Genomic DNA, 551,969 nt, shown 5'->3' with positions numbered 1-551,969 from the left:
TTCGGGGGTATATATAATGACCAAAAATGATTGTAATTGACCCCTGCAGCCAAGAGTATTTTTTTTAGAACGATTTGAAATCTTTTTTTTTCGTCGAAAAATTTTGCCACGTCGATTTTTCTTAAAAATTAGTTTTTCATTTTTAATAATTTTATTTGACACCCTACAGAAAAGTTGTCTAATACTTTTTTGTAGGTACCCATGAGCTCTACTTCAGAAAAAAGTTTCATTGAAATATATTCACTATTGTAGGAGTTATGGCTGTTTGAAAATTGGACCATTTTTATGGGGGTTTTCTCATTTTAGAGGGTCAAGGAACAGCTTTTCGAATATTTTTGCGATTTGTACATATTCTCCATCAAAATACGCATAGTTTGCTTTTTTAAACATTAAAATCGTCCAATCCGTTCAAAAGTTATGACGTTTTAAAGATTCCCATGAAAATTCGGGCAAACATTTCTGGCCTCACTTTAGATTTTCGGTAAGGAATTTTTTTCTCGAAAATGCGTAGAATTTCGGGGGTATGTGTAATGACCAAAAATGATTGCAATCGACCCCCACAACCGAAAATAATTTTTCCAGAACGATTTGAAATTTTTTAATTTAATTGTTAATAACTTTTTAACGAAGCCTCCATCAAGAAATTGGTATTCTTGATTTTCGTTTTATTTTGGCCTCTAGAATCCCCCATTAAAATTTTTCCCAGGGCTGACCAAACACCCTGTATAGATAAGTATAAAATATAAGTAAAATATAAGCATAAATATATAAATGTAAGATCGATGAGGATTTAAGATTCCATCTAATTCTGTCCGAAGAAGGGTCGAGTCGTAACCTCCAAAAACTGAAAAGGTGTCAACAAAAAAAAAAAAATTACTAGTACTAAAGCAGAACGTAGTAGAAGTGCAGGAAGAGGCACGTAGATGGATTCGAAACGTGCGACCAGGGGATGGAAAGAGGGTGTTAAACGTGAGGGAGGTGGAGCAGGGAAAGTGACGAGGATCGAGTGGCGTCGCGGCTGCGGCATCGAATAGGGACAGAGAGAGACGCGAGACGTCGGGACGTCTCCTCGAAGAAGCTGGAAAGAGAACGGAACGGGGCGACGCGTTGGGAGGAGGCCGAGGACGCGACGCCGGCGCGAGAGAAACCCCGTAGGTCAAGGTCATCGCAGGTGGCGTCGAGCCCCGTGGTACGGCCCTGAAGCCCCCGCTCGACGGCCAGAAAGCTTCGTGCAGGACAGTGTTACCAGACGGCGGACCGGTGTGCTCAGGGGAAACTACCCCTCCGCCTACTCACACTGATCCACGGCCATACATGAGCTGCGCTTCGGGAATTCCGACAAAAATGGCGAACGCTAGACTCTCCCCCTCGCTCTCGAAACAACTGAAATTTAATTCGCATCACCCTGTATACGATCTCTAGTCTCGAACAAAAATGAACTGTTAAAAAACTAACTGAGCGTCTTTATTGATACTAGAACTACCTAAGTGGTCGAAATAATTCGTAATTGCTAATAAAAATTGTAAAACTCGACTGGAGTTTCGAAAATTTAGTTCTATATGAGAGAATGAATAAACATTTCTTTAATTTTTTTGGAACAAATAAATACACCATAATTGTTGGTAGTTCTAGGGTTACTGTGAGCAACTAGCAACGCCAATTGCAATTTTGCGCGACTTTTGAAAATAAAGAAATATTCCCTTTACTACAGCATTGTAGAGATACACCTAGAATTTAAATTTTATTCGTACACTTCCTAAATTCAATTTGTATCGTCATAAATGAAACTTGAATATGGAGGCCATAGCGACAGTGGAGTGCAATGGGTTAAGCGTCGTTTCATTGCACTCGCCAGCAGAGGGCTACGCTCGATGAATCCCTCTCACAAGTGCTCGATCAACCACCTGTTTTTATATAAACGCTTCTTACCCGTATTCACAAGCAGGTCATAGAGTTTATCTATTTATCTAACAAGATAAAACCCAAACAAAAACTAACCAATCAAACTAATTGCAGGTCATAGGGGAAAAAACTCGAGGTACTGCATCCACACAGCGAGAAACCCCCCCAAAAAAAAAGTATTCACAAGCAAATTTTTATTAAATTTTCCCTTATAAGAGAAAGATATTCTTCCAATAGAAAACATTATACATTTCTTAGGCAAAATACTATGAATAATAGATACCATCTATGTTCTATTTATATCTATATATCTGTTTCCTAGTGAAAAGTAGAGCTACTTTCAAACATCAGCTATGTGAAAAAGATCGTATAAATTTAACATAAGTTTATACATTATGTACACGTGTAGTTTGTGCATTAGTGCGCGTAAACGTGGAGGGGGCAGTTTCCTACGGACACGCTGGTCCGACAACACTGGTGCAGGGACGATCTCTGGCCTCACAAGAGATCGATATACCCTGGTGAAGCTAAGCCGATCGACGTTTTGCAGGCCAGAGAGCGTCCCTCCTGCTAGCTGGCTTGTCCTGGAACATTGGAAACCGACGAGGGTCGCCTGGGTGAGCTCCTGCGAATCGATCGGTTCGTTCGTTAACCCATTTTCGCTCTGGGGAATCCCCCGTTCCCGAAGACCTTGCATATTAAACACCACGTGCTGGAAAAGGACGATACGAAGCAACGTCGGGGAACCGTTGGGACATTGATAAACGAAACCTGAGCGTTGGAAGTTGATTTCGGTAATGTTTTGGTAGCCTGGGTCTTGTTCGATCGTTGCTGCAGATAGTTGGTAGTTTATGAGGTACTTAAAGATAAAGATCGTGTTGCCACAATTGATAGTCCCTTCGGGATGTTTACCATTCTCCAGCTGTACAAGATCTTGAAGCTAGACTCCACAGAAATAGTCGACTTTCGGTTAGTCAGATAGATCTCTGTTCGATCGCGTTTGAGGGATGTTCGAAAGGTTGTCGAGTGACTTTATCAAGTTTCTATGATAGAAATTTTTTAGATGATGACTCAGGATGTGTTTATGTAATATCTCTCTTGGTCAGATCGCGTTTGAAGGATGTTCGAAAGGTTGTCGAGCGACTTCATGAAGCTTCTAGGGTAGAGATTTTCGAAGATGACTTGGTATGTGTTTCGGTTTAGCTGACACTGGAAAGCACTTTGGTTTGATCGTGTCGAAGAAACGTTTGCAAGAGTTATTTGTCATTGTCGAATAATATTGGAAAGTCCATAGAGTGTGGGGCCGTGACCCGTGATTTTTTTCAGATTTAGAGACATCAAAGAGCAATTTGCTGGCTCGTGATTGATGAGGGTAAAGGGAATGTTTGAAAGGGTTGTTCATCGTTGTCAAGTGACCTCGTGAAATATAGAATGGAAAGATTATCTAGCGTTGCCAAGTGACTTTGTGGGATTTGTACGGTGTAAATTCGTTCTGGGGGATCCAGCGTCCAAAGATCATAATAAATGCACCGACCGGAGTTCACTTTTCGTTCCGTGTACACTCGGCGAAGTCTACGTTAAAAAGATGAACAGAATCGACAGAGGTAAATGTAATTCGTATTATTCTGCGCGTCTCTGCGCACCTTTGGCAAATATTGTCGAACGGGAGCACTAGTTTCCAACGCGCCATTTATTTCCGCCAATATTTTACGACTCAACTAACACGATTCATCGATAACAGATACAACCGTTCGAACGTGTCTCAAACGTTTTATGTCAACATCAAATATTTCATTGCGTAGTTAACGGTTCAATCGATTCAGTTCGTTTGAAAATTCAGTCCAATAATTAATTAATTACCGTGAATTCTCGATACGGGCGTGCATCTAATATAATTGGATTCTAATAAATAATGGCCTGCTGTTTCTATCGCGTCCCGGAACGCCATTTATTAAATTCGAGACACTTGTTTCGAGGCTGGGCTCCGCCTTGGCCCAATTTTATTATTAATAACAATTGTCGATCTCTGATAGCTTGAAATCATTTAATGCTTCAACGTCCGAAAAGAAACCGTCTTTTATATTTTATTTAAATTAGATACTTCGCCCACGGAAACGGAACTAACAAATACATGGAAATTTAATAATTCGCGTATCGAAAGGAAATAATTACATCGCTCCAATCAGGCGCTTCGATATTAAAGTTTAATCAATTATGTGTAGGATCTCGGTACGCATATTTGAATAGGATAAATCAACAATGTGGCAATTAATAGTCGACTGATTTGTTAAACTGTCATTTGAGGCAATAAGTTAAATATCTCCAATATTTGAGTGTTCAATAATTTTTATATTATTATAGTACACTGTTCGAAGGAGCAAAACTAAATAATATAAAAATATTTAGATAATATTATTAAATTTTCATTTAAGGCAATGAATTAAATATCTTCGATATTTGAGTGTTCAAGAATTTTTATATTATTATAGTAAACTGTTCGAAGGAGCAAAACTAAATAATATAAAAATATTTAGATAATATTATTAAATTTTCATTTAAGGCAATAAGTTAAATATCTTCGATATTTGAGTGTTCAAGAATTTTTATATTATTATAGTACACTGTTCGAAGGAGCAAAACTAAATAATATAAAAATATTTAGATAATATTATTAAATTTTCATTTGAGGCAATAAGTTAAATATCTTCGATATTTGAGTGTTCAAGAATTTTTATATTATTATAGTACACTGTTCGAAGGAGCAAAACTAAATAATATAAAAATATTTAGATAATATTATTAAATTTTCATTTAAGGCAATAAGTTAAATATCTTCGATATTTGAGTGTTCAAGAATTTTTATATTATTATAGTAAACTGTTCGAAGGAGCAAAACTAAATAATATAAAAATATTTAGATAATATTATTAAATTTTCATTTAAAGCAATAAGTTAAATATCTTCGATATTTGAGTGTTCAATAATTTTTATATTATTATAGTAAACTGTTCGAAGGAGCAAAACTAAATAATATAAAAATATTTAGATAATATTATTAAATTTTCATTTAAGGCAATGAATTAAATATCTTCGATATTTGAGTGTTCAAGAATTTTTATATTATTATAGTAAACTGTTCGAAGGAGCAAAACTAAATAATATAAAAATATTTAGATAATATTATTAAATTTTCATTTAAGGCAATAAGTTAAATATCTTCGATATTTGAGTGTTCAATAATTTTTATATTATTATAGTAAACTGTTCGAAGGAGCAAAACTAAATAATATAAAAATATTTAGGTAATATTGTTAAATTTTCATTTGAGGCAATGAATTAAATATCTTCGATATTTGAGTGTTCAAGAATTTTTATATTATTATAGTAAACTGTTCGAAGGATCAAAACTAAATAATATAAAAATTATTTGTGAATAATTATTAGTTTTGTCAGATACTTATTAAAAATATTTAGGTGATATTTTATATGAAATATCCAAGGACAAAATAGTGAGGAATCTCGGATCGTTTCTATTCGTGCCAAGGAGTGCAGCATCGAAGATGCAATTCTACGCAATTCTGCAGCTTATGCAGCCGCGTTATGCGCGTCTCGTCGTGCACGGGGCTATAAATATTTCTTTATTCCGCGGAAAATTTTCCGCGAGAGACACGCCAGGACCGTTTTTCACAGGATTCACTCGCACGAAATAATATCCCGCGACAAGGAGAATCGATTAGGACTCTATGGATTCGCGTAGATAACTCAGATTTACCAGAAAATCGAATCCTCGAGTATGCTGGGATTTTTATACGACACTTTGCAATCTCCTCCCCTCGCGTGATTTCATTTTATTAGCATCTTCAATATGGTTCCCTCCATTCCTCGAATGTATTCCAAAATTACGGAAACTGTCGATCTTGAAAATATTTAGTAATTTATTGTTTTCATTTATTCTTTAAACGAGTGTTTCTTTTTAAAAATACTAAGATCTATAATTGTTTATCCCTGAGCCTTGAAACCCTTAACTCTAAATAAATGAAGTAAAGAAAAATTTTTTTTTTTTTATCACTCATGTGTTGGAATATTTATGTGGAAATTTAGTATGGAAAGAAAAAGAAAACCTCAATTACTTCAGCTAAGGTAGTGTATGCTGTTATTTTAGGGGAAGTATAGTAGATTGGTTTGAAGTTTTGCGACGCCCTGTACTTGGAGCGCTAAAATGGCTGAAACGTCGCAGAAAAGGGAGAACTCGGCGTATAACGATGCGAATTGGTCGAAGTTTCACGAGTTCCAGTTTCGTAGCGTTGAAAGTTTGCCAGGGAACGTTTCCAGGGGCGCGTTCGACGGGGAAAGTTCCTTCGACGCGTCCATTTTAATTCCACGGAGGAGGTCCGGAGAAGAGACAGCGGATCTCGATTACGTGATCGGAGTATCCTAAACCCCCGAGGACCCATTCGTCTCTCGACGAATTGAATTTCAACAAAGATCGGATTTTAGAAATTTCCCGAAGAAGTTCCCAAGGTCGAGCCATTCGAAGCACTCGAATACATCCGGAATGGATTTTCGTACATTTGTGGGATAATGTAAACGAATTCGTGACAAAACTATTCTGCAGTGGAAATAAAACATATTAATTGGAAAGGAGTGGTTGAAACTGGGAAATAAAGATATTTTATTTCCACCATTAGGGTATACGAATGAGAATTATAGAAACAGTGGAAGAATAGAGAATTAGGATAAGAATTATTTATGTTGGATCTACTGAATCCGAGTCGTGGTAGAGGGTGTTCGATCACCCCTGGAAAAAATTTTAATGGAGAATTCTAGAGGCCAAAATAAGACGAAAATCAAGAATATCAATTTCTTGATTGAGACTTCGTAAAAAGGTATTAACAATTACATTAAAAAATTTCAAATCGTTCTAAAAAAAATATTTTTGGCTGTAGGGGTCGATTACAATCATTTTTGGTGAATAGACATACCACCGAAATCCTGCGCATTTTCGAGAAAAAAATTCAGTACGGTTGGAACTTTACACGTTAATAACTTTTTAACGAAGCCTCAATCAACAAATTGGTATTCTTGATTTTCGTCTTATTTTGGCCTCTAGAATCCCCCACTAGAATTTTTCCCAGGGGTGGCCTCTCTGTATACGGGAATGTTCAGCTACAGGTGGGCGATCTTATAGGGGATGATTCTACACAACGATGAAATTTTCAAACTTTTCTTACACACGAAATATTCACTATTTTTATTCAATATTATTTAGTCTCAATTTGAAGCAAGAAAATATCGAATAATAATATTTTCACTGTATCAAAATTGTGGAATGAAGGAATTGCAATTAATCAAAAGGAAAAAGAAATGAAAATGCAACTTAGGAACAGTAAAAGAGAGCAATATAATCAATAATAAATCCAAATCAACGACACGAGTAGATAATTAATTAAAAGAATGGACGGTGGAACATTTTCGAGAGGAAATAAAATACCATAGCAGCCGGAAGTAGAATGTGCAAACAGTTTGCGTTTCGAGTGAAACAGACGATCTGTTTACGTGGATGTTTGCGGAATTTAACGCGGAGATTCTCGAGAACACGAATCTGTTTTAATAACGGGCAGCGTTGCGCAGGGTAGAAAATTTTTTAACGCGATATACGCGTTATTTAATCCCCAACCAGCTGTTTTCCTGTTACAACGATAATGCATTATGTAAAATGACGAAGTTACATACAGTTTCATCCGCAATGTTCCGCAGTGCTATCGACTGACGCGTCTCGATTCCCGAATTTCGACCCGCGTACCTTCTCGTTAAATTAATTCCTGCAAACTTCGATTTATGTGTCCGTTTGCTCGAAATATTCGAAACAATGCATAATAAAATGATATCGAAACGAGCTGTGGGAAACAATGGAATATTCAAACTGGTTGCCTTAAACACAGACTCTAAAATAATAATAAATTTTCTGATAGAAATACCAAGTATCTATTCTTATTCCACAGGCGTAGGATTAAGATATATTAAATAACAATCGAATCTCGAACCTACCAAGAATACAGACTCTAAAATAACAACAAATAATTTTTGGATAGAAATACCAAGTATCTATTTTTATTCCACATGCGTAGGATCAAGATCTGTTAAATAACAATCGAATCTCGAGCCCCCCAAAAGTACAGGCTAAAATAACAACAAATAAATTTTTGAATAGAAATACCAAGTATCTATTTTTATTCCACAGGCGTAGGATTAAGATCTGTTAAATAACAATCGAATTTCGAGCACCCCAAAAGCACAGGCTAAAATAACAATAAATACAGTTTTGAATAGAAATACCAAGTATCTATTTTTATTCCCCAGGCGTAGGATTAAGATCTGTTAAATAACAATCGAATCTTAAGCCCCCCAAAAACGATTTTAACGAAATTTAATTCGAGAACAGCGAATTCGGACGGAACAGATGTTGCTATGGTAATTCTCGACTGAATCGCGTCGGTAAAAACACGAAATTGCTCCTAAAACGGAAACGTACGGTGTGAACGTTCCCGGGAAAACACGAGACGAGGTACCGGATTAAAATTCAATCCGCCGTTTCCTCTGGCGCGAAATTCTCTCGGCAATATCGTCGCGGTGGCTGTTGAAGAAATAATTTCATTAAAAATTAGTTTGCTCGAGCACTTTATCGCGGAACGTTTTCGACCGTCTTTTTAATAATCCTGAATCTAAACGCGAAATTTTCTGTCGGCGCTCTCCGTCTTTCCCCGATTAAATTATCGAAATTTTTAATCAATATTGTTTATTAATCATTATTTCTATTTAAAACATTTTCAAATTAATTAAACTTTTCCATAATTTCATTCCTTTGTGTACAAAATGGCGAAGACAAGCGTTCGTAGTGGAAAGTGGACCCAAATAGAAAATTTTATTTACGAATAATGAATAGAAATTTTAGATTTCGTGAATTAAAATTAAATTAAAATTAACAGGTTCGTTGGACCAACGTTTAGGAATGGACCAAAAATATTTATTGATAATAGTTTAATCGACCAGCGGAATTGAATGCTCGAATAATTTTCAGTTCTCGTTGCATCGAAGAAGAAGCAAGTCTGAGAAATCGGTCGCCAAGATGAAAGTTTCATCCGATGCGCCTGGAATTGATTTCCGTCTCGACTGGGGTGCACCTACGCGATGCTTCAACGTCTGTGCGTCTCTCGAGGGACAATGGCGCGGTTTTTAATTATCATACGGGGGAACGTCCCGCCAGAATACCAAATATTCTGTTTCATTTTCGGTTGTACGAACAAATATTCCAGGGATCGAACAATTCCGAAGGGAATTTTTCTTTGTAAACAACAGGAGTAGATATCGGTCTTGCAAACAATATTTAATATTTACTGACATGGAAGGAAATCGTTCCTGCGTATCTTCATCTACGAGCATCTTTTAACAATATATAGGGTATTCAAAATAAGACGAAAATCAGGAATACCAACTTGTTGATGGAGGCTTCGTTAAAAAGTTATTAACAATTAAATTAAAAAATTTCAAATCGTTCTGGAAAAATTATTTTCGGCTGCGGGGGTCAATTAGAATCATTTTTGGTGAATAGACATACCCCCGAATTCCTACCCACTTTTTGGAAAAAAAATCCAGAAGGTGTGAAATTTTACGACGGAAAAAAAATTTTGCAAATCATTATAAAAAAATTATTTTCGGTTGCAGGGGTCAATTACAATCATTTTTGGTCATTACACATACCCCGAAAATCCTACGCAGTTTCGAGAAAAAAATTCCTTACCGAAAATCTAATTAGCTGCCTTTTTTCGACGAAAAAAAAATATTTCAAATCGTTCTGGAAAAATTATTTTCGGTTGCGAGGGTCGATTACAATCATTTTTGGTGAATAGACATACCCCCGAATTCCTACCCACTTTTTAGAAAAAAATTCGAGAAGGTGTGAAATTTTACGACGGAAAAAAAAAATTTCAAATCGTTTTGAAAAAATTATTTTCAGTTGTAGGGGTCGATTATAATCAATTTTGGTGAATAGATATACCCCCGAATTCCTGCGCATTTTCGAGAAAAAAATTAAAAACGGGTGGAACTTTACACGTTAATAACTTTTTAACGAAGCCTCCATCAACAAATTGATATTCTTGACTTTCGTCTTATTTTGACCTCTAGAATCTGCCATTAAAATTTTTTCCAAGGGTGGCCAAACACCCTGTATAAAGAAGATTCTTTGTATCGTTTTAATTCCTGATATAATACAGTTCTAAAATTCCAGCGTTTGCCAAGGAACTATATTCCCAAGCTCGATAACAAAGTAAAACAGACGAAGAACGAATATGGAGAATTCAATGCAACCGCAAAATGGTCGAAATTCTATCGGATTCCCGAAATTCCCGATTGCATTATACGCGATAAGTAGCGACCTAGATAAACGATAACTGAGATTAGATTGTAATCTAGAAGGAACCAAACACTTAATTTTCTTCTAAAAAACGCTCACAGTGTCATACATTCATTGAAACATTGAAAAGTATAATGATAAGATCTGTAAATCTCATCCGTTAAAAACTTCAAAATACCATAAATATACCATAAATAATCTAATCGTTTTAGCGCATAATACCCTTTGTAAATGCCATTTTGTGAAGAAATTCGTAAACGTGTGCATAAACATTTTCTAACATTCTATGCATGGGTCAGAAGTGACCCGTCCTCTCCGCCCGACTTAATACTTTCCCCGTACGAGGTAGGAAAGTTCTCGTTGGAGGTGCACGCCACGAACAGAGAGGGTTGGTTCGAGGGGTGGCTGGGGGACGATTGGGCCAAGGACGAGTAGGGTCAAGTCCACGGAATGCAACAGATATCCCCGACTGCGCCGCTTAAACGTGGCGGTTTCCTCGAAGGGGGAAAGAAGGAACGAGGCTTCTTCGATTTCCCGTTCGAATTACTGCGGCAGAATCCCTGGATTCACGTGTCGGAGCCTGACACGGTCTCCGCGATGAAAACGCGAAAAGTAATAATCGCGATCGAATTCGTATTAGTCGCAACGCTACTGCAACCCGAGATCAATGTTTACACGCGACTCTACCCTGGAAAAGCAAGCGCGAAAAATTTCTTCGCCACTCTAAATGGAGCTGTGCAATCGATGCAAATTATTTGCAACTTTAACTGAACAAAGAAACGCGAATTAGCTTCGCGACGCTAATATCAAACCGTTGTTAGTTCTCATTCGCGACGCTACTCTGAAAGAAAACGCGAAAAATATTAATTGTACGCAACTCTAACTATTCTGGAAGCAAACGCGATTCATATTCAGATTTTTCCACGCTAATGGAAACCACGATTTACCTAGAAAAACTACTACTACTGCTACTGAAACTACAGGCGAGTACAGTGACAAAATAGTAACAATGACTCTCCATCCTTGTCCCCATCCTAGTAAACAATTTGTCAGGGCCTTTTTATTCTTTGCACGGTCCTGCCCAAGTCAGAAACTTCCGACAATTATAGAAATCGTTGTCGAAACAGACGTGAAGAATCACGAGCGTGACGAGCTTATCTGGGAACCTACCACGACCAGAAACGCGAGCACAAAGAGCGACTTTAAAGCCGCGCGATTCCAAGAATCGAACCAGTGAAACCAAAACAAACGATACGATCAGCCTGGGTCGGCCAACGTGTCGACTTTACAAATGAAACTACAGATATTTGCAAGACTGCCACGCAAAAACTCGCCTAGTACTCTGTACTCTGTACTCGCCAAAAATACTAAGTATACAACTGGTCACCCGTGTCGATTAGGATCTTTCGTCCTACGACGTGATCGGGGGACCAGAGGAATAAAAATGGCATGCGACTCACTCAAATACCAGGACGACGATGTTGTTTAGTAGGAGTCAGCAGCAAAGTCATCGAAGAGGTTCTCTGGATCCATAAATACCGTTATAAGATCCTGTAAAAAGAAACTGGAAATGTAACACTCTACTTTTTAACTTATAGAGATTTTAGATTTAATGAAAAGATTTCTGCCAATTTAAAAAAATTGTACGAAGATATGTACTTACGTTTTTTCGCTCGTCAGCACAGCCAAATAGCCCTCTTCGATATTGCACTGACTCTAATACCGATAATAGGCAATTTGAATTGTCGAAAAAAATATTGTGCAAAATTTTGAAAGCTATTAAGTGACAGTGAAACAATACGAAAATCTACAGAGCCCCGATGGTCAGCAAAAAATTTATTAGCACGCAATAAAACACTGACTCTATTCCCGCGTTTCCCTAACCTCAAACGATAATCTAATTCGAAGCAGCTGTGCTTCCAAAAACAGAAAACTATTAGACGAAACAAACACTGACTCTATCGACCGCATTGCACGCGATCAGAAATACAACTGCAACAAGATCAGAATAAATGTTAAATATTTTCAACAAATATAAATTTCATTGCTAAGATATCATTCGTAAATGTAATTAGAAAGATCAGAAAATATCACGTTATAGGCGTTATTAAAATTCTAAGTATGAAATGATAGGTTAGTTTTTACCAATAATCCGCGTGAAATTCTGTCGATCGATATTTCCAGGCAAGATGGCGTCGATTGCAGGCCGGTAGCATTCCTTCCAATCGAATTGCAGCAACCGAAGTCTATGACAGGAATAAAACACAAATTACGATCAAATGCATTCAAATAAACATACCAATGTCTCAATTAAGCATGAACTAAACACGATGTATGTTCTACGAGATGTTAATTTGGTTTAGAAATGTGATAATTGATGTCGTTTAGATACGAAAGAAAACGCGGGAAACAGATTCGACATTTCTCGCGATTCCGACTGAATTACTGATAGACACGTCGTAATATTAAACGAAAGTACCAACAGAGAGTTGCAGAGAGTGCTAGTAACGATTAGAAACGTTTAGATGACGATAAGTAAAAAATACGAACCTCGTTAGACGCGAATATGTCGATGCTTCTGACTACGCCAATTTCCAAAAGACGAATGACGAACGCAAAGCATAGAGGTCGTTAACTGTGCGAAGTAATGGCGAGGGGTGGGGTGAAGCGATCACGTAGTCAGTCTCGATTCTTGTCTGTTTCCAAACGAGAGATTAAACCTTATTTCTCGAATCATGTTATTGTTAGATATGGACGGGGTCAATAGAAACGGTAGTTGTAAAATAAATACAGAAATATATCAGACGAACAATTAACGCAAAACACCTGTCTTTCGATACGTTCGATTGTGTCTTTTAAAGACGTAATATCGATCTATTATGCTATTCGTAGGTAACACGGTCGACCACTGTACCAGAATATTCTTTAAAGTAATTTTATTCTTACCGTTGCTAACATTCCTAACCTCGTGACAATGACCTAGCTCGCTCGTTATGTTCTGAATGCTCGGTCAACCTGTGTTTACGTCCACGACTGCCGGCGTTCGACTTAACCTTGCAGCCGGGCTAACGAATCAGTTGCCGCGTGACACGAGAAACTATTTATCACAACGTCTGTTACGTATGTACTTTGTTCGTGGTTCTGAACCGTGCGTTACCGAAAAAATATAACACGATGTCTATTCCATACTTCGTCTAAGCCTGTGCTACAGACTCGGTCCGAACTGCGTACAGTTTCGTACTTCTTACCATTGCTGTGTCAAGCCCACTGTTATCGACACAGAATCAAGAAAGATTTTTATGTAGATCTAGCGAGAATCGAAAGAAATAATTTTAGAAAATATGCTATCTACAGAAGGAACATTTCCTTCCCACTTTATGCGAGAAACTGATTGAAAGTTAATATTTACGCATTATATGTTTCTGTGGTTAGAATTAATATATTTCTATCGATCTAGTTTCTTATGTATCGCATAACAGATGCCAATGATCAGCTACTTTGTATTGTGACGTCACAAGAGTATATCGGTAATAAATAGTTGAGCAATTAATTCGTTCGTCCTGTAAAAATTGTTCTACTGGAATGGTAGATATATCCCTATTCTTAACCTATCGAGATCTTTATTTAACGTCAATACATTTTACAAGTTTAGATAGTGTCGTGAAAAAGAGTTAAATCAGTTTTCAAGCTAAATTACAATCTCTTACGACATATTTCGGATTTAATTGTTTAATTGTTATACAGATACATTAACCTCAATGCATTGGAATTTGTATTTTATTTCTGTTGCAGCCTCTAAGTACAAGTCAAGTTCAAGCCTGTTCCTGATTATCACTCGCAACTTCCCAATTATTAAATCGATCGATGCCCAACTCTGGACCGTTGCAGCTTTCGTTCCGTTGGAACACAAAAGAACGTAATTTGATTTCCTACCTTAACAAGCGCTATGATCGCTTTCCATAGGCTGTTGGTAATGTTGAGAATGACACGGAATTGATAATTGGGGCCCCAGAGAAATGGCCCGAAAAAATACCATTGCGTGCAACGTCTGCTCCCGTACATACGTGGATCGTGGATCGCTGGTCGACCACTCAGTGGATCGGATGCACCACGGTAGATGGAGTGCAGTGTACGATCGTAGAGGTCGGTTGAAAAATCGTCTCGCTATGGCCGCGGGCAGAGAAAGCTCCTGACAACCTCGGGAGCCTTTGGCTGATATCGTCGCCTCTTCTTCTTCTCCTCCTTTTCCTTTCACCGGGGCAGCATATGTCACGCCAGAGCAGCACGATTTCCAATGGGATCGCGATTCGTGCCTCGTGTTCCGATAACGATCGAAACGGTTTCACGCGCCCGACTTCAAAGATCATCTGGAAAATTAGCCACGTTCGCTTCGACGAAAGTGTCTTTGCTCCCGACGCGACGCCAGGGCTAGTTTACATCGAACGTTTGGTACGCGTCAGCCGTATGGAATTGTCTAGTATCGTTCGATCGTGCATCGATTTTTCAGAAATTTCTTACGAAATAATAATTATTTATTTTGAGTTAATTTTTGTTGCTATTTAGTATCTCTTGCGATTCAAGGGGCACGTAAATGCGAGTAAAATGTTCCTCCAGGAAGCGTGGCGCACGGAAGTGCGAAGTTTACTATTGGAGGCATTCTACGGGGAAACAAATATTAATATGCTAATACGATTACAGGAAGTCTTCCGTGAAAGTATTTGTAAATTTGTTTCTCACAGAGATTGTGGGAATGCTCGAACGAGTCTTCGAGGTTACCTTATTAATTACTACTGAGCGTGATTTATGAACCGTAGAACGTAGAATTTCTTCACGGATCTTTCCATTAATTACAAAATAAAGAACGTCTTGTTTTCCATCGACGAAATCGTTACTTCGATACGTGACGTCAGATTCGAATCGCCTCGATCGTTATTCGACTCCGGAAGATCTCGAAAGTCTTGGCGGATCATAAAAGTGTTGATTTCTCGTGAAGTCTTGATTGGTCTTGAAAGTCACGGCCGGGTCTTGAGGTCTCGACAAAATCTTGATTGAATTGTAAGTGTCTCGTTGGATCTTAATAAGCCTCGAACATTTTAATAAATGCATTTATGAAATTTAAGGGGCAAAAATAAATTGATTTTTTTTACTATACAGATTTTAAATCGCGTGACCATAGATTGATAATAATTTTGTGAGTGCAAGTTTCGATACTTTTGGGACTCACTGTACCGCGCTCAATGACGAAACGGAAATTAAATTACATTTTAGGGGTCGCATGGGGGGCAATCACGCGCGATTAATTGGCAAACATAATTTATCGAGCGCGATTTTATTGAATCAGCGTCAGATTCGATCATGGCGGCGCGTTTTCAGTCGTAAATACGTATCGGTTTTCGTCGTTGGCGCAAACGCGAAGAAATGATCGCCGACATTCCACGCGATCATTCCTTTAAATAGACTACGCTCGAAGGATAACGGACTTCGTTCCTTTCTTCGATTTTTCTTCCTTCCCGCTCGCGCGAACGATACTCCTCGCTCGTTGGGAGGGAAAAAAAAGAAATAAAAAGACTTCTTTTCTGTCGAAGGTCGCTCGCCGACGATGGTAATGGAGATAGCAAAGACACTTTTCTTTTTACGTTGAATAACTTCGACCAGCGCAGTCTCGTGAGCAGCACGAGAGTGATTATATAATTTAGAATCAACCAGCAATAGATTAGCACTATGTGACTCACATTTTCGCATCTATTAACATTCCTTTTTTTTCTATAACTTAAAATTATATACAGGGTGTTCGGCCACCCCTGGGAAAAATTTTAATAGGAGATTCTAGAGGCCAAAATAAGACGAAAATCAAGAGTATCAATTTGTTGATGGAGGCTTCGTTAAAAAGTTATTAACAATTAAATTCAAAAATTCCAAATCGTCCAGGAAAAATTATTTTCGGTTACGGGGGCCAATTACAATCATTTTTGATGAATAGACATATACCTGAAATCCTACCCACTTTCTAGAAAAAAATTCGAGAAGGTGTGAAATTTCTCGACGGAAAAAAAAAATTTCAAATCGTTCTAAAAAAATTATTTTCGGTTGCGGGGGTCAATTACAATCATTTTTGGTGAATAGACATATACCCGAAATCCTACCCACTTTCTAGAAAAAAATTCGAGAAGGTGTGAAATTTCTCGACGGAAAAAAAAAATTTCAAATCGTTCTAAAAAAATTATTTTCGGTTTCGGGGGTCAATTACAATCATTTTTGGTGAATAGACATATACCCGAAATCCTACCCACTTTCTAGAAAAAAATTCGAGAAGGTGTGAAATTTTTCGACGAAATTAAAATATTTCAAATCGTTCTAAAAAAAATACTGTTAGCTGTGGGGGTCAATTGCAATCATTTTTGGTGAATAGACATACCCCCGAAATCTTGCACATTTTCGAGAAAAAAATTCAGTATGGTCGGAACTTTAAACGTTAATAACTGTTTAACGAAGCCACCATCAACAAATTGGTATTCTTTATTTTCGTTTTATTTTGCCCTCTAGAATCCCCCATTAAAATTTTTTGAGGTAAATTTCGTAGACCCAAGTTTTAAATTTTAGGTTAGGAATTCAGGGAAAATTGAACATCACAAAATTTTGATTTGTTAAGCAGATAGATAGATAAATTTACAGATATATAAATGGGAATTTGTAATTATCTGTTTCTTCGTAATTTTATCCTCTATTTTACAATATTTAGAACAACTCGCTAACTAAAACTTTGATATGCAACTCATTATTTCATCCTCTCTCGTTTTCCGTAATAATGAAATTCCTCGTGCTTAGCCTCATTTTATCTATTCATTTATTCATTCATTTTTAAACGTTGAATGAATTTCTAGTAGCCATATGTCCTCGATTATTTCAACGGAGATTATTTTATATTGTATTTCCAATTAAATTAAATTTAAGCTCAGGTTGCAATTGAACCTTGCCCTTTCGCCTCGCTCTCCACGTATGCTTGAATTTCCATACTTTTCCTCGTTAGAGCAAAGTCGATAAACAAAATCGAGATGAAAAATTGCCATTGCATGCCAGTTATCTGATAAATCAGATAATTGCAAACGAACGGTTTGTAACTGCAAGTTACAGCTTCCTCCTGAGATCTATCGATCCCGCGGTGCCCGTAATTATCCCGATCGATCAACGGAGATCGAGAAGGAAGTGCACGTTTCTCCTTAACGTTTGGTTCATAGACGATATTCGCGTGATCGAAACCACCGACGAAGCTATTTCGCGATCCATGGATCCTCGATGCACCGTGAAAGTGATCGACGATAATCGACTGTATTGTGTACAATTATGTACACAATTAATCTTAAATGGTTTCAGAAATGGAAATTTTTTAAAAATATTCTTATGTTCTACAAATAATTCTACTAATTCACAGCTAAAAAAAAAGATCGTGGAACTCAAAAATTGACAAAATGGCGACGCTTTGAAGGGATGTAAATCTTCAGTGTGCTAATATTTATGATCACCAATGTATTGTAAGGTCACCCACAGAGTCATTATCGTTTTTCATTCATCCTTCAGCGTTCATTCACCATCGCCAGCGAGTGAGACGCGAGGAACGCGACTTTTGAGGCGACAGTAAGACAAACAGTCGTCGAGCCAATCTAATAACCATTCAGGCGGGTTTCGTAAAGGGTAAATTCCCTTTCGTTGGGCCCACAATGACTTTTCGCCGATTCATCGGCTGGCAACCTGTTGGCAGAACGGCCGAAAGATTCGCGGGAATCTTGGCATTTGCTTCGCGGCTCGATGAGACGAACGATGTCGCAATAACCGAGCTCGCAGACTTCCTATGGCGGCGTCCGTCGGTTGGTCCAAAATGCCAGAACCCCTTGCTCCCATCTGACATTTCGGGGCTCGAAGACTCTCGGAATTCCTGGCGAACGCGTCCCATTTGTGGACCACGGAGAAATCCAGGCGCTTTGCTCACCGAAAAATAAAAACCACCATCAAAGTACCCAAAAAAAAACATTACGAATAATTTTTAATTGGAGATAGAAAGGTATTTGACGCTTTAAATGGTCCCAATAGTCAATCAACGACTACTAAATTATCGTAAAGGCTGGAAAAGTATCGTTGCGTTGGATTCCACTCGACCAGAATGTTTGCTCTGTGGGAGTTTGGGAATTCCATTGTTGCCAACGATTTATAGATTTACAGGATTGAGATGACGACATCGATTTGGAATCGGAGGAATTGCGTCAATAGTTGAAAACTCTTTAATATAGAGACAAATAATATAAGAGAAAAAATAAAAATTATACGAGAGAAAATATTTTTATAAAAGTTAGTTGAATAACTGCTATGCAATACGTTGATAGACTCTTTAAAAATTGTTCCATAAATGTAAACACATATATTTACAATATAAATAAAGGCAAATCCTACGTAGATATGTTTCGTAATTATACAATCGTCGGTTATGTTTCAGTCGATCTAATTTTTTAAGAATTGTGCAGCACATTAGATTCCAAGATGGCCACCGTTGGCATCCGAGCTCGTTTCACTTTCGACGCAACGCTGAGCCTCAACCGGCGTTTCCGAATCGACGGAAAACCGTATTTTCTCCGTTACGTAAAAATTAGCGTTGCACGAATTGCTTCATCCCGTTTTTCCCACCGCTTCTTTCGATTCAGAAGAGAATCGATGAACCGAAAAATCGGACGTCATTGTGGCGCCATCTCGATCCGCGTTCTGCGGTTTTTCACGCTCCATCGTGCCAGGATTTTAGGCGGAGATGGACAGTTGGGAAATTTGGCTTTTCCACCCGTACGCGTTGCTAAGTTTCGTAATTGGGCCAGGAAGATAGAAAAAGAAAATCGCGGAGAAAAACTTTATGCAGTTTTCGTTGTTCTAGCGTTAAGGAACAAACGGAAGGATATTACTACACTCGAAATTAATTACTTCGTAATCTCATCGTGAATCAATCTTTATTATGAAACGCGTGTGGGTAAATCGACGCCTGTTTGTAATTTTTCGTTTTCCTACGAAGATTTCTCCGATACCGTAAGAGCTTACGGATTCAAGATGCAATGAAACTTTATTGTTGTTCGTTACAACATGCTATTATGTTTGAGATATCGAAAGAACAACGTTCATCGTGAGCAGAAAAAAAAAGATATGAAATATGATTTTATTGTCATAGTTTCGTATTATACTGTTTCACTACAGTCTATAAATTATACTTTGAAAAGTATAGTCCAACGAAGGGATTGAGCGAGAAACAATATTGACGTTCATCGTTTCAATTAGTTCGTACTTAAATGCGGTTGAACTTGAAGCACTTGTTCGTAGATTAATCTCGCGGACCCCGGAAATCGAACCTGCCATTATGAATCATGCGACGACCCTACGCTTCACGTACGCGTTTCACAAATTTCATGGCCAGACATATAGAAAGTTAATGCTTCGAGTATAATTAAACATCGAACTACTGGACGTGCAAAATGTCACACGAAGAGGGGGTTTGAAAATATTTTAAAATTCCCGGGTAATTTTACGGGAGCATGTTATTATTTCTACGGAATGATATAAAGTATTAATGGAGAATACGAGAAATACCGAGTAAAGTCAAGAATAATATTATAATAAAAATGAAAAGATCAAGGATAAATAATAAAGACAGTCATTATGTACTTTACCTGCTGACAAGTAACTATACCTCTCCGCAGGTATAAATGGATGCTTGTCTCTGCTTCCGCGTGTTAGTTTTTCTTTATTGCATACTTCGTTTCACATTGTACACGAATCTCGTTCAACGATGACACGTTATTATTATTTTCTACCACTCTCTCCGACTCTAAAAGATCTACTAACCTTAACCTTCGCATTCACGTTCTCACGAAAGTTCAAATTTAAACAAAGAATATTATTATTACTTAAAACGTTCGTTATAATCGTAGCGTGTAACTTGTTCGATACTTTCGACCAAAATTTTCCTTTTCCCGAGTTTTGAAGATGACAGAATCGTTGGATTGGCTTAACCATAACCTGTACACGTCTACACGTGTAGGAGACAAAGCGTAGTTACGAAACCTAACCACATTCTTTTTATCGAACGTATGTAAAACGTTCGATAAAAGATTTTTCACATATGTGGAAGTACGAATGTATGTACATATGCTATGGTGTTTACTTACAAGTATGTGACAATATAAAAAGATTGAGGTTACGTTTCGCGACACCCTCTTGCACATTTACGTATTTTGGTAATATTCTGCTTTCGCGTATACTTCACGCACATAACCACTTCCACGTATACGTAACAGTAACTTTTACCATTAACAACACAAATTATTAACAAGCGTTACATTAAACTCAACAATGTCTTCTACAGTACCAACGAGGCATCGATTGCCTCAGTTTTCGACTTTTTCTTATTTATTGAAAATCATCGTCCGGCGCAAGCACGTTTTCTTTGCACGTACACTCCACCCACACATTTCACACATTTCATGGTCAGACATGAAAGTCCTTAATACGCTAAAGCATGATCGAGCACCATCTACAGGACGAACAAAATATCACGCTACCAAATTCCTTTCCAAGACTCCGATCAACCCTCGATAAATAATAGCGTGTTACCAACAAAAATTATAATAACTAACGAAGAAAATAAAATTATATTTCATATTGGGACCATAAATTTCGTTTATTCGGATAATTGATGGGTCGAGCGTAAAGAATAAATACGGTACACGGTTTTATCCATACAAGTTTATTAAACGACGAATATTCTGGAATCTCGTCTTTGTATATAACGAGACCCTTCGAGCGATCTCTACGCCATTGCATCCCGCCGGCTTGGATCACCGTAGACCCATGCACAGACGGCGCAGCGTTCAAAGACACGAGGAGGGGGGTGGGACCGTCGCGGGCCGCATGTGGTGGTGGTAATATAAAGCCCGACGAGTGGCGGGTCTCAGTCAGTCCGTGAGCGGTACCTACACCTTCAAAGTCCGCGTCCTTGAAGATAAACCTGTCCCCCGAGCGAAGTCAGAGGAGCCCCGTGAACAGGCGCCCGCGAGCGCCCGATCAGTCGATCGTCGCCTGCCTACCGGAAGTGGTGTCACGAGGATTCGTGATCTCGTTGGTTAGACCCACCCCCTCCGCTACGAATCCCATTTCGCTACCTTCGACACGAGGAGTGACCCGAGGAGAAACCGTGGATACGACGGTGATCACGTGAAACGACCAACGGAACGTCCATCAGGGAACAGGAAGCCCCTTCCGTCAGAGGAGGATGAGGTCCTCGCTGGTGCTGCCGTTGCTGGCAGCGATCGCTTTCGTCGGTGAGTAACGCGATCTCTGACCTGGGTAATCGATTAACGGAACACCGGGGACTTTGATTTACGCGGCGTATATTTCGAGGGGGTGGAATTGGTGGGAACTCGGGGGGGTTGGACGGGCCCAGAGAGCGATCCTGGAGTGAAATATGGCAGCGACGGGAACATGGAGTCGTTTCGCGAATTGGTGCGGGAATTTTCAATATGGGACCGGTTTTCGACCCGACAGTCGCCAAGCAGAGGATCGTATAGTATTGATTTAAAAAGATGCCACTTCCTCGATGGAGATTTTGCATTCGCGGGTGATCGTCGATCGGGATTCCTTCGCGTTGAGAATCGCGAAGTCTCTCAATGGGTTTCCAAACGATCGTAGCCGCGATTGGTTGAATGTACTCCTCGATTATCCAATGAGCACTCGGTCACGGCTACGGGTGTAAAAACTGTCGTCGAATCGGGGGGGGATTTCCGAATTGCGGGTGCACGTGAGCCCCGAAAATGGCGTGAGGCCCAAAACCGGCCCAGAAGCTTTCCACGGGACGCCGCGACCACGGAGAAAATACGATTCTGGCGGTCGCCAGAGACGACAGGTTGCATAAGAGATTAGAGCGTGAAAGCCTCTGGGCCTGGTTGGTCCCGGATGGGTGACGTCACTGCCGTGCCCTGAAAAACAACGGGGTGGGGGGAGCACAACTTTCCCCGTTTGTCGTGGCGCCGCGCCGGACCCGACAGGACCGAGAAACTGTAGAAATTGTCCAACCGGAGTCGCTGTCCCCTCTGAACGGGCCCTCAATTTTGAAAACGCATATACAGAAGTTCGATTTTCAATTTCTCGTTCTCTATTGAATCGATTTCGACGCGGAAATTGTTCTCGTCCGTCCGCTCGCGTGCGCAGTTTCCGTGGATCTCAAGTTTTGAAACTGCCTGTAGAATGATTTTTTTCGTGGGAATTCCGAGACTCGAAAATCGCCTTTGGCGTGTTTCCAAGTTTCCAATATCTTATTCTAATGGTAGAAATTACTCTCTTTGAATCGATATTTCCGCGGGCCCTAGATTTGAAACTACCTGTAGAATGAACCTGAGCTCTATTTTTAATATTGCTAACCTTTCAGTGTCTCGTTTATGACTTTAGTTTATTGTACCGTGGATCAGTCTTGACATTCACTACAGCACTTTTCATAAAACGGAAGTGTTAAATATATTATTAAAAGTATCATGAAGATTTCAGTTTTGCATTCGCCAGCTTTAAAGCACGTTATTTTACGAGTGCCAACGGTTGAGTTTATTGTAAAAATTGTACAATTTGAAATGTATTGTTATGAAAAAATATCCATATTTTCTAGTTTTAATTTTTTTAAATTCATGGCTCAATGATAGAACCAGATCCTAAAATAAATTCGTGTGATCCACTTTTGAAACTATTTGTAGAGCCGCCAGATTTCAAGACAGATTCGAAGTTTGATTCTACGGATTCTGAATCGTTCGGAACTTGTTCTCTCGTAAGATTTCAAGTGCTTATTACAAAAGTTGACCCAGACCTTCGATTTTGAAGTCACTCGTAGAATGCTCGGAGCGTGTCTGAAGATTAAAGTTAGTCGTTGTCGAAACTTGTTGACTGTTCGGTTCGCAAGTTAATATTCCACTTCTAGAGATCCTCCAGGAATTTCACTTTCGTCCGCGTTGCAGTAGTCTGTTTTCTCCCAGTTCTTTCTACACGAATTTTTTAATTTGATACTTTTTCTATGTAAAAGGTTCACTCCTTTTTTGGCTGATATATACTTACTATACAGTCTATCTTTTCTCTGAAGAAACAAATCCTAAACGAATCCTAAAAGTATTTCAAATATTTGTCTGTTTATCATTGTTTTTTCAAAGATTCTTTCGACGAATAATTTTGAAATTTTCACTCTACAACTTCCCACTCTGCACAACCAATCGACCTTCTCCGCGGAACTCCTTCGACAGAATCAAACTTTCTCCTCAAACGACGATCGTTCGAGGAATAACTCAACCAGGTGTCTTCTTCGCAAACACGTTTGACGAGGATTGTTATACAAGTAATCAAACGCATATTCCACGATCGAAACGTCCTACTAAACTTTTAATAATTTTCATTGATAAATCAAAGGTTACAGAAAAAATTAGGTGATTCGTAAAAGCATCTCTTTGTGAACGTCAAAAATAAAATGAACTATTGTACATGTGTATTATCTGCGGGTGTTAAAAACTGTTATATGTTAGGATTATAACGATTTTCAAATTGAACGTGACTGGAATTGTCTGAAATCTCAATACCATCGAACAGTATAAACAATTTGTACGCTCACCTGAATACAAAAAGAAATTTTAATTTCTATCGTTTAGGGTTGCAAGTAGAAATTGTTTTCGTCGATCATTTGCAACGCGTCGCCAAATAAAACAATGTCAATCGAAAGGCACGAAACAGCTTTCTCCAGTTCGCTGCTTTGATATATAAAATTAACGCGGGCGTCAAACTGCAAAAAGAAGAAAGGGACACGTGCTTCTGCGCGCGTAAAAATACGCTGTCCGCCATCGCTTTCACGACGAGAGCGTTCCCATCGATCGGTAAACGAATTTATCGAAACAATGATTCCAATTATTATGCAAATTATTATGCAACTGGCGCATCGAACGTTCAACAATGTTTCCTTCGATCGACGATAAGCTCGACGCGTTTATTTAAATTTTATCTTTCGATTCGTCGATATCTCCAATATTTCTCGATATAGATCGAAAACATTTTTACAAACTGTAACGCTAACGACTAAATATATTACGAAGCGATTAATACCCGTTTTTTTCGTTCCATGACTGAGAACTTTGAGCAAGATATATATTATTTAATGATCAGTTGCGTAAGCAAGATTCATACAGGCCAAATCCTAATACGACTGTTACGTAAATAATAAGATCGGTTTTCACTTCCGCCTCGAATACACGTACAGACAAAATATAGATTAATTTAACCGCGAAAAAATTTAATTGGTACCGAGGGCTTTCCTCATTACGGAATAATGTAACACCAAATAGAATGGATTATTATTTAGATCCGCTATCTACGAACCTTGTTTGGCAATTCTATCGATCGATGAATAAATAACTGCCAGCTAAAGTTCTATCGACGCTAATCTCCCGCTTTGCATAATCTTGCAACCGATATCCGCGCGATTACGCAGTCTCGTAATTTCACTAAAATCCAAACGACGTTAAACTAATGCTTAAAAGAATCAAACATACAAATTTTTATTCGAAATAAATCTTGTAAAATAACATTACAGAAAATTAATAACACAAGTCCAGTAAAATCCTCCAGTTTGTTTGGGCCTAAAATTCAACATGGCGTCTTCAACATCGTATCGAATCTTCTCTTCCACCTCGCTTTGAAATTCTCTATTTATTCCTATGATTTAGAATTACTCCAACTGAAAATTAACCACGTAAATCGAGGATTTGGTACACACATTTTCCCAAAAAATATTTAATAAACATACTCTCACAGCTTCACGACTACCGCACATAACGAGGACTTAAAATCCTCCATTTTGTTTGGGCCTAAAATTCAACATGGCGTCTTCAACATCGTATCGAATCTTCTCTTCCACCTCGCTTTGAAATTCTCTATTTATTCCTATGATTTAGAATTACTCCAACTGAAAATTAACCACGTAAATCGAGGATTTGGTACACACATTTTCCCAAAAAATATTTAATAAACATACTGTCACAGCTTCACGACTACCGCACATAACGAGGACTTAAAATCCTCCATTTTGTTTGGGCCTAAAATTCGACATGGTGTCTTCAATATCGTATCGAACCTCCTCTTTCACCTCACTTTGAAAATTCATTATTCGTATCGACGTTGCGGACGGAAAGTTTTCGTGTAAAGACAGCGATGGACGGTCGCTCTAATTTTAGAGGGTCTCGAGCGCGTGAAGCGACAGGATGACACGAGCAAGAAGGAGGAGAGCTTCGAGAGCGAGATCTGCAAAGACAAGGATGCCGGGGAGTGGTTCAGACTGGTGGCTGGAGAGGGTGACAATTGTCGCGACGTGATCCAGTGCACCAGTTCCGGCCTCCAAGCTATCAGGTGTCCCGCTGGATTGTACTTCGACATCGACAAACAGACGTGCGACTGGAAGGACTCCGTGAACAACTGCAAGCTGAAGAACAAAGAGAGGAAAGCCAAGCCTCTGTTGTACACCGAGGAACCGCTCTGCCAGGATGGTTTCCTCGCTTGTGGCGATGGGTCCTGTATCGAGAGGGGACTATTCTGCAACGGTGAAAAGGACTGTGCGGACGGATCCGACGAAAATATTTGCGGTACGTACCAGCACCTGATTTTTGGGACGATGAAATCGGTATTTCGAAATTTGCGAGATAAACTGAACCGTAAAATCAGATCTAAGCGAAAGAAGTTGTGTGTGACGACAATCCCTAGGAACTAGAAACTTTTATTTTTATAGTTTTTAGTATTATCGCTGAATTCCTGAGATCCTCCCGATGAAAATGAGTCCAAACACGGCCACGTTTGGGCAACTTTTGATTATAGGCGCTCAAAATGATTTCAAAATGGCTGGAATTTTGTAAAAATAAAAATTATCGGAAGTAGGTCGTGTTTGGACTCATTTTCATCGGGAAATCCTCGCCAGTCCAGGGGTAATGCTTTCGTATGAGAAGAATATTCGACAAGAAGTCGAAGGAACAATCTCGAAAAAATTCCAGATATGGACAACGACCCCAACAGAGCGCCACCCTGCGATCCCGTCGTCTGCGTTCTTCCCGATTGCTTCTGTTCCGAGGACGGTACCACGATCCCTGGCGATCTGCCCTCCAAAGACGTGCCGCAGATGATCACGATCACCTTCGACGACGCCATCAACAACAATAACATTGGCTTGTACAAAGAGATCTTCAACGGAAAGCGCAAGAACCCGAACGGTTGCGACATAAAGGCCACCTTCTTCGTCTCCCACAAGTACACCAACTACTCAGCCGTCCAGGAAATGCACAGGAAGGGTCACGAGATCGCTGTCCACTCCATCTCGTAAGGACACGTCCCTAAAATTCTTCGAAGGAAAAAATTAGAAATAGTCTTTTTCAATCTTGCGTCTGTCTCAAGGTCAATCACTATTGTTAGTGGGCATCTTCAATGATAGAGCCCACCCTGAGAACTACGTTAAATTTTCATTTTACTTGGAGTTAACATCAAATTCTTCGAAGTCAAGTATTCCCTTCTCCGCGGGTCCCCCAAAGTTAGCTTCTGTTTCAAGGCACAACGACGACGAACGCTTCTGGTCCGACGCCACCGTCGACGACTGGGCCAAGGAGATGGCCGGAATGAGGATCATCGCCGAGAAGTATGCCAACCTGACCGACAACAGCGTGGTAGGCGTGAGGGCTCCGTACCTCCGAGTCGGTGGAAACAATCAGTTCACCATGATGGAGGAACAAGCATTCCTCTACGACTCCACCATCACTGCCGCCTTGAACAATCCACCCCTCTGGCCTTACACCATGTACTTCAGAATGCCACACCGTTGCCACGGAAACCTTCAACACTGCCCCACAAGGTAAGAATCTCGTGGATCTCCAATGATAAATCGATTTGTAGCTCATGAAGCTTTAGCTCATTAGCTTGTCAGTATGAAGAAGAGATTCAGGAAGATTGGAACGAGTCATCAACTTTACTTGGTACTTTGTACTTTGATCATTAAACGCATTGTTAACTTCCTATTATGTTCGCAACAACAGTATTATAAGATACTCAACACATCCTCACTGTGAACACTCTTGCCCTATCAGCCCACGATGAAGTAGGTTCTTCTGCAAAACTCTTTGAGACGATTCACTTTACTTGATACTTTTCACAATGTATAATCCCTGCCAAACAATTCATCGATAGGTCAACATAATCCTAACCCACACAGCGAAGGAGTAGGTTCCTGGTTCCCCCAAAAACCGAGTTCACGAATCTGTTCCCCAGGTCCCACGCGGTCTGGGAGATGGTGATGAACGAGCTGGACCGTCGCGAGGATCCTCAGAACGACGAGTACCTCCCCGGTTGCGCCATGGTGGACTCTTGCAGCAACATCCTGACCGGCGATCAGTTCTACAACTTCCTGAACCACAACTTCGACCGCCATTACGAGCAGAACCGCGCCCCGCTGGGTCTCTACTTCCACGCCGCCTGGCTGAAGAACAACCCGGAGTTCCTGGACGCTTTTCTCTACTGGATCGACGAGATCCTGTCGAACCACAACGACGTCTACTTCGTGACGATGACCCAGGTGATCCAGTGGATCCAGAACCCGCGTACGGTGACCGAGTCGAAGAACTTCGAGCCGTGGAGGGAGAAGTGCGTGGTGGATGGGAACCCGGCCTGTTGGGTGCCACACACTTGCAAGTTGACATCGAAGGAGGTGCCAGGGGAGACCATAAACCTGCAGACCTGCGTCCGTTGCCCCAACAATTACCCATGGGTGAACGATCCGACCGGCGACGGCTTCTTCTAAGCCATCCGCTCTCGCGTTCCTCCATCTCGTCTAAGTCAAACCCTCTGACACTTCTCTTGCCTGTCGTTTTGGGCGTTTACCTTTCATCATCCTCGAATTATTTCTCCCTATTCTCTCGCCCCCCCTGCCATTGGCCAATCGCTCTTCACGAGTTTCACGGTGGACGTCGGCCATGTTTTCGCGATGGATCGAGGACGACATCGATGGAATATCATTCCACTCCTACGATTTGCTACCCGAACGAAAACCGTCCGTCACGTCACCAACGATCTGTGATAAGTATCGAACGCCCCGAGATACAGCGACCAGGACGACGAACTTGACGATGACGAGACTTCATTTCCAGTCAGCGATGGTCCAACAGTTTCTCCCTTGACAACCAACCCCCCTCCCCCCACCCCCAACCCCCTTCATCGAAACCCGACGGAGAGAAATGGCGGGTCCGCGAAAACGGGTCCGCGAGGATTGCCTCGATTGTGTAATATAAACGCGTGTCCCAGAACCCGTCCCCAAAATATTCCTGCTCCTCGAAAGGACACGACGTATTTGGCTGGAACGCCAAGCTTGGTGTCCTGTTCCCCCAGGAAAAATCGATGATCCCTCAGCGACCGCCAAAACTCCCTCTTTAAGGGCGGACACCCTTATTTTTCTAAGGGTAGCCAAACTTATATAAATATATATAAATATATATATATATAAATATTAATAATTATGTATGTACATTATTAAAGATAAGTGATACTATCAATTGCCGAAAGGAAACTTTAATAAAAGAGAAACTTGCGAAATACACAGTCTCGTTTACTTCCTCGAATCCTAGCGAGCGCTCAAAGTCGAGTTAGGTTAGGTCTTAGCGTCCATTGCTCGACTTGGAAACACTTTCCTCGTCAAGGTCAACGATCTCTGACCATTCTAAATCCAACATAAAAGCAGTTAGAAAACGTTGCGTCGATGTTTTCAGGGCCCCCGTGGGCAAGAATTTAAGGTGCCTGAAGTGCATTTTTTTTAGACTCTCTTGGAGAATTTTTTGCAAATAAACCACAACACTTTTCGCGATGAAATTTACAAGGTTTATTCGTACGCGTTTCGGTGATATCTCGGAAATTTTTGGGCCCAAGAAAGTCAAAATTGCCGGCACTGCAGACTCTCAAACACAGTCGCCCCCAACTTTTGTTTCGGTCATTTTGCTTGTCTGAAATCGAACATTTAAGGCATTTGAACTAGATAATTAACCTCTGACGAAATTAGAGCATCCAATATAATCGTCTCCAATTTTTCTCCGCGTAGTTCGACGCGCGGATTTATCGATCTCGCGAAAGAATGTCACCTTTCGTGTTCGTTAATTCTCCCGCTCGGATCGCGTAAATCATGAGACGCGTCGTGTTATTAATTCCAGTCATTCGTTAGAACGGGAATTACATTTCAAGCTGACGCGTGAATGCAATCGACTCGTGGCGCAACGAAAACGTCGAATAGTTAGGGTACAGGTGTTAAGATCGCTTGACTAATTGACTCCAATTTTCCCAGATCTCATCACTCGGCTAGGTTTCTCAACATAGCCAGGGGACGCCATTTTTTACACTCGTCTCGCCTCATTCTGATGATGATAAATGCAGCCGCGAAGCGTCTCTGGTACGCTGGATCTGGGATCACGGTTGAAACTGATGCACGAAACCAATTAACTCCTGACATAATTGAAGCATCGGATACTCTGGATGCATGGATTATTAAAATCACTTTGCTAATTGGTTCGAATTCTACCCAACCTCGTCCGACAAATTCCCAATTTAAGCTAGGAGAAAACTTCACCATTATGTTTCTGTTCTCAAACGTGGATTATAAATTAAAATTGTTGACGAGTTGCCAAAAAATCATGTCAACTCGATTTATTTCTGTGATAAAGTGGTTCAATCCCAGGAACGTGTGATTTAAAAAAAAAAAAAGGTGAACATCTTTACTGGTTTGCAAGGAAATGGTTTGTAACAGTTTGTGTTTCGGATTCGCCGTTATTGAGACGGTTAGACCAGTAAACTGCCGTCTCGACGGTTACCGGTGTTTACAAATGTTTTGCTCCCGGTTTCGAATCGGACCGAACCGAAACGCTTCGATACTGAGCTCAGTTGTCGTATCGCCGCCGACCGGACCACTCAAAATAAACTGTGATTTCTATTCCGCTAGTGATATCGGTCCCATACTTTTGTACCTCGTCTTTCCTCCTCGTACGCCAGTGGTCCACGGCTCTGACTCCGAAACCATCATCCATCCGCAAGAGATATCGACTCGGAAACAGTTCCATCGAATCTCGCACAGTTTGCATTCGACGTTTCTTGCGCAACGTTAATGCAGACAGTGTAAAACCCGGAGAAAACATTCTTTTCCTACAATAATTTTACACCGAGGGAAACGAAGTATTCAAACCGAGAGACTCGAAGGATAAACAACGTTGCACGAAAAGGATAGCGTCTGTAAAAGATTCTGACAGTGAAATATTACCGATTTCTGAAACGCAGAGTACACGACGAACAGACATTACGACGTGCAAAGCCTTGTAATAAATGTTCCTCGATATGAATTTGACACCAATGGAATCCAGACGCACTCGGGGACAGGTTCCACGGAGGAAAACAGCATTTTCAGGAAGACTGATCGACGATCTAACCTCGTAAAATAAGAGGTTTCATCTGGGGAAAGCCAAACAGTGGTTGTCGATTGTTCATCTTGAAAGAATGATCCTATAAATCATCGATAGAGTTCTTCCAAGATGTCAAAATAGGGATTGTCGTCTTTAATGAGCATGTTAATGCGCGAGCTTTAATTTTCGAAGATCTTTTTTCGCGAATAATATTTTAATTTATTAAAACAGTTGTATAAAAAAGAAAGGCGTGGTTTTTTAAACTGGTATGAAGTCCAGTTTTTTATACAGTTTTTTAACAGGGGATTCTAGAAGCCATAATAAGACGAAAATCAATAATACTAATTTGTTGATGAAGGCTTCGTTAAAAAGATATTAACGTTTAAAGTTCAGACCGTACTGAATTTTTTTCTCGAAAGTGCGTAGGATTTCGGGGGTATATCTATTCACCAAAAATGATTGTAATCGACCCCTACAGCCAAAAATATTTTTTTTAGAACGATTTGAAAATTTTTTTTTCGTCGAAAAATTTAGACACCCTGTCGATTTTTCTTAAAAATTCCTTTTTCATTTTTAGTATTTTTGTTTGACGCCCTTCAGAAATGTTGTCTAATACTTTTTTGTAGGTACCCATGAGCTCTGCTTCAGAAACAAGTTTCATTGAAATATATTCACTATTATAGGAGTTATGGCTGTTTGAAAATTGGACCATTTTTATGGGGTTTTCCTAATATTACGATGTCAAGGAACAACTTTTCGAATATTTGTATAATTGCTACATATTCTACACTAAAATACGCGGCGTTTGGCTTTTCGAACATTAAAATCGTCCAATCCGTTCAGAAGTTATGACGTTTTAAAGATTCGCATGAAAATTCGGGCAGACATTCCTGGCCAGAAATTAGATTTTCGGTAAGGAATTTTTTTCTCGAAAGTGCGTAGGATTTCGGGGGTATATGTAATGACCAAAAATGATTGTAATTGACCCTCGCAATCGAAAATATTTTTTTTAGAACGATTTGAAAATTTTTTAATTTTGTTGAAAAATTCACGCCTTCTCGAATTTTTTTCTCCAAACTGGGTAGGATTTCGGGGGTATGTGTAATGACCAAAAATGATTGTAATTGATCCCCGCAACTGAAAATAATTTTTCCAGGACGATTTGAAATTTTTGAATTTAATTGTTAATAATTTTTTAACGAAGCCTCCATCAACAAATTGGTATTCTTGATTTTCGTCTTATTTTGGCCTCTAGAATCCCCCATTAAAATTTTTCCAGGGGTGGCTGAACACCCTGTATAATGAGATATTTAAGGGTTTGAATTAAGGGTAATAATTGTCAGCAATTGTAACACGTTGGATATACTGGTTCGAATCTATTTCCAAAAACAGGTTTTTAATACATTTTCCCGTAAGCAAAGATACCCTTTTAATAGTAACCATATATTTTTAGACATCACATTGTGATTACTGTAATAGAAAAATAGATACTACGTCTATACTGTATCAAAATGAAAGGTAGAGCCACAAAGAGAGGCAGGGACTTTCAAACACCAGATATGAGAAAAGACTGTATAAGGTTACTGTAAATATATTGTTAATAAATCGTTGTTGAAAAAAAAGGTTCGAGTCTGGTCATCGAGTGCAGTTTGGGATGAGTTATTACCGCTCCGGAGAAAAAAGTCATATCGTTGAATTTCTTCACTGTTTAATATTATTACACTTCCCTATCAGTTTTCTAATTGATCATTACTAGCCTATCATATCGAAAGAACTATTTCGTGAATATAAATGACACCAGATATAATAAATGAAATTTGAAAATTAAACAGGAATCTTCTCTCAATTTACAGCGAATCGCCGTATATTGTAGTCCACGAATAGGAGCGCGAGTGAACTGGTATATGTAAAAGGGTGCATTCGATTGGTGCCACTGGAATGAAGATCGAGCTCGATCTCCGTGGATCGTGAAAGCAAAACGGCACTTAATGTCACGGTAGCCAGGGGAACGCGGATCGTCGAGGAACAGGATGAAATTGCAATCGGTAAGTCATCGATCGACGGGTCGAGCGGCGTTTTGCATACCGGGTGCCGTTATTTTCCGCGTGGCCTAGAGAGAGAAAGAAAGGACGCCCGATGGAAAAACCATGGGCAACCGCGTGAAATACCAACAGGCCGACGCCGAGCGGCTCGCGGCGACGATTGCATTCCGACGCAGCCTTTCTTTCGTCGCCGTTTATGCATCGTTTCCATTCCGCGACGATCCCAGTCCACCGGTGCCTGGCGGCGACCGCGGGAACCCCGTCTCCCTGGAAAACGAACGCGAAAGTGCAACGCGTTTTCGGTGAAAAGGAAACCTCGAAAATCGTTTCGATTTCCCCGCGAATCAACTTTCGATCGAACGTCCCCGTTTCAGACAAGAACGTTGCATAAAATAATGGACGGCTTGGACAGAGGACAAGTCTCCACGAGGAATTCGTATAATTCTCGGTTGCATCGGTTGGCCGTGGTTCAAAATGCAAAGTGCCTCGATTGGCCCCGCTAAAAACGCGCGGGGAGAACTTTACGAGGTCGTTATAACAGTTCAACCGTATTAAATCGAATATGTGTAAAATCCATTTCACGTCGCCGGGTCACTAAATCTGAGAATATCGTCTCTTAATACAGAGTTCGCGTTCCTTCGTCGACAGCTGCAAACTGTGGCAACTGTACGCTGCGAGAAAAAAGATTCGTCGATTGTTCCCAGCGCGTCGCGGGATGACTCGCGCGCCCACGCATTGCGGAGGCAATCAGTAAATGTTGCGAATAAATTCTGGTATCTCGGTCGCGTATATTCTTGGGAAACGGGCTCGTTACGATGACCGTATTTTATACCGACTCCATTATTCCTCGACGCGATAATCGTCGAACCTCCAAAGTATCTTGTAAAAATCTCAATTACAATGTTCTCTCCCTCGATGATTGTTTGGTTCGCGCCAAGGTGATCGAGAAATTGATTTAAAAAGATTTGGAACGTAAAAATCACCACGCGATGGGACACTGAGATTTTATTTATACAGCGATTGTATCTTCGCGATTCCGCTGATGGAATCGTTTCCTCCTCCGATTAAATATTCTCTCGAGGAATGCGTGCGGATCGGGACGATTAACACGGACAATACCGTGTTCAGAACAACCAGCTGCCGGCCTGAAAATCTCGCGTAAGCGAAAGTAGAGAAAGCTGCGTACCTCGGCGCCGTGGCAAGGCCGTCCCTGGCTGAGACTCCTTCGACAGGATCTCGTATAGTTCGAAACGCTTTTACATTTTTATTTTTTTTTTTGTTCTTATTCGTCGTAGAAATTATCGGTGAATTTATAATAATTATAATTGGAAAAACTTGGAGGACCTTTTCATTTTATTATTTTCACCATTCGCTGATTCTTACTCTTCTTTTATAATATTCTGAACAAAATTTAGAATTTATTTGCTGATCGATATTGGCTGACACATTTTTTTATTTAGTTACCGATTATTTCGAGGCAAATTCGAATCCAAAGAAGCGAAGAACGCGTATTCGCGTCGACGTCGAAATTAATATTGTCTCTGTTTCAATTGGATTTCTCGCCGTCGATTAGTCCCGATAACTTATCTGATCGATACGCCGCGGTCTTCGTAGATACAATGGCAGTGTCAGTGCCAGCTCGACCCTGAGTCGCCGCGTCCCGTATTAATAGACGTTTCTCCGATAAACATCGACAATTTTTATCGCCATACATTTTTATACTGTTATCTATGCACCCTGAACGCCGATAGGCGTCTAACGCACACGATTCTTCGTCGATAGTCGATTATCGCGAGATATGGAACATCGAGACTCGTGCTGGCTCGCGAGCCACCGCACGAAAGTAAACGACAACCACATCGTAGCCATTACGGAATTTCAATTTAGATACTTTTGACCACCGTATGCGGCACGCCTTCCGAAAGAAATGGGGGCTGGTGAAATTGACTCCTATTAGGTCAGCGGATGATGGAAATCGAATACCATCGCCGGATTATTTGTCCTCTCCTTTCGAGCGCGTAACTAATCTGTTCGGTGCTAATTGAAATATCCCTTCCACCGGAGGAGAGAAACTGATCCAGTCGATTGGATCTTCTCGACAAACATCGGTTTCTCTCATCGTTAATTGTAACCTAAGGTTAACCTAATTCAGGTTACGTCGAAAGACCTGACCTCCACACTTACTCTCCTTTCGTAATTTTTTGGTGGAGTCGTTTTCAAGATTTCGAAACTTGCGCAACGTTCAAGTTCGAAGCAGCGTCCTTGATATTCGATACGCTCATTCTTATTCGTTTCCTGAATGCTTTATTGAAGTTCAATTTTTCAAGGACGCGTTCTCGTTGTTTGTGAACATTGAACTTTATATTGCGTTTACGAGTCGCGGAGGCATCTTTAAATTTCAACGTTGAATGAGTTTTGAAACGTGTTTATTAACAGTTTGCGCTGGATTCCGTTTAACAAAATGGTCACTTTCAAATTTCGAAAGCAACTCCGCTTGTAACAGAGTTACGCCGACCAAAACAAAATTATAGACGAGATTAAGTAAAATTAAATTAAAGAAATCAATCGACTAATTTCTGCATACGTTATTGCCTAAATATATTATAAAATTCTCTAAATGCAATTAATAATAATATTTACATATAATTCTATCGTCAAAATAAAAACTCTCGTTCAAAAATAAATCGCTAACAAATAATTTAATCATCGATATAGAAAACATAATACAAAGATACACGACCAAGAGAAATGTTTATTTACGAATAAAAAAAAAATTTCCTTCGAGCCGGATTCGAACCAGCGACCTATGGATATCTTCTCTCCCCTTACGTATAAAACCTTTACAGTCCACCGCTCTACCAACTGAGCTATCGAAGGACTGGTGGATGAAGCTGCTTAAATTTCACTGATATCCTTAGCACACCGCAATTTAACAATTAACCAACTCAATTAAGAAATTTTAAACAAAAAAAAGGATTAACAACATTTATCCTTGTATAGGCACTTACATACGGGGGGAAAACAATTAATACAACGAAATTTAGGAAAAACACAATCGATCGTTTCTGATTGGTTGCAAAATTAATTCCTTCGAGCCAGATTTGAACCAGCGACCTATGGATGTCTCCTTTTCCTCCCAATCATCTAAACAACTACAGTCCACCGCTCTACCAACTGAGCTATCGAAGGGATGTGACTTGCATTGCAGTGAAGTTAAATATTATTTTAAACTACGACAATTGAAGAAACAATTCATCGAATATTTTTATAAAAATATTCCTTCGAGCCGGATTTGAACCAGCGACCTATGGATGTCTCCTTATTCCCCCAATCATCTAAACAACTACAGTCCACCGATCTACCAACTGAGCTATCGAAGGGATGTGACTTGCATCGCAGTGAAATTAAATATTATTTTAAACTACGACAATCGAAGAAACATTTCGTCGAATATTTTTATAAAAATATTCCTTCGAGCCGGATTTGAACCAGCGACCTATGGATGTCTCCTTTTCCTCCCAATCATCTAAACAACTACAGTCCACCGCTCTACCAACTGAGCTATCGAAGGGATGTGACTTGCATTGCAGTGAAGTTAAATGTTATTTTAAACTACGAATGATCGAAGAAACATTTCGTCGAACATTTTTATAAAAATATTCCTTCGAGCCGGATTTGAACCAGCGACCTATGGATGTCTCCTTTTCCTCCCAATCATCTAAACAACTACAGTCCACCGCTCTACCAACTGAGCTATCGAAGGGATGTGACTTGCATCGCAGTGAAATTAAATATCATTTTAAACTACGACAATCGAAGAAACATTTTGTCGAATATTTTTATAAAAATATTCCTTCGAGCCGGATTTGAACCAGCGACCTATGGATGTCTCCTTTTCCTCCCAATCATCTAAACAACTACAGTCCACCGCTCTACCAACTGAGCTATCGAAGGGATGTGACTTGCATTGCAGTGAAGTTAAATGTTATTTTAAACTACGAATGATCGAAGAAACATTTCGTCGAATATTTTTATAAAAATATTCCTTCGAGCCGGATTTGAACCAGCGACCTATGGATGTCTTCTTTATATTATTACGGGATCCAACTACAGTCCACCGCTCTACCAACTGAGCTATCGAAGGGTACGAATATATTCGCAATGACGATTGTAATTGAACGAACCCAGAGAATGTTTGATTGAGAAAAAGTTTTAGTAAAAATATATATTCCTTCGAGCCGGATTCGAACCAGCGACCTATGGATATCTCATTCTCGATGTAATCAACAACTACAGTCCACCGCTCTACCAACTGAGCTATCGAAGGCACGTGATTGTCGTCTCGTCTTCGATGCTCATAATTCAAACTGTTTGCTACTGATGCGTCAAAGAGAAAGGAGGCTCCTGTCACGTTCGACGAGGAAAAATTCCATCGAGCCGGATTTGAACCAACGACCTATGGATGCCTCTCGCGGGACACAGGATTCAAATGCTGCACTGTTCGATCGTATCTCGCGTGTTAAACTGATCGCTCCTGCATCATTAAGGACTCCGACCGTACTTTCGATTCGATCGAAACTTCGATTTTTACGAATTTTTTGAACAAGAAAGGGAAGCTGGGCTGGTCGCGGAGGCGCCATTTTTAATTTATTAAGAGGCTGTTAGGCAGGCGTAGATCGATGGTAGAAATCACCAGTTGCATAATAATTTGTAGCTGGAAGGTTATTATTTAGTTGCGACCACAACGTCGTCGTATAAAATTTAATAAAATTGTGTTAAGTAAATGTTAAGTACACCGAGTAGTCTTTCATCTTTTTCTGTTTAGAATTCATGTACGCACTCTGTGTAAAATTGTACGTATGATGTGAAAGTTAACTTTCTATTGCATAATGTATAATATTGGGTGAAATTCTATTCGAGCAATAAATAACGAGGAAAACCGACGTGTAAAAATTTTTTGTTTCGTGAAATCCGCGGTGAAAAGTCGAGGATGTTTTGCACCGCAGACACGACGATTTTTCTAATATCCCAATTTTTCTAACAAAGAGATAGTTTCTAAAATTCGTGTAACAGTTTCTTTTGCAGTTCGTGCATCGAGCGAGAAATCTTGTTCGACGATGAAGTGGGTATCTTCGAAAAGAAGAAAAAGAAAAAGATGGCGAAATTAACAACCCACTTGAGTATGATTTAAGTACGTCATTATATTTATTCCAGGCATTATACACCCTGTAATAGATTCTTACTTCCCGTAACGTAAAATTACAGGAACGCTGCTGCATAATACTTCGATGTTGCAATGTCGATGTTATGATATCTTTGTGCAATATTCTGTTGAAAATATCTTGTAAACGTTCGCGAAGTGTTATAAAAGAAATCAACGTAAGAATAGAAAGTAATTCTTTCCAATTTTCCGTTCCAGGCATTTATTACATGGCGGCGCGTTGCTCGTTAATGGCGATGGCAATAATGTAATGGAGACCATAAAGTTTAACAAGACCGTGGAAACAGAAAGATTTCCAACAACGTAACGAACAAGATCGTTTCGTACGTTGGCCACGTTTCGATAAATAAATCGACTCGTTTGGCAACGATTGCACAGAGCCGCGAATTATATCGCCGATCGCCGGGAAAGAAATAGGAAATTTATCTCTGGACTGTTTCTTCGACGCGTTCCGGTGCACGTCGCGTTAATGTAACTGCGACGACGTAATGCATAATAATAAGGCAAACGCATTTCGCTACCGGAGTTACGATCGTTACGGGATCGTCACGGCTCGCCGAGCAAAAGTTCTCTTCTCACTCCGATTCTTTCGTTCCGTGGTTTAACGAGGGATAAATCGCTGGAAACGCGGCGGCTACCAGGGAAAACTCACTCAATGGAAAGCGATTACGCGGATCAACGTTTTCCCTGCGTTGAAAACGCGTCGTTCCGTCGATCGTGCAAGTCGTGAATGCAATTGTCTGCATTTCTTTCGCACCCATTGTCAGTCAAGCGACGATGCACTATTGACACGTTTGCGTGTTATTTCGGTGGATCAGAGTTTTCTAAAACAGTCTGAAACTTCACCTTCCTGTGGTCAGACACACCCCCGAAATCCTACGCACTTTCGAGAAAAAAATTCTTCACCGAAAATGTAACGCGTGGTCACAAATGTTTCGTAAGAACGATATCTTATAGTTTCAGCTATTTTATTATATTTTAAACCTTCGTTTGCATTTCCTAATATTTGTATAACTTTTAACCCCTTAACGTCCATGCCCGAGTTTAACTGCTTTGAAAAACGATATTTGTTTAATCTAACGGTTTAAGGGATGATAATATTTGTTTTCCTTCAAATTATACGTTAGATACAACATTGTAATTAAAAAAAACCACATTTTTAGAAACAAATCCAATAAAGAAAACAGATCATTCTTGGTTAACCTGAAAAATATGAGCGTTACGGGGTTAAGAAGACAATTACGCCGCCATCTTTGTTCAGTCTTCGAACCCCCATAGGCGTTGGCCGCGCGCAGAGCCAATGTTCGATCTCAGTCAGGTGAGTATCAAGTTACAAAGGAACTGGACGGAAATTCCACTAAATTAATACGAATCAGGGTCTGCCGTTCATTTAGGAAGTTGCGTAACCCCGTTTCCGTTAGAAACAGTGTAATTTTGCTCCTGTTTAAATTCCGTTCCAGTCACGATTCAGATTCGCTTCCTCCATTAAGGAAACGAATATTTCTCGAACGCGCGATCGATTGTTGCGCTCGGAACAGAAGTGTTGCAATAACATAACCTACTTAGCTTCCACTTTTCCTGCTCTGGACTTATGTTATTTTCAAAGTAAATGGACCGCGTGCGCCGCCAGTGCGATCGTTTGTTTAAAGTTGCAGAAACTTCTCTCCCCCCCCCCACCCCTCTCCCCAAACAATAACCGACGCCTTGTCACAATGTGGTTTTCAGTCGAACGCTGTACATATTTGTTTTCGTGGTCCGATTGAAGCGCGCTCGATGAGAAAGAGCAGCCCTGGCAACGGTACATAGCAACGGGAAACATGGCGGCCCATCAATGGGACAGCTGCTAGCGTCCACTGTAAGTTTTTTATCTACAATTTAGAATCCCTTCCGTACACAAACGACGCGTAGAAGCAAAATTTATAAAATATATCTATGCAAAAATTTATTTCCACAACATAATCGACGCTTAGAGTAACTATAAAAATTCTGTGAATTATCTATGTTGTAATAGCTGCGTTTGGAGTCGATCTCCATTTTTCTTTCTCGAGATCGGTAAAGGCAACCCCCGCCAAGGTTTCGCGAACGAGTTCCCGACCGAAATGAAAGATCGACCGCGTCCTTCGATCGTCGAATCGAAAGTCGACGACCCCGAGGAATCATCGCCCCGTAAAATCCGGAGCAGATCCGCGAGGGAAACGGGTCTCGTCGACCCATTTTCGAGCATCGTTCTCAGAGTCCGCTCGAATTCGCGTCGCATTGCCCTCGAGGCGTGCACCACACCTCTTTCGAACGCCCACGCGAATTCCTCGGCTTCCTCAGCCGCTTGGAACTTCTCTTTCGTTCGCAGAAATTGTCCCTGGACTCCTCGCGGTCGTTTCCGGCCTAAACTCCGCTCGTCCTTAGGCAAGGACAGCCTCGAGGATCGCGTGATCGATCGAATAAGGTCTCGTCCTCGAAATACCTTCACTGTCAGGATCATGGCGGCCTCTGTCCCGAACGTTCGTTCTTCACAGTCGATTTGGCGATTGAAAATTGTCGTAGGAAATGCGAATGATTGCATTTCCACAGGCGCGACTCGAGCATTCGAACCATTCGATAAATAAAAACCTGTTAAACGTTCGGTTTTATTAGAAACGAACGCGCGCCTTGTCACTTGGAATAAGATTTATCGCAGATTCGTGCATTAATTTCAGAGATTTTTTAATCGTCGTTAGCTCGAATCTCGATTTCAAGTGCAACGGCGCGAGTAAATTATGCAGCCGCGCCATTTTCAAACGGAATTATGCGTCTTTCACTTTCAATGAAACAATTCGCGGTAGTAATGCTCGAGAATGGCGACTGGTTACCGTACGGTAGTGGCTTATTATTACTACTAACCTTTATTGCACGCGCGCGAAGTCGCAAACGCGCGTAAATAACAACAAGAAAAAGGAGAGTTTTCGAGAGGTTACTCGCGTAACGTTATGGCGTCGGTTTAAAATGGAGTGTTTTATGGCTGGCGTAAAATGGAGACTATGGACTCGACGCTTTTGTAGTACTATCCGCGAACACGACGAGGCTCTCTGTTAAATCGCTCTCGCCGTTACGCGATGAATTATGAATTCATTAAGGGGGAGAAATTTATCTTCCGAACGAGGTTGTAATTGCGTTACAATGAAAAGTTCCTTCGCTTTAATTTTCCCCTTTTACGAGACATTAAGGATTATAAAATACTACGAAGCACCCCAACAGCAAGCAAATATATTATTATAAAATCTTCACCTGCAACGATTCATTAAGGTGTCCGGGACTTAAAATCCTAATATTTCACCAAATACTATCAATCATTAATCACCTCACGCTCGTTAATCATTTCGTTAATGCAGTTACGTCCAACCGTACAGTTATTTACGTAACTCTAACACGTTCACTGTCCGGTCTCTCAGCGGCGTATCCAATAGCGTGGTGATATGACCCATATACGGGTCATAGACAGTGAACGTGTTAACTAGGTTTCATTGACAAATGCAGCCATAAAACCGCTGATTTAAAACCGTGATCGTAATATTTTGGGTTTGTATCCGCTTGTAAACGTTTAGTAATCTTGTCAAGAATATGTAATACGAATATTGTAAACGATGAATAGCTTTTTTTTTTCTTTTTTTTTTTGCTCGAAGCGTAGAATTCAGTCTCGCGTCTTCTGTCGTCGCTTTCAACTTTCGACTCGTCGCGCAAAGCATTTTTTCTCTCGAAGGTGTAACGAATATACCCACGTTGGTTGCGACACCTCCGCTCATTATCCGCAGAAAAATCTCACCGAGTGATTCAGCGACGAAATGTGTAATTTTCTAATTCCTATAAATTGGATAACCACTGGGGAGGGAGGGGGAGGAAGATTAATTGCGTAATACTCGCGATCGGGAATAGCCCTCTCACCGTGAAAGTCGAGGACGGAAGTTCCGCCTAGGATAATCGCGTTCAACGTTTCATAAACTTCATCGCCACGTTTCACACGACCAACAGCTGCACGCTTCTCGCGATCAGCATGAAAGTCCCGTTCCCCGACGACACGCAAAATCCACAATCGAATAAGATTTCCGATATTAAATATCCTTAAACGATCTTCGGTCGAGTGTTTACATTTTGCATAAATTCTCTACCGATTTCTTCCGCGGCGTTAACGGATAAAAACTTCTGTTCCCGATGCAACGAAGTTTACGATCGTCGATTAAAATAACGAGAAGGAAACTCGGAACGTCGAATGAAATGATCTCGTTATCGCGGCGGCCATACGCAGATTTATCGTTACTTTCACCGCTGGTACGAAATATACGTCGATAATGCTGATGATAAAAGAGCAGAGAGGACGCGCAGAGTCAACAAAAATTATCGTGCTCTGATAATTACGACGGGTTAATTGCGCGGCATTGGCGCGATAGCTTTCGCTGAAAATAAACTGGTTTCGTTTGTTTCCTGGCCGAGTCGTTTCAAGAGCAGCCATTTTTTATTCAGAATCGAATGGTTGCAACGTTTTTCACATTATTAAATTAGTAAATTATTTGATGTAGAAAATAGAGGCTTAAAACGAGCAGTTGTATCGTGAATTTATTTATCGATTGTTTATGTGTCAGGTTTCGAAAGGGGCTGATAAGACGATGTCTCAGGGACGAGGTTTGTTTCCTGATTTTATCGACTTTCGAAGTTGGGTATTGTTCTCGGAATCCTTGAGCACAGAATGTACCGTGAAATCGGTATATTTTCTGAATCGAAATAGAGCATTGATATTAAAACAGAATTTAATTTTTGGAACACTGAACTACAAATGTTGATAAGTAATTCTATTTAAATCTCCAGAGACACGTCGATTTAAAGTAAATACAACGAAACACCGAGATTCAATCGTATCGTGTCTTTACTAATATTGCAATTTTTCTTTCTCTATCAACGAGGCAAGCTATCAGCCATTCCGCAATTGATTGCCTGTCTATTACTTTCATTCGACGCGGTAAAATGGCGAAATTCCCGAGTATAGGTATACTTATGAAATGACGCGTGTCTAATTGTAAGTTACGGCGCCTCGAACGCTTTCTTTAATTCGCGTTAGCTCTGGGAATAAGTTTCTTTCGCTGAGAATAGTATTATTGTACAGAATAGGTACATAGAGTTTGCGATGTTACATTTCAAACGAGCTGAATAGTCTCGAGAAATTTCCAGGTGAACGCGTCTGTATTTCTAGGTTAACTGTCGCGACACTTACAGGTTATACATAAAAGAAACAATATTTTTAGGTAGATAAACCTAGTAAATTTGTTTTGTTCAAAGTTATTATACGCAATAGGTAAATCAAATCCGTGGTATTCCCCTTGAAACGGGTCAAATAGTCTCAAGAAGTTTCCAGGTGAACGCGTTCGTGTTCCCAGGTTAACTATCGCGACACCTACAGGTCACCATATGAAAGAAACATCATTTTTAGATAGATAAACCTAGTAAATTCGTTTTGTTCAAAGTTATTATACGCAATAGGTAAATAAAATTCGTGGTATTCCCCTTGAAACGAGTCAAATAGTCTCGAGAAGTTTCCAGGTGAACGCGTTCGTGTTCCCAGGTTAACTATCGCGACACCTACAGGTCATCATATGAAAGAAACAATATTTTTAGATAGATAAACCTAGAAAATTCGTTTTGTTCAAAGTTATTATACGCAATAGGTAAATAAAATTCGTGGTATTTCCTTTGAAACGTGTCAAATAGTCTCGAGAAGTTTCCAGGTGAACGCGTTCGTGTTCCCAGGTTAACTATCGCGACACCTACAGGTCACCACATGAATGAAACGATATTTTAAGATAGGTAAATCGAGTATCGCGTGTGTGAGATGAGAGCGAACAACGAAAGCGTCGAGTCGTCGGAGTTTTTCGAAAGAATTATGCGAAATGCAAATACGTTTCGTGGAAAGGGGGCTTTAGGATCGGACGATGGCCGAGTGGCGTGCAACGGAACGCGTTGCAACACCCACGTCGTCCCATTATGCGGGGTCATTCTCATGTTTTACGCGCGTGAGCGGATCCTACGGCTTCGGCCCTGGATTACGTGACGTTTGACAGCGAAAGTTAACCGTGGCCGGGGCCCCAGGGTGCCGTGCACCGCGAAAACCCTCGTATCTCGACCTCTCCGGAGGATGAACCAGCCATGGAATATTAAACGACCGCTGGCTGTTTGATCGATGGCCCCGTACCTGCCCGGGCGAATCTTAAATCTGTCGTCGACGGTGTTGTTTACTGCCATCGAACATATTCCGAACATTCACCGTCGAAAACGTTTCACGGATCGTCCTCGAATAGAAACCACCGATCTAAGGTGGTTTTTCAAAACTTTGCATGCTCGTGAAAAATCGCAGACTATTGGTCTTGCTCTCTTAAACAGGTTTCTCGTTACTATAGTCGGCGTTCTGAGCAATTGAATTTTAATAATTCTACTGGAACTAATGATATCCGTCAAATTAAATGATTGACTATGAATTAGACTATCGCTGTCGTACTTCATTAGAATATTATGCTAGGTATTAGCGATGTAAATTAAGAATGAAGTTGAAGTAAATGAAACCATACGTATGCATTAAAACACGTTTAATCCTGCCAAACATCGCCATTCAGATTTAGATAACAGTTTTCGATGGAAAACAATTTTTTATGCAACTTTAATTAATCCGAAGAAACAGCAATCAATATCTTATTGCTTCTGTATCGAGATACGAAGGTCACTTTCGGTTTCGTTCGAATTTCGCGTAAGAAACAGTATTATACCTGCGGCGACAGTTCCGACAGTTGCCACCAGAGGACTACGTTCGACCAACCTGTCTCGCAAGCGCTCGAGCGCCCACCTCGACTAGCCATTAAGCGTCACGGCGTCTCTGCTCTCCTTTCTAGCCACTACGTACCAAATAAGGTCTAAATAGTTACCAACCGAGGCGAAATCCGGTAAAATAAATTTCATTTTAAACCGGCGTTCGATGCATTGTCCGAATTGCGCAATCCAGATTATCTCTCGGAGAGCGAGAAACCATTTGAAGCGTGTTTCTACCATGCACTATAATGATACGTTCCCCGCGAGTCTTTCACCGTCGGTGGCTCGCGATAAACTTGGTTTTTTAATGCTCCCGAAAGGAAATAATCGAGTGGCGTTAAATCTGGCGAGCGAGAGCATGCAACGGTTAGGAAACACAATCTGTTTAATACCTACTCACCGTGACCGTGTTGGGCATAGCGAACGCATTGTTAAACGCATTAAAGACTGCACAATTTCTAACCTTTACTAGGGGAGTACGCGCGTTTCCAATAGAAAGGTGCACTGTGTGCTTAACCCTGTTAACAAACTAACCAAATTGTATCCAACTTAACCCAGACTCTCCTAGTCGGTGTAGATGATCTATTTCATAGTTTGAATAAAGTATCATCGCACAGAGTGTTTACATCCTCGCTTTTGCTGCAGTCCGCTGATTGGCTGACACCGATCTTCGTCACCGTTTTCAACTAATAACTGTGGGTCAGCAGACTGCAATAGGAGTGGGGTTATGGACTTACGCCACTTTCAAAATAAACGACTCATATGTGCGATCAATGCCCGTATATCTAGTGTTAAACACGCTGCACCTTCTTCTCGTGGAAGCACGGTAGAAGGCGCTGAGGGTCTGAGTGAAATTAGTACGAGACACACAGCCAATCCACGAAGTGGAACAAGTTCGAAAGACCAGACGCCGTGTTTGGGCTCCGCCGGCGGCCATTTTTCAGGGGCAAGGTCGACCGTGGCGCGCGAAATACAAGTCCCGCGCGAACTCGATCGCTCGAAGACGAATGGGCGTGTGCGCGATCTATCGATTCTTTCGTCGATCGAGCCACGCAGACGAGTCGAGTGAAAGTGACAAGAACAAGGTCGTAGACGTTACAAAATCGGGGAATTTCTCGATGACCGATCATGGCGGAGGAAAGATGTTGCGCAAGAATCGTAAAATGTTAACCCATTTATTTGAAAGGCGATTTATTCCCTAGATATAATAAACGGTCGAATTTAAGGGACGAATCCGGTTCCGATAATCCACTTACGGTGTCGCGACATTAATCGAAGCGTAAGAAATGGCGATTGCTGCAATCGACGTTCCACTGGACTAGATACAGAGTTATCTGCGTTAGAAAATCTGTTTCAAGTAGAGCATAAAATCACGCGGTGTCGATCGTCGATCGCGCGTCTTCGCATTTTCTTTAGCAAGATAAAAAGTTCCCGTCGTTTCCTAGTGGCGGTACGTAAGCATTCAAATAAACGGGAGAATTTATGTGACAAGTTTCGAGGGAATTGCATTTTCATTTCGCAGAAAACGACATTTACGCGAGGCGTTCGCCCTCCAGGTGCGAAGTGGATATTTGCACGATCCTCGCATTATCTTCGTCACGTTTATATTTTTAATTAGTTGTTACCGAGGATATATTCGAAGTTAACCAGCCTCCTGGTATTTAATTTTGAATTTTAATCGATCCGAGATTATCAACGTTGGGTAATATTATTTGTTGAAATTGTGGACGTTCGATAACAGCTTTCTCTTCCAAGCTTGCAAAATTTCGAGGGATTCCTGAATATTCATAAAGTTTTGCAAAAGAATTAGCAATGATACGTAAACGATTCTTCGAAACGTTCCTCGAAAATAACATCGAACGAAGTTCGTAATTTCAAATTGAAGGTTATCGGTTTCCTTTTTTAATTTAAATAAGTACAACTGTTCCAAAGCGAAATTAAACGCTAATTTAAACCTGAATACGCCCATGTGTTTCCAATATTTTCCACGACGCGACTCGCATAATCTCGCCATCTTTATTTATCGCGCGATCACAAAATTCGGCGTTCGGTTTAGAAAGGTGGATCGTAAATTCGGGTCATCGAGACTTTCTTCGAGAACATCGACTTGCATATTTCTTTTCGATCGTAACTTTTCAACGTCTTCGTCATTTCGGATTTTCAATCTCTCAATTCACAATGCCTTATCCACTCGAAATTCCACAATTTTTGTCAAATTACTTCGAAGCAAAAATAAAAACGTTCTCGACCGAGAAATTGTGCTTTAAGATTGATTTCAAGGGTTCCGGAGAGGCTGACGAATCTACGAAACGTGTGTGTTCTACGAGAACTGAGGTTGCTCCAATTCTTTGAAGCGACCAGTCGGCGAAGGAGAACGATGAGAGTCGTAAACACGACTGGAAACGCTGAAATCGCGATAAATCAATTGGAATGAGACTCGCGACAGAAAATATTGCTGGCAAACAGGAACAGATCGTGCGGGGACTAGTGAAATCGGTGCTTTTTAACCGGCGCGACCGTGACTTTAAAAGTACTTTTCCTTTGTCTCGGCGTGTGACTCGTCGCATAATGATCGACCTGCGCGTGCCTTGAATCCGACACTCCTCGCTGACAGAACGAAAATAAAGTGGCTCGGCGAACGTTTGCCTCTACCGGAAGACATTACGCTTATTATACGAGAAACCGGTGTAGAAATATCAACGCGTCGAGCTTGAATACTCGAACGAATACTCGAGAATCTTTGGAAAATTCTTCGTAACGCCTCGTGAAACGAAGAAAACAAGCAGAGGACAACGTTCGAGGCGAGCTAAACACTCCATCAAACCTTTTTCGCTACTTCTCTACGTTGAATGCTCGGTTCGAGGTACGGTCATATTTTTTTTAGCACACCTTATAGGTAGGATAGAAAATTCATTCAAAATTAAATACTTTTTATCGAAATATTAATTCTTTTGGGAATATAGGATAATTCAATAATTATTTACCTATTCAAATAAATTGAATATTTACTATAATCTTGTCTGAATCGTGTGTTGGAAATGACTCTATTTAAATTGATCTAGAATAGAAAATTCAATCAAAATTAAATATTTTCAAACGCAATATTACATTGAAAATAATGTTTTCTTGCCATTTTGCAATTCTTTTAGAAATATAAAGTCATTTGATAATCATTTTACTATTTACTTGTGTAAACACACCTTATAGATAGGATAGAAAATTCATTCAAAATTAAATACTTTTTATCGAAATATTAATTCTTTTGGGAATATAGGATAATTCAATAATTATTTACCTATTCAAATAAATTGAATATTTACTATAATCTTGTCTGAATCGTGTGTTGGAAATGATTTAAATTGATCTAGAATAGAAAATTCAATCAAAATTAAATATTTTCAAACGCAATATTACATTGAAAATAATGTTTTCTTGCCATTTTGCAATTCTTTTAGAAATATAAAGTCATTTGATAATCATTTTACTATTTACTTGTGTAAACACACCTTATAGATAGGATAGAAAATTCATTCAAAATTAAATACTTTTTATCGAAATATTAATTCTTTTGGGAATATAGGATAATTCAATAATTATTTACCTATTCAAATAAATTGAATATTTACTATAATCTTGTCTGAATCGTGTGTTGGAAATGATTTAAATTGATCTAGAATAGAAAATTCAATCAAAATTAAATATTTTCAACCACAATATTAAATTAAAAATAATGTTATTTAGCAATTCTTTTAGAAATATAAAGTCATTTTACTATTTACTTGTGTAAATATTCCGATGTATTACCAAATTTTCATCTGTTGAACAAGGTGAACAAGGACCACAATTTTTGGTAAAAGTTTTCAAGTTAAAATCTTCTTTTACTCGTTAAATTTTCGTGTGACCACACTTTCTGGTGGACTCTGTACACCCTCGCGTAGGAAATAGATTCAGGTCTACCTCGAGAGCCCGGAAGCTCAAAATGAAAGGATAAGTAATGGGTTCTTTGAGTTCGGGGGGGAAAATATCTCGAGTTATTCGTTCGCGATATCAAAGAGGCCTCCGCGGTTGGAACGTCGCTCATCTTCTTCGTCCAACTCTTTACCCTTTAATCCTCGAAACTGTAGAATATTGCGGTGGAGCATCAAGTATGTATCATTTAAAAAAAAATCACGCGACGAAACGTTGCCCGCGTGCGTTTCCCAATCATCGCGACTCTAGAAAGCCGTTTCACGGACCGTTTGAAGTTAAATGTCAGAACCATAGCAATGTTAATTCCGTCCCCAGAAGCTTCATAAATTGCCTAATACGTCGGTATAATAAACATCGAGAAAGGGATAATGAACGTTTCTATTTTTCCTATCTCGTCTTCGACGTTGCTTTCACCGATCAAGAGAAAGAAGCGGCTGAAAAGTTTGACGGCCATTTTGTACGTTCTCACGATACACTTTTTCGTTATTATTATTCCGTTAATTGACCGGGCCGAGCCCTTGGTGCAACTGGAATCTCAAGGATAAATTCGAAAGACCTTGCAATTACGCGAAATACATATTGAGGTTATGTCTGAAACGCCCAAATAAAATCAAATAAATATTTTCAAGATACGATTTAGGATGTAGTATCGACCATAAAGCGGTCGATGAAACTTTTCGGAGAGTTCTCTCTGTCTAGGGATATTCTCCATATTTTTTTCTCAACATTGTTAGAAATTCACTTTGTTAAATGGAAAATAATTTTCAACGAAAAGAAGACGAAACCCTCGCGTTTTAGCTCGAGAAATCGACCGATCGACTCGATCGTTATATCGAAAGAATCGAAAACGAAAGATCGATCGTTTAGAAAATCGAGAATCGATTGCCCCTAGATTCCTTTGTCCCGTTCGACGAAGCTGGTGACGAACGATTCGAGGAAAGCTCGGATGACGAGTGCATTTTCTCGATCCATCGATGGCGAACCGATATCGAGCTGGCCGTGGCGTCTATTACGAGGAATAACGGAAGGCTGTCTCTGCAAGGTGAACCACCTTCTTTCTCATCCACAGGCCTGCGGACGCGTGTGTCTGCCCGAGCAGAATTTCTCTTTCAATTCCCTTTCAGAGAACATGTAAACGGGAGAAACGATCGCGGAGGCTACGCTACTCTGGTTCACCAGTTTATTTCCGTTCTACAATTTCCAACAAAAGGAGCGTCGCCTCTCCGGGACGACGCCATTTTTATTCCGTTCGAAGCCACGGAAATTAGAAATTTTCATTTCACTCTGGACAATCGGGGCTCGTTTGAACCATTTCTATGCAATATTCTTTGGAGTAACGTTCTTAAATATTAGGAATACATTATTTATCTATTATATGAATAGAAACTCATTTGAATACGAGAAAATATACGATATTTTTAGAGTGGAGGTTCCACAACTAGCCCACGATTTATGGGCCATATAAAATAGATCAATGTGTATGGAAATTTTCACTGAAACGTGTATTTAATTATTTAGGTTGAAAAATTGGAGGATTTCGAGGAAACCAGCCAGACAGAGATATTCTGGCACGAAAAGATCAAGGTTCGACAAGAGATCGAGGACTGAAATCAGGTTAGTGAAAATGATCGCGATTCCGAAGGAGGCCAATTTCACAATGGCCGTCGAGTATCGCAATTTTCGGTTTTTAACGTTTTCTTTGGCGCCCCGATGAATGGAGCCGGCAAGGTGAGCCACCTTTTTCCACGCGATCGGTTGAATGAAAGCGGAATGGACCAAAATTGGCAATTAAACGTCGTAACGTCGGCTTTTAGTGTCTATTGCAGTCTCGGGATACGATTCGCTCTATTCGCTGGTCGCTTGAACAGTTCTCGACTTTTTCTCGTCACCTAGATGGCCCGACGTGGGTCGTAGCTACAAGGTAAACCACCTTTCTTCTTCCCCCGCGGGGATGAGCATTCTGTAATTCGCGTTTAGCCAGAAACCGGGGTAATTAAAACCGTGTTCGAAACGTCAAACAGGATTTCGTCGTTCTCATAAAAGAGACGCATTCCCGGCTGAATTCCGCCATTCTCGGACCGGATTCCGCGACGTTGTAATTTTCTTTTTTGTTGCTTTCCAGTTGACTTTCCATTAGCGAGGCATTCGATTTTTTCGCGGCGTACAGGCCGCCTCAGAAATTGGGACCCAAACTTTGACATTTCACTCCGGCAATTCAATTTGGTAAACCTTTGTTTCTCGAGGTGCAAAGACTATCTGGGAATTTTATTTAACAAAATCAAAAACATGAAAGACGTAAATAGTAAACGTATTATTATATAAATAGATTTGCTAAAGAGAATATCTACGAATTTTATTTAGCAAAATGAGCTTCGGAAAATCAAGATTGTATGAAAGACTGTGGATAATAAATGTATTATAAATAGATTTGCTAAAGAGAATATCTACGAATTTTATTTAGCGAAATGAGCTTCAGAAAATTAAGATTGATTGTATGAAAGACTGTAGATAATATATGTATTATAAATAGATTTGCTAAAGAGAATATCTACGAATTTTATTTAGCGAAATGAGCGTCAGAAAATTAAGATTGATTGTATGAAAGACTGTAGATAATATATGTATTATAAATAGATTTGCTAAAGAGAATATCTACGAATTTTATTTAGCAAAATCAGCTTCAGAAAAGTAAGGTTAAATGCATGGAAGACCGTAAATAATAAATGTATTATAAATAGATTTGCTAAAGAGAATATCTACGAATTTTATTTAGCAAAATGAGCTTCGGAAAATCAAGATTGATTGTATGAAAGACTGTAGATAATATATGTATTATAAATAGATTTGCTAAAGAGAATATCTACGAATTTTATTTAGCAAAATCAGCTTCAGAAAAGTAAGGTTAAATGCATGGAAGACCGTAAATAATAAATGTATTATAAATAGATTTGCTAAAGAGGAATTTCAATTTTGTAATTTTTAAAATATAACGAATCGAAATGAGTGGTGAATGAATTATATTGTGACTTAAAACAAATAAAAGACGGAAGCCACAGGTTGTCGAACTCGACTCCGAAATTAAAAATTGGATCGACGAAAGTGGATTGCACGATCCACGAATTTCTAATTAATGACATCGACGTGACACTGGCTGTCCTATATTAAATTTCGAGGTTCCACGGTGTAAGTATCGTCGAAGGTACTACGATGGACGATGACCCGGCCCCATGGTCAAGGTGAAAATCACGTCGTGGGTAGTGTGCGTCGATCATACGAAAGAGTCTCCTTCCGGCGCGTGATCAGAATCCCGGATTCGTTCGTTGATCTACGAGTGACGATCTAACCCGGTTAAAAACACATCCTCGGAACCCTGGAGCTAAGGAAATCTAGCTGGCGGAATTCTCTTCTTGAACAATAGTAATAATAACGTGTCTGTGTCGAGGGAAAATTTTGGAAATTGTAATTTTAATTAAAAAGCAACTATTTTACGTCTTTTGGCGTAGCGTTGCAAGTTTAAAAATATTTAAAGATAAAATCAATTTATTCGTTCCATCGTTAAGCCTCTCCTGGACTTGTAATAAATAATTTGATATTCACCCGTGGCATTTATGAATTTTGCAACGACATTGGCGTATTACAAAATCGAATAATTTAATTATGAATATTTATTCGCGATTTTGATCGATTATTTCCGTGTTGCGGTATTTAAAACGCATTGAAGATTTTTAAGTACGCGACTAGGAAGGAAACAAAACTTGAAAATGTAAATTTGTCTTAAATATTAAAAAAAGAAATATTGTTGAAGTTGGTCTGTCGAGTAACGGAAGTTTTATTCTGAATCGAAACAATTTTAATTAAGTTATCCACGCCTCTCCGTTTGTTCGTAGTTGATACTTAGGCGCCATTTTGGTGCACGCAGTTCTAATCTCAATTTTCGATTCATCACCCAACCGCAAAGATAATCTTAAAAATATGAACGAGTCTCAAATATTGGAAAGAAAATTAAAAAAAGGAATATTGTCGAAGTTGTTGAAACAATTTCAATTAAGTTATCCACGCCTCTCCGTTTGTTCGTAGTCGATGCTTGGGCGCCATTTTGGTGCACGCAGTTCTAATCTCAATTTTCGATTCATCACCCAACCGCAAAAATAATCTTGAAAATATGAACGAGTCTCAAATATTGGAAAGAAAATTAACAAAAGGAATATTGTCGAAGTTGTTGAAACAATTTCAATTAAGTTATCCACGCCTTTCCGTTTGTTCGTAGTCGATGCTTGGGCGCCATCTTGGTGCACGCAGTTGTGGCGTAAATTTTCGATTCATCACCCAACCGCAAAAATAATCTTGAAAATATGAACGAGTCTCAAATATTGGAAAGAAAATTAAAAAAAGGAATATTGTCGAAGTTGTTGAAACAATTTCAATTAAGTTATCCACGCCTTTCCGTTTGTCCGTAGTTGATACTTAGGCGCCATTTTGGTGCACGCAGTTCTAATCTCAATTTTCGATTCATCACCCAATCGCAAGAATAATCTTGAAAATATAAACGAGCCTCAAATATTTAGAAGAAAATTAAAAAAAGAAATATTGTCGAAGTTGTTGAAACAATTTCAATTAAGTTATCCACGCCTCTCCGTTTGTTCGTAGTCGATGCTTGGGCGCCATCTTGGTGCACGCAGTTGTGGCGTAAATTTTCGATTCGTTACAGTAATTAGGATCATTAGCGAGAAATTCGCGACAGTGAATGAAATAATAGCCAGATGTCGAATTACATACAGCGTTGCAGAGCGTTATGCGCCATAAAAGGCAAGTCTCGGTGGCATCACAAAGGCCGATCGAAAGGTGGACGGCAGCTCGGGGCGTGCCAGAAAAACAGAGGACTACGTTGCATTCCCGATGCATCTAAGTAGGCGCGTATAATTATGCGCATCTCGTATTTCGAAAGGTCTTCTCTCTCGTCTCTCTTTGGCGTTACCCGCTCTGCCACCGACGAGACTTTCCCATCCTACGTAAATCATTTTTTTAACCAAATAAATAACCGCCATTTTGCTGCTAGATCCCCTAGATTCCACAGTTTTTTAATCGAATGCTCTCATACTTCAGGTTAAATATATATCATCGATCTCATATTTCAATTTAATTGGGTCTGAGGTTCGCATCGTTTCATTAATTTAATATAAATTTCTAAAAAATAATATTTACGAGTCCTGCTACTTCAAACATAGAGTCTGATACTCTTCAAAATTACTTCGATAAATCTAACGTTAATAAAACTGGTAATCAAATAAAATTTTATATAATTAGATTCGTATCATAAATTTCCACTTCTAAAATGCAATTTATTAATATTTACGAATTCTGTAACTTTAAATATGGAGTTTGATGCTCTCCAAATTTACTTAAATAAAACTGGTAATCGAATAGAAATTTATGAAAGAAATTTATAAAATTCAAATTGCTAATAATGTTTAAGATTTTTATAACTTTACGGAGTCTGGAACTTTACTAACGTCAATTTGCCGTTAATAAAACAGGTAGTCGAATGAAAAAAAATATATGGAATCATTTACGATCATTGAGAATAGCTCTTGGAACCTTTCGAGCGTCGATCGATCAATGATCCGGAGATAAATCGCGACTCGTCGCTAATCGAAGGTAGCGACGCGTTCCTTGAACGGCGACGATCTCGAAGAGGCACGAGGATGGTTCAAGGAGAGGTTGCGATTGCAGAAAGTATGAAGGAAGAAGAAAAGAGCAGGAGAAAAAGGTCTGTGGGTCACTGTGCTATTCGATTACGTAACCGTGTAACCTTCAGCATTCGATTATCGTCCCGCGAAACCGTATTTTCTACGTTTCACCGGAGAAACAACCCTCGAATAAGGCACGGTATAAAAATAAACTTTTCGCTGGAATCGTTGTCGCTTTCGTTGGACGCTGAAGGCTGTTAACTGCTCGATGGTTCGAGGAAATCGATTCTTAGAAAGGCGCTAAACGGTCGCTCGATTGAAAAATATTTCTTGGAACGACGTAAATGACAAAGGGATGACTATTCTACGGAGTTAAAAATAAGTTTCCATTTAACCCAAATAAATATTCAACTATCCTATAAAATTAACGTAACAAATCACTTAATCGCAAGTTTCGTTAGTTGTCTGTAGAGTGCCGATCTTTATGCACAATTCATAGTTTCTTTAATAACTATACAATGCAGTACAATAATTCGTATCTCACTTTAAGTACTTCTTACATTTTTGCACGTTAAGTGAATTCTGTAGCTTTTTGAAAATTTAACATATTATTTATATTAATAAATTTAATAAATTTTATTAAATTTGTTAATATCAATCTCATTATCTGTTACTGGAATATAATTTTTCTCAATAATACCAAACAAAAAGAGCTCACAGCAGACTCGAATTAAATAGTTTTACAAACTGTGGTTTATGCTTCGGTAATCGATACGATCATTACGTATCTTGGTCGAACGATGCAAGCAACGATAAACGATTATGTCAAGGATCAATTGACAAGATTGAAAGTACGAGTAAAACGATAATTTAATCGTGAACTTCGTACGAACGTTAATATTGTACTTGAAAGTTACAATAAATTTGTAAACTCTAAACCATTCAATTAATACCAATTTCAAATAATAACTTCTCCTTGTTTCGAACAAAATAACTCGTTTAATCGATAAAGGAAGTTAGCAACCGCGTCTGGAGGTCCAATAAACGACTTCGTTAAATTTAATCCCGATCGAACGATCGTGGGGGGGAAACAGAATAAAAAGACAGAGACGCGGAGGACCAAAAGGCTCCATTAGAGAGATTCTCAATGATTTTTGTGGCGCCAGGCTGCATAGGTCACTCGGTGGGGGACAGATAAAAAATAAAAGAGGGGACAGAGAGACGCGTTGCACGTACAGACTCTCGTGAACTACGAAAACTGGTTCCCCGAGGCCCCCCATATTTATTCTACGGTGAACGTGTGCCCCCGTTGGTATCTCGACGTTGTGCATCCCGTCAAGGACTCGACTCGCGACGCGTTTAGAAATGCCATTGGAACCTCCTGGATCACAATATTAAGGAACGTTAATCGCTGGTAACGTCCAAGAATACCATAGAACGTCGGTTGGAAGAGAGTTTATTGTCAGAAACCCATCATTTTCAAATTACATACTCTTCGAGTCCACAAGATTTATTAACAATCCATCGACAACGAGAGAATTGTCTCTACGATTACTTTTCCTAAAAAACATTTCACAAAATACGTTTCTAAACAGAGCTGATTGTAGTGTAATCGTCTTTGTTTTTCAAGACTAATTCATTTTTTAACCGAACCGAGCGATCCAAACCCATCATTTTCAAATTACATACTCTTCGAGTCCACAAGATTTATTAACAATCCATCGACAACGAGAGAATTGTCTCTACGATTACTGTTTCTAAAAAGCATTTCTAAACAGAGCTGATTAGAATGTAATCATCTTTGTTCTTCAAGACTAATTTATTTTTGCAGAATTTGATGGGGTAACGATCTCTGGGAATAAAAGTATTAATGTAAAGTTATCTAAAAGTGAACACTTTTCAAAATGTCCAGTTGATATTACAGCTTGACCTGATTAACCTTGAATAACCTTGAGTCACAGGTCGTTGAACTCGTCCCCCTTAGAGATTTTCTAAGACACGTAACTCTAATATTAGGATACTGTTCTAATATCATCACTGGACGAATGTTTTGGAAGCTATTCATTTTTGGACACATGTACTGGTATTTATAAAAATTTATAGGATTTCAAAATGGTAAAAATTCTACATCGAATGCTTCCAGGTAGAACGAAATAGTAACAATAAAATCGGAAATAAATTGCCGTACGTATTTGGATATTTTTAGAAGTTTGTTCATTTCGTACTTGTAGAAAAAAAATTTTCCAAGAACCTTCTTACCGTCTTCGATATTTAAATTTAAACATCTTTTATTTACAAATTCATAGTATGTATCTTTGCGCGAATATTTGTAACTTATTAACTCGAGGATAACGTAGACGTATTTTTGGTGTTTTAAAGCGACGCTTAAACGTTTTATTTATTTAAATCGACTGGAAGGTCCGCCTCGGAATAACTTTGAATCTTATTTTAAAATTAATATTAATTTATCGCGGATTATGATATCTTTTTATAGACAATTTATAAAGCAGAACTTTTAGAATTGTTTGAAAATGGAAGCAAAAGGTCGTTAATAAAAATAAATGTACCCAAGTAATAATTTTTGATACTGAAAGTTAGAGTCGAATAACATTTCTTATGGAGATGATTTAATAACTGTGCGTCAGCTGACTCGCGTCAAGGACCCACTAATTCGCAGACGACGTAATATCTCGCGACACCACTGTAATTATTTCCAAAAAATTTTATTAAATACCAAAGATGAATTCTCGTATAACATTAATCCTGTTTGCTTAGCTGGAGATTTTTATTTCCTTACATTTCCACGCATGTTACACGATTAACGACCAGGAAACGTTTTAATTTAATCGAGACACAGTTACGAAGTTTCGCGGTATCGATCGAAACGCGGTTATCCGAGAAATCAGGTTGCAATCGTGAATCATTGTCTCTTTGACTGACATTTATAAAACTCGCCATTTTTACTGAGTTCCTGACTACTTAAAATTACTAGATTTTAGGAATAATATCGTCAAAAGCTAGTAGTTCTTTTCGGGTTCATTTTAAGCCTTTCGTGTATCAAAATATCGAATGATTCAGCGATCACCCATACCAAGTTTCATCATCGTCGTTTGTACCGCATTCCAAGCAATCTACGAAACGTTTCCATGTACCAGAGCTTTTCGAACGAACGGGCTAAATACTTCTTCCTTTTCAATTACACGGGTTCTTCCATCGCCTGGAACACGTTTCCACTCGAGCGCGTTTAGGCAACTCGAATTCTATTCTAATGAGACGTTGCACCGTGGCTGCAATTACCCAAGGGTCCATTCCACATTCTATCGATCTCCAACTTGGCCTTAGAACCAGGATAGTCGAGTTTTTTCCTATTCGAATGCCTCGACGATTCGAACATCTGGCGAAAATCTTATAACTTGGACGGACTATAACTATACTCCAAACGAAGTTAAGTACAAATGACAGAGACAAAGAGGTCCTAATTTCTCTGAAGATTCACCTGATGAGTCTATAGTTGGCTTAAGAATTCGATTAAATTGCATTTCTTCTTTTGTTCTGAGCCCAAATAATATATCAAGATATCTTTTCAGAGTCAAGATTCAATTTTAGAGTTTAAGTGGGGGACAAATAGACACTCTAAGGACAATCTTTCATATTTATATCCTGATCAGAGAGTAAATCTTTTCTTTCTTCCATTTTAACGCAGTTTTAAGCTCCGAATGGAGATTATTCTGAACTGTCGGCGCATCTTAGCGCGCGACTGTTGCGCCCCCAGGAACTAACCTCGAACGACCGCCATATTTGAAAAGAAATAAAATCGTATAATAGCTTTCCGATAGCCCTGTTCGTGAAATCGAACACGGGACTCGTATTAGGCGCTATCTTCAACAGGTTTGGCCTTATCCGGGGGATTTATTGACATTCTTAACAAGATCCTACGGAATCCCCTGGAGGAACAGAGTATTATTCGTAGTCTTGGAAGGAACTCGTCGAGATAAAAGCGAAACACGAGACTGCTGCCTTGGTCTACGCAGATCTCCGGTTTTGCAATCGCTCGTTATTGGGAACGAGCGTGCCATGAATCCGTTTTCCTGGACGATTTCGCGGAACTTCTGGCGAACGTCATCGATAAAAGTCGAACTTGACGAAATTCTGTTACCTAAATGGCCACGGTCTGCGAAAGAAGAACGTGGACGCCATTCCTGGTGAAAGTTTCTAATTAACTGCCAGGCCAGAACTGTAGAATCTTTCACTAGGGAAACTTTGACTTTTGACAATGGTAAAATGTGTAATTTAAAATCTTTACTTATTTCCGTACTCTTGGTAACATTTTTTTTAAATCCACGAAGTTCTGTTATCCATTAAGGAGGTATTGCTGCCTAGACTGTCAATTTTACGGCTCTTTTTGTGATTTTTTTTTCAATGATAGGTAGGCTGTTCTGTACTGAGACTTTGTAGATGTATTTATTCATCTTATAAGCATGTACGATATTTTTTTCATGGAAAAATATTAAAAATCGTGGGAATTATAACCTCTCATTTAATGGCTCTTCTGGAAAAGGTGCTCCAATGGCTTCCAGGATTCCAGATAATTTGAAACAGAGGAGGTTAAAGTATCTTCCTAAGGAAGGTTGTAGTTATAGCAGAAACTAAGGAAAAATCAAAATCCTGATAAGTAAAGAAATGGCGACACTTCAAGTTTCGAATTTCTATTTTTTAATCGTTCTCTTGTCTTTAGCGTATTAAAAAAAAATAGTAAAACTCCATATTTTTTTAAATCTCCAGTCCCAGCGATAAAGGCGTGTCTGTTGAATATTCTCTCGAAATTTGAAGTCAATCGGTCTGCTAGATCTTGAAATATCATATCAGCCAGCTTAAATGCGTTTTTTTAAACAAGGAGCTATAACTCTCGCAATTTTTAATATTTTTTGATGGAAAAAATACTGCACATACCTATAAGACGAATAAATATTTCTGCAAAATGTCAGTACAAAACAACCTACCTGTCGTTAAAAAAAAAATCACAAAGAAAGACCAAAGAAACGACAGCCTAGACAGCAATACTCCCTTAATTGCCACGCTAAAATCCCTCAAATTGTCCACGTTGTTCCCAAAAAATTGAAAACTAGCCACAATTTGTTCTTGAATTTGTTCTTGAAATATTTAATCTTGAGAATAAATTTTTTCTAGTTCTTTAAAATTGTCCCCGAAAACGAACGTTGGTTTCAGACAATTGGAAACTCCCAATTTGTCATAGAATTTGTTCCTACAGAACTCGTAGAAATTGAAATTGATATTTCATTTAGAGACTCAATTGTTTCAGTTACAATGAAGCTTCGTTGCTCGTATACGAATAACAGTCGAAGCGTTAAAGGGATGTTGCGTTAATGGAAACATTAAAATCTCTCGGTTTCGTTCACGGACGACCATAAACGGGCGATTTTTCCAAACGAACCCCGTTCCTGCTCGTAAACCCGAATCGATACGAACGTTATGACCCTTCTGGCCCGGTTACTGTGTGTGCAGCCAGCTTCATAGTACGTCTCGCAGAAGTTATTTCCCCGAGAACGACGTCGATAACCTTTTACCGCGTATACCGCAAATTTATTGGCCACCGGGTGCATCCCGGCGAATCTCGAGAATAAACGCGTTGCGCAAACACAATACCAAACGGTGAAATGGAGAAAGAAAACCACACTATTTGCTGAAAGTTCCAACCAATGCATCGAAACTTACCAAATGCACAATTTTAATTTTTAAAATATCGAGATAAAAGATTCAAAGCACTCGTAAATCTGTTCGTTCTGAAATTTATTTATTTCTCGCCAGTTCGGTGTCAAATATTTTTATTTTATCATCGAACGAGCCACGAATTTTTTATTTCGAAATTTATTTACGACGTTTATATGTGTATTTGTCATTTGCAACAAATTGTTAACAAATCGCGTTACGATTTTATAGTAAAATGGAGTTCGAACATCCACGATGTACGCCATCTTTATTTCTACAGAAGAAGCGATAAACAGTCGATCGTTTTGTTGTGGAACGTGTTAATTTAGAGGGGAATTTTTCCCAGCCCCGTTCGAGTATGGTTTGTGAAAAAGAAACGATTCCATGAATTATTGATCGCATTTCGGGCAGAGAAAATGACGGGACGGAAAATTTCACGTTTTCTTGCCCCCGTCCGGTTGCGGTCGTTTAATTAACGCGCTTTTGAAAGACCCGTGACTAATTATGAACCAGTCAGCGGGCCCTTTATCCTTGGAATAACGACGTCGCGGGAACGCAACAAGTTTCGTAACCTGAGCCATGAAAAGAGACTTTCCAGAGATTCAGAAAATCGACGCGAAACTACGGTCAGCTCGTGTTGCAAATCGGTGGTCCGTGACTCGATAAAACGAGCAAATTTATTTTTAAAAGAATTTTCTTAGCTTTTAAATCTTGTAAATGTCATTTCCTGGACTTCAAAAGTGGAAGAAAATATCGGAAAAACATTTTAAATCCTCCTTCGATCTTCCATTTTGTAATGGCTTCGATCAGTCGTCGAATTTCGAATTGTTGAATTGAAAGAGTAAATTAAAAACTTTGCGAATATATTTATTCTCCCGAGGAGAATTATTTGAGAAAATGGTTGATTTCGTAGATACGTACATACGTTATGTGAGAAAAACAGGGACGCTCAGGTTCAAGGTTTACTTCGGCGACGAAAGTTTTACGAAGCAGTTTTCACGGAGGTCGTCAACGGTACTTTCTTCGCGAATTTTACGAGTGCCAGCGGCTTTTTCGTCGACTGGTTTCCAAACGTTGGCTCATGGAAGTCGTAAAAAAGGTCTATAAAGCACGGTTTCACTTCGACGCAGAGTGAACGATCTCGTAACGCGGACCTTGAACGTCCCAAGGGCCATTTGCGTCGCATTTATGCTAGTAAAAATAATAATACGTCTTTAATACTACAAACTTGCATACGTAAAAAATTCAGAATACAGCCAAAAAAAAACCGAGTATAGCATTAAGGATATAACTATAGATTAAGTGTATTCTGTTATTAACCTAACCTTGCCTCGAGAATCGAGAGTCCAGTTAAGAGTCCGTAAATATAAAAATTTTAACCTGTCGTTTAGATAGATTTATGAAGAGGAAGTTTTTTTTTTTAATTCGAAGTTGAAGAAGGATTAAAGAAAAAATATAAAGATTGGAACAAGGAACAATGGAAGACAAAGACTACGAGCAGATTATTTGTTCCAGTAAAAGTGACGTTGTAGAATAAAAGTACTCTTACAAGCACATGACCTAATCGGCTTTGTCGACCTCGAGTTGCAGCCATTTTTCCGCTCCAGTGTCTCTTTCAACCGACCGAGCTGGACTAATTGATTCCGCTGAACTGTTCACCGACATACATATTTCTAAAGACTTAGGTGGACGGTGATCTTATCTAATTAGATCGATACAAAGTCGTCTACGAGTGATCGAAATTATTTAGACTCCTTCGAGCGAAGAAATCATATTCGTTATTCGTGTACGTTCTAAATCTATTCTCAAAGCAATTCTCGCCGGACAATAAAACCACCTGTACGAATTAGAATGTTGTAACAAAATTCTTACTCGTTCATAGTTGAATAGCCACACGCTCGTCGATTGAAAAACACGTATAATGGTCTCTTTTTATGCTCAGGTTGGCAAAATACGACTATAATGCATTGTAAAAATTTCTCAACTTTATTTTCAATACTGTTTCTAAAAATTGCTTTCGAAATGGGAATTTTCGTTCCATTGTATTTCGTCACTATTGTTTCATCTATAAATAATTTTATATTATTAATTATACCAATTGTCAGAAATTATTTTTCAGTTTCTGTAATTCGATCTTTTTTTCAATTTTAAGATTTTCATCTTAATTTCTTTCTAATTTTAAATAGAATTTATGTAGATATCTCCCTCGTCGTTACTAATTTCTTCCAAATGAATGGAAAAAACATACCGGCAAGAAGCTCTCACGAAATCGTCGCTAGAAAACAAGGCACTCGAAGAAAGTAGAACGAAACTCTCGGGGATTCGGTACACGGAATTTGTTTCCAATCAGGGGCGGATTTACCATAAAATCGACGATGAAAGTTCATCGTTTTGAGCATCTTATTTGTCGATCTTCTGGCAATTTAACCATTCTTCCGAACCATAGAAAACACGTTCTTATCGTTCGTGATTTACTCAAATAAGCTTTCGATCTTTTCTCCATTTTATTTAAGACACATCATCGACTCTTTACTACTTCGATCTTAAAGTCAAAGATCACAAAAGATCGCAAAGTCAAAGCCATCAAGACCTAATGGAAAAGATAGATTACTTGGCGAGGAAACACAGAAACCGTGCAAAATTTCAATCTTCCCTCCATTTTGTTTAAAACTTATATTCATATGTGATATGATATGATATGAAAATGAGTAAAAGATTGAAATTCGTCAAATTTTCATCTATCATATTTTAAACAAACCACAGAAACCATACAAAATTCGACGAGTTTCAATCTTTCCTCCATTTTATTTAAAATTACCAATGATATGATACATATGTTTCCTCGTCAAGTAATCTGTCATTTTTATTAAGTCTAGATAACTTTGATTTTGTCAGATCGAAGGAACAAAGAGTCATCAATCATACATACATACATATATATGTATATATATATATAACAATATATACAATGATTGATGACTCTTTGTTCCTTCGATCTGACAAAGTCAAAGTCATCAAGACCTAATGGAAACGACAGGTTACTCGACGAGGAAACACGAAACGCAGAAACGATGCGGAATTCGAGGAACGGTCCCCTCTCGGTGGAAGGATCGGGGCCCGTTCTTCGACACGGGGTAGATGGCAGCACCATCCAGATGGTGAAAGTCCCCCCGACGAAGAGGAAGGAGTGGTGGTGCACATATAGAGGGGCGAGAGGGCGCGGCTTGTCCAGACGCTCTTTGTCCCGACGACGACGATGACGGCGACGACGACGTTCACCATGTCGCCAAAGTTCCTGTTTCTACTTGGATCCCTGTTTCTGCTTGCCGGTGAGTACTCTCTCTTCCCATCCTTTGATTCTCTCCGTTCGAATTACGCGTTTCCACCGGGTTCAAATTTTGCGCGGATCAATTTCACAACGTCGATCACAGCGTTCCAAAACGGAGGTTCCCACGTTGTATCTTTCGCAAGTTTCGTAGGACGTTTAAACGTTTGGATGGCATCTTTCGTTCATTTCCGATTTTTGAGTTTCGTCGTCGATGATCTTCGTGAGCCGAGGGATTTGTTTTGACGGCACGAGTGAAAGTCTTCCCGGGAGATCGAAAGTCGAGAATGATTCTCTGCCGAGAGGAACGATCGAGCTTCGAATGTTTACGAGCGGTGAAAGTTGTTTTCGACGTTTTATGGATTCTCCACGAGTGCTCGATATTTAAAAGTTTCCTCGCGAGATTCTGTTCCCGCGATCCGGTTCTACGCAATATTCAAACCTTGGCAACGTTTGTTCGAGCGTGATTAGAAAGCAGATTGAAATAGAAAACAATACTTTCCAGTTTTCAGTTTCCCTTATGTCCAAATAATTCGCGTTCAACGCAGTTTCTGTTTCTTCGTATCTCTGAAACGTTTCACGAGAGTGAATGCCCGAGTGTATCTTCCAACAGTGCAGAAAAGATACGAAAGCTCCGTGTGACTTTAATAATGCACGCGTGGAAGCAGGCCTAGGCGCCACGGAAAGTCTGGTGATTTCAACGCCTGGTAGCGAGGCGCGTCAATCAATGGCCGCGACAGCGTAACGCCACTGTGACAGTTTCTGCTCCATCTAATTCCACGCTAATCGCGTCAAAACCTCCCTTCGAAAATCATATGCAATTATTTACCGGTCGAACTATTTAATCTACACTCTTTATCCGAATTATCGTTTACCCAAACACTAGACAAGCTCCAATCGATCAACAGTAAATTTATCTTTAAATTTCTTCGACGTTCTAATGTTTCACGAAAGACAATCTCAAAGTTTTAAAAGTTTTGCGAAGGACGCTCGTCCGGAAGCGACGATCACGATCGCGGATCACGATCCACGAAGGGGGCTCGAAGCCTCGAACAGTATGTTCGACGAAAGGGCGAAGAGGGACGAGGAGGGACCAGAACCTACTTTGGAGAACCGCTCTGTCGCTTCCCTCCCCACCCCCGCCTCGTTGCCCTGACATTTCCAAGACTTTCTACTTCTACGGGGGTTCAGCGACCCCGGCGTGTTCGGTTTACGATCTCCCGGGATCGTGGCTTCCAGCGATCGCGACATTTTCCGCGACTAATCTCGAAACGACCGCCTACCGCGCTACGAATCTGCCCTTTTTATTCAAATGTCACGTCGTTTCACTTTTCGCCGCTTCCAAGCATCGAGAAACGCGGAACGAGGAGAAAGATCGACGCCTCGAACCGATCGCCTGTCGATTTTCGATCGCTCGACGTTGGCTTTCGCGAAGCTTTCTGGGAGACGTTGCAACTTTAGCGATTTGTGATCAGCGAAACGATTCTTTCGAGCATAGAAAGCGAAGAGGACAGGTTTCGTGGATTCTGATGGATATTTTGTTCCGTTTAATTCGTTCAGTCTTTAAACTGACTATTTAAGATGGTTGGAGTTTTGCACTGTATACGTTATTAGCTATTTTAATGGATAAACATATTTATATTTCAATGTTAAATAAAACATTCAAAATGACAAAATGGAATTACAACTCTCAATTTTAAAAATTGACAGCCACTTCACGATGGAATGAATTCTCAAATGTGGTTTGCAATATTCTCTCAGCCCTTCCGTTTGAATTCTTGATTTTCCACTGTTTGGTATTCAATCAAATATGACTAGAAATGGAAAGGGTGAATAATCTTGCATATGTCAGGCCTCTTAATTTTTACTTTACTTTTAAATGAATCAAGAGGTGAATTGTATCTTTGTCGCGAGATATATGGATTGTGAGGTCACGTTAGAGATTGTGCTCGTGAATTGAGAGTCGTTTACGTAATCGGTGATAGAAAGTACGTAATTGACAGTGGTGGAAACGTAGGGAAAGAGTGGGGCGTCTCTTTGCTTTCCGAGATCACTTTCTTCCCTCCAGATAAGAAACATTCGTCCATTCGACTTCGTTTTGTGAAATTTCATCGACGAACGTGAAATATTTGCACGATTTTTATCAATCTGAAATTCGTGCCACTATTTCTAATCGCACAGAACATTATTTAACACTGGAATTTTTGAAAATTCACCATAATTTTCTACAAGAGTACGAATAAACATTATTTCCATTGCATTACATATTTCTTCGCGTATCTGATACACCATAGTCGTAGTTCTAGTGTTGAAATAATTAAATTGGGAAATATTCTGTCGCAAACGTTGATTTCGTTCGTCGATTTTCCAGGAACTCCGGTCAGAGCGCAAGACGACGAGGGTGGCGATGGAATCGACGCGAACGCTGAGGAATTGTGCCAGGACAGGCCTGGGGACGAGTACTTCCGGTTGAGCGTCGAAGGAGACTGTCGCGACGTCGTAAGGTAAACTTTGAACCATTTACTATGTTCGTAACGTGAAAATTATAAAATAAAATTCGTTACTTTCGTAAAAAAAAATTAAGTTCCACCGTTAAAATCACTACTTTTAACCCTTAAGTGAATTATCGTGAAAATTTATGTAATCCTTTAAATGCTTTAAAGTTCAACAATTCAGTTGAGATTGAGAGTCCACTTAAGGGTTATAGTAATAATTTAGAGAAACCATAGTCTGCTCGAGTCTTACTTTCCGCCATTTTCAGCGAGAAAACTCATATTTGTACGAAACCTAAAACGCATTACTTTCTAATATCAAATAGAAACTTTTGTAACAAAAATTGTAAATTAAAATACTTAGTATAAATATCAAGAAACTCGTAAAGACTGTGTATTCTGCAGATTATTATAGTCAAAAGCTAGTTTGTCCATTCTTGCTAAAGAAAATTAATCGAAAGGAAAATGATAAAATCACAAACGATTTTCTCGGTTTAAAACGCTACTCGACGGGTTTTTGTGTCTCGAATTGGGTTTAGATTGGTTCCGTGTGCCGTGCAAAAGTAGAACACAGTGTCTACGCGAGAAATTAACGGTGAAATCGCGATTTACTTTGAACGAGGATTGAAAAGCGAATTCCTACGGTTCCTTCTGCGATCGAATTCCGCGTTCGAAGGTTCAAGGCGAGCCTGATACCGGATACAGGACTCGCCTTCCAACAACGACGGGTCCCGGTGTCCTGAGTCACTCGAACGAACCGAGTATTTCCGTCCTCAAGGACGTAGAAACGTCCACGGAAACAGGAACGTTGCTTCGAGATCCTGCAGAATGCTGTCCAAACGCTTTGCCAACCGTTTGTTCGATTCGAGAGAACCGTTAGCGATTGTTCAATTATTCATAAACTACTGCAATACAGTTACTATTTAAACTGATAAAAAAAACTCGCAAATGAGTGTTTATTTCTTAAACGGAAAGAGGAAATTGAGGCTAGATTTTACTATCGTGGTTAGGTTTTGTAATAGCATGTTTAATTACCAGCAGAGTCGCGTTTACTATATTTTATTAAAAACTAGCTCGTTTAAAAATAAAGGACCTCGCGCAGACCTTATGGAAAATGGCCCCCGGTTAAATTAGCTGAACTTTTGATACGATGTAGCTCATTATGTCTTGATGAAATGTTCCAATGGAGATACAGGGGATCAAAAGTCAATAATAGTGCACCTTATTCTAGACTACCACGTTCGAGCATATTTGAGTGTAAAAAGCACTGTGTCCATTTATTTGACCCCTTAAAACTCAATAGTAGCACCGTGGACCCTTAAATATTACCCTTTGAGCCTCTAACCCTCTGTCTCCTCTTCAGGAGTCAAAATAAAAAACGCCAAAAAGGTAAAAAATGGTTCCCTTTTTCAATGTACAAACATGAAGCACCGTTGACATTAGCATTATCCAGTGTGCACCACGAAGGGGTAGGTGTCCGCGGTCCCAAGGGGCAGGTATGGTCCCGAAGTATGGTTCTTTTACGGCTTTACAGTATTGCAATTTGCATTGTACCATAAGGTACAAAAGGTGCCAAATTGCAATTGTAATTTAACTAATATTCACTAAACGAGGTCCGTTAATAAATGTTGGAATTCTCAAAGTCTAGAATGAGGCGCACTATTATTGACTTTTGATCCCCCGTATTTAGGATTCAATTTACGAGCTTGGACCCATTGGAAGTTCAAAAAAGTTCCAAAGTTCAAAAGTTCAGCTAATTTAACCGGGGGCCATTTTCCATAAGACCTGCGCGGGGTCCTTTCTTTCCTTCGTTGGATGTTTACTTCGCAAAGAATCTATTAATAGTTCATCCCGACAATTTAACAAGAAACAGGAAGCACTGCTATCGAAACCGTGCAGTATAAGGACGAAAGGAATGCTCTTGCGGAAATTCAGTCGCTTTGTGTGACGCAATTTCTGACGCAACACGTTTGTTCACCGTTTACTGAAAATACGCGCTAATGGGAACAGGCCATCGAACTAGACAGTCACATCATTAATCGTCAATTAAGTACCAGTTACGATGGAACAATTTAAATCTCAATTTAAACACGCGCTTTCCTTTCCACTTTAAACGGGGCGACTCTAATATGTGGACTATAGCAACGTTGTTGCTAGTGACGAATTAACTTTAACAGGAAAATTTTTTTCGTACCCCAAATTGCCTCAAACTGTTCTATATACAGTAGAGATCCGATTATTCTTCAATGCTAAATAGTTGACGAATAAAGCGTAGGAATTTTATATATTTTATTTTTTATTAATAAATTGTATTACTACATCACCCATGGTGTGTTTATCAAGAATTAAAAATGAATTTTAAAGAAAAATCGACAGGGGGGTAGGTGCCTGAATTTTTCGGTGAAAAAAAAAATTTCAAATCGTTCTGGAAAAATTATTTTTGGTTGCAGGGGTCAATTAGAATCATTTTTGGTCAACAGACATGCCCTCGAAATCCTAACCATTTTCGAGAAAAAAAATCGAGTAGATGGACAAATTTTTCGACAAAATTAAAAAATTTCAAATCGTTCTGAAAAAAATATTTTCGGTTGCAGGGGTCAATTAGAATCATTTTTGGTCAACAGACATACCTTCGAAATCCTAACCATTTTCGAGAAAAAAAATCGAGTAGATGGACAAATTTTCGACAAAATTAAAAAATTTCAAATCGTTCTGGAAAAATTATTTTCGGTTGCAGGAGTCAATTACAATCATTTTTGGTCAATAAATATACCCCCGAAATCCTAACCATTTTCGAGAAAAAAATTCGAGTAGATGGACAAATTTTTCGACAAAATTAAAACATTTCAAATCGTTCTGGAAAAAATATTTTCAGTTGCAGGAGTCAATTACAATCATTTTTGGTCAATAAATATACCCTCAAAATCCTAACCATTTTCGAGAAAAAAATTCGAGTAGGTGGACAAATTTTTCGACAAAATTAAAAAATTTCAAATCGTTCTGGAAAAATTATTTTCGGTTGCAGGGGTCAATTACAATCATTTTTGGTCAATAGACATAGCCTCAAAATCCTAACCATTTTCGAGAAAAAAAATCGAGTAGGTAGACAAATTTTTCGACAAAATTAAAAAATTTCAAATCGTTCTGAAAAAAATATTTTCGATTGCAGGGGTCAATTAGAATCATTTTTGGTCAATAAATATACCCTCGAAATCCTAACCATTTTCGAGAAAAAAAATCGAGTAGGTGGACAAATTTTTCGACAAAATTAAAAAATTTCAAATTGTTCTGGAAAAAATATTTTCGGTTGCAGGAGTCAATTAGAATCATTTTTGGTCAACAGACATGCCCTCGAAATCCTAACCATTTTCGAGAAAAAAATTCGAGTAGATGGACAAATTTTTCGACAAAATTAAAACATTTCAAATCGTTCTGGAAAAAATATTTTCAGTTGCAGGAGTCAATTACAATCATTTTTGGTCAATAAATATACCCTCAAAATCCTAACCATTTTCGAGAAAAAAATTCGAGTAGGTGGACAAATTTTTCGACAAAATTAAAAAATTTCAAATCGTTCTGGAAAAATTATTTTCGGTTGCAGGGGTCAATTACAATCATTTTTGGTCAATAGACATAGCCTCAAAATCCTAACCATTTTCGAGAAAAAAAATCGAGTAGGTAGACAAATTTTTCGACAAAATTAAAAAATTTCAAATCGTTCTGAAAAAAATATTTTCGATTGCAGGGGTCAATTAGAATCATTTTTGGTCAATAAATATACCCTCGAAATCCTAACCATTTTCGAGAAAAAAAATCGAGTAGGTGGACAAATTTTTCGACAAAATTAAAAAATTTCAAATTGTTCTGGAAAAAATATTTTCGGTTGCAGGAGTCAATTAGAATCATTTTTGGTCAACAGACATGCCCTCGAAATCCTAACCATTTTCGAGAAAAAAATTCGAGTAGGTGGACAAATTTTTCGACAAAATTAAAAAATTTCAAATCGTTCTGGAAAAAATATTTTTGGTTGCAGGGGTCAATTAGAATCATTTTTGGTTATTACACATACCCACGAAATCCTACTCAGTTTTGAGAAAAAAATTCTTCACCGAAAATATACTATGTGGCCAGAAATGTTTCTGTAACTTAATTTTCTGTCTCATTTCCTCTTGTGTTAATTTCTGTAACCTGTTGGTAATTACCCCCATCGCTATTTGACCACCCCAGTTCCGAGTATGTCGAATAATCGGAATTTTACTGTGCCCCAAAAATTTATCTCAAAAGACACCTATAGCCCAGCCTAGTTACTTTAACAGAACCTTGCGTTTCCCCTGGGACTCTCTGATAGCAATTTCTATCGATTCCTATCGAGATAAAAATCGAAATAACTCCCGTTACGCGAACCTTCGAAACGAGAATCTCGATCTAGACAAAATCGAAACGAATGAACCACAGATGCGACAAAGCGACGGAGATCGGCGTGACCAGGTTGGCCACCGTGCGATGTCCAACGGGTCTGGCGTTCGACATCGAGAGGCAGACGTGCGACTGGAAGACCAACGTGAAGAACTGCGACCAGCTCGAGAGTAAGCATCGTTAACAGAGACCATCTGACTGAAAAACGCCCTGTTTTCTTTCTGTCCCGCTCGAACAGGTGCACGAAGTCCGGCCTGAAGCAAATCACGTGCCCCAGCGGACTGGCCTTTGACTTGGACAAACAGACCTGCGACTGGAAGGGCAAAGTCACCAACTGTGACAAGCTCGAGAGTAAGTCGATCGAACAGGGTGAACTGGGGACTTCTATCTCCGCTTCTCGAGCCCTCTTCCCCTCGAAAATGCGTTTATTATCAGTTTTCAAAATAAAAAAAGAAAAAGAATCCTCCTAATAAATAGAAGCTTCTTGTTTGAGAGTTTACTATTATCTTATTTTATTTGTAGTTAGGTCTGGGTTCATTATTTTCTTATTTGATTCGTGGTGAAACGACGAAGGATTCCCTAACTTTTTATCGTTATTTTCTTGTTCTAGAATTTAACAATTTTGAGACCCCGGAAATCGAGTTATAAACGCATTGTTTCGCGGGAAAGAGCGTCTGTTCCCGATCTGTATCCCTCATCCTCGATCCGAGGACGTTAGAAACAGATCTGAGAGACTCGGAGAAGCTCCAGTTCCTTCGTAGACTCGCAACGTAGCACGCACCAGTTCGTAATTCTACTAACTCACTACTATCCGTATCATCGAGATCCACCCCACGATTCTTCTCGTCTCGTCGCGTCTCCCCCGCGAAACGAGCTTACATCGTAGCCGGAGATCGCAATTCTCAGCTTTCGGTTCTCTTTCGTCCAGTATCGTTGCATATTTCATTGGAATCGACATGGGTTTCCTGTACTTTCTAAACGCACGCGAGCAACTAATGCTTTTGACTTTGTAACATTTTCTTTTTCGCCCCGTTACGGTGCCCTAACCGTTACGCTGTTAGAACGCCGAGTGAAAATGCACCGCATCGCGGCCACGTTCATAATTAGTCGAACGGCGCTGGCCGATTCTAAAATCGCGGCTTTCTAAACTCGGCCAACCTCTTTGCCGGGCGAAGATGAATAATAATCCGTTTCGAAACGCGCCTGTTGCTCTCAGAAATCGCAATCGTGAGTTATTTCGGCGCCCTGAACTTCCGTTTATCTAATAGCAGCATTTAAACGCGATCAATAATTTTTTTTTTAATGCACTTTTGTATCTCAATTAATTTGAAAATAATTCAAACAATTTTAGAATCGTTTACATTCTTCTGGAGGCCAAAATAAGACGAAAATCAAGAATACCAATTTGTTGATGGAGGCTTCGTTAAAAAGTTAACGATTACATTAAAAAATTTCAAATCGTTCTGGAAAAATTATTTTCGGTTGCGGGGGTCATTTACAATCATTTTCGATGAATACACATATCCACGAAATCCTACCCCCATTCGAGAAAAAAATTTCAGTAGCTGTGAAATTTTCCGACAAAATTAAAAAATTTCAAATCGTTCTAAAAAAATTATTTTTGATTGCAGGAACCAATTATAATCATTTTTGGTCAATAGACATACCCTCTAAATCCTAACCATTTTCGAGAAAAAAATTCCTTACCGAAAATATAATTTCTAACCAAAAATGTCTGCCCGAATTTTCATGGGAATCTTTAAAACATCATAACTTCTGAATGGATTGGACGATTTTGATGTTTAAAAAAGCAAACTACGTGTATTTTGGTAGAAAATATGTACAAATCGCAAAAATATTCGAAAAGTTGGTCCTTGACCCCCGCAAAATGAGAAAACCCCCAAAAAAATTGTTCAACTTTCAAACAGCTATAATTTCTACAATAGTGAATATATTTAAATGAAACTTTTTTCTGAAGTAGAGCTCATGGGTACCTACAAAAAAGTATTAGACAACTTTTCTGTAGGGCGTCAAACAAAATTACTAAAAATGGAAAACGAATTTTTAAGAAAAATCGACAGGGGGTAATTTTTCGACGAAAAAAAAAAATTTCAAATCGTTCTAAAAAAAATATTTTTGTCTGTAGGGGTCGATTACAATCATTTTTGGTGAATAGACATATCCCCGAAATCCTACCCATTTTCGAGAAAAAAATTCGGAAAGGGTGAAACTTTGAACGTTAATAACTTTTTAACGAAGCCTCAATTAACAAATTGGTATTCTTGATTTTCGTCTTATTTAGGCCTCTAGAATCTCTCATTAAAATTTTTCCCCGGGGTGGCCGAACACCCTGTATACCACAGTTGCGATATTTATTCGGAAACTTTATAAATAAATCGTACAATTGATATTTATTAAACAAATAAACAATGCTTGCTCGAGTTACACGCTAAAAGTTCGCGTCTACAATTCCGAGACGCCTGGTATAATTAAAAAAGTTTTATTCTTATCTCGAGGAATGAGTTTCTGTAATACCGATTACCGATAACGAGCACCCTTCGGATAACGAGTACCATATACGCTCACGACATTTTAATATCGATATTTTTAACGTATCACGGTTATGTTTTTACAGATACGCTTTAAATTAACGCGTTTCGGTGTTGCGAAACTCGCTCGAAGAAGTCAATTAACGAGAATCGGTGCTGAATCGTAGGTACGAAAGAGTCGATAATCGTCGGTTTTTACCTGACACGGCGGAGCCGTTGGAATAATTATGAACGATACTGTACCACGTAAGTCGCTTTCGAGACGCCTGTAATCTCCGGTCTGGCCACTTTCGATACGCAACGTTGAAAGACTGGTTTCGATTTTGAGCGAAAGTGCAGCGCGACGCGCGGAGACGAGAAGCTCGGAGCGCTCAGTCGGTCTCGAATTATTTTAACCTAGTTTCGTACTCACCTCGAAGCCCTCTTCCTGCCGCCAGTTCACGCAACTCTATCGATTCACCTTGCTCGACTAACAACCGTGAAAATATTATACGCACTTTCCACGCCGCGAGATTCCCTGCTGTTCGTTAACGAGGGCTTGTCGGGAAAATTGCTTTCTGGACGTAACTGCGTGCCACCGTCGTGCCGGGACATTGAGAAACACGATTCTCGATCGATTCTATCGACCGGGGGATGCTGGGAAGCGGGTCGATTGTCCGCCATGTTGGATTAGCTTCGTATCGTCGAGAATAAGCTATAATAAATCGATTCGGTTCTCCGCGAATACCAAAGATTAATTGAAATTAGTTTAAATTTTGTAATTCATGATTGTTTATTTCCAACGCAATTATTTGCATCCGCGGAGGTTAGCTGAACGACGAATTTTAATACGAAAAATGCAGAGTGGGGGAGTGCACCGCGCTGTGTGCCGCTTTCGAATTAATTTCACGCGTCCCTAGGCTCTCGAAATTTTTATTTAACAGTTTTAAATCAAAGCGTAAGGTTAAAATCGAAATTGCTCTGGTGAAAATAAATTATCGCGGGGTATATTTCAGACTTGTCAATGTAAGAATTTATAAGAAATCTAGTCCAGTTTTAGGTATTTTAGAGTTTCTAAATTAAACGAAACTTTATACACTTTTTGCTGAGATGAAGAATTATGAAAAAAATATTATCTTGTGACATTTTTATTTGAAAAAATGTTGGGAAATTTTATTTCCATTCTGAAATTTGCGTAGGGCGTAGGGTTTCACGGATTAAAAATGGCAAAAATACGCCGCGACAAACGAGAGCAATAACAGCATTCCCCGCGGGAATTGATTAAAATTTCAGAATGCGATTCCCACGTCGCCCCGCGGTCAGAGGGTCAATATTTGAATACTGATTTATTAACCCCTCGGGCGCATAATTTCCGTGCTGAAAATAGTACGTTAAAAGCTCGTGCAAATACAAAGAACACATTTTCGAATTTCCCTTCACTTTTAAAATTTAATGGGTAAATATCGAAACAGAAGTCGTCGAACAAGGACAGAAATGAAAAGCTTGATAATTAAAGGCACGACTCGTTACGACATCTTGCAAAATTTATTCCGACGACGAAGGAACTTTCCTGGGAAACACAATCTCCAGGTTTTAACGAACGGGTATCGTGTTTATCGCGTCCGACGCTGCCACGCAATCGCTTTTCAGCTTGATAAAATTCACTCGCTCGCACTCTGTATGCATTACTACACACGTACGCGATTCTTTCTCCCCGCGATCGCTCCAGGTACGAGGTAGCGCTTCTTTTACCTTATTTCTCCTCTTTTTTTATTTCTTCTTTAATTTATAATACTCTGTTTCGCTGTCTGTCACTTTTTCTCCCTTTTCTCTCTGTCTCTGTCTCGCTCTACCTTTTGCATCTAGATCGGTTTCGCTTCGACGATCTGGCCTCCTTACGAGAACTTCTCGTTATTCAGCCAAGGCTCGTTCTCCGTCGCCGCTCGAATCCCCCCCCTCCGGATCGATCATTAATTTTCTCTCGCGCGGAGACGCTCTTCCTTCGGGGTCTCTCATCTTGTCCTCGTTGGCGCATCTTTCAAGGCTTTTCATCGCTATCTCCGACATTTTTGTCACTGTCGTCGGAATCGTGCTCGAAGCCAGAATTAGCATTTCTCGACTTCTTCCCCTCAATTAGTGGTAAACTCGACAGACTCGAGAAAGTATTCTTGGACAATGGGAAAAGTTCAGTATTTTTTTTCAATCTCTTGTATTTTATCGTATGTTCTGAAGACGGTGAAGTTTTAAATAATCTTTTCTGTCGTCGAAGAATACTTGCAGGATCTGTTGAATCTGTGAAATTTATTGCTCCGATTTGAAATGTAGAATCAAAGGAAAATCCATAAATAATCGTATTGAAAAATATAATATAAGATATAAAAATTAATTGTCTCGAAATATCGCCTGATTCTCGTTGGAATAATTCAGAGTATTGAGTGGATGTATATTTCATGCGATTCGTGAAAGTTGTTCTGGGTATATATTACAGGCGTGCAAGGTTACGTATAAAATTAAACGTTTTTAGCGAAAAATATAAAACGTATCGAAATGTTCGCGAATCTGAAACTGTTTTAAAATTGTAAACGAGTAATATCGAGCGTTTCTCGATCGAAGGGGTCGACAAAACTCGGAAATTCTGTTTCTGTACGTATCAGACATCGAGAAAGTCTTTCGAAACTCGTACGATATTTATGGAACATCGTAATTACCGTCGTATCGACACAGAATAAAGGAAACCGGTTTCTTTTCGTACCACGACATTCATGGGAAAGTAATACTCGAACTTATAAATACTTCCACGGTATATAGTAACTCGAATAGCAAGAAATAATATACACGATATGTTTAATGTTTATTTAACGTATAGTCTTTTTCAATATCGAACTGACGTGGAGATAAATTACAAAGGAAATTGTTAGATAAATTTTATTTAAGTTAAATCGGAGCAATGGAATCTCATCCGCGTGTTCTCCGTGTGCGTGTGAAATCATCTAAAATCGCCTCCCTCTTCTTCTCCGCTGCCTCTATATTTTCGCCATTTTCTAAACGTCCATCGCTGTCTACATCCATGTGTCTCTGTTCTCTCATTTACAACACGCCTGAGTGTCTCCACAACGGGTTCACCGTGCGTGCGAATCGCTGCGAGCCAACGAAACAACCCGCGCCTCTCTCCTCGCGATGGGCATCGATCGTCGATCCTCGATCTCACGTTCCCTCTCGAATTCCGATGCGTTTAACGATCTTGAAGGTTTCTCGGCCAGGGGAATCCGTGGAAAACGCCGATTCCACCCCTGGAACGGGTCCTTCAAGGCCGATTCAACCAGCGAATCGTTTCGCTTTCCGTTTTCCTCCGTCGAGGATCTCGAGAGGAGACGCCAATGGATCAAAGAAGCTCCGCAGGGGCTTCTGTTTGGTCCCATCGCTGGTCTGTTTGCATCCTCCCGTCGCTGGGCCTCGCGAAACGGAGAAATATGTTCTCGAGAGAAGGGGAAAGATACGAAAGTACTGTTCGTCGAACGACAAAGTGACTTGGAGACAGTGGCGTAGGAACGTAGAATGGAAACCATTCGAATACGCGTTCGCGCTTTCACGACTGATAACGTGTCGCTAATCCAATAGTAAATAAAACAAAATAATTGAATTACCAACACCCATTTATTAGACAGAAAGTATCAATGTTTCAGTAATAGTCTAACGTAATAGAATTATATGTCAGCTTCGACAATCGTGAAGGCGTCGAACGACTCGCACATATATGTAAAGTTTGCGCGTGTACATATTAGACTACACAGAAACGTAACTCGTCCTAGAAGACGTAATTAGTTCGATGTACTTAATACTTGAGTTGGCGAGGTACCCCCGTAGCTTTGGACTTGGGTGAATAATTAATTCAGCACAGTAGCAACTTTAACCCTTTGAATATACTAGTCACGAATTATTATAGTAATACATCGATCGCTGAAATCGTCCGAGAGACTGTCCACAAAGGGTTGACAATTGTATTATCGTCTCGGATTACGCCATTGGGACGACTCTTCCTGACGCCATCTTGTTTTTATAAAACGCAGGCTTCGTGTTTTCGTCGATAATAGAGCAGTTAAAGTTGTTAAATAATTTCAAGCTTGAAAATTTAATCGCTAATCGTAAAGATAGGATCGACGAAGTGTTTTTAAAATCGTAAGGTCTCAACAGTTTTCGAAATATTTTTAGTGGCCTTTCAGGGTATCGTGGTATAGTTTTTGTGGGTTTAGTTTCGTCCCAATGGCGCGACCCGGCCAGCATTGGTCCGAGTAGTTGGTTCCTGCGCCGCTGTGTGTATCGATCTCTGTGTACATAAAATTTGGCGAAGTAAAAGTAGAATTCGGGCCCTGTTCGCGAGCTGTGGGTAAACGTCGAATGGGCCCAGTAGTATCAGTTGCCACATCGAGGCCGTAAGGCCGCGGGAACCGGCCCGTTAATGAGGATTACGTTTGCAGAGCCACGTAAGGTCTTGCCCATCCTGAGGACCGACGAACCGGTCTGCCCCGAAGGGAAATTGTCGTGCGGTAACGGCGAATGCGTCGACAAGGAGCTCTTCTGCAACGGTAAACCGGACTGCAAGGACGAATCCGACGAGAATGCATGCAGTAAGTATCGCTATAACTCGTCATCCTACGCCACATCATCTGAACAACCATTCCAACGAAAGTCTAATTTGCATCTCGTCGGTTTAGTGTTCGACAAACACCTTTGGGATTATTAGACAAACACACACGCGTTTGTTGCGATTATACTTGATTGCGATTTCGATGGTTACATTTACCGCAAGCATTACGCGCCAATTCTTCAAAATTCATGTTAGCCTTCGCGGTACATGGCGCAGCTGTAGTTTCAAAACGAATTCCATTGAGTTTTCTCGTGTAATTTGATATCGTTTTTCTCCAATTTTTGTACAGGTGTTGAGTTTAAAGAATAACCGTCGTATTGCAAATGTCGAATCTCGATCCTCTGATTTGCCCCAGTCTACGTGAAGTTACAGGATCCTAGACCCATGGACCGAGTCAAACCACTGTACATAACGTCACACTAACCTTGACCTAAAAACCACTGAAGAACTACTGTCTCTCTCCCACTACTACTACCGTGGGAAATTGGTGAAAATCCAAACCTTGACTTACGAAAGGTTCTTGATTATCGAGAATATAAACATCAAAATCCCCACTCCCTGATTTTACTAGTGATCCAGCCCAAACAGTGTCAGTCTAGATCTGTAAACTAGCAAGTAACTCATGGTCATCATCTATTGCAGTCACTAAACCTTATCCAAATCAAAATTTTGACCTGGACATCCTCAGTCATCCAAATTGTACATACCAAAACCCAACATCTTGGGTAACCTTAATGTAGGTGCCAGTAATCTACTCTCTAAAGCATCGCTGCAATCAAATCAGTCATTATCGTCACTTATTGCAGTCACTGAAACTGACCCAGATCAAATCCTTGACCTGGACATCCTCAGTCGTCCAAATTGCACATATCAAAACCCAACCTTAGCTTAAGTAGCAGTAATCTGATCCTTGAAACATCACCTCAATGCTATAGCTTATCGTTTCCTCCTGTTACAGCCGTGGAGACTGACCCCAACCGTGCACCGGATTGCGACCCTACCCAATGCGCCCTCCCAGACTGCTACTGTTCCGCGGACGGTACCAGGATCCCCGGAAACATCGAGCCCTCCCAGGTGCCCCAGATGATCACGATCACCTTCAACGGGGCCGTGAACGTCGACAACATCGACCTCTACGAGGACATCTTCAACGGTCAACGTCAGAATCCCAACGGTTGCCAGATCAGGGGCACCTTCTTCGTCTCTCACAAGTACACCAATTACTCGGCGGTCCAGGATCTTCATCGACGCGGTCACGAGATCTCCGTGTTCTCCCTGACCCACAAAGACGATCCCCAGTACTGGACCCAGGGCAGCTACGATGACTGGCTGGCGGAGATGGCTGGCGCTAGACTGATCATCGAGAGGTTCGCCAACATCACCGACGGTTCCATCATCGGTATGAGGGCTCCTTATCTACGAGTCGGTGGTAACAAGCAGTTCGAGATGATGGCCGACCAGTTCTTCGTCTACGACGCCTCCATCACCGCGTCTCTGGGCCGCGTGCCCATCTGGCCGTACACTCTGTACTTCAGGATGCCTCACAAGTGCAACGGTAACGGCGGGAACTGCCCGTCCAGGTCGCATCCGGTCTGGGAAATGGTGATGAACGAGCTGGACAGAAGGGACGACCCGACCTTCGACGAGTCCCTTCCTGGTTGTCACATGGTGGACTCTTGTTCCAACATACAGTCGGGCGAACAGTTCGGCAGGCTGCTCAGGCACAACTTCAACAGGCATTTCAACAGCAACAGAGCGCCGTTGGGTCTCCACTTCCACGCGTCCTGGTTGAAGAGCAAGAAGGAGTACAGGGAGGAGCTCATCAAGTTCATCGAGGAAATGCTGGCCAGGAGCGACGTGTACTTCGTCACCATGGTCCAGGTGAGCTATTCTTCTTCGAACGAGATCGTAGAAAGATAGAAAACTTGCTGGACTCGTCAGTAAGGCTTTCTAGCACGTCAAGATGTTGTATAGTCGATCGAGGAGCGTATATATGTATAGAACGGAAGGTCTGTAGGAACGTTTGCGAGAGAGACAAGAGCGTAGCCCTCTGGTGGCGAGTACGGCAGATGACGCTACAGAGAGTCGAGAAAAAATGGCTAGTCAAAGATTATTTGTTTCCATCGAATTTCATTGAAGCTTCTTTCAGATATTATACAGGGTATTTACTTCGATATTAATAATTTAAACGTTTAAAAAAAATATTTTTAATCAAAGATTCAAAGGCTCGTCTAATTTGTCGCTCGACTCGTTGTAAGATTTTATTTTCGATTCGTTTCAATTTGCCGCTGGATGCTTTCGTCTTTAAAACCCGCGAGAACAGTTTTACGAGAGATTTCTCGTTACTGGAACTGTTATTACGGCTGCTTAGCTTAGCTTATTCCAATTTATTTCTCGTTTTAAATACCGCCCGCATCACGACGTTTCTCGTTCGTGATTCATCAAGCCACGAACCGTGGTTTTATCCCGCTTTGCGTCGATTTATTTTCCAATCTAGCCAACCGATAGGGCCTCTTTCTCCTTCTCGCTCTTTCGCTCGGAGTTTCAAATCCGTAAGCTCCCTCGATCGACTACCGTGATCCATCGGAAATTACTTGTTTTAGCTTCGTTTCGCGTACGATATTCTCCAAGAAACCGCCATTTTTACGAGACTAGTTATTACAAATTTTATACAGGGTGCTCGACCACCCCTGGGAAAAATTTTAATGGGAGATTCTAGAGGCCAAAATAAGACGAAAATCAAGAATACCAATTTGTTGATGGAAGCTTCGTTAAAAAGTTATTAACAATTAAATTCAGAAATTTCGAATCGTTCTGGAAAAAATATTTTCGGTTGCAGGGGTCAATTATAAGCATTTTTGGTGAATAGACATATCCCTGAAATCCTGCTCAGTTTCGAGAAAAAAATTCCTTACCGAAAATATAATGTCTGACCATACCATTCATATGTTTCACTGAATTTTCATGTGAATCTTTAAAACGTCATAACTTCTGAACGGATTGGACGATTTTAATGTTCAAAAAGCCAAACGCCGCGTATTTTAGTGTAAAATATGTAGCAATTATAACAATATTCGAAAGGTTGTTCCTTGGCCCCGTAATGTTAGAAAACCCCCATAAAAATGGTCCAATTTTCAAACAGCCATAACTCCTACAATTGTGAATATATTTCAATGAAACTTTTTTCCGAAGTAGAGCCCATAGGTACCTACAAAAAAGTATTAAACAACTTTTCTGTAGGACATCGAGTGAAATTATTAAAAATCAAAAACGAATTTTTAAGGAAAATCGAAGGGGGTAAGTGCCTAAATTTTTCGACGAAAAAAAAAATTTTCAATTAATTCTAAAAAAATTATTTTTAGCTAGGAGGATCTATAACAATAATTTTTGGTCAATAGACATACCTCCGTAATCCTAACCACTTTCGAGAAAAAAATTCGAGTAGGTGGATAAATTTTTCGGCGAAATTAAAAAATTTCAAATCGTTCTGGAAAAATTATTTTCGATTGCGGGGATCGATAACAATCATTTTTGGTGGATAGACATACCCTCGAAATCCTAACCAGTTTCGAGAAAAAAATTCATTATGTGCAGAACTTAAAACGTTAATAACTTTTTAACGAAGCCTCTATCAACAAATTAGTATCCTTGATTTTCGTCTTATTTTGGCCTCCAAAAGCCCCCATTAAGATTTTTCCCAGGGATGGCCGAACACTCTGTATAAAACGCAAAATGAGAACGACTTAAAGATTAGTCGTAAGATATACAAAGCAAACAAAAAAGAAAAAATACAAAATTAAAACCCAGACCTAATCCAACGCACAATTCCATTTTATTCGTAGGTTATTAAGTGGATGCAGACGCCCACCGAGCTGTCAGCTTTGAGAGACTTCCAGGACTGGAAGGAGACCTGCGACGAGAAGGGACAACCGTACTGTTCCCTTCCAAACGCCTGTCCATTGACCACCAGGGAACTTCCGGGAGAAACCCTTCGTCTGTTCACCTGCATGGAGTGCCCTAATTATTATCCGTGGCTGCTCGACCCGACCGGCGACGGTTTCACCGCGAACAAATGAGCGATCGCGCCCGTGAATAATCGATCGATCGAGTGGCGCGCGACTTCGATGAAACGCACGGCGATTGAGGTCGATCTTCCTGAAGAGAAACGCGCGGGAAACGTCTCGCGAACTTCCCCTCTCGAATCTCCGGTCGAATCCTGACGCGCAAATCTCGACGTGCCTCGATACTCGAAGAATCGACTTGCAAGAATCGATTGGAAACAGCGACGGGAGTCGAGCGTTTCGATACCCTCGATACACGTAATTGAAATTTTTTAATCTTGTCACAAACTTTCCCTTCGAATTTATTTCGAACGTTTCGACCGCTGTTTTTATGATCCTCGTAGACGAAAGTATTTAATTCCGTAATCCCAATGACAAAATTTTGGATTATTTTTTCGTTACTGAAAAGCACCATAGTGGTCGAAACGCTCGAAAGAAATTATTAAAAAGTGTCTTCGTCTTCGATCGATCGAAGTCAAGACTATCGTATCGATATAATCAACATCGTTTAATTATTTCCATAAATTAATCGGTAGTCGTGAAGTCATGTTCGAATTATCGACACCTCTAATAATATATCAGCTGCATAGTTATCCCGTCGAGGTTTCGACGATACTTGATGCTTGCATTATATCGATACTCCAGGAAATGTCAACGAGCACGTCTTACCCATACGGACGCCATCTTATTTCGATAATCGTTCGACACCTCCGCACGTTGCTCGAGTATACGTATCGATGTTACTAAATGTGTCCCGTCACTAACGACGAATGCTTCCGAAAGGAAATGTCAAACCTAGAATTCTAGAAACGTGTTAAAAATTCGCGACCTCTCGAAGGATGGATGACGGAGCGTTCGAATGATAAGTAAATTATTTTCTCTATCTTTGGCGTACGATCTTCGACGAGAGTCGATTCTTTTTGCAGTCAGGATTTCTTCCAGCGTTCACGTTCGCGAAACGTTTCCGTCGTCGATTGCGTACGAAAGGGATTCTCTCCTCGAGGGAATGGAGCGAATCCTTTTGCGAGGACACTCAACTTTGTACATAACCACCGTATCCTTGCCCTCCCAGATCCCTTAGTCCTTATGTTCTACTTTTTTTTTTTTTTCGGCGCATATATCCTGGCGAATGATCGATCGTTCCGTGGAAACGTCGTCTGAGAACGCTTGTAAGGATTCCGTGGCGCCGGGATTACCCTTGGTTGAACGTTTTAGCAGTTAAGAGGCGCGCGAGAGTTTAAAATAATTTTTAGAACCCGTAAAATATTTCTGAATAAAAAAATTTTTCGAAAATAAAGAGAGAACGAAATCGCGACCCGACAGATCCTCCTCTGCCTCCTTCGTCGAGTCTAATCGTGGAAGATTTTTAAAATGCAATTGCTTGTTTTAACAATTTATAATCAACAGGAATCCTCGCGATAAATATTCGAGGTTTAATAGTAGGGTTCCTCGACATATTTCAGAAGCAAAGAACTCATTTAGATTTCTATTTCTCGCTTTCACAAATTCCGACGCGATACTTCTTTAACATTTTCTCTCGCAGAATATATAAATGGACGCTCGCAAAATTTCACGAAACGCGATAAAAGTGAAAAGAACGAGAACCTTTGACATCTTTTATTTACGACGCGTCTTATTTTAGCCTCTAGAATCGCCCATTAAAATTTTTCCCAGGAGTGGGCGAACACTTTGTATCGCAATTGAATATGGACGAAGACCATTTAACGCGCGTATTTCACGGTAGATGCACTTGCATGATTTCTACTGATGCAGTGAAAGACAGGGATCTTTGGGTAAATAAATGGAAAATAAACATCAGAAGAAAACAATATGGCGACAATGGTGTCTTCGTAAGTGGTGTCCCACTTTGATACTACTGCAAACACGTTGCATTTCCATCGACATCTTTACACAAACGAGATGACTTTTGCTTTCAGTCAACAAGATCCCTCAATCTCGATAACTTTCCATCGAACGACACTTTTGTTATTCCGAAACGATGATACGCGCTCCGCCGCCTTGAGAGCCATCGACAGGCGCCAACGTTGAGCTCGTAAAATGTCATTTCTGGCTCGTCCCCTCCGTCCCCTGTCCCACCCTTCGTGGCTGAAGGCGCCTTTCGATTTCGGACGACATTCCTTTTCGCGAGTCCTGATTCATTCGCTGAAAAAAGTCAAGAACATTCCTTGCACTTTCCTTAAGACCACCAATAGAGGGACACATCGTCGCAATCCGGGCCAGAGATGCCAGAAAGGCACCGAAGGTGCTCTCTTACACTATGTCACATCTCACACCCAAAGTAAGTTCAGATCGTCTCGTGGGAGTCGAGAGAGAAAGGCTCACACTTCCCTTCTCGCTCTTGAACAACTAATATCCGACTTCCCGTCAACAGGTCTCCACTGGCCTCTGCTGACCGCTGCTGAACACTCCTGGAATTTCTGACAACGTATAACGATTACGACTGGCTACTGATAGTCTCTCCCAGCCTCTGCTGACCGCTGCTGACCACTCCTGTTACTTTTGACAACGTGTAACGATTACGACTGGCTACTGTTAGCCTCTCCCAGCCTCTGCTGGCCTCTGCTGACCACCGCTTATATTTCTGACAACGTATAACGATTGCTACTGATTTCTACCTGCCTCCGTTGGACTCTGCTGACCGCTGCTGACCACTCCTGATACTTCTGACATCGTATAACGATTACAACTTGCTACTGCCTGCCCCTGCTGGACTCTGCTTGCCACTGCTTGCCACTGCTAGCCTCTGCTGACCACAGCTGACCACCCCTGATGCTTCCGACAACGTATAACGATTACTACTTGTTACTGCTTGCCCCTGCTGGACTCGACTTGCCTCTGCATGCCTCTGCTAGCCTCCGTTGGCCTCTGCTGACCGCTGCTGACCACTGCTGACCACCGTTTATATTTCTGGCAACGTACAACGATTACTACTGGCTACTGCCACCCTCTGCTGACCTCTGCCAGCATCTCCCGACCTAAGGTGGCCTCTGCCAACATCTCCCGACGTCAGCTGACCATCGCTGACCACTGCTGACCGTTCCTGACAACTTGTGACATGAGGTAATATAATATAATATGTTTATATGTACTAAAATGTTGTATAATGTAAATCTATGGCAATAAATAATGTAATTTCAAAGAATTCTATATATTCTCATCATTTTTTACCCCTCTTTCCCTCTCCAAATAGAAATGACGTCATTTTTAAGAATTCCTGAAAATTCTCGGATCCCTGAAACTTACCGGCGGCCCTGAAACTTCTCGGAATCCCTGAAACTTCCAAGAAGTTTCAGGCAGCGGCTAAAATTCCGGCCTGAATTTTTCGGCAAAAATTTAAAAAGTTATTACGTAATATTACGTAATATTACGTAACATTACGTAATAGCTCTTGAAAATTTCTCGCGGCCGGAATTTTTCGGCTAAAATTACGTAATATTACGTAACATTATGTAATATTACGTAACATTACGTAATAGCTCTTGAAAATTTCTCGCGGCCGGAATTTTTCGGCAAAAATTATGTAATGTTACGTAATATTACGTAATTTCAGGAATTCTTAGAAATGACGTCATTTCCAGGAATTCGCAAAAATTCCTGGCGGCGGGAAATTTGAAATCTTTCTGGGGAACTTAGAAAATTTTAATAGATTCGGAGTGTCTTATAACTAAGGGAATGATTTCGATAGGAAAAGAAGGGTAAAAATGATGAGAACACATAGAATTCTTTGAAATCATATCATTTATTGCCATAGATTTACATTATACAACACTTTAATACATATAAACATATTATATTATATTACACCGTGTCACAATTTGTCAGCAACGGTCAGCAGTGGTCAGCGATGGTCAGCGATGGTCAGCGATGGTCAGCTGACGTCGGGAGATGTTGGCAGAGGCCACCTTAGGTCGGGAGATGCTGGCAGAGGTCAGCAGAGGGTGGTAGTAGCCAGTAGTAATCGTTGTACGTTGCCAGAAATATAAGCGGTGGTCAGCAGTGGTCAGCAGCGGTCAGCAGAGGCCAACGGAGGCTAGCAGAGGCATGCAGAGGCAAGTAGAGTCCAGCAGGGGCAAGCAGTAACAAGTAGTAATCGTTATACGTTGTCGGAAGCATCAGGGGTGGTCAGCTGTGGTCAGCAGGGGCTAGCAGAGGCCAGCAGTGGCAAGCAGAGATCACCAGAGGCGAATAGTAGCAAGTAGTAAGCGTTATATGTTGTCTGAAGCATCAGAGGTAGTCAGCAGCGGTCAGCAGAGACGAGCAGAGGCATGCAGTGGCAAGCAGAGATCAGCAGGGGCGAACAGTAGCATGTAGTAATTGTTATACGATGTCAGAAGCATCAGGGGTGGTCAGCAGTGTTCAGCAGAGGTCAGCAAAGGCATGCACAGGCAAGCAGAAACCTGCAAAGGCAAGCAGAGACTTGTAGGGGCATGCAGTAGTAAGTATTAATCGTTATACATTATCAGAAATACCTGCAGTGGTCAGTAGCGTTCGACAGAGGCCAGGAAAGTTCAGCAGAGACAAGCACACGCTGACAGAGATCAGCAAAGACCAACAGAGGTTAGCAGAAGTCAGTAGTAATCGTTGTACGTTGCCAGAAATATAAGCGGTGGTCAGCAGAGGCCAGCAGTGGCAAGCAGAGATCACCAGAGGCGAATAGTAGCAAGTAGTAAGCGTTATATGTTGTCAGAAGCATCAGGGGTGGTCAGCAGTGTTCAGCAGAGGCCAGCAAAGGCATGCACAGGCAAGCAGAAACCTGCAAAGGCAAGCAGAGACTTGTAGGGGCATGCAGTAGTAAGTATTAATCGTTATACATTATCAGAAATACCTGCAGTGGTCGTGGAATAGTTCGTTATTGCCAACGATAGATGGCGCTTATTTTTCGACCTCAAACCCTCTGGTGCTAAAATGCCCAAGTTTGTCGTGGAATAGTTCGTTACCTTCAACGCTAGATGGCGTTTTTTTATCGACCTCATACCTTCTGATGCTAAAACGCCCAAGTTTGTCGTGGGATAGTTAGTATCGTCCACACTAGATGAATTTCTCGACAAACTTGGGCTTTTTAGCACCAGAGGGTTTGAGGTCAAAAAATAAGCGCCATCTATCGTTGGCAATAACAAGCTAAATCTGGCATCTCTGATCCGGGCCCAAACGATAGGCGGTAAACAGACCAGACTGAGATTTGTAACAGAGATTATAAGAAGCTTATAAGAACGCCAACTCTTATGGTGTATTGACAGGAACTAAAACTCAATCACGATCGTGATTTGCTGTCCGCGAGTCAGACTCGTTAAAGTACAAGAAAGGGTTAAAAGCACGAAACATTTTCCCTCTACTGTTATATTGCAAACAGTTCCTTTGTGTTATTATAATATTGATTACAATACCTTTCTCGAAAAGCACTCCTTTCTTCCTAGAATCTGGACCACTTCCTAAACAGCACACGATCTTCGAGTTAATAAAAATACTCGGCTAGATATTTCTCTTCTATCGAGCAATTCGTTTCCTTAATCATTAAACACATCCCAAAAAAATGAAACTGAGACGTAAACTTTCGAAAAAATGAACGCAATCTTCAAATTTTATCATGAATCTTTATTTCATTAACAAATGTACATATTCGTAGCCTTATACACAACCCAGTTGTACAACTTTGATTTGTGTCACGGTGAAACACTTCTGAAAACGGATACTTCTTCTATGGCAACCTCTCATACTATGAAAAATTATAACGCACGTGGAAATGCTAAAATACCGTGCGACGCGTGGATTTCCTATTTATACGCAACGAGTTAACCTTAATACGTCTTTCTAAGAACGAAATATGAATTCAAAAGTTCTCTTAAGAAATATCGATAAAAAAATAACGAAAGTTAATGGAATAAAAATGTATGGAGACATATTTAACGTTAAAGAATGTACATAAAGTGTTACGCTTTGATGTTTACCTTCTGCTGTACATGGAAATATGATACATAGACAGTAAATTAAATAAATGCAATAGCCAGAAGATTCTGTCGAACGTTCTGCGCACAAACCACTGAAAATTAGTCTCAAACTGTGGAAAGCATTTTATGATCGAAGGAAAGCATTGAGCAACAACAGTCCATTGGAAATAAAAAAAAAAATCTAATTCAAAATATCTATTTACAGTAATGTTTATCGAGTGGTTCGTCTAGTGTAGCGTAAGTGTTTATCACAGCAACACCTCGTGTCGATCGACATCGCATAAATAAACGAGATTCTTAAAAATTCGTTTATATACGCGACCTCGATCATTTGCTGGCAAAGATATAGCAGACAATCGTGTGTATCGTCACCGAAATCGTGCACATACGTTTACGAACGATCACGAAAAATTTTAACGGACTACGTCTTTCTCTTCGCACGCTATAAATAATTTTTACGACCTAGAAAAGGCATGTGGAAAAACTTCGATGTCCGATCCGATCTTACTGAATTCTGGAAAATGTACTGCTTCTCTGGATAGTCTCAAAAACATGTTTCCCGGGTCATATCCCGAGATAACTACAAAAAATGAACGCACCGCACACGCTCAGAATGATCATTATAATGACAAACCAGAATGGCAGTGTATCTGCAGTAAAAAGTCACCTTTAGAAGTTTCCTTAAAAAGAAAAATTAGTTCGAACTGCGAAAGGTACTCACGTCTGAACGGTATGCTGTGTATGCAGATTTTGTTGTCCACGGAAATGCTAACAACAGCAGTTTCTGTATTACTGGTGATCTCGAGACCGTCCAATTTAGTTGGTAAGAATTCTAGGCCAGTCACGAACATACTGTGCGCACCAGGCACGTGCAATGCCCTCCTCAAACTGAACGCAACGTATATGTCGACGCTGCCGGAGAACATCGTGCCGACAGCCACGAACTTCCCGTCGTCCGACACTGCCAGAGCGGACAAAGTTTCTTTGTACGGAACCGTTTTTATTATACTTCCGGAATCGGTGTCCCACATCTGTAGGAAACTAGGATTCTTCCCGACCACCGGATTGGACAGCATGAACAGCTGCGCTTTCGACTTCTCCTCCTCCAGTTTCCGAAACCGACACCTTTTGTACATATACTTTAAACCATCCACAGGCGTCCAAGTTAACTCCTTGTCTTTGGTACCGCTATTCACATTCCACAGAAAAGCTTTACCATCTTTCGCGATGCTCGCGACCAGCGTACAATCCGGACTAAAATCTATATCATCGATTTCTTTCGTATGAGCTTCAAGATCGTGGAGTTTACGTAACTGTGGGAACTTCCACAATCTCACGTGACAGTCTGTACCACCGGTGGCCATAAATTTTCCATTCAAACTTATTCTAACGATCCTCTGGAGTGGTTCATCCTTACTGTTGACAAAAGTTATCGTTAGAAAACTATAAAAACGTTCAATTATTAACAGAGTTACAGGAAACAGTTACCTAAAATCAGTCTGTACACTGTCGGCTGGCTTTACTTTCAACTGTAACTTCTTGCTTTCGATATTGGAATTATCATCTTTAATTTCCTCTATCCTTTCCTTCGAAGTAACATTTTCCTCTGCTTTCTCCGTACCTTTCCTCTGCCTGAGGCCATCCTTGGCACTGTCGCTGGATCCTTCGATAACTTTTCCATTCTCTACGGTTATCACTTTAGTATTCACATTGTACAACTGACAGTGACTCTCCTGGCCAGCTGCGATCCACGTTCGCTTGCCATCCGTGTAAGCTGTGCAATTCATTACAACGCTGGGACCTGTTTCGTGCCTGGTTACTTCTTCCGCGACAAACTGAGATCCATCGTGAGACAGTTCGAATATTTCCTGAAAATCGATACAACCGGTTTCAATATTGACTCCTTCCCTCCAAGTTGGAACCTAGTTGCCAAAGTGTCTTTTTACCAACGAAAAGGGTTAATAAATATACTTACAAACCCATTAGCCACCCCTGTTTTCGAAGAACCTCCACCGCCACCAACGAGAATATGCCTGCTCGTAATCATCTGCAGCGTGTACAAGGGAAAGTTCACCCTGGCCAGAAGGCCACAGTTGTTCCTTCTGGGAGGCATGTCGGGCAGAACAGCCGCTTATCCAACGCGAACGTTCTCGGTTTCGTCGTTACCGTATAGACAGGTGTCTATTGATAGCCAAGGACCGTGACTAGCTAGAAAACCAGGCACCCGTTGAATTTCCCCATCACGTAACGAAACGTGCGCTTTTATCGAGCATCGTACAACGTCCAAGGATCTTCCCAGCACGTCTAACGAACACTGACACGACCCTTTACGCGGAACAGACGACAAAACAGCAATGAACACGTATTCAATCTCGTGCTCTGTTTCCAATACACACCACAAGATGACTACACCGCCTTTTTCCAAGCGAAGACACCATTGTGGTGAAGGGTGAACTTCACCTTATTCACAGACGGGATTATAAACTATATTTTGTCCAACGGATGGGGGTGGAAGGAATAAACGTTCACGTCACAGACGAGATATACGAGTAGACCTTTCATCTTATGGATTTTCGTGGCCCAATCTCACTGCCATACCGACCTGAAAATTCGGAGGTGATTTTAGCGACCTCTTCTCATGGATAGCGGTCAGTTGAGAAACTATTCACTGAATTAGTGTTGATAGGCAAACAGCTGTAGTGTGTAAATATATGTGAATTGACTATGGAAGGGATTGAAATTCATTTAAAAAAATACATTGGGTGAAAGATCTATTCGTATACCTCGTCTGTGACAATACTCTAGAATCTTTGATGAATCGATGAGAATCAAAAATAATCTAGCGAAGAAGCTCTATATTTATGATGACCTATGCAAAGCGGATCGCAGCCAATTTGCTAATATTATTTAGTTTTTAATTAATAATTGCATTACCTAGCTAAAAGTGATACGATTATTAATTAAACGCTAAATAATATTACCCAGGTCTCACCACGTGGAGGTTGCTGCGAATGGAGACCCGCCCTGACCGATTCCCAACCACCCTCCATTAATAAAGATCTTCTGTGACCAGCGATCGTTGGTCAAAGAAGAAACAAACAAAAGTGCAATCAATAAAAGATGCACAACCAACGAAGTTGAAAGAGTTTTCAAAAGAATTTGTCTTCAAATAAAAAATAAATCAAATGTTCTTACTGACGATTAAAGAAGGGGTTCATTTGACTGTAACAAAGGTGCCATAATCATTTACTCCGGATAAGGAAATAATTATTTATTACACATTTGATGTCAATGTTTATTACGTTAAAGAGAATTAAACAACTGTCATCGTTCATATTAGTCAAGATAATAATGTAATAATTCGCCAATTATGATTAAACGTAAAAGTAATCGTATTATAATTATTTTAAAAGTAATTATAGAACATACATAAAGTTACGATAAACCAATATGTTTATAAATATAAATAAATTTTGATGCAAGATATAAGTCACGAATCTTTATACCGCCCCCTATTTTCTCGATGGCGGGTAGTAAGTGTCGCGTACCGGTTTGATGAATATACATATAAAAAAGTGATACAAGTAATTATAATTTTAACTTACAATCTTGATAAACGAATCCGTGAAAGTCATCGAAGGTCCGAAGATACCAGAATTCAAATGCAGAACAACGAATTCGTAAGTGAATTAAAGTCTATTCTCTATCGTCATATTCGACAAAACCGGAAGTTCAAGATTTACATACGAAATCAATCAAGACCGAATTTAATTTTAAGTAAAGGTTCCCATTAGATTAGTTTATTTCCAATTATTATACAGCCCCGAAGAAACTGATAACACGTATGTGTTATTTTTAATTTTGCTCGATAGCAGACATTTCCAAAGAAGACTGGTCACTGCAATTAAAGTGCAGACCGACTGTTTTTATGTTTTCAATTGTACATTTGTTTATGTTTCTGTGTTTTCATTCTTCAAAATTTCCAGTTCTTTCTACGTTAGTTCCTTTTGAATAACTGAATAATTTTAGAATTTATTTAAATGAATCGGTATTTTTGCGCATTACGTGCGATATGAAGAAATTTAATGTGATTTCGTGCATGTGCAAGTAGATTATAGGTTATCGGTCTTTTGATTACATTATATTTTCGTACTCCTGTTCGATTTCTTCTCGACTGATATTTGTTAAATAAGAACAATATTTGTATAAACCAACAGTTACTTACTGAGAGCTCTACAGGTAACGTTGTATTTCAGTAACTTATTTTCATATCAGTTTCACGCGATCTTTCATTAACGTAAGAATAATTTCTAAGAAGAAATAAAGCATATATATATCAAAAAACGGCCATTCATTCAAATATCACGCATAATTGAGAGAATCATAAGTATACATAGATTTTATGTTAGGTTAGGAAATGTCTCTTGCTACTTTACGTTTTGCCCGCAGGAAGTTACTGAAACTTTTCTGTATTTCCACCATGACTACGTCTGTATCAGTTGACGAGCGTATGTTGAAAGGAATAAGAAGAATAATTCCAAATTTAAACAATGTTAAACACAAAGGTCAAGATGGTAGGATAGGCATATTCGGTGGCAGTGTAGAGTACACCGGTGCACCATATTTTGCAGCCATGAGCGCTCTTCGCACAGGATGCGATTTAGTGCACGTATTTTGTGCAAAGGAAGCAAGCATACCTTTAAAATCATTTAGTCCAGAGCCTATTGTTCATCCAGTTTTAGATCAGTACGATGCGGTCAGACAAATAAGACCATGGCTTGATCTTTTACACGTAATTATTATTGGACCTGGTCTTGGTAGAGACGACAAGATCTTCAAAACGATTGTTGAATTAATTTCGATTTGTCGTGAATTGAAGAAACCATTGGTAATTGATGCAGATGGACTATTTTTAGTTAGCCAGAAACCTGATATCATAAAAGAATATCCAGGTGTTATTCTCACTCCAAATGCCATGGAATTCACTCGTCTAGTGAAAGGAGCTCTTGATAAAACTGTACAACCCACACCAATGGTCAAAACTGCTGATGTTAAGCACTTGGCAGATGCATTTGGAAAAAATGTAATAATCTTACATAAGGGAGCAAAAGATGTAATAGCAGATGGTCATAAAGGTACAGAAGCAGTGACATGCGGATTGGCAGGCTCTGGTAGGAGATGCGGAGGACAGGGAGATTTATTAGTTGGTGCATTGTCTGTGTTTTGGTGGTGGGCTATTTGTGCAGGAACTACTGAAAATGCTCTGTCATCTCCTATAGCAGCGGGTTATGCTGCATCAAGATTAGTAAGAGAATGCAATGCATCTGCATATAAAATAAAGCAGAGAGGAATGCTGGCATCTGATATATTGGAACAAATACAACCTGTTTTTGCAAGAATCTTTGAGACTCATTGTAACAAGTGAGCCATTCAATTAAAATGATCGCATAATTGGTTTTGATGTATAATATTTTTGTAAAAAGCATTGTTATTTTTACTAAAACGGGTTTAAGTACAATTTTTTTTTATGTATATGTAATATATATATATAAGTCCACTACGAAGTAAACAACAATTAACAATAAATAGTAATAGCATTAATATTGGTTATAGAACATCTTCATTCAATGGAAGAAGTCGAACAAGGAGCACTGATTCCTGAATTGTGCTCATGCTTATAAATTTTTTAATTCTGAATATAAATAAAAGAACTTTGCAAACAATTAATTTGTGATATTTTATAAATAATATTAAGACCAGACATCATAAATTCAGGAATTTGACAGCAATAAATTTATTGTAATTAATACTAAACTTTTAATGCCATTAAATGCATTACAAAATAAACACGTTTTACAATTGTGTGTTGATCTAATTTTACTTATTTTGGTTTAATTATTTTTATATGTACAAGTCGTGCACGCGTAGTAAATGTTTCGTAAATTGAAGATGTTGAATTTGCATTTACAAACTTAATTGACACTTTAAAAGTGATGATATAATATTATTTCGTGAATAATAAAGGTTATCGATATTATTTAACCAATATAAATTATTCACATATTAGTAAGTTGAAAAGTTCAAGTGCAAATAATTCACAGTGAAACTCTGTGGAAACGATTTTTACTTTGCTCTGTATAAAAGTGAATAGTTATTACATTTTTATCATTTATTGAGACATATTTCAAAATATGATTCGATTTTTTTTTTTTGTCTTTGTACTGAAGTGATATACCATGTACGTTCGTCTAAAAAATATTTCTTATCCATGTATCAGTAACATATTTTCTGTTGCCATACAAAAAAGTGCTTTCTTATTAATAACATTTGTTACTCAAAGTAAAAACTATTACTTTATAAAAGTCAGTTGTTTCGTGTTCAAATTCGGAAATGTTTATTGCCTTAAACAACTAACAAAAACGATCTAACGCGTAACAAAAAATTTTCATAAATACGACTAACAATGAAAAGTATATTACCGATCAAAAATAGAAAATATTCATTTTCCTCCGCGGTTTCAATGTTCTAGGCATTTAGTTCTAATTAATAAAATTTTAATATCAAATGTATTACATTAGAACTAAGTTAATAGGTTATATGTCACTAAGTTGAATACATGTTTAAGAAAAGGTTTATCATGTTTTCAAATCGTTTCTGGCGTTCACGCATAATATAAAAGTCGTTTATTATTATCTAACTAAATAAAACAATTTTCTCGTAAGTACAGCACACCTTTCAGGAAGCTTATACAGGGTGTTCAGACAACCCTGGGAAAAATTTCAATGGGAGATTCTGGAGGTCAAAATAAGACGAAAATCAAGAATACCAATTTGTTGATTGAGGCTTCGTTAAAAAGTTATAGAAACATTTCCGTCCACACAGTATATTTTCGGTAAAGAATTTTTTTCTCGAAAGTACGTAGGATTTCAAGGTTATGTCTATTGACCAAAAATGATTCTAATTGACCCCTGCAACCGAAAATATTTTTTTCAGAACAATTTGAAATTTTTTAATTTTGTCGAAAAATTTGTCCACCTATTCGAATTTTTTTCTCGAAAATGGTTAGGATTTCGGGGGTATGTCTATTGACCAAAAATGATTGCAATTGACCCCTGCAACCGAAAATAATTTTTCCAGAACAATTTGAAATTTTTTAATTTTGTCGAAAAATTCTACCTATCGGAATTTTTTTCTTAAAAATGGTTAGGATTTTGAGGGTATGTCTATTGACCAAAATTGATTGCAATTGACCCCTACAACCGAAAATAATTTTTTCAGAATGATTTCTAATTTTTTAACGAAGCCTCAATCAATAAATTGATATTCTTAATTTTCGTCTTATTTTGACATCTAGAATCTCCCATTAAAATTTTTCCCAGGGGTGGTCGAACACCCTGTATTGTATAGTTCTTTATTCGTGTGCCCTACGTTCCTACAAGTATTGAGGTTACATTACCATTTATTGGAGTCCCTGTATTGTTGTCTTTCGCTTCTACGCTAAAATAATATAGTCATTAAGTACCACAGGGTCCGAAGTTGGGAGGAATACTGTATAAAAACGAAAACAGATCATAGCACCTAAATAATTTTTGGCATGAATATACCGAATACTGTCTGTCCGCATCAAAAAATGTCCTAGCCGTGGCCTGGACTTTACCATGACGCTGCTTAACGCAACCTTTTCAGAGACTAAAATTATATTATCGTTTAGAATAATATCGGTGGACTACGAATAGAATGTCAATACTGATGTGTGATTCCCGCGTATTAAAAGCGTCGGTGGCATATCCCTAGTTAATGCTTCCAGCCATGCCATGTAGAGTGGGGCCGAAACCGCGCCTTTTCGTGGCATTGGCAACGACCTGCAATTTCAAAATTTATACGTACTAATTTGTTCAAATTTCTATACAGGGTGTTTGGCCCTGGGAAAAATTTTAATGGGAGATTCTAGAGGCCAAAATAAGACGAAAATCAAGGATACCAATTTGTTGATTAAGGCTTCGTTAAAAAGTTATTAACGTTTAAAGTTCCGCCTGTAGCACGACAATCTGCGTGCTTGCGATAGTGGTGCTCACTCAGCATGAGAAACTCTACTTAGTGACGTATCGACAGCCTCACAGTTTCGTGAGTGAGAACCACTATCACGCGTACGCAGCTGTTCGCTGATTGCCGTTCTACAGGTGGAACTTTAAACGTTAATAACTTTTTAACGAAGCCTCAAACAACAAATTGGTATTCTTGAGTTTCGTCTTATTTTGGTCTCTAGTATCTCCCATTAAAATTTTTCCCAGGAGTAACCAAACACTCCGTATAATTAAGTAACATTAAATTGAAAATTATAAAATTTACTCTGGTTTGTGTTCATGGATAACGTCTTAAGAAGTATAAAAATTATTGAACGAAGTTATAAATGCTTACATTACAACCAACGTGGACTGACTGGAGTTTTCCAACAACAATTCTCGAAGTCTCAATTGCCTATGAGTCTTATCTTTTAAAGATTGAAGTTCAAGTTCTGTGACACAGCATTCTACGATAAAATTGTGCACATCAATTTGTGTCAGTTAAGATAATTAATAATAACGATTAGAGTCGTCAAAGTAAATTAATCTTTTACTCTCAATGAGCTTTTATTCTACCTGTGTCGGCAGGATCGTTTTTACGGAAATCTGATATGAGTTTATCGAAGAAATCTTGCGTTTCCTGCTTTGGTTCTACACTGATATCGTCCACCATTTTGAGACTGGTATATTTTATCCTAAACTTCGTCATAATCTCTGACATTCTAGAAAACAAATATGAACGATAAAATATTTTCTACATAAAAAGAAGAGAAAATTTTATCTGGACAATGGAAGAATCGAATTATTTGGAGCTTACTCTTTTTCTTGCGCCACAATGTCCTGTTTGTGGTTGGCCAATGCAAAAATTCGCATTTTGCAATGTTCCCAATTTGAGCGTGTGCTAATAATGTATGGCAAAAGGATCGTCAAACCTGCCAAATAAGAATTTCTAACACTTACAAATGAGCCTATATTCTTTAACAGTTGGATTGCAAACAATTGTGATCTCACTAATCATTTAAAGTAAAACAATGAGAATTGGAATATAGCAAAATTTTATCTGAAGTTTGCTTGCAGTACGCTAATATAATATCCCAATTGTTTGCAAGTACGTGTAAATATTTTATGAATTACCTCCGTCGTCGTACAACCACCATACGTCGATCGTACCACTTTTATGTTTTCTCTGGAAAATTGTCACATGTTCAGGCACAGTTGCCATTGCATGTCGCTTCTCCCTAAATATTTGTAACGAACATCTTATGACATTATTTGCACGCACGTGAGCGATATAATTATTTACATAATTCATTCATTTCTTACATTAACTTTTCGATTGCGTGTTTTCTTTTATGTTTTAAGTGTTCTCGAGCGCTTCCGTGAGTTGGCGAGTCCCTGATTATTTGTGGTCCGTCGACAGGTACGAACGGAGTTCCTAAAATAAAATAAAATAAGATACGCATAAAATTTTGGGGAAACATTTCTGACCACACAGTATATTTTCGGTAAAAAATTTTTATCTCGAAAGTGGGTAGGATTTCGGGGGTATGTGTATTCACCAAAAATGATTGGAATTGATCCATGCAACCAAAAATAATTTTTCCAGAACAATTTAAAATGTTTTAATTTTGTCAAAAAATTTGTCCACCTACTCGAATTTTTTTCTCGAAAATGGTAGGGATTTCGAGGGTATGTCTATTGACCAAAAATGATTGTAATTGACCCCTGCAACCGAAAATAATTTTTCCAGAATGATTTGAAATTTTTTAATTTAATTTTTTAATAACTTTTTAACAAAACCTCAATCATGAAATTGATATTCTTGATTTTCGTCTTATTTTGACATCTCGAATCTCCCATTAAAATCGGTGGTCGAACACCTTGTATAATATAGCAACTGAATGGTCGGTCGAGCGCTTGCGAGAAATACAAGAGCGTAGCCATCTGGTGGCGAGAACAGGAGGTGACGCCATACACAATTCGTAAGAGAATCAATAATTACCCATTGTTGGTACACTCTGGACCCTTGGAATTTGACTGGACATAGACAAATTGCTGTCGACGTGCATCAAAGTGCTTCCTGTTAGGTCGTAACTGCTCTGTGCCAAAGCACCGTGTTCCTCGTCTCCATTTGCAATTACAACCCCGGAACAGTCCAGACCTTCCGCGATTCGCAGCATCGCCACGGCCAATTTTTGGTCAAACGCGTTGCTGCAACGAACAAAAAATGAAATAATTCCTTTTCCACGAGCCAGAATAAAAGTATGAAATCTTTCGTGAACTTACTGGAGGACGTTGAAGTATTCTTGAAGATCCTTGTGGTTGCAAGTCGACCAGTGGGTTTTGTAGCCCATTAGAACCACGTTTGGCGCCAATTTTCCGACGCCTGAGGCTTGCATCAACGCTGACGCGCCCCTTTCGAAGCTCAAGTCTTCCACTACGTGATAGAACGACTTTATGCGTTGCTGATGCAACCACGCGTAGCCATTTCTCAGTCGTACCGATCGAAAACGATAGGACAGATTGGTCTGGAACGGTACCAAAGAAATCGTTTGAATCGTTGTACGAGTTATCGTTAATGATAATTGTTATTATAAGTGTATGTACCGGATACACTTCACCGCAAATCAACAGCGAGTGGTTTTTCGTAATGAGATTCGCCAGATGTAGCAACGCTGGCCTGGAGCTGGGTGGTCCAGTCAGCGCCAAAATTTGAGGAGCGTAATTCTTGACGTGAGAGTCCATGGAATTCAGTCTGCAAAATTAAATCGTATACGTAGAAGAACGCTTTGGGTTTTACCAAAGCGAGCTCGTTCTTACCGATACACGGTCGATAATGCAGTCTTGTACGTTTGCGCCTGCGTGCTGCTACCCCAATTCACGTCCGGTTTCCGGTAAACGACTATCAAGTACAACGCGAATATAATGACGAACGTGACGAGCGACGTCACCCAATCGATCAGGAACATTATGGCGACGCACGTGATGAAACCGAACAGCGACAGCCAGGTGTTGTAATACTGTAAAGAAATATGTATCGAAGTTAATCGACTGCAAAACGAACGCTAAAAGAAATTACGAGACGCGTCGAGCGTCGTTTATCAATTACTCTGAAGGTTGGTCGCCATCCGATCGGTCGAATCAGTGCCGCGTGAAAAGTGCAGAAGTTGATCAAGGCGTAGGACGCCAAGTAGAAGTTTGAGATCAAAGGCGCGACTGCGTTCAAATTCGCTGAAACCAGAAAGCATTGTGAATATATTGTATGCTCGATCATTAATATAGATCGACCATGGTTTGACTGTAAAAGGAGAAAAGGGAAGTACCTATGAGAAGGAATAACACCGCGACGAAGAACGTCAGGACATAGCCACGATAAGGTTCACCGTGTTTCCCGTATCCTTTGCTGAAGTAAATCAGACCAGGGTAAATTCGATCTTGTCCCAGTGCCTGTATCAATCGTGGCACTGACAATAGGTTCGTCAAAGCTGTCGAGAGGGTTGCAGCGAAGCAGCCTGCGTAGATGAACGGCCCCCAAACTGACATAAGTTGCATCACCTTAAAAACGAAGACGATTTAAGAATTAATCGTGGTCCATAGTTGGTAAGGGAATTTCGCAAGGAAGTTAGTCGCTCGATGTCGTACCGAGTAACTGTTGTGCAATCCAAAAGTGCAATTCACTTGTGGAATGCAATTTATTATGGTGTTATTCGCGCCTACGTAGCCGCTAGCGTCTCTCAAAGCAGCCCCACCAGCGAATAGGACGAAAGTGAGGTAACTGAGCATCGAAATTAGCAACGCCAGAAGGGTTCCGATCGGAATGCTGCTCGCCGGATCCTTCAAATCGCCGGATATGTTGGCGCCAGCCTGTATTCCGGTCACCGACGGAAAGAAAATGGCGAACACCGAGAAGAACGTTTGGTTGCTGTTCTCCGAGAACCGATAATCCGTTCCCATGTTGCTCATGAACACTTCAGCTGAGGATTCAAGAAATAATTCCATAATGCACAGAAACATCGAATTGATAACTGGAAATATTTCAAATAATTTCACCTACACGAAAATCCAAGAAATCCGTGTGCTTTCTGATTTATATTCGACGGACCCATAATAGTACCGATCAAGAAATCAAAGATGGCGGCGACAATGATGGCTATGAGGAAATTTTGTGCCTGAAAGAAATATATTTCATTGTTAATTGCATTGAAAAGGCTTATTTAAATGTTTTTATTCCGTGAGTTAAATACAACGAGGCAGAAAAAATAAATAGTACCTTTGATTCCCATTCCATTCCGACCGCGCAAATCATAATCATGGCGATCAGTGCGAATATGCCTACGATTCGGACATCGTTCACCCCATTGTCGATAATTTTCAAGTTATGCTCTCGCAGTAGATCGTTCAAAGAGTCGCAGAAACCGATAGTATTCATCGAGGCCGATACTGCGTTGGCAAACGCAAATACGATTCCTACGGAGGCTCCGAATTCCGCTCCCAGGGTTCGCGATATGATGAAATATATGCCACCTGTAGAAATTCACGCTATTTATACATCATTGAACTTAAACAATGTGTTTGGGTGTGTACAGGTACGAATTCGAAGGCCTCAAACTCCTTAATTCGGGCCTGTGTAACACTAATTTCGCTACCATTCGCTTGTGTTAAAATAACAGTGGATTTAATAATTTTATTTTGATGGCAAATGTATCCGTGCTTGATACCATTGCGCAATAAGTTATGGACCTCTTCGATGTGAGGACAATTCCATAACGATTGGAGCCAAAGATAATTAATACACTGGAAATTGCAAGAATCTAAAATGGCAAGAATCGCCAAAAGCGAACAATGAAATTGTCAATTCTTTAAATGGAGTTGTAAACGAAGGTTTGCGTCGTTGTTTCTGAGGACAACGTTCCTTTTCTTGGAAAAACAATTTTCAACGTGCAACGCGCAGTATCAACAAGGTACATAGTGCCACACCTTCGAGAAAAAAGGACGAGAAAATGGGAGTCCCGTAACACACCTCCCTTTACTTCCCCATTAGTACTAATTGCGCTGAGGCTAAGCGTCGTGATGACGCAGACTGCCGCGGATATTCCAATAATGATGACGCTCTGCAATATGCCCGCCTGAGCCACCACCCACGACAATCGCAGGAAGAGCATTACACCCCATATATTGAGGAGGCATGGTATTAAGACACCTTGGATCCATCCTAACTTTATTCCCGTATGCTTTTGCTGGGATGTTCCAATCTGACCAGCTTCTATATTGGGGTCCTGAAATTTGAACATCAAATATATTTATTTACGATTTTTAAACAATATTTCAATGTCGATCACGTGCATCGATAAATCGTGGATTCGAGGATAGGATGGAAACGTCCCAAATCCTTGCATCGACTGTTTCATGTTTATTTCCATTCTTAGAAATTAGAGAAAAAACATTTTGTACTCTGTATATACATATATATAACGAAATTAAAATATTGTAATTTTATAGCAATTCGTAGTATCTCTTTATCGTATAAGTTAATCGTGCCAAGGTTAGACGTTTCGGAAGGTCGGAGTCGCTTGAAGGTTCACCGAAGAATGATTCTGCGCATCTCTGTCGCGCAGTCTTAAGCGTCTCACAGCGCATGACCGTTATACGTGTTGAAAAGAAGAAGGGGTAGCGTGAACGTGGTCAGTTACCCCTCAGCGGGCAAGGCTTTATGTGGTCTGTGACAAATGTTGTTTGTCAGTCCATGTAATTGGCGTTGCATTGCACTAGTTGCATTAATACATGTTTGATACGATTCTATATAGGTACTCAGAGTATAAACAAAGACATCCCTGTTCTTTTAAAAATTTCCTGAGCTATACAAGTTTAAAGGAGACGAAGTCTTTCGAATTTCGTTCTTACATTTTTAGAAGACACCCTTAAAGTGGCTTCTACAAGTTTACTGCTTGTTTGCCAGAGGGTTCAGTCGATTCTTTCTCGCGACCTTTTTCACGAGAAGGGCAGTATAACCAGCGTATAAACTTCCCATAAACCTCGATCATGTATGAACAGCTTTATACTTAGCCACTGTTTACTTAGAAGAAGTGTGAAATCAAGGATACTTAACGCATTGGCGCGCGAAACGTGATTTTTATTTTTAAATATCTCGTAATCTAGTGAGTATCTACGTTAACGGCCCGGGGAACGTGAGTCCAATATTTTTGGATTTTGTGTCTATATGTCTACTAGGCTTCATTCAAATCGCCGCCTAAAATTACGCGCGGCCAATTGAAACGATCGTCGTATCATCGACAGCGATGGAGCTTTTTAGAAATGTTTAAATTCTCTTTAAACATACTCAGAAGTTTAAGTTACCATTTCCAATAAACGACACGGATTATTCCGTGCATATGCAAACCTTTTAGAAATTGTGTGCCCATATACGCGTGTGTAATCTCGACGTTCAAACATTTGCTGTCGATTTAATCGTTGCAAACATTGTAGTTTGCACATCGTGACCAAATGACAACCAGATTGTGCTGATGAATTGATGCTCGTACCGACGCAAATGCTGTCATTCGACGATCAATAATTACGCGACGCAAAAAATTTCATTCCTACACGGAAACGACGCGAGAACGATGTTCGACCTTAAAGTAAAATCTTATTATTACGAGATGAAAACCATCCCTTCGAAGTCGGGAATATTTAACTTCGTGCAAAAGTGGCGATGTTTGTCGAAAGAGCCACATATCGATCAAACTCTAAGGACCTTTGGGGAACAACAATTACATTAGTTAATTTCACTTATGAAAAATACCTTGCTTGACGAGGAATTGTGTACGTGTGTACATCCGTATTTGATGAAGCAACTTCTCGATTGCTCAATTTAAATTACGCGTTTGCTAGTAGAGCACGTGACCTACTCGTCGTTAATAATTTTTCACTTTTGCTTCATTAAGTAAATTATTTCTTTGACCCTTGGATGTAAGCAGCGAAATTAATAATCCATTATAATGCACGAGTGGAAACCATTTTGAGATTTCCATCCGACAATATTTGTCCACTAGACTTTGATAAAATTTACGTTTCCGGTAAATCCAACAATTGATTGACCAATCGTTCTCCCGAAGCGAACGCGAGGCCTGACAATTACGATAAGTAATTGTTTGGGAAAAGTATCGACTTTTCAATGCGTTCAAGGGTATTGCGACGAGGGTGGTACGAATGTCCGTAGGATGTGGCAATTTTACCTTTATAAGATTTCCTTCGTGCAGGGTGCTCAACGATGGCCTCTTAGCGCGTCGACTCAATCTACAAACAAAGACGTTCTTGTCACTTGCTGTAACGTTATTAGCGAGGGAATGAAGTTAATTAAATTAGGATAAACTGATGAATGGGCTGGGAAAGGCCGTTAATGGCAAAAGGGATCGTTTTCCACGAGAATGGGAACGTTCCATAACGACTGTTAATAATTTCTCGTGTGACTTTCGGTCGCCAATAAAATTCGAAGTAACCATCGCATCGAAATCTGCGACCACAATTATCTTTTGTACTATTCGAAATCTTTATGAATCGCGCTTTGAAAGTTTCAAATTAAGACCACGTCTCTGAGAAACCGTGACCAACATGTGTGATGTATCACGTGTCACGTTGTGTAAAGTTCGAAAAACTCGTAAACGGATCTTTTGTGGATGCATGTAAATCTGTGTTGTATGTTTAGCTAAGGGAGGGAGAGAGAGAGAGAGAGCGAGAGTTTCTGTGAGATTCGTTAGTTCTAAAACTGCAGTAAACGTTCGTTCTCGCAGAAATTGGTTTTTAGTCTCTTTTTAATCTCGTTCAATTTTATTTATTTTTCGACACTGTGCATCGACGTTTCATAGAACGTTTCGACAGTTACAAAGAGCGTGAGAAATAATTTTTTACGCACCTGTAGTGATCCAAACGAGGAACAACGTCCCACAGTCCGCTGACGTTCAGCGTCATCGGTGATCTCTTATTGTTTTGGTTCCCGCTAATTACTTCATCATCCATAGCTTCAAGTACGCGTCAACCGTGTCTGGTTGAATCTGCGAGTACGGAAAGAACACTTAAATTCAGAATATTCATGTATGCTGTCGAGGTCGTTTAATTAACAGCTCGTAAAGTCTCTAATTCCTGCTTGGGATCCCCACACGCCACGATATTCGGAAACGCGAACGGTTCGATTGTTTTGAAATTTTGCAAATTTTCGCGTTGACTCGATTAGGAGCGACATATTAAGTCGTTTTATGCAAAGTGTTCCGTGAGAAAACATTTGACAGTAGGTGTTAATTGGTAACTGTTACACGAAGCGTTGCAAGTACCCGGATTCACACTTACGATCCATTAGAGCTAGTCGATTTTAGGCGTTCAAATTGTTCTAAGTTTCCGTACACGTGGTAATTTGCATAGATAGCATTTACGTACACGTGGACAATTTTTTTGGGAGGGCTACACGTGCCAATATAAGGCTGAATCAATAATGATGAAATAGCGTTTGACACTTTGAGTTATAGTTAAAACGTTGCCCACCTGTGGATGAACACTCTGTTTATGTTTCGAAAATATCAACGTTTCTCAATTGCAATGTAACAATTACGCTCAGTTGTTGAACACGATTCAAAAGGAAACACCTGCTTCAAAGATCAACAAATTGCCAAATTTTCTGAATTCCACGAGCAGAGAAATTAATTAAAAAATGTATCATCTGATTCTTGGAGCAATAATTCACCGCCATTTATACGTCAGTTTTATACTCGAGTCCCTAATCGTATTTCTGTCATCTTGGCACGATATATTCTGCTGTAATGTCTGATATTTGTCGCTCGTGGCGTGTTATTGGTTTTGGAACCAGTTGCTCAAAGTTACACAAATTCAAATAATTCTTTTTACACGATTTTCAATCTGCAGTTTCTTTAAATGTAAGATTTCGAAAGAACTTTAACATTGTTCGAGATTAAAAGAATCGATAAATATACATTTAAACAGACCGTTGCATTATCACAAGCAAAACTGAAAACACGTTTTCCTTGAATTAATATTTCTTTAACTAGTAAACATGATAAGTCACAAACTAATCAACCGACGGCCCTGAAATTTTCGTGACAAGAATTATCGTACTATGTTAAAACCTTTTTACGTTAGAACGCAAAAACAAAGTGAAAAAATAGGATTTTTACCGCCTCTGCGGAGCAAACTATGCCAGGCGAGGTCTTTGAACTATCCGCGTTAAGTTATTTTTACTCTCGCAATCTATAAAGATAGAAAATACTTTTGTAATCGAAAAAGCTTTCGAAAAGTCTTTTCTACCTTAAAATCGAAAGAAAGAGTTTACAACCAACTCCAAACTTCTATTTTTCTAGGGTTAAATAGTCAAAGCTTCCTTAAAGAATGGCAGCCATCTTGATATCGATAGGTTCGACCATTTCTCTTTGTTCTAACGCGTGAAAGAAACTTGCACAAAGATCGATGGTGGAAAGAAAGAAGAAAATGCATCGAAAGCATATCCCGTCTAAATATTCGCGATTGTTTACAGTCTCATGCTTTTAACCTTCGCGTATTTTTGAAGACCACCGAGGGGGGAACGTCGCGCGCGAAACCAGATGGAAAAATAGATTTTCGAAGAAAGGCGCATTTGTTGCCGCGATGTTCGAGCGAAAGTGCCGGTCGCGTGTCAAATTCTATTCTCGAACAACGAGTAAAACTTTCGTCCTCGGTTCTATCTCCTCCGAGCATCGATTTGAAAAATTCGTTCGCGTATTCTAATTTACTAAGTTCATGAATGAAACCCGCGTGGAAGTTGGTTTACGAATCGATCTAAAATGGTTTCCATCGAGTCGCGCCAAACGTACGCTCGAGGATCGATCGTATAGTTAATTTTATAGAGGGATTTTCGCGAAGCTACTTGGCCATGATCCCAGAGCTCGTAACGCTTGACAGCTGGCCAAACTTTGGTTTCATTCATAGTCTTAGGCGTCGCTCGCGTGAATGTTGACACGGTTCTGCGTTTCCGAGAAATTCGCATCGAAACCATATCGGCTCGAATAAAAGACAAGGCAAACTGGACGCTCCTTAAATCAAACATCTCGAAGAGCACTCTGGGACGTCACTGGACGTCGATAGGGGAGGCTCGAATAGTTTCCTAACGCCAAGAATATTTTCTTTGTTCGTAAAAGTGACAATTATCACCGTCACGCGTACGTGACTTTGGCACGCAAACGAATGATACAATTTAACACTTTACCGACCGGTAAAATCGGTTTTCTGCCACCAACGGTTACCGACTGGTAACCTAATCTATCAATCGGTTGCCAAGAATGTACAAAATGTTATTAGATTTAATTACTCTGTAGCAGGAAGCGATGTAATAAGCACTTTCACAAAGTTTGATTTTCCCGCGCGATAGCGTCACAGATAGAGTCGACCGATACCGATATCGGTCGGTAAAGTGTTAAGAAACGTGTACCGACAGAACGAAGGTTGTTATCTCGTTTTTATTCTGTATACGAAATGACAAATTGTCCCGCGTGTCTAATGAAAGGAGCAACGATTAATTAAGGGGAGACAAATGTAAGTACTTTGCATCTTGAACATTGTCACTCTTCTTAATTAATCAGTATCCCTTTATTGGATAAGAGGAGCTGTTTTTTCATTAGAGCACGAACTTGAACGGTTGCTTTATCGCCGGTGGTGCAATAAACGAGCCTGTACAACGCTCGACCACCATTTCTGACGAGAGATCTGCTCTGTTTTCAGGTCAAAATTTTATAAAAAAATAAAATGGTTGGTAAAATAGTTATTACGAGGGTCGATAATCTCGACTCTTTAACTTAAACTCGCAAACTTTCAGTTTACTGTGTAGCATCGTTGGGTAACAGTGTTATTTATTATAAGTTCTGGTTGTAGAATTCCAATATGGCGCCATCATAGTTCTGGTTGTCCCCGGAGTTGGACGAGTATCAAAGTTGAGGTTTCTGTTCGTGATTGGAATAAGAGTAGAATGTTTGGAACGAAGAAACGAATAGTTAGAAAAAATTTAATCGAATGATTATTTCAAATAATAAAGAGAGTTTAAGATGTTACAAAAATTGGTTATATAGCTTCAGAAAATGTTGCTTATGAGATGAGGTAATGAGATTTTGAAAGACGATAAGACCAGTGTCTCGAAGTTTCAATTGTGACGTTAAGTTGCAAAATTGCAGGAAAATCGCTGCAACGTGGAGCTGAAAAAAGTTGCACGGATTGATAGTTCAATCAACGCTCAAGCAACCTTGACTCATCTCCTTATGCAACAATTCCCAACCTAAGAATTGCTTCAATTTCAATTAAAAAGTGACGGTTAAAGTCTCTTGCGTAACGTTCTGTCGTCGAAGTGCAGACTTTGCGATTAATTAAGTACGTAAAGAATGCTAAAAATTTAGAAGTACACGTGTTAAAATAGAATTAGAATTGCGTAAACTTTGAAGAATGTTTCGAAAACTTTTCTAATTTCTTTTTTGGCTAAAAGCTGCTCCAATCGATATTGGTGTCGCTATTGGCCGATCTCCGCCAATAGGGACGCAGCTAGCGATTGGAGGGGAGTTGCTAGACTGTGGAGTGGGGATGAAAACAGTAACTTTCCTTTCGCGAACGAACAGTAGCTGCGTTGCAATAAAAAATAGTAGAATATAAAACAGAACGTTTTCACAAAAAATTCCATATAAAAATTCAAGTTTTATAACATTATAATATTTTAACAATGACGTATTTAGAAACATTGCATTATCTATAGGATGACTTCCACTAATCTATCGACGGGATTATCTCTCAAGGTAACGGGCGCGTTAAAAAATTAAGTTGTTTTGTAATAATTCTATTTATTTTTTAACGGTAGAAAATGCGATCGCGAGTAAGATTCATCAACGTATAAATGGAGCAACTAGTATCGTACAGATAAGTGATTCGTGTTAAATGAACACATTTTTATTTATTTTCTTCCTCGAGGCGTGGCATAGAGCATTCTTTATCACGGAAATGTACGCAATAATCGATCAAAACAATTTCGTCTCAATGAAATCAATTTCCTGATAATTTCGACACAGTCTTTATCGCGTCACATTTTATCAAACCTCACATTTTTCACATTAATTTCCATCGATCTAGATACTTGTCAGAATTCTGAACAAGCTATTTCTCAATCCTGTTACTTGTTTACAAAAGTGCACAATTGTTTTCATAAAAAGATTCGGTTTATAATTCTTCGTGGAAGTTCCAATAAACCACGATTGTTATATCTCGTGGAGATTCACTTGTAGCACGTTCTATTAATTTCAAGAATAAACATATTATTATATTTCAAGTATTCGTGGCTGGAAAAATTGAAGAAATAGAGCGAATGACGCCACGAGTTCCAGTTCTTAAGAATAAAAAACAGAAACAGAGACAGAGCGAATTAATTTGCAAAGGTAATTGGCAGCGGATGATCTACCATCGAGATTATCGATACAAAACGAAGATAATGCGATCGACGGTTGGGCAAAACCGTTTGCTTGGCGTTTTGTGTCGTAAATTGTTCAGCGATCGTTATTTCTGTCAAGTTCGTGATCGAGTGCACGCTCGGATAAAAATAGTCAGCTCGACAATAATCGTTTCGACAAATTGAAAATTCGATGCACTTTTCGTCGATTTACCGGGAAGATTTTCGAGTTCCACGGAAGAACAGTGTCACGCTGGCGAAATTTAGCGACGATCGGCGAAAAATTGTGACTCTTTTCGTTCTTGGAAAACGTGAAACTGTGTTAAATTTAACATTGAATTCAATTTTACGAATATCGAGTTTGCCTTGTTTGTGGCGAAGATTGAAATATGGTCGAATATTTTTCCTGTATGGCTTTATATAGAATTCGTAGAGCAGCCAAAAACAAGGGATATATCTTTTTTTGATTGCGTAAGACTCGTGATTAAATTTGGAGGGTGAAACTACCCCTTTGATGCTATCTTGAAAGCTACAGGATGCAAGTGACTTTTCTCGAGGAATTTTTCTATGGCGGAGAATAACAAGAACGCGTCGGTAGAAAATGATCAATAAGCAAAGGACAAAAATTATTTTTAACCACTGTCGTTTACGATACGTTTGTTAGACTAACTATTAATCATTGTCGTACGAGGAATATCGCTGCAATCACTCGTTTTATTGTTATTAACCACTTAACGCTTTGACCGGACTGTACTGCTCTCTAACTGCTTTAATTAATTTTTCTGGAATCTAACTGCAATTCAAGACGGTCGTTTTATCAATTTTAAAACATTTATTTCACCATCTGTTTTCGTTAAACGTTCCATACTGAAAGTCTGAGTAACTCTCAGGCCTGAAAATATATTTGTTCTCGACACTTCACGTGTAATTAATTAATAAAATACTGATTTTAGAAAATTTATTTGATTTTAATTTATTTTGTTGCGAGAGAAAATGAAATTTTTCTGGAATTTAACTGCAATTTAAGACGGTCGTTTTATCAATTTTAAAACATTTATTTCACCATTTGTTTTCGTTAAACGTTCCATATTGAAAGTCTGAGTAACTCTCAGGCCTGAAAATATATTTGTACTCGACATTTCACGCGTGATTAATTAATAAAATACTGATTTTAAAAGATTTATTTGATTTTAATTTATTTTGTTGCGAGAGAAAATGAAATTTTTCTTCCATTTCGTTATTGTGTCATAAATTCACGAAAAAGATATTGTCTAATAATAAATTTGGATTGTATGTTGGGATTGGTCGGAGATCGTGCCCCGTTTAAGTGCACGCGCCTGCAATCGAACTTGAAAGTCGTGTTTTGGCAAACGAAAACGTAATACCGTGAAATCTAATTCAACTAGGATTTATTTATCCAGAAGGGATCTTTCTATTTTCGGTAGTATCGCGTGATTAGATGCGCGGAAGAAACGCAAAATAAGCCTTAATATTTCTTACGTTCGTCCAAGCAAACTGCGCCAAACTATACGACATCAAACATCATCAAAATGAAGTTATTATAGAGTAAATCTTCTGCAATTAACCTTAGAAAATGTAAAATTTATTTCCAAGTTAGAGTTCAACATTTTTTTGTTTACTTCCCACTGACGCGCGTAAAATAAAAAAAGAACGTAAATTAATAATTCGAGAGGAAATAATATTCGAATAACTTCGACGAGGAATTAAATAAATTTTCTAATTTTCTCGCGTTTTTAAATGTTCTGCAGCGTCGTAGATTCCAGGCGGAAAATTTCGGTAATATTAATTTGCCTGAATCCCAACGTTGCACGTTTCATACTGCATATTTTTAGTGTTTATTAATAAAGAAACGTTTCTTAAATTGTTTCCTGTTACCGGGCGCATCTTTAACACACGTTTCAACAGCAAATTCAATAAAAGTCAAGAAGTTTATGCATCTATATACGGCACAGCGGTGTTTCCTTCTGTTTACACGATCACTTTCCAAGAGATTAATGTTTTTCTTATTTTCAGCTCTCAACAATTGTTGAGCGGCGCGTAATTTTTAGATCGCGGATTTCTCGAAAAACTCCGGCCAGTCGTCCATCGAGAAACCCAATTTTTCGCTCTCGACGATTACTAACGCAAACGATAAATTAACAATGCCACAAAATTGCAACTAGTTAGTTTTCTATCGTTAAAATTCTCAAATTCGAATAGATACTATTTATATTTCAACATGCACAGAGTAATTGTTAGGATTGTCTATCCTGGAACACTAACGATGTATTCCCGATCAGTTTCCCGTCGGCTGGACGATATCTCAACTTACACGAAATTACCACTCAACATGCAGCAACACCATGCACAAAGTACCATCGTAAATCGGAGTCTCGAAGAAAGAAACCAAAAATACAAAAAGCAAAACAAACGCGAACAGAAATAGTTCTTTCCTCCGGCGTAACGCACAAGGATCATAAACTGGCCATGCAACGAGGTCTCTGTCGAAGATCGAAGCAGCAAACACGGAGGCGGTTCACATGCAGGATTCGAAGAACGAAGCTACTTCTCCCTTCGTCCTCTGTGGACACGAAGATCGCTATCGAAAGCGGAAAGGCACAACGCGGACAACGAGAGACGAGCAAGAAGAAGAAGTATAATCGTTTTTCGGGGGATAATTCGCGACAGATTGCAAGAGAAGCGCGGCGCACGTTTCGAAACGATCACTCACGGGATGTCGGCGGCAAGTTCGGTACGCGATCCACCCGTGATCCACACGGAACGCGCACGATCGAGGAGTCCGCTAGAACGATCACCGGAGATCCAACGCGAGCCACTGAACACCGTGCAACACTCGAATCCTTCGGGCCGGCTGACATTAAGGAAGGAAGCATGCGTCGAGCTTCCCTTTCTCCGTAAAACTCTTCCAAACACACGCGTGCACACCCACTTAAATACACGCGCGGGTGGCGCGTGCGCCCGCGCGAGAACACACACGTCATTCCTACGCGTCCACGCACACATGGACGAACAACGGGTCGAGTAAACGCGCGAAAGAATAACATTATTGGGAGATATAGGCTCGGTTTATTGGCGCGAGTACAAAGACCCGCAGAACCCCGTAAATCGATCTATCAATTACGGGATGGCGCGTCGACGAGAGTCCCGTTCGTCTCGAAACGCGTCGAACAAGGGATGGAAAGTAGCGATGGACTCGATGTGAGAGTTTCGATCCCAAGTTTCAATAGATTCGAGCCGTTTCGATGGTGTATTTTGATATTTAGAACGCTTGAAATTGTCGCGTGTTCAGTTATCCGGGGAAGTTTGCTAGGATCTTTAATTTCGAACGATTTGAACCGTTTCGAGGTTTAAAACACTTGATATTGTCTTTGTTAGATTCGTATTGGGTTGGTGCATGTGTTCAGTTATCCGGGGAAGTTTGCTAGGATCTTTAATTTCGAACGATTTGAACCCTTTCGAGGTTTAAAGCACCTGAAATTGTCTTTGTTAGATTCGGAATTGGGTTGGTCCATGTGTTCAGTTATCCGGGGAAGTTTGCTAGGATCTTTAATTTCGAACGATTTGAACCGTTTCGAGGTTTAAAGCACCTGAAATTGTCTTTGTTAGATTCGTATTGGGTTGGTCCATGTGTTCAGTTATCCGGGGAAGTTTGCTAGGATCTTTAATTTCGAACGATTTGAACCGTTTCGAGGTTTAAAGCACCTGAAATTGTCTTTGTTAGATTCGGAATTGGGTTGGTCCATGTGTTCAGTTATCCGGGGAAGTTTGCTAGGATCTTTAATTTCGAAAGATTTGAACCGTTTCGAGGTTTGAAACACTTGAAATTGTCTTTGTTAGATTCGTATTGGGTTGGTCCATGTGTTCAGTTATCCGGGGATTCTTGGTACGACTCCCTGCATTGTTTCTTCGTTGTTTTAAAATGGCAGACCCAATATATCTCGACTGACTAACTGAAATGCTACTATTTATGGGGAAATTACTCTGCTAGAGATGTAAAAATTTTTCGTGTACTGCTCTGTTAGCAATATAACCTCTTTCGTGGATTGCAGAAATGTTCCAAGCTAGAGTAGAGTCACGACTAAATTCATAGAGTGAAATTTGTATTAATTTGCAACTACAAAGCTATCAATCACAGCTCTTTTTGTTATTATTACAAAGAGGGAAACTTCATGATGATCCAAAAGTTGTATCTGGAATATAAAGGGGAGCTAGGAAGGGGATAAAGAATAAAGAATAAGAAGGATAACGAAACGAGGGGAGGAAAAAGAGTACGCTTAAAAGAAATATTTAGAAAAGAGAAGGGTGGGAAACGGATAATGAAAGAGCCAGAGGGAGGAGATAGGGAGAATATAAAGAAATTAGAACAGTGGATATACCCAGATACCTAAAGGGGAGGACAAATGAGTGGAGAATGATAAGGATAACAAGATTTAAGCTAGGAAATGAAACTTGGGGAAGGGTTGTACTGCTAGGAAGAGAAAAAAGGGTGTACTGTTTTAATAAGAAAAGAAGAAGCACGTGATAAATAGATAAAAGATAGATTTTGAAAGATAGCAAAGATGGCGACGAGTAGATGGCACTAGAGAGAACGAAGGAAGAGACACCAGAGCTTAGATTGAAATTCCTGCAAATAGATGTGTACGTTGTCCGCATATTTCTGCATCGAAAATGTTCTTCCACGTCCCCTTAGGACTTCCAGGCGCCATCTTTCTAGGGATGGCGCACCCCACTTAGAAAAACACCGATCTAGATGGAAGTCGACGGCGTTTACGCGGAGTTTGGAACAAATGTTCTGTTTCGAAGAAGCTTCCCCCGCGTAGTAAACCGAAATTATTCAAACAAGAAGCTCCAAGAACAGTATCTTCATCTAAGAAACTTGGGAATAAATCCACGTGGATTTTCACGCAAGAGAAATTGCAAGGGATCAACCGTACGATAGTAATTAATAATACTGAGCCCACTCCGAAGTAAACATATCGAATTATTTTCATAGAGTTTCCCAACTCCTTTCGTGTCAAGATCCTCTTAAAAATTGTACACAAAATAATTTTTAGCGAAAAACTTGCAAACTGCTGTTTTAGAATACAATATTAACTCGATGAAAATTACAATGTTCCACCATTGCTTTCAATGTTTTATTTATTTACTAAAATTGATCAAATTTTTGACAATGTTTATATCCACTTAAACTTACACTCTCTAATTTTTTATAACAAGTAACAGATTTATGAGACACGAGATCGAACGTGTCGGTGTTTATTATTTACTTTTCCCCTTATTTCTAGTAGTATCGATCGATATTTGGACCTTGTTGTTCTTTTTCAAAGTTTGCAATTTTTGTCATTTTTTTCGGCTCGTCTTAGTTTATCGTTGAATTAACAATACTAATAGCTATCGAATAGGTAAATTCCGTGTCCCTTCGCCCCGACAAGCTGTTTTTTTAAAAAGTGGATACGTCGACTGAGACTCACGGGAAATCGTGACTAAGAGCGTAAACGAAAATACAAATGTCCGTGGGGAAATGAGAACCGTATTTATTTGATCCCGAAGGTTGACGGACTGTTTAGTTACGTTTAAAAATATTTTGGCGACGGATGGAAAACGGCTGACGTGAGGAAAGAGGCACTTTACGAGAATGATAGGAGCGTGCTCCAGTTTCGCGATCGGGGTGCATCGTTTTCGTGATTCCCCCTCGGTTTCCATAGATTTCAGGAAATTTAAAATTCTAAGAAATCGCGTTTAGGTATCTCACTTCTTCAATATCAATTTCCAAAACGAGGTGAAGAAGATGGAAGATTTTTTTCAAAAGTTTGTAGGTTCCCTTGATTTTTCAAATAAACGAATCTTCTCTCATATTTGATACAGTTTCTCTTGTAAAATACATAATGTTAATAATCCCATTTATCAACGTTATTAATTTACAACGAATAAATAAATATACTGTGAAAAATGAATGTTTTAGTAAATCGTTAGACGATGTATTCTTTGCATCGAGCACGTTTCATAAAAGCAAATTATGCTTCCTCGACGCTGATTCAAAAACTGTTATCGGTAGGAAGCTCGTTCCACTATTACGATTTCATTATAATTTTCCAACAAGGGAAAAACCGATCGGTAATCCAAACAAGTATGCACGCGTGCAACGTGAATAGACAGATACCACGTTCCACCATAAAACGAGGTTTCTGTTGGGAATAATAAGGCCAATCATCTTCGTGCCGCGACACGAGGGAGGAAGAGAAGGAAAACACAAAAAAATATGTCGCCTGGAGGCAGTCGCGTCGAATCCAGGTTACGAGGCATCGTGCTCTGTCGCGACTTTTGCAGGAATAAGCAATAAACGAAACAGAAAACAATCGGAATAAAAATCAATCGTCGATTAATTCTCCTGGACGATCGGCGTGCAGAAGACAGAAAATCGAAGTCTTCGACAAGGGAATCTGAAAGAAATATAGAAATTTGTTACTATTTAGGTCAAATTAGTATTTAAATAACTGAAATTACATAAAGTTGTATAAAGTGATGATTCCGAAAAGCTCCAGATTCGAAGAATTATATTTCTATCGAACATAGAACTCTTCAGACTCGAGTAAAGAGTTTTTAAGCTGAAGTGCGTTAGACTGTCGAGCAAAACAAATAACAAACGATTGTAAAGCGTACTAATTGTAAATCACACAAAAAAATCAGCACTTTCGTTTCTCGACACGAAAAAGATGTGCTCGTGCGTTACGCATACGACGATCCACGCGAACGCGAGGCGTTTGTTAGATCCAGGGACGCATTCACATCTCATTACGCAAAAATTGGTGGAGATACGACGGGGAATTTCTAGTAAACGCATCAATCTTCCCATCAGCTAGCCTGACGAGCGCAACGGTAAAATACGTACGAGTTCGCATGAAGTAAATGAGAAACAGTTTCCCAACGATCTCAGATTATCTGTTACTGTCTACGGTAACGAGCAAATTATCTTAACCATGGCTATCGATAGCCAATTTACGGATATTCTGGATTCTGGGTCTGGAGCTAGTGACACGTCGAGAGGAATCGATCTATTAATAGGAAGCAATTTATTTTCGACGGGTCTATGGCGTGGGAGGAGCCAAATCAACGAGAAATACTGTAAGAACACTTGGTAACATTGTTCATTGTAAAATTACACAGAGATACTTTCTGAGGAATCCTTGATGAGGATGAAAGAACAATGACGAATAAACGATATGCAATAAGCAATAACTGAGTTTATAACAGTGTCTTTGTAAACACTAAACAATACCAGACCTAATCCAGATACAAATTCTCAAAAGATGAAGAGTCTTCATTTCGAATAATAGTAATAAATTATCTAATCTGTTGGGTGCAACACTAGCCAACTATGAAGTTACCAAAACAGTTAGGAATAGTTCCAAACAGAATGGAAGAGAATCTGTGTACGTCATAATCCAGTTAAACGTTCGGGATTACTCAATATCAAAGGCTTGTCAAGCTTAATGAGCCGAGCGTAGCGCGAAACGACACGCCCGGAAGTTTCTGACCATCAAGCAACCTTGCACAGTTTCGCAGATGCCTCTGAGAAAGCATATGGAGTCTGTTTACACGTCGTCGTTTACGGCGACTCCAGGATTGGCACGTCAAAGTTAATATTCTAAGTTAAGAGCAACACCGCGTGGAACAGTCCCGCTACCACCGGCTGGAATTAAACTGCTTTCGTCGACTCTCATAATATTTGCAGAAGCAGCCCTCAAGGATTCGGTGTTGGAATCATTCAAATTAAAAGTGTACATAGTAAATATATTTATGGATTTTAGAGTGTAGGCTGTCATAGTGTTCCGTCGATTAGAAACCTTTCTGACATTCTGGCGAGAGAAGTTACGAAGGGAGCATCGAAAGAGGACGAGTGGGCGGCCATATTGGTTGCAGTACTGCAGCCACCGGAATTAAAGCAAACATTATGGATCGTTCATGCTATTGGTATTAGATTTTATCCAATTAACTACTCCAAATGGAATTGCTTACTAATTAAATACTCCAGACTACCATTTTCCAAGATGGCGACACAATCTTGATCATTTGTAATCGAAATTGTGGCAACGGAGGGGAATACAGGAAAAATCATTAGTGTTATCGTTAAAGAAAAACTCACCTCGTTAGTGTAATATTAAACGATTATTCTGGTGAAAATGGCGCGTATCTATGAAAACTTAGCCGTTAATTCTGAAAAGAAATTATCGATAACTCGACTAAAACAAATATTATCACTTACCTTTAATTGCTCGTCTTTAACGTTAGTTCGTTATTAAAAATTCCGTTGAAAGCGTTCTTTCAAGACGATAGAAACACGTGGAATGTTATGGCGGATCGTCGACGTGCCGCAGCGGGAAAATCGAAAAGGGAAATCAAAAGAATGGCGTGGAAGTGGGGTTACCGGAGGCTTCGTGTTATCAATAATCACTTTGTGTGAGAACAATGCGCGTGGATTACGATAATAAACTCCAATCACCAGCAATAAACACTAAAAAACATTCACAGGGAACTTCAGTAATATATTTTAAAATATATATACAGGGTGTTCGGTCACCCCTGGGAAAAATTTTTCACCAAAAATGATTGTAATCGACCCCCGCAACCGAAAATAATTTTTCCAGAACGATTTGAAATTTTTGAATTTAATTGTTAATAACTTTTTAACGAAGCCTCTATCAACAAATTGGTATTCTTGATTTTCGTCTTATTTTGGCCTCTAGAATCCCACATTAAAATTTTTCCCAGGGGTGGTCGAACACCCTGTATGTCAAACTATCGAACTTTTTGTCTCGAATTGGAACTCGTAGGGTAAATTATAAATCCTAGAGTAAAAACATACAGAACCTTTCCTTCGAAAACAAAAATGTTCAATGCTTAACACTTGTTTAGCAATATTTAACAATGTTTAACATTTCTACATTGTTTGTAATCTTCAGATAAAATCAAGGAGTGCATCTGATAGCCGTGCACTAAGTAAATATTAAAGCTTGAAATGGCGCGTGTCGAGCCACTAGGCGGCCATCTTGAATATTTTCCCTCGCTTCGCGCCCATTTTAGCCTCGAATTCGAATTTCAACGTTCAAACGTACGATCGGTGGTCGACATACCTGCAATTTCGAGTCGTTGAACTAATTTCTACGTTATCGAACGTATCACAACGCAGAAATTTATCATGGAATCGAGCAGACCAGTCGTCGGTTAACTTCTCAAACAGTTTGGCGCAAACAGTCTTTGCCTCACCAACGTCGTCGAAAGAGATTCCCGTACTGTTGTATACCTCGTTTACGCGGAACTGTCACGCGAATTAACAATGCTAAATTTCTTTCGCCTTATCAGCCAGTATTTATGTTGATAGGCTCCGCGATATTTACTTTTACTTTGCAAACCGTTGTTCGCTCTTCGCTGGTCTCGGTGGCTTTCGTAGAAAACGGGCTAACAACGCAGACTTACGCATTTTTTAAACATTGTTCAGTAGTTCGTGGCCTGTCGTGCAATTAAGAAGCGTCTCGTGTTGCGTACAATCGTCGATGTTACTTAATTGATCTTACATATTAAGATAACGGATCTCAAACGTTAAAGACTGGTTCTAAAATTTCAGAAATTGGCAGACGAAACCTCCGCGGCGTTTAGAATTTGTTGGAAATACCTGGACGATCGTGAGAACTATGGGGGAGGCTAGAAAAGTGAGTAGTAAAAATATTCAGAGATCAGAAGACATAGTTGAAATTTTCTTCCGGTTATAAATCGATATATTAAAATTTTGAGTGGGTAATATCGTCGATATTTTACAATAATATTTTAATATACAATTAACACGTTCACTGTCCATGGCAAGTATATGGGGCATACCACTGTGCTATTGGATACGCCGCCGAGGAACCAGACAGTGAACGTGTCAATTTCAATTTGGTTCAAAGTGATATTTTACATAAAATTTACTGCAATTCGATGTTGGATAGCTTTTAAACGTTCCTGTGTAATCCAGAAGGTTTGTTGGTTGCTCTCGCGATAAATAAAACGGATATATGGGACCAGTTAAAGAGACACGCATTCGTTTATCCTACCTTATTAAAATCTGTTAACGATGGATTTCCAGCGAGAGTGAACGCGTCAGGTGACGATTTAAGGTGCACTTGTATCTCGAGGCACGTGAGTTCGAAGATTGCAACTAAGAGCACAACGATTCTATGATTAAATGACTTACAATGTATCTAGAGAAGTAAAATAAGGAAGATCGAGTCGTGGATATAGAAACAGATAACGATAAAGTGATTGGATATCGAATTAGATACGAACTGATCGAGTTGCGAAACACTACTGCAAACTTTTTGTTTTTCGAAGGCCACGTATCGTTTCTGGGACCAGAATAATCTCAATATTATCGTCTAAATGTTGTTTAAATATCACACACTGTTTCCTAAACGCGTTTATCCCATATATATTCGTCGATCGTTTGCAAAGGGATAATAAATAGAAAAAAACATCGTTTTTCACGTTTTTTCTCCTTTCTTGGTACCTCTTTCCTAGTTTCTAACCGGTTGCCATCTTCTCGGTATTCTATGATTATGCTACCTTCTGGCTGTCCAAGTTTTACAAAAAGTTTCGCGTAATTTGAATCAGTTATAGATAAGACTATCGACGAGCGAAAGAACAGTATTCTAGAAACTTTTCGAGCAGAATGCGTGTTTCTGTCCTCGTAGCCTTGACGGTTGGAAAGAAAAATACAATTGCAATTTGCAGAAGCATTGTTGCATGGGCGAAAAAAATAATTGTCGTCGCGAGATTGTGGATTATTAAACGGTGCAACGGTTTCCTTTACCGGTTCTTTCCTCGCGGGACAACTGCAGCTCGTCCTAGTTGCTGAAATTACCGTGTATACTAATCACTTCCAACACGATGACGCGTAAGGATGTGGAATGTGTCGAGATGAAAGGAAATAACTGAATCTTTCCGGTAAGAACCGATCCCTCGAGAGCGTTTCGCGTGAGATCACGCCTCCAGAATTTTCCCCGATTGATAAACAAGCATGACGAGCGTTGATTGTCGCTAATTATATCGTTAAGTAGCTGAATATTAAGTTACACGATGGACCATCTTCTTGAACGAGAACAGATCGTCACGGTGGTCACCGGTGACCGCCATTTCGAGCTTCCAACTTTCGAACACTTGTAACGAACGGTCCCTGATACTTGTACATTTTTAAATAATATTAAGAATCAGCGAACTATTGAATCTTTCTGTTTTTCAGATTGAAATTCGAACAAATTCCGAGTGCACTTTTACGAGTGAAAAATTTTTTTTTCGAAAATGGTTAGGATTTCGAGGGCATGTCTATTGACCAAAAATAATTGTAATGGACCCCTGCAACCGCAAATAATTTTTCCAGAACGATTTGAAATTTTTGAATTTAATTGTTAACAACTTTTTAACAAAGCCTCAGTCAAGAAATTTATATTCTTGATTTTCGTGTTATTTTGGCCTCTAGAATGTCCCATTAAAATTTTTCCCAGGGGTGGCCGAACACCCTGTATGTACCCTTCAGCGTGAGCAATAAAGGCGTACAAGTAATAAGAATAACAATCGTATACGCATTAATCAAAAGATTCCGCGGTATCGTTGACAGTTTAAACGCACTGATGACACGCGTTGACAGCCCGGACGCAGTGCTAAATTACGAATCACAAATTATTGTGCTCGTTAACGGAGTAGACTCGTCTGAAACTTCGCAAGTTCAATTGTCGAGACACGCGTCACCAATTAAAAAGCAATTGCTGGCTTCATTGGTCGCGGCGAATGCATTACTGGGCAATGAGAGACGTCGACGAGCCACGTTCGATTATTTTACCGGATAAAACTGATACGGACCGGTCCATTATCGTTTGAAAGTCGCAGGAATCGTGCACGGATAGATTTCATGCTCCTTCGTGGAGATATTCGTCGTTCTCGGGTCCTGTTCACCATTGGACGATCGAACTTATTCGCTACTGCAATTTATCGTGATCCTTAAACTGCATTGCAATCGATACCATCGTATGATCGGTAAAAAGGATCGATTTAATCAATTTCTGAGGGACAGAAAATTTCGTTTCGCTTTTCGATTGCGAATTCATATTTTTAAAATGAAATTGATGGAACAGGAGCTTTGCAGAAGTTAAATATAATAATTTATTACTTTAGGTATTTTTTATATTTTTCGAAAATAACGTAATTTATTTATAAGAGTAGTTTTACGGTTTGCTTATGACAGAACGCACAGAAATACAGGGAACGAGTTTAATTAGCGTTTGCTATTTCGATGTAAGAATAAACCAGCAATTCTCAGTTGGAACAAAATGGCGAGAAAATCGCGTCACTTGCAATTAGAACACGATTAGGTGTCATGGTAAGCTGTGGCACAATTGGGAGATCAATTCTACCAGCGCATTTATGGATAAAGATACATAAATTGGGCCCATTTTATTCCATATCGACTTGTTAACGTGTCTAAAGGCGTCCTCGACATTTTTTCAGATTATGGAAACATAGAAATATTCGATAATTCAATTTCATTGTGCCATGTCGTAAGTTCAGAGTGACGGTCACCGGTGACCACCGTGGCAACCAACGCGTTAAATTCGTATTTCGATGCAACAAACATTCTCTACGCACACAAATAAAAACAAGAATACTTTAAATATACCGTTTAACCTAATTGCAATAATCGAAGAATATATTTTCGAATGTCGGTCACCGGTGACCACCGTGGCAATTTTGTCCATATCGATTTTTCTTAAAAATTCCTTTTTCATTTTTAGTATTTTTGTTTGACGCCCTACAGAAAAGTTGTCTAATACTTTTTTGTAGGTACTCGAGAGCTCTACTTCAGAAAAAAATTTCAATGAGATACCTTTACTATTGTAGGAGTTATGGCCGTTTGAAAATCGGACCAGTTTTTCTCACTTTACGGTGTCAAGGAACAACTTTTCGAATATTTTTGCGATTTGTACATATTCTCCATCAAAATACGCGTAGTTTGCTTTTTTAAACATTAAAATCGTCCAATCCGTTCAGGAGTTATGCCACTTTAAAGATTCGCATGAAATTTCGGGGAAGCCTCACATTAGATTTTCGGAAAAGAATTTTTTTCTCGAAAGTGCGTAGGATTTCGGGGGTATGTCTATTCACCAAAAATGCTTGTAATTGACCCCTGTAACTAAATATAATTTTTTTTAAACGATTTGAAAATTTTTTTTTCGCCGAAAAATTTCACCACCTTCCCGATTTTTTTCCTCGAAAGTGGATGGGATTTCGGGCATATTTGTATTCACAAAAAATGATTGTAATTGACCCCCGCGACCGAAAATAATTTTTCCAGAACGATTTGAAATTTTTGAATTCAATTGTTAATAACTTTTTAACGAAGCCTCAGTCAAGAAATTGATATTCTTGGGGTGGTAACATTTGACGATAGAATGTGCTTAAAAATAAACTATCGGCGATTATCGAGCGGCACAAAGATCGTAAACGATCGAGAAACGCCAGTGATCGATAATAATTATTTAATCTTCGATCGAATCGCGTTCCCGTCGATTAATCTAGTCGAGGGGGGGATTAAAGTTGCCCATGACGCGATCGAATCGCGGAGTGCAATTCGGGAAATCCTTCCGTGCACGATGCGTACGGGTAAATCTGGAGCCGCCAAAAATACGCGGTTAGTACGACTCCGTGATATTCGAAAAATGCGAGACGCGCGAAAAGTAGGCTCCCTCGGAAGCAGGAAATGCGGAAGCTTTGACGCGTTGCCAACGAAATAAATTTACGCGGCAAAGGAACTGGCCACGACCCCGCAAGTAGTATCCGTTAAAATAACTCCCCTCGAAATAGTGGATCCATAGAATTCTGTGTTTGTCAACTCACCGGATGAATCATAACGCCGCTCGAGGTTAGTGTGCCAAAAATTTTACGCACTGGCGCCGCCGCCATTGTTGACACACAGTCCTTTAACACCAGATTTACATTAAAATTTGAATCTTATTCTAATTAAAATGCATATTTGTATCGATCAAATTCAATTTGAATTGCCAACATTTAATATTTACGAGCTCTCTAACTTTGAAGCTAAAGTCTAAATATTTATTTTCATTGTATGGTGTAGATTTCTTATTTTAATTAGGATGCATATTTGTATCGATCAAATTCAATTTGAATTGCCAACATTTAATATTTACGAGCTCTCTAACTTTGAAGCTAAAGTCTAAATATTTATTTTCATTGTATGGTGTAGATTTTTTATTTTAATTAGGATGCATATTTGTATCGATCAAATTCAATTTGAATTGCCAACATTTAATATTTACGAGTTCTCTAACTTTGAAGCTAAAGTCTAAATATTTATTTTCATTGTATGGTGTAGATTTCTTATTTTAATTAGGATGCATATTTGTATCGATCAAATTCAATTTGAATTGCCAACATTTAATATTTACGAGCTCTCTAACTTTGAAACTAAAGTCTAAATATTTATTTTCATTGTATGGTGTAGATCTTTTATTTTAATTAGGATGCATATTTGTATCGATCAAATTCAATTTGAATTGCCAACATTTAATATTTACGAGCTCTCTAACTTTGAAGCTAAAGTCTAAATATTTATTTTCATTGTATGGTGTAGATCTTTTATTTTAATTAAAATGCATATTTGTATCGATCAAATTCAATTTGAATTGCCAACATTTAATATTTACGAGCTCTCTAACTTTGAAGCTAAAGTTTAAATATTTATTTTCATTGTATGGTGTAGATCTTTTATTTTAATTAGGATGCATATTTGTATCGATCAAATTCAATTTGAATTGCCAACATTTAATATTTACGAGTTCTCTAACTTTGAAACTAAAGTCTAAATATTTATTTTCATTGTATGGTGTAGATCTTTTATTTTAATTAAAATGCATATTTGTATCGATCAAATTCAATTTGAATTGCCAACATTTAATATTTACGAGCTCTCTAACTTTGAAACTAAAGTCTAAATATTTATTTTCATTGTATGGTGTAGATCTTTTATTTTAATTAGGATGCATATTTGTATCGATCAAATTCAATTTGAATTGCCAACATTTAATATTTACGAGCTCTCTAACTTTGAAGCTAAAGTTTAAATATTTATTTTCATTGTATGGTGTAGATCTTTTATTTTAATTAAAATGCATATTTGTATCGATCAAATTCAATTTGAATTGCCAACATTTAATATTTACGAGTTCTCTAACTTTGAAACTAAAATCTAAATATTTATTTTTAATGTATGGTGTAGTTATACAATTTGATAAAAATATAGTCTGGAGCAAAGAGTCGACTGATCTGGATGGTATTGAATCAGTTCTGTTGTAAGAAGTATAAAGAAACGGTGCACGAAACGTTTCAAAATTTTTCAGTAAAATATTTTATATATTCTAAAATTAAAAAAATGAGATTTTAAAGTAAAATTGTATATATTATAAAATATTTGTTAGTGCAAGTGGATCTTTGCGTTTGGGAAAAAGATGGAGTCGCTGTCGTACCACTCAACTTTTTCCTGAAATTTGTACTTTTTAGATACTTTTCAATTTCGCGAATTGGACGTTCACCGGTGCCAAATTCCTCTGACATCGTTCATAATATCGCGTTCGACTCCATAACGGGGAGTTCATGCACGATTTGCAGGAACTCGTCACTGTTCGTCAATTTTAGAAGACTTGGCTCGAATCCTCTTGGCCTTCTTTTAAATTATCAAATCACACTATAGTGACGAATACTTGTGCACTGGACGTACGATCGTCGCCATAAAAGTCCCTCAAAATTTGCCATTTCCTCGACGAGCCTTAAAATAAATTATCACTTTCGTGCACGTGTAAAAAAAAATACTGTTTACCCCAATTATTACCAAATAATACGTTTTAACGTTCCCTTTGTTACAAACTTATACAAGATACTAAAATAATACAAAAAAAAAATTTTCTATCTGTTCTATTCTATTATCGAAAGACGTGTCGATAATTTAAACGCGTTTCTTATTTAAATTTCTTCTCGACCGTGCATTTGTTTATACTAAAACAACCAATAACCGTGTAACCTACGGATCTTTTAAATCCTCAAATTCGAACGAACCGACGATTTACGAGAAATATAATCGTACCGTGAATAAAAATACTTACGAGTGGGACGAGTAGTAAAAAATTGCAGAATACATTATTTCAGACGACGCTTTTTTGTTCGAGGAAATTGACTGACCGTCGGATGTGCACTCGTCCAAGTCGTTTCAGTGTCATCCGCGAAGACAATGTTGTCAGAGAACAACGCACGTTACATCATACGCATTAAAATAATTTCGCGCGATGTCATCTATTCGTAACTTCTTTACTTTGTTAATCGATTGATTGTTGAACGTGTCATCCTCGTTGACTCTGTTTGGGTCGACGGAAAATCGAGTTTGTCGCGTTACAGACATTCCTCAGGGCTTCGATTAAGCATCCATGTTGGATAGAAACTGTTGGATCCAACCAAAGGGGGATCAAAATTACTTGTTTTCTCATTTGTTACAACGATTACACATTTTTTAGGGTATTCAAGACTGAATTTTCAATTTATATATCACACATGGGCAAATAAGCTACTATTGCTATGCTTTTTAATATTTATTAAGATAAATTTAGCGGACTAAATAGCTTCGTGATATTTAGAGTTCAGCTTGTCAACAATTAATACACGATTTCAGGGATAGTATTACTAGATTGGACCAACTTTTCGAATATTTTTGCGATTTGTACATATTCTCCACCAAAATACGCGTAGTTTGCTTTTTTAAACATCAAAATCGTCCAATCCGTTCAGAAGTTATGACGTTTTAAAGATTCGCATGAAAATTCGGGCAGCCATTTCTGGCCAGAAATTGGATTTTCGGTAAGGAATTTTTTTCTCGAAACTGAGTAGGATTTCGGGGGTATGTCTAATGACAAAAAATGATTGTAATTGACCCCTGCAACTGTGAATAATTTTTCCAGAACGATTCGAAATTTTTTAATTTTGTCGAAAAATTTGTTCACCTATTCGAATTTTTTTCTCAAAACTGCGTAGGATTTCGGAGGTATGTCTATTCACCAAAAATGATTGCAATTGACCCCCGTAACCGAAAATAATTTTTCCGTGGAAGATTGGAATTTTTTCATTTAATTCTTTAATAACTTTTTAACGAAGCCTAGAATCTCCCATTAAAATTTTTCCCAGGAGTGGCCAAACACCCTGTATATGCAAACTGACTGTCGATCCAGCGCTTGCGAGAGAGGCGAGAGTATAGCTCTCTGGTGGCGAGTACGGGAGGTAACGTCACACTCGTATCTTATATTTTTGCATATCTGATGCATTTCTCTAGTGTCTTGATTCTAATTATTAGGAATTATTTCGGTTTACGCCAGCTAACGTTTATTATAAACAATAGATAGTGTAATTTTCAGTGTACGGAATTGTACGGAAAACCACTGGGAAAAATAGAGATTTCTAGGATTTCCCCTGTTCCTGGCACCCTTGTTGTCTCAGCGATTTTCCACCCTCGGCGTCTCAGCAGTTTTTTACGGATCCCTCGGGCTAAAAGAAATACCTTGCAACACGCTTTATTAAGTAGACAAGCCTGAACAACTCAATGCTCGATGAGTATTTATTTTTCGAGAGAAAAAATCCATGAGTATTATTTATTTATTATTTTTGGATCACATCACAAACGAAAAGAACGAAAGAATGGTACAGTATAATAAAAGAAGAACATTTGTCTCACCTGTGATATTTGGAATTGTTCGAATATTTGTTTATCGACTTTACTCGATCGAAATCCTGATTCGAAGCTTTTGATCTCCCTGAATTTGTTGCTACCTTTCCCCCTCTATCTATTTTATTTTCTCGTTTAAGTAGTCGTAAAAGAAATCGTAAAATATTCACCGTTTCGTGGATCCAACCTTTGTGTTTTCGAGGTCGCCAAAATGGAGGTGTAATGGCGACGATGCTCTCTCGAGGACCGTAAAAAGAAAGAATAGATTTCGAGGGAACGTTGCTACCTCTGAATGATATTAATTTACAAGCATATTGTTCGTTATTATTAAACTGTGGATAATCGTGCATTCATGGGAAATTTAAATTTTCAAGAGACTACAGAATGCACTTGAAAATATAAGAAATACTCGAAGTACGATACGAGTGTCACCTCCCGTACTCGCCACCAGAGGGCTACGCTCTCTCTCTCGCAAGTGCTCGACTGTCGATCTAATATTGATGAGAATTATTATATTTAGAGGTAAACCCTCTACGAAGCTCACATTTCATTAATTCTATTAATGAAAATATAATTTTACATAAAAATCAGTCTAATTATTATTACAGAAATTTAGTTGCCTATATGTTCTCATCTCTTGTCTATTAGGAATCGAAATAATAGATTTCGAGGTTTATTATCGAGTGGGAACATTTCACGCAAATTGGTCGTTTCGCGTTCGTTCGACGGTGGTTCCAGGCACTTCAGTTCGACCGAAATCTCTGTCGAAGACATCAAGTTTGGCGTGTGCACCTTGCAGTTGCAAGCCAGGGGGACAGGGAGCTCGGATAAATATTTAAACCTCTTCAGCTTTATGCTCGGTTACCCGCTTAAAGTTTCTACGTACACATGGCCACGCGTTATATGCGTTTTATGCGTTTTCGAGGGGATTCTAAATAAAGCAGCAGGAATTCGTGTATCGGGTTAGCTTGTCCCTTCGTAAACGACGGACTCCGTATAGTACCAGCCACGATGGAAGAAATTACTTCATCGTCGAGGTTCGTTGCATCGAGGAAAAACGAATATCGGTACCGCTTGTTCGCGCGTTGCTCTTTATGAAACGACAAGACCTTTCATTATTCAATCTTCGGGGAACTTTCGAAACATTCTGACGCACAGAATATTTATTTAATTATAGCTCTCTGTTGTGACTTGTACCTTGCTCTAATAGAAATTTACCAAAACAGAATGCATTGTAAAATTGCATTTCATTTTTGCCCATATTTTAAATTCTAAGGAATTTTGGCTCAATCTTAATGAGAGTTATTACGAAATTTCAACATTTTATACGACAGATATTTTCCTTGTGGGCAAGTTTCTATGATGAATTTTTATAAAATTTTAATTTGCAATTTAATTTTGTTGTTGAAATTCTGTTTCGAATTAGACCTTGCATGTTATGGATAGCAAATTTGTATTTCGATCGAATTTGGTTCCTTGAGAATTATACAGGGCGTTCGGCCACCCCTGGGAAAAATTTTAATAGGGGATTCTAGAGGCCAAAACAAAACAAAAATCAAGAATATTAATTTGTCGATGGAGGATTCGTTAAAAAGATATTAACGTTTAAAGTTTCGACCGTACTGAATTTTTTTCTCGAAAATGCGCAGGATTTCAAGGGTATATCTATTCACCAAAAATGATTGTAATTGACCCCTGCAACCTACCATAATTTTTCCAAAACGATTTGAATTTTTTTTTCCCGTCGAAAAATTTCACATCTTCTCGAATTTTTTTCTAGAAAATGGGTAGGAATTCGAGGGTATGTGTAATGAGCAAAAATGATTGTAATTGCCCCCCGCAATTGAAAATAATTTTTTTAGAGTAATTCGAAATTTGTTAATTTTGTCGAAAAATTTCGAATCTTCTCGAATTTTTTTCTAGAAAATGGGTAGGATTTCGAGGGTATGTATAATGACCAAAAATGATTGTAATTGACCCCCGCAATTGAAAATAATTTTTTTAGAACAATTCGAAATTTTTTAATTTTGTCGAAAAATTTCGAATCTTCTCGAATTTTTTTCTAGAAAGTGGATAGGATTTTGAGGGTATGTGTAATGACCAAAAATGATTGTAATTGACCCCCGCAATTGAAAATAATTTTTTTAGAACAATATGAAATTTTTTAATTTTGTCGAAAAATTTCGAATCTTCTCGAATTTTTTTCTAGAAAGTGGGTAGGATTTCGAGGGTATGTGTAATGAGCAAAAATGATTGTAATTGACCCCCGCAATTGAAAATAATTTTTTTAGAACAATTCGAAATTTTTTAATTTTGTCGAAAAATTTCGAATCTTCTCGAATTTTTTTCTCGAAAGTGAGTAGGATTTCGAGGGTATGTATAATGACCAAAAATAATTGTAATTGACCCCCGCAACCGAAAATAATTTTTCCAAAACGATTTGAAATTTCTTTTTCCCGTCGAAAAATTTCACATCTTCTCGAATTTTTTTCTAGAAAGTGGGTAGGATTTCGAGGGTATGTGTAATGACCAAAAATGATTGTAATTGACCCCCGCAATTGAAAATAATTTTTTTAGAACAATATGAAATTTTTTAATTTTGTCGAAAAATTTCGAATCTTCTCGAATTTTTTTCTAGAAAGTGAGTAGGATTTCGAGGGTATGTATAATGACCAAAAATGATTGTAATTGCCCCCCACAATTGAAAATAATTTTTTTAGAACAATACGAAATTTTTTAATTTTGTCGAAAAATTTCGAATCTTCTCGAATTTTTTTCTAGAAAGTGGATAGGATTTTGAGGGTATGTGTAATGACCAAAAATGATTGTAATTACCCCCCGCAATTGAAAATAATTTTTCCAGATTTGAAATTTTTGAATTTGATTGTTAATAACTTTTTAACGAAGCCTCAGTCAAGAAATTGATATTCTTAATTTTCGTCTTATTTTGGCCTCTAGAATCTCCCATTAAAATTTTTCCCAGAGATGGCCGAACACTCTATATGCACAATGTGTTAGAAATCTGTTTTTTTTTTCATTTTAATAGGTGCTATTTGCCACGCTCGATAATTAACATATCGAATGACTCGGAAAATTGGAAAAATTAGCATTGCGTTCAAAGAATTCTACTGCCTCGAAACGATAGAAAATTATTACATGCTACGTGCAAAAACCCTTACAAGATTTTTAACAGACTGAAATAATTCTGGAACGTAACAAATTCACCTTTTAATTGTAAATATTTTCACCTTGTTGCTATCTATTTATTTCTGTAATTAAATATGACAGAGAGAACAATTTCCAAACAGAAACACTCAGTAATATAGTCAGTTTCATTTTCGAATGGAAATAAACGTATGCCTTTGAAACTAATACTGCGAGATTATATAATCTAAGATTACATAAAACTCGTTAGAAGAGGAAACTGGATATCCTAAAGTAATTTAACAGATATTATTACACTGTAATTAATTTAAAAATTACTTTGTTATGCTTGCAATTGTATTATTCGTATAATAACCTTAATCCTTAATCAAGTTCCATACGAGATTCGAATTTACTTCGAAAATGCAAGAATACAAAAATTATATGATTTTATTTAATATCCTTGAATTTGACGCTACATTTCGCCACGATGTTAGAATGCTCACGAAACGCGATGTCGTCGAATTGCAATTGAAATTCCTTTATTTTCTTCTTTTCTTTTTAACCAAATTAAAAATCGTAGCGGATAACGTAGCGTTAACGATGCTCGAAATGTTCATACAGGCTTAAAAACTAAGGTCTATTCGAGACAAGTGCTCGTAAAACGATAACATGCCAGATAAGATGACGAGCGCTGTAATTTCAGAACACAATTACCTAACGGAGTCACTGATCAATCAGTGTAACGAACAGTTGGTTAAACATACGATGTATAACAATTTCAACGCGCGCTTTTCAAGTATTTTAATTCGAAACCGTCGCACACACGGCTTCAAACTAGCGCGAACCTACGCGATCTGGAATTAATTCACGCCTCTGCAACGCTCGATTCGCGAAAGAGTGTTCCGCGACTCTCGTCGGGCAAGATTTAATTACTTCTCTGACACTATGAGTACATATTTTGTATATTAACATCTTTGAGTAATTTTCATATTATTGCATGCATTCAATATTTTTGTACAATTTCTAACAGAATTAACTGGATGAAATTGTACTGACAAAGAAATACTATCAAATAACATACCATGCCTTAGGTATAGTGTAGATATGTGTAACCATGTATTCAGGCATATTAAAATAATTTTATATCACTGCATGCATTCAATATTTTTGTGCAATTTCTAACAGAATTAAATGGATGAAATTGTACTGACAGAGAAATACTATCAAATAACATACCATGCCTTAGGTATAATGTAGATATGTGTAGCCCTGTATTCAGTCATATTAAAATAATTTTATATCACTGCATGCATTCAATATTTTTGTGCAATTTCTAACAGAATTAAATTGATGAAATAGTACTGACAAGGAAATTCTATCAAATAATATACCATGCATTAGGTATAATGTAGATATGTGTAACCATGTATTCAGGCATATTAAAATAATTTTATATCACTGCATGCATTCAATATTTTTCTGCAATTTCTAACAGAATTAAATGGATGAAATTGTACTGACAGAGAAATACTATCAAATAACATACTATGCCTTAGGTATAATGTAGATATATGTAGCCCTGTATTCAGTCATATTAAAATAATTTTATATCACTGCATGCATTCAATATTTTTGTGCAATTTCTAACAGAATTAAATTGACGAAATAGTACTGACAAAAAAATTCTGTATAATAATATACCATGTATTAGGCATAATGTACATATGTGTAACCATGTATTCAGTCATATTAAAATAATTTTATATCACTGCATGCATTCAATATTTTTGTGCAATTTCTAACAGAATTAAATTGACGAAATAGTACTGACAAAAAAATTCTGTATAATAATATACCATGCATTAGGCATAATGTACATATGTGTAACCATGTATTCAGTCATATTAAAATAGTTTTATATCACTGCATACATTCAATATTTTTGTACAATTTTTAACAGAATTAAATTGATGAAATAGTACTGACAAAGAAATACTATCAAATAACATACTATGCCTTAGGTATAATGTAGATATATGTAGCCCTGTATTCAGTCATATTAAAATAATTTTATATCACTGCATGCATTCAATATTTTTGTACAATTTCTAACAGAATTAAATTGATGAAATAGTACTGACAAGAAAATTCTATCAAATAATATACCATGCATTAGGCATAATGTAGATATGTGTAACCCTGTATTCAGTCATATTAAAATAATTTTATATCACTGCATGCATTCAATATTTTTGAATAATTTCTAACAGAATGAAATTGACGAAATAGTACTGTCAAAGAAGCTACATACTGTGTCTTAATGTAATAGTATATAATGAATTTTTTTATATATCAGTACCAAATATAATTCTTACTGCGTGTTAAACTTTCACCTAAGAAAGATACTCGAGAAACGATGCAGTTCGCGAAAGATGAGAAAACTTAATCACGCGATAGATATCGTTTTATAATTAAAAGTACGATTTATAGCCTCCTGAAGATCGACAGAGGTACGAGAATAAATTATGGTCGGAGTAACTGTGCTATGGAAGCATCGAAATGAAATTTTCCCCCCAAGAGGACACTCGTACCACGATAATTATTTATTCGCAATTTTTAATACGACAATGGTTTTATTCCCGGAAAAATATTGAAATTCGTTTGTCCAATAATTTTGCCACGGACTGTGCGTACACTGAACACTCGTACAACCCAGGAAGTTACTAAATTGACGTCGAATATATTCGCGTATGATTTATAGCAAGCGAAATCTGAAAATATCGAGAAAAGTTTGAAGAACCTCGTCGAACGGGTTCTCCGTAAACAATTATTCCGCGAATATGCGTGTATCAATTTGCAGTATGTTTCCTTCTACGATAGAGTAAACCAACCCAGACATCTCGAGATCCAACAGACCCAATCCAGTTCGAGCCAGTCCGATCCAGCAAACGATCTTGTAGACCACTTGGATAAGGCGGCCTCTGCCACGGTAGAACTTCGATGGACTCGTCTTTGACGTACACCTGAATGCTGAATATAATAGAGGCACAAAAACGCGGTGACAAAGCGAACGAATAAGGAGAATGCGAGCATCGCTAGAGAGGTGACCAAAAAAGACACGCTGCAGGAGCTGCAGCATAGGCCGCTAGAAGAAAAATGCGTGAAACAGGGACCTAATAAATTCTTGGAATCGTTCCAGTATTCGTTACGTCGCGAAATATTACGGAGAAATTTTCGTCCTCGACCGATTCACCTGGATATCTGTTACCTGAAACAAATAATGCATTTTAAAATCGAATGGAAAACGAATTTTTGCGATTTTTAATTTTTATTCCTACTCGAATGTGCAATAGTAAATTTTATAGAATTTACTTTTAATTATTTCTCGTATTTAAAAGTGAAATTTTATAATTTATGTATAAAATGAATTTTTGCAATTTTTAATTTTTATTCTTACTCGAATGTGCAATAGTAAATTTTATAGAATTTACTTTTAATTATTTCTCGTATTTAAAAGTGAAATATTACAATTTATGTATAAAATGAATTTTTGCAATTTTTAATTTTTATTCCTACTCGAATGTGCAATAGTAAATTTTATAGAATTTACTTTTAATTATTTCTCGTATTTAAAAGTGAAATATTACAATTTATATATAAAATGAATTTTCGCAATTTTTAATTTTTATTCCTATTCGAATTTGCAATAGTAAATTTTATAGAATTTACTTTTAATTATTTCTCGTATTTAAAAGTGAAATATTACAATTTATGTATAAAATGAATTTTTGCAATTTTTAATTTTTATTCTTACTCGAATTTGCAATAGTAAATTTTATAGAATTTACTTTTAATTATTTCTCGTATTTAAAAGTGAAATTTTATAATTTATGTATAAAATGAATTTTTGCAATTTTTAATTTTTATTCCTACTCGAATGTGCAATAGTAAATTTTATAGAATTTACTTTTAATTATTTCTCGTATTTAAAAGTGAAATATTACAATTTATGTATGAAACCAATTTTTGCAATTTTTAATTTTCATTCTCGTGGAGCGGGAAATCTCATGGAATTTAATTTAAATTATTTCTTGCATTTCAAAGTGAAATATTGTATATAAAAGTGAGTATCATCGTGAAAAATTACGAAGAAATTTTTAAAATTGAATGGGAAACGAATTTTTGCAATTTTTAATTTTTATTCTTACTCGAATTTGCAATAGGAAATTTTATAGAATTTACTTTTAATTATTTCTCGTATTTAAAAGCGAAATATTACAATTTATGTATAAAATGAATTTTTGCAATTTTTAATTTTTATTCCTACTCGAATGTGTAATAGTAAATTTTATAGAATTTACTTTAAATTATTTCTCGTATTTAAAAGTGAAATATTACAATTTATGTGTCAAACGAATTTTTGCAATTTTTAATATTTATTCCTACTCGAATGTGCAATAGTAAATTTTATAGAATTTACTTTAAATTATTTCTCTTATTTAAAAATGAAATTATATAAAAGTGTGTATCGAATGCAGTTTTAGGTGAGTCAGGTGACACCAATGTGTGTCACGATTTAGTTGTTCCCATTTTTATTATTTACAAGCGTTCCAGTATTATTTCGTCGATTTTGTCACTATAGGCAACTCTTGGACATTTAAGAGTAAAGTACTACCATTTCATCGTAGTTTTTGGACACACAATAATTACTACAGAGCTAATAATCACGAATAATACTTTTAAACGCGAGAAATAATTGACAGTAGGCTTCACGAAATTTATTGTCCAAGTTTGAGCGTGGATAAACGTATGCAAATTGAAAAACTTGTTTTTTCGCTGCTGACAACAATCGTGCATTTAACGTGAAAATAATAGATGGTCTTACGCACGCAATTGTCGATATAATGCGTCGAGGAATTTGTTTTTTACTTTTAAAAATGATTAATCGAATCCTAAGAAGTTACTGAACGTCCTGAAATTCTGAAAAATAATCGTTCGATACTTTCTGATCTATTTAGTATCGCGAAACAAAAATGTCTCTAGAATATTTATAACGAAAATCGTGTTGTTGATTTATTTAGCATTATTAGTACAATACTCGTAGAAATATTTGATGAAAATCCCTTTGATAGTCTGAGAAACTCTATTTCGAATTGTTCGACGATAAAAAATAAAGTTATGCCAATTAAGATTAGTTCGTATAGTCGAACCAACTGAATCTGTTCGAATAACTCGAGGTAATTTAAAAACTCGAGACGATTTAATTCAAATTCAATTTAAATGGATCCAACGTTCATAAAAAAAGAAATTCGAATTTTTCCAATCGCACGATCGATGTACTCGATGTATTATTCGAATAAATAGTTCGTAATTAGGTTCGATATATTCTAATCAACGAAAGAGTCGAAGAGTTTCGTATGAAAACAGTTTCAATTGCTCGAGACTGATGGGGGTTGGTCAAAATGAAACGCAGCAGCGTCGAATTGCATTTAACACCGTTCGTTAACGTGGTTCGTTCGTCTGATTTAAATCTCCATAATACAATTACACGTTTGTTCTTACATCGTAGGTTGATGGGCGTACACATCGACACATACACATCCGTTTTTCCTTGTTTTTCCGACACAGTCGCCTGCATGTTCATTCGCCATTCCCAAAGGTTTCGTTACGCAAACCCATCGTTTCCTAAACTTTCTCTAAACATACATACAGGTATCCTTTATAATATCAATATCTAAACACCTATATAATTAAACATTTATTTCCCTTTTTTTTTTGGTACGTTGGTCTCTCGTATTAGGATGGTCTCGTAAACTTCGAGCAAGCATACTTCTTGGGAACAGTTTTATCACAACGAGGAAATTTTAATTAGGGCTACTAGTTGATCGAAAATTGTTTAAATATAGCTAAACTCTGATATCTGGTGTTCTAACTTAATTTGATGCACGAAATACACTAAGTATTATTATTAAGAAGAGATTATAATTTTCCTGTCCATTCATAATGTTTAAAAGAAAAAAAGTCTGTCGTCGATGATAATAAATTGTATAGAAACTTCTCTAAACAATGGATTCAAGTATGAATCATCTTTCGAAGAACACGCGTGTATAAATTTTCTGAAAGCCTATTTTTTTTTTTAATTATTATGGTTAAATTTATTTGGCGCATCAACACTGGTTCCAATTAATCGACTGCTTCGAACGTCTTAAATTTTAAGATAGACGATACTTATTTGTTTCCACATTCGATATACATTTAATGACATCGTACAGAGATGTTTTATTTCACAATGACTATACGTTACTTAGTTAACAGTTATAATATTAAGTATGACGAACGTACTAATATATATTGTTACACCTTTTTAGTCCATAATACTATTTGGAAAATGGTAAAAAATGTTCGTTTACGTTGGGCGAACGAATCTCACGCATCGAGAACATCGTTTTCTGTTTTCGATCGAAAGAAAAATCATCTTAATTAACAATGGCTGATGAACGTTTCCTCGCTAATATCGAAAAGCTTATTAATTTTCCTTAATTCCAAGTTTTAGCAAATGAGATCATTGTGCTTACATTCCTATTTCTTCGACGTTAAGTGTTAAATTTTTAATTCTAGATCGTTAAATGATTATAGGTTTCTTTTTTCTCGTGGCAATATTCATACTGATATACAGGGTGTTCGGCCAACCCTGGGAAAAATTTTAATAAGGGATTCTAGAGACCAAAATAATATCAATTTGTCGATGGAGGCTTCGTAAAAAAGTTATTAACAATTAAATTCAAAAATTTCAAATCGTTCTGGAAAAATTATTTTTTGTTGCAGGGGTTAATTATAAGCATTTTTGGTGAATAGACATATCCTTGAAATCCTATTCACTTTCGAGAAAAAAATTCGTGAAGGTGCTGAAATTTTTCGGCGAAAAAAAAATTTTTCAAATTGTTCTAAAAAAATTATTTTCAGTTGCAGGGGCCAATTACAATCGTTTTTGGTCATTACACATACCCCCGAAATCCTACGCATTTCCGAGAAAAAAATTCTTGACCGAAAATCTGATCTGAGGCTTCCCCGAAATTTCATGCGAATCTTTAAAGTCGCATAACTCCTGAACGAATTGTAGGATTTTAATGTTTAAAAGGGCAAACGACGCGTATTTTAGTGTAGAATATGTAGAAATTCTAAAAATATTGGAAAAATTGTTCCTTGACACCGTAAAGTGAGAAAACCCCCATAACGATAGTCCAATTTTCAAACAGCCATAACTCCTACAATAGTGAATATATTTCAATGAAACTTTTTTCTGAAGCAGAGCTCATGTGTATCTACAAAACAGTATTAGACAACTTTTCTGTAGGGCGTCAAACAAAAATACTAAAAATGAAAAACGAATATTTAAGAAAAATCGACAGGGGGGGTAGGTGCCTGAATTTTTCGACAAAAAAAAAATTTCAAATCGTTCTGGAAAAATTATTTTCGGTTGCGGAGGTCAATTACAATCAATTTTGGTCTATAGATATACATTAAAATTAAATTAAAATTTTTCCCAGGGATGGCTGAACACCCTATATGAAATATTAACGAGATTTTTGCTTGGTCACGCGTATAAATTATCATTGTTGTATAATCTTGTGATAATTATAAATGTTCGATGTCCGTGGCCCCGTTGAACGATTAATTTGAAAAAATTTTTCTTGGGGTAATGTACTATACAATTTTTGAAAATTACTTGAACCTTTTTTAACGCCTATCAAATTACATTTCTAAAAATGCTTTTTTGATCAATTCCCTACGTGTTTATAAATAACGATGCTGACAACTACAAATTAACCCTGTGTTCCTCATATTCGTTTACCTTTTTCTACAAACATGGACCATTCGATTGCAAAGTTATATAAATTTTAGTCCTTGCCTCCACTCGCTACTTTTACGTGACTTTTCACGATTGGAATACACAATTTGTTATCGATTATCGATTAGAGTGTGATTTTGGTTTCACAGAAGACATATCGGTGACGTTTTAAATTATTCCGTAGATTTTGTCGATTATTTTACGTTTCACGATCATCAAACTAATTTTATTAGCCTTTATATAAGAGTATTTTCAATCGAATGTAGTGCTTTTATAAATTTTTTAAACTTTCTGCTTTGCAGGTGCAATCATAATCTAAGTCTTAATATTAATAATAGGTTTTGTTAAACAAAGAAAACGTGAAATTAACGTTGCAATATATTGTAATTATGTTTCAATTCTTTCTGAATAATTGCAATTATTTAAGAAATGGATGGAGAAAAATTCTGCATGATTTCGTTTGCTCTTTGAAAGTTTTTCGATCGCGAGACGCCCTCCATTTTAAAAAACGCTGCGTCCAACGAAGTCGACAAAATTTACGGGATAATGCGTTCTGCGAACGTGGTCGAAGTCCTAAGAATATGGCGATTGACGATCGAAAACAAAAAAAAAAAACATTTGCAAAACAAGGAATAAATTTTTAATCGAAATCTACCGAAATACAATTAATTCTCTTAATTCTGGTTTCTATGTACAATTATAGAGAGCGACGTGCTACGAATCAAAATATCTGTACAATCATAACAACAACAACAACAATAACAACAATAGTACGATAATACCTAGTTTCGAAGAAGAAAAGAAGAAGAAATCGATTTTGCAATTTCTCTGAATTCTTACAAACCTAATATTGCTAAACGGTGATGATATTAAAGAATAATTAACATGCACACGTATAAACGATACAAATACATATGTTTATCGATCTCGAAGAATAGACGTTTCCCTCATCTTCGAGTATTTCATTTTTCGTCGTATAATTCTCGTTACGTAATATTTATAAAATGAAATCGTTTTCCACGACAGCCTTTTCGAAATAACGCTACCGGCTACCAACGTATTATATCAACATTAAATATTTAGCTATAGTTAATTACTTTTATTTATAAGTATATATATATATATATATATAATTCATATACATGTATATTAAAGTATTGACAAAGGAGACGAAATCTATAGTAGAAAGAGTCGTATGAAATCGAACAGGCTTAAGAAATACGAAGCTGAATATCATCAACAGATGGTTCATTTATCACAAATTAATATTTGCCTCTCGGTTCCCATGTTTCACACAAATTAGATATTGCCTCGTCGTTGTCTCTTGGTCATAAAATTCTTTACGAAAACCACATTCGTTTCGTATTGGTTTTAAGTAATTTAAGAGTATTTGAACAATGCGTGGAACAGAATTCCCCAAATTACGACGGAGTTTAATAATCTTTATCGATGACGATGACGATAGATTTTCATCCAGAGTGTAAAATAATGGTACAAACTCCTGTGTAGGTTACTACTGTGCAACGACGAGAAGCTGGCTGGCATGTCTGACTAGTTCTAGTATAATCTCCTATAAATTCAAGATCTGTGAGAAGTAGATTACACTATACATGGTCAGACTCGGTTGGCAACTTCTAATCCCTGGACAGTAGATCTGCTCAGACCAAGTATATCGAAGCATTAAAAATCGTTTTGAGATACTCTAAATATCACATAAGTAGGATCGATTTGTTTATAGCGATCAGTCGATGCTTCGGTTGCACAAGTTGTGTTTATAAATCTATGATTTAAGTAGAACTTTCGCGAAAGCTGCGTAAGAATTTTATTAAAAAAAAAAATGAAATACCGACCGGAGGCAACGGACGAGTAGATAAACGCAGGCATCTCGAATCTCTATTATCGAAATCATCGGACTCCGAGAGGATCAAGAAAAAAATCTAAAGCGAAATACGATCGTCAGAGTGGTCCACGTATCACAAGTTACCTTCTCCCGTTCAATTATTAGCGTATGTTCCTATTCAGGTAATTATAGCATCTCGCGTGTCATAATCTCGTGACTCTTATCGCCTTCGGGGTGACGTTTCTTTATCAGTTAACGATAATGCAGTTCCCTGCTCCGACTTGGGTACATTTATCGAGAGAGGATCTAGAAATTTTCCGTGATTCACGTTGAGTCCAACACACCGCCGGCAAGTTTGGTCGCGTACAAATTCAGCGCCTGAAACATTAAGAAAACATCAACCGTATACTACCATCCATAAACTAATTTACGTTCGCCTGTGAATTTGTACCAGTCAGAAATTCTAATCTATCAACAGAGTTTCTAGATCGACAGAAGACTAGTTTACGAACGAATTTAATAACTTTAAGTCAGCCATTTTGGTTGCAGCCACTTCAGTAGCGTTTTTTTCGAAGGAACTGTGAATGGTAAGCAATTCTTTTCGTCCAAATTGGTACGAACGTGGGTGAAGCCATTACGATTCTTCCATTGACGCATTGGCGCCAGACGACGCTAATTTTTATGAGGTACAAAAATAAGTATCGACAGGTTTACCAGTGAGAGCGATAGATCCTTGTGAATTCGTTCCATTCAGAAATTCGAATCTATCAACAGAGTTTCTAGATCGACAGAAGACTAATTAACGAACGAATTTAATAACTTTAAGCCAGCCATTTTGGATGCAGCCACTTCAGTAGCGTTTTTTTCGAGGGGATTGTGAATGGTAAGCAATTCTTTTCGTCCAAATTGGTACGAACGTGACGCCATTACGATTCTTCCATTGACGCATTGGCGCCAGACGACGCTAATTTTTACGAGGTACAAAAATAAGTATCGACAGGTTTGCCAATAAGAGCGATAGATCCTTATACAGGGTGTTTGGCCAGCCCTGGGAAAAATTTTAATGAGGGATTCTGTAGGCCAAAATAAGACGAAAATCAAGAATACCAATTTATTTATGGAGGCTTCGTTAAAAAGTTATTAACTTTTAAAGTTCCGGCCGTACTGAATTTTTTTCTCGAAAATGCGTAGGATTTCAGGGGTATGTGTAATGACCAAAAATAATTGTAATTGACCCCTGCAACTGAAAATAATTTTTCCAAAACGATTTGAAATTTTTTTTTTCCGTCGAAAAATTTCACACCTTCTCGAATTTTTTTCTCGAAAGTGGATAGGAATTCGAGGGTATGTATAATGACCAAAAATGATTGTAATTGACCCCCGCAATTGAAAATAATTTTTTTAGAGCAATTCGAAATTTTTTAATTTTGTCGAAAAATTTCACACCTTCTCGAATTTTTTTCTCGAAAGTAAGTAGGATTTCGAGGGTATGTATAATGACCAAAAATAATTGTAATTGACCCATGCAACTGAAAATAATTTTTCCAAAACGATTTGAAATTTTTTTTTTCCGTCGAAAAATTTCACACCTCGAATTTTTTTCTCGAAAGTGGATAGGAATTCGAGGATATGTCTAATGACCAAATATGCTTATAATTGACCCCTGCAACCAAAAATAATTTTTCCAGAACGATTTGAAATTTTAGAATTTAATTGTTAATAACTTTTTAACGAAGCCTCAATGAAGAAATTGGTATTCTAGATTTTCGTCTTATTTTGGCCTCTAGAATCCCCAATTAAAATTTTTCCCATGGGTGGCCGATCACCCTGTATAATAATTCCTTAGAGAAAGTGATAAAAGTAGAAAAATAATTGTCGAGTGTAAAATGAGATGATGCAAATGACCTTGTAGATGAAGGCATATTGTTCTTTCGTCTGCACGGCCCCAGCACGATCCCGTCTGATAGTGTAAACGACCCTTGGCACGTCCACAGTCCTCGTAATCTCATATTGTCTAATTCCTAGGTCAAGAGCTATTAGAGTTCCCGTGCGTCCAGTGCCGGGACTACAATGTACCACAATGGGTCCAGGGCCCCCTCTCTGGAGAGCCCTCGCCTCCAGAAGCACAGCTATCAAGCCTGCCCCATCAGACTGTGCGCCGTTCACAGGCCACAAATACCAAATATGATACACTTCTCGGAACGTATTGTTTTCCAAATTCTGAAAAAGAAAAACAAAATCCACGCGTTAGTTTCAAAATGTAAACGTATGATATTAAAAAGGGAGTAATGTTACCAATATACAGGCGTTAATTTAAGGAAAACGTTTCGTAATCTGTTATTCGACGCTTCTCGATTTACAAAGTGATTCGCGATAAGCTGATCGGTATACGTCGTTACTGTCTAAATATAAATTTGTATCAGGCATGGGCGTAACTGAATTATTATGTCAGCTGAACCCATGGAAGATAATGCAAAATAAATTAAAGTATCGATCTCATGTAGCCATTTTTTTTTTAAATTTTTATCCTACTCAACCTTCGAAATCGACGACACGAATGGAATACTAGAATTCTAAGGCGCCGTTTTGGAAGACTGCGTTGAGAATGTTCGGAAACTTGTCCCTTACTTTTAAGTGAAGCGTTGAAATGGCATATTTCTCTTTGGTTTCCCTCTTCTTCAGAGTGACTTGGAAGTCACCGTACAACCGGTGACAATCGGTTATTTCCGAGGGTGGAATGTACTCTGTACACTTTTCCACCCCGTTTTCGACGAGATCGGTTAACATGATGATCACTTTGCACTGTTGTTCCCAGATCATCCTCCAAAAGTCGGTGATGGTCGACTCCATTGGCGCTTGGCAAGCTATGTAGTACCTCATTGCATTCTTCGGCCCCTGAAAAATATTAATTCTCTAAAATTTCATGAAACAACCCCCTTCTATTTAACACGATACATTGCTTTTCCTTATCACACATTTATTCCTATACGAACAAGTTATTTAAAATGAAAACATTGCAGGGGCCATTTTTAAAAAATGGTTACATCGTAGACCTTCGATTATCGCCCAATGTGTATCGATTTCTAGATGCAACGCCATTTACATCGAAAAGAACTCTCGATCGTTACGTGCAACGTTATTACCAAACGAAACATAATTTTATGAACAATTTGGAATCGATGCCCGAATATAATTCACACATTTCAAAGGGAATTGGTTTCAGTTCGAATCAATTAATTATGCATACTAAACACGTTATGCCCGAGGTACCGATATTTATCGATATTATCGATTAACGAGACTCTGTTAATTACAACTGGTCAATAAGCTTTGGCGCACTCGATGCGTCCCGATGCTTAAATACCAATTAATCGAGGCACGCGTTGAAACGTTTAAAATATAACATTTCGACGATATTCATAATTTCGAACAGAATTAGTTTAACGCTTAAATGTCCAATCGGACGTTTAATATTCCTGATTGATAGAATCGCGACCAATAATGTCGTTACGAGAATAATAACAGGATAATTGATTGCTTTAAGAACGATCAATTACCATTCCCGCTGTTATGAGGCCATTATTTAAAGTTCGTAATCGTTCAGTGGTAACACGTGTTAACGTTCGTCCCGCTTCCGTATGTTGCTGTGCTTGGATATTATGCAATAGGCATTCGTATTCTTCGTAATGCATTATGCAACATCCTTTTCTCATGCAGACAAAACGCTGCGTTAACTCTTACCTGTGCTATAGGATCGTTCAAGATACATTGACGCGCTTCGTTAACTGCACGTTTCGAGCGCATAAAGGATTCATCTGCACTCGTAGTTCCGAAACAAATAAAATTTCAGTATCTTTTACTGTTACTCTTGATTTTTAAACCAAAAAAAAAAAAACAACGATGTCCATACACCTGCTATTTTATTACCGTGTTTCTATATTTATATTAAAAATTTATGTTTTTTATTCTACATTAAATGAAAAAGTAAAATATGATTTTATTTAAAAGTTGTATTAAAAAGATACAAAAAAAAAATAATAACAGTGGAGATTCGAACCTACTACCTACAGCTTCCTAGTTATCTGCTTTATCGACTTACTCGAAACTTACTTTGCTCGAAAATGTTAAATATTTCAGTTACTAGGTGCTGGATACTAATCAAAATATCTCGAAAACAAAGGCTCATTGCGAAGAAACGTATCAGGGTTTTTTGATGCTAGGTATGTACTATAACTTGCACCTGCTATCTGTAGGGTTCCCTTGCAAGTTGAATTTTGATTTCAAATTGAAATTCGAGGATAAACGAAGGGTTTTTAATAAATAGAAACGTATTGATGCTCACCCTGACGTAACTGGCGTTAATGTACTCCGTGAGAGGATTGTTGTTCATCTTTTGGAGAGGCACCCTCGTCTCCGGAAGCGGTATCACGTTCGCGTATCTATTCTTCACTTCCGCCCCGAGTGGCAGCTCGTCGATTTTCGCCGAAACTTGCGGAATACCAGAGAATTCCTCGTTGATCGCGTTAGTGTCGTTACAGAAAGATGAAAGCCCGGCAAAATTCAAGGGGTGGGACGGTATGGCGCTCTGCAATCAGGACACATCGTTCGCAGAAACATCCTTTTCGAAGCTTTTATCGCTACGCTAATCGAGTTACGCCCCCGCTTTTACCGCGCGACTAGCCGTCCTACGCTCTAAACTCGATTTTCACGATTGGTTTTAAAGTTGTTAGCACGGTTTGACAAATGTAAACGACGGGGGCTCCTACGATGCGTTCGACCCCAACCGTTTTGAATTTTAAACAGTCAATTAACCCCCCTAAGCGAAGGTTTAAATTTCCCGCGCTTCTTGTCTTGCGGTCACCGCCATTTTGTATCTGTCATGGCGTCGATGGTGGGACTTGGAACTTGTGAACTTATGGTTTGACAATATTACGAAACCCTAAAACCTAGTTTTCAAGAAATTCGAGTTTGAATTTGCCGCGTCTGTTGTCTGGAGTGAACGCCATTTTGAATTTGTCGTCGTGGAACTTGTGAACTTACGGTCTGACAATATTACGATATATTCTTGCAAATGTAATTGAAACTTCCACGTAATTTAACGAGGTGCTTTACTCGAAACATTTCAAAACTATTTATGCTAAGAAAAAAAGTAATGGTAATAGCTATGGCTGATATTTTGAAAGTTAGGAACTTCTCATAGGGGAAGTTGTACGCGTTTTGAACCAATCGAACTATAACAATTTCGCAAAAATGTAACTAAAAATCATAATTAAGCGTTTCAAGCAATTTCAAACAAATACTAATTTATTTTACATTAGGCTACGAGTTGTTAATTAGCACGAGGGAATTGTACTACTTTACAAAAGTGCAGTGAATTTGCAACTAAAGCATAATATGATATTTACATTACTATTGCACAACAACAAAGCAAATACTACGAAGATATAATTTATAATAATTTACCTGCACGATTAACTTATATTTACAAGAACGAATTAAACGAATGCTATAAACAGAAGAAACATTGGAAAGCAAAATGTTACTATCCGCGAAGTAATATTTAATAGTAATACATCTATAACATCGTTCTTACATTATTATTAGAAATTTTATTAAGTTTATCCGTTTGAAAGTTCAATTATGGATTTCTAATTCACAAATAATCAGAATTGTATATTAAATTTGACATGGAAACCATTAAATTCTGGCCACCATTTGAGAGTTAGCCATCTGAAGGGATCAGAAATAAATTAACGACACGTTCACTGTCCTGTCTCTCAGCGGAGTATCCAATAGCGTGGTGATATGGCCCGTACACGGGTCACAGACAGTGAACGTGTTGTCGAGACGAAATAACCGATGAAAATAATTAAAAAGAACTTGAGACTTACCGAATCCTCGAAAGTCGGATTCCCGTAGCTCCTTTTCGAAGATCTGGCCACGCCTTTGCGTCTCACGCTGTTGTACGCGGAAACGCTGTCGACGCTATAAGCGTCCAAGGATACTGGTCGACATCGTTCGCCGTAGTTGAACCTCGTTTGCCTCTTCCTCATTATAAACTGCAAACAGTTTCGTACTATTTACAACAATTCAACGCGAACAATCTCCGTTCCGCGTGTTAATCGTTTCGTCGCCATTGTAACGCGTCTCGAAGTAAAAACACGTCTAAATTCACAGCGATCGTCGAATTGTAAACAGGGTCGATACGTTCGACGATGGAAATAATTAAGCTCCAAGCACCCGGGAAAACAAAACAATGCGACAAAGTTTAGCGACGTGAGGCGAGTGTGCAAAAGCTGTATTCTTAAATTCTAAACATTTCTTCGCTATAATTGTCGATAGTTCTAATGTTAAATGAAACATCTAAGATAGTGTCGCCTCCCATGTTCGCCACCAGAGGGGTCACGCTCTCACAAGCGCTCGAACGACCCCTCGGTTGCTGTGTGTATATAAGTACTGTACAGAGATGACTTGTTGGCTAGACACCCACAAACTAAACGGGGTAAGGGCAAGGGGAGAAGGTCTTCGCGCCGCCTTATTCCAACTGGAGAGGCTCTACTGGAGGTAGTAGGGTCTCCATAACCACGAAAGATACATTTTTCTCCTATTCACGGCTAGTATTTTGAGCGTCGGTTACGCCAATGTCTTGTCCTATCCTACTTTGTCCCTATACGTTTTGTTCACATCACAATAATGACAATGCGTCGCTATTACGCTACGACCAATCAGCGTGCCTAGCCATCAAGTCATCGCTGGACAGTACATTCCTCGATTTCCTAATATCCCAGTCGTCTAAGGCTGGGCCTGCTAGAAAGCCTTACTGATGAGTCCACTAGCAGGCCCAGTCGAAACGAGCCCCCTCCTCTCCTTTTCTGCCCTCTTACGAGAATCTCGCGAGTTCCTGACCAGCAGCGACGCAACGCCACAATGGTATAAAGGCCCGAGATGTAAAGGTTCGAAAGGGCAAACGGTGACGATGGAAAGAATTTGTTCCGCGAACCCGGACAGCTCGACGAGAGCCTGCAAGAATTGCAGAAAGCAATAAACGTACAAACTCGCGTCTCGCGTGTTGCGACATCATCCGAACGAATAACGACGCTGCATCCCGTTATTTCACACTGCCTGTCCCTGCATCGAAGACGAACAATACCGAAACTATCGTGGATCTTACAACGGAGCCATGTCTCGACGGGAGAAGCACGTCTCGACGATTTCAACACCGGGAGAGTCGCGTACATGGAATACGCAAGGCAAAAACCAATGAAGCGGCGATCGTCGCACGATCTAATCGCCGATTCAAGGACGAGCGTTATACCTTTTATTCGCTGCAAGCGCCCAAGTGCATCGCGTTTCTTCCCGTCGCCAGCTAAACCGCGAACGATCGCCGTTTTCTGAAGGATTTCACGCTCGACGAGGGAGATTTTTTTTCGTACCGCGATCGAACCGATACGCGTGTATCCACGTTTTCCTTTCTCCTTTTCGCGACGAGGGCATAATAGGACGTTTAATAATAACGATGACGACGTCGCCGCACCGCGAACGGCGACATTTTTGCTAGCACGCTTTGCAAACAAACGGAAATCGCTTTCGAAACAAGATCAATTGCAAAATAGACGCTAGTTTCATTTGTCGCGGCGTCGATGGAGGGACTTGTGACTTATGGTTCGACAATACCACAGACGAGGTATACGAAATACGCGTTGTTTGCATTTCGAAATATTAAAATCCTTCAATCCGTTCAGGAGTTATGATGTTTTAAACAAAAGCATGCGAGGCAACATTTCTGGCCACACATATTTTCGGTAAAGAATTTTTTTCTCGAAAACGCGTAGGAATTCGGAGGTATGTGTATTCACCAAAAACGATTGTAATTAACTCCTGCAACTGAAAATAATTTTTTTAGAACGATTTGAAATTTTTTTTTTCGTCGAAAAATTTCGGCACATTCTCGAATTTTTTTCTCGAAAATGGATAGTATTTCGAGGATATGTCTAATGATCAAAAGTGATTGTAATTGGTCACTGCAACCGAAAATAATTTTTTTAGAACGATTTGAAATATGTTAATTTTGTTGAAAAATTTAGGCACCTGTCGATTTTTCTTAAAAATTCGTTTTTCATTTTTAATAAATTTCTTTGACACGCTACGGAAATTTTGTCTAATACTTTTTTGTATGTACCCTTGAGCTTTACTCCAGAAAAAAGTTTCATTGAAATGTATTCATTATTATAGGAGTTATAGTCGTTTGATAATGGGACCACTTTTATGGGGTTTTTCTCACTTTACGGTGTTAAGGAAAAACTTTTCGAAAATTCTTAGAATCTCTACATATTCTACGCCAAAATACGCGTTGTTTGAATTTTGAAACATTAAAATCGTCCAATCCGTTCAGGAGTTATGCCACTTTAAAGATTCGCATGAAATTTCGGGGAAGCCTCAGATCAGATTTTCGGTCACGAATTTTTTTCTCGAAAATGCGTAGGATTTCGTGGGTATATCTAATGACTAAAAATGATTGTAATTGAACCTCGCAACAGAAAATAATTTTTTTAGAACGATTTGAAATTTTTTAATTTTGTCGAAAAATTTCACACCTTCTCGAATTTTTTTCTCGAAAATACGTAGGATTTCGTGGGTATGTCTATTGACCAAAAATGAGTGTAATTGACGCCCAGAACAGAAAATAATTTTTTTAGAACGATTTGAAATTTTTCCATTTTGTCGAAAAATTTCACACCTTCTCGAATTTTTTTCTCGAAAATGGGTAGGATTTCGTGAGTATGTCTATTGACCAAAAATGAGTGTAATTGACGCCCGGAACAGAAAATAATTTTTTTAGATCGATTTGAAATTTTTCCATTTTGTCGAAAAATTTCACACCTTCTCGAATTTTTTTCTCGAAAATACGTAGAATTTCGTGGGTATGTCTATTGACCAAAAATGATTGTAATTGACGCCCGGAACAGAAAATAATTTTTTTAGAACGATTTGAAATTTTTTAATTTTGTCGAAAAATTTCACACCTTCTCGAATTTTTTTCTCGAAAATGGGTAGGATTTCGTGAGTATGTCTAATGACTAAAAATGATTGTAATTGAACCTCGCAACCAAAAATAATTTTTTTAGAACGATTTGAAATTTTTTAATTTTGTCGAAAAATTTCACACCTTCTCGAATTTTTTTCTCGAAAATGGGTAGGATTTCGTAAGTATGTCTAATGACTAAAAATGATTGTAATTGAACCCCGCAAACGAAAATAATTTTTTTAGAACGATTTGAAATTTTTTAATTTTGTCGAAAAATTTTACACCTTCTCGAATTTTTTTCTCGAAAGTGGGTAGGATTTCGTGAGTATGTCTAATGACCAAAAATGATTGTAATTGAACCCCGCAAACGAAAATAATTTTTTTAGAACGATTTGAAATTTTTTAATTTTGTCGAAAAATTTTACACCTTCTCGAATTTTTTTCTCGAAAGTGGGTAGGATTTCGTGAGTATGTCTAATGACCAAAAATGATTGTAATTGAACCCCGCAAACGAAAATAATTTTTTTAGAACGATTTGAAATTTTTTAATTTTGTCGAAAAATTTTACACCTTCTCGAATTTTTTTCTCGAAAATGGATAGTATTTCGAGGGTATGTCTTATGATCAAAAGTAATTGTAATTGATTACCGCAGACGAAAATAATTTTTATAGAACGATTTGAAATTTTTTTTTTCGCCGAAAAATTTGAGCACCTACCCCCTGTCGATTTTTCTTAAAAATTCGTTTTTCATTTTTAATAAATTTGTTTGACACGCTACGGAAATTTTATCAAATACTTTTTTATATGTATCCATGAGCTTTCGGTGTGTGTAAGTGGAGGATCTGCCGTTTTTATCAGAAAAATAAAAACTGTTCAATCAAAAAATTAATATAAAAGTTTTCTAAATAAAAATTGTTTCTATCAGGAAAAAGGTAATGGTAATAACTGTGGGTGATAGTTTACAACCAATCGAACTATAACGATTACATCTTACAAAAACAACGTGTAACAGCATGTGCGGATGTTGAAAGCAGAGAAAAAGAAAAACAATAATACACGCTATCGACCATAAATTAAAGATATATTCTTTGATAATTGCAAAATTGTTCTGTAAAATTTCGTTACATCGTTCCCGGGCCAAGAAAAGCGATACAACACGAGACGCACACACATTTATTTATCATTCGTTGTTACGTACACTGGGAGTAAATCACAAGTGTGGACGGATGGATACGTAACACCATACGAAATGAGCTTAATGCATGTACGACGAGGCCTTTCAGAGAACATAGATTTTTGCGGACCTGCGCATCTAAATTTTCTTTCATTAGTTCCTTCCTTGGACAATACTGTTTCGTGACGACAGGTGCGGTTTCGTAAGCGTGCGGTGAACATCAACAGATCTCGTCGAAAATGTGTTCGTGAAAAATCTCTCGAGAAAAGTAGGAGATTAATCGTTCTCCGGGTATCGTGGATAAAGTATCTTCCCGGTCTCAGAAAATGGCGCGAAATCATTACTTGCTCCGCGACGATAGAACAGAACGCTCGAAAGTTTTTGATATGTTTTTTAATTAATAAGTAGACGGAACAAATCAATATACGTACCCGTGAAATATTTCACTTTATAATTGGAACCTTTGCGTTCGTTTAACGAGTAACGAGTAATATTAGGAGTCTATAAATAGCACTGATATTCAAAATGTAGCAAACATTAAAGCGTTCTATCTTATTATCGCGGTGTGTATTAATTAGCGGCTAGCTTCAAGATCGTATCTCTTCATCAATTTTGCAACCGCTTTTAATTAAAACTTTCAACGAACGCGATATTCAAGCTAAGTCGAAGATGCAAAATATTGTTACAGCTATAATAAACGCGATGCTCAGGATCAAAAATTCGCTTCGAGTGACTTTTGTAAAAATAGTTTTGAAAGCACGTTACGTTATAGATCAATTGAATTTCTCCTGAAGATCGGATGGTAAATATAATTCGATTGCAACGTGTTTTCACAACCAACGAAATTTGTTTATCGATCGATGTCGATCTGTGAGGAGCAAAAAATCACGGCGTAAAACGTAATTTGTTCGTAGCTTTCGAACGGAAGCGAACGTTTGAGAAAAGAAGCAAAAACTAAGTACGTTCTATCGGATTTTCATCGGATAAAAAAATGAGATGGAAGAAGTGCTCTTACCAGAAGTCCAGCCAGAAGAATCAGACAAATGAAAGCGACCGAGGAGACCACGATGACTGCGATCGCGTTTCCGGAATCCGGAATAGTTTCCTGTACCAGAAGAAAGCTGTGTATCTGAAAAGAGTGGGTCAAGCGGCCGGAATATGTTAACTATATTATACGAATCGATTACTTGTCTAAGTACGACATCCAAATTAATTTTTTATTTACAACACAAACTCTACGGAAGCTAGAGACTCCTAATTTTAAAATAACTCGAGAACGAAAGTGTATAGAAAAATAATAAGAGATTTTTTGCAGAATAAATAATGGAAATTAAGTACGTTTAATTCATTCCGTTTGTAGAGCAATACCCTCATTTAGTTGTACGAAACAAAACGAAAATCAAGAATATTAATTTGTCGATGGAGGCTTCGTTAAAAAGTTATTAACGTTTAAAGTTCCGCCCGTACTGAATTTTTTTCTAGAAAGTGGGTAGGATTTCGAGGGTATATCTATTCACCAAAAATGATTGTAATTGATCCCAGCAATCGAAAATAATTTTTCCAAAACGATTTGAAATTTTTTTTCCCGTCGAAAAATTTCACATCTTCTCGAATTTTTTTCTACAAAGTGAGTAGGAATTCGAGGGTATGTGTAATGACCAAAAATGATTGTAATTGACCCCTGCAACCTACCATAATTTTTCCAAAACGATTTGAAATTTTTTTTTCCCGTCGAAAAATTTCACATCTTTTCGAATTTTTTCTAGAAAGTGAGTAGGATTTCGAGGGTATGTGTAATGATCAAAAATGATTGTAATTGACCCCTGCAACCTATCATAATTTTTCCAAAACGATTTGAAATTTTTTTTTCCCGTCGAAAAATTTCACATTTTTTCGAATTTTTTTCTCGAAAGTGAGTAGGAATTCGAGGGTATGTGTAATGACCAAAAATGATTGTAATTGACCCCTGCAACCTACCATAATTTTTCCAAAACGATTTGAAATTTTTTTTTCCCGTCGAAAAATTTCACATCTTTTCGAATTTTTTTCTAGAAAGTGAGTAGGATTTCGAGGGTATGTGTAATGACCAAAAATGATTTTAATTGACCCCCGCAATTGAAAATAATTTTTTTAGAACAATTCGAAATTTTTTAATTTTGTCGAAAAACTTCTCACCTTCTCGAATTTTTTTCTCGAAAGTGAGTAGGATTTCGAGGGTATGTGTAATGACCAAAAATGATTGTAATTGACCCCTGCAACCTACCATAATTTTTCCAAAACGATTTGAAATTTTTTTTTCCCATCGAAAAATTTCACATCTTCTCGAATTTTTTTCTACAAAGTGAGTAGGATTTTGAGGGTATGTGTAATGACCAAAAATGATTGTAATTGACCCCCGCAACCAAAAATAATTTTTCCAAAACGATTTGAAATTTTTTTTTTCGTCGAAAAAAGGCACCTAATTAGATTTTCGGTAATGAATTTTTTTCTCGAAAGTGCGTAGGATTTCGGGGTATGTGTAATGACCAAAAATAATTGTAATTGAACACCCATATACAGTGTGTTCGTTCACTGCTGGGAAAAATTTTAATGAGCGATTCTAGAGGCCAAAACAAAACCAAAATCAAGAATATTAATTTCTTGGCTGAGACTTCGTTAAAAAGTTATTAACAAGATTAAATTAAAAAATTTTAAATCATTCTGAAAAAATTATTTTTGTTTGAGGGGGTCAATAGACATATCCCCGAAATTCTACGCATTTTCGAGAAAAAAATTCTTAACTGAAAATCTAATCTGAGGCTTCCCCGAAATTTCATGCGAATCTTTAAAGTGGCATAACTCCTGAACGGATTGGACGATTTTAATGTTTCAAAATTCAAACAACGCGTATTTTGGCGTAAAATATGTAGAGATTCTAAGAATTTTCGAAAAGTTTTTCCATAACACCGTAAAGTGAGAAAAGCCCCATAAAAGTGGTCCCATTTTCAAACAACTATAACTCCTATAATAATGAATACATTTCAACGAAACTTTTTTCTGGAGTAAAGCTCAAGGCTACCTACAAAAAAGTATCACACAACTTTTCTGTTTGTCGTTAAACAAATTTATTAAAAATGAAAAACGAATTCTTAAGTAAAATCAACGGGGGCTAGGTGCCTTTTTTCGACGAAAAAAAAAATTTCAAATCATTTTAAAAAAATTATTCTCGGTTGCGGGGGCCAATAATAATCATTTTTAGTCATTAGACATACCCCCGAAATCCTACGCATTTTCGAAAAAAAAATTCAATACGGATGGAACTTTAAATGTTAATAACTTTTTAACGAAGCATCCATCAACAAATTGGTATTCTTGATTTTCATCCTATTTTGGCCTCTAGAATCTCCCATTAAAATTTTTCCCAGGGTTGGCCGAAAACCCTGTATAATATAATCGTGAAATAGAATCTGTTGCAAATCTTATTATTACGTCTAATAATGAACAATTATCAGACCGAAGAGTTTCATTATCTGTGCTCCAATCGAAAAAGAGAATTGATTAAAAACATTTCTATCTTGTGCAACGTAAAAGAGCATTTTTTTTTACCAGTCGTGACTTATCGATACCGGAATCTATTATCTTGGATAGTTTCACTGTTCCTGTTTCGATCTGATACAAGGTAATTGTACCAGTAGTCGATAGTGCGCCAGTAGAGCACATTTTTCGGAGAAAAGTGAAAATCACCGTTATTAGAGTTTATGTTTCCAACGAAATACAATCCGCTGACAGATCCTGTCGACAACTATCGATTCCTTATGCATTTACATTATTACTTCGAACAAAAACACTAAATTTTATTGTTGGAATCAAATAGTTCATTCTAAAAGACATCTACCGTTGCTCTATTATCGAAAACAAAAATGTTTACCAGTTGAAACTTCCGTGTCAACAATTTTTATGTCTAGAAAAAGAATAGACAATATTTTTCAGTCGTACTTTAAAATAAGTCACAGAAAGAAATAAAGAGAAGAGTATTTTTCAAAAAGTATTTAAAAGGTTTAAAAAAATCTTTTTTTGAGTATCTACTACTGGTACCACCTTTTGATCGATTTTATGATTTTTATTTTTGAAAACTTAGGATGGTATTTTCTCGCCGACGGAACGTATTATGTTATGAAATTTTCTCGACAACAAAATTTGGGAAATGGAAACTTCCTGGTTTAAAAAACGATCGTTAAAGAACAATAAATGGTAATAATTAAAGCGTATCGACTTACTGAGATCGGGAATTGTACACGATTCTGTAATTCCTCGTACAAACCGGGCAAACTGTTTGTCATGGCGCTGTCGAACTTCCCATTTTTGTCGACGACGTAAACCAATATGGACGGCAGCATGTCCGCCGGCGTCGGCGTCGAGCTCGGCGATTCACGGCACGGATCTTGGTGAAATATAATTTGCTTATCGGAAATCGACCTGTAATGCGAGACACGGCCACATGTCACTGTCTGTTAAACATCATCCTTCGACGTCCAACGGAAATTATCTTTATCTGACCGTGTTGGAAACTTTTACGAGCTACGCGTGACGATATAACGCGAAGGCAAGGCAAAGAAAAATAGCTTTGTACCGGGTGTTTCGTCCAATTCGAGAATTTAAACGCGGTTTAAAGGTTACTTGTTACGTGAAAACAATAATAAAATTGATGTTTGTCGAATGCTTCGATTTAATCATACTTTATGATTCACTGTCTGTGAGTCATAGCGCCACGCGTTTAGATACGCCGGTGAGAGACCGGACAGTGAACACGTTAATACTTTCGTTGTTAAATCGAGTATTTTCTAAAATCATGCAAGGATACAATCGTCACATGGGTGACTGATGTCCCACGTAGCAATAAATATTTTCGATTTTCTCACGTTTCAAATTTTTCTACTATAAAAGTTAATTGTTTTATAAATTTTCTAGACAAGCTTTATGTTTAACATGTTTTAATTTGAGACGTCAATAGTAACAGTTAACAATATTAGAAATAAAAAATTTCGTTTTATTTGATTCATAAGGCATTTTATAATAAATTTTTATCGAGGCAACCCTCTACAAAGCTCCCATTTCTACTAAACCAAATTTCCAAAAATCTCTACAATCCCATATATCACAACCCATACGTGACAAATGAAATCGTTGCAACGTGGGACACATACAACCCTACGTACAAAATCACGAAAAATCGATCTTGCAGAGACGTTCAACCCTTAAGTGGATTATTACACCACAAGTTTAAACTAATATTGTACGATATATGTAAATGTAATTATTTGAAAATTTATGTAATCCCGCATTAGTTATTTTTTAAATGCTTCCAAGGAAAGTTGATTTTCATTTACCAATTTGGTCAACAATTCAGTTGAGATTGAGAGTCGACTTAAGGGTTAATCTCGTTAAAACTTACTGGTTCATCCCGATGGTCAAAAGCTTGACGAGCGTCAGTCTCAATTGATCGATCTTCGAGCACATGTCGTACCAGCTCCCATTTATTACGATGCGAACCAGCGACGTGATCTCCTCGGCGGACATCTTCGTGTCAGCTGTCGTCTCCATCGTGACGTCGGAAGTGGTTGGAGTGCTCGTGGTAATCGAAACGGGGACCCTTGGCTGAAGACTTCCGGTCGCGAAGGGGTTGGAAGTAGTCGCTCGAACAGCATCCGTGGTGCTTTCGTCCACTATTACCGGTGCCTTCATGGTAGATTCGGTAACATTCAACGTCAATTGAGAATCTTTGGAGTCTGGCTGCTCGGTCCTTCCGGTGATGGCATCCTCTTCCGTCACGGTCGTCCAGGAATCCGTCACGCTGGTCTTCTGGACATCCTCCGTCGTCGACTCAGTTTGCTCCTCAAAGACACCATGAGTCGTGAACTCTTCCCAGGACTGGGGGGTCGTTTGATCGGTGAGGCTGGAGAATCTATCATCGACGTTGGGCACTTCCGTCTCGGCTGTCGTCTCGCCGATCGTGGACGCCTCGGAGGAATTTTTCAGGTCCTGAACAGTTGGTACAGTCGTGTTCGATGTTCCCAAAATTGGAGTTTCTTCGGTGACGTTTTGGCTGAGAAAAGCTGTCGTCTCGGAGAGACCAACGAACTCGTACTCGATGCTGGTGGTGGTGGGTACGAAAGCAGAGGCCTTGTCGGGGCTGAAGGTGCCACCCACGCCCGAGGGGATCTCGTTGGTTCCATTAGAGACGTCTTCGACAGTTGCTGGCAAGACTGTGACGGTCTCCGGTGCTCTCAAAGTAGTTGCATCCGAACTCAAAGCGATCGGTTTCTCCGAAGCGTTTGCTTTGATCAACGGATACTCGGTGGACTGTTCCGTGGCGTTGAGGGTCTCGCGGATCAACATCGAGCTCTCCGCATTCGTTTGAACGTCCGTCTGCGGTCTTGTCGTGGAATTCGCTTCTCGCGACGGAGCCTCGTGAGCTCGTTTATTGGCAGTCTCCGGTTTCGAGCTGACTTCCGTTATCCCGTTCCCGGTCACGTCGAAGTTCCCCTTCCCGTCGATCGTTTCGCGACCTTCCGTCCATCTTGGAACGTCGTTTCCCGTGCCGGTCGATTTCTCCTCGGCCCCCAAAACCGTCTTCGGAGCGTTCCCGACGTCGACGACCGACTGATTCGTCGGCGCAGCCTCCTCCAGGATCGTCATCGAAACCGTCGACGACTCGTTGCCTGGTTTCTCGTAGTAAGCTGGTTTAAATTGTTGAATGCTGTTCTCCAGAACGTCCGACGCCTCGGTGACTATGAACTTCTCCTCGGCTTGGCCTCTGCCTATCGTGTTCTCCAACGCGGAAGCCTCTTCCGTGGTCGCGTCCTCCGTTTCCTCCTTCAAGGACGACCTCGCGTAAGGATAGGGCTTCGAGGAGGCCGTGGAGAACTCGTTTATCCCTGAAAAAGCGATCGTCCTGCCCCTGGGGACGGGACTCGACGTCTCCAACATAATCTCCAGCGATTTTTGTCTGTCGTTTTCCTCGATGGAGGTGGACTTCTCGTTTCGATCGGGGCCTCGAGCTTCCTCGAGGTCCTCCGCGCGTTTGCTGGTCGAGTTCGGGGACTGGTGCTCCATCACTCTCTGAGTCACGGCGTCCGTGACGTTACCGACGACCTCCACTTCCTCCTTGGGGTCTCCAGATTCGCGAGTCGAGCTATCTTGGAACGTCGAGTTCGCGTTCTCGATGGACGTCTCCTCCGTCGAGGTTCTGTACCTGTGGCTGTAGTTGACGTTCGTGTCGTTAATCAACGACACTGACCCGTCGTTCTCCGCCTTTTCCAAGTCCGACACTTCCGAGTTCTTCGTAGGTCGGAGGTTCTCCGCCTTTTTGATCCTCGATGGAAACTCTTCCGGGAGAATGGATTTCTCGATGGTCGAGTTCGTTCTCTCGGGCTTCGAGGCGGAACTTTCGAGCTCCTCTACGGAGTGGACCACATCCTCGAGGGTTTTCACGGTTTTGTTCGTCCCGTGGCTGACGTCGACCGTTTCGTTTACCTTCTCGTCGAGTCTGGACTCTTCCAGGGCGGGTTTCGCGGTCGCGGTGGTCAGATCGTTCGTTCTGGACAGCCTGTGAACGTCCTCCGCGACCGTCTTGGTGCTCGAGCTCTTTCCCGAAGTCCCGTAGAGGATCTCATCGAACCTCGAACCCCCGTTAGTCGAATCCAAGGTCGACGACCTGTCGACTTCGTTGCGCGACCTTATTCCTTCCGCCTCGGATACTTTGTCGATCGACGTTGCCACTTTCTCCTCGCCCTCTGCTTTGCCGTCTTTGATAAGCCTCCCGTGTACCGTTTCGAGATCTCTTTTGGTCGCGTTGTACGAGTCGACGGGTCCCTCGTTGCCTTCCGCCTCGTCCGTCGTCGGTATTTTGTTCGGGATCGTTTCGTTCTTCCCCGACGTCGACGTTCCCGACTCGTTTGACGCGAGAACCTTGTCCGCGATCGAGGACGATGGCTCTTTTATCGGGTCCGCCGCCACGGTGCTGAAGAGCAGCAGAAATATGCCTGAAACGGAATTATTGCACGCTGACAATGGAAACGATCGCCAAATTTTATGAATCGTATTTTCCAACTAGATTCGATGCAGGAATCGTTTCGAAGAATATTTTAAAATTTATTAGAGAGCTTGGAAAGCACAGTACAATAAAAAAAAAAATATGTAAATATAAATTCTCCTTGCAGGGTATCGTAAATTAATTGTTTTGCTGAAATTGTTGAATCGATAATATGTATATCTCTTGTACTAAAGTGTTTTTCCCCCGTTAATAAATGATACAATAACAATAGTTCGGTACAGGTTTGAAACTTCAAAAGAGTTTTTAACACGTTTATAAAATCAGTTGAAAATTGAAGCTGCAACGTACAGAATTCGAGTCGAGATAATTCGGATTGCAAATTTATTTAAATTCGTTTTTACATGTTTGCTCGTCGGTCAGTTTTAATTGCTTTCCTGCGGATAATCCGATCGATCGACGAGAACGTGCGTAATATCGAGTTTAAATAAATGTAAAAGTTTACAGCGCTCGACGAAATTAAATTACGAGTTTTGTTTTAAATATCCAATTTAAATGTAACAGTTTATTACGCACGATGAATTCTAATTAAAGTATTGAAAGCTTGTAATTTCTTTTTATTGGCTAGTCCGGACAAAGTAGAACGAATTTAGGCGAGGGTATTAGTCAAGGCGTAGAATCTGATGCAACGTGATGAAATTGTAACCTATATACGACACTCGACTAGCGACGGCAAAATTAGGTATTCAGAACTCGTATAAACAACATCGTGGATCGTTCCTTACATTACGATTGCGTTTAATGGCCGTCATAAGTTGTATAACGATCGTTCAAACGTCATAATTTATGGGAGAATTCTAGAATTTACCATCATCTTTCTCAACCTACCTTCTGAGCTCTATTAGTTCCGCCATGTTAGATACGATGGTCCATATTTGAGAATATTTAACCCAACCTCATTTTCTGTGCCATCATTTGTCATGATTTTCAATATATATCAGATGTGATATGTATTAAAAAAGGTTGTTAGTTAATTTCATTGATAAATATAGTTTCTATCTACAAGTAAACTCTGTAGGTGACTCGATAATTCTAGAATCTGCCATCATCTTTCTGAACTCCATCAGTTCCGCCATGTTGGATACGATGGTCCATATTTGAGAATATTTAACCCAACCTCATATTCTGTGCCATCATTTGTCATGATTTTCAATATATATCAGATGTGATATGTATTAAAAAAGGTTGTTTATTAATTTTATTGATAAATATAGTTTCTATCTCCGGGTAAACTCTGTAGGTGACTCGATAATTCTAGAATCTGCCATCATCTTTTTGAACTCCATCAGTTCCGCCATGTTGGATACGATAGTCCATATTTGAGAATATTTAACCCAACCTCATTTTCTGTGCCATCATTTGTCATATTTTTCAATATATATCAGACGTAATATGTATTAAAAAAGGTAGTCAGTTAATTTTATTGATAAATATAGTTTCTATCTCCAAGTAAACTCTGTAGGTGACTCGATAATTCTCGTATTTGCCACCATCTTTCTCAACCCACTGAGCTCTTTCCGCCATGTTGGATACGATGGTCCATATTCGAGAATCCCATATTTAACCCAACCTCATTTTCTGTGCCATCATTTGTCACGTTTTTCAATATATATCGGACACAATATGTATTAAAAGATTGTCAATTAGTTTTATTGATAAATATAATTTCTGTTTACCAAGAAAACTCTGCAGGCGACTCGATAAAGACGAACGCGAAACCTGATCATGAAATTGCGTCAACCGATGTGAATCGCCGAGTTATTTCTGAATAAACGGCGAGAAAATGATTTCTAATTCGCCAATAGTTACAGTCGCAATAGCGTCAGAAGACGTCCACGAGCGAGATGTTGGGAACCGGATATCGACAACAACGACTTTCACGAGCAAGACGCGATAAAAATGGACGGAGCGTAGATGAAGCTTTTAATGGATCTAAAAACCGGTTGGCCGAGAATTACTCAGCCAGCTTCGCGGCAATTCACGGGACTCTATGATACAGTTCGCCGTGCGTTTTACGCGCTGCAACGGAAGGAGAAAAATGCGTATGCAACAGTGTGTACGCTCCCGTGACTCTGAATGTTAAGCAGACCTCGAGATTATGTTGGAAGATTTAAGTATGCACACCTGATCTCCGCCTATGTGGTCAGGTTACGTGAAAACGCGTACGAGTATGATCGTACGCTGCCTCTCGAGTTCCGAACTGTTTGGGGCAACGCAGAAACGCAGTTAAAATATTTGGCGCTCGCCAAATTTAGACGAAATTCGATGCAGTCGCGAGCAAAGATGGGGTAAATTCTTTATGAGTTTCTATAATACGTGGAAGAACTTCTTCCCGCACAGAATAATAAATGAAACACATTTTCTGTTAATTGTCACGAATATTTTTTATCTTCCAAAATAGAAGAAATAGTTATTTAACGATAAGAAATAAAATATAATTTTATCTTACTTAATTAGTGTTATAGGTGAATGTATCTTTAAAATTATCGAGTAATGGCGCCTAATGTTACGCACATTGCAATCGAGACGATATTTATCGGTTTAAAAATGTAGATTGAAATCGAAGTCGGACGATTACTGGTTTTTTCCCTCGTTACTACGCCATTGGAGTGGCGACTGAAGCGCCGCCGCGATAAGTGCAACATTACCGTCGCAATTAAACGGGAATTTGGTTACGCGACTCTTGAATCGAGAATCTTGGAATACGGGAGAATTTATTAGACAAAACGAGTGGAGAATTTATTGCTCTATCTTGTTTAGTAATATCGTGCAACTCTTGAATATTAATAAAAGTTTATTACGACGTTTCGGTCATTCAGTTTTACAGCCCACTTCGTGTACGTAAAATCCTTTTAAAATTAATAATGCGTGAACCCATTTCTTTTTTATTTCCCTGCAAATTGCATCCTCGTTAATGTTAATCAATACGTACGTAATCACACGTTTTATATTTCCTAATTTCAAATATTAGTACTCGTAAAAACGAAGAAATTTAAATAAATATCTATTCTCTATTAGTGTAATTATTCGAATACGTTTGACTTTGAAATCTGTGAAAACAATTAAAATTAAGAGAGTCGTTTCGAGCCTTCCGTTTTACTATACGCAATCGTTTTCCATAAACTAGGAAATTACGGTTAATTAAAAAGAACGCGGGCTTGTTTTTCCTGGAGTCTTCGTCAAACACGAAAAGGCTCACGTTCTTTTTCGTTTACGTCCAGTCGCTGCGACGAACGTTAATTATAAAACAAAACGCGGTTGAAGCAGTCTCCAGAAACAATTACGTACGGCTGCGTTGAATAAATACAAAAATTTTAAGTTTTAAAAGAGCAACCTAATCAATTACCACGATTTTCAATCTTGAAAAAAATCTCAACTACCAACAATATAATTGTTTCGAGTGCAAAGGGTTAACGATCGAACGAATAAATTTGTACGTTTATTAAATTTCGCTTTCTAATTCTTTAATCGATTCGATTCCAGTTTTTGGGTAGACTAAATACCCGGAGACTTTCGATTTCGACAACACTATTTTTCACGACGATTCGCTATGCAATACACAGTACAAATTACGAACGTAATAGTTCTGCAATTTCTACGGACTCTGTTGGAGGCGAAAATGGCGACGTAACTGGAACAAATGAATTTACGCAATCCCTGTTATCGGATCGTCTATGGCTTTTATTCTTTAACTGTAATAAGCTTATATAACTTCTGAAGTGATAGGTTCAAGGTGCAAGAACCTTAGATTTAGGAATCAAAAAATTCCATCGAATAGCACTCTAATTTAATTTCATAAACGCGCGCCATTTTGTATGCTTCGAATTACCCAAAATAAAAATGCTTTCCCCGATATTTTGCTCCCCAAATAAAAATATTATAAAAAAATATTATATAGGGTGTATTATTTAAAACAGTATTTGAAATATTTCTTCAAAATGGCGTAGTTCGCAATTTTTTATACGTGTCATTTTGCGTGCTTCGAATTACCCAAAATAAAAATTCTTTTTTCACCGATATTTTGCTTCCCAAATAAAAATATTATTGAGCTATATAGGGTGTATTATTTAAAACTGTATTGGAAATATTTCTTCAAAATGGCGTAGTTTGCAATTTTTTATACGTGTCATTTTGCGTGCTTCGAATTACCCAAAATAAAAATTCTTTTCTTTTGGGTAATTCGATATTTTGCTTCCCAAATAAAAATATTATCGAGCTATATAGGGTGTATTATTTAAAACAGTATTTGAAATATTTCTTCAAAATGGCGTAGTTCGCAATTTTTTATACGTGTCATTTTGCGTGCTTCGAATTACCCAAAATAATAATTCTTTTCTTACCGATATTTTGCTTCCTAAATAAAAATATTATCGAGCTATATAGGGTGTATTATTTAAAACAGTATTTGAAATATTTCTTCAAAATGGCGTAGTTCGCAATTTTTTATACAAGTCATTTTGCGTGCTTCGAATTACCCAAAATAAAAATTCTTTTTTCACCGATATTTTGCTTCCCAAATAAAAATATTATCGAGCTATATAGGGTGTATTATTTGAAGCTGTATTTGAAATGTTTCTTTAAATTTCACCCAGCAAAATTTGATAACATTTGCATGTTCGATTACATAACCAATGGCGGAACTGCTACTTCGTAAGAAGTGTTCGTATCGACTTCACTGTGTCAGTGTACTGTGACGATAAAAGGATCTAAGGAAAAGGAGTACACGTCGAGATCGCGGAAGCGAGCGTTACGGTAAAAATTCGCGTCGGTAGAAGGAACGTTCAAAGTATCGGTTGTCATACAGCTCGAGGCGACTGCGAATTCATATTGTCAGGGCAAGTGTTACAGTTAAGTTACAGTCCGAGACGGTGCAGCGATCCTAACAGTACTTCGTGCCTGCACAGTTCGTGCGGTCGACTCGATTGGCAACCTTTTGCATCACGGTTTTCGCGAAGCAACAGGACGCGACGATCTAACGCTCGCCTCGATGGAAATCCACGTTACGTGCACGCGAAAGTTATGACGAAATACTCGACGCGAGTAATTTACTTTTCACCGTGACAGATATTCCGTAGCGCGCCGCGATCGCGTTTGCACGTAGAAAGCGAGAAATTGGGAAAATTTTGAGAACGAAAACGATCGACGACGGATTATGATTGTTTCAGTCGTTCGTAATAAACATCTGTTTGGAACACGAATGAAAAAAGTTGGAAGAAACTAGAAGATTATTTGAATGACTATTTTTTGAGGAATGTACTTTGTTAAAGAATTTTTTTATTCGAGATCAGCCCTTTTGTGTTGCATATGTTTCTTACGAATTGAATTGGTCAGAAATGATTATGTATGGCTGCATATGAATAGATTAGGATCAGATTCGTATTAAATGTGAGAATAGATGACTGAATGCGAACCATTCGTGAGCCATATAGGGCCATATCTGATGTCATATATGCAACAATATAATATAGGTATATCTGGACGTGTATTGTTGTCCACCATTCTGATCATACTATATACAGGGTGGGAAAAATTTTAATGGGAGATTCTAGACGCCAAAATAAGACGAAAATCAAGAATACTAATTTGCTGATGGAGACTTCGTTAAAAAGTTATTAACGTTCAAAGTTCCGCAAGTATTGAATTTTTTTCTCGAAAATGCGCAGGATTTCGAGGGTATGTCTATTCACCAAAAATTATTGTAATTGACCCCCGCAATTGAAAATAATTTTTTTAGAACGATTCGAAATTTTTTAATTTTGTCGAAAAATTTCACAGTTTCTCGAATTTTTTTCTCGAAAGTGGGTAGGATTTCGAGGGTATGTCTATTCACCAAAAATGATTGTAATTGACACCCGCAATTGAAAATAATTTTTTTAGAACGATTCGAAATTTTTTAATTTTGTCGAAAAATTTGATACATTCTCGAATTTTTTTCTCGAAAGTGGGTAGGATTTCGGGGGTATGTCTAATGACTAAAAATGATTGCAATTGAACCCCGCAATTGAAAATAATTTTTTTAGAACGATTTGAAATTTTTTAATTTTGTCGAAAAATTTGACACTTTCTCGAATTTTTTTCTCGAAAGTGGATAGGATTTCGAGGGTATGTCTATTCACCAAAAATGATTGTAATTGACCCCCGCAATTGAAAATAATTTTTTTAGAACGATTCGAAATTTTTTAATTTTGTCGAAAAATTTCACAGTTTCTCGAATTTTTTTCTCGAAAGTGGGTAGGATTTCGGGGGTATGTCTAATGACTAAAAATGATTGCAATTGAACCCCGCAACCAAAAATAATTTTTTTAGAACGATTCGAAATTTTTTAATTTTGTCGAAAAATTTCACAGTTTCTCGAATTTTTTTCTCGAAAGTGGGTAGGATTTCGGGGGTATGTCTATTCACCAAAAATGATTGTAATTGACCCCCGCAATTGAAAATAATTTTTTTAGAACGATTCGAAATTTTTTAATTTTGTCGAAAAATTTGACACTTTCTCGAATTTTTTTCTCGAAAGTGGGTAGGATTTCGGGGGTATGTCTAATGACTAAAAATGATTATAATTGACCCCCGCAATTGAAAATAATTTTTTTAGAACGATTCGAAATTTTTTAATTTTGTCGAAAAATTTGACACTTTCTCGAATTTTTTTCTCGAAAGTGGGTAGGATTTCGGGGGTATGTCTATTCACCAAAAATGATTGTAATTGACCCCCGCAATTGAAAATAATTTTTTTAGAACGATTCGAAATTTTTTAATTTTGTCGAAAAATTTCAGTTTCTCGAATTTTTTTCTCGAAAGTGGGTAGGATTTCGGGGGTATGTGTATTCACCAAAAATGATTGTAATTGAACCCCGCAACCAAAAATAATTTTTTCAGAATGATTTGAAATTTTTTAATTTAATTTTTTAATAACTTTTCAATGAAGCCTCAATCAAGAAATTGATATTCTTGATTTTCGTCGTGTTTTGGCCTCTAGAATCTCCCTTTAAAATTTTTCCCATGACTGGCCGAACACTCTGTGTATGGGATCGTAGATTGTGGAATAATATCATCGATAAATATATATTATCGTCTATGATTGTATCACGTCATATCTAATCATATACTAATTTCAAATTAACACATTTTTCATATGACACGTGTTTAGTTGTTTGATATTTAAAATACAGTTATATTTTTTGTAGAATCGCGTTAGTAAAAAAATTCTGATGAAGAAACAAATGCAAATTATCGTTTTAATTAAATTTACAAGCTCACAGCTGATTTCAAAAGTTGATTTCACTAATTATTCCATGCATCGATGTATTTATCGCTATTGACTTTTCAGGATCGTGTTATTTTGGAACAATCGATGCACGATTGTTTAAACATCGCAATAATCGGCAACCCCGACCTTCAAACTGCCCCGTGGATGTGCATTATGTATTTACGACTCAATGAATTATGCAAATCGATCGATAAATACTGGTTTATAATGTATTCTTACCTATGCATACGTTTAACGCGAGAGGAACTCTTCTTCTTCGAGTCATCTTCGCCGTTCGTTAGATCTCCTCGCCAAATCTGCAATAAAGATCACGTTTCGATTTACAATTCCTCGCAAAAAACATCGTTTCTATAAATAATCGTTTCAGTTTGCTAATATTAAGTTTTCTTTCGGCACAACGTGCATTTTCGATAACTATGCAGGAACTTTTTGATACAGCCAGTTTCGAAGGATCGATTTAAATGGTACAGCCTATACATCTGTACGCAGAATAGCGGCTTTAAAAGAACGAAACACTGCAACCATAATTCTTTTCGGACCGTATATCATAAATAATAAAAAGCCAGCGAAAGAGAAATCGTGAAATCGTGAAATATTCGTAAAAATCACAGCGTCCTCGAACAATGGCCGCGCGACGAAATAAATATGGCGGAATGCTATTTCGAATAAAAAGCAAAAACGCCCACCCGAGGCAATTTTCGAACTAGGTTAACGTTACTCGATGGACTCGTTTCTGGACTGGAAAGATAAACGAAACAAATTACAGCGTTACGGTTTTAAAAAGCTGAAGATAATTCCGAAAGCTCCGATGTAAAAGATAAATGGTACAAAAACACGAATAACCGAGGTACAACTCGTATTTAGATCACAGTATTTATTTTTATTTAGACGAGAATTACGTCCATCTTTGTTTCGTAATTTATTTTCTGAACAGTCCAGAGTTCGTACAAATGCAAATTTTGCATTAGAAAGAGGAATAACAAGTAGTATTTGCAAAAAGTAACCACTGGATCATTGAATTGCAACGCGTTCTAAGTTCAAGCCGGTCACCGGTGACCGTCGTGGCAGTCAACGTGGTAATTTCGCTCTAAAACGTTATAATTATTTAAATGATCGATTACACGCTTATTTTCGAATAAAAAACAACGTGTCACAGTTTCAATTATACAATTCGACCGTGAATGATGTTTATCGAGGTCTCTAATTTTTTTAGAATGATTTGAAAAATTTCACACCTTCTCGAATTTTTTTCTCGAAACTGGGTGGGATTTCGAGGGTATGTCTAATGATAAAAAATAATTGTAATTGACCCCCATTATCGAAAATAATTTTTTCGAGACGATTTGAAATTTTTTTTTCCGCCGAAAAATTTCACACCTTCTCGAATTTTTTTCTCGAAACTGGGTGGGATTTCGAGGGTATGTGTAATGACCAAAAATGATTGCAATTGACCCCCACAACTGAAAATAATTTTTTTAGAACGATTTGAAATTTTTTTTTCCGCCGAAAAATTTCACACCTTCTCGAATTTTTTTCTCGAAACTGGGTGGGATTTCGAGGGTATGTGTAATGACTAAAAATGATTGCAATTGACCCCCACAACTGAAAATAATTTTTTTAGAACGATTTAAAAATTTTTTTTTCGCAGAAAAATTTCACACCTTCTCGAATTTTTTTCTCGAAACTGGGTGGGATTTCGAGGGTATATGTAATGACTAAAAATGATTGCAATTGACCCCTACAACTGAAAATAATTTTTTTAGAACGATTTGAAAAATTTTTTTTTCGCAGAAAAATTTCACACCTTCTCGAATTTTTTTCTCGAAACTGGGTGGACTTTCGAAGATATGTCTAATGATAAAAAATGATTGTAATTGACCCCCATTACCGAAAATAATTTTTTCAAAACGATTTGAAATTTTTTAATTTTGTCGAAAAACTTCACACCTTTTCGATTTTTTTTCTCGAAACTGGGTGGGATTTCGAGGATATGTCTAATGATAAAAAATGATTGTAATTGACCCCCATTACCGAAAATAATTTTTTCGAAACGATTTGAAATTTTTTAATTTTGTCGAAAAACTTCACACCTTCTCGAATTTTTTTCTCGAAACTAGGTGGGATTTCGAGGGTATGTCTATTCACCAAAATTGATTGCAATTGACCCCCGCAACTGAAAATAATTTTTTTAAAACGATTTGAAAAATTTTTGTTTCGCCGAAAAATTTCACACCTTCTCGAATTTTTTTCTCGAAACTGGGTGGACTTTCGAAGATATGTCTAATGATAAAAAATGATTGTAATTGACCCCCATTACCGAAAATAATTTTTTCAAAACGATTTGAAATTTTTTAATTTTGTCGAAAAACTTCACACCTTTTCGATTTTTTTTCTCGAAACTGGGTGGGATTTCGAGGATATGTGTAATGACTAAAAATGATTGTAATTGACCCCCGCAACCGAAAATAATTTTTTCGAAACGATTTGAAATTTTTGAATTTTGTCGAAAAACTTCACACCTTCTCGAATTTTTTTCTCGAAACTGGGTGGGATTTCGAGGGTATGTGTAATGACTAAAAATGATTGCAATTGACCCCCACAATTGAAAATAATTTTTTTAAAACGATTTGAAAAATTTTTTTTTCGCCGAAAAATTTCACACTTTTTCGAATTTTTTTCTCGAAACTGGGTGGGATTTCGAGGATATGTGTAATGACTAAAAATGATTGTAATTGACCCCCGCAATCGAGAATAATTTTTTTACAACGATTTGAAATTTTTGAATTTATTTGTTTACTTTTTAACTTTCGTCTTATTTTGGCCTCTAGAATCGCCCATTAAAATTTTCGCCAGGGGTGGCCGAACACCCTGCATATCCTGCAAGGTAAAGCATCTCGAGAAACGAACAAGATGCTAGACTTGCAGCGAAACAAGCTTTACTTGACATAATTTTCCAAGTTAACAGGGCATGTAACCAGAGAACTTGTTTATCGTTCCACATTGGGCACAACGAACTTTTGCGTGATTAATTGGCTCATTTGTATTCAAGGTGAGGCTAGATGTCAGAGTGCAAGGTTTGAGGTGATTCACGGACATCCACGTCGACGTGTCCACTCGTTCAAACAATTTTTTACTAATTTCTGCTTCTTTATTCGCCATTGGCAATCATCGTAACCTTAATTCCAGAATCTTCGGTTATTTCCTGGTCTTAATTGAGAAATACTTGACTCTGTTCTACAAATGGAGAACCTAATTCAGGTTTTATTATTATCGTGCTATATGCATGCTATGGAAGTTCGACAGGCAGAAAAAGGAGATTACATTAGATGAACAGATTACAAATGAAAAGATCACTACACCAAGCACTAAACAATGATATAAACAACATAAGAAAACCACTGACATTTTGCAGAATAACAAGTATAACAGAGAAGATATAAAGGAGAAAGAAAAAAAAATAAAATAAGGATTACATAAAACACAAGAACTACAGCTAAAGACCAAGCAGTCGGTGCTGTTACAAAATTCAAAGAAAGAAACAAATTATTCACCATTTTACACAGTTGTGGTTAAAAATTAAAGGACAGTGAGTTGTTTAGTCTGCCATTTGAAGAATGATTCATAGGTGCGTGGCTACACATAACAAACGACAGTCTCAATGTGCTTCGTAGGGATCGTTTAGATTGTAGTCGCTCAAAGGAGGTCGACTTCAAGGCTCGTCAATTAAATTAATACAACTTAGCGGGAACGAACTCTCATTCTGTCGGGCGTTTTCGTTCGCAGTATCTTATACGCCTTCTTGGTCTGACCAACGAGATCACCTTTTATACGGACACTGGTTCACGAAAGTGTTCCAAGGACGTAGAACCAAACGTTCGCGATAACAAAATTGTACTGAAATTTTTAAAATACCCTTGTTAGAGCAGCAACGATTATAGTAATTATTTTAGAGTAGAGAAACATGTACTCGATCGTCTCGAACGATTTTTTAATTCGTCGACTAAAACTCTGACATTTTTATCTTCCGCCATTTTTTGTCAGCCCTCCGTTAAGCTCTCCCGAATCCACCACCGAACGAGATTTGCACGAGACTTCGTTGTCGAAGCTGATTGGACTCAAACGAGCCGCCCGAATGGGGTTTTAATTACACAGCTGCCCGGGGTTTCTCGAACCTCCGAAGTTCGAAGAAACACAAACATGGATTCCGTCGCGAGTACCCCTGACGCAGATCGATGCAAGAAGCGAGGCAGACAGCGTACGAAAAATAATACCCGACACAACGGTTCTTAAACGCTCGAGTTCCCATTCATAAATAGAGAAATGTAAACCATCGACCCCCAGCGATGGTCCGTGGGTCGATACATTGTTCTGTTCGGGCATCGAACTCGTAGGGTTAAACAAGATAACGATGCTAAACACGTCGGAGAATTATGTACGTACACTGTACCTGGACGATTAGGCTTCTTCGTCGATGAACATTGTCAAATTCACGAAATCACGATATTCCCACCGGAGACGATTTAATTAATGAAATTGGATCCAGTGGGGAAGTACGAAGACGAGGATCGTTCGAATGTAATGTAAAATTTGGTTTGCAAGCTCATCAAACATTCAGTTTCGTAATAGATAGACTAATGTTTATGCATTTATGGGGAATTTCAATTCTTCTGAAAGTGCACTCGATATACAAAAATATAAAAAAATAAAGCATGATACGAGTGTGGCGACAGTTCTTGCACTCGCCACCAGAGGACTACGCTCTTGTTTCTCTCGCAAGCACTCGAGCCTGTTAGAATTGCCTTACTTAATGAGAATTATTATATTTAGTGGGCAACCCTCTACAAAACTCCCATTTCATTGATTCTATCAATAAAAATATGAATTTGCATAAAAACTCGTTAGTAATAAACTGTCGACACACGGTTCCATATCGTTAGGAATGTTTCTGATAGAATTTGTCATCTTCGTAATTTTGTTGCGAGGTTAAAATTAATTCCCTTTCTCCGTCGATGTCTGCGAACGTTTCTCCAGCGACAAATCGGTTCCCTTCGACCGTACTTTTCATTTCGCGGGCTGCAGTTGCACAACGGCAATTATTGTGTCGGATAATAGTTCGATCGTGCTTGTGAGAACTCTCCAGCCCGGAGTGGCGCATTTAAAAAGCTGCATTTTCCCGCCAACGCCCTTTCACTTTCGCGCTCTTTGTTCCCGTTGATTGGACTGCTCTTCTCACGATAATAGAAAAGGCTATTGCGTTCTTTACGCGCCTTTTACCCGAACGAATCGAGATAAGCCGTCCGTTCATCTCCCAGCGTTTCAACGAAAAATGCAAACCCTGTTGAATCCTTTATCCGGATACTGTTTAATGCGACTTCCACTCAGAATCGTTCGCGTTTTAAATCGACGACCACTCATCGAATAACTAACTATTTAAACGTTTTCGACGTTAAAAACAATTCCTCAGGGCGGCGCAAACAGGCTTTTATTTATTAATACGATTTATCGACTCGATTTCTGATGGATTGTATCCGGTACTCATAAAACATTTACAACTATACTGCCACTGCATGTTTTTCCGTATTCATGTTTAATTCACCAACATCAGACAGGCTGCACGATTCGTTATTTTTTTAGGCCTGCTTCGATATTTTATTACAAACATCGTAGCAATGTTCCTAAAACACTGAGAAAACTGCATCAACGCAATTTAACGTAGAGAAAAAACAAAAAATATATTTGTCGAGAGACTGTAAAATTATACGAAATAATTTTGTTCATGAAAAATTTATTCTTTCGATTTCTGCTGGTATTAGTGTGATTGTAAAATTGTCTTTATATGCATTGTAATAATGTAAAACTGTAGGAAAATTGCATCAACACAATTTAACGTAGAAAAAAAACAAAAAATATATTTGTTGAGAGACTGTAAAACTATACGAAATAATTTTGTTTAAGAAAAATTTATTCTTTCGATTTCTGCTGGTATTAGTGTGATTATAAAATTGTCTTTATATACAGGGTGGTCGGCCACTCCTGGGAAAAATTTTAATGAGGGATTCTAGAGGCCAAACTAAGACGAAAATCAAGAATACCAATTTGTTCATGGAGGCTTCGTTAAAAAGTTATTAATGTTTAAAGTTCCGCACGAACTGAATTTTTTTCTCGAAAGTGTGTAGGATTTCGGGGTTATGTCTATTCACCGAAAATAATTGTAATTGACCCCCACAGCTAACAATATTTTTTTCAGAACGATTTGAAATATTTTAATTTAATTAAAAAATTTCACACCTTCTCGAATTTTTTTCTCAAAAGTGGGTAGAATTTCGAGGGTATGTCTATTCACGAAAAATGATTACAATTGACTCCTCCAAACGAAAATAATTTTTCCAGAACGATTTGAAATTTTTTTTTTTTCGTCGAAAAATTCAGGCACCTAATTAGATTTTCGGTAAGGAATTTTTTTCTCGAAAGTGTGTAGGATTTCGAGGGTATGTATAATGACCAAAAATGATTGTAATTGACCCCTGTAACTAAATATAATTTTTTTAGTACGATTTGAAATTTTTTAATTTCGTCTAAAACTTTCAGTACCTACTCGAATTTTTTTCTCGAAAATGCGTAGGATTTCGGGGGTATGTGTAATGACCAAAAATGATTGTAATTGATCCCCACAAATGAAAATAATTTTTCCGGAACGATTTGAAATTTTTGAATTTAATTGTTAATAACTTTTCAACGAAGCCTCCATCAACAAATTGGTATCCTTCATTTTCGTCTTATTTTAGTCTCTAAAATCCCCTATTAAAATTTTTTCCAGGGGTGGTCGAACACCCTGTATTATATGCATTGTAATAATGTAAAACTGTAGGAAAATTGCATCAACACAATTTAACATAGAGAAAAAACAAAAAATATATTTATCAAGAGACTATAAAACTATACGAAATAATTTTGTTCATGAAAAATTTATTCTTTCGATTTCTGCTGGTGTTAGTGTGACTGTAAAATTGTCTTTATATATTATATGCATTGTAATAATATAAAACTGTAGGAAAATTGCATCAATGCAATTTAACGTAGAAAAAAATAAAAAATATATTTGTCGAGAGACTAAAATTATATGAAATAATTTTACTGGTATTAGTGTGATTGTAAAACAGTCTTTGGAATATTTTTGTTCGTTGTAAAATAATTGTCTGCAATCCACGATGCGGTAGCAAATTGGCCCTCGGATCAAATTGAGTTTGACACGCATGATCTATGGCAATCATGTAAAACTCAATTTGACCCGGTGGCCAGTTTGCTCTTTGCTACCGTGTCGCGAGTAATTGACGAACACATTTTCGATCATTCCATCGGAGATCGCAGTTGCAAGGAAACGTGTAATTGAAAAGAAAGGAATTTCCACGAGAATAAGTAAAAGGTACAAATCGTCTTAAATAATAATACTTTACCATGTGTTTGACTTTCACGAAAGTATTACGAATTGTAAGTATATACGAGGCACGTGTCACCATCACTATATGCTTTAATTCCGCTTAATTATACTCTTTCCTTACCGCGATACAAGATAATGCTACTTAAACTACCATTTTCCAACTTCTCTTCCGCGTGAATTCCCTACACGTGTGTTTCGCGAAACAGCAACATCATTGTCCTAACAAGGGAACAGAATTTAGAGAAATGATAATTTAAAGAAATAATTCTTAGTTTGCAAATTAAGTTTTGGGTAAAACGGTAAAACAATTAACTACGAATCTTTCGGTAGTGAGTTCGAATCCCCACCGAGTTACTTTTTTTTTTTCGTAAGTTTTTCTCTTGCAAGGGATTTTCATAGCAATTTTTCTAAAGGGAATGTACCAAACTATGTAAATTTTGAATTGTTTTTTTTTTTTTTAAGAATTTCGTTACAAATGACGGTTTATTCGCTCGCTACAAAGAGATACAAAGTTATGCGTCGAACGATATCGACATGTAAGCTTCGAGGTATGCGGATGACGATCGATATTAAGTTAGATACGTTGCTGTGAAGTCGAAACAAAATTACCGGCTCGCGTGTTTCCTGTGCGAGCAATAAATTAATAACCGTGATGCCTTCTACTTTTTACGCGTGCACTTTTCTGCTGAAAGTTTCGCGTTCTAATAAACCAGTTTCCTCCAATTTGCCTCGAATGGGGTACGGTACTCTCTCCGTGCCAAGAATAAACGTAATAATAGTAATGTCTAATCCTACCGTTTCAACCGCAATTGCTAACAAACGAGAACTTTTCCTCGTTGAAACAAACGTTTACCTTAAAAAAACCGATGGTAATTAGCAAAAACGATCTTCGAAAACGAAATCCACTCGCAAATTATCACCTAAAACCATCAGTTTGTAGGTTATCACTGTTATTATTAAAATTCTATAAAGTTTATGTTCCTAAAAAGAATGACGAGCCTCGCGACTCGTTTCCGGTCCAAGTAATACCAAACGTTTGCGGTCTGCACCAAAGCACAACATAACCTCACATTTCGCATTCACATAACATTTAGATTAACATATCGTTAGATTTTATCTCTCGCAATTAAGGCACTGCCTTCGGTAATGTGTACATTAGAGAACTCAACACACCTTTAAGAAACATAAAGAACCATTCATTCATGTTGTACACAAGCGCATTCGTACATTTGATTTCATTATTCGTTTAGAAACTTCTCGCATTACGCAATTTCGCTGTTGCAGTTTACTTTTTATTTCTGTATCTCGTTCATCGAACGATTTAACGTAACACGTACACAAAAAGGACATTTTTAGTTTAGAAATTCGAACTTCGATCTGTTCTCAAAATTGAAAACCTTCGAGAAACGAGTGCTTCAAAATGGCACGAGAGCTCTGGAACGTCGCTAAATAAAGCTCGAAATTTTCAAACGACCCACGTAATATTATATTCGAAGTCCACGTGTCGGTAAACGTGGATGCGTCGAAGGTAACTGCGTTTAGGAATTCTATTCCAAGACGAGAGAAACGTGGCACTCTATTTGAATCGCGTCTACGATGAATCAGGAAAAGTTGCATTCATAGCAATGATGGCGTGTCGATATGCATGCCGCGTCGATTTATCGTTTGTAACACGGTACGCCTCGTACTTTTCCCTTTTTATTCGGTTTTTACCTCCAACCTTCTTCGTCTGTTAGAATTTCTCCGTACTTTCTATTCCGTTTACCATTTCCCTTTTTAATACCGCTACGAATTCTTTCCTCGGTTCCGTTTATCGCGTTTGTTCCGGCTTTCAATCGACCCTCCATTTTATTCTTCGTTCCTTACTTTTGCGTTTCCGTTTCTATTGTTTCATTTTTAAAGTAAAGCTATCAGATATTAACTATACAAATTTACTCTAACGACTATTCACTAAGGACACATGCAATCGATAAAGAATTAATATTAATTAAACGGAGAGGTAAATAATGTGTACAACTTTGAAAACTCCTTTCACTGGTACTTGCATTTTCGAATAAGTCTGTGAAAGATCGTAGGGGATTGAAAGGAAAGGAGAGACCACATTGGGTAGTCGATTGAGGAGTGTTTATATAGCAACAGAAGGGTCAGTCAAGCGTTTGCGAGAGAGAGAAACACGAGAGTAGCCCTCTGGTGGTTAGTATATGAGGTGACGTCACAAATCCAAACGCGTTCGCCTATGTTTTCGAAGGCAGCCAAGAAGGCTTGCAGCTATAGTGATTTTCACTCTAGCTAGCAGTCGAGTAAGCAGCTCGAGGGGTCAAAACATTTGGCGTTCACTTTAGTCGATATCAAAACAACGTCTAAGTCATCCCAAAGCATTCCTGCAGGCAGTTTCTGCGCATAACTTTCTTATCTAAACAACCAAGGTACAGCAATTTATACGAGACATACGGATATATAATATTGAAAACGTCTATAAAAAGAAATTATCGTGTTTTAAAACGCTCCTTCCAAGATCGCGATGAAACCAAGACGTCTTCTTTTCATTAAGTTAAAATATAGAGTCGACGCAAAGGCAATCAAATTCAATCAGTCGATCTTCCAGTGTCCCCGACAATCAGTTCTCCTCCATTTCTCTTCGGTCCCATGATTCTACTTTCCATCACTGTCGCTTTCTCGCCTCTCTGTTACGATCTTAAACGTCTCTCTTCCTTCTGTTCGTTTTTATCTCTTCCACGTCAGCCTCTCAATCTTCCTCATTATTCCACTCCGTTGCTCTTTCTTCTTCGCCGATTCCCATCTTCCTTCCACCTCTATTCGATCCTCAGTCAAAAGATACATCCGCTGATCAAATTCCACGGAGAAGCTACACGTTCCATTTCTAACAAGTGCAATCCTCGTAACTTCGAAAAACGGTCACTCCCAACGATCGAAACTCTCTGCTTCGTTTCTTTTCCCTCCTATGCTTCTACTTTCCATCACTGTTGCTTTCTTAATCGTTCCTCCGTCCTCCTTTTACCTATTACCTCTTCTCTGTCTATTCGACGCATCTCCATCTTCCTTCTTCTCTTTCGTACGCTCTCCGTAACCTAACCTCTAACGCCTCTCACGTTGCACGCGCAACAGCCACGGAATCGCGTTACTCGACTTCCTTAATTTGCATGCTAATAGAGGCACAGGCGAATCGCGGATAATTAAAGGCCCATTGTTGCACATGGAAGACCGAGCTCGCGCAACTCGAGCGTGTAAATTTTCCTGCATTTCTGCCCCGTACACTTTCGCCATTGGTCTCGCGTCGAGGGGCTTCGGGACGCTTGTAAATATTTCACGATCTGTCCAACGGACGCCCGGATCAATCGTTCTCGTCCCACGGTTCATTAACTATTTAGGTTTCGAGTACTTTGAACCGGCGCGCGATCGGTTCTCCTTTTTCCTCGCGACTTCTTGCTAGACGCTGCTCGAGAGAGTAAAATCCTTGGGACCTGTTCTTTGCGATAGGATATTTACGGAATTATGAATCTCTTTTTGCGATTCTTCTATGTAAAAATTCTCCTTTACGATTTGCACCGATTACAATGTGAATATACCGATTCGAAAGCACGAAAAATGGACGGTGAATTCTGGTTACATCGCGTTATTGTTTCGCTCAGACAGGCTGGTCAACGCCCCCGAGAAAAGTTACTTAACGCTTCCGCTCGTGGCGCGTTAAATTAAGCACATTGAATTTCATATGTTCTAAAACAAAGTGGAAGAAATTTTACCCGTTAATTCACGGTATTCCTAGAGTACGCTGATGCTATTGAATGTCTACTTTCTCGTGGAAAAATTCTAATGTACTTGCCTCTTTCTACGCTGTGATTATCGTAATTTTTTATTTGGAATCGTTGCTTTGAAAACAAACAATTTATTTATAGTATGAATTTATTTTACGGGAGTTGTTTTCGTTCGAATGCCCCACCCTGTATATTAAACCCAGGAATAAATGGACCACTGTAATAACAAATACGGTGAATATGACCTAATTTTTTTCGATAAAAAAATATTTTCGTCTCCTACACGTAAAAAACATTTGAACGTTCGCAAACTCCAGAGGAAATTAAGAAACCAACAGCTGTCGGCCATCTTTGTTCAATAGATTATAAATTCGATAAAATATACGGAACGACTCAACGACAAATAATTGAAAAATAACATAATATACAGTGATAACATGTTAAAAAGATTGAGAATCGTTTGGATAAGCTATTTATTAGTTTTTAAAATATTACTCGCGAAGTATTTCATTGATGGTGGAGATTGATGCCATTTAATCTACACAGTTTGCAGAGAAAGTGAATGGTATCACCGTGGAATCCTGCATTTTCATGAGCTTCGAAGTTATTAAAGCGAAATACTGATTCATATCTGTTGCATCCAGGAGAACTTCGTAATAGCGCGTCTTAATAATTTTGTAACGAGATACAGCGTAAAATTTATTCCTAGAATTCATGAATCGACATAATTTGGCCGTCGTTGTGAAACCTCGTTAATTAAATCTGTTTCTCGTATAGTATATTCACGAGGCCTTTCTTCGGTGTAAATTACGTAAAAATATTAATTTAAAAAAATATTTCACCCAGATAGGAGCGTGAATTCCAGCGAAAAACATTTTTCATTGTTAATTCGAACAGCTTACACTGGCTTATCCTCCGGTTGCTGAAGTCACGGGGTTCAGAGATCAACGGCTCGTGACCACCTGTTCCACACTGATGTTTCATTGTTACTCGTGGCATGGCAGAAGCCGCAGTTGTTCCTGGCATGATATTTAGCCGGATACGGGATGCGGCTACACGCTCCACTAACTTTCCCAACGTCTTTTATCACCAAGACGCCCGCAGGCTTCGGGAACGTCAAACGTCGAACCGGGATTTTAAATATAAACGTAAAACCGTTCACGCGAGAACCGTAACAACAGATGGTAATTTAACACCACACCTAACAAAGGGGTAACAGAGCTCCCAACACGCCTAACCTCAAATTGACACGGTACAAGAATCACGATTACACGAATAACATTCTTTTCATATCTTCTTTGCTAATTTTAACTTGTACGGTTGCACAGTTCGAGAAAGTGAGAGATATACATAATTATTACGATTATTCAGTCTGAATCACGACGATAATCGACAGTCTCGATCGCATTGCAAACGAAACCAGTCGACTCCGTGTCAAACAAAGGGCAATTGAACTCCTAGCACGCCTAACCTCAAATTGACACAATACAAGAATCGCTATTATTCGTTTCTCATACAAAAGACACGAACACAATTCATAGTACAAGATCAAAACTGTACTTTTATCGAAGAACTTTTCTTCTTTCTTTTTCTTCTCAAATCTGTTTTCAAGTGCAATGCCACTAGAAACACAGTTCAGAAAGTGGCTCGAACCACGACGATCGCTTAACCTCAAATTGACACGGTACAAGAATCGCAATTACACGAATAACATTCTTTCGATATCTTCTTTTCTAATTTTAACTTGTACGGTTGCACAGTTCGAGAAAGTGAGAGATATACATAATTATTACGATTATTCAGTCTGAATCACGACGATAATCGACAGTCTCGATCGCATTGCAAACGAAACCAGTCGACTCCGTGCCAAACAAAGGGCAACTGAACTCCTAGCACGCCTAACCTCAAATTTACACACTACAAGAATCGCTATTATTCGTTTCGCATACAAAAGACACGAACACGATTCGTGGTACAAGATCAAAACTGTACTTTTATCGAAGAACTTTTCTTCTTTCTTTTTCTTCTCAAATCTGTTTTCAAGTGCAATGCCACTAGAAACACAGTTCAGAAAGTGGCTCGAACCACGACGATCGCTTAACCTCAAATTGACACGGTACAAGAATCACGATTACACGAATAACATTCTTTTCATATCTTCTTTGCTAATTCTAACTTGTACGGTTGCACAGTTCGAGAAAATGAGAGATATATATAATTATTACGATTATTCAGTCTGAATCACGACGATAATCGACAGTCTCGATCGCATTGCAAACGAAACCAGTCGACTCCGTGCCAAACAAAGGGCAACTGAACTCCTAGCACGCCTAACCTCAAATTTACACACTACAAGAATCGCGATTATTCGTTTCTCATACAAAAAACACGAAAGACGTAACACGAACACGATTCGTGTTACAAGATCGAGACTGTACTTTTATCGAAGAACTTTTCTTATTCCTTTTTCTTCTCAAATCTGTTTTCAAGTGCAATGCCACTAGAAACACAGTTCAGAAAGTGGCTCGAACCACGACGATCGCTTAACCTCAAATTGACACGGTACAAGAATCGCGATTATACAAATAACATTCTTTTCATATCTTCTTTGCTAATTTTAACTTGTACGGTTGCACAGTTCGAGAAAATGAGAGTTATATCCAATTATTATGATTATTTAGTCTTCCCCGTTTGAATCACGACGATAATCGACAGCCTCGATCGCATTGCAAACGAAACCAGTCGACTCCGTGCCAAACAAAGGGCAACTGAACTCCTAGCACGCCTAACCTCAAATTTACACAGTACAAGAAACGCGATTATTCGTTTTTCTCTCTCAGAGATAGGCAATCTATGCAAATAAAATTCTTTTGATACCTTCTTTTCTAATTTTAACTAGGTTACGTCGTACGAAAAGATGAGAAACATCCAATCGTCACGAAATTTTTTTTTTGTTAGGTTTAACACTAGTTTTATCGTTCTGTATTGTTCTAAGCTTCATTTTAGAACTTCCAACTCGATGGCTCCCTGATAAAAGACGATGTGTCTTTGTTTTTGAGTTTTGCCAACAACGAATAATAAAAGCAGTCGCGTCAAAGGCTTCTGGGTTAATGAAAATAGCTAATACCTCAAAAGTTTCAGGTTTTTTGCTCGTAACGTTATGTCGACGGTCGCAAAAAAAAAAAAATGTAATAATACTTTTACTGTACACACGACGGAAAAAGTGACGAGCGAGAAAACAATGGACAGACAGAAAACGAACAGAATGACATAATAGTGATGTTAACGGGATTAAAATTTTTGTTTCGACTTTGAAATTGTATTCACGATCCCTGAATTCTTATCTTATACACTCTGCATTGATAAAAATTTTTCTGAGAAAGAACAATACAAAGAAAAGAATACAAAAAAAGAGGAATTTAAACGGTTTATTGAAATGTTACTTTTATTCTCTGTTATCGTACGCACACTGTAATTAGTATAATTATGTTCAAGACATTGGCCCAGGTAATATACGCTTATGGATCGTCTGCGAATAACTGATTACTAAATACAGAGTGAGTCACGCAACTGGGACGGGTCGTACTTCCGGTATCGTCGTAGACAGAAACAAACGGTAGAGGAAAAAGTTGAATAGTACAACGAGACCTATCTTCCTATGGCCTCACTGTTCTATACGTGTGACTATGCACCTGTCGAATGCAATTGCATTTTTTTTTTTTTTTTTATTATACCATCCGTTTTAGGTTCAACGATTCTTGTCGTTATGCGAACGAAAACATTAATGAAAGGTTTTCGAAAGAAATTTGCGAAATCTGTTTTCACTGAAGATTTAAGTTTTTGTACAGGTATGAATTCTTTTCAAGTTTAAATGTCTGGCGATTTCAGAGCTGGTGAATCGAAGTATTTTTACAATATTCGAGGACAGATGAACAAATTTTTATATTGATATTTATATTTTGTACGAGTAGTGTGTTGTGTGGGAGTTCCATATGTCGCTTGTTTATACATGAAAAAAAAACTGCACAGACGCCTTATCGACGGATAACGCGGTTTTGCGTCAAACTGACTATTGTCATCTGTTACAAACGGTGTTGCACTCGAATACCGCGTACAGAATATCAGCATTGCGTATATTTAACTATTTTTTCAGATTTTTAGCAAACAATTTTCCGAATTTTAAAAGTACCACTCAAAAATTGGTTTGGTATAATCGTCTGGAATAATCATACAAAATTAAACTCTGAAATTAAACTTAAAAACTATTGAAGTTAACCAATTTTTAAAATTGCTATGAATTAAAATTATAATCGATACGAGCCCTATTGGTATTGTAAAAGTAAAATTGCTACGACTTCTCTGTCGAGTACATAGTACAAAGTAAAGTTTACGGTAATCGAAACCGAGGAGTTGAATTTTTTATTCGATTGTTCAACTCGCTGAATTCGAGTGTTTGAATATTTTATGTCTCGAGTGTGCTTCTTGCTTCTTGGCGAGACAGAGTAAAATTACGTGTCCGTAAATTGCAGAGGATGCAGAGCGATCCACGAGGAAACCAAACAACTGTAAAATTCAAGGAAACCATAGTTTGATCATTGAAACGAAGGTAATCGAGCATGTAACGACTCCTCGACTTCCTTGTTTCTCTAAATTATTACAAACTGCACTTTCATCGCGCTTCTCGCTTTCCTTTCGCAAATAATATTGTCTTACTTGGTACAACGTATTTATTTTTCATTCATATTCGTTCAAATGTAATTTAGCGATTCTACGTGTGCTTGTAACAATTAATATTAAGAACTACAAAAGGTGGCTTTTATCAAACAATTGCACGATTAGCTAACGAAAGATTTGATCGATTAGCTTCGAAGTCACGTGCAAATCGATCGTCCTTGTTACTGCAAGAGCACAGGCTTCACAATGCGTAAAAATAAAACCGAAACAGGAGACAACCAGGCGTGGTCGTTACATGGATTCATTGTGATGTAATTATTCACGCCATTGCGATGGAAAACCGATTATACACGTCACTTCGATATCGACTACCTCCACCAAAGATGTTACCTAACGCTTGATACATTACAGAAAAAATAACTTTCTAAGATTAAAAAGTAAACTGATTCAAAATAGAATTCGTTCAACCTCTTACAAGGCTTTATTATTTAAAATCGAAATTGATTCGAACATAAATTTTCGTCCCTTGATCACAACTAAACCTCTAAAACTTCGACACTGGCAACACAATGCAAATTTCGAAAATTCAACACACTAATAAGGACAGATTGATTCGCGTTACAAGATCGAGACTGTACTTTTATCGAAGAACTTTTCTTCTTCCTCTTTCTTCTCAAATCTGACTTCAAGTGAAATCGATGCCACTAAAAAGAGTTCAGAAAGTGGCTCGAAACACGACGATCGCCTAATCTCAAATTGACACGGTATAAGAATCGCAATTATTCGTTTCTCACACAAAAGTCACGAAAGAAAAACCCTCGACAAATCTGTCTCCAAGTGCAATCGATGCCACTAAAAAGAGTTCAGAAAGTGGTTCGAAACACTACGATCGCCCGAGCGAAGGGGGATCGATCGGTTTTACATTAGCCACGGTTCTTTTCACCAGAAACAATTTTCCCCCCGCGAAGACGGAAAACCACGTGTTATTTTCCGGATTATTTGATCTGCAAACGTCGTTACGTTGCTGGACGATACTACCGATCCTCGCTTTATCGGACGAAACTTCGAAAACGATTTCATAGACACTGCCCGACGATTTTTCCCCTCCCCCCCGGGGGTTTCCGGGTTTTCAATTCCACGGAAAATTTCCTCCATCCACTCTAATCGGAGGCGCCGCGGAGAACTTTAAATTTTAAACTCAAGCCAGGAAGAACTTTAAAAGTTCCGCCACGAAACTCCGCTCCAACTTCGCGAATAAAGTAAAAACGTTTCACCGTAAAAAATCATTTTTAAACACGATTTACTGTAGTATTTACGAGCGGTATAATGGAAGAATTAATTAATTTGATGCAACTTTGTTTGCGTGGCTGTGGTAATGAGATTCTATATTCGAAGTAATGGCGGTGGTTCGAAGAAACTTGAGAAATAAAAGTAGAAAATTAGATCAATTTAATTTACGATACATCGTTCGAGCAGAACAGCAAAATGAAATATTAACTTTTAGCTACTGGTATTTCGAATTTGTCGAGACCATCCTCAATTTTTTAAATGGCGTCGTTACATTCTAGTATCCGACGAAGTGTTGTTGTTGGGGAGTAGAGCCTCAAGCTCGAAATCGTTTCAGGCCATTATTTCATGAAGAGCATTGTATGTACCAGAGGAGCACGACTATGAATACGAATATCGGTACTGTTGCAGATACCGCTGTCCAATTATTCAATGACGAACCACGGCCTTGCCTCGCCTTTTTCAACAACGATGTCCCATTACGCTCTCTTAGTTTATTTGCTACTGAACGGCGACGTCCCGGTTTGATTGTTTACTCGCGGTAAACGCTGGAAAGCACGCCGGTGAATTTTTCCACCGTGATTTCACGGAGTTGTTTCGCCGTGCATGGCGACACACAACTTCGGTCAACAATATTTAATTGTTTACTTTTCGAGTAGTCACTCGTGCTCGAATATACACTCCAATATATAAAAAAGTATACTTTTAATACTTCTGCAATTATTTCGCTGTCGTTAACGCTAGAACTACCGGAAGCTTAAAAATTGTAAAAAATTTACTCGACTGGGTTTTTGCAACCGTGGTTTTTTTATAACATTTATCTCCCATTGCATAATACATTTTTTCAAGTATCTATTAATGGTCGATAGTTCCGCATAAACGAGATTCATTCATCTCTCGTACTCGCCACCAGAGGTCTACGCTCTCGTCTCTCTCACAAATGGTCGACTGACCCCTCCGTTCCTATATATACACTCCTCGATCGACAACCTGCTGGGAAGCTTTTACTCGGATGAGTGTCTTTTCTACCTTCTTACGATCTTTCTCTTTCCCTTCATCTGGCAAAAGCAGCGGTTACAGTTACATAATTGTTACGTTCGATTTGATTCGACACCTTTCTGTCGCTCGATTTCGTACCGACGATTCAGCGAAACGACACACGATGCGCCTCAATAACGATACTCTTGCACAGGAACCCCCCGGAGTCGATTCAGCGAAATTGCAATGCCCCGTCAGCCGGCTGCTAGCTGCTTCGCGATCCCATCGATCATGCATAAAACCCCGGTATACAAAGCACGGCGCGAGGATCGAGTTTATCATCGCGAACGCAGTCGTTCCCGGCAAATATCATAAATTGTTATCGTCAATGTTGACTCTGAAACTGGCGTTGCGAGCGCTAAACCGTCAGACCGACTAGTCTATAACGCGCGACTTGCTTCCGCGATGATCGAGAAGCGCTGGAAATCTCAACGTCGTCGAGTAACTTTTACGATCGAAGGAAATCAGTTTTGAAAAATTCCATTGCTGAGAAAAATTCGAATCGGTTCGAATATGGTTTGATGCTTGGAACTAGACTTTACTTAATAAATAAAATATATTTTTAAGGTCCCCTTCTTACAAGACAAAGTTCTACTCTTGGTATTATAGCATATACGAAGTTTGTATCGTAAATAGAAGACCGTCGAATAGCGAAAAATTTTTTCAAGGCAGAACAATAACATTGTTGCGTAGACAATGACAGAAGTCTCGTTGATGCACTTTTTGCTTTCAAGGGTAATGGCACGCGATTTGAGCCTCCCGCGTGGATAATTCATGTCTTTTTTCCCTCCCCCCCTCCTCCCATCAGGAATTCCCCGGGCATTCATAATTTCATCACTTTCGCTTCTTTTCCCGCGCACGGTAATAACGGGCGTCTCGTTCGAAGTCTAACGGGGGGGCATTGTGTGCCAGGAGAACGCCGGTTTTGTCGCCGCGACGGCGATTGCAAAACGCCGCGCGCCAAGAATTATTCATACGAACAAGAAGGTTCCATTGTTATTCGTTTGTCTGGGAGCAGGCAACGTAACGGACCCGCGAACCCGTGGAAATTGTACCGAGAATATTTCCACGGTTACGAGTCATCTGATTAATCGCGGCTGTCTGTAATCCTCATCAGATTTGTCGTGGCTGATAAATCCCCGTAATTACCCCCGCTTGATCGTACCGTGCAAGAAAGCGTGAAACTGTTACAACTGTTTCGCTCCTAATTAGTCGGAGAGCACACTCGTTGCGCGAGAAATAATAATTGATCTGTTTGCGCATAATTATAGACGAGTAACGCACACATCCATTGTTGTGTCAGCGCAATGGAAGTGTAGTTCAAGTTCAGAGATATTCGCGGTTTTATATCGATCGTTTTCTTGCAACTTCTTATTCTTATGTGTGCGAGAGGTCCTATCGAAGAGGAAAGGAGAGGCTTCTAGTGGCCTCAACAGTGAAGCATCCTAGCAGACTATTGAGTAGTCGAGCGCTTGCGAGAGAGAGAGAGAGCATAGCCCTCTGGTGGCGAGTACGGGAGGCGATGACCCCACATGCATTTACTATATTGGATAGATTACGTGTGTATCGACTTACATGCAATTAATGTGTAATCTGAACCGTGGCGAGGCAGAGGGAGCAGACGTCCCCGGCCGCCATTTTGCGAGGGTCTCGAGCGTCCTGAAAATTAAAGAAATAATTCTATTTAGCTTCTGCAAAAGTTCGAGAAATTCTCTTGCGACGATGCAGACATTCGTATTTAATATTTATTTATTAAAAGAACGGAGAATCATCCTGTGGAGAAAATGTGTTCTATTTATAACTGCATAAGTGTTTCATTACAGTCGCTGATAACACTCGTCGTGGGTCTTTTATGGTCTAATTTTGTAGAAATTTAACGATCAATAAATCCATATAACTTCGTCCGAAATAATACCGTGACGCAATTCGTTCGTCTTAATCTTCGTATGATTATGCACGTGTATTAAGACGGATCTTTTATCGAGCAACAAAAGATCGAGAAGAAGCACCTAATTTAATTCGAACTGTAAATTTCAAAGTAAAATTAATTTACGTTTACAATAACATTTCAAACGAAATCCTATTCCGGTTCGCTGCGTTAGTTTATTGCACAAGAATTTATCACGCGACTCCGCCGTATCAGATTCACGCTTCGCGCAACGAATATTTACGAAACGAAATAGAATAATAGAAACCGCGATTAATTCGAAAATACGGATGCTGCGATTCAATTGTTACGATATGCAAAAGTGTTGCATAAATCGAGCCTAACGTAAAGAATGGCACTAATTGTAATCCCGATGCTGGATTTGCATGAACATTGTCAAACAAATGCGCTTATGCATCGGTATGACATTAAGAATTAATAGCGTCGGATATAAAAATCGATCGGTTACATAATATTACGTGTAAACTGTTAATGCAAATTCCAATTGCCTATTATTCTCCCATATGTCATTCTCGAGCCAGCGTAATGCGTAATTTACGTTGTTCGAGCTGATTTATTAACGCGATTTCGGGCAAACAAATTATCTCGTTTGTCTTTAAAATACACAAAATTCCAAGAGCCCAGATCGATGATGAAACATAATGATTTGCACTTACGCGGGAACTTACGAGACGAATATATTTCACGCTATTAGCGCGCACTGACAGGTTATTAAGGATACTAAATCCTCCGATATTCTATTCCATCCCTCTACGATATGATTCATTTCTCAAGGCAGAACTCGATACGCGCGACTTAACTTATGCGCCAACGATTTTTCGAGAAGTCATATTAAATTCCACCACCGCAAATTTCCAAGCGAGAAACACGTCTCTCGGTCAGCGAAAAATTCTGTTTTATCGATATTCGATGAAAAACGTTGACTTTTCCTCGACTATAGAAGCAACCGGAAGTCATACGACGCCCGATCGGAATTGCACGGAGAGTGCAACCTTTCAAGAATAAAAATTCTATCGCGAATTCGTGATAAATGTGTGTTTGTATCCCCATTATTCTAATAATGGCGTTGTTGAATATTGCGAGCCAAATCGAATGTCGGTCACCGGTGACCCCCCACAGCATTAAACGTGTCAAATAGAACGAATGATCGGTAACTCTGAATCGAAAATCATTGCAAATTGATTCAACGATTAATTGCAAGGCTCTAAAAATATCGTCAGCCTAACAAAGTCTACGTCCACGCTAAAAGCACTTTCATTGATCGTCGTTTTTGGGGATACTCGGTTATTAAGGCGATCTTGTTGATATTCACCACGCAAACAGTCGCGACGCAGATTCTAGGCCGGTTGTCACCCTGTTGCCCTCTCTCAGGACGAATTGGTCAACGCCCCTAATTGTCAGACGACTGAAAAGCTTGCGTCGAGCACCGAGTCGACGGCCAAGTTTAGCAATCTAATTGTAAGTCCACGATTCCACTTCTCAAATACAACAGTAGATTTAATTCTTTTTTTCATCGTTGTAGTATCTTTTAAATAGAATTATTTCTTGAAATCCTGGTAACCAACATGGCGGATAAAGAAACGTACTAATAAGATACTTGATAGTATTGCAACATCCGCGCTTCCGGTCGATCCGGAAGCCCGATGACGCACCAACACAGAAAATTGATAGATTATTGAACGTCAGGAGAGAAGCGACCCGCGAAATGGATCGACCAACGATGTGTTTCAATTACGATGGTTGATTAAACGGAACTATTACAATCGTATTTTCTCGTAAAAGAAAGAATGGAGGATCTCGATTAATCGGTTTAATCGGAAAACAGACAGAGAGAAAATAACTAAAAACTCATTTTGAATTTAAAATAAAATTCTTATTTCATTGCATTGAACCAAAAATTCTATGAAAAGGTTCTCGTTATTATGAACGTGCAGTGGTCTTGAAAATAATTGTTACAAACTGTTATTTTTCTGGTCACGAAATTGTATAAAATATATTTCGTTCCACCCCAAACGACCAAATCCGTAAACGAGTCAATTAACCTCTGTTAGACAATCTCTGTAAGTGATACTCCAGCTAACCTCGGAGTCAACTACCGTTCATCACGAAGTACATAACGTCTCTCAATAAGACAAACCTTACAAATTGCATTATTCGAGATAGCGATAGTCTTTCCTATGAAATAGAGAATCATTGATAATGCAATAGTAAACATTTTCTTATCGATGAAATGTGAATCACGTAATTGATTGAAAATACACATCACGTTCGAAACGTCTTGATAACCATGATGTTGTATCTCTAATCAATAGAGATTTCTTATTCATGCAATTTTTACTCTATTTTACTTTGAATCAAGTATAACTTGTTTAAGAATTTTTATATCTTCTCGTTACAACATTATAATTTGGTAAATTTTTAATATTAAAACGAATCGCAACAAAATGTATAAATGTATGTAATTTCAAATCGTTCTGGAAAAATTATTTTCGGTTGTGGCGGTCAATTACAATCATTTTTGGTGAATAGACATACCCTCGAAATCCTGCGCATTTTCGAGAAAAAAATTCGAGGAGGTGTGAAATTTTTCGACGAAAAAAAAAAATTTCAAATCGTTTTGGAAAAATTATTTTCGGTTGCGGGGGTCAATTACAATCATTTTTGGTGAATAGACATACCCTCGAAATCCTGCGCATTTTCGAGAAAAAAATTCGAGGAGGCGTGAAATTTTTCGACGAAAAAAAAAAATTTCAAATCGTTTTGGAAAAATTATTTTCGGTTGCGGGGGTCAATTACAATCATTTTTGGTCATTACACATATCTCCAAAATCCTATCCACTTTCTAGAAAAAAATTCGAGAAGATTCGAAATTTTTCGACAAAATTAAAAAATTTCGAATCGTTCTGAAAAAATTATTTTTGGTTGCGGGGGTCAATTACAACCATTTTTGGTGAATAGACCTACCCCCGAAATCCTGCGCATTTTCGAGAAAAAAATTCAGTGCGAGCGGAACTTTAAACGTTAATAACTTTTTAACGAAGCCTCCATCAACAAATTGGTATTCTTTATTTTCGTCTTATTTTGGCCTCTAGAATCCCCCATTAAAATTTTTCCCAGGGTTGTCTGAACACCCTGTATAATCTATTTATAGCAGTTAATTTATTAACAGTTTCCTCAGATCGTGTTTCCCTCGCAGGTTATTAATGCAATCGATATTACAACTTGTCAATAGATTTTGTTACCATTCACAGATTGGATATCGAGAAGCAAACGAAACAAGCAGAAAAACTAGGTAATTCGATGCCCGATGGAGATTGCTTCTGAGAAAAACGGGAGCAACCAAAGATTACAAGACTCGTCGAATATCGACTAAAAGAGAAGGAGATTCCTTCAAAAATATTAAATTCTTTTATCGTCGAACGTACAAAATTTCAAATTACTTTTAAATCGAATATGCATTATGGCATTTTAATAAATGAAACATCAAAGAGACACGTTAATCTTAAAGTAGCAAAGAGGCTTATTCGTTAATTCCAAATTCATTATTTGATAGAAGTGGAGGCGCGTTTAATAAATAATTGCTACGGTAGACTGCAGAACTGGTTCGTCCCAAATCGATTTCGAATTTATCTCGGCCGATTAATCGACTAGATAACATCGATTACGATTAGTCAGTCGCATTATCGCTAATACGTTGTCGAGATAACAGCCATTCGAACGTACTCGGTGGAGGTCAAGAAACGAGTTTAAAAAACCCCGGTTTCCTTCGATAAGTCGCGATGGAATCTTTTCGAGTTACGCCGTTTCTAACGCCGAGCAGTACCGGATGTGCTCGACGATCGAAAACAGCGCTTCCGATTTCTCCTCAACAAGCGCGACACGTAATATGTGCCACGAAACGCAAAGCGAGAGTTCGATTGGAGAACCGATTAACAGATTACAAAATCTTACCCACTGATATCGTTAATATCTCATACTAAACGAAGCAAAAATTTATAAGCCTGAAAGAGGCTTAGCTGTCGTTAATAAAAAAAAAAAAAAAATAAACGAAGCAAATAGTAATTTCAACATTTTTCAAATTTTTACGACTGTTCGTTATTTTTCAAAATGGCAAATATTTTTAATTGTTTCCATTTGCGTTTTATCCGTCTAAAGGGCGAGAATTATTATTTTCTAATGCATAGAAAAATGCAAAAGCAAAAGACTAAGGTTCGTAGAGTATTTCAGAATATTTAGAAAAGAAATCCTTTGAAAATCGCGTCGTTCGGAGTAGCTTGAATATTTTTTTTTTCCACATCGATGGAAAATTGAATCACCGGTGACGTGCGGCTTAAACTGTTTTACGACGCGAATGGCCTTATCTTATCGTCGCGGCCGCCGTGACGTTTGCACCTTGGCTGCTGTTAAATCTCATAAACTTCGAAGCACTGATGAGTCGAGGTCTCGGCGATTATCGAGAAAACGCCGCTTTACAATAGCCAGTGTCAACCATCCAGCCCCAAGAATAATGAAATTGTTGCCCTAATTCGAATATGCGTAGAAATAATTTTATTGCTATTATTAACATTGTTAGTTATCGAATCACTCGCCTTCAGGATCGAAATTCTTTATTCCCGATTTCGAGACGAATTTTAATCTCGTTATATCGTTCGTTAAATAAAATCGTGGTTTTTCTGTTCATTCATTTTTACGTGTATCGAATTTACGAACGAATAATGGCTTTCGATGAATAGGGAGATGGATTGGTACGAGTGTGTGGAGGTTAGGTTAGTCGTAGATGATGAATGTGAAATATGAGAAATGCGTGTAGCATTGTAAGAATTATTAATCATAAGGTCTAAACAGTTTATTACACCGCCTAAAAGTAAAAGGAATATTAACAACGGTATAAATACGTTAAATCTTCGATACTGAGAAACAATATGCGCGGTAATATGCAAAGACGAATGCACAGAAAATGTCAGACCTGGGTGCGCCGATAGCAAATGTTTGTTGTGCACCATTATGGAGTAATGCAACGTGAAATGTAAACCGAGCACAGCCTCCTCGAGATTGCATAGCTGAAACGTCGCTTCTACTCGAAATTTCATATCCGCCGTCTATTGGAATTAGTCGAAGCACGTCGAACGAAGGAAATACTCGACATGGAAACATTTCGATGAATTAAACATGGGTAAACCGATAGCTGAATAATTTGCTACAAACTACATAATTTACTGACGTGTGCTTCGAGTGACTAACGCCGTACTGTTCGTACTACCAATTAAAAATTGTTTTTCTTTCAAGTAAAAAATGGTTCTTTCTTTCCTTGTCGAATCTTATCTTCGATATGTGTCACCTGTGCAAACGCAATCGAGTTCCTTTCGTATTATTATTCGTTTCTGTATCCTAGCTACTTTATAAATTAATTTCAAGATACTTCTAAAATATTTTTGGGGAAAATCGTACGTCGCGGTTTGATCTCGGACGAATAAAAGGTTATGTTTCGTTCGCGTTGTACAGGTTTGTGCGCGGGCAACGGTAATCCAAGGGCAGGGAATGGCGTAGACGTAGGTGCGCCAAAGCGTTTACAGTGAAATAAAGTATACATGCACGGACTGAAACCGTAATCCGGCCGACAGAGCCAGTCTCTTGACCTGACATTTAATGCTGTTGCACAAGTTACAGTACTCGTTGCTCTTTGTCCGCTAAGACCGTGCTACTTATTGAAATGACAGGGCAAAGGGAGAAACGAGTCAACGATCCCAGCGCGACGTTTCAACTGCAATGGTCGTGTCGATTCTAGGAACTTTTTTCCCCCCGCTCGAACGACCAGACAAACTTTACGCAACCGTTGCTGAGAATTATTTTTCGCGGTAACTGGCAAATCTCATGAAACTTAATATCATTTTAATTCAAGATAAATATAAGACAAAACATGAAAACAACCCGAATGGGAAGCTGAGAACTAGTGTTAAACTTAATAAAAAAAAATTTCGTGACGATTGGGTGTCCCTCATTTTTTCGTAGAATGCAACCTAGTTGAAATTAGAAAAGAAGATATCAAAAGAGAGAGAGAAATATGAATGATCGCGATTCTTAAACCCTGTCAATTTAAGGTTAGGCGTTGTAGGAGTTTAGTTACTTTTTGTTTGGCACGGTGTCGTCTGGTCTTGTTTGCAATGCGATCGAGGCTTGTCGATTATCGTCGTGATTCAACCGGGGAAGACTGAATAATCGTAATAATTAGATATATCTTTCACTTTCTCGAACTGTGCAACTGTACAAGTTAAAATTAGAAAAGTAGATATCAAAAGAGAGAGAGAAATATGAATGATCGCGATTCTTGTACCCTGTCAATTTAAGGTTAGGCGTTGTAGGAGTTTAGTTACTTTTTGTTTGGCACGGTGTCGTCTGGTCTTGTTTGCAATGCAATCGAGGCTTATCGATTATCGTCGTGATTCAATCGGGGAAGACTGAATAATCGTAATAATTAGATATATCTTTCACTTTCTCGAACTATGCAACTGTACAAGTTAAAATTAGAAAAATAGATATCAAAAGAATTTTATTTGTGTGATCGTGATTCTTGTACCGTGTCAATTTGAGGTTAAGCGATCGTCGTGGCTCGAGCCACTTTCTGAACTTCTTCTAGTGGCATCATTGCACTTGGAGACAGATTTGTCGAGGGTTTTTCTTTCGTGTCTTTTGTGTGAGAAACGAATAATTGCGATTCTTGTACTGTGTAAATTTGAGGTTAGACATGGTAGAAGTTCAGTTGCCCTTTGTTTGGCACGGGGTCGACTGGTTTCGTTTGCAATGCGATCGAGGCTGTCGATTATCGCGGCGATTCAGCCGGGGAGGACTGAATGACTTATGGGATCAGAAATTAAAAATTATAATGGCGCGGGTCGCGTATTGCGTAGGTCATTGAGAGTGTCACGCGTGACGTGGGAACACGCGTACGCGAAGGTATGTCAGAGAAAATACGACGGAAACACGTACGGAGCCTAAGGTTCTGGCTAAGAGAAAGAATGAAAGGGAAGGGGCGTGGGTGGAAGGAAACCGTGCAAGCTGAGTAGCAAAACAACGTATAACCGAGACAATAATTTTTCTAATTTCTTCTTACGACCCGGGAAGTTCAATCGCGGTGTGGGAAGAAGCGTTGCTGAAAATTCTGTTGAGAAACGTGGAGCCTTATTGTTTAGCATACTATGTGGTATTAAAATAATAACAGTATTCAGTTTGTTCGTCGTTTGTGTGAGTTTAGTAAGGCCACGTTTAAGTTAATCATCGTTAATGGCCGCGATCACCAATTTAAATTGTAACAAAGTTTCTGTATACAAGGTGTTCAGCCAATTCTGGGAAAAATTTTAATGGGGGATTCTAGAGGCCAAAATAAGACGAAAATCAAGAATACGAATTTGTTGATCAAGGCTTCGTTAAACAGTTATTAACGATTAAAGTTCCGACCGTACTGAATTTTTTTCTCGAAAATGCGCAAGATTTCGGGGGTATGTCTATTCACCAAAAACGATTGTAATTGACCCCCGCAATTGAAAATAATTTTTTTAGAACGATTCGAAATTTTTTAATTTTGTCGAAAAATTTCGAATCTTCTCGAATTTTTTTCTAGAAAGTGGATAGGATTTTGGAGATATGTGTAATGACCAAAAATGATTGTAATTGACCCCCGCAACCGAAAATAATTTTTCCAAAACGATTTGAAATTTTTTTTTTTTTCGTCGAAAAATTTAGGCACCTACCCCCTGTCGATTTTTCTTAAAAATTCCTTTTTCATTTTTAGTAATTTTGTTTGACTCCCTACAGAAAAGTTGTCTACTACTTTTTTGTAGGTACCCATGAGCTCTACTTCAGAAAAAAGTTTCATTGAAATATATTCACAATTATAGGAGTTATGTTTGAAAATACATTTGACTATAGCTAACCACATTTCTGCCAAAGAGAATTAATTTTCGTTTTCTGAAATATTTTGAAAAGGGTCCCATTAGAATACAAATATTGATCAATTTGTGATTTTAAAATTCGTCGTTGCTCAGAAATATTTAAGTGAAACTTTCCGTTGAAAGAATATTCCTAGGACGATGTTATGGTTAGTACCAACTTATCAACTGGATCCGACTAAACCACCAGGATACTGTTTATCATATGTACATATTATTTCAAGGTTAACACGTGCGTTTTGTACAAATATTTATTTTGTGTTTCCCAACTTTTCCTTAGAGCTTCTCCTGGAACTTGCATTTATTATTTAGTTCTTCGTTTTATGTAATTGTATATCCCGAAAAGAGCCAAAACATCGAGATTAAACCGTTTAATAATTACTAATAGGAAAATAATCTGATAATTCGAGAATGATAGATGATTTTGATGGCATTTAATTAATCAATAATTGAAAGTGACTATTCCAGCTGTTACTTCTAGTTGCATAACTGTTACGAAACTTTTATCCTCGCAGTTTTTACGTATTCGATTTAGTAATAATCTTTGTTGCAAAAATAAAACCATATACTGCTATTTCGATTGGTGTAAAATAATTTTGCCACTGGATCGTGCTAGGGAGAATGGGGCAGAGATCGTAAAGGATGACAAAGAGTGCATTCCACGCATAACTTCGGGCTGACGAGCCATCTTTATAACCTCACAATTCCCTCAAACGCATTGTCTCGTAGAACTTCGTACCTCTAGCCGGTGCAGTTCCAAAATAACCTTAAAATTATTACCGAACATGTTCAATGCTTTATATTAATATTGCAATTGAAATTAATTTTAAATTGAACCAAAAGTTTTATTTTACATTCTAATTTTAATTTATACAATTCCAGCGAAACAAAACGATATTAAGATTCGGTGGACATTTTTTTAAGGCGAAAAAGGTTTAAAGAGATCGAAAGAAAAGGAAAAATTCTGTTCTTTGGTTAAAATCTCGAATTCGACACGAAGATATTTATCAGCGGAGATTAAAACGGTACTCTCTGTGTGTAACTGCATATATTTAACTTTCTTTCCATGTACGTGTACGCATATATTTCAGAATACCGTAAGTTTTGGGACCGGCCAACGAACACGACCAGCATCCAACGCGTGAAAAGAATTAATACCACAAAGTCTTGATGTAATAATGTACAAGCACAATTAAAAATAAATAATAAAGTATAAGCGTAGGAAGAATTAATATAAAAGTGTTATAAAAGATAAATTTATAGTAGGAAAGTAAATATTTAAGATATGTATTTGTATTGTGCAAATAAATATTTATCATCGTAGCATTGTTTTAACAATGTAAAATGTTTGTACAAGAAGTTTGAATCGTTTCACGGATTTAGTAGATTATACGTTCGTATCGTTGATACGGATTTCGAACGTGATAAGAACAAATGGAGGCAAACAGAAAGATTTCAATAATAATGACAATGTTATAATAGATAAGAACGCGTAAAGAAGATTTTACAATTTATGTACAAATATTTGATACTTCGCTGTACATATAGAAATCCGAAGGTATTTGTTTACCTGGCAAACAAAATATTGCCCTGATAGCTATAGTAAATATATTAAGATACTCTTGAAATATGTAAGTAGTATATCTACACCGAAAATGTTAAAAAATAATGAAACGAACTGTCTCTTAACGACGATCTTAAATATTTGACCATGTTACTCATACTCGAGTTGGAAAAATAGCCTGAGTCACAATTTAAACATCTTTTTACTGATTTACATTTTCAAGCAGTGTTTTCAAAACGTTCTATAAACCAACCAGCGAGGATACAGCGTGCGTAAATTTTCCTAATGTTATTACGAACGCAGTATTGGCAATATTTTCTGGAAAGTTGTCGTCACGCTGTCGCTCAACACCTCGGCTAGCTTTCGTTGTTCCTTACCCTCGTTCCCGATTCATACAAAGGCAAACAAGCCGGAGAGAAAATAGCAATCAAATTTCACCTGCTTGTCTGAAAAGTTGTCTAAGAACTTCGAAGAAAATCATCCGTACAGAACGCGAGACCGAGCGAACGAGACAAAGAGTAGCAGCGAAGTATACAACCTCCATTTGCCTTAATGAACTCTAACATTATTATGGTCTGCAGTTAATCGAAACGCTTGATATACTTTAATTATAATAAAGTAAATCTCCACGCTCGTGACGTCGTTCTCCGTAGCAGGGTTTCTCAACCTACGAGCCAACGTTCAAATAAAATAAATTCTCGTTTCTGTTCGTTTCAGAAATGGACTACGAATAATAGAACACGGCGGCCATCTTGAATTGCAGACTTAACCTTAGCGGACTTTCGACTCCATTTTGGATCCGTGCAAATGCTGTTCGTTTCAGAGTCGTGTAAAATTAATACAATAAAACATTTTAATGAACGAAAGGAATTTTGAATTGCACATTTAGCCCTAAGCAGACTTTCGACTCCATTTTTCAGAATCGTGTAAAATTGATACAATAAAGAATTTTAAAGAAATAACCAACCAACGATTAAAAAGATAAAATAAAATTTTTCTACCTTATGCTGTAAACTGCCCTTATATTTTCTCTCGTTTCTTTATCGAAGTACACAGCGTAATCATTCCGCAACGGTGCAAAAAAGCGCGCCGCAGATGACTCAGCCGTGTGTTCGCAACTTTCTAACGTCATTTACACGCTCGCGAATCCGTGTCCAATCGCTCGCGTGCAATTCGACGCACAGACGACCAATTCGCCCTAAATCAAACCGCCAAAATGATATGGAATCAAATTTTATATAAACTTGGAGCACGATCTACAGATTCGTAACAGTAACGAAATTAACAGATTGAAAAATGGAAACCTTGAATCAATTTGTATTATAATCTTGTAAAATCAAAAAAATGATCAGAGAAGCGTTTACGTCGCGTTTGGTCCCGAATTTTAGAATCACCCTGTACACTCGGTTCCTTACAATTTCATTCGTAGCACGTAGAAGGAAACCGAGCAAAGTTTACGTAACAATTTTTTTTTTACAAAGTCTTTTCCAAAACAACGAACCGTAGAAATGTTCATATCATAATCGTGACTGTATGACTTCTGATGCGCCCCTGACTTAATTCGACTAATTCGCGTCCAGATTAACATTATGTAACGAGATTTGTGACTCTAAGTTTTCAGCGGTATCCTAAGGATTCGCGGAAGTGTCGTGATAATTAAAAGGTCGCCGAGATTCCCTATCGTTTTCCGCGGTCGGTGCTAATTAAACAAATTTCAGTTACGGGGGATAGGGGAGGGGGTTATTAAAAACCACGCGAAAGATTTTCATGCATTCTATGCGCGTAATATTCGACGTCGCCCCGAGCCACGACAGAAAATTGCTACTTTGATAAAATCTCCTTCGTATTTTCCTAACGAGCCATTCAAAGCAGAACCACGCCAAATCCAATTACGCTAATTTGACGATTTCCTTCGTTGCGGTATTTCAATACGAAGAACTCTTCACCTGTTACGTTTGCTTTTTATTTCGCGGCTTTTGCGGATCCGACGCGATTCAACGTCACTTCGCCGCTAACTTAATTGCGAGCGCGGAATAAGAGGACCAATTGATGCTCATTTTCCAATTTCTTTTCGCTGTATACTAATTTATTGTGGAATAAAGGGTCAAGGAAATGGTTTTAAACCATCGTTCAATACTTACAAACCAGATTTGAAACAACCTTCGATCAAACATGAATTATTAATCGAGGAATGAACAGATGCAGAGGGAATTTAAATATTTCAAAACCTCCGAACTTTTATTTTTACAATTTTCACGTTCGTATCGCGCTTCAGGCATTTTGGATCCGTACGCATAATGTTCGTTTCAGAATCGTGTAAAATTAATACGAGAATTCAAATGGACGAAAGAAAATAGATGGATTACGAGTAATAGAGCACGGTGGCCATTTTGAATCGCAAACTCTCGACTCCATTTTGGTCGAAATTCGCGCCACGTTTGGGATCGATAAAATTTTGTACGATTGATAATTCTGTTCCGTGGAATACTTTTGCTCGCGAAACTCATTTTCCAGCCAGAAACTCGACCGAATTTTCGAAAGCGACGCAGCGCGTAATAGAGTTCGCGTATTTTAATAATCTTTATCGATCGCGAGGAAGACATAAGTAGGTGCTCGAACGAACGACTAGCGTTATAACGGTTTATAGGACTTGTCACGACCCGTATTGTACTTTCTATTGACCGACTAGACCCTGTTGAAACCGATCCTCGAATAAGTCGGGACCCGCTTACACGGCCATCCAGTTTTCTTTCTTCGAGTGATACTCGCGGTTGGATTTCGCGGTCGATCGCCCTCGCAGTTTCCACGTCTTATTTTTAACCCCTCACAGCGACGCTCAGGAATCCATTCGAATGTCCAGCTTTCATAAAAACCCAGGATCGACGACTTTTTAGACATCTGTTCGAGAATCGGTGGACCACGTTAATCATCGATCTAGATTTTTAAATAAATTCGTGATTTGACCACTGACATAATTTATATTAGTCTCTATTACTTCCTCCCATCGTTGAGAGATTTAATAATAAAAAAATAAAAAAGATATCTAACTCGATCTAGATTTTTTAATATACTCCTACTGTTTTCTTACTTCCTTCAATCGTTGAAATATTTGAGCATCGTAGTTTATCAACAGCCACGATTACGAAACGTACCCTCAAGACTCCAAATTCATTTTTAACTAATTAAACAAAACCATTCTCTTTGCCAGAGTGAAAGTATCAGAAAGTAAATATTTACTGGCATAGGCATTTTTACTGTATGTACATGGAGTAAAGCTTTCAAAATATTGGTTATCTCGCATGACTACTCTCTTGACTCGTTAGCCGAGCAAAATTAATTAGCTGGACAGAGAAGTTTCATAATTACTTCTCGTACAGAAAATATGAAAATGGAAATAAATGTTACGTTCGTTCTGTTCGCTGGTGCTTTTTCGATTCTCCGTCAAAGGGCACGTTTTAGAACTTTTATTCTAAATTATTTTCTACGGTTAACCATTTCTTTCTATTTTATTTTTCGACTACTCCTATAATGATTGTTGAATTAATTTAGCGGTATCCCAGAAGAAAATATTCCCAACTTTAATATTCAATTTGCATTATACTGTGGGTCGTTGCAGTGATTTCTGATTCTAAAGAACCTCAAACAACAAGGTACTGGAAGAAACAAATAATATTTACGAAGAATGTTCCGAGATTAACAAAGGCTCAGAATCTGAAAGTGAAAATGTTATATTAGACGATATAAAGCATCTTTATCCTACCTTTTATTAAAGATACACGTATCGACCCTTAAGGGTCGGTTCTTTTTACTCACAATAAAGATGCTTTATATAAAGTGTGTCAAACACGTGACTCGTTTGACCATTTTATCGTAAACATAATCATCCACCAAGTTAACATACATATTTAAAAAACAATATAAAAAGCTACGTATCTATGTAATTTCGACTCTTTGATTTTTAGTGGAGACAATCAACACAGTAAATTCTTTGCAACTCAAACAAATTAATATTTCGAGGAAAATTTATTCTTTGTAAATTTCTTTGTTTTTGTGGTTGATCGATTCGACGGATGAGTGGTCCGAAACCTTAAAAAAAGGATTGCATAAGCCCTATTGTTCTAGTAATTTTCCTTGGTCGTGAAATGTAAGGGGTGGAGATGGACGACCGAGCAAAATTCAGTTTTCTCTACTTACTACGAGCAGATCCGAACGTCCTGTTGATCAAGGCGGAAGCAACGAGTCCGCATTATTATTTCCGTCTCTCTCGCGCTTGTTCCTCTTCCTCCGTTCGCTAGTGGCCGCGAGAGAGTAGCCTTTCGAAGTCTTGCTTGGTCACGCTTGTCCACGCGTTCTCTGTCTTCCTTACTTTTTCACTTCCCTTCGCTCTTCCCTCTCTTTCTCTCTCTCTCTCTCCCTTTCACGCTGTCACGCGATCGTCTCTCCTCTCCTTCGCTCCCTTTCTCTCTCTCCCCCCTCTCTCTTTCGTTGACTTCCCCTCGATTACGCGTTGGCACTACACCCGCGGGCCACAATACAGGTTACCCATGGCGACGCGTTCTCCCGACACTCGCGGAGTTCTGTCTCTTCCTGATGCCTGCCACGATCTAACGAAATATTCGACCCTTTAACACGTTCGCCCGACATATGCAGAATGCACGAACACGTAGGACCCACTTCAACGACGGAGCCACGAAATCAACGAGGATCGTTCCCGTACGAACGCGCGCCCTTGTTTCCGTATTGCCGACATTTTGTGCCACGATTATTGATAAATATTCCGCGTTATTCCGCGTGTCTCGAGTACACGTACGACGAAGAAAATGATTCGCAACGCGTTGATCTTGCGTTGTCGAAAACGGCGGCCATCTTGGATTGCAGCCTTAAGCTTAGAATCGTGCAAAATTAATACAGGAATTTATATGGATACGAGTAATCTTGTATCGTCGAAAATGGCGGCCATCTCGGATCGCAGCCTTCGACTTCATTTTGGATCCAAACTCGTGTACAATACAAGAATTTAAATGAACGAGGAAAAATAGATTACGAGTAAACGGAGCACGCACGTTCGTACGAACTTTTCTCATATTTCCTCGATCGACCACCAAAGTGGATTCCACGCGTTAGAATTCATCCTGTTTGCCGCGGTATTTTGTTTCGTTCGAAACCTGCTTTTCTTCGTCGAACCTTCGCTACCACGAGGTTTCTCTCCCTAATTTGTCATTTTTTTCGAAACGTACGAAGCGTGACTGGAAAGTCTGCCGGCCTATTTGCCCCATAGAGATATGAAAGTGTAATATACGGAGTTTGACTGATCCGCGCGCCGTAAAGTATGGAAAGTCGACGAAAGAAGCCACCCACGGTGAACGCGTTAATTCGTTTGCACCCGCGAGTCACGGCGATTAGCGATCGAGTTCCCTTTGTTTTCGTTCGTTTCGTCGGTTCGAGGCTCCTACGAGGCATCTGCAGAGTTTCGATGCATTGTGTATTAATCTCGCGGTGTTATAAATCAAGTTTGCGAAAACGGTTCGTTAAATTGCCTACCGCAAATTCGAACACGTTTGTGGTCCAAAATTTCATAATTCTATAGAGCCCTGTGGAAAAGATGGATAAGGCATCCTAGCAAACCCTAATTAGTCGCTGGAGGAGCGTATATATACTAGTGGAAGGTCGATCGAGCGCTTGCGAGAGGAACGGCCCTCTGGTGGCAACTGTGGGAGGCGATGGACCCCACGATTCTCTGTCTTTCGCAATTCTTAATAAATTATTGAATATTTGGGACGTAACGTGGAGCAAAATTACTTGAGATTAAAGTATCTTTGTTGTAACAAGAAAAATTACTCGATATTAATAATGGGTGCTGTATAATTTCCAAGTAAAAGTTTTTACGCGTGAAATACAGCGAAACAATGCCAAAGAAAATGAACCAACCCGATGATTTATAAACGAGGAATACTGAAAATGATCGTCTAACTATACATACATCACAGTCCATAACTTTAATCGCATCAGCGGGAAACAGAATAACGTCATTTGTCAAACGTATATATTTGCAGGATATTATGGTGCATAGAATATCGTACGCATAGGTAACAGGCTGTATAAGCTTTTCAAAGAAACATGGCCGAGCGAACTTTATTGCAATTATTATTGCAGCGATTTTATTTTGATCGTTTCCGCGTTTCTACGTTAAATTAAGTAGTAATAAACAATTATTGTGACCAATTAATTACATCCTCGAGCAGAGTACGATCTATTTTCTTGATTCGAACAATAATGCAATCCTATTTTGAAATAATCGTCATTTACAAAGAATAAATATTACTACGCCTCTAACTCTGAGTAAAACGATTCATAATTTCATCTCTTATAAAAAATAATAGCTCGTTCTTAATTTTATCGTCGTCCATCTTTAATCCGAACCTAAACGTGGAAATAATATTTATTAAAAGAATTAAGTAACCGTATCGAATAATTCTACAGGAACGTTTCCTCGCGTATTCGACAGTATCTCGATAGCCATACTTGTTTATCGATTAACATGATTTCTAACCTACACGTTCGATAGATATGTCGTTTGTGTATACGATCGATCGATTATATCGCGCTCGAGCGAACTTTCCGTAACGCGTAACGCAATCGCAATGGCTACGATCAACGTCGAAGAAATAAAAAAAAGTTTTCTTTCGAGGTAACTTGTTGCTTGGCGCATTTAAGTCCACGAATTTCTCGATCGTTCGCGAATAGGATTAAAAATTCATCGCGACTGAAATACTCGAAGGAAATATCCAGAGAACCTGGACAAGCAAAGAGGTTAATTATCGGAGAAGTTGGTAGCAGTCGACGGATGAATTGAACGAAATTGCACGGCTGATTGTCAATCCTACTCGCCCAAGTAGCCAAGCGTTGAATTTCAAACTAACAACTCCCTACGGAGAGAATGAGTCTCGCTCTGCTGGCATTATTAGCACGGAGAATTGCTCCTTATCGAAGTTCTAAACAATTTAATGCGCCAACTTCGATCAGAGAAACACAGAAATACCAATCGTACGTCGACGTTATATATACCAAATTATTATTATTCTACACAACGTTTTCCTTTAAACGTTCGTACGAAACAAATAAGTCTTCGTTAATCGTTAAACTTAACCTTTATCTCGAAACGGGATCGTTATTAACAAAACGATAGAGCGTTAAAATAATAATTATTCCTCGATAAGAAACGCCCCAAAGACCGATTACTTCCGCGGTTCGAAGCTTCCCTTTAAACACACGTGTAAAATGAATTTCCTTTTCCCCTTTCGCGTCGAGCAAAAGTCACGGTCGAACTCTCTCCGAACTTTGAGGCGTCGAAAAAATATTGAAATTGAAACCGCGCATGGAGAACGAAAAGAACAGACGAAACGTTGACATTGACCGGAATAAAACGTTCGCTTGGTCGTCGGGTTGCATAATGATTTTCGAAAACTCCGCGATTATTTTCTCGCGGCTGATCCGCGGAATATTCGCGCGACCGCTGGATGCAAACGAATTAAATATCGTCGACTATTTTTCTTTGCAGAAAGCGTCACTTACTTCTCGGCTGTCACGCGCACTCGACAGGGTAGCTTTCGAGTTCACTGGAAATTTTCGTGCTCGACGATCTCGATGGGCGCTCTCGAACGATCACCGAGCAACCGCGATACACACTGCACGACGCTCGCCGCGAGACTGACGACGCGAACGGTTGGACGCAAACGTGCAGCCTCGGAGCGTCTCGCCGTCTACCAATCAGTACCGTGGATTCTCGCGTAGCTACGCGTCCACGTATGCGCGGTGAGTACCCCGCTTGTCGATCACGAACCTCTGACAGCGATGTTAACAACGCTGATTCACGAAACGTCCGAACGGAAAGGGATAATCGAAGGGATTGTTAACCCTTTCTGTCACGAATAAATTGAGCCATCGGATGGGAAAACGGCACACATTTTCGTTCAGGCATCGCATCGTTCGAAGCGACACAGGCTTCGATCTATGAATTGATCCTTTCGTAAATGAAATTTCATCTTGCGGGCAATTAAAGAATAAATATAATAGCTTTTCGCGGTAACGTTCAATTTTAAAGTACGTACGCGATAATCGACGGAACCGGTACTCCGCAATTAATCGCAGGAACGCAAGGATTTTCGTTTCTCTGAAATTATAAATGATTGGCGCACCAGAAACACGCGCCAGAGGCGATTACGGGCAACTGCGTTACGAGTTACGGTGTAATACGAGTCTCGATGATACGACGAAACGTTGCGGGAAAAATGGCAGCTCAAAGCGACGAAAAATGTTTGTGAAAAATATTGTTTTCCGATAATTGCGAGGTCAGTGACTAGATAGATGTATCGAATAATAAACGGAAACGAGTCGAAACTTTTGAAACGCTTTATTCTTTCGATCCCGTATCTGATTCCCGAATCTCTTAAAAATAATTCGAACTTTTCTTTTCGGCCATTCGGATTAATGAACGTTGACTTTCTTCGACTATTATGTAACTACGAGTTTTACATTTATGCGTCATTCATGAATTCCACTTTATCTTGAAATGAAAAATTAGCTAAACGACCTGCAAACGACCTTACAATTAGTCGAGACTTTTTAACATCAATTTCTTAAATTATCACTCCAAATGGCGGCAGGCTAAAAACTTTCCCGATGATTGCAAACATCGAATGTACTCTGCACGACTAAAAACCAATGTTTCCTGCAAATACTGCATCCGCGTAACTTGTATAAACAATGTTAACGTTTTTTCTCGCAGACGAACGTAAATTCTGTATACACGAAAATGTTTCATTAATGTTTTATCGGAAGAAGTGCGTAATACGGTTTGAACACACACAAGATTTCTGCTTGTTGCTTCCTTTTGCACGTAGAGAATGTTGAAGATTGACGGAATCAGATTGGGTAAATAATTGGTATGATTCGAAACTATGCTTATTATATTGGTCAAAGAGCATTGGAAGATGGTGCAACGGTGAAACTACCGAAGGTGATAGAAAATTTATGTCAAGGAAGTGCCTACAGAATATTTAACACTGACTTGTAAGGCGGATCTATTGTTTAGAATTTTCTTGAGTGACCACTTCGAAGGGCAGAAAATTATTTCCAAACGTCTATTAACACGTCAAACAGCCATATGCAGGGTGTTAGACCACCCCTGGGAAAAATTTTAATGAGACTCTAGAGGCCAAAATAACACGAAAATCAAGAATACCAATTTGCTGATTGAGACTTCGTTAAAAAGTTCTAAACAAAATTAATGTTAAAAATTATTGATAAAAGTCCACCTCGAATTTTTATCTCGAAAGTGGGTAGGATTTCGAGGGCATGTGTAATGACCAAAAATGATTGTAATTGGCCCCTGCAACCGAAAATAATTTTTCCAGAGCGATTTGAAACTTTTCAATTTCGCTCGAAAAATTTGTCCACCTACTCGAATTTTTTTCTAGAAAGTGGGTAGAATTTCGAGGGTATGTGTAATGACCAAAAATGATTGTAATTGGCCCCTGCAACCGAAAATAATTTTTCCAAAGCGATTTGAAACTTTTTTTTTTCGTCGATAAAAGGCACCTACTTGAATTTTTTTCTCGAAAGTGCGTAGGATTTCGGGGGTATGTGAAATGACCAAAAATGATTGTAATTGACCCCTGCAACCGGAAATAATTTTTCCAGAGCGATTTGAAACTTTTCAATTTCGCCCGAAAAATTTGTCCACCTACACGAATTTTTTTCTAGAAAGTGGGTAGAATTTCGAGGGTATGTCTAATGACCAAAAATGATTGTAATTGACCCCTGCAATCGGAAATAATTTTTCCAGAGTGATTTGAAACTTTTCAATTTCATCGAAAACTTTGTCCACTTACTCGAATTTTTTTCTCGAAAGTGGGTAGGATTTCGAGGGTATGTCTAATGACCAAAAATGATTGTAATTGACCCCTGCAATCGGAAATAATTTTTCCAGGACGATTTAAAATTTTTTAATTTCGTCGAAATCCCAGTCAGTATGGAACTTTAAACGTTAATAACTTTTTAACGAAGCCCCCACCAACAAATTGGTATTCTTGATTTTCGTCTTATTTTGGCCTCTAGAATCCCCCATTAAAATTTTTCCCAGGTGTGACCGAACATCCTGTATAGAAACGAAAGGTTTGTCGATCACTTGCGAGAAAGCAGTCCCCCTGGTGTCAAGTACAGGAGGTGTTACATCGGTGTCCCTTTTTCTTTGTACAGAATTTTCGTTCATGTGTCTTTATAAATTGTCCACATCCAATTCTCCAAAGTTAGAAACTCTCCTCCGCGTTGGAAAGTAATATATCACTCGATTTTACTCGAACTTCGATGAGCTCTGTTTCGAGCGAACACATTTGCCCCGATCCCGTGGGATTTTTATCGACAACACCGTCGATATCTTGCCGTGCCAGATTCCATGTTACGCGTTCCGAGAATTAATTGCATCGTCCATATATTAAACCCGTGTATACCTAAAGATAAATATCTAATGATAAATCTAGTCCACGCTAGAGTGTTGCTGGATTAATATTTTTGAACTTTCGATCCTGGAAATTTATTAGCGACACGCTAATTGCGAAGTTAAGGGATAAGTCGCGTTACGAAGAAGTTAAAAATGAGTTATTTTAAGCAAATTTATGGTTTACAACGTCGTGAGATTTTTCATACCGGCTACGGTGGTCTCGTGTTCTCTGCACAGTCGATATTCGAGCTAAACTCTTTACACGGGCTCAAATAGCAACTCTCCTTGTTTAAAAATTTATAAGAAGCGACTATACTCTATTATAAGTTCACGTAACTTTTTGTCAGGCGCACTTTACTATGAACAGAACAAAGTCTGATCGATAGTAGACGACAAGGGAAGAAACACGAATCGATACAGAATGTCAAAGCACTTAACAGCGTGATGCCATTAAAAAAAATAATTTTAATACCACGACGGTTTTGGAGTTTCACTTTCGCAAATAAATCTTTGTTATTAACGATGCTTATTTTCCGTAATGCTAGAGACGTTACTATTTATTAGTATAAAACATTAAACGATACTCTCGAAATAAATAATCGACACTGTTACACCGGTGCATAATCGATCGATAAATATTCATTCGCGTGATTCATGCAGAGTTCGTCGCGTGATGGTTAATTTTGCATTATCGGAGAAAGCACTCTTATCTGGAGCTGTCATTGATAATTTAGTAAGGGGGCGTGTGGTTGATTACATTTACGGGAAACTCCACACTGCACCACTTTCAAAACGACTGGTCCATTTGAACTCTAGATTACTTTCCATAAATTCCCTTAGGTGCTTGAATAAAATACAACAAAAATAATACGTGCGTATTAGTACCTTTTACAAGCGTTTGAACCTTCTACTTTTACAGCCCTACGTTGAATTTTCTTGGAGATTCTTTTACATTAGGAAGCGAGTAAGATAAAAAGTTTAAAAAATTTTGTAACGTGTGTACATGATGTTAAAGTCCTCGATTGGATTTAGATAGTAGCGGAGGATTCAGCTGTCAGAACAAACGACTAAAAAAAGTGTACGGAAAATTACATCTATGATACAAGGAGCGGAGTGCTAATGAGAATCAAAACTAACCTAGCGAAGAAGCTCCATATGTATGATGATCTATGCAAAGCGGATCGCAGCCAATTTGCTAATATTATTTAGTTTTTAATTAATAATTGCATTACCCAGCTAAGAGTGATACGATTATTAATTAAACGGTAAATAATATTACCCAGGTCTCACCACGAGGAGGTTGCTGCGAATGGAGACCCACCCTAACAGATTCCCAACCACCCTCCATTAATTAAGATCTTCTGTGACCAACGATCGTTGGTCGAAGAAGAAACAAAGGAAAGTGTAACTAATGAAAGATGCACAACCAACGAAGAGAGTTTAAAGAGTTTTCATAAGAATTTGTCTCCAAATTAAAATAACCTGCCTAACATAATGGTTAACCAAACACCTGCCTAACTATGAATCTAAATTCCTTTACTATATCAAGAGACAATTCTAAATTCGCAGCCATTAGCTCGGTGTCACCCACGAAGAATAACTTTTCTATCGTGGGTGACACCGATTACCAGGTCTCACCACGTGGAGGTTGCTGCGAGCGGAGACCCGAAGGGAGATAGATGGAATCCAAGTTCCATCGATCTCCCTTTTACATCCTTAGAAACTAGATTAGTCATGCCATGTAATTATTTTGTTTAAAAGAGGGACGAAGCTAAATCGTGGGCGACGCGACGCGACGCGATACGACGCGATGCACCATGCAATAGTGCAAGGAACGCGAGACGCGAACCGAATAGCGAGGTCAAAAGGGTCAGCTCGTTGCCTCTTGGCAAGTCCGATCGAAGGGGAAGGGAATCGACGCACCCGACACAGGTTCCCCATTTCTCCCAAGCATCCTGTTGGGAGCCAACTGGACCCAACTCGGGATGTCTGACAGAGAGAGGGATCTTGAGTCGGGGCTACCGTAGACAGGAACAGTCCCTGATCCCCTCTGCGGCCGAAATACCCTTTCCCTTGGATCGTCTCGCTAGAGGACGGCAACTGACCCTTCGGGCCAGCTAATCGGCCGATCACTTGCTTTCTACATGGAAGCAGTGGTGATCGGAGGGGACGAGGGACGAGTCAAAGAGAAGCTACTTGTTACATAATTACTTGGCAGGACACGCGGCTACACTAGGGACTTAAGACTAAATACCAAGTAATTATTTTGTTTAAAAAGGGATGAAGCTAAATTGTTGGAGACGCGACGCGACGCGATGCTGAACCGTGCAGCAGATCTTCGGATCGAATCAACACTACCCTTGGTAGATTGATTTCTATTTCTAGAAATCGATCTATCATGGGCAGGCGACTAGATCTTTCGGACAAACTGGACGGCCGATCACATGTTTCGTTCGATGAAACAGCGGTGACCGAAGCAAGAAACGAGAGAACGAGTCGAGAGAAGCTACTTGTTAAATAATTACTTGGCAACATTGGGAGACGCATACAATAGGGACTTAAAATTAACGTCGAAGCTCGAGTCTAGTCAAATTGAAGCTAAAATTCGGACGATAGAAGGAAACAAAGTTCCTTGGATGTTAGTTGTACCAAGCAATTATGTGGTTAAAAAGAGGGATGAAGCTAAATCGTGGGATACGCGACGCGACGCGACGCGATGCTGTACCGTGCAGCGGATCCGAGGATCGAACCTACTGCCCTTGCTAACTCGATCTCAACAAGAAAACAGAGAACTGCAACTCCGAATCGAGGTCTCCATTTCTCCAACGCAACCCGCCGGGAGCCCGAAGGACCCGACTTAGGCTGTCTGACAAAGAGAGAGTACCTGAGACAGAGTCGACTTCCGCTGGAAGGTATGCGTTTCCGCAGAATACGGAAACTCCACACCTTCCAGCGAAGTGCCGTTTTCCCTCAATCAAGCTTACCAAGGGAAGGCGATTAGATCTTTAGGACCAGATACACGGCCGATCACATGTTTCAATCGATGAAACAGTGGTGACCGAAGCTACGAACGAGGGAACGAGCGAGAGAGAAGCTACTTATTGAATAATTGCTTGGTACAGACGCGGAGATACATATAATAAAGAAATCTTCGACGTTAATTTTAAGATTCGCGACGAAGCTTAAGACTAATCAACTTGGAATTAGAAGTCCCTCGGCGGTTGTGGCGTACTCCCTCGATGTCCTTGCGATTAATCTAAATTTAAACTGAAATGAAAAGTAATATTTATATTAGTGAAATATGGAGGAAATTAAGCAACATATTACAAGAATTGAAGCTGAAACATAAAAATAAAAATCTTATATTAGTCAGTGTCGTCGAAACAAATATGGTATATGCATCGACACAATGTTGTACATATCAAAACGAACATTCGATACCCTAACCCTAACCCTAACCCTAACCGATTCCCAACCACCCTCCATTAATAAAAATCTTATATTAGTCAGTGTCATCGAAACAAATATGGTATATGCATCGACACAATGTTGTACATATCAAAACGAACGTTCGATACCCTAACCGTAACCCTAACCCTAACCCTAACCGATTCCCAACCACCCTCCATTAATAAAGATCTTCTGTGATCAACGATCGTTGGTCAAAGAAGAAACAAACAAAAGTGTAACCAATGAAAGATGCACAACCAACGAAGAGAGTTGAAAGAATTTTCAAAAGAAACTTAGATCGAGATACCAAACAATCAAACGAAATGAAAGAACCAAAGTACCTCCGCAGAATATTACGAGAATTCGAGCAAGAACGTAACCACAAAAATCTTATTCTAACCAGTATAATAAAAATTCATGAAATTGTATAGAAACAAATATAGTATATGATTGAACATACATTATTATATCCTGCAATATTATACATATCGAAGCAATAACATAAATTCGACAAACAATGTGAAAATAGAAACAGAGAAAAGGAACATTCATAATAATCAAATAAAATCAGATAGATAAATAAAATTGAATTCACATCAAACAAATAAATAAAAATAATAAAATACTAATAAGTGGAGTGGACTTACTACTTGTGGTCAGTACATAGGATAGTTACCAAATAGGATGGTTACCACTGGGCCAGCTGTAAAGTAAGAAAATATTCATATTATAACAACATCAGTTAGGCAAGCATGGCAAAATCAGGTCATTGTAACGAAATTGGTATCAAACGACAAAATAGAAGTGGGGAGAGCAATTTTAAATAGTTCTTACCAGTGGTCATCACGGTCCGGCACTGGTCAGTAGTGGTCAGTAATCGGATCTGGACTGGTCAGCACTGGTCAGTAGTGGTCAGTTCTGGTCACTCCTGGTCAGTCCTGGTCACTCCTGGTCAGTCCTGGTCACTCCTGGTCAGTCCTGGTCACTCCTGGTCCCCAGTGGTCAGCACTCCACGAATGGCCTGACTTAGGCCCGCGAGACCCGATCCCCCTGGATGCTCCAGGGGTACTGAAGAATTTGTCCAGCGGTAGTCTTCGAGTGGGGAAGTCGAAGAGTGGGGAGACAATGTCAACGTGAAGAGTTAAGAACCGCTTGGTCTAAAGAACAACGCTATTTCGATTGGTCCCACCTCTTGACCATTTCTGGATCTTCACTGGACCGCTGACCTTAATGTCAACCTCACTGTTGACCACCAGTGACCATAAGCGAGTCATTGTTGATCATCATTAAAACCGTTACGAAGATTAAAGCCTTCTTACGAGGATCCCCTTACAATTTGATGCATGATCTTTTTAATATTTTGTTCCACTTTGAAAGAGTGTATCTCATGTTATAAGACACTCGTGGTACAGCGACAGCGTTCATCCCACTAACGATAGATCTATTCTTTACCTCGTTTATGTGTAATAGGTATACATAGGTCGGAAAATAAAAATGCCTGGACAGTTGAGACTCAGAATCGTATACAGGTTGACACAAATCGGATTTTAGCTGTTTCGAAAGCAAGAAAGAAAGACTTACATTCGCCTTCTTTCTTGAATTCCCGAAGCTGTCCAAAGCACCTAAGCTCACGTACACATGGGCGTGAATTGGTGTGTGTAAATGGAGGGGTAAGCTTACTCTGGGCACCGGTCTGCCGTCTGATAACACTGTTATGAATCAATTTTTAGATTTATCAAGACACATATGTATCCTCCGTATCCGTAGTATTACTCATTCTGTATTCGTTAATTTTTGTTAATACATGTCTTTTTGTACATCAGTTCGAACAATTGCCATACCGAGCGAAAAATTCGGAGGTGATTTTAGCGTCCTCGTCAGTTGAGAAACTAATCACTGAATTAGTGTTGATGGGCAAACAGTTGTAACGTGTGCGTAAGTACATGTAAGTTGACTATGCAGGGATTGAAATTCATTTCTAAATCTGTTGGTAATGTCGCGAGTGACACGGAAATGGTAATGGGGCTCTAGAGCCCCAGAAAAATGGGCCGAAAAAATACATTAGGCGGTAGGTCTACTCGTATACCTCGTCGGTGATTCTAGCGTCCTCGTCGGTTGAGAAACTATTCACTGAATTAGTGTTGCTGGTCAAACAGTTGTAACGTGTGCGTAAATACATGTGAATTGACTATGCAGGCATTGAAATTCATTTCTAAATCTGTTGGTAATGTCGCGAGTGGCACGGAAATGGTAATGGGGCTCTAGAGGCCCAGAAAAATGGGCCGAAAAAATACATTGAGTGAAAGGTCTACTCGTATACCTCGTCTGTGGCATTATTTCGGCCAATTTTCTGGGACTCTGGAGCCCCATTACCATTTTCGTGTCGGTCGCGACATTACCAACAGGTTACACAAATGAACTGAAGAGGAAGTGAGACAGAAAATGAAATTACAGAAACATTCCTGGCCACACATTATATTTTCGGTAAAGAATGTTTTTCTCGAAAATGCGCTTGAGAACTATTGGAAATTTTTCAATTTCGTCGAAAAATTTGTCCATCTTGCTTTCGACGATTGTTATCGTGACCCGCGTCATTACACGTCATAATACACGCTGATAGCGATATGCACGTTCGTTCGAGAGTATACCACCTTCCGATAGGTTGGACTAGGTCTTGCAGAGGTCCACGTACCGCGAGAAACTAGAAAGATTGCTCCTGAATGATGTTCGCGATGCGAGAGAAATCTGTCTTTTCGCTCGTAAAACGCGATTTCGCGATAGTAATGCTATTAATCATTGGTTAATCATTAAACTCTTGGTGTCCCTATTATGCGTCTGGTGACACTGAATAACCCAAGATTGAAAAGTAACTAGATAAATGTACTAACATAGCAGACTCCTGTAGAGAGTCTGATTTCACACTTAATAGGAAGAGTACGTAACATTTGTGCATCTTTGTCTATCCAATGTAAAATCAGACTCTCGCATCTTTATTGCCTCTCGTCCAGCATAGTTCGTGCTAGAGTCGACCGTGGTGATGATATTTAACTGTACATACGTGAAAACGGCTGAAAGGCATTCACATTGTCATAAACTCCCACGATGGAAAAATTTATGAATCCTATTGTCATGTGAAAATGAGCCTCAACTTTAATACCAATTAAATACCTTATCTTTCGGGCAAACATCTTGATTAATGTTGGAGCTAGTGATTTTTTCCTTGAACGGCAAGAATCGCCATATTCCGGCGAATATACGATATGGGAGAATTCGGAGACCATACTACCATCGAGAGATGACTTTATGGTTAGGTACCACCGAACTAAACAGCGCAAGGGCAAGGGGTGTAGGTCGTTCGCTTAATTTCCACTAGAAACCCCCACTCTTACCTTTTTAGCAGTCACGTTACATAGTAGTAGGATCTCCATATCCACGAGAGATGCATTTTTGTTCTATTCGTGGTTAACATTTCGAGCTTGCACCTACGCCAATGTCGTTCGATATGGTTCTATCCTACTCTATCTCGACATGTTTCGTTCGCGTTCTTCGTCACGCGATGGAATTGTAGTTGTGATCGTTCAGCCAATAACGATAATGCGTGTGAGCATAGGCGTCGCTATTGCGCTATGGCCAAAAGTCATCTCTCTATGGTACTAGGCCAAGGTAGAGCATCTATATTGCAATACAAGATGGCCAATTTTTGAGTTTCGTTTACGTCCTGTTTTTGTGCATTTTAGCGCATTAGTAGGCAAATGTTGTGTAAAGTCGTCAGTTTTACGAACCGACACTACCGGTGGTGTTTGATGAAATTTAATAAAAGATGTTTAAGCGCGCGACGTTGTTGTTCGTGGTCAAACAGAACTAATAGCACACATTTAACCAAAGGTTTCAGTGATTTCTTTAAAACTACGCTTGACAGAAGAAGATCTACGTTTTAATCGTATTTTGGTTCGTATTTGTTTGAAATATTTTTAAACCGTTTGTTAAAGCGAATCATATGGTTGCAATGGTTTTGTTCGATACCTCGATCATTTTGTTGTAATAATAAACTAATGCTTTTTAATTTCCAGACACAATGGTTGAGGATCCTAAAGCTTGTGTCCTGCAATGGACCGGTCATGCAGGATATGTTACAGAGAAATTTAGTGAACTGTTCGCACGTCAAGCTCTTGTTGATGTTACACTCGTCTGCGAAGAACAGAAACTTCGTGTTCACAAAATGGTTTTAGCATCGAATAGTACATATTTCGAGGTACGTTTAAAAACTATATCCACAATTTTTGTGAATAAGAAAACTTAACATTTGTCATTGTTTTATATATTTGAACTATCGAAGGATATTACATAATGTTCTCATGCATAATTTATTTTCCTTAAAATAATTTCATTGCGTTGATTGGACTATGTGAACGAAATATGTAATTTGAAACTTTTGCGTGGATAAATTATCAGAGAAGATATTTCTATAATATGGAAAAACGTTAATTTCATTTTCTTATAAATATGTATTACCTATTTATTGTAAATAATAAGTATATAAATGTTATTTCCTTGATTTTCAAAATTCAATATATTTTAAAAACAAATATTAATTTAGCAGTATATCTTGCGTAAGAGAGAATAACATTTAATTATCGAGTCCACCTATTGTTAGTAGGATTTATGAAAAATAGTTTGCAGTTTTATTCAAAATACATTTCCGAATCACACATAAGCAAGCATTTCATTTTTCGCAAAATTACATGAAATAGCTGCTTTTTTAATTTACATTTACAAAGAACACATGCAATAGCGAAAATACTGTTTTATCATAGTTTTAGAAACAAGCTTTATATCTTTTCTATCCCTTTTTTATCGCTTTATATATTTACGAATACACGTAGAATTAATTTATAATAAATTTATAATTAAGATGTAATACGTAATAAATAAATTTGTAATTAGAAGATATTGAATACTTATGAAAGAACAATTTTACAGGGATTATGTAAAATTCATATAAAGTAAAGAAAGCCTTATATATCGGAATTTCCTTATTTATTTACAAACATTTGAAGATACCATGTTTGATGGGCATACTTTTCACAGCTTATGAAGAACACCTATTCCATATAAAGGTATTAGAGAACTAATTTGTATGAAATTGAAATAATAAAGTAAATACACAAAAGTGTAAATACTTTTCTTCAGGGTGCGTGTAATACTTTCATTCATCCGTATAATAGAATTATAGGTGTAAATCTATCAAAGGACAAGCGCATGAACGAAGTTATGCAATTTCCCATTTACGAAACTTTCCTTTTTAACAATGCAACATTATTGTACATTAAGCACATAATTACGGTCATTAAAAATTAATTTACAAAGATTCTGTTGGCGGATATTTCTATAAAATATTTTAACACCGTTACAAGTGTTCTTTGTGCATAGCAACAAACTTTGTAGCACCACGCGCGTGTAACAAATTTAAGAAGCGATTTAGAAAAAAAGATTAGTATCTAAAAGAATCATCCAATCATTTTCGCCTTATTCTTTAAGCGCTCGAAACCCTTATCTATTAATACATTTCGTTTGTCTTACTTTCTGATGCAATAGGAAATTCTGCAACAAGATTTGGGCCAGGAACCAATTATATTTCTTAAAGATCTAAACTTTGAAATCTTGAAGGCCATGGTCGAATTCATGTACTGTGGAGAAACTACAATTCCTCATCAATTATTATCACCTTTATTAACTGCTACGAAAACTTTTAAGGTAACTATTGCTGATATTAAAGTAAGATTGTTCAAAATATTAATTCATCTGCTTAAAACAGTCGGATTGGCGAACAAAAAATTTGGAGTACCCTCGCGTTCCTAATATCTAAATTACGAAAATATCTGAAAATATTTACCGTTACTTTTTGCCAGTTATTACATTAAAATGCTACGTATACAATATTACATTTATATTAAAAATATGTAGTGCATTTATAATAACAAATATTTCTATTAACAGTTTGATGGCCGCAGTTTCGCGCGAAGACATTTCAACTCGATAAAAGCTCCCTAACTGTTTTTTTAAATCGTAATTTTTTATTTCAATGTTTTATAAATAACCCTCCTATAACACGGTAGATAGGTTCCTAGAAAATACCGTGTTATATGAGACCTAGAGTCAGTATAAAACTTATTAAAAACAAATACTTTTTTTTTATTCTACGTAAGCAAAACAAAAAATATTTTAATTTAATAAAGTATAATTTGTTCATATTATTTCATGTAAAGCCACTATAGTCCATTATTTTAAGGTAATTTGGTTTTTAAATATGTTAAGCAGAAATCATGTTATCCAGTGCTGTAGTACAGTGTTGTACGAAGGTTTTCGCAATTTATGAATCGTGTTATAGCGAAACCGTGTTGTAGGAGGGCTACCTGTGCTCAAATATTAGTCTTACATAGTTTCATCGTTAAATAAACATGCAAATATCAATTTATTCATTGCAGAATATTTTAGAATTATGAATTTATATGAGATTTGAAGATACAAGGCACTTGAGAATCTTAGGAATATTATTATAAAATATTATAAGCGTAGATATTGAAACTGAATCGGCAAAATCTCGTATTCGTGACTGCGGCCGTCAAAGTATTAATATAATAGATATTGAGATTCACTGATATCAAGTAAAAATGTTTACTATGTATATTTATGTCTGTCTATGTTAATAACAATATAATTGTTCCATGTACATGTATAGGTTAAAGAGTTGACGACCGTGGTCAATGCCATGATGACTTCCAATGTAACGAATATCGATGGTAATACAAATACCGACAAAAAGGTTACTAAATCAAAGATTAGAAATAATGAATCTAGTAATACAGATTACGTACGTGTAAAGTGTGATGAACTTGTCGAAAACGAGTGTTTTTTACTTTGTAATGAAAACAGTAGTGACGTTTATTCAAGTGAAAACCGATTTTTGGAAAATAATGTTATCATTGATACTCCTGAACAAGAATTAGAGCATATGTTATACGAGGATTCGCATGATCTTGATACTAACGCAGAACAAACTGATACGCCATTTTCGGTACCGAGTTCTGATAATCTGATAGAAAACCGTAATTTAACTCCGTCAAAAAATTGTGAAATAAAACAAGTATCAAACGAGTGTTCTGAAAATAGTATAATAAGTCGTGATTTAATATGTACAAATGATGCATTAAAACCTATTTTGTACGAACAATGCTGTGATCTCTCGGATATAGATGAATGCGAGGAAAGTTCCATGTCTCTGTCGCAAACTTGCCTTCAGCAAATTGAAAAAGATTTTGCGCAATATAACTTCGAAGGTATTGATGTTCCTAGTAAAGTAGGAAAGTGCATTAAAGTTTACACTCATAAGAGACGTAAATCCGTAGATGAAATAAAACCTAAACTTACAGATGTAAATAATATCATACAAAGTCCACCATCTACCGATTGTATAGATTTATTAGATGAACCGTCCACTGATGATATACCAGTTACACTTTTAACCTCGTTAGATATGGAGAGTGCTGAATATATTATAAGTTTAAGCACTGAAAATATTCAGTCTATAGTGGGAGCTAAATTAAACGAACAAAATACATTAAATACGTGTAAGGGAATCGAACGTATCATTGGATACGATGATCAGAAAGGTGCGATAAATAAAAAGGAATTGAATATAGAAAATGCTGGAGGTTCTAACTGTATGAAGCCAATTTTACGAAGAAGTCTGCGATTGAACCATCAGGAAATTGAGGAAACTGTAAACGACAATGATGCTATTAAAGAACATCATGGAAGGGAGAAGCATTTTAAAAAGTCCAGTTCTCCGAACAAGGTAGAGTTATGTGCCAAACGAAAACGTAAAATAAAGGACACCGATCATAAAGTTCCAGAACAAAGTATTAATAATATAATGCAGGCCAATAAAAGAACGTTTAATACCTCTCGTAAAAATACCGCTAAATTAATTGTAAAAAAGAATAGCAAAGAGAAAGATGATCAAACAGTTAAGATAACAAATAGATTAAAATGTGACATATCGGAAACAACGGTGGAAGACTCTATTTTTACGTCGCTGAAAGCAAATACCATAGAGCACATAAATCGGGCACTATGGGGGGATATGTCGGATTTTCCGGAAGACTATGAAAATAGAATGGATTTATTGGAATATACGCCAAATACGGAAATCCCATTTGCTGTCGGCTTGTTGCCTCTGCGTACTGCTCTGGAAAAAATGCAAGCAACGCCGGATTATCAGCCTCGTAAAACCCGTTCGTCGGTAGCTCCCATAAAGCAGGATAATTGTAGTTTTAAAAGAAAGTGTTACACAAATTCAGAGAAAGTTACTGTCGCTAAGAAACAGAATAGTTGTACCGGCGATGCAAAGGAAAACGCAAAAACAGTTTGCCATATTCAAATTAGAACGGCGCCGTCGCAATACATACGAAATCGTAAAAAATATTTTGCTACGGGTGTCGCTGCGTTAGAAACGGCTATTATGAATAAGCAATGACAAATATTATATATTTTGTACAAAGGGTAATATATAGTTAAGATCAATGACTCGAGTGTTTGGCGTCGATGGAAATAAAACGATATAATTGAAAACATTGTACGGTAAACTGTAACTACATAGTCCCTTGATTTCTAAAAGAATATCAAGATATATTTTTTTTTATTTCTCTCGATATATGATTTTCATTGATATTAAATACGTCTGTACGTGTATTGAACGCTCTTACAAAAAATAAACGCAAGTTCCTTTTGTTGGAAAAAATATTAATATAAAATGGTTATAGGATAATAATACTTTTATGTTTGTTACAATTTTATATCTAGAATTGAAAATTATTTAAATAGTAAATATAGTATTGTAGTGTTTTGTACAGTCATGAAATTCTTTTGTAAATTTAATCGCGAATCAAATGCAACTGAATCTTCTAATGGAAATATTTTTTTAACGCACAAGTGTTACATTTGATGCACGTATGGATCAAAATCTAGATCTATGTACGTACACGCACGCAATGATTCACATTGTTTTTAAAGTAGATACTTTGTTAATAATATTGTGTACATGTCCGTGAAAATTTTTAATTTCCGTTATTAAAAATTATATGCGTGTCATTTATAATAATGTAAATATCCCGATATTATATTTCACGGGTTGTTATTGGATAACTTTAAGGATCCTTATATATTTTATATGATTTATTTATCATTTGTATTTAACATTGTATTCTTTCCTACTTTATGGCAACAAGTAAATGAAATTGTAATAACCCCAGTGTAACAACTTGTATACTAACAGCAATCACCGTGAAACTATAGTTACAAATATATACTCTTGTACTTTTTATATTTCATACATTTCAAAATTGTTCTATATATTCATTTGCAGTATTTTTAAACAATGTGCAGTTGCTGAACGATGTAATATAAGTGGATTGTTTGTAACAATAATATTGAAATATTTTCTATATGAATCTATGTATAGATATATACTGATAAATATACACATATTATATTTTTTTCTTCCGTAATAAATGTGTGTTCAGTGTAGTTTAACTGTTCTTGGGACACCTACCAACGTCTAAATCTTAAATCTTTTTTTTTCTTAAATCGATTGTTTAAATTTACGTATTTGTGCGTATGGTATTACACAATTATATATTTTACCTTTGTCGTTATTTACGTCAATCATGTACATTGTATATTGTCCGAGTAAATAGACTGGGAAATTGTAATCTATGAAGAGGTACGTGATATGTTCAATATGCTCTTGACACTGCTCAGAGGACAAAGACAGACTAAAGAAAGACAGCCATGTTTATTTATAACTAGTAATTTGATTGGTCGTGTAATGTACGCTACGATATGTGTACAATCGATATGAGTAAATTACGATTCTTATTAAAGCAGTTCTCTAATTTCTGTTATACCAAAGGAAGTTACCGAAGCACATAACGGTGATAAATTTAACTATTGCATTTACGAGCACAGAATGCACTAATAATCACGCGGACGTTCGTGTAACGTATTTCATTAAGAGTTCGAAATACCGAAATGTTTAGTGGAGATCGACGTTATTCCTTTATTTAGACGATTCTCCCAACGATAATGTCGTTATAACTTTCTAGAAAATTCAATTGTAATGTTACGTGCAAGATATACATAATGCATGATCGATATCGCACATATATAATCGTCGGTGAATTAGAATCGTCTTCATCGCCATTGTGGGACACCTCTTACGCGTATGTATAAATAACAAGAGGTCACATCAAATATAAGTAGTATTTTAATGAAAATACGACATTGTAGAAAGCAGTTTCTAAAACTAATTACGGTTATTTAATAATGCTAGGTTATTTGAAATCTACAACTATGCATAACACTAGTTGTAAAACAATGTACGTGCATGCTAACGTGTAATTTCTGGAAATTCTAGTACGTGTAACGTAAAACTGTATAATTTTATCACCTGTATATGTAGTAAACTTAAAAAAAAAAGGAATGTAATTAGCGTCAAATTAAATTAATAGCGACTACTGGAGGAGCAAGTATTGTCAATATTTGTTAACGTAGCTCGTTAAACGTGTGAAGTTCGATGCACGTCTTTGATAACCGTTAGTATTTTTAATACCTACTATACGTATAGAGAGATCGATGGAACAGGTTGTTTCAAAATTACCGAGTTCTGTCTGCTTATCGCGAAACTTTTTTAACGGGAGGCTTTATCTACGAGAAGGACATTACGTCGTATACTACATGCATCCTAGTCTCGTGACTTAGTTGTGCAGAAGGCGGTGAAAGGTACTCGGACGCGGCCAGCCAGTCAGGTAAGTAGGTATGTATGTGCATGCTCGGTGTTTAGCGCTGCGAGGAAGACAAACCCGACGAGGCCGACGCAGCGCACCTACAGTGCAATCAATGAGCGCATATTGATCTCAACCCTTCACGGATTTTACACCTGCAGGGGCGGATCACTCGTGCACCCAGCACAGACATATCACGACTTGCCCGAAAATATTACATTTTTCGACCTATCTGCAAGCAAATATCGTTTTCCTCTAACAAAATTATTTGCTGATTGTTTATCCATGAAAATAATTTTAATTCGTTCAATTCTTTTTTTATGCGAATTTTATTTTATATTTGAACGTGTCTGTAGCAAACGTTGCTCTTCTGTAATGAAATTATTTGCTAATTATTTATCCATGAAAATAATTTTAATTCGTTTAATATTTTTTTTTTTTTATTTGAACGTGTCTGTAGCAAACGTTGCTTTTCTGTAATGGAATTATTCGCTGATCATTTATTAATGAAAATAATTTTAATTCGTTTAATTATGTTTCTAAAGGAACTTGACGAGTATCTAATTCATCTCGTCACCTTTTTTTTTTAAAGATACCTAAATTTTTTATGAGAAATAGACTAGATTTTATTACGAATAAATATTTGTATACTGAAAAAGTATTAAATAACATGTATCGTATATATATATGAGAACAATAATAATACCACGAAAATTAAAAATATAAATTTTATTTTATTTTTGTATGTTGAATAAATCTGATATGTTAATATTGGCACACAACGGTATTAATAAATTAAATTTTAATATTGTTAAGTTCCTTTTTCAATGGAATAGTAATAAATAATAATACCACACAACACGTATAAAATCAGATGAGAAAAATTTGCGTATATAAATTGTGTAGATCGTAAAATGGAAATATTGTAAACTTATTTTTATTTTTATATTTTGTGTAAACCCTGAACTTTATTAAAATTAGAATCTGATATGTTAATATCGGCACACAACAGTATTAACTTGCATTTTAATACAGTTAACTTCGTTTTCCGACGGAATAGCAATAAAGTATTAAATCATCGAAGCCACGAAAAGTAAAATGACTCCTCAGTTTTCGGTCGGTTCGACATTTCATGCCATCGATACCCCGGATCTCGATATAAATGTCGATATCTCGCGTAAGCGAATGTTTAACATCAACGAACAGTCGGAATAAGTATCGGCTTCTAATTTTTACGTCAAATTGTCAGTTGCTCGTGCGAATTACGCCGGAGTTTCTTAGGCGGTGTTACGTAAAATAAAGTAGGTAGAAGGAGTCTCCTAGTCTAACACGAGCGCCGGAAGCTTTAAAATGATTGCGGTAATGGGTGCAAACTATCAAATCCTTCCATCATTAAAGAGAATCTGAATAATTTCCGGGACGTTACACGGACAAAATAACACTCGTATCGCGTAGCAAAATGAGCGCCGTTTAAACACGCGTGCTGGTGATCGTTGTGTTAATAAAAATTTACTGTTCCGATCGTTTACTCGGCGTAAATGAATTTAGGCGCGCTGAAACGAGGTTAAACGAGGCTCGTCGAGATGTCGCGTCGATCGATGCCGCGAGCGAACAAGAGGACAGGATTGGTCGCTTCGAACGTAGTGGCAGACATGTGTTTCGTTTCCCGCCTAGTGGGTTGTTATTGTGTGGGGGCCCCGTCAGTCCGGTGAGTCGAGCGTAGAGAGCATAGGGCCTAGGTCAGAATCGAACCGCCGTTGGGTTGGCTCCTCGGTACGGTGGTGGCTCTGTGCGACTGGTGACCGACCGTGGTCCGTCCGTCATATTCCCGGTTCGAAAGCAAGGTTGCGACTAGTTGTTGCGACGCAGGAAGGTGCAGTGATCTGTGTACGGAGTTAGAAACGGGTCTGCCGGCCATGGAGAAGCGGATACATCTCGAAAGACGGGGAAGAACCCCCGGCGAAGTAAGCCGAACCCCACTTATTTTATTACATTGCTTTGCTCGCGACGAGACGAACCGCGGGTTGTTGCGTGCTTACTGTTCTATCGTGTACACGACTCCAAGAGCGGGTGCAGAGTGAATCGTGTTACCTCGCGCGACACCGACACCACGCATTCGCTCTGCGGCACGCCACTGGCTCCTCGAGGACGCACGGGAACTCGGATTTCTTGACGGCGACCGCGTGGCCCCGACGATTTATCGGGCAAGACGACGTATTCTCGGTGCCGACACGAGATGCTACGCCTGCCACGAGAGTAACAGGCATGGCGTGGTTCGGTTGAACGGCTTGTCCCCTTGGTTTTTCACCACCTCGTACCGCTACGACGCATTTTCTCGCATTGTTCCGCGTTTTTTCGGTTCGCGCATTTTATTCGGGGCACACGCTTCGCGACCGCGAACATTCTCTGCGGCGAAAAATTCGAAATAACCGACTGGGTCAGTTGGCTGGAAAACAGAAGTTTTCCAAAGTTTTCGCTGCGAAGCTTTCCACTCGACTCTCCTCGTGAACGCGTTATTATGCTCGCGAAGAAAGCACCGTGCGACCTAAAGTTACGTGCGCTGAAATTTTTATTTATCATTTTATTTTAAACGAAACGTATGGTATTGTATGTATATATTATGCCCTGCTGGTTCGTGATGTAATACATCGCAGAATCAGCGTCGTTGGCATAGAAAGTAAAACGTGTTTAATCAATGGAGACATTACTCTGTTCTTACAATGGCTGATTTTCTCATATATATATTCCCCCGTTCGCGCAAAAAGGAGCACGATAAATTATATTTATACAGGCGTTCGACCGAACAATAAGCTTGATATAATTTCCGTAATGTGATTTGTCTTGATCGCTGTTCTGTTAATTAATCGATCTTTAAAAACATATACGCGATAACTTCGTACTAAATTGTTTCTTGGAAAATTTCCAAGCCATGTGACTTGAAAACGTTTTCTTCTGGTTTCCTTTAATTGATATTTTCGTAGAAAAATATAATTATTACGTGATGCAACGGTATGCATATGTTACAAATTTTTCGTATATTTTGCCTGCTACGATCGAAACGATAATTAAAATACACCAACTGTTATCTTTGCTTTATTAAATATTCGCTGCATGAGAAAGTTTATTTTTTAAAACACATACGAAAATTTTCAGATATATAACTTGTGAGTGTATATAATCGTGTCACAGAAAAATAGGGTAATTTTAAATACGATAGTTTCTTATTTGAAATGCCGTGTTATACGCAAGTCGTGTGATCAAATTATAGCGTGGCGTGGCTGTCTCTAGGAGCCTCTTTTTTTAAAACTGCCGTGCATCGTACGTGTTTCTACTACAAAAGTAGTCGCATCTTTCTAAATCGTCTGCTAGGTGTTTCAGAAAATTAATTATTCGCAATATGTTACGGTATCGTTCTCGATGCTTGTTTGTTGCTTTTCCCACAAACGCGATAGCAAAGTGTAAAGAGGCTTTGACAAGATGGTGCCCCTTTCGAACGAGTTTTGAAACATATGTAACCCCATATGCATCTACGGACAAGTTACGGTCACTTGCATACGAACTATTATGTCAGAGTATAACAATATTTTCACCGCAATTTTCGGCGATCCAAAAATGTAGAACCCATCAAGGTCAAACGGAAACTCGAACCTAAACATTGCACTTTATAATATATTATATTTTCCCGTGAAATTTATTTTATTTTGTTTACAAGATGAAACGTTTCGTAGTCGAAATCAATTCGTATATAAATATCCTAGAAAATTGGGAATGATTCGAAATCTGAGTTTAAAGAAACAACGAACAGTCAAACGTGTTTTGTGCTACTTACGAATCATCGAATGATAAATATTTTTATTTCGATACGTGTGAAAATACGATCGCTAGATTACCGTGGCAGTAAATTTTCGTTTCGAAACCGTGTTAAATTTCGTGCATTTCGCAGGTCTTGTTTACACGTAGTAAAAGTATATTATGTAAATCAATTATCAGCGGGAAGAGCTGTGCATGCCATGAGGCGCTACACCGAGATGCGCGTGCGAGTGGACGTCGCCATTATTTTCCGGGCGCGCGCGAGAATATTCCCGTCCACGATTGAATTTCCCATACGCCTGGCAAAACACCCCATATTCTAAACAATTCCCGATCGTTTCAACGTACGCGAATAATGGTGAACGGTCCGCGCGTAAAGTTTGTTGCGTGTTTAATCTACGATCTCGATTCATGGCGTGTTACTGATCACTGTGCGGCCATCTTGGACGAGTCCACTCTGTCACCAACTGACACGAGTACGTTTCAGAATAATAAGAAATCCCAAATAACAATTCTTCGCGCGCTTACGCTGGGTGATAAATTTTATTATAATAATTGGTGAATATTCGACGCCACGATATCGACTAATTTTAATATTATTAATATAGAACGCATATGCGTGGGTGTTAGCACCTAACCACCGGCGTTGCGATGCGGTTCATTCGACAGTGCTGTAGTTAATACTTCATAGGCCACGAAGCAAAGTGAAATTTTCTTTTTCTTTTTTTTTTTTTTTTATACGGTACTCGTCTTGCAGTTAATTAAGTGTACTTTATCATTAAGATGTAGTAATACGGAAAAATTACAGTCTCGTTCAGATTTTTTTTAAATGCGATATTTTAAAAAATTTGTATTTTTCGTTCCATTTCGTGCAAATTGAATTATTTTGATCTGGCAATAATTATTTGCCGTGAACCCAAACCAATGCTATTTAAAACTCATTTGACGATGAAATATCGTCATTTATTCGTTTCGTAGTTCTCATTGATCCGCTCCTATAAACCACGACACTCGTAAAATGCTTCCACTACGATCAGTGCAACGCACGGCGCAGCCAATCAGCCGGTCGGTCGGAATGTCGGGCAATGAATCTAAGATAAGGACATGCGACGACTCAGAAGCCCAGCATGAAAGCACCTCGTCGCCGCTAAAGTCCGCCACGCAACAGTGTATTCGATTTTATACTGTTCCGCCTCCGTAATGTTTTTTTTTAAATAAAGCATCGATCCGTACATTCGCACGTTAATCGAATAAATTACATTTTTTTTTTTAGACGATTAACGTCGCCGACTGTCGCGCCAGTTGTTCGAACTAGAAATATATTTGTCGTTCGTTCAAATTATAGTATTCTTAACGGCAGTAATGTTACTTAATATTTCGGGGAAATTCGTTACAAACGATTTCGAACCACATTGGCAGTTGAAAGAAGCGAATAATACGCATGATCGTACACACGATTGTTGCGGATATAGAAAATATGTCGAGTCGTTTTTTTTTATTAATAATAACAAAATTCGTACGAGAGCCTAAAATTATTCCAGATTCGTTACTGTCGCGTGCCGCAGGCAGTATGTACTTATCGTTTACCGGCTTTTCTGATGCCGCTAAACAAGACGCGTCGTACACTCTACTACTATCATCCCCCCTGTATCCCGGGAACCCCGTCGCACTTCTCTCCCCCGTTTCTCCTGTTTCCTTTCTATCTCCCCTCTCTCTTCACCTTTCTCTTTCTCCGATCAATAAAATAGCCCATCTCCCGCGAAAGCTTATCGTTCGTTTGAATTTCAGCGTCTATTGCCCGACTTTTTTCAAACGCAGTTTTAAACAAAAAAAAATTTACGTCCACGTTGCGCTGTGCCACGTTCGTAAATGTAATCGAAACGCAAAAACGTTTCCGCTTTAAGAACTACCTGCACCCGATCCAATTGGTAATTTTAGAGATTAAGATCATTTTAATTTGAGAAACGTGGTCATCAGTTTTACTATCAGTACTCAAAATCGAAACGCAAAAACGTTTCTGCTTAGAAACTACCTGCGCCCGGTCCAATTGGTAATTTTAGAGATTAAGATCATTTTAATTTGAGAAATGTGGTCTTCAGTTCTATTATCAGTACCCAAAAATGTATTTTAATTATTTCAGGCAGAACGTAACATTCATAGAAATATTATCTAAAGCTCGATAAAGAATCATATCGCTTATACGTAAATTGTTGTTCCATTTCAGATTAGAGAACTTGTCCTTGACAATTGTCGAAGCACGTATATCGTAGGTCTAACAGACGAATTTGCTGCTTTAGAATCATTGAGTCTTATTAATGTGGGGCTTACCAGTCTAAAAGGCTTTCCAAAATTGCCAAGTCTCAAAAGGGTGAGATGCTAACAACTTTCTATTGATCATATTCAAAACAGTAAAATAACAAAGTATTCTAAAGAAATGTATTAAACATTAATGATCTTTGTCTCGTGTAGTTGGAACTGAGCGACAACAGAATTTCTGGCGGTTTAAATCTTCTTCATTCAAGTCCCAAGTTAACTAATCTTAATCTTAGTGGCAATAAGATCAAAGATTTTGACACGCTTCAACCTTTAGTAAGTTCTGATATTTCAAATCCAAAATACTTTGTAGAATTTATGCAAATATTGACAATATCATTTTGATTTATAGAAAGAGTTTAAGAACTTGAAGAATCTTGATTTCTTCAACAATGAAGTTACAAACTTGGATAATTACAGAGAGAAAGTATTTAGTCTTATTCCCAGTCTTCGATATCTCGATGGGTATGTATATTTAATGTAATTTAAAATTATGATGAGGTTTTGTAATATGAATTGTTTTCTGTTGTACGATAGATTTGACATAGAGGATCGCGAAATGGAAGATACAGAAGGAGAAGATGACGAAGTAAATGGAAATGAAGATGCAGATGGAGATGCTAATGAGGAGGATAGCGAAGAAGGTTAGCAAAGTTACAAACACAACAAAGTTAAAAGATCTTGTCAGATATTTGATCTGATCTGAATCTATATAGCTCAACAAATTTTAATCGTAGGTGTAATCTTTTAGTTTCAGACGAGGAGGATGATGAAGATTTTGACGAAGGTGGTGTAGGATTAGAAGCTGTCTACAAGGGTGACTTAGAGGTTAGTCGCTTATTTGTTACGATGCATAGAACATAATATTTTCGACCGTAGTTAACATTTAAAATTAAACATTCCTGCTTGAGCTTCGTGCCCCTCGTGCAGTAGCAGAAATCAACCATAAACGTAGTTAATTTGTATAAATTTTAATCAGTGTTTGTTCGATGTATGTAAATGTATGTAAAATGTATGTTTGATTGACGTGTTGCAGGATGATAGCGATGAAGACGATTTCTTATGCGAAGAAGAGGAAGAAGAAGATGACGATGATGGCGAGGATGATGAACAAGACGAGGAAGAAGGTAAATATGTTGCTTATTAATTTATTTGTAATTTTTAATTAAAGTAAATACTTCTGTTCGTTACACGGAAAACTGAATATTGTTTAAAAAATATATAATAAATTTTATTACGTATTGTTTTACGCGTTGCATAGAATCGTCTCCTGCTCGAGGCAAAAAGAGAAAACATGAAGATGGAGAGTCAGGGAACTAGAACCATAAAGAACGGGTTTCTGATACTGTTGAATGAGTGTAAAATTCATATAAATAATAACAATAATTGAGACGCCGATTGAACACCTGGGAATCAAACTAATTGACCGACCAATGACAGACTACAGTTAATTGTGTGAATTTATCAGTAAATCATTGACTGACAAATTGTCTGTGGAACAACAAACGATTTACCATTACGGGGAAGAGGAATATGAATGAATACGAAAAATGGATAATGATGGCATGAAATAGGGCTGCATTCCAGCTGGGCACAGCACGTTTTAGTTATACTAACGATATTTTATATAGAGTATATAGTTAGAATATTAGTGGTGTTGCATAGTGGGTGAAAGATCAGATTTTGAAGGACTTGAAGAAGGCGGCAGTGGAGTTTTACACTTGAAGGAGCATATTTGTCTGTTAGCTCCAGTCGGCCAAAGGCTGGTCACGCTGGAATGCAGCCATCGTTAATCAGTACTAAGGTTACATAAGTTACATTTTAAATACATTATTATTGTACTACGAATAAGTCTAGAGTACACGAGGAACAACTTTTGTACAGGTTTACACCATACATTGAGGTGCATCACGCCTCTGTGATTTTTGGGACAGAAAATAAAGAGATAAATGTATGTTGCTCATACATTGAGCTTATATCTGTGAACGTCGTATTGAGATATAAATTACTACATCATAAGAACGAAGAAATAAAAAAAAAAAAAATCAAGTATGTATATTTCGTTTCTTAGAATAATAGTTATCGAAATGTATCATTGATATCGATTAAAAGAAAATCTGTTAAGCTCGTGAAAAGTATCTTAATATTTTCAGTTATATTGTTTCGATATAAGTTAAATACTTTTGGTCTTTTAAGAAATAACAATCTTGGAAGAAACTGTAAAATAATATAAGAAACACAATTGACATTGTGGTATCCTAACTTGTAATATCTAGTAAATTTTAAGTTTCGGATGTCTGTGTACATTGGCAATAAGCTGTACGGTACATGGCTGTTAACATTATTGTTATTTACTTTCGGGCATTCCGTGTGCTACACGTTATGCTCTACTATAACAAATTCATTTTATTATTAATATTATTGTAATATCTTCCCGTTTCAAATTACAGACATTTAGCTATAATAATTAAATGTTTTTATATCACTAAATCGTACAGTTTTTTACAATAACAATAGAATTACTTATTGGGTAGTTTTGTTCATACACTGCAAGACTAGGTGTTTGTAACATAATATTAAAAAAAAAAAAACAAAATCAAAATTTAAATTTGCTTGTAAATCCATGATTACCTTTAATTTCTGTCTCTGAAGTTACCATAGCGCTGACACATCTCGTGATAATTAAAGTGCGAAGTTAATTGGTAATTGATCATTAATATTATTAATATTAAATTACTATTATGATTTAAAAAAAAAAAAAGGAAAAAAAAAATATTTACATTTGCGCTTTCGCACTTTTGAAATCGTATTTAAAAAAAAAAAAGAAAAAGTCAGAAACGCAAAGTTTAGGTTGTAGCAGAAAGACAAAATCTCGAGAAATAGGCGCGAAAAAAATAAAAAAGGTGGATCAGACGATGTAGTTAATGGTGAGACTGTGGCAAAATGGATTACCGGACGGACTACCAATTAACTACGTGATCGTGAGAATGGGATGGGAGTGAAAATAGCGTGTGAGAGTGTAAGAGAGGATCGGTTTTATAAGAAAAAAAAAAAAAAAAATTATGGTAGAGTCGAGGATCTGGCGCCTCTTTGTCGCCAGTTTGGTTATGGCCTTATCCAATTTTTCCAAGACTAAAGCAAATTTATATTAGGTACAATGAGTATATGACATGTACAGGTCCAAATCTGTAAATTTCCAATCTGCAATTTATAATTGCGGCTCGCGCGGATGTCGTATTAAAAGTTAAATTATAAATAAAGAAATTAAATTATAATTAAAAGAATTAAATTATAAATAATTGAACATTCCGCGCGTCCCGCGACAACACACTTTTGTCAATTGCAACTTTGGATAGCCATTTACGTAATCTAACACCTTCTATTATCAGGTATATTACGTCTGCGTATTGTCCGTCTGTTCCGTTGTTGAAATGGATTTTTATCATAACGTTTGTTTATTTCGAGCAATCCTCATCACAAAATAAGAAAAAATAATTTATTAATAAAACCATTTACAAATCAAATATTGTACAATAGCAATTATTAACCTCCCCCCTTTTTTATATTTTAAGCTATTAGTATACTATTTTCACTTTACATATACAGAGTGAACGGCCACCTCAGGGACAAATTTTAATAGGCGATTCTAGAGGCCAAAATAAATCAAGAATATAAATTTCTTGACTGAGGCTTTATTAAAAAGTTATTAACAATTAAATTCAAAAATTTCAGATCGTTCTGGAAAAATTATTTTTAGTTGGAGGGATCAATTACAATCATTTTTGGTCATTAGACATACCCCCGAAATCCCACGCAGTTTCGAGAAAAAAATTCTAGTAGGTGGGCAAATTTTTCGACAAAATTAAAGAACTTCAAATCATTCTGAAAAAATTATATTCGGTTGTGGGGGTCAATTACAATCATTTTTGGTGAATAGACATAACCCCAAAATCCTACGCATTTTCGAGAAAAAAATTCGAGGTGTGAAATTTTACGACGAAGAAAAAAAATTTCAAATCGTTCTGGAAAAATTATTTTCGCCTTTGGGGGTGAATTACAATAATTTTTGGTGAATAGACATACCCCCGAAATCCTGCGCATTTTCGAGAAAAAAATTCGAGAAGGTGTGGAACTTTAGACGTTAATAACTTTTTAACGAAGCCTCCATCAACAAACTGGCATTCTTGATTTTCGTCTTATTTTGGCCTCTAGAATCCCCCATTAAAATTTTTCCCAGGGCTGACCGAACACCCTGTATATTTTGCTTCATTTACAATAAATTTGGCACAAACGGAAATTTCTCGTTAATATTTTATATAATAAACTGTCTGAGTGTACCTGAAAACATCATTCCTTAAATATCGAACCATCAAGTGTGTTGCAATATTCTTTACAACGGAGGAACTTTAATGTAAAATTATAAATAACGGTTCGATGCTATTCTTGAACGCTATAATTCGCCCGTCGACATTTTAAGATACAAAAACCTGGCATGACAGTCGTTAATCAATTATTTACGTACGTGTGTGTTTGTTTTGATGATAATTTTGTTTTTGTGCCCGTCGAGAGGTGACCTTTTTATTCTGTTATACCAACAGTTTCGCGCCATGGACGGTGCTGCCGCGACGCGTCGGCTTCCGTAAACCCGATAACCCAGCCTCGGTGTGAAATTTCGCGTTTGGTCTTCAGTCTTCAGTGTTTCTCCGCGCTTCCGTTCGTGCGTTTTGTCCGTGGCTCGGTCTGCAGGGAAGGCAAAGTCGGTCGGAACACGAAGTTGATTTTAGTGTTTTGCGCAGCAATCTCGAAGTCGCCAGATTTTAAACAACGCTAGGAAAATGGCTGAAAGTAAGGGTGCGTTGATCGCGAAAACAGTGCAAAAACATGCGGGCAGAGCGAAGGAGAAGGTAAGTGTACCACGTATTTCTATCTTCGTAACAGGTTTCCAGAAGGACCGTAACAGCGAATCGAACGGTTCCCACAAAACACTATTTTTACGAACCGTCACCGTTCCCTCTCGTCGGATCCTCTCCGTCGCTTGCTATCGTCCTACCGTTTACGCGGTTTCATAACCTCTTGGAACAATTAGTCGCCCCCGTAGGCGTTGCGTTTTCTCAAATCTGACGTTTCGCGATTCATGCTAATTTTTTTCTTGAAGATCTTTCGCACCATTTTGAAAACAAGCCGGTACGCTCGTCGCATTCTCTTATTGTTCGCGCAGAGGTGACTTATATAATCGGTAAACACGTAGCCAGTTGTGTAGCAGAGTTTCATTTAAAATGACAATTATGCAACTCCTGGGCTTGGTTCAGCGCAGTAATGCATATACCGCAGGTACATCTTCCACGTCGGTCGCACACTCTCGACCGATGCGATTGCAAGCCGGGTGGATTGTCACGTGACACGAATTTTTTGCCGTTAGTCCCTCGGAACGCCTGCGTTTCCAGGCTAACGAATATCTTTAAATAAACGACTTCTCTCGCGGCGCGGTGTTTTATCTTTTTCCCTCGAATCAATGTCATTCCGTCAATCGTCGTGGCCGATACGAACTGTGTTGAGCATTGATCGAATAATTAACGGTTTCTCAGCATGTGTATTTTCGAGTTGAAAATACCGTGTTGCAAAAACTGGAAAGAAATAAGTCGACCGTTTTTTTTTAATTCACCAGAGACCGTACCGTATATACCTTGTTACTGAATTTTATTGATCCTCTTTCATAATGTACTTTTAATCTCTTTGCGCGTATTCGCTGTAGTTCAAAGCGGAGATGCAGTCCTTCGAATCGTTATGTGTTATATAATAGTACTTCGTGCGGATTGTTTCGCTTTTATATTTCGATGTCGAGAAGATTCTCGTTATTTGGCTTCCTTTTCCCAGAGGTTCGTCGTAAGAAAAGTTTGAGAATTATTTCGAAGCCTCGGACGAATGAAAATTGATATTTAGGTAACAGTTCTCGTTGAATAGTAGAATATTGTTAGAGGATGATGCGATTAATGTTTATACCGAGTCATTGACCTAGTGCAATACGATCTCAAAATGACCTTGGGAGTTAATGACCCTGCAAAACGTATACAATCACAAACCGCGTAATTTTGAGACGATTCCCTCCTCCACCTCCCACACTTAGAATCTCTGTTAACTGGAAACCATAATACAAGGGTTTCACAGAAAAAGTGTTATTCAGGAAGGCATATTATGTTCGTTACATTTTGTGAAAATACATGGTAATTTTTATTTATTTCTTTTAAAATATGTTTGTATGGCGTAAATTCTCCTTTCATATTTTGTTTTAGCACTTTGACTGCCACGTCACCTATATGTGGGTGACAGGATTTACCACTATGATACTAGAAATATTAATTCTCAAGTTGAGGCGTCCAAATAAATTTGGATAGAATTTTAGCGAGGTTACGAAAATAAGTAACAAATTTTAGGTTATGTAGCTTGCAATGGTCTGAAATAAAATTCTACTTTTGCTGAATATTATACGGTTTTGATCTGGTAGTGAACGTGTTGATTGAGTGCATATAGTGTTCGAAATCCTATCCACTTCCTAGAAAAGAATTCCAGAAGATGGAGAGATTTTCGACGGAAAAAAAAAATTTGAAATCGTTCTGGAAAAATTATTTTTAACTAAAGGGGCTAATTACAATCATTTTTGGTGAATAGACATACCCCCGAATTCCTACGGTGTTTCGAGAAAAAAAATCGAGTAGGTGGGCAAATTTTTCGACAAAATTTAAAAAATTCAAATTATACTAAAAAAATTATATTTAGTTACAGGGGTCAATTACAATCATTTTTGGTCATTACACGTACCCCCGAAATCCTACGTACTTTCGAGAAAAAAATTCAGGACGGTGAACAAATTTTTCGACAAAATTAAAAAATTTCAAATCGTTCTAGAAAAATTATATTTGTTTGTGGGGGTCAATTACAATCACTTTTGGTCATTACACATACCCCCGAAATCCTACGCATTTTCGAGAAAAAAATTCGAGAAGATGTGAACTTTTTCGACGGAAAAAAAAAATTTCAAATTGTTCTGGAAAAATTATTTTCGGTTGTGGGGGTCAATTACAATCATTTTTGGCGAATAGACATACCCCCGAAATCTTGCGCATTTTCGAGAAAAAAATTCCTTATCGAAAATCTAATTAGGTGCCTAAATTTTTCGACGAAAAAAAAAAAATTTCAAATCGTTCTGGAAAAATTATTTTCGCCTGCAGGGGTCAATTACAATCATTTTTGGTCATTACGCATACCCCCAAAATCCCAAACACTTTCGAGAAAAAAATTCAATACTGGCGGAATTTTAAACGGTAATAACTTTTTAACGAAGCTTCCATCAACAATTTGGTATTTTTGATTTTCGTCTTATTTTGGCCTCTAGAATCCTCCATTAAAGTGTTTCCCATGGATGGCCTAACACCCTGTATAAAAAGTTGTAAAAAATCGCTTGTAGCAGAGTAAAGACCGCGAATTAGGTTCCCTTCTCAAAGGGATACAAAGTAAATACAGTAAAGGCTCCAGCGCCATATTGTTTCCGAGAAAGAGATTTTTCTTTCTCTCATACCGGCCGATCGCGTCTCGAAAGTTGAAAACAATTGGGTCAACGACGACGGGTCGGAAGTTTGTCCAGAGATCTTGTTGATTCTTTCGAGCATGTTATTCTTGCATTTTGATTTCCATCGTGCGAGACCATGCAGGTTAAAGTATCGTAGGGTCTTATAATTCGTAGGTGTTTTAAGTTGCTTTCACGGTACAAGTTATAGACTTATCTGGTAGAACCGGTCTAAGGTATCGTCATGGCGAGGTTATACACTGTATACCACTCTCGGCCAAACCGAGAACTGGGCTTAAATCGAAGAAATGGCAGAAAATCGGTTTTCAAGTCGCGGGCCCGCGGACGCAAGAAACTAGTCGCGATCGAAAGTCGTACGACAATGTTGCATTTCGTCTGATATTGCTACTTTTTAAGTATACAATTTCCTCAATATTAGTAACAGTGAATTTAGTATGAATTATTTGCAGTATTCAAAACGTACACATTAAGTTTAACTTAAATAAAATGATTCATTGTACATCGCTACTTGTTGCATATAGAGTAATTGATTTTTTAAATATAACAGGATTAAATAACAAAATGACTTCTGCATGAAATGATTGAGTTACGTGGGAATTGGATAATTACTTTCATTGATAGATAGAACGATATTTTAGGCACGGGACATTTAATTATCTTCTGATAGTAATGTCAAATTAAAAAAAAAAATTATTTATATTATCCTGTATATCTTCGTTAATATTAGGAAGTTTAAATTTTATTTGTGAAACTTATTATAACCATTGGCGGAAAATTATAAATAAAAATAAAAGTATTGAAGTTTCGAAGATTGACATTTGTCAACGAATAAAGAAATCGTTTGAAGCGATTAAAATTCAGATAATAGATTCTATTGGTTAATGAGAGGAGGGATTCAAGCCCTTATAGGTCTTCCCCCTCTCCCCCATATCCGCCATTGCCAGCGGACCCGCAGACTACACTTTGAATAAGGCTGCTATAGACAAATCAATTTTACATTGGTTATTAAAGTATTCGTACATTTTCGTTTAATATAAATGGCCGAGAAACATGTTTTTTATTAACATTTTCCATCTAGTTTTATCAAATTTGTTTATTACATCGCTACTATCATATCACGGCTACTTTTATCTACGAAGCAATTTCGTTTCTCATTTATTCAGAAAGATAGGAAAATACGAAAAGTATTTAAACCCACCATTCGTATTCGTACATATTTTCATTACAAAATCCAATTAATTAATATTTCGTTCGATAATCTTCGCGCCTAATTACATTCAAGAATCTATTTATGCACGGATCGTAATAATTTTCTCGTTATACAGGGTGTTCACGTTATTATTAGCCATTGATTTTTTCGAAAATTATTACGTGGAGAACCATTAAACAATGAAATATTAACAAAGAACTGAAATGCCAGATAAGAACGTATCGATTGATAATTAATCATAAAAGAGGATCAACGAATTATTAAAAACCATTTTTTGGTATAATTTTATATTAAATAAATTGTTTTCTATAGGTGAACTTATGCTATTGTTCGACTAGAAAACATTTCTCTAAATAGTCATAAAAATTAGTGTACATGTAAATAATGCAAAAATTGATATTCTAGTATTATTTTTCATGTATTTTTATACAATCCTGCAAACAGGGAATGAATAGTTTTCATAATCATAAATCGCAAAAAACGCAAAAAAATCGCATACTTCGACGAACAAATACATAGGGTGTTCGGTCAAACGTGGGAAAAATTTTAATGGGGAACTCTAGAGGCCAAAATAAGACGAAAATCAAGAATACCAATTTGTTGATTGAGCTTTCGTTAAAAAGTTATTAACGTTTAAAGTTTCACCCATACTGAATTTTTTTCTCGAAAATGCGCAGGATTTCGGGGGTATGCCTATTCACCAAAAATGATTGTAATTGACCCCTGCAACCGAAAATAATTTTTCCAAAACGATTTGAAATTTTTTTTTTTCCGTCGAAAAATTTCACACCTTCTCGATTTTTTTTCTCGAAAGTGAGTAGGATTTCGGTGGTATGTCTATTCACCAAAAATGATTGTAATTGACCCCCGCAACTGAAAATAATTTTTTCAGAACGATTTAAAATTTTTCTTTTTCGTCAAAAAATTTAGGCACCTAATTAGATTTTCAGTACAGAATTTTTTTCTCGAAAGTGGGTAGGATTTCGGAGGTATGTCTATTCACCAAAAATGATTGTAATTGACCCCCGCAACCGAAAATAATTTTTCCAGAACGATTTGAAATTTTTAAATTTAATTGTTAATAATTTTTTAACGAGGCCTCTGTCAAGAAATTGATATTCTTGATTTTCGTCTTATTTTGGCCTCTAGAATCCCCCATTAAAATTTTTCCCAGGGTTGACCGAACACTCTGTACATGTATATACATACACATTTCGCTTTTTTCTCATTGCCTAAAATATTCTTAAAAAATAACACGGTTTACATAACACCATAATATAATATTATACGAAATATTAATTTATTTTGTTTAGTAGTGTATGTACATACATATGTATACTAAAAACCGAGGATCGTTAAGATCCTTTTCTCGTGTGGCATACCACAGGCTGCGGTATCGTGCATTATATCAACATTCACCTTCGTATTTGCCTGACTGCCGGTGAAAACGAGAGGACGATTCTTCTGTAACGAGAACGTAGCAACGGCCTGGTTGAAAGTGTTCTGTAATCTTCGGGAACAATAGAAAACATCGAAGTAAATGATAAATGTTCGGTAAACGGGATTTGCCTGCTTTCATAATTTCACTCGCGTCTCTACGACGACCAAGGATCATTATATTTAACCTTAGGCACCGCTCGAACGAAATCCGATACCAGAGTCAGACTCACACCGATATTTCACACTGATTCAGTTGTGCTTCGGCCGAGAAACTCGAGGAACAATTGCCAAAACAAAGCGTCGCATCGATAACGGCTTGTTTGTGTATATTTTTATAGCAGTTTCCAAGAAAAAGAGTCTTCGAACACGTCGAAATAACATAACCTATTTACACGATCGTCGTCGATCTTAATTTTATATAACGAATGACACTTACAATCGTAAATCGTGATGCTTACAATTGGTATAGCAGATTCCTATTTGAGAAACATTGTCATTATGCATGGGGAACGAAAATAACGAAAATAAATAAACAAATGACGATTTTTTGCAACTTTTTTTTACGATAGATTCTTCAATGATACATGTACTGAATGTGGAAGTAGGATTAACACGATACAAAAATATTTTGTCAAACTAAAATTACCATTATATTTATTTCTAATTCGCTAGAATGATCTCTGCAAATACATTAACAAATTAAGCGCCGTATCGGTCGTGATACAGTTAGTAAGATGATATAATTTGTATTTGAATACTTTCTAAGATGGCCACTAGTTTCAACAGCTCGTAATTGTTTTGGAACCGATTTAAAACTAAGTTTTCGCAAAATTCAGAAACATTGTTCCACTTTTGAACGCAGTAAACACTGCGTTTGCTTAATTTTGGATATCAGTTTGTTATTTATCATACAATGTCGACACGTCACAGGAAGAATAAAATGATGATGCCCGTACGTGGAACGTTTTCACTAGGAGATAGATGTTGGCCTTTGCAATTTTCACGTTTACTTGAAAGTAGACAAATTCTCTTATTCGTGAAAGTTGTTTGCCACGTAATTATTTACGTTTGCTCGAAGCCTCCATTTTCACGTTCTTTCAATCTTCTCGACAGATATATTAAATATTTTCAACAAAAATTATTCATACATTGTTCTTTCTCGCAAATATCGATACACTCATTTCGATTTTTGTTAGTTTAAATATTTGTGCAGATCTCGATTTAATTTCGTTAATCGTTGAATTCTTAAATTTAATGTTTTAACATTTTAATATTTTTCAAGATTACGATGCGAGCTTCCAATCTAAATTAATTTTTTTCTCGAAAATGCGTAGGATTTCGGGGGTATGTCTATTGACCAAAAATCATTGTAATTGACCCCCACAATGGATTATAATTTTTTCAGAACGATTTGAAATTTTTTAATTTTGTCGAAAAATTTGTCTACCTATTGGAATTTTTTTCTCGAAACTGCGTAGGAATTCGGGGGTATCTCTATTCACCAAAAATGATTACAATTGACCCCTGCAATCGAATATAATTTTTCCAGAATGATTTGAAATATTTTGATTTCATCGGAAAATTTGTCTACCTATTGGAATTTTTTTCTCGAAACTGCGTAGGAATTCGGGGGTATCTCTATTTACCAAAAATGATTGCAATTGACCCCTGCAATCGAATATAATTTTTCCAGAATGATTTGAAATATTTTGATTTCATCGGAAAATTTGTCTACCTATTGGAATTTTTTTCTCGAAACTGCGTAGGAATTCGGGGGTATCTCTATTCACCAAAAATGATTGCAATTGACCCCTGCAATCGAATATAATTTTTCCAGAATGATTTGAAATATTTTGATTTCATCGGAAAATTTGTCTACCTATTGGAATTTTTTTCTCGAAACTGCGTAGGATTTCGGGGGTATCTCTATTCACCAAAAATGATTGCAATTGACCCCTGCAATCGAATATAATTTTTCCAGAATGATTTGAAATATTTTGATTTCATCGGAAAATTTGTCTACCTATTGGAATTTTTTTCTCGAAACTGCGTAGGAATTCGGGGGTATGTCTATTCACCAAAAATGCTTGTAATTGACTTCCACAACCGAATATAATTTTTTCAAAATGATTTGAAAGTTTTCAATTTCACCAAAAAATATCTGTACCTACCCCCGGTTGATTTTTCTTAAAAATTCGTTGTTGATTTCTTATAACTTTGTTTCGCGCTGCACGGAAATGTGCTACTAAATAAAACCGTTACTAGTATGTAATATCGGTTCTCGAGAACCAAAAACGAAATCGATATAAGTTAGAATAACCGTTCTCCATGACTGTCATAATCGAAATATAACAGTTCGAAACAGTTATTTTCTGAATCGTTTCAATCCCAGATTATAATAACTGATTTTCACGGATAAATCGAAACAGACACGGTTAGGTTAGGTTTCCACGCGCTGGGACTTACGTTGACAAAGAAAGTCGGTGTTTCGAAAAGACTTTCGATGGAATCGTCCCGACTGGAAATGGTTCCCGGAATCCGTTTCTGAATCGTGAAAGTAAATAATGACGGTGTTAAGCTATCCGTCTTCGTCGTTTCGTCCATTAGTCGATCGCTGTTTTCTTGCGGACAATGATCGCGCGTGCCCCGGCAGCAAATAACGAGGAAATTGCACGAAAGTGTGGAGACGGAAGTCTGGCCGGTCGTTCATAGTCTCCCTAGGTTACGATTTCTATCGTGTCCACCTCGCTCACCAGTTACTATTCTCGTCGTTCTGTCCCAGACGCTTTTGCTCCGTGACTGTCGGCAAATATATCTACGAGCTTGCAGCTTTCGAAGATGCTATTTCTCCATTTTGAATTCCGTTAAATTCCGTCGGCCATTGCTGCAGTGACGCAACCGAATATTTAGATTAAAAAAGAATCGACAGGAAAATCTTTCTGCACTAAATTTTTCGTACAACATTGCAAGAAAATTAATTCCTGTTTCTGGTTAAAAATAGGAAATTTTATGTCTATATTTTTCGATAGAACAGTAGTCAATGTATCCAGGGGCAGAAATAGTAAAGGAAGACTGAAAACGATAAATATTTGGAAATTAGAACACTGCAATAATTCCGAAAATACTTCCTGGGGACGGATTCCGGAAAAACGAGACGCCTGTAGTCACCCTAACCGTGGCATGTGTTTCGAAAATCTTTATTTGGACGTTCGTGGCAAAATCTATCCGAAATAATAGGTTCTCTTGGTATAATAGGATATAACATATATGAAAACGGAGGAAAATTTTATTTATTGGAAAATGTTTTTAGTTTTGAAAAATGTTTTTTTTTAACCAGCATGATTTAATGTTAGCTTGAGAGATATTCTACAGCTATAAAACTATATGAATAGTATCGAAATATTTATATTGAAAATCGATGATTATTAATGAGATTTTGTAAAAATGAAAAATTTCATTATTATTTCTTGAACGTTTTGTACAATTTCGTGTTTCAATCTTAAACTAAATCTAAACAATGCAAAAACTGTTTTAAAAATTGCCAATTATAACAATCTTAATTTGTATAAACAGGAACGTTAAAGAAATATTGAAATATCCCTTAACGTTTACTGAATATTGTGTCGATTGGATGCGTTAATGGCTGATCGACATAAGCGCGCTCTATGAATCGATGACTACACTTTAGTTAAATTACAGGTTAGGTCTGAACGACGATACCGGAAAGTATCGTTCACGCACTTCATTTGTATATCTTTACATGCTTAATAAACTAATATTCTAAAATTGAATACTGCGTATTGCTATCGGGATATGAAATCGATTAGGCAAAGGTAATATTGTAGGACGAGAACAAGTTTAATTCATTTGGCAACAATACAAAAAACAACGTGCAATGCCCTGTTAGTCAACGATTTAATATTAGATACCTTGAACCAGACGTGTCAAACATGTGGTTTACGGATCGAACCATCAGACTTTGCAGTTTGTTTCACCTTTTCTTTATAATAATTGTTGTATATAAACGATAACATAATTCACATACAGGGTGTTCAGCCACTCCTAGGAAAAATTTTAATGGGGGATTCTGGAGGCCAAAATAAGACGAAAATCAAGAATACCAATTTGTCGATGGAGGCTTCGTTAAAAAGTTATTAATGTATAAAATTTCACACTTTCTCGAATTTTTTTCTCGAAAATGCGCAGGATTTCGGGGGTATGTCTATTCACCAAAAATGATTGTAATTGACCCCCATAACCGAAAATAATTTTTCCAGAACGATTTGAAATTTTTTTTTTCCGTCGAGAAATTTCAAACCTTCTCGAATTTTTTTATAGAATGAGCTGTTATAAATAAATAATATGCATTCACAGAGTTATTTTTAAAATAATATTAAACATATTAAAAATATTTTATTAATCTTTGTGTTCCCCTACCTACTCTGTCGTTTATCATAGTCCGTCTAGTTTTAATTTCAAGCATAATAAAGGTCCGTTTTTACGCGGCACAGAGTCACGACTTTTAATAGCGTAACGTTCGTTATCACGAAACCTTAAACGTTGCCGTGTCATGGCGTTTCAATCATAGATATCGCGTTACGTATGCTTTTATACCTGTTCCTTTCGAAATGTTAATAGCCACCAAAAGCATATCTGTATAATAAGCGTAATGCGAAATAGAAAAGAAAATGTTCAGATAGCGACGCGACGTCATTTGCCGGTATTTTGCATTTCGATAAAAGTCCCTAGTACTTTCCACTATTTGCCAGTCGAGGCTCAACAAGTAGCTCTCGAAAAGTGTCCCATATAGGGCGACATCTGTTGTCCGTCGAATAATCGCGTCCGTTTGGAATCTTATCCTCCGGAAAGGTTCTGTCAGCCGTCCGATCCAAAAAGAGAAAACACACAAATCGGAGAAGCTGGCCCTCGTCCAGCATAGTCGGTTAATTCGGTATAAATACGGACTGATGCACGGATGAACGCAGTAGCATAGCTACTTCTTTCTCCAACGTTCTTTTTCTCCTTTCCTCGACGCACTTGAACGTCACGGTTCTTTTTCCCCCTTTCTGGTTCCTTTTTCCCTCCACGCTCTTTGTTTTCTTCTCGACCTCGTCGCGTTCGAACCCGAGTGTTTTCTTCTTACATCATTCGAGAGCTATATGCGTGCAAACGTCACACGAGCTGGATACACGGTGTCCGGTGATGACGTTGAACCTAACAGGTATTAATAACCGCCGATTCCACCCGTCCTTACCATCGGAGTAAAAAGACGGGAAGAAAGGCGGAGGGCGACCAGAAAGCAAAACGGTAACGTTTTACACGTGTCGAGCACCGGTAAATGGAGAGTCGTTGTGTAATTCTTTGGACCTTTCCGGGAGATTAAATTGTTCGTACGGAACGCGATAGATGGAATTTCAAAGAATCGGCACCAATTGGTGTTGCGACACTCGGGGCCCCGTCGAATTCGATATCCCTAGGAACGATAGGGGATAGGGGATTATTCTAACCTTTAATAAAATTATTTGATTGAAAAGATATGAGTGCATAAAGTATTACGAGAATAATTCGTCGTGTAGAATCGTACCTATACGGATTCTAATTCTCAAGGACACTGTTTACGCGTCCTATCCTAAAATCTGGACTTTTGTTTATAAGGTCTTGCAAACGAGTCAGTTCATAAAAATATTATAGAAACAAACCTACTTTGGGAATGTATTCAAAATGCATTTACTATTGTTCATTATTATTTACGAAAACTGACACAATATATCATAAATAACTTTTTAATTGTTATTTTTGGACATAAGTTTGTGCGAACCTTTTTAATTTATTTAATTTCAATATTTACGTAGTAGTTTGGCCCCAACCTTTTTGGACATTAACCTCTCATTTGTGTTTTTTTTTATATCGTAATCATCGTTTCCAAGATGGCGACAAGTGTACAAGTGTACAATCCAAACCATTGAAAAAGTTAAATACAAATACACTCCATTTGCTCGATATGGTTATGGTTTCTTGACGTAGGCGTGCAGCAATCAGCTTGGTATTATGAAATATTAGAAACGAACGTTTTTTGTCGACTAGTACTCACGTTCGAAATGTGAAATCGTTTTGACGAAACACCTACTTGGTTCAGTTTCTCAAAAAATAACAAAGATGAATATGTAAAAAGTTACAAGAATGTAGATCAAATAAAAATTGTATATTTTCTTTATAAGCAAGAAAACAATTAAAATAATTCTAGTTATTTACTATGTAATAACTATAGACTGAAAGTCGTACATGTAACCGACAAATTAAAAATATTTAAAAACGGCGTGCTAAAATCGTACATACGAAACAGATTATTAACAGAACAGTTAGTAAAGTGACAATTTTATTTTTTAAATAACAAACAATATTTATGATTTCTGTAACGTTAAGTTTGAACTCTGGAATCCAAAAGTTTTTAATTCACCCTTGAATTCCCGTTTGTAAGTTTCTAAATTAGAATCCATTGAAAAAAAAATGTTTCTACACCTCGTTTTCGGGCTGAATGCCCCTCTCCCGCCATTTTGCCGAGTAAACATCGTCGAGGAACGATAGGATGAAAAAGCTGACGAATAATAACAGCGTTCGCGAGTAAAGTCTCGTCGGAACGAACGACCGGTCGTAAAGCAGTCTCGTGACCTCGATGCGCGAGAAGGAAATGCACCTCGGTAACAGCTACTGGGAGAACAGGATCTTCTGGTACCGGTCCCGATATCCTTGTACCTGCGGCGCGCTCTTTGTAACGGGAGCTTTCCTTCGTCACGACGGCAAAAGGATTCGCAGTGCCGTTGTCGTTGTATGCAACGCCCGTTGCATACAAAATGCTGCAGCGACAGGAAGCCGGGCGAACGTCGACGTCGTAGAGGGAGGAGAGCACTTACGCGGGAGAAAGGGACAGAGACGGTTTCGTTCATTCGGCACGAAACGGAAATGGAACGAATCATCGTCGCCCCATTGTAATCTTTGCCCGCCTCGTTTCGTTCAATTGGGTTGGGAATTCAGGTCGAGATCACCTGCCTCCTTATCCAATAAATATTGGATAACCGCGAATTAAGTCATAACTGCCAGTTATTCGTCCCCACCATCGACGCGTCCCGCAGTGGGTCGCGTATATGGAAATTCGAAATAAAAATCATAACCTATAAACTGATCAGTTTTCGACGCGAGGACTCTGGATACTTTTTTTTTACAGAGAATACGAAGATACATCGATCGTTGTATAGAAATACATTTTCTACATACAAAATCAAGAATACCAATTTGTCGATTGATGCTTCGTTAAAGAGTTATTAACATTTAAACTTACGCCAGTATGGAATTTTTTTCTCGAAAATGCGCAGGATTTTGGGGGTATGCCTATTCACCAAAAATGATTGTAATTGACCCCCACAACTGAATATAATTTTCCCAGAACGATTTGAAATTTTTAAATTTTGTCGAAAAAATTGTCTACCTTCTCCAATTTTTTTCTTGAAAATGCGTAGGATTTCGGGGGTATGCCTATTCACCAAAAATGATTGTAATTGACCCCCACAACTGAATATAATTTTCCCAGAACGATTTGAAATTTTTAAATTTTGTCGAAAAAATTGTCTACCTTCTCCAATTTTTTTCTTGAAAATGCGTAGGATTTCGGGGGTATGCCTATTCACCAAAAATGATTGTAATTGACCCCCACAACTGAATACAATTTTTCCAGAACGATTTGAAATTTTTAAATTTTGTCGAAAAAATTGTCTACCTTCTCCAATTTTTTTCTTGAAAATGCGTAGGATTTCGGGGGTATGCCTATTCACCAAAAATGATTGTAATTGACCCCCACAACTGAATACAATTTTTCCAGAACGATTTTAAGTTTTTTTTTTCCGTCGAAAAATTTCACACCTTCTCGAATTTTTTTCTCGAAAGTGGGTAGGATTTCGGGGGTATGCCTATTCACCAAAAATGATTGTAATTGACCCCCACAACTGAATACAATTTTTCCAGAACGATTTTAAGTTTTTTTTTTCCGTCGAAAAATTTCACACTTTCTCGAATTTTTTTCTCGAAAGTGGGTAGGATTTCGGGGGTATGTCTATTCACCAAAAATGATTGTAACTGACCCCCACAACTGAATATAATTTTTCCAGAACGATTTGAAATTTTTAAATTTTGTCGAAAAAATTGTCTACCTTCTCCAATTTTTTTCTTGAAAATGCGTAGGATTTCGGGGGTATGCCTATTCACCAAAAATGATTGTAACTGACCCCTGCAATCGAATATAATTTTTCCAGAACGATTCGAAGTTTTTAAATTTTGTCGAAAAATTTGTCTACCTTCTCGAATTTTTTTCTTGAAAATGCGTAGGATTTCGGGGGTATGTCTATTCACCAAAAATGATTGTAACTGACCCCTGCAATCGAATATAATTTTTCCAGAACGATTCGAAGTTTTTAAATTTTGTCGAAAAATTTGTCTACCTTCTCGAATTTTTTTCTTGAAAATGCGTAGGATTTCGGGGGTATGTCTATTCACCAAAAATGATTGTAACTGACCCCCGCAATCGAATATAATTTTTCCAGGAAGATTTGAAATTTTTTAATTTAATTTTTTAATAACTTTTTGACGAAGCCTCAAGAAAGTGATATTCTTGATTTTGTAGAATCTCCTTTATTTTTAAGATGAACGTATTTAAAAGTCCCGTGGAAAATATTACAGGAAGGTTGGAACGAAATTAATGTAAATATTCCAAAGACGAACAAACGCAAGATCTCGTATGTTTTCGTTCCTGGAGCGTACGAACAGACAAAACAATAAAACCAGACAGCGTGGTGGTCTCAATTTTGAAACATTGCAACTCGAGATACCTGATCGCACCTGGTTCAGCCTCAGAGCGAAACAGGACATAGATAAAGTTGGCGTGGACATGTGCAATCGTGGTACGCATTGCAACGTAGCCAAACGCGAAGAAACACAACACGCAAACGGTCTTCGATTAATATGGTCGACTGCTACGCGAAATTTAACCCCCTTCGACGTCGTATTATTTAATTTTACTTAAACTTTGTTCGCACATGCAATATTATATTTAATTAATTTGTTGCAAATTCGTCGATTTTAATAGACTAGACTTCACGACGAGTGAAGTTAATTTTTTAAAGTTTAATTATGATTCAAGTTCTTGCAAAGCTTTTTTTTTTTAGATTCTGAAAGAAATAATAGATCCATCGAGAACTATTTGGCACGAGAAGTAAATAATATTTTAGTTTAATATATTATTTATGTCTAAACTTTTTAATTTGTCACAACTTGAATAAGTTATTATTATTCAAACTATTGATATGGCCAAAAGTCACTAGAATTAAGTAAATGATTGAATAATATAAAGTAGTAAAAATATTCTTCTTAACTCACGCATGTTCTCAGTTATAATTAACATTTGCATGATGATGCTTTGGGATTTAATTTTTTATTTAACCCCCTCGTAATTGTACGTACAAGAAAAGAATAATAGACCAACCAGGAAAATTCTGCGTCTAAATCCGTGCTCAGCCATCGATTCTATTTGAGTCTCGATTCGAGTGCGTGCAATGAGTCAGAAAACTATTCGCATCCCGCGAATGTTTGTAATTCAAATAATTTGCATCTTGTAAAATAAAATTTAAAAGGCAATATTCGCGCAAGAAACGGATAACTTCGTTACGCAAGCCAACGACAGACATTCGATTAAGAAACAGTATATTAGAATATAGCGTATTTACAATTTTCCTACTTTTATAATGTTTATGGAAATCGAAGCATCAAAATTTTTTTTCTCGAAAATGCGTAGGATTTCGGGGGTATGTGTATTGACCAAAAATGATTATAATTGACCCCCGCAACCAAAAATAATTTTTTTAGAACGATTTGAAATTTTTTAATTTTGTCGAAAAATTTGGTCATCTTCCTGAATTTTTTTCTCGAAAGTAGGTAGGATTTCGAGGGTATGTCTATTCACCAAAAATGCTTGTAATTAACCCCTTTAGATAAAAATAATTTTTTTAGAACGATTAGAAACTTTTTAATTTCTCCGAAAAATTCAGCACCTTCTTGAATTTTTTTCTCGAAAGTGGGTAGGATTTCGAGGGTATGTCTAATGATAAAAAATGATTGTAATTGACCCCTGCAACTGAAAATAATTTTTCCAGGACGATTTGAAATTCTTTAATTTAATTTTTTTTTAATTTTTTAACGAAGCCTCAATGAACATTGGTCTTATTTTGACATCTAGAATCTTCTATTAAAATTTTTCATATTCTGTGTTTATATTTTTATATAAATATTATCAACAAATTTTCTAGGTGAAAATTAATCCCGGAAGTGTACATTGCAGTTAGTTCAACATCCGGAACGATAAAATTGGTCGAACGATCCAGCTCTCGAAGCCCAGCGATAACGAAGTGTTAAGCTCCTCGAAACATATTAAAAATCTGTCGAATCATTGTCGACAAACTCATAAACCAGAGATCCTAATTGTTAAATAGTCAAAATAAAAAAGGTAATAAAATAACAATTAATTTTTCTGGACCAAACTGTTTTTAGTTACAAATAACAATTATAATTGTCGCTTATAAAAATTATACCAATGTTATTTTACTCTATCACGATGTTGTTGGTAATTTGAACCAAAAGTTGCATGACAATAATAAAAACATATAAAATATATTTAAAAAAATATTTCAGCAACCGAAAAATATTCCGATAATAAATAATGATTACTGTGTAATTAAAGGGACTAGGAATTGATATTAATATTAACTGAAAAATAACTTCAAATGAGCAGGTTGCAATCCGTTAAAATGGCTGAAAATCGGAAAAAACGTGCGATACCGAGTGGTTAAAAAAAGTAAACACCGTTCAAAATCATAGTTTTTTTTTTACCAAACGTTTAGAAAGTCGAAGAGAAGTTTTACTGCTAAGTGGTAGTTTAGAAACCAGAAGGAAGATGTTCTTAAATATAGAATCCGTAAAGATCATCGTCCAAGAATATTGCACAACCTACTTACCGAGGAACATTCACAGGAATCGAGTACTTTTACGCGTGGGCGTTACGCGTACGTGACGAAAGAAAAGTGTAAATTATTTACTACGTTACATAATCTGAGCGAAACAATGCGAACGTACGGGAAAACAGATAAATAAGGCAGTTTCTTATTAAAATGCACGTTTCTTCTAAAGTATCGGGAAGGGGGAACACGTGCGCGACGCTAATTAAGATAAATTAACGAGACCGCCATTTTGAACACGTGGGGTTACAGGTATGCCGACATTAACCTTTTTTTCTGGCGTCGGACGAAGTGTCTGGTAGTTTCGCTGAGAATAGCAGAACTGGGTCGTAACCTAGTTGAAAGAACCGATGTTGCACCGAGTTTCTATCGCTAAACAAGCCCGTGCCGTTTGTTTTCTTCGAAATAACTATCATTTGTTTTCCCTCTTTGGCCGATTCACCTTCCCCTAGCATTTATTTTCCACGCGAATCGACGACCGGTCGATCGCGTGTCTCGCTTCCTCTACGAATAACAAACGAAAAAAGAGTGAAGATAATCGTAACCGTCGAAACAATAATGAGTCACGCACTGTTTGGGTTTCGCGTCTCATCGGTCACAAACGACCGTGGACAACCTTTGCCGCGTGAAGTAATAAAATGGCGGCGCATGTTACTCCACGAGCTAATGATAGGTAATAGAATATTATCCTTGTAATAATGTTAATTTAAACGGAATTTAGAATACTATACAGTCCCGACGATAGTATTTTTCTCCTTAAATCCTTTTTTCATGCAACAGAAAAGCAAAGACTATTTTACTTTGATTTTTATAAAAATTATACGATTCTTGACAAAAATAAGCTTGTTCGTCATTCGATTTATTATCAAGTTCGAAGCGTGTTATCTATTCGTACGTCTAATTAAGAGAATCGGGATTGCACTTGCCTCGAAAAGAATGCAATTAAACGCGAGGCGTGACTTCGAAAAATGAAATGGAAAACGCAAACCAGAACGAGAAACGAAAGTGCACGAAACGCGTGGAGAAATTATTTCAGAAGATCGAATTAATGCGATCATAAATTATGTATACGTTATAATACCTATCTGAAAGCATATCCGACGTTCTGTTACGGTAAAAAAATCGTTTCCTCGTTATTATACTTTCACTCGGAGGTTGCGTGCGAAATCCGTGATACGTTTCATCTTAAGAATGTTAATTTATTTATCGCGGCGAATCGATGCATTTTTGTCGATCGACACGAACGTGTTAATTTAATTCCAACCCCGAAATAGCACGTTTTTCGAAAATTCTGTAAAAATTCACGGAAATACGTGTGTTACGAGCCAGGGCCGTGGCAAGTTAGGGCTATTTTATTTAGTGTCGCCATTTTTAGAGGTATCGTAACAGATAAAGGTCTTACTCAAGTCTTCAATATTTTAATTTACCTGCTTATAATACAGGGTGTTCGGCCACCCCTGGGAAAAATTTTAATGGGAGATTCTAGAGGCCAAAATAAGACGAAAATCAAGAATACCAATTTGTTGATAGAGGCTTCGTTAAAAAGTTATTAACAATTAAATTAAAAAATTTCAAATCGTTCTGGAAAAATTATTTTCGGTTGCGGGGGTCAATTATAATCATTTTTGGTGATTAGACATACCCCCGAAATCCTACCCATTTTCGAGAAAAAAAATCGGATAGGTGGTGAAATTTTTCGGCGAAAAAAAAATTTTTCAAATCGTTCTAAAGAAATTATTTTCTGTTGTGCGGGTCAGTTACAATCATTTTTGGTCATTACACATACCCTCGAAATCCTACGCACTTTCGAGAAAAAAATTCGAGGTGTGAAATTTTTCGACGGAAAAAAAAAATTTCAAATCATTTTGGAAAAATTATGGTAGGTTGCAGGGGTCAATTACAATCATTTTTGGTCATTACACATACCCCCGAAATCCTACGCATTTTCGAGAAAAAAAATTCCTAACCTAAAATCTAATTAAGTGCCTAAATTTTTCGACGAAAAGAAAAAATTTCAAATCGTTCTGGAAAAATTATTTTTGGTTGCGGGGGTCAATTACAATCATTTTTCGTGAGTAGACATACCCCCGAAATTCTAGCCACTTTCTAGAAAAAAATTCGAGAAGGTGTGAAATTTTTCGACGAAATTAAAATATTTCAAATCGTTCTAAAAAAAATACTGTTAGCTGTGGGGGTCAATTGCAATCATTTTTGGTGAATAAACATACCCCCGAAATCCTACCCATTTTCGAGAAAAAAATTCAGTACTGGCGGAACTTTAAACGTTAATAACTTCTTAACGAATCCACCATCAACAAATTGGTATTCTTGATTTTCGTCTTATTTTGGCCTCTAGAATTCTCCCAGGTGTGGGTGAACATCCTGTATATGCATATAGAAAATGAAAAAAGATAGTGCAGTTACGGACACAGAGAAACATTCAGAAAGGCACCTTCAAGCAATATGTCATGTACGGCCCTAAGTGCCGCAGCAGTAGTCGGTCCCAACCCTCAAGAGTTTAGTTTACGACCTCGCTATATTTTGGCCCGGACTATACATACGAAAGATCGGGCGTGCAGAGAGTATATCGTATTCTGGCGGAAGAACTACAAAGTAGATGCATTTGCGGGGAGATAGGTGTGGATAATTTGTCCCGTGGATAAGCACATAATTGCGTTGACCTTCGCTGCGGTTGCCACCCGATTACCACCGTTGTGTCGTCACGGCAATTTAGTTTGATCAGTGTGCACTAGCGACAATAGGGTTCGCCAAGATTAAAGTTAGGACGCAGAAGTTCCTACACCGTACCGTTCCAAAGCATTCCGTTTATTCTGCAACTATAAGAACATTCACACGATCGTGGCCATTGAAAAATTATCATCTCTATGTTATAAATAAATTTCGAAATCTTGTTTGTTGAAGAATATGTATACATATATAGACAATATTTAAATGTTGAACACAACTACTTTAATTATTCTTTAGGAATACATAGTTTAATATAAATAATTGCAATATTTGCGATGCCGATCATGAGGCTCGAACAAAAGCCAAGGGAATCCCCGCACGTTCTTTAATCTTATTGTAGGTGTCGCTACTTGGTCGCGTGCTTATTGCCGCGAAATTATGAACGACTCAACAATGTTGGTAAATGTTCGTATTTAAACTCAGCCATTGATACAAATATTAATTATTATAAAACATACACGCGAGATAGGAACGATACTTTTGCTAATTTATATTATTTAACCATAGTACTTTCAGTATTAAAAATTACATCGACGAACATTCTTGGAAATTGCAAAGTGGTGGAAAGTTTTAATATTCTACGTGTTTGTCACGTTATAGTAATTGAGCACTTTTAATCGTACCTTGATCAAAATGGGACTGAGTAATTGTACAATGCAATAATGACGGGGAATCACTGACACGTGATTTTCCTCGTATTCTGGGAATTTAACCGACTTTGGCGACTCGGGGGAAATTATGGCTGCTGTTTCATTAACGTCTCGTTACATTTTGGCATAATGATCGTAAAAAATCAGTTAGCACAAAACATTTTTTCGAAACAAATACAACGCAATTAGTAAATATTTCGTTTTCATTTTTATACAAAAATGTCAACGTGAATTTATTGAAATTATTTGAAAAATAATTCTTAAAAGTACCAGCTGGGCCATTTTATAAAATCGACGATAAATGTGCTAACAGACGTTAGTAATAAAAATGGCACTAATTAAAATTAAAATAAACATATAAAATGCAAATAAATTGTTTTAAATTGATAAAAACTGAACTATTTAGTTCTAATTTTCATAATAATTATTGTTTCTATTTTCGAGTTCCAAAATGCTATAAAAAGAATTATAATAATGGACAAAAAATGTTTCAGTAAATTTTAATTTTTGCAAGATCGTGCAAGATCTGAAAAAACGTTTTTATCTTTGTGTATTGTTAGTTGACATCGAATTCGTTGAATTACTTTTTCCTAAGCGAATTAAAAATAACCTTGTCTATTATACTGTGTCAAAATATAGAATTTCAGGATACGTAATCTTCATTATATTTCACCATGACTTAATTTATTGTTCCGTGAGTTCCAAGCATTCTAATCAAGAATAGTAATTGAATTAACCTTCGCGAAATGAAACGATTTACACTTCGCCGAAATTACCGCGACGATATTAGAACAACTTCGCATCCGAAGAAATAATATTATTTTAGTTATTCGTATTATATCGTTTGGCAAAGTTAATAAAAGACTTTCTTCAAGAAAAGCTATCTTCCTGTAACTTTATTCAATTTTCTTGCTCTACATTTCTTAAAAAAAAACTGTTGTTATTATTATTTTATGTGGTATTGACGAATTGGGAAAGTCAAGGTTTAAATAAATTAAGTACAGAAAGCTATAAAGCTATTTGTCAACGCCATTTTAAAAAAAGAGACGCACGTGTTAAGATCCACGTATCTATACATGGTCCAACATGAATTAGCAAAAAATATAAACAAAAACGAGTTAAAAATCATATTGCAGTAAATAATGCAACGTTCAGATCAGCATCTGAGTATTTCGAGTGACGAAAATATTTCTGTGTAGTGTTTGGACAGTTGGACGTCCGAGATACGAGGTGAGGCTGGACCTTTTGCTACCTCTGTTGATCGTGTTTAGTGGTAGTTTCAGCAGATGACACTGGTTATCTTGTTTTATAGCATCACTATATTAATATGTATGCTCAATAAAACGGCTGATGTGTTTATAATTATATTTATTTAAACGATTGACAATGTGAGGTCTTCTACAAAACACGTGCTCGAGGCTCGTAAACTAAACTCAGAATAATGGCCACGACTGTAGCCGTTCGCATAGTGAAGCGTAAGGGCCTTTTAGGTACAAAGAAAAGCTGCATGGACGCTGGTGCGAAAAACAGTTCACCCCTTCGTCAGTAGAGGCGCGACAGCGTACGCAGCGCCAAGCTATGGACGCTGTCCACAGTTTGATTATGCTTGACGGTTTACAGGACATACTAACGCGTTGAACTGTTTTCGCGACGACTCTTTGTCGAGAATAATTCCTGCTGGTAGAATTGTTCCAAGTTAACAAAAGCTGAAAGATCGATAGACTCGACTTTTCGTAAATATTCCGGAATGTAGAAGGACCAAAGGGTTTTGTTGTCTTATTTTAAAAACCAATAAAAAGTACTGAAACGTTTGTCTACGTATGATACTAGTATATGATCTCGTAAAATTTATTTTTAAACAGTTCTTTTGACAGACAAACTGCTTTCGGATAAAGAAATAAATTGACGCATATACCGAGATATTCTTCCACAATTTGAATTCCAAATAAGTACATCTTGCACGGCAGTATGGCAAAGTCCCAGTGATTCCATCGTGCCTAATACGGAGGCCACCTAATACTTCATCAATTAGCATACGCGTTGGCGGATACACGTGGAGATAATTGCGTGCGCATCCAGTAGATTCATACTTACGCTAACCATAGTTACAACCTCTACAAATTATTATATTATAATATAATATATTCATATCAATACGTTAATAAAAGTTCAACGTAAATTGATAGCAAATAATATTTATGAGCTTTATGAATTATGACCAGTTTCGTAAATCTAGTGTTACAATTTTAATTCTTGAAATATTCGTGCGATTCGTAACATTTCGAAGGATTTTCCTATCGTACACGTTGGTGCATTTTACGGACGAATACTATAAAAGTCGCCGATACGTGTTCGCGTTTATACTTCGCCACTCCTTTCTTGTCCGATCCTGTCCAACGTCCGATCTCCGTTCGACCGTCGAACGGTGTATATATGTATTCCGAACACGCGAGTACGTCACTCCGATTTCCATTCAATTTCATGCCGTACACGGTCTTGTTCTCGTGGCTACGAGACACACAGAACTCGATCGTGGAACTCGGTTATTCGCGTTCCGTTGTATATTAACTCTAGGAAACTTCAGGGAGGGGAAGAATGTTTACGATATTCTGAAACGATAGTTTTCGTAAAGAAAAACATAAAAAGTTGATAATTTGGTTTTGCGCCCGAAAGTTACTATACAGGATGTTCAGCCACCCGTGGGAAAAATTTTAATGGGAGATTCCAGGGGCCAAAATAAGACGAAAATCAAGAATACCAATTTGTCGATTGAGGCTTCGTTAAAAAGTTATTAACGTTTAAAGTTTCGCCTGTAGAGCGGCGGATGATAGTGGTTCTCACAGACGAAACATTAAACGTTAATAACTTTTAAATGAAGCGTCAATCAACAAATTAGTATTCTTGATTTTCGTCTTATTTTGGCCCCTAGAATCTCCCACTAAAATTTTTCCCAGGGGTGGCCGAACACCCTGTATTTAACACCAGATTTTTTTTTAGATTTCATACTTAGAGACACAGAACTCATAACTATTATTTTTATTAGAAATTCTTATAAGAAATCATATGAATATAATGATTTAAAAAGAAAATCGTGTTTTAATGTAACCGTTAACATGACAAGTTTTAATAAAAGTATGCGTTAATGGCAATTTAGAATATATTGAGTTAGAAAATTATATTGCATTCGTTTCTCTTCATTTTCTTTTTCCTTCGTTTGAAGTATCTATTTACATTATACTTTTTCGTAACCTGGATGACCATTAAGCTGGAAGGGGAGGAATTGAAATCTTCGAGGGGTTGATTTGCAACATAGTTCTTTTTACGATGGAAGGAATTAACCTAAGATAAATTAACATTTGTGTTTCCGCGCGTATAGAAAGTTGTATATCGGGCAAAATACGTTCGTTGTCGGGAATTACCTGATAAAATGAACACGGTATTCTGCCCACGCTAGTTTAATAACGACCACATATCGCACGAGCAATTCAGGCATCTTTTGAATCCTGCGGTCGGCAGGGCTAGGTTTAAGAGAATGCGGAAGTCTGACTTGATCTACCCGAATATTTATCGTAGCCGCGTTCGATGGAACTCCGCGGAGTAACAGAATTTACAGGTTTCCCACTATACAGGGTGTCCACCTCATTATCAACCAGCATTTTTTTCGTTAATCGTAAAAGTATATTAAAAGAACAAAGGAAAGAAAAATTTTGTTGCTTCTTATAACCACCGTAATAGTGTATATCAATTTTTTATATTTGTTTAAATATATTTCTTTACATCATATCGAAGAGCATATCAAAACAAATTCGATTGCGTGGTACGATATAATTTTCGGCCACTCGTGGGAAAAATTTTAATGGGAGATCCTAGAGGCCAAAATAAGACGAAAATCAAGAATACCAATTTGTTAATGGAGGCTTCCTTAAAAAGTTATTAACAATTAAATTAAAAAATTTCAAATCGTTCTGGAAAAATTATTTTCGGTTGCGGGGGTCAATTACAATCATTTTTGATGAATACACATACCCCTGAATTCCTATCCACTTTCGAGAAAAAAATTCGAGAAGGTGTGAAATTTTTCGACAGAATTAAAAAATTTTTAATCGTTCTGAAAAAATTATTTTCAATTGCGGGGGTCAATTACAATAGTTTTTGGTCATTACACATACCCCCGAAATCCTACGCACTTTCGATAAAAAAATTCGAGAAGGTGTGACATTTTTCGACAGAATTAAAAAATTTTTAATCGTTCTGAAAAAATTATTTTCGATTGCGGGGGTCAATTACAATAATTTTTGGTCATTACACATACCCCCGAAATCCTACGCAATTTCGATAAAAAAATTCGAGAAGCACTGTACATTTCGATAGCATCAAAGATGTACAGAAATTCATTCACACGTGTTCATTTTCTCAGTAAACAAATCGTTTTTCCGCGTTGGAATTCGAAAGCTGATACGTGATCGAAAGACAGTCGTAGAAAGCAACACCAATTAATCTGATGATTAGTTTTTCTGCCATACTTGCGTGACAAATAATCCTCGTAGAAATAATTAAAATGTTCCTAGATACTTACCTCGTCATTCAAGTATAATAAGTCTTATTTAATGCTAGGATATATCCTTTAAAAAATAGAATAGTTTCATGGCTTATAATCGATAGAGAAACAATATAAATTAAATAAATTTCGTTGAACAAATATTGCATTCTTGTTTCTAATATATAATGAATTGGTAAGACACATTTGCAAACATTCTATGATTGTACTTAGAAAATCTTTATTTAAATACAAAGGATAATAAAATTCTTTATTAATTTAAAAGCTTTTTCTTTTTTATTATTTTACAATTCAGGGAAAATCGTATAGAATAGAGAACAGTTTCATGGCTCCATGAGTTATAGAGGAGCAATTTAAATTAAATAAATTTCGTTGAACAAATATTGCATTCTTGTTTCTAAAGTATAATGAAGAATGTTGGTGAGACACATTTAAATGATTCATGATTGTATCAAGGAAATTTTTATTTAAATAGAAAGGATAATACAATTTTTTATTAATGTAACAGTTTTTTCTCTTTTATTGTTTTATAATTCAGAGGAAATCGAATATATCGCGTTGATCGAAACGTAACTGTAGCTTTAATTCTGACCGTAGAATTTAGTCGGTTCAATGTTAAGGCCAGCACGAGATCGAAAGAAAGGCTGGATCGGATCGCCGGTTGTCGGTCAGCTGTTTCGGCATACCTAAACCCCAACTCGAGAAGAGGCCGGTTCGACGAAAGAAAGATGGACAAAACGTCCCGGGATAGTTCCGTTAGCTCGACCAGCCGAGCCGAGATATGCCTGGTCGAAGCGAGAAAGGAAGGAGCCCCTGAAACTAATACACCGACCACTTCGGCAATACAGTATTGCTTCACCTTTCCATTCCACGCGTTTCCCGAATATTTTCTGCACTTTCTATCGTTCGCCATTGCTCTGTCAGGCGCCATTCGTCTCGACGAATAGTCCCTCTACCGTATTCGGAGAAAATCCCTAGGGTAAACGTGCTTAGTAGAGTCGGCCATTCAAGTCATAATGAAAATTCAACCTATGCGTGCTTATTATTAATAAATTACTTTCCAAACATTTTATATGTCGCTGTATCTGTTAAAGTAGGCACTTTAAAAATACCTGATAGTTCGTTTTAATACTATATTGATTTATGGTCACAGTGTATAAAAATATGCAAAAATTTTCCCCCAGTAGGCAGCCGTTGTAAGTAGCATAAGTATTTAGGTAATTAAAACGACTAAATTAGTAAATGTATGAATAGAACTGTTTATTTATATTTATTGCAGAACGCACTAAGGCATTAATTTAGAAAAACAAAATATAAATAATAAAGAATCCTTCCACGGAAATGTTGGATGAAGCTTTTATACAAAATACGAAATCTAGAACTATGGGAAGTTGTATTTTTATAAATATGCAATCACGCTTTGTACTTGATTTTATTTTCTCGACGGAAGCGAGATTTTTGATTTTCTACGGTGATACATTTTACAGGAAAGATGCGTGTCTCGCGATAACGAATGGTTCATTTTATCATGCGCATAACAAATGTTACATATTTGAGAAAGCAATCTGTACCTTTGTTAAAACGGCTTCCTTATCGCGTCGAATTCTGTAAAAGTAACCGCGTCAGTTTGTGCACATCATTTTATCGTTTCGATAAGCTTGTAACGAACCGAAAGGCGTTATTTGATAATCATTAAACGTCACATAATTATTAAACTAACATACGTTTATCGTACTTGTACGAAAAGCGATGAAATAGGTTAACAAAAAACAGCGAGAATCGTATAATTTACATTTTTATATATCTATTTGAGAAATACAAATGAGAGAGTGAGAATTAAATAACGTTGACTGCCACGGTGGTCACCGGTGACCGGCACTTCAAACTCACAATGAGTTGTAAAATCGTTTACAATGAAAGTACCTTAGCACATTAACGACGGGGCATTTTTATTACAACTTTCCTATACGGTATTTTAACAATACATAATTCCTTCGATATACAGGGTGTTCAGCCACTCGTGGGAAAAATTTTAATGGAGGATTCTAGAGGCCAAAATAAGACGAAAATCAAGAATACCAATTTGTTGATTGAGGTTTCGTTAAAAAGTTACTAACGTTTAAAGTTTCACCAGTACTGAATTTTTTTCTCGAAAATGGGCAGGATTTCGGGGATATGTCTATTCACCAAAAATGATTCTAATTAACCCCCACAGTTAACAATATTTTTTTCAGAACGATTTGAAATATTTTAATTTCGTCGAAAAATTTCACATCTTCTTGATTTTTTTTCTCGAAAGTGGATAGGATTTCGGGGGTATGTCTATTCACCAAAAATGATTGTAATCGACCCCCGCAACCGAAAATAATTTTTCCAGAACGATTGGAAATTTTTTGTTTTCGTCGAAAAATTTAGGCACCTTATTAAGATTTTCGGTAAGGAATTTTTTTCTCGAAAGTGTGTAGGATTTCGGGGGTATGTGTAATGACCAAAAATGATAGTAATTGACCTCCGCATCCAAATATAATTTTTCCAGAACGATTTGAAATTTTTTAATTTTGTCGAAAAATTTGTCCACCTACTAGATTTTTTTCTCGAAAGTGCGTAGGATTTCGGGGGTATGTCTATTCACCAAAAATGATTGTAATTGACCTCTCCAACTAAAAATAATTTTTTCAGAACGATTTGAAATTTTTGAATTTAATTGTTAATAACTTTTTAACAAAGCATCAGTCAAGAAATTTATATTCTTGATTTTCGTTTTATTTCGACCTCTAGAATCTCCCATTAAAATTTTTCCCTGGGATAGTCGAACACCCTGTATAACTAAAAATGTGATAAATATTTGTTATCAATACATTTTATTGAAATTTTCAAGAGTTATATGTGGATAATAGAATATTTTTCTTGTGTAAAATTACTAAAAAAAACACACACTTATACAATTGTAAAAAATGTTAATTTCGTTAGAAACGCTCCAAAATAAGAGGTGCACAGTTGGATTTCAAATATTTTCATATTTTATACTATAATTTAAACAAACGTCGAATTACGGTATTTCTTTTTCGATGGTCGCTTCTTCGTTTATACGTGCGGTTTTGATGCACGGTGGATGCATGAAATGGCGTAGGAGAAAATTGCGAAGCGTGATAACCTTTCAAGATCACTATATTCGCTGCGTGCGATCACGAATTACGGTCCACAAATGGCCGATGGATTGGCCGCTCGTGCAAAACGGGCTATCCGCCTGAGGTTGATGTCCGGAACCTCGCGCCAACATTCTGCTTGGGATTCCTCGTTCCTTCCTGGTGGTCTTTTTGATCCATTCTTCGGTGTCAAGTCGAGTGGAAGGACCTCACTTTCGCTAAAAGAGCTGTTATTGCTACTCCTAGAAACGAGTTCCGTTCCGTATCTACAATTAAATTGTTACAGACGAAATGGTCTTTAATCACAGTTCGAATTTCCCGCCATTCTGATTTTGTTCCTACTTTGCAGACGGTGCCATATTTTGTGGACAAAGAAATATGCAAAATTTCGTTAAAAGTTTTTAGAATAAACGATTATATTAATTTATTTGATCGATTATATAGTCCTCATAGTTTTCAATAACCGTTTTCCACCATTCTGGTGACAATTTTATCCATTTACTATAAAACGTGTATTTGGTTTGAAAATTTTCATAATATTGGAATTTACCTTTTTAAAAACATACGCTTCCAGCCGTGTGCTTGGTAAAATTCATTCTTATAATTATACGTGACAAAAAAAAGAATAGTTTGAGTAAATGTCATTCAATTAAAAAAATCTAGGGCCTCTCTATATTCTTCTAACAGCCCCCCCACCCAAGCCAAAATAATTTGTTGCACGCGAAGAGATTAACCCTTTGGAACAATTTAATTTAAATAAAAATAAAAACGATATCTTTTTAAGAAAATTGCAATATTGCATTTGGGCTATATCGGCAATATATTGAAGTACTATTAAGATGTATGAATAACGGTGCAGCAAACGGAAGATCGTGGAATGCGAATATAGAAACTTGTTTTAATGTCGTGGTGTAAAGTATGCAATTTTTCTAGCAGGAAATTTAAAAATTACATTTCTTTGACCGCGAATGAATTACTACAAGCCCATATGTGATTATTGCGAGTATTCATTATTTCTCATTTTGTAAACCTTGCTTAGTCTGTCCATATTATTCTTGACAAAAAAGAAACGTCTTTTACTACTGAATTTATATACCATTCACAAAATTGAATTCGTTCTTGGTAATCTCTTAGTACTTCTTTCACGATCTTTAATCGTTAACGGATGATCGACGTAAGCGCGCTCTACGAACCGATACCTACACTTCAGTTGAATTATAGGTTAGTTGGTCCTGGACGACGATACCGGAAAGTACAAGCGTCGCGTTCGTTAATAATATACGGTTATTTTTCCACCTATTGTTCACGTCCTTCATTTGTGTATCTTTATACGTTGAACGAGCTAATATTCTAAAGTTAAATACTGTGTATTGTTGTCGTTAGTCAACTCGTAATATTCTGCAAATAGTACATCTTAATACACACGTGATTCAGTTGAACCACTCTGCGTAGCGACGCTGTTGAAAAATCTTAAAATTTTTTCTGAACGTCGTCGTTCTCCTAAAACTGTACAAGCATCATTGTGTTCTTGATTACGACGGAGTGTTGACGAATGAACAGTTCTATTCGGTATTCATATCGACGACGATAGTCTTTCATTGCAGTCTCGTGCATTTCCATTACAGGAACCGTATGTACGTACAGTGAATATCAGCGCATTTAGCGTTCGATAATTGTCTAATTGTTAGTAAAGTTATTAATATCACCATGCAATAACACAATGAATGAATCACAGCTTGATACTGTTTATCGTATGGTTTGCGTAGTTACAAGGATATCGAATAGATCTGTGTTTATCAACACTCATTTCCAATTATGAAACAGGCTCGTGCAGAGAAAAGGAATGACCGAAGCACTGACACTCGGTAAAATACTACATTTATGTATTTTTAATTATATCTCTATAATTTTGGTCTTAGGCTGCAAACTTCATATAATAGTTTTTTCATTGATTTTTTTTCCCATTAATCGTGCAGTTCGACAGGAAAATTCTCATCCCTGGGAAAAATTTTAATGGGGGATTCTAGAGACCAAAATAAGACGAAAATCAAGAATACCAATTTGTTGATGGAGGCTTCCTTAAAAAGTTATTAACAATTAAATTCAAAAATTTCAAATCGCTCTGGAAAAATTATTTTCAGTTACGAGAGTCAATTATAATCATTTTTGGTGATTAGACATACCCCCGAAATCCTACCCATTTTCGAGAAAAAAAATCGCATAGGTGGTGAAATTTTTTGGTGAAAAAAACATTTTTCAAATCGTTCTAAAAAAATTATTTTCTGTTGCGGGGGTCAGTTACAATCATTTTTGGTCATTACACATACCCTCGAAATCCTACGCACTTTCGAGAAAAAAATTCGAGAAGGTGTGAAATTTTTCGACGGAAAAAAAAAATTTCAAATCGTTTTGGAAAAATTATATTTAGCTAGAGGGGTCAATTACAATCATTTTTGGTCATTATACATACCCCCGAAATCCTATCCACTTTCGAGAAAAAAAAATCCTAACCTAAAATCTAATTAAGTGCCTAAATTTTTCGACGGAAAAAAAAAATTTCAAATCGTTTTGGAAAAATTATTTTCGATTGCGGGGGTCAATTACAATCATTTTTGGTCATTATACATACCCCCGAAATCCTATCCACTTTCGAGAAAAAAATTCTAGAAGGTGTGAAATTTTTCGACAAAATTCAAAAATTTCAAATCGTTTTGGAAAAATTATATTTAGCTAGAGGGGTCAATTACAATCATTTTTGGTGAATAGGCATACCCCCGAAATCCTGCCCATTTTCGAGAAAAAAATTCGGAAAGGGTGAAACTTTAAACGTTAATAACTTTTTAACGAAGCCTCCACCAACAAATTGGTATTCTTGATTTTCGTCTTATTTTGGCTTCTAGAATCTCCTATTAAAATTTTTCCCAGGGGTAGCCGAACACCCTGTATATTGTCCTTAAACTTTAAACATTACTTTACTAGAATCGTAATACGTGTAACCGTTGACATAAATCTATTTATATCAACACTTGTACGATTTTCATTTTTATTTTTTGTTCGTATTATTTTCTTATTGCTATCTATTTTTGTTTTGTCCAGAGTAAAGCAAAATTTTATCACGTTTGTTCAATAAAACAGTTAAGTATGTTGTATCTGTTTTTTAAAAATGTTTCATTTTATAACTAAAATTTTCAATTTCCTCCAACAAGTAACATGTAAACATTTATTTTTTATATATTATTCGAAATGACGGTTTTTATCTTTCATTGTTATCGATAAGAATTGTGCAGCGGAGGTTATGGGATTAGACCATAAAAATCGACGCATGTACTTTTTAGGTTATGTTTGATATTGCAAGAATCGTTGCATACGCGGTACTGAAAGTATGGTGTGCACGTTTGCCAACGAGGAAAAGAGAAATATTCTCAACACGTGCATGTTTGCCAACATGGGAATGAGGAACATTTCCAACAAATTATAATTGTAAAATTGATAAAATTGAATGTTTTTGTTCCAGTAGAAGGAATCGAACAATTGATTATTTAATTTTAGCAGTTAATGGGTGAAAGAGAATGTATACGATGTTTTGGATGTCGGTATTAGTAAATGATAGTTTTGCGTTTTGACAACGATTCGTTTCTAGCGCATAACAACCGACGAAATGGCGCAATGGGGCCATCATGGCACAATAATAGCGGTGCAACGGCAGATTCGCAACGTCCGCTCGTCTATTAATAAATTTGGGAGAGGACCATCTATTTTGGAAACGATAAGCTTGCTCGAGCTGAGTTACCTCCGCCTGAACCATATTGTTGCGTTTGATGCGTTCATTACTAGGGAAATGTGATCGGAAAATTGGGAAAACCCTGAAAAGATTTCACTAGTTCGCTGAAAGTCCCCCAAAGTCTCGTGCCAAAATCAAAATAGGAAACTTCTTTCTTTTCTTCCACGTCATGTAAAAGTAATCAATTGTCAATAACTATTATATTTCCAGTATGAAGTCCATCCAATCTACTCTTAACTTGTCTACCAATACGTGGTTTTTTTTTTTAATTAATATACTGTGCACTAATAGAAAAACATTTAACTTTGGAATCTAAAGTTCGTACAATTTAAAATATTGATATTTAAAATATCAATTTTGTAATCAATTTTTGTAATCTATATTTAAATTTCGTATATTTTCACATTAATGCATTGTTTTATGATAATAAGCTTTTCACTTGAGAATTAGTTTGCAGTTTATTTATTAAATTACGTATCCATATGGTTATAGTGTTATTTTCCAATTTCTGTGTGCAAACGAATAAAATGTAATTTGAAATGTCTAACGTAAGATAGGATTAGTTGTAATAGAGAAACTAACGATTATGCGTGTGGATGTGGTAGCCTACACTTTAATCGGAAACCTGTTTGACTGTTATGTGCGTGATATCCACATGAAAGCAAATTAACATAGAAAAGTGAAGACAGTCATTGCATATGCAGGTCAGCTTTTAGCGTAAATGGGTTTATACTGTGTTCCTGCTTGGTGTAAGATATGTGAACTAACGGGATACAAGTCGAACAGCGTGTCTGTTTAAAATAGGTAATAACGTTAGACTTGTACAAGCCGTTTAAAAATAAATTCTTACAAACTTTTCGAAAAAGTGATTTTAGGGATTTATATTTATGACTTAAACTTTCAGAAAAAATGCCATTTAAAGAAATTGTCAAAAAATTATGTTTATTTGAGAAAACAAATTACACGAATTTTTATAAATATCAGGGTGTTCGGCAATACCGGGGAAAAATTTTAATGGGAGATTCTAGAGGCCAAAATAAGACGAAAATCAAGAATACCAATTTGTTGGTGGTGGCTTCGTTAAGAAGTTATTAACATTTAAAGTTCCGCCAGCTCTGAATTTTTTTCTCGAAAATGAGCAGGATTTAGGGGGTATGTGTGATAACCAAAAATGATTGTAATTGACCCCCGCAACCGAAAATAATTTTTTCAGAATTAATTAAAAATTTTTTTTTTCGTCGAAAAATTTAGGCACCTACCCCCTGTCGATTTTTCTTAAAAATTCTTTTTTCATTTTTAGTATTTTTGTTTGACGCCCTACAGAAAAGTTGTCTAATACTTTTTTGTAGGTACTTATGAGCTCTACTTCAAAAATATTCACAATTGTAGGAGTTATGGCTGTTTGAAAATTGGACCATTTTTTTTAGGGTTTTTCTAACATTACGGGATCAAGGAACAACTTTTCGAATATTTTTATAATTGCTACATATTCTACACTAAAATACGCGGCGTTTGGCTTTTTGAACATTAAAATCGTCCAATCCGTTCAGAAGTTATGGTGTTTTAAAGATTCGCATGAATTTTAGGGAAGCATTTCTGGGCCTGAAATTATATTTTCGGTAAGGAATTTTTTTCTCGAAAATGGTTAGGATTTCGGGGGTATGTCTAATGACCAAAAATGATTATAATTGACCCCCGCAACCGAAAATAATTTTTTTAGAACGATTTGAAATTTTTTAATTTTGACGAAAAATTTCACACCATCTCGAATTTTTTTCTCGAAAGTGGGTAGGATTTCGGGGGTATGTCTATTCACCAAAAATGATTGTAATCGACCCCCGCATTCAAATATAATTTTTCCAGAACGATTTGAAATTTTTGAATTTAATTGTTAATAACTTTTTAACGAAGCCTCCATCAACAAATTGGTATTCTTGATTTTCATCTTATTTTGGCCTCTGGAATCTCTCATTAAAATTTTTCCCAGAGGTGGCCGAACACCCTGTATAATTTTAACACTATTTCTGCCGCGTGTTCTATTGCGTCTTTTGACATTCTTACATTTGGATGCAAATAACTGAAAATTATCATTAACGTGAATTATGTTCTAAATGAATATTAAAAGTATCGTCAAATCGATAAAAAGGTCAGTTTCTTACGTGAAACAAAAAGACACATTTTTTAATCGTTCATTAAAATGTGCAATTTCAATGTTAAATGTTAAAAATTGGATGAACGATTTAAATGCGTAGGGTGAAACGATTTGAGAAAATCCTTTTTGAAAAATTTCGAAACGCTTGGAAATAAATTTCAATCTCGTTGAAAGCGGTCGGGTCTTCGAATAGTACGAGAACATTTTCAAGAGTGGTTCGATTCAATTGGATGACGTCAAATTTAATTGAATAAAAATCGGATATCACGTGCGATTAACTATGGTATTATCCCACGTCATAATCGAGTCGTCCAACTTCTCTTTACCTCACATGTTCGCTATATTTTTTATCCTAACGATTTCCTAGGCAAAATTCACATCGTAAAATCTTTATTTTGCATATTAACTGCATACGAATTAACTGTTTCTGGAATTTATAAATAATTATATATTCGCTTTGATTCCCTAGAAAACCGATTTTCTTATTGTTAATTTCGACGTTACAAATAAAACGTATCCAATAGAATTCTAAAAACAAACTAATATATTGCGTCATAAATAATATACAAATTATTTATTGGAGTGTTACATTCGTGCAAAATGTATTTCAAAATAATTTTGCATTCGCGATGAACAGAGCTTGAATCATCGATAATTTATCCAGCATGAAATGAGTCAAACGTTATTTACATATTTAGTCGTTCGAGGTTTATAAAGAGCCAATCGTATTTCTTATTATGATAATATTTGCAGCGGTGAGATAAATCTCGTTTCAGCACGATCTTCAGTAATGTTCGAGATGAGCGTCGGACTATTCTGCCAGTACAAAACATTTAGATTAATTCTTTCAATCGAGTCCATTAGATCTACTTAAACGTCACGTGTAAGCGTTATCTGGTGTCTCGTACAATGGATAAGAGAGTATCGAATACCTGTATAGTTTTAAACGTTTATCGTTCTACAAAACTATTTAACGTGCAAAGAAACATTGCTTTGTATTATCATACATAATTATAATAAAATTTGATTTAGTTTTTTGGTATGCCAACGGAATTTACAAAATTAAGATGAAATTATCAATCGTTGATCAAAGCTTCAGAATTTCGTTAATTTCAGGGATCCAGAGTTCGTCCTTGTTAATCACGAACCCCCCTCCCTCCCATTATCCTTTGCAACATTTAGTAATGTCTGAGAAACTTTATAAATCGCTCTTAGAATGTATCGATCGAGCAGTGCAAGATAAAAATTTTATTTTTTCACATACAGGTCAAATTTTTCTGATTAAAATTACCTTAAATACGACATAAGTACTCTTACCGAAACAATCTATTTTCGTATCGGAACAGCAGTCTAAATTGAATTACATTTGCTCCCATTGTAATCAGAAAAATTTCACTGATACGTTAGACGAATTGCGTTAAGAAAAAGTGAAAAAGAAATTTTAATGTTGCATTGTCCTTCGTCGTGGATGCAACATCGTACAGTTGGACTTCTTCGAACACGCTCAGGCTCTTATTTCTTCTTTGTTTGCTCGCCATCCTTCTCTATGGCTGCAGAGGTCAAACGGGGCTCGAGTTTCGCGTGCCAGACAGAGAAAAACACTGTATTCGGATATCGAACGGTGTTTATGGCGGCTGTCCCCGTGGATTCTTGCCTTTATTTCGCGTTCCTTCGACGAGCGATTTCCACACAGCGAGACATTGTCTGCAGAAGGTCGGCGTACCTCTCACCTTCGGACGGGCGACCGTTCCGCAAATAGTCACTAAGGAGCTTACGTAATCGGCGTATGCGCGATTTCCATCGCTGCCTAGCAGATTATAGTGTTCGATCTCTGATCATCCTGTGCAGCTCGCGCAGAAGCATTTTTGCGAAACGCCAGAGGCCGCCATTGTCGCGCGGAGGAACGATCCAAGCAGATGGAAGACCAGATCTTCGATTTTGGCGGGGAGTTGAGATCATTCAGGCACGAAAATTTTCGAATTGATCGTTCCATGTACCTAGGACAGAATCCAAACTCTACAACTTGTACAGGAATGAAATATAATTAATTTCTGACATTAGAAGGCTTCTTCTTTCGTATTAAAAATGAAAATTCTTATGCTGACGATATTTTTTTGCTTTACGTAAAAGTTATTTAAAATTAGAAAAGTAGGAAAGTTAATCAAATTTTTTAAGTGTTGCTTGAAAGACTGCCACCTGTAGGTTACTGTAGTATATTTGTTTTCATAAAAATGTTTTATATTTTGATTAACATGATTTGCCACACTATTTATTTTTATCTTTGTACCATCGTTATTTTTGACCATCTAACGACTAGTGTAAGCCTGTGAATTTATGATACGTGGAATGGAGAGATGACTTATTAGCGAGACGCGAATTACGACTTATAACGAGACAATACTGGATATTAATTTTAAAAAATAATACATTTCATCGCGCATCTTTTGAAATGATTCTATATGACTAAAACGACCAGACTTTTATGTTTAATATTTTCCCTAAAAGTGCGTTGTTTTTCAAACTACGTTAAATACTACGTTTCATTGAAAACTGATCACTGTACGAGTACTTTTCACACTGTTTGAGCATTTAGTATTCTTCACGTATTTCGATTACGAAAGACGGATCGGTATTCTCTGGGATGGAATCGTTTCGACGAAATCTGTGATTTGTTGCGTCACGGTTTCCGATTTGAATGATCTTTTCCTGAGGTTGGTATCTTAGCAGGTGTCGGAAGGAAAAGTACATACGAGTCGGATGAGTAACATTCGCAGCAAATTTCTCCGCGGTCGATGGTTATTGTTTCGTCAGTACATACATGCTTTCGTAACGTCACGCCTTATTGCATGGAATGATGGTACTTGCATAGGTATTCAACCAACGCTTATCTGTTTATTAACGCTGTAACATCTCGTCTCGAGTACAGATGGAAAATCATTCGCGAAACTTCCGAAAAAAATTTTATTCAAATTTTATATAGGAAAATGATTTTCATAACAATTTCGAAGATAGATAAATATAAAACTATGTTTTGTTTCCATTTTTTTATACGTACTATACCGTGTTCAGCCTGGGAAAAATTTTAATGGGGGATTCTAGAGGCCAAAATAAGACGAAAATCAAGAATACCAATTTGTTGATGGAGGCTTCGTTGAAAAGTTATTAACGTTTAAAGTTCCGCTCGTAATGAATTTTTTTCTCGAAAATGCGCGAGATTTCGGGGGTATGTCTGTTCACCAAAAATGATTGTATTTGACCCCTCTAGCTAAATATAATTTTTTTATAACGATTTGAAATTTTTTTTTCCGTCGAAAAATTTCACACCTTTTCGAATTTTTTTCTCGAAAGTGGATAGGATTTCGGGGGTATGTGTAATGACCAAAAATGATTGTAAATGACTTCCGCAACTGAAAATAATTTTTTCAAAACGATTTGAAATTTTTTTTTTCCGTCGAAAAATTGTACACCTTCTGGAATTTTTTTCTCGAAAGTGGATAAGATTTCGAGGGTATGTGTAATGACCAAAAATGATTGTAATTGACTCCTGCAACCGAAAATAATTTTTCCGAAAAGTTATAACTGCGTGAAATAAAATAAAACAAATATTAAATTACTATGAAGGGTTAAACCCCAAAGAGAAAGTTACATTACAAACCGTGTTTTATAAATTTTAATTTTAATCTTTCCTCTTTCACGGTAATCACAAACGATATATTTCCTTATAAATTAGTTGAACAAATTTTATTCGCGTGACTATTGATTCAAAAAATTCGTCGATAGATTCTAATTAAAAAATAAAACGTGGGTTCACGAATGAATAAAAAATTCTCGTTCGTTATTTCGTGAAAATTTGTCCCGCTCTGATAGTTGCAGTCCCTGACTGTGAGCTCGATAAAACCCCCATCCGCCATCTTTGTAGGGTTAAATGATAGAAAATACAAACGCGCGTAATGGAAACGAGAGCACAGAACCGTTTTGCAATCTCGTTTCCTTGGTACGAACGATCGATGCAAAGTACACATTAACCGACGCTCTTTACACTTTGCACATCTGAATTGCTCTTTCGTGACGTAACCCTAATTACATCTTCAGGTATAACGAGGCTACTCCGGCGATCGTCCCTCTCTTTAAACTCCGGGCGCTACACGAACGCCCAAGGAAACGTGTCTTGTCTTTTCTTATCGGTCAATGACGAATATATGGTTCAAAGGCTTTGCTCGTATTATCACTGTACTTTCTCTTGTTTGAACGTTTCGATTAAAATCCAGTTATGCCACGATTACAATAATGTTATTAACCTGGTAATCAAAGAAGACGACGGGGCATTTTTATTAAAACTTTACTATAGGATGATTTTAATAACATAGAATTCCTTCAACATGTGTATATTAAAAATGTGATAAGTATTTTTGTAATTGATATAGTTTATTAAAATTTTCAGAAGTTCTACGTGGATAATAGAATTGTTGAAAACACACATTTGTCGAAAAACGAGAATACTCGTTTCCTCGTCGGTAATGTGTTAACTATGTATTTGTATTTGTCAGAATTTTCGATAAGAAACAGTTCAGTTAAACTTCAAAGTGTTGTATAACTCTTGAACTATTAAATGTAGGACATAAGTACCTTGATACTTGTTTGTGGAAAGTAAAAAAAATGCATCGAATGTGGTCTAACCAAAATTATAGAATTTAGTTCAAGAAAACGGATACAGTTGCATTTTTTAGATGCATCAATGCATTAAATATACCAAATTGAGGATATTCAATTGGAAATTTCGAGGGGAGGGGCTGATTAGTTGCCAAATATAAAATTTAAGTTTCTGCTGTATTAATAAAGAAATGAGCTTGTTAGGAAAATATTAGTTTGCAATATACTATTCCAATTCAACCTAAATATGTACATAAAACGAAAACCAACCAGACCTAACCTAACTATTGAATTCAAATTGAATCCAAATTTCACTGTGCGTCGCCATGTTGCATTTTATTCTATTATTATAGACAGATTTGAGTCCTCAACGCCTTAGAATGACAGTGAAAGAGTATTTTTTACTAAAATTTCTTATTTCTTATTTACAACGTGTTAATATTTACTATTTATTATTTCACATTTTTCCCCTTGAAATTATTCCCAAACTACTGCTGCCTTAAGTCCACCTTTGGGTCTGCCATCGTCTCCAAATCGTTTCAAAATAGCAAAGTCCCGATTTGTACAGTATTAAACGTAATGGACGCTGAATTACATCGACTATAAATATATTTCCTTGTCGTGTGTGTCCTGCACTCGATCCATCGTCATTAACCTCGAAAGAATTCCTGTTCGATGCGTTCGTTTCGTGGCCATTTTGAAAGCATTGCGAGCCTGACGATTATTCAAAGATAAAATGAATTCGTAGGCGAAACGGGGACCATTTTGCTAACACGAGCGCTATAGTTCTTCCAACGAAGATCATGGAAAAGGACGAAATGCTTCTCGAGTTTCGTTCTGTATTTATTTACGCACGTGCAGTTTGGTCTCGACTTTCACTCTCGAGTTTGTTCGCCGAGTAAAGTCACTAAATGTAAACAAGAAAGAAAAGACGAAAATATCGATCGTTCCTTTATCTTTAGTTGGCCAGCAGTAGTATATCTTTTGTATATAAATGGTGACTTGATTTAAAGTTACTTGAGATCACAGAATATTATTTTGCAGCAATTTATGTTGAATTCGATTAATGTAATATTATGTAACCATCAACACCGACGACTTTTAATAAAAATAATTTTATTTCAAATAAAAGGAGCTTGAAATTGAATTTTAATGATTTTTTTTTTGTCTTGTTTCAGTTTCTCCAGAATCTGGGAAAGGTGGACAAAACGGCGGATGACATATTCGACGAGCATCTGCAAAACTTTATGAGACAGCAGAATGCCGCCAACAGGCTGCAAAAGGAGTTCAACAATTACATCAGGTGTGTTCGAGGTGAGTCGATCTGAATGCAAGTGAATAACAGCGACGTATTTTTGTTACGTTCCAAGATAAAATTCATAAAGAAACTAACAGGTGTCGTTCCAAACAGAAAAGTTCATTTATTAGTTTAGATAACTACGAGAACCCATATTTTATGTTCATTACTTTATTTTACAAATTCGTAGTAGAGAACAAAATTGTTAACGATTCGTGTTAAAACGTATTTGAAAAAACCAAGCACAGTAAAATAACCGTATTATTTAAAGGCATCTAAAATCTGAAATATAATTGAAATAAATGAAATATAATTTAAATAAATAAAGAGCCGAACTATGTACTTTTATCTCGATTGTACTTCTGTCGTTCGGTCGAATTCGTTGAAAAAATGGCGATAAATAGCTCAAATAAGTCGCGACCAATGTAAAGAAACATGATAAAAAACAATTGACGTTTCAAGGCAAATACAGGACGAAGCACTTTGAACGTCCATAAAGTTTCTTTCTCTAGTAATGGCGTAGATAAACAGTAACTTCGAAACAAGTTTATCTTGTTTGTACAAAAATAAATACTCGACATTCGTTCGCAAGAAACGAGTAGCAAATTACATACTTCGTTTATGATAATATTAGTAAGTTAATTTTAATATAACGTGTGCAGTCTCATAATTACTTAAGCGATTTAAGAGTGACAATCCGTAGAACGTGACAATAGCTAGTAATAATCGCATTACCAAGCAAGTATAATGGCGCGTGCATCATTTGATATCGTTTCGAATTATATCATTGTCGCTATCAAATTACATAAACTTCAACGCGTCAGGGACTATTATACTTTCACTGTATTTCTGTATCCATTCGTGTTCGAATACTCGGAACAAATTATCCAAAAAATCGAATAATTCGAACGGTTGAAATGGAAATTCATTTCCAGTCGCCATCTGGAAATTAAAATATTTGTAAGCTATCCAATAAGGGTTTTGTAATACTGGATAATAGGAATACGCAATGGAGGTTAATTTTTAAAAAGAGAACAGAATTTTCTCTACAATCTGGAAGGCAAAATAATTGTAGGAAATTGTGTAATAATTTCTTTTGTGTATCGTGCTTCGCCATCGAGTAGAAGTACACAAATGGGCGGCCATATTGCTTTCTCCCATCGAACGACGCAGACGATTATAGTCAAATTGAAGAAAAAAACTACCCCTTTATGAAATAAATCTATTTCTTTGTTATATAGAGAAAATTATTTTTGTTTAATATTTACAAACACCAGCAAATAAATTTTCAAGAACAGAAAAAAATAAGTAAACGCAGATTTATTAAATCGTATAGCATGTACCATTTTTTGTACACGATAATTAGTGAAAAGCAACTTGGGAAGTAACCTGTTAAAAATCACTTATTTGTTAAGTTTTTTCCCCCAAATTATTATTCTAATAATTTCTAATAGTGCAGAATTTTATTTAACCATTGTATCAAATTTCGAATTAGTTTAATAGTAAGTGAATTGTTTTTGCATCGTAAATTCTAACGATCTTTAGCAGAAACATCTATTTTATTTCAGTCTCCTTCGAATATGTGGTTACAGGGTCCTTTGTTAGAAAGTATATGATACGTTCTTGTTTTCAGCTTTTTAAATCACGTGTATCGTCGACGAAAAGTAAGTGGTTCTTAACTTTTGAGATATTATTCAAACACATGCGTATAATTTGAAGAAATTAATTAATCTTTCATTACCAAGTTATGTGCTTCTATTTTTAGTAATTGTAAAGATTCGAACATTTCATTTTTAAGTCGTTTAATTTTTATATTAAATCTTCCTATTTCTAACGATTACTAAAACTAAAACATTTTTAGAAATCAAACGTTTCATTTTAATATCGTTCAATTTTTAAATAAATGTTTACAGCGGTGCAAGCAGCCTCGAAGACCCTGATGGACTCGTTGAATGAGATCTATGAAAGTCAGTGGACTGGCCATGATCTACTGTACGTGCAAGCTCAAAATCTAGATATGTTGTGGCAAGACTTCACTCATAAACTTGCGGATCAAGTTCTCGTGCCTCTCAACACATATCAAAGCCAATTTCCAGAGATGAGGGTACATCTTACAATCTATATTATCTAAATTCTCTTTCATTTTTTTAACTCTCTTAACGAATTAAAAAAAAAAAAACAGAACAATGAAGAAAATTGAAAGGAACAAGATCCATAAACAAAGTTTAAAATAAAAAATGAAAAATTGGCCTGAAAAACAAAAAATGAATTAAAAAATGGCAAAAATAAAAAGCACAAAGAATATATTTAATGTCGTTTGTTAAACGTTTGTTATCATTATCTATTATTGTATCACAATTTTTGTTTACTCTTATTCTTACTGTTATCGATTCAAACAAAGCATAATAAGCAAGAGGTTAATAATGGGAGCATTTACTTTAACGTGAACGTGAATTTACAGAAAAAAATCGACAAGCGTGGGCGGAAGCTCGTGGATTACGACAGTCAGAGGCACAACTTCCAATCGTTGCAGTGTAATCCGAGGAAACGAGACGAGCTTAAAGTTTCTCGGGGAAAAGAGTTACTGGAGGAGGCTAAGCGTACATACGAACAACTTAACTCGGAACTCCATGACGAACTACCAGCCCTGTACGATTCGCGTGTTCTTTTCCTCGTCACTAATTTGCAAACTTTGTTCGCCGCTGAACAAGTGTTCCACACCGAAAGCGCCAAGGTACGGATGATGATACGTTTCTGTTCAGGGGGCACAAAAGGCCGCCTCTTAGCAGAGTTGTACAGAATTGTAATTAAAGAAATGCAATAACAATGAAAAGAATGTAATTAAATTACAATATAGTTGAATTACAATTGCGTAACTGCTGTATAAACTGTGTAAATTTAGAGAGATTCACAGTTCGAACGTATACGTAACTTTTAATTCTGTTATTTTCTATTTCAGGTATATTCCGAGTTAGAGGCGATCGTGGATAAATTGGCTAACGAAAGTCAAAGAGGATCGTACACACTGAAGAAAAACACGGCGCCACAGTCTCCGAAATCGCCGAATGCCAACTCGTCGTAAGTAAACTGTGAAATACGCTTAAATCGACGACAAGAGAGTGCTAACTGATTTTTACTCGTTTCAGTTTAATAATGAACACGCAGCCAGCCCAGAATAATATATCGCCAGGTAAATATCTACTTTGTATCGACTTTTTGCATTTGACTCGTTTGTGAATACTAATATCCCTTGTGCATGCGTGTAACGTAGTCGTGCCACATAAGAGGTTGCCGAATACATAATTATGTGGCTAAACGTTTAGGTTTGAGTGAGCTTTATTGCGTGTTACAGCTGTGGAGGACTCTGCTCCGGCAGCGAGAGACACGTCGCCGACTACTCAATTAAACGGCAATGCTAACAGCAATGCTAACAGCAATGCTAACAGCAATGATAATTCCCTCAATAATCAGGATGAGTCTCCGCAAAGCACAGTCGCGGCCTCTAAACGAGTGGAAGAGTTGTACGATATTCCAGTTGGTAAGTATGATGCCGTGTAGGAGTAAATGTCATCGGATTGCGCGACTGGCGACTCTAAAGGCAGAGATTAATGTCGCCACGCAGGTTCGTCTTAACGCGTAGGCCCCACGTACACGGGAGGTGGGGGGAGGTACAAGCTAGTTTGTCGACAAGAACGGGAATACCAGTTTGGTATCAAGTCTATAAATTAATCCTCGTCCCCTACATTAAATCGCCTGTAACATTTAGTCAAATTGAATCTTTTTTCTCGTATTGGAATCATAAAGTAACCAAAGAACATCTGTGGCTCGCATGTGTCCGCACGATGGCGCTGGTCGACCGTAGGGGAACCCCCAAGCGAAGCTCGCCATGCGGTCGCTGAGAATTCTTATGCTTGTATTACTATCGGACCACAATATCAATCTTACAACTTACATAAACTCAAAAAAATAGACTGTAGTGAGCACGATGGCGTTCGACAAACAGTATACTGAGGCAATGTATGCTTTTCGCATTTCAATTGAAAAAAAAATGTCACCGAGCCAAAGGAATTGATTTGTTCAGTTTTAAGGAAAAACATTGGTATCTTGTGACACTCGTTAAAGGTAGTATTACAGATTTTGCAAAGAAAATTTTTATCTTTTGGACGAACAAAATTGAAGATAAGTTAAAACTAGGCGAAACTGCTCAAATATAATTTTGTTACAAGTGCAAGTAAACGTTTTAATTTTATCAATTTTTTATATTTTTGTTCCTGTAAGTGCTTTTATGTACGAGACCTGGGGGCCTACAATTCTGTTAAGACGGTCCTGTAACCACAGTTGAAAGTTTTTGAAATCGAGGATTCTTCTATATGTGTAATTCGTGTACATGTTATTTTGTTATTAAACTAATCGTTACTAAATCTAAACAATACAGAGTACAATTTGGAGTGTTTTGTATACGTTCAGGCTGAAAGTTGAGTTACTGCTTAAATGCACAAGGAAATCTCTGTTACTCGTAAGGATACAAGAAAATGATCCAGGAACATTTGGTTCGAAGGAACACGTATTATAATATAATAGGAATCATTTTTTTCTCGAGGTCATTTCTTCAATGGAACATTCCAGTCTAGGTGTCAATTTTTTATGTCTTCTTTAGAATCACAAAAAAGAAGAAACTATGAGACTTCTAACAGATAATTTTATTCGTGTAACATTTAAAATTGTTGAAGATACAATTATTTCAATGTCCTAGTGTGTTATTCTTGCGGATAATGAAATAAAAAAACAATTTTTTGAAGGTTCTAGACTAGAATACCCTCTTCAAATGAAACCACGTATTTTTATCGTATTATAATAGATGACCTTCTATGATCTAAGACCTTCAAATGATCTTGAGTAGAAAGAAAGTGTTTGATCCTTCCATTGAAGCATACTGTAGCTTAAAACTATCACTTTTGCGTGTTTACGTGACAGTGGGTAAACAAATTGAGACTAAATTTCATTTTAATCCCTTAGACTAGGGTCACACGACCGTCGAAACAATGTGTGTTCTAAGACAAGGAAAAACTTAAAAACGCACGTTGTTTCCGACTGAAATTCATTTTATTTTTAATCAATATTGCGCTCTATTGTTCTGTGCAACGAATTGGATGAAACAGAGACGATCGTGCTAGGAAGTTGTGTGCTTTTTATTTTTTAATAGAATAGTTTGTAATAGAGAAATGCCCCACGATACTAGTTATGGTGAATGTACGGTAACAGTTACGGATTAAGTAGTATTTATCATCTCGAAATCTCGAAAAATATGACCTTATGAAGAAAATGTTTTACATCATAATATGTGCTCCTTCGAACCGAACAATTCATATCTTAGATGTTTCCATGTACCACTAAAATTAACGAAGGTATCGCTTTGTAACAGAGATACCGAGACACCTTGTATGCAGTGAAGTTTATTCGCTATAACTAAAATAATAGGATAACTATTTTTTTAGCAAGTAACATATATTTCACAGCTCTTTCCATTGGTAAGCATGGATAGAATATCTATCTGAAATGTATCTGATTTTTATATTATAGTCTGTTGGGAATATAATCAATTCTCCAAATTACTACTCAAAACACCATAACACTAGCAGACACCAAACATAGTACTGTATATTGTGACGATAAGAGTATGTTGCCTGCCCATTTATGCATGGTCTTGCTGAAACATTGAAAAGATATTAATTCTGACTTCCGGTTATACGTACAATCAGAATATTGGATTAAATTTTTAATGATCGAATCGAATTTGCGCAACGATGAAAGTCAGATTATACACAGAACTGCGTATATCAGTGGTCCATGACTAATGAGGCGGATTGAATTATTTTAGAGGTGGAATATGAAAATGGTACCAATTTCTCTGTAGGGGCAACGACTGTCAACTTGCCACCTGGGGTTTTATATAGAGTCAAGGCTACTTACAAATATAGATGCGAAGATGCGGACGAATTATCATTCGACGTCGGTGATATTATCCGCGTAGTGGAGTACGACGATCCGGAAGAACAGGTTTGTATTTTACTTTTACCGAAACTTCACTTGCAGAGAAAGCTTAACAAATTTCATAATCGGTCTCCTTCGATGGTTGCAATAATTATTATAATCGTAACGACATTGTTGCTTCAGGAACAGGGTTGGTTAATGGGTATCAAGGAGGGTACTGATGAAAAGGGTATGTTCCCTGCGAATTTCACAAAGCCGCTGTGAGAGCTTTGCCGAATTCAGCTATTACACTCCAATGCTCACTGAAACAGCGTATTCTGCATTAAGAATAGTTTCAATATTAAAAGTGAGAGTCACGACGGTCATTCGAGGTATTATATATAGAAAAGAAATAAGTAATGAATACACAATGAGGGGCTATGGGAAGGGAAGGGGGTGTGATAAGATAGTTACGCTGGAGGGTACTGTGGTAAAATTAATCACCCCAAAGTGCCTTAACCCAGCCACTGTCTGTGCCAACATTCATTGTCTGTAATATGGGATCTCTCATATCCAATGTACGAATACACATCACTAATAATCGAACGAAATATTTAAGTAATTAAATAATATATTGTAATACATCATGCAATACTATAATATAAAAATCTATATATTAAATTAATATTATTTTATGAAATTGTACATAGAAATATACATTTTAAGAATATTTTACGGAATAACATCGTGGCCACTGAAATTATCATTAAGAACTAATGTAACGATTAAGACGCAATACCCTTTTTTTTTTTCGACAAGAGATTATTCGAATCTTGGAAATCCAATTACAGATCTGCATTCATATATTAGGATTTTATGATCTTTACTTATAGGACAAGGAAAATTACGATTAGATCACGATAAGGATATTAATATAGACGATATGCCAAATTTTAAACGCAATTAATTATATAATTAAACTTCAATACATCCGTATATCAAACCTAAACGTGTATAAATAATAAAAATGTTAACCTAAGAATTTTCTATATAATTCTGTTAACAGGAGTATTGTCATCGACGATATCCGAAAGTTTGTTCTCAGAATTTATTTACGTTTTTTTTTTTTTTTCTTTTCGGTTATATAAATAATATATAAACAAGTATTTTTCTGATACGCGTACATAGGAAATCAAATAACGATCGATTAGGATACCTTTACTGCCGTTATAATCCTGTTCTTTAGCAGAGTGAAATGAGTATCGTTCAACGAAGAAAATTTTTAGCGTTAATAAATACTCGTTAGATAGATTTCTTGGGAATATCTTACACCAAATCTTGTATAACGAATAGCGCTACCATAATGTACGATTACAAAGTAGTACAAGAAGTCTACCAATTTCAGCTTCCACTAAATCGTGTGTCCTTTTATTTTATTATATCGATCAGCGACATACAGAATGTAGGAAAGTTGGATTGTTTATTTTATATAAATGAAAAGTTTTATGGTTGAAAGATTGATCCATTGTCACACTAATAATTAACCCCATGTACGAATTAAAACTGTAGGGAGAATAATGTGCTCGTTTGTGAAGCATTACGGACGCATGATGTGAAAACATAAACGTTGAGATATTTTACAATTATACGATATAATTATATGATATTCATAATGATATCGAATATCATAGCTATATGATATTCATAATGATAATAAATGGACGTACATTTATGTTGTATGAAGTGGACCAACAAAAAGCCAGGTGAAAAATAAAAAAAAAAAAAAAAAGTATTTAAAATAATAACGTTAGACAAAAAGTGTCGATACACTTTCTTAAGCGTAAAGAGGATTTACAATACGATATACAATTACGGTGCGATATTAAATTCTGTTTACAAGAAATCGACAATTCGATCAGGTATTATTGTAATGCAATGCATCATGCTTCACTTCGATATTGCGAACGCGATTTTTATACAGGGTGTTTGGCCACCCATGGGAAAAATTTTAATAGGTGATTCTAGAGGCCAAAATAAGACGAAAATGAGGAATACCAATTTGTCGATGGAGGCTTCGTTAAAAAGTTATTAACAATTAAATTCAAAAATTTCAAATCGTTCTGGAAAAATTATTTTCGGTTGCAGGGGTCAATTACAATCACTTTTGGTCATCACACATACCCTCGAAATCCTACCCACTTTCTAGAAAAAAATTCGAGAAGATGTGAAATTTTTCCACGGGAAAAAAAAATTTCAAATCGTTCTGGAAAAATTATTTTCGGTTGCAGGGGTCAATTACAATCACTTTTGGTCATCACACATACCCTCGAAATCCTACCCACTTTCTAGAAAAAAATTCGAGAAGATGTGAAATTTTTCCACGGGAAAAAAAAATTTCAAATCGTTTTGGAAAAATTATTTTCGGTTGCAGGGGTCAATTACAATCACTTTTGGCCATTATACATACCCTCGAAATCCTACCCACTTTCTTGAAAAAAATTCGAGAAGATGTGAAATTTTTCGACGGGAAAAAAAAAATTTCAAATCATTTTGGAAAAATTATGGTAGGTTGCAGGGGTCAATTACAATCATTTTTGGTCATTACACATACCCCCGAAATCCTACGCATTTTCGAGAAAAAAAATTCCTAACCTAAAATCTAATTAAGTGCCTAAATTTTTCGACGAAAAGAAAAAATTTCAAATCGTTCTGGAAAAATTATTTTTGGTTGCGGGGGTCAATTACAATCATTTTTCGTGAGTAGACATACCCCCGAAATTCTAGCCACTTTCTAGAAAAAAATTCGAGAAGGTGTGAAATTTTTCGACGAAATTAAAATATTTCAAATCGTTCTAAAAAAAATACTGTTAGCTGTGGGGGTCAATTGCAATCATTTTTGGTAAATAAACATACCCCCGAAATCTTGCGCATTTTCGAGAAAAAAATTCAGTATTGGCGGAGCTTTAAACGTTAATAACTTTTTAACGAAGCCTCCATCGACAAATTGGTACTCTTGATTTTTGTCTTATTTTGGCCTCTAGAATCCCTCATTAAAATTTTTCCCAGGGGTAGCCGAACACCCTGTATAATCCGAACAAATACACATTCCATTGATATTCAAACAAATATTTAGCTCGGAAAGAAAGTTTTCGATGGACAAAAGAAGACTAATTTGCATCAATGTTTTTTTTATTGATTGTGTCAAGCTCCCTAATCGTGTTACATTATAATAAAAACTACAGGGATGAAAAGTGAAGCATGAGAGTTGCTTCTTTATTTGAGATTTATACGATCATTCTGATTTATCATTCGGTATGTTTGAAGTACAGTTCCAGGAATTTTTATGTAACTAATGTGCGAATGTGCCAATATGATGCAGTATTCTATATACCAATAATGTGATGTCTTTAACGACACTACTGTGTTACAAATTAAATGCAATTGTTAGTACTATCTAGAACAACAGCAACTATTTTAATTACAGAGAAATGGAAATTTTAGTCTTATCGAAACAGATATGTATCTCAAATGAGCAGTAATGTGAGTAACGGTAATTACTGGAAAAATAGATCTATTAATGGTATTGATACGATAAATTATTCAATTTCTTGGGGAAATGAGCAAATGCATTTAACTTATTCAAAGAAGATAAGCAGTAGAGAAATATATTATCGTTTCAGATTTTTTAAAAGAAAACTTACAAATTCCAAAATTTGATTATAACGTTGTCTGGAAAAAATGTATACGTTATAACGACACAAATAGTAATCGAAACGTCGAATCGTAAAGTGTCTCGAATCTTCTATTTTAATATACATGTTTTTTTTTTTATGACTGATGGAAAAGGTATGGTTACTTGTAAGTATTCTTTTAAATTTGTTATTTACAAACAAATTTGCCACATTATAGAAATGTGAATTAATCGCTACTTATCTTCTTTATGTTGTATTTATTTATTAATATAACATACAAGCAACAACCATCGATGTTAATTAGAATTTCTAATGCACCCAAGTAATGGTAGTGAGGTCTGAATTTAGTGTAGCAGTGGAGCAATCAATTGTTATATCATTTGTCATTTTTATGTCTTGTTGTTTTATTTTACTGAAACGATCAGTCATATCTTCATAATCTTAATATAAACTGTAATACCTATATACATTTATCGCTTTAATTGTCCTTTCAAATCGACGACGATTATAATAAACAATTACTGGTTTGTAGTATAAGTGATTATGATTTAAAAATGTGTTTTGTTTAATGGCAACCTGGAAAAGTACCTATCCTGCATTAACCCTTAATTTTGTAAATTGTAGTCGACGAAGAAATTTTTATAACGAAGAATTTCAGAGTTGAATCAATATACATTAAAAAAATAATTTTATATCTCTCTGATGAACTGTTACATCTAAAAACAACCAAAGTAAACATGTAAACAGCAAGAAGACTATGTTACGACTTGAACAGAAATATTAGAAAGTCGTCGAGTTCATCGTACGAATCTCGAGATATCAAGGCAATATTTTAATTTACATGTTGTTGATAAAACGCGTAGAAAGGTCTGTAAAACATTGGTATGTATTATTTATAGATATTAAAGTGTTTAAATTGTCAGAAACATCGACGTATACAAAAGAATTTGGAATTGCACTTGGCAGAAACCCAAGTAAAAGAAGCCCTAGCAGAGGATAAACAAACAGCTTTAATGCAACATTTAGATTTAACTATTGCTGCTCTTGAAGCTTTAGTTCACTTTGGACGATCTTTGCGAGTATCTCAATTAACTGTATGTAGAGTATGTAACATTAGTCATCGGTTGATACTTGTTCAACAAACTCCAAATCATTTTATTTTCTGCCATTAAATATTAATACACTTTTTCTTTACCTTTTATTACTAACTTAATACATCATGCGTAACAGTTAGAAAATCAAACGCAAAATAAGTTAAGCATCTTAGAAGATTTAGTAGAACATTGTTCTGAAGATATAGTGCTCTCCAAATATTTGTATGGGTTAATGAATGATAATTATACAAAGAAGAAAGACTTGTATATAGCGACAAAGAATTTTAGAAAGTTTCTCAGTACTTCTAAATTATCTGTGCCTCAAATGGAAAAGCTGAATCGACAGTACAACGCTATTTTAAATGACTATCAAGAAAGTAGACATATATTAGATTTGGGATTGCCAAAGGCAATAAACACGTATGATATTGTTTGTACATAATTGTTTAGTTTTATTTTGTTATTATAGATATTTCATTTATTGTTGAGTGTAAACATTAACTGTAATATTATAGACAGTCGACAACGGTTGAAGAAGGTTTCAAGAAATTTAGGGAATTTCGCAATGACACAAATGATAACAAAATTGTTACATTGTTTAAGTTGATCGAAGAAAAGCTTTGCAAAGATTATTCAAATTCAGGTAACATTCAGATAACATATATGAATTTGTTTCTATTCATTCCTGGTAGCAACAGTTTCACAGTCAAATACACAAATATATGTCAAAAATGTAAGATACATTGTATTCGTGAAAAATGATGCAAAAAGAAAACTCCATTGATAATATAGTCATAGTTCTCAATCTATGAAATGCAGTATATTCAAATTATGGACTTCACGAAGCCATATACTATGGCTTTAATCCTGTTAACAAACGAGCCAAGGTCTGACCATGTCAATGACATTAGATTCCACATATTAACATTCCCTATTATGTACGTAAAACGATTTTTTTATTTTATATAATAACTGTATCGATTTTATAAATTTTACGTTATATTCTTACTTGTACATGAATTTTGGAAAAACTATTAGCTACTGGAAAAGATTCATGCAGATTTATACTATAAAGTCCCGAGGTTTTTTCTGCAAAAAATTAGGTAAAGGCTAGTTTGACTTATATCTAGGAAGTCTGTTATAGACGAAATGAGGTGGTGGTCACAAAAATAGAGGTTCAAACTGTAGGGAGGATTATTCGTGTAATTCTTCGTTATTTATTTAAATCATTTGAATTGTTTTCCTTTTGTCCATTCATTCAATGAACTTGGTCTTGCTGTGACTGTAGGCTGAACGATCGAGTTAAAACTCGTGAAGCAAAAAGGTAGACATTTTTATGTTTTCGCTCGCCATTTTTGTCTGAGAATACAACATCGAAATAAATTGAGAAAGTAGAGAATCTAAACATTCCATCGATACTAGTATTGTCATGCTGTTCTTCATAAATAACAGTAGAAAATTTCTTCATGTTCAACAATGACTGAAAACAGCATGAACATTCTCCGGTACCTAATGTACGAACAAAGAATTCTTCTCTAGGTTAGAAGACCCCGTTAATGTATTATGGAGACTTTTCTTATTCCATGATATGATATGTTTCTTTTCCTTACGAGACCCTTCCACTAATGTAATGGATCATCGATGAAAATTTTTAAATTCCGGAAACGAACTACGGTCGGCGAAAATGGCGCGGCCAATCGGATGTAGACGTTAATCCATGGCCGATCCCATAATTTCGACGGTATATTTTTAATAGAAACTGACACGTATCGCTCGGACGTGTAAGATGCAGTCACACCGGATGTACTGAGTCGTTTTAAGGAAAAAGTACCGATGTCCAGAGTAAAGTCGACGGAAAGTCGGGAGAATGTACGTACTTACGAGGATGAGCACGGCATGAGCGGAACCGGCGCGAAACAGCGAAAGAGTGAGAAAGAGCAAAGGTAAGGCCGGAGACTAGAAAGAAATACCGTTGGGGAGAACGAGCGGGTCGGTGGTTCGGCGATAGAGAAGCGTAAGAAAGGAAGAAAGATAGAAAGATTGGAGCAGAGCGGCGGCCGTGTCGCTGCGAGCTGTCAGAATCGGTCGGTTGTACAGAGACGGGAGTATATAACCTATATCCGATACGCCGCGGCGCTGTTACGTTCTCCGTGCCTCCTCCCCGGCGGGTGGCGGCCGCACCTCCTCCTTCTCACCGATTTTAATCTCGTTAGCGGACACGTGCGCGCCCCCGCGCCTACAGACCGCTATACGACGACGTACTGTGTCGGGGCTTCGCCAATCTGGTTTGGTCTAACAGGATTCTCGAGCGACCGAGGGTTGATAAAAGGCTGCGTACTGAGCGGGCGCGGCGCGAATCGCAGGAGGAGTTGCTCCGTTCGAGGTGGTGCAAGCGCTCCGTGCAGCAGCGGCAATAACAGCAGACGACCTCGTCATCATCTTCTGTTCTGTCGTACCCGGTTCGTTGTTTCCGTCTACGTCGTCCCCGTAATCTTGTCTTGTCGTTTGGCATACGTCGCCGTCGCGTGTGCGCGCACACGGTGCATATTCAGTGCGAATCCATCCCGTCGCGTGTGCGATACGGAAAGAGCAAGTCGGAGAGAGAATCGAAGAAAAAAGAGAGACAGGGAACGGGAAAGAAACAGGAGAGGGGGTGCGAGAGAGAAAGAGGAGCGAACGCGCGCGAGGAAGAAAGAGATAGAGCGCCGGTGGGTTACCACACCCAACCGCGCCGGGAACCGAGTGAACGAGTGAACGAGTCGTACGAGAGCTCTCTCGCGAGGTACAGCGAGGGACCTAGGGACCGACGATCGAGATTCGACGGAGCACGGTCGGGACTCTAGATCTCGATCCAACCGGACCTCGCTCTCGTGGAATTCGTCTCTCGCCCGGAATCGTCGAAATCGCGCCGCGAGCGAACCCTCGAACGTGTGTGTGTGCGCGCGTGTCTTCTCTCGTTCCGTCGACCTCTCTCGCGAGTGCGTTTCGCCGACGAAACGTGTTTGAAATTGCACGTCGTCGGAGCAAGATACGATAGAAAACGTAACGAGAAGCGAAACAGGAGAGGAGAAACAAGAGGGCAGACAAGCTGCCGGCCGAAGTTCGTGCGTGTGCGTACGTGTGTTGATGTGTCGCTGGCGTCGTCGAGCCCTGCCAAGAGTGTTCCGTCGCCGCGTGTACCGACGTCGTTGAGAATACGAGGATCCCCGGAGACGCGGTCGAGTCTACGTCGTCGTCGTGGACAAGTGGTTGTGCGAACCGTGGTGGTGACGGGTAGTGCTGGTGCGGACGATCGTGAAAAAGGGTTTCGTCGGTTTCGTCGGGACGAGAGTGAAGGGAAACCACGAGGACGGCGACGAGGTATCGTCGCTTGTTCGCGGTGGCAAGGTAATATCGGCCCGACGACGATACCGTGCAGTCGAGCCCGCTGCCGTCCACAACAAACCACGTCGCTCGGCGATCTCTCGCTACCACCGCAAATCGCTTCTTCCCTCTTTCCCTTCCTCCCTTCCTCCCCCTCTTCCTTTTCCTTTTCCTTCTCCTCTTCCTTCTCATTTTTTTCCCCTCTCACTCCTTCGTACGTCGAGGATCCTGCCGTCCTGAGCCATGGCGTGCTGCCTGTCGGAAGAGGCGAAGGAGCAGAAACGTATCAATCAGGAGATCGAGCGGCAACTTCGAAAGGACAAGCGCGATGCCAGGCGGGAACTCAAGCTGCTTCTTCTCGGTGAGTTTCGAAATCTTTGCGATTCTCCTGTCGTTCCCTTTTCCGATGACCACGAGACGCCATTCTATCCGTCTCGTTCTCGCGTGTCCCGCGTTGTGTCGATCGAATTTACCGGGTGATGCCGTCAGTTTCTTTCCGTCGACGGACACGTTCGTTTCATTCACGCGACTCGCAGATGTCGTGCTCCTCGGCGAGATCGCCGTTCGTACCTGAGACCCGATCCGGAGAGCACGAGTGTAGTTGACCCAGTCTATATAGCCGGCGTGCGCTTGACAGCTCACGACCATAGTCGTTACATGATACTGTCCGGAGCTTCCTGCAGGCCCCTCTATACGTCGCTGCGTTTACCGAACCTCGGAAACGCGTTGTTTCGCCGTCTTTCAACACGTTGACTGCCATGGCGGTCACTGGTGACCGGCGCCTGGAACGTGTTGCGATATTGTTTACGATTTCAAATTCTAAGTAACGCTAGATACGATACACCGTCGTATTATTTTTGCGTTTTAGCAGTGACAACGGTCAACGTGTTAAGGAAAATCGCGAGCCCTCTAGACTGTCCGCGATCACGCCATAGATTTCTTGGCCCCAGCGGCGCGTAAAGACGCGAACGGTTTTAGAAAATTGCCAAGATATTAAAAGCCGCTTTATTATTATCGTTGCTTTGTGGACTGCCGATCGAACAGATCGATTTTCCCATACGAGAAATTATCGCGGTATGATTTTTTATAACGCTCGCGTCTCGCTCGACGCTATGGAAACTCTGCGAAGTTTCAACAGATTAGACGGGACAGCATTGTAAGGAAATTTTTTTTTTTTTTATCAAAGATAAAAGCTAACTCGGCGCTGCGTGTCATCCGTAATCCGTGCTATCAGCGAGGGAATGGTTTACGATCGGTAGGAGAGTCTATTCTAAAATTAGTACAGTTATCGAGGAGTTTGGGCTGATCTTACGCGTGTTTGTATATCTTATCCATCTGCGTGTTTCTTTCGATTTTTAACGCCGCAGGAATGTAAGTCTCGAACCGTCCACTGGCATAATTGCGATTTTATCAGCTTTGATCCTTGTATCGACAACCGCGTATTCGGGCTATCCTGTTCCATAAACAAATTTTTAACGTTCTACGAAGAAACTGTCGAGAAACTACAAAAGTTATAGTTAGGTCTATTAGAAACAATAGTATATGAATGTTTTATTTTTAAATTACATAGAATATGAAATTTACTTTTAATGACTTTTTGTGTCGTTGACAATTGTGCGTTTTTTCACTGATATGGAATATTGTGTGTAGTTATTTGCACGCTTAGAGAACTATAATACACGGCTGTTATTTGTTTCTCTTTCTTGGTATACCATCGTTATCGATATGGTGCACTGTGGATCTTCCAGCAAACATAGAGAATTTAATCTAGAGGTCAAAGGGAGAAAGAAACGCTACCCATAGTTCGCGAATAAATATATAGTTGTAAAAACGAAATTACACGATTTTTACGTCTGGGTAACTTTAAAACAAAAAGTTTGGTGGATTGAAACAACAGTTATTGAAATTCAGCAAAATACTAGGAAACTTTGTAGAGTAATAATTGTTTACCTGCATCGAAGCAGAAAGGCATTATTTTGAGGTTAGATTTTAAAAACAGTGCAGTGGAATTATAGTTTGCAATGGGACATTCCGTTTTCATAATATGTGTCGTGTTTGAAGCTTTTAATGTATTGGGATTCAAAGTAGTGTGAGTTATTATTTCTCATTTCAGTAATTACCTAATTAAAATCACATTAACTCGTTTGAGTGAGCAAACTTTGAATTAGATTTTCCTCAAAATCGTTTTTTCAATTAAGATAATATTCTCTTATGGAAATTTTTAAAAAATGATCGAATGTCATTTCGTACCAAGAATATAACACTATTTCCGGCACGTGGAGCCGTTGGAACAATTATAGCGATACTTCGTGTTAAGAAATACAAGGTGTTTCATAATTCATGATACAGCTGTAAAGTGGATGATACCTCGCCTACGAATAAGCTGAAAGTTTCGAATCCAATTATTCTCGTGCATGCTTTCATTTTCAAGATAATTAATTTTGTAATCGCTTATTTGGTTCAAATTTCTATCGTTTTTATATAAAATATATTTTATTGTTAATCCATAACCAAAAAGCTATCTTCTGAACAGAAATACTGGAGAAATCATGTTATTAGAAAAAAGAATTTTATAATAATTTAAAGTTGGAATAAACACAATGAAATTTGCGAATCAATAATTTATTTACAAACTGATGATAAGAGTACAACTTTCTTAATTGTCAGAAGCCATTTTTTTCCTGCCGAGCACTTCGATAAAATGCGATTAGGTATTTTGTCAGAATGGTTTCTGATAAATTATTGATCATTTTGATCGAGAAGTTTTTAAATATTAAATTATACAGGGTGTTCGGCCACTCGTCGGAGAAATTTTTCCAAAAACAGGTTCCACCCGTTCTGAATTTTTTTCTCGAAAATGCGCAGGATTTCGGGGGTATGTCTATTCACCAAAAATGATTGTAATTGACCCCTTCAACTAAAAATAATTTTTTTAGGACGATTTGAAACTTTTCAATTTTATTGAAAAATTTCACACCTTCTCGAATTTTTTTCTCGAAAACGCGTAGGATTTCGAGGGTATGTCTATTCATCAAAAATGATTGTAATTGACCCCCGCAACCGAAAATAATTTTTCCAGAACGATTTGAAATTTTTTTTTTTTCGTCGAAAAATTAGGGAATTAGATTTTCAGTAAGGAATTTTTTTCTCGAAAGTACGTAGGATTTCGGGGATACGTGTAATGACAAAAAATGATTGTAATTGACCCCCGCATCCAAATATAATTTTTCCAAAACGATTTGAAATTTTTGAATTTTGTCGAAAAATTTGTCCACCTACTAGAATTTTTTTCTCGAAAACGCGTAGGATTTCGGGGGTACGTGTAATGACCAAAAATGATTGTAATTGACCCCCGCATCCAAATATAATTTTTCCAAAACGATTTGAAATTTTTGAATTTAATTGTTAATAACTTTTTAACAAAGCCTCAGTCAAGAAATTTATATTCTTGATTTTCGTTTTATTTTGGCCTCTAGAATCTCCCATTAAAATTTTCCCCTAGGGTGGCCGAACACCCTGTATATTGCGTAAGCTTCCTGACATTTTATAAATATTAAAAATCGATTATCTCGAAATCGAATTATTTCGCGTTTTGGTATTATTTTTTCCCCCGAGAAAATAATTTTTTTTAGGACTTTGTACAGCTTGAAACTATTATGAGATTAACGATTTGGAGAACATCGAAATTTATATGAAACGTTGAAACTTTTCAAATATCGAATATCGTACCGCGATAATGTTATTTGATTAGGCGATTGCACGGAAAAAATTCCTAGCTCGAGTAGTTCGAATATTCGAACGGAGCCGAGCACTCGAGTATATTGAGTGTCAAAGAAAAATTAGCGATTACAATTTATCGCAAAAGTGCACGGAACATTTTATTATTTAGCTTTACACTTCGTAAAAATGTTCAGACAATTAAAAGTCTTTAAGTCGGTTTAGAGGAATAAATCTTTAAATAATCGGTTAACATAGAAATGCCAACTTTTCGCGTTCCAAAAATATTCGAACATCTGGTATGTTTGGCAAGTTATAAGCTGTAAGATATTTTTCAACGACAGATTAAGGGGTTCGCTTCTTTCAAGCGTTGTAAAAAAAAAAATAAATCCCGTTAATGAAATATGTAAATTACTTATTATATATATATATATTAAATTAACCAAAATTGTCCAGACATCATCAAATTTGGTTATTGACCTCAGAGCTATTAAATAATCGTTAAAAAAATATCGTTAGCCAAGTGTAATTAATTTATGTGTTAAAACTTTCTAGTATAAATATGTCTAATAGCCCCCTAGAGGCAAAAAGCCCAAAAATGCAGTAACTAAAGTAAACATTGTATTAATAGTAGATTTACGAAACCTATCAATCTTTAACAAGTTTCAGATTCCATACTTAATGTTACAAAACTAAATACTATTATTAAATATACCAAAATTGTTAATATTTGTAATAGTTATTTATTTATCGCCCAAAGAAGTAAACAATTCTATAACTTTGTACTCTATACAGTCGTCATTTTCGATACCTACTGATCTATAAATTTTTTATTCTTTCATTTCGAATGCATACAACGACGCCATTTGTGTTAACCATTTAAAATATTTATATATAATTTTATACAAAAGATCGCTCTAGAAACGATGGCTCTTAATGGAAATAATACCCCTTTAAGATCTTCACTGGATTCGTTGTAACTCCTATAATTTTTAATATTTTTCACAAAGAAAATTGTGGATACTGTCGAAACATAGAGCTGAAACTATAGATTCTAATTAAATGGAAAAAATACTCACCTTTGATAAAAATTTCTAAGAAATTATTTAAAAATTGCCGTCCAGGTGGGAATATCCCCTTATTTGGTATCGTGAGGTATTTTGACTTCTCAAAAACAACATTAATTTATTACATTAAACTAAAAAGAATTATAGAAAGAAATTTGTGCCAATTATTTTTTTACAGTATATTTTGGATGTTGAAATGTCGTAAATCACGATACTAATTGCATTTCGTAAACATATACCAGTTAAGGCTTAAAAAAAACTTGTACTCGTAATTGTTGGATTTTTAAAATCTTCTGGGAACTGGCCTATAACGCGAGGCGTAACAGAATCGGTAACACGATCCCACGTCTGTCGGTTTGAAATCCCTTTGTCGCGATACTTCTCGGCTTGCTTACGATCTGGGAAGTCGGTGCCCGTACACGCATTGTTCTCCCGAGCCTTTCACGCTTTTGTGACTTATGATTCACGGCGGAGTGTGCGTATTTACCTACCTATTCCGCAAAACGAAACCCGACCTGAGCGTGCTCGAAGCAGTTTTTTATCGAGTGACGACGTACAGAAGCGTGCCGATCCTCCTCCATCGCGCGTACATCGTTTTCTTTTCTCTCTCCTGTTCCTCCATTTTTATTTTTCTCCGCGAAGCTTCGTTCAGAATCCGCACGTCGGCGTGTATCGTTTTACCAAAACCGAAACGTTGAAACTCGAAACGAAACACGTGTTTGTTGGTGTCCAGACGATTCAAGGGACATGGAAAACACGGTATTAACTCGTTATTAGTCCGATAGGGGGACAAGGGCAACTCGTAACGAAACAGTCCTTAATTTTATAGGCCTGTGTGCGCCGCGGCGAGTGTGACTGACCGTAAGCGAACGAGACAGATCATAAATTTCGCTCGAGACTACGGGGCGGCTTCAATTCTAACCTAAATGTTTTTTCTCACTCGTTCCGATTTCAATTTTCTGTCGTTCATTCTTCCGCGAATAATAACTTATCGCGTGAGTGTGTGTGCACTGTTAAGTGAATCATCGTAGAATCTCAAACCTAACCTCGTTAACAGTAGAGAGGAAAATTGAAATTGAGGAGCATCCATCTTTAATTTAGCAGATCATTATCGGGTTTGCATCCAACGAGAGGGAAATTAATTAACAAGATATGCAACTGAAGTAGATCACAAATTATAGTAACAGAAAAGGATGTGTGCAAAAGGAGAATGTGCAAATTTGAAGACTTGGAAAACGACCTCTATGCGTGGTTTTCGAATCTGTATACATTTGAGGTTAGTGAAGACTTGTTGATGAAATTTTAAAGATCACATCAAAAAATATTGACTCTCTTCTTTTTCGAAGTATCGTATTACGAAGTCGCCGAAATCTCGAGTGATTTGTCGCACTCGTCGTGGGAATTAAAAAAGCAGTGGAGGGGATAACCAGACTACTTATATCGAGACGACGATTGACGACTTACAACGAGACAATACTGTATTCTTTCTTTTCTACGGAGGTTAACATTTTATGAATACTGAAATGCTGCAAATGCAAATAATATTCAGTTTAACAAAGAAAATATGTTCTTAAAATTTGGAACACTAAACAATCTATGCTTCTTAGGTTTGCTGGTCTTTCGTAATTTATTTTGTGATTCTTTTACTTGTTACTTGAAAATTCATAATTTTCAATATTTTCACCCAACAGTTACCTAAATAGTAAATATATTTTGGCTCGTGTAAATTTCCGTGAAAATTGAATTTTTAATTCGTGGAAATTTCGTCCGAGTATACCGATTGCCTAATCGTGGACACAGCGGACTCGTGTTTGCCTCCTTCCTTATGCGCGCGTGTTAGCACGGTTTTATCTAATTTCACGTTTCCCTGAGATAATGACCTAGAAAATGGCTGCTGCGAATCCAAAGCGAGTAAAGCGACCAAGGTTTTAGCGAAGCTCGAACTATACGACATAACCTCTACGATCTGTGTTATGGTTTGGGGTAAGGTTACTATTAACACTGTGACTGCCACGTCACCCAAACGTGGATGACAGGATTTTTCATTATGATACTAGAAAAATTAATTCTCAAGTTAAGACGTTGAAGGAAATAAATTTGGATAGAATTTTAGCGAGGTTACGAAGATAAGTAACAAATTTTAGGTTATGTAGCTTGCAATGGTCTAAAGTAAACATTTTACTTTCGCTGAATATTATACGGTTTTGATCTGGCAGTGAATGTGTTGACACGAACGTATTTGATGGACTTATTATTACTTTACTAATGCTTTTATGCTACATAGTGTAACGATGTTTCGCCATATATTACGACCATTCGGTTAAGTCTAATAGATGGCGACACTGCATTCCTCAACAATCTGTGGCGATCGACCATGGGTTTTAAGATTATTTTTTTAGAACAATATCGTTTAATAAACTCGCTATATCGATCTATGCTTAAACGGTACTCGCGACAATTAGCGACATCTGTTAAAAAACATTGCAAATGGCGTGGCTCTGATGCAACAAGCGGATCATGAGAGAGGCGTTGCAGCTGAGTGCATTTAAAATAATACTCTTTCTTTATGATACGTTTGAACAAAATAGTCATGTTCGTTGCATAAGACTTTAATTTGTAATTTGAAATATGTTAGTTCACATTTGAAGTTAGTTACATTGTTATTTTTTAATTGAATCGCGTATTCAGAAAACAGAAAAATGAAAAGCAACGTAGAGGTTAACATTTTATAGATATTAGGACATAATAGAATATGTTTGAATATTTGAGTACAATAATATCCAGCTTAACGCGCGAGATACGTTCTTAAAACTTAGAACGCTAAACGAAACAGCGCTGAGCGAAATCATTTTAACGTTACGTAAATAAGGATAGGTGAAAACACAAACATACTTACAGTAGATGTGGCTAAATTTAAAGAAGCTCCTACATATATCAGTTCGACGTTCACCTAACAACCATAGTTGTAATTTCATATTGTGGGACTTTTTTTTTTTAATTTGTAAAAAATTGTTTTCACCGTACCTATTTTTTACAAGCTTAGACCACAATAAAATTATTAAACAATACGAGCGTAATAAAAAAAATTACAAAAAATTCCATACAGAATTATTATAGACACTGTGTATGTCGTGTTGGCTTATGGTATTTTTTCATTTGGACCCCAATAAAGTTATTGAGTAACACGAGCCTGAAAAAACCTAGGATTTGGTATGAATAACGTAATAAAAAAAATTACAAAAAATTCCATACGGATTTATTATAGACACTGTGTATGTCGTGTCAGTTTATGGTACTTTCTCATTTAGATCCCAATAAAATTAACGCGAGTCTGAAAGAATTCTACAAGTACAGATGGATTTGATGTAAACCGCGTAATAAAACAAAATTTCGAAAAGTTTCCTAGAGATTTAATAATAAAATTGATGTAGCTTATCGTCAAAGGCTGAGGTCACGTTCCAGAAGGTCGCTGTCGTTTTTAAAGAAAAAAAAACTCGTCGCTAATCGTCCATTTTGCGTAACACACGGATATATTTACGTGTACTTAATAATTAATCGCGCGTATTTTATGCTTAGTGAATAACGTATCTTAGAAAATAGAATTGAATCTTATTATATTCGAATATCGTTATTTAAGTATTCGAATAGAATCAAATTGAGTCGAGAGAAGTATCAGAGAACTAAATAAGTAATTTTAAAACAATTTATTTATTTGTTCGCAAAATAATTTTATACAAACTTTAAAATAATTTATTACTTTACAACTGATTATTTAAATACAACTATCTATATCTATATCTATATCTATATCCTACTTGATTTATTTAGTAATCGGTAGTCATGATTAATAGTATGATTTTACCCATCGATGATCGGGTCAGATTACTTTCTAACTAACTCTGATACCATTTTGCTTTACGCGTTTCATTTATCGTACCGCTACAATTATTTACCTCGACCCCAGATTCTCTCTATCTCTTTGCTGTTTTCGTTTTCAACTCGTAAGCAAACGCGATAAAACGTGGTTCCTAGGGACTGGAAAACGGATCAAAGGCGTTTTTCTCGGGGCCCCTTCGAACTTTTTGGTGATTCGCGAAGTATGGCGATTCGACGCTGGGGTAATCGGGCGTTAATTACATCGAATTCCCCAGTAACGAGTAATGGAGACCCGGCGTAATTATCTTGGTTACCGTTAGTCGCGGTTATCACGACGTTCGCGATGGCCTTTTCCTGTGTCGATGAACTTCAAAATTGCCGAAACACGGGAACAATGCCATCGTGTCGACTAAACGGAAACGCCACAATTTTTTGTTTTTTAAGTTTGAGGGTCCTGTGGATTAGATAGAAAAGAAAGGATAGGGAGAGCGTTTCAAAAGGCTTCGTTAAAAAGTTAGTAACAATTAAATTCAAAAATTTCAAATCGTTCTGGAAAAATTATTTTCGGTTGTGGGGATCAATTAGAATCATTTTTGGTTATTAGACATACCGTAGAAATCCTACCTACTTTCAAGAAAAAAATTCGAATAGGTACCGAAATTTTTAGACGAAATTAAAAAATTTCAAATCATACTAAAAAAATTATATTTAGATACAGTGGGCAATTAGAATCATTTTTGGTCGATAGACATACCCCCGAAATCCTACCCGCTTTCGAGAAAAAAATTCGAATAGGTACTGAAATTTTTAGACGAAATTAAAAAATTTCAAATCATACTAAAAAAATTATATTTAGTTACAGTGGGCAATTAGAATCATTTTTGGTTATTAGACATACCCCCGAAATCCTACCCGCTTTCGAGAAAAAAATTCGAATAGGTACTGAAATTTTTAGACGAAATTAAAAAATTTCAAATCATACTAAAAAAATTATATTTAGTTACAGTGGGCAATTAGAATCATTTTTGGTTATTAGACATACCCCCGAAATCCTACCCGCTTTCGAGAAAAAAATTCGAATAGGTACTGAAATTTTTAGACGAAATTAAAAAATTTCAAATCATACTAAAAAAATTATATTTAGTTACAGTGGGCAATTAGAATCATTTTTGGTCGATAGACATACCCCCGAAATCCTACCTACTTTCAAGAAAAAAATTCGAGAAGGTGTGAAATTTTTAGACGAAATTAAAAAATTTCAAATCATACTAAAAAAATTATATTTAGTTACAGTGGGCAATTAGAATCATTTTTTGTCATTAGACATACCGTCGAAATCCTACCTACTTCCAAGAAAAAAATTCGAGAGTGTGAAATTATTTGACGGAAAAAAAAAATTTCAAATCGTTTTGGAAAAATTATGGTCGGTTGCAGGGGTCAATTACAATAATTTTTGGTGAATAGACCTACCCCCGAAATCCTACTCCCTTTCTAGAAAAAAATTCAGTAGGGGCGGAACTTTAAACGTTAATAACTTTTTAACGAAGTCTCCATCAACAAATTGATATTCTTGATTTTCGTCTTATTTTGACGTCTAGAATCTCCCGTTAAAATTGTTCCCAACAATTCCGTTTTTTTTTTCTTTTAAATCAAGAGTAATAAATTCTAATGCTTTCATTAGTAATTGCTGTACATAATATGTTTAAGAAGTAATGCTGAATGGAATGAATAAAATGTATATACAAAATTCTGTACAATTGACAAGGAATATCTTTTAAATCTTAAAATATCGTGTAATTTAACTAAATGAAATGTTTTCAGTACATCTTCCCCTAAATGTTCATACTACTATTGTTTAAAGCCGTTCAGTGTACACGCTACGCTACAGAACCATTCGATCGTGCACAGTGAAATATTTCCAGACGACTTTTTACATATGTTACAGATATTGTTAAGTGTTGGTTCTTTTATCGGTTTGTAGTTTAGTTTTGTAGCGGCTGGTCGTACAAGTAAAGAAAATATTCAACGAGATAATGGTCAGCGCGGTTTATGACTCACGCGGTAACGAAAGATATTTTTTAGGAAATGTTTTCCGCGTGAATAAAAGAATGATCAGGTACTGGGTTAGGTTAGGTTAGGTTAGATTAGATTTGAGTTGGGTTAAGTTAGGTTAGGTCTGGGTTAGGTTACGAAAATAAGTACTGAAACAAATTTTAGGTTATGTAGTGACGGGATTTACGATTATGACACTAGAAAAATTAAAATTTGAGAGAAATAAATTTGACTAGAATTTGCAAATTTTAACAAGGTAACGAAAATAAGTAGCGAAAGAAATTTTAGGTTATGTAGCCTCCAATGGTCTAAAATCAAAATTTTACATTCGCTGAATATTATTTGGTTTTGATCTGGCAGTGAACGTGTTAAATCGGTGATTTTAAACGGACGGAAGAGACGAAAAATCATACAGTCATTTTCTTCGACCGTCGTTCGTTCTCATTCGCTATCCTTTTCTTCGACTGGTGTTCGTTCTTCCTTGTTCGTTCCCGTTCGCTGTCCTTTTCTTCGACTGTCGACTACGGCTGTCGACGAAAGATAAAGGCGACTGCGAGGCTCAATGATATCGCTGTGTATAAACATCTGTTGGTGTTGAATTTCGCTGCGCGAGAAACGGACGTGCTAACCCCGAACCGATGTTCCTTTTTAAGAATACTGTATTTCGAATTTCGGTGCCCCGCGGAGCGTGTGCAGAAATTAGCTTCGAGCATTAACTCGGACTCTGTTCTTCCGGCGTCCGGTACGCGAGCAACGTAGGAGGGAGAACGTAGAATAATTTTCTCGGTCACATTCTCTCATAACTCTATTCATTGTGCACCGATTAAGTCCTTAACCTTTGGCGAAGCGGTATTACCATAATAGTGTCGCCATAGGAGGATTCCTCGCGTGCATATTACATGCTTGATACCGATCCGCGAGCCACAAACTTGCAATGTCACGTTTCACGATGTTTCCAGGGGATAATTACCATAATTTCGAATACATTAATTGCGGGGAAAAGTATCGTTCGCTTCCGATTTAACGAGGAATACGACGCAGGGAATATTGCGTAATAATTCGTGATCCTAGAAATAAATCGAGGATCGAGAATAACGATTTGAAAACCAAATGCAGTACTGTAGCACTTAACCTCACTTCTTTAGTCTTGATGAAATTTTGTTAGCTCTTTAAAATTGATAAAAAGTTATAGCGAAGGATGGAAACGAATAAAGCTTTATATTTTAAACTGTTAGTAATAATGAGACACAAAAAGTATACGAAACTTTGATCTCTTTGGGAAAATACATAAAGTAACGATTTTGATAGATATTCCAATCAACCTTGAGTGGTATAATGTTTCTCAGAAATGTAATTGGTGTACTGAGGTCCTGATGGACTCCTACTAAAGAAAACAGACAAATGAAAGTTACATTTTTATTATATAGTTAATTAGATATTCAATTTGCAAGAGTATTAATATTTTTTTTATGTTCGTAACAGAAGTTTTTCTGTCTATTTGCTCATCACTAGACCCACTGAAAATAGAAAAAGTCTAATCCCAACCATGTATAAGTCACTTAAGAATTAATAATTGAAGAACCAAATTTACAGCTTAGAAACAATCGAGCTGCTGGCGCTAATACTTGTTGCGATACAAGCTTCGATACAAGCAATGGGTTTAAGCTGTTTTAAGTGATGGGTCGAAACGAATAACTCATTCGATAAAACAACAATGTTTTGTATGAATTTTTCTGTTTTTAGAAAATACGCTTCAAACTCACGCATGAATATTTATGTTAGTTATTAGTATTCGAAGTTATATGATATATAATTTTCTTAAGTATCAATTACTAAATATCAGTATTCATTGATTTATGTGAATCGTTACGAAATTTGTTTCCGAGATTTTCGAAAAATAGAGAACAACTACGGAAAACTGAGGAGTATATTTTCACCGTTAATTTGCTAAATTCGATGTATAGATTTTTATAAAACATTCGAATGTAAAGAAAGTGAAAATGGAACTGTAGAAACATAGAGCATTATTGTTATACAGGGTGTTCGGTCACCCCTGGGAAAAATTTTAATGGAGGATTCTAGAGGCCAAAATAAGACGAAAATCAAGAATAAAAATTTGTTGATGGAGGTTTCCTTAAAAAGTTATTAACAATTAAATTCAAAAATTTCAAATCGTTCTGGAAAAATTATTTTCAGTTGCGGGGGTCAATTACAATCATTTTTGGTGAATAGACATACCCCCGAAATCCTACGCAGTTTCGAGAAAAAAAATCGAGAAGATGTGAAATTTTTCGACGGAAAAAAAAATTTGAAATCGTTTTGAAAAAATTATTTTCAGTTGCGGGGGTTAATTACAATTATTTTTGGTCATTACACATACCCTCGAAATCCTACGCACTTTCGAGAAAAAAATTTCTTACCGAAAATCTAATTAAATACCTAAATTTTTCAACAAAAAAAAAAAAATTTCAAATCGTTTGGAAAAAAATATTGTTAGCTGTGGGGGTCAATTACAATCATTTTTGGTGAGTAGACATACCCCCGAAATCTTACCCACTTTCGAGAAAAAAATTCGAGAAGGTGTGAAATTTTTCGACGGAAAAAAAAAATTTCAAATCATTTTGGAAAAATTATGGTAGGTTGCGGTGGTCAATTACAATCATTTTTGGTGAATAGACATATCCCCGAAACTTGCGCATTTTCGAGAAAAAAATTCAGAACGAGCGGAACTTTAAATGTTAATAACTTTTTAACGAAGCCTTCATCAACAAATTGGTATTCTTGATTTTCGTCTTACTTCAGCCTCTAGAATCCCCTATCAAAATTTTTCCCATGGTTGATCGAACACCCTGCATAATAATAATTAATAACTTATTTTATAAATGAATGAAAAAGAAAAGAATAAAATGAATACTTTAATAATAAGTAATAAACAAATTATAAATTGGTATTATATGTGCAATATACGGTTTCGTCGCCATAGACAATAAATTTTGAATCTCTCTTATCCATCTTTTTCTATAGTTATTGTATATCGACATATATTGAAACATGTGTGTAATAACACCTTAGTTTTATATTTACCTGGTCTTGTGCAAAGTATGCAACCACAAAACAAGCGATGCCTCATGCAAAATACATCGAAAATGTGGAATAAAATTGTTTCGTATTGTTTGCGCTCGGTTCACACGAATATCGATTTTCAAAATAAATAAACTATTCGCGCGCTTGATTCATTAAGTCTATTTAATGGATACGTACGTGTTTATACGCAAAATTAATTGCTAAAGAAAGGTTCGTAAATCATCGTTTCAATAAACGGACCGACGCAAATTTTAATGGATCGAGCGATTTCAAGGTCGATTGTCTTCAAATTCTTTTAAGGGCCATATTTGGGAATTTTTTTCAAGACAACCATTACACTTTTAGAAATAAACAAATTCATTACAAACGAATAAAAATTGCAGAAGTTATGTAAGAATAATTGAACACTAATTTTATAAAAGTAGTCTGTAATATTAGTAAAAAAACTATGAATTTATTTTCCTCAAAATAATTAATCGATTAACGATTATATAATAACGCATAAATATTTATGTTGGAACATAAAGATAAAATTGCTAGCAATTATATAACATTGTCTCTCGCGTTTTTTTTATATTTTTTCTGTCGTATTAACGAAAATTAAATATTAAACAAATTTAGAATGCGAAATCATATCGAAATAGTGTAATTTACAAATTTAATTTCGAAAATTAGATGTTTAAAAATTTTTCAAAAATATTGTACAAACGATTGATGTTCGTCTGTTTTATAGTTTTAAACAACCACACACGAATACTTGCTGTAACGAAGTAATTTTCCCGTAATAAAATATATAACGTCTCGTGGAATATAAATTTTCCAATAAACGCACTATAATAGTTTTATACATAGAACAATGAACGAAAATCGATTTATAAAAAAAAAAAAATTTCTTCAAAAGAAAGAACAGGTGCGCGTTTTGTGCCTACGTCGTTGCATTTACGTCAAAAATTTTATCATAGACACATAATTTTATCGTTTAGATATTTTTTTTATTTAAAGATAAAACTCACAATGAAAATATCGCTATTATTACTACTTTTAGGGAAGGATAATTGTATCGTTTTGTCAACCCTTATTTAAATAAATTTTCATCATTCGATTCTATTTACGAGCACATTTTAAGAATATCGAATCATCACTTAAAAAAGAATACAAGTTTTACTAGCGAATTACAGATACAGAGAGTTTAAATGCGTTCGCCAGTATTTTTGGAAGCAGAGAAAAAGTGTACAGGGCCTATGATTGGATCGGTGTAATTTCGAAGGAAACGAACATCTATAAAAATAGGTATGGACACTCCTAAATAGCATTTAGTTTTGGATACCAAATAAATTAACGCAACGAGAGCCTCAGAATTATCCTGCATATCGACGTATAAAGCACGTCGCTATTTTCGTGTACGCAATGTTTGCCGATCAACCGCGAATTCTTCTACTTCTTCTTTCGACGATCTTAATCTTTTTCTTCCTTCGACGAAATTAATTTTAGCACGGCTGTATATCTGCCGCGGCAACGAGGGCACCGGAAACGTGTCGAACTAGAAATCTTTTCAGTGATGATCGCGTTTCACCTCCGTGCATTTCTTTCGCGCGAAATTGGAAACATGAATGAACCCTCATCTCCCTTTTTAAATGTGTTTAAAACATTTCGTTTCGGGGACCAACAATAACAATAATCTTAAAAATCTGTAGGGTAAAAATTCATCAGTAAGATTTTTTAATACAGTTGGAAATAATAATTGTAAAATTTGAAGCAGATTTTTGAAACGATTTCTATTTCTAAACCTTTTGCTTATAAAATAATCGTTACCTACTTATAACTGACACTCCTTTTTCGATTGCATTTTCTATTTTGTGTTACAGTCTATGTTTTAAACAAATTTTTATTCAAATTTTATTATTTTAATTGTACAATTTTGATACACACATCAATAATCTAGAACATCTCGTAATAGAAAAACGAAAAAATAAATAACATTATACAGGGGAAAAATTTTAATGGAAGATTCTAGAGGCCAAAATAAGACGAAAATCAAGAATAACAATTTGTTGATCAAGGCTTCGTTAAAAAGTTATTAACGTTTAAAGTTTCGTCTGTGAGAACTATCACGCGCCGTTCTACATGCGAAACTTTGAACGTTAATAACTTTTTAACGAAGCCTCCATCAACAAATTGGTATTCTTGATTTTCGTCTTATTTTGGCCTCTAGAATCTCCCATTAAAATTTTTCCCACGAATGTGGCCGAACACCCTGTATATTATTTCTGCGTTAAATGATTTTTAAATTCTGGGGCCATCGAGTTCTGTAATTTTTGCAGATGTTTGTTGATTCCACTTTTAACATTTTAAAGACTGCATATATTTAAAAGAAATTAATCAATTAAAGTGATATGAAATTTTAGGATATTTTAAAGCTTGTTTCGAAGAACACTTCTTTACCATATATCGGTAACATTTATGTTTGATCGATGCTTGTTCGGTACAATTCTAAGAATAATTTTGATGCTTCGTACGAACACTATGAATGGAACATCATCATTTTGCTTTACTTAAAAAATGGAACATTTATGAGTGATTTACAACTTTTTAACTCTGTGATGTATTGATTTCCACCACGTGACAAATAATAATATCGTTCAGTCGTTATCAAGGTCAAATCTTCTTTTTTAAAAACACTCCCATTATTAGTTTTAAAAGTGGTTTTATTAAATAGGTCAATTGAAAAATAAAAATTCTAAGATTGTAACGAAGTTGAATTTGTTTTTAATTTATTGAATTATCGAAACGGAGTACTCATAATTTAATACTAAAATGGACTTGAAACGTAAGAGGGTGCGATACGTGATTTAATTTATTGGATGTCCAGTATGATTTTGAGAAGTCAACGATGCTCGAAGAGGGCAAAGGATATAAGAAACTTAAGTTCGTTACTTGGAATGGTCTAACGAGATGTTAGGTAATGGTAAATCGCGGCGAGGTCAGTCAATCGTTAATAGTATTGTGTCCGTTTGCATTGATGTTGTAATATGACATTTAATTGACAACGACTCGTCGGCTTGACCATTTAACTCCATTTAAAGGAACGAAGATCTATAGGTTACAAGATCGTACGAGAGATCTTGACTGATTTGCCCCGTTTACTAGTTATAACTTCCTAACTTTTAATCGACGATAAACTGGAGACGCTATACATTTATTGATTCTCTGATACAGAGAAGACTCCATTGATATTAAAGTTTTTCCTTTTTCTATGAATTAACTTCCAAAATTTAAACTAAATGCTACGATAACAGTTTATGAAAATATGATCCGGATTCTAATTCAAACATTATACATACATACAGGGTGCTCGGCCAACCATGGGAAAAATTTTAATAGGGGATTCTAGAGGCCAAAATAAGACGAAAATCAAGAATACCAATTTGTTGATGGAGACTTCGTTAAAAAGTTATTAACATTTAAAGTTCCGCTAGTTCCGAATTTTTTTCTCGAAAATGCGCAGGATTTTGGGGGTATGTCTATTCACCAAAAATGATTGTAATTGACCCCCGCAACCTACCATAATTTTTCCAAAACGATTTGAAATTCTTTTTTTCCGTCGAAAAATTTCACACCTTCTCGAATTTTTTTCTAGGAAGTGGGTAGGATTTCGGGGGTATGTCTATTAACCAAAACTGATTGTAATTGACCCCCACAGCTAACAATATTTTTTTCCAAACGATTTGAAATTTTTTTTTTTTTTGTTGAAAAATTTAAGTATCTAATTAGATTTTCGGTAAGGAATTTTTTTCTTGAAAGTGCGTAGGATTTCGAGGGTATGTGTAATGACCAAAAATGATTATAATTAACCCCTGTAACTAAATATAATTTTTTTAGAATGATTTGAAAAATTTTTTTTTCGCCGAAAAATTTCGGCACCTATTCGATTTTTTTTCTCGAAAATGGATAGGATTTCGTAGGTATGTGTATTCACCAAAAATGATTGTAATTGACCCCCGCAACCGAAAATAATTTTTCCAGAACGATTTGAAATTTTTGAATTTAATTGTTAATAACTTTTTAACGAGGCCTCCATCAACAAATTTTTATTCTTGATTTTCGTCTTATTTTGGCCTCTAGATTCCCCCATTAAAATTTTTCCCAGGTGTAGCCGAACTCTCTGTATATACAACGGGTGGACAAAAAGATTTAATTTAACCAATTTCAATAACATACTAGCCCAGACCTAACTCAACATGTTTAGTGTCGTACTCGTTACGGGCTACAAGCTGCCCTCATCGACGAAATAAAACATAGCCAAACCTAATTTAATCGCTAAAATTAATTAATTAAAATTTAATCAATATTCCGACAATTAGTTTTAGTTTCATGTCGTTATACGTCATTGAAGATACATGAGTTAGCTCTGGGCTAGTATATCATTGAAATTGGTTAAATCTTTTTGCTCACCCGTTATATACGCTTGCCTGGCGGTCACCTCGATGTAAACAGAAGACGGTTGGCCCCCCAACCCTCCCCTTGTAGACGCAACACGCCTACGAGACACATACAGGCGGAGTGAATGTGGTAGTAGAAACAATTTTTGCAAATCTCTCGAAAACTGAGGCTGAGTAACAATTATTGTTCAAATGAAAGTTGTTCTGAATCTCGTCCTCTATACATACTTTAAAAAATAGCAAAAGCACATTACTTTTTGACGCTTTGACTACTTTTCATTCCTTGTTTTTCTGACGTTCCAACAAATTAATAAAAAGCATTATTCAGTGTCTTTTTGCTCTCAACGTCAGATTAGTCGAACAGCCTACGTAACATTTAGAGATAGCCGTCTTACGTGAGAAACCATTTTCGTTTTCAATTTATAAACTGTACGTGACTCGATAATGCATAGCATCGCGGGGAATTCCTTGATCGTGCACAATGTCGATTTTCAACGAAATTCCGCCTACGAATTATCTGTTGCGTCAGTCTGTCCAGATAAATTCATATTAGACTACTCGAAACACGTCCATTAATTTAGTCAAGTATCGAATTATTTAGTAAAACGATTTAGTCGAGGTTAGGAACTAATTCTAGCTTTTTCCCCATAAAAATTATTATCATACTAATTGTCGTATTAAAATAACTATTACCATAAAATTAAAATCAAAAGTAAAGTTATTTAAATTATAACAAAATCAATTTTTGTATTGAAATATGAGCGCTATCAGAGATCAAATATTATTGCAATATGTACACAGTTATTATTTATGAAAAAAATAAATGAATTAGCAGGGAGGGGGATTTCCAGGATATCCGACTGTACTTCACGAACTGTATCTGAACTGTTTACTTACACTTCGAAAGAAGCTTTGCGATATATTATGGACGCAGATTTTCGATAAGCCCCAGCACGGAACGAATTTTGTTAGATCCCAATTGACAAAAGATAATCCAGCGACTATCGTTAATCCAGTCCCATTCGCCGAAACTCTTTTGCAAGTACATACGTATGTTTCGAAACAGCTGAAACGATTTCGACGTCGCTTTGTACAGGTGTTCCAAATACTGATGGAGCGTGATTATAAGCTGTTGTACACAATTGGGTCATTCGATATCGAATCAGTCATCGAGTGTATAATTCTTTCGATCGAGTAGTGCCGAAATATTTCTCGTTTTACCCCTTCTCACCGCTGTGCGTTCGAATTGGAGTTTCGCGTAATTAACAATTTATTTTTTTACCTTTTCAATTACAAAAAATTATTCCTACGTCAATTATTTGTAAACTTAATTGGAAATTTCTAATTCGTTCAAATTATTAATAAATTACCCGTTAATGTTATAATACTTTGAGCGTCATCCTCGTATCCTAATTTTCGACCGTTTAATTAAATCTGACTGTAATAATTAATGTCGCGTTCGCCGCTGGCCACACACGTTCCAAAACCATAATTATTGTTACCTTTTCAACTATTTTCGCGCAACAATTGCAATATTTTTTTAAGTATAATTGAATTAAGTCTGAAACCAGTAGGAGTCCAAAAATCGTACTTTTTTTGTATTTTGAGAAATAGGGTGTTTGGCCACCCATGGGAAAAATTTTAATGGGAGATTCTAGAGGCCAAAATAAGACGAAAATCAAGAATACCAATTTGTTGATGGAGGCCTTGTTAAAAAGTTACTAACGTTTAAAGTTCTGCCCGTACTGAATTTTTTTCTCGAAAATGCGCAGGATTTCGGGGGTATGTCTATTCACCAAAAATGATTGTAATTGACCCCCGCAACCTACCATAATTTTTCCAAAACGATTTGAAATTTTTTTTTTTCCGTCGAAAAATTTGACACCTTCTCGAATTTTTTTCTAGAAAGTGGGTAGGATTTCGGGGGTATGTCTATCCACCAAAAATGATTGTAATTGACCCCCACAGCTAACAATATTTTTTTCCAAACGATTTGAAATTTTTTTTCCCCGTCGAAAAAGTTCACACCTTCTCGAATTTTTTTCTAGAAAATGGGCAGGATTTCGGGGGTATGTCTATTCACCAAAAATGATTGTAATTGACTCCCGAAACCGAAAATATTTTTTTCAGAACGATTTGAAATTTTTTTCCCCCGTCGAAAAAGTTCACACCTTTTCGAATTTTTTTCTAGAAAATGGGCAGGATTTCGGGGGTATGTCTATTCACCAAAAATGATTGTAATTGACTTCCGAAACCGAAAATAATTTTTTCAGAACGTTTTGAAATTTTTGAATTTAATTGTTAATAACTTTTTAACGAAGCCTCCATCAACAAATTGGTATTCTTGATTTTCGTCATATTTTAACCTCTAGAATCTCCTATCAAAATTTTTCCCAGGAGTAGCTGAACATCCTGTATAAAAAAATTTTATTCCACGCTTAACTTTTTTTATAAGTTATCTTATCCTAATTAAACTTATATAGATTTTGATTAGCCAAAATTTTAATTCGTAATTTATGTAATTAATTTCATTGGATGTTAGTTAAAAAATACCCACAGTTAAACTGCATTTAAAAGTGTTGGTACTGTCCCCGGGTCAGCCATAGTTCGACTCGTCGCGTGGGGATCGATACGTCGAAGGGAAGATCGTTGAGAATCGGCTGATACTAATATACCGTAAAAGAGTGACTGTCCAAGAAGCAGAAGACACTTAAGGAGGGAACAAAACGAAAGAAATGCAGTGAAAGGACGATACGGGGGAATCGGGCTAGCTATGGAATAAATGTGAGAAGGGGGGGTGGTGTGCAAATATATCGGGGCGGTGCTGCGGCTGGGACAGCAAAAGCGCTCCTGCTTTCCACGTCGGCATCTATCGACCCACTACCCCTGGTGCTGGCTGGCTGGCGGTGGCGGTGGCGACGGTAGAACTTCCACCGCCCTAGAAACCTTCCGTACGGAACACCGTAAGTTAGACCTTTTGATACCCGGACTACGCCGACCACTTAAGGGGTCGCGATCGCTTTGCCTTATCAAATGAACTATTTATTATTCCATGCTCAAAGAAATTTATATCGATTTATTAGCGGTTTAGAGCCTGATCATTAAGAAAATTTATTTGAAATATTCGTACTTAAATTTTTTTTAAATTATCCACGATATTAAAATTGATTTGCCAAACGCTATGCAGGGTGTTCGGCCACATCCGTGGGAAAAAATTTAATGGGAGATTCTAGAGGCCAAAATAAGACGAAAATCAAGAATACCAATTTGTTGATCGAGGCTTCGTTAAAAAGTTATTAACGTTTAAAATTTCGCCTGTGAGAACTATCACGCACCGTTCTATAGGCGATACTTTAAACGTTAATAACTTTTTAACGAAGCCTCTATCAACAAATTGGTATTCTTGATTTTCGACTTATTTTTGTCTCTAGAATCTCCCGTTCAAATTTTTCCCATAATTTTTTGCTGGTTTCCTTTTTTATCAAAATATGGACACCTTGAGTTTTTTAAGTATTTAATACAGAATAAAATTTATTATAAATTTATGTAATACAGAATATAAAATTTGCGTACGAACGAACGACTAAATTTAGTGTTATTGCTCTCCCGGGCACCGTGTATTCCAATCAACAGGAAGATACAGTCGTAGAAATTCAGAATACATGTCCACGATACGGGTAATTTGGTTGTTCGTCTAATTAAAATCCTGATCACGTTCATGCGGGTATGGTATATTACCGTACGCTCGGCAGTAAAATTTTGGCATACATTACGCCCCTGATCTCTACCTAACTTCGCTTTCGAAAATTCTGTAGACGATTTCATTGAAAAGAGTCCAAAGATTCGTGAAATTCGCCTACTATTCAAGAACGAACTGGTCCAGTTCAAACTAGGACTGTTACAAAAATTCAATTAAAATTTTTTGTTTACATTAATTACTTTTATATTTAATTACTATTTGTTTCGATTGCATTTACTATTAGTAGAATAAATGATTAACTGCGTAGTTCTTATTAAAAAAAAGATGAAGAACATATATGTAATAAGAATGATCAAAATTATTAAATCTTTCTAATCAAGTGTTAAAAAGTAATACAATATAATGTAAGTAACACGTTCACTGTCTATGATCCGTATATGGGTCATATCACCACGCTATTGCATACACCGCCGAGAGACCGGACAGTGAACGCGTTAATGAAAGAAAAAAAAAATTCTACGCGTCATGGGGTTCGAACCCGAGACAAAATATAACTGGTCCCTGCATTTGACACTGCATCACGATCATCCTTGAATGAAGTGACCTGTTACTAGAATATAGTAACCTCCGACTAAGCGATTTTTGATTTTGTAAATTCACTCATGCGAATTCTCGAGTACTCTGATCAGAATAAAATTAATATCAGCAGCAAAGTAGCATATACTACCGATCGTAAATATTAGGACACTCGATGGAAACGCTCACAGTTATCGAACTGCTGTAACCTCGTACAGAATAGTCGCACAACAAACTTTATGGGTCATTTCAAAGGTTGTGCAGTTTCCTTAAATTCACTTTTCTCAAAGTTTTACGTCCGGAAACAAGTAAAAATTCTTCCAAAAATAAAGTAAAATTACAGTGAATTTGAAGATCGAAGCTCCCTGAAATTTAGTATACTTTTTTTTTTAAACGGTGTTATTCATGAAAGTGCAAGACTTAACTTTGAAATGTATAAAGATCGTTCTGAAGCTATTTTTTACGAAATAACAAAAATCGAAAACAGTGTATGTCTTTCGGTCAAGTCTACCGATACGATCGGTAGTGTACGTTGGTTCGGGGGTTCCCGGGGCCCGAGTACCGATTTTCGTTGCTTTTCCGCCTAACTGGTTTCTCCTCCAAGTTGATTACAACGACGACGATGTGGAAAGCACGAAGGAAGAACGTCGCTGCCCCGCCCACAATTCGTTCGTTCATTCATTAACTTGTTTGCCCGTCTGGCTAGCTTGCTCGCACTCTCCGCCTCTCCCTTCCTCTCACCAGCCTCTTATTCTCTTTTGCTCTTTCGCGTACATATTGGCCCCGTTCCTTGCCTGGCCGAGAGGCCAGCGCAGCGCCGCTCTCGCGCAGTTTTGATTCCACGCGAAGTTACACCACTACCGTCTCCGACTTCATTGCCACTCTCACAGAGTGCGACTACGTTTCAGAACGAGGAGACGGGAACATAGTACGGTTATTGTACTACGTTTCTCCGCTCTTTCGCTAGTCCGACACTGCCATCTTGTTCCTTCGTTACCCCCGGTACCGTATTATTCGAAGACAAGACGATGAGATCCAGGAAGGGGGGACAGTTATAATATTGATTTCGGTTCTTGAAACGGTTATAAGCACGTGAAGGAATATCATAACTGTTATGGATATATCGGTTTTGATTAAGATTTTTTGGTTTCTTTTAACTATTATTTTTCGACTTTGTTTCAATTACAGTTTTACGTAATAGGCACGCTGTACTAAAAATTAAGATTTTTGTCGTTCGCGTCGGATTTTTAACACTAGATATAAAGTATGAAATATACAATATTGTATGCGGTGTGTTAATATTTTCACAAATTCAGAATGTACGTAGTCGAAACAGAACCGAAAAATGACGATTGTAAAAGTAATATAACCAAAATCGATGTAGAGCCGATATACAGGGTGTTAGGCCAACCATGGGAAAAATTTTAATGGGGGATTCTAGAGGCCAAAATAAGACGAAAATGAAGAATACCAATTTGTTGATAGAGGCTTCGTTAAAAAGTTATTAACAATTAAATTCAAAAATTTCCAATCCTTTTGGAAAAATTATTTTCGGTTGCGGGGGTCAATTACAATCATTTTTGGTCATTAGACACATCCCCGAAATCCTTCGCACTTTCGAGAAAAAAATTCAGGAAGGTGGGCAGCTTTTTCGACAAAATTCAAAAATTTCAAATCGTTCTGGAAAAATTATTTTCGGTTTCAGGGGGCAATTATAATCATTTTTGGCAATTAGACATATCCCTGTAATCCTACTCATTTTCGAGAAAAAAATTCGTGTAGATGCCTAAATTTTTCGACGAGAAAAAAAATTTTCAAATCGTTCTGGAAAAATTATTTTTGGTTGCAGGGGTTAATTACAATCATTTTCGGTGAATAGACATACCCCCGAAATCTTGCGCATTTTCGAGAAAAAAATTCAGTACTGGCGGAACTTTAAACATTAATAACTTTTTAACGAAGCTTCAATCAACAAATTAGTATTCTTGATTTTCGTCCTATTTTGGCCTCTAGAATCTCCCATTAAAATTTTTCCCAGGGATGGCCGAACACCCTGTATATATAATAATATTGAAGTGTTATAATTCTTGAATTATTAGGTTCAGGGCATGAGTAATCTAACAATTTTTTTTGTATATATTAAAAAAAATACATCGAGCAACGTAATTAAAATTATAAAGTTCTTTTAAAATGGATAAAATTACGTTTATTTTGTATCTCTAATCGTGTGTCGAATATAGCTTCTTCCAGTTGCGTGAGACACACTTCAATATTTACTAAGATTGATATTTATATATTCGTTTAATAATAAAACTATATCTGAATATTTATAAAATATGGAATTGAAAAATTTCGAGTCGAAAAATAGGGAGCTTTCGTCAGGTTGAGACCCTCGCGAAAATCAGTCGTTGATACTTCAATTCCATCAATTAATTAGAAATGTATCTGAAATGCTCGCGATACGTCCTCGTAGGTTACGGTTCTCGTACTCGGGTCTTTCTATTTCCTAAAATTATACGAATCCAATCGTCCTCCTTATTACCGCCGCAAGCCCTACCAATTAAATTAAAGTATGGATTTCTAGCGAACAGACAGTACACTCGAGCAATCATGGCGGTCGATTTCTAACGTTCGCTGCCCTCCCCCTCCCACGCTGCTGCTCCCCCCGCGCGGAACATTTATATTTCGAGAATCTGGTTTGGGAATTTATTAGAAGCCTAGAAGGTCGAACGAACTTCCTTTCGCATAGCTCGTCGGCGTGAGTCACTCGATGCATTCTCGCTGTCTTCCTTCCTCTCGCCCTTCCATGATGTGTCCTTTATTTTTAAACCGGGACTCTAGGCTCGCGCAGCCCCGTCTTTCATAGCAATTTACCGTGGTACCACTGTCTTCCACATCCATCGAACAGCGAAATCGAGTCTGTTTTCGAAATGACACGTGATACAAATTGTTACGAAAGTGTCTTTTATTCTATTGCAAAAATGCAAAGAATGATTTACAATTCCTATAGAATGCTGCAGCCATTGCAGAAGTAATTCTTCGGTTGTCAACCCTGATTGAGAATAAGCGTAGCAGTACATACAAGTAACTTTGATGTATAATTTGTATGTATTTCTATACTACTCCGATTTACATCGTGTTTGGACTCGTTTTAATACAAAAAATCTCAACAGTCCATCTGTACTATTTTTACAAACGTACGCGAAAAATGGGATTTTCTTTATTACCTGGTAATTTTGTTTGCCGGAGACGTCGCTTCGAAGTGTCGGATCCCATTGCTGCTCGACTTGCTATGTCTGTCTCGTTTCCTCCCGTTGTATCTATCGCCTTACTTCGTCAGACAGTGCTGGAGTCGAGTTTCAGAAAAAACACGCTACTCTGCACGCAAGAATTTAACGCTTTGATTGCCACGGTGGCCACCGGTGATCGGCACTTCAGGCCAGGGGCACACGAGCGTTAAAACTGTTGGGTTAAGGTAATGAAACTGAACGATTTAAGCACACAAAGTAAACTTATTTATTAAACTTGAAAAAGGCATAACGAAACGTGTGATTACACAATAAACGATACGTGCTGCATAGCGCCAAAAACTCTTCTTTTTGGTGCATGCTCAGCGCCATCTTTGAGTATGCAGGGGATAACACGCGCCGTGATTTTATCTTGAATATCTATTATATATCTTGTTTGCATAAACTACAAAAAATAATTATTCCGTACTTTTAATTGTATGTTTTCGAAACCACAGACGAAACTTTAAACGTTAATAACTTTTTAACGAAACCTCCATCGACAAATTGGTATTCTTGATTTTCGTCTTATTTTGGCCTCTAGAATCCCCCATTAAAATTTTTCCCAGGGTTGGTGTGTCACGATGGTTGACCAAGCGTTGGCTAAGTAGTTAATACTCGTGAAATTATGAAAAATGTCACTGTGGGGAAACGGGGACAAAAATGTGTACTAAAAGCTTATTCGTTCGTTGATTCTAAAATAAAGAAATTAATTTGTGTTTATGAAATTTACTATACACGAAGTATGTGACCTTAGAAGGAGCCCGTGAAGCAACACGCGACCTTCTGATGCCAGAAGGTTCCCCGCCCCTGATCTATTTATTAGGATGGTATGCTACTGAGTAATGTAAGCCCACGCTCAATTTCTGCGTATTTTGTAATTATAACGAGGCATTCCCGGAAGAATATCCGATGCCTTTATCGACGAATGATAGGAGGAAGTGTATTCCTGTTGTCATAGTTTATTGACTAAATTATTCCATCCATGTTTTTTAATAATCGAGAACCCCAAGTTCGCCGAAGAATTTTATGCTAAATCGAAATAGTTTGTTATTTATACGTTGTCAGTTTTTTTTATCAAAATTTATCCTTGGCCATTTTTCCAATTATAACACGACGAATACTTGTATTATTCATATTTTATTATTTTGCAGTATACGTGTATTATATTTCATAAATTTTTGTTTATCAATTTTACACTCGATTTATAGAAATTCATTTTTTAGCGAGTACAATCATTAAATGCTTCTGAATTTTAGAATAAAGCTTAAGTAGAATATTTCTTTTTATTTATTAGTTTATTACTAATTAAATAATTTACAAAATTTATAGTAGAACATCTATTTATGAAGTGTAGAAATTCCGTGTCGTTTTAGCTCGGTATTATTCAATTTGTGGCCAGAAAAATTCCAAACTCTAAACAAAATCCAAGGTTAATATGTAAAACGAACAATTCTAACGTGGAAAATGTGTCGAATTCACGTGGCAATTAAAAAGTTAGAAAGCCAGAGGAATAAAACATGAATGCTTCCAATACTGTATTTTGTCTCGCTTGTTTTAATTCTCACATTATAAAGCCATAAAATATTACCATTTCATTAGATGTGATCTCTGCCCTCATAAATTCTATTTTTGTCCTTCTTTTCGACGTCAGTAACTTAAATGAAATATGTTATTTTCCTTAACGGATAGAAAGGTGAAATAAAATGCGTGTTTATTTAATTTTTCTAGCTTCGTTTTGCAACATCAATGTTTTGCGTTTACTATGATAAATGTGCTAAATATCCACACATCTTTTAAATATAAAATTCTGATATTTGTTGCTATTACTATGTGAGAAGGGTAAAAAATTTAAGTTTTTTTTATATTCTACTTGCCATCAACTTACGAGTAATAGATGTTATGGAAAACCTAATGACTACCCTATTAATAATTTTTGTATAAAATTATCGTCTTTCTTGAGAATCACAGTTAGGCGAAATGTAGCTTTTATTTCAGAACTGATTATTCAAATGACTTGGGGTACAGTAAAGACCAAAATTGACATACGCTCGCGTACGCTCTCCGTGTAAGCCTACGCGCTGAAATTTATTTTACAGTCTTACACGTTCGTGGATTAAACCGGTGGTAAACGCGTTACCGGCTAGATGCCTAAATAAACCTCTCAAAATGTCGGCGGCTCTGTCATTCACGCCGTCATTCAAACCGGCCTTTCTTGCGCGCGACAGTAACACGCCGTTGAAGAAGGGCGTGTTGGTAAGAGCGATTCGTCTTTTCTCGGGGCGTGCGACACAAAAGACTTCGTCGTACAAAAGGGAGCACGAGAGCAGAGTCGAAGCTCGTGTGCATTCGAAAGGAAGACGGGAGAGGAGATCCATACGCGGCGGTAAGATAGCATACAGCAATGTTGGCTGTTCGCCCGTTTTCATTCATGATTTCGCGAGGGCGATGCCGGCTATGTGCGCGCGCACCCGTTCCCCCTCCACTCTTTCACTCTCTTTCCGTACCACCTGCGCATCCTCCTTTGTCGCCGCCACGGCTACCATTAACCCTTACGTTATGCTGGCAACCGAAAGTTTTACGCTCGTTTCTCGGTATGTCAATGAAATTTTATTCTCCACGGGCCTGTCGTAATAAATCGAGTCACCGTGTTACAGCCTGGAAGTACCAACTATTAAAAAGTACAAGGGTAAGAATATGTAAAAAATATTTAATTGAGAATACTGTGGGCAATTTTAGACTTTGTATGTACTACTATAGAAAAAGATCGTTGAATTGTAAATACACTAGGGTTAGATGTATCAACGAAAACAACAAAACGAACATTGTACGAGGTTGGTCTAAAATCCTGTAGGGCCTACGTTAACCTCACATTAACCCAGACCTAACCACACCCGAGTCTTTTCGGACTCGGAGGTGTAGGCCTGTCGTGACTGACACTTGATGGGACTGAAAGTATAGTACCAAATGACTATATGCATATATAATCATGCTATGTATATCAAGACAAATTCAAGTATATACAGGGTGTTCGGCCACCCCTGGGAAAAATTTTAATAGGGGATTCTAGAGGCCATAATAAGACGAAAATCAAGAATGCCAATTTGTTGATGAAGGCTTCGTTAAAAAGTTATTAACAATTAAATTCAACAATTTCAAATCGTCCTAGAAAAATTATTTTCGGTTGCGGGGGTCAATTACAATCATTTTTTGTCATTTCACATACCCCCAAAATCCTACCCACTTTCTAGAAAAAAATTCGAGAAGGTGAGAAATTTTTCGACGAAATTAAAATATTTCAAATCGTTCTGAAAAAAATATTGTTAGCTGTGGGGGTCAATTACAATCATTTTTGGTGAATAGACATACCCCCGAAATCCTACTCAGTTTCGAGAAAAAAATTCTTTACCGAAAATCTAATTTCTGGCCAGAAATGTCTGCCCGAATTTTCATGCGAATCTTTAAAACGTCATAACTTCTGAACGGATTGGACGATTTTAATGTTTAAAAAAGCAAACTACGCGTATTTTGGCGGAGAATATGTACAAATCGCAAAAATATTCGAAAAGCTGGTCCTTGATCCCGCAAAATGAGAAAAACCCCATAAAAATGGTCCAATTTTCAAACAGCCATAATTCCCACAATTGTGAATATATTTCAATGAAACTTTTTTCTGAAGTAGAGCTCATGGGTACCTACAAAAAAGTATTAGACAACTTTTCTGTAGGGCGTCAACCAAAAGGTGCCTAAATTTTTCGACGAAAAAAAAAAATTTTTAATTAATTCTAAAAAAATTATTTTCGGTTGCGGGGGTCAATTACAATCATTTTTGGTGAATAGACATACCCCCGAAATCCTACCCACTTTCTAGAAAAAAATTCGAGAAGGTATGAAATTTTTCGACGAAATTAAAATATTTCAAATCGTTTTGGAAAAATTATTTTCGGTTGCGGGGGTCAATTACAATCATTTTTGGTGAATAGACATATCCCCGAAATCTTGCGCATTTTCGAGAAAAAAATTCAGTACGGTCGGAACTTTAAACGTTAATAACTGTTTAACAAAACCTTTATCAACAAATTGGTATTCTTAATTTTCGTCTTATTTTGGCCTCTAGAATCCCCCATGAAAATTTTTCCTAGGGGTGGCCGAACATCCTGTATAGTATGATCTTCAAGATCATACAATATCAGGAATGAAAGAAATAGTTTACAAATTTCGTACTGTTAAAAAAGCAATGTAGCTCATCAATAGAAAATACTAATAAATATAATAGTACAAAATATTCGAACTATTTGTTTAATTTCTGATCTTATATGATCTTGAATAATAAGTGATTAATTAAATTATTTTCTATAAGATAATACGATTTCTCCGTCGGTATCGAAACCCATCAAAACTTCTGCACGCGTCCAATGGATCATCGATTAAAATAGTAGGCTGTGTTACGTTTGTTTTGAGATTCTTAACAAACACGAACTTATGGGTCGACCCGATACACGTTCCCGGAGCTCTGGTGTCCCTTCCCATTTCGGGTTACCGGTTCGGTTTTTCGTCGTGGATGTTCGTGCGTTTTCGTCGGACGACTCGGGGAAGCACGAGGCGGCGCACGGAAATTGTCGAGCGACGGCGGAGGTCGGCAGAGGTCGGCCAACTCGGGCATATTCACGTCGCCGTTTCAAAATGATTTAGGCGGCTTTGGTCCACGTGTTCACCGAAGAAACTCGTCCGACGTTTCTTGCCGCGAAGTGACGCGAATCATGCAAATGCACGTAATCGTAGATAGTCGAACGTATAGTATTAGCAAGCGTGTAAAATACCTTTTACGATTCGCTTTGTATTCGTTCTTATCGAAACGCTGTTCCTTGAGTTTTAATTTCATTTTGGGGAACACAAAGAAATCACAAGGGGCCAAATCAGGCGAATAAGAAGAGCGTGGGACGACTGTCGTATTATTCGTTGTAAGAAATGCTCTTGTCGTGTAAGCTGTGCGCGGGAATGCTGTGATGCAGGAGCCAGTCGCCAATAAAAGTTTACATTTTCCGTTTGAGCAAATTATTTTTATTCCCCGAAATGAAATTAAAACTTACGGGACCACTCTGCCTGCATCCATTGCCACGTGTCAGTTACTGGCGATGGAGAAGCACTATACTCCGTCAATTTTATTTTTAAATATGCTCAGGCATTTTCTATCGTATTCGAATCGTAGGTTTGAGCAGGCTATTTAAAGATTTTCAACAATCGAACGTGTGACCAATTTTTCGCCATTTTCGCGGTATAGTGTTTAACAGGAAGTAGCAGAGGAGATTTTTTTATTTTCAAACACCAATAGTGTCTATTCGACGAAGGTCGATTTGTTTCGCTCTCATTTGGTCAAATTATTTTTTTCCCATTGGGTTAATTTACACTCAGCTTTGCATTTACACTTTTAAATTTTAAATTTTAATCTTTCCATCTTAAGCCTTGGTTTCTCTGTTGTCGAGATCTGGACGGAATAGGGCAGGCGTCGGGACTCACCGACGCCCAATATTATGGTAGTGAATGTCATGGTGTCGTATTTCTGTTTGGGTGGCAGTCCAACGGTCTGAATTCTGACGAGTGCAACGGATTTGGTATGAGAGGACAAGCATGCATTCAAATATTTCCTAAACCAATGTTATAATTTTGTAATTGGAGCCATTTTTAGACACGTTAGCGCGTTTATTATCAGCTCTATCACCCAATTGTTAAAGCTGACGCATTTTATTACTGCTACTTGTGAAGTTGATGAGTTCTTATGAAAACATTTGCAAGTCAAACGGCAAACAGGGAAAAAGAAATACATATTTTTCCGTCCTTCCTATCAAACACACCTGTTCTAGTCTTAATCAAACACCTGTCACAATTCGTAATTCTTAAGAATTCGGGCTAATGCTATTTCAGCATCTTGACAGTCGTTATTGGGCCAAATGCTGTTTCGCGTCTCTTTAATATTCGTTGATGCGACGAGGAGGACACTTCACCTAGTATAAACCTAGTATAGACCTAGTATAGACCTTATCTGCCTAAACGAAGACAGAATTTCTCATGTCTGATTTGGTCTCGCTAGAAAATTGACCCGAAATTTGACACATACGTTAAGGTTCATGTGAGTATGAGTTCGTTCACGATCCCCATCTTCGTGATCTTCGTCATCCAGATTCTCTTTACCAATGAGTAATCAAAGGCATGCATCGTTCAGTTCATTTCACTGCATCGAAACACAGACGGTGTTTACGTTATCTTATACCGAATCAGTATGTCATACCGCGCCCTCTATCAAGAGACGCGGAGGTCGAAACTAGAATACTGATTCTGTACAGGCTAACGGACGAAAGTCCCTCTCTGTCATGTGTTCGCTGTTCTTTTCTACGCTCACCACCTCCAGTGAACGTCAACAAAGTACTATCCAGTGATGACTTGTTGGCTAGGCACCACCAAACTAAACGGGGCAAGGGCAAGGAGAGGTCTTCGCGCCGCCTTATTCCCACCATAGAGGCCCACTCTGACGTCACTCTGTCCTTATACGTTCCGTTCGCGTCCTTTGTCACGCGATGGAATTGTAGTTGTGAGCGTCCCAGCCAATAATGATAATGCATGTGAGGACGGGCGTCGCCTAGGCCAAGTCATCTCTGTATAGTACTGTGGTCCGCTGACTTGAAGTTCCGCGGGACTGCCCAGGGGCAAGAGGAGTCGGACCGCCCATCCATCTGTCTTGCTCCCTTGCTCTCAGGCAGTCTACACGTGTGTGTAACTGCCGCGACGAATAGCGAACCAGAGTTGAACGCGTACGTGGGAATAGGTGTATCCCTTCTACTGTCCTCGCATTCCTGCCACGGAACTTCAAGTCAGCGGACAGTATCAAGAATCGTGTTTCTCGTCTGCGCTACAGGCGAGCGTTGGAGCTACGAGAGCGTCGCTTATATAGAGAGAATACTGTTGTTTTGTCGAAAATAAGTTTCAAAATAAAAATGTTTAAATAATTTAGTATCGTAATTAACGATAGGAACGTGTTGTTACAGGTACTGGTGAATCTGGGAAATCGACTTTTATCAAACAGATGAGAATTATCCACGGGTCCGGGTACTCAGACGACGACAAGAGGGGGTTCATAAAACTTGTGTACCAGAACATTTTCATGGCCATGCAATCCATGATTCGAGCGATGGACCTTCTCAGGATCGAGTACGGCGATTCAACGAATATAGTGAGTATCTTTATCGACGACCTTGGTTCCCCCTTTTTGCGACCGTCAATTACGGGTACTCGAATACAACGTTCGCACTTTAACCGTAGGAAAAAGCAGAACTCGTACGTGTCGTGGATTTCGAAACGGTTACAACGTTCGAAAGTCCATATGTAGAAGCAATTAAGGATTTATGGGCAGATTCTGGCATCCAGGAGTGTTACGATCGCAGGCGAGAATATCAGCTCACAGACTCCGCTAAATAGTAAGTAGTCCCGTTCGATGTTTCTCGCTGCGTATTTCCTTTGAGGAGAGCATACCATTTTTTGTCTTTCTTTTTCTTTACTTTTTTTTTTTTACTCTTTCTTTGGTACGAATTTTACACTCGATAGTACTGTACGGTTGTATTTTGTCGCTGACGTAAGTTCCAATGCGTCGGCTGGCCGAACCGATTCTCGAACATGTGTACGCGGGGTGCAGATTCGATACGAACGATGTAAGAGGAGCACGCACATACGTTTATGGATTCTTCAGGAGACTTACGAATATCTTCGAATTGCCATCATTCTAGAAAAAAACACGCTACAGGGTGGCCCGCTTGAACGATAGGTCGCCTAATTGCACTCTCCAGCGGTGACCAATACGAAAAGTACAACGCCCTCTCGCGTTACTCGGGCCCGAAGGGGCACATTTATCGAAGGGGGTCTGTGTTCTTCGCGTCTCGCCGTACAGTCGAACGTAAAAAAAGATAGTAAAACATTTTTATTCATTGCTTTTTTTTGTAACTTTTTTTTTAATACATTCATGACGTTCTTTTAATTAAAACGAGATCGAACACGACATAATTTGGATAACATTCATCTGTATACATACAGGGTGTTCGGCCACCCCTGAGAAAAATTTTAATGGGAGACTCTAGAGGCTAAAATAAGACGAAAATCAAGAATACCAATTTGTTGATGGAGGCTTCGTTAAAAAGTTATTAACAATTAAATTAAAAAATTTCAAATCATTCACGGAAAAATTATTTTCGGTTGCGGGGCTCAATTACAATCATTTTTGGTGAATACACATACCTCCAAAATCCTACCCACTTTCGAAAAAAAAATTCAAGGTGTGAAATTTTTCGGCGAAAACAAAATTTTTCAAATCATTCTAAAAAAATTATTTTCTGTTTCAGGGGTCAATTATAATCATTTTTGGTCATTAGACATATCCCCGAAATCCTTCGCAGTTTCGAGAAAAAAATTCGAGTAGGTGCCTAAATTTTTCGACGAAATTAAAAAATTTCAAATCGTTCTGGAAAAATTATTTTCGGTTAAGGGGGTCAATTACAATCATTTTTGGTCATTAGACATATCCCCGAAATCCTTCGCAGTTTCGAGAAAAAAATTCGAGTAGGTGCCTAAATTTTTCGACGAAATTAAAAAATTTCAAATCGTTCTGGAAAAATTATTTTCGGTTAAGGGGGTCAATTACAATCATTTTTGGTCATTAGACATATCCCCGAAATCCTTTGCAGTTTCGAGAAAAAAATTCAGCAAGGTGGACAGATTTTTCGATAAAATTAAAAAATTTCAAATCGTTCTGAAAAAATTATTTTCAGTTGAGGGGGTCAATTATAATCATTTTTGGTCATTAGACATATTCCCGAAATCCTACGCATTTTCGAGAAAAAAATTCTTTAGCGGAAATATACTGTGTGGCCGGAAATGTTTCTGTAACTTTTTAACGAAGCTTCAACCAACAAATTAGTATCCTTGATTTTCGTCTTATTTTGGCCTCTAGTATCTCCCATTAAAATTTTTCCCTGGGTTGACCGAACACTTTGTATAATTCTGAGAAAAACGTGTTTAAAGTTTTTTATTATTTTCATAGACTCAAAAAATATGAACGAAATGAGGAGTTTGGGAGACTGGATTTTCCATATATTTACAGTAGAAAGCTCCTTTAGGGGTGTATTTAACCCTTAACACTGGGACCTTAAGAAAAATCAATTTTTCTATATTTAATTTTCTATAAGTATATATCCTCGAGAATATTTTTCTCGAAACCAAATTTTTCAAAATGGTTGCCATGATATCTTAAGTTCTCTTGGATCGATTGACGATAGATTTGAAAGCAATCTTCAGTACAAATATTTTAACACGTTGAAGACAAAAAGAAAAACACAGAAACCAGATTTTTTGAATTTAAAGTGCGCCAAATATCTATTTTTTTATTATTATAGTTCTAACAATAACATGCTTTGTGGTTTTTCCACGTTTGATGAGCAAAACGACCGGAATCGTGGCAAAGGTTATCATAACCTCTAAAATATAAAATATTTTTCTATATGAAAAAATTCTAGACATTCTTCGAATATAAATCCAAATGTATGTGTTGATAATAGAAAAATACTTGACCGTTTCGTCTAAAAAACTTTGAATTGCTAAAAAATTGCGTTTTAGAGTAAAATACCCCCTTAAGCGTTCATAATTTGTTCGACGACGGAAAAATTTTAAAGTCGTTCCCAATGTTTACCCATATGTATTTGTCTATGATTGTTCCACGTCCTGTTTGATATTCGTTCTTTATACGAGGTTATATTTCGGGAGTGCTATGCTTTCCCTCGCGTATCAGGCATTGAGAACATGATGTTTCAGTTACCTAATGGAGATAGATCGAGTCGCGGCACCAAACTACCTCCCCACAGAACAGGACATTCTTCGTGTGAGAGTGCCCACTACTGGTATAATTGAATATCCTTTTGACTTGGAAGAGATTCGATTTAGGTACGTCTCGTCGTGCAAAGAAAGGGGGAAGCTGCCTGTGCCTGTGTACTACTTACATCGGACTCTTTCTGCATCGTGCCTGCATCCGTTGTGACTCACCAAACTTCACTTTGTACATGAAAATCATCACTTGTTTACGTTTCGTTTTCGTCCCTATACCGATATCGTATAAATTTCATCGATTCGCCCGCTTTTATGGCACACGAAACAAGAAAAAGAATATTTCATAATTCTGTGGAATTTTTTGCATCGCAAAGGGAGGAAATATTTCCTTTCAAGTACGGTATCTTTCCGTTGGCGGCGCGCAACTCGAGCCTCGTTTAACCTCCGCCGTCGTAGAAAAGGAGAGAAGACGCAAAATTAAAACTTATTCTTCCATTCTTTCTGATGGTAATTCGTTCAACGTATCAGTAAAATTGTTTCGATTAAAGTGGGACCGAACATGATAAAATTTCGATCATTTTCACTTAACGTTTGTCAGTTAAGAATTAGAGAAATAGATTGTTTCTGAGCAAGTATATATGTCGTGTTTGGTCTCGTTTTAATCAGAGAAATTTGACCAATGTATCGAAATAAAAATTCATTACGGAAAATAATATAAATAAAAAGTCTTAATCTTGTATCACTGCGTCGATTGTCGATTTAAAGTCCTCGGTTCTCATCAAAGGCGAGTCGAACTTCACTGGAACCAAGCAAGATGGCTGTACAATCGGGGCAAAGGGGTAGGGGGGTGCGTTTAGTGAAAGAATACATACTGTAGCTTCTTTTAGGGGAGATCATGGCATGTTGGATGCTTATTTGATAATTATTCCAATAGAGAAAATAGTTATACAAACATGGAAATTCTGTTTTTAATTAAAGCTCCTACTATTGTTTCAAAAAGTGCAGAGAATTTATTTTACACGTAAATGAACATGTCCAATGAGAATAATGTAAAAGGCATGTTATGAGGGTTTCGTATAAGCAAAATAAAATGTAAAATGATTCTCAAATAGCATACGTAATTTATCAATTTTTATTACACGTTTTTATACACGATCTGCTTCGATACTATTATTTGTTTGTTGTGACAATCGAAATTAGTTTTAACTGTTACTAATAAGAAGACTGCGTATCTTTATGCAAATTCATATTTCTATTAATAAAATTAACGCAATGGGAGGTTCGTAGAGGGTCGACCTAACCTCTAAATATAATAATTCGTATACTTCAAGTATTTCATATATATTTGCATATCAACAGCATTACGTAGTTTGTTGAAAATTAAAATTTCCCATGAATGCATAAATATTCGCAGTTTACTAATAAGGAAACCTATAAAGAAACATGAACTTTTCCGCTTCTGCAGATTATCGGTAACTCGAGTCATCGTCGACGCATTCCGTAGATGGCGCAGCGATAATTTCGTGGCTACTCGAGAGACAGAATCTGTTGCAACGACACATATATTTTTTCTTTCAAAGAAGCTTCCACACTCTTATCTTAGTCGATTATATAATTCGCGAAGCAATGTTAGCGTTCGGTTCGTGTGTCATGAAATGTAAAGGGACAAATCAATGAAGTTCGCATTATCAAAAATTCTTTCAGGGACGGCGAGCATGCGAGATGTTTTTGCGCGATATTCCTCTCCTCATAATCACCTTTAATACATGCATGGCATGCACTATCAGACTGTGGCTTCGTTTGTTTTGCAGTTATCTTAGTGACCTAGAGCGTATCGAAAAACCCGACTTCCTTCCTACTGAACAAGACATTCTTCGGGCTCGAGCTCCTACTACTGGCATTATAGAATATCCGTTTGATCTGGACTCCATCATATTTAGGTACTAACACACATTACTTGAACTTGAACTGTACTTTTTAGAAGTAAATTCCGTACTAACTTTTTGGGACGTTGGATCGTAAATAGATATATTCCTGCGTGGTTTAAATACGAGTTAAAGTTTCGTTTAATTTTTTTTTTACTAGAAATCCTGGGTTACGACGTAAAATGTACACGTACTATGGTATTATAGCGAATTATATTAAGTGCACGTGTACCCGTGAAGCATTTCACGTATTTTCAAATGTACGTATTTAATTAAACGTGCTCGGGTGATCTCCCATTTTAATTCGTGTATTTTTTTTTTAAATATTGTAAATTTCGAGGTTCAGGATACAATAACAAATTGCAACGCTACTTTTTCTTTTTTAATTAATTCGATAATTTCTTTGTTCGGATTTTAGGTACTCGGTGATAACGGATTTGTTCAAATTTCGAAATTAATGTCAACGTTCTGAAATAACGAATTAAAATAAGGATGTTACTTTAATTTCACGCGTTTTGAAGATTTCTCAATTTAGTTTGTGTAGTTTTTTAAACGTTGATTATTAAAATTTATTCAATAATTTCTCTACTTCGATTTAATTTTTTAGTGATAACGTATGAAATAATGGCGTCATTTTGAAATGAATTGCTTTTCAAATAACTCTGAAAATTGAACTTGAAATAATGTATTTCGAAAAACGCCCAGGCCTGCTGCACGTACATTTAAATATACGTGAAATATACTCTATTTTATATTTATAATTATCTTAGTTCTTCTGTTTATACAGGGTGCGACTAAAAATCATGGTATAACCAAAAAGAGGATGATTTTTCGTGCAAAAGCGAGTCGAATATTTGAAATAAAACTTTTTCATAAGACGAGGCTTTAGCTTTGAGAAAATCTATTTTGAAAATTTGTTAAACATATTAAAATTTTTCAAATAAACACTTTAAATTATTGTTATTTACTTGTATGTGCACATGATTACATTTGTTTATGCATATAGGATTCTGCAATTGATACGATCAAATACCATGAAAAATATTAAGATCAATTATGAAATATATAAAAGATCAAATTAAATCTTAGTAACCATTTTAAAACTCTGTATACAGGGTATTCAGCCACCCCTGGGAAAAATTTTAATGAGGGATTCTAGAGGCCAAAATAAGACGAAAATCAAGAATACCAATTTGTTGATGGAGGCTTCGTTAAAAAGTTATTAAAAAATTAAATTCAAAAATGTCAAATCTTTCTGAAAAAATTATTTTTAGTTGGAGGGGTCAATTTCAATCATTTTTGGTGAATAGACATACCCCCGAAATCCAACCCATTTTCGAGAAAAAAATTCGAGAAGGTGTGAAATTTTTCGACAAATTTCAAAAATTTCAAATCTTTCTGGAAAAATTATTTTTAGTTGGAGGGGTCAATTTCAATCATTTTTGGTGAATACACATACCCCCAAAATCCTACACACTTCCGAGAAAAAAATTCGAGAAGGTGCCTAAATTTTTCGACAAAATTAAAAAATTTGGAATCGTTTTGGAAAAATTATTTTTGGTTGCGGGGGTCAATTACAATCATTTTTGGTGAATAGACATACCCTCGAAATCCCACTCATTTTCGAGAAAAAAATTCGAGTAGATGCCTAAATTTTTTGGACTAGCAAAAAATTTTCAAATCGGTCTGGAAAAATTATGGTAGGTTGCGGGGGTCAATTACAATCATTTTTGGTGAATACACCTACCCTCGAAATCCCACTCATTTTCGAGAAAAAAATTCGAGAAGAGGCGGAACTTTAAACGTTAATAACTTTTTAACAAAGCCTCCATCTACAAATTGATATTCTTGATTTTCGTCTTATTTTGGCCTCTAGAATTCCCCATTAAAATTTTTTCCAGGGGTGGCTGAACACCCTGTATAATAAAAAAGATCGATTATCAGTAATTTATCATTTAATAAACTAATTATAGCACAAGTGTATTTTGTAATTTATTAACACTGAAAACCCTCTTACTATTTTCTGATCGAAAATTTTTAAATTCAACATTTTATAAATATTCAAATATCAGTTCTGTGTACTTTTATTATTAAACAAACATAAAAATTTCAGTATTATTATATTTTCATTACAAACTTTATTAATTATGAATGGAAATTAAAATTTCCAATTCATTTGTTTTAATTTAACTTGTTGAACTGTTAGTCGTTTTTGAAGACAATTTATCGATCGATTTGATATGAATAATTTTCTATAATGGCATTCTATACAAAAAAATGAGGCATATGAGGATGCTAAAATTATATTCAAGGAATTTTCTCGTAAACGAAGCCTCGCATAAAAAATTTTTATTGAAAATTTTCCATTTATTTTTATACGAAGAATCGTGTTCTTTAATATTGTACCGCGATTCCCGACGCACCCTGTATATAGTTACAATGCTATTTACTTGTATTAACAATGATTTCTATCATGTTTTCTCAAATTTAGTTTTTTAGTAATTTGTTGCAATAGTATCCCGATATGCGTATTTATTATTCGTACATAACTTAGAAGCCACGAGGCTGTAGTTACAATAGCAGTAGAAAGTAGTTACAACACAATGTAGGTAGCGACTATAATTTAAGTCTTAGAATAATTCTATGAAACGAGCGAATATATAAATAACTGGTTATTCAAGGATTATGCTATTTGCTACATTATACTGACTTGTTTTCTTTCTCTCCGTTTATTCGAATTTTATATACATACTCTTCTTTTGCTTTGAACAGCTTATTGTTTGCATGTTTTTCATGCAATATTCACATAATAAAGTTTTGTACATATCACTATTTTTAATTAATACTCCTTTAGTGAATCAATTTTACTGTTATGTAAAATAGTAGTGATTACTTGCAAATTGCATTGAGTAATGAGAAAAGTAATATAAAAATATGCAGATTCGTTTTATTAACATGTAGCAAATATACGAAGAAAAAAAAATGTTAATAAATATTCAATAATACTTATATCAATGTATTTTACAGGATGGTAGATGTTGGTGGACAGAGATCAGAAAGAAGAAAGTGGATTCATTGTTTCGAAAATGTCACCTCCATTATCTTTTTAGTAGCTTTAAGTGAATATGATCAAATCTTATTTGAGTCGGAAAATGAGGTAAATATAATCAAAATACTTAAAGCATAATTTTACAAATGTGTGCAAATACTGAAAATTACATTTGATGTTTTCAGAATCGAATGGAAGAAAGTAAGGCATTGTTCAAAACAATTATTACATATCCTTGGTTTCAACACTCCTCTGTTATTTTGTTCCTAAACAAAAAAGATCTGCTCGAAGAGAAGATTATGTATTCCCATCTTGTTGACTATTTTCCTGAATACGATGGTGAGTACACAAACAGCATTAATTTTGAAAACGACACTGTTAATGAGACTCGTATCGGTAGTCTTATTAATTTTTAATGTTGCACAACGATAAAATATCTTGGGTTGACCAGAAAGCATGATCAAGGAACACGGTTGTTCCGTAGCTAACATTCAACATATATAGGGTATTCAGCCACCCCTGGGAAAAATTTTAATGGGAGATTCTAGAGGCCAAAATAAGACGAAAATCAAGAATATCAATTTTTTGATTGAGTCTTCGTCAAAAAGTTATTAACGTTTAAAGGTCCGCCTGTGAGAACCACTATCACGCGCCGTTCTACAGGCGGAACTTTAAACGTTAATAACTTTGTAACAAAGCCTCCATCAATAAATTAGTATTCTTGATTTTCGTCTTATTTTGGCCTCTAGAATCCCCCATTAAAATTTTTCCCATAAGTAACCGAACACTCTGTATTATAACTAAAAAGTTTGAAGATTTGTTTTACAGTTCTAGCATAACTTTAAAAATGGGCATCTAAAAAGACCATTTTTGGCATATTATGATATCGTATTTTAAAAAATGAAGAAAAAAACGCAAACTACAAATGGCGTTTTTATTTTAAATAAAAAGTTTTCATTTGTTTTGCCGTTTGAGAAATTCTCTCGATGGACAAAGATTTGATAAATTATTTTCTATTTACTTCATGGCCAACCTAATATATTGTACGTGTTAATTATTCTTAATTTATCAACGTTATAGCACTTTGATGATTTAGAAATTAATTTAACGAATAAACAGGTTCTGGAAATTACGATTGACAAAAAGATTTGTTCTTTCTAAAGTCGATGAAAATATTTAGAATCTTTATTTTATTATATGAAAGAGTTTTAGTTGTAACTTGTATCCCCTTGTGAGATAGGCGAAGGATGAAACACAGTTTAAATAAATGTTCAGTAACTATTCAGAGGATCAGGTTAATAATTATTTTGCATTATTTTGGAATGTACTGTTCGTTTTGTTACTAGTAAATCAATAAGTTTTATGGTATAGGCCCTAAACAGCAAGATGTACCAGCCAGGGAATTCATCTTAAAGGTTTATCTCAGTTCGAATCCTGATCCTGACCGCATGTGCTACTCTCACTTTACGTGTGCGACAGGTCTGTTCAAGTACAACACATCCTGGCAAAAATTGTAGATTTTTGTAGAGAACATTCTAAATCAATCCAGTAATCAATCATAAAATTGTAACTGCATTCCTAAAGCTTAACCCTTACCCTACCATAGGAAAGCTATTATTCGTGTTTCAGTTTACATTTTACACGATCCATCTATAATAAATAATAACGATACCAGCAATATAGAATCGATGTACATATGTAAAAAATCCATACTAGTTCTCGTTTATTTTGCGATTGACTCTCAGAGAATTTTAAGTAAACGTTTCTTAGCTTTTTGTAAACCTGCACAGCCGTTAAAATACACATGTTATAATAATCCAATAGCGTGTACGTCTATATCAAAAAAACTTACATAAGAGATTTATCTACTTTGTAAAGTTTATGCAAGGCTTCTTTCAGAGTTAACGAATCTAATTCAACCATTCGTCCTTGCAACATTTATTGGATTTACATTAGAACAGTCCAGAATCGATAACAGAGGGAAATAAAATTGTTGTTATTCCCAGTGGCTAAAACAATACAATCGTTCCAATTTTCTAACTCTTATGTATAATTTTAAGATATATAGTAATTTATGTATCACATTGGAACGATCGAGCTCGATCATAGTTTTCTTTTACATTTTCATAAAGTGCCTTTGTTATAGGTAGTATAAATCTTTTAATTTAATGCTATCAGTACTAATCAGTATTTGACTTGGACACAATCGAATCCTAAATAATATCCTACTGACAATTTAATTACGAGAAAAATACTGAGATTGTATGCTTCTTTCGAAAGTAGGAGCCACGTCAATTCGTATGCTCGCTTGTATATTTCGCAGGGCAACCCAGAAGTGCCCTAGCTGCTAGAGAATTCATTTTGAGGATGTTTGTCGATTTGAATCCAGACACGGAGAAGATAATTTATTCACACTTCACGTGTGCCACAGGTAGGTTGCTAGTAATCGACGGTAATGTGCATTTGTTTCCTTTTAAATATTACGTATGTTGGCAAGTTAATCCGCATGCTGCTTCTGTCCCCAAAACAGGGTACATAAGGTAATTTTTGTAATAATATTATTTATTACAGGAAAATCAATCTATTATATAGGGTGATCTGGGAAAAATTTTAATGGGGGATTCTAGAGACCAAAATAAGACGAAAATCAAGAATACCAATTTGTTGATTGAGACTTCGTTAAAAAGTTATTAACGTTTAAAGTAAGACTGTGAGAATCACTATCACGCGCCGTTCTACACGCGGAACTTTACACGTTAATAACTTTTTAACGAAGCCTCGATCAACAAATCGGTATTCTTGATTTTCGTCTTATTTTGGACCCTAGAATCCCCCATTAAAATTTTTCCCAAATGTATATATAATATTGTATATATTTATGTATTAACGTGTATTTTAATAAAAATACATTTTTCATTTTGTACGAATGTAACAGGTGTTACGATCGTTGGATATTGCAGTATTAAAAATGGCGAACAAAATTGCACGTCAATTTATACATACAGAGGTCGTTGTAAAAAGCAAACTTGAATCTTTAAATTCATTCATTAAAAATTAGATTGATTTTCCATGTTCGAAGCCAACATTTACTAACGATAATACATGTGATTTATTATTGCATGCTGCATTTATGGATTTAACCATCAGACACTGAAAACATCAAGCTTGTATTCTGTGCTGTTAAAGATACGATTATGCAAACTGCGCTTAAAGAATTTAATCTTGCCTAATGTGATTGTGGACAATTTTTGCATTTATACATGATCTTTAGATAACACTACATGCATATTGTATTTACTTTTATCGAGAATGTACACAGGTTTTTTTACGAAGTTCATGTCTGTGTGTAATGGTTCATTGGTAAATCAAAAGTAAAACTGGACTATCCGATTTTCTGTGCAAGATGTCAAGACTGCCAATCTGATAATATCATTTACGCATAAATCGTTTTAACAAATGCATCCATCATAAATTAAAAAAAAAAAAAAAAAAAAAAATACGATAAAAAGAAAATATTTAGCTTTATTAGCTATATAGATTCCATATTCTAGTTTGAATAGTCTAATTATTATTGTGCTATGCCAAAATATTTTTATTCGGTTAATGCAACGATTGTAACGTAAGATTTGAAACACGATTAAATTAGTACAGTCAGTCTTGTAAGTGTACTTAATTCTAATCGATAAGTGCCAATCTTATAAAGTAATTGGACGAAATATTATGCTCTGCACAAAGTTTTAATGCATGCATTACATAGATCTTATTTATTTGCACATTGTTGAGTAATTTGATAATTTCTTAATTGTCGAAATTAAATTAAACTGAAACTTTATTTTGCTCAGAAAATAGTTGGCAAGAGTTATAAGTATGTATTTATAATCTGTGCATGTATACATTCTTTTATCAACATATTTGCCTTTATCTACCAACAAAAGCACAGTTAAGTGTATACAATAAGTAACATTACATTTCATATTCATAGGGACATGGAGCTCACACAGTAGACACTTTTGCAAAATTACAAATAATTTAAAAGCAATTCGAACGATATCTGTCAACATACTTGGTGCTTTTCTTTTTTTGTACATACTTTTGTAAAACCTCTGCGACTAATTCTGACATCTATGATTTATTGCGTTTAGTTGATAATTTTAAGGATAAAAAAAAAATTGTTATAAATTAATGTGCTTCGGTTGTTTAATTTAAATACATCGTTACACGGTATAATTAAGTCTTCGATATTTCCCATAAAAAGTGTACTCTGTATCCTGGTGTTCTTTCGAATTTTCATGCATACAAAACAATGATTGCATGTGTTTGCATGTGTTTCAACTTCAGCTTATTCTGATCTTTTAATCGATGGTAAGTGCATCTGTTATAAAGTTATTGTTCAATGTAAAATTTCAATTATTAAAATGCTTTTTAAATGTTTCTTAACCGATTCAATGTTCATATTATCACAGTTTTCAGACAAAAATCAATGCATCCAAGTCGACAGATTCAATGGAAATTAGATTTTGGCTCTTGTATTTCTATGTATTTTTAAAAAAAAATCTGTTAAAATTAAGACCTCTCAAGAACTACTCTGTACAATTTTTTGTAGTTTCTTTAGAACGTTTAATTCCTTCTGAGCTTCTTATCCTCTTAAAGAGAAGAAATTTTTTAAAATTTCCATTGAACCCAGATGCATACATTTATGTATGAAAGTTATGATATACACATGTGTTTAGTCTCGTATAAAAATGTTAAATGTTCGCAATTTTGTTCTCTTACAGACACAGAAAACATCAGATTTGTATTTGCAGCAGTAAAGGACACCATTCTACAATCTAACTTAAAAGAATACAATCTGGTTTAGATGGCAATACGTAAAAACTCAGAATGGACTAAAAAATTTTTCTTATACCCTGACCAAGGTATCAGTGAACTCTGTTTAGCTACAAATGGAGAGGAATAAGAGAAAGGCAGAAAATAAACAATAACTTGTGGTGCCATCAGCATATTGTCGCTGCTCCATTACAAGTGTACCAACTATCGATTAGTAAAATTTATGGCGGAGGTAACAGCGATGAGAAAACATGGACCTAAATCAGAGCGTTATACGTTCTTTCCTAACCTTTTCACTGTCAATACCAACAAATTGATTTAGTTTCATACTCTGTTTGTTGAATTTGTTACCTTTTTATAGATTAGTTTAGTCAATCATGCCTGGCTGACTGCGTAATCATCTGATTTTTATATAACAATACCACAAACAACACGTAAATAAGCATATAAGATAGAGTGCAGCCATGCCGTACAATGTCTGTCCAAGTGTTATGTCTCAAGTCGAGAGATCTCAGCAAGAAACCGAAGCGAAGAAGGACAAATGCTTTTTAATCACAGAGTAGTCGGTGACACAAGTGAGAGCAATTCTAGTGCCATTTACTAGTGTGGTGTTTTTATTCCCAGTCCCTTCTTAGATGCGAAAGCCAAAGTGTTTAATTTCGTTTTTTAAAAAATCTGTGCCAGAAGCGAATAAAAGTTTTCTCTGCATGTGACTCAAATTCATAACTCATCGTATAAATATTGTTATATATAATATATGAAAATGAAACATAGGTTAGCATCAAAAGAGAGCAAGATAAAACCAGCAAGAAGGAAACTTTATCCCCCTTCAATATTAAGAAATTATTAGAGAACGACATCTGTTCGATGTGACTTTAGGTAATTAGGGGACGAGAGATCGCACGTTTCTCTGCCATCTCTCTTCTCCATAGGCTGTGTACAGAACGTGAGGGCTGCGATCTCATGCCATGCAAACTATAATCTTACGATTTATAAGTGACATAAGAATCTTAATCATAACGATGGCTTTTCCTTTCATCCAGCCCTCGCTTGTTGGCACAGCGTATGCGTAGCAAGGGACACGGTTGAAAAAAACTTATGACCCTGGCATGCATTGTATCCACATTACAGTGTACGTATGTATGACCTGCTCACTGCCTGCGCTCGCTCATGGTAGCTAGCGCGCTGCCCATTTGCTCGTATTCTCTAACGAATCGACTAACTACCCGTTTCTGCCATCTTTCCAGTGTTTCCCTGTAAGAACATTTGTACGAAGGGTGGTAGAAACAGCACGTACCCCCCCCCCCCCCCCCCCCCCCAGAGAGAGTACACGCACAATAAACTCCAACCGGTGTTGCTCGGATTTGTAACGCGGAGTGTGACATTTGTATGCATGCTATCTGAATGTCTAACTCTGACAGTGCTAACACTGCACGCACATTGGGCAGCCATATGTCATACCTACCTTCGGTTAAAACACTGAGTTTATATGAAAGAAAAAAGAAAAAAAAATATATATATAAATACATTGGATAAAATATAATATTAAGAGATAATAACAAATAATATTGAATAATAATAATAATATTAATAATAGTAATAATAATAATAATATTAATAATAATACTGCTTGGTTTTCAGTGAGAGTGTGTGATTTAAGTGAACGGATGGCTGCGCGGGAGGGTACACAAATGCGTATTTCAAGTGCAAAACGATGCTAGTGAGAAAAAATGATAGTACAAGTGAGAGGGAGGGGTAGAGAGAGAGAGAGAGTATGAAAGAGAGAGAAAGTGAGCAAGAGCGTGAGAATGATCCGTGGTGTGCAGCATGCATGAAACACATTTTAATAAAAAAAAACACATAGAAAAATCGGTTGAGACAAACACGTCGGGCTTTCTATCGCCCGATTTGAGAACGAACGAGTGTTGTGGAAACTTGTGGCTATAGTTCATTTGTAAATCATTTTTTGTCAAAAGTATACATTTTTCTGAAAGCATAATATGTTGGGTATTCTTTCTGTGTGTATAAAATGTAAACACCTACCAAGCCCAAAATGAAATCAATGTTTCTAACTTATTTATAATAAATAATATACATTAATGATAAAAATAAACGCAGTTTGTGACAGTAGTATTGACGCATGGTACAACATTCACCTCGGAACACGATGATCCTTTTTGCATACAGCAACAATCCTTAATCCTATTTATACGATTATAGAGAAGAGAACGCACGATTTAATTTTATTTTGTAAAATTAATTACGAGAAGGTAATTTATCTTAGTTTTTATTTTGTTTTCATTATGTAAAAATTGTTATATTTTATGGGAGAAATATATTTTCATTTGATGGTATATACTGAAATTTTTATTACTACTTCTGCGTGGGATTTACGAATTCCGATATTTCAATTTATACAGGGTGTTCGGCCACCCCTGGGAAAAATTTTAATGGGGGATTCTAGAGGCCACAATAAGACGAAAATCAAGAATACCAATTTGTCGATGGAGGCTTCGTTAAATAGTTATTAACGTTTAAAGTTCCGCCTGTACTGAATTTTTTTCTCGAAAATGCGCAGGATTTCGGGGATATGTCTATTCACAAAAAATTATTGTAATTGACCCCTGCAACCGAAAATAATTTTTCCAAAACGATTTGAAATTTTTGGATTTAATTGTTAATAACTTTTTAACGAAGCCTCCATCAACAAATTGGTATTCTTGATTTTCGTCTTATTTTGGCCTCTAGAATCCCCCATTAAAATTTTTCCCAGGGGTGGCCGAACACCCTGTATAGAGAAATCGAGCATGCGAGTTGCTTACGTTTTGTTAATACTTCTGTTTCACCAGAAGTTATTTTATGTTAATTTATTGCAGAAATTGTGTATGAAATAAAACGATACAAAGTACAGTTACCAATTTCGACTATTTTTATTTTAAACGTTTTAAATATTGTTTACAAGAGATCCTTGATAGTTGGGGAAAAACGGGGTTGGAAATTTATGCAAGATTTTATTAACATTACACCCATATCACATATACTTGATCATTTCTACCATTTGTTAACATTATATAACAAACGATGTTCGCATGTAGGCATTAAGGTTCTACTAATGAAATTCAATAGCACAATGTTTCAATCTAGTTATTTTAGAGATAAATAATTACAGTATTCTGCCAAAAAAGTGAAGGTAAGTTTAAATAGAAAATGTAACTCGCAAGATTGCGATGCAGACATCGATAAAAAGTGATTTATTTAATATAAAATTGTAGCAAACAATGGTTTTTAATAATTAGTTGGTTTTTTATGATTAATCGTCAATTGGTAACTTTTTATCTGGGATTTTGGGAACTTTTTTGTTAATATATCATTAACTTGCTCGTATACGTGTAATCGTAAGTACTATAGTCTTCAGAATAGTGATTAAACGGTTGAGCTGAATTTTTCTTCACATATCAGAACAAAAGAAAGATAAATACGATAGTCTTATAATCTGAGGACTGTTTGAAGACGCTAGTTACAACTGATTGACTGAAATTCATGAACTTTAAACACATTCAGTGATTAATTTTCATAATTCTGAGCGATTAAATTTATACTGCAATAATCTGTATCCAATATGTTTAAAGGCAAAAAGATTAACAGACTTTGAAAGAGGTTAAGTACAAGCAATTACAAAAAGTGGATATAGTAATCGACAAATAACAAGAGATCTGGGATGATTATTATATGTAATTAATAATTATGTAAACAATCCACATAAGTATGGCGTCGATAGAGGCAACGATCGTTCTTGAAAAAAGTGAAAACCAAATAAAATAAGAATTTTTTTCTCGAAATCGCGTAGGATTTCGGGGGTGTGTCTATTCACCAAAAATGATTGTAACTAACCCCCGCTGCCCAAAATAATTTTTCGAGAACGATTTGAAGTTTTTTCTTTCGTCGAAAAATTTAGGCGCCAAATTAGATTTTCGGTAAGGAATTTTTTTCTCGAAAGTGCGTAAGATTTCGGGGGTATGTGTAATGACCAAAAACGATTATAATTGACCCCTGTAATTAAATATAATTTTTTCAGTATGATTTGAAATTTTTTTTGCGTACACAAATTTTTTAAAGTTTTGTTTTGATAAAATAAAGCATAGTTACTCGGTACACTAATGAAATAAAACCCTTATTGACAAGTAGGTACTAAGTTGGCATTTTTAACCCCTTAACGCTCATATTTTTCCAAGAATGATCAGTTTTCTGTATTGGACTTGTTTCTAAGCTATATAAAAATACGATTTTTGTTAATTACAATGTTGTATCTAACGTATAATTTGAAGAAAAACAAGTATTGTTATCCCTTAAACCGTTAAATTAAACAAATATCATTTTTCAAAGCAGTCAGACTCAGGTATGAGCGTTAAGAGGTTAATTGCTTGTAGTTTTTATACGTTTGGTTTATAAAATACTGTATGTAATATAATTAATTGATCAATACCAATTACCTACACGAATTTATACCAATAAATAAGACTAAACATCGTCTAATACTTTGAACTGTGTATAAAGATAGTTTACTCATATACACAAATAATATTACAAAGATTACATACAAAATTAATTCGATTTGTCTGTCAAAAAGTTTGAATCATTATTGTTATTAATCAAAATTTTACGTATAATAAAAAGCCAGCAGCCGCCCCTAGGTTCGACCGTTCAAATACGAGGGCACTTTTTGCACCCCCGTCAGGGACGACCCTGATTTAGTACAACGTATCTCTTTCGTACTCTACATAGAAATATCGAATAAAAAGTTATTGTTAAAATATCGTACGTTTAATTTAGTTCTCTACTGTATTATCTGTAAATTGGAACGAAATTGCATCGATATTCATTGGTTAAAAATTCTCCGTAGACGGCGTACCGAAATGTGGAGCAGAGTGCAGACCAATGGGGAAGTGAGCCTCCTAGCGGCGCATTTCCAAACGTCACGCCATTATGTTAAGGCGAAAATGTCATCGCGGAGCGTGGAAAGGACACTAATCGGGGAGAAAATGCGCGCGCGCAACGTGAGCGATCGCGGCATCGTTTCTGCAACCGTAGTCCTGCGGAGGATCATCGAAAGGACTACACCCCTTCAGTAACGAGAGACTAGTTCGGCCACCCGTTTCGCCTTGTACAGTGAACTAAATTACACGACTGGAAAGATGAGTCTTCTGCTGGAGGAGGAGGAGGAAATCGACGAGTGAGTGTTTCTGTTACTTTCGCTTAGATTTTCTACGTTCAACATTCCACCCCGTGATCGTCGCACCCTGTCGCACCTGCGAGAAAGGGCTTGGCTACCCTCGTCGCACGTTTCTCGAAACAACAATTGCCCTTCGAGCGTTTAAATTCAATTAGTTGTCCGCGACGTACGATTCGCAGTCAAGTTCAAATTTCGATAGTTATCGCGTTAATATCGTGCCAGTGTTTTTGGAACACTGTCACTGGGGGGATGGAAGCCACAAGTCGATGCATGTGTTTCTACGCACACAATCTTTTCGGAACATCGATTTAACGAACATGCAGAACATGTTGCGTCAAACTTGAAACGCTGGAATATTTTTATTTGCGAAATCGGGAAACGTAGTTTACCGTTGGGCGAATGCGTGGGTATTTATAAACACATTCTTGGCGAATGTAATTTGTTGGAAGGTGAAAATGAATCTTCGAAGCATCAGGTTCCTAATAAATACGTATATGGTAATTTATGTGGAATTTAAAATACTTTATCTTGTTGGGAATAATGTGGAAACGTTTGGAATAATTTCCTTATTAGCGAAATATTGTGATTTGAAACAGAAAATTAATTCGAAATTTATGTCGATGCACGAGGAACGTACAACGTGAATCGAAACAGTTCTGATAGAAGACACTGTTAAACGATTTTCGGTTTTGGCTAAGTGGGTGTGTCAATATATCGTGAGAGCGAAAATGAACGAGACACGTGAATTTGTGTTCACGTTTGCTTAGATATTACCCGTCAGCGGTGGACGATCGATCTGATATAGCCGCCAATTGTGTGCCACGCGTTCATTGTTTTCGTTAATGTTAAATAGGGGGGGCTTCGAGAGGCAAAAATAAATTGACAGACCTCTGAATCAAACGACTGATATTCAGTTCTAAAGTTCATTGATACCGACATTTTGATACACAATTTGAACACCTGACAAAGTAACATATTTGACAGCAAAAAATAATTTATGATATCGCTATCTTATACGATTATCGACAATTGATAGGACATGTTTTGTCAATTATTTCAATGTCATTGCCCATACCTGTTCTACCAATTATTAATATTATGATTGTATTAACGTGATTTTAAGAAAATTTTAATTTATTTTAAGGAAAGAATAAAATGTTCGTAATTTACCATATCGTAACCAATAAGGTGAATTGCGACTTTCAGTTTAAAAATCAGTTCACGATCAGGGTTATATAGAAATATATCGAGCATGGTAAATACTGATTTATATAAAGTGTTGGTTTGAAAACTTTAAATCTAAATATGTTTCTCGAGAACGACAATATCGGGGAAAATGTAGGAGAGTTTGTTAGTTTCCAGGGGGGAAGTACATCTGAATTAGTTTTTATTTGTCGAACACTTTCAGGGTCATTCGAAGGATAATTTTATTTTTTTAAAACGAAGCCTACATTTTCATTTACTGATTCTTATTTTACGCAGAAGAAACAAACTTCCGTATGGAATATTTTCGAATTTCTTTGAACTTTTCTCTGAATTGGAAAATGGTTTAATTAAGAAATAAATAGTGTTTCGAGGGAGGCATAAAAGATGGCGTAATTATTTGTTGAGCAAGTGGAAGGTATGACTCGAAGTATAAATTGCACGGTTAGCTTTGGTTTTTTAAATGGAAACATATTTTTTTTTATTGTGTTGAATAAGATATTTGTTATATGTTTAATTACATTGCTCGATTTAGCTGGTTAGGGTATTTCGACGTAGATGAAAACAGAACGTTTATGCTTGTGGTGGTTGAAAATAAAGCGATAGGACTACGTCTCCCTCTAAATAACAAATGGAAGGCCATATCTCAATGCTCTACAGGGCGAACTATACTTACTGTTAGGAAACACAACTTTGTCTGCCAGAAATAGTATCATATTTCAACACGATGAAGTTCCGCTGCATTCATTTCAAGAAATCAATTTGTTGAACGATTCAAATGTCCGGATCAACCCAGACCTTCAACCTTATCTAGTAAATAACTTATTTTTGCAAATCGTAAGGTAATAATTGAATAATTTTTATTATTATTTATTATACACGGTGTTCGACCATCCCTGGGAAATATTTTAATGGAAGACTCTAGAGGCCAAAATAAGACGAAAATCAAGAATATCAATTTCTTGACTGAGGCTTCGTTAAAAAGTTATTAACAATTAAATTCGAAAATTTCAAATCATTCTGGAAAAATTATTTCCAGTTTCAGGGGACAATTACAATCATTTTTGGTCATTAGACATATCCTCGAAATCCTTTGCACTTTCGAGAAAAAAATTCGAATAGGTGCTTAAATTTTTCGACGAGAAAAAAAATTTTCAAATCATTCTGAAAAAATTATTTTCGGTTGCAGGGGTCAATTGCAATCATTTTTGGTCAATAGACTTACCCCCGAAATCCTACTCATTTTCGAGAAAAAAATTCAGGAAGGTGGACAGCTTTTTCGACAAAATTCAAAAATTTCAAATCGTTCTGAAAAAATTATTTTCGGTTGCAGGGGTCAATTGCAATCATTTTTGGTCAATAGACTTACCCCCGAAATCCTACTCATTTTCGAGAAAAAAATTCAGGAAGGTGGACAGATATTTCGACAAAATTCAAAAATTTCAAATCGTTCTGAAAAAATTATTTTCGGTTGCAGGGGTCAATTGCAATAATTTTTGGTCAATAGACATACCCCCGAAATCCTACTCATTTTCGAGAAAAAAATTCTGGAAGGTGGACAGATTTTTCGACAAAATTGAAAAATTTCAAATCGTTCTGAAAAAATTATTTTCGGTTGCAGGGGTCAATTGCAATCATTTTTGGTCAATAGACATACCCCCGAAATCCTACTCATTTTCGAGAAAAAAATTCAGGAAGGTGGACAGATTTTTCGACAAAATTCAAAAATTTCAAATCGTTCTGAAAAAATTATTTTCGGTTGCAGGGGTCAATTGCAATCATTTTTGGTCAATAGACTTACCCCCGAAATCCTACTCATTTTCGAGAAAAAAATTCAGGAAGGTGGACAGATATTTCGACAAAATTAAAAAATTTCAGATCGTTCTGGAAAAATTATTTTCAGTTTCAGGGGATAATTGCAATCATTTTTGGTCAATAGACATACCCCCGAAATCCTACTCACTTTCGAGAAAAAAATTCAGGAAGGTGGACAGATATTTCGACAAAATTAAAAAATTTCAAATCGTTCTGGAAAAATGATTTGTGAATAGCTTGTCTTATTTACATTTCTTTTCAATGTTAAAATACAGTCTTTCTGAAAAAAAACTGGAAAAAAATAAGTACGTTTCGGACAAAGTCACTAGATGCGTTATCACGTCACATTAAAATCATTTCCAAAATTTGCTGCTCTAAATAGTTCAATAAAAATAAGAATACATTTAATTTTGTACACTGTGGGATTTTTTTTTTTTTGTGTTCGTAGGTTACTGTGTTTATTTTGTCGTGTACAATATTGTTATATTCTTAGCCCATTTGGAAGCAACCAACTGTACTAGAAATTTCGTTTCGCGCTGTTGGTCGCGAATGTGGTATGTGTGCGCGATGAACCCTCTGTTATTTCTGATTCTTCAGTTGCTACGTGTAATAACGTAAATTGAACATCAGGATCAACTGTCGTGTTGCAAAAAGGTGAGAATTGGTCAGATTTAGGAATTATTCGCTAATATTTAGATCTGCATGCACTAAGGATAAATAAGAAATAAAGCTTGATTAATTAACGTTGACTCTATATTGATTAAATTTCATTGGTATCCATTTTCATTATTTATCCACTTACTTTTGTCCTTGACTGTCATGATAGGCCTTCGGAGAAACTATCAACAAATTGTTGATCGGTCAACAGTTAACTCGTATTTGAATATGCATCAGTTTGTGCAACATTCCCTCGAGTCCATTTTTGTGAGAATATTAATCTGAGATTAAAGCAAATATACTTTTCAACGATACGACTAAAATAATAATAACGATATATATATATATACAAACTATTGTTTTAGATGATTTAATTGTAAGAAAAACATGTGCTCGAGATACATGACTAGGTTCATCGATAATGTCTGCGTCGCACGCAGAGTTTATATTTACTTGCCATCGGAGGTGCCTATTCACGTTATTTTCAGACAAAAGAACGAACTTTGCGGTTAGAAATATGGGGCGTTACTTAATACATAGAAGTATACTAAAAATAGATTCAGATCAGAAGGGAACAAGTGAAATGGTAACGTACTGAAAAACATTGCCATTGTTGGCTTGGGGACCATAGAAACACTAATTCCATTCAAATCAATTTAACCCTCATACAACCTAATATGAATCTAGAGTCACATACCTCTTATGTGTCTACATTGTTTAAGCTTGATTTAACACTATTGTTAATATAGTTAAATTATTAAAGCAATAGTATGACCTATAATTTAACAATCAGTTCAAAAGCTATGTGTTTGTTATTTCCATTATTTCTACTATTTTAGATTAAATTTCAATATTTAAATCTTGTTCAGTTGTACTTTATATTTCGACGGAAAGTATGATAATAATTCTTAAAATGTGCCCCAGGACGTGACTCGTAAGTTGAATGTTCCAATCGCCTCCAACTTGGGGGATCCCCCTCAGAGCCCAGTGAAGCGTGAATGACAATGCATTGTAGAAAGCCGCCACACCGGGGCGCTCGACTTCTTCGTCGGATCTCAGCGTCCGACACGTTCGCGGACGCGAAAGCTGTAGCATTCATTCTCATTGTGATGCAAAATGACACGAATGCTGTAACATTCAAATTTATAAGCCACTTTATCATGCATTAAATTCTATATAGTTTTTATTTTTTGAAATTATTATGTATTTTAATGTAATGGTTAAAGAATAAATCGCCTGTTCATTTTTGCAGGTTAAAATTTCTACTCTTCGCAAACGTGTTAACGACCACAATTTATTAACTGTAGAAAAATATTTACCACGTTAAATTAGTTAATAATTTAATAATATGATATATTCAATTCTGACTAAATTAAAATAAGTAGTCACAGTAAAATGGTTTCAATAATATGTAATTTATAAACTTTTACTAATACGTATTTATGGATTCTCCGGAAAGAAATATTAATCATTAAATGTTGTGATATTAATTAAAAAGAATATGGTGAGAGTTCATTGCGTGTGGTAGCGCATATACTTTTTAGGTTATATTTTAATATTGCAGGAATCGTTGTATACATGGTACTGCTCTTTAACTGTTACACTCAAACAAAAGATGGCGTGCATGAAATGAGAAACATTTCCAACACGCGCCCAAAAAATGACACAAACGTTAATAGTTTCATTAAATCCCTGATTTTAAATGGACAGAACGGACCAAAAAAAGTCATACAGAGTCCTTTTATTCGACAGTCGTTAAAATTCCTTGTGTTTTAAAATCTTCGACCATCCGCGACCGATTGGAATAAAGATTCGTGATGAATGTCGATTCTTCATCGTACAATTTTATTCCTCCTTATAGCGGAGTCACTCTGTATCTGTCTCTGAAACAAGGTACAACGTTGGAAATCGATAAAGTTCACTGAAATTGCTACGCAACACCTTGTGTACCTCCACCTGTGTGTATGTGTGTGTGTGTCGATCGTAGAAGTGTCTGTACGGTAAGCTTTTTGGATTTATTACGCAATAAGATGGTGGACGTTATGGAAGACCCCGGTAATCTTACGATATAAATTTCGAAAGTATGAAGAATAGTATTGCAAGATAAAGTGCATCTTTTTGAGCACTACGTTTAAAATACTTTCTAGAAAATAATTCGAGAAGGTGTGAAATTTTTCGACGGAAAAAAAAAATTTCAAATCGTTTTAGAAAAATTATTTTCGGTTGCGGGGGTCAATTACAATCACTGTTGGTCATTACACATACCCCCGAAATTCTACGCACTTTCGAGAAAAAAATTCCTTACCGAAAATCTAATTTGGCGCCTAAATTTTTCGACGAAAAAAATTTTCAAATCGTTTTGGAAAAATTATTTTCGGTTATGGGGGTTAATTACAATAATTTTTGGTGAATAAACATACCCCCGAAATCCTGCGCATTTTCGAGAAAAAAATTCAGTACGATCGGAATTTTAAACGTTAACAACTTTTTAAAAAAGCCTTTATCAACAAATTTGTATTCTTGATTTTCGTCTTATTTTGGCCTCTAGAATCTCCCATTAAAATTGTTCCCAGGGTTGGCCGAACACCCTGTATTTCTAACATTTTTCTGATTAAATCGAGACTGAACACGCCATTTTGGATAATTTTTTATTTATGTAATAATTTTATTATATCTGATAATATCAAATTGTGTGATAAAATATTAATAAATAGATCGGGTCACAGGTTTATAAATTATTAATTTATGATTGTCGAAATTATTAGAAAACGGTGATCAATGAAATTAAAAATAAATGGAATTTGTTCTCTCAATCATCGAGGGGACACTTGATGATAATATTATTTACAATGACAGCATGATTATATTTCTTGTACTCTTTTCGATGATAAGTTATCAATTAAAACCAAGGCGAGGCAGGGTGTCTTCGTTCAATCGCGTAGAAATTGCATTTCTTAGAATACTATAGAACAATTGGTGTATTGCATTTCATAGAATACTATACCTAGTCTATTGAACGAAAAGAAAAAGAAATATTAACGTTTACGAGCTCGAGAGTTTGTAGAAAATATCTTGAAATATCAAATAAAAAACAAATCACGAGGAGAAAGTTTATCTATCGTTACGTACTCCCTTTAGAATAGCGTAACTTTGGTCTTGGGAACTTTTACACACTGTTTAGAAGTGTTCCACTCTGTAAATAGAATTCTCCAAAGTGATTTTATTTTCTTATTTTAATTTGATTAATTTTGTTTTATTTTAATAGATTAACTTATTTTATTTTAATAGATTAATTTTGTTTTGTGCATCGATATCAGTTTCGATCGTATATATTTAATTTAGAAAACTGCATCAAGGCAGTTTTACTCTACGTGTTTGTTTTTTTTTTTTTATATATAAAAGGTGGTTTATTATAGAATATTTACATTTATTATAAGTACGGTATTAGTACATAGATTAAATCAATATTTACGAACTCATGCATAACATGTTTGCTATTGCGCATGTAGATTATCATTCAGGTTATGCGATGCGTATCCAGTTTATCGTATTGTTCGTGTAATGCTTTAATTCCTATTTAAATCCGGAACACCGATAATTTCCCACTTCATATATTTACATATAATTTTCAATTATTACAGAAATATCAGAGAAATTAGAAGAAACTTATTTTTCATTATCCCTGACATTGGTAAAAGAAAGTATGATCAGACAAATAAAGAAAATATAGAAAAGACGATTACATAATTTTAATTAAGCACTTTTGTGCACACTTAGTGATGAAATATATATTATAGTAAAATAGTTTCTCGTCTTAACAATATTTTTTATATTATTAAAATATCTTAAAATATTTTAAGAACTACAATTTATGGCGACTACCCTTAATTTCGTATTATAATTATTATCATAAAGTTCGTCAGCTTTGCAAATACATAATATTTTTGTTTACTTTGCGTTTGGTTCTGTGAACTTTATCGGAGTTAACAAGTGTATTGCACCTTTTGGAAGAAAAATGAAGATGTTGCAGACTGACTGATAAACTTTTGTTTGAGATATAAATATAAATAATAGATTAATACTGTTTAACTTTGAACTTTTCTGGGCTTTCGTACACACACAGGGTGTTCGACCACCCTCTGATAAAAATTTTAAATACTAGAGGCCAAAATAAGACGAAAATCAAGTGCTTTATCACATCTTATTTTTAGAGTTTTGTTATAAACTTTGCTTGGTTTTTTAATGTTTTTATCGTTAAAGCAACTGAATTTGAAGGATTCAGGTAGTCTATGTATATCATTCACAGCAGCTCCTCCGAAGATTTGTAAGGTAAGATACCATTTTTATAATTTTTACGAATTATAATGATACTGTAAAATGTAAGGAAAGATTTTTGTTCTATTCATGGTTAGTATTCTGAGCGCGCGGTTCCGCCAATGTCGCTAACTCTTGTTCTATCCTACTCTATCTCGATACGTTTCGTTCGCGTCCTTCGTCACGTAATGGAATTGTAGTTGTGAGCCCTTCAGCCAATAGCGATAATACGTGTGAGGACGGGCGTCGCTATGACGCTACGGCCAATCGGCGTGCCTAGCCATCAAGTCATCACTGTATGGTACATACTACACTTTATAGTCTGATTAGAGACAGTGTGACTTGAACGATAGTTTAGCTTCCAAGAAGTAATGTTACGCCATTTTACTGAATGTTATCATATCATTGATTTTTATTAAATGAACTAATCCACGTAAAGCTTTGGATAATTGGATAAACACAAGCGATAGCGATATTCACTGAGATAACGTAATATTATTTCTTGGAAATTAAACTGTCAATCAAGTCGCTACTTTGTCAAAGATGTCATTTGAGACATGTAAAATATTTCGAAAATATGAAAACATTCATAATAAAGTGAATTGAAGATCGCTGCAGCGTCGCACAGTGGGTTATTAAAAGCGATAAAAAGACATTTTATAAAAATATTCTTATAACGAAAAATTTATTCACAAACATCCAAATGAACATATGGGACATTATTTAACGTGATTTTTTGTATCATTTGTTAATTTTGGACACAATGATACGGCTTTTAAGTAGTCGATCTCAAAATAATTCAGACCAACAAATTTCCATTTATAATTATTTCGCTTTTTGAGATTAAATTACGACTTATACGATTAAGTGTACCTAGTATGTATTTAAGTTATACGAAAGGATTTATATATCTGATACTTCTTGAGTTTTAATTACGAGTTCGGTGGAGTATTTGTTTTGACCGTTTTATAAAGAACGAAGCCTTAACGGAAAAAAGAAATGGCCGCTACCAGCTGCTACTGGGTACGTTATTCGATGAAAGCATTGTGCTGTTTCGCGGTCACTCTTGGTATCGGGTTACGCTTGCAGTGTTGTGACGCCAAGTCAACGAGCATTCCTTCGTTTTCTTCGAAATGTATCGGACCGTTAAATAAAGAAAAAGCTTGTAAACTCGTGCGTTCTCACTTTGAATGCTCTTGTATAAACACGAAACGATCTTGAGGAATTTATACTCGTACCAATTGAACAATTGAGCGAAGAAACTGCAGCGGTCCAAAACAAACTCATACAGTATTTCCGTCTTAATCAATCGAGGAAATGTTCACGCGAAGAAATGTAACTTGGACGCTTTAAACGGGTTGAGTAAAATTAAGTACTTCGATTTATTTGTTGTTATTTAATGCAACTAATTACAATAATTAAATATCGTTTAAAAAATTAGCTTCTTTCTTATTATGTGGGAATCTGTGTTTTAGCGCTGGTTTGATCACGTGTTGGTCACGTGCAACAGTATATGTAGATATACACTTCCTGGCAATTCTCGTTGAATTAGTGTTATACAATGCGCTTCAACATCAGTGACAATGTTGCGTCTGCTCCAAGGCCAACCGCATCTCTCGTCTTATAGAAACACATCAGCGATTCGCTGCAGTTCAGTTTAGGGGCGGATATTTGACGGTGGTGTAGATGTCACACGAATAGGTTCCAATAATGAAACTGTCTGTAAACATTCCAATAATTAATGATTTGATTATTTGCAACGATTACGATAAATTACTAAACATCTTAATTAAACAAAGGGCAATGTAAAATTTTGTTTAGGTCTGTCGCCAACGAGGTATAGAAATTGTCTGCTCGATTGCATTAAATTGCTTTCAAGTGCATTAAACAAATTGAAACATTATTACATAACCTAAAAATATTCAGAACCATTGTAGATTACTCGGATACAGTTATCTTGGAAGGCGATTTGGTTAAACCTGCGGAATGGTGCTCTGTAAATAGACTCGATCTTAATCACAGTAAATGTTATGTTATGAGAATAACTCGTAAAAAGAACAAACTTTTGTATTTATATTCGATTGGTAATATGCTTTTATCCATAGCCAACACGATGTATGATTTAATTACAATAATGAATTGTTATTTGTAAAAGTATTATAATATGTATAAACAAACAAAGTATTTTCGGAAACATTTTAAAAATTCTCTCACTAATAGTATTTACCTCATTTAGAATATGATATATAAATTTTCATTTTATTTTTAAATATAAAATTTAAATATTTAATAAAATTTATTTAAAATAAGTATTAATTGATTAAATTATATTTTGATAAAACAATAATTTCTTTACCAATCAAAGCATAATGATTTAATTAAAAGAGTTAAATATTTGAAAATGTTTGATCTAAGATTTTTATTTAACATCATTAATAGCTATACCACCCCTGGGAAAAATTTTAATAGGAGATTCTAGAGGCCAAAATAAGACGAAAATCAAGAATATCAATTTCTTCACTGAGGCTTCGTTAAAAAGTTATTAACAATTAAATTAAAAAATTTCAAATCGTTCTGGAAAAATTATTTTCGGTTGCGGGGGTCAATTACAATTATTTTTGGTGAATACACATACCTTTGAAATCCTACCCACTTTCGAGAAAAAAAATCGGTTGCTGAAATTTTTCAACGAAAAAAAAATTTTTGAAATCGTACTAAAAAAATTATTTTCGTTTGCAGGGGTTAATTACAATCATTTTTTGTGGATAGACATACCCTCGAAATTTTACCCATTTTCTAGAAAAAAATTCGAGAAGGTGTGAAATTTTTCGACGAAATTAAAATATTTCAAATCGTTCTGAAAAAAATATTATTAACTGTGGGGGTCAATAACAATCATTTTTGGTGAATAGACATACCCCCGAAATCTTGCGCATTTTCTAGAAAAAAAATCGGTTAGATGCTGAAATTTTTCAACGAAAAAAAAATTTTTCAAATCGTACTAAAAAAATTATTTTCGTTTGCAATGGTTAATTACAATCATTTTTTGTGGATAGACATACCCTCGAAATTTTACCCATTTTCTAGAAAAAAATTCGAGGTGTGAAATTTTTCGACGAAATTAAAATATTTCAAATCGTTCTGAAAAAAATATTATTAACTGTGGGGCTCAATTACAATCATTTTTGGTGAATAGACATACCCCCGAAATCTTGCGCATTTTCGAGAAAAAAATTCGAGAAGGTGTGAAATTTTTCGACGAAATTAAAATATTTCAAATCGTTCTGAAAAAAATATTGTTAGCTGTGGGGGTCAATAACAATAATTTTTGGTGAATAGACATACCCCCGAAATCCTATCCACTTTCGAGAAAAAAATTCAGTACGGTCGGAACTTTAAACGTTAATAACTTTTTAATGAAGCCTCAGTAAAGAAATTGATATTCTTGATTTTCGTCTTATTTTGGCCTCTAGAGGTCTCTATTAAAATTTTTCCCACGGGTGGTCGAACACCCTGTATATTGATTGCACAGTACTCGTTCAAATGATGACATTTTATGTGTTACATGAGAATTTAGGAAGACATTTAATTTATCAAGGGTCTGGGATAGGTACCCGTGGGGTTCACCGAGATCCTTTTGCTAAAAAGGTGACTTCATCTTCCCCATTCTGTAGCCAGATCCTCCAATTAAACTCTTATCATATTCCACGAAGTATCGATGACCGTCAAGTCACGCGATCCTGCACGTGGTCCTTTGGCGGCTGGTAACAAAGCGTCGGGCTCCGTGCTGTCACCCCAAAATTGCAACATCAGCGATACTCACATAGAATCGCAGTGACACACCGGCAGCGTGCTCGAGTCGCTGCCAAACCTAACCGCGATAATACGTTTATGATGGTCTAACTCCTCGCGATACAAGATTCTTAAGAAAGGGCTTACGTCATTTGATACCGAAACACGTGCGTTTCCTTTCTTTAAATGCCGTTGACGCTAACATGCTTCTCTTTGTCCCTTGTATAATCCTAAAATTTTTTGAAATTGATCCACTTGGTTCCATGGAGATCTTTATAATCTAAGGTTTATATTTATTTACTATTGGTTTTGTAATAGAGCATTATTTGCCCGTTAATATAATAAAAAAAAAACAAAAGAAACTATAAGAAGTAATCTTGTTTATATGCAATTGTATTTTTTTTGTAGAAATTTCAAAACGTGTATTATCGCAAAGTTCTGTCGCAATTTCTTTCGATTAAAATATTTTGCTTCCTTATAGGTTAGAGAGTAAAAACGCTGACACGCGTCCGCGAAGATGAGCGAACGATGGTAGTTGGGAAACGCGTAAAAACGAATGTTGCTTACCGACAATAATTCGGATTTCAGTTGTAGCGAGAGCGAGAAGGAAAGCCTCACACTCACCTTCTTTCTCGATTATCCAACGTTACACGAAGTTGCACGAAGTGCCGAGTCTCACGTATACGCGGATTCGTGCAATAGTATGTATCCGCTTTCCCCCCATCAGTCCGCTAGGAGGTAGAGCAAATCCGTCGTCACTATTGCTGTTCCGAATGCACACGATTCTGGCCGCACTATATAAAGGTTCCCGAATGCATCGCAATTTTCTATTCGGCGACCGACACTGGTCGCAATCGTTCTGTTGCTATCTTTAACGAGACTTTGACGTTCGCTTACGGAAAGGTGGCCGGATCAGTCGACTTTGCATCTAGTATTTCGTACTTTAGTTCGATACCACCGACCTTCGAAGATCACTCAAAGGTGGACTTCCATCCTGTAGAAATCGTTCCATTGTTCCGCGTAAGGTAAAGAGTCATTGTCCGTCGAGATGCCTATTTGCAAGTGCGAGGACCGCCTAAACGGAAAGGACCACACGTGCCAGCCGAGGCCTTCCGACGAAAATGCCGAATGCGAGGAAGAGACCAAGGTGTACGATGAAGCGGTTAGGTATGCTTAATTCTCTCGCGTTTTGTCCTTTTTAGGGGCATAAGAAAGGGAACCTTGGAATTGAAATTGCGTTCAAGGTCAGTTGCAATTAGATCGGTGGAATTTACTTCCTCGAATACTCGGGTTCTTTCACGTGAAAAACAATTCACCCCTATCGCGTTTCGCGAGTTGAATTGAATTAAATTTACGAACATTTACTGCATATATTTTTATTCATGTTGACAGCTGCGTTAAAATTTTGTTTCTTTTTAATTAGGATATGTATTTATATCGTTATGTCGATCGAATGCTACGTAAATTGTTACTAAATAGTATTTATGAGATCTGTAATCCACTGTAAGTGGAGATTTTAAAATTGGTAGGCTGCAGAATGTAAGAATTTCATTGAATTTTGTTTCCAAGAATGCGTTGACGTTAGTGAAGTGTATGTTTACATATTGCCCGCCTGCGTTGGCCTGTTCGAAATAAAGTTAAGCGCATGCACGTCTGCCGAAGACAAAAATTCTTTTAGTATCTTTCTAATTGGTTATGTACTAATTTTCAAATTTGTTATCGTAGTTTACACATTTATAAAAACAATTTATAAATAATTTTATAAAATAATGTAGTCTTTTGAATAAGAATATTTATAAGCCTAGGAGGACAAAATCGAGTGGACATTTTTATTTTTTCTATATTTCACACTTTTCATTTTCTTTTAATATTTTGCCCACTTCTAAACATTTGCTTTGATCGTGCTTCTTGTTATACTCTCTCAAGAATAAAGAATTACTTTACAAACTTTTAAAATAGAAATATACGTCTCCATTAAAAAAAAAAAAGTTGACCTTCGAGAAACCCTTAAAACACTTGACAAATGTTTTTTTTTTAATATTTGTAACTTTTTAAATCAATACCCTGTAAGTTGTAACAATTTTATTTAATTTTCTCACTTAACGTATATGTGTTACGAAATCGTAATCATTGATACATATTTTTTACAATTACAGTGACATAATTATATGTGTTAATTTATCGAATCTAATTAGATTCTATGTCTAATTTTTTTTCAATGTAAAATTGATACATTCGTGATAAGACATTCGAAACATCGTTGACCACCTAACTTGAACAACACAATTATTTTCGTAATTAATCCACTAATCAAAATTTTTTTTTATTAATTTCTTTTTATATCCCCTTTTTAAATCATTCTGAAACACTCTTTCTTTGGTCAAGTTAGGTGGTCCATTTTGTATATTTTTTATCGTGTTCGATTTAGCTGTAATTATGGCCCCCAAAACAGTATCGAACTATTGATATCGAAAATTCATTAATTTAGAAGATATTTCAACCTGAATATTTAGATAGTCGCTGAAAGTTATTTTTCTTTTTTCTGCTTTTCCTCAATATTCGATTAATAATCATATATAATTAAACATTAATTTTTTTTATTTGCGATAGAAATTTATATTTACAATTGCAATTTGATTCTTGTTAATTCTTTGTTCGAATGCTTGATTGATTAATTAAAAACTTAATCCTGAATATCGATTAAAAATTGTTGAATATCCGACACTGATACCATCTACAAAAACAAAATGTAAGATAATAAGAAATCCAATACGTATGAAAGTGTCGTAAAAATTTCTACAAAATAATCGCGTTGCCATTACACGTTAATTATATGGTTTAGCTATTTAGAATTATGATTACACGATAATTACAGTGCAATCAAGTTGTAGAAGTAATCGTATCGAACGTAATCAGATCTTGATCAGCAAGACTTACGTGTACAACACGTTGAACGCAGCTGATTGGTTAAGATTTTGAAAGAATAATACCTTCTAACATGCTTTGTCGCTCGAAGCTTGACTCGATCCAATATTTTCGCATCGATAAATATCTAAAAATATTCATTTCAAATAAACGTCCAATTTGCTCTTCGATACGAGTCCGTAAATGACTTGTAAGAGTTTAGTAAAATAGAAGAAGAGGTTCGAAAATCACGTAAGAATTAACCATAATCTCATTTCATGCATTATACATGCATTATACAGATTTATATAGATGTTCATAATGCGGGTCACCGATTTAGTTTAAATTTTGTCCACGATTAGTGCACGTAATGAATAATAACAGTAAATGAATCTAACCGTTCAATATTTAAAAAAAAAAAGTTATTTCTCGTGTTTTCATACTTTATTCGCACATTTTTACCATTTTTGTTTCTTTTCTTACGATTACTCAATTAAATTGGTAATTTACGCTGTTAGACTGTATTAATTTGCTTTGCGTAAAATAATTGTAATTTTACATTCGAAAGGGTATACTTCTTGTATTTTTCTAATAACTCCACCGCCCTCGTTTAAACGTAACACCCTGTATATAAATGGAAAATGTGTATACAGAATATGAGAAACGGGGAACATTAAACACGACCCATTTGAAGACGCCAGGTAAAGAACATTCGATAAGCCTATTCTCTCGATTCCCTGTTTTTGGAACCATGTTTATTGGAAAGTTTGTAATTTTCTAAAAAAATGTGGAATATTAAAACTGCATAAATAATATGAATCTTATCGGTAACTCGCGTTACGCAAATAAATTGCATAAACGTCACGTGCATTTTAGTGACGAAAATAGTACGTGTGTGCGTTGTTGGACGATAGTAAACATCTTTAACGATGCACTGTACCTTGCGATAGTTTCTTGTTTACCCAGTTTCGCAACACTGTTAGATAAACCGACAAAGGTAGTTTCCTGCCTTCCGAGTCAATCTGGTATTCTAACCTCAAATTTCGACTTTGCTTTAAAGCGTCAGAAAGTTGGCCAAATCCAAGCTCAAAAGACGATTCGAACAGGCCACTTTCGAAGTTCCCTTTTTCGAACAGTTTTCTAATTCTATGGCTTATTATTCAAAGCAAGAGAGGAATCAGTGGATCTACTTAGATTTATGGCGAAGCTAAACGGTGTATAAAAAAAGCTATACACAAAACGAATTCCCTAAAATAATTCAAAAACTCGAACTAAGTGATACTGTCACGAACAGTACGTTCAAATGTAATTCAATTTTATCATATTTTTGATGCCATGATTTATACGATACATATTCGAATGTATTTTTTCAGTCACTGCAAGATGGAATTAAAAGAAATATCTGTTTTTGGAGAACAAAATTTGTTCTATAGTATTCCTCCTTTCGATACCATTATGAAATTATAAATATTTGTATGTCATTAAAAATAAAGGAGGTATATGGACTTTTTTGGTTGAAACACTCTATATGTGACTTCTAAGTTAGCGTTTATGTCTATTTTTCTATATATCGTCGTTCTCGTGTAATTTTAGTTTGGTGTAACTAAATAACAAACGAAAGTCTGTTTCCCCTAGTAATTTACGATCTTATCTAGTAATAAAGGCAACCTCGATTACACGTTTCTCTAATGTTATTTGGTTAAAAGTTAATAAACGAAAGTTTGTTTCCCCTAGCAATTTACGATCTTATTTAGTAATAAAGATAACCTCGATTTCTAATGATAATTGGTTAAAAGTATCAGTAAATGACAATAAAAACGTGCTTGTACGCGACGTAAAAATATATCGTTTATAAGGTAGAAGTAGGCAGCGCTAAAAATTTGCAACGTGACTGAATTTTTCGATTTTTAAAGCCTCGATTGTTTCTCATATTTTCCCAGATACAGAGATGGATCCGTACGACTTCGAAATCCAAACATCGAGCTCATGGACCAAGATATTCTGTATCATCTTGCCCTAGGCAGCGGTTCCAATGATCTCGTAGAGATGTTCGGCGACGTCAAGGTAAATGAAAATACAGTATATCTTTTACTTGCTTTTCCTCTCAGAATTAGGGTGAACAAATCGACTATTAGGTCATCCCATAAGTTCGCCCCGTTCGTGCCATTCGTCCTTCGTAGACTGACGAAGTTAAAATTTGTAATATAATAGAACTGATGTTTTATGGGTTAGATAGAAAACACACGCGTACACGAAACTAAAAGAACGTTTGTTACGATAGGTAAAAGATGAAGATGTTAGAAACACAAAAATAAACTGCCGGTTTCGCGTATCGCGTTAGCACGTGATACCTTGTAACTAAGTAAAGTTGCGAATCGAAAGCCTCCGTAAAAGAACGCTTAAGGGCGCTACTGCGCTGTTCCTCTAATCGCGGATTATTGGCGGGAAAAACGAAAACGAAAAGTTCAGGGAATGTCTGATATTTTTAAACTAACATAAACAATCATAGAAATTTGAAGAAACATGAATAGTATAAAATATATTGTTAAATATTATTTTTGATAATATCGAAGCTCGAAGTATGTATATGTTTTACATTTGCTTATGGGTGGAATCTACTTAATCGTATGATAGTATTATACTCGCACACAAGAAAAGAAAACTTTTCCTGAAGTATTTATTAACTGGAAAATATTTATATGTATTTCGAGGGATCTAATGATCTAATTTTCGTACAATATTACGAATAATCACATTTTACAAATAAATATTTATTGAGAAATTTATTTTAGTAATAAAATGCACATAAAAATTACACATTCTTATAAATGATTACCGAATAATCTAGTTTTTAGTACTGTCACATTTCATTTTAAATAATTAGACGCTTCCACACGTGGCATATCCATATTAAAATTGCACAAAATTATTGCATCCTTAGTTTCGAAATGTAGAAGATTTTGTTTTAATCAAACTGCGTCAATTTCACCTGAAAGTCACAACAAACAAATATTATCTTTATTGTATTGTATGCATGGAATAGATAATGCATTTTCTATCGCATCGCGCAGAAATTCGATTGTGTTTTATTATTATGTGACTATTATCTTCCTCCCGTTTCCTTGTTCATTCTAACAGCCTTGCTAATAGTTAGTCATCAACTAGCGAGTAATCCAGTATTTCGTATCAAAATTCCAAGAATCGTTACCAATACAGAATACGCTATTATTTACATATATTATTGTAAATGTTTGCAGTTTTAAACGCATTCGTAATAACTTAGCTGCAATAATTTCGTAATTGAAGACTCTTTGAAAACAACAATGTAAGTTCCAAGTATCTAATTTTTCAAGAGGAATGGAAAACATTTCTGACATTAGATTAGTAAAAAAATCTGGGGGAAATTTTAATGGGAGATTCTGGGGGCCAAAATAAGACGAAAATCAAGAATAACAATTTGTTGATTGAGGCTTCATTAAAAAGTTATTAGCGTTTAAAGTAAGACTGAGAACCACTATCACGCGCCATTCTACACACGAAACTTTGAACGTTAATAACTTTTTAACGAAGCCTCCATCAACAAATTAGTATTTTTGATTTTCGTCTTATTTTGGCCTCTAGAATCTCCCATTAAAATTTTTCACAGTTACATTGCCATATATTGTCAACTTTTCTAGGAACATTCCTCAATTATTGTTTTATAAATAAATACCCATTTGTAAAGGGAATATAAAGACTTCTATAAATTATGTATTCAGGCTCTATGTTCATTTTTAATTTTTTAGTGACATTTCTTTGAAAATCTTGCAAAAGAAACACTGTTAATTGTTAATAAGAACTAAATGGTATCGCTGTATCTAGTAACCTTAAAATGGACTTGAAAATTGTAATTTCGACGAAAAATTCCTGGCGGGATATTTGTGAAGCACATAAGGCAAATCAATTTGTTATACCAGCGGTTTGCAAACATTTCAGTAGTCCTCCACCCTCAAAATAAAAAATTTCTGCTCTTGATATTTATAGACCATGAATTTTGTTTATGTATTTAATTCAATTAGTAAACATGAAAAGTAATTTAAAGAAAGCATCTGAATTAATTTAATTACCTGCAAAATGTCGTTTGTCCCAAGCAATTTGCCCCAAAGAACGAAACTAAGTGGACAGATAATGAAAACCTAATATAAAATGATTATTATAAACAGCTAGAGCAAACTGATTTGAATGCACGATTAATGAATATGAAATAGGAGAATAAGTAATGTCTGTTCATGTTTAAATTATATTCAAGCAATCTACGCAGTAATGTGGAATGTGTTATGTAATTCGTTAAATATTTATACAGCGACCAGTTGCAGTGACGCAGTTTATCGTTAACGAAACCACGTCTACAATGCATTCACGACAATGTATCAATGAACGTTTTGCCATTAAAAGAGAGTACAGTATTTCGTGACCTAAATAGAACAATACTCTAACATTCTGCGCCCGTTTCTCAATTATATGTACAGGGCTGGTAATCCTCGAGGTATTATTTCGTATCGCACGGATTCCTATTGTCTGTTCCACGTAAGAAAAGAGCAATTCCGTTGTTAGAATTATTTTTCAGTTTTATTGTTTTGTTTTTTATTTTCTTATAGCGTGAATCTTGAAAATATACAAATGATGCAACCCTAACCCAGACCTAACCCTTTTAAAATCTAATTTTCGAGTTAAGGCCAGAAAATATTGGGACCTTATTCCCAAAAGAATACAAACAAAATGACTATTTAATAGTTATTTATTTTTCTGGTACATATCTGGCATAAAGACTCCCTATATGCGACACATGGTCTCTCTTGGCGTTCGTTTGATAACTGAGAGCGAATTAATTGTCGCACGTGGCCACTTGAGAAATTTGTGGCGCCAAAGTAGTGCACATTAATGATTCCGCGCGCGATTTGAATACAGTAATCGCTACACTTAAGAAATAGAATAATAAGAGAATGCAGAAGTATTCAAAAAGAAACTAAAAGGAGTGAAAAATGAATTCCAAAAGAAATTGTGTTGTTGCTTGGTACAAAATGAGGAACATTTTGAAAACATGCTATAAAGATTGTCCACACTTATTCTTTTTGTATTTCAACTCACGAAAAAATAATTGAACAAATATTTTTATAAAACGAAGTCTTATATAAAAGTTTCTTACATGTATCATGTGGAATAAAAATTGATCTTCGAGTAACCTTAGAAATTTTCAAGAAATAAACGATAAAATAAGGTAGTTGTATTTCACCCTTGAAACCGAGAGTTTTGAAGAACGATTTTCCTTTGTCGTTTATTGTTGTTCGTTTTAATTTTTACAGTTCGTGTGCATGGGTGGAACGCCAAAACGGATGGAACAATTCGCTTATTACATTATGAAGGAAATAGGTCACAAGCTTCCAGCTGGAACGACGCTTCTTGACATTAGCCGGTATTCGTACCGGTACTCTATGTATAAGGTCGGGCCTGTACTTTCCATTAGTGTAAGTATACCTTCTTTTTGCAAATATTTTCTAATAGTTTATAACAACGTTGCTTAACTGCGGTGATCAGACGAGAACCGGTGTTCTAAACGAGGCGTGACCATTCACAAATTTTATTTTCAATTTATTCAAACACAACCCTTAAATGTCTTGATGTATGAAAAAATGGACTAATATCAGTTTCAGAAAAAGAAGGATTCGATTCATAAGAACTAAGTTTTTGTTTTCATTTTATAGTGAATCACCATTTATACAGGGTGATCACCCCCGGGAAAAATTTTAATGGGTGATTCTAGAGACCAAAATAAGACGAAAATCAAGAATGCCAATTTGTTGATGGAGGTTTTGTTAAAAAGTTATTAACGTTTAAAGTAAGACTGTGAGAATCACTATCACGCGCCGTTCTACAAGCGGAACTTTAAACGTTAATAACTTTTTAACGAAGCCTCCATCAACAAATTGGCATTCTTGATTTTCGTCTTATTTTGGTCTCTAGAATCCGCCATTAAAATTTTTCCCAGGGGTATGAGTATTTTGATGTATCTTTAATGGTCATCTTTGGTCATTTTGAGTGATGGCACAAGAACACCGCTTCAAATTGTTTGGTATACGCAGCACTCATCTTGAGAATGTCAGTATTCCTTACTGTTCGAGAAAGTATTAAACGTTCGTTCATCTTTTCTGTTTAGCATGGAATGGGCATACCGTCGGTTGGAATTCTCCTCCACGAGATGATCAAGCTGATGTATCACGCGAAAGTGAAGGATCCGATATTCTTTAGGATCGGCACTTGCGGTGGAATCGGCATCGAAGGCGGTACAGTTGTAATTTCCGAAGAAACGGTCGATGGAATGCTGAAGCCCTACTTGGAACTGGTAAGTTTCTTATTGAAGGTGTAAAACGGTCCGCAAGATAGCAGGTAAATGCAACATGTATTTGCAAAGAAATGCTTGTATCTGAACGGTGTACCATTAGACTCGACATTCTTAGATCGACGAGGATAAAATTCAGAACGATTTTAAATTATGCACAAATATAGTTCGAGTAATCCTATTAACGAAACAATTGTTTGTTCTGACAATAAAACGAATTTTAAGACGAAGAAACACTTTCTTAAAGAAATTATTAGTTTTCGTGTTACCACGAATATTTTTATGGTTTTTCGTACCTTATAATGTAGCGATAAAAAATTCGAAAAAATGAAGGACGATGGGGATGAATTTTGAAAAAGGTTTTCTTTCATTCTGGGCATTGTTTGATCTTGAATGTTATGGTGCACCACAAAATTAAATTTGACTTGATACAAACTATCGTATTATTTACTAAAAAACTTATACACTATTATGTTGGTTTTAAAAGAAGCTCGCTAGTTATGACGCAAATACTCTGTAAATACGCCATTAAAAAATCACAATGGAAATTTATTTGTATCCCTTTTATACAGAGTGTTCGGCCATCCCTGGGGAAAAAATTTTAATGGTGGATTCTAGAGACCAAAATAAAACGAAAATCAAGAATGCCAATTTGTTGATCGAGGCTTCGTTAAAAAGTTATTAACGTTTAAAGTAAGACTGTGAGAACCACTATCACGCGCCGTTCTACACACGAAACTTTGAACGTTAATAACTTTTTAACGAAGCCTCCATCAACAAATTGGTATTCTTGATTTTCGTCTTATTTTGGCCTCTAGAATCTCCCATTAAAATTGTTCCCAGCGTTCGTAAGTATATGTATATCCGCCACTGTATGTTCAGACAACAGAAATTCTAATGCATAAAAAAAATTTGCTACCTTTGTAAGTAAAATATCTATCGACGAACAAATTTATTTTGCAGTCTGTGCTCGGGAAAATGGTAAGGAGGCCAGCCAAGCTCGACCGGCAATTGACTCACGATCTGAAGGCTTTAGCCGATCGTGACGATCCTTACGACACTGTGGTCGGTAAAACTATGTGTACTTACGACTTCTACGAAGGGCAAGGTCGACTGGATGGCGCGTTTTGCGAATTCTCGGAGAACGACAAAATGGAATACTTGATCAAGCTACACAAAAGCGGGATAATAAATATAGAAATGGAAAGTCTTTCGTTTGCAGCTCTCACCCATCATGCTGGCATCCAATCCGCTGTCGTCTGCGTGTCATTGCTCGATAGATTGAAGGGCGATCAGGTTCGTAGCTTAAACATGTCTTAGAGTCGAGTCGTAATTTCAGAATTTTAGAAAAGAACAAAATTTTTATTTAAAATATCGAATATTATACAGGGTGAAGTCTATGCAACTTGTGCACCTCTATAATTCCCAAAGTATGCATTGCTCAAAAAAATTTCGTACAAAAAAGTTGCATAGTTTGAAGGGGTACACTCTTTTTTTATTGGCGAAGACGATTCTTATACTTTTTATACTAAAATATGAAAGAATATCAAATTCTGAGCAAAAAGGTGTTGATCTGTATTAGCCCTAAACCTAATAACTACACAAAAATTATCAAATATTATTGAGGATATCAATGATATATGTTTATCATATTTGACATATTTTATCTCGTTAATTAAACAATTAAAGGGTGCACAGCTGAGTTGTTCATAGGCCATCCATTGGCACTGATCCAGTTCTGTCTATAATGTACACTTGACAAGTGCATTCACATTGTGAATCACGCTTGAGTAATTTACTTTAAGGCTGTTATTTTATACGCAGGTGTTGGCACCGAAGGAAGTCCTGGACGAGTGGCAAATAAGACCACAACAATTGGTCTCTCGTTACATAACTAGATACCTTCAACGAAAAGGCCGCCTCTCCATTGGTCATGGATCGATGTGTGTCACGAATCCACGTCGGTTCAAACTGGTACAACAAGAATCGGAAAACTACGATTAAATCTACGTCGCGGCGAGTAAAAGTTTTGCAAAGAGGCCCCCTTCTTTTGCATGTATGAAAAAAATAATTCTTTTCGAAGAGATTACATGCAAAAAATATAAAGTATGTTAAAAAAAGTACATGCTTGTGCTTTATACGCGAAGAAATATATTTATAATTTTGAATGTAACGTTGGAGGTCTTAATTGTTGTTTCGGTATAGTACAGGTAATGCTTTCCAATGTATTTGTTTTATAAACTTTCGAGGCTATATACTTGTGTCAGTATTTAAAACGTTCAAGTTTTTGTTAGATTTTATAACAATTGCGGAAAGAAGCTCAGAGAATCACAAACCTCATCAGTTTTACCATTGCAACGTGGTAATTAAGTACAAAGCAATCAAGGTATTCAAACTATACATCACCCAGACTATGAGAATCACCTTTAACGACCATACTTGGCCACATATCTATTATCCGTGTATCTCCGGAAATTTTTATTTTAAACGGTGATTATAGTTATATGCGAAGCGTTCGTATATTCTTCGACCAAGGAAACCCTAATTATTTAAAATATGAAAATATCGTGACAGTTTTAAAAACTTTGAGTGCGGAGTGTTTTGCGATGGATCTATGAATAATTTATCGTAGACCTGAGTTGCCCGCGGTTCATTTTAATTTTATCAAATTAATATCATTGAATTTCATTTCAGGAATGTATAAAATACTTATTCAATAATATTAACATTCTATGTATTAGTAAAGACGAGTAGTATTTAGTAGTACATTCTAAATAGTTTAGGTAATAATGTATGCTTTTGTTTAGCCTTCGTTTGTGGTGTGATTGAGATTCGTATACATGTATATCATATATACTGCAAAATTCGCGCGATGAACACGTCATATCGAAAATTGAGATTGGATTAGGAATTTGAAAAACAATATTATAGCGAAGTGATGTGGTATTTATTTCCTTCTTAAACATTCCATTGCCCTGAAACTTTGTTCTTAAATAGCGAATTTGAAAAATAAGTAGAACCAATAAAATTAATTCCTCAATCCTATCTCAACGTTACAACACATTACAGTTTTGTGGCCAATGAGATTATTAAAATTGTTGGCCATAAACCAGTTGCGATTTCCTTTCCATAAAGAAAACAAAACTGGACGTGATACTTTGTAAGAAATTAAAGTAGAAAAGTTAAAGTAGCTAACGTTATTAAGCGGTTTTGGGCTTTATTCGTAAGGATTCCATGTTATATATATATTTTTAAACCGTGTGTTTTTGTATCTTAATACAGTTTGTTGGTTAAATTATATGTCGACTCTTGTTGCGGAATAAAAGTAAGAAATCGATTAAACTAACAATTATTGAATATCTAAGTATTACTTTAAGCACAATCTTATAGAATATTATTCCATTAGCGTTTCTTGCTTCTAACAACAGTCTTATTTATTTTTTGAAGACAAGAGTTTATCATAACATTATAATAATGTTGTATAACTTTTATTGATTACATAGGTATTAAATACTATTATTTCGCAAATAAGTAGACAAAGTTGGATCATAACACTGTCCGACAAATTGAAATTTCTTTGGGTGATCCTTGTAGAGTATCGCTCCCCAAACAAGAATCCAGAAGCCAAAAAAAAAAGAAAAAAAATAGAACACTTAAATATTACAAAGAAAAAATCAAACATGTATTTACACAAAGTTATACATAACTTCGGCCCTGCTGGATCAAGACTAATCTAGACCTTGCGTGGACAGTTTCTTTTTCAGAAATGTTTACAAAATCCAAACTTAGGCGAAGTTTTCTAGATAAAAAATTTTTCATAAAAATACAAAAATAATGCGGAGAAACTACGAATATCGGCGCTCTTTCAAACTTTAATATTAATTTATAAACAAAACAATTAATAAATTGTATACCACTATATTTGGAAAACTTTCCTCTGTCTTTTAAGACTAATTAGAACCGTTCAGTTTTTACTTTTCATGTAATACCTCATTTTTGTCAAAAATTCTGGGACTAATATAGCAATTCGGCTTCCGGATTTTTCTTTGGGGAGCTCAAAGATCATCCGGTAGTTATTCGAAGGCAAAATTCGTGTCGGACAGTGTAATGATTATTTTAATCCATTTAAAGCAATGGAACAGCAAACATAAGGCATTAAATACATTTTGTAAATGTGTTCAAAGGAAGAAAAAAAAAATTGCATACTGCTCTAACGATTATGCCACACGCATATATGTTGAAATGTTTGACAAACGTTCATTTTACACTCTTGCTATTTAATATTTTGAAAAGATGTTTCAACGGAAACACAAAATAACGAACGGTGCATGTATCGATCATAGTGCTTGTTTTCGCGCCAATTTGTTAACGGTCTCGCTAAGAAAGATCCGATCTTTCTACTTCAATAATTATTAGTAATGATCTAGGGAAACCGTAATAATATGAAAAAGGATCGTATGTTACTCGCGAAGGTATTTTTCTGCTGAAATGATATCACATGCTTGTATATTGATGTTCAACATATGACATATTTATCACGCGGAACGCACAATTGCCTGTTTAATGTTTATTATATAACTTTGCATAAAAGTTCATGGTAACTGTTAAACGTTGTTGGTGTTACAATCATAGTTCAGCCTTGAAGTTCCGCGCGACGGTTCTTCGGTATGTTAATTATATTTTTGTGACAACCAGTTCCCGTGTTGTACTGTGTTTAGTATAGTGTAGCAGGCATGCCCAAACTAAGTACCAGAGAAAGACAAAATTTTTATTCAAAGAAAAACTTTTTCAAATAACAAATAAAAGATAGACAGCTTTTTATCTTTTATGCGTTATGTAAAATGAAATTACTTAATTCTATAACTGTTCGATCGAATGAACGTTGCAAATAAATCAATGTATCGTTTCTTGTTTATTAAATTTTGTCTATCTGTGATGCACGCTCAATGTGACTGTATTTTAGGAAAAATGTTTGGCGAAAGAAACTCGCGACATCGTTGATTTCTTTGTTTTTGTAAAAAGCAACGCGTAGAAGAGAAATGTACTATACACGGGGGGTTCCCCCTACGGGCATGCCTGATGTAGCTAGTATTATTATACAATTGTACGATACATCTTCGTCGAAGTTGTTGAAAGCCAAGAGTAAAATTACCTCCGTACATTTACATTCTCTTTAAAGGAAGAACAGTAGAGCTTGAAATCGAGTCTATTTCAAAATCTGCTCCGAATCAGCTGTACCTCTTAAATAACGATTATACCGAGTAAATTTAATTCAGATAAAATGTTAACTCGTAACCCCGGCGTAAATGGTAAGCTCGCGCGGAAAGGAGTAAAGTTTACTGCGTATTAACGTTCCAACTATCTAGAGTCGATTTCAATCTTCTGAGAAATGCCTAAACTATACAGGTACGTAATTTAAGAATAATAGAACTTACAAAGTTCAAATTATCTTTACATTCGATAGCGCAAAACCAAGTAATTTACGAAAAATAATGCGTACATTTCTCTTGATTTATGGGTATACGTTTATGTATGCGTAATTGTTTCGTGCAACAAAATTAGATTGATAACTCTAAAAGAAACGTATTGGATTGATTGTGTGGTTTTAAAACAAGCATTTTCGATTTACCATATCTCAGAATTAATAGATAAGCGATTCAATTTACGGCGTTAATCTTACATTTTTATTTTCTATAAACAACGACATATCTGTGATGCGTATTAAGAAATTACGAGAAGTATTACAAGGAGTACCAAATGTTATTATATATACATGTATTAAATTTGAATGACTCTTCTCGGTCATATACATATACATAGATACATGCCTACGTCGACGCGTCAGTCGATATTTATCATCTATTTATTAATATCCAACTATTATGTAAAATTCGTCACCGTTTATCTATATCTTTTAAATTATCCAATTACTATTTAACCAATGCAACATCATCGAAAAAGAAATGTTTAGCGAATGTTCACTACTATTATTCAACTAACACTGTACTCTCACTGTGAACCCATTTATTTATATGCAACACTATTTATGGAATACATAATCTGACTCTTCAGAATTATGTATAATGTTATTTATTGTGCACTATGTTTTAAAAGGACAATAAAAAGAAAATTAATACCATGCGTTGCTTTACATATTCACTAAAGTTACATTTTTTGCTCCTAGAGTAAAGAATTGCTCGTATTTTGATAAAATCGATCCGCATTCGACAAGTATATGAATTTTTATGAGAATTTATTGGGAAAAATTTTAATGGGAGATTCTAGAGGCCAAAATAAGACGAAGCTTCGTTAAAAAGTTATTAACGTTCAAAGTTTCGTGTGTAGAATGGCGCGTGATAGTGGTTCTCACAGTCTTACTTTAAACGTTAGTAACTTTTTAACGAAGCCTCGATCAACAAATTGGTATTCTTGATTTTCGTCTTATTTTGGCCTCTAGAATCCCCCATTAAAATTTTTCCCAGAGATGCCCGAACACCCTGTATATGTGCTCGTTCATAAAAATGATAACAAAAATTTCTTTTTTTTTCAATAGTTAAAACATGGTCAGGGGGTTTTAAAACGTGTATTTCATCATATCAAGAAAGAAAGGCTCACACTCACCTTCTTTCTGGGTTTCCCGAAGTTATGCGAATTGCTGAACTCACCTAACATGACTCTTAGTCTTGCGTAGGAACTAAGGAAGTTCGTCGTTACTAGTGTCGTCGTCGACGCGCTAAATTATGCCAAATTTGGCCACATTGGTGCATAGTATTTGTGCGTCTCTGTCTATTCAGTGAAAAATCGGACTTTTGCAGTGTAACTTTCTTTCGCTCAGCGGGTCAGCAGCCTTCTAGATTGAATCATTTCGTCCTTGTCCTTCGTGTAGCATGAATCGTTGTCACCGGGTATATGTCGTATATACGTGCGCATTTAATTGTAACATCGATTGAAAATAAATTCACGGGGTGTAAATATTCTTCAAAATAAATGTGATTTCTTACCAATGCCCAAAATGCAAGTAGTGCATTTTTCTTGGGTTCTTATTTGGTGTCTTATATCTGTGCTCCCAGGTATTTTAATTAACTTTTAGTGTAATATTATTTTAGTACTAAAATTATGTGCGCGTATAATTATAAATTTAATTTATACCTAATTTCAAGCATGTCATCAACTTCTTTGTGTTGTAGTTACTCTTGCTGAATATAATATCACATTGTCCCATGATGGCCCAGTAGTATTAGGCGGAACGATAACATTTAAAGTTGATATTTACGAAGAAAATGGTGAAAGACCATCGGGAACTTTTAGGTATAAATGGAGAGACAATGCAATGTTTCCTTCTCATGAATATGAGGTTAGTTCTATCGTTTTAATATTGTAAATTTTCTTTTGATGAATTATTAAACATACGCAATATTGCAATTTTAAGAAAATTGTTACAATGAATAAAAGCATTTGTGTCTATTGGTCACCAGTAACCAATACGACTTAAACAGAAAAACTATTGGTGAATATCGTTATGTACGATGGTACTCAATGTGCAAAATATAATATTTTTTATATTTGTACATTCGTATATAAATTATTTTCAAGGTTTGTTACATTTTAAATAATATTTGGTTCTTGTTCTTCTACAGACAGGAGACACATCAAACACGACAACATATTGGACTGTAAGTTATCCACGTGGAAATTATAGCGTCGGTGTATATCAAGTTGAAGTAATTGTTCGCATGTGGTATATAACATGGTGGCGGATTGTTACCAGTACTCGGACTAGTTTTTATGTTACTGGTAAGTGAAAAAATTTTTAGGCATTTCAATACTAATTTTTTATTTAATATACATTATTTTAACATTGTGTATTTTTACAGAGTTCCTTAATGGTGATATTGATATTATACAACCTAATAAGACATTGGAAAGTACTTATGTTTCCTCCGCATCTGAAGCAAATATGACAATAACTTTGCGCGAAGGAGATATGGATTATTTGAAGAAAGCAACAACAGTATCCATATTTTGGTTTATAGACTGCAAATACTATGGGCAGACAAACGAATTAACTTTCCCTTATAATTTTACCGATCCTGACACATCACATGTTCTGGAAGCTTTAGTAGTTGCATCGTATGAGTCTCCAACAACAACTATTTCTCCTCCCACAACAACCATGTCTTCTATTACAACTGTTCCGTCTGTTGCAACTATAATAAATAATACTATATTAAATACAACTACAGAAGGTGTAGCAACTACTATGGCATCTAATACTAATGTATATATGAAATCAATATTAACAAGAACGCCAATACCGGCCAATACTACACAAAACACTAGCATTGCAGACATAAATGCCTATTTACCTTACATCTGTTCAAATTCCTCAATAATTCCTCCAGATCCTAATAAAACTTACGGTCATTTTACGAAAAGAATTAACGTTCGTGGTAAGTAATCTATCGTATAGTTTGTCAATGCATGCTTGAGATAAGTTACGATATATTCAATTTTTAAATTGTAGCACCTATAACGAATATAATGGTAGAGGGTACGAATTGGATTCAGCCATGGGATATGCTATATCTTAATGTAACCTGTAAAGGTTCCGGACCTTTTTACAAGTGCCTCCAATTTCATCGTGAAAAATACAATGTTACAGGGAATGAAACGTGCGTCAATGGAATTCGCCTTCATTCTTGTAATTTTTCTATCAGACACTTTTTTTTGGAGCCCAGTGTGTACACAATATTAATTATAATGAATAACGATGTCAACAAGCAAATCTATCCTTTGACAATAAATATTTATAAAGGTATATGCCACTACAGATATCATCAACAATATTGATTTTTACTATATCGCGAAATCAAAATTATTTTTCTCCATTACAGTTATACATACATATTCTTTTTTACAGTACTAACGAAACCACAATTGTCGGTAATTGTTGTGCCCGTTACTTGTTCGCTCGCTGCTGTGGTACTCATTGTCTTTGGCTTTGCTTATTACGTACAAAGCAGAGCAAGATTTACGGTAGAAGTTGCAGATTTTGACTTTGGTCAGAATAATCCAGAGATGGAGTATAAAACATTTACAGAACGATTGCGAGGCTCGTTCAATAACGCCATAAGACCAGGAAACAATCGGATAAATGTACGCCTGCCCTATTATGGCAGCATGAATCACTAACAAAGTACAGATTGTGCAAACTACATAGTCTTTCATCGCTATTCGTAATTTTCATTGCATGCTGCAAGATACATTCGTCGCAAGATAGATCACATTATCCATTCTTACTCTCGTAACATATTTATTGATACATTCTGGCTCTCTTCATTTTACTCTCATCCATAATCGTTTTCTTAATTGCTTTTTTAATTTCATACCATGTTGAATAGTTTTGTTCTTTTTTATTTTATTTCATTTATTTAGATTTTATCTATAGAAATAACTGTCGTAAATAGCATGGTGCCTGCACTGCATTAAAATGTATATATTATTTTTATAATAATAATCTTACGAAAGTAATTAATATTTTATACGTTCTTTTCCAGGGTTACAAACATATTAGTAATCCTGAAACTCTTCAATGAATTTCAGAGTGCGAGTTAAGGCAAGAGCTAAATAAAATAAGCTAAAAAATGGTTCACTTAATTATATCTTACAGTATTTTTAGGTACCAAATAATTGAAAATTAATACGATCATATAACTCCTTGTATGGTTATTTTAAACGTTTAATGAATAAATCAAGATTGTACATAACATGTAAAGATAACACTAAAACACAAACAAACACACACATGTATAGGCTGTGAATACAATATACAACAAAATATTAATGTCGTTCTTCATATTTTGAGAATGTGAAATGTAGATGTTCTCTTTTTAAATTCCAACTGTGCACTATTAAAGTTATACACTTCGTACTTTTAGTACGTTTCAATTTTTGGTAATTGTATTTACAAATCATTTAATTATCATATTATAAAATAAGTATCAATATATCGACATATGTAGATTACCTATTTAATAAATTTAGTCAAATAGGGAAGCATGTAAACGGTTATATGAGTAATAGAGCGAAACAATTCGCTGTATGTGCGCACGTAACGTACACACTCTTATATAAGTATATATATATATATAGTATGTATACATACAAATAAAGATTCTTTAGTAACATTTGATATTAAACTTAATAAAACATATTACAAAGATTGAATAATTAGATTTTGCGATCTCTACAATTTTAATTATAAAGTAATTTGTTAAATAATGTTTAACGAATAAAATCAGTTAACGAATACGAATGTTTGGTACCCTTTTTTATCTTTTATTAATTTTTTTTTATCATTGTTTGTAATTTTAACGAAATTTTAATTAATATACATATTAGGCGGTACCATCTGGATACTATTATTACACCAAATGATCTTTATCCACGCGTTGGTGAGAGTTTGCTATTGGTAACGTCGTCAGAGATGTAAGATGGCGGCCGATGAAGTAAACTTACGAAACTGTGCTCTGTTAAAATATATTTGTGCACTTGTCGGGTATTGAATATTGTCAGTTGATAGTTCAAATTAACATTTATTTCCTATTGGTCCGGGATCGTTCGGAATTGAAGTGTGTCTTTCGTGGGATCGTAGCAGAGACTTTTTTCGAGTCGCTAGCTTACAATGTCAGTAACTGCTTCAAAGCCATGCCACGAGGAAGAGAATTCACGATTGACAGAGGAGGATGATTGGAAAATGCAACTCGCATTTTGCAAACCACGGCATACAGCAACGATCGAGGGTGTAAACTGTATTACACAAACATGGAGACTGAAAGAACGGGTTTGTTTTTTCTTTTCCTTAGCGATTGCATTTTGAAAAATTACGTATTTGACTCTGTACGATGATTTTCTAAATTAATATTTTTTTTTAGATGAAAACTGTGAGCGTGGCTTTAGTTTTGTGTTTAAACGTTGGTGTTGATCCGCCAGATATTGTCAAGACACAACCGTGCGCTCGCCTCGAATGCTGGATCGGTATTTATTCTGGTTTATTTACACCCTCGCAATTCCCGCTGCCATTGTCATTATGTAATGCAATTTTGAGGTTATACATGTGTATGACAACAGCTTCTAAATAAATGCCATCTCACTAGATAACTACCAGATGGCGCTAAATTGACCACTAATTTAAATATTACTTTTTTTCCTTTATTTGACGTTGTCTAATGTCACATAGAGCCTTTTGTAATCTCAATTTTTGCAGTTTACAAGATGTAATTGAAGATTATTGATTTTTAAATGTTTATTATGTCGGTAAATGTCTTTGTCAAAATTAAAATAGTTTTTCTTAATTTTGCAGATCCATTATCGGTGAGCCCATTAAAAGCTTTGGACACTATAGGTTCTAATTTACAAAAACAATACGAACGATGGCAGCCAAGAGCTCGTTATAAACAGAGTTTAGATCCTTCGGTCGAAGAAGTTAAAAAGTTATGTACTTCCTTAAGGCGAAACGCGAAAGAGGAAAGAGTTCTATTTCATTATAATGGGCATGGTGTTCCTAAACCCACTAGTAACGGTGAAATATGGGTATTTAATAGGGTTAGTTAAATTACAAAATTCCCTTGATTTTGTAGTTCGATCGGGATATTTTTAACGTACGTTCTTGTTGCAGACATATACACAATACATTCCTTTGTCTGTATATGATTTACAGACATGGATGGGTGCTCCAAGCATCTATGTATATGATTGTTCTAGCGCAGGTATAATTGTAGAGTCTTTTCAACAATTTGCGGAACAACACGAGAAGGAATACGAGGTCCTAAACTTCTACTTATGCTTCGATTAAAAGTTACGTTTGTATATATTGTAAAGGTTGTTTCACAGATGGAAAAGCAGGCAGTTCAGCAGAACAGGGCCACTGGAGTCACAAGCACCACAGTGCCATCTTACAAAAATTGTATTCAGCTGGCAGCATGCGCAGCTAATCAGATTTTACCTATGAATCCAGATTTACCAGCAGATATATTCACATCATGCCTTACAACTCCAATAAAAATTGCATTGCGATGGTGAGAAGAGAAAAAAGCAAGAGGCATCGCGATTAATATGTTCTTCCATATGAGATTAATTTTTGTTCATTTTTCGTACAGGTTTATAATGCAAAATACATCGAAATTGGTACCAAAAATATCATTAGACTTAATCGATAAGTAAGAGTATTTTATACTGTTGTAGCGTATGTGCATTAAATATTTCGTTTTACGAAACGATCTAATTGTATAAATTATGGTAAATGAATTTCAGAATTCCAGGACAATTGGCTGATAGAAGAACGATGTTAGGAGAACTTAATTGGATATTTACAGCAATCACTGATACAATAGCTTGGAACACTTTCCCAAGAGGTACGATAATAGTGTTTAATTATTTTTAGTACGCAATAAAAGACGATGTATAATATAAATATAATTATTTTGTAGATTTATTCCAGAGATTATTTAGACAAGATTTATTAGTTGCTAGTTTGTTTAGAAATTTTTTACTTGCCGAGAGAATACTTAGATCGTATGATTGTACTCCAGTTTCTTGTCCGAAACTACCACCTACTTATCAGGTAAATATCGCTGTGTAATGTTTTTTAATAGGTCATCTTATTCGTATAATTATTACTATATGATTAACGTATTCATTCTTTCTCGGCGAATTTAGCATCCTATGTGGCAAGCATGGGACTTGGCACTTGATCTCTGTTTAGCGCAATTACCATCTATTCTTGAAAATAAAGATCAATTTGTCCACTCCCCCTTTTTCGAGGAGCAACTCACAGCCTTTCAAGTATGGCTTACTCTAGGTTCGAAAAATCGTAGTCCTCCGGAACAATTGCCGATAGTACTCCAAGTCTTATTGAGTCAAGTTCATAGGCTAAGAGCATTGGAATTGTTAGGACGTTTTCTTGATCTTGGCCCGTGGGCTGTGAACTTGGCTCTCAGCGTAGGCATTTTTCCATATGTTTTGAAATTACTTCAAAGCAATGCTAGGGAATTACGTCCGTTGCTCGTTTTTATTTGGGCGAAAATCCTTGCAGTTGACAGTGTAAGTCTTAATACCGGATAAAATTTTGTTCTCCATCGTCATCGATTAACTGTGGTAATCTTGTTCACATTTCGATTACAGACTTGTCAAACAGATCTTGTACGCGATGGCGGGCACAAGTACTTTCTATCTGTCCTTCAGGATACTTCAGTGCCGGTATTATTACATTCAATTCTAACGGTTGAGCTTCTTAAAAGTTCAAGCTTTTTTATATGATTTTCTTTTATTGTATGTCAGAGCGAATATAGGACATTAGCAGCATTTGTTTTGGCCAGTATTGTAAATGACTATCGACAGGGTCAAGTAGCTGCTAATCATGGTAGCCTTGTTTCAATCTGCTTGGAACAACTCGGAGATTCGAACCCTCTATTGCGCCAGTGGTTGTGTTTGTGTCTTGCAAGACTTTGGCATAATTATGACAAAGCAAGGTGGTGTGGCGTTCGAGATATCGCACACGAGAAGCTGTTTACATTACTGCTGGATTCAGTTCCTGAGGTATGAGATATATGTGATTTACTGACATTTCCATTAAACGATAATAATACATCACATAATTGCATAGGTTCGAGCAGCTAGCGTTTATGCTTTGGGTACATTTATAAATAGCGTAACTACACGGAGCGAACATGCAAATAATATCGATCAAATTATTGCTATAACACTCATTAATACAGTCTCTCATGATATGTGCCCTTTAGTTAGAAAAGTATGTAAGTCCATTATATAATACGATGCTGTATCATCATTATAGAATTGACTTTTTTAATTTTAAGAATATATGAATTCTTTTACAGGAATTAGTAGTAGCACTTCAGTGGATGGTTTTACACTTTGAAAATTCCTTTGTAACGTTAGCTTTAGCTGAAGAGAACAGTCGGAAAGATCTTGTCGTGGAAACATTGTCGCCATTTAGCGGATTGAGACGCATTAGTTCTAGGGATAGATTAAAAATGCTTTCCCCTAATAATACGTACAGTGTAGACAGTACGGATGGATTTGGCCAGGATCGTATTAAGAGGGTGTCGTCGTCGTCGTCTATTAGTAGTTTAGGTAAGTAATAAAATATGTCGCGACTAGCTAGAGTTACTAGCGTTACTGTCGGATTTTGGATAACAATTCCTTATATTGTTTCATTCATGTACCAGGAAATAATTGGGAGTTCGTGAGGAAACCTTGCGAGTCACTTGGTAATAATGATTGGAAATTCCATTGCATGTTCGTACATAGTCCATCCTTCATTTTTAGATTTTGTAATTTCTTATTTTTAGCTAACTTCGCTATTTTATTATCTAGTAGCATAATGTCGTAAAGTTCAGATATCTTCGACATTTAATAAAACTGTAATGAATTGCGATTTATTGGTTGTAGGGCACAGTTCTCTCGGGAATTTGCCAAGTCTTTCCTATGGTAGCGTGTATATGAAACTGTGGCATGGATTATGCAGCCTCGATAATGATCCTCATCCTGCGGTTGCCTCGATGTCCCAGAAGGTCACCAATCATATTCGAAATCAGGTAAACACGACGCTCTGGTAATATATAATTATGGTTATGATGCTTTGTGTTAAAGGTTTTCATGAAATCGCAATGTTACATGTTTATTACAGGTTAAAGAATCTTCTATGCCTAAAGAAGGGATTGAAACGAAAATATCTTCGTCGTTATCTCTTCCACCATCTCCCTCGAATCGTACAACTTACTTAAGGTCAGTTGATCTTCAGTTAATTTTGTACGACACTTAAGACTTTTACTTGATTTATATGTATTTAATAAAGCACTAGCAAAGGAGAATCACCACCTACGATAAGCTCTGGCACAGATTTATTGCGTTCTTCGAGAGTACAGTCACATAGCAATCGCTCTAGGAAACCAATTCCTAATACGGTAAGAATAATCATATAAAAATAACAGAACATACAATTTCGTTTATATTTACTAGCATTTTATTGCTATTCGATTGCAGATATCGGAGGAAGCGGATGAAGTTGCTGGAATTAAAACGCCACTAACGACTTCGCAATTTGTTGAATGGAGTTGTGCTCAGTTTGCTCAGCCTGTTAGTTTAGAGAGTGAAACTGAATCGATGAGTGATATGGAAAGTAGAGCTCATTACGAAAGAGAATGGCGGTAAGCATTGATAGTATTAACAAGATCTCGCGTAGAAATTTCAGAATACCGTTTAATGAGAAAGATTGGAATTTTGAATGTTCAGTTACCTAAGAAATAGACGACAAAGGCGCGAGGCAAGGGAAGAACAGCTACGAGCAGTACAAAGTAGGGTAGAATCGCAAGTATTCCATGCGAGGTGTCCACATTCCCCAGAAGTTTTAACGTTTCATCCGTTCGAACCTCATTTGGCTGTAGCATTAAAAGATTTCTTTGGGTATTTAAGTTTTGTAGCTATAATATATGCTAACTGTTCTCTAAAATGAATCTGTATTTAATAGTATTGTCCATCTACAGAGTATGGGACTGTCAAACCGGTGCAAAGTTAACTTATTGCGCAAGTCGTGGTAATAAAATGTCGCGCATTACGGCTCTTGAGTTTATCAATGCTCACGATGTGACTTTGTTGATGACTGGATCCGATGATGGTTCGGTCAGAGTATGGAAAAATTACAGCAGCACGCTAAGCCGCGATCCGATTTTACTTACCGCGTGGCAGGCACTGGCTGACATACAGCCGTCGACGAAAACAACGACCGGTGCTTATATATGTTCTCTCAAGCGAGAAATTATAATTCGTAATTGTATATGTTAATTGAAATTCTTTGTAGCAGCAGCTGGATTAGTTACAAAATGGGAGCAAAGGTCCCTTACTCTGGCTGTCACAGGTGATGTTCGTATTGTCAGGCTCTGGGACGCAGAGACCGAATTAAAGAAACAAGATATACCGACAGGTGCTGATTGTTGCGCTACTTGTATTGATGTTGATGGCGTAGGTTAGTTGTTTTATTATTTATACATGTACTGCGTTAATTTAATTTCTACGTTTATGAAATTTAAATGAATTGTATTCCACAATCGTAAATTCAAGTGCAAAAGTATTTATATAAAGAACTATATAATTTGATAAAATTTGTAGAAATCGATATAATATGGATAAATGTGGTATTTGAACGTATGTACAGGTGCAATGATGGCAGTCGGTTGCGGTGATGGTTCCGTTCGCTTATTTGATAGAAGATTACCTCCATTAGAATCGAGAGTTATGATCTGGAGGGAGCATACAGCATGGGTGTTGGACACATCTTTGAGAAAATCTGAGAGATCTACACCGCAGTTGTTTACTGGATCGTCATCGGGAGATATTAGAATATTTGATCTTAGGAAAAATTCTTCTGTAAACACTGTACAAATAACACAAGGTATTACAGCACTGGCAGCTCACGAAGTGGCTGATATTTTTGCTTGGTAAGTTTACGTACATTCCGTTAATTAATTCGATCGCTTCGTCCAGCTTTTACGAATTCTATGAACAACTTGAACACTTGTAGAAACTATTTTATACTATTAATAAGTATTTTGTTTGCAATAGTATATTGTCTGTCGCGTGAAATAAAACAGAGTGATATAGGAGAAAGTGTTCCATTACCGGATATGAAAGAATATGATCGTTTGAAAACAAATACTTTTTATTACTGTATAAGAAAACTTCGTATGAATTGTGAACATAACCTCTTCAGTTTCCAAATTAAATCAATCTTTAAGTATGACATAGGTCTTATAGGTACATACACGGTATTTGACTAGGGAAAAATTTTAATGGGGGATTCTAGAGACTAAAATAAGACGAAAATCAAGAATAGCAATTTCTTGATGGAGGATTCGTTAAAAAGTTATTAACAACTAAAGTTCCACCCGTACTGAATTTTTTTTTCGAAAATGCGCAGGATTTTGGGGGTATGTCTATTCACTAAAAATGATTGTAATTGACCCCTCTAGCTAAAAATAATTTTTCCAGAACGATTTGAAAGCTTTGTTTTTCGTCGAAAAATTTAGGCGCCAAATTAGATTTTCAGTAAGGAATTTTTTTCTCGAAAGTGCGTAGGATTTCGGGGTTATGTGTAATGACCAAAAACGCTTATAATTGACCCCTGTAACTAAATATAATTTTTTTAGTATGATTTGAAATTTTGTAATTTTGACAAAAAATTTCACACCTTGAATTTTTTTCTCGAAAGTGGGTAGGATTTCGGGGGTATGTGTGGGACCAAAAACGCTTATAATTGGTCCCTGTAATTAAATATAATTTTTTCAGAACGATTTGAAGTTTTTGAATTTAATTGTTAATAACTTTTTAACGAAGCCTCAGTCAAGAAATTGATATTCTTAATTTTCGTCTTATAAAAAGATAAAAAAGAGTTGTCTATGAAAGAGACAAAATCGCTTATGAGAACATTAATCTTACGAAAGAAATCCATGTTATAATTTCATTGTATAGTCTGTTTATAGCAATACCGAAAACTTCTACGTATATTTGTTATTTTCTATTTTTCAGCGGGTCTACAAATCATTGTATAAGTCTTTACAATACAACGGGTCAACATTTAAATACGATAAAATTTCACGAAGGATTTATGGCTACTCGTATCAGTCCTGTAAGTTGTCTAAGTTTTCATCCTTATCGTGTAATCCTAGCAGCTGGATGCGTAGACAATACTATAACAGCGTATGCATCTGAATCACGGAGATGACTAATAGAAATGGAATTGTTGTAAAATTATTTTCATAAATACTTACACATCCTCCGTACTTGGTACCCTTAGCGTATTAGTCAATAAGAGAAAGAAAAAAGCTAAGGACGAGACGTTGGAGTTTATTTCAAAATCGGAAAATTAATTCCTACTTTTCGATAATTTATGTTCTACTGCGTTTTGCGTTATATAGATTATTTCCCGACAATTAGTTCTCGTCTAAAGATATTAATTATAGCTTCTGCGATCAAGATATTTGTGAATAATCAGAGTCTCTCGAGATGACTACTGAAAATCTCGATAATTATACTCCCGTGTGTCAGTATCGAGCAAAATCTGATTGCATTTGTCACAGTTACATTCTACAAAATATTTATATTATAATTATGCTGTAATCACATTGTAGTTGCAATGTAATTACAGTGCAGTAATCATTGTAAAAGTAATCGTGGCGAATGTAATTTTATTACGTTTTACCCGACACTGCTGCGTACGTTGGGAGTGACATAATTTCTTTTTAACGCAGTTGAAATTTGGTATTTTTAAAAACAATGATGCATAATATATGCAGATGTGATGCAACGAAAAAGATACGAATGTACGTATGAATGTGTTTAATATTTAATGAAGCTTGTAACATATGCAATGAAGATGACTGTGCCATGGAAAATTGGTATCAAGTAGATCGGGGGACAATTCGCGTAATTTTTGTCTTATCTCTGGCAATAAAGAATTCAATGGTTTTTGTAACACGTATCAATCTTTCTCTGAGCAACTATTTTATTTCTCAACACTTTAAATTCCGATAGAATTAAAAAATGCCAATAAATATTTTGTCATAATCAGTACGATATAATACAATTAAGAAAACAAGATATAAGGGAAACGTATTCAAATAATTTAAATATATTATTTTAGTTTGCGACTCAGTGCAATAAATCGTGACAGATTAATAGCAGTGAAAAGTCTAAATAAATAACTCCCAAGAATGTAATCACGGTAAATACATTACTGCTGTATTGACGAACAATTTGTTTTATAAACAGTCTACCTGTTTCTATTTTTAATTTCATCATCATTGAATTTTTCGTTGCGATTTTAAAAGGATTTCTGTAATTGTTAAATATAGTTTTACGTGTGGTGGAGTCTTTAATTAAATAGTATTAATGTTATTTTTAAGTAATGATACTTTGTACATTGTTCTCCACAAACTGTGAATATATTTCTATCATATTAAAATGCGAAAGTTTCGGTAGAAAATGTCTTCTCAATGACGAATGATTTAAACGAATGATTAAACGCTCTCCGTAATTCGTATTCGATTGTTCAGTTACTGTTTCATTCGGAAAGGTATTTTAAGAAATAATACCTGTATGTTGTATGTGTATATTGCTACTTGTGAACTGTTCGTCGCTATTACGATTGTTTTAAAAGAAAATTAACACGTCGGTATATATATATGAACATAATGCAATCAGACTTATATACACTGATAACACGAATATAAATCGCATAAGTAACTAATAAAAAAAATTATGTAACTGATCGAAAAATGAACGTGTAAATATATATGCGTATACAATGTTTCAATGCAATGTTAGAGAAACCATGTGCAGATAAATTTATCTCTTCATTATTATATAATAGCTTTGTTGTTGACGCTCGCATTGGGAGACACGATAAAAGACGTAGATCACCGTGACACTCGGAACGTACGAAATAAAAATTCCTCGATTCGGATGTGCGTATAAGATGTTCCAAGATTTTGAGTTCAACGATATTAAGATATAAGTAAAGAATTCTATAAAATACAAGTCGAATGTATCGTAAATACAATATTTATTTGAACGCCGAAACAAAGAAGTTTTGCTCATGTATGTAGAAGCTTACATGTAAGTTCAATAATGTTTTCTGAAAATGAAACTGATAGACCATTATGCTGTTGCTTTGCTATCGTATGTTTTAGTTTCATGATGTACTTTCAGGCACTTTATATGTATGGTTTGATGCTAATTTTAATAAATGTGCCGAGATGTACTTAACGTTGGAATCAGCATTAATTGTAAAAACATAAATACCTATAACTATCTCTGTATATATTATATACAGCAATGTCGTCGGTGCTGTTGTTAAAACTAATTATTGGAAACGTCGAGTGTTAGAAAGCAATTTGAGAGGGGCAAATTTTATGTATTTTGCACTGTACTCGTCATTGTATATGAACGTCTGATAATAAATACGATATAACCATGTTATTCCATGTAATTTCGTTTCGTGTGGGTGGCGGGGGACATTAAAACGGGCCTGATCTGTCGTCCCCCCCATCACAATTGGACGAAGTGACCACTAGCTGCTGCCAGTAAATTGGTAACAGCTGATAAAGATGAGTCGTGTGGTCACAGACGAGATATACGAGTAGATCTTTCACCCAATGTATTTTTTCGGCCCATTTTTCTGGGGCTCTAGAACCCCATTACCATTTAAAAATGAATTTCAATTCTTTCCCCATAGTCAACTCACATGCATTTACGCGAGCACTACAGCTCAAAGACCTCGAAGGGTCGACAAAGACAAAATGACATATGCCCTCATTCTCGATTCACCGAAGCTGCCCAAAGTAAGTTCGGACCGTCGCGTGGGAGTCGCGAGAGAAAGGCTCACACTTCCCTTCTCGTTCTTCAACAACTAATATCCGACCTCCCGTCAACAGGTCTCCACTGGCCTCTACTGATCGCTGCTGACCACTCCTGGAATTTCTGACAACGTATAACGATTACGACTGGCTACTGTTAGTCTCTCCCAGCCTCTGCTGACCGCTGCTGACCACTCCCGTTACTTCTGACAACGTATAACGATTACGACTGGCTACTGTTAGCCTCTCCCAGCCTCTGCTGGCCTCTGCTGACCACCGCTTATATTTCTGACAACGTATAACGATTACAACTGTGTCCTGCCAACTTCTTCCACCCTCTTCCAGCCTCTGCTGGCCACCACTTATATTTCTAACAACACATAACGATTACTACTGACTTCTATCTGTCTCCGCTGGCCTCTGCTGACCACCGTTTATATTTCTGACAACGCATAACGATTACAACTTGCTACTGCTTGCCCCTGCTGGTCTCTGCTGGTCTCTGCTGGACTCTGCTTGCCTCTGCATGCCTCTGCTGGCCTCTACTGACCACTGCTGACCGTCGCTTATATTTCTAACAACGTATAACGATTACTACTTGTTACTGCTTGCCCCTGTTTGACTCTACTTGCCTCTGCATGCCTCTGCTGGCCTCCGTTGGCCTCTGCTGACCGCTGCTGACCACTGCTGACCACCGCTTACATTTCTGGCAACGTACAACGATTACTACTGGCTACTGCCAGCCTCTGCTGACCTCTGCCAGCATCTCCCGACCTAAGGTGGCCTCTGCCAACATCTCCCGACGTCAGCTGACCATCGCTGACCACTGCTGACCGTTGCTGACAACTTGTGACATGATGTAATATAATATAATATGTTTATATGTATTAAAGTTTTGTATAATGTAAATCTATGACAATAAATGATATAATTTCAAAGTATTCAATGTGTTCTCATCATTTTTTACCGTCCTTTTCCTCTCCAAATCATTCTCTTACCTATAAGATGCGGACCACCTTCTTCGCAAGTTCACCAGCATCTTAGAAATGTTCCAGGAACTTTGGAAATCCGAATTTGACCTTGACCTTGGCCCAGTTTCGAAAGTGGGTCAAGGCCATTCGAATCTTAGAAAAATTCCGGGCACTTTGGAAATCCGGATGGCCTTGACCCAATTTCGAAAGTGGGTCAAGGCCATTCGAAATTTTAGAAATCTTCCGGCCGCTTCGGAAATCCGGATGGCCTTGACCCAATTTCGAAAGTGGGTCAAGGCCATTCGAAATTTTAGAAATCTTCCGGCCGACTTGGAAATCCGGATGGCCTTGACCCAATTTCGAAAGTGGGTCAAGGCCATTCGAAATTTCAGAAATCTTCCGGCCGACTTGGAATCCGGATGGCCTTGACCCAATTTCGAAAGTAGGTCAAGGCCATCGAATCTTAGAAAAATTCCTAGCGCTTTGGGAATCAGGATTTGGCCTTGACCCAGTTTCGAAAGTGGGTCAAGGTCACCGGCATTTCAGAAAACGCTCCGGGCACTTTGGAATTCCAGTTTTAAGTAGAGAAACGGTTTCTTATAACTAAGGGAATAATGGGGAGAGGAAAAGAAAGGTAAAAGTGATGAGAACACATAGAATTCTTTGAAATTATATCATTTATTGTCATAGATTTACATTATACAAAGTTTTAATACATGTACATCATGTTAGAAGTTGTTAACAAAGGTCAGCGTGGTCAGCAGGGGCCAGCAGAGGTCAGCAGAGGGATGCAGAGGCATGCAGAGACTAGCAGGGCCAAGCAGTAGCAAGTTGTAATCGTTATACGTTGCCAGAAGCATCAGGGGTGGTCAGCAGAGGTCAGCAGAGGCTGGGAGAGGCTGACAGTAGCCAGTCGTAATCGTTGTACGTTGCCAGAAATATAAGCGGTGGTCAGCAGAGGCCAACAGTGGCAAGCAGAGATCACCAGGGGCGAATAGTAGCATGTAGTAAGCGTTATATGTTGTCAGAAGCATCAGAGGTGGTCAGCAGCGGTCAGCAGAGACGAGCAGAGGCATGCAGTGGCAAGCAGAAACCTGCAAAGGCAAGCAGAGACTTGTAGGGGCATGCAGTAGTAAGTATTAATCGTTATACATTATCAGAAATACCTGCAGTGGTCAGTAGCGTTCGGCCATGAGCTCCCGGCCGCCGAGGGGTAGAAACGGGGTCGCAGGCGGTTGCGAGTTGGGGCTCGCAGCCCGCCACTAAATGCGGCCCCAGGACGGATGGCGGCGGGATGGAGTGGTCCCGTCCTGCTGCTATGAGACAGAGTGTCTACCGGGGGGACCGTTTGTCCCCCCCGGGGATGGGCGCAAAGCGCAGGCACGGGGAGGGTACCGGAAGAATGCTTCGAGCGATTCCCGGTATCCTCCCAAATCGTGCGGAAGGGTCACAGTGGGGTTTTTAGTGGGTAGGTCCCGCGCCCGTCATTCTACGGGCGCGGGGAATCCCACACAACCCTCCCACCTCTCCCCAAAGAGGTGGGAGGGAGTCTTTCGAAGATTTTCCCCACGACAAAAAAAAAAAAAAAAAAATTATACATTATCAGAAATACCTGCAGTGGTCAGTAGCGTTCGGCAGAGGCCAGGAAAGTTCAGCAGAGACATGCACACGCTGACAGAGATCAGCAAAGACCAACAGAGGTTAGCAGAAGTCAATAGTAATCGTTATAGGTTGTCGGAAATATAAGCGATGGTCAGCAGAGTCCAGCAGAGGCAAGCAGTAATCAGGAGCAGTCAGTAACAGTCGCTGATGGTGTCAAAAGTTGTCGAGAGTTCTGTACTTTTGTCAGCACTGATCATCAGAAGTCTTCAGAGGCAAATAGAAACCAGGAGTAATTTGCAGAGTTCAGTAATGAACTCTAGGAAAGGCAAGTAAAAATACCTGGGCAGTCAAGATTCCGAATCGTATGCCGTTGACGTGAGGTTGGATGTCAGTTGTTCAAGAGCGAGAAGGCAAATGTGAGCCTGCCTCTCTTAACTCCTATGAGACGTGTCCACGGTGCACTCGGCGCTTCGTCTGGCGTCTCTGGTTTGTACCAGAGATGACAGATCACGCGTATGTACGACAGAGGTAAACTGACTGCTCTCCTGACAAAAAGCCCAAGTTTGACGTGGGATAGTTCGTTATTTTCAACGCTAGATGGCGCTTATTTTTCGACCTCAAACCCCCTGGTGCTAAAACGCCCAAGTTTGTCGTCGAATAGTTCGTTATTGTCAACGATAGATGGCGCTTATTTCCCGACCTCAAGCCCCCTGGTGCTAAAACGCCCAAGTTTGTCGTGGAATAGTTCGTTACCTTCAACGCTAGATGGCGCTTATTTACCGACCTCAGGCCCTCTGGTGCTAAAACGTCCAAGTTTGTCGTGGAATAGTTCGTATCGTCCACGCTAGATGGATTTCTCGACAAGCTTGGGCCTTTTAGCACCAGAGGGTTCGAGGTCGGGAAATAAGCGCCATCTATTGTTGAAACCCTGAACTATTCGACGACAAACTTGGGCGTTTTAGCACCAGGGGGTTTGAGGTCGGAAAATAAGCGCCATCTATCGTTGAAAATAACGAACTATTCCTCGACAAACTTGTGTGGCTTTCTCTACTCCCGCGGGGCAGTTCGACGAAGATTATAGAAGTCTAAAACGCGACGGTCACCGCAATCCTTTTTTTACCTGCGTTATGTTTCAACAAAACCTCGTTGAACACTGGAACACCTGACGATGTTAAGATGATAAATTACTTCGTTTGTGGTTTCCAAAAATATGATTTTATTAGAAACGCTTCATGAAATTTTACAATGGTATATATACGCATATAACTGTACGTACATATGTATTGACATAAACGCATTTATACTTAAGAAATACAAGCATGCTGTATTGTACAGTACAAAGTATATTAATATAAAAGCTACTTTGTTCGTATGTTCACGCACACTTATATTACAAATAATCATCGAACAGTCGACAAATAAAGAAAGGCATTTGTCGAGCCAAGAATTTCGAAATAAACTATATAGCATAAATTTATTCTCTTAATAAGTGGATAATCATATGATTCACTTTTCTGCCATAATGATTATCAAAAATTTGATTGCATGTAGAATTTTTATGGACTAATATTTCTTAACAATTCACGGACAAGATAACTGCCTTTGTAAACTCTGTTCGATTACGCACGATTGTTATCGATTATCTTCGCCCAAGACTTAGCGATGCTCTAGATGTTAAATTTGGTCCATCGATTACGACACTATTACAATTTAACAAATGTACGATCGACCAATCGGCGATAGAATATCCGCGGGTTATTCTGAGCGTTAAAACTGACTTTGTTTTATTCTATGGTTTTTCTGTAGATAACTCATATAAAAAAATACTCTGAGTGTTCGATGCAGTGATCGAACATAGACCATAAACAGGCCATTTTAGTACCAACATTCGTATAAAGGTATCGAAAAAGGTTTGCATTTTTACAAATAAGTTATAAAACCCATTTCTATAAATAGATCATTAAATTTAAATAAACACTGTATAAAAGGTCATGACCTTAAGTACCTGTTTAAATGGATGGTTTGCCATAGAAAAAAGCTGTAAGTCCTTCAGTCAAACGTGATAATATAGATGGCGTTTCATAACACAGCGCTTGCGTTTGGATACAAATGTGTCCCTTAAAAGGCGGTTTTTTTGTTTAAACATGTGGAATTCGTTTCGTCCTAATCCTTCGTATTCGAGATAATGGCCTTCGAAAATACGTGGGGTACGCGCGCGCTTAATTCGTATACGCAAAGTGGGCGAAGTTAATTACGAGAAAATGGCGTTGTAGTTTATAAATTATTACCTATATACATTAATCGAACGAATTTTAAGCGGGCGTGAGCGTACCTCACGTATTTTCGAAGTCACTTCGAACGTAGAAGAAAGAAAATTTATTCCACGATTTCGATTGTATTATTCTGCACTGTACAGAAATCGTAGGTCGACGAGTTAAATCGTCGTCAACTTGCGATCTCTGCATAGCACATCCATTCAAATGCAAAATGGGATACTACACTTAAGTATCGCGGATTGTAAAATTTCATTCTTTTTACAAGTACTGTTAAATCACAGCGAAGTTGTAAAATTGATTTTCAAAAAGGAATGCTTTGCCTGCTCGTAAGCGTCTAATGTTTTCTCACGAGACGATACATGACGTAAGAAAGACCTTAACCAACGTTTGTTTCGAACGAAAAACCATCATCTATCTCTTCTACGGTCGTCTGCGCACGTTTGCGCAGAAGACTGTATCAGATCAACGTGTAATACTGTTTTATGTGTCGCGTGTAGAGTCGTTTGATAGTTTTTGGTATAATTATCCCGTTGTCCGAGCAATGTCACGCCATTAGATATCGCGTCGATCTTTCTGTTCTTGTGCGCATGTACGGTCGGCCATTACAATTCTCACAGTACTAAGAGAAGCCATTTTGGATGGTACTGGGGTTGGTGACTTTCTTTTAGAGGGCAAGAATTAATATTAACCGGAGTACATAAATAATTTCGATATTTTCTCGATTACGTGGGATACTTTTCTCTAAAAAATTTTTACGACGTTAGCAACAACCAAATGGGCTCTTCGTTTATCGTGTAACTTCGAGGCGATGATACAAATCCAAACGGTACGTTAACACTTTTGACTGCCAGGTGTCACCACCTACGTATGGGTGACAGTACCTTTTACTATGAAATTAAAACAAATGAAGTCTCGAGTTACGAATTTTAGCGAGGTTGCAAATGTATATACCAAGGCAAATTTAAAGTTATGTAGTTTACAATTGTCTAAAATCAAAGTTTTAGTCTTACAGAGAATACTACGGTTTAGGTCTGGTAGTCAACGTGTTAATTTGTTCATGGTATGCTTCTTTTAAATTGTCACCTTCGTGTTCAAAGTCCTTCTCCTCGAACTAACAGGACGCTAACTAGTCGTTTACACGAACACGATTCAAGCGAAAGCAAAGTTTAATTAGGAGACTATGTAGTCTCACAACGCACTTCATATAGCACCCCTCAATCTCTCTCGACTCTGACACGCTACTACAGACGATACTTAATGAAACCAAGGTGATTGGTGCTTGATTCATATAAAATCTACGCGCGACTAAATCGCGCTCCTATCGTTTCTAAAGGTAACTTCAACTAAAACGTTATCCGCATGTCACATGTAGAATTAGTAGTATACGTACAACTCGGATAGCACCCTATAGCCAGGAATTCTTTGTCGCGGTTCCAGCCCGTGCGAAAGAAGCCTATTTAAACGTTTTGTATTGTTTTCGAATGCGATGGATTCAGCGGCTGCGTGAGAGCAGTGGGACCCTTTCGTTTGTTTCTCCTTCTCGCGCGTTGCTTCCGAGCTTCCGACTTCGCTCCAACGGCCAAGAAATTGTTTTGGAAGTACTCCTCGATCTCGGAAAGCTTCTTGCCATGCGTTTCAGGCAGCAGCAGCCACACGAAAACTACGGCGCCAAGTGAAACGCCGGCGAAGAACCATTGCACAGCGTAGGACCCTTTAAAAAATGATTAAACATCTAAATTACGTTGACGTTTTGGGGATGAAATTACAACTAATAACTCTTTAATCGCAAATAGCGTTTACAGAAATTGACTTGGTCAAGTAAGATGAGGATCGGTACTAACATTCCTCTTGTAAGCAAAAATTACTTGACGACATTGTCTCTTACCGATGGTACTGCATTATTTTTAATCATTATTGAAAATGACTGTTTCAAACTTGTGTACAATGGGTCTGACTAAGATCCCTTAACAATCGAAATGTTTATATCGGTTCTGGTTACGGTTCTGCATCTAAACGTCTATTGTAGGGAATTTGTCAGGTACGTACCACCCAAAAAGCTTTGCAAGCTTCTGTAACTCTGCAGAGCAGCGAACATTAGCATGTTGGCTATCGAGTAACTGATGGAATGAGCTATTCCTCTGATCTCGGTTGGGAATAATTCCGCGGTCATGGTCCATGGAATAGTTAGCATACCGACCATAGACGTGCAAACGTAAAGCAGCAGACAAAGAACAGGTACCTGATGGAACAGAGAAATTAGTTGAAATTGGTCACGGTATTGCTAGATTTTAATGCGTACCCAGTAGCCAGACCGATCGCCGTCCCTAATAAGGAGAGTGAAGTAACCGGAAACGGTCATACAAGCCGCCATTCCCAAGGACGAGACTATACACAACGGGCGTCTCTGGTATCGCCTCAACAGCCACGTGTTCACCATCGAACACAGGAAACGCGTTACACCGACTAGAATCGAGGCCAAGTATTCGTTTACGCCAGCGCCAACTTCCTGAACAGCGGTAATTAAAATTATGAAACGCATATCTGGTTAACGATCACGATTCTCGAGGAAGATTCAGGTACGTCCGTCGCTTACTTGGAACCATGTGACAGCATAGAATAGAGTAATGTAAATTCCGGAGAACTGTTGGAAAAAGAAGAACAGAAAGAGTATCGTCATTGGCTTCCATCCGGTAGGCTTTAAGAATGCTCTCATCTTGTTGGATAGGCCGCCATGTTTGCTCTTCCTCTGCTCGTTAAGTTTGATTTCTTTCTCCTTCATGATCGTTGTCAATTGCGCTTCTGCGGCGGACACTTTCCCTTGTTTTGGTTCATATTTGTACAGCCTGCAAACCAGTTAAAGTAAAATGAAATAATTTACCAAAACAAATAAAATCCTAATACTCAAGCTGCCTAATATAATACCTAATATTAATTATTATTAACGCGTCCACTGCCGCGTTAGTATCATTTTACAGAATTCTATATATCTTTACATGCTTTAGAGGCCCAAATAAGACGAAAACCAAGAATATCAATTTGTTGATTGAGGAACATATCAGACTATTTATTTTACATTGTTCATTCTGGAACTTTTTTGTTTATAATTCGCACAAGTTTGTCTAAATGCTTTTGCAGCCAAACTATATTTGCACCGGACTGTATATGGTTTATCTATTTGATAATGAAGCCATTTTATTCAGAACAAACGAGTGCAACCTTGACTTACACCACTATAATTCTAGTGACAAAGACAAGTCATCTTTCAGTAAAGAATTTTTAATTAAGATTTGAACAATAGTGTTAACATAAATGTTTAAAATTTGTTAACCGGGCCAAGTGACATTCCAACTGTCTATCCAATGTTACTTGTTATGGGTCGTTTCTTACCATTCTAGCGACTTTTTCGCATCCTCCGTTCGACCCTTGGAGACTAGCCACACAGGGGACTCGGGCACGAACAATTCTACCAAAATGATAGGCACGACGGCGTAAATAATGCTGAGCCAGGCTACCAATCTCCAATGTATGTATGCCCCCTTCACGTACGAAAGTACCATTCCAAAAGAGGCCAAAGTCGGCCCGAAAGATATCATCGAACCCCTTAATTCTGGCCGTGCGACCTCGGTGATGTAGACAATAGCAGGAGAAGTTGCTAGAGCAGTGGACAGTCCAGTCAGTAGTCGACCGACCAAGAGCATCGGAATGTTCGTTGAAAGAGCTATGAGAATCCATCCCGCCACGCAGGGAATCGCGCCAAGTTGGAGGGTCCTTAACCTTCCCAATATCTCCATCAGGAAGCCGCCCATTAAGGCACCCACGGGTGTACACACTACCACCACGCTGGCTGAAACATAAATCATTCGTACATTTTTATCTATCTGTTTTAGAACGCAACATGATAGGGACTTCAATGTTTCCAAGAAAACAGAGTTAAACACTTTTGCAACTATCGAGGATCCAATGGCAAGGGCTGCTGCTTATAAGTATGCGCATCTGGACATTATAAAACGTTAATTTGTCTGGAATTACTTTACAGGTTGGATCCTCTACTTCTACATCCCTGAGTTGAATTTCCTCGAAGATATTAAACTAAGAAGCCAGCAAGAAAGTGAAGAGGATGTGATTCTGAAGTGTTTCAAATTTGAACGGTTCCCAAACGTTTAAATAATTTGTTATGCAACTGAAATTACCATCTACACTTTACAACGTTTTAGGTTTAAAATTATATTAATTTGTTGGGTCATTGATGGCCACAACTGGATTACCCAATGATGATAGTTTGGATAGAACTTGGGTACTTAGATTATTACTTATATTTAAACTAGTTTTAATAATAAGATGTAGGTGAATAAAATTGGTATTTCTGACGTTTATTGAAGGTAAAATAAGAAACGACGTTACTCATAGGATGATCGAATACGTCTCCATTTGTCTGTATCTGTTTTGTGAACGCGCCAATTGAGAGAAAGGATTCTGAGAGGAGAAAACTGAAGTGCAATGAGAAGAAAATTTGCTTTACTTCTGACACGTCTGTTTAATACAAAGAAAAGCTGAGATGATCAAAGACCAGATAAAATACTGAGCACAATATAGGGGTGAAAGGCAAAATCATGAAATTTTATTCCATACCAATAACTAAGGAAGCTTGTAATTTCATAATGATGAGTTCAAAGCATTAAAAAGATAACGCCTCTTTAGGCATGATGTACCTTTCTATGGCCTTTCTATGGCCTCCAGAAATGTACCTATGGCTCCTCCCATGGTCTTGCCTAACTATTGTGACATTCCTAGTAATGATTATAACGAGATCATCGAGTGCTCGTCAAACTGTGACAATTATCACTTTGTTCAATGTTAATTCATACACTGGCGTGTCCTCGTTATGATCGATGCACGGTATTCGCGCTTCACTCGTGCTTATGGTCGTTATTCATCGTGCTACCGACTTTGTTAGATCTTGGAAACCGCTCACCTATCCAGGAAGTTTCCTCTTGAGTGGCGTGCAATTCCGCATCCGCGGCCTCCAGGTGAGGAATGAGAATCGCCGAGTACGCCATGCTGAAACCCACCGATATGTGGAAAGTCGCGGCTATGATGCAGGCGGCGATCTACGGAAATATTCGACGAACAAAGAAAATGTTAAAAATAGAGAGAAAAACAAATTTGATTCGCAAGTGACAAATCAAATTTTTAGATTCGTTTTTAATTTACCTGACGTATACATAAATTTCGTTTCCAAGTTACAATTCATCGACGGATTTCTTAAAAGAAACATGAACGTTCGCGAATAAAATTTACTCGACGTTGCTCGAAATTAGGCGAATTTTAAAAGTTAAACCAAATACTTGTTTACGCCATAATTCTGCACGTTCCAAGGAATCAGAAACTAATCTAGTTCTTAACTAGATCTTAACGTGTTAAACATTGTCCTTAAACTTAGATTACAGAGTGGGTTTTCAGTGTACCTCAGGTATGGCATTTTTGATAGTTGTCGTTTCGGTGAAGCCTTTATTGAGGCTTCTGCTCGACACGATCGCATCTTTGAAGCACTCTCTTTCATTTTCTTCGATGTTCTTCGACGCCTCGCGTTCGACACTGAAACAGATACGATAATCTTCGGATAATGGAAACGATATTTCCCAAAATTTCGATTTCTCCCGGATAACTGAAACTAGATTACTGGATAACTGAAACAAAATCTAACCGACATTGTTTCAGTTATCCGGGAAAAATCGAATAACTGAAACTAGATTACTGGATAACTGAAACAAAATCGAATCGACATTGTTTCGGGTATCCGGGAAAAATCTAATATACGAACGAGTAAGACTAGAAATTTCCCATGGACCAAATAGATGTTCTGACTATGAGCATCAGATACGAAAAAAAAGATCAATTATGAAAAGAGTTACGTAAAATTGTTTCGAAAAATACCTGAAGCGTCCGGAACTAGGGGAACACCCCCCTATAATGATTATAATTTGTGAACCAGATCGAATCACCTATTTACACGAACTCTTTCCATAGTTTTTGTGCCCCTCGATGAATTGTTGAAGCGAAGGTCCTCGCGTTAGAATAAAGACTGTACATGTTCTTCTACATAGATTACAATCAGAAATCTTAAATGGTATCACCTGTAATACCTCGGGCTATAAAGGACTTAAATATCTTATAAGAGTTCCTGTTTCTCAATTCCAGATGCAAATAAAATTATTACTGTCTCTAAAGATAGTAAGACGTGTGTATTCTTAAGCGTGATTTACAATTTTTCTTTGTAATCTGCCAATATTTATCACGTAGAAGACACGATGCACGATTATAAAGGGTGTTCAGTCAACCCTGGGAAAAATTTTAATGGGGGATTCTAGAGGCCAAAATAAGATGAAAATCAAGAATACCAATTTGTTGATGGAGGCTTTGTTAAAAAGTTATTAACGATTAAAGTTTCGACCGTACTGAATTTTTTTCTCAAAAATGCGCAAGATTTCGGGGGTATGTCTATTCACCAAAAATAATTGCAATTGACCCCTGCAGATGAAACTAATTTTTTTAGAACGATTTGAAATTTTTCAATTTTGTCGAAAAATTTGTCCACCTATTCTAATTTTTTTCTCGAAAACGCATAAAATTTTTGGGGTATGTCTGTTCACCAAAAATGATTGTAATTGACCCCCACGGCTAACAATATTTTTTTTAGAACGATTTCAAGTACTTTAATTTCGTCGAAAAATTTCACACCTCGAATTTTTTTCTAGAAACTGAGTAGGATTTCGAGGTTATGTCTGTTGACCAAAAATAATTGCAATTGATCCCCGCAACCAAAAATAATTTTTCCAAAACGATTTGAAATTTTTTAATTTTGTCGAAAAATTTCACATGTTTTCGAATTTTTTTCTCGAAAATGAATAGGATTTCGGGGGTATATATAATGACCAAAAATGATTGTAATTGACCCCCGCAACCGAAAATAATTTTTCCAGAACGATTTGAAATTTTTGAATTTAATTGTTAATAACTTTTTAACGAAGCCTCCATCAACAAATTGGTATTCTTGATTTTCTCTAGAATCTCCCATTAAAATTTTCCCCAGGGGTAGCTGAACACCCTGTATACAAGAGTTTAATATTCAAAAGTTGTTCGATTTAAACGTTGTAGCTTAAGTATTTTCAAAAATGGTTTTCAAATTTGAATTCGCTGAAAATAATTGACTCGTAAAGTTTTCTTTTATTTATTCGTTTATTTACATAATTCTGTTTATTTAGATAAACTTTTATTCGTAAAATACGAAGACCGAATGACGAATAACGATTATCATAATAATTTCATAGATATTTAAAAAATTGAAGATACATATTTATTCGTGTAACGTTTAACTCTGATTAAATCTATAATTTTCTAGATCGCCTTTCGTAACGATGACATCACGCGAGCCAGTTTATCGAGCACGTGTGATGTTTACGTCTATTCTGTTAATTGTGAATAGATTTATGGCAGCTGGCGATTTATTGCGACAAGTTGTTGCAACTTAAATCGACCGATGACCGGGAACAAGTTGAAACACTTTGAATGTCGTTTAAAAGACAGACGGGTTTAAGAGGATTACGTCAGCTCGTCGATGACAAAGTAAAAGATACTCTTTGCGAATATTTTCATAACAAAGCGATACATGCTATCGAAATGACTTTTTTTTACTACGAGTAAAACATATAATAAACTTTAAAAAGAAACTTTTATGTGCACGTTCGACGCGAGGAAACGGAACGGCGTTGATCTTAAAGCTATTCCAACAGTTTTTTAAAAGCAAACTTGAGCAATATTATTATTTTTAAACATATTCTATTTCGTATAAGAAATTAAAGCATTCATTACAGGCTACATTTACATTATTTTTATTATTTTATTGACCTAATATAAAAATGGAAATAAATAAAAGTCGTAGATTATATAATTTAGTTAAAAATATGTCGAGGAATGCAGTGGCCTTTTTCATTTCCTAAAAGTTACGCTATGTAATCTTAGAATATCATTAAACTAATAATAAGCCGTAACAAAATGTTTGAACGCCATATTTTTCTCATTCTATAGATTCTATTTTACATCATTTCTGAAAACTGAAGATTATGATTTTATAAACAAAATTATATGTTCGATTTGTTTTTTGCCATAAAAGTGATGCAACTCCTTAACGAGCAACGTCGATGCAATTTTTATGATAAAGAGGATTTAACGACTCTCGGTTGCGTGTTACTGCGTTAAAATTTTTTGCTTGCTTTGTACTTTCACGCGGGAAAACTTGGTACGAACATGGCGAAGAGAAGAAGTTGGCAACGAATGAAAAATGTGAGGTTGGTAGTATGGCGGTACGCGAGAAGATCGGAGAAGGCGTGTATGTCGAGTTTTATTGAGAGTTTATAATACCACCCAATGTATCTCGAAATATACGTATATCTTGACGTGTTAAACAATTGTTATTTCACCAGAATCCACCACATATTCCTCGTCTCAAAATATTTTAAAGGAGATTTTTCATGAGACGACATTAACACGAATTATTCTCGCTAGCAATTGTAACTGGGGAAAATAGTTCTTGTTCGAACCCTAACTCGACGTAATTAAGTGTCCCGGGGAATTAACTCGCGTTAATTCGAAGGTTTCAAATGAATCTAATAGTTCTTTAAACGCACGATACTCAACGAGAACTTCTAATGCGAATGTATATTTCCTCATGAGAGGGATCATCTGTTTCAATTAAATTTAATCCGTTTGCTACGGGCAAGCACTGTCGGGACGATTAATTTTATCGATCGAGCAAGAAATTGCAAAGGCGAGCGTTATGTAATTCTCTCTGTCAACTGTATAATTAAATGACACAAAGAAACATCTTGTCGTTATTGTCGCGTAACAAAAAGAAATAATACTCGAATAATAGGGAAATGTAGAATAAAATGGATAATGTTGGCACAACTGTTACAAACTACCAAATTAAATTTTCCCTCGTTAATAATGATCGTCGGTAACGAAATAAAGAATTTCGATCATTTATAACGGTACTTTTTATAACTAAAAACATTTTGGTCGAGAAAATAATTGTTATTCTGTAACTTTCCTTTATTTTTTATGTAAGTTATGGTCCTCGATGACACGGGATTAAAATCAAAATTTCAGTAAAATTGATTCAAGTTTTCTGATAGTGCGTCGATTTTAGTAAAATAAACCGTACCACGTCAGAGTCCAAAAAATTAAATTTGACTTTCTATTTTCGTGCGCGGCCATGCTTTGGAATTATGGCAACGTCGCACTTTTAGGAATTCGATGACCCGCGGTGTGAATTTTTCACAAAATGATGTAATTTCTCACAAGATTTTTATTGCTTCAAAAATACAGCATCACGTATTTTATATTATTATTATTATTGCGCATAATCCTCGCTTTGCGGCTTGGGATGACTTCCGGTTACAATGTTCAACTTAAATTAATTTAATCTATCCTAATTGCAACCACCCTAACTTATCCATTCTAGCTAACACAAAATTTGAATATTCTTATATATTATATATAAAAACTAACTAAAAATTAATGTAAAACTAAAAACTAAAAACCTTCGGTAACATCACGTGTTTTATACATAAACGAATACGTTTTAGAATTCATTCAGTCTTTATTATTATCTTAATTAGTGTGTCAATGGAAACAATATTACATACAGGGTGTTCCGCCAACCCTGGAGAGAAATTTTAATGGGGGATTCTAGAGGCCAAAATAAGACGAAAATCAAGAATACCAATTTGTTGATGGAGGCTTCGTTAAAAAGTTATTAACGTTTAAAATTCCGAACGTATTGAATTTTTTTCTCGAAAATGCGTAAGATTTCGGGGTTATGTCTATTCACCAAAAATGATTGTTATTGACCCTCACAGCTAACAATATTTTTTTCAAAACGATTTGAAATATTTTAATTTCGTCGAAAAATTTCACACCTTCTCGAATTTTTTACTCGAAAATGCGTAGGATTTCGGGGGTATGTCTATTCACCAAAAATGATTGTTATTGACCCCCACGGCTAACAATATTTTTTTCAGAACGATTTGAAATATTTTAATTTCGTCGAAAAATTTCACACCTTCTCGAATTTTTTACTCGAAAATGCGCAAGATTTCGGGGGTATGTCTATTCACCAAAAATGATTGTTATTGACCCCCACAGCTAGCAATATTTTTTTCAGAACGATTTGAAATATTTTAATTTCGTCGAAGAATTTCACACCTTCTCGAATTTTTTACTCGAAAGTGCGCAAGATTTCGGGGTTATGTCTATTCACCAAAAATGATTGTTATTGACCCCCACAACTAACAATATTTTTTTCAGTACGATTTGAAATTTTTGAATTTAATTGTTAATAACTTTTTAACGAAGCCTCCATCAAGAAATTGGTATTCTTGATTTTCGTATTATTTTGGCTTCTATAATCTCCCATTAAAATTTTTCCCAAGTGTGGCCGAACACCCTGTATATTCCAGAATTTTAGAGAAATAGTATATTTTTACTATTAACTTGCTGATTTCGGTGGATACATTTTTATAAAACATTTGAAAATAAAAAATGTGGAGGTGCAATAATCTATAGAAATATACCTATATAAAGCAATATTGTTATCTAATAATTATTAACAACTTATTTTTGCAATTGATGGACTTTCCATATCAAATTTATAATTGAAAATTTTACATTATTTTGTTCGTGAAATATTGCGTCTTTCTTCCTTCAACTTCGTCATCTTCATCATACGAATATAAATCTGTCGAACTGTTTGTCGAACACGTGATCTGTAACGTTAACACTTCTAATAAAGATCCAAAATGGTGGATTAAAACTCTGATATATAAAATACTCGATTATTTTGATATGAAAAGCCCAACAAATTATTATTTTAACGCCAAGAAACAGAGTTTCTTAAAAAAAAGAAAAAGAACTGAAGTTGAAATGTCAATAATCGAATAAACAAATAAAACTCTTTCGTTGAGAATCACCAATCGTCAACTGACTGTCTAATAATAATTGATCAAGATCAAACTAAATCGTCGATCGATCGTTCGAAACAGATTAACGAGTGGCACTGTTTTCCTTTCAAGTTACTCTCGAATAAAAATGGCCGGGATTACGTAAATGTGCAAACGTCTGGTACAGAAACCAATGATGTAATGGTATTTGTTGTCAACGAGAGGGTTACGTACTGTGCGTAAATGGTAGGAGAGTCGTACATCTGTATGTACACTGCAACTACCGGAGGAATTGTTATACTCTCTTACGGTATCTAATCCTCCTGGGCAAACTTTCTTTTTGCAAATAACGCATCTGTCGTTATCATAACTCGACCGAGCTTCCGTTCGATAAACAAATTCTCATGCGATCGCGTTCGACATACTGACTACTCTTGTGAATGTTATTTAAAAAGAAGGCATACCACGAACAGATTAAGCATTCTCTAAGAATAGAAGCTCTAAACGGATGTACGATCATAGCGCTGGCCTTACTTTGTCGCTCTGACCGTGAAATAAAGAGGCAGATACAATTTTCAGATAGTATATTATGTGCAGATTCTAAATTTACCGGTAATTCGACAAAATTACCGACCAATATAATATGTCGATAACTTGCCGACAGTATTTAAGATATAGAAAATATAAAAATCAATATTTTAAAAAGAACTAAAACTAAAAAAACAATATTTTAAAAAGAACTAAAACTAAAAAATCAATATTTAAAAAAGAAATAAAACTATTCTGAGCATATAGAATTATGTAACACAAAATACATATGTATATGCATTAGCAAACTCTAGACATGCGATGCTTGTTATTGCGACATTGTGAAAACACAAATCGCAATGTTTCGATTCGAAAGGAAAGAAAAGACGAGATAGTGGTGGCGAAAAATACTTTTCTTCGTCTGCATTTACATACATTGGTACGATAAATCTGGCAAGTATTTAGTTTCTCCATTACGAACCTTGCAAATGCAACTTTTATTGTATGTTTCTAAGGAAAATGTTTTTAAAGAAAATATAAAATGCGTACACGGACTCTATTACTATATTTAATTTAACTATCGGTAAAAAAGAAATGCATTATCGGTAAATCTTTGGACCTATTTCTTTTGATTTACCGACAAACCGATAAACCGACTTACCTACTGGTATTATAATCACTAGTGAGATTTAAGTAATATTTTCAAGTCCTGTACACGTACAAACAAGGTTCTAGGGGTGTTTTCAGCCCTTCAAAGAAATTCTAATCTTTCATATGTTCGCTAATATCTCTTAAACTACAAGAGACATTGAAAAAAGGTTAAAGACAAAATGTTATAGTTTATAATGCTCTACATGATTGTGATAAAAAATTAAACAAAAAAAAAGATTTTTCTTGAAAAAATCTCCATCACTCGAAGGTCATCTTCGTTTCTTGAAAGTTATTGCAAATATAAAGAATTGGTATACACTATCATGTCGATCATAATAAACAATAAAAAAAAAGCTGCATTTTCTACGCGTTTAAATGAGATTAAATATCGTCGGCAGTAGAAAAGATGCGACTTATCACGAGGATTATAATCTACGAAAAATTGCAGACGATTTCGATGACGATGATTAGTAAGTTTATGAGTATACTATCTCTCTGATCGAAGATACCAATTCTAGCGTTAATTTCTTTTCCTCCATTTTCAAAACGTGTTTGAAGACGCTCCAATCACGTTTTGTTTATTAAAAAGAAATATATTTTTCATTCTCCAACCCCTCTCAATCCTCTTCTGGGTCGAATTGGAAAACGAATATATGTTCAAATGTATAAAAAATGAAGAAAACATCACTCGATACAATTTAAAACACAGCATTTCTCAAAACAGTATACTTTTGACGAGAAGTCGTATCGTTCTGAAATTTACAAATATAAATATTTACAAAATTATAATCAACCGTTATTTACTATTCTAGCTAGTTAATTTAAAAATGTATTTTGTTTATCACGTGAATAATAAGCTTTCTTAAGCGTATATTTCACAGTTGTAAAAGGTTATCAACATGAATCATTCCGTCGGTAATAAAATATTGATACTCTTTTCAATTCCTGTGAAATTGAATAATTTCTAAGTAATCTAAATTTCCATTTCAGTATTTAATTTATACGATACACGTTTTAAAATCGTTTAAATATTTATGAGGTAAACAATTCTTAGGATCGATGGAAGTAGCTGTAAAAATAAATAATCAACTTTTTACTTGTCACCTCTGCATTATTATTTTTTTTTTTATAAAAATACACTTTTCGCAATATTTGATATTATTTGAATTCTTCAGGATTTAAGTAAATGTACTACTGTACGTATTAAATTCTTGATCGTTAATCTAAACTAAACAATTATCGAGACATTTGTGAAAGTTTATCTTTCATTCGTTGTTTGAAATTTTTATGTAGATAAGAAGTTCGTCCATCTCCGGTTTTTAAAACCGATCGACGCAGAAAACAATATTTGCGTTAGATTTTATCGCCAATTAGATGGAATTCGCGATACGAGAAAAGAAAAAAACGGAACACGTGTTTAACGGACACTTCGTTACATGACGTGGCTAGTACGATAATTAAATCGATGAGATAAGATAAAAAAGACATTAAGCGACAACGTTCGAACAGTTTTATTCATGATTCGATTGCACGCGTGCAATTCTGTGTTTGGCGCCAATTATCATTAAAAAAACCACGTATACATACTTTATACATGCATATTAAAAATATATTTCAATAATAGAAAAGATATTCGGTCAGCCGTCAAGACAGACCAATCTTACATGTATGAAATATATATTTTTAATAATATTATTATAATATAAATATTTAATTAGTTGCCTTTCGTGTTTCATAATTTCACGCAAACCTTTTGGCATATTAGGTGTAATTTTTGTTTAATATTTTTCTTATACATTTCCATACCTCTAATAATCACTTTTTCTACCTACTCACTGTCGATTTCTCTTAAAAATTAGTCGGACAATTGGGATCCCTAGTATTGCACTCTTTCATGTTTAATTGCAACTCGAAGGTCAGCTTTTGGTATGCCTAGCAATGATTAACAAATCGAAGTTTCAAAAGGCATAACTTTCCAACGTTAAAAATTCAAAAGTCAAACTTACGATAAATGACACTGTTATGCAACCATTCTAACAGAAAACTTACTATCTGCACGTTTAAACTAAACATTCGAGGTTATCGAATGCAGGTTAAACTTCTTTCATATCCGCATTACTCGCAGAACTGACGTTCTTGAGGATCTTATTTATCAACCATCGTGCATATTTATGTAGTTTTTTTTACAAATCACATGATTCAGGTAGCTCAACTTTAAAATAGAGAGGCTTGAATTTGTTAACAACCAACATACACGATTCTTACGTGTTACTTCTTCATTTTTAAATTTGATTTTTTACATTTTCGAGGAAGTTTGATTTTCGTTTCGTCGATGCGATTTCAGGAATTAGTGGGGATGAATCCACGAACAGTATCGAGGAAGAAACTAGCGAACATTAACGAGGGATCTAATTGTAAATGCAACATTGCCATATATGTATACCATTTAACGATTGCATTCGTCATACTCCAACATTCTAAGTCATTTGTTATTGATAAGTGTCAGTTTTTTTTTTTTTATCTCCGTGACCGTAAACGAAAAGAAAAAAATTATGAATTTTTAAAGATCGTATTGTTGCATTTTTTATTATACTGTATTACCATTTTTGATCAAATTACTTTAATGTTACATTCGACTAATGCACCCTACAATACCAATTGTAAGGCATTCTCATACGTTGATTACTAATAATAAGGTTTGATGGAAGTTTTTTTTAACAATAAAACAAATATACTTTTGACGTAATTGTTTACACCTTTATTTTACGTTATTCGATTAAAATATACAAGAGGTTCCCAGAATAAAGTATTTGATAACGCATCGTTCGAAGTTCAACAACGAGCGTGCAAGATGTACGTATCAGTAAAAAGTATTGAAACGCTGTATTGTCCAAAATTGAGTTTTGTACTACAATTTAAAGCAATATTTTAAACGTATAATTTAGTATAAACCTCTTCTCGATTTAACACTTCCACCCCTTCTTCTACAAAATTTATTTGATTTTTTATTAAAATGTAGTTCAACGCTTTTCGTTAAAACGTTGAAATTTTTAAATTGTTTACCCTGGAAATTGTGTTTTATTTCTAACAAGGTTCAGTTTCATTATATGGAATTCCAGAACTTCGAGAGCTGTGACACAATATCTATTTCTTTCAAGTTTCTGAGAATTATTGATTTTAATTTAAAATATCAGAAATCCCTATATGAAACTGATAATTTTTTTCTTTATTTTCCTATTAAATTACAAATTTTATCTTCATCACTTTTACAGAGTATCGAACGATACCAATTTTTTTATGAGATGATCTGATATCTGTACATTTATCATTCGTTCAGAATGATTCACAAAAATCCTTAGAAGAATCTGACTTGCATCAATATTTCTAGCGACGTACAGTGTGGTAAACAATGGATGAAAATCGAAAAACCCTATACATTTGTAGGAATCGAGGAAAAATAGGGCACACGGACGCCGGGGTTTCGAACCTGCGATCTTCAGATTACTAGCCAATCGTCCTACTCACTGAGCTAACCCACCCGTTCTTAGCCTGATGTTAATGATTCCTTTTCTCTTATAAATATGGAGAATCTACATATTTAAATCTTGTTATACTATTACAATTCTTCCTTTAAAAAACCCGCGTTACGAAACAAATTAATTTTGTTTACTCGTCCACGTGGATCACTAAATTTCCACTGAAAAATTGTTGACTGTAGCTGTAACTTTATTAAAAGAGAGGGTTCATTTTAACGGGTGGAGTCTCTGCTTAAAAATTTGTTAAATAACTTTTTATTTTAACTCGCGAGACAGAAAGCGGTCACCGGTGACCGTCGCGGTACTCAACGTATTAAGGGGTGTTTAAAAAATATTTGCCGTTGGCAAAAATATGTTTGACCATATGTACGCTTTCAAAAACCGAAATTGGAACACCAGTTACGTATCGTGGAGTAACAGTGATTGTCCTACTCACTGGTGGATTGTAAATTGACCCAGAAGTGGATCGCCTACCGGTATAGTGGTATTTCCTATATCATAGCAGAAGAATGCTACCGGTTTCGATCGACTCCTTTAACGAGCCTTTGTAACGCGCTGGTCAGACGATTTTAATTATTAGGTACCTCGATATACTACAAACTTCAAATAATCGCGACTTTCCTGCAATGTAATTTCATTCAACAAAACAGCAATCAATGCTGCAATCTTTTCCCAATATCCTACAAATTTTTACATTTCAATTATCGTAAAGATCTTTAGTTATTTTCTATCAAAAATTTGACCTAGTAACGAAAAGGAAAAAATAATTAGTTAATTGCTTTTCGCTAACGTTGTTCCAAAAGATATCACTACGATAGTGGAGTCATTATTTCACGATTGCACTTGTAAACCAATTATCAAATATCTATGACCAATTTTGATATCGTTCAAATTATTCCAAACAAAGTCAATAATTAAGTTGCCCTTTTGCATCGATGAATTAATGAGTTAATTGCATTACAGTGTCTGACACACTATCTGAATGCCATTCAAATTAATGTATTGCGTGTAACAATTACTTAACCTCACTTTTCCTAGTTCATAGTTCACTAAATCATCGATAACTTTCGACAGTGAAAGCTATCGATAATTATTAATTGTTCTTCCCCATTTAACCTCACTTTTCCTAGTTCGTAATTCACTAAAAACATCGATAATTATCGATTGTTCTTCCCCATTTAACCTCACTTTTCCTAGTTCGTAATTCATTAAAAACATCGATAACTTTCGACAGTAAAAGCTATCGATAATTATTAATTGTTCTTCCCCATTTAACCTCACTTTTCCTAGTTCGTAGTTCACTAAAAACATCGATAATTATCGATTGTTCTTCCCCCTTTAACCTCACTTTTCCTAGTTCGTAATTCATTAAAAAAATCGATAACTTTCGACAGTAAAAGCTATCGATAATTATTGATTGTTCTTCCCCATTTAACCTCACTTTTCCTAGTTCGTAATTCACTAAAAACATCGATAACTTTCGACAGTAAAAGCTGTCGATGTTTATCGATTGTTCTTTCCCACTAATGGACGTATAATCGTTGAATTGAAGAACCGTCTTCTTGTCGCGTCCGAAAATAAAAATACGAACCGATTTACACTGGCGAAACTGGTTTCAGAGAGGCCTAATCTTCCTATTGTTCTCTCGACCAAACTGCGTATTTCCGTTCGGCTCCACTTTAAAAAAATATCGATCGAACCTCGTCGGAATTGCGGCTGAGAGTAACTTGCCCAATTTTTCTATATTCTAATACTAGAATCCGTGTAATTTTATAACAATTTCTATGAAATCCATTTAATAAATTATACGCTTTGTATTTTAATTTGTTAAATGTTTCTTAAAGATTATGAAGAAATTATTCGTACATCGAATAATTTCAACAAAGAGATCGTACGATAGATTTATTTTTTTAGAAAAATACCATGTAAACAAAAATAAAAGACTTGAACTCTTTAAGGAAATATTCAGAAAATTTTATAAATTACAAATATTTTAAACTATTCCGTTGGTATTATTCTTGAATTATTTATTATTCTTTTTCTCTCGTATTTAAAAATAAATAATTTTATTTATACTAAAGGACTAGTGCAATTAAAATTAGAATGATGTAGATTCGTTGGTTCTAGAAAGCAATCAATGCATAGTACTTATTTCTGAAACGTAAATTAACTTCGATTTCTGTTTGAAACACTTTCCAGATTTTTTACAAAATACTCATAACTTTAAATTTCTTTAAAATCCTTTCTATTATTGTTCGTGACTTATTTGATAATAATTATTCTTTATAAATTTGAACAATATTGATTTAAATAATTTGTCTGAATAAACTGTCATCGTTAACTATTTTCGTAACAGCCACGAGCATTTTCGTTTCTTACATTTTTTTGTTTCATCGAAGTTTATTAATAAACGCAATTGTATACAATTTTTGAAAAATTATAAATAGATACTTTTTGTTCTGTTACGTATCGCAGATAACATTGTACGTTTTTGAATTTAAAATTGTTTGGACTTCCCAGAGCACTTGGGAGGTAATCTTAGATTACAACTTAATCCTAAAATTGAACAGATGGTAACAAACTTGTCTGGCCATGAGTCAACGTTTCATTCCATCACATTTGGGGCCTCTTCGCGAATTTCATCGATTAAAAGTTTAAGGTTAGGTTAACGTGTGTTTTAACCCTTAAAATAGCATCGTTGTTTTAAAACAAAATAAATTTATAATCGTTATTTGCAATTGGAAAAAAACAACATTTTTCTCGAAAAAATAATTGTTTTTTCTATAAAAATGTTGGAAATGTTTCTCATTCCCATGTTGGCAAACGTGCACACCATCTTTTTGAATAACAATCGAATAGAGTTCTGTAACATGTATGCAACGATTCGTGCGATATTAAACATAACCTAAAAAGTAGATGCGTCGTTTTTATTGTAATAAAATTCTAATCCTATAACATATGCTACAAAAACTTTATTCTTGCAGTTATAACCTACGACTAACTTTTTCCTGACTTGATCATACAGTATGATCAAAAAAAAATATTCAAAATATTCCGATCAGATTCGTTTAGGTTCTACTTCCAAGGACAGTCGAGAAATCACAATAATGCGCGTCGTTACGACAGACAATATCATTCGCTGAATTTTTCATCACACCGATGCATAGTAGGCTAGATTTGAAATTTATATTTCTTAGGTTACCAACCATGCGTTTAAGTATTAGTGGCTACTGCAGTCTAGAATTTCGAAAGAATCGATTTTTTAAAACATTTCGATTCAACAATTTTTAATATATTTACTATTACTTGTTACATCTGAAACTTTTTCTCTGTGTTCTCTAACCTTTCTACACTTATGATTTGCAAAATATGCAACTGTAATATAGAATGTTCACAAGCAGTGGTCCTTAAATTTCAAATTTTAAGAGAAATTTTAAATGCATTTTTCTCAAGACATTTTAAGATCTAGTTTTTTATTTTTTTTTTTTAACCTGCTGAACGCATGAAAAAAATTAAAAAATATAAATTCAGAATTTAAAGTTTCGCTATATTTTTATTTACTTTCTCCCCCTTTGTATCAAATTTAACCGTGGCTGAAATGGTGGAAGTAAACGAAGCTATTAAACACGAAACTACAATAGCCACCAATTTGTAATATTTCTCGATGAAAAAATTACTGTGCATACTTATAAGATAAATAAACATATCCAGAAAATCTTAATACACAATAGCCTACCTATAGTTAAAAAAAAAAAAATCAAGACCGACTAACATTAAATGAGAGAGGAAAATTTGACAATGTTAATTCCTCCAACATAAAAGAATCATCGAAATCTAAATTACGTAGTTCGATCGACAAGCCTACCGTGACTCGTATAAATTCTGTGCTGCATCGATTCGGGATATAGCCTCCTGACCTTTCGTCTATTTTCAATCACGTGGTTTAATTTACGATGGTTCTTCTCTAAGTCATACGTAGTGTAGAATCGTAGCTTTGAGAACCACTTTCCAAGAAACAATGGCGCGTCTGGTCGCGTAGCCAACAGTATCTAATGTTAGTTCAAATTACAACTCGACAAAGAATAAATAATTAAAGCCATTAGCGAAGCAGGTACATACGTGGAACTTTATACAGGGTGTTCACGCTATTACTCTCCAGCGATTCTCTTCGAAAATTATTGTGATTAAAAAGGAACGAGAGAGGAAGTTTTATAACTTTTTGCAATCATTAGGACAGTGTACATCAATTTTGCATATTTACATTATTTTGCGAGAAATGAAGGTAACCTTTAATTTTTAAAATTATTCCATAGCATTTAAAAGCATTTTTTTTTCATTGCAATGCATTTTTAAAAGCATTCCATAGAAAAAATTAAAGATCACGTTCATTTCTCGCAAAATAATGTAATATGTGCAAGATTGATATTCACTGTCCTATTGATTATATAAAAAACCATAAAACTTTTTCCTCTTTCATTTTTTTCTAAGTACAATAGTTTTCACTGGCTAGTAAGAGCGTGAACATCCTGTATGGCCGGTTGTACTTACACATAACGTGGCTCGATAATAACGCCGTTACGAATCGTTAGTTAAATTCAATGCTTGAATGCAGTTTCTATGGTGTGCCAGAGAAACGTCCCATAGACGACAAAGAGACAATTTTTATTGCCGAATATTCTCTGTCCGTATTGTGACGAATATTGTGTAATACAATAGCCTTTGCGTTCGGAAAGGTCACAATGCAGGCGGAGGCAACGAACAATGACTCAAGTTACACCAATGGGATCCTTTGATAGAATGCCCGGCTTAAGCTTTCTCAGGCTCTGACTTGAAGAACGTTTGGGATGTTCTCTCGATAAGAAAATCGGTGACCAGAGGGACGGTTAGGTATTTTTAAAAAGAAAACCGTTATTTTTTATCATTTGCACCCGGTTGCCCCCTCTAAAGGAGCGCAAAGAGATTACAAGGACAAAAAGAAAATATGAAGTACGAGAGGACAAATAAAAAAATGGAAAATATGTCCAAATATATGTAAGAGAACATGTACTAGCCTTCATGCTTTTTTGTAACAGGAAATAACGATAAAGAGATTTTATAAATTGAGCATAATATTTGTTTTATCGCGTAACAAACAAATTATTATTGCATCACTTGCTCCCACGAATCGATGATTGTTTCAAACCCTATTACACATTACAGAGACATAAAACGTAAAAGTTTGATTCTTTTTTCATAAATATCGTCTATATCAATCGAACGAAATAGTTAGTTTCAACATTATAGTGTGCTCCGGTTAAAAAAGTCCACGAACAAACTTTTTGAATATTTCAAATTGTATTTCGAAAAAGAAACGACAATTAAAATTGAGGCATTTAAAAAAAATCGTAATTTATAATATTTTAATATTATTTTGAAAGCAAGGAATCCTTAGGCACCCTTTTTTGACATTTGCAAGCCATTAGTATACGTTGAAATAAAGATTTAAAAAATGATTAATTGAAAGAACATTAACCAGTCGAAAATAATTTATTTGTTAAGTATTTACGAAAACTTGCTTTAGTATTTGAAAGAAATAAAGGCTATTGAAAGATGAAACTCCCTTTTTAGTCCCCTTTTAATCCATGCCTGAGGGATGCCCTCACAAAACATTCACGGCAAGGTGTACCTTTTGCGACAAAAGAAAGAGGGAAAAGTATCTGGGAACCACCTTTCGAAAATCTTTCTTCAACAAGTTCAGGTAACATTGCTCTATTTTTGTCGCCATAGTTTGATTCGGGGAATACAATTTTTATATAGGGTGTTCGACCATCCCTGGGAAAAATTTTAATGGGAGATTCTAGAGGCCAAAATAATACGAAAATCAAGAATACCAATTTGTTGATGGAGGCTTCGTTAAAAAGTTATTAACATTTGAAGTTCTGCCTGTACAGAATTTTTTTCTCGAAAGTGGGTAGGATTTCAGGGGTATGTGTAATAACCAAAAATGATTATAATTGACCCCTGCAACCGAAAATAATTTTTTTAAAACGATTTGAAATTTTTGAATTTTGTCGAAAAATTGCACACCTTTTCGAATTTTTTTCTAGAAAGTGAGTAGCATTTTGGGGGTATGTCTATCCACCAAAAATGATTGTTATTGACCCCCACAGCTAACAATATTTTTTTCAGAACGATTTGAAATATTTTAATTTCGTCGAAAAATTTCACACATTCTCGAATTTTTTTCTCGAAAATGCGCAAGATTTCGGGGGTATGTCTATCCACCAAAAATGATTGTAATTGACCCCCACAGCTAACAATATTTTTTTCAGAACGATTTGAAATATTTTAATTTCGTCGAAAAATTTCACACCTTCTCGAATTTTTTTCTCGAAAATGCGCAAGATTTCGGGGGTGTGTCTAACCACCAAAAATGATTGTTATTGACCCCCACAGCTAACAATATTTTTTTCAGAACGATTTGAAATATTTTAATTTCGTCGAAAAATTTCACACATTCTCGAATTTTTTTCTCGAAAATGCGCAAGATTTCGGGGGTATGTCTATCCACCAAAAATGATTGTTATTGACCCCCACAGCTAACAATATTTTTTCCAGAACGATTTGAAATATTTTAATTTCGTCGAAAAATTGCACAACTTCTCGAATTTTTTACTCGAAAATGCGCAAGATTTCGGGGGTATGTCTATCCACCAAAAATGATTGTTATTGACCCCCACAGCTAACAATATTTTTTTCAGAACGATTTGAAATATTTTCATTTCGTCGAAAAATTGCACACCTTCTCGAATTTTTTACTCGAAAATACGCAAGATTTCGGGGGTATGTCTATCCACCAAAAATGATTGTTATTGACCCCCACAGCTAACAATATTTTTTCCAGAACGATTTGAAATATTTTAATTTCGTCGAAAAATTGCACACCTTCTCGAATTTTTTTCTCGAAAATGCGCAAGATTTCGGGGGTATGTCTATCCACCAAAAATGATTGTAATTGACCCCCGCAACAGAAAATAATTTTTCCGAAACGATTTGAAATTTTTCAATTTAATTGTTAATAACTTTTTAACGAAGCCTCCATCAACAAATTGGTATTCTAGATTTTCGTCTTATTTTGGCCCCTAAAATTCCCCATTAAAATTTTTCCCAGGGCCAAACACCCTGTATTCCATTTCAATGTTAAAATTGTAAACGTACGTTGGCGCGATCGTCACCAGTTGGGTGACGAACGTATTTGTTTAAGAGATAACAGGTGTCGGTTTCGGAAACGGGAGAAGAGCGAAACCTTCTCGAGTAGAAGCAGGCGTTCTGCTGAATGCAGTCGAATAAAGACCGTTACGAAAGAAGCAGTTCACCGCCTTTGGTTTTTCACCCTTCTCGTCGCTTTGCTTTGTGCGTCGCGAGATGGCGCTGGGTATGCTTCAGTAATTAATGCTGCTTTACATTATCTAGATCGATATATTGCCTTTTAGCAGAGGGTATTGATATTATGCAATTGTAACTTGTGTCTTACGTTTCTTTTCCTTTACCCAACAATTTATGTATGTATCCTGTAATAACACTAACCTCAATGAGAATGGATCCATGATTGCTTCTCACACGTTTCGCTGCAACGATGCTTTAGTTTCTGCTCTCCTTCGTCCGTTACGTTGATCTAGCCTCTTCTGAAACGAACCCTCGTCAACTCAGACTGAAATTGTCGCACTTCGTCACCATCTTACAGTCTGTAAAACAAAATGTAGAAAATATAATCGCTCCGTTGCACGGTGCAGTTCTTCCTAGAATAGTTTGTTAGACCGTGAAAGGAACACGAATAGTACCATTGCATGAGATATGCAATGAAAGCGAATTGAGCATTACGTGACAGAATTATTCTGGCTTGCATAATTCACAGAGTAGCGTACGCGGTGGTCACGAACGTATGTTTCGAAGGCGACTGTGGAATACCGCACTTAATGACAGAGTAATTTTGTTCCTAAGACCGTCATCGTGCAGGACACCTTTCTATACTGCGTTAGAATACACGGGTACGATTAACTATGATGAACGATCGTTCGCAAAAACTATTCGAGTTTATAATGCAACTCGATTCGGAGATAAAACGTAAAAATGATAGTTTCTCTTTGCACTTCAGAGAAATGAAAACGAAATTGCTGAGCTGCACAATGTTTCTCTACCGAGTGGAAATTCTGTTGAGATTTAGGAAGCGAGCTTTGTGTTTACACAATTTTTTATTGCATAATTGTGTTTGATCACATATTTTGAGAGTAACATCGGTGAATAATACTGTATTTATATAAATATATACATATACTATTACAGTATGATTTAAAAAAAATATAATGATGTATGGATTTATGAATAATAATAATTATGTTGTTTGTAAAAATCTATGGTAATCTTTCGTTATTTTTCTTCTGTTTTTGCTAGTTACAACCACGTTTCCCGTAGTCTGAATGTGCATTAGAAACAAGGAGCTTACCAAGCCTGTTACCATTCTCGAAATCGTTCGATAATGATTCACGATCGATAGGGACTTTGCGCTCGGTTACATAAAAGATTCACGTGTGCTGGACCCCGCCACGTGATTTACAATTAAGGAGAAACACATTCGATCGTTTTCTAAATCGTGTACATTGACTGAAATACAGAAAACGTTTTCAGACAGCCTTGTATCTGATCTGTGATACATCAAAATTTAATTAAGAATCGACGGTTTAATGTACGATGATCCAACCTGTATACATAATGGCAAATTACCGTAAATTAGTCAGTCAATATTGAGCTTGAATGATCCATCGAATTAAATCAGTGTTAGGGTACCGCGATATATCGCACCAATCGATTAGTATCAATTTAACGGTACAAGATAATCCACACTCGAGTGTGTAGTGTCGTCGAGTATTACTGACGCTTCATTGGAAACGTGACGGAACAGAATGACTAATCAATTTAACGATTGCGTCGCATCGTGAGTTTTGAAACTCGTTCGAAGAGGTACGAGCAGGATTTCTCAAAAAACAACTGCCTTATCGACGCATAAATCTCGTCCACTCTTAACAAATTCGACTTCCTATACGTTCAAACACGAAGTTCATTCGTGCTACAATTTTTTATCTGTACGTAAATTTAGAATAACGAATGAAAGATAAGTAACTGTTTACCGGTAAATAATAATGAAAATTTTAATAAAATATTTTACGAAAAATACAAATTTAATTGTTCTTTCACAAATAAATTACTACACTTTGGCTTTATTGAGTATTTAACATTCGAATAAAATTTTGCCCGACCCCGACTCGCGACATATTTTATTTTTAACTAACGAATGCAAATTTTATATTTCCATTTCTATTTTTGTTTCTCCCTAGTTCAAACCACAACTGCATTCGTACTAATTAAAATGCTTTCTGATTCATTACATTTAAATGAACAGAATGACTGAAATCATAGCAGCCATAAAGATACATTTTTTTTTATTTTAATTACAGAACTACCTTGTACTCGTGAAACATTACCAAATACAGGGTGTTCGACCAACCGTGGGAAAAATTTTAATGGGGGATTCTAGAGCCCAAAATAAGACGAAAATTAAGAATACCAATTTGTTGATGGAGACTTCGTTAAAAAGTTATTAACATTTAAAGTTTCGACCATACTGAATTTTTTTCTCGAAAATGCGCAAGATTTCGGGGGTATGTCTATTCACCAAAAATGATTGTTATTGACCCCTGCAACCGAAAATAATTTTTTTAGAGCGATTTGAAATTTTTTTTTTTTCGTCGGAAAATTTAGGCGCCTAATTAGATTTTCGGTAAGGAATTTTTTTCTCGAAAATGCGTAGGATTTCGGGGAAATGTGTAATGACCAAAAATGATTGTAATCGACACCTGCAACCGAAAATAATTTTTTTAGAACGATTTGAAATTTTTTAATTTTGTCGAAAAATTTCAACACCTATCCGATTTTTTTTCTCGAAAGTGAATAGGATTTCGAAGGTATGTGTATTAACCAAAAATGATTGTAATTGATCCCTACAGCCGAAAATAATTTTTCCAGAACGATTTGAAATTGTTGAATTTAATTGTTAATAACTTTTTAACGAAGCCTCCATCACCAAATTGGTATTCTTGATTTTCGTCTTATTTTGGCCTCTAGAATCGCCCATTAAAATTTTTCCCACGGGTGGCTGAACACCCTGTATATGTAGAGAAACAATCTACAGATTTAAAAAAAAAATTCCCAAAGAAGACAAAGAAAATGACCAGAAAGTCTCTAGACCAAAAAATCCCCTTAATAAATTTAATCACTGCTTTATATTTATTGTCATTTCTTAAGCAAATATTAGCAGCTCAAAATTTACTATTTTCATTTAACGAGTGTTCTCGTGTAAACTCAGAATTATTCTTAAGTTTCAGGAAACAATAGAAAGGTTGTTATTTGAATCTCGTTTCGAAAGTGCTTATACTAAAACTGGACCGATACAGAGTAGCATGGCCTCTACGCAAGGATGATACGAAGTCATGAAACGTCCCACGTACGATTCTATTAGTTCGACTGTTTTCCGATCATTTAATTTCCCCAGAGGATATCCAATATAGTTAAAATTTTTTATATGTGATTCGTAAAAAATCTCAATCAATCAGAATCGATGAAAACAACTCAATTTCGAATCGTTTAAATTAAACGTAACGCAAATTTTTTTTATTAAAAAAAAAAAAGTTTCGTAAATAAAGTGAGAAAGTTGACATGCTCGCCTTAAATAACTCTTAAATTATAAATTGAATAAGGAATTCTTTTATTTAAAAGTTGCAGGGTTTCTCTTGTTGGTAGAAATATTTCAAAGATTTGGAGGTTAACAATGTTTCATTTTTAACGGAATGATACATTTTTTTACGAATGCAATAGTTAAAGAGATATTTTATTTCGTTTAGACAATTGCAAATTTTCCAGAAACGAAATAAAATATCTCGTTAATTATTAGTTTTACTCTAAATTGACATGAATTTTCGAATAAAAAAGAAATCACTCTATTTAAAAAATTGACCCTCAGATCTCTGAAATGCCATCAGGTACGAAAAGAGTTATGCTAAATGTATAATGTCCCCTCAGGAACTCAGCAACTTTTGTATGAAACAATTTTTTATACAACGCATAACCTACAAATTATTCGAATCGAACGATTCATGATTTCGAAAACTTAATTTTCACTCATTTTTGTCAAAGTTGTCGACGTCACGTTTGTTATATTACATATTCCTTGGTCTGGAAATACGAAATCATTTTTAAAATATGTACTATCAACAAGAGGGCGCTATAATCGCGTCGTTGTTCGTCTCCAATCTATCGTCTTCGAAAGGACATTACTTCGAACACTGTTTTTGTCGCGCGATATTAAACATGTTTATTTACACTCGCAAATCGACTTCGATTGCCAGAATTGCCCACAGATACGCAAAGTTTTAATATAAACCTCTGAGTTCCAAATTTAACTAGAAATATAATGCATTTTATTGGAAGACCGACTTTATACTAAGAATAATTTTTAAAAATACAAATTGAGAAAAATACAGTGCAAAAAGAATATATCTATATTAGCTATACCACGTAATAATAGTTATATCGAACAAGTCTTTATGAAAAACGTTTGAAACGACAAAACAAAAAGAATACTGATAAAGTTATTAAAAACTAAAGTTTGTACAAAATTAAATTGTAACAAACTCTAAAAAGTTTCATTACTTTTCTTCGTGAAACCAGATAAAAGAAAATGTCGGAACGTACTATTTTTAGTAAAAAGATATCATTTTAATATAACGTAAATATTTTTTTCTTATATACGACACTAAAAGTTGATATTTTTATATATCTATGAAAAATTGTGCATAAAAGAACGATCTTTGTTCTTTATTTTGCTTTTTCCGTTTCCGCGTTATTATTGCAATCTAGCGGATGAAATTTATGACACTCTGGGTTTTATATTGTGATAAGATGACAACCCTGATTGTTGCTAATACCTCGAAATCTAATAATCTCGAAAAGTAATCTCGAAAATTCGATTTAAAATTTTCGTATCCAAGACGAATTAAACTTTACATTATTACACACATCAGCTACAACATACAGGAGAAAAGAACGTGTATTTTCATTTGAAAAACATACACGTATATTAATTTTAAAAATCGAAACATTTGCCATATCCCAATTAGAAAACATAATAAAAGTGGTGTCTTTCAGATGTGCCACCCGGTATAGAATACGCTGATGGAACCAATTAGAGGATCACGTTTCAACTGAGTTCTCGAAAATGAACCAAAACAATTAACGCTACAGTATTTTCAACGAACGTTAAACTAGGAAAATCGAAGCTCTTACGACACCTAACGTTAGTAAATCTACAATTCGTTTGAACACCGTACTATCCCGAGCGTGTAGAATGGAACTAGGCATAGGTCACTATCACTGTCTATTTTTGAAACGGTTGTCGGATCGTATTTCTGCACGAAACGTACACAAAGTTACGAGTTTCTTCACGCACCTCAAAGATCATTCTTGAAAGTGGCCGTTCGACGAATTTAAAATACGATCTGTTCCCTTGTAATCGACAAATCGAATCGAAAAGCTCAAGTTTCGCACAGGAAATTATCGAGACGGCAGAAGAATCGATCGACGAAAAGTCAACGGCATCGTGTATGCGTGGCTCTGTGTATGTATCATCTATTATCGTCCAGGCCACTAGTGCCGAAGGAAACTCGTAGTTTCGGATTCGCAAATGCCGGCAACGCTACCCGGCGAATACAATAGTAAATTTTTCGAAGGCGACTTACCTTCGAGCCTCTTTGTTCCGTGTCCCTCGTCTGTACCGGAGAACTGTCTCACGACCCCGATGAAAACGGATTACAATCAACCGAAAACTCTCCTGTCCGTTCGTTGTTCCGTGCCTCTTCTCTCTCTCTTTCCTCGCCGCTGGAAAGGAGCAGAAGTGCGTCCGACTAGGAACGCGTCGCGACGTGCAATGCGCGATGGTCGGTACGTTACTAAGCCTAAGAACGATGCGTCGTGGGTCGCGTCGGTCGATCGATCTCCGATCCGCGCCTGTGTTCCGTTTGTATAGGCGCCGGCGACAAAGCGACCAATTTAAGGGTTATTAACGCGCATAGAAAGAAAGCTGTACAGCCGCTGGTATCACCGAACGATCGTGTATGACGAAATTAATCTCGGTGTCTGGTCGGCGAGAACTATCCTTCTTTGGCTCGAGTCATTGAACTGCCAACCGCATCTAGGTAATTCCCAGCTCGTCACGTGGGATCAGATTAATCGAATCAGAAACATTCTGTTGTGTCCGCGGCGCGCCACGGGCGAATTTCGCCAGAATCCTAACCAAAAATCCCAACTTTGCATTTCTTCTTTATGGATTGTATCTTATGGATGATCTGACTATGGTTTACCGTTGTAACCAATGCATAATATACAGGATGTTCCTGGGAAAAATTTTAATGGGGGATTCTAGAGGCCAAAATAACGCGGAAATCAAGAATACCAATTTGTTAATTGAGGCTTCGTTAAAAAGTTAGTAACGTTTAAAGTTCCGCGAGTAATGAATTTTTTTCTCGAAAATGCGCAGGATTTCGGGGATATGTCTATTCACCAAAAATGATTGAAATTGACCCCCACAGCTAACAATATTTTTTTCAGAACGATTTGAAATATTTTAATTTCGTTGAAAAATTTAGGCATCTAATTAGAGTTTCGGTAAGGAATTTTTTTCTCGAAAATGCGTAGGATTTCGGGGGTATGTCTATTCACCAAAAATGATTGTTATTGACCCCTGCAACCGAAAATAATTATTTTAGAACGATTTGAAATTTTTTTTTTTCGCCGAAAAATTTCTCACCTCGATTTTTTTTCTCGAAAGTGGATAGAATTTCGGGGGTATGTCTATTCACAAAAAATGATTGCAATTGAGCCCCACTGCTAACAATATTTTTTTCAGAACGATTTGAAATATTTTAATTTCGTCGAAAAATTTCACAACTTCTCGAATTTTTTACTCGAAACTGAGTAGGATTTCGGGGGTATGTCTGTTGACCAAAAATGATTGCAATTGACCCCCACAGCTAACAATATTTTTTTCAGAACGATTTGAAATATTTTAATTTCGTCGAAAAATTTCACACCTTCTCGATTTTTTTTCTCGAAAGTGGATAGGATTTTGGGGGTATGTGTATTCACCAAAAATGATTGTTATTGACCCCCACAGCTAACAATATTTTTTTCAGAACGATTTGAAATATTTTAATTTCGTCGAAAAATTTCACACCTTCTGGAATTTTTTACTCGAAAATGCGCAAGATTTCAAGAGTATGTCTATTCACGAAAAATGATTGCAATTGACCCCCACAGCTAACAATATTTTTTTCAGAACGATTTAAAATATTTTAATTTCGTCGAAAAATTTCACACCTTCTGGAATTTTTTACTCGAAAATGCGCAAGATTTCAAGAGTATGTCTATTCACGAAAAATGATTGCAATTGACCCCCACAGCTAACAATATTTTTTTCAGAATGATTTGAAATATTTGAATTTCGTCGAAAAATTTCACACCTTCTCGAATTTTTTACTCGAAAATGCGCAGGATTTCGGAGATATGTCTATTCACAAAAAATGATTGTAATTGATCCCTGCAAACGAAACTAATTTTTCCAGAACGATTTGAAAAACTTTTTTTTCGCCGAAAAATTTCACACCTTCTCGATTTTTTTTCTCGAAAGTGGATAGGATTTCGGGGGTATGTGTATTCATCAAAAATGATTATAATTGACCCCCGTAATCGAAAATAATTTTTCCAGAACGATTTGAAATTGTTGAATTTAATTGTTAATAACTTTTCAACGAAGCCTCCATCAACAAATTGGTATTCTTGATTTTCGTCTTATTTTGGCCTCTAGAATCCCCCATTAAAATTTTTCCCGAGGGTGGCCGAACACTCTGTATAGTAACCAGAGGGGGGTCGATCGACCACTTGGGAGAGCGCGACCCCCTCTGGTGGCGAGCATAGGAGGTCGAGACACCCACAGTTCCAAAGATTATATATATACCATTATAGAAGAATATAGAATGTAAAATTTTTAAACATTAAAAAGTCCTACGGTTTCTTCGGAAAAAATGACTTGGAAAGTGCTTTTTTCTCGTCTCGGAAACCGGAAGACCCCTTAAGAAATGGTTAGGAAGAGCTTCGCTGTTCCAAAATATCCTCGTTGATAATGTTGCACTTGCGGAGATTCGCCTAACGATTCTACCGAAGAGGACGACCCTGATGAAAATGGGTTAAAGACCGCGAGCCTTTCCCCATCTGTCTTTCAAGTTCTCTCGAGAGGTACGCGTACACTCCTACTCAGCATCGCAGAGATATACTTATGCAGAATTCATGTATATGGTGCACCACATAACCTCCAACCTCTGTAGCCATTCACGTGATTCGCACGCTTCCGTCCGTGTCGCTGTTTTCGTAATACACGCTGTCGTGCACGTGAACCCCTACGGGCTTCTCGAATCCGACATGTATAAATCACACTAACGCCTATTCGTCAAACTAAAACTAAGCAACTGCGAAACTTCGTATACCGCATGTAAAAAGTATTCGTCCAGTAATCAATCGCGACTAAATTGTTATTCCATAATAAAGTTGATTGAATCTTTTAAACGAACTGAAATTTTTTATGAAATCGAGTCGACAAAATTGTTTAAACAAGCAAACACTAGAACGATAACGTTGAATAAATAAAAAGAGAATTCGTATCGTTCGTATTAATGAAATTAACAAAATGGCGGAAACGAACGCTTAATAACACTTCGTACAGTTTATTTAATGTTATGATTTAAATTTTGTTGTGCAAATACAACATTATTAGTTACAAATAATTTATTTAGAAACATTCGGTACTGTGTGTATTTTTTTACAAAATCAATGTTATAATTTATAATTTTTACGGACGAGGATATAATCGTTAAGTTATACAGGATGTTTGATAATTAGGAGGACAATTGATAATAGTGTGGTTCTACTTGAAAAAATAAGTAAAAAACATCGAATAATATTTTTTTATACGAGTTTTCTTTTTCCAATAAAACGACTTTTATTTGTCGAGTATGCATGCACGTAGTTTTAAAGGCGTATGATACATTTTTTATTTTAGGAATTGTTGTAAATGTCGACCACTTTGCCGAATACACAATTCTCTTTTTGCTTTTGTTACGAACGCTTTCTAGTGTATTTTACTGTTTTAATTTGTCAAACGCTAAGCTAACCTTTTCTTATAATTGCTCGACGCTTGTTATTTCTTCGGAATACACAATTAATTTAATGTAACTTCGTAAAAAAAGTCGGGCGAGGTTAGGTCAGGAAGGCGTGGTGGCCGAGCTTATTGTTCCACTATGACCAATCCAACCTGGTAAATAATGCGAGAAAGGTAAGATCGTAAAAATAACATAAAAACAATTCGTATCGTTGGGAACGTTTATAAACATAAAGCTGAGTCGAAACAGTAATTTATGACAAAATTTGTCGAGTCGAGACAATAGTCAAGTGCACGTGTACCTGGCGAATACTTAAAATCTAAATAAAAAGACAGAAAAGGAAAGAAAAGAGAGTTAGTACTATTGTGTTATTCGTAAGAAGTGTACATTACTGTGTATGTCGATGATGGAGTGTTTAGGCTAACAATAAGATCAAATGTGTATCGACGAGTAAAATGGTGGTCGGTGACCCTTTTATTTATGAAAAATATGCATCGAACTTTGGTCGAGAATAGTCACTGATAGTTTTTTTATGCTTATGTTTTTCATATACTTTTTGCCAAATAGTTATCGTAATATTAAACAATATAGTTAATATAGTTAAATTTAAAGTGTCCGAATCATTGAATCTTACATACTATAACTATTTCATTAGCAAAAGGGAAGAAATGTATAGGTTTTATATTGCTATTTACCATAGCTTCAAAAAGTGGAATAAATTAATAAGATAATCTGCTAAATTGCTAGGAACTTATTAAAGACGACTAAAAAAATCCATATTTAAAAAGTCGCAACTTTGCACTACTATACCTCCAAAACTATACATACATATACAGTTAAAATTCTAATAGAGGATTCTAGAGGCCAAAATAAGACGAAAATCAAGAATACCAATTTGTTGATGGAGCCTTCGTTAAAAAGTTATTAACAATTAAATTCAACAATTTCAAATCGCTCTGGAAAAATTATTTTCGGTTATGGGGGTCAATTACAATCATTTTTGGTGAATAGACATACACCCGAAATCCTACTCAGTTTCGAGAAAAAAATTCAGAACGAGCGGAACTTTAAACGTTAATAACTTTTTAAAGAAGCCTCCATCAACAAATTGGTATTCTTGATTTTCGTCTTATTTTGGCCTCTAGAATCCCCCATTAGAATTTTTCCGAGGGGTGGCCGAACACCCTGTATAGCAACTAGGGATCGGTCGAGCGCTTGTGAGAGCGCGACCCCTCTAGCGGCGAGCATAGGAGACGACGCCACACAGTAATGGAAATTGATAATTGTTTACTTCAGGAGACGTCCTGCACTCCGATTTTAATGATTTCGAAATATGTTATTGAAAATAAGATTCTGAACTATTTTTTTCCTATACATTAGGAGGTTATTTACGCAAATCGAAACCTTTCTTTAAGAATAAAGAAAACTTTTCTTTAGTGCTTGTGAACACTAACAATTTAACGACAGTTAAACATAAAAAATTAACAAACGAAAAATTGTTGAAGCTCCTTCGATATATTTGTAATTTTTATTACCAGGAAAAGAATAAATCTTGATAAGTTCAAGGAACGAGATAGATGTTGAGATAGGGAAGGAAAATAAACAAAATTCTTTTGTTCCTCGAGATAATCAAGAACGAAGAATTACGATTATAATCGTTTGAATTTTCAATACTACGTATAAAGTAATGATATCATATATAAAAATATTTTGTAAAGAAAGATTCTTAGCAAATGAAATTAGCAAGCAGAATCCGCCATATTAATAATTAAATGATATTTACTGCACTCTGTTTTGCAAATGATGTGATAAACAGAAAGAGGTGAAATATTCACATTTACATTTTTTAAATATTGCAATCAAAGAATACTAAACAAAAATTCTTTTGTAAATACTACTTAATTACGAATGAATTAAAATAAAGATAACACAAATTATTGTCTATATATTTCAGGCGTGAAAATTACCTTTCCTTTTTAGGGTTTTATTTCTAATCGCTGGTCTATATTACGAAACCGAATGATGTAAACTAATAGAAATTTATTGCGTGCATTCAGCTGTTTTTTTTATCATTTATATCGTATGATTCAACACGGGGACAGAGAACTGGTCACGGCCAGTACAACTGTTATCTACGATCTATCGGCTTATCATTGAGAAACTGGTAGACGCTAGCGGTGACGAATTGTTATCTCTGTGCTTTTCAAGGTTTCTTGCGAATCAGCTGGTTATACCATTACCAGATATCGTGTTCCCCGTCTGACTATCAAAACTCATTTGGCGTGTGTGCAGAACGTGTGAATGATTTGATCTTGACATTACGTTTCTCACAAATCAATAAAAAATGTATAAGCATAGTTCATTATTATAAACACTGCAACCACTAATTTTAGATCCTTCCCAATGTACTTGTTAACAAAAAACAGTATTTTTAAATCGATTGCTCGTTTACCAAATTGCACTATATTCAATTCTCTCATGCATATAATATACACTCATGCCATGCATCACCAAGCATCCAAAAACTCCATCTTAATTATAAAACCTCATAACCTAACAAACTATCCTCTCGATGTTCAATAGCCTGGGAAAAATTGTAATGGGGGATTCTAGAGGCCAAAATAAGACGAAAATCAAGAATACCAATTTCTTGATGGAGGCTTTATTAAAAAGTTATTAACATTTAAAGTTTCACCCTTACTGAATTTTTTTCTCGAAAATGAGCAAGATTTCCGGGGTATGTCTATTCACCAAAAATGATTGTAATTGACCCTCGCACATGAAAATAATTTTTCCAAAACGATTTGAAATTTTTTTCTCCGTCGAAAAATTTTACACCTTCTCGAATTTTTTTCTAGAAAGTGGGTAGGATTTCGGGGGTATGTCCATTCACCAAAAATGATTGTAATTGACCCTCGCACCTGAAAATAATTTTTCCAAAACGATTTGAAATTTTTTTTCCCCGTCGAAAAATTTCACACCTTCTCGAATTTTTTTCTCGAAAGTGAGTAGGATTTCGGGGGTATGTGTAATGACCGAAAATGATTGTAATTGACCCACGCAACCGAAAATAATTTTTCCAAAACGATTTGAAATTTTTTTTTCCCGTCGAAAAATTTCACACCTTCTCGAATTTTTTTCTAGAAAGTGGGTAGGATTTCGGGGGTATGTCCATTCACCAAAAATAATTGTAATTAACCCCCACACCCGAAAATAATTTTTCCAGAGCGATTTGAAATTTTTGAATTTAATTGTTAATAACTTTTTAACGAAGCCTCCATCAACAAATTGATATTCTTGATTTTTGTCTTATTTTGGTCTCTAGTATATCCCATTAAAATTTTTCCCAGGAGTGGCCGAACACCCTGTATAACGTTTTCGATACTAGAATAGTATTAACAATATTTCTAATATGTACTGCTAGCAATAATAGCACTTTTTAATGTCTTAATAAATAATATTTAAAGTAACTAACATGGTAGCTAACATATCAACACATTGTAAGCTACATAACCTAAAATTTGTTTTAGTACTTATTTTCGTAACCTTGGAAAAATTCACAAGTCCTAGCCAAATTTATTTCCCTGAACATCTCAACTTGAGAATTAATTTTTCTAGTTCCATAATGACGCAACAGTCAAAGTTGATACTATTACCACCACAAAAAAATCTAGAACTAATAAAACTATTATATGCATATAAGCTACTATTAGTTTTCATCCTTTTTTCTAAATACGCGACCATACGGATTCCCAAGTGTTTATAATTTAGAATCATTTCTCGAGTTCAATTACACACTTGACCCGACTTCATTGACGCTAAAGGACGTTTATATTACATTGCAACGCGATAATTGTATGCGAATATATTTTTTGTTATCATTGACACTACATAATAATACAAAAATGCATTCGATACGTTCGAGGAAAAACATTTTTCCCCCTTTCTTCGTATTACCTAGTTCGTGAGTCACTATTGATGTTAAACGATGATGAACAATCTAAGATATCAGTACTAAAATTAGTGATTGATACTTTTGTCGAGATTTCAAATGAATATCAAACGGTATCGATACTTTCACAAGTGTTAAACAGGTATAGATTCTTTGCTGTAAGCACAGACGAGGTATCAAGTAAACCTTACACCACAGATCAGATATACGAGTAGACTTTACATCTTATGGACTTTCATGACCCAATCTGACTGCCATACCGACCTCATCATTCGGAGGTGATTCTAGCGACCTCTTCTCATGGATGGCGGTCAGTTGAGAAACTTATTCACTGAATTAGGATTGATGGGCCTACAACTGTAGTGTGTACATAAATACATGTGAGTTGACCATGCAGGGATTGAAATTCATTTCTAAATCTGTTGATAATGTTGCAAGTGACACGAAAATGAGAATGGGGTTTCGAAACCTCATAGAAATGGGCCGAAAAAATACATTGGATGTAAGGTCTACTGGTATACTTCATCATACTTGCATACAAATATTTATGCCTAACATCTATTTGCATACCTCGTCTGTGGTTTTATGAAATCCCACTTCGAAGAATTTACACATTTCAACATATTTTAAATTAGTTCCTAAATTGAACGCTGTTCATGTATAGAGGACACTACATTCAGTCTTACAATTACGGGTCGGTAAGACAGTTTTGCTGTGAACACAAAATTAGGTGAGATGCGTCGAGTCTTCTACATTCTTGTTAGTGATTATGTCTCGTAATAACTGAACTGTTTACTTTAACAGAGTTATCTACAGGGCAAGATGACGGTATTGAGCAGGTTTTTGATGTTAAGTGGCCAAAAATTATTTAAACCCAATGGATTGGACAAAGTAGTGCCAAAAAATGGTAATTGCAGATGTCTGAAATGAAGAAGCGGAAACAAACTATCTTAGGCAAAGCAGTGATGAAAATCGATAGTGTTTTGTTACGCAACGTTTCTGCACACTAATTCAAATAAATATTTTGTGTCACTGCTGCATCATAAATATATACGAATATTGAACATAGTTCAATATTTCCAATTGTGCTAATGTTTTACTCATACGAAAATTCGAGTGTTACTTAAAATATAAATGTGTATTATTTGTCAATATAGCATAAATTTCAAGGAGTAATTTTAATTCTTCATTTGCAGGAATTATCCGATACATGTCAGAAGAACGAACTATGAAAATAATAGCAAGTGACTGGCAATGGGCGAAACTCAAGGATTGGTTACATTTTTACTTCTTTCTGGGTGTCATACCAGCTTTATCAATTATGTTCTGCGCTAACGTATTTATTGGGCCAGCTACGTTGGAACCAATTCCAGAAGGCTATGTTCCAAAGCGTTGGGAATACTACAGAGTAAGATTATTTTCTGAAATATGCATTGCACACGTACATTAAGGAAGAAATTGGATTCAATGTTTAATATTTTTTTACAGTCGCCTATTACAAGGTTTTTAGTAAAATATGTTTCTCCAAATCGACAGCAAGAATATGAGAAATACATATGTGTGTGTGTGCATGCCTTTGAAAAGAAAAGATTGAAGGATTTGGAATGTGTAATTAAAAACTATATTAAAGAACATCAGGATTACCCAGCTTATAGTTACAGAAGAAGTACAAGTGCTATAGATATAAAACGTTATAGAAAAATGATTGAGGCAGTTGAGAAGTAACTTCTTACATTCAAAATTACTGTTTTCAGTACATAAGTGACATATATATATAGTGTAAATCAAGCAATACAGGTTGTAACAGTGCAAAAAGAAGTTAATAGTTCAATAAAACAAATATTGCAAATTTTCTTTGATTTATCATTGATCCAGTGAAGATCAAAGTCATTTGTTGATCACTGCAGTTAGACTCTGACTAATTTATTTTATTATTAATTCTAATAAAATGTCATTAAAAATATGTATCGTTATCATTGAGCATTTCCTATTATGTTTGAATTACATTATTGCAATGATTCACAGACAGCACGGAGTTAATCAGAACGTACGGAAAAAATTTTGTCGTTCGTATTAATTTTTATTATTTAGAAAATAAATATAAAAAGTTACGACTGAACCAAATATTTCAATACTTTTAAATATTTCAAAAATTGGATTGATCGATTTGTCCTGTGAACCGTTCATGTATTCCTTTTTTCATATTCTTGCAGAGAAAAAAGCAACGATACTTGATATTATATGTAAATTCTAATTACTGAAAATTTCACAATTTTTAAATTAGATATGCCGCCATTTCCGGTTATTCAATCATTATTTTTTTAAGAGTAGCTACGGTCCATCCTAGGGATCTTTTAAGTACCCAAATCCCTAGTCCACCTTAATGTACGCGCGATTCTTACTCGTACCGCTAGCAACGCCCTCTTACGCGACACAAACCTACAGTCTGGCCCACATACCTTATGTCGCATTCACACTTTTGAGTATTTAAACGTAGAGTTCCATAAATCAATAAAATTGATATTGACATGTTTACTCAATGGTAAATATATATTAGACAAATATTTGAGTATTTATAGAATATTGAATTTAAAACTGCCGAAGAACAGTTTAAAAACTTTCATTGTATTGAATTTTTCGCGAAAGTCTTCCGCAACAAGTGTTTAAAGTTTCATGAATACAGAGATGAAAACAAAGATGTTGATGCATTTTTTTTTACATACTCGACTATCGTGGACAGAAAAAATTGTTGATATCGATTTTTGATCGGCTTTTTTATGCGAATACCTCAATGTACGATAGAGGATTCAAGTCTGTTACGATCTGGCGAGCACAATTACTCTAGCGGCGAGTTAATGACACAGACTGATGTACGTACGTTGGTGTGCCAACGCAATTCATAGTTACTGGTCATTGCCAAGGTCGGCTTCGCGTGTCTTGCATAATACCACAGTGCACGCCGTTTCTCTTCCGCGCAACCCGCTAAGGATTTACACGTGTATGCGAGTGATTTCTGCGCGTCGTCGGCTCGAATGACTTCCTCCCACGAATTGATCTTCAATTATGGCGTGCCATCTTTTTTTTTTTCCTTCCACCGTGTCAATTACCTGCTACTCACGTGACACGCGATTGTCTCTTGTTGTGCAATTCAAAATCGTTTGCCTCTCAGTCCCGACCTGCACAAATTCCAGCTCTTTCCGTTGCTGCGCAGATTAGATGCGCACGGAGACGAGGATCTCGCCATCCAATAAAGAAATTTATTCGCCGGAAATACTGTAATACCGACATTAATAGAGAGTTGGACAAATTTTTTGACTTTGCGTGAATTTGGGTGAATAACCCAAGTTAAAATTTATCCACAGACTCTTTAAATCGACACAGAGGACTGATTCAAGAAATTTCTGACATTTTGTCCAAAAATGAACTGTTCTAAGTGTCTGTCGGTAAGAAAAACGAACAAATTGATAAAGTCTGATACAAATGTAGAATCATGTGAACACTTCAAATTAGAAGTTTTAAACATGATACTTCTAATTTAAAAATTAGAATAAAAAAACCCTTTTTTACGTTAATAATTATTGTACATAAAAAGGGTATAGCCGAATAAGGGGGTCAAAAGTGACCCCAAACCAAATTTAACGTGCGATGGACCATTGCAATGCAAAAATCTGAAAAAATTCATTGACGTTTCTGATATCGAAACACACATTGTGGAATTTCTTTAGATGTTTAGATTGAAAAATCAGGTTATAAAAAATAACAATTGCAAAGAACCCTTAGGAACAAACGTAACTGTATTTAAGTCACGATTAATGTAAGATTTCTTTCATCCTTTCTGTTAAAGTAGATGATCCCCTTCGTGTATTAATTACGGCAGATTACATTTGTTAGATCGACAAAATTACTGACAAACTGTGGGACTAATTCAGTGACATAACTATTACTGCAGATACACATCAATTCCCAAGCATTGTTTTGTGGTATCATGCAACTATCAAAGTACTCTATTGCTAGTTTACCCAGACAGATTTGTGACCGTTTCTTCTAGTATGTTCTTTGTATGGTATTAATGGTGGGATTAGGGGGGTATTGCTATCTAGACTGTTATTTTTTCGGTTTCTTTTCTAATTCTTTTTTAATGGTAGGTTGGTTACTTTGCAATTGTCTTACAAGCATACACACTATATTTATCGTCTAAAAATATTAAAACCTGTGGAAGGAAGAGAGTATCTTTATTGGGAAGATTGTGCTTTGGATATTATTGAAGCCGTTTAAAAAATAAGCGAGATAAACGATCCTATCAATTTCACAGAAAAGTTACATACTTTATTTGCATTTTTTGCAAATTACAAACGTAGAAAGCATAGAGAACACAGAAAAAAAGTTTAAGATGCAATAGATGCATGTATTAGAAATTATCTCGTCATCGAAATATTTGGTATCGAAGTATATTCAAACCTTTTTATTATCGCCATTGTCACGAATCGAAGTAAATGGTTTTGCACACATGTCTTCAGTCACACATCTTAAGAGAATGAAATAGAACAAAAGTTGTTTGGTCGATGTTCGTCAGAATTATACCGGGGCGAGGTTGGATCAGGCTTTGGAATCGGTGGTTAAATTACAAATCACTTTAACGACAAATAACCAAAAATATATCTCAACGAAGATAACACGCGTGTTTCCGTCAGCCATCTTGCTGCCACACAGACGCCAAGCAACGCATCGCGTAGCACTGATTCGTTCACGCATGCGCAATCCACGCAGGACCAGGGGCACCCAACAATATCGATCGCGCATTGATCGTTCTAGAAATGTATATTTCTCACAATGACACGCTATTTCGAAATAGCCTTTATGTTACCAGAGATGTGGTTGCCGTGTCCCACATACTAAGCTTTGTTACTTGACCTAAGCTCAGTTAATTGACGTGTAAAACGCACCTGTGCAACGTATCGTTATATCATATCCTACTTTCAACCACCTCTTACGATATTAATTTACCGTAAACGACATATCGTGATAAACGATTGACCAGCAACTATTGACGACTCTTCGCCGCAACAGATTGGCAAGATGCGTTTAAAATTGCTGGAATAAATTTTAAGAACGATCGGTTTGCAAACTTTTCATGATAGTCGATTCACGGAATTCTTAGTCTCGAATTACGAGTCGGGCTTTTCATCTGTGGTTAGACACTGAAAGACAATTAAAATCTAATAGACAGCCGCTCTAGCGAGCAAAGAATATTAATCCCCGAAGTAATTTGACTCGTTTAATCGATCGTTTTTGTACGTTACAGCCGATCTATTGGCAATAAAAAAAAAATTCTTGATAATTCACCGTGTTCAATCCATGATTTTTTTTCATCCAATTATCGTGCACAACAAAACGATTATACATATATTTTCAAGAGTTCCCGCCGTGATGCAACGCGAGACTCATAGTTCGGTGTATTCCAACAACTTTGGTAATAAATCTTTTTTTAATTAAACATTTGCAAGGTTACTTTGCCCGAGTACGGATTCAAGTTATTGGCACACAATATGGACTACTGCTATTATTATTGTTGTGTTGATGTTCTTGTTACTATCATAATTTTTATTGCTATGGCAATTGCTCTTCTTGCTACTATGGCTGTTACTATATTGTCGTTGCAGTTGTTATTCTTACTACTATTATTGCTATTATTGTTTTATTCTTATTGCTGTTACTGTTATTGTCGTGATAGCTGTTATTAGTATTGCTATTGATATTGTTATTATTATTGTTGGTGTTATTATTACTGTTGTTGTTTTTATTATTATTGCTGTTGACGTTCTTGTTATTATACTAATTTTTATTACTATGGCATTGTTATTCTCGTTACTATTGTTGTCATTGTCGTTGTTGCTGTTGTGATTGTTCTAGTGTTATTGTTACTACTTTCATTGTTATTATTCTTGCTGTTTTTATTCTTATTGTCGTTGTTGTTGCTGTTATTATTACTACTGTTATAAAACATAATTTTACTTGTTCAGCGCACAGCATAAACTTTTTACAGGAAGACCCATCGCTCGTGAATTTTCGTTTACGTCTCAAAACGATCCTAATGATTTTGTTCAATGACCCGACGACACACGGAGAAAGTTTTTCTCCGCTTCGGAGATTTAGAAAGCGTGATAATTCGGGTGGCGAACTGTGCAGTCTTTCAGTTTGCATCGTTCGCCGAATTCGTGTCAGTTCGATCGTTTTAGTAAATAATCGAGAACGAAGTGCGTCGGTGTACGAAAATTAGAACTAAATTAAAACATGGGGTTAGGTTAAGAATCGGGCTATCTCCGATGTAGATCACTATTGATTATCGATCAGATGATTCAGGAGAATGTAACGTATTAATTATGTGGGGAGTCATTTCAAATTTATATCCATTTGTTACAACTTATCACAGATGATATATTTGTATATTTAGGTTATATTCTTGCTCGTCTCTCGATAAGAACTTGATTACTTTTTAAGAAAATTAGTGGCTCCATGCATGTTCCACCATTTTCGTTGTTGATGTTTTTATTATCGTCGCCATCAACGTTGTCTTTGCTGTAATTATTGTAATTATTGTAATTATCGTTGTTGTTGTTTTGGTTGGTGTTGTCTTAATTCGATGTCGTCGTTAGTTGTTTTTGTATTTGTTGACGATGTTGTTATTGTTTTTTGTTTTTATTATTGTTGTCATTGTTAATGCTTTTGTTGTTGGTATTATTGATGTTTCTGTTGGTGTTATTGTCTTAATTCGATGTCGTCGTTATCCGTTTTTGTATTTTCATGTTGTTAATGTTATTGCTGGTATTGTTGTCTTCATTTACCATCGTTGTTATTTGTTTTTGTATTTGTTGACGTTGTTATCATTGTTCCTGTCGTCTTTGTTGTTTTTATCATCCATATTATTGTTGTCATTGTTAATGCTTTTGTTATTCTTATCATTTATGTTTCTGTTGGTGTTCTTGTCTTGATTCGATGTCATTCTTATTTATTTTTGTATTATCATGTTGTTAATGTTATTGCAGGTATTGTTATCTTCATTTACCATCGTTGTTATTTGTTTTTGTATTTGTTGACGTTGTTATCATTGTTTCTGTCGTCGACATCATTAACGTCATCTTTATTACTTTTATCGTCCATATTACTGTTCTCATTGCTAATGCTTTTGTTGTTGCTATCGTCTCCGTTGTTGTTATCAATGCTGACGTCTACGTTGTACTCATTAGTGATTTAAAATTTTCATCTTGTCAAAGAAACAATCCATCTCGTATGTTCAGCAGAGAAAGTGTCTTCTTGTCGGCGCCGTGGCGAGTCATTACGATCTTGATTTCGTTTCCGCGAGCGCAATGAAAATTACAGATCATTTAGAAAAATCTGCAAAACTATTATGTGTGATTACGTGTTATATTGTTGTAACGTCTCTGCGATTACGAGGCTTCTATCGTCGGCGCATCACGATTGCATAATAATATCGAACGAAACCTGATACGCCGTCTGTTTTCCGGAATTTCCTCTTATATTTTTTCCCCCTTTTTTCTTAATACGTTTTCGACTTCGATACCGAGCCGATGGTTATCGGGTTAATCGCGCGGATTAAAAGAATTGCGCAACTATTTTGTGGGAACGCGCGTTCGCATTCGTTGAATTAAAATCAATTTCTTACTTCCTGTTTCGTAGACCCGCGGTGGCAAACTTTGGTTCGCCGAAGAAGAATAGAATTATTGCGACGAAACTGCCTTGTCACCGTCGCGAACGCCGCGCAAATAAGAACCAAGCGTGGCAAAGATGGGATAAGGAGCAGCGTGGCGCGCGTTCTTCGTTCTCGAATTTCAATCCCGCCACAGAATGCCGCCATTACGAGTTGTCGCGGAGGACATTAAAGCGACGCGTTCCGTCGCGACTTATTACCATCGCCGAAGCCTGAGCGGACTTACAACGGGCTTATCCGATTGTTTAGTGCGCAGAAATCGCAATATACATACCACATACTTCGTTACGACTGTTTTGTTTTAATGTACCTAGTCACGTTTTATCAATCCTGATCTAAACTTTTATTTCCCTTTTTAATTATTATTGCGCTGGTCCTTAACTATTCATCGATTTATTCATTACCGTTTGTGCACTGTTCCAGTAATTACTACACTGGAACTGCAATATTCAAGTTATTATTTCCATTCGATATAAGTGATTTATTAAAAATATAGTATAGGTATTTACGTATTATGCTTATACAGGGTATTCGGCCACAATTGGGGAAAAATTTTAATGGGAGATTCCAGAGGTGAAAATAAGACGAAAATCAAGAATATCAATTTGTTGACTGAGGCTTCGTTATAAAGTTATTAAAAAATTAAATTAAAAAATTTCAAATCACTCTGGAAAAATTATTTTCGATGGAAGGAAACAATTACGATCATTTTTGGTGAACAGACATACTCCCGAAATCCTACCCACATTCGAGAAAAAAATTCGAGAAGGTATAAAAATTTTCGACAAAATTAAAAAATTTCAAATCGTTCTAAAAAAATTATTTTCGATTGCAGGGCTTAATTACAATCATTTTTGGTGAATAGACATACCCCCGAAATCCTACCCACTTTCGAGAAAAAAATTCGAGAAGGTGTGAAAATTTTCGACAAAATTAAAAAATTTCAAATCGTTCTAAAAAAATTATTTTCGGTTGCAAGGGTCAATTACGATCATTTTTGGTCATTACACATATCCTTGAAATCCTACCCACTTTCTAGAAAAAAATTCGAGAAGGTATGAAAATTTTCGACAAAATTAAAAAATTTCAAATCGTTCTAAAAAAATTATTTTCGGTTGCAGGGGTCAATTACAATCATTTTTGGTCAATACATATACCCTTGAAATCCTACCCACTTTCGAGAAAAAAATTCGAGAAGGTGTGAAAATTTTCGACAAAATTACAAAATTTCAAATTGTTCTAAAAAATTTATTTTTGGTTGTAGGGGTCAATTACAATCATTTTTGGTTATTACACATATCCTTGAAATCCTACCCACTTTTGAGAAAAAAATTCGCGAAGGTGTGAAAATTTTCGACAAAATTAAAAAATTTCAAATCGTTCTAAAAAAATTATTTTCGATTGCAGGGGTCAATTACAATCATTTTTGGTCATTACACATATCCTTGAAATCCTACTCATTTTCGAGAAAAAAATTCTTTACCGAAAATATGCTGGCCGGAAATGTTTCTATAACTTTTTAACGAAGCCTCAATCAACAAATTAGTATTCTTGATTTTCGTCTTATTTTGGCCTCTGGAATCTCCCATTAAAATTTTTCCCATGGTTGACTGGACACCCTGTATATTTTATAAATTGATCTAACTTGTTGATTGTCCGAATATTTATACTATTTATACTATCGTTTGTTATGCAAAAAACTGTGTGCATTAAATAAATATAACTAATACTTTGACTAATTAGAATAAGTGTTTTAAAAAACAATCTATTCAACAACTTTGGTATAAAGAAATATACAGAGCAGTAATGGTGGAAATCGTGGCAAAGTATCGCGCAAGCGTAAACGGTAAAACATCGATAATAAAAATTTTTTGTAATACGGTCAGTACATATTGAGGACCGACTGTTTGTCAATAGCATTAATTGTTAGAAACGTTTCTCTTTCGCTATCTGGGTTCGAAGTGACCATCAACTTCTTTCATTGGTTCCTAGACGTATTCAGCCTTTCTAAGGGTGGGAGTTCCTCAGCCTCTTAGTTTGTGTTTCACAGTTTCGTAATTACGGTTGAAACTGGTGCACGTGTTCAATCCTGTCGCGGAAGTTGAAAATGATATAAACGAGGTGCTGCAATAGTTTTACGAACCGAAATAAAAACGTTACGAAAACATTGCAAAAAAAGAGATATCCAAGTGTTTTAGTGGGTGAGTAAACCAGTGATTGTCGTTTGAAATATACAATAGTGTCCCGATTATCTGAGGTAATGTGAAAAATACAAAATACCAATGAGCAACCAGTTATTTGTTTAAAAATACTCCATATAAAATATTTTCAAATGTCAAAAAATATTCGTCATTTTCTATTTGTTCGTTCGATTATTCGTTATTCGTGAGTAATCTGCAATTATGAATAAGTGGATTTTGTTGGTCTGGAAGTCTCGTATAAAATCTAATTGACAGTGATAATGATTATGCAATCTTCTGTGCATGTGGTAAACGCAAGATTAATGAGCGACGTAATTAATGAAACGTAATTGCGTCGACGTAACCGAGTGTAAATCATCTAATCGCTATTGTAGGTTTCTCTAACTCTCGATTTAATTCATTCTAATACTGATTGGTACTGAAGCTGCAAACAAGTATACTGCAAGTTCAGTCACAAAATCATCGTCTTTCAGTATACCGATGCTTCCAGCAAACGAGTTTCTCTAGTTTAGAACGTTAAGTGTAGTAGCTAATAAATTAGTCGCGATGGCTACTTCTTTTTTTCTATTGATCTACGATACGCTCGAATCTCTCTATCTTCGATCAAATTAATTACCACGAAGAAACCAGTTCCAATCGTTTTGGACAAACGAAACATTTACTCGAGAGATAAATACGATATATTTTACACGTTTCGACTGATTGTTGGAATTCTCTTCAGTACTACTACTCTAAGATGAATGACATTAGTTTTACTCTAAATAACAAAAAGCAAAATATATAAAAGAATCCTAAAGAAATTAACAATAAAGACATTGGGTGGCTGATTGAATATTCAATGAATATCGAATACCAGTTAAATATCGTTGAACTTCTGATTTACAAGTGAGACCCAATTATTACCTGAATTATTATCTTTTTCAGGAACTTTTCCATTGTTTTTCCTTCTATTTGTCTTCTGATTTCTTGTTGTTCTATCTCCTTAACCTCACTTTCGTGTCACTCGACTGCACTGCCCCAATTGTTCCTTTCCTTATTCTCTCCTACCCTACCTTACCGACCTTCCGAAGCCACGTTCTCGCCTCGACATTCTAACTTCACTTTCTTTCCTGTTACTTCACCACTTCCTACATTTTTTCTGTTCGACTCTTTCTTCCTCGCTGCCTTCTCACTTACGTCTTCCTTTCAAACATCTTGTCGGTATCGATTACCTGATTTCAACACGTTTATTCTTTTTTTTCTCATTCCCTAGCGTTACTGGCGTTGTACACGTGTTCTTTCCTCGCCAAACCGGAAGTCGATTGAAAAAGAAATTATATCGTCCCGTTTAAAAGTTACCGATGATGCTGATTCTTTTTATTGAAAAAATTTGTTCTGGTAATTTCTAATATTACGTTTCATTAACGATCGTTTACTAATTTTTCTTCGTAACATTCGTGATCGATACGACGAACACATAATTTGCAAACGGATTCCGAAAGAGCCAAAAATACAAAAAATATAAAAAAACACGAGTATTGTCAGCGATGTAAGGTCAATTGTAATCAGAAACGGAAGACTGCCGCGAGTTTGATTTACATAAAAGCCATTCGTCACGGGAGATAGTGGTTTCCTGAGTTGAATGGTCCTTGGACTTATTTCCTGGTTAAGAGACTCGGGAGACTTTCGTTCATTCACATCGTAGTCGATCAATGGCAAGGTCTCGGTGATACATGTGTCCAAAGAAAAGATCGCGTCACGTCGGTACTTTCAAACGATGTCGATCGGGTTTGAAAAAGAAATCCGCTGTTTGAACATAACCTGTCTACTTTATAGTACGCTCGTTCCACTGTATATATTATAGAGGTCTCGTCCGCACGTGTGTTCACCACGACGCTTCTTGGGTTTCAATTTGGGACTTGTTACAAGATTACATACTTAAATATTACTGTATATTAGTAAAACGTTATTAATTTTTATTCTTATGTGTGCAATAACGAGAACATGTATACATAGTCGTAAACTAGCCTCTTAACACGTTCATTGCCAGATCAAAACCGTATAATATTCTGCATAAAATTTTGATTTTATGCCATTGTGAGCTACATAACCTAAAATTTGTTTCAGTATCATCCTTCCATGAGAAGGCACAGCATTCTGTTGGGAGCAATTCTAATTAAGTTCTATTTAAGGCAGTCCTCTGAAAATATGTAGTTCATGAAAATGAAATGGAAAATAAATTTATGTAAGATTTATGTTAAATTCGTTCGTTCGCGATCGATATGTATGAATTTTACATAGAACTCGATACGAGAACGGTCGGTTTAACATTTTGATTTACTTTCTAGTTTGTTCCGCATATTCGCGAGCGACCCTGCGCCGCCATTTTCCCTCTCTCGTTGAAACCAGAAGAAAAGAATCGATCAGTCACCATAAATTGTCGTTTTACCAAATCGATAATAGTTGAAAGTACAAAATGGTAGACAATGATTTTATCGAAGATTAATTAAAACAAGTTGCGGCATAATTAACATTGTTGAATGCCCATTTGTTGATGGAGGCTTTCTTAAAAGTTACTAACGTTTGAAATTCTGACGTACTGAATTTTTTTCTCGAAAGTGCGTAGGATTTCGGGGGTATGTCTATTCACCAAAAATGATTAAAATTGACCCCTGCAACCGAAAATAATTTTTTTAGTATGATTTGAAATTTTTTTTTTTCGTCGAAAACTTTCACACCTTCTCGAATTTTTTTCTCGAAAGTGGGTAGGATTTCAAGGGTATGTCTATTCACAAAAAATGATTAAAATTGATCCCTGTAACTGAATATAATTTTTTTAGAACGATTTGAAATTTTTTAATTTCGCCGAAAAATTTCGTATCTTCTTGAATTTTTTTCTGGAAAATGGGTAGGATTTCAGGAGTATGTCTATTCACCAAAAGTACTTGTAATTGATCCCTGTAACTGAATATAATTTTTTTAGAACGATTTGAAATTTTTTAATTTCACCGAAAAATTTGGTATCTTCTTGAATTTTTTTCTGGAAAATGGGTAGGATTTCGGGGGTATGTCTATTCACAAAAAATGCTTGTAATTGATCCCTGTAACCAAATATAATTTTTTTAGTATGATTTGAAATTTTTTTTTTTCGTCGAAAACTTTCACACCTTCTCGAATTTTTTTCTCGAAAGTGGGTAGGATTTCGGGGGTATGTCTATTCACAAAAAATGATTAAAATTGATCCCTGTAACTAAATATAATTTTTTTAGTATGATTTGAAATTTTTTTTTTTCGTCGAAAAATTTCACACCTCGAATTTTTTTCTCGAAAGTGGGTAGGATTTTGGGGGTATGTCTATTCACCAAAAATGCTTGTAATTGATCCCTGTAACTAAATACAATTTTTTTAGTATGATTTGAAATTTTTTAATTAAAGAATCAAAATATATTTACGTATTTGATTTCTTTTTTTTTCATCCCTGATAAACAAAATTTTGATTCGTCCATTAGTTATGAAATTAATCTAGCCAAGCGATCCACCCTGTATACACATAAAAATTAAATTTTCGTCGTAGATATAGAACTTTAAAAATAAAAAAAAACCCCAAATGGAAAATTCTGGAAATCGATCGAACGATCGAACGATCGAGCGAATCTCTCCTATTCTCTGTTAGAAAATCCTGTTAACGCGCGTGCTGATCGCGCTTGTGTACTGCTTTGAAATTCAAACTGATGTCGGAAAGTCCTCGTCGATTATTGTTAATATCCGTCGAATGGTAAAAAAAGGGAACGCGTGGTTGATACGTAGCGGGTGACGAAAGATCGAATAACTGAATAATCGTTCTAGGAAGAAAGGCACGTCGCGCTGAGGTATGGAAGAAAGAAGAATAGGCAAAAACGAATAATAACTTGACAAAAAAGAAAGAAAAAAAAAGAAAAAAAAAACAACAACAATGATTAATGACTGAACTACTTGAACGATTTATTGGACGACAATGCGGTTGAAATTGCGAAAAATTGTTGGCGACGCCTTGACGACACGCACATATTTTACTTGTTCTTGTTATAGAACTGACGAACAAAAAAAAAAAACGTCGATGCAATCTCCTGTAAGCCATAAATAGTTAATTACGTAGGCGCCTAATGGGGATACGAGCAAAAAGACAATTAATGATCGACAGTACCGTTGATATAGCAATTAAACAATTAATAATTGCTCGTAATTCCTCGTTGTGTGTAATTCCGAACAAAGCTAGCGTTTTATGTCTAACAACATGTTTACATTAGGCCTGCAAACTAATTTTCAACCCTTACTTTAAATCATGTATAACATTTATTGGAACTAAACCTATTTAAACATCAGTTGAATCCCAACTTCAAAACTATAACACACAATCCTGCTGTAACTTCAGAAGACAGTAGTGACAAGAAGTATGGCAATCAATGTGTGTTATTTGATTTCATTTGAAAAAAAATGTCACTGGAGATATCATATAGCAAATATTAAAAGGAAATTTCAATCTTGTGAACAAAGAACACCTTGAAATTGAATCCAAACTCGCCATTGTTTCATTAGGTTGAGAATACTCCTAATGTGAGACTATTTAGAGGTGTCTAAGCACTTGAAATTCAAATCAATGCAAAACTGATTTTTATCAAACCAAGTCAAGTATTTCATTATCCAAGTAGCTTTGATATTTGATCAAACTCGAGAAAATTAAATAGTGATCGAATGTTTGAACAACTTGATTGTTTATACAAAATGTGAGAATGACTATAATGTAATAAGATACAATCTTACATGTTAATTATGAGAACAATACTTATATTACGTATTGAGGTTTTTAATCTTGCTCCAAGGAACATTGAAGTTTTATCTTTTTACTCTTTCAAACACATTTTCAGTGTTTTATGTGTAAATTTCTTTTTTACAGTCTTAAGGTAAAAAATAATCCTTCGTGTTTCCTTGTAAAATGGAGCTTGCCATATCCAGGTTGTAGAAAGGATTATAAAACTTCATCTGCTGTCTATGGAGGCATGGGTTATTTATAATGGGTAAAATCGAATCACAAGAACTGATATCTGCCTTTAAAACGAAGAAACAGTTTAAAGTGTTCTTGACAAAATATATTTAATGTTTTCAATTAGTTTTAAAATGCCAGAAAATAATAGAACAATGTTTGAATGACTTGAAGCACTTCTAAGAATTTGTTGATGAAGTTCAGATTGTGAAATACCATCATAAAAAGCAATTTTTGCCTACTTTTAAGTCATGGATCATACACAAAAAATCTGCTCCTATATTTCATTCCATTCTGATACTCAATGATCAAGAGTAACGTTTATGAAGCTTTTTGATCAAGAGGTAACAACAATAGTATACATCTTAACTTCATCTGCTGTCTATGGAGGCATGGGTTATTTATAATGGGTAAAATCGAATCACAAAAACTGATGTCTATCTTTAAAACGAAGTTTAAAGAATACAGTTCTTGACAAAATATATTTAATGTTTTCAATTAGTTTTAAAATGCCAGAAAATAATAGAATAATGCTTGAATGGCTTGAGGCACTTCTAAGAATTTGTTGATGAAGTTCAGATTGTGAAATACCATCATAAAAAACAATTTTTGCCTACTTTTAAGTCATGGATCATATACAAAAAATCTGCTCCTATGTTTCATTCCATTCTAATACTCAATGATCAAGAGTAACGTTTATGAAGCTTTTTGATCAAGAGGTAACAACAATAGTGTACATCCTACTACGATACACATTGATTAACAATTAATAAATAAGTAGAAGTAGCTCACTTATCTCTTAGATTAAATTAGCAATGGAGTATGCAACGCAATAGTAAACGAACAATGCGGGGACTAATCGACTCGAGACTGAATCGAGCATACTCTTTCAATTAACATAGCCATTCGTGACGGTCAACAATTAAGGTGATTGCACCAATAATTAACAGTGCGTCAGTAGTAAATTTTTCGAAAGAAATGTTAAAATCTAGGGATAGATAGTGTTATTGACCGTTAATTTCTGACACTGTTACACTAGTATGTTCTATGATGTTTTGAATCATGATATCCAATTGTTTTTGTTATCATTTAATTGTGTACTCTTAATCGTATAATTGTGCAATGCTTCCTTTTTTCTCAGAGCTTCTGTCAAATTACGAAAATAAAAAGTTTCGCAACGAGTCTCGTTTTGTTATGGCTACTGATATTGAAAGAAACGTGTTTCGAAGACAAATTTGAGGTTCTTACTCCGAGCACCGGAAGTCGATACTCCTTCGTAAGCTCACGTGGGATTTATCGTTGTCAATCATCGGAGATAAAAATGGCTTTAGTTCATTTATGTAACTATGAGCTTCAAAGTACCTGTACACAGGATATGATTGTACTAGCACGTCCTTAGTGACACGTGGTTTTTCCTCGAATGTAGGAAATTCGCTCGAACCAGCCATTATTTAACTAAGTATACGACATTAGATTACATTTGTCCTTATAAACCCATAAGTTTAATCCGATATATGAATTTCTAGTCCTAACTTGTACACAAAATTCTATAGTACCATTTTATTACCGTTTAAAGTCACACATTTATGTAAACTGAGTTCTTTATTATACAGGGTGTTCAACCAGTCCTGGGAAAAATTTTAAAATAAGACGAAAATCGAGAATATCAATTTCTTGATTGAGGCTTCGTTAAAAAATTATTAAAAAATTTCAAATCATACTGGAAAAATTATTTTTGGTTGCAGGGGTTAATTACAATCATTTTCGGTCAACACACATACCCTTGAAATCCTACCCACTTTCTAGAAAAAAATTCAAGAACGTATGAATTTTTCGACAAAATTAAAAAATTTCAAATCGTTCTAAAAAAATTATTTTTGGTTACAGGGGTTAATTACAATCATTTTCGGTCATTACACATATCCTTGAAATCCTACTCACTTTCGAGAAAAAAATTCGAGGTGTGAAAATTTTCGACAAAATTAAAAAATTTCAAATCGTTCTAAAAAAATTATTTTTGGTTGCAGGGGTTAATTACAATCATTTTCGGTCAAAACACATACCCTTGAAATCCTATCCATTTTCCAGAAAAAAATTCCAGAAGGTACGAAATTTTTCGGCGAAATTAAAAAATTTCAAATCGTTTTAAAAAAATTATTTTCGGTTGCAGGGGTCAATTACAATTATTTTTGGTCAATATACATACCCTTGAAATCCTACCCATTTTCCAGAAAAAAATTCCAGAAGGTACGAAATTTTTCGGCGAAATTAAAAAATTTCAAATCGTTCTAAAAAAATTATTTTTGGTTGCAGGGGTTAATTACAATCATTTTTGGTGAATACATATACCCTTGAAATCCTACCCATTTTCCAGAAAAAAATTCCAGAAGGTACGAAATTTTTCGGCGAAATTAAAAAATTTCAAATCGTTTTAAAAAAATTATTTTCGGTTGCAGGGGTCAATTACAATTATTTTTGGTCAATATACATACCCTTGAAATCCTACCCATTTTCCAGAAAAAAATTCCAGAAGGTACGAAATTTTTCGGCGAAATTAAAAAATTTCAAATCGTTCTAAAAAAATTATTTTTGGTTGCAGGGGTTAATTACAATCATTTTCGGTCAATACACACACCCTTGAAATCCTATCCATTTTCCAGAAAAAAATTCCAGAAGGTACGAAATTTTTCGGCGAAATTGAAAAATTTCAAATCGTTTTAAAAAAATTATTTTCGGTTGCAGGGGTGAATTACAATTATTTTTGGTCAATATACATACCCTTGAAATCCTATCAATTTTCCAGAAAAAAATTCGAGTAGGTGGGCAAATTTTATTAATAATTTTTAACAATATTTTTGTTGATAACATTTTAACGAAGCCTCAATTAACAAATTAATGTTCTTGATTTTCCTAGGGGTGGTCGAACACCCTGTATAGCTTGATTATTTGATCAAACTTGAGAAACTTCAATCTGTATAAATGTTTGAACACCTTGATTGTTTATACAAAATGTGAGAATGACTGTAATGCATGAGGTTATAGACTTATATGTTAATTATAAAATTATATTAAATATTAAGGTTTTTACCCTTGTTTCAAAAGCATCTTATTCTAACCTCAAAGAAGTGTTAAATTTAACTTTTTCTGGTACTTAATACGATGAATAGTAAACACAGACGATAATAAGGATATACATATTTTGGGAATTAAAAAGAGAGTCGATTTTAGATGGTTAAATGTTCAGAAAGATGTAATTGTATCATACTAAAATTTGTTTAATCAAACTTTCTCATTCTGCTATTAGTTAAAGTAATAAAGGTTTTACTATAATCTATAATTCTGGACCCTATCGATTCGTTGCCAACGATGAATGATTTTAAGGTCGGTCGCAAAAGTTTTGTCCTTGGATCAGAAATTGATTTCGAAGACCCTGGCGATCGAATCGCAGCAGCGATTGAAAGAAACGCTGATCGTAAAGGGATAACAAGCGACCGATAAAATGAATACTTGAAGACCGTGATCGCAAACATTCTCGCATGTGGTTCCGTGATGTCTTTTATGCATGCTAATAACACGCGATAATAAATATACTTGCCCAAGAGAATGTATCCATACTTGAAGTATATTATATATTTCGTCATTTCGAAACGATAAAATAAATTTTAATCAAATTTTGAAAAAGATAGTGGATGGTTTGAGAAACGTAATAAAACATTGGCAAAAGTATTGAAAGTCACGTGTATCAGGTTTACTAAATAGTTTTTTAACAAAATCAATATAAATCAATATAATTCAGAAGACGTGTACTAATTGAAAAGTAATTCTTATTAAAAAATTTCAAATCGTTCTGGAAAAATTATTTTCAGTTGCGGGGGTCAATTACAATCATTTTTGGTCATTACACATACCCCCGAAATTCTACGCATTTTCGAGAAAAAAATTCCTCACCGAAAATCTAATTAGCTGCCTAAATTTTTATATATAATATAATAATTTGTACCATAAAAAAAAAGCATAATAACGTCTACCTCGAACATTGTTTTTGCTTTGTTAAAAACAATCGAATTATTCGATTAATAAAAATGTCACATGCCTAATACTGTGTAGAGTGTTTGGCTCAAAAATCTACAAATTCATTAAATTTTCAAACTTGTAGAAAGTGCAATATAAGCACAGTATTGGACAATAATAGAAATTACAGATTGAATGCAACAGTAGAAACGAATAGTTACATAGTCGGACCATTCACCTACTATAAACGAGAGAAACATCGTTACGTATGAAACTAGGCCACGACAGACTGAATAGGCTGAGGCTTTGATCAAACTGTGCACACTTTTCTCGTTAAATAGTTGATTATGCTAATTTATAGATTAGAGAAAGAAAAATCAATGTTGCAAGGAACTGACACTGATTTACAACTTTCAGTCAGTACTCGTACTGCCTGCACTAACAGAAAAGGTACAGTAATTGATACACAAAACGTTCTAAAATGCTATGCAATTTAGTAAACAGCAAATAAACATTTTATTTTAGATCGTACATGTACTTTTGAAGATAAAATATTTTATTTTATGGTTTAAATTATTAAAATAAAATATATCACGGCAGAGCAAGTAGAAACAGTGGATAATGGACAGACATACCAGAACGACTCGAGCCCGACAAATACAATTATATCGGAAACAAAGTGGACGAAATTAATTTTTCTTTTTATTTAAAATTTTAAACATGATAAAAAAAAAAACTTTATTCCGTAATATAGTTTCGTTTTATTTTTTTACTAACTCTGCACACACTATAGACAAAAATGGGACACGCCACGAGAAACATAAAAAATAAAATACTCGAAACGAAAACGCAATGATCGATAACCAAGATGAGACGCGTTGTTTGTTCATTTGGGAAAGAGGCCATCGACAGAGTGGGAATTTAAAATTGTTTTTTCGAGAAAAATCGCCGTTTCAGCATCGACTCGACCGAGTTGTACCTTATGCGTTGTTATTAACGTCATTTTTTATCGCGAGCGTTGAGACTTACAATCACCGTGGAGGTCGTGCCTTTTGTAGCGAATGGATAATATAATGGTGCCTTTTATCGACGAACGCGCGGAATAGTACGTAACCGTGATCGTGAAAACGTATCAAAATCTCGAGAAGACGATTAAATCAATGAGACGTGGGATTAGTTTCTGAATCAAAAGACGCTATTGTATCACGATGACACCGTTTCTTAGATATTCCTGGTTAACTGAACTTTACTTTTAGAAAGATTACGCCACGACAAAGAGGGGCTTTCGTATTTTATAATTTCTACGTAAAATCGAAATAACTCACCATTTTCTTTTAATTCTGCGCCATTCTCGCCTCAGAAAATTGTATCTGTAGCTTAATTTGCATTTTCCAAGCCACACTGTAGTATTAAACGCGCGTTGAAAACTATAACCTTCAATATCTTGCAAACATAACCTCACAAAACTCGTTTTGTCTCATTTTTAATTTTATTTTTGATTGATACAATTTTGGTTAGGTTCTAAACCAGCCTTCTATACACATTTTTGTATTTTCGTTTTTATTTGGTAAACAAACTCATCCTCACCATTTTCTTTTAATTCTGCGCCATTTTCGCCTTAGAAAATTGTATCTGTAGCTTAATTTGCATTTTCCAAGACACACTGCAGTTTTAAACACGCGTTGAAAACCATAATCTTCAATATCTTGCAAACATAACCTCACAAAACTCGTTTTGCCTCATTTTTAATTTTATTTTTGATTGATACAATTTGGGTTAGGTTGTGAAGCAGCCTTCTATGCACATTTTTGTTTTTGTTTTTATTTGGTAAACAAAGTCGTTAAATCACGCAAATTATTTTTGTACGCACGAGTCTCTCAGTTCAATCCGAAAATTTAGTTCAACTGACCCCAATTAACGAAACAATTCTTTTTCGAAATTCATCCCCACCATTTTCTTTTAATTCTGCGCCATTTTCGCCTTAGAAAATTGTATCTGTAGCTTAATTTGCATTTTCCAAGGCACACTGTAGTATTAAACGCGCGTTGAAAACTATAATCTTCAATATCTTGCAAACATAACCTCACAAAACTCGTCTTGCCTCATTTTTAATTTTATTGTTGGTTGATACAATTTAGGTTAGATTCTAAAACAGCCTTCTATGCACATTTTTGTTTTTTTGTTTTTATTTGGTAAACAAAGTCGTTAAAAAAGAATATAACAAATAAATGAAATATGTCCCTAAAGATTTCAGATTTCAGAACGCGCCTTGTCGATTCTGCATTACCGGTAGCCCTTGGGCTATTAAGGTGACAAGCAGAAAATGTTTCTCAGAAGATTTTAGAAGAATTGATATTCTCTAACAACAATGCTTTTAAACTTCTTTGAAGTGATTTTGCGATAGTTATTTTAACAATACGTGCTTCTTAGAAAGATGCCTTAAAGCGATAGGGTCCACTGTAATCGCGAAAGTAAGCCTATTGTTGTGTCAACTGTTTGTATTGTAATTACAAATTACTAGGAAAATCCGATACCACGGAAAGTATTAAAATATACAATAGATACTGAGGATTGTTTCTGCTTAAAGAGTGTCAAGTCAAGAGTGTTCGCCATGCAAAAATGTATTTGGGGAGGGGGGGTTAACATGTGTTTCATAACATAGAATGCAGATAATAGTCAATTTGGTAATGAGCAAAAATATAGTTACTTTTTTTAAAAAATAAATAATGTATCTTAGAAATCCGTCATTTGACCAGTAGCGGTAGGTTTAGTGCCAAACTATCGTCGATATTTGATTATACTTTTTTAATTAAAAATTTTTAGTTTCAAATTCAAGATCGGTGACTTTAAAAACCCTCAACTATCAAGTTTTGATAAGGTCTAATAAGAGTTGAATTTTGATTAAAAATTATCGCTTTCCAGACAGAATATTGGCGATACGTGAGTCGAATAAAATTATAACAAATTTTTAGAATATCGATTGATGCTGTAGATACGAGAATGTGTTAAAACAGTACAGAAATGGAAAATTATAATTTCTATAACAGAAATACTTGGTTACTTTTGGAATTTCAATCGCGATTCCCAGATGGCGCTGGATACGCTCACAAAATAAATAGTGTTTCGCGTTATCTACAATGATATACTGTCTTTCAGTAGCGTGTATCCATATTGTGTAATTATATCTTGTTATGCTTTTTAAATTCAAATAAACAATTCAGTTCGTGTTTAAATCGTAAATTTTCTTTTCCTTAACCCAACAATTACATCGGTGTTAGGTTAACAATAACGTTGTATCGCTTTTGCTGTATTCTGGCGATAACTTTTATTTTTAATAACTGAAATGAATCATGTCTGAATCTTTTTTACTTGTCTTTTAAACTTAGAAAGTATACTAAGGTATAATAAAAAATTTTTATCTATGGTTATGCTCATCTGAATCTCAGTCTAATTATTCTGTTAATATATTTTAATTTACGAATAAAACGTGAATGAAAATTAGTATACGGATCGACCACAAATTTTTATTCGTTATTCATGAATAAAATTTTTTTGACTTCGAATTCTCGTGTTCTTTTTTCTATCGTCAAAAGTAGTTTAAATATGAATAAATATTAATGAACATCGATGAATAATAATAAATGTTATTAAGTATTGACCTATGTAATAAATATTATTAGTTAATTATAGTTCATGATAATTGATTATACTACAAAGAAATGATTGTGTAATAGAATTTTCTGTGGTAAAACCAAAGTATACTCACACGAGCAACTAGAGCGACCGCAACCACTGAATAAATTTTAATAAATCGTCATACATGCTAACAAGTTATTAACGTGTAATCATCTTTAATAAGATTATATCTTAGATTAAAAGTTAGGAAAACTTATTTTTATTCATCAGCATTCAGTCAGACGTATTAAAACTTGTTTATTCCGATGTATTAACATTAAGTCGATTTAAATCTATTCAGTTCAAGGTCGTAAAATTGGTTAAATATTTATTACAATTTAAAATATATAAACTATATAAACTCTTATTTTGCATTTATAACTTTTTAATAAAATATAACAAATGTTTGAAAAATGTTAGAAACTTCGATGAATCCTAATTTGAAAAAAAGGAAATTTTAATATGTTTTAATTAATAGTGAAAAATGCAAATAAAAAATACTAACACATTGACTTCCAAAAATTCATAATCTTGATCTTGAATTTCTTATTATTTAATTTTCTTTATAAGAAAATAAATTAAGAGTAAAAAATGCTTGATCAACGTGGCCCCTAAAATCAATAATTTCGGTGTAAAATGTAATTTCATATTTTTCATTTTTCAAAATTCCATCTTTTAAAAATTGTTCAAAATGTAACGCGATAAGGATAGTTTACTACTGCCGCATTTAACTAAAGTATATCTATCTTTAAAATATTAAAGTAATTATCAATAATAAACTAAATATTAAAGTATTAAAAAACGTACTGAACCGTCTACTTTCACACCCCTAAATTCAATTTCCACAAAAAGGTTTCTACAATAATAGGTAAGACAATAGGTGCAATTAAAAAGACAGATCCCCCGAGGCTCGTCGAGGGAATTTTAGTGGCGGTGATCAGGGAGACGGGGAGACCTCGAGACGGCCCTGGAAGGGCGCTTGGCAAAGCGCTGCGCGTCGTTTTGAGAAGAGAGGCGCCTTCCCGCGACTATAAATACGAACGCGCGGGCGAAAATCATCTCAGTACCGAGTGCGAAAAAACACGCGACGGACTCGAATGCAACCGAGCTGCAAGCTATTCGAAACCACGTGTACAAATTACCGCGACACTTTAATTAACTTAACTTACGAAAAAAAGAACTCTCACCGATCCAAGAAGCCGATCTACACGCGTACCCAAACCCTCCGATTTCCTGGCCTGTGTTAAGAAAATGAGCGTGAACGTGAACGTGACTAAATAAAAATCGTACCTTAGTAAAATCCTGTCACCAAGAGACTCGATCGAGCGCGATTACTGTATAAAGGATTTACGATTACCGTGATATGAAGTAATCGCGACGATCTTAAACCCACGTGCTCTTCTTCGAACGCCTCGATACTTCGAAATGGGGGACTGTTCGCGCGCGAGGATTCCTGAAAATTAAAAGACCACGTTGACGAGTCTTTGGAGAAACACAGCTGCAGTCGAAAGGTAGGGATTCGTATTAATTTCAAACTATTGGCCTTATTAATTAAAAAATTCGTTTGCGCAAAAGGTCAGTATATTCTTTGGAACTATGGCTATTTCTTGCTTATTTCTATTTTAGAAGATTTAAAAATCGTTGTATTCAATGAAAATTAATCGTTCTAACGAAAGATAATTAGAGAATCATATGAAAATATTTCGATTCCTGGAATCGAAAATAATTTTTTTAGAACGATTTGAAATTTTTTAATTTTGTTGAAAATTACACCTTATTGCACTTTCTTGAATTTTTTTCTAGAAATTGGGTAGGAATTCGAGGGTATGTCTATGCACCAAAAATGATTATAATCGACCCCTGCAACCGAAAATAATTTTTTTAGAACGATTCGAAATTTTTTAATTTTGTCGAAAATTACACCTTCCTGCACTTTCTTGAATTTTTTTCTAGAAATTGGGTAGGAATTCGTGGGTATGTCTATTCACCAAAAATGATTATAATCGACCCCTGCAACCGAAAATAATTTTTTTAGAACGATTCGAAATTTTTTAATTTTGTCGAAAATTACACCTTCTTGCACCTTCTTGAATTTTTTTCTAGGAATTGGGTAGGAAATTGAGGGTATGTGTAATGACCAAAAATGATTGTAATGGACCCCCGCAACCGAAAATAATTTTTTTAGAACGATTTGAAATTTTTTAATTTTGTCGAAAAATGTTGCACCTTCTTGAATTTTTTTCTAGAAATTGGGTAGGAATTCGTGGGTATGTCTATTGACCAAAAATGATTATAATCGACCCTTGCAACCGAAAATAATTTTTTTAGAACGATTTGAAATTTTTTAATTTTGTCGAAAATTTCACACCTTCTCGAATTTTTTTCTCGAAAGTGTGTAGGATTTCGAAGATATGTGTAATGACCAAAAATGATTGTAATCGATCCCCGCAATCGAAAATAATTTTTCCAGAACGATTTGAGATTTTTGAATTTAATTGTTAATAACTTTTTAACGAAGCCTCCATCAACACATTGGTATTCTTGATTTTCGTCTTATTTTGACTCTTAGAATCTCTCATTAAAATTTTTCCCAGGGTTGGCCGAATAACACACAAACAACACAAAACTTTATTACATACTAATAAAAATTAATTGAATTTGTAAAATAATGACATTTGAATGAATGTCAATTACAAAATTTTAAACATAACTAACGCAATTTTACCAAACAAATATTATCCAAGCCGATACATATTTGACCATCGAATTAAAACAAAATAATTTCATTCTTCTTATTAATAAATATGTATTTTATGGGTTTTATGTTACTTAAAAGTATATGGTTTCTGGCCCATCAGAAAAATAGTTTGTCAATCGTCTCTCCTAATCACACAGTTTTCGAGGTTTACATAACCTATATCTATTAGGTTAGGACACTTTGATGCGAAAATTTATTCATATTTTAAAGCAACAGTAGATTAAAGTGAACATTTGATGCAAGTTTGTGTGGCTACTATAATTATTATATGTAAAATTTTGACTGACAAGAGTGATAATCAAAAAACTTGATTAACCTAGTAGGCAAATAGAATCCTAATGTCCTAACCTCTTAACACGTTTGCAGACGTGAATACCAGCAACAAGCATTATTATGCATTCAATTCTATAGTTTTTATTTTCTAAAATTGTTATGCACTTTAATGTAATGGCTACCTGGTTCATTGAGCATTTTCATTTCATTTTATCTTTGTGTATTGAAAAATATCGTTTAGATAACACATTGGACGTAACTCACCCGTCCATTTTCTGCAGCTCATGAAAATTTCTACAGTCCTCGTGTTAACCTACACGCAGCATTAGAAACATTATCAAACACCCATGTTTACTTTAAAACGAAGACGCGTATAAATATTCGGTGAAAGAGTTATAAATTTTGGCTTGCACGTTTCGAGCTGATTTCATCAATGGTAAAAATAGCCGTGGTTTTGTAAACACGCAGCATCGAAAACAAAAGCATCGCGGTGCTGCGTCTCTCGAACTAGAATAGACTGCATAACTCTGAACCGACACGCGTTTACAATCGGCGAATCATGACATGTTTCTGTTGACATTTAACTGTTGTCGTTCGATCGATCGCAACACTATTGCTCAGATATCGCGGACACGTTGCCTGTCGCTCGAAATTGCGGTTTTGAAGCCGCAGGAAGTACCACTTATTACGGTCGCGGTTGCGTTAACCTCGAACTATTAGAGAAACAGGTGGCTGTCTGTTCTCGAAATTAAACTCGTTTACAAATGTTTCGTACGCAATCAACGATTACCTTAGTTAATTGTTCGGTTATTTCGCCACTGTCTTTCTTATATTCCTACGTTAAACACTCTACGTCGCGTTGGTTCCTGGGAGACTGACAACGAGAACTGGCGGGAAGTATAAACAGCTGCGCGCGACGTTCCAGGGCCGAACGTAATGTCTCAACGAAAAGTACTCATCCTCGATATTAATATGATATTACTAATTGAATATTACTAATATTATTGCGTAATAATGAAAATAGAGAGGCAAATTAGTGTTCTAATGACTCGTGAAATAAATTTTTTACATCCGTGAATCTGAAAATTGTATTATTTGCGATACAGTTTCCAACCTGCGATCAAATCGTATTGGATTTAATGCGTCATACAGGGGCCCTGAGAAGGAATTCGGATTTTAAGGGTACATGTAACAACCAAAAATGATTGTAATCGACTCCTGAAACCGAAAATAATTTTTTTAGAATTATTTGAAAATTTTTTTTTTTCGTCGAAAAATTTAGGCACCGAATTATATTTTCGGTAAGAAATTTTTTTCTCGAAAACGCGTAGGATTTCGGGGGTATGTGTAATGACAAAAAATGATTGTAATCGACTCCTGCAACCGAAAATAATTTTTTTAGAATGATTTGAAAGATGTTTTTTTCTCCAAAAAATTTCAGCACCTACCTGAATTTTTTTCTCGAAAGTGGGTAAGATTTCGAGGGTATGTCTAATGACCAAAATTGATTAGAATTGACACCAGCAACTAAAAATAATTTTTTTAGAACGATTTGAAATTTTTTATCGTATTTCTTTAAGTCGTCACCAATGCTTGTATTTCAGGTATTGAAATAATGCGATTAATTTTTTTTGATACCATTTACTTGCAGTACTTTTCTGCAGTTGTGAATTACAGCAAAGATTAGCTTGGGAAATTTTTAAGAAAAAAAACTGTTGTCGCTAATCGTTCAATTTGTAGAGTACATAAAAGAAGCGTTTTTTTGCGTAACAGTCGGTTAGAATTACGTTAGACATACTTAGATCCTACGTGAAAATAGCGTGTTATAAGGAAACAGTATTTAAAGGGGTAGCGTTAAGCGAGCTATTTCTGAAAACTCGAAAGCCTGTTTCTTTTGCTCTATCTAACTAATTGATTTACCAATTCTCATTGTAATTAATTTATAGATAAATATTTTTTTCATGGCTGAACTTATACTTTTGTCCATTCTTCAAACAGCATTTTTCTTAAAAAGATTAACAAGTCATTTGTTATGTAAATATTGCAAAATTTTGTTTCGTACCTTTATCTTTTATGTATGTTTACATAACATGACAAAAGGAAAAAACAATAGTTGTAACTATCAAAAATGAAGTCGACTTATCACATTGACCAGCAGTGAATAAAGTATTCAGATTTAAAATGATCAAGTGATCGAAACGTCTAAAAACTAGGAAAGAAATACAAAATGCAATGTTGTACTTATTGAAAGTGATTCTCCACGTACAAGTCGTAAACAAGGCTCAAATCACCAACATAATATTGAGGGGTTTGATAACGAAATTGTTGAAACTCATTCAAACAAAAACTGGTCTATTCTTTATCTTAAAATGCTTTGGGGGGAGACTTAGAACTACTACCAAGTATTAGAGAAAAATTGCAACATTGCATTATGGAAAAACAGAGGTATGCTTCTTGATTTTGCGATTTCCCCCTACTTTTACCTATTTATTAACAAACAACTGTCTACAGAATAGTGTAAAGACTTATTTGCAGAGTTAACAGATACGTTTTAAGTTTGAAACGCCGGTCATCAATAACCACCATGGCAATCAACGTGTTAAAGGGCATCATGTGGTTCCATTTGTTAATAATTTCTACATTCCGTATTGTGCACTTATTACAACTATAATAAGTATTTTTCGACAGCTGGTGCGTGGCTGAAATTGAATAATGACCCCGTTTAAATAATCATCCGTTCGTCCCTTACGGGTTAGATAAGTACAAGGAACCGAGCCTTGTCTCGTGACTCACACGCGTCACAGATCGACGCACTTCGTCGGTTTCGCGCGTGAGCTGTAATTTCCCCATTAACGAATTTACACGGCCATTAAATTTTGACATTATCGCGATCTACGATTAATTCACGGGTCGATTCACCGCTATCGCAACGATTTCGTTCGATGAAATATACTTTCAAATATACAGGGTGTTCGATCGCTCCTGGGAAAGATTTTAACAGATTCTAGAGGCCAAAATAAGACGAAAATCAAGAATACCAATTTGTTGATGGAGGCTTCGTTGAAAAGTTATTAACAATTAAATTCAAAAATTTCAAATCGTTCTGGAAAAATTATTTTCGATTACGGGAGTCGATTACAAGCATTTTTAGTGAATAGACATATATTCGAAATCCTACTCAGTTTCGAGAAAAAAATTCGAGTAGGTGATGAAATTTTTCGATGAAATTAAAAAAATTCAAATCGTTCTGGAAAAAATATTTTCAGTTGCGGAGGACAATTACAAGCATTTTTAGTGAATAAACCTACCTCCGAAATCCTACGCATTATCGAGAAAAAAATTTCTAACCGAAAATCTTATTAGGCGCTTTTCGACGAAAAAAAAAAATTTCAAATCGTTCTGAAAAAATTATTTTTAGCTAGAGGGGTCAATTACAATCATTTTTGGCGAATAGACATACCCCCGAAATCCTATCCATTTTCCAGAAAAAAATTCGAGGTGTGAAATTTTTCGACGGAAAAAAAAAATTTCAAATCGTTCTGGAAAAAATATTTTCAGTTGCGGGGGACAATTACAAGCATTTTTAGTGAATAGACCTACCTTCGAAATCCTATCCATTTTCTAGAAAAAAATTCGAGAAGGTGTGAAATTTTTCGACGGAAAAAAAAAATTTCAAATCATTTTGGAAAAATTATTTTTGGTTGCAGGGGTCAATTACAATAATTTTTGGTGAATAGACATACCCCCGAAATCCTACGAACTTTCGAGAAAAAAATTCCGGAAGGTGGACAAATTTTTCGACAAAATTAAAAAATTTCAAATCGTTCTGGAAAAAATATTTTCAGTTGCGGGGGTCAATTACAAGCATTTTTAGTGAATAGACATATATTCGAAATCCTACTCAGTTTCGAGAAAAAAATTCGAGCAGGTGATGAAATTTTTCGGTGAAATTAAAAAATTTCAAATCGTTCTGGAAAAAATATTTTCAGCTGCGGGGGACAATTACAAGCATTTTTAGTGAATAGACCTACCTTCGAAATCCTATCCATTTTCTAGAAAAAAATTCGAGAAGGTGTGAAATTTTTCGACGGAAAAAAAAAATTTCAAATCATTTTGGAAAAATTATTTTCGGTTGCAGGGGTCAATTACAATAATTTTTGGTGAATAGACATACCCCCGAAATCTTGCGCATTTTCGAGAAAAAAATTCGGTACTGGTGAAACTTTACACGTTAAAAACTTTTTAACTGAGCCTTCATGAACAAATTGGTATTCTTGATTTTTGTCTTATTTTGTGTTATTATTATTTTAAACTATATTTAAAAGCAATCTACTTTACTCTATTTTACAGATAACGGATTGAGTCCATCGGACAAAATGATCACCCGAACGAAACTCTGGTGGAAGCTTCTTTATTCCGGGCAGCACAAAGGCGTAAGACAATTTTATTATTTCTTCAAATTTTTTAAGAATTTTCCATTCCCGTTTCTTGTCTAAATAATTGTCCAATTTTATTAAATTCCCAAAGAAGATTTTTCGCAATTTCTCAAATTTTAAGCAACATCTACACAAATTAATGCAAACATAGCCAATGATAAACTCGTTGATCTTGAGACCAAAAATTTACTAAGAAATTCAAACTAAAAAGTCTCGAAGGATTCTGATGTTCTTTGTAAGCTTATTTTCGTTTTATGGAACGATCTGTGTAAGTTTTTATCCCGTTTGGTCCGTTATATCTTGTTAGACTTAAATAAAGGACACAATAATGGTTGAAGAATGCTTATTTAAAGGATAACCAAAGATTACTACTGGTACACGCAACTGAACGCATTATTAGAGAGAGAGTATAGCCAAAGAAAAGAAAGTGTACATAAGAAGGCACCAGATGGCGTGAAAATTACTAGATGCTATTTCGCGTATCTGAGCAAGTCGGAATTTTCAACTCTGGTTGAAGAATGGTTAACTAATATTTAGGACTATTATTCAAAGAAACATTGCATAAAAAGGGTACCATAAATAAAGACTGTCAAAAGGGGTCCATGAAAAAACCACTAGCCCTAACCACACATATCAGAATAATGTATCAACGCGGATATTACTATTCGTAATATTATATGTAGCTAATATACTAAATAGCCAAACAATATGTTTGTATTTCCTTTTGTTCTTTTCTTTTATGTTATAACCAAAGCTGACTTACTTATATTAATATATATCAGATAAAGTGTAGTTTTATATTCTTAATTGGCATAATTCGGATCAAATACATCTTTGTTTAATAAAGTCATGCGTCCGTGCAGAAGGCTGACGTCTAACGTCGAACAGGCAGACAATGTACCCGCAAAAACACGGAGAAGCGTCACTGGCATCCATTGCACAAGTGTACGCGTAACAGCAACGCAATTAAACGATTGCAATCTGTCCGTTAATTATTGTGATTTGACACGTATCTGTCGAGAACATCTTTCTCGGCTTTTTCAACGATCACGTATGCTTTTATTAGTCATTCCAAACATTATATTTCGAAACCGAGTGTTTTCGATAAACATAACGGAAACGCCATCTGGATCGAGACCAGATAATCGACACCTGGCGAGATAATGTTGAAAATGTAGATAATTAACTAATATCTTATTCAAGTAAAAGTACAATTTTATATAGAGTTTATATAAATACATTAATTAATGGTAACAACAAACAAATTTACACACACCTCTTTTCTTGTTTTTTAAATTTCTAATTACTCATGAATACCAGTGGTTGCAACGGTTCCGAAAATAATTATTTTAAACTGTTATATATCGATTCTGAATCAAAGCAATTATGAGAACCGACAAAATGATATTATATATGTTCTACATATATGTATAACTGTTATTTTTCATATCAAATTAATTTTCAATTTGAACTTTAAGTTCAATTCTCAAATTGAATTAAAAAAAAATCGATCAGTTGAAAGAGAATAAAAGTAAGTGATATTAAACAAATTTTCTAGTGCTCATTTAAGCATTGTTCGAGTAAGATTAAATATGTAACATTATAGAAATGTCAAAAACAGCAATTTCACATCAAATTCGTAATTCTTTTTTTAAAACGCTGTACTACTACACAAAAGGATCGTCTAATTGCTGGAAACTTGTATTAATACAAATAGGATCAAATGTATCGACAAAAACAGTAGAAATAAAATTGCACGAGCTGGTACTATAGTCCCTATAAGGCTAGCTATTTTTAGGTTAAGTTAGCTCGTACATAGGTATTTTTATCCCAGAAACTATCGTATCGAGATACTTTTTTCAGTTTAATGTGTAAAGCATTGATATTTTTCTAAATCAATTTTGCAACATCGAAAATTATAATTATGGAATTAATAATATTCTATTGTCGTGTAAAAAAATATGCCAAGCGTCCAATAACCAGGATAGCTTCCTTATTTGTGGAAATAGAAAAGATTTCAACCTTCGTAACTTCCGATATTTATCAAACTAGGAAGTCATATGAAATCTGATGTAATGTTCATTTCTACGAAATATGTGACTTCTGTAAATAATATTACGACACCGCACATTTGTTAAACGAATACTACGGACGGAAGTGTGTCGAACATATTAAAGGCTGTAATTACATTAGAAAAAAAAATTCTAACTACACCATCACCAGTTTATGTCACTATTATTATACGTGTAATTGTAAATACAGAACATCATAATCGTTAATATACACTTAAAAAGAACTATTTAATAGTTGATTGTATCAATTTTCAAAAATGACTAATAATTTCGTACTGTTGGAAGAGTTTAAGTGTTCGGATACTTCCAATGTGAAATTGAACAAAGCTTCGTTAAAAGTTGAATTAAATGGTTATCGTATATTATTAAAATACATAAGATTGTACCTCGTCGACGAGCACACCGCAAATCCTCTGTTTTTCATATTAAATTCTAATACATTCGTAATGCAATGTAATATCTGTGGTTTTACTTTTCGTTTTACAACGATTCTTGCGTACAGACACTATTTCCTCGTGCAACTGAACAAAACAGTTCTCGTATCGTAACTGATATGAAAATATCAAAAAGTGTTCAAAAGTAAAATGAAACAAACGTTGGAATTATTCTAACAACCGTGTCTGAATTATCGTATCGACCGTTTTCTCATCCCGCGTTCGATCCGCGGTTTCTCGTTGAGGTTAGGTTTCTCAGGCGTGCGTTACACGGTCAGAAGTCGCTGACAAGTTCCGTGAACGTGTGCTGAAATAATTATGGCTACTATCATCGCCGAATTACATAGATTTCGCTCGCGTAATCGACGCACGAATCGTTCGGAAGACATCTTTTCTTCCTAATACGGAAGGATCGTTGTCGCACGTAACACGCCCATGTCGTTTGGCTGAGAAGCAACTGCGCGTGGAATAAGAACGTACCGCGACGACTGACGCAAAAGTTGCCGCGTTTATTTTAGAATTGATGCGAGAAGGTCGTGGAACTGATTGACCGTCTTTCGATCATTCTCATACGATGCTAATGGTCAGCTTCTCGTCGACGGTACAAACCATAATTATTCCAGCAATAGTTTGAACTCTGCTTCCAATTAGGAAGTCAATCTTGCTCTCGTAGCGTGAGTCTACTTTCTAGGTCTTCCGCGATTGGAAGACGCAATGACAGAAACTTTACTTGAAATCGATAAATCTACGTTCCTGGTATTTTTCTAGTTTTCTAACAAAAGAAATATAGATTGGAGAAGCTTGAAATAATGACGTGCATTTGCTGGTTTTTGTAACGAAAAAAAAAGTTTCTAAGCAACTGTTGTAACGGCCTTAGCTTTCGAGATGTTTGATATCTGATGCCAGATTAAACGTCTGATCGACCGTTCATTGATAAATAATTCATTCATAAAGCGATATTTCTGGTATCGATTTTTGAAACACAGTTTTGAGAAAATCAATTTCGATCAGACTGTAACCTCGTTTATACGCATTTTTAAAATAAAAAATAAAGGTACTTAACCCCTAAATTACAGTTTTATCGTCAGCGAAATGAATCGTGGCTAAAATGCAAGTTCGAAAGAGTTACGAAAATAAAGGGAACTGTAATTCGATAAAGTATTTTTCCATTTAAATTTGTGAACACTGGACGGCTCTTGGACTAAAATTTCAAGCGTGCGTTCGATCTACGAGTGTGGACAACGCGAGTACGGCCATCTTAATTGCACGTTGACCGAGCAATTCTGCACGGTTCTTCCCAGAAAATCTTGGAAACGAAATGGAAACGCGATTATCTCCTTATTGTCGCGCCGGAGATCCGCTAGGAAAGAACTAGTTCCTGCGGAGGTCAATCGCGAAGGTTCACGTTTGCTCGGAGCGAAGTTTCGATCTAAAAACTCGCGGTCGAGAGAGAAAGTCTCGAGTCGCGCGCTTGCTATCAAACAAAGTTGCCAATTTCAATTGTTTGTAACAAATATTTATTAGTGATTTAAATATATCAGAAATATAGCAGAATACTTATTTCTTATTCATAACAACGTTTATACAAATAATTTTCCAACCTTCACCCGAATATTATGAATAATCGTCTGTTTCGACTAATATAATTTTTAAAGGGCCTTTATCAGACTACACTATCTAAATCAGTCACATTCTAGTCTCGAGTTGGGCAAATTTTTATATTTCAAATAACGAACAAATTTTCGAAAGTTTGACCAGCTACTCCTAGGAAAAATTTTAATGGAAGATTCTAGAGGCCAAAATAAGACGAAAATCAAGAATACCAATTTGCTGATCGAGGCTTCGTTAAAAAATTATTAACGTTTAAAGTTTCGCCTGTGAGAACCACTATCACGCGCCGTTCTACAGGCGGAACTTTAAACGTTAATAACTTTTTAACGAAGCCTCGATCAACAAATTGCTATTCTTGATTTTCGTCTTATTTTGGCCTCTAGAATCGCCCATTAAAATTTTTCCCCAGAGTTCTAATTAATTTCCACACGAAACGCTGATAATAGAGACCATTGAAAGAAACGTTTATTTTTCAGATATTTGCAGGGCTGGCCGCGCATTCTGGCCAGATCTCCGTGGGGCTTGGTCAAGGGTTCAGCGCCATTTTGATCCCACAACTGCTACAAACCGAATTCGCGGATCAGTCTCAAACCTCCTGGATAGCATCCTTGGGCGTGGTATCGAATCCTTTGGGATCCTTGATCGCTGGATTGTGCGCCGAATGGTTTGGAAGAAGATCCGCCATCGCACTGGCTAGTTTGCCGCACGCTGCTGGCTGGCTCTTAATAGCTTTATCGAAGAATGTGCCCATGTTATACGCAGGCAGATTCATCAGTGGAATCGGAATGGGCATGGCGAATGGCCTCTATCTTTATGTCAGCGAGGTACGTAATCGTATTCCACTCGACTATCTTGGAATTTCATGCTTCGTTCTTCCGAACAAAGGACTACTAATTAATTGCTTTACTACTTATTCGTATCGAATGGCAGTGAAAGGCGCAATTAAACCGAGAATTATATGGGGTACATTGCTTTCCATACTCGCCGCCAGAGGAACCGTTCCTCTCGCAAGCACTCGACCTACATTCCGTCCACATATATACGATCCTCGACTAACCAGTCTTTATCCCTTTCCCATCTAATCCACAGGACCCCCAAAATTATTCAACCACTTTTCTTCAATTGAATTTTTAAAATTATTAATATCATTAGTAGCTTCCTATTATCTTTAATTTAAGAATTGCCAACGTATTCTCGATGAACTTGATAAATCAGAATTTTCTTTTAAATAATTTCTTATAATTTTGGCTTTACGAATGGGGCAAGTTGCATTGTTGAAGAGTAAAATTATCTCCCACTAGTCGTTTATCTTAAACGTGAACTTATTAAGCAATATCATATTTAGTCCCAACTTTTAGGCTTGAACGTTTCTTCTGTACGTCTTCGTTTATATTCAGTAGCAATTGTGTTCGCAAAATATCGTTTAAATTAAACATTGTTCAGACTGACCTAGTTGGCTTTAAATTGTGCAAGAAAACTCGCTGTACCGAATTGTAGAATTTGACTAATTCGATTTCAGGCTGCAGCACCAAATCAGAGGGCCTGGCTTGGAAGCTGCGGACCCGTTTTAGTTTCGCTCGGTGTCCTGATGATCTACACGCTGGGTGCATTTACCACGTGGCAAAGAGCCGCGGCGATTAGCATCGGACCAGCTATTCTTTCCTTGGCGTTGACACGGTAATTACTAAGTAACATACGAGTATTTTTCGTATTCTTATTCGTAGCATTTTCTCAGAATTCGAACCCACGTGTTCAAATAGTGGCAACCCCTATTATGAGGCTTCGTAAAAAGTTATTAACGTTTACAGTTCCGCCTTTTCACTGTTTGAATTTTGGCTACACAGTATATTTTCAGTAAACAATTTTTTTCTCGTAAGTGTGTAGGATTTCGGGGGTGTGTCTCTTCATCAAAAATGATTATAATTGTCCCCAGCAACCAAAAATAATTTTTCCAGAACGATTTGAAATTTTTTTTTTCCGTCGAAATATTTCATACCTTCTCGAATTTTTTTCTCGAAAATGGTTAGGATTTCGGGGATATGTCTATTCACAAAAAATGATCGTAATTAATCCCTGTAGCCAAAAATAATTTTTCCAGAACGATTTGAAATTTTTTAATTTTATCGAAAAATTTGTCCACCTTCCGGAATTTTTTTCTCGAAAGTTCGTAAGATTTTGAGGGTATGTCTCTTCACCAAAAATGATTATAATTGTCCCTAGAAACCGAAAATAATTTTTCCAGAACGATTTGCAATTTTTTTTTTCCGTCGAAATATTTCATACCTTCTCGAATTTTTTTCTTGAAAATGGTTAGGATTTCGGGGATATGTCTATTCACAAAAAATGATCGTAATAGATCCCTGTAGCCAAAAATAATTTTTTTATACTGATTTGAAACTTTTCAATTTTCAGGATAACAGACAGTTATGGTCAGACATTATATTTTCGGTAATGAATTTTTTTCTCGAAAGTGCGTGGGATTTCGGGGGTATGTCTCTTCACCAAAAATGATTATAATTGACTCTAGAAACCGAAAATAATTTTTCCAGAACGATTTGAAATTTTTTAATTTTGTCGAAAAATTTGTCCACTTTCCGGAATTTTTTTCTCGAAAGTGTGTAGGATTTCGGGGGTATGTCTCTTCACCAAAAATGATTATAATTGACCCTAGAAACCGAAAATAATTTTTCCAGAATGATTTGAAATTTTTTAATTTTGTCGAAAAATTTGTCCACCTGCCGGAATTTTTTTCTCGAAAGTGCGTAGGATTTCGGGGGTATGTCTCTTCACCAAAAATGATTATAATTGTCCCCAGCAACCAAAAATAGTTTTTCCAGGACGATTTGAAATTTTTTAATTTTGTGGAAAAATTTGTCCACCTTCCGGAATTTTTTTCTCGAAAGTTCGTAGGATTTGGGGGGTATGTCTCTTCACCAAAAATGATTATAATTGACCCTAGAAACCAAAAATAATTTTTCCAGGACGATTTGAAATTTTTTAATTTTGTCGAAAAATTTGTCCACCTTCCGGAATTTTTTTCTCGAAAGTTCGTAGGATTTGGGGGGTATGTCTCTTCACCAAAAATGATTATAATTGACCCTAGAAACCAAAAATAATTTTTCCAGGACGATTTGAAATTTTTTAATTTTGTCGAAAAATTTGTCCACCTTCCGGAATTTTTTTCTCGAAAGTTCGTAGGATTTGGGGGGTATGTCTCTTCACCAAAAATGATTATAATTGACCCTAGAAACCGAAAATAATTTTTCCAGAACGATTTGAAATTCTTTAATTTAATTTTTTAATAACTTTTTAACGAAGCCTCAATAAAGATATTAATATTCTTTCTAAAATCTTTCCCAGGGGTGGCCGAACACCCTATATGTATAATAACTAAAGAGATCGCTAATGGGGGTCCGGAAGAAGCAAACACTTCTGAAAAAAATTGCTAGATTCGATTCCTCCACAGGAGTTGTAACTATTATTTTAATTGAAACGTTTCTGTTCAATTAGGATGATTCCTGAGACACCTGGGTGGCTAGTGGCCAGGGGTCGAAGCGAGGAAGCGAAGGAGTCTCTGCTATGGTTGCGGGGGCCTGGTTTGAGCACCGACAACGAGTATCAAGACTTGTGCGAGACGAACTTTAAGAGGGAGGAAAAGAAAGAGAGTCTGGTACGAGCTCTCCACATGCCGAGCGTTTGGAAACCCTTTCTAATCCTTGTCGCCTTCTTCGCGTTGCAACAAATGTCCGGTATCTACATAATTCTCTTCTATGCTGTGAGCGTTCTCGAAGACATCGACGTCGACATCGACTTGAACGAGTACTCGGCCAGCGTCGGGATCGGTGTGATCAGACTATTCGCCTCGATCGTCGGCGCGATTCTCGCGAACAGCTTCGGCAGAAAAGTCCTAGCCTTCGCCAGTGGCCTAGGAATGGCGATCTCTGCCGTGGGCGTCGCTCTGGCCTTCAGGTTAGCATTGTTTATTAATTGGGTCTCGTTAATTCCACACGTCGGTAGCCAACTTCGAAACGGTCGTCGATCAGAAACATTCCCATTTTCAGTCTATTCTGTTTCTCTGCTTCTATAAATCGTGTACAAGCACAAACTAAATACCTGCGGTACAATTGTATTTACTCGTTGGTTCGTAAAGCAGACGAATTATTAAATCCAGAAACTCTTGCGAAAGAAGTTCCCTCCAGTGTTCTTAATGTTAAGCACGGGTTATTTTTCATGAAAGTACCAATCTTCGTCCGCTGTCCTGGTTCACGTGTAATTGACGGAGATCTTGGCTATCTTGATCAGTCCGTAGATCGGCGAACACGTTAAAATGTTTCCTCTCCTTGACACAAATTTACTGTTCTCTTTCCAGGTTGAAGCTACCATCGACATTGTCTCTGATATGCATTGGGGGTCACGTAGGATCGTCGATGATAGGGTTCCTCACTTTACCCTGGGTGATGACCTCGGAGTTGTATCCACTGAGGTTCAGGGGACCCCTGGGTGGCATCACCACCAGTCTGGTACAGATGTTAACGTTCGCCACTATTAAACTGTATCCAGATCTACGTTCGCTGGTCGGCATGGAGACCACAATGTGGATGTTCGGCGGAGTTAGCCTTCTGGGAGCTTTATTCGCCGTGACGATTCTGCCGGAAACCAGAGGTCGGAGTCTCGACCAGATTGAGAATGGATTCTCCAGCAAGCCAGCATGGAACAAGGCTCTTCAGACATTGCCAACTATCTCTACGCAGCCAAGGAACATCACGCTTCAGAGATTCTCCTCCATATCCGAGGAGAAGCATCCCAACATGGTGGCAAACGTATATGCCTATGACAATTTCTGTTTGGATCTATCTCACGACGACAAAGAGAAAGCTAACAAGAATTCTCTGAAAGACTCGGACGCTAAAAGTGACGTTATACGGACCATCTCTTTGGAACATGTTTATCTATGATGATCGAGGGATGCGTTCATTTTTACGAGTTTAAACCAAAGCAGAGGACTCGTCACTGCGACAGTGTCTCTGTAAACTAGCTCATCGGCGAATAATCGGAGCGATCAATCACTCTATCGAATCAATTCATTCATCCCTTCTATATGGGGTGTTCGGCCACCCCCGGGGGAAAATTTTAATAGAGAATTCTAGAGGCCAAAATAAGACGAAAATCAAGAATACCAATTTGTCGATGGAAGCTTCGTTAAAAAGTTATTAACAATTAAATTCACAAATTTCAAAACGTTCTGGAAAAATTATTTTCGGTTGCAGGGGTCAATTACAATCATTTTTAGTCATTATACATACCCTCGAAATCCTACCCACTTTCGAGAAAAAAAATCGAGAAGGTGTGAAATTTTTCGACGAAATTAAAATATTTCAAATCGTTCTGAAAAAAATATTGTTAGCTGTGGGGGTCAATTGCAATCATTTTTTGTGAATAGACATACTCTTGAAATCTTGCGCATTTTCGAGTAAAAAATTCGAGAAGGTGTGAAATTTTTCGACGAAATTAAAATATTTCAAATGTTCTAAAAAAATTATTTTCGGTTGCAGGGGTCAATTACAATCATTTTTGGTCATTATACATACCCTCGAAATCCTACCCACTTTCGAGAAAAAAATTCGAGAATGTGTGAAATTTTTCGACAAAATTAAAAAATTTCAAATCGTTCTGAAAAAAATATTGTTAGCTGTGAGGGTCAATTACAATCATTTTTCGTCATTACATATACCCCCGAAATTTTACCCACTGTCGAGAAAAAAATTCAGTACGGTCGGAAATTTAAACGTTAATAACTGTTTAACGAAGCCTTCATCAACAAATTGGTATTCTTGATTTTCGTTTTATTTTGGCCTCTAGAATCTTCTATTATAATTTTTCCCAAGGATGGACGAACACCCTGTATAAGATTGTAGTTTTTTTATGATCAGTGTCTCTGCAGATTTAGACAAGTTGATACATTAGAGGGCTATAGCTTTAAGTACGCTGCGTTGACAAAATTAATTGCTTATTGCATCTTTTTAAGGAAGAGACAAATTTGTTGTTTAATTTACTACGAGGTGGTAACGTGACTGTTGAAAAGAATTATCTTTTTAACCGGTTTCTTTTATTATTTATTGGGGCAAATAAGATGATCGGGTGTTCTATTCCAGGCAGACCATGTACAGTTGTTAATTAATTTGAGTATAGAAACTTTCAGTAAGATATACACTTTCGGTCGCTGTTCTTGAGATCTCGTCATTGTGATATTCAAATACCAACGGTGTAACGTATTTATTGAATAATCATATACTTCGAGTTTGCCGAACGACTCACCAGTATTACGATCATTCCTATTCCTTTTAAAATGTGTTCGTTGTAAGTCGTGAGACAAGTTGCCGCGGTTCGTACGATCCTTTCAAGACTTTAATGAATAATAATGTCCCCCGTTTAACAGTAAACATGTTAATTACCGATTAAAGAAGAAAAACGATTGCGAGCATATCGTAAGACTTACGAAACAAGAATGATGAGAATTCCTTTCGACGTTTTAATTATGAAGCCAAAGACAATGATGGTCTCTATTATTAGAAATAATAAATGAGCGTTTTGCATGGAAATCAATTAGAACAATCGTGCGAACCTATTTATACAACTATTCATGTCCTATATACATAGACATATTTATATTTATAAGGATGTTTGTATAATGAAATATTTCTTGTTGCCGTTGCATTGCATAACTCGTGATATTTGTACATATGATTCTGCGTGAACATGTAAATAATGTTATTTGATATCGTGCAAAACTAAATATACTATTTTTTCAACAAAAAAAAAAATGCATATGTTTACTTACGTCTCTTATTACACATAAACGAGGTAAAGAATAGATCTATCGTTAGTGGGATGAACGCTGTCGCTGTACCACGAGTGTCTTATAACATGAGATACACTCTTTCAAAGTGGAACAAAATGTTAAAAAGATCATGCATCAAATTGTAAGGGGATCCTCGTAAGAAGGCTTTAATCTTCCTAATGGTTTTAATGATGATCAACAATGACTAGCTTATGGTCACTGGTGGTCAACAGTGAGGTCGACATTAAGGTCAGCGGTCCAGTGGAGATCCAGAAATGATCAAGAGGTGGGACCAATCGAAATAGTGTTCTCTAGACCAAGCGGTTCTTAACTCTTCACGTTGACATTGTCTCCCCACTCTTCGACTTCCCCACTCGAAGACTACCGCTGGACAAATTCTTCAGTACCCCTGGAGCATCCAGGGGGATCGGGTCTCGCGGGCCTAAGTCAGGCCATTCGTGGAGTGCTGACCACTGGGGACCAGGAGTGACCAGGACTGACCAGGAGTGACCAGAACTGACCAGAACTGACCACTACTGACCAGTGCTGACCAGTCCAGATCCGACTACTGACCACTACTGACCAGTGCCGGACCGTGATGACCACTGGTAAGAACTATTTAAAATTGCTCTCCCCACTTCTATTTGGTCGTCTGATACCAATTTCGTTACAATGACCTGATTTTGCCATGCTTGCCTAACTGATGTTGTTATAATATGAATATTTTCTTACTTTACAGCTGGCCCAGTGGTAACCATCCTATTTGGTAACTATCCTATGTACTGACCACAAGTAGTAAGTCCACTCCACTTATTAGTATTTTATTATTTTTATTTGTTTGTTTGATGTCAATTCAATTTCATTTATCTATCTGATTTTATTTGGTTATTATGAATGTTCCTTTTCTTTGTTTCTACTTTCACATTGTTTGTCGAATTTATGTTATTGCTTCGATATGTATAATATTGCAGGATATAATAATGTATGTTCAATCATATATTATATTTGTTTCTATACAATTTCATGAATTTTTATTATACTGGTTAGAATAAGATTTTTGTGGTTACGTTCTTGCTCGAATTCTCGTAATATTCTGCGGAGGTACTTTGATTCTTTCATTTCGATTGATTGTTTGGTGTCTCGATCCAAGTTTCTTTTGAAAATTCTTTCAACTCTCTTCGTTGGTTGTGCATCTTTCATTGGTTGCACTTTCGTTTGTTTCTTCTTTGACCAACAGAAGATCTTTATTAATGGAGGGTGGTTGGGAATCGGTTAGGGTTAGGGTTAGGGTTAGGGTGTCGAATGTTCGTTTTGATATGTACAACATTGTGTCGATGCATATACCATATTTGTTTCGATGCCACTGACTAATATAAGATTTTTATTTTTATATTTCAGCTTCAATTCTTGTAATATGTTGCTTAGTTTCCTTCCATATCTCACTAATATAAATATTACTTTCGATTTCAGTTTAAATTTAGATTAATCGCAAGGACATCGAGGGAGTACGCCACAACCGCCGAGGGACTTCTAATTCCAAGTTGATTAGTCTTAAGCTTCGTCGCGAATCTTAAAATTAACGTCGAAGATTTCTTTATTATATGTATCTCCGCGTTTGTACCAAGCAATTATTCAATAAGTAGCTTCTCTCGATTCGTTCCCTCGTTTCTAGCTTCGGTCACCGCTGTTTCAACGATTGAAACATGTGATCGGCCGTGTATCTGGTCCGAAAGGTCTAATCGCCTTCCCTTGGTAAGCTTGATTGAGGGAAAACGGCACTTCGCTGGAAGGTGTGGAGTTTCCGTATTCTGCGGAAACGCATACCTTCCAGCGGAAGTCGACACCGTCTCAGGTACTCTCTCTTTGTCAGACAGCCTAAGTCGGGTCCTTCGGGCTCCCGGCGGGTTGCGTTGGAGAAATGGAGACCTCGATTCGGAGTTGCAGTTCTCTGTTTTCTTGTTGAGATCGAGTTAGCAAGGGCAGTAGGTTCGATCCTCGGATCCGCTGCACGGTACAGCATCGCGTCGCGTCGCGTCGCGTATCCCACGATTTAGCTTCATCCCTCTTTTTAACCACATAATTGCTTGGTACAAGGAACTTTGTTTCCTTCTATCGACCGAATTTTAGCTTCAACTTGACCAGACTTGAGCTTCGACGTTAATTTTAAGTCCCTATTATATGCGTCTCCCAATGTTGCCAAGTAATTATTTAACAAGTAGCTTCTCTCGACTCGTTCTCTCGTTTCTTGCTTCGGTCACCACTGTTTCGTTGAACGAAACATGTGATCGACCGTCCAGTTTGTCCGAAAGATCTAGTCGCCTGCCAATGATAGATCGATTTCTAGAAATAGAAATCAATCTACCAAGGGTAGTGTTGATTCGATCCGAAGATCTGCTGCACGGTTCAGCATCGCGTCGCGTCGCGTCTCCAACAATTTAGCTTCATCCCTTTTTAAACAAAATAATTACTTGGCATGACTAATCTAGTTTCTAAGAATGTAAAAGGGAGATCGATGGAACTTGGATTCCATCTATCTCCCTTCGGGTCTCCACTCGCAGCAACCTCCACGTGGTGAGACCTGGTAATCGGTGTCACCCACGATAGAAAAGTTATTCTTCGTGGGTGACACCGAGCTAATGGCTGCGAATTTAGAATTGTTTCTTGATATAATAAACGAATTTAGATTTATAGTTAGGCAGGTGTTTGGTTAACCATTATGTTAGGCAGGTTATTTTTATTTGAAGACAAATTCTTTTGAAAACTCTTTCAATTCTCTTCGTTGGTTGTGCATCTTTCATTGGTTGCACTTTCGTTTGTTTCTTCTTTGACCAACGATCGTTGATCACAGAAGATCTTTATTAATGGAGGGTGGTTGGGAATCGGTTAGGGTGGGTCTCCATTCGCAGTAACCTCCACATGGTGAGACTTGGGTAATATTATTTAGCGTTTAATTAATAATCGTATCATTCTTAGCTGAATAAAAAAACTAAATAATATTAGCAAATTGGCTGCGATCCATTTTGCATAGGTCATCATAAACATAGAACTACTTCGCTAGATTATTTTTGATTCTCAATTGATTCATCAAAGATTCTAGAGTATTGTCAGTAACGTTACCAACAGATTCAGAAATGAATTTTAATCCCTTCCATAGTCCACTCACACGCATTTAACAAGCCCTACAGCTGTTTGCCTATCAATACTAATTCAGTGAGTAGTTTCTCAACTGACCGCCATCCATGAGAAGAGGACGCTAAAATCACCTCCGAATTTTCAGGTCGGTATGGCAGTCAGATTGGGCCACGAAATTCCATAAGGTGAAAGGTCTACTCGTATATCTCATCTGTGGTGGAAGGTCTACTCATATACTTCGTCTATGCTTTCACCTTATGAAACTTTCATGGCCCAATCTGACTGCCATACCGACCTGAAAATTCAGAGGTGATTTTAGCGTCCTCTTCTCATGGATGGCGGTCAGTTGAGAAACTTATTTACTGAATTAGTATTGATGGGCTTACAATTGTAGTGTATGCATAAATACATATGAATTGACCATGCAGGGATTGAAATTAATTTCTAAATCTGTTGGTAATGTTGCAAGTGACACGAAAATAATAATGAGGTTTCTGTGATTAAATCAGTCGTTAGGTTAGTTAGATTTTTCCCGATTGTCTAATTGGTTCTAATACTATAAAATAGATTACTAATATAGGAGTATTCAATCGAAGAAAAAGTTCTATATTTTGTTAAGTTTCCTTGTTTAGAAAAAGCGAAACGATCGTAAAAAGAAAAGCTTGCTTATCCCGTGGATGGTAGCGAGGCGTGATTCAGCAGATCATTTGCAGAGTTAACCAACCCTGCGACATGATTTACCGGGCATAGCGCCAGCATCCATAATGCATATCTTCCTTTCCGTGGACATAATTGTATACGATATTACCCGGGGGAACACGGTTCTTCCCGGTAACAAGGCATACCATCAACTCTGAGGAGAGTCCTCATAAAGCATCCTCCGCGTGGCGTCGGTTCTATGATATTTTCAGTTGCCACGAGATCGAGCCTCTATTCGGGTTTGTTCGCGTCAAGTTATTACGCTCTCCGCAAACTAACCTTTTTGCGAAGTTAACCATGGAAAATATAGCGTTTTGATGCCCAATTACATACAGGATCAGCTTTTCTTTATACGATCTCCTCGAACCGGAACACTTTCTTATTCTCTCTCATCTGGTTGTATAGTCGAGATCCTTCGAAAGATTGATATTTTACTTTTAATGCACTTTAAATCCATCCTGGTACGTGCAACCAGGATCGTAACAAGAAAGAAGTAAAAACAATTAATTGCAGTTTCTTCAATTTCAATTTTTCTTCACAAATCGTAAATACAAAGTTTTAATAAGCTTTCAAAATTTTAATACCGAAATTATAGGTTATTTCATAAGATATATCGAAATATGAAATAGCGAGCAGTAGGTTCGATACATTACGAAATTAAAAATGTCTAGTTCCATTTAAAGATATAGCGGTGGCTTTGATATTCATAAAAAAAATCAGTTTTACAAAATTTTAATAATATACCAAACATTTCTTTGCGAAACTGTCGGAAAGAAATGAAAAACGTGAATGGAGATGTTATTTTTGTTAAAATTGTTTACATTAAAACGAAGTATGTTTCTTAATTGTTAGAAAGCATAAATTTAATGCGTGCAATTTGTCTCTTAATCCCGTGGTAAGTCTCCGTGAAGACGTATGCTGCTCCCGCTATTGTTGGTCTTTTTTGAAATTCAAGGAAATTCATCGAGAGGCTTTGGCTTCGAAAGCAAAGTCGAATTACTTTATTGTAGATACAATACCCGCTACTGGTTCGCGTCCCGTAACAAGAGGGTCGTTTTTATTAATGCACGAGAGAGGGACACGTAAGCGGCTTACCCCCTGCAATTAAAATGTTTCTTTAAATACACAGCTTGTCGACTTTATTGTAGACGACTGAAGGTTGTATTTAAATCCTTGCTCGTTATATCAGTTGTAGATACGTACTTCGTAACTGCACGAATTAAATCGTCATTTCTTTACACGAACTTTTTCACCGTATAACTACAGAGAATTGTTTAGAATTACGTGAAAACGATAATAGATAGTCTTCGACAGCCTTTTATATTCCGAAAAAATTTATACGAAGGCCTAGGTAACTTTTGTGAAATACAACGAATCATTTGACTATTATATCTTTTAACAAAATAATTTCACACTACTGCGTTTATTTCAACTAGATTAATAATAATCTTTCTTTATAAAGGACAAACGATCGATTAAGAAATTAAATATCACGGTTAGTAGGTTATGTTTCGAATTGTAACTTTTAAAATCTACACTGAGGAAATTATTGAATAAGTATACCAATAGAAAGCAAGTTAATAGGTTATGTTTCGAATTGTAACTCTTAAATTCTATACTGAGGGAATTATCGAATAAGTATAAGTGGAAAGTAGGGTAAAATTATCCCCGAATCGAGCAAATTTAGAATTACACCACGGTCGAGTATTAACACTTACAGACTGTAAAATCAAATGTTACTAGAATTTTAACAGCAGCGAAATGTAAACATTTTTACTAGATTAATAATATTCTTTCTTTATAAAGAACAAAGATCGATTGATAAATTAAATATCACGGTTAATAGGTTATGTTTCGAATTGTAACTTTTAAAATCTATATTAAGGAAATTATCGAATAAGTATATCAATGGAAAAGAAGTTAATAGATTATGTTTCGAATTGTAACTTTTAAAATCTACACTGAGGAAATTATTGAATAAGTATACCAATGGAAAGCAAGTTAATAGGTTATGTTTCGAATTTTAACTTTTAAAATCTACACTGAGGGAATTATCGAATAAGTATAAGTTGAAAATAGGGTAAAATCATCCCCGAGTCGAGCAAATTTAGAATTACATCACGGTCGAGTATTACCACGTACAGACTGTAAAATCAAATGTTACTAGAATTTTAACAGCAGCGAAATGTAAACATTTTTACTAGATTAATAATATTCTTTCTTTATAAAGAACAAAGATCGATTGATAAATTAAATATCACGGTTAATAGGTTATGTTTCGAATTGTAACTTTTAAAATCTATATTAAGGAAATTATCGAATAAGTATACCAATGGAAAACAAGTTAATAGGTTATGTTTCGAATTGTAACTTTTAAAACCTACACTGAGGAAATTATCGAACAAGTATACTAATGGAAAGCAAGTTAATAGGTTATGTTTGAAATTTTAACTTTCAAATTCTACACTGAAGGAATTATCGACTAAGTATAAGTGAAAAATAGGGTAAAATCATCCCCGAGTCGAGCAAATTTAGAATATCACAGTGTAGTATTACTACGTACACACTGTAAAATCAAATGTTACTAGAATTTCAACAGCAGCGAAATGTAAAAATTTCACTTAGAACAAATAAATTTTCAGAGAAAAAGCCAGGTTGTTTCAGATTTTCCCCATTACACATTTTTAGTCGAAAATTCTGTTCGTGCAGTTGCCCCAGTTACAACCGAAGGTGCTTTCGAACTTAACCTCAAAGTGAAATTGTCTTCGCGGTGGTAGCAGGACGATTTACCGGGGCAGACTGTGCATTCACGAACGAAATAAGTTCTCTTAGAAATACTTGACGTGGGAGGCAGTGTGGGGGGAGGAGATCGCCCTTTATGGTGGTACGTGGAACGTGTATCGTCGGGACGTGAGGTAGTTACGGGAAAAATCGCGAGAAAACCCACTCGTACTTGTAGATTCCTCCCAAGAGGCGACAGTATCTACGCTCGCGAAGCCAATTTGCCGGAACATTAGCTGCAGACGATGTTTCTTCTACGGTGCCTATTATTGACATAGCCTGTTCACAATTGACTGTAATCAATAGCCCCCTGTACCGTACCCGATCTCATCTATTTTGCAAATAGACCACGCAAATAGGGAATGTTAATTAATTGTCAATCGTGCCTAGGTCTATTCTGATCTACGCCTGCAAGAGTCTCATCGAACTCTTCACTACTGATTTAAGACAAACAAAGAAATTGTAGGTGCTATAGTGGCTACAAGAGAAATTCAAAGACAAATAACAATATCAATCCAGAAATGAGGTTACGAAAACTTGAAAATTAAAAAACTTTTAAAAGCTACATAATTTTACTCAATTCTAATACTATTGTAAGCTTGCATTCAAAGTGTTTAAACATTTTTCCCAGATTAAATTTAATTTTTTCTTTTTTTTTGCATACGTAACAAACGATTTATTTTATTTTTTGGTAAATCACGTTAAAGTTCTGTATTTCGATGGCTGGAGCAAACGTTACTCGTGTTTATCAGTAAAGTTTGCTGAGATAAACGAGAAGTACACTTTTGTACTTTCTTTCCCGTATATGTTGCGTAACGAATGGAATGAAAAGACGATCGAGTCCTTTCCTATTTCTTTCTTCGTGTGCTTACGAGTATAGAACGTAAGTACCATATGTGGTCGAAATGTGAAATTTTGCTGACGATCGTCCGGGGACTAGAGAGCTGTATCCATTAAGGGTTTCTGTTCATTGAAGCGTCCTTGCGTACAAGGCGGGAGAGCTCCCCAAGGATTTCACAGCCGGGATATATCCGACGACCAAGATTACACCGTGCATTCTACTCTATACCAGCTTCGTCAGTAATTGAAAAGGATTTATTTCTTCTAGACAATCCATCTTACATTTGCATTTCCTATAATTCTATCACAGCTTTGTACTTAGCTCTTCTGTTGCATTATACTCTTACGTGGAAAAAGGTGTTTATAAACCAAAGAATGTTTTTTACTCGGTGAAAGGAATCAGACATGCTTATTCGCAATATACGCTGAAGAAAAAAAAAAATTTTATAATACAGAGTGTTTGGCCATTCTGGGAAAAATTTTAATGAAGGATTCTAGAGGCCAAAATAAGACGAAAATCTAGAATACCAATTTGTTGATTGAGGCTTCGTTAAAAAGTTATTAACGTTTAAAGTTCGATGACGATTTGAAATTTTTTAATTTTGTCGAAAAATTTGTCTACCTTCCGGAATTTTTTTCTCGAAAGTGTGAAGGATTTCGAAGGAATATGTATTCACCAAAAGTGAATGTAATTGATCCCCGCGACAGAAAATAATTTTTCCAGAACGATTTGAAAGTTTTTAATTTTGTCGAAAAATTTGTCTACCTTCCGATATTTTTTTTTCGAAAGTGTGAAGGATTTCGAAGGTATATGTATTCACCAAAAGTGAATGTAATTGATCCCCGCGACAGAAAATAATTTTTTCAGAACGATTTGAAATATTCTTTTTTTCGTCGAAAAAGGCGCCTAATTAGATTTTCGGTACGGAATTTTTTTCTCGAAAATGCGCAGGATTTCGAGGGTATGTGTAATGACCAAAAATGATTGTGATTGACGCCCGCAACCGAAAATAATTTTTCCAGAACGATTTGAAAGTTTTTAATTTTGTCGAAAAATTTGTCTACCTTCCGGAATTTTTTTCTCGAAAGTGTGAAGGATTTCGAAGGAATATGTATTCACCAAAAGTGATTGTAATTGATCCCCGCGACTGAAAATAATTTTTTCAGAACGATTTGAAATATTCTTTTTTTCGTCGAAAAAGGCGCCTAATTAGATTTTCGGTAAGGAATTTTTTTCTCGAAAGTGGGTAGGATTTCGAGGGTATGTGTAATGACCAAAAATGATTGTAATTGACCCCCGTAACCGAAAATAATTTTTCCAGAACGATTTCAAAAATTTTTTTTTCGTCGAAAAATTTCACACCTCGAATTTTTTTCTAGAAAGTGGGTAGGAATTCGGGGGTATGTCTATTCACCAAAAATAATTGTAATTGACCCCCGCAACCGAAAATAATTTTTCCAGAATGATTTGAAATTTTTTAATTTAATTGTTAATAACTTTTTAACGAGGGCTCATTCGAAAAATTGATATTCTTGTTTTTCGTCTTATTTTGGCCTTTGGAATCTACCATTAAAATTTTTCCCAGGGTTGGCCAAACACCCTGTATATTCAGTTTGAAATAATTCTTTATAGGAGTTTCGTGAGATGAATTGGAAATATGAAATCTTTAGAAATGCACATGTAATTTTGTAATGTTCAAGACAAAGCATTTAACGCGATAATATGTATTTTCTGATGAAAGTGTTCGAAACGTTTTTTATATTTTTTCATCGTTCGTCTAGAAATGCAAGTATTTTAACAGTAAGCTTCCAATAGTAATTAGTAATACCTTAATAATGATATATCGAGAAATATAAAAATTGAAATTTTAATGTATTATATTATACAATGAAAATGAACATTGATAACGTAAAATGAAAGATAACTTCCAAAGAAATAGGTCAATATAAAGGTACCACCCGTGATCAGGATTTTTATTGTTATTCGGATTACACATAGCGTTTCCACATGCTGTTAACTAGGTTAGTTTCAGTGACGCAACTCGTACATTCTACACGGCGTCTCTTACAGTTGCAATTGTACACCGGTTTACGTTAAAAAGCAGAGGGAATGTTTGCGTTTGTCGATTATCTACAGTAACCCCTGTGTTCGCGTCAGTTTGTTTCTCATTCGTTTTCTGTCGTTCACACAATTATTCCGTTGTCTCCGATGCGCCATCTACCATTTAATTCACGAAGCTAAAATTTTATATTCGACATCCGTTGCCATTTGGAAGAATATACTAGAATTTTTGCAAACATTTCGAAAAGGCCTATTATTGGAAAAGGAAAATGTTCAAAATACAGTCCTTCGATTTAAAAATGAATAAAACTCATAATGGGGGGCATCGTCGACAACTTGGCGGTTTTTAACTTTTTACATTATAGTCATTCTCACATTTTGTATAAACTATCAAGTTGTTCGAACATTTGAATCAAATGTTCAAGCTACTTGAATAATCGAATACTTTCGGTTTAAAAAAATGAGTTGTGTCTTGGTTTGAAAATCAAGTATTCGGACAATTCTACATTTAAGTACATTATACAATGTACAATGTATATATATACTACAAATATACTACTCGAACCGTTTACTTTTTCTTCGAACTGCTAGGTTCGCTCGAATTCTTGGATCGGTTCTATTCGAATCGAGTATAATTTGGTTTTTTTTGGTTGTACGTTCCAAAAAGCTCCAGCGACCAATTGATATGAAATTTGGTGGACAGGTAGGGGGAGAGGTACAGATTTCAAGCATAAAATTTTAGCTTCGGGAACTTAATACTTTCAGACATATTTAAGTTAAATTAGAATAGTTTACTGCAAACTAACAAAACTAAAATTTGATATAAAAACCTATTTTCTATGGGATACATTACAGAATAATTTATCTAGGGATTGTTAATCGAAATGTCGTAAGATAATCATGTTTGATCACTGAAATTGAAGTGTAATGCAACTTGAAAAAAAGATAGGTAAATTTTAAGTGAGACATTCTATAGAAATTGAGGTTAGATATCCTATGCATCATAGGCTATACACCGTGTTCGGTCAACCCTGGGAAAAATTTTAATGAGAGATTCTAGAGGTCAAAATAAGACGAAAATCAAGAATACCAATTTGTTGATTGAGGCTTCGTTAGAAAGTTATTAACGTTTAAAATTTCACCAGTACTGAATTTTTTTCTCCAAAATGGTCGTGTTTGAATCTTGGAAATTGTTATGTACCCGAAGTTAAAATTTGTTAATTATGATCCTGTTCCTTGATCCTCCTTAAAATCTGATGTAAATCTGCCCCTAGAGCTTTTCGGAAGAACATCCGGTTATTCTTTCTTCGAGATCTCCAAATCGAAGCGACTGACGGGAATATAGGTGTTATCGTATCTCATCAGACTTTCGACGTCGACTAAACGCTGCACGCGACATGGATTATCGCGAACGATTAAAAGTATTATACATATCCATTAGTAGACGTTCAGAAGCAACGACGTAAACCCTCAGTGTTCGTATACTGCATAAACGGTTGCTTCTTGGATATTTTCGAGATTCTCTCTAGCGGAGAAGCGTTGGCTACGGTGCAACCATTCGCTCAAGTAGGTAATAATAATAAAGAGTATATTGCAAGGTATATCCGACTTCAGGAACCAATTTCAAGCCGCATTGCATCCACGGTGCATTAAATATAGCGAGTATTACAATGCAAACGAATCCACCTTGTACCACGTAAACGCACTAGAATATCCGAAGCGTATGTCTAAATTTTGAGGTTAAGTTGCACGTAACCTTAAAATTTATACATACCGTTTGGATATTTTCATCAAATTAATTACTTAATCCCGTGCTGATGCACAGAGTGTTATTGCTGAAATGAAATTTCGTGGGAACATGTTTGTGCAAATGCACTGACGAGCAAAACTGTAGACGTTTAATTACTTATCATGGCTGCTAAATAAAAAGTAGTCAATTAGACTATTTTGTCCTTTTTCATTCAAACATTATTTGGAACAAGTAACTATATTCTTAAGAAATCCAGTATAGTAATTTTAAAGATGGTTCAAATTATATTTGAATTATAAATGAATAGTAGATATTTTTTGTTTCATTTTATGATTAAAATTCTAATTTTTATCTTAGTAACAAATTAAAATCTGTCCATCTATTATTCGTTAGTTCAAATTTCACTAAATATGTTTTTAAAAGGGTGAGTAGAGATTTTAATCACAAACCGTGGCTACACAAAATGGCGGATTACTTGCGTCGAATAAACATAAATTAGGGGGGGAATATAACAATTTTTTAAATTACTTACTGAACCTCATTCTTAAATTACATAAATCCAAAGTAAAGATGAGAAAAATCTATGGTTATTTTGGAAAATCAAGAGATGTTTATACAACAAACCAAAAAACGAAAGGAAGGAACTTGTGTTTTTAGGTACAATGTACATATTACAGATATAGAACAATGAAAATAATTTAACAAGGATCCACATATTTATTATATATTAGAATTATTTTAGTATTTATATATTGTTTACAATTTTGCTCGTCACCGTAAATTACGTAGAAACGAACAGGTGCAAACAGATCACTGAAATTTCATTTGTATTAAGGATTAACAAACGAATGAACCTTCGGATTAAAAATTAATTAATCTATATTTACAATAAATCTAAAACAATCGCGAACAGGAAATCTTTGATTTTGAAAGATTTTCATATTCCTGCGAATCGGGAGATTCATTCGATAACATTTCTATCCATTCTCGGGATAATAAAATTCATATTTATTCTAGGGATAAATATAAGTATCACTTAAGTATTGGAAATTTGTTTCTACCTGTACTTTTCGCCATTTGCACGCTTAAGTGTGTGAAATTCTTCTTAAGCTTCGTTATAATACGGTATATAATACGGTATAATTCCATGTACACGTGAAATGTAATGTGATTATGTCTACTTGCATGGTCACAGAGAACTGATAATTTTTTTTAAGTATTCTATCCACATAATTTAAATACAAATACTGAGCGTCACGCGAAACTCGTTGATTTCAATATGACTGTGGCGAACGTGGGAGGCGACGCCATATTAATCACGTCGGGGTCGGTCGATCGCTTGCGAGAGCGCGACCCCTCTGGTGGCGAGCATTGGAGGCGACGTCACACGCCTGATCGCGCGAAAATTTAATTACACGAACATTTATATGTTTTTAGCAACGTTTCTGCGAATAACTGTTTTGTACATACAATCTACAGCACAAAAAAATATCGCGAATCACGGTACTTCTCGTTCACATTCTCTGTGTAATGATATCGCATTAATTTCAGAATTAATTTACGTACACGCAGCTACAATAATACAATATAAAAATCACGATCGATTTCTTTGTGCATTGTATAAATGTGAAGAATGAAAACAGGAGTTCTAACATTCTAGATAAATATATGTATACATTTTAATTGTTTCTACGTATCGTATTTGAATGCTGACAATACTCGATTCCAGTCGTTTCCATTACCGCCTTTCATTTATTTAAATCGATTATTATTTCTCAATATACGAACACGTAAATGCAGAAGCACGGAAATCGGAATTCGAAAGACAGGAAGATTATATAAAACCATCCTCTACAATAGGGGTACCCGATACTTTTATACACGATGATCAACAATGCTCAGTGATGAAACTTACTATAATACAGAGAATGCTCAATCGTACTATCAAAATCCTGATGATTTTTGAAAATTAAAATAAATTAATTCACCGAACGGAAATAAAAATATACCCTTTCGTTTCCTATGTATTAACTTTCTCAATTTCTGTGAATTAAATGTATTTTCAAAACTATAGAAATATATGTAATCGAAGATAAATCCAAGAAACTATAGTAGAACTCTGTTTTACCTGTCGTTCAAAGCCCTGAAAATAATTTTATTTTATTTATGCAACAGAATAGTAATTGTACGTTGAATAATTAGGTAGAAAAATTTCAATCACTCTTCGATCGAGCCACCACCCTACTGAAGATGAAAACGGAGGGAAAATATACATCCTAACCTAAAAATATAAAACGATTGTAACTGTTGGGGTAAAAAAATAAATTAACGTAACGTGATTCACCGAGTCACCATGAATAGAGACGGAGACCCCTAATTTACAATATCTTTTTGAATAACTCTCTCTGTCTGTCACTCTCACCATGAATTTTCTCAATCTTCTGTCCTTTTTCCCCACTGTTCCTGTCTCTTGTCACCGCACCGGTGGCGATTAATTAGCGGACGCAGACGGACTATGGATCTGCCTGTAAAATATACCTCGTGGACGGCAGGCCGAACAATCCGAGCCCGTTCTCTCCGTCGGCTCGTTTCCTGCAATCATCATTGTTAAAAGTTAACAAAATCCCACGCCCCTCTGGAAAATCAAAGGAAACAAACAAAATCGAAAAACCGTTTCATTTATTCATTTAAATTGGACGAGTAATGAACCCGGCCTCAGAGGAAGCCAAACAAAATTGAAAAGTTAGTCGTGAACGATGTATTCGATCAATAACGATTAAAGGATAGATCGATCCTCCAACGCCAACCGATGCTATCGGTTTGCTCGAGATAAACGCATTGTTTCGAAACAATTACGGGGAATCACGTTTCCCTCAAGCATCACAAACGAGACAAAAATATACTCTGCATCCGGAATGATAATATTTTTACCATAAAAGATAATTTAATAAAAATTTCCAGTCAAACGATCAAATTCAAACATTTGTATGCTTCGATAATTATAAATATAGTTCGATTTGATGTGGAGAGGTTATGTCAGTGAGGAAAAAGTGTATTTTTAATATAAAACATAATTTAATAGAAATTTCGAGTCAGACGATCGAGTTCGAACATTTGTATGCTTTTGATAATTAATAATACAATTATAGTTGATGTGGAGAGGTTATGTCAGTCAGGAAAAAGTGTATTTTTACCATAAAACATAATTTAATAGAAATTTTGAGTCAGACGATCAAGTTCGAACATTTGTATGCTTCGATAATTAATAATATAATTAGAGTTGATGTGGAGAGGTTATGTTAGTCAGGAAAAAGTGTATTTTGATCATAAAACATAATTTAATAGAAATTTCGAGTCAAACGAACAAGTTCGAACATTTGTATGCTTTTGATAATTAATAATACAATTATAGTTGATGTGAGGTTATGTCAGTCAGAAAAAAGTATATTTTGACCATAAAAGATAATTTAATAGCAATTTTGAGTCATACGACCAAATTCGAACATTTGTATGCTTCGATAATTATTAATATAGTTCGAGTTGATGTGGAGAGGTTATGTCAGTCAGGAAAAAGTGTATTTTTACTATGAAACATAATTTAATAGAAATCTCGAATCAAATGAACAAGTTCAAACAATCGTATGCTTCCATAATTAATAATACAATTAGAGTTGATGTGGAGAGGTTATGTTAGTCAGGAAAAAGTGTATTTTGATCATAAAACATAATTTAATAGAAATTTCGAGTCAAACGAACAAGTTCAAACAATCGTATGCTTCGATAATTAATAATACAATTACAGTTGATGTGGAGAGGTTATGTCAGTAAGGAAAAAGTATATTTTTACCATAAAATATAATTTAATAGAAATTTCAAGCCAAACGACCAAGTTCGAACAATCGTATGCTTCCATAATTAATAATACAATTAGAGTTGATATGGAGAGGTTATGTCAGTGAGGAAAAAGTATATTTTTACCATAAAATATAATTTAATAGAAATTTCAAGTCAAACGACCAAGTTCAAACAATCATATGCTTTGATAATTAATAATACAATTAGAGTTGATGTGGAGAGGTTATGTCAGCGGAAAAATAAAAGTTTATTGAATATACTTGTGTAAATCACTCAGATTGCGTAACTCTTTTTCCAAATGAAAGATTCTGAAGGTACAAGCAATTCGTCAGATCCCAAATATCTGATTTTAATGGTCGTAGAAAATTGACGGAAATAATTATCATTCGTAGCAGAATGGAAATAGTAAACGTTGCTAAGTTGCGTAATCTCAAGGTATTTCGGACTGTGGCGCTCTAATATTAGTAATTAGTAATTAGCGCGGTACGAGTGGTTCAGTGGAAGATCGGAGTTTCAATTAATTAGAGTAATTAATCGCGACTGGAGTGTTAACTGGAAACGGAGGGTTGCCTTGATATCAGACGAGGGTGGGTCTTAGAGCTCGTAATAACGCGAAAAGGGGTTGCGGGTGAACTCCTCTTTGCGAGGAGGCGTGATTTCAACGACGCCTGCGCGTTTCTATTCACCGGAATTCGAGAATGGTCCAACCCAGTGATAACCAGCCTTTTTTTATACCGGAAAATTAAAACCCAATAATCCATTTGGGCCACGGTAACTACAACCATAAAACCCTGCTTTCTAAACTTATAACGTGAAATTTTTTACTCTCAACGCGGAGAACAATGACTTCGTTTTTTTATTGATAGGGTGCGTAAGAGAATATAATTTAATTGCAGTAAAAAGTTCAAACGTTGAAGGTTTTATACAGTTAAATATTTGCAACCAAAAGCAAAGAAGTACTGATAATATGTATATACGAATAGTGTATATTTTTGATACAAAAAAATTATATTTTCAGTGTGATATTTGGCATTGTTTTTTGCGGGAATGGGTTTGTTAATATTTACAAGTATCGTATATTAAAATTGGCTAATTTGGTAAAATTGATGGACAGTATTAAAATTTATATTCCTTTAGTAGTATTTTGAAATATAATTGTGCTCAGCCAGCAGTTTTTAATTTATTCGAATCGAATAAATATAGACACTATCAGTGATGATTAAATTTCTTTAATTTCGTGATAAAATTTCATCTTTACCCGAGTAATTATAGTATGCACGTCCATTTCGTTCCGTCCTTTTTCTACTTGTTCTTTTCAAATGTAATAACATGTAACTATGAAGAAATCTCTAATTAAAAGTTTGGGATTAACCGATGGAAAAATGCATATTGAATATTACATGTACATATAGAGTACACATACTAGGAACGTCGGTCAAACCATTAAAACAGCCATAAGCCGAAAATAACGAGGAAGTTGTGGTTCCTTGCTGGTGAATGTGAACATGGGATCATTGACTATGAGTAAAAACATTTTGACTACCGCGAACGTCGTGGAAAAATTCGTTTCTCTCATGCTTGTCTTTTGCTTGGAATCACTTTATACTGATTAGTTTTTCCCTTACATAATGTTTATAATAGCATCAGTCACAACAAGGCCATTCACAAGCATATTATACAATAAATTACAGAATTTATCATCGTTTTTGAATATTGATCGTTCGAAAAAATTTTGTACAAAAGTGATGTAAGACGTTTAATAATATTTTTTATAATATATTTCCTTCTCCCTTTCTGATCATTTTAGTACCTAAATATCGTGCAATATAGCGTCAAAAATTTATTGCATAACATTGCCAAACAATTATTAATAATTTTTAAATTTATATGAAAAATATGGTAGTATTCGATGAAGAAAAAAAAGAAAAACATTGAAGTAAGATGTTCTCGACTACGACTAGATTGTGCTATAATAATATATATTTAGTTAACTTATTTAATACTTCAGTGATATTAAATAATTAAATTATAAGAATTGTATATTATTTTTACTGAAAAGAATTAGCGATTAATTATTAGACACGTTTTTTATATGCTTCCACAAGTCCTGATCATTCGATCAAAAAATAAGTATTTGATAATTTTGAAAATAAATTTCATTATAGACGTAAAAACTAATGTTTGAGATCAATCATTGTTAAGTTGAATATAGTTAAGTAACTTTAACGTCTGAACAATTTATCATTGTTAGTTAGATAGAAGATAGATTTGTTTTCTAAAAAATAAATTTTCTATTTTTATTAAATAAAATTTACTTCTAAAATGAATTTGTAGTTGCGTTCAAAAGAGAAGTGTTTCTTAATAATTCATCGAGATACCTGAATATTTCATATACGATTCGTTACAATGGCACGGTTTTACCATTTAATGCATTACTTTTTATCGATCATTCTTCCTGCAACTGTTAGATACTCACCATTTATTGTATCCAGATACCGATGGAAATTGTTTCCTTGCCAATTGTCTGGAATTCTCGCGGGTTGAAGTTCCAGTTTCACGTCACGCATAGCTGCCGCTTCCTCTGCTATTTTTTCAGCTTCTCGTTCCTAAAATAAAGTCGAATCGAAACTTTGATACCTCGATCGTTGGATTAACATACAGGGTCTTCCGCCAACCCTGGGAAAAATTTTAATAGGGGATTCTAGAGGCCAAAATAACACGAAAATCAAGAATATCAATTTTTTGATGGAGGCTTCGTTAAAAAGTTATTAACAATTAAATTCAAAAATTTCAAATCGTTCTGGAAAAATTATTTCCGGCTGCGGGGGTCAATAACAAGCATTTTTAGTGAATAGACATATATTCGAAATCCTACTCATTTTCTAGAAAAAAATTCGAGGTGTGAAATTTTTCGACGGAAAAAAAAATTTCAAATCATTCTAAAAAAATTATTTTCTGTTGAGGGGGTTAATTATAATCACTTTTGGTCATTACACATACCCCCGAAATCCTACGCACTTTTGAGAAAAAAATTCCTTACCGAAAATCTAATTGTCTAAATTTTTCGACGGAAAAAAAAAATTTCAAATCGTTCTGGAAAAATTATTTTCGGTTGCGGGGGTCAATTGCAATCATTTTTGGTGAATAGACATACTCTCGAAATCCTGCGCATTTCCGAGAAAAAAATTCTTGATTTTCGTCTTGTTATCCGACTTCCAGGCGCGCGAAACACAGTAACGTAGCTAGAGATTGTATCACCCAGGGCGGTCTTCATTTTCTCAATAAAATAAAGTTCAATACGAGAATGAAAAATTCTTTAATAACATGTCTCCACACATTCTTAGGAGTAAATATGGGAATCAGGGAAAGTTATGAAAAATGTATTTAAACAGCCATGGTTGCAATTCTCTCAGTAACTGTTTTTCCTCACTTTTCAAATTCTCACGATCTAAAGGAAGAATTGTCGATTTTTAATATTGTCCTTTACGAATGAAAATAATTGATAACTAGTTTACGAATTAATTTAAATATTATATTTGTTACTCGGTGGTAAAATTTGCCTAATTCTGTTACGAAGTATTGCATCGTAGTTTAGTTGTTACGAGCATGGGACAAATAAGTGCACAAAAAATACTCGTATCTAACAAGAATTAAAGAAATTAATTTAATTAATTTTAGCAGGTAATAGTCCCAAAAAAATTGACGCTATGAAGTTAAGCGACTTTTGTACGAATTATGTTGCTTGTATTTTCGATAGGTCTGATAATAATTCACTCAGACAACATATACTGTTATGTGTTCATACTGTTCGTCGATGAAGGTGTGTAATGAAGTTGGTTTTCTTCAGACGACAAAGGACACCGATGAATACGAGTGGAAAAACGAACAACTATCCAATCATCGCGAATAGCCCACTCAGTTATGCAACGATGACCACAATTCAGTCGATGTGTTGTGGCCGACGTAGGTTTGCTCGACGTATGAATCTATAGTCTAAACGCAGCTATCTACCGAAGCGGGGAGCACTGCCTTATTTAATGTTTCTGTCGATAACGATCGTCAAATTACTTAAAATAATTTAATGAACCACTCAACGGCGATCGATTCGCGCAAATTATTCACGGTTACGGAAACACATTATTCATTTTATACGTCAAAGATTCTTTTTACTGTATACATAGGGATATATTCATTATTTAGGTTAGGAACTAGTTATAAGTTGGTACGAATGGGGTGAAGACAAGAAGAAACTGGCGGTTGAGAGTTGATGCAGATTAGAGGTTAGGCGAGTGCGTAGATGTACTACTTGAATGTTTTTATATAATTAAAGTTTTATCGTTATATGAAAAGGTGCATTTTTTTATTCTCAAATACATTTTACTATTGCCCAATAATGGTGATAACTACATGGAAATGAGTAATTAGAGATCACAGATTTCAGCGTGTATTTTACATACTCGTGTACTGTTAGTAATACTTTATATGTTGTACAATTATTTTATATAAAATAAAATACTCGAATTTTCAATTATATAATTTGGGAAAAGGTACAAGTGTATCGAATGTATTTTACTTACAGTCAATAAATTCACTAAAATATGACTTATTTTATCGAAAGGAATGTTAGCAAATTGAAAATAACTTCGTCGTTAAGCATTTGTAAAAGTTCATTTTAATATATGAAAAAATACAGCCCTCTGTCCAAGCAATGTTTGTTAAAGTGATTTGTGATTTAATTACCGATTCCAAATCCTGATCCAACCTCACTACAGTATAATTCTGACATGTTCCAACTGGATTTAGTGTAATTTATCTTTTTCAAGAAGCAGAAAATAATCGACGACGAATAAGCTTCTGAACCAGCGAGTAGCGATCCATTTTATCAATTTATGTAACTATACGTGGAATTAGAGCTTTCGATTATTTTAACGAAAAAGGCAAATTAAACGTTTAATGTTAGATGTTACTTTAGAAGATTAACGTTCGTAAACTGAATGCCCGCTTCGTTTTTACGACAGTGTTTTACGTTTTACCGATCCTTGCGATAAGATTCGATGATTAAATCAATTCCCTGAAAGAACCACGTGACGGATGTTATTTAAAAATCAGCGTATGCCGGGGCTTTCGTACGTTTCGTGACGAAGAGCACACGAATTGTAAAAATGTCGGGGAACCGACACGCGAGGATGCATTTTTAACAAGTTTCAGGCATGTACTCTTTGTTCAACCATGATTCCTTCTCCGATCGTTACGTAAAAGTCGACACTGTCAACCTTTTGCGAAAGGTAGATTTAATACCGTGACGATCACGATTTAAAAATGTAAGTAAAACCACAATCTGTTTCGCTATCGCCTAGAATGTTCCAAATTAGGTTAAATAGACATTCGATATTAAACAATTTAAACGAATGCATTTCTACAGTAAAATTTCTTTTAACAAAAGAGTAAATGCCCTGTCGTAATTTCAATTTATCATATTTTAGTTTTAAAAATGTCGATTTCAAATGTTTAAAGAAAAATCCGTTATTATGAACATAACAAATGAAAAATAAGAAACTGAACGATCAAGTTTTAGGTTATGAGAGGTGAACCGATGATTTAATATTGATTATTAAGGTAAAAATTTTTAAAATAATTAGTAATTAAAGTTAAATCGATGTCGATTAAAATATGATTTATATTTTTGTATTTAATTTGCCTCAAAAAGAACAAAAATTATAAAAATATTGATTAATGGGAAACATTTTAATGGGGAATTCTAGAGGCCAAAATAAGACGAAAATCAAGAATACCAATTTGTTGATGGAGGCTTCGTTAAAAAGTTATTAACATTTAAAGTTTCATCCGAACTGAATTTTTTTTCTCGAAAATGCGTAGGATTTCGAAAGTATGTCTATTCACCAAAAATGATTGTAATTGATCCCTGCAAACGAAAATAATTTTTTTTAGAACGATTTGAAATTTTTTAATTTTGTCGAAAAATTTCACACCTTCTTGAATTTTTTTCTCGAAAAAGCACAGGAATTCGGGGGTATGTCTATTCACCAAAAATGATTGTAATTGATCCCCGCAACTGAAAATAATTTTTCCAAAACGATTTGAAATTTTTTTTCCATCGAATAATTTCACACTTTCTCGAATTTTTTTCTAGAAAATGCACAGAATTTCGGGGGTATGTGTAATGACCAAAAATGATTAAAATTGACCCCTGCAACTGAAAATAATTTTTCCAAAACGATTTGAAATTTTTGATTTTTAATTGTTAATAACTTTTTAACGAAGTCTCAGTCAAGAAATTGATATTCTTGATTTTCGTCTTATTTTGGCCTCTAGAGTCTCCCATTAAAATTTTTCCCACGAGTGACCGTACACCCTGTATATGCAGTAGAACCTCGATACTTGGTCGTTGAACCTTGTCCGTAGCATTGTGTTGACAACTGGAAAGAATGGTTACGTAGCAACATGCGTATCATTGTTACTCGAAGTATGTCGAGATAACGAAAGTTAAGTAACATTTGAACGGTTTTAATTGTTTCAGGGTCAGATTTTGGGAAAAATGTACATCCTTGTTGGATCTTACTTCTTTTGATCCGGTACCATTTGGTAATATTTTGAATACATTTTTGGTAGCACAATTAGAGGGAATTATGGTTCAAGTGGTACAAATCAGTCATCAACTTAGGGCTTGGTTCCCGCGAAGAATGAGAATTTTTCAGTTGGCACAATATCTCAAGAATCGTGGCGCGAAACACGTAGGTACATACGTATCGAGGTAATCGAGGAGATGCACGATTCGAGATATAAGTCCTCATGGTTGGTAGGCGAAAGCCGATTGAAAGCGTGACGCCTACGCCACGGTGAAATAAAATATTCATTCTAGCTGGTACTACGATTACGTTGTCACGTAATACCGCGTGAAAGCCCGCTGATTACATTTACTTTGTTACCCCACGAGAGATTGGTCATTGTTGTCTATCGACGACCTTAATATAACCATTATGATGTAGGTAAAACTGGATACTTCAATTTTTCCATAATGTAACGTTGCAATTTTTTATCTAACACTTGGTAATAGTTGTAAACCTCCCTCACACTATTTTGAGATAAAGGATAGACATGAGCGTCAGTCTTTGATTACACGAGGTTAAACAAATTTGCTCTAAAATCGTTTGATATTATATTGGTAGCTTAAAAGTTAATTATTAATAATATATAAAATAAAAATTTAATTTTTACTTCAAGAAAATCTGGCAAAAATTTTTCTTGATATTATAATAATGAATATTATCTATTGAAAGTAATTGTAAATATCGTTTTTGTGTTGCATACAAAGTTACACGATACTAAACGACGTTCTTTAATTATACTTTTTAATACTAATTGCTTACAACGAGCAAGGTGCCGAATAAAATTTTCATGGTGTTTAGTATTTCAAGTAATTACATTCTGTATACAGAGGAGCTTGATGAAACGCGCCGGGGGCACAAGGAGGGTCGATTTATCTATTGTGAAATAATTGAACGAGTCGAAACGTCAGGAGGGGTAGATTTTAATCGACGGGCTTATCCTAAAAATCGTCTTTCTGGCTTCTTATTACTTTTTATTTACTTGATTTTGTTTCTTTGCATTTTTATAACATTCGACGATTTATTATAATTGTCTTCTTTGACTTGTTTCGTATTTTCTAAATTGTTATATACAGGGTGATCAGCAAACCCTGGGAAAAATTTTAATGGGAGATTCTAGGAGCCAAAATAAGACGAAAATCAAGAATACCAATTTGTTGATGGAGGCCTCGTTACAAAGTTATTAACGTTTCAAGTTTCACACCTTCTCCAAATTTTTTTCTAGAAAGTGGGTAGGATTTCGGGGGTATGTCTATTCACCAAAAATGATCGTAATTGACCCCCGCAAGCGAAAATAATTTTTCCAAAACGATTTGAAATTTTTTTTTTCCGTCGAAAAATTGCACACCTTCTCGAATTTTTTTCTAGAAAGTGGGTAAGATTTCGGGGGTATGTGTAATGACCAAAAATTATTGTAATTGACCCCCGCAACCGAAAATAATTTTTCCAGCATGATTAGAAACTTTTCAATTTCGCCAAAATATTTCACACATTCTCGAATTTTTTTCTAGAAATTGGGTAAGAATTCGAGGGTATGTCTATTGACCAAAAATGATTGTAACTGACCCCAGAATCTGAAAATAATTTTTTTAGAACGATTTGAAATTTTTTAATTTTGACGAAAAATTTGTCTACTTATTGGAATTTTTTTCTAGAAATTGGGTAAGAATTCGAGGGTATGTCTATTGACCAAAAATGATTGTAACTGACCCCAGAATCTGAAAATAATTTTTTTAGAACGATTTGAAATTTTTTAATTTTGACGAAAAATTTGTCTACTTATTGGAATTTTTTTCTAGAAATTGGGTAAGAATTCGAGGGTATGTCTATTGACCAAAAATGATTGTAACTGACCCCAGAATCTGAAAATAATTTTTTTAGAACGATTTGAAATTTTTTAATTTTGACGAAAAATTTGTCTACTTATTGGAATTTTTTTCTCGAAACTGGTTAGGATTTCGAGGTTATGTCTATTCACCAAAAATGATTGCAATTGACTCCCGCAACCGAAAATAATTTTTCCAAAACGATTTGAAATTTTTTTTTTCCGTCGAAAAATTGCACACATTCTCGAATTTTTTTCTCGAAACTGAGTAGGATTTCGGGGTTATGTCTATTCACCAAAAATGATTGCAATTGACCCCCGCAACCGAAAATAATTTTTACAAAACGATTTGAAATTTTTTTTTTCCGTCGAAAAATTGCACACCTTCTCGAATTTTTTTCTAGAAAGTGGGTAAGATTTCGGGGGTATGTCTATTCACCAAAAATGTTTGCAATTGACCCCCGCAACCGAAAATAATTTTTCCAGAACGATTTGAAATTTTTTAATTTTGTCGAAAAATTTGTCCACCTTCCGGAATTTTTTTCTCGAAAGTTCGTAGGATTTCGAGAATACGTCTATTCACCAAAAATGATTGTAATTGACCCCTGTAACTGAAAATAATTTTTCCAGAACGATTTGAAATTTTTCTAATTTAATTTTTTAATAAGTCTTTAACGAAGCCTCAATTAATAAATTGATATTCCTGATTATCGTCTTATTTTGGCCTCTAGAATCTCCCATTAAAATTGTTCCTAGGGGTGACTGAACACCCTGTATACGCTCTTAGACTGACTATCCAATATGTCCAAGATAGGCCTGCTAGGAAGCCTTAGATTTCTCCGTGTAGCAAGCGCGCCACACAGTATTAAGAAACAAATATTGCGTGGAACGAAACAATGGAGGAATAATATTGGCAATATTAGCGTTTGGACTGAAGATTCTGAGAATTGTTATTGCTTTTACCGATGAGTCCACTAGCCAGGCCTGGGTACGAAACAAATCTCGCTTACCATATCTCTGTCTAGCAAGCTGCACTCGTCTAATCGCATCACGTACAGGCGGTATAATAACTGAACGAGCAGCTAAGATCCGTGGCCGTGGATCGTACACCTTGAATTTTCGCAATCATTTCCCCTTCCCTTGTCCTCGCCCTCGGCTTCCAGCCCCGAGATCTATCTTTCGGGCCATTTATCCACGGGAGTACGTGCGAACGTACAGGAAAAAGGAACAAAAACGAAAACAGTCTGTCTAGGATTTGTTGCGTCTCTTCGATGCCTACGTGTGAGTATTTTTTCTTCCGGCGATGGAACGAACGTTATTTATCTCTCGCTTCTGGCTGAACGACGCACAATGCGTCGCGTATGAAAATCATAAATCCTGAATTAATCAATTTTCGACCAAAGAACTCGTATACTTTTCCGAAGATAATACAATAATACATCGATGAATGTATAGAAAAGTAGACATTTCCAATAAAAGAAATTGAAGTGACCTTGACTTTTATTGAATAAAAAAAATCTGTTAATTTTTTCTACTGCAATTTTTATCGACTGATATTCGAAAAGATCTCTTCAACAATTAACATCAACATTTTTTCTCTATTTTTAAAAAAATAAAACATAATATAAAAGAAAAATTTTAATGGGAGATTCTAGAAGCCAAAATAGGACGAAAATGAAGAATACCAATTTGTCGATCGAGGCTTCGTTAAAAAGTTATTAACGTTTAAAGTTCCATTATCGCGCGCAACTGTTCGCTCATTGCCATTCTACAGGCGCGACTTTAAACGTTAATAACTTTTTAACGAAGCCTCAATAAACAAATTGGTATTCTTGATTTTTGTCTTATTTTGGTCTCTAGAATCCCCCATTAAAATTTTTCTCAGAGTTAACCGAACACCCTGTATATCGATAAAATCCATTTCATGAATTGTAAATATACTTTTTTGATATCATATCTATTGGTAAAGAATTATTCTTTAAATTTGTCCAAGGTGGTACTTAAAATTCGTAGTATAAGTTGGGGTACCTAATGAAAGCACAGAGGACGATAAATGTGTAAATGTCTCGGCAAGGAAATAAATAAACAAGCATGTAAGGGGTGGAAAAATAGGGAGGGAGGATCTCCACTTGCGGATGAGTTCCGCGTTCTCCCATTTGTAACTCCGTTCATCCGGCAAAGTAGGTAGAAATCCTTTCCCGCCCCCATCATCGGAACCCACCCTCGCTTATCTATCCCTGCCGCGGTAGCTATCTCCTGGTCCACCCTCCCCTCGAATCTCTCTGCACGGTTCCAGGTTGGCGAGGACCTCCGCACGGGTCAGCCGGTTGGTAGCATCGACATCGCCAGACCGAAAACCCGACACGCTCGTCTGCCCCTGTACCAGCCTCTGCCCATCCTCGCGTTATGGCTCGCTCAATTGTTTCAGCCCCGTTGATCCAATAAAGGATTACGGAGAAACAATCGTAGCGTGCGCCAACATCCCCTCGCTTTTCTGCCACTAGCGTCCCCCACCCACCCTCGTCGTTCCGTATACTCGTTCCTGTACACGATGGATTTTACCTAAACGGCAAAAGTTTCCACCGATATGGATATCCACACGACTCGACGCGATCAACGCCGTCCGTTTCCTCTGCATTTAGCGATGCGTTATCCTACATATGCAAAAAGGACACCCCGTTCAACGCGAATCCTCTAAATCAATGACTCGAATGCGTTACAATAAAAGAAAAAATTAGACCACTTGTGTTTAATTTGTCGCTATATCTTGAAAACTAAGGGCGAGTTTTGTTACTTGGGAAACATTAGGTTCGCTGAACGATAGGAAACTTGTGTTTATAATAATTTGTATTGGTAAAAGAAAATTTTTAATCCAGTCGTTACGAACTATATTAAGAAAACGTCCTAACGCTAGTCACACTTGTATTCGTTCAGTATTCACAAAAATATAATGATAAACGTATAAAGAAGAAGATAAATACATGAATTAATTTTGGAAACATATACGATTAAAGAGTTTCAATTAATGTTAGTGTGAAGTGAAATGTCATGAATAATAAGATTTGTATCTGAAAGTTGAAAATGTATATGTTGACGACTGATATAAGCGCGCTCTATGAATCGATGCCTGCACTTTAGTTAAATTATAGGTTAGTTCCAGCGACACGATCAACGTCGTCCGTTTTTTCTGCATTTAGTGATACGTTATCCTACATATACCCCGTTCAACGAGAATCTTCTAAATCAATGATTCGAATGCGTTACAATAAAAGAAAAAATTAGACCACTTGTGTTTAATTTGTCGCTATATCTTGAAAACTAAGGGCGAGTTTTGTTACTTGGGAAACATTAGGTTCTCTGAACGATAGGAAACTTGTGTTTATGATAATTTGTATTGGTAAAAGAAAATTTTTAATCCAGTTGTTACGAACTATATTAAGAAAACGTCCTAGCGCTAGTCACACTTGTATTCGTTCAGTATTCACAAAAATATAATGATAAACGTATAAAGAAGAAGATAAATACATGAATTAATTTTGGAAACATATACGATTAAAGGGTTTCAATTAATGTTAGTGTGAAGTGAAATGTCATGAATAATAAGAATTGTATCTGAAAGTTGAAAATGCGTATGTTGACGACTGATATAAGCGCGCTCTATGAATCGATGCCTGCACTTTAGTTAAATTATAGGTTAGTTCCAGCGACACGATCAACGTCGTCCGTTTTTTCTGCATTTAGTGATACGTTATCCTACATATACCCCGTTCAACGAGAATCTTCTAAATCAATGATTCGAATGCGTTACAATAAAAGAAAAAATTAGACCACTTGTGTTTAATTTGTCGCTATATCTTGAAAACTAAGGGCGAGTTTTGTTACTTGGGAAACATTAGCTTCTCCGAACGATAGGGAACTTGTGTTTATAATAATTTGTATTGGTAAAAGAAAATTTTTAATCCAGTCGTTACGAACTATATTAAGAAAACGTCCTAATGTTCGTTCAGTATGCACAAAATGATAAACGTATAAAGAAGAAGAGAAATAGATAAATTAATTTTAGAAACACATACGTTTCAATTAATGTTAGTGTGAAGTGAAATGTCATGAATAATAAGAATTGTATTTGAAAGCTGAAAATGCATATGTTGACGACTGATATAAGCGCCCTCTATGAATCGATGCCTGTACTTTAGTTAAATTATAGGTTAGTTGGTTCTGAACGACGATACCGGAGAGTACAATTGTCGCGTAGTTAATAATATACGACTATTGTTTACCTATTGTTCATGCACTTCATTTGTATATCTTTATATATTCAATAAACTAATGTTTTAAAGTTAAATACTGCGTATTACTGTCAGTGTAAAAGTTGATTAATAATGTTTGTTGTCCTTTATAGTAAAATACATGTTAATTTGCATTTCACACGCAATTCCGTCGTTCTATAGAATATACAGAAGCAGATTAAGTAATGGGGATTAAATATCATATACATGTATATGTATAATAGAATAAGGTGTAAACAGTGGTGGATATGAGAGAAGCTATAATTCCCCTTTACTAAAACCATATATCATCTGAATTTTAATCGTTTCAAGTGATTTCGTTATTCTTTGTTAAATGCTGAACAATTATCAAAGTTTTCATAATTTTTAGAGATGGAATTCTGGAAACCTCGAAATCTTTACTTTTATCGCGATAAAAATTTCCAAGATATATTAAACAAAAGCAACATTTTTATTAACACCAAATGCTACCTTTTATTTCATATAAATGAAATAAGCTGTGTACAAAATATCAAATAGCTCTAAATCGTAATTGAGGTTATGATTTTGAGGTTAGATTCTAGCAGCAGTTTGCTTCTGACTTTTTGTTGTATTTTGTGCATGTTTATGCTTTTGTATCTATTCTAATAATCATTATAATGTGAATGTGAATCACGTATTACAAGTACATTTACAATTTCAAAATTATTTTATATTTTGTTTCAAATTGAAAATTATATTTTGCAATTATAATCAGTTTCACAAAAAATAAACAGATAATTTTTGTATGTAATCCTGCATGTGATTTACAATAATATTTTTTGTATGAAAAAGAATTTAAAATTGAATTATCCATTATAGTGTTTTAGTAAAATGGTGGTCTCGCGTCTGGGATTATGAAAAAGAAAAAAAACTAATAGATGCATCGGTGGAAGTTTAGCGAGCATATTCCTATGCACAGGAGAGTTGAAATAATGGGATGTAAACGCGATATGTACAAGTTCGGATCAGGGATGCGAGCCACTCATCGAGTGCAAAGTTAGTACGCAATCGTGTTAGTCGAATCGTTTCCAGTCGGCCGATCTTGACCAAATTCATAGCGTGTTGCGGAATTATGCGGGGGAAATTGATTATGCTATCTATAATGTCAGCTTTGTTCGAGAGCGCTCTGTTCGTTCGATTTTGAGAGCTGGATTTACCGGATCCACGTTACTTCTGTTTCACCGACAATGAGAAATTTTTCAATTCAATCCTCCCTACGTAGGTTATCTGTCCCAGTACGATTTTAAGGAAAAGTGAAATTTCCTAACCCTCAAACTGCAATTAAAACAATCGTTTCCCCTTTTTTTCTGTCATTTTTGCGATATCTTATTTCTATATTTAATTGATGCAAATAAGAAGAATTAATATTAAAAAAAAAAAACAAGCTTATCTGGAAAATACCAATATATCTCAGTAATCTGACACCTGAAATTCACGTGGAATCAATGATTGGACGCAGTGATAAGGGGTTAGAATTTTACAGTTTTTTAAATTTGAAAATTAAAAAATTTTTAACTTTAAAAATTTGGATTTCTTTTTGTTCGTTGAACTGATAGTTCGTAGCTCTGAAAATAATATTATGTTAAAATTCCCATTCTTCTTAATATCGTAACTTGTAAATTGTTACCATCGTGTATCCCAATGTTAAAATTATTTTAAGGTCAATTTAATTACTAGTCCAATAAATCATTAAAAAAGAAACTTGTAATTACCTGAATTTTTAAATAATATTCTTTAAAAAACAAATCGTCTTTTCGAAAAGAAACTATTGCGTTTTAACTAGTTTGAAAAGCTCTATTTTTACCATTTTCACTCGAGCCTTTCGAACTGATTAAAACGCAACGATTTCGTTTTGAAAAGACGATTTGTTTTTTAAATAATATAATTTAAAAATTATGATTAAATATCACACGTTAAAAAGTTCTCTTTCGAGGTTAATTATTTGTCTGAATCTGTATGTTTTATTAATTTTAACAGTTGAATGTAAATTACGCGAGTATAGTGCATCGTTTAACGTGGCAGAACATTATTTGTAGTTTCCCAATTTCCCGTGCGAGTTGTGAAATAATTTTTCGCTAAACCCCCTTATTCAGATAGCTGGACTGTGAACACAGTAGCGGGGTTAACGAGTTTCATCCCCGATGCACCAAAATTTCGACGCCTTTTCATCGTCGGCCCGGACAAACCTCCATTTATTTATCGAGAGTGATCAATGCAGTGATTGCCGTTTTCACATATCGGTCGCCATTTCAAATTGATCGGAGCCTAGTGAAATGTAAAATTAGGAAGAATCGTTCCAACTCTACGACCGAAACTTTTTCAAATTACGCACTATATTTGTATTTAATAATAATCCGACTAAAAACGTTCAATTATTCGATAACAACCAATTACACGAAAAAAGGATTACCCAAAGTGTACACTCGAACCTGAATATTCATGGAAAGCGAAAAATTGATAAAAATTCTACAACCCTGTACGACGAATATTTAATACAATACAATTAATGGTTAAATATGATCCTATTGAAAAGCGAGAACAACAAACATAAAAAATAGGAAAATATTCTAATACTATGCAGTCACGTGTTACTTTTCTTCTTCAGATAACAGAAAAAAAGTTTTCTGTTTTCTATGTAGCAGATAAATTTTTATTTTATTTTAATAAATATTAAAATTTCCTAGATGCAAGTAATATTCATTGACAAGTAAATATTATCTGTAAATATAAACGTTATCCATTACTAAATTGGTCATCGTCAGACATACAGGGTGTTCGACCACTTCTGGGAAAAATATTAATGGAGGATTCTAGAGGTCAAAATAAGATGCAAATCAAGAATTTTTTTCTCGAAAATGCACAAGATTTCGGGGGTATGTCTATTCACCAAAAATAATTGTAATTGACCCCCATAACCAAAAATAATTTTTTCAGAACGATTTGAAATTTTTTAATTTTGTCGAAAAATTTGTCTACCTTCCGGAATTTTTTTCTCGAAAGTATGAAGGATTTCGAAGGAATATGTGTTCACCAAAAGTGATTGTAATTGATCCCCGCGACCAAAAATAATTTTTTTAGAACGATTTGAAATTTTTGAATTTTGTCAAAAAATTTCACACCTTCTTGAATTTTTTTCTCGAAAGTGTGAAGGATTTCGAAGGAATATGTATTCACCAAAAGTAATTGTAATTGATCCCCGCGACCGAAAATAATTTTTTCAGAAGGATTTGAAATTTTTGTTTTTTCGTCGAAAAATTTAGGCGCCTAATTAGATTTTCGGTAAGGAATTTTTTTCTCGAAACTGAGTAGGATTTCGAGGGTATGTCTGTTGACCAAAAATGCTTGCAATTGACCCCTGTAACTAAATATAATTTTTTTAGTATGATTTGAAATTTTTAATTTTGTCGAAAAATTTGTCTACCTTTCGGAATTTTTTTCTCGAAAGTGCGTAGGATTTCGGGGGTATGTTTAATGACCAAAAATGATTGTAATTGACCCCCACAACCGAAAATAATTTTTTCAGAACGATTTGAAATTTTTGAATTTTGTCGAAAAATTTGTCTACGTTCCGGAATTTTTTTCTCGAAAGTGTGAAGGATTTCGAAGGAATATGTATTCACCAAAAGTGATTGTAATTGATCCCCGCGACCGAAAATAATTTTTTCTGAACGATTTGAAATCTTTGATTTTTAATTGTTAATAACTTTTTAACGAAGCCTCAGTCAAGAAATTGATATTCTTGATTTTCGTCTTATTTTGGCCTCTAGAATCTACCATTAAAATTTTTCCCAGGGATGGCACGAACACCCTGTATACTGATCGTCGAAAATAGAAATCGCGTTAAGCAGAAGTATAAATATACAAGGAACCGTTCTTAAAAAAATCCTTCTCAAGAAGTAAGTACGCAAACGATTAAGAAATCCTCTACAGAATTACTCGACTTAAATATAAATCTCTTTGCCACGCATGTTTCGTGTTCGCTCGCGTGTAATTGGCACGAGTTTTAAAACTTTTCGTTTCGTTTAATGAAAGTTTCTTTGAAAATTAATTAATTTACAAAAATGTTAAATTAATCGTAGCTCGTCTATGGCTGCTGTAAACTACTTTTAACGATGGCGAAAATACAGAGATTCAGCGGAAATATTTTCAAAGTGGCGAAAAAGAGAGAGAGAGAGAGAGGAAGTGGATGGGAGAAAATAACGGATGGAAGATGGGTTGAATTCGAGGGTGCTGGGCGGAGCTGGTCTGGGCTGACGATTATAATTAAATCAACAGTCACCGCCCACGACTTCCATAGCGGACCTTCATTTCGTGCAGCGATGATATTTCTCCTCGGGCTACTCGCACAAATCGAATTAAACGAAGAACAAATATCACCCGTTTTAACAAAACGACGCGTACAATTGTATCGCGCATATCCCCTACGCTGAATCATTTTTAACGCAGTTATACTGTTTGCCCAGAGAAGTCTAAATATAGTCCTCAACGATTTAAATAAAATAAAAATTCCAATTTATTTCTATCCCTGGGTTGAACTGTTACATTGATTATTAATAAAATAAAAAAAAAAAACAAGCGTTGATACAAAGTTTGATATTTGAAGTTACATCGATTTTATATTCATGAACAAAGAAGCTTTGAATGAATAATCGTTGATGAAAAGTTTATATTTCGCCAGGACAACGCGAACGTGCACACATTGAAACGTATAAAAGATTACTCGATAAAAAGAAAAACTATTTTACAGCGACTAGCAAGATCTCCTGATTTCAGTGTAATTTAAAATTATTGGATGCAATAAGCAAAGAGGCGTTTATGAATGTGGAAGGCAATTTGAAAGCATTACAGAATTGAAAATCTGTATTGAGGAAAAATGAGGAAAGTTTTGACGTACAGAAACAAAATACAAAACATTGATACTTATTTCTCGTATATTTTATTACAATTTTTAAATTATACGCCATCGTTTTGTAATACCGATTTTCTGTAATTTTGTTTATTTCCAAGAATGAGAGGGCTATTTTTTTCAACTTTTTCCCGTAATAAAGTGTGTTACAGAATAAAAATCGATAACAATTAAAAATGATAAAATTGAATTTATAGGTTAAGCTATATGTATCCAGGATATTTGGTCACACCTGGGAAAAATTTTAATGGGAGATTCTAGAGGCCAAAATAAGACAAAAATCAAGAATAACAATTCGTTGATCGAGGCTTCGTTAAAAAGTTATTAACGTTTAAAGTCGCGCTCGTGGAACGGCAATCCGCGAACAGCTGCGCGCGCACGATAGTGGAACTTCAAACGTTAATAACTTTTCAACGAAGGCTCCATCAACAAATTGGTATTCTTCATTTTCGTCTTATTTTGGCCCCTAGAATCTCCCATTAAAATTTTTCCCATGGGTGGCCAAACACCTTGTATATAAAATTTGTAAATTTTCTGTTCGAAGTTGAAGTACCGAGTATGCACATTCAAAGTAAACTTATCGTATATTTTTGTACAGATTTTTAAAATGCACGCTTTAAGAAAATATATGCGACATAAAAGTGAAAGTTATCTTACGAATAAACTTCAAAACACGACTTTCTGTTGATATAATTCAAAAATTAGAAGTTGCCAAAAAAAAAAGTAGAAAACATGAGTTTTTACTAAAAATCATCTGTGCTTTGTGTCCACAGTTAATGATATTTTAAGCGATGCGAATTGATGTATCGTTTGAGAATGAAAGGTTCGATTCTAGGGAAATGTTACCGGGTTAACTTTCGTAAAAGCCCTTGTATAGAGGTTAGAACATACACTTGCCGATATATTAGTCAATTTAATTACAGAGTCCCAAAGGGTTCCACGGATATAAGGTCAGATGTTGGCATTTCGTTCGTTGCAGGGGAGAAACTTCAACGGTGCTCACCAGTTCTTAAAAATGCCAACCAGATTTCCTTAACTAATGACCGTAAGGGATGAAATATAAAAAGAAAATGTCATGCTTTTCTCGAGTTCTTTGAAAGCAAATGCGACCGGTCGTAAATTAATTCGATTCTTAACTCGATTCACCTTGGACATCCGAAGTTACGACTGCGTTTCACTGTTTCTCTATTAATTACAACTCAATTTGCCTTCGTTAATTTAAAATTGGTTTGCTGTAATTCGGAATTTTTTAATCTTAATCAGCGTACCCTACTAATAGAAACCTCTGAAATATTTGCTTAATTAAAACGTGAATCTAACTAATCGAAATTCATAATAGTTCTCACAGAATGAATAAAAATGTATGATCCAAATGGCTGTAAAAACTTTACAAAAGCTTTTTGGAGAGTAATACTATAACTATCTCAAAAAGTTAATATAGGAAGTCTTTAGTGGCTAAGATTTTTTATTAGTTAGATTTGCGACGAGGTAGTCGCACTTTATTAACTGAAACACTTTCGACACTGTGTATAAAAAGAGTGCTGTTTTGAGATGTAAACGCGGTTGAGATTACACAGAAATAACAGAGATTGAGAACGAGATGTGAATTCAAACATGTAACGCTTAATATAATTGCAAAGGATAAAGAACGAGTACCTTTAAAACAAGTTGACAATATCACATTGTTCGAGGAACGTGGATGTGAGCGAAAATTCACTACGATCGACTTATTATTAACGGAAACACGTGTAAACGCTCGCGGTTAGAATGAGACTGGCAAGATGGCCGCGAACTTGGCCACCGCGAGGCATCGATCGACAGGCCCATGATCGATGCGCGCGCCTGTCAATCATGAGCAGATGCCCAATTTCGGTGTTGAGCGCATCTTGCTTTGAGCTGATGAGCGCGACACTCAGCTCTTTGCGCATGTGCAAAGCGTGCATGGAGACTGTTCGTCGCAACAAGAAAAATAAAAACATGAATATCACTTCATGCTAGACAAAAATTAATGACGTAAAATGTTCTTGGAATTTTTACATGGAACCAAAACAACTTTCATGATGTTTTGCAAATTACAGGTAATCGGATAAACTAGAAGGTTTCTGGAATCGGGAATGAATGGAGAGCCGGTTAAAAAAATTTCCCACGAGGCAGGCGAAGAGCATTGGATCACGTAGCAAAGAAACCGATAAAAGAAATAACGTGCCCCTTCGAAAATCTAATGGCTCTCTAGACGATCGAAGCGCAATTAAAAGTTGCGGTCGAAACTAACTAAACCAGCCAGAGTTTGATTTAAACGTTCCGGACCCCCCTCTTACTTCTTTACGTGACGGCGTTTAATTGCATTTAAATGGATGGCGGAAGAGGTCCGCAAGTGTCTTCGTGCTCCTCTAACGGAAACTCGACGCAAAGAGAACTGACGTGAGCTAGATGTTCGTTAATCACGATCGACCAAAAGATCTTAATTGACCAGACGAACGTTGCGAAACGATAATCGCTTGGTCCTTATTTCGTAGCGTTCAAATACATCAAACGTTCCCGCTTTACTTTTATCCTCATTACTTCCTGAATAGAGGAGAAACTTTTCAGAAGAATCTGTGAATGCACCGTCGATTCTTCGGAATTTAAGTTTCGACGCAAAAGTCATCCCATAGACACTTGCGCCATATACATACATTTTCTTATTAATTCAATTTCTAGCTTGTGGAGATGTAGTTATCATTTAGATAATAATTTGTTTATTATATTTAATAAATCGCTTTCAACTACAATTGTATTATTAACTATTATATACTTTTAAAAGTAGAAATCCCCACACTCAGACACACCTTATTATGATAACAATAATAATATAACATTTTTAATTTAAAAGATTTTGGCCACCATGTTATTAATAGTGAAATAAAATAATTCACGACAAATGTGGGTGCATTTCTCCTTTTAAAAAAAATTTGTAACGAGTATTTTCGTGACGTTAAATGGCGCTGAGATAACGTTGTATATGTGACGATAGTTCCCGTACTCGCCATCAGAGGGCCACGCTCTTGCCTCTCTCGCAAGCGCTCGACTAACTCTTCGTTTATTCAATGTCTCAGCGTCTAAGGCAGCACTTGCTAGGATGCTTTACTATCCCCTTTCCTTTTCTTTAAAAAGCAATCATTTTTACCGGTCGTGGCAGGGTTTAATGTTAAGAGAGCCCCTAAAACAGAATCGAGAATAGATCCACCGACTCGAATGTTTCACGTTTAAAATACAAATTCATGACAGCAATTTACTCTCCTGTTACAACGATCAAAGAAGTACAATTAGCGATAATTATCTATAAGAGGTAAATGAGAGGTTGAGAAAGAGAGATAAAGAAAGGGGTCAGGGGTGCAGAGTAAAGAGAGAAAGAAAGAGAAAAGAAGGGTGGTAAGGGTGTAGGGATAAGCCATCCGGATTGCCAGACAGCTTTTCAATTCCCCCTTGTTGGTGAACGTGTCGAGTGGGGCCAGATCCGTACTTTGTGAAGAGACTCACCAAAATCTCTGTCTCCGTCTCTCTCTATCCCACACTCTCACTTCACGTCTCTCATCTCGACGACATCGAGTGTGTAGGTACTCATCGTCGAGGTATCTGTCACAAAGGTACACACAGACACGGGGAACTGGAAACCCGGTTACTGCATCGCGCGATACAGAGTTGTGTACGGGGCACAAGTGTATTGCGGTAACTAAGTAATCCCCGAACGTTATTTGCAGTTATTTCTCGCTTCGACGGATCGCTACGCCCTCGAAAGGAACCTGGGGACCAATATTTCCGTTTTCACGACATCCCTCTACACGCCCTCTACCTGTCTACGCGTGTGCCAATTTCTTTTCGATTTTCAGCCAAATCGGCTCGCCATCGACGCGTCCTGTGAACTGATATTCGTCAAAAGGTGAAACGCTCGCAGAAGATGCCGCGACGTTGCGCTGAAACGAACAGAATGCTTAATGGCTGTCGGAGAATTTCCGGGGTTCCCGGGAAAGGGAATGTCCCGACGCGATTCAAGTTCTATTCGAACTTTAAATCTTGAGACATCATGGAGGCCAGTTTAAACAATAATTTCATAGAAAAATATAAGGAATAATTCATTTTTTTCTTTTCGAGATAATCAAGTTTAAAAACAAAACCGAAAATGAACACATTTTATTCCTTATATTTTTCTTTCTCTTTCATAAGGAATCACCTCTTGCCCGTTTGTACATGTTATTCGGACGCACCCTGTATACTTAAAGTTACGGCTTGAACTTCAAGCTACTGTTCGTGAAAATTCAATATCGTTCTTACATTTTTTTTTTGTGTAAATCACAAATTAGACAGGGTAGAAAACACAGAGAAAAAGTTTTGAGATGCAATACGTGAATTTATCAGAAATTATATACCATGTTATTGAGGTTTCTGACATCGATAATGATTCTTAAAATAGACATCGTTTCGAGATTAGCGTGTTCCTTTCTCGAACAGTGGAGACGAAATTCGACACCAACGGATATTTATACACAACGATATCCTTGAGCCCAGAGTCGTCTTTATTTTTTGTTGATGGCCGCAGTCGACACCGAAGAAGAGGACAGAGTGAGAACGAGTGAGAAAAACAGCATTATCTTTTGCACAAATCGCGCTTCACTGTCTCCAAGGGGAATCCTACCAGTTATTTGAGAAATTAGAAACAGCGGCTTACGAATCACGTCTGGGGTTTATTTTAAGTATCATTACTGTATATTCAAATCTCTTTATCGTCGGCATTCTCACAAATCGAGACAAATGATCTTGTACACATAATTTTTAAAGTTGTACACTTTAAATTCTACAGTGCGGTGCGTAACTATCAACCAATTTCTTTAATGTCTCGGACTTTTGAGTTACGATACAAGAAAATTAGCTATACAGGGTGTTCGACCAACCCTGGAAAAAGTTTTAATGGGGGATTGTAGAGGCCAAAATAAGACGAAAATTAATAATAACAATTAAATTAAAAAATTTTAAATCGTTCTAAAACAAATATTTTTGGCTGTAGGGGTCAATTACAATCATTTTTGGTCATTACACATACCTCCGAAATCCTACGCATTTTCAAGAAAAAAATTCAAGAAGGTGCCTAAATTTTTCGACGAAAAAAAAAAATTTCAAATCTTTCTGAAAAAATTATTTTCGGTTGTGGGGGTCAATTACAATCATTTTTGGTCATTATACATACCCCCGAAATCCTTCACACTTTTGAAAAAAAAATTCAGAAAGGTGGACAAATTTTTCGACAAAATTCAAAAATTTCAAATCGTTCTGAAAAAATTATTTCCGGTTGCGGGGGTCAATTACAATAATTTTTGGTCATTACACATACCCCCGAAATCCTTCACACTTTTGAAAAAAAAATTCAGGAAGGTGAACAAATTTTTCGACAAAATTCAAAAATTTCAAATCGTTCTGAAAAAATTATTTTCGGTTGCGGGGGTCAATTACAATAATTTTTGGTGAATAGATATACCCTCGAAATCCTACGCACTTTCGAGAAAAAAATTCCTTACCGAAAATCTAATTAGGCGCCTTTTTCGACGAAAAAAAGAATATTTCAAATCGTTCTGAAAAAATTATTTCCGGTTGCGGGGGTCAATAACAATCATTTTTGGTGAATAGACATACTCCCGAAATCTTGCGCATTTTCGAGAAAAAAATTCAGTATGGACAGAACTTTACACGTTAATAACTTTTTAACGAAGCCACCATCATCAAATTGGTATTCTTCATTTTCGTCTTATTTTGGCCTCTAGAATCCCCCATTAAAATTTTTCCCAGGGTTGACCGAACACCCTGTATAAGCTGAAAGGGTGTGATAAATAATGAAGCGTTTTTTAGTTATTACGTAACTATAACACTGTCGATAATTTCACTAGGTTTCAAGTCACGAGTAGCGAACAATTAAATTCCATATTTAATTAAGTCAAGTCCAGTCAAGTTAAATTAAATTCATTATATTTGTTTTGTGTACAAATATATTACCGCTGAATTAGTGAGAAGGAATCGTGAATATAATATTCCCGGTCAATTAAACGTACGACTAAACATAGAGCATATAAGTACGAAATGACCATTGACCGACCGGATCTAGCGATAAAAGGCGGGAACCGATTAAACTAAATTGCAAATTAGTATGGAACTTGATCGAGGGAATAATAATTAATATCTGATGCACTCAATATGCTTTTCATTCCCAGCTGCAACGATAGGAGGTCGGCCGCGCGTGACGCGGAGCGTACGTCAAAACAACACTGTGGTCGTTCGTTTAATTATATCGCTGGGCATAAGTGTATCCACACTGTGAGTATATTACGTTCAGTCGATCGCGCGGGCCTGTTAGTTCGTATGGTTACGGGAGTATTTACTGACACAATAATTATCGCAATTGACGGGGGCAGCCGCACGAGCAGTCAGACCGCAGAGCAAATTCTAGGGATGTCGAGTAGTGTTACGTGGCAGGAACTCTCTCACCCTCCGTGCCTTTTGCTCCCCCCTCGATGCTTATTTCTTGCCTCTAGGTTTCTATGACGATTCACCTGCTCCGCGGTATCGGCGCCAACGACCATCCTCTAACGACCATTAACATTGGCCCGTACTCAAAATACCTCAAAAGGGTCCAAACTTTGCCCTTTCAACGGATATCGTCAAAGATACTTCATCGAGAGGGTGTCGAGCAGCAATACAATTCTTTAGAAGAATTTCGGTAACTGTGAGTCTCTTATACGAATCGAAAACAGTTATAATATCAGTTACGAAGGATCAAATTGATCGTGTAAAATTATGAAAAATAATGTTTTGGTTCCAGCCCTTATAACTGATATTATTTTGGTTCCATAAAAATTCTGTAACAATTATACAAAGTGTTCAACTAATAGAGGGAAAAATTTTAATGGGAGATTCTGGAGGCCAAAATAAGACGAAAATTAAGAATACTAATTTGTTGATTGAAGCTTTGTTAAAAAGTTATTAACAGTTGCGCCTATAGATAGGCAACCTGCGTACAGTTGCGTGCACGCGATAGTGGTTCTCACTCAGCATGAGAAACTCTAGTGACGTATCGACAGCCTCACAGTTTTCTCAGTGAGAACCACTACCCCGCGTATGCAGCTGTTCAACTTTAAACGTTAATAACTTTTCAACGAAGCCTCCACCAACAAATTGGTGTTCTTGATTTTCGTCTTATTTTGGCCCCCAGAATCTCCCATTAAAATTTTTTCCAGGTCTGGCCGAACACCCTGTATATTACTTATTTTAATGTAATCTTAATTGGCGAACAAAGTTGTGTCGCAAAAGATTGCATTTTAAATGTATATTCAAGAATGAAATTCGTTCAAATTTTAATCTCAAAGGCAGGAAGATTCAGTAGTTCGATGGTGTACTTGAAATTTTATAGCATTTCTAAAATACTAATATTATTTAAAGATTGATACATATTAGGGACCATTCGTTACAAGTGTTTGAAATAAAGAATTTTCTCGTTTGAGTCTAACTCTCGGTAACGGTCGCATATAATTGTCAATTTCAGATTTACCTGTTTGGCGGTCTATTTAAAAGTTTAAAGTTCTTTTTTCCTTTTTTTGCACCGCACCAACTTATGGATCAACCCAATATTAATTATATAATTGCAGAAAGGAAGGGTGTAGGCTGTGTATGTACACATGATGTATCAACGATACATAAATAATATTCTAGAAAAAGAACGTCCGATTACAGTGGATTGATGGGTACAATTCAGTTAATTCGATTAACCCAGAGCGAAATTGTTTGTTCGGTATCAAGTAACCCAAAGTTATCTCATTGGCCGTTTACAGAGAGGGTAGAGCGTTCACGGGTGGAGCTTCTTCTCTTTCAACATAAATATACTCCATTATTAAACGATTAGAACATATAGTTTTATTCACTACTCAATGATTAAAGATCGTGGCTGACATTGCTCTCTAATGTATTACTTTCTGAAAGGCGATAGAATGTTAATCAGGAAAATATAATACACTTTACGACAACTATGCGTTAATATTTAAAAACTGATCTGAATAGTGGGTAACGTATAAAAAAACCCACATATAACAATTCATTCGATCGAACATTTAAATATTTATTTGTTTATGTAATGAGAGCAAACATGGTAAATAGAATTAAAAGTATTAAAGTTTCGATGATTAAAATTCAGGAAATAAATTTTTTTTTTCACGTATTAAATAATTTTATAAGTTTTTGATATTTCAGTAAATTGTAAGTTAACGCAAACACGTGCATAGTTCTACCAGTCCAAACTATATGTCTATTACTGCTTCATATTTATCTTTTTATCAATTATTGAAGCAAATTTCAGCAAGACGATAAATTTTGTTAAAATTTGGTACAGATAAACTTTGATTTCTCATTTTTATTTTCTGTAGAAATAAAAATATGATTTTTAAGTATTGTCAAAATTTAGTAAACTGCATATGTGTATGTATATTGATAATAAGAAATGTATTGCATAATCTTTCGCACGTTGGTTGACTTCGACAACTCTTTTGTAAACGATGAGAGTAGGAATACTTATGAGGCGGACTGTACCTAGTTCCAACGTATCTCGCTTTTAAAATCTACGTCGCGTGCGAACGGACCACGTGCAGAAGTACCTTTTTGAATTAGAACGTGATTGTTGCGAATTACCGATCGCGTGTTTACCTAGACAACGAGGATACCCGACACAATTTTCGAATAGTTTTCTCGCAGAGTGTCAAGTGTTTGCAGACCCATTGGCATTGACAGGTTAACATCGAAGCCTTTCGCGACGAAGTTGCGCCAAGGGTCCGCAACAATGGTCGCGTGGCCGTCGTCGAGAAACATTACGCTGTCACGCTCCTAAACTTCCCACCATCGATCAGAAACATCGGGCTAATGGGACATAGATTAATTAATAAAACGCTTCAACGTACTATCGTGAATTGCTTCCCCATGATTTTTATATAACTTTGCAGGTTTTATAGAACAGTCACAAATAAAAAAATTAATACATACTTTTTAACGGCGGTGACTCAAGTTTAAAAGGTTAAGTTATTGGAAATCTTCTAAACAATTCTGTATATTTTTTTACGGAAAGTAAGATCGCGTTAAGGAAAATTTATATAATTACTGATACTATGTTTAAAATATTTTGCTTTTTATTAACTTTTTTCTGCTTTTATTTCTCAACGAAAGTCGTCGAGAATTCATTTAGGAATAAGAATCGTCTTATCTTCGGTTGTTTATAAGATAGTATTAGAGGTTAGCTTCAAACTTGAATTACAACCGCTACAAAAATACGTATCATATTTTGCCGTTCTAAAACATCAAATTTCATGAAAATCGAAAGGGGGGAATGTTTCTTTCAGATGATTCTGAATTTCGAATTTTCATTTTTTGAAACAGAGCAACGAAGATACTAGTGAAAATTACAATTTTACAGTCTGTTCTTATATTGACATTAGTGTTTATAACTGCGTTGAAAATAAATCTATATCATATATTTTATTATATAAAATGCATATACTATCTATTCTTTCTATCAGTTGCGTTGGAATTTCAATCGCGATTCCCAGTTTTCAAATCAGGCGCCTGTTATCATTTTACTTTGGACCTTGGTAGATGGCGCTGGGCATCCCCCCAAAATTAACATAATTTCATGTTATCTAGATTGATATACTATTTTTGAATGATATGTTCGCGTTTAAATCGTTAAATTTTTTTTCCTTAGTCCCAACAAGTTCTATATTTACTCTTCCAGTTAAAATGTAAAGTAATTAGCGATAGACTCACCGTTTCTCGAGGCGGACTCCAGCATTGTGGCGAATTGCGGCCGCTGTGAACGCTGCAGGCCGATTTCGAAAGTGAATTAAGATTTTGAGGAGTAATGCTGAGAGGTGTGACGGGATCGTCTTCCGTTGTCTCGATGTCCACCTCATCGTCAGAGTTGTCCTCGTTATTTGTCAACGACGTATCCGGTTGTGGTTCAGGAACCACTGGTTCGACGATCGGTGGCCCGCGAATCACAGGACGAAAGGCAGACTGATGCAACGATGGATTTACTGTTGGTATCAGTGGCTCCGTGGGACTTGTACCGCTTATGGGTGGTAGTAGTGGTCCTAGAGACAATCGGTTGATATTTATTGTACGCAACCTTATGAGATATGCACAAAATTATAGCACACCTTGAAAATATATTATTTTTTTAATTCGAAAAGAATATTTTACTGTGCTTTGTATATTTAATTTCGTTTTTGAAAGCAGATACAAGTTTCCAATAATTGCTTTTATTGGCCAATTCTGAAGTACGATTAACTTTCTTAAAATTAATAATTAATATAATAATTATTTACTTTTTGTTAATTGTAAAATTTGCAGAGAAAATGATCGTAGCTTGTATTTATTTCACAATTATATCATTTGTCAGTTGAATGATGTACAATAAACATGATAAACAAATAGTAATTTTGTGAATATTTTCACATAAATTTTGGAATGCATACACGATATATGAATGTGAATAATTGTTCGTTTAAAATGATCGCTGTTCCGCGAAATACTCACTTAGAAACGCAGACTAGTTTACATATATTGCTTGTAATCCCAGATGCAACGAACATCAAACATTAACTAACGTGTTTGTTGAGTACGTCGGTTAAACTAATCCCCTACATAACTTGCCCAATTCATGGTTAAAATGTATTACCAGCATCGCTGGTAACTTTTGAATCCTACGCGAATTAATGACTTACTCACACAGCGATATTTCCTCCGCTATTAGTTAAAATAATTTCAATTGATTAATGTTAACCTCAGAAGTACTTAATTCGAAATAATAGAATGCATCGGTAATACAGAGAAATTTCGCTGAATATTAATAATTATTATCAAGGATCATTACGTGACACGCGTTAGTATGATCATTAATGATGTATGAATTTATAATTTCCGTTTGCTCGTTTCCCATATAATTATACTAATGAACTCTCCTAGTCGGTGTATAATAATTTGTGCCACCATAGCACGTCTAAATATTAAAATTATATTATTTAATTTTTCCAAGTATTCCTTAGTTGTTCTCTAATTAACCACGTTTATTTAATTAAGTGTAATTGTTACCAACCATACAGGGTGTTCAACCAACCCTGGGAAAAATTTTAATGGGAGATTCTAGGGGCCAAAATAAGACGAAAATCGAGAATATCAATTTCTTGACTGAGGCTTCCTTAAAAAGTTATTAAAAAATTAAATTTAAAAACTTCAAATCATTCTGAAAAAATTATTTTTGGTTGCACGGGTGAATTACAATCATTTTTTGTGAATAAACATAACCTCGAAATTCTAACCAGCTTCGAGAAAAAAATTCCAATAAGTAGACAAATTTTTCGACAAAATTAAAAAATTTCAATTCGTTCTGAAAAAATTATTTTCGGTCGCGGGGATCAATTACAATCACTTTTGGTGAATAGATATTCCTTCGAAATCCTTCACATTTTCAAGAAAAAAATTCCGGAAGGTAGACAAATTTTTCGACAAAATTAAGAAATTTCAAATCGTTCTAAAAAAATTATTTTCAGATTCAGGGGTCAATTACAATAATTTTTGGTGAATAGACATACCCTCGATATCCTAACCAGTTTCGAGAAAAAAATTCCAATAGGTAGACAAATTTTTCGACAAAATTAAAAAATTTCAAATCGTTCTAAAAAAATTATTTTCAGATTCAGGGGTCAGTTACAATCATTTTTGGTCAATAGACATACCCTCGAATTCTTACCCAATTTCTAGAAAAAAATTCGAGAAAGTGAGAAATTTTTTGACAAAATTAAAAAATTTCAAATCGTTCTAAAAAAATTATTTTTAGTTCCATGGGTCAATTACAATCATTTTTGGTGAATAGACATACCCTCGAAATCCTAACCAGTTTCGAGAAAAAAATTCCAATAGGTAGGCAAATTTTTCGACAAAATTAAAAAATTTCAAATCGTTCTAAAAAAATTATTTTCAGATTCAGGGGTCAGTTACAATCATTTTTGGTCAATAGACATACCCTCGAATTCTTACCCAATTTCTAGAAAAAAATTCGAGATGTGAAATTCTCTAGAAATTTGGCGTCGATCGACCAATGGGGTCATTTCGTAAGTACAGAGAAAAATAATTTTACTTAGAAAGTTGAAATACTTGGCGCGTGAAACTCACCAGGAATCAGCACAGGACTTCTCTTGGCCAACCAGGGCAAAGCGTAAGGCGGGAACGGGAAGCCTGGAGTTTTGGCTGCAGCGACGGCAGCGGCTTGCTGATGATGATGCCAAACATAACCCATGACGAGGTTTCTCGACAATGGCGCCGGTAATTCTGGGAACGGCGGTACTCGGGGATGCTTTGGCGATGGAACCAGTGCGGATATCTCAGCCGTGGGAGATAATCTTCGTTTCTTCGCCGGGCTTGGCGACTCTCTCGAAGACGGATTATTAAGCAACCGTTTCCTGGTTCCGCCATTGAACATCGCTTTGACGTCCTCCCAGGCGTGGACCACCTCGTCCGGCTGATTCCCCGATAGTTTCATGTGACGACGCCAGGAGTTGAAGTTCGCCGCGTCCGGTGGCACGCATTTGTCCGACGGACTGATACAGTGCGAGTGAAAGATGAACTTGTTCGGTGAGAAAAACAAGCCGCAGTAGGCACATTTTATGCACTTGGCGCGGGAGCTGTTGTAGCGAGCCGGAAGAAAGGCGCCCCGACATCCCCAGGAGCACTCGTGGTAGACGTTAAAGGCGAAATCTTCGGGCAATCTTTAAACAAACGACAGTTCCACACATTTTACATCGTAGTCTCGTTACGTCGAGTCACGATTTTCAATTCGAAGCTTCACTTTATGCGCGCTAACCTCAAACCGTTGGACGAACAGACGGTCGTCTGTCCTCGAAATTAAACTCGTTTAGAAATGTTTTGTACGCAACCAACGATTACCTTGGTTAATTATTCGGTTATTTCGCCACTGTCTTTCTTATATTAACACGTTAAACGCTACGTCGGTCCCTGGGGATTAACGCTATAACTCGGTTCAACGAGAACTGGCAGGAAATACGAAGATGCGTGCGCGCGACGCGTGATCAGACCAGGGCCCAACCGTAATGTCCGGACCCCTACATGGTAAGAAAGAAACTAATTTTCTGAACAAAATGTATTCATCCTCAATATTAATATGATATTATTAATATTATTACATAATAATAAGTAAATAAGGATGCAAATGAAAATAGAAATTAAGGTATGGAAAACTATATTCCAACATTTATCTATCTAATCTAAAAGACTAAGAGTAAAATTATTTTGTTCGATATTAGAAAAATACAGAATTCTCATTTTTTTCATTCCATTTTACTGTACAATTCCTTTTCTCGCGAATGTGTTTGACGAAAGCCAACCAACCTGGGCGGCGAATTGTCGCCGAGGAACGATTTGCAGAGACGCTCGGCTTCCCTTCGCGTAATCATGCCGCATCTCCTGGAGGAAGCCGGCATGGCGCCGGCTCGACGGAGAATCTCCAACTGGACGGGTGTGCATTGCACGCAGTTGATGCCCAACGCCACTCTGCGATTGTGAATCTCGTTGTAACTGAACTGTTTCAGCAACGTGTTGCTGATCTGCGCCAAACAGAGCCGCTCCTGGCCCTCGATCAGGAGTGACACGATATGAATCCCGTAGAGAGAAACCGTGCTCACCTGTAACTCCTATGGGTTTAGATTCGCGACGCGGTTCCTCGTGGGCTTCAAATTTTCATTACTTTTTTTGCAATTTTTTTTTTCTACTTTCAGTAGCTGGAAACTGACACAACATGATTGTTACGATATAAATGTTTATAACTACTAAACAAATTTATTTAACCCTCCGTTAATCGTGCCTGGGTCTATTACGACCCACACAAAAGCCTCGACAAATCGCTCTATAAAGAAATTATACAGGGTGTTCGGCCATCCCTGAGAAAAATTTTAATGTGGGATTCTGGAGGCCAAAATAAGACGAAAATCAAGAATACCAATTTATTGATGGAGGCTTCGTTAAAAAGTTATTAACGTTTCAAGTTTCACACATTCTCGAATTTTTTTCTAGAAAGTGGGTAGGATTTCGGGGGTATGTCTATTCACCAAAAATGATTGTAATTGACCCCCACAGCTAACAATATTTTTTTCAGAACGATTTAAAAGTTTTTTTTTCGTCGAAAAATTTCACACTTTCTCGAATTTTTTACTCGAAAATGCGCAAGATTTCAAGAGAATGTCTATTCACCAAAAATGATTGCAATTGACCCCCGCAAGCGAAAATAATTTTTCCAAAACGATTTGAAATTTTTTTTTTCCGTCGAAAAATTTCACACCTTCTCCAATTTTTTTCTAGAAAGTGGGTAGGATTTCGGGGGTATGTATATTCACCAAAAATGATTGCAATTGACCCCCGCAAGCGAAAATAATTTTTCCAGAACAATTTGAAATTTTTGAATTTGATTGTTAATAACTTTTTAACGAAGCCTCCATCAACAAATTGGTATTCTTGATTTTGATCTTATTTTGGCCTCTATTATCCCCCATTAAAATTTTTCGCAGGGTTGGCCGAACACCCTGTATGTGCTATAAAGGAAGAGAGATTTCAAAGACAAATAATAGTTATTTCGAACCAGAAATGAGGTAGTAATAATAAATATAAATTATGTACGATGAATCTCAATAACATGTATGGAAAAACCATACATTATTATGTATACGTTGCAAAGAGTGGATAGTACTTTTTCTTTCTCTTTGTTAAGGTTAAGTTAGGTATGAGTTCTCACAGCAGATGGCGTTTAAGTTGAGATAATCCAGTTCAGTCTAGTCCCAGAATACATGCGATGTGAGTCAGGACAAGATTCTAATAAAGGACATTATGAGATTACGATGAAACTAAAAACTTTGGTCAATCGTTACTTGTAACCTTATAACTCTATGTAAGTTATTTATGTGTTGTTTGTATTTTCTTTCATTCTATTCCAAATACTTTATTGTTCGAATTATTTTGTTCGAAGAAGTAAAGTAAAAAAGCGAGCACTGATTTGGCAGACAAGACATCATTGCGGCGAAAACAACTGTCGCGACTTGTACGCTCATCGATTCGGTACAACATTGAATTTCACAGTGTAAAGAGATATATAGATATACCTGATTGGATTTCGAGTGCGACTGCTGCTGTGGTGATTGTGCTGATTTTTGGGGCGCGGTTATCGACGGCATCGATAATACCGCTGGCCCGTCCATCCTACAAAAACAGTAAAATAGAAAATTAATTTTTAAACGTTCCATTATTTTGCGAAACGTTTAATAAAGTATCGTTCGGTAAAACAGTAAAATAGAAAATTAATTTTCGAGCCATCCATTGTCTTGCAAAACGTTTACTAAATTATCACTCATGCTACCATTTCAAATAAATAGTGTCCAAATTATGTACTTTAACTTTTATGCAATGTTCAAATAATGGCCGTACTAGAGCTGCTCGAGTTATTTTTGTATTATATTCAATATTATACATACTATGCTTACATAAAAAAAAAAATTCTGCTATATGTATATACATATAGTTATAGTTATTTCAACTATAGTTACATTATTTTTCAAAGACAACATCTCGTGTACTGATTTTCAAAAACATCACTGCGATAAAAATATTCATGGCTCAAAGGATCAGAATTTTGCATTCTCTGTAACCACTCGAAGCATAATAGAAATTAAAAAGCGACACAGAGTAATATGTTCCATCGTCTCTACATCATTTTACGTCCGTTCCCCTTGTAATTATATTTATTACACTTTATCGATCACTTGTCATTGCGAGCGAATCAGCCGTTGCCCGGTGTCATTAAATGGCTGCTTGCATTTAGTTCAATTAAATCGCGTCCCTTGTTTTTTTATAGACATTTGTTTGTTCGTGGTCAATTAACCGCGATCACGGGCAGTTTGATTCTATCGATCTCCAACATGGCGATCAGCTTTCGACAATACCGGATGTCCCACCAACTAAATTTCAAGTACTCACGAATTATTTTACATTTTTTAACGTCGAATTCAGGTTTCAGCGTCGCGTTGGAATTAAACGCAAAACTAACCTAATCAATTTTCGACCTGAAAACTCTAACATTTTTTTAAAGAGAATACAAAGATACAACTCTATTATTTCTATACAATTGATGTATAGAAAAGTATACTTTGATATAACAAATTTTTTTATTGGGTACACATAGGTGTATGGGTTTGGGACAAAATTCATATCTTTGCATCTGTGTAACATAAATTTGTAAATTAATTTGTTTGACGTTCTCCGAAAATGTTACATAATACTTTTTTGTAGGTATCCATGAGCTCTACTTCAGTAATAAATTTCATCGAAATATAGGAGTTATGGTCGTCTGAATATTGGACCATTTTTATGAGCTTCTTATTTATGGAGTTAAGCAACAATTTATCGAACATTCTTAAAATTTCTAACCCCTGGGAAAAATTTTAATGAGGGATTCTAGAGAACAAAATAAGACGAAAATCAAGAATACCAATTTGTTGATGGAGGCTTTATTAAAAAATTATTAACAATTAAATTCAAAAATTCCAAATCGTTCTACAAAAATTATTTTCGGTTGCGGGGATCAATTACAATAATTTTTACTCATTAGACATACCCTCGAAATCCTACCCACTTTCGAGAAAAAAAATCGGGAAGGTGTTGAAATTTTTCGACAAAATTAAAAAATTTCAAATCGTTCTAAAAAAATTATTTTCGGTTGCGGGGATTAATTACAATCATTTGGGGTCATTACACATACCCTCGAAATCCTACCCACTTTCGAGAAAAAAATTCAAGAAGGTGTGAAATTTTTCGACGGGAAAAAAAAAATTTCAAATCGTTTTGGAAAAAATATTGTTAGCTGTGGGGGTCAATTACAATCATTTTTGGTGGATAGACTACCCTCGAAATCCTACCCACTTTCGAGAAAAAAATTCAAGAAGGTGTGAAATTTTTCGACGGGAAGAAAAAAATTTCAAATCGTTTTGGAAAAAATATTGTTACCTGTGGGGGTCAATTACAATCATTTTTGGTGGATAGACATACCCCCGAAATCTTGCGCATTTTCGAGAAAAAAATTCAGTTCTAGTGGAACTTTGAACGTTAATAACTTTTTAACGAAGGCTCGATCAACAAATTGCTATTCTTGATTTTCGTCTTATTTTGGCCTCTAGAATCCCCCATTAAAATTTTTCCCATGGGTGGCCGGACACCCTGTATATCACTAAATTACAGAGAGTATGTCCGTAGTTGTAAGCTCGATCAAATCAATTTAACTCTAAATTCTTATTCTACCCTTAATCCAAACTCGGTTGCCCCTACCAAGGTGGCGACGTCGAGCACCGCTCAACGGTGGGAGGATTAGTCAAGCCAATCCTCAAACTCGTCACCTTGGCAGGGCGGTTTCCTGCATTTTACAACATTCCCGCCCACTCTGCTTGCTTGGTGTCCGGCTAGACCATGCAGGGGTTAGGTCTGGGTTAGGAAACTCCCTTAAAAGCGAATTTTGTTTCAAGTAGTTAATTCCAGAGGAAACAGTTATTTACGAAAAAATGCTAGCTAGTAATTATGCAAATATCTTGTGTACAAAAACTTAATTTTCAATTAAATAAACAATTTATAATTCAGTTTTATCGCATATCAGTCGTATGATCAGTAGGAATTACAGAAACTTCTTTGGGTGCATAGAGTCAAAGCAGATTTCAAAATAAACATAGAAGACAGCATAAATAATAGAGGGTGAATAGAGGGTGAAAAGTCCTTTAAAATGTGTTTCAAGTCGATACCTAGTTCCGGAGATATGGGGGTTCGAAGCATTTGTTTACTTCTCATTGTTGACATTACGAGGTCATTGACCGCACGTGCTCGTGGTAAATAGTTTATAGTAAATTCTTGGAAATACTACGTCACTCGGTCTCGACTGACATCGAGCAAGAAGCAAAGTGACTAAAACTGTGCGTAATATATTTTGGGAGACCGGTAATACCTACAATCTGCAATCGAACTTTCCTTTCATAAGATCGAAAACTGCGATATATTTTACTTGGGAAAAAGAAACCATACCCACCGAGACTCTTTCAGACATTTGCTGCCGTTTACGCGGAGACGTAGGATGAAAAGAAAAACCGAGGAGAAGCAAGAGCCAAGAGAGAAAGTGGAAAAGCAGAACCGAGCATCGAGTTCCTTATCCTCTTAGTCGGAACGGTGAGGCATTCTGCCGCTGGAAGATGAGAGACGGAGTACCTACCAACTGACTACAGACTCCTTCCATTAGTTTAAGGCTACGGTTACGGTGATACCGGAGTCCCGACAAAAAATGTCGGAACAATCGATGTTACGATGATCACACCCGGTACATATAGCTATATATTAATCCAAGTAAATATTGAAGTATTTAATTATATAACCCACAACCACAAATTCCAATAAAGAACTTGTTAACCATTACATTAAAGTGCATAATAATTTCAACAAATAAAAACTATATTGGGTGTTCGGTCGCCTCAGGGAAAAATTTTAATGAGAGACTCTGGAGGCCAAAATAAGACGAAAATCAAGAATACCAATTTGTTGATGGAGGCTTTGTTAAAAAGTTATTAACGTTTAAAGTTGTGCCTGTAGAACGGCAATCGGCGAACAGTTGCGCGCGATAGTGGAACTTTAAACGTTAATAACTTTTTAACGAAGCCTCGATCAACAAATTGTTATTCTTCATTTTCGTCTTATTTTGGCCTCTAGAATCTCCCATTAAAATTTTTCCCAGGGGTCCAAACGTTGACCAAACGTTCTGATGATGGGGCTTATAAATTTGAATGTTATAGCATTCACGTAACTTTGCTTCAAAATGAAAATGAATGCTACAGTATTCGCGTTAAACAAGTGCGTCGAGTTCGTCGGAATACTCATCCGGTGTATCTAACTATGGTCTTTCAGGTTCTTACGTGTTCGTCAGAGCTCCAATTTGTACGAGAACGCATCCCCCCCCCCCCCCCGCTGTAACCTTAACCTAACGCGCGGCGAAGATTTCATTGGGATTGTGAATTTTTCATGAGAGACCGTCGACTCTAAGAAAAAGACGGCGAACGACGGAATAACACTGAAGAGCGAGAGAGAAAGAAAGAGACAGGGGGAGAGTCGAAGAGCGAGAAGACAGTAAAAAAAAAAAAAACGATGAAACGGGACAGACGGATCTGACTTTGCGCAGATATGCCAGAAAGAGAGAAAGTCGATACGTAGATTGACAGACAACGAGAGCAAGAGTGAGAGAGAGATGTGTAGTGAACAAGAGAGAGACAGAGAGATCTAGTAGGCGAGAGGAGTGGGAGGAGAGGCCGAGGCAACCCTCGGTGTTGATTTTAATTGAAAACGCCTCCGTGAAGGTACACGGCTACATACCGTTCACCTGTGTACCAGAGTACACGTACAACGGGTGTACGCGGATAAAACTCATCTACAAGCGTGTATAGCCCTGACATAGAAGCACAGAGAGCGCCAGCGCTCCAGAAAACGTCCCCGGGGATCGTGGAACCAGGGGGTAATTCAATTTGACACCCCCCACCCACGCTTAAACAAGGCAGCACCCATCCGATCCTCCACCTTCACCCTTCCTCTCTGCCCTCTACCTATCTCTTTCTCTCTTCTGCCATTCGTCCCTCTCGGTACTCCTCCTCTTTCCCATCTTCGCGCTGTCTTCGTCGCGCAAATTAAATTCTCATCCACCGTGAAACAATGCCGCTTCCCGAGCCGGAACAAACCTCTCTCCCCCCCTCCCCCTTTCGTGTCACCCCATTCACCATCCCACCTGCAGCCACCGTCGACCATTTCCTACTCCAACAACCCCCCACCTATGCCTATTCTCTCTCTCTCTTTCTGTCTCCCCCACCTCTCTCTCTCTCTCTCTTTCTCTGTCTCTCGCCCGCGCTATTCGTGTATTCCTGGATTCCACTGGTCAGCGGTTCGACAGATTGGACTCGAATCGACCGCATTAATTACTCGCTACTTACAATTAGTGCAAACTAGGAACGGCCTGCCGCGTACGTTCCACTAATGGTCACGGTGTTTGTTCCTCTACTTACGCGGGATACATTAGCTAATTGAGCACCGATAATGAGATACGGTGCCCCGACGTGCGAATGGGAACGTCGACGTGAAAGATTCCGATGGTCACGGACTTCGATGGCTTCTTATGGCGAACGCGACGAGCCCGGGACGCCGGGTATTCCGAATCAGGAAACTCGTAAGAATAACTTTTTAACTTTTAATTGCTCGCGCGGGTTATGTCACTGGCGATACAGAGGGTGTCTCGTTTAACACGTTCACTGTCAGACGAAAACCGTGCAATTTTTTGCAAGACTAAAATTCTGATTTTGGACCATTGTAAGCTACATAACCTAAAATTTGTTTTGGTACTTATTTTCGTAACCTTATTAAACTTCACAAATTCTATTCAAATTCACTTCCCTCGACATCTCAACTTGAGAATTAATTTTTCTAGTATCATAATGGTAAATCCTGTCACCCATATATAAAGTGTTAATGAAAAACATTGAACTATATTTATTACATGTTTAGAAGATTCCCCGTAAATCCTTAGGACTTTACGGGGACGCACAGCGTGGCAAGCAATGGAGAAAAATCGAAAAATCGAAAAATCCTATGTAGATACACGACGCTGTTTCGAACACGCGATTTTCAGGGGATTACTAGCCAGTTGTTCCACTCACTGAGCTAATACAAACTGGTGTTTTCCTCCTGTTAATGATTCCTTTTCTCTTATGGGTATAACATATTTAAATTTTGTTTTAACGTGACAATTCTTCCTTTAAGAAACCCGCGTTATGAAACAAATTGATACCGTTTATTTTATTCCCGTCAATTTCAGAATATCGAACACCACGAACTCATGGGACGATCCAACGATAACAAAACTTGCGTCGAAGTCTGTTTACTTTTTCCGAGGATTGTTTTTCGTTTTCCATGGCAGACGGAACCACGCAACACCGGCGATACGGTGCATTCGAGAGAAACCGGTCGCGATACAAGGGATGTTGTATGCAGTAGAGGGTGGAGGGGGGGGGGGGGGGAAGTCGTGAGGATAAGCGTACCCGCGGGCTCGCGGATTATTTAAATGCAAACACAATGTTGTACCGAGGCGTATTATTCCCCTCTCGGTTATTTTACAATTCAATCTGCGATCCTCAGTTCCTGAAGGCACCAGCCACGGGTTCGGGGTTGGGGCGTCCAGGGAAGAGGTTGGGGAACGCTTGTTCGTTCATTGTAACGTTGTTAAATCTCTGCACTTCCATTATGACTACATCGTGCTTCCATTCTCTCTCTTTCCCTTTCTCTCTCTCTCTCTGGCTGCCCCCTCTTCTCTGTTTCGTCACTGCTGCAACACCCGCCCCCCGGTGAATCTGTTCCCTCAACTTCTGCCATTCTTATCACTTTCCTCTTGCTTTGTTTCTCTCTTGGTCGTGCTCCTTTTTTCCATCGTTCTGCCTCATAAATCCTATCCTTCTCGAAACGGTTTTTGCCTTTTCACTTTTGTATCGTGCGGAGTATACACACCGCCTAACTTGACCATCTTAACCCCCCTTAGTGCTTACATTTTTACGACCCAACTCGCCGAAAATGACGATTTCTTTGTTGGGTTTGTTTCTAGGCATCATGACAATGTGATTTCTGTTAATTCAATTATCTTACGTTATTAACGTAGAATTTAAAGGGAAACAATTATTCTTAAACGAATTGAATTTGGAGTCCCTGTTATTTATCAACACAAAGCTATTCGCATTAAAGTGCAGGGAAGGGCAGAGGATTTCAAGTATTTATAGTCATATCACAGTAATGAATTGTTTCTTTTGTACTTACAAAATGTACATCATCCTTAATATGCAGATTTGTAATCTCTCTTTAGATACATCAAACGATATTTTACTCTGAAAATCTCCTAGATGGATTATATCTCATACTTTAACGCCATATTCTTGAAATACCGAATGAAGTATGCAACAAATTAATCGTGAGAATTCAAATATATAAAATTGAGATCCAGTCAATTTCCAACAGCCTATGAAATCAAATAAATATTAAGCAAAATGGAACACGATAAAAATACCAAGAGAAAATTCTACTAAATTTTAATTAAAATTTTACATAAAAGAAGACAGCAGACGTGCTTTAAGCGTGCAACTCTTCTTTAAGAAAAAGAGCATTTGTAAAATCGCGAGTAGCCAACCGAAAAATTACTGGACTGCCAAACTTTAAGAACGCGTGAAATTGTTCCCAGATGCTCGTAGGACGACGAAACTTTACCCGAGGTCACTTGAGACTCAAGGGGTCACACGACGAACGTCTTAAAATCATATCAACCTTTTGCAATTTTTTCTTAGGAAAGGCTAACACAAATAAAGAATTTCATGATAGGTCTTTCGTTTCTTAAATTCAAATGGTCACAGTTTTTGAGATTCGGTGTTCCGCCATACCTGGGAAAAATTTTATAAGACGAAAATCAAGAATTCCAATTTGTTGATGGAGGCTTCGTTAAAAAGTTATTAACAATTAAATTCAAAAATAGCAAATCGTTCTGGAAAAATTATTTTCGGTTGCGGGGGTCAATTACAATCATTTTTGGTGAATAGACATACTTCCGAAATTCTACCCATTTTCGAGAAAAAAATTCGAGAAGGTGTGAAATTTTTCGACAAAATTAAAAAATTTCAAATCGTTCTGAAAAAAATATTGTTAGCTGTGGGGGTCTATTACAATCATTTTTGGTGAATAGACATACCCCCGAAATCCTACGCACTTTCTAGAAAAAAATTCGAGAAGGTGTGAAATTTTTCGACGGAAAAAAAAGTTTTTTGCTCTTGGCCAGATAATCTAATAAGACAAAATGGAAGTTTGAAATAAATTAAAGTCCTCGAATTTATCGGCGCCATATGTTTGAAGAATGTTATTTTTGAAAAAAACGAGTTCGAAATTGTAGTTCGTGATTTTCAAACTTGTAGAAGAGTGGGAATTTTGGACCATCGGAATATTATTTTCAAGACTATGGACAATCAATTGAACAAATTAAAAGAAGTTCGGTTATTTTAAATTTTCATGGTGTAACCCCAACTTCTAAATAGAACAGGTTGTTGGTCTTTCAAGGTCTTTCGCGAATTAAATCCAAAGTGATGCGCGGCTAATCTCTGGACAAACAGTTTACGGTGTTTGCTTGTTCGTGTGTCGGACGACCCTCCGTTTGACGTGCACCCTCCTGTCCCTAAGGACCAGTTTGCCCCTGACTCGTGAATCGGCTATCAACTTGCTTAGGAACTTTCGCGAGGTGTCCGACACTTGGTGTCGACCGATTCCACGTCAAATGGCACGAGTCCATAATTTAATTTCAACGAATTTTTTTTCTAATTTACACTTGTGGGCCATAGAGATTCAAATTTCCCGGCTGTAACGCGCGAGCCAACCAAATCAGTCGTTCCATACACACCTCGCACGACAGTCGCGAATTTGCTATCAGAGAAACGAGTGAGTACAGAAAGAGTCTAGATATTAATACAGATATACATTTCGTACAGTATCCATACTAATTAATGTTCTTTCTGACAAAAAGAAAAAATATATATAAAATATACTGGCTCATCGATATTTCTAGACAGAAATTTTCTTTCATGCAACACCTATCAATTGAAGGTTAGGTAATACGTAACGAAAAAGATTTCTTCATTTTGTATTAATTGCAATCATCGTTTAGTATATAAGCAATTTGAATTTTGAAAACATACTACGACTAAAAAAATAATTTCAGATTTGATTCGTTGAGAGATTAACTGGAAAAAATGTTAAATGTTATGGATATTAATTTAATCGCTCTCATTCACTTTACCTTTCAGAGTGACTCGCTTGACGTATTCTTTTGTCCACACGACTTTCTTTCTTTCCTTTCCACGCTTTCCTCTTTCACTCGATTCTCGAAAATCACGCCACATGCTTTCTTTGTTTTCACTCGCGCTTACATCAAAGATTCATACTTGAGCTCTGTCTGTACATTCCAAATTCTAATTTAAGTTTGACTACTTTCTTTGGTTCTGACATAACCACTGTTCATGAAATTAAATTTAACGTCAATTCAATCATGTATGTAACGTTCCTATTGTCCACTTCCATCTGTCTATATAATTTATTTTAAGAAATATACATGTATGCCAGAGAAACATTTTCACAAGAAATTCACAGACGATTAAGAATAATATTCCTGTCGTAATAGTATTCCCCTTGGGCGACCAGTTCTTTGTCTTGTAACACGTTTCGTAATATTTAATATTTATCACAGCAATACGCAGCATTTAACTTTAGAATATTAGTTTATTGAACGTATAAAGGTAAACAAATTAAGTACGTGAACAATAGATGGAAAATAACCGCATATTACTAACTACGTGACGCTTGTACTTCACAGTATCGTCGTTCAGAACCAACTAACCTAAAATTTAACTAAACTGTAGGCACCGATTCATAGAGTGCGCTTATGTCGATCGTCTGTTAACAATTTTTAACTAAGTAACAATGTAAAATGTTACTAAGTACCTATTGTTCACGCATTTCATTTGTGTACCTTTGTATAGTCAATAAACTAATATTCTAAAGTTAAATACTGCGTATTGCTGTCGATTACCAACAGATCTTCTATAATAAGCCTCTTCAAACTTTTGTAGTACATATTCCGTAATAAATGTTCAGTTGCCACGGTCACTTTTATAGTTTTTAATATTCTGTTTCCTATCTCTATCGTTGTAACAATTTAACATTACACAAATTTCTCTGTACACTGATAAACGATTGATATTTCTTTTTCTGCTTTTCTTAACCTACAAGTTGTCTCTTAAAACATCAGTCAATTTCTCCACCTTTATCGTTAATCACTTTGTAGGTTCAAAACCGATTGTTGCTTCTTTTAAAACAGTTAATTATTTGCTATAACGTACCACGTGGTTTAAATAAAGTGTTACAAGCTATTTTCTTAAAACCTAATAAAGACATTGACTAGTTCTTTATTTGAGAGATATTGATCAGTTCTTTATTTTTTTAATTAACTACTGCAAAATTTTAATCTATTCGTGTGCATCAGATTATTTTGAAATGACTGTGATTTATCAATTAACTGTTATTAACAAGAGGATTATCAATTGCATTCTTTAAGTGGTCCTCGTTCAAAACGAATTTACAAATGAAATTATTAAACCGTTACATGAATGTGTTATAAGTAAATTTAATCAGTGTAAATGAATTTTACTCAACAATATATAATCTTAATGATCGATAGTTAAATACGTTTGTATTATGTAAATCGGAAGGTTCAACGAGGTTATCGACATCAATGTGACTCTAGGTCAATTAATGTTAAGATAGTGCTTCATAAAATCTTATTTATCGAATGGTTTGAAAAGTAGTATAATAAGATAACACTTCAAGCAATGCATGTTACTGTTATTATCATCAATACACGTCGTCGATTACTTTCGACGAATTTTATTTTCGATGTAATCGTTAATACGTACTACCGTGCTTAAATAATTAACTGTTGTACGAGATTTACATAAGTGACAATTTAAATATTAAAATATTTTTATCCAATCTAATTTTAAGTGCACAGAATATACAGGGTGTTCGACCACACCTGGGAAAAATTTTAATGGGAAATTCTAGAGGCCAAAATAAGACGAAAATCAAGAATAGCAATTTGTTGATGGAGGCTTCGTTAAAAAGTTATTAACGTTTAAAGTTCCGCCTGTAAAACGGCGATCCGCAAACAGCTGCTAGTGGTTCTCACTCAGAAAACTGTAAGGCTGTCGATACGTCACTAAGTAGAGTTTCTCATGCTGAGTGAGAACCACTATTGCACGCACCAGCTGTACACAGGTTGCGTTCTACAGGCGCAAGTGTTAATAACTTTTTAACAAAGCCTCAATCAACAAATTGGTATTCTTGATTTTCGTCTTATTTTGGCCCATAGAATCTCCCATTAAAATTTTTCCCAGGACCGAACACCCTGTATTTTAGAAATAAGAATAACATTTGCATCGAATATAATTTTTAATCCTTTACTGCGTCAAATACGATCTGTGTTTGGTATTAAAAAGTCGTATTATCGTGTTAATTGAAGATTAATTATTCGTGTATATATTGATAAAATAAAGAAGATAGTTTCCTGCTTAAGTATCACAAATATTCTGATAATGTGGAATGAAGAAGATAGTAGAAATCTATTCTTAAATGTTATATAATATTTTTGTATAACTGTCCATATTACGCAATATTAAAAATTCTTACATAAAGATTATCTTTTGCATTCCATAGTTTAGAAATGTCACCATTAGGTGAAACTTCGTGTCTGTGAAGAATGTTTTTTATTTCATTGCGGTGCCACTCGTAGAATCACCTTTTCACATTTATTAACTCAAGCTCAAAGAAATTACATTCCTCGTTTACATTCTCCATGTATGTGCATTAACCGCAGTAATATATTTAAAAATAAGATAAAAATTACTATAAATATAATAAAGGGAATTATAACATCTGAAATATTTAAAAAAGTGTAAAAACTTTGAAATCCAAATTCTATACTTGTAATAAACACGAAAAATAAAACGTCTTAAACGTTTTTTTAAAAATGTTAAAATATTTACCTAGTGTGTCGATATCAGTAAAAATTTATTTGATAACTTTCAGATAATTTATAAATAAAAGTGTTGATATGAATTTTCTGAAGATACAGTTATAGAACATAGCAAAGCTCAAGTTTATGATATTAAAATATTAGAAAGTATTTACGCGGTTTTTAATCTCTGCCATTTAAATATAAACCCCAACGCAAAAATCAGTAATGTACAAACACGTCCCATTTTATTATCGAATAGTAATAATCTCGATGACGATATCTCGGATACCGATCCGATTATTTTGTCGTTCTATCGTTTGGACCGCGGAATATTTGAACATATCTAACGTACAATAATAATAACCTTTGGTTAACATCCAAAGCGAATTTACTCTTAGGATAAAAAACAAATCCAGTTATCAAGAGGTATCTCTTCGTTGATGTTTAAGACGTTCTTAAATAGTATGACAGACAGATGTTATGAAAGTATTATATAAAGTATACTATCATAGTAGGATATAAATAGCTTCTGTCTAAAGCAATAACCCGTTAAAGATTAAGGAAGAGAGGAATGCCAATTAATTTATAGATTTAATTAAAAATTAACGACAGCGCTATCAATGGCTTGCAAGAAAATATATAATCACGTTGACGGCTTTTAACGCTTAACCTAAAAATTTGTTTAATTTCGTTTAGAATTTTTTAACATTATTTCAACGCCATTAAACTTCACGACTCTTTTTATAGAATACGTACTATATATTTTTCGATATTCATTTATTTTTGTTGTACACAAACTAGACAACGTTTTAGTATCAAATGAATTTCTTAAATTTTGTTTAGAATTTTTTACGTAAAACTTTATTTCAGCGCCCATTCAACTTCACGATTTTTCCTCTAATATACGTACTATACATTTTTCGATATTCGCTTATTTTCTAATTGTTTGCTTCCCGAGAAAAATATCTAGTTTGTCTCGTGGACTCCTAAATGTCTACTTTAAAAACAAAAACTGGACAAATAAAATAGCAAATATGTAACAAAGACGAAAAGAAAGTTTGTTACTTTGAGACTAGTAAGACTATGAGAGAGTCGAGAAACCTGCAATTTGTAACAAATACGACGTTATTTATTTTTAAATAAAAGAAATTATATTTTTGTTCGTAAAATTATGAAGAGGAGATGTCGGTAGATTTAGCGTCGAGAAGGAATGATACTATCTGCACATAGTTCGTAAACTGTACAGTTGGAAGGTCACGTGCACGTTCCATTGACGCTTCCTCCGATTACCAGAGAAAAGTAGCGACGCGAACGAACGAATCGTGTAGAAATACCTGGGTGACCAAGTCTCCTAGAGGCTGGAGGCTCCCTCCGTCGATCACTGATCAGTCACAGATCCCAGCACGTTAAGATTCGTCGCGCGAACAGAAAGCCCGGCCTCGCGAGGTGACACTTTTCGTTCTACCGGCCGAGAAGCTAACCTACACCGGAGACCGTGGACGGAAATGGAATTGTTCGTCACGGGGAAATCGAACGCGGAAGATCAAGGAGCACGTTAGGGATGACTACGAGCGACTGTCCGTATTCGGGCAACGTTTTGGTACACTTTCTGGCGACACTCTGTGCTCCTCTCGCTCCCTCCAAAAGTAACGCGATAATACGGGCATAGGAAAAGGAGACGGAGGGAGAGAAATGGCGGTGGCGAAAGGGAGATAGCGGATAGGGTAGCGAAGAACCGCCCCCGAGTGTGCCACCTGCGTAACAACCAACCCCATGGTGACGATAACGGGGATGAAGGCGGAGTCACCGGTCTTGGCTCTTGGGGGGTGGTTCGCCTCAGGGGTAACTACAAACACGTACTTACCGAACATTACGATCCTACTCGTACTCAACCCACGCGCGCGCGCACACACACACACATACGTGCGCGCGCACACTTCTGGCAGAGGCTCGTTCGTGAGCCGCGCTAAACATGCACGCGAGGAAATGCTCGTCGCTGTCATTCGACCAAAACGATCACTAATTGTAAGATTAATTTTTGAAAGCAACCGTGCAGAATGTTTCGGCTCACAGGCGGCTACCATTTATTTCTATTATTAGACGGGAAGTTTTTAAAAAGTTTACTCGTCTTCGAGGTACTCTGATCTTCGTAAGAACATCATCGAGTTAAATCATCAAAGAGTTTTTTACATTTATTCTTTTATTTCGGATCTTAAATATTTTTATTACGAAACACGTATTATATTTCTCGACCGAGATTTGTTTTAACTTTCTTCGTAAATAATCATTTACGTTGCGCAATTTTGAACTCCTATGAAAAAGAGGGTTAAAATTTATTATCGAAACGATTAATTTTTTATGTGGATTCTGACATTTTGAAAATTAGTTTTATCTTTAATAATGAGAAAACGACTCGACACCGCTAAGCAAACAGATGTCTTACACATTCGTGAGATAAAAGCGGAAGAAACGTAAGGGACACGAAGGTCAGGATAACGTGCATCTTTTCCAGTAGCAGAAACGATTCCCCTAACGAAACATCGTTTAACGAACCGCAAAGAGGCTGGTGCAGTTTATACCCCAGTTGGTCATTATGATTTCTGACGCCCCTACATGTAATAAATATTGTTGCGGACCCTCGCCAATTATACTGACAATATCTCTCTCTTTCACCTATCATTCTCCGCTTCGCAGCCAGGAAATTTGACAAAGAGACGAGAGTGACGATGTACGAACATAAGGTCGTATCTCTGTTTCACCCTCGTTTCTCTCGCCCCTCGTGCAGTGAAGTGTCCCGAAATCCGTGACTGCATTATTTTATTAATGTCAACGATCGTTCCTGACGTTGCTGTGAACATACTCGCAGTTCTCGATCCTTAAAAAATAATATACAATACCCGGTTGCTTCGACGAAGCGTGAAAAACCACCTCATGTTCTCCATACAATCTGTAACGTAACGATAGAAATTAGAATTTTAAAAAATAATGTAAACTTACCTGAATCGTACCTCGACTATATTTTCTATTCGACGGTAGAAATTGTCCAAGTATTTGAAAATAGAAGCAGTAGATATTTTTAGAAAAGGATACGGATAAGTGGGAGAACAATCCCGATTTTGTAAAGATCGAGAAAAAGGAGGGGGTGCGTTTCGTCTGGGATGTTGGGAAGTTGGTCAAGGAAACCCCTGGGAAAAATTTTAATGGGGGATTCTAGAGGCCAAAATAAGACGAAAATCAAGAATACCAATTTGTTAATGGAGGCTTTGTTAAAAAGTTATTAACATTTAAAGTTTCACCTGTACTGAATTTTTTTCTCGAAAATGCGCAGGATTTCGGGGGTATGTGTATTCACCAAAAATGATTGTAATTGACCCCCGAAACCGAAAATAATTTTTATTTCCATTCAGTCGCCGGCCAGCGTGGAGATTGAATGGAAATATCAAAGTATCTCCATTGTTAATGAATATGTAAAGTTTCAGAGTTTAAAGAGAAAATTTATGGCTAAAATAATTACACTGATTGATGGATTAGCTGAAAAAGACAGATTATATGTTCTACGCATTTTCCTCATTTTAAATCCTCTTAATTTCTATAATACTGACAGGGACACTGAATTTCTCTTCTACGTCACTCGCATTAACAATGTTTAAGCTTTTCGAAATCGTATTGTCCTTTCATTTCAGAAAAATGTTCATGGAATTTATTAATAACTGCCAGGTCATATGTAAAAGGAGATCACTTTCATTAATATTTTTAGAATTACGACAAAAGGAATATGTATTTCGATATCAAGTGTTTACTTTACCGGTTATTATACAACGAAGATTCCAAAGCGAAAAGAATAAAAAGTAAAACATACTATAAGAAATAAGAGAAGCCTCAAGAAAAAATTTTAAAAGAAGAATGAAATAAAATTCCATTAGAAATAAACAAACTCCGAAAAGTTTAAATAATACATTTTCAGATAAAATAGTTACTACTATTTCGTATAGTGATAAATAAATATGTTATTTTATTAAAGTGTCTTTTTTAATAATGACTAACTTTTTATAGGGTGTACGTAGATTTTTGTATGTCCAAATACGTTTGAGACAAAGTGTATGTAAAATGCTGAAACCTAACCTGAAATATATTTTGTCTACAAGGTCAAGTAGGTCAACTATTGTTTGCTACGAACAACCAGTGACATAAAATCGAAAAAAAGCTTTGGTCGTCTAGAATATTGCGATGTGAAAAAATGTATTTATCACACAATCTTATATCTTGAGATCCTCTTATCCATTAACTTATATCAGGGTAAAAGTATGATTTAAATACAAGCCATTTATTGAATGTATACTATTTAATTTTTTTAAATATATTCGTACATGTGCAAATTTATTTTACGTATAGTTCGATAATGTGAAAATATAAAATATAAAATTGCACGACAAGAGGTTAATCATTGGGGCCAATGTTGTTTGAAAAAAATCGAAAATTGAAACGTAGCACTTTTGAAGATCGTACAATGTTAACTGTAATCGTCTCCAGCAACAATTCGCATTCGTTTCAAGTACCCAATTGTAAGAAAACCATTTCTGGCCAATTTGAAACGATAACATTAAACTGACTTTATCCTCGTCTTTGTAGAAAGTATTGGTGAACGAATAGTAACGAGTCGCAGGTTACCGCAAACTAGGTTCCGGACAAAAGAAAATGGAGCGGTTAACTGTGGCTCTCAATGGACTATCAATACTGAAAGGATCGCTTTGATGAGGGCGCGTGTTGGGTATTAAAGCTACGTTCCTGAACCAACTAGACATGTGGCTGATTTGTACGAGATTCGAGGTTAGAGGGTTTGGCGATACCAATCAAATCCAGTAGGGTAGTGAAACGTAATCGCGATAAAGGGAATAAGTATACTCGTGAATGATTGCCCGTTACTTGACTATATTTTTTATTAAACTAACCTTCGTTAAACTCTTGTACAACGATGAATCTGACTTGTCGTAACTGTTTGATTATTTTTCGATATTTAGCACGCAGTGTTATTTGTTTTCTATTTACCATAATCGCCACTTACCAATGACTTCGTATTCAAAACAAGTACGATTTTCCTTTTAGGTTATGCGAAACGCATCTTTGATGTCCAGTCTGCCGAAGTATTTTGCGTTTCTCACTTTCTGTTGTCGTGCAGGTAATTACATCGTGATATACGGTTTTATAATATAACTGCATTTAGGCACTTGCACAGAATATAACTAACACGTGCGATCGGTATGACTGTTGGCACAGAAGTAAACGAGGAACTAGGTAAGACAATAAATCTTAAACGATGTAGGTTGTCACTAGGACAATGCGTATTAATATACGAACATCATAGATGTCGCGATTAGTACTTTTTCTGTGTTCTAACATTTCCGGTTATAGGTTAGTCATTGCAGCTAACCTATAAACTTACCACGAAAGAGTGGCAAGGTTAAGTTAATGCTAACTCTTTAGTGTGTACACTCAATACTTTAGAATTAACTCTCAAGATTAAGTGTGTATTTACACTGAATTTAAAATTTAAATTTATACTTATTATCATCTTAAAATCACTGTCATTTCTTATTGGCAACTTCGTGTGACAATTTTAAGCGAGCTTCAAAAATTGCCGCAATCTTAACGGTTGACTTGGAAACATTAGCATAATGAGTTCGATTTAGGACGGGCGACTTTCGTTTGTTTGGAAGCGACGACGCGTAGGTAATTTCGAGGAGGGATTGAATGGAGTCGGTGAAGTTATCGGTAACAACACACGCGCGTTGCATATGGGAGACGTCCATAAGCACGATTTTAGGCGTGTAACCGTGCAGGCATCGCTGCGGGTACTGGCATACTGCGCAGTCAATTAGTTTAATAGGCCAACAGTTGTTATCCGTCGACAACAGGAAGGAAGGGTGTCCCTGTCGCGACCTGTCACGCCTCCGAAGGGTGTTCTTACCACCGATTTATCGATTTACCAGCGCAATCCGCAATGTCTCTTTTGATTCTTCGACTTTGATGTTCAACGATTTACGGTGTACCTTTCACTTACAAGGGGAGCTTCCGGCAGTGGGAATCGCTTTTGAGGGGGTGATAGGTACAAGTTATACTACATACCTAGTATCAAAAAACCCTAAAGGGTTTCTTCAAAATGAGCCTTCGTTTTTAAGATATTTTGATTTAAAGTTTTGTATGCACCTAGTAAATGAATTATTCAACACAATGGAAAAAATGGAAAAAATCAACAAAATAACATATGAGGGTAATTAACGAACGAAGATATATTAGACTCCTTCTGACCTCTGGCCCATACATTTCAAATATACGCATAAAATCACGCAATAAAAAAATAAAAAAATTAGATCGTGAAGTCATAGAGTCAATAATTGAATAATGTAAAATATAAAATAACTCTCATGTTTCTATAGTTATTCACAAATGGTACAAAATTTCTCAATCAGGCCCACTGTGCAAACTTGCCAAATCCGCACAGAAGAATTTTTTCTCATCATCCCTTAATTGTTTATACAAGGTGTTCAGCCACCCCTGGGAAAAATTTTAATGGGAGATTCTAGAGACCAAAATAAGACGAAAATCAAGAATACCGATTTGTTGATTGGGGCTTCGTTAAAAAGTTATTATCGTTTAAAGTTCCACTATAGCGCGTCGTGTAGATTGCCGTTCTACAGGCGGATCTTTAAACGTTGATAACTTTTTAACGAAGCCTCAATCAACGAATTATTGTTCTTGATTTTCGTCTTATTTTGGTCTCTAGAATCTCCCATTAAAATTTTTCCCAGGGATGGCCGAACACCCCCTTGTATAATGTCCAATATTCTCCATCAATTTTTCTTCTGTTTAACATTTTATGCAGATCAAAACGACGTTTTGTTACTTTAGTTTCTTTCTCTTCGTCTAATAATAATGTTATGCAACATAGATCTTCTAAAGTTAAGATTGAAATCATTTCCAACTTCTTACAATTGACAATCACAGTTTGAAAGACTTTACATGACATAAATACAAGATGCATTTGCCCGGACCGAACCGTTCCGTTTACGTTCGTGACGTAAACGGATAATACAAATCGACCTTTACCTGGAGAAAGATTTTAATTAAGGGGGAGATGGAAGATCAGCGACGGTGCGCGCAAAGCGTTACGCATAATGTTACTCGACGTATCTACCGTAATAAGTGTAATCCGCGCGCCCCCGATCCTCTCGACACTAATAGTCGAGGGATAATACAGATTATAACCCCCTCCGTTCCGTTCCTTGCCAATGGAGCTACCCTTCGAGCCAAAGCCAGACCTGCTTCCCCGAAATGAACGTGTTTGCCACTTGAATAGCAATCTGAAACAATTCCGAAGCAATCGTAGAAGGTAACGTTGCGGTCAGCATTCTTCGTCGAATCGATTTTCGATTATTCATCCGTTTCGACTATTGCAGTCGCTATCCTCCCGCACAAATTAACCTCGAAAACGGCAACATTATTAATAGTATTTCGGATATCAAAGTGGCGAACGGATCGACGAACAGTCGAATAAACTCCAGTTTCGATTTTTAATACGGAAATAAGTAGAAACTCTTTGATAACGTTATTAATTTTGGTATTTTTAAGATATTTTATATTTAAAAATAAAGGGTTCTTTAAAGAAGGTATAATAATTAATACGTGATTGAATAATTTTATATATATATATTTGAGGAAGAATGCAAAATGAAAAAGAAAAAGGAAATAATCTCTCGCATTTCTAATGCGGAAAAATTGAAATAAAGCCCACAGTCCTTCGTGACTAGGAAATCGTAAATTTGTTGATAACAATCTCTATTCAAAAAGATAAATTAAATTAGACGCAGCTGAGCAGAAACGGGAGAAATAATTATAATGCAAAGGATTAATTATACTTTGTAAGAGCATATTTAGTTCGTCAATTAATTTTCTAATTAAATTGTTGATAAATATTTCACTTAATTCGATGTATAACAATTGATTTGCCTTTAAAAGTAAGGCGGATAAATATTTTACAGTGATGTAATTAATTGAAACGATTTGCCTTTTTTTGTTCGACGATTAACGTTCCGGATCGATTTTTCCAATTAATTACGTTTATATACGTTTAATTGTATAATTTACGAAGACTCGTCCCATACCTTCTGAAAGGTGCGTAATAGGAGAACGAGGAAACAACCCTCGGTTAAGTGTTAACTGTGCCAACATACCCTGTTCCTTTTGCAACCCCTTACAGCGTGGCAAAATACACGATGACCCTTTCCACCCTATGAACACTTGAACCTCAAGAGGGCCCAGTACTCAAAGGATCATAAACAAACCCTGATCTGGTTTTAAACGTTTCCTACGTCTGCAAATAAAACGCCGATTATCGATCCATGCGAACGTTGTGTCTCTTCTACGTGCAGCTAATGAAAACGCTGTTTATGCAATTCAACAATTTGAAAAATCTCGCAAGAATTTGTTACAAATCTTTTTTATTGGTTGCACGAACAAATATCACGAAAAAAACTTTTCCAGAACGATTTGAAATGTTTTAATTTTGTCGAAAAATTTGTCCACCTTGCGGAATTTTTTTCTCGAAAGTGCGTAGGATTTCGGGGGTATGTCTCTTCACCAAAAATGATTATAATTGACCCTAGAAACCGAGAATAATTTTTTCAGAAAGATTTGAAATTTTTTAATTTTGTCGAATTTGTCTACCTATTGGAATTTTTTTCTCGAAAGTGGGTAGGATTTCGAGGGTAGTTTATGTCTATTAGTAAGTGTTAATACTTTCTTTTTTGTAATTTATATTTTATTGTTATCAACGCTGTCCACGATAGTAATCGAGACAATGACATTTGTAATAATTTCTTAAGCATAATTCTATTGAACATAACTGAACAAGAATCCAAGGGGACTTCGAAAAAATAGTTACCCGCAATTGGGGCTACGTATTTACCATTTCAGGGTTTTATTCGTGGTTGGTCGTAAAGGCCATAATAGGCGCCGTCTACAATGGAATAATAAGCATCGGTGGCAAATTATATACGGCACGTGTCTGGGCATAAAACTATAAAGAGATCGGACAAAGCTTTTGTTCAGTTTGCTTTCGAACGTCTCGAAACGTAACAAAGCGAGACGTGAACATAAACGTCTCAATAATGGTTTTATTATGCACCCGTTTTTCGACATATTTAGGAAAATATATTCGCCCTCTTTGTATTATTAATAATTGATAAACGATTCTTCTAATTTAACAACTAATTCGAGCGTCAATTGCTTCAATTTTGCAAGTACTTTCAATAATCGATTCTTTAATACGATTTTACGAGCCGCCTGAAGAAAAAGCATATTATTGCAATAACGAAGAAGCGATTGTCCATCTTCAGACAACGTCGAGATTTCATTCGGGGACTAAAAATGAATCCATAAGAAAGTAATATCTACTTTTGAACAATTATATAGAATTAAATTTGTTATTTAAAAAAGTGTATACCTACTTTCTGAAAGCTCCTTAAAATTCTTTGTCTTGTCTTCTTAGCCTTTTGTCGCTCAAATAAATCTTCGTCCGAGCTCGTCTTCATCGAATCTTTGTAGTCGTTCCATTCTCGTTCCCGTTGTATTTTCATCTCAATTATTTGATTCTCACTGATATCGCGTATTCCATAATTTACCTTTGACTTATGATGAATTTTCGCCAATTCGTTCTCTTGGCGATAATTCTCAACCTTCGTTAAGAATTCCTTTAGTTTTCGAACTTTTTCTTCCAAAATTTGAAACATGTGTAAGCTCAAAGGACCTGCTTAAACAAAAGATTTTTATGATTAACCGTCCAGTTTTGCATGGCCATCGCTTTATATATGTGTAAAAATATGAAAATGGAACGTAAGTATAGAAAATATAAATAATTATTGTTTGAATTATAATAATTATTATCGACGCTCCAAGAGGCTGTCTGGACTCTATGGAATCTAGTATGAAGTTCTTTGAATTCCGTCTAGGTGGCGACTATGGTGTTTTCTCAAACATGGCTACCCTTGCATCGGCACAAATCCTTCAGTCTAATGCATAGAGGTCAGTAACATGCATGTAATTCTGTGTAAAATACCTAACCTTTTAAATCATGTTTTCCGTATGGTTTTCGAGATTTTGAATTCATGATGCAATTGACGGCGTGTTGTGTATACAAGGGGAAGTAACCACACTCTTTTAACAAACTCTCATCGAAGCTGGAAAATTCCATATCTGGTCTTATCGCACAAGATTTCGATGTAGGTTGATCTAGGGAAATTGGTTTCATTTTTTTACGAGCAATCGTGCTAACTTTCACTGGTTGCGCCTTGCTTTTCAATTCTGGTTCAACATTCTCCAGTGTTTCTCTGAATGACACCCAACGTTTTTATTATTATATTGCGTACCCAATAATTTAACTTTCTTAATAGAAATTCATATGCCCAAGAATTCTCACCGTAAAACGCCTGGTCGAGTATACGCGTAGAAATTTATAACGTAGGGAATTTTACATAAATCCGTTATGAATATTCGAATTTGAAAATTTAGACTTATATATCGAAGAGGCCTGTAAATTACCATGATTATTAAAGGTTCTTGACTAGGTTTAACGTGACCTGAAAAATGAATGTAATATGTATTATGATAATGACATATACAATAAAATAATAAACATCTCTGAATGAGGTTCGCAACGATAAGACGAAAATCAAGAATACTAATTTGTTGATGGAGCCTTCGTTAAAAAGTTATTAACGTTTAAAGTCTCACCCATACTGAATTTTTTTCTCGAAAATGCGCAGGATTTTGGGGGTATGTCTGTTGACCAAAAATGCTTGCAATTGACCCCTGCAACTAAAAATAATTTTTCCAAGACGATTCGAAAGTCTTTTTTTTCTGTCGAAAAATTTCACTCCTCGAATTTTTTTCTAGAAAGTGGGTAGGATTTCGGGGGTATGTGTATTCACCAAAAATGATTGTAATTGACCCCTACAACCGAAAATGATTTTTCCGGAACGATTAAAAATTTTTGAATTTAATTGTTAATAACTATTTAACGAAGCCTCGATCAACAAATTGGTATTCTTGATTTTCGTCTTATTTTGGCCTCTAGAACCCCCCATTAAAATGTTTCCGTGGAGTTACATTTATTTTTAACATTTATCTTTCTGACATCTGTGGTATTGATACGATATTAAAATAAAGGACAAAAAGAATTACTGACATAAATTATATAATAATTTACTGATTCTCAATTAAAGACCACGTCCTAGATGAAATGTAGGATCGTATAACATGATCTATGATTAGGTTAGAAGCCCCTATTTTAAAGAACAGAAAATGCAAATTTACCCCACCGAGGATAGATGTCGACACATGGATCTTCTTTACATGGCAAGATAGCGAAAGAGAATTGTTTCTTTGAATGAGAGTATATTGGTATTTTATAGCAAACCCTTAAAAAATAAACAATTATACTCGTTATGTAAATTGTGTATAAATTAAGCGATGAACTTACGCTTGACCAAGCGGGACCACACCAAAGTCTACGTTTGTAGGGAAAGAAAAATCAGTCGTGACCTTCGCGGTAATTTTAATCTCTAACAGTCGATTGTTGAAATAACGAATCTTTAAGACATCGTTGTAATCTCTTGCTTCGTCGGGGGCGAAAAGAATATTTAGTTTGTAAATCGATCCAGGATTAAGCCACCTTCCCTGAAACGAATTTACACTTTCTTAATTCTGTACGCGACACGACTTACAAGGATGACGAATATAATTTTCCTCGCGGACAAAAATTACTCTTAACCTGAGAAATAGTTTGCATCCGAAAGTAATGAGTTTCCAATGGTAACGGTTGGATCGGGCATGATTTGGAGAAATAATTCGTGATTTCTATTATCTTTCTCTGAACTTTGAAGTTTCCGCAATTAAAGGTAAATTGTATGTTTGGTGGCGTCACGCTGAGAAAATGGGTTTTCGCATCTTCCTCGATATCGTCCAAAGCCTTTTTATTTATTAAACATTGCGATCGATCGGTTACATCAACATCCATTTCGAATTTAAAATTAACAAATAGTATTATCTATAATATACGTTGTTCGCAGAAGCAAGATCTTTTATTCGCTTACAATATCACAGAAAATGGATGAAAGATAAACACGTATTACTTCACGTCGTTTCATTTGCATCCCCAAATAGAATTTTTTTTTAATTCTGCATAATGTAAGAGCAACGTAGCGGACATCGATTTTTATAAACATGTAAACCTATAATCATAACCTATTGTATCTTCTGGGAACATGTAATTGTAAATAATCTAAATAAACGAAAAGATATATCGAATACTTCATCCGAAGGTTATTTTGACAGTCTCGTATTAAATAAATCTCAATCATAATCTTAATTCGTTCTGCGGAATTTAGAAAATAATCCATTGAAATCGAAAATTAAATATATATGTATAAATCCCTTTAATTTTCAGTCGACGCGTTATATGTTGTGTTTATCTGTTTACAAGTATCTCATGACAGAAGAAACAAAGATGGAGTGCACCATAGGGAGATAGCTATTCCTGTTTGTATTTGAAAATAGGATTACCATGCATAGTTTAATAGTTATTTTCACTTAAACGGTGCTGTTGCCCGCCTGAAACAACGCTCGACTTAAATGACAAGTTTGTAAGAAATTGTCAACTGTAAAATGAAAGTAACGTACCCGGCCGTACGTGTTTAAGCATGACTCACACACTACTATGTCAGTTTTTTACTATCCTGTAACCGTGTTTTTTATAAATACCACCGTATTTGTATAAATTGAGGAACTGGTTAATCATGAACGTGCAGATACTGCATGATGGGGTATGTTATTTTATTTCTTCGAACGAATACATTTCTCTAATCAATCTCCAAATGCTTTGACGAAGCTACAAAGCCGGAGGTTAGACTCATGTGTCAATCATCCGATTTCTTATTAATTTTCTCTAGTATAATAGTCTCGTTTATGTTTCGTTTCCGTAAAATTAATTATCGCGCGATCCAGAGTTTAGAAAATATATGTTAATACAAATGAATTGCAGCATCATATATTATGATAATGTTTACAATTAGTCATTTTATGATGTTCTTGCACAGTCTTTGATCGATATTCGTTAACCCTTTGACTGAGAACATGGCGTACAACACAGAAAAATAAACTATTTACAAATACTCTATACAAGGTGATTTATACATATATACACGTTTATACTTCAGGGGATAAATTAATACAAGAATTCTTTAGTTTTCTAGTTCCGTTTAGTTTTCCACGCTATAGAAATCCATTGTTGCATTAAGAAAAATTTATTAGGATCGGATCGCGAGATCATGATGGTGACATGTTAGGTCTACATCATTTTATCCATTGATTTGCAAAGATATTGTTTAAAAATGTTCTCATGCTTTAAAGAAAATAAGGTGGAGCACCATCATGCATAAACCGTAAGCTTTGTCTAATATTCGTGGGTACAGTATGTAATAATTGAAGGTTCCATTTAGTCAAATTGAAAGAAAGATTATCTCTTACCTTTCCTTTCCATATATTAACAGAGAACTGTTGTTGATGCTTTGATTGTAAGTTTGCATGTAGACTAAGCTCCAACCAAAGATTTTTATTGTGATATTCTATTATTATCTAGCAAACCCTGTCTCATCATTGAATAAAATAAAACTTTCTGGCAAGAAAGCAGAATTCTTAGCAAGTGTTTTTGTAGGCTTTGTATATGTTGCAGATGATATGAAAAAAAATTTAAAATTTTTGAAACACCTATGTACACAGTTAGATAAAGATAAAAGTTGTACCCAAGTAGTTTACAATAACTAGTTTTAAGAAATGTCGAGTAACAATTGACAATTTTATTTTCACTTTTAGCATTCATTATGCTTTTTCCAGTCAAGGGGTTAATGTTTCTCATCAGAATTTTTCTTTAAGTGATACATGTATACAAAAATTATATGGAAAAAAATTTGTATAATTGTAAAATGTTATTTTTATAGTCTCCCTTATTGCGAGCTATATTTTACGGGGATGCGAACGAAGTTCTAGCGCTATTATCGAGACGAGAAGATGCAAATTGGCAAGACATAGAACAACGTTCACTCCTCCATGCAGCTGCATTTATGGGAGATGCGACGATTGTAGAAATGCTTCTATTGCACGGAGCCGTAGTAAGCGCTAAAGATAAGACATGGTTAACTCCGTTGCACAGGGCCTGTTCCTTAGGAAATCATAATGTAGTGAATATTTTATTACACTATAAAGCAAATGTCAATATTGGGGACCGTAATTGGCAAACTCCTTTACATGTAGCAGCAGCGAATAATGCTGTACAATGCGCGGAACTGATAGTTCCACATTTAAGAAACGTCAATGTAGCAGATAGGTTTGTGTCTTTAATATTCTCTAATAAGTTTATTTGGATTTGTATTAACAAGTACGTACAATTTTTCAGAAATGGTAGGACAAGTTTACATAATGCAGCCTGCAATGGACATCTTGAAATGACGGAGTATTTGATTCGAGTTGGTTGCATGGTGAATGCTTATGATAGAAAGAATCGTAGGGCTTTGCATTTTGCAGCATACATGGGACACGATAGTATCGTGAAAACTCTTATAGCACATGGAGCAGACGTAAACGTTAAAGTAATAACTTTTCCTGAAACGTTTTTTCACGATTGATTTTCACGATGATGAGTTACGATGTGTTATTTATATGTAAATTTGTATATTAAGGATCGAGATTTGTATACTCCGTTACATGCGGCCGCAGCTTCTGGTAATGTGGAATGTATGCATATATTAATTAATGCTGGTGCAAACATTGAAGCAAGAAATGAATTTGGAAATACACCGATGCATATTGCGTGTTTGAACGGCCATGCGGACGCGGTTAAAGAATTAATTGCTAACGGTGTCAACATTGGTAAGATGATTTAAAAATTTATCAAAATCGATGTTCTCTAATTAAGTTTATAACGAATGATCGCTTTATCAGAGACCGTGAACTATCGGCGACAAAGTTCGCTGCACGTTGCCGCTGCCAGCTCTCACGGCGTTAATTGTTTGGAAGTACTTTTGCACGCTGGCTCAAAAATAAATGTTCAATCAAAAGATGGGCATACGCCTTTGCATATGACTGCAATTCACGGAAGATTTACTCGATCGAAAAGTTTATTGGATGCCGGAGCATTACCGGACACTAAGGATAAAATCAGAAACACTGCTCTACACATAGCTGCTTGGTAAAATAGAACAGAAAACATTATTTTTGTACGTTGTTTATTTCCTAGTGTCTATTTCAATTTTACATTTTACCTAGGTTCGGTCACGAGTGTTTAACAACAACTTTGCTAGAATACGGTGCATCTCCGGCAGCTCGCAATGTTGAACTACGCACGCCGTTACATTTGAGCTGTCTAGCAGGCCATATCGAGGTAAAGTATTCAAACACGTGAACCCTCTATAACCCAAATTATATTTATTATCAGTGGCATAAGCAGCGATTCCGAGGATTGCATACTAAAGTTTATGGTAAGTTAATCTTTTCTATTAAATTTCTAACGATGTTAGAACAAAATAAAGCGGTATGAATCTCTCGACAACTGAGATCACGGAACGAAAGTTTGTATTATTTGTACCAAAGTAATTACCTTACCTTAGAACCGATGAATTGTTTGGTAGATTTCAAAGTAGTCATCTGTACACTCCAAAATCACGTTTTCCACGACAGTATCGTGCATCTTTCTTTTTATCCATTGCTGTAAATATTATTAAAAGTAATAAGGACGGGATCCCTCGAACATGAGGGTCTGCGTGTTTTAATACATAATACATAAATTGAAAGGTAAATTTTAACAAACACGAACTTCCAACTGTACCCATATTATTTGTAGGCTATTCTATTATTTTAAAACCACAATTTATACTTATTGATAATAGAATAAAATCAGACTTTAAAAATGTAGGTAATAGGTGTGTGTTATTTCAGAGTTATGCGGAGTTATAGAGGGTTAATATTGGTTTTAGATGTAACAATAACTTTTTAAATAATAACGTCCGCAGGTTTGTAGAAAATTGTTACAAGTCGATAGCCGGCGTATAGATACAAGAGATGTTGGTGGTAGAACGCCATTACATTTAGCTGCATTTAAAGGATCCGTGGATTGCTTGGATTTATTGCTGTCCAGCGGAGCTAATTTTCGATTGACTGATAACGACAATAGACTGGCACTTCATTATGCTGCTAGCCAGGGCCATTATCTTTGTGTTTTCACTTTAGTTGGGTTTGGAAGCGATTCAAACGCACAAGACGTAGATGGTGCAACCCCTTTGCATTTAGCAGCAGCCTCGAATCCTACAGATTCTGGTGCTCAGTAAGCGTTCGACTATTTACGCATGTAACCCGTTAATCAAAATTATAACTTCATGATATAATTTTCATTATATGGTTAGATGCGTGCAGTATTTACTGAAACACAGAGCAGATCCTCGCTTACGCGATAAACGTGGTTTTACTGCAATTCATTATGCAGTAGCCGGAGGAAATCAACCAGCTTTAAAAGCCTTGTTGGAAGCATGCCCACAAATGAACTTGCAGGCATCTACCAATTGTACAGAGAAACAAGAACCACCAGCACCAATGCTAACACCTTTACATCTTGCAGTACGATTTAAAAAATTAATATTTTAACATGATTTGCTATTGAGAATATATTTATTTATGCGTATATATATATATTCCCAGGCATACTACGGACACAGTGAAATATTGAGCTTATTGTTACCACTGTTTCCTAATACTAACATTAAAGAAGATACCGGTAAAACGCCCTTACATCTAGCTTCTTGTAAAGGCCATCGACAATGTGTCGAGTTATTATTAAGACATGGAGCGTTCGTATCTGTTCAAGTATGATCTAAAAAATATTTCTTAGTTTGCTGGTGACCTTTGTGTTGTCACTGATTGTTAATTTATATTTAGGATTCCATCGCGAGACGCACTCCGGTACATTGTGCAGCCGCAACAGGTTACATTGTTTGTCTAATACTTCTGCTAGAAAATACAGAAGACCCAAGTGTCGTTGACTGTTACGATGCAAAACAGCGTACTGCTTTAACATTAGCGGTGGCAAACAATAATACAGAGTGCGTTATTTCACTGTTGAAATATAAAGCTGATTGCAACTTACCGGACGTAAACAAACACACGCCATTGTTCCGAGCAGTGTTTAGCGAACATGACCAGCAGCTAGTAAAGTTGCTATTATCGCACGGTGCGCAAGTAGCAGTTCAAGATACAAATGGTAAAACGCCATTGCATTTAGCTGCTGCATGTGGAAGGTTGGTTCTTTCTCTTCGATTAAAAGACAAATTTACAGTAGTTCGCGAAAGTTTTCTATTGGTCGTGTTTTGAACTGTTAACAGGCGATACACGTATGTTATGTTCCATAAATACTGCATATATTTGAATTATGTTTCAATATCACCTATACAATTTTGACATTTGCCTTTTACGTTATTTACAGTATTACTTTGAAGACTTCAGTCGACATATATATTTTACTTGTTAACTGTTTCGAACACGACCGTTCGAGTACTTGTATGATACATTCTATAATCCCTTTCCATTAACATTTTTGTAGAGTGAAAGCATTAGCCGCACTCGTTAAAGCTGACCCTGAAGCTGCCACTCTAAAAGATGATCAAAATTGCAGTGTTCTTCATTGGGCTTGTTACAATGGGAACTCCAATTGCGTGGAGTATCTTCTGAAACAAAATGTAGTCGATTCGTTAGAGGGTAAATATTTCGTGTCTTTAAAATGAATTTAGTTTCCTGAACCAGAGTCCACGTTGCTTTTGTTACGTGTAGGTAATCCGTTTTCTGCTGTACACTGTGCGGTGTACCAGGGTTCGTTGGATTGTTTGAAGTTATTAATAAAGAAATTTGGAGGGAAAACAGTTGCTGCTCTAAGGGATAATCCGGGCGATCGACTACCTTTACATGTTGCAGCCAGTGCAGGCACCCTCGAGTGCGCGAGATTAATCTTAAAATCAGTTGGTCCGGAATTAGCTGGACTCGAAACTCCAGATTACTCAGGTCGAACGCCTCTTCTTTGTGCGGCTGTTGCAGGCAAATGTGACGTTATTGGTAATTTTTGGTTAACATAAAATTTCCTGTTTTTCTGTGTCGATATTTGTTCATATTATAATCTGACGATAATAGAATTACTGCTCGAGCGAGAAGCCGACGTGAGTGCCGTCGATTGCAACAAGAATACAGCGCTGCACTTGGCTTGCCAACGACGACACTCCGCTGCTGCTTCATTGCTATTAACTTGGATTGACTCTGCTAACACAAACGGAGAAAATACACCGCAGTCGCAACAACAGCGCTTGTCTGTTATCAATATGACCAACAAACAACAAAGGACTCCGTTACATTTGGCAGCAAGAAATGGACTTGTTAAAGTAAGTACTCGCTTGAGAAATTATTAAATTGATACATATACTTATGTTTCTTGTACTGTGAATTTTTGGTACTGTTAGCGAGACGATATTTGATTGTCAATTGTCACTTATTATATGCAACAGAGCAGGACATACACATTTCATTAATTTTATAACTTAAATGCAACTAGAATATTAAATACATGTATTTAGTTTTGAGGTGGTGATCGAATATCGATGCTTGTATTTCTAAAATATATTTTGCCTGTTCCTGTTATTGCGTATCTACAAAATTATATGTTAAGTTACCGAGACTTATATTTGCAGGTAACGCGTCGTTTATTGCAATTAGGAGCAAGTGTTGTGGTTGTTGACGTAGAAGGTCTTACTCCTGCGCTGGCTTGTGCACCGAATCGCGCTGTGGCCCGTTGTTTGGCCACTATCCTCGCCGCGCATGGTATGTTCGGCGGTATTCATTCGAAGCGTTGATCAAAGTTATTTCTGACAAATTGATTCTGTTACGGTCGACAGGTGAACATTGGGAAGCAGCGCAACACTCGCCCTCGATTCAACAAACATCGGAAGTGTATTTAAACGGCAGAAGTGGTGACTCGCAACACAGTTCAGATTCTGAATTTTACTGACAATAGTCATCACAGTTAGACCGTCGCGGGTCTCAAATTCTAAACGTCGATGCAACTCACGGAAATAATGATGCTGCGAAACGATGCCTGGATCTTTTCGAATCCGGACTTACGAGAGCCTGGTTTCACTACTTGACACGTGGTACTGTTAAAAACACATACACAATGGACATTCTATACACGAAACCCGTATTTTTTTGTATAGTTTATGAAAAGATAGGATAAGTATCGTTTATTTATACTTTATAAAGATATTGTTCTTTTCCTTCGAATTTGTATCGTGCATTGTATATATTACAGTGTCGTTAGTATTATTTATGTATTCTTTTATAGGATTACTAACGTTAATACTCGGTTTCGGAAACTTTATAAATTACGAAAATAATACTAACACGAGTATAATATGTGCCAAATACTAATACGAAAGAAAAGAGAAATAAGTCTAAGAAGTATAAATGAAAAAAATATCACGCATCACCATTTTCAGGCCTTACTGCTTTTTACAAGTTTACTATATTTCTAATGCACAATAGTCCGAGGTAATATTGTCAAGGCACAAAGAATTATCCTGTCGGAGACAAATGATAGTCACAATGCAACTATAGACGATCGAAATTTTTTATTCTTGGAATAAATAGATCTTTTGGTGCTACGGGGATCAACCACCGAATCTAGATACTGTCTACCTATCTCTCGGGTTTTGCGATCATTTTTATAGCAGTCAAAGCAATAACCCTGTCCAATTTGAATTTAATACAGAATTGTATTTTTCCCTCCGATATTCGTGCATCTATCTTTTTCACATGTTCTACTTTTTCGTAAATTGTAGACATAACACTGGTTTTTTTATTCGTAATGACCATAAAATCTACGTGTCCGACAATCGTCACACGTTATTCCATACTTATTATCGTTATCAACGTATATACATCTAGAATGCTCAGTAAATTATTTTTTTTTTTATACCGAACGATTGAAACAAGTTTCGAATCATATCGTGCGCATGGATTATGTATTTTTATTGTACATATTGGTACTGCAATAATTGCTTAAACAGGGGGATATTTAAATAATAGCCGATGGAACAATAGTAATATTGAATAGAACGAAGCAATCTCCAATTTTTTACGTAGTTTAAGCGAATCGCGCGAATTTCAGATGCAGTATTTTTCACTGAAAGATATAAATCGTATCTGCTGTACATATTGATAAATATTTTTCAATACCGACGATCGTATACACATATACAACGTGAGTTCCGGAAATTTAATACTGTATTACAACGAAATCGCGCTATAATTTTAAGTGCTACTGCCAATATTGTGCATCTATACTGCGTAACACATTTGTAATCAATAAACGACGTTACGTTTTATTTTTATATAACCGTCTCGTGATTTCGTTAATTCAGTATCTTGTTTCTTTTGTAAAATTATAAAACGACCGTTGCGCGACTGGGAAAGTCACGAAAAGATGAGCAGACGATCGGTAAGATTGAAACTCGCGAATTACGATCAAATAATCATATCAGTGATGCATCATATTACAGACGAGGTATAGAATATATCACTGGTTGGAAATTAATGGGCCCCTTTCTCAAAACGACGTTTTCAAATAATTAAATGCTTTTTTAACCACTGCCCAGCTGAATAAGTTTAATTACTAAAATAATTTTAGTAAACGGTCGATCAGTTTACTCTCCAGAACTTCCAACTTACTGAATTATAATAAATATATTGTTAAAATGAAATGATGAAATAAAAACAAGAATGTAACCAAATGAATGCATAACAGAAGCGAGATAAAAAAGAATGAAGCGTAATATATACTCTAAATATAGAATAAACATATACTTTACAGAAAAGCAAAGGAATGTGTGTTATTAGATGCATTAAATTCCGACTAAATTAAAATAAATAATTGCGATAAAGTTGTTTTAATGTTATATAATTTATAAATTTTTACTAATACATATTTATGCATTTTCCGGAAAAAAATACTGTTTTAATCCTTTTAAGAAGGAATGTACGAATAGCGGTTCTGTTATGATATTGGTTTCTAAAATTTCTAAAGCTTTCCTAATTCTTTCTTTGCGATTTTCGTCTTCGTCTCTCTGGTCGCGCGGGTTGCCTTGCTGCCTCTGGTCCTCTTGCTCCTCCTCACCTTCGTTTATAATAATGATAATAAGACTTTATTACATTCGCTAGAAGAATACACATTAATCATCATTGTTACCTTCCGTGTCTTGGTCTCTTTTCACTTCCTGTGGGTTAAATTTGTTCTCCTTCGGACTGAGTCTGTCTTCTTCCAAATTGTATTTGTTTTCCTCCAAATAAAACGTGTTTTCCTCCGGGTTGAATTTCTTTTCCTTCGGACTGAATCCATTCCCCTCCGGGCTGTATCCATTTTCGTCCGGGCTGAGTCTGTTTTCGTCCGAGCTGAATCTGTTCTCCTCCGGATTGAATTTGTTCTCCTCCTGGCTGAATCTGGTTACCCCCAGATTAAATCTGCTCTCGTCCAGGCTGAATCTGTTCTCCTCCAGACTGAATCTATTTCCTTCCAGATTGAATCTGTTTGTTTCCAGGCTGAACCTGTTCGCTTCCAGGTTGAATCTGTTCTCCTCCCGGCAAAACCTGTTTTCCTCCTCTTCGGCTATTTCTCTATTTACATTCATCAAACGTATATTGTGACGCCTTTTGAACTTTGCCAACCAACCTCTGCTTGTCTTAAACGTTGAACCTGCTGACAATTCTTCGTTCAGTTCAGCTGCCTTCTCCAAAAGTATTAAATCCGTCAGCGGATAGCCAAGTGTCTTTTGCTCCAGAAACCACGAATACAAACGTCCCTCTAGCTTCTCGTGCGTCGGTTTCCTCATGCTTTTCCATTTCTTGAATTGATTACCCTGGTCCATGAATTGACGAATGGCTGGTGCACTCGCTCGTATGCGCCGAATGGTAAGTTGCCGAACATTGTACCTAGCGGCTATTGCACGAACAGGCGATCCACTCTCTAATTCATGCAGGATCTTCACTCTCTGCTCCATTGTCAGTGTGGCTTTTCGCGTAGCCACCACTTTCACTTCACCATCACAGTTCATTGTCACGATTACGTAGATTAAATTCAAAAATATTCAATCGATTCACAAAACAGTGCAAAATACCCTTTCGCTCGATACGTCATTCTTTTGTCGACGCTTTAAAAAATAATGACCTGGTTATTCTTTCAGTTTTCATCGTTGGAAAACCCTTGTTTATCGCACTCGAAGTGCCTTCCATGCACGAAGATAGGCAGGCCCGCCATAAGCGGGGGAGGACAGATAAATCAAGTTGCCCCAGGCCCTAGCCATACGAAGAGCCTCTTAATTTCTTTACTACAATACGCATAAAATTGAAAAAGATGTTAAATTTTAACGATTTTGCAGAAATTTAAAACCAAAAGAATCAAATTTTAAACATGAATTGGAACAATAGAACCTCGTTTCACGTGACGGACCTGTATATAGGAACGTTGCCTTTAACATGTTCGTTCCGACCGGGATTTTGATATCTCTGGCTACAAACGCTTTTGTGCCGAAAAGAGTGATAACGGCTCATTGCGTATCCAAAAAGCGATTTGAATGACAGAAACGTTACCAGTTTCATTACATCACTGATTTTAAATGGATAGAACGGGTGAAACATACTACAGAGTCCTTTTCTTCGACCGTCGTTCATTCTGTCTTATTCGCTCTCACTCGCTGTCCTTTTCTTACTCGTTCCCGCCCGTTCTTACTGCTATCCTTTTCTTCGATTGTCGACCACGGCCGTCAGCAACAGATAAAGGCGACTCGGAGGACTCGGAGTAGCCAGAGATGCTAGAAAGGCACCGAAGGTGCACTCTCACACTATGTCAGATCACGCGTACGTGAGCTCGTGGAGTTTCGGAAACCCTACAAAGGCAAAATGACGCACGCCCTCTTTCTCGATTCTCCGAAGTTGCCCAAAGTAAGTTCGAACCGTCTCGTGGGAGTCGAGAGAGAAAGGCTCACACTTCCCCTCTCGCTCTTGTACAACTAATATCCGACCTCCCGTCATCACGTCTCTACTGGCCCCTGCTGACCGCTGCTGACCACTCCTGGAATTTCTAACAACGTATAACGATTACGACTGGCTACTGTTAGCCTCTCCCAGCCTCTGCTGGCCTCTACTGACCACCGCTTATATGTCTGACAACATATAACGATTACTACTGACTTCTGCCTGCCTCCGCTAGTCTCTGCTGACCGCTGCTGACCACTCCTGGAATTTCTGACAACGTATAACGATTACGACTGGCTACTGTTAGTCTCTACCAGCCTCTGCTGACCGCTGCTGACCAATCCTGGAATTTCTGACAACGTATAACGATTACTACTGACTTCTGCCTGCCACCGCTGGACTCTGCTGACCGCTACTGACCACTCCTGTTACTTCTGACAACGTATAACGATTATGACTGGCTACTGCCAGCCTCTGCTGACCTCTGCCAACATCTCCCGACGTCAGCTGACCATTGCTGACCAGTGCTGACCGTTGCTAACAACTTGTGACATGATGTAATATAATATAATATGTTTATATGTATTAAAGTTTTGTATAATGTAAATCTAAGGCAATAAATGATGTAATTTCAAAGAATTCTATGTATTCTCATCATTTTTTACCCCTCTTTCCCTCTCCAAATAGAAATGACGTCATTTTTAAGAATTCCTGAAAATTCTAGATTCCCTGAAACTTACCGGCGTCCCTGAAACTTCTCGGAATCCCTGAAATTTCCAAGAAGTTTCAGGCAGCGGCTAAAATTCCGGCCTGAATTTTTCGGCAAAATTTTAAAGAGCTGTTACGTAATATTACGTAACATTACGTAATAGCTCTTGAAAATTTCTCGCGGCCGGAATTTTTCGGCAAAAATTACGTAATATTACGTAACATTATGTAATATTACGTAACGTTACGTAATAGCTCTTGAAAATTTCTCGCGGCCGGAATTTTTCGGCAAAAATTACGTAATGTTACGTAACATTATGTAATATTACGTAATATTACGTAATAGCTCTTTGAAATTTTTGCCGAAAAATTCATTCTTCGTTGCCTGAAACTTCTTGGAAATTTCAGAGATTCAGAGAAGGTTCAGGGATGTCGGTAAGTTCCAGGGATTCCGAGAATTTTCAGGAATTCTTAGAAATGACGTCATTTCCAGGAATTCGCAGAAATTCCTGGCAGCGGGTAAATTTGAAATCTTTCCGGGGAACTTAGAAAATTTTAAAAGTTTCGGAGTGTCTTATAACTAAGGGAATGATTTCGATAGGAAGAGAAGGGTAAAAATGATGAGAACACATAGAATTCGTTGAAATTATATCATTTATTGCCATAGATTTACATTATACAACACTTTAATACATATAAACATATTATATTATATTACATCGTGTCACAATTTGTCAGCAACGGTCAGCAGAGGCCAGTTTAGGCCAGGGGATACTGGCAGAGGTTAACAGAGGAAGGCAGGAGTCGTAGTAATCATTGTACATTGCCAGAAATATAAGCAGTGGTCAGCAGAGGCCAGCAGTGGCAAGCAGAGATCACCAGGGGTGAATAGTAGCAAGTAGTAAGCGTTATATGTCGTCAGAAGTATCAGAGGTGGTCAGCAGCGGTCAGCAGAGACAAGCAGAGACAAGCAGAGGCATGCAGTGGCAAGCAGAGATCAGCAGGGACGAACAGTAGCATGTAGTAATTGTTATAGGACGTCAGAAGCATCAGGGGTGGTCAGCAGTGTTCAGCAGAGGCCAGCAAAGGCATGCACAGGCAAGCAGAAACATGCAAAAGCAAGCAGAGACTTGTAGGGGCATGCAGTAGTAAATATTAATCGTTATACATTATCAGAAATACCTGCAGTGGTCAGTAGCGTTCAGCAGAGGCCAGGAAAGTTCAGCAGAGACAAGCACACGCTGACAGAATTCAGCAAAGACCAACAGAGTTTAGCAGAAGTTAGTAGTAATCGTTATAGGTTGTCAGAAATATAAGCGATGGTCAGCAGAGTCCAGCAGAAGCAAGCAGTTATCAGGAGCAGTCGACAAAGGCAAACTGATACATGCTCTCTTTCTCTATTTTACCCGAAGTAATTTCGAACCGAATAGTTCGTTATCTTCAACGCTAGATGGCGCTTATTTATCGACCTCGAACCCTCTGGTGCTAAAACGTCCAAGTTTGTCGTGGAATAGTTCGTTACCTTCAACGCTAGATGGCGCTTATTTACCGACCTCAAACCCTCTGGTGCTAAAACGCCCAAGTTTGTCGAGAAATCCATCTAACGTGGACGATACGAACTATTCCACGACAAACTTGGGCGTTTTAGCACCAGGGGGCCTGAGGTCGGTAAATAAGCGCCATCTAGCGTTGAAAATAACAAACTATTTCACGACAAACTTGGGCGTTTTAGCACCAGGGGGTTTGAGGTAGGAAAATAAGCGCCATCTATCGTTGAAAATAATGAACTATCCCCCGCAACTTGGGCGACTCTCGACTCCCACGAGGCGGTCCGAAATTGCAGTTCAAAGTGAATCGTACGACATTAAGAGGAAAGAAAAGAACACTAGGCATTTCAAGTCTTTGGGGCCGTATAATTTCCGCCTATTTTTCGTACAATTCAATTTTCAATAAACAACTGAAAATTATTAGAAAGTCGCCTCGAGCAGCGCGATTCATGAACTTACTCCATATACGCTAAACGAACTGAATATTCAGTAATGATTTTACGACAATAATATCTTTTTCATCTCTGACTGTAATCACCTTAAACAGTATAATAGGAGCTTTACTTTCCTGTATCCATAGAAGTTAGTATATGGTTAAGTAGTGTTGAATAAGTGTTACGTCATCTGTAACAACGTGCAAAACACATCATGCCATTATTCCAGTCGAAAAGTCTCTTCAATCACGATGCACACTTTCCACGTTACTATTATAACCCAGCTCGTAGCATAGAGAAACCCGCCATAGAAGTTTTCATAATCTGTTTCAAACACAAATAATTATCTTTGCACAAGAATAATACTAGCTGTATGATCGTTTTCATTTTCACCGACTGCAATTCATACGCCAGTGCAATATAATTTCTACTAATACCTACTATCCAGTGATGACTTGTTGGCTAGGCACCAGTAAACTAAACGGGGCAAGGACAGTCATTGTCTTTATCATGAGCTAGTTTGTGGGTGCAGCTAGAGCTGACCTGCTCTGCCGCACTGAGGCTAAATGCCCATTCCGGCGGTGTTTAGGGCGTTTTAACCATTGCCAGGGGAATTTTTGGGCCTGGAAATCCCTCATCTTTTTCAGGATCATCGGAACAGGGCAAGGAAGTCGTTTTTTTTTTTTTATTAACGATGGCTAAGTCTCTCTAGGGCTTATGTGTCCTTCGCGCCGCCTTATTCCCATTGGGGAGGCTCTGACGTCATGCTGCATAGTAGTAGGGTCTCCATAACCACGAGAGATACATTTTTGTTCTATTTTGAGCGTTATGTCAGCGCCTCTCACTCTTGTTCTATTCTATTTTGTCCCTATACGTTTGTCAGGCGATGGAATTGTAGTTGTGAGCGACTCAGCCAATAATAATGCGTGGGAGAGCAGGCGTCGCTATTACGCTACGGCCAATCAGCATGCCTAGCCATCAAATCATCACTGGATAGTACTAGGCACCTACAACCCAAACGGGGCAAGGACATGGAAAGAAGGTCTTCGCGTCGCCTTATTCCCACTGGAGAGGCTCTGACGTCACACTGCATAGTAGTAGGGTCTCCATAATCACGAGAGATGCATTTTTCTCCTATTCACGGCTACGGTTACGCCAATGCCTCCCAGTCTTGTCCTATCCTACTCTGTCCCTATACGTTTCATTCACGTCCCTTGTCAGGCGATGGAATTGTAGTTGTGAGCAACCCAGCCAATAATGATAATGCATGTGAGGACAGGTCTAGCCAACAAGTCATCTCTGTATAGTACAGTCCTCAGCTGACTTGAAGTCTCGCGGAAGGAATACGGGGGAAGTAGAAGGGATACACCTATTCTCACCTACGTATTCAACTCTGTTTCGCTATTCGTCGCGGCAGTTATACACACGTGTGGACTGCCTCAGAGCAATGGAGTAAGATAGATATGTGGGTGATCCTACTCCCCTTTGCCTTGGTATCGTTCTGCGAGACTACAAGTCAGCGGAGGGCAGTATTATCCTTCCATAAAAAGGGTGCACAGTGTGTTTACATCCCCACTTTTGTTGCAGTCCGCTGATTGGCTGTCACCGATCTTTGTCACCGTTTTCGACCACTACCTGTGAGTCAGCCGGACTGCACAGGAGTGAGGATATTTGCATAATAATAATATATTTCAAACAAACAAAATGATCAACAGCTGTTTTGTGGCAAATATAACGAGATTACGAGAAAAGATAAAAGTACAATGCAGATCGATTTCTCGACTATTTTATCATTGAATTGAGAAATCGTACTGTAACAAATGGTTAAATAAAGATCCATACAAAAAGGAAACGTAGACAGTTGAACAATAATAAAAATTGTCTGATACAGGTGTGTATATCATGTACAATAAATTAAATATAGAAAGAAGTTTATTATACGTTAGAACCGGTAAATAATTGTACTTACACCAGTAAAACCGAACAACGAGAACACATAAAATTTTCCGGCCGTGATGTACATCGTTTTTTGTCCATTCACTATACACGTCAGTAATGCCTTTCTATCGTTGCAATTCACCTCTGGCCAGTTGATATTGTAAAATGCATCTCCAACCTTCTGGGACTAAAGCATTTCATCGTGTTAGTAATGTACGTGTGATAAATAGCATTAATTCGTAATCACAGTATGCTTCGATAAAACGTAAACCTAAACAATAACTGTTTGGAACAAAGAAACAACTTAACACTAGGTTTACGGAATACGTCAATTTGACGCATTAAGATTCTAAATAATAACTGTTTGGAACAAAGAAACAACTTAACACTAGGTTTACAGAATACGTCAATTTGACGCATTAAGATTCTAAATAATAACTGTTTGGAACAAAGAAACAACTGAACACTAGGTTTACAGAATACGTCAATTTGACGCATTAAGATTCTAAACCTAACGTTACGGAACTTATAAATATTATTTGTTAGCAATTTATGTTGGATTTAATTGATGTAATGATAGGAATATGCACTCTAATTAAAAGAAAAATTGCATTGTAACTGTTAATAGAGCGAATTACAATAAAAATATGCGCAACGAGTGTCCGTAAACCTAGCGTTAATGTTACTATCGTTAATATGACCACAGGTGCAAATAAAGCAACAAGAAAATATACATTGTTTTTATAAATCGTCCACAGCACGAAACAATTTGACGGATTCATTGTTTTACTGAAAATATGTAACGAAACATGAGCTAGAGCATACGCACCTCGTACATTACCTGTTCGCCTATATAAGAGTACAAGAATAAATAAGAAACCACAAGAGCTGTGTGGCCTAAAAAATTGTAGGCAAGCATCGGCTCTGTAGAGATTTTCTGAAAAATTTAATCGATACTCAAATGAACAAATACACGTATAGTGACGCGCAAATGTCTGCAACATGTTACAGTGACTCGTAACAGTATTAATATTCGGACACTATAGGGCAGATCAAAATAACTCCACGCCCCTTTTCAAACAAGTCAATTTCTATCGTTAACTGATGGAAAATTAAATGTTTCTTTTAAAAATTATATCTTTTACAGTACAAAATCTATAATAAATTATTTTTAAAATATACTTAAACTGCCTATGTAACAAAATCCTAGCCTTGTGGTAGCTCGAAGTGGAGATTACATACTTTGAAAATAATATATTAAATAATTAAATGTGAAAAAAAATGTTGGATATAATTTTCAAACAATTCTTCGAATATTTTTGAAATTAACCATTTCAGGGCCAAATTTAAAATAAAAAAGAATAAAGGAAGAATAGTGACAATTATGTTTGAAAATGAACAAATTTTGAGAATCCATTTGTGCGTCACAGTCGCTGTTTTATGTTGATTTACATCCATCGTGCTGAAAAAACTTTGTCGCAGTCATAGTATATGTTTATACACTTCATGATATTTTACGTAATTACTTTTCTATCTAGTATACACGTCACCAAGAGGTTATACGACAAAACTTTCTCAACACTTAACGCGCTAAAGAAATTCATTTACGTACGATCATGACAGCGTACAAAGTTATGCCCATTCTTAAGCTACGGCCTACGAGTTCTAATAGAAGAATCAGATGAAAACTGTCGTTTAATGTATCTGACAACCTGTAAAGGACTTTTGCTATATAAACTCTTATCGAACTCTCACACTGCCACATTACCAAAGATATAATATCTACAGCGTTACCATTATTTCTTTTCGAACGTCTCCTTATGTCTAACATACAATTTCTCACAAGTTACAGTATACAGGGTGTTCGGTCAACCCTGGGAAAAATTTTAATAGGGGATTCTAGAGGCCAAAACAAGACGAAAATCAAGAATACTAATTTGTTGATGGAGGCTTCGTTAAAAAGTTATTAACGTTTCAAGTTTCACACCTTCTCGAATTTTTTTCTAGAAAGTGGGTAGGATTTCGAAGGTATGTCTATTCACCAAAAATTATTGTAATAGACCCCCGCAACTGAAAATAATTTTTTCAGAACGATTTGAAATTTTTTTTTTCGGCGAAAAATATAGGCACCTGTCGATTTTTCTTAAAAATTCCTTTTTCATTTTTAGTATTTTTGTTTGACGCCCTACAGAAAAGTTGTCTAATACTTTTTTGTAGGTACCCATGAGCTCTGCTTCAGAAAAAAGTTTCATTGAAATATATTCACTATTGTAGGAGTTATGGCTGTTTGAAAATTGGACCATTTTTATGGGGTTTTTCTCATTTTGCGGAGTCAAGGACCAACTTTTCGAATATTTTTGCGATTTGTACATATTCTCCACCAAAATACGCGTAGTTTGCTTTTTTAAACATTAAAATCGTCCAATCCGTTCAGAAGTTATGACGTTTTAAAGATTCGCATGTAATTTCGGGGTAACATTTCTGGCCAGAAATGATATTTTCAATAAAGAATTTTTTTCTCGAAAATGGTTAGGAATTCAGAGGTATGTCTATTCATAAAAAATGATTGTAATTGACTTCTGTAGCCAAAAATAATTTTTTTTTACTGATTTGAAATTTTTCAATTTTCAGGGTAATAGATACTTATGGTCAGACATTATATTTTCGGTAATGAATTTTTTTCTCGAAAATGCGTAGGATTTTGAGGGTATGTCTATTCACCAAAATTGATTGTAATTGACCCCTGTAGCCAAAAATAATTTTTTTATACTGATTTGAAATTGTTTAATTTCGTCTAAAAATTTGTCCACTTACTCAATTTTTTTCTCGAAAATGGTTAGGATTTCGGGGGTATGTCTATTCACCAAAAATGATTGTAATTGACCCCCGCAATCGAAAATAATTTTTCCGTGAACGATTTGAAATTTTTTAATTTAAGTTTTTAATAACTTTTTAACGAAGCCTCAGTCAAGAAATTGATATTCTTGATTTTCGTCTTATTTTGGCCTCTAGAATCTCCCATTAAAATTTTTCCCAGGGGTGGTCGAACATCCTGTATAGTATGTTTGGAAAAGATTAAAGACTTTTAGTATTTATCTAATACAAAAGCTTAAAGTAATTAACAGAAAATGAACGAATAATTTCGCGACGAGAAAAAGTGTAAAGGTTTGTTATAACTTATTTTTCTGCAACTGTAAATTAAAAATGTGAGTTACGTATATCCAAATGAAAAGGTTTCAAGAAACCCTTCGTTGTTTCATTGTTTCAGTCATCTTTGCCACATATTATCGACCGAGCGAATTACTTTGTGACCCCGCTGTAGCTGTAAATAGAATCGAGAAAAAAACGAAAATTTTATGGGAACACGTGTGTACATACTTCGTCAGCTTCAAATGCTCGATGACCACCTTTTTGATGTCGTCGTTAAAGTGTCTCGGTTGAATATTTCGAATACGATGGGACAATACTGATAATTTGGCGCACAGGTGTAGCACCATGTTAACTATCATGCCAACTTCACCTCCATGATATATCGGTACGTACATAATGGGGAATTGCAAAATGTACACCAGAGTGTACAGTTCAGGATTTCTGTAGTCGAACATCACGTAACTACGATAAGGCAACTCGTAGGGATTACTGAAATTACCTGTGAAAATATACGAAGTTAAATATACTTGTGGCAAAACGATCTTTTAAGAGTCTTATTTCTGCAGTAGTTTCATTTTTGGATTTCAGCTCGTGGAATTGAATCGTGGTAAGTTAGGATTTATAATTTTCAGAACATTAACACTAGATTTACAGGCATTGATCGCACATATATTTATTGATACTTTTCGTGTTGACGATTACCTTAAAATACGATTTTTCTTTTAATTAGAATATGTATTCGTGCCATTGCATCAATCAAATTCAACATAAGTTGTTAAAAAATAATATTGACGCACTCTACAATTTTAAATATGGAATCTGACATCCATTAAATTGGTTTCCGTAAACCTAGTGTTAATTCTCCCTATATTATAAGAAAAGTCGCGAAGTCAAATGGCACCAAAATAACATTGTATCTTAGAAATTCTGAACGAGATTTAAAAAATGGTCGTTTCGTTAAATAACTTGTGACACGAATGTAAAACAGGAACACTTCGTAGGACTAAATAAAATGTAAGTTCGATTATGGAAACAGGGATACGTAAATGATACCTTGAATAAACGAAGAGAGTAACTGTATCGCAGGATTCAGGTACAACAGTATAGAGACAAACGTCGACAAGAAAGCCACAGATTTTCCAATACGTTGGGATATGATGTTGTAGCTAAAGTACAAATACTTCTCCTCGTCGTTCTCGAATATCGCGTCATCCGCGATGTCCTCCCTCATCGCTGTGATCACTTGCCCTAATTGTTTCCTACTTTGGGCCAACAGAAGAAGACCAAAGTACATAGTCGTCGTTACGATAGTTTCCTCCAGTATCAACGCCGTGGCAGTGAGGTCGCCCACGGAATACGTCAGCTCCCAATATTGCAACACCATCAGCGCACAGAAATACACAGACGTGAACTTGAACAACACGTAAGTGCGTTGCGATGGCCAATTCCCGCCTAACGAAAGAATCCGTTCGGTCAACACGAGCGGGTCTTTAATTTTTATCGACGCAGTGTCGACCTGCAACGTGCACAGCGTGTATCAATTCGACGATATCGAGTAGAACAAAAATAGTACTGAAAAGGTAAAACCTTCAACCCGGGCATTCGAAAGATTACAAACCATTAGAGTTACGTCGATAAACAAATAAAAATTATACGAATTTAACTGTTATATTCCGAGTTGTTTCATTTTATATTTGTAACTATTTAATGGGAGATTCTAGAGGTCAAAATAAGACGAAAATCAAGAATACCAATTTCTTGACTGAGGTTTCGTTAAAAATTAAATTAAAAAAATTCAAATCATTCTGAAAAAATTATATTTAGTTACAGGAATCAATTACAATCATTTTTGGTCATTAGAAATACCCTCGAAATCCTACCCAATTTCGAGAAAAAAATTTGAGAAGGTGCTGAAATTTTTCGACGAAAAAAAAAAATTTCAAATCGTTTTGGAAAAATTATTTTCGGTTGCAGGGGTTAATTACAATCATTTTTTGTGAATAGACATACCCCCGAAATCCTACGCATTTTCGACAAAAAAATTCATTACCGAAAATATAAAGTCTGACTATAACTGTCTGTTACCCTGAATCTTGAAAAGTTTCAAATCGTTCTGAAAAAATTATTTTCGGCTACAGGAGTCATTTACAATCAATTTTGGTGAATATACATACCCCCGAAATCCTAACCATTTTCAAGAAAAAAATTCGAGAAGGTGGACAAATTTTTAGACGAAATTAAAAAATTTCAAATCAGTATAAAAAAATTATTTTTGGCTACAGGAGTCAATTACAATCAATTTTGGTGAATAGACATACCTCCGAAATCCTACGCATTTTCGAGAAAAAAATTCATTACCGAAAATATAATGTCTGGCCACAACTGTTTGTTACCCTGAAAATTGAAAAGTTTCAAATCAGTATGAAAAAATTATTTTTGGCTACAAGAATCAATTACAATCAATTTTGGTGAATAGACATACCCCCGAAATCCTAACCATTTTCGAGAAAAAAAATTGAGTAGGTAGACAAATTTTTAGACGAATTTAAAAAATTTCAAATCAGTATGGAAAAATTATTTTTGGCTACAGGAGTCAATTACAATCAATTTTGGTGAATAGACATACCTCCGAAATCCTACGCATTTTCGAGAAAAAAATTCATTACCGAAAATATAATGTCTGGCCATAACTGTTTGTTACCCTGAAAATTGAAAAGTTTCAAATCAGTATAAAAAAATTATTTTTGGCTACATGAGTCATTTACAATCATTTTTGGTGAATAGACATACCTGTAAATTCCTAACCATTTTCGAGAAAAAAATTCGAGAAGGTGGACAAATTTTTAGACAAAATTAAAAAATTTCAAATCAGTATAAAAAAATTATTTTTGGCTACAAGAATCAATTACAATCAATTTTGGTGAATAGACATACCCTCGAAATCCTGCCCATTTTCGAGAAAAAAATTCAGTACTGGCGGAACTGTAAACATTAATAACTTTTTAACGAAGCCTCCATCAACAAATTGGTATTCTTCATTTTCGTCCTATTTTGGCCTCTAGAATCTCCCATTAGAATTTTTCCCCATTTTTACCGAATATCCTGTATTACTGAGTATAATAAACCTATATTATAAATTGTTTTTCAACAAGAACCTACGTATATGGGATCTGATACAAAAAAACCGATATAGTGAAAATTTTAGGTTTTTCCTAACAGTCATTCAGAGTAAAAGTTTTTCATAGCTGTTTCAAGAACTCGAAGCTGTAGCGTAACAGTTTTTGAGTCCTGATTTCGACTCCTTAAATCGAATTTGAACAAGAACAAAAAATTGTATATTACATAATCACAGATGTTTTACAGAGCCAAAAAGTTTCACAATTTTTGTAACGTTTTGGTTGAAGATCTTCCCTAGTGAGTTGTAATGTACACGTATGTTCATATTATAACTCGTTTTTATCAAACTCAATTATTATTCTCTCACTGAAATTTCTCAAAATAAAGCTGTATTCCGTTGTTCACTTTTTATAAAATCTTGCACGAAAGTTGATTTCTTATAAAACTAGGAAAAATAACTTGCTTCACTCGACGGCTACGAGGCATAATTATAATATCATATATCTCGTAAAGTGCACTAATTCAACGTACTCTTTCTTTATTCGTTTTTCGTTAAACATTCGAACCAATTTCTAAACCTTGCTTGCTCCAACAATTTATTAGAAACTTTGTATGTTACAACTCACTGAAAAATACAATCGTCTTACTATCATCGTTGCCTGTCTTCTGGTAACTGACTGACGAATTCAAACTGTGACTCTAATCGGACAGCGAATTTTATTTGAACTTAGTCACCTGACCGTGATCGATGAACGGTAATTTAGTATGAAAATCGACGTATAGATTCAACTACTGTTTTCTTCAAGAAAAAAAAGTAAATTGCACTTCCACTTGTGTCGTCAATTTCCCATTGATCACAGTATTTCTACGCGAACTGAAACTCGCTATAATTACGGGTGTTATTTCGTATCTTCTGC

At 36.3% G+C, this 551,969-nt stretch overlaps 21 protein-coding genes, 2 long non-coding RNA genes and 9 other non-coding genes across 60 annotated transcripts; 14 read left to right on the top strand and 18 right to left on the bottom strand.

Annotated features, from left to right (window-relative positions):
* Window positions 1–21,311: 21,311 nt before the first annotated feature.
* Serp (chitin deacetylase-like protein serp) lies at window positions 21,312–28,967 on the top strand. The gene is made up of 5 exons (XM_076777162.1): window positions 21,312–21,660; window positions 25,591–25,995; window positions 26,398–26,719; window positions 26,946–27,245; window positions 27,659–28,967. The coding sequence occupies exons 1-5, from the start codon at window positions 21,612–21,614 to the stop codon at window positions 28,185–28,187; spliced, it is 1,605 nt and encodes a 534-aa protein (XP_076633277.1). The 5' UTR covers window positions 21,312–21,611; the 3' UTR covers window positions 28,188–28,967.
* A 6,670-nt stretch (window positions 28,968–35,637) lies between these two features.
* Trnay-gua (transfer RNA tyrosine (anticodon GUA)) lies at window positions 35,638–35,738 on the bottom strand. The gene is made up of 2 exons: window positions 35,702–35,738; window positions 35,638–35,673 (listed from the first exon to the last, which is right to left on the bottom strand). It is a non-coding gene; the product is annotated as a tRNA-Tyr (tRNA).
* A 209-nt stretch (window positions 35,739–35,947) lies between these two features.
* On the bottom strand, window positions 35,948–36,050 carry Trnay-gua (transfer RNA tyrosine (anticodon GUA)). Its single transcript has 2 exons — window positions 36,014–36,050; window positions 35,948–35,983 (listed from the first exon to the last, which is right to left on the bottom strand). It is a non-coding gene; the product is annotated as a tRNA-Tyr (tRNA).
* Window positions 36,051–36,138: 88 nt separating this feature from the next.
* Window positions 36,139–36,241, bottom strand: Trnay-gua (transfer RNA tyrosine (anticodon GUA)). Its single transcript has 2 exons — window positions 36,205–36,241; window positions 36,139–36,174 (listed from the first exon to the last, which is right to left on the bottom strand). It is a non-coding gene; the product is annotated as a tRNA-Tyr (tRNA).
* Window positions 36,242–36,329: 88 nt separating this feature from the next.
* Window positions 36,330–36,432, bottom strand: Trnay-gua (transfer RNA tyrosine (anticodon GUA)). Its single transcript has 2 exons — window positions 36,396–36,432; window positions 36,330–36,365 (listed from the first exon to the last, which is right to left on the bottom strand). It is a non-coding gene; the product is annotated as a tRNA-Tyr (tRNA).
* An 89-nt stretch (window positions 36,433–36,521) lies between these two features.
* On the bottom strand, window positions 36,522–36,624 carry Trnay-gua (transfer RNA tyrosine (anticodon GUA)). The gene is made up of 2 exons: window positions 36,588–36,624; window positions 36,522–36,557 (listed from the first exon to the last, which is right to left on the bottom strand). It is a non-coding gene; the product is annotated as a tRNA-Tyr (tRNA).
* An 88-nt stretch (window positions 36,625–36,712) lies between these two features.
* On the bottom strand, window positions 36,713–36,815 carry Trnay-gua (transfer RNA tyrosine (anticodon GUA)). Its single transcript has 2 exons — window positions 36,779–36,815; window positions 36,713–36,748 (listed from the first exon to the last, which is right to left on the bottom strand). It is a non-coding gene; the product is annotated as a tRNA-Tyr (tRNA).
* An 89-nt stretch (window positions 36,816–36,904) lies between these two features.
* Trnay-gua (transfer RNA tyrosine (anticodon GUA)) lies at window positions 36,905–37,005 on the bottom strand. Its single transcript has 2 exons — window positions 36,969–37,005; window positions 36,905–36,940 (listed from the first exon to the last, which is right to left on the bottom strand). It is a non-coding gene; the product is annotated as a tRNA-Tyr (tRNA).
* Window positions 37,006–37,090: 85 nt separating this feature from the next.
* Trnay-gua (transfer RNA tyrosine (anticodon GUA)) lies at window positions 37,091–37,188 on the bottom strand. Its single transcript has 2 exons — window positions 37,152–37,188; window positions 37,091–37,126 (listed from the first exon to the last, which is right to left on the bottom strand). It is a non-coding gene; the product is annotated as a tRNA-Tyr (tRNA).
* Window positions 37,189–63,326: 26,138 nt separating this feature from the next.
* Verm (LDLa and CE4_CDA_like_1 domain-containing protein vermiform) lies at window positions 63,327–81,950 on the top strand. Its single transcript, XM_076779088.1, has 6 exons — window positions 63,327–63,613; window positions 65,981–66,113; window positions 70,557–70,687; window positions 77,521–77,670; window positions 78,649–79,571; window positions 81,533–81,950. Exons 1-6 carry the CDS (start codon window positions 63,541–63,543, stop codon window positions 81,764–81,766), a joined length of 1,644 nt encoding a protein of 547 aa, XP_076635203.1. The 5' UTR covers window positions 63,327–63,540; the 3' UTR covers window positions 81,767–81,950.
* Window positions 81,951–87,343: 5,393 nt separating this feature from the next.
* Window positions 87,344–90,215, bottom strand: LOC143348284 (guanine nucleotide-exchange factor SEC12). The gene is made up of 4 exons (XM_076778329.1): window positions 89,693–90,215; window positions 89,206–89,585; window positions 88,439–89,133; window positions 87,344–88,367 (listed from the first exon to the last, which is right to left on the bottom strand). The coding sequence occupies exons 1-4, from the start codon at window positions 89,828–89,830 to the stop codon at window positions 88,282–88,284; spliced, it is 1,299 nt and encodes a 432-aa protein (XP_076634444.1). The 5' UTR covers window positions 89,831–90,215; the 3' UTR covers window positions 87,344–88,281.
* A 1,445-nt stretch (window positions 90,216–91,660) lies between these two features.
* Window positions 91,661–93,566, top strand: Naxd (NAD(P)HX dehydratase). Of its 2 annotated transcripts, XM_076778360.1 has the most exons (3): window positions 91,661–91,956; window positions 92,167–93,138; window positions 93,331–93,564. In XM_076778360.1, the coding sequence occupies exons 2-3, from the start codon at window positions 92,198–92,200 to the stop codon at window positions 93,377–93,379; spliced, it is 990 nt and encodes a 329-aa protein (XP_076634475.1). In that variant the 5' UTR covers window positions 91,661–91,956; window positions 92,167–92,197; the 3' UTR covers window positions 93,380–93,564. The 2 variants fall into 2 exon arrangements, with proteins under 2 accessions (XP_076634475.1, XP_076634474.1); XM_076778359.1 differs by lacking the exon at window positions 91,661–91,956 and having other exon boundaries at window positions 92,114–93,138; window positions 93,331–93,566.
* Window positions 93,488–111,174, bottom strand: Nkcc (sodium potassium chloride cotransporter). 2 transcript variants are annotated; one of them, XM_076778300.1, is made up of 19 exons: window positions 110,966–111,174; window positions 103,690–103,828; window positions 103,013–103,073; window positions 100,801–101,056; window positions 100,051–100,304; window positions 99,835–99,949; window positions 99,423–99,754; window positions 99,104–99,335; window positions 98,890–99,011; window positions 98,601–98,800; window positions 98,388–98,535; window positions 98,067–98,308; window positions 97,783–97,991; window positions 97,104–97,215; window positions 96,915–97,018; window positions 96,598–96,712; window positions 96,357–96,502; window positions 96,136–96,247; window positions 93,488–95,579 (listed from the first exon to the last, which is right to left on the bottom strand). In XM_076778300.1, exons 2-19 carry the CDS (start codon window positions 103,791–103,793, stop codon window positions 95,444–95,446), a joined length of 3,000 nt encoding a protein of 999 aa, XP_076634415.1. In that variant the 5' UTR covers window positions 103,794–103,828; window positions 110,966–111,174; the 3' UTR covers window positions 93,488–95,443. The 2 variants fall into 2 exon arrangements, with proteins under 2 accessions (XP_076634415.1, XP_076634416.1); XM_076778301.1 differs by lacking the exon at window positions 110,966–111,174 and adding an exon at window positions 110,567–110,878.
* A 24,158-nt stretch (window positions 111,175–135,332) lies between these two features.
* LOC143348266 (uncharacterized) lies at window positions 135,333–201,837 on the bottom strand. Of its 2 annotated transcripts, none has more exons than XM_076778285.1 (12): window positions 201,688–201,836; window positions 198,310–198,719; window positions 184,236–184,319; window positions 164,670–164,746; window positions 154,526–157,115; window positions 153,351–153,549; window positions 150,110–150,223; window positions 144,786–144,953; window positions 143,237–143,479; window positions 141,523–141,789; window positions 140,800–141,114; window positions 135,333–139,272 (listed from the first exon to the last, which is right to left on the bottom strand). In XM_076778285.1, the coding sequence occupies exons 4-12, from the start codon at window positions 164,713–164,715 to the stop codon at window positions 139,219–139,221; spliced, it is 3,996 nt and encodes a 1,331-aa protein (XP_076634400.1). In that variant the 5' UTR covers window positions 164,716–164,746; window positions 184,236–184,319; window positions 198,310–198,719; window positions 201,688–201,836; the 3' UTR covers window positions 135,333–139,218. The 2 variants fall into 2 exon arrangements, with proteins under 2 accessions (XP_076634400.1, XP_076634401.1); XM_076778286.1 differs by having other exon boundaries at window positions 137,672–139,272; window positions 150,110–150,199; window positions 201,688–201,837.
* Window positions 201,838–211,659: 9,822 nt separating this feature from the next.
* On the top strand, window positions 211,660–219,157 carry LOC143347815 (uncharacterized). 3 transcript variants are annotated; one of them, XR_013080668.1, is made up of 5 exons: window positions 211,660–212,011; window positions 212,134–212,315; window positions 213,659–213,817; window positions 214,803–218,343; window positions 218,411–219,157. XR_013080668.1 is itself a non-coding variant. In XM_076777370.1 (4 exons), the coding sequence occupies exons 2-4, from the start codon at window positions 212,139–212,141 to the stop codon at window positions 216,597–216,599; spliced, it is 2,133 nt and encodes a 710-aa protein (XP_076633485.1). In that variant the 5' UTR covers window positions 211,660–212,011; window positions 212,134–212,138; the 3' UTR covers window positions 216,600–219,157. The 3 variants fall into 3 exon arrangements, 2 of the variants coding, with proteins under 2 accessions (XP_076633485.1, XP_076633486.1); XM_076777370.1 differs by having other exon boundaries at window positions 214,803–219,157; XM_076777371.1 differs by lacking the exon at window positions 211,660–212,011 and adding an exon at window positions 213,044–213,180 and having other exon boundaries at window positions 212,178–212,315; window positions 214,803–219,157.
* A 1,409-nt stretch (window positions 219,158–220,566) lies between these two features.
* Window positions 220,567–228,551, top strand: Mapmodulin (acidic leucine-rich nuclear phosphoprotein 32 mapmodulin). The gene is made up of 8 exons (XM_076776985.1): window positions 220,567–220,868; window positions 224,939–225,082; window positions 225,184–225,303; window positions 225,380–225,492; window positions 225,565–225,671; window positions 225,779–225,855; window positions 226,064–226,154; window positions 226,289–228,551. Exons 1-8 carry the CDS (start codon window positions 220,821–220,823, stop codon window positions 226,345–226,347), a joined length of 759 nt encoding a protein of 252 aa, XP_076633100.1. The 5' UTR covers window positions 220,567–220,820; the 3' UTR covers window positions 226,348–228,551.
* Window positions 228,552–229,718: 1,167 nt separating this feature from the next.
* Window positions 229,719–279,512, top strand: Amph (amphiphysin). Of its 2 annotated transcripts, XM_076778331.1 has the most exons (9): window positions 229,719–229,931; window positions 269,177–269,312; window positions 271,209–271,399; window positions 271,757–272,029; window positions 272,255–272,373; window positions 272,442–272,485; window positions 272,648–272,833; window positions 275,210–275,352; window positions 275,470–279,512. In XM_076778331.1, exons 1-9 carry the CDS (start codon window positions 229,863–229,865, stop codon window positions 275,548–275,550), a joined length of 1,242 nt encoding a protein of 413 aa, XP_076634446.1. In that variant the 5' UTR covers window positions 229,719–229,862; the 3' UTR covers window positions 275,551–279,512. The 2 variants fall into 2 exon arrangements, with proteins under 2 accessions (XP_076634446.1, XP_076634448.1); XM_076778333.1 differs by lacking the exon at window positions 272,648–272,833.
* A 2,327-nt stretch (window positions 279,513–281,839) lies between these two features.
* Galphaq (G protein alpha q subunit) lies at window positions 281,840–331,228 on the top strand. 9 transcript variants are annotated; one of them, XM_076778358.1, is made up of 9 exons: window positions 281,844–283,775; window positions 316,253–316,437; window positions 316,527–316,681; window positions 319,062–319,190; window positions 320,885–321,013; window positions 324,026–324,155; window positions 324,233–324,386; window positions 326,371–326,478; window positions 328,823–331,228. In XM_076778358.1, the coding sequence occupies exons 1-9, from the start codon at window positions 283,658–283,660 to the stop codon at window positions 328,903–328,905; spliced, it is 1,191 nt and encodes a 396-aa protein (XP_076634473.1). In that variant the 5' UTR covers window positions 281,844–283,657; the 3' UTR covers window positions 328,906–331,228. The 9 variants fall into 9 exon arrangements, 4 of the variants coding, with proteins under 4 accessions (XP_076634473.1, XP_076634471.1, XP_076634469.1 ...); XR_013080745.1 differs by lacking the exons at window positions 320,885–321,013; window positions 326,371–326,478 and adding exons at window positions 325,419–325,526; window positions 327,195–328,409 and having other exon boundaries at window positions 281,845–283,775; XR_013080744.1 differs by lacking the exons at window positions 319,062–319,190; window positions 326,371–326,478 and adding exons at window positions 325,419–325,526; window positions 327,195–328,409 and having other exon boundaries at window positions 281,859–283,775.
* A 2,625-nt stretch (window positions 331,229–333,853) lies between these two features.
* LOC143347661 (uridine phosphorylase 1) lies at window positions 333,854–361,304 on the top strand. Of its 2 annotated transcripts, none has more exons than XM_076777056.1 (6): window positions 333,854–334,104; window positions 350,730–350,853; window positions 354,132–354,293; window positions 354,983–355,168; window positions 356,129–356,461; window positions 356,990–361,304. In XM_076777056.1, exons 1-6 carry the CDS (start codon window positions 334,067–334,069, stop codon window positions 357,167–357,169), a joined length of 1,023 nt encoding a protein of 340 aa, XP_076633171.1. In that variant the 5' UTR covers window positions 333,854–334,066; the 3' UTR covers window positions 357,170–361,304. The 2 variants fall into 2 exon arrangements, with proteins under 2 accessions (XP_076633171.1, XP_076633170.1); XM_076777055.1 differs by lacking the exon at window positions 333,854–334,104 and adding an exon at window positions 346,720–347,052.
* Window positions 343,484–346,639, bottom strand: LOC143347662 (uncharacterized). Its single transcript, XR_013080648.1, has 4 exons — window positions 346,510–346,639; window positions 346,033–346,115; window positions 345,708–345,964; window positions 343,484–343,813 (listed from the first exon to the last, which is right to left on the bottom strand). It is a non-coding gene; the product is annotated as an uncharacterized LOC143347662 (long non-coding RNA).
* Window positions 361,305–361,873: 569 nt separating the features above from the next.
* On the top strand, window positions 361,874–365,385 carry LOC143348005 (uncharacterized). 2 transcript variants are annotated; one of them, XM_076777740.1, is made up of 7 exons: window positions 361,874–362,235; window positions 362,353–362,519; window positions 362,803–362,959; window positions 363,040–363,615; window positions 363,690–363,980; window positions 364,086–364,361; window positions 364,723–365,385. In XM_076777740.1, exons 1-6 carry the CDS (start codon window positions 362,169–362,171, stop codon window positions 364,355–364,357), a joined length of 1,530 nt encoding a protein of 509 aa, XP_076633855.1. In that variant the 5' UTR covers window positions 361,874–362,168; the 3' UTR covers window positions 364,358–364,361; window positions 364,723–365,385. The 2 variants fall into 2 exon arrangements, with proteins under 2 accessions (XP_076633855.1, XP_076633854.1); XM_076777739.1 differs by having other exon boundaries at window positions 361,876–362,235; window positions 364,086–364,321.
* Window positions 365,386–365,628: 243 nt separating this feature from the next.
* Raptor (regulatory associated protein of MTOR complex 1) lies at window positions 365,629–375,217 on the top strand. Of its 5 annotated transcripts, none has more exons than XM_076777076.1 (23): window positions 365,629–366,008; window positions 366,100–366,202; window positions 366,528–366,769; window positions 366,843–366,989; window positions 367,058–367,242; window positions 367,324–367,383; window positions 367,478–367,578; window positions 367,654–367,787; window positions 367,883–368,266; window positions 368,348–368,422; window positions 368,504–368,761; window positions 368,829–368,972; window positions 369,061–369,316; window positions 369,412–369,453; window positions 369,635–369,780; window positions 369,873–369,970; window positions 370,041–370,149; window positions 370,229–370,392; window positions 370,478–370,648; window positions 370,729–370,970; window positions 371,049–371,207; window positions 371,397–371,679; window positions 372,767–375,217. In XM_076777076.1, the coding sequence occupies exons 1-23, from the start codon at window positions 365,850–365,852 to the stop codon at window positions 372,960–372,962; spliced, it is 3,858 nt and encodes a 1,285-aa protein (XP_076633191.1). In that variant the 5' UTR covers window positions 365,629–365,849; the 3' UTR covers window positions 372,963–375,217. The 5 variants fall into 5 exon arrangements, with proteins under 5 accessions (XP_076633191.1, XP_076633189.1, XP_076633188.1 ...); XM_076777074.1 differs by having other exon boundaries at window positions 371,043–371,207; XM_076777073.1 differs by having other exon boundaries at window positions 370,729–370,982.
* A 2,096-nt stretch (window positions 375,218–377,313) lies between these two features.
* On the bottom strand, window positions 377,314–378,672 carry LOC143347678 (uncharacterized). Its single transcript, XR_013080653.1, has 3 exons — window positions 378,507–378,672; window positions 377,732–378,431; window positions 377,314–377,659 (listed from the first exon to the last, which is right to left on the bottom strand). It is a non-coding gene; the product is annotated as an uncharacterized LOC143347678 (long non-coding RNA).
* Window positions 378,673–381,286: 2,614 nt separating this feature from the next.
* On the bottom strand, window positions 381,287–440,328 carry LOC143348276 (facilitated trehalose transporter Tret1). Of its 3 annotated transcripts, none has more exons than XM_076778316.1 (9): window positions 440,308–440,328; window positions 403,722–403,879; window positions 385,909–386,038; window positions 385,416–385,551; window positions 383,831–384,287; window positions 383,037–383,286; window positions 382,743–382,949; window positions 382,490–382,682; window positions 381,287–382,154 (listed from the first exon to the last, which is right to left on the bottom strand). In XM_076778316.1, the coding sequence occupies exons 2-9, from the start codon at window positions 403,739–403,741 to the stop codon at window positions 381,901–381,903; spliced, it is 1,647 nt and encodes a 548-aa protein (XP_076634431.1). In that variant the 5' UTR covers window positions 403,742–403,879; window positions 440,308–440,328; the 3' UTR covers window positions 381,287–381,900. The 3 variants fall into 3 exon arrangements, with proteins under 3 accessions (XP_076634431.1, XP_076634430.1, XP_076634429.1); XM_076778315.1 differs by lacking the exon at window positions 440,308–440,328 and adding an exon at window positions 408,983–409,204; XM_076778314.1 differs by lacking the exons at window positions 403,722–403,879; window positions 440,308–440,328 and adding an exon at window positions 391,675–391,864.
* On the top strand, window positions 406,601–406,700 carry LOC143348670 (U6 spliceosomal RNA). Its single transcript, XR_013080814.1, has one exon. It is a non-coding gene; the product is annotated as a U6 spliceosomal RNA (small nuclear RNA).
* Window positions 417,151–418,257, top strand: Nd-sgdh (NADH dehydrogenase (ubiquinone) SGDH subunit). The gene is made up of 3 exons (XM_076776693.1): window positions 417,151–417,312; window positions 417,602–417,813; window positions 417,894–418,257. The coding sequence occupies exons 1-3, from the start codon at window positions 417,228–417,230 to the stop codon at window positions 418,128–418,130; spliced, it is 534 nt and encodes a 177-aa protein (XP_076632808.1). The 5' UTR covers window positions 417,151–417,227; the 3' UTR covers window positions 418,131–418,257.
* Window positions 440,098–457,384, top strand: LOC143348278 (facilitated trehalose transporter Tret1). 2 transcript variants are annotated; one of them, XR_013080741.1, is made up of 7 exons: window positions 440,098–440,528; window positions 446,399–446,481; window positions 451,078–451,425; window positions 452,121–452,278; window positions 454,112–454,570; window positions 454,971–455,704; window positions 456,510–457,384. XR_013080741.1 is itself a non-coding variant. In XM_076778317.1 (6 exons), exons 2-6 carry the CDS (start codon window positions 446,425–446,427, stop codon window positions 455,554–455,556), a joined length of 1,608 nt encoding a protein of 535 aa, XP_076634432.1. In that variant the 5' UTR covers window positions 440,098–440,528; window positions 446,399–446,424; the 3' UTR covers window positions 455,557–457,384. The 2 variants fall into 2 exon arrangements, 1 of the variants encoding a protein (XP_076634432.1); XM_076778317.1 differs by having other exon boundaries at window positions 454,971–457,384.
* A 13,631-nt stretch (window positions 457,385–471,015) lies between these two features.
* Fuss (SKI family transcriptional corepressor fussel) lies at window positions 471,016–518,508 on the bottom strand. Its single transcript, XM_076778321.1, has 7 exons — window positions 518,333–518,508; window positions 505,450–505,546; window positions 503,690–503,991; window positions 502,457–503,049; window positions 500,051–500,376; window positions 475,035–475,164; window positions 471,016–471,295 (listed from the first exon to the last, which is right to left on the bottom strand). The coding sequence occupies exons 2-7, from the start codon at window positions 505,543–505,545 to the stop codon at window positions 471,195–471,197; spliced, it is 1,548 nt and encodes a 515-aa protein (XP_076634436.1). The 5' UTR covers window position 505,546; window positions 518,333–518,508; the 3' UTR covers window positions 471,016–471,194.
* Window positions 518,509–526,097: 7,589 nt separating this feature from the next.
* On the bottom strand, window positions 526,098–529,068 carry LOC143348423 (cilia- and flagella-associated protein 221-like). The gene is made up of 7 exons (XM_076778606.1): window positions 528,823–529,068; window positions 528,532–528,728; window positions 528,366–528,469; window positions 527,470–527,629; window positions 527,115–527,380; window positions 526,502–526,800; window positions 526,098–526,415 (listed from the first exon to the last, which is right to left on the bottom strand). The coding sequence occupies exons 1-7, from the start codon at window positions 529,066–529,068 to the stop codon at window positions 526,227–526,229; spliced, it is 1,461 nt and encodes a 486-aa protein (XP_076634721.1). The 3' UTR covers window positions 526,098–526,226.
* A 490-nt stretch (window positions 529,069–529,558) lies between these two features.
* On the top strand, window positions 529,559–537,945 carry LOC143347713 (uncharacterized). 2 transcript variants are annotated; one of them, XM_076777150.1, is made up of 15 exons: window positions 529,559–529,873; window positions 531,047–531,432; window positions 531,502–531,694; window positions 531,785–531,974; window positions 532,047–532,293; window positions 532,371–532,485; window positions 533,114–533,424; window positions 533,504–533,714; window positions 533,796–533,960; window positions 534,033–534,391; window positions 534,694–534,848; window positions 534,921–535,199; window positions 535,275–535,519; window positions 535,826–535,955; window positions 536,048–537,945. In XM_076777150.1, exons 1-15 carry the CDS (start codon window positions 529,847–529,849, stop codon window positions 536,140–536,142), a joined length of 3,108 nt encoding a protein of 1,035 aa, XP_076633265.1. In that variant the 5' UTR covers window positions 529,559–529,846; the 3' UTR covers window positions 536,143–537,945. The 2 variants fall into 2 exon arrangements, with proteins under 2 accessions (XP_076633265.1, XP_076633264.1); XM_076777149.1 differs by having other exon boundaries at window positions 536,030–537,945.
* A 128-nt stretch (window positions 537,946–538,073) lies between these two features.
* LOC143347714 (uncharacterized) lies at window positions 538,074–542,170 on the bottom strand. Of its 5 annotated transcripts, none has more exons than XM_076777152.1 (3): window positions 542,049–542,170; window positions 538,378–540,264; window positions 538,074–538,305 (listed from the first exon to the last, which is right to left on the bottom strand). In XM_076777152.1, exons 2-3 carry the CDS (start codon window positions 539,237–539,239, stop codon window positions 538,118–538,120), a joined length of 1,050 nt encoding a protein of 349 aa, XP_076633267.1. In that variant the 5' UTR covers window positions 539,240–540,264; window positions 542,049–542,170; the 3' UTR covers window positions 538,074–538,117. The 5 variants fall into 5 exon arrangements, with proteins under 5 accessions (XP_076633267.1, XP_076633268.1, XP_076633269.1 ...); XM_076777153.1 differs by lacking the exon at window positions 542,049–542,170 and having other exon boundaries at window positions 538,378–539,512; window positions 539,635–540,574; XM_076777154.1 differs by lacking the exon at window positions 542,049–542,170 and having other exon boundaries at window positions 538,378–539,480; window positions 539,635–540,574.
* Window positions 542,171–542,782: 612 nt separating this feature from the next.
* On the bottom strand, window positions 542,783–549,476 carry LOC143348422 (uncharacterized). The gene is made up of 6 exons (XM_076778605.1): window positions 548,989–549,476; window positions 548,098–548,434; window positions 546,398–546,623; window positions 545,615–545,722; window positions 544,817–544,972; window positions 542,783–543,171 (listed from the first exon to the last, which is right to left on the bottom strand). Exons 1-6 carry the CDS (start codon window positions 549,317–549,319, stop codon window positions 543,121–543,123), a joined length of 1,209 nt encoding a protein of 402 aa, XP_076634720.1. The 5' UTR covers window positions 549,320–549,476; the 3' UTR covers window positions 542,783–543,120.
* Between the last annotated feature and the right edge of the window lie 2,493 nt (window positions 549,477–551,969).

The sequence above is a fragment of the Colletes latitarsis genome, chromosome 11, assembly GCF_051014445.1.
Source record: "Colletes latitarsis isolate SP2378_abdomen chromosome 11, iyColLati1, whole genome shotgun sequence".
In the NCBI taxonomy this organism is placed as follows: domain Eukaryota; kingdom Metazoa; phylum Arthropoda; class Insecta; order Hymenoptera; family Colletidae; genus Colletes; species Colletes latitarsis.
The sequence above is the reverse complement of the archived record's forward strand: the minus strand, read 5'-3'. Positions and strand labels throughout refer to the sequence as shown.

Bases quoted from the DNA above. Each gene is read 5' to 3' on its own strand.
- Naxd (XM_076778359.1), top strand. From the start codon at position 92,135: ATGTCTCTTGCTACTTTACGTTTTGCCCGCAGGAAGTTACTGAAACTT. The intron at 93,139-93,330 runs GTGAGCCATTCA...TATTGGTTATAG, and splicing joins TTTGAGACTCATTGTAACAA to AACATCTTCATTCAATGGAA.
- LOC143347815 (XM_076777370.1), top strand. From the start codon at position 212,139: ATGGTTGAGGATCCTAAAGCTTGTGTCCTGCAATGGACCGGTCATGCA. The intron at 212,316-213,658 runs GTACGTTTAAAA...CTGATGCAATAG, and splicing joins CGAATAGTACATATTTCGAG to GAAATTCTGCAACAAGATTT. The intron at 213,818-214,802 runs GTAACTATTGCT...GTACATGTATAG, and splicing joins CTGCTACGAAAACTTTTAAG to GTTAAAGAGTTGACGACCGT.
- LOC143348284 (XM_076778329.1), bottom strand. From the start codon at position 89,830: ATGCCTCCCAGAAGGAACAACTGTGGCCTTCTGGCCAGGGTGAACTTT. The intron at 89,586-89,692 runs GTAAGTATATTT...ATCGATTTTCAG, and splicing joins CAGGGGTGGCTAATGGGTTT to GAAATATTCGAACTGTCTCA. The intron at 89,134-89,205 runs GTAACTGTTTCC...TTTTGTCAACAG, and splicing joins AGTGTACAGACTGATTTTAG to TAAGGATGAACCACTCCAGA.
- LOC143348266 (XM_076778285.1), bottom strand. From the start codon at position 164,715: ATGACTCGAAGAAGAAGAGTTCCTCTCGCGTTAAACGTATGCATAG. The intron at 141,115-141,522 runs GTAAGGGACAAG...TTTCTTTTTCAG, and splicing joins TTTCAACGCTTCACTTAAAA to AATTTGGAAAACAATACGTT. The intron at 139,273-140,799 runs GTCATTTGCATC...TTAATGTTTCAG, and splicing joins AATATGCCTTCATCTACAAG to GCGCTGAATTTGTACGCGAC.
- Galphaq (XM_076778358.1), top strand. From the start codon at position 283,658: ATGGCGTGCTGCCTGTCGGAAGAGGCGAAGGAGCAGAAACGTATCAAT. The intron at 283,776-316,252 runs GTGAGTTTCGAA...GTGTTGTTACAG, and splicing joins ACTCAAGCTGCTTCTTCTCG to GTACTGGTGAATCTGGGAAA. The intron at 321,014-324,025 runs GTACTAACACAC...TGTATTTTACAG, and splicing joins CTGGACTCCATCATATTTAG to GATGGTAGATGTTGGTGGAC.
- LOC143347714 (XM_076777152.1), bottom strand. From the start codon at position 539,239: ATGAACTGTGATGGTGAAGTGAAAGTGGTGGCTACGCGAAAAGCCACA. The intron at 538,306-538,377 runs GTAACAATGATG...TTATAAACGAAG, and splicing joins AAGAGACCAAGACACGGAAG to GTGAGGAGGAGCAAGAGGAC.
- Mapmodulin (XM_076776985.1), top strand. From the start codon at position 220,821: ATGGAGAAGCGGATACATCTCGAAAGACGGGGAAGAACCCCCGGCGAA. The intron at 225,083-225,183 runs GTGAGATGCTAA...TGTCTCGTGTAG, and splicing joins AATTGCCAAGTCTCAAAAGG to TTGGAACTGAGCGACAACAG. The intron at 226,155-226,288 runs GTAAATATGTTG...CGCGTTGCATAG, and splicing joins TGAACAAGACGAGGAAGAAG to AATCGTCTCCTGCTCGAGGC.
- LOC143348278 (XM_076778317.1), top strand. From the start codon at position 446,425: ATGATCACCCGAACGAAACTCTGGTGGAAGCTTCTTTATTCCGGGCAG. The intron at 446,482-451,077 runs GTAAGACAATTT...TTTATTTTTCAG, and splicing joins ATTCCGGGCAGCACAAAGGC to ATATTTGCAGGGCTGGCCGC. The intron at 452,279-454,111 runs GTAATTACTAAG...CTGTTCAATTAG, and splicing joins CTTTCCTTGGCGTTGACACG to GATGATTCCTGAGACACCTG.
- LOC143347713 (XM_076777149.1), top strand. From the start codon at position 529,847: ATGAACGTGCAGATACTGCATGATGGG. The intron at 531,695-531,784 runs GTAATAACTTTT...TTGTATATTAAG, and splicing joins GAGCAGACGTAAACGTTAAA to GATCGAGATTTGTATACTCC. The intron at 532,486-533,113 runs GTAAAGTATTCA...TAACGTCCGCAG, and splicing joins GTCTAGCAGGCCATATCGAG to GTTTGTAGAAAATTGTTACA.
- Nd-sgdh (XM_076776693.1), top strand. From the start codon at position 417,228: ATGACGGTATTGAGCAGGTTTTTGATGTTAAGTGGCCAAAAATTATTT. The intron at 417,313-417,601 runs GTAATTGCAGAT...CTTCATTTGCAG, and splicing joins CAAAGTAGTGCCAAAAAATG to GAATTATCCGATACATGTCA. The intron at 417,814-417,893 runs GTAAGATTATTT...ATTTTTTTACAG, and splicing joins AGCGTTGGGAATACTACAGA to TCGCCTATTACAAGGTTTTT.
- LOC143348423 (XM_076778606.1), bottom strand. From the start codon at position 529,068: ATGGATGTTGATGTAACCGATCGATCGCAATGTTTAATAAATAAAAAG. The intron at 528,729-528,822 runs GTTAAGAGTAAT...AATTCGTTTCAG, and splicing joins GGATGCAAACTATTTCTCAG to GGAAGGTGGCTTAATCCTGG. The intron at 527,381-527,469 runs GTGAGAATTCTT...GGTGTCATTCAG, and splicing joins ACTCGACCAGGCGTTTTACG to AGAAACACTGGAGAATGTTG.
- Serp (XM_076777162.1), top strand. From the start codon at position 21,612: ATGAGGTCCTCGCTGGTGCTGCCGTTGCTGGCAGCGATCGCTTTCGTC. The intron at 25,996-26,397 runs GTACGTACCAGC...AAAAAATTCCAG, and splicing joins ATCCGACGAAAATATTTGCG to ATATGGACAACGACCCCAAC. The intron at 26,720-26,945 runs GTAAGGACACGT...TTCTGTTTCAAG, and splicing joins ATCGCTGTCCACTCCATCTC to GCACAACGACGACGAACGCT.
- LOC143347661 (XM_076777055.1), top strand. From the start codon at position 346,934: ATGCCTATTTGCAAGTGCGAGGACCGCCTAAACGGAAAGGACCACACG. The intron at 355,169-356,128 runs GTAAGTTTCTTA...TTTATTTTGCAG, and splicing joins TGAAGCCCTACTTGGAACTG to TCTGTGCTCGGGAAAATGGT. The intron at 356,462-356,989 runs GTTCGTAGCTTA...TTTTATACGCAG, and splicing joins ATAGATTGAAGGGCGATCAG to GTGTTGGCACCGAAGGAAGT.
- Verm (XM_076779088.1), top strand. From the start codon at position 63,541: ATGACGGCGACGACGACGTTCACCATGTCGCCAAAGTTCCTGTTTCTA. The intron at 77,671-78,648 runs GTAAGTATCGCT...CTCCTGTTACAG, and splicing joins ATCCGACGAGAATGCATGCA to CCGTGGAGACTGACCCCAAC. The intron at 79,572-81,532 runs GTGAGCTATTCT...TTTTATTCGTAG, and splicing joins ACTTCGTCACCATGGTCCAG to GTTATTAAGTGGATGCAGAC.
- LOC143348422 (XM_076778605.1), bottom strand. From the start codon at position 549,319: ATGGTGTTGCAATATTGGGAGCTGACGTATTCCGTGGGCGACCTCACT. The intron at 544,973-545,614 runs GTGCGTATGCTC...GAAATGCTTTAG, and splicing joins GCGAACAGGTAATGTACGAG to TCCCAGAAGGTTGGAGATGC. The intron at 543,172-544,816 runs GTAAGTACAATT...TGTTTGAAACAG, and splicing joins CGTTGTTCGGTTTTACTGGT to ATTATGAAAACTTCTATGGC.
- LOC143348276 (XM_076778314.1), bottom strand. From the start codon at position 391,703: ATGTACGACTCTCCTACCATTTACGCACA. The intron at 384,288-385,415 runs GTGAGCGGTTTC...TTTATGTTTCAG, and splicing joins AGAGGAAACTTCCTGGATAG to CCAGCGTGGTGGTAGTGTGT. The intron at 383,287-383,830 runs GTAAGAAACGAC...ACTGGTTTGCAG, and splicing joins GCGAAAAAGTCGCTAGAATG to GCTGTACAAATATGAACCAA.
- Raptor (XM_076777073.1), top strand. From the start codon at position 365,850: ATGTCAGTAACTGCTTCAAAGCCATGCCACGAGGAAGAGAATTCACGA. The intron at 369,317-369,411 runs GTAAGTAATAAA...TTCATGTACCAG, and splicing joins GTCGTCTATTAGTAGTTTAG to GAAATAATTGGGAGTTCGTG. The intron at 369,781-369,872 runs GTAAACACGACG...TGTTTATTACAG, and splicing joins CCAATCATATTCGAAATCAG to GTTAAAGAATCTTCTATGCC.
- LOC143348005 (XM_076777739.1), top strand. From the start codon at position 362,169: ATGCCCAAAATGCAAGTAGTGCATTTTTCTTGGGTTCTTATTTGGTGT. The intron at 362,960-363,039 runs GTAAGTGAAAAA...GTATTTTTACAG, and splicing joins GACTAGTTTTTATGTTACTG to AGTTCCTTAATGGTGATATT. The intron at 364,322-364,722 runs GTACGCCTGCCC...GTTCTTTTCCAG, and splicing joins CAGGAAACAATCGGATAAAT to GGTTACAAACATATTAGTAA.
- Nkcc (XM_076778300.1), bottom strand. From the start codon at position 103,793: ATGGATGATGAAGTAATTAGCGGGAACCAAAACAATAAGAGATCACCG. The intron at 97,019-97,103 runs GTAAGAAATGAA...ACAAATATTTAG, and splicing joins CACGCAATCGAAAAGTTAAT to GGAGAAGCGACATGCAATGG. The intron at 95,580-96,135 runs GTAAGCATTTAT...TTGAAATTGCAG, and splicing joins CAGTCCACGTTGGTTGTAAT to GTCGTTGCCAATGCCACGAA.
- Fuss (XM_076778321.1), bottom strand. From the start codon at position 505,545: ATGGACGGGCCAGCGGTATTATCGATGCCGTCGATAACCGCGCCCCAA. The intron at 503,050-503,689 runs GTTGGTTGGCTT...GTTTGTTTAAAG, and splicing joins GGCGACAATTCGCCGCCCAG to ATTGCCCGAAGATTTCGCCT. The intron at 500,377-502,456 runs GTGAGTTTCACG...GATTGTCTCTAG, and splicing joins AAGTCCTGTGCTGATTCCTG to GACCACTACTACCACCCATA.
- Amph (XM_076778331.1), top strand. From the start codon at position 229,863: ATGGCTGAAAGTAAGGGTGCGTTGATCGCGAAAACAGTGCAAAAACAT. The intron at 229,932-269,176 runs GTAAGTGTACCA...GTCTTGTTTCAG, and splicing joins CGGGCAGAGCGAAGGAGAAG to TTTCTCCAGAATCTGGGAAA. The intron at 271,400-271,756 runs GTACATCTTACA...GTGAATTTACAG, and splicing joins GCCAATTTCCAGAGATGAGG to AAAAAAATCGACAAGCGTGG.